This window comes from Dermacentor andersoni, chromosome 5 (assembly GCF_023375885.2).
Source record: "Dermacentor andersoni chromosome 5, qqDerAnde1_hic_scaffold, whole genome shotgun sequence".
NCBI lineage: Eukaryota > Metazoa > Arthropoda > Arachnida > Ixodida > Ixodidae > Dermacentor > Dermacentor andersoni.
This window is the reverse complement of record NC_092818.1, coordinates 145882997-146459712: the sequence shown is the minus strand read 5'-3', so window position 1 is coordinate 146459712 and position 576716 is coordinate 145882997. Positions and strand designations below refer to the sequence as shown.

The 576716-nt window shown below is 46.4% G+C and overlaps 15 protein-coding genes across 23 annotated transcripts; 8 read left to right on the top strand and 7 right to left on the bottom strand.

The window, feature by feature from the left end:
• Nucleotides 1-17831: 17831 nt before the first annotated feature.
• On the bottom strand, nucleotides 17832-85169 carry LOC126531380 (RYamide neuropeptides-like). 3 transcript variants are annotated; one of them, XM_055071127.2, is made up of 5 exons: nucleotides 84981-85169; nucleotides 40448-40495; nucleotides 36855-37019; nucleotides 24906-24996; nucleotides 17832-19593 (listed from the first exon to the last, which is right to left on the bottom strand). In XM_055071127.2, exons 3-5 carry the CDS (start codon nucleotides 36988-36990, stop codon nucleotides 19554-19556), a joined length of 267 nt encoding a protein of 88 aa, XP_054927102.1. In that variant the 5' UTR covers nucleotides 36991-37019; nucleotides 40448-40495; nucleotides 84981-85169; the 3' UTR covers nucleotides 17832-19553. The 3 variants fall into 3 exon arrangements, with proteins under 3 accessions (XP_054927102.1, XP_050034842.1, XP_054927103.1); XM_050178885.3 differs by lacking the exon at nucleotides 40448-40495; XM_055071128.2 differs by lacking the exons at nucleotides 40448-40495; nucleotides 84981-85169 and adding an exon at nucleotides 37114-37205.
• Nucleotides 85170-101586: 16417 nt separating this feature from the next.
• LOC129385102 (uncharacterized) lies at nucleotides 101587-103575 on the top strand. Its single transcript, XM_055071125.2, has 2 exons — nucleotides 101587-101795; nucleotides 102010-103575. The coding sequence occupies exon 2, from the start codon at nucleotides 102099-102101 to the stop codon at nucleotides 103185-103187; it is 1089 nt and encodes a 362-aa protein (XP_054927100.1). The 5' UTR covers nucleotides 101587-101795; nucleotides 102010-102098; the 3' UTR covers nucleotides 103188-103575.
• Nucleotides 103576-103985: 410 nt separating this feature from the next.
• LOC129385103 (uncharacterized) lies at nucleotides 103986-115075 on the top strand. Its single transcript, XM_055071126.2, has 4 exons — nucleotides 103986-104412; nucleotides 111447-111702; nucleotides 113355-113825; nucleotides 114864-115075. Exons 1-4 carry the CDS (start codon nucleotides 104123-104125, stop codon nucleotides 114912-114914), a joined length of 1068 nt encoding a protein of 355 aa, XP_054927101.1. The 5' UTR covers nucleotides 103986-104122; the 3' UTR covers nucleotides 114915-115075.
• A 7927-nt stretch (nucleotides 115076-123002) lies between these two features.
• On the top strand, nucleotides 123003-142638 carry LOC129384906 (uncharacterized). Its single transcript, XM_055070538.1, has 5 exons — nucleotides 123003-123116; nucleotides 125320-125486; nucleotides 138472-138665; nucleotides 140719-141068; nucleotides 141456-142638. The coding sequence occupies exons 1-5, from the start codon at nucleotides 123003-123005 to the stop codon at nucleotides 142032-142034; spliced, it is 1404 nt and encodes a 467-aa protein (XP_054926513.1). The 3' UTR covers nucleotides 142035-142638.
• On the bottom strand, nucleotides 126450-132760 carry LOC129385101 (uncharacterized). Its single transcript, XM_055071124.1, has 3 exons — nucleotides 132634-132760; nucleotides 130608-130743; nucleotides 126450-127227 (listed from the first exon to the last, which is right to left on the bottom strand). The coding sequence occupies exons 1-3, from the start codon at nucleotides 132661-132663 to the stop codon at nucleotides 126824-126826; spliced, it is 570 nt and encodes a 189-aa protein (XP_054927099.1). The 5' UTR covers nucleotides 132664-132760; the 3' UTR covers nucleotides 126450-126823.
• Nucleotides 142639-193184: 50546 nt separating the features above from the next.
• Nucleotides 193185-219278, top strand: Pldn (biogenesis of lysosomal organelles complex 1 subunit pallidin). Of its 3 annotated transcripts, none has more exons than XM_050178884.2 (4): nucleotides 193185-193263; nucleotides 194633-194736; nucleotides 211555-211636; nucleotides 212685-219278. In XM_050178884.2, the coding sequence occupies exons 2-4, from the start codon at nucleotides 194660-194662 to the stop codon at nucleotides 212898-212900; spliced, it is 375 nt and encodes a 124-aa protein (XP_050034841.1). In that variant the 5' UTR covers nucleotides 193185-193263; nucleotides 194633-194659; the 3' UTR covers nucleotides 212901-219278. The 3 variants fall into 3 exon arrangements, with proteins under 3 accessions (XP_050034841.1, XP_054927098.1, XP_054927097.1); XM_055071123.2 differs by lacking the exon at nucleotides 193185-193263 and adding an exon at nucleotides 193282-193377; XM_055071122.2 differs by lacking the exon at nucleotides 193185-193263 and adding an exon at nucleotides 193396-193609.
• A 1004-nt stretch (nucleotides 219279-220282) lies between these two features.
• Nucleotides 220283-254194, top strand: Nup205 (nuclear pore complex protein Nup205). The gene is made up of 6 exons (XM_055071121.2): nucleotides 220283-223230; nucleotides 233931-234538; nucleotides 237151-237331; nucleotides 246539-246805; nucleotides 247430-247657; nucleotides 253218-254194. Exons 1-6 carry the CDS (start codon nucleotides 220666-220668, stop codon nucleotides 254004-254006), a joined length of 4638 nt encoding a protein of 1545 aa, XP_054927096.1. The 5' UTR covers nucleotides 220283-220665; the 3' UTR covers nucleotides 254007-254194.
• A 7108-nt stretch (nucleotides 254195-261302) lies between these two features.
• On the top strand, nucleotides 261303-284504 carry LOC126531372 (WD repeat, SAM and U-box domain-containing protein 1-like). Its single transcript, XM_050178877.3, has 6 exons — nucleotides 261303-262213; nucleotides 262290-262819; nucleotides 262892-262925; nucleotides 263951-264091; nucleotides 268458-268848; nucleotides 274633-284504. The coding sequence occupies exons 1-6, from the start codon at nucleotides 261944-261946 to the stop codon at nucleotides 274776-274778; spliced, it is 1512 nt and encodes a 503-aa protein (XP_050034834.1). The 5' UTR covers nucleotides 261303-261943; the 3' UTR covers nucleotides 274779-284504.
• A 5190-nt stretch (nucleotides 284505-289694) lies between these two features.
• LOC126531375 (trypsin-4-like) lies at nucleotides 289695-298219 on the top strand. The gene is made up of 6 exons (XM_055071120.2): nucleotides 289695-289805; nucleotides 292123-292209; nucleotides 292518-292688; nucleotides 293707-294100; nucleotides 295403-295569; nucleotides 298083-298219. The coding sequence occupies exons 1-6, from the start codon at nucleotides 289771-289773 to the stop codon at nucleotides 298084-298086; spliced, it is 858 nt and encodes a 285-aa protein (XP_054927095.1). The 5' UTR covers nucleotides 289695-289770; the 3' UTR covers nucleotides 298087-298219.
• A 2557-nt stretch (nucleotides 298220-300776) lies between these two features.
• On the bottom strand, nucleotides 300777-370734 carry LOC126532127 (transmembrane protease serine 9-like). The gene is made up of 15 exons (XM_055070537.2): nucleotides 370487-370734; nucleotides 362398-362519; nucleotides 360965-361296; nucleotides 359993-360191; nucleotides 356535-356611; nucleotides 352469-353014; nucleotides 351462-351614; nucleotides 335412-335586; nucleotides 335006-335270; nucleotides 323938-324059; nucleotides 322550-322857; nucleotides 321766-321943; nucleotides 312738-312814; nucleotides 303972-304517; nucleotides 300777-301942 (listed from the first exon to the last, which is right to left on the bottom strand). The coding sequence occupies exons 2-15, from the start codon at nucleotides 362492-362494 to the stop codon at nucleotides 301784-301786; spliced, it is 3234 nt and encodes a 1077-aa protein (XP_054926512.1). The 5' UTR covers nucleotides 362495-362519; nucleotides 370487-370734; the 3' UTR covers nucleotides 300777-301783.
• Nucleotides 370735-371074: 340 nt separating this feature from the next.
• On the bottom strand, nucleotides 371075-375628 carry LOC126531378 (receptor expression-enhancing protein 6-like). Its single transcript, XM_050178883.3, has 3 exons — nucleotides 375070-375628; nucleotides 371296-371480; nucleotides 371075-371212 (listed from the first exon to the last, which is right to left on the bottom strand). Exons 1-3 carry the CDS (start codon nucleotides 375421-375423, stop codon nucleotides 371176-371178), a joined length of 576 nt encoding a protein of 191 aa, XP_050034840.1. The 5' UTR covers nucleotides 375424-375628; the 3' UTR covers nucleotides 371075-371175.
• Nucleotides 375629-385042: 9414 nt separating this feature from the next.
• LOC126532126 (venom protease-like) lies at nucleotides 385043-433698 on the bottom strand. Of its 5 annotated transcripts, none has more exons than XM_072288425.1 (9): nucleotides 433527-433698; nucleotides 418074-418137; nucleotides 411851-412150; nucleotides 409215-409291; nucleotides 408596-408714; nucleotides 398876-399153; nucleotides 396422-396466; nucleotides 390992-391137; nucleotides 385043-385289 (listed from the first exon to the last, which is right to left on the bottom strand). In XM_072288425.1, the coding sequence occupies exons 2-9, from the start codon at nucleotides 418135-418137 to the stop codon at nucleotides 385125-385127; spliced, it is 1194 nt and encodes a 397-aa protein (XP_072144526.1). In that variant the 5' UTR covers nucleotides 433527-433698; the 3' UTR covers nucleotides 385043-385124. The 5 variants fall into 5 exon arrangements, with proteins under 5 accessions (XP_072144526.1, XP_072144524.1, XP_072144525.1 ...); XM_072288423.1 differs by having other exon boundaries at nucleotides 411851-412153; nucleotides 433527-433692; XM_072288424.1 differs by lacking the exon at nucleotides 433527-433698 and adding an exon at nucleotides 426595-426752.
• Nucleotides 433699-440688: 6990 nt separating this feature from the next.
• LOC126532125 (clotting factor B-like) lies at nucleotides 440689-495616 on the bottom strand. The gene is made up of 13 exons (XM_072288370.1): nucleotides 495511-495616; nucleotides 492525-492610; nucleotides 486933-487036; nucleotides 484592-484869; nucleotides 483949-484100; nucleotides 483178-483346; nucleotides 455849-456016; nucleotides 455149-455559; nucleotides 454518-454594; nucleotides 450589-450707; nucleotides 448196-448476; nucleotides 445623-445768; nucleotides 440689-442882 (listed from the first exon to the last, which is right to left on the bottom strand). Exons 1-13 carry the CDS (start codon nucleotides 495596-495598, stop codon nucleotides 442727-442729), a joined length of 2235 nt encoding a protein of 744 aa, XP_072144471.1. The 5' UTR covers nucleotides 495599-495616; the 3' UTR covers nucleotides 440689-442726.
• Nucleotides 495617-498897: 3281 nt separating this feature from the next.
• Nucleotides 498898-527200, bottom strand: LOC140218608 (chymotrypsin-like elastase family member 2A). The gene is made up of 4 exons (XM_072288427.1): nucleotides 526638-527200; nucleotides 521093-521193; nucleotides 500608-501016; nucleotides 498898-499133 (listed from the first exon to the last, which is right to left on the bottom strand). Exons 1-4 carry the CDS (start codon nucleotides 526818-526820, stop codon nucleotides 498948-498950), a joined length of 879 nt encoding a protein of 292 aa, XP_072144528.1. The 5' UTR covers nucleotides 526821-527200; the 3' UTR covers nucleotides 498898-498947.
• A 1991-nt stretch (nucleotides 527201-529191) lies between these two features.
• LOC126532124 (chymotrypsin-like elastase family member 2A) lies at nucleotides 529192-549546 on the top strand. The gene is made up of 5 exons (XM_055070535.1): nucleotides 529192-529384; nucleotides 540765-540850; nucleotides 545835-545944; nucleotides 547092-547500; nucleotides 549084-549546. The coding sequence occupies exons 1-5, from the start codon at nucleotides 529192-529194 to the stop codon at nucleotides 549363-549365; spliced, it is 1080 nt and encodes a 359-aa protein (XP_054926510.1). The 3' UTR covers nucleotides 549366-549546.
• The last annotated feature ends 27170 nt before the right edge of the window (nucleotides 549547-576716 follow it).

The following is a 576716-nucleotide window of genomic DNA, read 5'->3' as shown; positions in this document are numbered from 1 at the left end:
CCACCTGCGAAGCTTGCTTTTTGAGCACACCAAAACAAACCACTTTGTATTCGGATATGGAGTCAGGAGAATGAAATTCTTTTTTTCTCACATGCTTTTATTTTGTTCGGTGTCATCCGCACTCAGGTCAAACAGTACGCAGACAAAAAAAGAAAAAAAGAAAAAAAAGAAACTGATAGTCCTGAGTCATCCGGCCGATCGGAGAGTGTATAATCGCAAGAGCCTGTTATCGCCTCGCGCGCGACTGAAGTGTCTCCACGGCGTCGTCACGCGAACGATTGTGAGGACGTGACGAGAGCCACGCCGGTATTACATGGGGGGGGGGGGATGCGTCTTGGCGGCCTCTTCGCATCGAGCTTATCGCTGCCTTGATACGGCGGTGACGTCTAGACACCTGTTCCACGGATCGCATTACAACATTGTTGCTGTACAAACAGTTTTTCACGTGGTGACCTAGACATTGATCGCTTATCTCGCATGGCGTGCACATTGCTCAATGCAGACCCGAGCTGAGTCACGAGAAGCGAATGAGTGAGATTATCGCGGACCGCCCACGTCAAGCCGTGTATACCTTATCAACGCGGTCACACGTCATCGCACTTCGTTACGCAACGGAAGAAGGTCGCGCCTCACCGGTACATAAACTGCGATACACATCTGCAGCGCGCGCGCTCGAACGCGTGCACTCACTCGTTCTGTCATTAAATCAAAGTGTGTGGTTTTACGTGCCAAAACCACCACCTGATTACGAGGCGCGCCGTAGTGGGGTTGGGAGGGAGGGGGGGGGGGGGGTTCTCGGGTTACTTTTGACCACCTGCAGTTTTCTAACGTACACCCGATGCCCGCTAAACGAGCGCTTTTGGATTCCGCCCCCCATCGGAATGCGGCGGGGATCGAACGCGCGTCACCTCGAGCTCAGCAGCACAATGATGCAGCAGTTTTAGTGGAGGTCATTGTGCCATATATCGAATGGGCTACCGTGGCAGGTTACTTATATTCTGACTGAAATAAAAGCAAACAAGCAGAATTACGCAGTGCGTTACAATGCATGGAACACAAACCCAATGGCCGACTTGAATAACGGAGTTCGTGGAAGGCAGACGCTGCCCAGGGCGCCACGAGTCAGATGCAGTGGTGAAATGAGGGAATTGGCAGCTAAAGGGTGGGCAGAGCCTGGGCGAAAGACCGAGGGCAGTTATACGCGCTCTAAGAAAAAGAGGAAATGGGGTATTGAGGTTGCCCCTTTAGAGGAGGAACTGATCTGCCACAACCATTACTCCCTTTAAGAGGTAAGTGCGAGGGGATGAACTGTTACTCCCCATGGGGTTACTCCTTCGAAGACCAGCTGTTGCTCTTTGCCGATGCCCCTCAAAGGAGTAACGGTCATTGTTTCCGATGCTCCGCAAGGATGGAATTAACGAAATTAGCGGTTTATACCCTGATAAAAAAATTACTGAGATGAATAAAAAAGAAAAAGAAAGGTACTCGAAAGCGGGATTCAAACTCACGTCCTCTCGCTCACACGTCAAGCTTTCTAACCACTTCACTTTTTTTTTCTTTATTCGCTCATTTGCAAGCGCACTTATTATCAACACAAGAGTTAAGACAACAAGCACGTGAAATACACATGTAACATCTACTAACAAGCATGATTGCAATCACATCAAAATTCTCTTAGTTTTTTCAAGGGTTCTAACCTCGACAACTATTCTGGAGGGTATTCTTGCGCTTTTTGCACCTCCAGATAGGCGTTTATATTTTCTCGGAAGTACATTCGCCTCGGTCGTGCGTCTGGGTCACTAATACACAGCCATTCTGACGCGCCAGAGGCTGTGAAGGCCAACGAGCATTAGTAGATAAAAAGGAAGCCAATCTTCACTGTCTTCTATACCTGATGCCGTGGGGATCTAGCGGGAGTTCTTTTTTAACGGTCTTTTGTAAAACATCCCCCCCTCCCCTCTCCCCCCTCCAAAAAACAAAAAGAAACACTCCTTCCTAACAATGCAGGAAAACATGATCTATGGTCTCGGGATGTTTACGACTAAACAATGAGTTCCCCACGATAAAAAAAATCAAGAAACAAAAAAAAACTTCTTTTTTACAAATCTGTCTTTACTGAAAGCGTTACTGTATGAACTTTGAAAAAGAAAGCTTTAACTCCAGGTGAAATTTGCATACTCTTTACGCTTTTTATGACATTTAGGTCATGGCTACCACTGTAAAGGGATCTTCACTACGGCAGGTCGGTTGACGGGACAGGATGCTGAGACAAGGTCAAGCATCGGAACGCCGGTGCGGCAATATAAAAGAGACTCGGCATTATGTGTATGCTATGCGGGGAGATTCTAACGTTGCGTGTACTTGCGACCATAAGCGACTGTGAAAAGTAATCTGGCGATTATTCTTAAGTTGATTTAAACGGTGACATTACGTGATGTATGTGCGTGTAGCGAGCGCAAACGGAGCACCTGAGACGACAGAGAAGGTCAACTTCTTGCGCTGCTATATACTGTAAGTACGAGGTCGCGGGATCAAATCCCGGCCACGGTGGCCGCATTTCGATGGGGGCGAAATGCGAAAGCACCCGTGTACTTAGATTTAGGTGCACGTTAAAGAACCCCAGGTGGTCGAAATTTCCGGAGTCCCCCACTACGGCGTGCCTCATAATCAGAAAGTGGTTTTGGCACGTAAAACCCCACAATTTAATAACCGACCGAACAATGTTATCGGCGTGTTCGTTACCTGTGACGCCACAGTGACTTGGAAGCCACTGAATTGTCACGTGGTGTCCTTTCTCGGTCAAGGTATGGATTAGTTCTCTATTCTCTAATACCATTTGTTCGTCTGGCCCTCGCTGCCGGGCTGATATAGCAAATACTGCAAGGCTGCCTTCGAGTCACTGAATATTGACCATCTTCGAGGTTGTTCTTGGGTAACGAGACGAAGTACAGCGCGAAGAGCTGCAAGTTCAGCAGCCGTCGATGTCGTTGGGTGATACGTCTTGAAACTGATGGTGGTGGTTCTCGAAAGGAAACCATGGCTCCAGAGGAGCAGTGGAGAGTTGCTAAGCCATCAGTATAAATATGTACGTGGTCGCCGTACCTCTCGTGCAAAAGGAGCATAGTTGGTCGTTTAGAGCAGGTGATACATTATGTAATTATATTCATAATCATAATTAGGTACATATGACAAATACATAAGCCAACCACCGGTGGTCATTCACGATAAAGAATTTCTCTCCTTGCACCAATACTGATATTTTTACTTTTCGCAACGTCATTACAGCTTGTCCTGTGTCATGGGCACGTCCGGATCTTGCTTTTAATTTTAAAAGCGAAGCTTTTCTTTGCAAACATCGCCGGAACATCGCCAGGCCTGGCTGTCCCCTTGCCGAAAAGGTCAACCAATCACAGGAAAGCACGCGCGCCGCGCACGCTTCTGGATTCCTGGCAGCACCGCCAGATGACGCTCGGCTCCGTGGCAACGGCGGCGACAACCGTGCGGGAAAAAAAAAAACAAAAAAAAAACAGAAAGCTTGCCTTCGCACATCCGCGGCTGCATGGTAATGAGGAAGTAAACGCTTTTTGCGACTAGAATAGATTCGTATTGCTGCATTTGACACCAAGATGCGTTGGATTCTAATTCTGCTATGTATGTAAGCGCATGCTGCCTCTGAAGCCATGATGCGTTCAAGGCGTCCGTCGTACTTGCTAGTTGTCGGCAAGTCCGCTTAACAGAAGGCTAGGTATAGTTTGTGTGCGCCCACGCTTGTGTATGTGTGTACGTGTACTCGTGTTTCGACTCTCTATGCACTCACACAAAGCTTTGCTGTATTAGTATACATTACAACTTGTTGGATCTGCCGCAATAATTTTCTCTATCTCGTTCCTTTATATATGTATGCTGTTTTCTTAATAAAATCAGTTGATAGTGTCAGCGCGTGGTGTCGTAGTCTTTTCCTGTTTTTATTGCGACAGCAATTATATGAACTATCCAGGCACATTTCTGCTGTCGGCGTCACCGTGAGGTTCCATATAAAGTCCAAGGGTGATAAAATCGTCGCCGCGCGCCGCATGCTGCATGTTCGATTGAAAGCCTGCGAGGGTCAGCCGGCGATCGCGGCTCAACTCACGCAGACGAGGGAGGAAAGCGGGGAGGAAGCGCGCCGTTTTCCGTCGCGCACAGGGCTCCGTGGGGACGGAGCGTATACGGCGGACAGAGTCTGCCGTGCGCTGCGTTTTTGCGGCTTAGTTCGCGCTGATGCGAGGAGGTCAATTCGCTCGCAGCTGCTGCTGCGCTTCCTCACTCCAACGTTCTGACAGCGAGTTTTCATGATCATCGATGGGGTTTATTCATGTTTACTTGTGCTCGCCTGGCACCTTGCTTGTTAATTTAGAATGCCTATGTTTACGAGTTTATACGGTTAATAAAACTACTATCCTCACTTCGTATAGCTGTCCACTAATTTGCTATCACAATCAGGGCTTCGCTTTCAGGCGAAACTGCGACTGTTTACCCTGTTCGTTCGTGCTGCGTTACAATTATTACTAGTTTTAAAATTAAGTATTCGTGTGCTACTGTTCCCTTGTTGGATTAACGACTGCAACGTCAGATTTCGCGCTGTGGCAATATTAGCGTTGACCTCCTTGGATTTTTGTTATCGCGAATCGTTCACGGCCCATTCTTTACGTTTGATCTCTTGTTTGTTCCTCCGATCGCTGACTTGCAAAAGATAAGAGCGACGTCGTAGACCCTGCTATTTGTACAGGGCTATGTGAAGCCCGTGCTCGGTCTACTTCACACTTTCAAACACCGAGGAAAGATAAAGAAACGATAGTGTGAACTGAGTGAGTGTCGAGTAATGCAGAGAGAGAAAAAGAGAGAGAGAGAGAGAGAAACAGAAAAAGAAACCTGAATATTATTTTATCTTTATATTATGGGCGACGTCACCGAACCTCCGCTCGCGTGTGGCAAGTCTTAGTGAGTGCAAATGTGATAAAACTGGGGGAAACCTGCAACCTGGATTTTACTAATCTTAATGCCGACATGATGGTAGGCATTAATAGAAGCGCCAATAAAGTGCTTCCGGTGAATACCCATGCTTGAACTGGAACTGCCTTTCTGACCTGCTGCTTCTTTGATTCGCGAAGCGATGTGAAACAACGGTATTGTCGATCTCCGTAAGAACTCTAGAAGACAACTTTCGATGCCTCAACTGACCAGCAGCTGTAGCAGTGTATAAATGCTCCCGTTGTGCATGCATGTTAGCTTGCCATGTTATGTCGTCAACGGTAATAAAAGACTCAAACTGAGTTTTTTTCTATAACTGAGCTATTTTTCTGTTTTATTTTTCTCTCGCTCATTATAAAGACGACGAAGTAAAAATTGAGAAGCCAGACCGAAGCTTTTACTTCGCACGCAGTCCGGAATATAAGATCATCAGCATAATCATCATCATCATCATCATCATCATTACTATTGTTATTAGTATTATTAATTATTATTTGTTTTTAACACATATACAATTAACAGGAAAGGAAAAGCGAGGAGCAGACTGGCAACTGCCACCAGAAGGGGCACAACGCCTGCCTACTCTTCAGAAGGGAGATGACAGCAACACAGAAATGGAAGATAGGAAGGAGAGGAGGAAAGAGGAAAGGATACAACAGGACAAGTCTAAATAATAAAGTAGAACACACAGTACAGATCACACACAGTAGGACCGGTCACTGAAGGCCACGCTACTACAGAATGTTGGATCTGCCGCAATAATTTTCTCTATCTCGTTCCTTTATATATGTATGCTGTTTTCTTAATAAACTCAGTTGAGAGTATCAGCGCGTGGTGTCGTAGTCATTTCCTGTTTTTATTGCGACAGCAATTATATGAACTATCCAGGCACATTTCTGCTGTCGGCGTCACCGTGAGGTTCCACATATAAAGTCCAAGGGCGATATTATCGCCCTTGGACTTTATATGGAACTTCACGAATATAATAGAATACCGTCGAATAGAATAGTTTCGACGCTACAAACGTGAACCGAAGTTAGTTAACGCCAGAAAAGCAAGTAGAGCGCGATGAGCCTGATCACGTTTAGACGCACAACCAATGGGGTACAAACATTCGTCGAGTGTCGTACACCACAGGCCAAGGAGATGATAGTCAAACATTCGTCGAGTGTCGTATATCGCAGGCCAAGGAGGTGATAGTTTATCACTATAGCGACGTGCGCTGCGCACTGAAAGCGGGATACTCAAACATATAGTGGGCTGAAGCAGCCACAAGACGTACACGATGGACTGGCCACTTGTCCTTGTCTGTACAAACGTTCGTGCACGTTCACGCAGCCAACCCTCAACTTGAGTAGTTGCGCTTTAGCGCGACGAGGCAAGCTTCGACCGCGAACACGGGGCGGGAACGTTCCACTGGCGACGCGCTGGTCTGGATGCTGCTTGAGTAGGTGGCGACGAATCAGCAGACGAACGTCATCAAGCTTGCGCAAAATTTCTGGGCAGTCACAGTTGTTATGAGCGCAAGTTGAAGCCAGTTGATCAGTCTTCATTTCCGGCGATTTTTACGTGTGAAGGTATCCACTGAGCAACGAGAGATACCCCACGTGATGAAATTTTGCTCGCAGAGTCAGTAATGCTGCGCACAACTGGGCAATCAACCTCACTGCGTTGTAACCTGCTAAGGGCAGCACGGGAGTCCGTAAAGATGACAATCTTCGATGCGGTTAACTCCGCGTGCACGTATTTCAGTGCAACACTAATCGCTTCGAACTCCGCAGTTGTTGACGAAGCTGGATGAGGTATTTGAAAAATACACCGTACTTGAGTCGAAGGGCAGAAAAAAGCTGCAGAGGCGTCCTGACCGTTGCTGTATACAGGTGCATCTGTGAACACTTGAAGATAATCTGGAAACCTTTCGAAAATGTGAGACTGAGCCAATTGGAATATTGCCGAAACAGGCATATCAGACATTTTGTGTATGTCAGGGATTGTGAGGTAAATGGGGAATACGTGTGTCGTGATATCTTTTGGAGGCCGAGGCGTAACTGAAGCAGCATATTGAGAAATGTCAGCTATATTAATAAATAATGCCGCCTTTTTGCCCATGCGAGATAACGGGCGGTGAATGCGACGATCGTCCCGCTCATCATCGGCACACATTCAATTAACACAGGGTAAGATAGTACCGGATGCTTTTCCGTTGTCCGACAAAAATTGAAAAAGAAAAAAAAAACATGAAAGAAGAATACAAATGCATGAGGGAAGTAGTGCGATTGCTCTACACCAGATCGACTAATTGAAAACGCAGCCATCACTTTCACGACACATTAGAATGTGCACATAAACTAATGAACAAAAATGAACTAATTAGCTTAATTATTTATTTACCGCACTTGTGGAGTAAGAACCAGGCAGTACTGAAGCACATCTATAAAGCAGAAATAAAAAGGCAAAACAAAACTAGCAAGAGCTTCGAGACACCTGCATGTGTATATATATATATATATATATATATATATATATATATATATATATATATATATATATATATATATATATATATATATATATATATATATATATATATATATATATGTGTGTGTGTTTGTGTGTGTGTGTGTGTAGTGCGCTTTGAAATACGCTGGTTAACATTTTCTTGTAAAGTCTCCCTAGAATGGTTTGAAGCAAAGCAAAACAAGCGAGAATAAACTGAGAATCAGATGTGAGAAACTCACTATTAAAACTTTGTTGAATAAGCGGAAGTAACTGCTTTAAGGTGTTTCGCACGCGTCAATGGCAACGCTTGATAACTGGAAGCTAAAAAGAATCATGCGGGTCACACGCACTGCGAGAATCGATGTAAGCGAAGCTTGCTGTGCTGTTTGCGATGCTTGATGGTAAGTGGCCGGGTTTGTTGGCGGCGGATGTTTAAGCACCGCACCACCTGTGTTTGTCTACGTAGTACACAGAACACACGGTTAGACGCGTGTTTGCTTGAGGAGTAGTTGTGTGCCATTGTTCGCAGCCTGCGAGAAGGTTAGCTTAATAGGTAATCGGGACACACGCGTATAGTAAGCAAGTTATATGACATGGAAGGTTAGCTCAGTCAATTAAGGAGTTTCACAAGTGGCGCACCCAAGCGTTTTTGCGTAGTCAGAACGCCACATCCTGCTCGCGTTCTTTTGTGCGCCCGGCCTTATTTTTTCCCTTGTATTTATTTTTTTACTCGTCCCATTCCCTTCCTCACATAGGCTAATCCTGCGCCTGTGTACAAACGTAAGCGCTGCAGCTTCTGCAATGCTTTTGTGGGAGGTTCAGGGAGCTCCATTGGGCACTGTGGCGACGCCCAGGCAACCCTCGTTGGAAAGGTCCAATAGACCCAAAACTAGGCAGGCTTTTGACGCCGACTTTCCCCTCTCCAGCACTACTACCATTTAGATTATACATGTCCTCTTCCGAGGATGCAACTACATTTTTTGTACATTAGAGTTGGCGAGCGGTTTCTTGAAGTTGTGGGGTTACGCGGTAAGTAAGCCAATAAATAACGCTAAGAAATACATACAAAGGAATAAAAAAAATTCTGGCCTAGATAGAAAATTCAGTAAACTAATTACGATCGTTCGTTAACTTTCTAACGTGCGCATAAGTCGCTGTGCGCAATCATTTGGGGCACACGCGTAAAGTAAGCAAGTAATGTGACATGGAAGAGTAGTTCGTGCATGGTGGGCGTGCGTCGTAAATCGCGGGCGTTGACTGAAGAACACACGTCATACGTAAACCTCGAGCATAAGTTCCGCCTACTTTAGGCTTATTAAATCTTATAATGACACGTGATTTGTACAGTAGGTTACACTATTACACTGTTCTATTCCTCAACCGCTGCGAAGCTACAGCCCTGTGTATGAGGTGACCAGGTTCCCCTCAAGCTGCAACCTGTAGCTTTTTCGCCTGGTCATCTTCCCAACGTTTATTCAGAATGCATTCAATTCAATTCAGTTCGCCAACGTTTATTGTCCTCCATTTTGCCATTTTATGCACCGGTGCGATCCTCTGCGTATTGCGATGTGGTTTCCTCCTGAAGCGCTGCGATATTAAGAAAAGCCGTAGTATGAGTTATCACAGACGTCGCTATAAACGAGCAAGATTGCCTATGTACGTATCTAATGTCGAATAAGAGCTCTAACAGCCATCGCCAGCCATCGCTTTAGAACGCTGTCAAGCACACCGTCACCTTGTGCATGTTTGTCAGAAAGTGTGTTAGATGGAGCAACAAAACAACCTTGATCTCTGCCCTCAAATAAACAGGCTGAATGATTTTCTCTTTGTTTTTGACAACCACATATATGTTAACGCCCCGCTTTTCGCCAAACGCTCACCCGTACATTTTTAGGCAGCCTTACATTATTTAGAAAATAAAAATTAAATGCAGCAAATAAAAGAAAGCTAAAGAAAAAGAATAGCAGGGGACAACATCATGCGTGCCTCTAAATATTTTCAAACTGCTGAAGCGTTCTGCGAATCAGAAACGGCGGAACTGCGGTGGATGCGCGGCAACCACAGCCTTCCTATCTCCTCACCACAAATAAAGAAAGAAGGAAAGAGCCCACTCATCGACATGCGTTTATAACTGCTGAAACTCACGTGGGTATAAAGAAATAATAAAGCACACGCCATTCCTCATATCCTCATCGGCGGTTTTACTAATTCCGCTCGCTCTGCTTCGCGGAAGCACAGCAACTTTGACGTCATTTACAAAAATGCACGTTGCGTTTCATTATTTTTGTTGATATTCGCGCACCTTCGACAGAGGCGTGCTACAAAGTGATTTCCACGCCGCTCGCTCCCTAAGCAGCCTTCTCTTCTTCCTTTGCCAGAAGTTCCGGAGCTCTAGAGGGCAGCGTCTTCCATATATAGCGAAGCTTTTCGGTGGTGACTTTATCGAGGATGCCCCGCTAAATGTTGACCACGGCTCGTGGTGCGCCCGTCATCCGTCTGGTTTGTTGATATTTCGACAGGACACGGGCCTTGCGTTAATATCGACTTTGCGTCAAGCTATAGCGACGCAGCCTGTGACGCAACTCAGTGAGCAGCATCGGACACCGTCACGTGGAGATTCACGATTTATTTACAGAATGCCCGCAAATATCTCCGAAGGCCCGCTCCTGTTTTTGGTCACGTACCACCCTTCTGATCACTGCACGACATTTTCTTTCCTGTTGTAACCTGGTAAGGTCGGGAAGGCTAGCGTGTTAAATCTCTCCGTTGCTTTATTAAGAAATATCCTCAAGCTTTTATACATGTATATATGTCCCACTCACTAAATATATCTTCAGAAGAAAGGCGTTGCTGAGCAGCCATAAGGCTACATTTGTATACCGGACTAATGACCATGCCAAGCTGCGCTAAATTTGTTTCGTTTATCGAAAAGCTTGCAGTTTTTTTTCCCTTACCCACACCCTTACCCTTACACCCTACCCTTACACCCTACCCTTACCCACATTCGAGGAGAATGTGGGTAAGGGTAGCACTGGGGTGAGCGCATTGAGCACAGGAGGGGGTGTATGCTCCCGGGTGGATGCGGGAGAAGAAATAGTAGATACGCGAGGAGAGGGCACGAGATTTCCTTGCTCAGTATTCGCCGTTCTCTCGGTAACACTATACTTGTGCGCCGAAGTGGGCGACAGGAAACACTTGATCCGGTCCTTCGAGCACTTCATTGTTGCGCTGAAGGGGTTACTTGATAACGCGAGAAGAAGAGCGACACGAAAGAAAGAGAAAGCTGTGACATCAACGAAGACACAAGTACCGGTTGGCTACCGTACATGGTGGAGGGTGAGGAAACGTAGGAATAGAAGCAGACAATATAAAATAGAGACTGCTTATTACATGCATACAGCCGTCAATATATAGCTTAATAGTATGGCAGCGTCAAAAGTAAGTCTGCAGAAGTCTGTTTGTCTAGAGAAGCACAAGCACTTCCACATGCCTGTGCTTAACTTCATGTGGAATGCGAGCATACTTACGTTACCAATCACAGTGAAAAGCGAGGTAATGAATAAACTTTCAGTAATTAAAGTTTGATTAAATATATTATGTCGCACATTAGAACTACTGAATTAAATCACATCACAATTCAAGACGTGCCCATTTATACTGAGACGAATTCAGACGCTTAGGGGAACTCCAATACTCAATTTGGCACCAGTTTCGTGATACGGGTGCGTAAAATGTGCGTCGATAACATTTCTGATCACGTATGATTTTCTTGAGAAGTATTATAAAACTGCGGATCAAGAACTAGGTGGAACGTCTAGGCGTCACGTGATTCATTACAGGGACGGGTGTCTTGAGACTGATTTTATATTTTCGAAATTCCCAATCACCTCATACGCCTTGAGCACCGATCAGCTTCATTCTCGCCTTTTCGACATTTGCGTTAAGGTGATCGCTTCAAAAGTAAATAGTAGAGAATCGTAATTACGTTAGAATACACGTTTTGTCGAGCAAGTAACACCCACCTCCTGAAACATAACAGCTTTCGTGGTGAAATCGGGCTTGCTGACACGCAACTGGTGACTATAAATCGTATCCGTGGTGCCATAAAAGAAAAAAAAAATTACGCGAAATAAAGCTCTCAGCCAGCCAGCGTAAATTACCTTAAATGTGGGTCATGGCTGTCTCTTTAGCAACCGCCTTAACTCAGACGCGCCATGTTTATTAACAGCCCTAACATATATTCTTCATTGATACCGAGGTGTCCGGGAGCATGTCCCTCTAGTATACTTGAAATATACAGGTTTCGGAATGCGACTTTGTCAACAGCTTTAGTATGTGCGCGCGTGTCTGTGGATGTGTAACACAATGTGGATCATTGTGTATATTTCTTCACCTAACGGCTTGAGTGTAGCACGCCAGGCCGTCAGCTATAGGCAGACATTCCAGTTTTTCGTAAGGGTAGGCATCTCTCTCTTCGTTAATTTCACGCTCTCATCATCCTTTCTTTGTGTTCATTTTTCTTCTGGCAGCCTCAAAGGGATCGAAAAAGAAAGAAAGAAAACAGTCCACTCTAACGTACGAAACTTTGATTAGACATCAAGCTTCCGGTTGCCGATGTTCAGCATCATAAGCGGCTCTCTTTGCCTCGGCTTTGCGATAGAGGCTCTTCACGGTGGCTTCAACTAACGGCGCAAATCACTAAGCGCAAGAGACAAAGAGGGCGCCACGCGGTGCTGCACTTCCAGCAGAGTTCATATAAAACGAGTACTACACGTATACAGTGTCAAGGCACCGCCGTGGTTTGACCTGCGCAGGTGAGCAAACGACGTTTTAACGAGAACAACGAACAAAATCTTACAATTTCGCGCACTCTCAAGATATCGGAGCTCCTTTTGCGATTAGGGACTAGGAATAAATTAATGCGTGTGCCCCTCGCCAAAATGCATCTTTTACGCTTCAAGTATTTCTCGCGTAAGGAGGTCTTCGTGCTAGCTTAGCGATAAATTTTTTTGTGTGGTACATTGTTTGACTGTGAAAAAAGGGGATTAACCGAGGGGCCCGATTTTTCTATTAATCATATCATGAGAAGCCAACAAACAATGAAATCAAGGAAAACATAGGGGAAATTACTTGTACTTGCTAATTGAATTAAAGAAATGATAAATTAATGGCAATGAAAGTGGATGAAAAAACAACTTGGCGCAGATGGGGAGAGAGAGAGAAAACTATTTGGTCCATTAAGGGTTTAGCGTTCGGTCTTCGTCTTCATCGCTGCAGACGCTTGACCTTCTGAGCAGGGTTGGGCCCCTAGTCCAGGGCTCCACTGAGCCGCGCTGCTTCGCTTGCGTGCTGCACCATTGCCCTTTGGGCGGCGAGCTCGCAGCTGGTGAGCCGGCTCTCCCTCTGCTCCGCACTCGGGGTTTTGTGTTGGTGGAATGTGTAGTTACGTTTACACTCCCAGGTTATATGGTAAAGCGTGGGGGTTGCCCCGCACCACGGGCAAGTGTTCCTAAATTGTGTAGGATACATTTTGCTTAGTATATGTAAGTTAGAGAAGGTTCCCGTTTGCAGCCTCCGCCAACTAGCTGCTTCTTGCTGTGTTAAGGCTTTGTGTGGCGGGGAGTATCTAATTATATTGCCTCTGTAGTAATTCAGTAACTCTGAATAGCCGATCTCCACGGTGAAGTGCTATCCCAGGGCGTGTGGCCGCTCGACTCGGTACGCGATCTCGCGAGCCAAGCTGTCTGCCCTTTCATTTCCTTCTATCGCCGTGTGTGCTGGAATCCAGATTAGTTTGTGGGTTGCGGTGTGTCTGAGGTGTTCTGCCTTGCGGAGGATAGCTAAGGCAGCCCTGCAGATTCTACCCTTTGTTTAGTTCCTGCATGTCTCTTTTGAATCCGTTAAAATGACCATTGATTTGTCTTTTCGATAGCCCTCAGCCGCTGCCAGCGCAACAGCGACTTCCTCCGCTTCCACTATCCTGTCGCTACGTGTAGTTGCGCAGGTGATTAGCTTGCCTGCGTTGTCAACCAACGATCCCACGTCTTCGCATTACGCGTGCGATGCTCTCGCATTACGCCTGCAAGAGCATCGCACGCGTAATGCGAAGACGTGGGATCGTTCCTCACCTGGGCCAAGTTGTTTTTCCATCCACTTTCATTGCCATTAATTTATCATTTCTTTAATTCAATTAGTAAGTACAAGTAATTTCCCCTATGTTTTCCTTGGTGTCATTGTTTGGTGGCTTCTCACGATATTGCTTGACTGTACGACTCAACAGAGATAATGATTTTATCACGTATATTTGTAGCGTCTTTCGCAAACAAACGTTGTTACAAGAGTAGCATTCTGTGGCTTCCCTTTCCGTCCTCTGTACGTTGAATCTTGTTATCTTTGTTGAAACCATGATACACAAACAAGCCCAAGCGCCTACGCTTGTGCTTCAAGAAAAGCTAGGGGCCTAAATGTTGCTGTGAACGATTGGCATATTCAAATATTGCACAAAACTGAAGCGTTTATCGCTTCAGTTTCGTGCAGCACGGTTTCAATACGGTGCAATACGCTTCAGTCTCGTGTTGGACGTGCGTTTAGCGGTGCGTCATTGCCTCTAAGAAAACTGTGAGCAGCAGAGCAGTACAGAGATTACTTTGTTCATAATCATTTTGGAGAAGTTGATATTCGACAATTTCGAATATTCGTAATGGCCGCACATTAAATTTCCTGGAGCCCTAACCACGTGCAACTTGCGTGTGCCTGTGGTCACTTGTCTCAGCTAAGCAGCCAAGCGTGTAGACACTTCTGCAGCTCCTGTTCTGAGTGGCGTGAGTGTCTTCTGCTGCAGGAGACATCTTTTATGTTGTGTTCGTGCTCATATCTCGAAGCAGAAATAGCGCAATAAGAACGAACGAGTTATGTCAGCAGCGCCTTCGGTATACCGCAAGCCTGTGACGTTGCAGTCACATAGTCGCCCATTGTTGTTGGCCACGGCTTGCCAGTGACGCATCAACGTCGCTCTTGCGCCGAGAGAACGATTTAGCTAGGCTAAATCGTTCTATAGTTAAGGCTGCATCAGAAAGGCTTATGACGTAACTGGCTCTCAATGTTGTGCGGACTTATTAATCCGATTCATGAGTAGCCAGTTGGTGTCTGCTTTATGCAGCCACCTGTACTGCCTCACCATAACACAGGTTGACCGGATGAATTTGGCCCAGCAGCGGATAGACCTTTAAACGCCAGCGCAACTAAGTCGCGTGGCTTGTACGACAGTTATTAGTCCCAATAAAGCATACTATTTTTGAAAATTGGTCTTTCTCTAAACAAACTATACTTGCACTAATCAGTTATATATATAAAGTTTTTCTTATTATGTTTGTGATAACTTTGTGATATCGTCTTCTACTGACTTGAAAATCTCCACATTTGCAGGCCTCTGTCAAAAACTTAGAGGGCCCCTAAACCGCTCTGAGCTCACGGCGAGCAATCACGTTCTTTCTAGTGTTCGCAAGCCCCTCCCCACAGGCGCTCTCTGCTCCTCGCCGCATACTTCTAGAGAAGACACGTGTACACACACTACGTCAGTACCGAACGTCACGTTGGCGTTCTTTTCTTGCTTGACAGCACCGCCAACTCCCCCATTATCAGGACTCCTCCACTTTACGGCTGCACGCCGCTGGCGCCTCGTGTGCAACGCAAAGCGCGCTACACGAGGTGGAATCAGTTGATTGCAGACGACAGACAACTGCAGGACGACGAGGAAGAGTAGGCGTGCGGCTGGCATGGCGAAGGCGTGTAGCAGGCAGATTGGAAATGTTCTCCCTCGCATATGAACCTGTCAACAGTTTTCACATTTGGTGACGTTACGTGCGTGATCTTGTTGGCGTCACGACGTGCGAAGATGGGACCTGAAAAGCCCCAAATAATAATATAATAATAATTTAGCTTCTTTAGTTATCAGAGGTAGTTTAGGAGGCACGGAGGAAGGAAATAAATTAGGAGGGAGCATTGCGTCGCGCAGCCTGCCTTGGCAAGCCGACTCTAGGTAAAGCCATTCCCTTCGCTTTTTCCTTCAGAAAGCCGGCCCAACGCGTGAAGTCCGAGTCGTAGCGTACCGGCCGATAATATTTGGTTCTTGACAGTATTTAATCGACGCGCGCTTTTTCAGCTGCTCTGCCTGCAGAGCGTGCGGTGCGCGTACGTACCGGGAGTACTTCAACCTACCGCACACTAGCACGTGACGATCGCGCATCGGGCCAACTCCTTTGGCTTCAGTATAGAGTCGCGCAATGCTCCCTCTTGTAGTTCTTTCTTTCCTCCGTGTTTAGGGGCCCTTTTGGCAAGGCAGCTATAAAAAGCAGGATGTACAGCTGCACGTGGACAGGTTCTGTTCTCTTTCTGCCGCGGGCAGAATCTTTTGTTAGCATCTCGTTCAATCTTTGTGCTCCATGTTTTTTTTCCCCGTAGCAGCACCTGGTGTGCACGCCACATTCATTCGCTCAGTATCTTTGTGTATTTGAGGGCCAGGGTCGACCACGTGGTGTTTTTCTTTTTCTTTTATTTTTGTGCATGTATGTGTGTGCGTGTGCAATGACAATGCGCTTCTCTCAAGGTTACTTTAACGTGAAGGATAAATTAATGCAGGTTGGTAACTTATTCCTTCAAACACTTCTCTACATATCTACGGCGCAAATAAAAACTAAACTTCTATTTTTAGAATTTCGCGCCAGCCTGCAGAAAGTCGTGACGACGTCCATACATCATAGAATTTCCGCCTTTTATCTGCAGAAAAATTCACAATGTTGTTACGTTGAGTTGTATTTCATTCTTCTTTTTTATGTTATGTAGCACTTTCTTTAGCAAACATGCCACTAGCCTAAGCCAGAACTGCCAAGCTCGGCTTTCACTAAATCTTACTCATTTCGCATTGGAATGGCCGACAATGCTCTCTGCAATGCCTGTCTTTGCGAGGAGACGCTGGAACACATTCTGTGCGACTGTCCTGAATATAATGTTCAGCGACAGTCCCTGGCATCCGTTCTAGCGCACCTTGACACTAGACCATTGTCCCTCGAAACGATTTTCACATGCCGCCGACAGAAGACATCGCAGCTGAAGGCGACGAAGGGACTACTTCGGTTTTGAAAGAGACGGGATTGGACAAGCGGCTGTGACAGTGATGTCACGTACCGCGCAAGAGTGACGGACTGTAACTGACGATGTGTGTGATGTGTTATGTGCTCTCTCTCTCTCTCCTCCCCGTCTTTCATCCCCCCCCATACCGCTACCATGTGTAGGGTAGCAAACCGGTTAAGCTAAACTGGTTAACTTCCCTGCCTTTTCTTCTCCACTTCTTCCTTCCTTCCTTCGGTGGCATCATAAGGAAGTGTTAAGGAAATCGCAACTTGGCTTTGTTCCCTACGGATTTCGTTTCTTTTTTCCCTTTTCTGGTGCGCCTACGCTTCGACTTGCCTATTTAGGTTGCCAGACCCACCCAGCTGGTTCAACGGCTATGACGTTGTGCTGCGAAGTCGTGGATTCGATTTCCAGCCTCGGTGGCAGCATTCCCGTAGCGATGGTATGCGAAAAGTTTGCTGTATAGCTTTGGGTGCACGTTAAATAACTCCCCGTTAAATTTCTGCTGGAGTCCCTTCCCCTGCTTCCCTCATATCCACTGTTCTTCGGGTGTGTAAACTAACTAACTAACTAACTAACTAACTAACTAACTAACTAACTAACTAACTAACTAACTAACTAACTAACTAACTAACTAACTAACTAACTAACTAACTAACTAACTAACTAACTAACTAACTAACTAACTAGATAGCTAACTAACTAACTAGACAACTAACTAGCTAACTAATTAGCTAACTATCTAACTAACTGTAACGACAGACAAAATCTGTCAATGCGACATGGCTTTAACATATAAGCACAATATGCGACCACGTAATTCTTGCCAAATACGAGCGAGTTGAAATTAATTTTTGGCTCTTTTGATGCCATAGATTATTTTGCCTTCACTGAGGCACAGATAGAGGATAGAGGAAAGTAGTAAGCAGTGGGTTGGAGGAGCGAACTTTGTTCTTCCACTCCGCACAGGGAGGAAGCGAAGGCCAAGTTCCGAGAGGGCAATCAAGATTAGATGCGACGGTGCAATACAGGTTCACGCTTTGGGCTGTGTACACGGAGGCCAATACGTTTGCTGTGCGTTAGGTGCGACATCGACTCGCTAAGAGACGACAAGCACCTGGTGGCCTAGATCCGCCTGCGCGTATCGCGCACCGTGCACGGAAAACACATAGAGTCAGAAGGCACAAAGCAGGTTGGAATATACGCGTCACTTTTATTTAATACAGAATATCATCCAGCTTGAACGGTGTCCCAGCACGAGAAGATAAAGATGCCGTCACGTTTCGGAGAAGCCGCGTCTTAGGGGATTGTCTCGCAGTTGTGCGCCCTGACTATATAGAGGAAAGATGGGAAGCAGGGCTCATCGCACTCAGGGACTTAGGGTTACTTCGCTTTGCTCTATAATAAAGCTTGTCGGCGACACAAATGAATTCAATCGCCTTCACGTTTGACGCGTGGTAAAAGAGTCCTCGAACCTATAGCTTGTGCTTTGTGCGAGATCAGCTGAAAAAAAGAAAAAAAGAAGAAACGCCAAGGCAAAGTTAAGCAAAGCGCATAGGTCGTAGGCTAAATTAATAAAAACGGCAATGGGGCTCGAGTGACAACGGAGAGTCGCTGGGTAAGGGAAGCGCAGTTCTCCACGGAATAAGGGAGGTTATGCCGATTAAAGATGCTGTGATCACCGAACCTCCACGCGTCTATTCTTTTTCACAATCCTCTCCCATGCAAATCGAAACTCTCTTGTCGAAATTAACAATTTCGGCGATGTACATATAGCCTGAGCAATGCGATATTGCACCGTCATCGCTCGAAGAGCCCCGAGCTTTCGCGAAAACACCCGCTATCCGGTGAAAAAAAGTCTTAAAATGCGTTAATTGATAGTCGGTATGGGCCGGTGCTGTCGGTGTAAAGCTTTACTAACGCTATATTTGGCGAGCTCAGGTAAGAAGCTTAAGCTCTAGAGACTAGTGATTTCACTCTGAACTTTCAAATGTTGATGGCGCCGTTAGAATCCGGACGTTCGAGGTTGTTGCGCTTCACGACTGGACGAGTCCTCAGCCCGCCTAGGTTTGCGGCTACATAATTCGAAGCGTTTTCTAAGAGGATTACGAAAAAAAAAAGAGGTCTGAAAGGCTTGGATGACAAAGGCGCGCATGCTTGGACGAAATAACTCGCGAAGTTCTCGGTGAAGGAGCGCCCGATTCAGGAACAAGGCGGCACAGACTTAGAGCCAAGCGGGACACTCGCTGCGAAACGAGCAGCCCAATTTGCATGAAACAATTTTACGGGGACCTTCGGCCGAACAGTGTTCGAGACGCAGCGCAGCCGCTTGGTGAGCCTCTGCCGGCTAACTCCTTGGCTCATCCGGGGAGGTCCTCTGTGATTACAGAAGCGTGGATTGTGCACTGTGAGAGGTTAGGCTATCATACAGGCAATCAAGAAGCCGATGACAAACCACGCGTCAAACGTGAATGTACAGTCGTTTATTTCAGCACTGGATGGTGCGGTCCGATCGAAAATGAAGTAAATGGGATATGAACAGTATCTAAATGCGCACAGCGATACTTTCACTATGCGCATTAATATTTGTTCGCACAAATATCCTCCAGTTTTCATTGTTCGCGAGCTCGGAATAATTCTCACAGTCAAGCTTATTGGGTATTGCCTCGTTTTACAGATAGGCTAGGAGGAACGAATGTAACTTGCTTTTCTTAACAGGATGTCTCGTTGCTTAGCACCTCGTGGTTTACTATACGTTGTCTTAGCTAAAAGAAAGTAGGCAGGACCGGTCGAAAAAAATTGGGTGTGATGCCGTTTTCCTTCGTCATGTCTTCTTGCGCTTTCTCATTGTAGCGAGAAAGATCGTGGAGAAGTCGTGTGTCGCCGCCGCTAGAGGGGTCGGCCGGTGGTCGCTTTCACTCGAACGACGTGTCCTTGTAATCCTCGGAAGCTTTCCTGGAACAATAACAACAACATACAAAGTGAACGCGAGCTAATAACAACGGCGCATAGTCAAACGTGCCGTACGGCATACAATAAAGAATATCGCTTACAGAAAAATGCACCGGAATCTTAAGTTTTACTACAAAAATATTTTTTAATAAAAAGAAATGTTTTTCTCAGGCATATCTTTCATGAAGATAAGTATGGCAGACCTGCGATGCGGGGTCACGGAACCCTTTAAGTTCGAGCAACGGCGTGCTAGGCCCAATATAGCCTGACTTGCAAAAAAAAAAAGAAAGAAAATGAAAATAGCGCATGCTTCGTGATATGGCCCTCTATGTGACATGCAAACAAGACATACGCTCGCAGTATCAGCCGTTGCCTCGGAACTTCTCGCAGGCCACAAAAACACGCTCAGCGACCCTTATCCACTTTTCTTTCCGTCGTCAAAGCTGTATTGTGTATTTTCCTCACTTTAGTGCCGAATAATATCTCTTGCGTGTAATGGACTCGGGAGCTCGCTATCACCGTTTGTTTCTTTTTACTCTTACTTCTTTTCTTGTTTTCGGGAGGGGGAGGTGGAAGGGGGAGGGGAAAGTGGCGGATTTATCGCGGAGCCTCTTTCAGACAGTTGACAGGCTTCCGCGATAAACAGTCAGGCCGCTGTGTTTTCCTGAACCTGAAGTGCCCTACGACTTTATTGAGGGGACAACCGAAGGTCTTAGTGTAGCGATCGACGAAGTTGCGCATTTGTTGTCTATACGCAGCTGTGCGACTATTCATAATTAGAACCACGTACAACGCGAAGAACGCGGACTAAGTGAGACGATACACAGAGCGATGGTTTTAATTATGAATAACGTGGTTTTATTGATGAATAACCAACTAGCCCAAGTCTCCAGTCTTGTGTGGCTACGTGGAACCGCTTGAATATGTGTACACTATAAGTGTTCTCGTATGAGCCGTTGTTGTTCCCTAATAGACTACGACGCACTTGAACAAGATCGTGAGCGTCATAGCCTCTGGAAATATGGCCTATATCGTCGTTTTTACCCTTAGTAACGACGAAAACGCCGCTAACTTCTGAGGCGGTGGTATCGAATGAATGAATAATCAGGTAATAAATAGCTAATAGTTATTTCGATAGTAATCTAGTTTCTAAGTGGACTGACGTTTTTTGCATTCCGCCACTATGGAAACGCTAACCGCGGCGGCTCAGTGGCTGTGGCGGCATCCGTTTTTTTTTTTTTTATGAGAAAGGAAGGCAGTAACGTTCGCGTACTTTGAGCCCACCAATACGGCATACCTTAGCACCCATCATGCAACTAACTAACTAACTAACTAACTAACTAACTAACTAACTAACTAACTAACTAACTAACTAACTAACTAACTAACTAACTAACTAACTAACTAACTAACTAACTAACTAACTAACCGACTGACTGACTGACTGACTGACTGACTGACTTACTGACTGACTGACTGACTGACTGACTGACTTGGTAAGTAACTAACTAGTTAAGCTAATAACATGAACAAATATAGCAAAGCTCCCCGGCAAACTACCGCGCTACAACAGTTGATACACCGTCTGACTGACGCTGTCGCGGAACAGAGACCGCGTACGTTTACCATTCCAAGCTTTCCTTTTAACTCGCCGTTCTATTATGGCTTAACTTGCGGCCAGGCTGGCTGTTTCCATCTATGGGGCCAAAGTGTGTGACCGTTTATATATGGACCTCATCTTCCTCATCCGTACGCAACCATGGTCATCGCTTCGCGTCGTCGTCTTCTGCACGTTAAAGCTATAGCTTTCCTGAATTAGAGCATCGGCTCAATGATTGCTTTATAATATAAGCAAAGGTGGTGCTCTGTTGCGGGCTCCCTTGTGTTTTTCCTCTGCGTTTTGTTTGCTAACGGACCCCTCTGTGGCGAGGTCAGTCTGTCAGACTTCCGGGAAGCGTTGCGGAGCCATGAAGTAATGTGCGCGAGCGCAGATAAAACCACTCGCAGCCGCAACGCGCCAGGCACGCTCTCATTTGCGACGTTCTGTCGCGCATGACTGTCGGTCGCGTGATGCGCCACTTTCGCGCCGGAGGAAACACACAGACATCGCTATCGCTCTGTCGCTTTGTTTTGTCACTTTACTCCTCTCTCTCTCCTAGCTTAGGTTTCGCGCTTGGCGAGTGCTCGGAGCACAGCGCGACATCGGTTGCTGGCTAACGAGTGCGCAATTAGCGCGCCCTGTGTCTGGGTGTCGTGCCTGTGGGCCTGGAGTCCAGACGCACGCCGTACTTCACGAAGAAGTTGCGCCGTTCGCAGAGAGTTCTGCAAGTCTGGGCAGCACTCAAATTTGCAGCCTGCTGTTCCGTACGGTGCAGCAAAAACTATAATAGGGCAGGTAAAAAAAAACAGAAAGAAAGAACATCCGCTATAGCAGTTATATCAGAAGGCGCGCGAACATGCCCGGGTCATTCGGTATCACTGCTTTCAGTATCTTTTATACAGCATCTCTCCTATGCTGCTTTTGTTTCTTTATGTCATTAGCTTATGCTGAGTCGCCGAAACGTCGTTAAGTGAATTGTCAAGGGGCCTCTGTTTAAAACTTCGCGTTATGTACACCATTGCAAGTATGCAAAACCTTTTCATGACTAGTCGTGAAGGTTACCATAGAACTAGGTCGAATACCATAGAACGAGGCACTGGCTGACGAACGTTCGTAAACGGCTTAACGTTGCGGCTGCTGCAGGAACGCTAACGATGATGAGTAGATTAGTATACGTGCTATGGCATACGGCAGTAATAAGGACACGAACTCTGAGAAAGGGTTCAACCGGCAACAGGGGCCTTTGGTTATGGGATCATCCTGTCCTGTGTCTTGCTGCCACCGCTCATCTGTGGTCACCATTGCCAGAAAAGCGGAGGAACAGCCGCCGCGTAATGGCTGCACTCTTGGCCACTCCAGTGATAACGATGAGCTGCTGGCCTTGTTGTCGAGAGGCGCCATCGCAATTTCGTAATTGCCGCGTACGTATATCGTATCGCATGTTTTTTTGCCTACTTGGCCTTGACCTCATCCAAAACAAATAGCAAACAAACAGACAAACAAATAACCAAGCAAGCAAAGAGAAACAGATAGAAACACTAGACAGTTTTAGAATAGCGTTTGTCGCCTTACGTACGTTAAGCGTAAGCACCTTTGCGGGACGTTACGGTGCGCCTCCTTTCAAGTCTTTTAGTTTACCGTACGGAAACGCAAACGTAAATAAGACGTTATAAAACAGGGCCAAACGTACCAAACGTACCAAGCCAATCGTACCAAACGTACCAAGCCAAAATCGTACCAAACGTATCCAAGCCAATTACGACGATCCATTAGCAACCATCCTGCTGTTGCTATGCAGACGCGTCTCGTTAGGTCTACGGGCGCCAGAATCGCCGGACGATCTCAGAAAATGGACGCGCTTTGCGCTCATAACTAACCTTTCAGATGAGTTTAGAGAAAGCGAAGGCTTGTTAGAATAGTTACTGGAGATCAACGCGAGCGAAAGCGTAGCCATCACGACAATTCACGCTGAAGCGGGAGCCATGGGTGCCGCTATGTTTGACAACGCCATTTCTGAGCGTTCGTTAACATCACGAACGTTAAACTCACAAAATAACGTAGGTTATCATAGCGCACGTAAACCACAGAAACCCAATAACGTTCGGAGCATGCGCAGTGAGGACGACGCTATTTATTTACGTAAGTAATGCGTTTACGTTTGATTGCAAACGATATTCTAAAGCTGTCTAATAATAGGAATGAAAGCAGGGATGTTAGCCAGATGAAAAAAAAGAAGAAAAGAAAAAAAAGAAAAAGAAAGACGTCCGGTTGGTTAGTTTACTCTGGGCGAAAGAAAAAGAGGTGTAGAAACACGAAACGAAGTAGTTACTAAAGAAAAAGAAGCGAACAACCTAACAAGATAAGGGACAAAAGCAAAGGAAGAAACAAACGGAACCTTTCTGAGTAGCAATTTGTGCCTGTCTCACGCTTGCACGCACACACCCACGCACACAAACACATACGCACACACACACACATACTCACTCTCTCTCTCTCTCTATTTACCTCAATTTCTCCACTGCAACCATCGCATAACAAAACACCAAACGTTTGAACGAAGCTGAGATCACGAGAGGCAACAAATGAAGTAAAAAAAAAATCGGCACATGAGAGAGGCGTTGATAATGCATCTTTCCGTGTGACTTCTTAATAAGGAGTGCCCATCCCCGAAAACTTATTTCTTTGACTCGGAAATTCAACTTCGCGCTGTATGCGACAGCGGAGGTGTAACATTGTGACGCATCTACTTCGCAAACAGAATATGCCCCCGACCTCCTCATACTCTCGAAGAGATAACTAAGATGACGAAGAATGAACAGACAAAGTGTTGCGGTATTTGCGTACTTGCCGCAACGTGTCAAGATGCGGTGTTTCTCGATCATCATAATCATCTATAAGCCTGTCGGTGCACCACATAGCGTTTGGAGGGAATTCTCCGCTGGGCCATCACTTCTCCCTTGGGTGCTGTCGCCTGCCACTTAACTGCAGCCGGCTGTCTGATAAACAATTGGTTTACCTCCAGTGCGCGCTCAACGGCATGCGGGAATGATAACGACGCACGGAATGACGTGTGCTGAATCCAATTCCACGGGGTTGTACGGACGCGTGAAAAACAAAACTCCGTCAATTCGTAAGAACATCTTGTGAGAGAAAGTTCCCGGCCTTGTTTCATTGTTCATATAGGAGGTTTCATTGTTACCCCTTCCTCATTTGTTGCGGCACCAACATCTGTGCGATACTTGACTTAGGGCACGCGGCGACTGGTGAAGGGAACTGCAGCTGAAAAGACTGCCGTCCCCCTTTGATCATTACTGCAGACGGTTTGCAGTGCTCACGAAGTCCGGTCAGGTGACTGTGACGTAATGGCACGCGTGTGCTCACGATAACGCTACGCGTGATGCTTCTCTGTTACGCGGCTCATATCGCCCGCCACTATCGCCTATTGCACTTAGCATATTGTACTTAGCATAGAGTAGCATAATGGGTACCAAAGGAAGGGAAACGTGGTCGTGGAAGCAAAGGAATAATGGAGCAGTGAGATTTTGAAGTTTTCAGGCATATGCTGGACTCAGCTGACGCAGTGCAGGTGCTATCGGATACAACTTGGAGAGGCCTACGCCCTGCTGTGGACATTATATAGGCTGACGATGACCGCCTGCTACTGTCTAGGCTTGTCTCGATTTTTTTGTTTAGTCATCAGGTTGGGCCGGCTTACCTGGAACACCTGTAGATGTCCGCGAATCCCGTGTAGGTGCAGGATATGCTCGAGTCTCCGAAGAAGTTCACCGTCAGGTCTCTGGATACACCTGGATGGGGGAAGAAAAAAGAAGGAAGTTACAGGGTGCAATGCAGATAAGACACCTTCGTCGTAAAAAGAGAGATAGAAAGAAAGAAAGAAAGAAAGAAAGAGAGAGAGAGAGAGAGAGAGAGGGAGAGGGAGAGAGAGAGGGGGGGATTTGTCGAGGGTGCCTTTTTATAACACTAATTTCTATCAACATTCGATGCGGAAGCGGGAAACTTCCTAGTGAAGGCGCTTTTATAAAAGTGAGACCGACTGATCGATGTTGTTTATTGTACGCCAAGGAACATTCTCTAAACGCTGCCGTCATTTCTGGGCTTCGTCCTTATCGAAATGGGGCCGTTGTGATACACCCCATTGTTAGAAGAACCCTTGAACTTTATCGTCCCTCGGCCACACCGATGAGTTCTTCTGGGTTGCACGTCTTCGATTACCTAGGACGTCCGAGATCACAGCCACACTATACTCCGTTCCATACATAGCAGTCAACGCTGTGGAGGCTAGAGTGACTTCTTGCAGTGGCTTCGTTCGCACTTGGATACAGTTCGTTGTTCTTTGACCGCAACTGTGGGCAACTGTTCTTTATATAGGCTCAGTATTGAATGAAACAAGTTTTAATCCTTAGTAACAAACACACTATGGTATACTGCTGCTGATGCGTTGTTTTAGACCATTATTTTTGTTGTTTTTTTCGGTATTTTTTAAATTTGCAATCTGTCGTGAGAAGCTTCACGTGCATGCTTGTGCGAGCGAACGATGTTGGCGCACAGCGAAGCATGGAATGAACGCCCAGCGAAGTATAGACGAAACGCGCAGAGTGATAACTTTTCTTGACCGAACTTCTTGCATAGCTTACACAGCGTTGACTACTATGTATAGAACGGAGTATAGTATGGCTGTGTGATGTGTATAGTGTGGCTGTGTCAGGGAACACATTGAAAACTTTGGTCTTCAGAAATCCGCACGGTGGAAAGGCTTTCAAGAAAGGATAGGTTATCATCCACCTGCTTGTATCAAAACGCTACCGAGAAGTAGAACGTTACAGAGAAAGTTCATTCAGCGATAACAAATGAGCGCACTCGGGATTATTCTAGCTCCAGTGACAATGTCGCTTCCTCAACGTTGACACAAATTTCTTTATTTAGCGATGAATGCGAGGATCTGCACGCGAAAGACCTTTGACAATAGCTGTCTCCAAAGCTGTTTGACCTACAGGCATCACCTTATAAATATTTCTATGTAGTTGTTCTAAAGCGTCTTTGATAATCAATTTACCGACGAGGCTGATATTAGATCACGGCATTAGCTGAGGCATTCAAAAGACTGAGGGGATAATGGTTTCGTTTCAAGGTTCCCAAGTAATGAAAAAGACTCATTAGCCTGCGTGATGTTCCAGTGGCTAGGATGACCGGCTATTACTTAACGTCATAGCCGCATTAGGGCCATTCATGGGCGGCTCTTTACGAAGCGGCCAATAAGTTATAGCTTCTTGAAATACTGCTGAATTGATTCGTCCTCGCTGACCTAGAACCATCGGCAATGTAACGTATTTTGCAACATATGTATGCTCAATTTTTAGTACTCTGCACGTGTTCTATGAATTATTGGGGCACTATATGTAGGGTTTCAGAAATAACGAAAGCAAGCTGCTTAGCGTATACGAAAGAAAAAGAAAAAGCGCACACAAATCCTGCTGTTTTTCTTGAAGTTACTTAATTTCTGAGTAGGAACGGCGACGTCTTGCAGGTCCACCTGGTGGCATTTTTACGATTGCTAGTAGGTACAGCGGGGCGTGGCGTTTCTCGCTGCGCTCGACGTTTCTGCGCAGGCGCGAGTAAGAGCGGGTGGTAGAGAGAAAATCTGGGGGCCTTTGCTCCTTGAACATGTGACTCTACCTAGCCACCACGGAGCAGGTTTCTTAGCAAGTGTTGTATGCGTTTGTCCCCTAGACATGCCGGCATTGCGGAGTGCGGTCGAGTTTGTTTACGCTCCGCCGCTGGCGGCCCGCACGGTGAGGCAGTGAACACAGACGCCCAATTTGGTGATTGCTGTGTCTGAAGGGGCAAGGTTCTGACTGGTGTTGTATGAGTCGCAGGTCGCTTTTTTCGTCGCGAAGATAGATTGCATTTTTTTACAAGCACTGCTCCAGGAGGGCACATGTAACTGGCAAACGGAGGCCTCAGGAGAGGACCTGAGGTTATAATAAAGCAGGCGGCGCAGGATCTCCAGGGCTCCCAAGGGGTAGTGGAGGGGGGGGGGAGGAGGGGATCAAAGCTGGAAGCACGGTGGCCCGTGGGTTGGGGCCGTGAAGCTGAAGCGTGCCAGCCGATGTTATAAACCCCTGGCACGCGCAGGCCTTGGCGAGCCCGAACCCACGGACCAGTCCGGGTTCTAGCATTGGTGCCCCGTTGCCGCTTTGGTGCCCCGTTGCCGCTTTGGTGTCCTGGAGGCGCCGCCAATAATGCGAAATAATGACACGTTGTTTCAATGAGCTGAAAACACGACTGAATTAATATAATTACGCCCAGCCGGCAACTTGCGACGCTCAGTTCAGCACCACCACGCCACGCGACTTCTGCCGGCACGCCTATGGACAAACGCATACAACACGCGCTAAGAAACTCCTCCGCAGTGCCCAGGCAGAGTCACGTATTCAAGGAGCAAAAGTCCCCACATTTCCTCTCTCGCACCCGCTCTTACTCGCGCATGCGCGCAAACGTCCGGCGTCTCCGCAAGTGCCACGCCCCACTGTACCTACTGGCAATTGTAAGTACGCCGCCCGGTGCAGACGGGTCCACGCCATGCGCGGGGAGGAAACGCTTCTCCCGCAAGCAGGCTCACGAAGAAAGTCGGAATATTCAGAAGACTCCGTCAAGAAAAAAGAAAAAAAGACGTGTATATATGCCAACAAGCGTCAGAAAAGTCACTACTATAGAGAGATACCTGCCCAGCTAGCGGACACTACAGCGTACCTCTTGACCACTTGCTGTTACAATGACGAACTTTCCACACTCATCGCTCTATGCCGCTGAGCAAGTTCCAGCAACTTAATTTTTCTCCATGTGCGATCAATGCTTTCTTGTTTCTTAAAGGTCGTGCTTCAACCCGATACGAGGCTTCACAAATCTGCCCTAGAATTCCCCTCACACGGAACCGGACCCCCGTCTACAGCGCTCGTACTTTGCGTGTGATGTGATGTGGTGGGCCTCGCTCTCCTTTCTCTTTCTTTATCTCTTTCCTCTCGTTTGTTATTTTTTCTCTCCTTTTCAAGCTTCTTTCTTTTTCTACCTATGTGGTGTTCATGTAAAATTACACGATTAACAATAAAGGCTTATTTTATACACAGGGACGATAAGATCCGTTAACTCTGCGTCATTAACGATAGAACAAAAATGATAGGCGTAGCGTTAAGAGCAAACTGGGGTGGCCGACGTAACAGTTGGCATTAAAAGGAAGATATGAAATCGGGCAGCAATGCAATTCGTAGGGCACACAACCGGTGGTATATCTATTAGAGCTACAGAATGGGTGCTAAAGGAAAGGAAGCGGAGTCGAGGACAGTGGAGACGGGGTGACGGGGTGCGGGGGAGGGATTAGAGATCTCCGTGAGAAGCCTTCGTTCTGCAATGGATATAAATGATGATGATGACGACGACGACGACGACGATGATGATGATGATGAGTTTGGGCCTGCTGTTGCTAAAGCTCTCTACTACTTCGATCGTATTCTGTATGAGTTGCGTGAACATAGTTTTACATCCCACGGGAATCCCCGTAATTTCCGCGTCGTTAGCTTTAGACAAAATATTAACAAAATTTTTTAATAAGGCTGCCCATTAGCCTAAGACAATTCTCAAATATATCGAAATAATCTTCCTGAATGGCCTTCAGCAACAAGGCCTTTTATAAACAAATGCAGTTAAGGCACCCTCAGGCGCAGTTACTGTAAAATTGAGCGCAGTTCTGCTTCCCGAAAGGTGTTTCCACCGCACAAACAGTGAACCCAAAACTGGGATACTCTCACAGCCTGACGATGAAACAAAAAATTTACAAATAAAGTTTAAGAGTGCGCTTGGTTCATTACACATTTGTTTATTTTCAGCTGCACTCTGTGCACAGCCTGTCGTCGGAAGCAACATTAATGAAGGAGTGTTCGAGGGCGATAACGACTGTTGCGCTAAGACAAATACAAGGCTGCTTCTTAGACATTATTTTTTTGGAGACAAAGAGTGCATAAGAAGGTCTGAAAGTAAAGTATTACGGAGCACACGTGTTACGAGTACATCCCCTTCTTCCTCTCTCCCCGCACGTGTTCACCCTCTCTGTCTTATTAACATCGAAGTCCCAAAAAGATATCCATGTATTATAATCTTGTGCGGTGACCCATTCCGGAAAAAAAAAAAAGAACGGGGGAGGGGCGGGGGAGGGGCTGTGTGGTTTGCGCTTGCTTCGGACGCTGACTAATTGTCTGTCGCCAGTTGCTAACTCGGGAATAGCGAACAGCAGTCAAGATCCCCCCACCCACCCCCACCCCCCAAGAAAGGGCCCTCTGGCAGCACTCGTTAAGGCATCGTGTCCAACGCAATCAACGAGGTCGCGGAAGGATTCTCCCGGAGGCGGTGACGTTACTTGTCGGCTAACGCAGATGCCGGCTGATAGCGTTGCGAATCGCCGGGTCAGCCGGGTCGACACAGTTCGTGGAGAAAAACGACACGTCCAGTTAGTCGCTTCCGATTTCCTGAGCGGATTTCGCGCGCCTTTGCCTTTATTACTTTCTTTTCTGTATTTGTGTAAGCCAAGGCCACGCTCCAGTGTTAATTTTGGGTTGTTCGGCAATCGTTCAGCTTTGTAAACTGCATTTTTTCTTGGGCTGGTTAATTCACCACGCAGTAACTTAATAATAATAACAATAATAAAGCGCAGTTGTGTAGCCTCTTCCATGGACGAATTCCACGGCACACGTCCGCCTTTCCTTACCTTGCTGACATTACCCTGCCGTCAGCCTCCCAGAATTACCTAGCAGCTACCGCAGTGATGCACTTAACCTAATTCGTATGCAAATTTGCTGGCTGTAGTTTGACGAAATGGTCTGTTTCAGAAGCGACTAAAGGTAGCCAATGCTTGATCTGTGTGAATTTGTGTAAAGGAGAAAAAAAAAAAAGAGTGAGAGGCGCACAAGGGTGGAAGTCTTGGGCGAGTTGGTGATTCAATATCGACATGTTTGCACGGCGCAAAAGACGGGCGCCCGTGTTGTGCCCTTCCTTCGGTCCTCGTCTTTTGCGCTGTGCAAACATAGAGGGGCGCAAGTCACGTTTAATCTCACCTGGAATAAAATTACATAACAGAGAGAAGGAGGTCTCGGCGAACGCCTGGAGGGAAGTCCCGATTTAATTGACTACGCGCCAGTACTGCTCCGATTAAGGCGAGCACCGAAATCGCACCGAGCGTAGCTGGAGCCACACACTTTGTTGCATTTTGATCCATTCGCTGCGGCGCCACTGGGAGTCTATAAGCTTGAATCCACTGGCTCATTGGTCTCTAGCACGTCGTGTCTTTGTTTGCTGTCGATTCACTTGAGCTTCTTTATCAAGGAAAGCTTCGGCAAAGGCCGCGTGTCTGGGGTCACAGACGGTGAAATAATCGGATTTACTGCAATAATCCGTTCTAACACGTTAATTCCGCGTTCAATAGCGTAAAGGCAGAAAATAAAGCTAAGGAAGAACTTTGCGTTGCCTTTTTCTTCTTCCTATTCTTTTTTGTGGTAGCTTCAACACGCTTGTTCAATATGGCCAAATTGCGCCGTTTCTTTTTAAACACTCATACAGCTCTACAAACGCTTTTTATGCAGGGAGACACCGCTTAGTGCCGCGTATATTAAGGAAACAGCATATTTCAGCGGCCTTTATGTCTTGACTAGTTGAACGCCAACATAGCTCGAATAGAACTGGGCTCAAGCTCCCGCAAATTTTTTTCCCCCTAGACCTCTTAGTGACAGCAGGTGTCGGCCAATTGTGATGTTATACCTATTATAGCGAATGTGGCTGGCCAGCGGTGAACAGTTTGCAAAGAAAGAGTTTGTGAATTCAGTCACTCAGGCCGTAGAGCTTGTGTGACGAAAGTCGCTAGCGACAACAGAAACCATGAACAGCAGAGCAGATGCCTTTTCTTATAAGACAGACCAAAGGCTGCACTTGGCTCAATAATTCAATACCTTTCCTGTGACATTTCTTACATGCGGCAAATATTTCCTATTAACGCCGCGTCATTTCCGTAGGAACAGCGTACTTATATAAGTATTTATATAGCGCTGCACGCGGAGCGGTATAGAATAGTGTAGATTATGATGTGGGAATTCCACCCAGGTTTCATTGTTCCGCTGAAATAGATGACTTAGTTCAGGAACTGAAGGTCAGATTTTATATCTTGTTAAATTCTAGCCCAAGCTGAGATGCTATATAATTCTGTCATGTCACGTCGCGTACTTTCTTGGCTTTCTCTTCCTTTACATTTCTGCCGAGGAGTGTGTAGAAAATTGCCAGCTTGAATTTTAGATAATTTCCGAGCGCACCACCAGTTCTCTTAAGCAATGAACGAATAGCCAGACTAGGCGAGGCGTCGTCAAAGAATGTGTGCCTTACGTTCAGTGCAACTGTATTGCCAACTCGAAGTCGGCACCACAACTCATTTTGTGAATATGGGCAGGTTAACCTCTGTAACGATATTTTCAGTGGTGGTGGTGGTAGTGGTGGTGGCGTTGGTGTTGGTGTTGCAGCAGGCGGGGTTAGTCTGGCATACAGAGCCGCCAATTGTTCCGCGTGACACTCCTATGAGTGTCACTGTGTGTGTGTCACCAGGTGTCGAAGAGCGCCGTGTCGCGCATGAAGGCGATCAGCTGTCGTTGCACCTACTTCCTGATTGCCGCAAGTCCTCCGGGGAAAACGATGTCTTCAAAGGTCCTGTGCGAAACACCATTCTTTTGCAGGCTGTCGACCATTGCTTTCCTTTCTGTGTCAAACTGCGGGCGTATCCAAATGAAATGTTCGATGTTGGCGATATCACCACAGAAGGCACAGAACGGGGAAGCGCGCCGTCCAGTCTTGAATAACCAAGCCGTGGTGTACGCGGAGTCGGTCCGGATGCGATACAACAGCGTTGCTTCTTGCTGAGTAAGTCCATGGGTCACACAGGCTGGGTGTGGAGTCTGGCAGATCGCCTTAAAGTGAATGCGGATTGCATCCTTAGGGTTCCGAAAAATATTTGGCATTCTTACTTTTGGGACACATGTCAGTGCCAGGCGTGAAAGAGCGCCAACTTTTTCATTTCCTTCAATTCCTATGTGGGATGTGATCCATTAAAATTTTACGTTAAATCGCTTGCTCATTAGAACTTCGATCAGTGCTTGCCTTGTAAACTTCTCTCGAGGTAGGCCACGGTGTAATCATTGTAACGATGATTTTGAGTACGTCAGCACCACGACGTCACGTGCAGAATAAGCGCGTAGTTTTCGCAAGGCCGCGGTAATCGCGGCACTTTCTGCTGTTATAGACGAAACTACGTGACCCAGGCGGCCAGACAATGACACGTCAAGAGAGGATGTGCAGAATGCCGCTGCGCAGCTGTCTGTCTGTGCACACACCGACCCATCTGTGTACACGTGTAGGTGACTTTGAAACGCTGTGCTCAAGTGGTCTAGCACACGAAACTTTGCTTCGGCAGTTGAAATGGTGCGTTTCGCCGGTAGGTGGGGTACACTGAGGCTGCACGCAACGTCCGAAAAAGAGCATGGCGGGTCGAGGCGACTCCGTTTATGCCACTCCAATCCTAAAAATCGAAAGGTGTTCAGCGCCGCATGGAAATGGGAACTAGTTCTTGTTCTTAGCTGCCGGAGAAGCGCCGCACCTGCGGGGGACTCGCCTAGCCTTAATGGCTGCATCAGTAAGGCCTTAGATGCCAAAAAGGTGGAGTGAAAGAGACTCCGCTTCATCACTTACCTTCTTGTTTGAAGCCGCCTGAGGAACTCCCATCGCCAAGCGAAGTCCCTTTCTGTGCACTGCCTCCAAGCGCTCGAATTGGCTCGGTGATGGTGATATCAGCGGAAGCTGATAAAGAATGCGGCTTGTTATCATTGCAGCATTCAGTTTAAGCATAGACATATGATTGTTCTCCCAACGTACGCCTGCCATGCTACGAAGTGCGTTGACTCTTTGCACTGATGCAGCCACAACACTTTCAACTGCGCCTCGCCAGAGTAGCTTGCGGTCAATGGTGATGCCCAGGAATCGAACGCTAGTTGCACGACGAATTGGACGGCCTCTAATATTCAGCGACAGGCGAGTTGACTTGCGCTTCACTCCCGGGAAAAACATGAAGGCAGATTTTTCCACTGATAAAATATGCCAAGCGTCGATAAGTGGCGATCGATGACGGAGATTGCACCCTGGGTTATCCGGGCCAAACGTTTACGTTGGTACCTCGAGATCCAAATGCAGATGCCATCTGCGTAGATGGCCATTTTAACAGCCGTCTAACCTACTTTCAATGCGTCTGGAAGAGTGGCCATGGCAGTGTTAAAAAACAAGGGACATAGGACACTTCCTTGCGGAACGCCGAGGAAAATTCGTCGTTTTTCGCTCATTATATTTCCGAGATTAACCTGAACATGTCACTCTCTTAAAATTTGTGGGCGAATGGAAGAGCATTTCCAGAGACACCTGGGGCTTGAAGTCCGTTGATGATGCCAGTATGAAGCACACAGTCATATGCGTTGGTAATCTCCATAAAGATGCGATTGTAGAAAGGCCGCCGACGCGAAGGTTCCCGATGTGGCTTAGCAAGTCCTCGGCACTCAACCGTGGACGAAATCCGGTCATACACGATAGCAATCTATTTCCTTGCTCAACATACTAAGTTAACCTCGTACATATTAGTCATTTCATCAACTTTGATAAACATGATTTTAACGATATTGGCCCATATGAGGCAAGGTTCCCACGATCCTTTACAAAATTGAGCACTGGCACCACCCACGCTGTCTTCCATGTTTGGGGGATCTCTCCTGTACTCCAGACGCGATTAACTATGTCAAGAAGGGCTCGCCTTTGCTCGCATGGTACATTTGTCTGCATTTGATCGCCGATCAAATCGGGACCCACAGCACCGAGTCTTTTTAATCTGCTAAGCGCCAAATCCAAATCACGAAAGGCGAATGGCGTAGCCATCGCATGAAATAATTGAGATGACAGAGGGTTCGGCGGTCCTGCTGATCTGCCATATGTGTATACATCTGCAAAATATTCTGCAAAAATTGGCAAATATTTTCCTTGCTTTAAAGCAAGTGATTAATTAAGGAAAAATGAGATATCCACCCCTTCGTAGCAACTGCTACAAAGGAAACCCATACGGGTTCCTCGAAAGGAGAGCCTTGCAGTTGAAGAAAAAAATTGTTCCCAGTCCGGGCCTCGAACCCAGGACCACCGCCTTTCCAGGGCAGCCGCTCTACCCCTCTGAGCTAACCAGGTGGCAAGCAGATGGCAGGGTGAAGTCGAATTTGTCAAAAACTCGACGCAAAGGCAAGAGTTTGACGTATTAGTTCTGCGGAAACCCGCAAGGTGGAGAGAAGAATTTAACTAAGGGGAAAATGAGACATCCACCCATTCGTAGCTATTGATACAAAGGAAACGCGGGTTCCTTGAAAGAAAAGCCTCGCAGTTGAAGAAAAATTCGTCGTGGCCCGGGACTCGGACCCGGGACCACCGCTTTGCCGGGGCAGCCGCTCTACCATCTGAGCTAACCAGGCGGCTAGGAGATGGCAGGGCGAAGTCGAATTTGTCAGCAACTCAAAGCAAAGGCAAGAGTTTGACGTAATAGTTCTGCGGAAACCCGCAAGGTGGAGAGAAGTATTTAACTAAAGGAAAATGAGACATCCACCCATTCGTAGTAGTTGCTACAAAGGAAAACCTTTGTAGCAATTGCTACGAATGGATGGATGTCTCACTCTTCTCGCATGGAATACTCCCTGAGTTCTCAGGTAGGTGTGCAGCTCTTCATCCGAGTACCATTTTGGGACTCCCCTAACGATGCACGTGCTTTTCATATAACTGGGGGGAACACGGGCAGCTATGGCTATGCCACCGATATTCTTGGTCTCTAGAAGGACGTTAGCTTGTCCTTCTGTCTCTACATCCAAGAGCAATGCTCCCTGCGCTGTGAAATGGTCTCGAGAGGCGTTCCACCGAGAATCATTTCAACCTCAGAATATAGGACTATAGGGTTCACTTGCTTTAAATCAGCTATTTCTGACGCTGCAGTGATTCCGTCCTGTCTTTACGATAGCGCCCGATCCGGAAGCCAGCCTCGTCCATATCTAGGTCTGAAAGGTTCGCCTCGTCGGAATCCCCGATGACTGTTGACTCGTCCTCGAATTCCCCAATGTGTTGTCGCTTGCAGTCAGGCAGGCTTGTACAAACCAGCTGGCGTTTCTGACCCGGTGTCACCCCTTGAGAGGTCATGGCGGAGTGCCCGTCGGTGCCAGCTTGGGTCCTAGCACTTTGTGAGGCGACGGGTGATGCAGCACCACTCGGTCTTTGGTGCGGAAGGTACCTTTTCGAGTCGTCCGACGTCTTGAACAGTTCCGACCAGTAAGACGACCAGAAAATAACGATATTTTCGAACTGTCGATGGTAGTTTCGGTTAGGGGACAACTAAAAGATGTTTTGTTTACACCGTGGTTTACTGCTATTTGTAGCCATATAGAGGTTATAGGTACACTTCTTATGGCGTTGCGGGGCGGTCGTTCAAAGATGCTTTTCTGACTCTCTTTCCAGTCGTTCTGCCGAGCCTTACTTCCCCCTCGACTCTTTCTCCAGAGCTCCCCCTCTCCCTTCTTTAGGTGGTCAACCGAAAGCGTAAAGCTCGAGAAGCGTTCCGAGGAACCGAGGTACTGTCCATGCGGGAAGGTGGGGACCAATATGCGGGCTATCAATTTCGGCGATACTATCGCTTTCGCGTGACGTAGTGCTTAACCAGCCAACAACTCACCTGGTTTTGCTCAACTAGCCAACAAGCGCGCACAGAAGGCGATATCCCCGAAATCAATCATCTGGTGTATCATCTGGTGTTTCTGGAACTACGTACATATACGAATGAGAATAAAATTGTGCGCGTAGAGATTATGACACCCATTGGCATAAAACAAACAAGAACAATATTAGCTGCTTTGTCTATTCTGAGCAGCACTGCAGGAGGAGGAGGAGAGGAGGGAGTGTTGATTGCTGCAGACGGACCTAGCCTTGCAAAAGTCGCTGGAAATTGCTCCACCTGAGCACCACCTATCAACCGCGATACGGTCTTAAACGGTCCAGCTAACAAGACCAAGTATCAAAAACAAGTTGACACGGAGCCCATTACGCTGCGCGTTTTCCAAACCATGCCGGCCCACACCAGTACATATAGCCAACAGATCTGAAGAAAAAGAAAGAAGGTGCGACTAATACAGTAATGTATACGTTATGTATCGAAGCATCGGCAGCGTTACCCTCCGCCACTCTCGACCTTCCTCGACCTCTCTCGACCCCAGTTAATCTTTACTTCCCCACTCCCTTACCTCAGCACAGGGTTGCCAGCCGGTTCATGCACTGGCTAACCTCGCAGTAGCCTTCCCCCTCCTCCTCCTCGTCTTCCTTTGGGTAGCCTACCTTCCTTGTTTCAAATGTTACGTAAATGTCCATTCGTCCTTCTCGAGCTAAACATTTGAAACGCTTGCTCGAACACGACATAAATATCGCATTTCGTTTGAATAGAGCGAAGGAACGAAACCTTGAACAAAAATTAACCCGAGAACGGACACTTTCCGCTCGACGTGCTCACCAGCCAGAGGCGGCGTGACGCTCCGGCGGCCGTACCGTCCGTTGGGCACGAACTGCGGCGTGCCCTTGGCCGCTGAGGTGACGCTCAGCACAAGCAGGGCCAGCAGGGCGACGGCCCACGCGCGGGCGTTCAACATGGCGACGGCTGCTGTTGCTGACGGGGAACCTGCGGCGAAAACAAGAGAGAGGCCGCGCTGTCCAATGCGCCAGCGTTTGCGGACGAATACGGACAAAGCCAAACGGGAGAAGAGATGGCGCACACTTGTTGTTGGAGCACAGCTCAGCCTATTTAAGGTGTCCTCTGCCAACAAATCTGTAATGCACTTCTCCATGGCCACTGGGCTAGACGAGCGCTTGTGACTGCACACGAGTGAACACTTACCCTCGGGTGCGCGCACAGGCTCTCCTTTATCGATCTTATCCTTATTTATCGCTATGCATTTCCCCAGATTTAAGGAAGCCAACTAGGCGCGACCATCATTATCTCTCCGGCTTTTTCTATTTATTATTATTTCAGCGTATAGAGAGAGAGAGAGAGAGAGAGAGAGAGAGAGAAGACGGGGAAGTTAGCCAGGAAAGAAAAAAAAATTTACTACCGTTCACGGGTAAAGGGGAAGAGGGACAGAGAGAGGCTTGGCGAAAGATGAGTATACTCGTCTTTCATATATGAAAGCGAACATTAGTGCACATAGTCTGAGGCGGCGCACATTAACGTCATAGTATATCTCGCAGGCCAGTGCACCGCAGGCGGTGAACTATCTTTCTAGCTGCCTTTATATAGCGCCGACGTCAGTTTCGACCCATTTTTTGACACCTTTTTCTTCTGACTGAGTCTGTCTGTCGAGTATATTTAGTACTGGACAAAGCATATGCCTCTCCGTGCTATATAACGCGGGCAGATGCACAGAAAACGTGCAATTGTCTCGTCACAGTCACATGCGCCCATTCCTTCACGGAAGAGGACGCCCTCCAGCGCGCTTCGTATTCCAATATCGACTATAGACGACTAACTGATTGATTGACTCGTGAGGCGTTGGCACTCGCAGTTTCACCTTGCTGAAAGACGCGCCAGACAGTGCTGAAAAAAAAAAAAATAACGAGTGCAGCATAGGTTCCGGATTGCTTCTTACGATTCGTGGTTTTAAATCCCATGCAGAGAAAACTCGGTACATCGACGTCTTAGTTTTCTGAATTATAGGAATATGGCCACTGGTAATCGAAAATCCGCAGATTTTTTTTTTTTTGCAGCAAACCATAACTTCTTCATTATTTAAAACGTGCTAATTTACCAAAAAAAAATCGTAACTGGCGCGAGACTGCAAATTTCTCTGCAGACTCTGACGAACTCAACGCTCCAGCTACGAGACACGCCGTACAAGTAGGCCCCCGAATTATTTTTGCCCAGGGGTCAGCTAACTTGCACCTAAAGCTTGGTAGACAAGAGTTCTTCCTCGGAGGGATTCTACAGTCTGGAATTTAACTAATCAGTAAACCACCGCATGACAGATTCTCTGACTGATTTGATTTGGCTTATCTGATGATATCGATTATGTCGGCAACATTCGTCGCCCGCTCTTTCACAACATTTAATCGGCTTTTGAACATGCAGGAATGACATGACAATACGCACACAAAATGACGAGTACTTGGCGTCAGGGGGAACGAAATAGATGAGCGTTCAAGAAAAACGAAATTCGGCATGATGTGCACATAAGTGTTGCAACAAAGAAAACGAGCGATTAAAAAAAAAGTAGAATACACAAAGTACGAATCAGTCACAAATCTATAGGGACGCTTGCCAAATGAATACAGAGATTCGTGTTATTCGAACAAATTCGAGTTACACATAATAAAAAAACATATAGATGAAGAAATTAACAAACTAATTATTAAGTAATTGAACACAAAAAAAAAGTAATAAAAAAAGATTGAAGTGCGTATCATCAGTCAGAAATAATGGCACTGCCCGTTAAGAAACTTGTTAAAGCTTACAGGGCTCTAGACAGAGCTTGTCGATAATTTCTCAGAACTACGCTAAACTATAAGTGGTTACTTGCAAGTATCCTCGTTTCTTTTCTTCTTTCTTTACACAGATAACGCCTGAGCAAATGCATATGCACGATTCAGAGATGGCGCTGCGTTGCACCCTCACCTCCACCGCTGCCTGATTAGAATCTTACATAAATACGCTGCGTGCTTTCACAAGCTACATCTTTACGCAGTCACATGCCGGGAATTTCGTTTGTAAGAGAAACCTTGCATTATATATTAAGTGACTACCGAAACATGGACGCGTATATTTAAGCAAATATTTTTTTTTGTGCACTACAGCGTTTCGTAAGGGTATACAGAAGGTATATATATATTGGGGGCAATTATTCTGCGTCATTAAAGACGCTTCTCACGAGCTCTTGACCGTATAGGGACTCTCGCATGGCCCGGTATCGTGCAACGCGATCGCCGAAACCCTCCGCGTAACAGTGCGTCGTTAATCTACTGCCAGGGGCGTCGTTATGTGGACGCTAATAACACTCCGTTTTCTGAAGCTGCGGTCAGCCTCGGACAGCGAAATTGAACCATACGTCTCCAACGCCGCGGAAGCTGGGCGTTGTGGGTATAACATTTTTTTTTCTTTTTTTACGAGGCCATCGAGTTGCCCGTAACTTCTTGCAACTCACGCGAGCCTACAGCAGCACCACCAACTTGTGCTAGAACCTAGCGTGGCTTATCGCTTCTAGGATAGATGGTCGTTCTTTAATCTCACGTAATTATGCATTAACTCTTTGAGACCTACGACGTCAGACTGTTAGCGTGTTGCATTTGCCAACAATTCGACCTAATGGTTCTTGTGAAGATCAGCTACGCGCAACAGGGTTATCAGTCATTTATGACCGTAACGCAACTGAACTCACAGGCATCGAAAAACACCGAGCAGTGCTAAGTTTGTTTGAAATAATGACCTGGCGTTATAAGTTTGTTACATGACCGACGTGGTTCAGCTTCCGTCGCCTATCAAGGCCTCAAACTTAGGCTTCACATTGCGGAGGAACAGACCAGGTGCTATACTGACTAGACAGCTCATACGCTTGAGTGTTACGCACGAGAAGCCACTGGGAAATCGTGATAGCGATTATATGAATAGTGGCAAAGGCCGCCAGTCAGCGTGAACTAGTCATATTGAGTAGAAAACTGTGGATATGCTCACTGGTTAAGTGCAATACACGTGAAGAAAGAAAGAAAGAAAGAAAGAAAGAAAGAAAGAAAGAAAAAGAAAGAAAGAAAGAGAAATGGATGGATGGATGGATGAATGGATGGATGGATGGATGGATGGATGGATGGATGGATGGATGGATGGATGGATGGATGGACGGACGGACGGACGGACGCACGGACGGGCGGATAGATAGATAGATAGATAGATAGATAGATAGATAGATAGATAGATAGATAGATAGATAGATAGATAGATAGATAGATAGATAGATAGATAGATAGATAGATAGATAGATAGATAGATAGATAGATAGATTATACACAAATGTCAACCCGTTGAACCATGGTCAGATTAACTGCGGTTTTGTAGTGCATACCTACAACAATGAAGAGTCGCTGCGTGTTCCTCCCTGTTTCTCTGTCAATGACCTGACGGGTAGTATTGAAATTAGTGCAACACACGCAGACGGAAAATTGTAACAAAGAAAGAAAACCATAACAACTGAAGTATGAAAGAGCAGGAGGACATGGAGGGGCGATGGGGCTAATGCGGATCTCGAGAGCTCCGATTCGAAGACAGCCGGCCTTTGCCTTTTAGTTTGACTTCTTGATTCTCGGGCCACTGTCCTGAAAAAGCGTTTGTAATGAGCAGCTACTAGGAAAGAGTGCAACGGCTTGTTATAGAAACCGTGCAGTTTAGCACTTCGGACTTTTCTTTTTTTGTGTGTTATCATTATGAACTGCGGGCACTCGATTCTCTATATGTCCCTGCCTTCGGAGTCCGAAGATCCGGTCGTGCATCGCGAACAGCAGACGGCGACGTAGGCGTCGACATTTTTGGAACCTTCGGTTCCCATAGAGCATTAGTCACGGGCGTAGATCCGGAACGAATCAACGGTTCCGTTTGCTGAGCGTAGGCTTAAGCCGATCCCCTTAAACAGGAAGCGTGCATTTTTTCGGCTTTTTATCACTAGGAGCTAGTGAAGTGTCTCTCTGATATCGATAATAGGAAGTTTTGTCAGGAAGTAAACTCATATTTAGGAAAAGGAGCACAGAAAGCCGACCAAGGTTCCGTGCTCAGATAGGTTAGGCCTTTGGGCTTCCACACGAAGCCTTGTTCACTAATATAAAAGGCTAGAAACATCGGGCATCGGGCTTAAGCTTGTTTCAGTAAGTGGTCTGGGCATCTTGCATAGGCAGGCAAGATATTACCATTGTTTGGACTGTGTGAACAGTAAAGGTTACCAAATATTGCAGTTGCATTCAGTTATTTTCCGGATCTCTCTTTCTCTCTCTCTCTCTTTGCAGGGCAAAATGCTCTCCGTGAAGTTATGGTAATCGGAAGGACATCGATGATAACGATGTATGACGCTGCATGCCTGCAAACAGCTTTTCAATCTCTGAACCAAGGCGGCACCGGCTCGTCCTCTGCAGTTTTGACCGACAAAATAAGAACTTCGCGGAAATGAGAAACTGGCACTTGGGAAAAATCGTTGCCTCGTCGAAGTGGCTTCTAGCGCGTATTTTGAAAGCTGGTGTTCTTGTTCACCGTCGCCTATCCAATCAATCTTCGCTGCAATCGCTTTCTCTTGAAACAATATTGGCATAAAAAAGCTGCGAATACAATTTATAATTCCGCGATCAAGGAAGACTTGAATTTTCCCTGCTCCTCGTCTTCAGTGGCCAAAATTTCTTTGGTTTTCTTAGTTGCTTTGTTTCATCGTCTTTCGCGAGTGCATCGCTTTTTTGACCTTTGGTAAGTTGGCTGCGTCGCACAAATAGTATATCAGTGGGTGAGCTTGCTTTAGAGATCAAAAAGAGAAAAAGAAAAAGGAAATAAGGAACATGATTTACAGTCAAGAGGCGTGCCAGTGTTGTTCAGCCTTCTCTGGCCAGGGCGCTATACGTAATGATGGAGGAAAATACGGTTCAGGGAAAAGATAGCAGGGAGATGAAAAGGGGAGAGAATTCAGTTCAAAACAAGTTTATTGCATGAATAAAATGAAGAAAAGTGAAGTAAGAATGGGGACGAGAGGGGACGGAGGAGGGGAGGGAATTCAACGGCACAGCATGTCGGAAAATAGGAACAAGAGAAGCTGGGAACAGCACAGTGTTCGGACGAAATTGTATGAGTGAAATGAATACGTTGAAAGTTGTTTTTGTGCACTGTAATCTCGAGAGCTCCAGTCGAACCGAGGCAATAAAAGTCGGTAGCCGCATAGAACGAAGCAAACAAACCATTCGTGGCTCCTGTATAATGTCTTGTGAATCTCCAGATGCAGTAAAAGACAACAAAATACAAAAAACACACAGCCAGATGTGTTATACCATGCAGTTGGTTCGACGCGTAATGTAGTGTATGGACACTTTAATAATAATAATAATAATAATAATAATAATAATAATAATAATAATAATAATAATAATAATAATAATAATAATAATAATAATAACAATAATAATAATAATATTAATAATAATAATAATAATAATAATAATAATAATAATAATAATAAACTGCTAGACGACTAATGTGCTAATCGCGCGCATAAAAGTGTTCGTTGGGACAGTAAAATAATAATAATTTGTGCCATTCATGAAACGATAAATTCTTAACAAATGACAAACACCATCAGCGTCGTCAGAGAGCTGAAAACGTGAGGTGCTATAAAATAAAAAAAAAATAAAAAGTATAAGGAAAGGAAACTCAGTCGTTGGCGAAATTAATGATGCTTGTGTTAGCATCTCTTAACCGAGCGGACATAGAATGGGCACTGGAATTCACTGGAACTGAAAGCCTCCTTTTTTTTTTTTCAGTCGAGCTATGACACGTGTAAGCGGTCACATATAGCATGTGAACTTTGCACTTCACGCACGGCACTCTTTTCTTTCAAGTCTTGCTCAACTTAAATCATCAGTGTCCTCCTTGTTCGCAAAGAATGACGCTAGTTCTCCCAACCAGGGCTGCAGGTAAGTTTTTCACGGCTTCGCTGATTTACTTGAAGAAGTGGTTGCGGCAACCGAAGAGCAAGTTGCTTGCTCGAGACACTTAGCTGGGCCTTTTTCTCACTTCTTTTTCAAGCTCGGGTTCTCTTCGCTATGAGAGATTCTAATCCGAAGGGTGAGTTGCTTTCCAAACGCATTTTAATTCTCAAACGAACTCGTTCAACCAAGCTTTTATGAGGAGTGACAGGCACTCGTGCTCTCAGGCTTTGCTTGCTTTATTACTGCTATTTTTCTTTCCTCACTTGTAGCGTCACACTTTGAAAACGAAAACACTGAAGGGGCAAAGTGGATGCGTGAATGAGATGAGCATTGAGAAACTCTTGAGGCTGGAATATTGCGGAGAGGCGTGACACCTTCGCGTCGTGTCCCTTTGTAATCAAGTTTGCACCGGACTTGCGATGGCGTCGGAGGCGCCGTTATCTTGAACCAACCTATGCCTGCTTTATGGGAACGTCGCTATCTTCCCGCTTGTACAGGGCCACATAGGCATATAATTTTTTTTCGGTCACTTTAAATTTGTTTAGGCAAAATGAGCTGTGATATTTTTTCTTGCAAAGCATGCCACAACGAACATAAATTCCAGGGTGCTTGCTATGGTCTTTCTTCTTGCGTCACTTTGTCCACACATTCAAACATAAAGGCTGAGGGGATTTAAACGCAATAATCTGAAGCTAAAAGCAGCATAGCAAATCGGCGTTTCTATGCACTGGCGCTCAAAATTTAGTGCAAGCTAGTTTTATATTACATGCAATTTGCTCTCTAGGAACAGATACAACACCTTTAGTCAAAGACAGATTAAACTATCGGCATTCAATTTTCATTGCACAGCTGTAAGTTACTCCATGCGCAGTTTCAACTAAATCTACATGCATAGTAAATGTAACTAGTTTCAAAAGGTAAAGAAAGTATGCATTGGCAAGTTTTCTGCTCCTTTGATAAACACTCTAACCTGAATATAACGGCCTAATGAACTTTCCCGTGTGTGTGTGTGTGTGTCTGTGTGTGTGTGGGTGTGGCTGTGAAAGAGTTCGAACTAGGTGGCCCTTTCGTATAAGCAATTACCTGTACTCAATTTCTTTGTATATGGGTTGTCTTTCATTCTTTCCAGCCCACAATGACATTAACATCCTAAGGCATTATAATATCCATCAAAACTCATTGTTCAGCCTAATATCCAGCAAAACTCATTGCTTGCGCGATATGCGGCGCATGTAGTACGTACGCACGTCCGCTTACCTGTGGCATCCGGGCCAGGGGCCGAACTTACGAAGCTTTCCGTTCGTAACTTCGCTTCGCTAATGGCAGGCCGCCTTCGCGAATACATCCAGCATCGGGGATTGGATGAAGTTTTCTCTTACGAGCAACACTAGCGTAAAAGCTTTTTGTGAATACGGGCCACGGCTCGTAATTAACGAAGTGTGTCTGTAGCTAAGCTCAGTACTCACGGTGATGCTTATACATATACGGAGGGTGACCGTCCGCTGCGCTTGAGGCCCGCAGTGCCAAAACAAACGCCCCGAAACGTGGCCCGAGAAGGGAGCGGTGCTGCGCAAAATGTTTTCCCGTTGACATTGCGGGCCCGTGCGAACGACACAGCAGTCCAGGAAGCGCCGACACCGGATGCTTGCGAGAAGCAGTTGCCATTGAGGAGAGCCCACTTGTGGTAAGCACTCGTACCTGGAACGAGCGGATCTCGAGTGCGCAGGCGTGCGGATGACATGTAAGATCGCTCTGCGCGCTTCGTCTGAAACTACCGGTCCTTCGCGAGCCATGCAGTGCGATGATAAGTTGAAATTGCAGAAAGAGTTCCTTATGGAAGCGCGCAGCTTTTGATGTCGCGTGTGTGGCTGCTTACACGATACTATGAATGCGCAGGCAGACGGGGGCGTTCAGAGAAGCTTTGTAGAAAGTAGAGCAGTGAGAGAAAAATACCGAAACAGGAGCAGAAAGGCGTGAAAAGAAATAAAAGAATGTCATCCCGGTATATACGTTTGAAGTAGGCGAAAACAAAAAAAGAATCTTTTCAGCATTTCCAACGACCTATGAAATCGAAGTTTTAAGCGGGGACCTCTACATTTAAATTGATAGGTATTATTTAAGGTATTTTCTGTCTCCTCTTCCTTCATTGTTTTTTGTAGGGTTGCTGGAAGGAGACCCGTTTATTCAGTCTTCTTCTGCACCCTTCTATCTTGAAGCACTAGCATCTGGTGATTTGTTAAAGGAGATTGTTAAAAGTTATAGTGCTAGAACTTGTATATCGCTGAAATCTAAAGGCAACTGAGTTACCTCTGCGTTATTGAGCACTAAATTGTACACGCGCTTCCGCTAAAACCTTCATATAGAAGGTACAAACATCTAACATTCGCAATATAGGATATTTCTTCGAGAGGTGCATATTGTGTTCTTTTCATCTGCGAGCCGTCCTGTTTGCGAAAGCACGCCGAAGATTGCCGCATTGTTCGCCTCTGAGGCTTTGTCTAAACTTCGCTTGTATAAGCTGATGTCACGAGTCTAAGGTATCGCTTCTCGTTTGTGGAATTTTGGCCCCAAAGTTGGAAAAGGTCATACACAACTCGGGAAGTAAATGAACCTCATGGAAGCTTGTAATTAGAGTAATTTAGGCTTCTTATGTAAGAAGTCGAGATGATCTTGTTTGCAGTTGAAATTATTATTATAATAGGTGAACTTTCAACATCCTGTAAAAAGAGAAGGAAAAGAGCCGTTGATCTTTACGCATTTTGTTCTGTATCTTTTTCTTTTCGTAATCTGATTTGCGTTTGGTCGAAGCTATAGAAACAATTTTTGTTTAATCTTGGAGGGAGAATAAAATGCACATTTCGTGCTGTAATTCTTTCACCTCAGGTTTTGCTGTGCCAACATTGAACGCAGAAAGGGCGCCGCGTATTGCCGTTTCGTATATTTTCGAATTAAGCAGGGTGCTTTGTGCAGGTTCGTTCAGGAAGACGTTTCGATGGCTGCACTCAAATGAATAGCAGTCAGCCGCAGCGAGGCTAATACAACAAAAAGACACATTCGAGTTAAACCAGGCGCCACGTGCTTCCCCTGCTCCGAAAACACTCGCGCATTACAAGAAAATGTCGTGAGTTGCACAGAGAGAGAGAGAGAGAGAGAGAGAACTTTTATTCTGAGCAAGCGCAGTTTGCGCCCTAGGTGGGTGGCCTCCTTATTTCAGTAAGGGAAAAAAATTCTGCCATTTGATGTTTCAGGCTGATAATCTTGCCATCTTTCTCGCCTCGCGGCAGAGCGTCGCGCCCGTCGTGTTGTTTCAACTTGCGCTTCCTTGCACTGCGTAACGAGCTCGCAAATTATGCGAGCGTGCGCGCATTTGCCGCGGCTGCGTTTCCAGCTTCGGCCGGTGTACAGCAAAGACCAGTTGCTTGCATGCGTACCTGCCTAGGGACAGGTAATGTCCGGCACCGAGCAGTTTCGCGATGGGCGCGCTCCGCGCTGTATCCCCGGCTGCAGCCCACGTAGACAAGCACCGGTTACCGTCAACTGGAAACCGCTGCGTCAATATTGACACTGCGCGCCAGCAGAGAACTGCGCTCTGAGCCGCGCGTATACGCGAGCGGACGCCGTCGGTTTTCTCTCGCGCCTCGGAGCGCACGGCGGCAGCGCGTTCATTTCATTACCATGTGGTCAGCGCACCTCGGTGATCAGCAAAGTGAGGTGCGAAAGGGATGCAGCAAGAGGGCAAGCGCACGTGGTCCTGTGCGAGAACCGATGCATACTGAGGTGCCTGAGATTTGCTGCTGCTGTTCAGGCTCTTCCGTAGGGTGTGTTTGTTAGCGTTTGGAACTTTTTCTTTTAGATTTCTTATGTTTTGTTTTAATTTTTTCATTACGCGAGAACGAGTTTGAGCGAAGCAGCCAGACGCGACGTCGTGGGCTGCCTAAATTATGCACAGAGCCGGGTCTGTTCCCTCGTGTATCCCTTGCGTGGTGGTGGTGTTGGCACATAGGTGTGAGACGCTGAAAAAGATGGAAGCGTAGTGGGTTGCCGAAAGAACGACGCACAATAGGGACACCCCCGCAATGTTGTCCTTTACGCTTGAAGGCAGCCCTAAAACACGCGCGATGTCGTCTTTTGATGTCCACGTTTCAGATACGAGGCTGGCTGTTGGCGAGGGAGCGCGTTCAGAACTCCAATCCCTTTATAACCTTTCCCCCAAATTTTTAAGAGAACACGGAAGAGGAAAACGTTTTTGTAGCGCTCAGTGGAAGAAAAGAAAGGCATCGCTGCAAGCGGAGATCACGCTGGCAAACACATTCAGAGACTTTCAACTTGTTTTCGTCACTGTTGCCGGGAACAAAGTTGCGATTTAGGGTCACGATGCGCGGGTTCATTTTTGGAGCCAGCCGTTAAAAACTAATCTGGCATCAACACCTCAACTCAACGAATAATAATAGCAAGGTATTCGTGATGTGATCAATGGATGCTGAAGCAACCAACGTTTTGATTCATGTAGAGCAGATGCGCCGGCATGTGCAGGGCTTGGACATCAAGCGTTGCCCAAGGTGAGGGTATGATTCCTACAGATTTTCAGAAAAGTGAACGTGAAAATGTTGTTCGCTCTCTACGCTACGACGTGGATGTTTATCGCAAAAGTTCAAAATGTCGTGGAACCGCTCGTCATTCCGCGTGCACTCCGTGCGTGTCTGTGCCTGACATCGTTAATGCGTGGTTACTTACGCGTGTACATAAGTGAAAGTCGCGCAACCCCTATCTAGGTCGCAGGGCGAAACGCGGCAACATACAAAGCTTGTACTTTGACTTTATTGTTTTTTACATAATAAGTACCTTGCTCTGATACACACGGCCGTCTGTAGCGCGTGCTTGTCCGCGCATATGAATATTTTGACGTTAAGAGTCCCACAGTTGTTGAGCTGCTGACGCTTTGGCGTAATAAAGAGCATGCGCAAATTGTTTCTCCCAGACCGCTTCACAGTAATTTCACAATGTCTAAAGGCTATAAAATAAAAAAATTTGGCGACAGCTGCGAATGGATGAAAAGAAACACGGATCAAGGCCCGTACACACACACACACACACACGCACACACACACACACACACACACACACACACACACACACACACACACACACACACACACACACACACACACACACACACACACACACACACACACACACACACACACACACACACACACACACGCACACGCACACAGACACACACACACACACACACACACACACACACACACACACACACACACACACACACACACACACACACACACACACACACACACACACACACACACACACACACACACACACACACACAAATTCTCTTAAGCTCCATTTGTTCGTAAGAGAAAGTGCCAATCAGTCGGGTTGGATATATAATTAGCGAATGCAGTCATGCAATGGGAAACACAACTTACAAACGAAGAGCTTAGAGAATTCGGCCCTAACGTTTAATTTTTATTTCACGCACGGCAATCAATAAGAATGCGTTACAGTCTGTTGCGATACCTAGATGCAACACGTTGCATCGAGACACTGTATTAGTGGAAGACAGAGCCACCACATAAGCGGAGAAGTCACTTTTCTCCTCGACCATTATGTCAGTCAAGAGTTGTCTTATAAAGGCTTCCTCCGTTAGATATTTCTTTTTCAGTAGACACCAAAAGCTCTTGATTATGAAATTATGAAAAAAAAATGAAGTAGATCACACCAACTGCTTCGGTCGTGAGGTGGAGGAACGCAAGATGACAGACCAATCGAGGCCCGCCTGTGAAAACAGCCTAAATGTTCAGTGCCCGCCGCGCTGTGCTATAAAACTAGAGAGAGAGAAACAAAACAATAAAAAAGACAGTGATGTTATCCAGAAAAGTGTCTGTTGGATACCCAGCAATGGGAAAAGGGAAGCGGAAATATGAAGAGAGAAAGACATAGAGAGAGAGAGGATGTGATGAATGTGTGCACGTGTGCGGACGGCACTACGCAGTCAAAGGCGCTTGCACAAGCTAGTCGTTTTCAGAAAGTACAACAGTGCCTTCACTGCCTTCTTGGTCAATGATCGGTGGGGACGGAGTTCCAGTAGTGTCGGTTCGCTCAGTGGACGGTCATATAATTGCCTCAATGTATCGGGCGTAGAGGGAATATTCAAGTCACGACGCTTCGGTAGTGTAGTGACTTAACTATAGAGATTCATCTTGAAGTGTTTGAGGCCGGAGAATGCGCCAATCTTTACCTCCATATGTCACGTATATTCCTCAAGTTGAGAAAGATAGAGAAGATAAGGAAATGCAGGGATGTTGGCAAGTCGGTTGGCTGTACCTTGCACAAGAGAGAAGGGATGACATATTGAAAGAAATGATAAGAAGGCCGAGGCAAAACGGGTGAGAATTTACGTGCACAGTGGCAGGCACAAGATGTTTACAAGCGTATTCTCAGCTCCGCTGATATTCTGGGTTGTTGATGGGTGAAGTCGTGTACCCAGGATCATTGCCTCTCTGAAGGGTCGACCATCGAGTTGGCTGAGCATGCCCCGAGGGGACTGAGGTTGGACTGCGAACCGTGTGCAGTGGCGGAGCATAGAGCTCGAAGGTCCCTTCACATTTTCAGTGGCCGCATATGGGGAGTAGTCTATTCTAATGAGGTAGGAGTACGAACTTGTCAAGGTTACATCCAGTCGTAGGGAGCGTAGCAGCGTTGTGTAATCGGCGATTACCATCACGTTTCTCCCGGTGCGACGCTCTGATAACTGAGATCACTGCAACAACTGCAACTGTGGTTAGTAATCGCTGTCGGAGTGTCGAATTAAGCACGATCGTACGGAGGTTGGAAATCTCCGGAGTCTTGCAATTAGAGCTGAGCAGCGCTCGCAAATACAGAACTAGAAAAATGGAACTGCAATGGGAAGTGCAGTGAAAGAAGCTTCATAATTGTCGTGCCATGGAGCACGCTCGATAACGCTTCTTCAGGCGCTCCTATGAGCATCAAGAAAACTGGTCTCTTTGAGAATCACTAAAATGCAATGTTGCTCAGAATGAGCGAAAGCTGAGTGAGTTGGAGCAATGCTGGCCCTCACCGACAAGTCGTAGCCGTTTGTTACTTTATTTTTCTTCGCTGCCGTGATGCCGATGGCAATGACTCCGTGTAGCGCAATCGCAAGCTCAAGGCAATCAATCGCAGGCTGTTTACAAACTCCGCATCTTTGAAACGCAAATTAGATTTCGTAGCTCTGCAGGCCCGTTTTCTGCTTCTCTTTGGGGGTGCAGCTTTTTTTTTTCTTGTACCTTGGGAAGATTTAGCAAACCAACTCACAACTCCGTGAATCTGGGGCAGTGGAGCAGGCTGTTTCTTCTCGTGCGTGTAAACAACGTTGGTTGCATCCCGTTGCGCAACTCGCAGTGAAGCCATAATCCCTGCACATTAGCGATGACACCGTCCTCGCGGTACGGAAAACAGCGTGCCCAATAACCTTGTGGCATCGAGAAAGCAAATGTTGCCCCAAGCTCAATACACCCGCGTACTTCGTGCCTTCCCGCTGGAACTCTTCAGCGAGTGATGGTGCAACTTAGAAACTGAGAATCTATTTGCAAGTAGCAAATTTTCCCTTGAACCAACATAAACAAGAACTCCATATACTTGCATATGTTTGCACAAGATCGGTTGCTCGATTCTTGAGTCGGACTGCGAACTTGTTTAAATTTGGCAACAAGTCCCGGCCGTGTTGTTTGAATTTTGGCGGCTTTGAATTTTGTCTGTTAGGACTGCAGAAGTGCGCAGGGAAACAAGCCGCGGTGTATTTTTTTTATACTTCTCAAAGTCCTGCCGCGTTTACTTTCCCTCGTTTAAGTCCACAATGTTATCCCAAGTCCTAGCGAAGTGCATCGACACCTTAATACACATGCCGCTGAACTGCCTAGCAGTGCCCGCTTTTACAGTGAAACACATTTCTGCATTGAGTCTGAGGAACTCGCGACCTGGCAAGCATTTCCTTCCTTGCGACATGTGTCGTGCATACTGGTTGTGACACTTTTCGATGGACGGCAAGTGGACACTCGGATGCACTGCAGTTTTTCTCAACATGTACAGCCAGTGCAGCCTCCCGGATATTTAATAATATCGCGCGAACGCAGATCGCATGGCTTGTCAGCACCTTATACAGCTATAAGTGGCGAGATGTGCTGCATCTTGCCGTTATATAAGGCGCTGACATGCTACGCTGTTGCTCACGAGATATTATTAAACATCCGGGAGGCTGTACAATGAGTACCACGTATTAAGAGTAAAACACAAAGCAGTCGTTTTTGTGTGTTCTGTTGGCTACAATGATAATTTAAAAAGAACGCCCTCTCCCTCTTCTTAATCTTGTTTCCCACAATGCACGAGGTTTTAAAATCTAAAGTTTCTTTCTCTTGTACCGTTAAACATTCTTATAGAATAATGCTAGAACTCCCGGGTGCGAATATATTTGTGTGGTGTGCTTTGGCTGGTATTATAATAAGTGCAAAAAGAAAAGCAGACTGCCCCGTCCGCCTCTCTTGACTGATCAGTGTTTGGAGCCATGTTTCGACGAAGTACGTTGCGAACACTCCTAACTTATGGCAGCGTGCTACAAAGGTAAAACTTATAGCCAACGCGTGATCCAGTACTGCGTGGTAAATTCCCAGATGAAGCAAAGGGCGAAAAAAAAAATAGCGCGAGAACGCGCGACATATCTCTGACCGAGAACGTTGTACTACAAGGCGTGCTGAACATGCATGCTGAACATGAATATAATTATCGCCAAACAATACTATCATGATATTATCACTAAACAATATTATCGTGAACACTGTTGCCTACTAGTTTCTGTTTCATATGACAGACACCATATATGACAGCGCTTTCCAGCTCATTTTGCCAAGCGTTAAGCTTTTTTTTTCTTCTTTGTAAAATAAAGATATACTAATTTCTTACCCGATACACTTAAATGAAGGAGCCCATGGCTGCGTTAAATCTTCTATCGCGATAAGGGACGCGGTATGACGAGTATCAACAAGCATTGGACATTGAGAACAATGTCCAAGCAGGGGCGATTGAGCAGGGGGCTCGACGTGGCAAGCGTCATACAACGTCGACTCGGAAGGAAGGCGCACAGATAGGCAACTTTGTAGGAACGCTTTAGAGGCGGTGCCTGCTCCTAGCGCGAAAGAGCGCACTAACGACTAGTACTAAGATGCGTGGCAAATATAATGTAAGCCGAAGATGCGGTCAAAGCCGCTCAGACGCCAGTGGGCCCAGCCGCATCGTCTGTTCTTGAGAGGCAACCGCACAGTGTGCATTTTCGACGTATTTTATTTGCGTGACTTCACCGTGCACGTTTCATGCCGAGCGATGCCAGTACCACGTTCGCGACAGAGTTGCATTCCACGTGTCTCACGACTCAACAATCACAGAAATTTTAACTGTTCCTAATTGTGACGGGGCAATTGCACGTTTCAATATACGTGCATCCACGCCACACTGAAACATGCATCGGGAAATACGTATTACGTGGTCGCGTCAAGAAAGAAAAGAACATCAGTGAATAATAACGATGATGCATGTAACTTGTATGGAATTTACAGCATCATGCACTTAACATAATTTCTGGTTATGGATTAGGCGGTGTTTTTTCCCCCAAATGGGCTCAATTTTCTCACACGGTATGCAAATAACCTTGAGTGAATACTGCTTTTAAATACGGTGACGAGGACCAAGTTCTTCCAGGAAGAGAAATGAGCACGTCATAAGTGGTGTACGCATACAAACTAAGAAACTTAGAAAACATAATTCAGTGAGGATGTCTGCGAAGGACTGATGGACATCCCACAATTAACAATGAAATGTTGTGCGAAAGACGCCAGCAAGGATTGGTAACTCATCGCACAATAAATAAACAAATAAAAACGAACTATAGGCGCCCGAACCACTCTCGGGCTTGGTGAAGTAAAATAGGCCACGGCTAGTACGCTGCTGTGAACATCTCAGCCAAGTTTTGCTGTCGTACGCGGTGCCTGGAGCTTGCAAGCGGATCGCTAAGTCACCTTTCTCTCAAACGTTCTCTTCAACAGAAGGCTCTGTCCTCACTCTCTTCTAGACGCACTATTTCGTCATCGGATGCACTATTTCGTCATTCCCTTAAACGACTGCTATTGGCCGATAGCTGACATCAAGCTGCAGTCGGCTACATGGCGTAGACACTGCGGTCGCCGTGGGATGCCGCCACGAGTCCACTGGCTAAGCGCACTGCAGGTCGTTGAGGACAACCGTGCTTGGCTTATGCTTAGCGCGTCGTAGGCACCAAAGGCGGAAGTCGTGGTGTGTACGTTAACGTCCAAAATGACATTTGAACTGCGCGCCACGGTGACATTTGGAAAGCGGAGCGTTCTGGGCACGCCCTACTGCGCCATAGCCTTCGCAGTGCAAGTCATTGAAAAAGGCACGGGAGCACAGAGGAGGCCGTGTTTGATTGCCAATAACTCCGCTTCTGCTGAACGCATTTAAGTACTTTTTGCGGCAGAGTATTTCCGAAATAGCCTATTTACACTTCAAATGCCTTGCTCCAATTCGATAAAAAGTGGTTCAGGGCTCTTTTAACGTCTACGTACACATCGTGTAAAAGCCAGTTAGCGCAAATGCATTTCTGCGGATAGAAAAAAAATAAATAGAAACACCATAGTATCAAACCAACCGCTCTGTCTATATCAAAAATATGAACGGAAAAAATTTGCAGCCGTAGTAAACGACAAATTATCCCTGGCGTTCATCCTACAGAAAAAAAAAAAGAAGGAAAAAAATAAGTAATACAAAAGGCACCAGTGGTCTAATGTTCTTAGAATACTTCGGGGGACAAATTTATGCCTCCCTTTTGCCAATTAACATATACAGTTTCCTGCCATTTTTGTCGCATGTTGTCAGCCAGGCGACAGGAAAGTGAATGCAATAGAAACAATAGATCCAGTGAACTCTATGAGCTGATTCGCTTGATGAAAGCGCTATTGGAAATTAGCGCTGCTTTTGCGAGCTCAAAGATAATGTGAGAAGTGCTGCGGACAGTAACAGGCAAGAAGCACTACCTTCAACTACTTAACGCTCATTATTTTGGAGTCAACCTGAAAGAGAAAGGAGCTATCAAATGGGGAGAACATGATACATTTATCACAAGAGGCTCGGGCGTGTTTGAAAAATGTAACGCTGGGGCAATAGTTACATGCCCGCTGCTGTGTTTCCCTCTGCCGTCTGCTACGAGTGGAGGAGGCCGGAAACTTGATACTCATAGGCACCAGTATCGCAAACTCGCTGTCTCCCAGGTCGATTATTCAACCCCCATGCATGCAACATAGGTGTTATTTCACGACACAGGTGCCATTAGCGCAAAATTCCGTACGACACTCCGCACGTTGGACTTTAGCAATGACTAAGTGCAACTGTAGCTTACGGAGAGTAAGGCGTTCTCTTTTGAGTGCTGACTGTATTTTCAAACGTAATAATAATAGTAACCAACCGGTAATAATCTTGCAGAATTTCTCAGTTGATTCGAACTGGATACTATACATTGCTTTGAATAAAGCTTAAGCATGCGACCAACAAACCAGTCTGATCATATGACGTTGTTTCTTTTCCTTTTCTTACTGCATATTTTTTTATATTGTTGTTGCTGCTATGCGAAAATGAGTAGCTGTGAGCACTATAGGATAACTACATCTCTTTCTTTTATTTTCATTTCAATATAGAAACAACCGGCCTTTGCCGGTGTGTAGATGTGCTGGTCCACCGGCGAGCCAGGCAGGGCAGGACACCGAAGCGTGCTACTTCCGACATTTGCTGGAACAAGCGCACCCTGTCGCTTTGGGTGCTTGCGCTTTTCGTAGTAACAGTGAAGAAACAACAAACCCAATATTTCACTCTAGTGATTACTCTCCTATGACTAAGGCCTGCACGGAAAAAAATGATATATCTTGGGCAATGCTACATCAAACACAATCACTAACGAAAGCGCCACGGACAAAGCAAATTTTCGTCTGCAGCGAATGTTTTTTTTTTTTGGCACTACGAACCGAAACCAAAAGTTTTTGGAATGAATAAATATCTCCATCGTCCGAAATTGCGCATGCGAATTTATCTACGTTCCTATTTCTGCTTCTCTTCCAACGAAATCAAAGACTAAAAGAAAAAAATACATTCTCTCCGACAATAGTGTGGAACTCTCTCTCTATTCAAAGGTTTCACCTGAGGCAAGATTGAAGTCTCACTGTTGACTGCTCATCTACTTTGATGTTCTCTCTTTTTTTTTTTTCAAGTCTCGATTGAACTCGTACCGAACCGAAGGTAGGTTTGCTTTTCGTGTTTCGTGATCTAAGTTTTCCTCTCTAGCTTTCCCGCGTCCGCGCTAGGATGCTAGAGCGCACACTCGTGGAGATTGCCACGAACGCGTGTTTTCGTCCAGCTCAGCGAGCTACAATTTTCCTGCTAGAGGGACCACGCATGACCTCAAGTCCGGCATTATTCTAACCTTCAAGAGTGCAGTTTATTATTCACTGCCTACATTCTCTTTGCTACGCGTTTCTCCTCTATAACGCATTCACGATTCCATAGACGTCCATACAGGTCGCACGCTTGGGAGCTCGCGTCTACAGGACAAGATGAAGTTCAAACAAGTGGTTTTGCTGAGGCAGTCCAATGAAAGTGACTTCCTGACTTTGTTCTTCATGCTGGAATTGACGTTTCTTTGGTATGCTGAATCGGTTTTCGAGTTTTGCGCATGTAATTTCTGTTCGTGACGGTGTTGAACGTTTGATTAAACGTCGCTCTGGAGGAAACTATCCCACGGAATTGTGCTATTGCAAATAGTTTTTTCGGCTTAGAGAACTGTTGGTTATGTTTACATTCCTGTTCCGCGCGTTCAAAATTTAGCGCCGGGGAACAAGTTGGCCAACGCGATCCACAATCTCTACCATACAGCGAAAAAATAAAAACTTGTAAAACGTGTCGCCATGTAATCTATCGGACAAATGTTCAATAAAAATATGTCACATTGAAAGCATGTTGGGAACATAATGGCGTTAGTCGAAGCTGTAACTATGAGCATTTTTGTCTGTTTCCCTGCCGTTTCCAAATAGCCATTATACTTCTGAGACAATAATGTCACAAGAGCCTCAACATTGCTGGAAATGTTGCTGGCATCTGCACTCTCTGCGATATTATAGGAAGAGCTGACTTGGCAGTGATTGCGTTGCGATGATGAAAACACCGTACTATTGATCTAAACGTCTATGTGACCGCACGCAAAGACTGCATTGCAAATAAAGTTTGCATATAAAAGCACAAATGCGCAGCAATGTGTTCGTGATATTCCCGAGCGACCCTGGGAGCGACCCTGTGGGCTTACTTTCCCTGGGAGGGAAAGTAAGCCCACAGTGCTTTTACAGATACGTGCAGCCATCCTGTTCAAACCTAGAGTGTCTCACGCCACCTAAATTACTTGTAGAGTAGTTCGTGCAGTTCTAGTAAAAAGAAGAAAGAAGAGACAGTCATGAGAATCCGTGACTGAGTGAGCAATCGAACGGGTGATTTCCGGAGGGAAGAAGGGAGGGTTGAGTAGCAGCAGCCCAATCTAGCCTTGCCTATACTGCTGGCAATATTCAAACTTGAGCACCACTCATTGTATGTTTACCTGTACACACCACACTTTCTATGATCTGTGAGATCAGTGTACTTCCAGAATACGAAGAAGGAGACACGACACACCTCGCTTAACGAGCCTGCAGCCTTCTTGATTGAACAGGTGAAACGCATTACTGACGTGATAACCTCCACAGCACCCTTTCGCATCAGCCTCTCTCGCTCTCTACCATGCAGTCCCAAGTACGAAGAAAAGCAAATAATTTAGCGCCAAGCGAGAAATCTGCTCTTGTAGCTTATCGATTCTTGTCCTATTGTTTACTGAGCGTTGTGCAATTTCGGTTCGTGCCAACGACTACAACTCCTGAACAAGATTTGTGTGTTTAAATGTACCCCGTATAGCGTGCTTTGCCTGTAGAACAAATGCGCAGTGTGGCAAAACCAAACGTTTGCGAAGGCACACAAGCGTGAGCATTCGCATACCGACACACAGACACATAAAAAAATGCCCACGCACGCGCGCACGCACGCACGTCTCCGTTATCCGGACGTGGCAAAATGTGCGTCCCTGTGCTTCGTCCTGAACACTGAATTTTACCGCCCATCAGTTCAACGACTTTTCATTTAATTAATAAGCACGCTTCCCTTTCTCCAGGGGCACCTGTACATCAGTAGTATGCTTATTTCAGAAGAAGTGGCAAACGCGGAGAGTCAGTCGCTGCAACCAGTTGAAAGCGTGTCACAGCGCTAGCGGTCAGCGGACCAAATTGAACGGGCTTTGTTTCGATGCTTCTTTACTTGTCTCCGTCCCTAGTTCGCCACTCGCGCCTACGGACACCAAAACTCTGTGACAACCTGGCGCTCTGTCAGGCGCACCTATTACGCTACCATTGAGTGCGACATGCTTTCAAAATGACCAGTACCAACGTGCCAGCGTTGGTGGCTGTTGTTGTAAGTACAGAGGTGGCGTGATATCTCGCGACGGCCATATTTTTCTTGTGTAATACCCTAAGGTACCGTATCATCCTTCGACTGGGCGTGTGCGTTATTTAGTTGTGCTGGAACATGTTGTGCTTGACGTACTTGTCAGGCGCTGTTCGAATATGAAGAAATAAAAAGGTCCCTGGTCATTATCAGAAAGACAACTGCTGGAACAAAGGCTGGAACTTGTATTAGGAGATTTTATAACCTTCAGTATTGGTTAACTTTAGTAAATTGAATTTAGTAAATTGAAATCGTGACTCACTAGAGCATTTCATGCTTAGTAGATCGTTATCAACATTACCACAGAATCCGGCTAAGTACGCAAATGCGTCAACATTGCGGGATAACCAAAGTGTGTGTTTTGCATTTGAGCCGCTCCCAAAAACTTAGCCTACCGTGAGTTATGGCGAGAAGGCAAGCATTATTACGCCTATTTAGCGGATAATGATGTTTTTTGAATGAATTTCCATAACTAATGAGTGAGAAAAGCGGCGAGAAAAGAGTCAGCGAGAAAAGGCGTTTATTTTTACCGCGAAATAACCACGTAAAGATAAACGTCTTTCTTTCCCCACCCACAGTATGCCGTGGAATGTGATCAGGTCAGGCAGTGAACGATTGTAAAGGTCAGAACAGATGAAGTCAGAAAATAAGACCACACTGCACCAGATTTTTATAAAAGCTAACTGTAACAAATAATTAAACCGCGTAAAGATCCTAGCTTCAGAGAGGGTCGATGTAGAGCCGCATTCGCGGCTCAGCGGCATGACCTTCGAGATCAAGTAGCGCCAAAGGCGCGTTGAGGAATATCGGAGGCGACGTGCTAGGATTTACGTCATGCCTGTTAACCACCAAGTGTACGTGTCTTCTGCTTAAGTGATATTTAAAGGCTAGGAATACTAAAATTCAATGAATACAAAATTAATTGAATTCTGATGTTTTACGTGCCAAAATCATGACCTGATTATGAAGCACTCCGTAGTGGGGAACTATGGATTCATTTTGACCACCTGGGGTTCTTTGATGTGCACCCAATGCTCGGCACATGGGCATTCTTGCATTTCGCCCCCATCGAAATGCGGCAGTCGTGGCCAAAATTTGATCACGTGACCTCGAGCTGTATTAGCAGCGCTACGCCGTATCTATCCGCCAAGCCACCCTCAGTGTATAGACAAATACCAGCCCTGCAGCTTACCGAAGGTCGATTCAATGGTGTATACTTCTCAGTTAAAACCAATTCAGACAAGCTGCAATTTTGTTGCTTCTGGCTCTTTAACCGCATTGCTCTGCTTCCCGTCAGCTCGAGTGCCGTTAACTTCTTTCCACCTGGTTTGCCTTTCAGGTGATGCAAGCACTTGCCTTGCACTTTCAGGTAGCTTCAAGTGATTTAGCCCCAGTATTAACCTTCGTTGTTCTACTCTCTAAAACCAAGGTCTGGGTGCTATTTAAATTCGAGCGTACAACCAAATCACATCCCCCTGTTGAATGACAAGAAGGTTTAGTGCTCACTTTGATAGTCCCTAGTTATATCAGTTCACTAAGTTTCTGTCAACCGGCGTGGTAGCGTAGTCGTTTAAGCGTTGCGCTGCCAAGCCCCGGGGGGCGGGATCAATTCCTTGCCGCGGTGGCCGCATTTCGTTTTGGGCGAAATGCAAGACCGCCCGTGTACCGTACATTGGGTGCACATTAAAGAACCCCAGGTGAATTCGGGGTCTCTCACTACGGCGTGCCTCATATTCATATGTTTATGGCAGGTAAAGCTCTAATATTTAATTTCAATTTAAATTTCTATGACCACAAATGACTATTTAAGCTCAATCGCAGGCAAAATTGGCGATAACAGTTGTTGCGAACTTGAAAAATTTGATCAGACTTTTGCTAACGATTTCGGCTCTACTTTTTCGTAATATAACGCCACAACCATGTATATCGGCTTTGACGAAAACGCCACCTGCTATAGCGCACGAATTCGTAATGGTAAAGGGGATGTTCGATTCTTTTCCTAAGGTGAAGTCAAAACTTTGCGCAGGATTTGGCGGCATTTCGAATTTTATAATCAACGCATGCGAGGACTCTACAGTTCCCACACTAACCCACCTGTTTGGACTGTAATTGAAGGGCGTAATTGTTCCTTATTAGTGCAAAATGCAGAGGTATTTGCACATAAGTCTGGAAAACAATACGATGTTAAAAGTTCCCAACCACTGTCCTTTTCATGTAGATCTTCAAAAGGATTTGAAAAAGGTAAATATGAGCGCATATTTGTTTTTAACATAAGCCCGACAGAACGGCTTTCTAAAATGCGCGTCAGTGGCAACATGTATGTGCATGTTTTAAGCATAAAACGGCAAATACCTCTACGATTCCGTCCGCAATCTGCTAAATCATGTAAGCCTTTGCATACATTTTACATACATGTATGCGCTGCCTACCCATGACGTGTTTGCAACAGTTACGACGCAGTATCATTACACAATGATATTTATATATGAATCCACATACCTTGTGCTTTCATTTCTACTTCCCGAACTTCTCATTATATCATGGCAGTGTTAGTGCATTGTACATATTACATAACAGTGGTACTTTTTTTTTACTTCTTCCCCAGTATGCTAAATTGCAGTCAAACATTTATTTACCTCATTGTGTGCTATATATATTTCGTACACGATCTTGTGTATTGTCGTAGAGGCCTTTATGAAATCAATCAATCAATCAATCAATCAATCAATCAATCAATCAATCAATCAATCAATCAATCAATCAATCAATCAATCAATCAATCAATCAATCAATCAATCAATCAATCAATCAATCAATCAATCAATCAATCTCGCTTTATTCCGTCTTGAAAGTATTGATGCCAACCAACCACACGCACGAATAACATACGGAATACAGAAGAGTTTAACTCGAACTACTGAAAGGAAATGCGAAGTGATATTACAGCGGGTCCCAGGACATGTTGGTATAGGTATAGCAGGCAATGAATCAGCGGACTCGTTGGCCAAATCGGCCCATAATGATGCAGAAATTCAACTCATGCCTTCATCACCAATGGACACTCAATTCATACAAGGAGAGCTAAAGAAGGACTTGTGTATGTCAACCTGGTCAGTGAAAACACTAAGGAATCGATTCTTTACGAAGTGGACCCTTAACCCGCTTGGGTGTAGAGCTTTAAAAAAGTACCGAGACACTAATTCATCGCTGCGCCTTGGAACAGCATACACCAAACATTTTCTAGGTCGAATAAAACGGGCTTCTTTCCCGGCTTGTTCCTGTGCCAAAGACGATGCGGATGTTCGCCATCTTCTCCTTGAATGGCCCAGACAAGCGACACAAAGATGGCTGCTAGAACATGTGCTAAATTCCATTGATCCTCACCGACCTTTCTCACTCTCAAAATTGCTGGGCCCATGGCCATCGAAAATAACACAGCGAAAAGCGTTGAATGCACTAGAAAATTTTTACGAAGATACAGACATCCTTAACAAGTGCTAGATGTCGCGCTGAATAGACGCACAATGTTACAACAACTTGCTTTCATTACATATAATTATTAGCGCTTGTATGCTACGTGCCATACTCTTTTGTATTCTGTAGTGAAACTCATTCTTGACTGTCATATTCTGTGGGTGTAATATTTTAACTCAGTAATTCCTGATCTGCTCATCGCAGTCTACATCGCGGCCGCTTGTGTGACTTTGTGACTTTGTTTGTGACTTTGTTTACAAACTCATTGTGGTGCGACTTGCCTTTTTCCCTTTTATATCTGTATGTTCGTGGATGTGTAGGACTGTGTGCTGTGGATTTCTGACCCTGTGACGTCGTTTCTTTTCATTTTCCTACTACATGTTCTTTTATATATTGTTATTTCTGCTATGAGAAAAGGAGTAGACGTCGCCATTATATGGTGAATGCATATCTGTCTTTTATTTTCATTTCAAATAAATAAATAAATAAATAAATAAATAAATAAGTAAATGAATGAATGAATGAATGAATGAATCAACGAATCAATCAATCAATCAATCAATCAATCAATCAATCAATCAATCAATCAATCAATCAATCAATCAATCAATCAATCAATGTGTTCTTCAAATAACTTGTTACGCAATCGGAATGTTTTTGGGGAACAGAGAGCAACACGCAGCGCAGTCGGGAATGCACACCTCTTGTTCAATGTGATCGGCTTAGACATACGCACAAGAAACCGAAGCAATAATCTATTCAGGTGCTACACCTGCTACTACAGAGGCATGAGTACGGAAAGCTTGAGAAGTTTCAAGGCCAATGTCGCTGTCTGCTGCTCCCGATGTACGGACCATATCTTTGGATTCTTAAGGAGCAGGAATATCGGGAATGCAGCCTATTGGGCGTTCTTAACGGTAACAAACCAAAAAGCATGAAAAAAAAGCAAGAAGAAATGAAAGTGCCTGACTGCTCGGTTTCTATAACAAGCTGTCTCATTCCCGCATAGCAGCTGCTCATTACAAACACTTTTTCATGACAGTGAACCGAAAATAAAAAAAAATTGAAATAAAGAGCAGAAGCCTCGTGTCTTCGAATCGGAGCTCTAGAGATCAGCATGAGCCCTATCGCCGGTCCATTTCTCTCGCGCCCTCCATACTTTTTAACTCTTTGTCTTTTTTAAGAGTTGCACTGTTTTCAGTATTACCGCCAGGTCATTGACAGGAGAACAGGGAGGAGCACCCAGCAACTTTTCACCTTTTCACTGTTGAAGGTGTACACTCAGCACAGTAGTTAATCTCGCAAGCCAGGCGGAAGCAACCATGGTTTAATCTATCTATCTATCTATCTATCTATCTATCTATCTATCTATCTATCTATCTATCTATCTATCTATCTATCTATCTATCTATCTATCTATCTATCTATCTATCTATCTATCTATCCGTCCGTCCGTCCGTCCGTCCGTCCGTCCGTCCGTCCGTCCATCCATCCATCCATCCATCCATCCATCCATCCATCCATCCATCCATCCATCCATCCATCCATCCATTTCTCTTTCTTTCTTTCTTTCTTTCTTTCTTTCTTTCTTTCTTTCTTTCTTTCTTTCTTTCTTTCTTTCTTTCTTTCTTCACGTGTATTGCACTTAACCAGCGAGCATATCAACAGTTTTCTACTCAAAATGACTATTTCACGCTGACTGGCGGCCTTTGCCACTATTCATATACCGGTGACTTCCCGGTTACTTCGGTGACTTCGGTTACGGTGACTTCCCGGTTACAGCTTGCGCTGTAAAAAGTTACAGTGACGTCTCACTTCGTGCTATAGTGTACACGAAGCTATCAGCCCTCGGTGCATCTAGACGCCTAGACTGTCTTCATCGCAGATCGCTTTAAAGATAGAGCTCGCGCGGCCGCGCCATACACAGCAGCCGCCGGAGTAAAGCGCGTCCCTCCCCCCTCACACCCCCAGCGAGAAGACGGCGCTCTTCCTTTCCGCTTCACCCCCTTGCACGAGCGGATTGAGCCGCCATCGTCGGCTCACCGTCGCACGCTTTCACGCGTACGTAAAGCATGCGGCGCGCGGGTACGAAGTTATCACGAGACCAACTCGGCACGTCCACACTGCACACAGAACCTGTAGCAACAGCAGGCGGAGGTCAACCCTGCGCGCCTCCGCCCACCCCCCTCCTCCACGGCGCTTCGCTCAACGCCATCTAGATTTCCCTCTAGGTGACGTTGCTTTGCTGCGAGCTAAGCACGCTCTTTTGCACTATTCCCGGGGTGAGATTCTCTTCACCACCTCCAGGCGCCTTCCTCCTCCGGCGCTCGCTTCCTTGGAGGGCTTCAAACTTACCCTCGCCGATTTCCCTGTTGGGTAACTTACGCTTGCGTGTAAAAAAAAAAAAAAAGACGCTTTTGTTATTGGTGCCTCTAGTCCGAGTTGTGTTCCTTTGTAAAGGTTGCGTCCGTAGTGGTTGATTAGTTTAGTCGAGTTTACATGGCTCTGGTTGAGTTTGCTAGTTGGTTATTACTCAGTGAAATGGCACACGGATCTACGGGATCGGTCTTCAATGGGGCGGTATGAGGAGAAGCGGAGACGCGACTCCTTTTATTCCTGTTTTCTATCCCACCTTTCGCTTCTTGTCACTAGCTCCGTTTATATTCTTTCACGTCATAGTTGGTTTATATTTAAGCTTAAGAGCGTGGCGCAAAACAGTCGTTTTAACGAGCGTTGAAAAGGCCAGACACCGTGTTGTCAGGCACAGTATTGACACGTGTACTTGTTTGTCTTTACCGGGCGACACGTTTCACCGCCTAACAGATGTTATCGAACAGCGCAGGACTTGCCTGCATGTATCGGAAGTTTCTGGAATGTTATCGATGCTTCCATGCGCTGTCTGTGACCGAACCTTGTGTAATCTGATCTCATGTGTGCGCGACGCGAATGATGTAGAACTTTGTGGAAGGCACGCGGGTCCCAGCGATTGCTCTGGAACATTCGACGACTGATGTATAAAAGCCTACGCGCTTGACCCGCTGATCAGATTTTCGACGATCGCCGACCGTATTCGCCGCTATCGTTGCGCTGTAAGTGTAGCCTGTTTTTGTGGGCACAGGTTCGTCCAATAAAAGTTAGTTCTGTCTTTCACAGTATTGCTACTGTGTTCTTCAACGTCACCACCACGTGACAGTATTTTGTGGTAGAGAATCAGTAGAATAGCTGAGGTAGAATCTTAGACAGACCATCTGTGAGCCCGCACTTCAAATCTTCTTGGAGCACTGGGACGTTTCCCTTTATAAAATCCTGGAAAAACACTACGGGATTACAGCGACGGACGCTGGCGGCGCCGGCGGATATGAAAACGACAAGCTAAATAATAGCTATCGCTGTAAAAAAAAATATTGGATAATATGAATGGCAGAGCGTCAAACATGAGATCGAAAGGTACAGCCTTCAATTTTCGACCGAACCATACTCTACATGAACATGTTTATTTGCTTCGCTGCATGATGACAAACTGTTCGCGTGACTTTACGATGTCAGCGGTTGTTATGCATGAAATACTTTTAGCTCCCGTTGTCGGCGACCTTCAAGTGACCTTGAGCCAAAAGCCAGACCATTTATCTAGGCACTCAAACGAGAACATCCGGGCAAGTTGCGAGAACAAAACGAGATTCCCCCCCCCCCCCCCTCACACTTTGTACAGGACCGTATTAAATATGCTAGGTACTCCCAAAGAAGTTACAAAAAATATTGCTTCCTAGCTCTCCCTAATGTTTGTTTACAATATCGCTCAAGCTGTAACTTCTAGTGGGCTGAAGTTTTATTTGTCATTTCCAATAGGGGCGACGTTCAAAAGGCAGATACAGGACACCATACACTTCAGTTCTGGGAAAGATAATTTGCCGCTGATCTACTGCGCTCGTCGAACTGCTGTGTGGCGTGGCGTCGGATGCGTCTGATGCGCTGCTTTGCCGTCATGGAGGAAGGAAAAAGTTGAGAGAACATTATGTCACGCAGCCAGTCTTGGCAAGCGAAGGCTCCGTGAAGCCAGCCCTTTGCTCAGTGGCGGCCCAACACGTGACCTCTTGCGTCGAGATCACGGAGCAAGAATCAAGATTTGCTGAGACGTGTGGTCGTGCCTCCTTCAAACGCTTTTCTTCTTTTAGCTGGGCAGTGTGCTCGATCTCCCTGGCGTCTTTCGCTGCCTGTTGTGCCGCCTTCAGCCGGTTTTCTTCTTGTAGCTGGGCAGCGTCCATATTGACCAGTGCACAGTATGGCGTAGTGCGGTGTGGTGTGGTGGGGTGTGCCGTGGCGAACATGCACTACACCCATTTTAATATTGTGGCTAGTATCATCTCCAACCAATCTGCTTTGCCGGTTGCCATTTCATGCTTACATCTACTCTTGATTACGGGAGAGCCAGCAATTCTTTAAAACACATTTATTTAAATTTTTATCCGTAGCGGTCTACATTGAATTAGTTTCAGAATATGAAAGGAGAAAAGGAAAGGAAGAAAGTAAGATCGGAGGAGAGTTATGAATCAGCATCGTGGTAGCTGATTCTTTGGACGGTATGCCCGAGATGGTGGAGACTGGTGGCAGAGGCCGGAGTCTGAGGGCCATCCAAGAATTTGGACAGCGATCGCCATGGCGTGATTGCGACCGCAGCAGTGTTTTGCAGGCTCGGTATGCTGCCGGCGTGCTGTATTCTAAGAGGAAAGGGGAGTAATGTTCATGTAGTTGGGGCTAGTGAGGAGGTAACAGCACCAGTGGGGTTTTTCTTGGGCTGTTACTTCCATGGTATCGCACAACTCACTGAATTCGCGTGTTTTCAGGTAGGTCAACAATCATGCCCTCGGTCCCGCAGGCGACGCACATGCAGGCTGAGCATTCTTTTTTCATTTGCCAGCGTGGTGGTCGTGCGAGCGTATTTGCAGCTTTTAAAAGCATCTTGAGAGTCCTTAAAGACTGTGTAGTGAGGCTTGCCGGTGCTTGGCATTTTGTTACCAGCGTACTTGGCATGTCTGGAAAAGCCCAGGATGTCTTACAGCTTCGCCGTAGAACGCTACAGGACGTGTTTCGCGAGGTAGAGCTTGCTTGTCCGTTAGGTTGCTGTCATATTTGTAGACGCCGTAATGAACATTGGCTGCTCCTCTAGTCCTCTGACGGATGCGCCCCCGTAAACTCTATAAGAACTGCCAGCGAGGTAGTTGCTTTCACGCACTTACAGAGTACGTTTCTCGTGGCGCTTGGTGTGGGCCTGTCTCCTTGTCAACATAATTTTTCCCATGCTTTTTGGCAGCGGCTTGAAGCCCGCTATTCGTATTTTCTCTCAAGTAGGAGCTATATATGCCGCGTATATATGCATGCTAGTGCCTGAAAGAACAGTCATTTTCGCACCGTAAGAATTCAGGTTGACTCTCTCGAGACGCGGAATTCAGCGTTTCATCCAAATTCCGTCGTGGCGCTCAATACTACTTCGTGCCGCGTGTGCACGCCACCTCAGACAGAGATCAGCGACTTATGCATTTTAAAAGACCGCGAGAAGGCTTCTTGCTGACTCAGCTGTTTCTTTGCCCTTCCTCGCGCTGTTTCTACATTTTCGTCATTCCATACGCTCTCCAGCAGGCCCAGAGAAGTGCTGGCTGTGCTTGCCATATTTGTTCGCCGATGCGCGATTATGCTGAGTCACTCGCATATATGTGGTATGTATATCAGGAGTAACGCAGCAGATCGTACACGTGTGTCGAACATTCAGCAGGTACAGCAGCAGTTTCAAATGCGCTGTCAGCATTAGGCTGTGGAAGTATGCACTGATCGCGCTGAACGCTTGCCGGCTTTTCTCGACGACGACGACGACGATGGTCATGATCCGTCGCCAAGTAACTTTGCATCAACGTCGGCTTTCGTCACTGCGGCGAGATTCAGAAGATTTGCTATAACATATAAATTCGCCAAATCGTCGTTATCCGTATCTGATTTCCCGCATCTCAATTTTCCCTGAAAAAAGTGGCGCTCCATTAAAATACCTGATGTATCGAATACAAGAATACGATGATGATGATGATGATGATGCCTTATTTAATGGTACAAACAAATCCGGGGGATAGGCCACAAACCGCGTGATATGTTTAAAAAAGGCAAGGGAAAGATACATAATCGGAGATGAGAAAGACACCGATCATAAATGAAATAAAATATTGCGTAATAAGGTAGTCAGCCTTGCATAAACAGGCAGAGTAACATCAACTTAATATTAAAAATGCGTAAATAGTCGACATAAAGAACAAGTAAGTCAAATTATGTGTAATGATATTATCAATATTATGTCTGCGAATTTGTCTTTTTGCTATGTGAATTTTTTTATTTGATAACTTATTGAAGGCGAAATAAATCAATTATGGAAAATGTTAAAAAGGTAGTCTTTTTGTGTCGCAGAGACAATAATAAATGGCCCGGCAAACTTTCCTGTGGCTGTATCCTAATATCGACGCTCCAAATGAGAGTAGAACAGTACTGCATATAGGCAGCCATATATTATGAAGCGAATTTACCAACCATCGTTTTCTTTGAGTATAAAACTACCGCCACGATATCAAGAGTGACGAATGGATTCTGGTTCATTGCAGAGGTAGCTTAAAGGGGGTACCGCCAGACCGAATCTGTACAAGTAAAAAGTAAGGGGTGGAATAAGGGAACGCAGCCTTGTAAATAATACTTCGAATCGTCGCATAGGGCACTATTTTCGGTTCCAATAATAACTTAGATACGTAAAGACCGCAGAATGAGAGGCTATTGCCAAGTCCCTCCACCTAACTTTTATCTTCACAGGTCTGGTCAAGATATATCAGCTTCGTGTCCTTTGAGCAGTGAGGGTGAATCTCTGCAACATTTATTTTTACCATGTCGCTGGTTCAATGTAAAAATGAAAATATTTTAGAAGAACCCTTCCGAAACCATGGCTCGGATTTGTTTGAGCCATGGTTTGAGCCATGTTAGAGCTTTGCTTGAGTGTTACGTGGTCCACGGCCATGAATGCCCTCGTAGGCAAAAACACTGTCGTGGCTTGCACAGATCAACCCGCTTCTCAAGTTATTTTTATTGCATTGATCAGATTCTTTGTTTAGCTTTCTAATGACACTTTCCCGGCGTGAAAGGACTGTGATGAAGGTTTCGCCGTTACAAGCCAAAGGCGATGCGCTCGCGTGTGTGCAGCACTATATACGTAGCTGCCGATTCAACAACTCGGATGCGTTTGCGGTGCTCGAAGCGCGTACGTGTGTACTTGCGCGTACCCAATCGACTGTCGTGTGTCCCACTTGTGCAGCTTCATAATTTAATCATCTTAGTACCATGATGACCGAACGCAAGGCGCGTGACATATTCGCCTGGATAACGCGAGCGTAATGTAGAAGCGTGCACGATCAACGCGGAGCATCTCAGCTATGCTCGTCTTTTTGTCATGACGCTGGCATCTCTTTATGCAGTGAAACTGGTCCTACGCTTGTATGACAAACTGGTACCGTTGGCTCACAAGCGCAAACATCACAGTGGAACGCGTACTTCATTTGTGAACAAAGCTTATCCGAGGACGAAAGTTAGACATAGGAATGGTTTCCATCAATGAGCACTTTCCCCCTTTGCGCAGTTCCAAGTCAACATGAACCAACAAACTCGTGCACCCCTTCATCCTGCCGAGACGGCGAAGCGGAGAAAGCCTACTCACAATAGCCAAAATCGTTTGCACTGGTAGTGAGGAGCTTGCCGCCGCAAAATATATTTGCAGCGCCTAACAAAAGCGTGGACTGACAAAGCTACATACTCTGAGTGTGTTACGTCTATAACGCGTGTTACGTCTCTAGCACGATATATGACAGAACACAGCCTACGCACTCCATAGCTTCATGCACCTGTTGACGATAGCACGATCAGGAAAACAAATCTGAACGAGCACCGAGAATAGCACCCATGCGTAAGCTTACCCATGCCTGAGCTCCGTACCCTGTCAACAAAGAAAAAAAGCTCCGTTCGTACACGTTTGCTCCTCCAGTAATCCTAAAATCATCCCTAACATAAAACAAAACAAAAAACTGAGTTCTTCATTAACGCAGTTAGCCATGTAACTTAGCCAAAACATCCGAAATCCCTTGTAAAAGCCTCGCCGCGGAAACTCGACGGGGAAATGTCATGGTGGTGAGTGCGTCGAGACGCGGGAACGAAGCAACAATAGAGAAAAGGGGGCGAAAAATAGCACGTGACGGGCGCTCAACCAATTGGGAGACGCAGACCTTCTCTCCTACCTATTCGCATGCTCCTCGCAGCAGCGGCAGCGGCAAGATAATGTCGCGACCTTTTAGTTTTACTCAGGGACCTTACGATGCGGCGGAGTCGAGCGCCATCTGGAAGTGTTTGAAGGAAGCGGGCACGCAGCTATGCGGACTCCGAGATATTCACACGCCGGCGCAAGCAAATCGCGGACACCGTTGGCGGTCTATGAATTGTAGAAACGCTGGAAAAGGGGTTTGTTTGAGTTTTCGCGTCACCGAATTATGTTTTCTCGTATATACAAATTACAATATGAGAGCTATCATGTCTATAGGTTGTGTGTAAATCGTACGTTACGATTTTTCTACGCATTTTAGCTTGAGAAATGCTAAATGCATTAGTTCAGTAAGTTCCTTGAGTCGCATGGAGGGCCTGGCTATGAGTGGTTCGAAAAAACACTTTGCCGAAACGACGTCTGACGCTGACACCAGGTTTTCTGCGACACGCGCTCCTTAACGCTATCGCGTTAAAATAATAAGGATCGCATAACGATCAGAGTTGGTTGCGCCCCATTTCACTGAGGAACAGCAGGAGTAATCTTGCAACGCACCGCAGCTGTAGTCGTTGGCGGCGCTGGTATTGGTACCGCGGTGGCTGAGGCGCTGTGCTGCTGAGCACGAAGTCGCCACGTTTCGATTCCCGGCAGTGACTGCCGCATCGCGATAGAGCCGGAATGCCAACACGCTCGTGTACCGTACGTGCTTCGGGGGCACGTTGGAGAAACACGGGTGGACAAATTTATTCCTTAGCCCCCAATATGATGTCTATGTGTATTGCTCTGAGACTCGAAGCCGCAAGGATCACTCAGCAAGCCTAAGTTGCACTTTATTTCGGGCATCAGGACGTCACGTGCAACTTGTGCCAGGAAGGACCAGCAACACTCAAACACCCGCTGTGAGAGTGCAGTGTAGTTATAGGAAGGATGGCAGTTGCTCCGGAGACCCTGTCGTCGAGGTGGGCCGCCGCTCTGCGCAGCTCAGACCTCGGAATCCAGACGTGGGCAGTCCAACAAGCCCGAGAGGCGGCGTCGAGGCAGGGCCTTGACGTTTCCCCGTGGGAAACCTGAGCCCGGGTCGCGTTAAACCTTGCCAGACGTACAAGAAACTTGTCTCAATCCATCCATCCAGGGTTTATGGCGGTCACAGTCGTTGTTGCTGGCTTTACTAAAGTATGCAAGTCCGTGTGCCCGCGGTGGCACCTTCCGAACGTTTCGGCTCACGAAATTAAGCGAGCTACACGATCCAGCTGCGATGTAGTCTCTATGCATGTACAAGGTTAAGGCTACTGGAAAAAGAAGTTCCTATACAGTTGTACTGCTGCACGCTTCTCTTGGGGCACCGTTGTCAAAAAAGATATGAAAAAAAAGTAACAAATGCGCGTGTTTTACAATTTAATGTGCGCGTAGTTTAGAGCTCCTTCTTTCTTTTCTATAGTAGGCCAGGAATTGATTACTTTCGAGAATGGTGAGTTGTCACGCCCAACGAATGTCGTTTCAGTGCCTATTACCAATCGCCGGCACATTCGTCGCAAACGTATGTTGGTATCAACGGTGATTACGGCGCGACGTAATGAATAACCTCTTATCACGAAAAAATAAAGCATACGAATTGTATCCGTCTCTTCCCATTTTTTTTTTGTATGGAAGTGGACGTACTTCTAACTCTCCTCGTTTGATGTTTTTGAAGCGGCCAATTCGCACTGCGTTGGTACATTCTGTTTGAGTAGAAGAGTATGCATAATTTTGTTACTTTTAGCCAATAAGGCTATGTCGTCGGTGGAATGCACGCCCATCCCGTCGTGGCGCGGACGAGAAAAAAAAAAAGAAAAGCTCAACTTGCTGCATTTCTCTCAAAGAAGGCCTTGTGAACCTATGCTCTCCTTCGATTTCGCATCTTCGAAATCGTCGACGTATTTTTGCCTTGCCGTCCGATGTTACCGGTCCGTGCAGCGAGCGTCTAACGAATGTGTTGGTTCGTCGTCTTCGGCTTTCACGCGTGCGCTTGCGATCAGTGAAGCCGCGCCGGAAGGTCTATATACCATCATTAATACGAACGTTGAGCTCTGAAATCTGTGCGTGTTTGGCGCACAGCTTACATTATTTGTAGATCGCTTAACACTAAAAAGAGGGATGGAAAAAAAGAAGAGGTGACGGTTTGTCTTTGAAGTCACGAGTAATTAGGACATGGAAAGGGGGCGGGTGGGGGGGGGGAGGTCATTTTTGAAGCGTCCAGGCGCCTAGATAAATGATTGCCGTGAACAAGACAACACGCCTGCAGCCTAAATATTAGATGTAGAAGTGAGAGAGGTTCGTTTAAGATCCTCTTGCGACAGTCACCTAGGCTAAATTGATTGACTTGCCGTCAGAAGCCGGGTCTCTACTGTGAGTGGCATTTAAGAGCTTTGAAGCTGGCCAGCTTCACATCTTATAAATTCTACAGCCCTATAGGTTCAAAGGACCGCGAAATGAAGCACTCTTTGTTTGCAAACTATCCTTTCTTCAGTACAGTATACAGTTTCGTCGGTCAATGTCAGTCTACGCTCTTGCCGCCGTTAAGCTCTTGTTTGTATGTGATGGTCTCTTTCAGAGGCAGCAAGGGACAAATCGGTGGAGGTACTTCGAAACTTTGCCTTTTGCCGCGCTCAGACAAATAGCGAGAGTAAGCACTTATTAAGCACTGATTCCGGTGTTCACGGCCACTGACTAATTTTCTGTCACTGTCATTTTTAAATGAGGATGCCGCTCAATCGCTCACTAAGCTGCAGCAGTGGAAGCGTATATGTATGTGTTGGTGATAGGCTTTGTTCTCTACGGAATTAATTACGCAATGAAACAACAAATGCGCGCGTAAATATCTTAAGTCCAAGAAATATCAGCTTTAACATGCACATTTTCTTTATTAAAGCGGAACTTTTTTATTCCCCCCCCCCCCCCCCGTTTGCCTTTTCCGTGTTTGACATGTCTGCTTGGTCGCTTTCTCTCTGAGTCAGAGGAAAGAGGGCCGAACTCGGAATCCCTGCATTTGCATAGTGGGGCGATCCCGTAGTTGGTGTATTGAAAAAAAAAAAGGCCGATCTTGTATATGGTGTACAATACAAAAAAATCACCGCTCCTTCCAGTCCGTGTTGATAGTCGAACAGCGAAGCTGTGCTAGTTACACCGAGAGTTACACCATGCAAGTCAAAATTCGCAAGCGTTCTATGATGCATACCTTTTGTTTCACCATTGTTTCACATCATTTACGTTTTTGCGTGCTTCGCGTGGTGTGCATGCTTTGAGTGCCTTTTTTTCCGGTTCTCCCAGTGTTCTTTCTTGTTCTTTTTTTTGCGCTTGAGGCAGGTCCTACGACGACGAGCCCGTTCACGAGCCAACTCTTGCTGATGCTCGCGGTAGGCAGCTTCTTCCTCAAGAGCACGGACTACTCGGGGTCTTCCCATAGTTGTAGCTGGAATGGAATGTGCGGAACCACGAATCCAAAGTTCCGTATATTGGGCGCAAGGCCCACCACTGGAGATGCGAGCGCTGCAATTGTTTTGACGATTAACGTCTTTGTGTCTCTTAATGAGTTTAACAGACGTTCTCCTGCGACGGAGAGTACGACGTCAAAGACGGTATGCCCACAGTCCGCCATTTTCGCTTGCGTTCGATGTCTCGAGTTTGCTCGGTTGCGGGGTTAGTAGCATCCTCCCGGCATTGCCGCTTGCGATTCTTAAAAATTAAATTGCTTCAGAATTAACTTTGTCCGTTACGTAAAACAATGAACGGCTCATACCCCCTTAAGCAACGGCTCATACCCCTCTAAACGCGGCCTCACCATTAGGACGACAGAAGGGAAATTCTACGCAGGAATGACGAGCGACAATGGAGCCAGCTGTGGAAGACGACGACGACGAACGCGGGAGCAGTGGCACGAGCGCGTTCGGGCGGTAGCGCCAAGGGGCGCCAACGAGCCAGCTGTGGAAGAAGACGACGGCGCTCGAGCCATTGCTGATGATGATAGCTTTAGCGAACTCCGTCAACGACGGCACAGGGTCCGCATAAACAACTTCACTGTAAAAGTCGCAGGCCTGCGCGGCATAAGCGGCACAGTCACCGCATGAGCTGGAGGAGCGCCTCCGTAGGAGCTCCATTTTCGGCAGCACGCATTGGTGGGTTCGTACCTTGCGAGGAGGTACCTTAACTTGTACCGAGGACGAATCACAGGTAACGAGACCACGCGGCGCACATGTCACATCCCTGGACCCGTCGTACGATACGATGCTGTTGTTGATGGTGACGAAGTTTTTTTATTTGCATCCCCTTTGAAATGAGGTGGTGACAAATATTCACCTAGCCCGCTTGAGTTGACCAGGTCCAGCTATATGCAACATGCAAGTTCTACACGCCACTGCTACATGCAGCCGCTACATGTCGGGAAACTTGCTGGAAAACAACGCAACTGGAATGCAAAATTTGCACGTAACGACGCTACGAGGAGCGCATGTAAATTTGTGACAAGTGACACGATATGATGCTAATGATGATGATGATGATTTATTGGCATCCCCCTTGAAATGGGGCGGTGACAGTCACCTAGCCTGCTTGATTTATTCAGGTATCCTATGAATGTCTTTCATTCCAGCAATTTTGTATACATCTCCTTAATCTTCTTTTTCTTCCTCAAGGCTTCTTTATCCACCTTGTACCACTACGAATGCAACTGCTACATGGCATGCCACCTTGTGTAATATTATGCAACTGAAATGAAAATTGTGCACGTGTAAACGCTACGCGGCGCGCATCTAACATCGCGTGTCTCGTCGCGTGCTAGGACGCGTGTATATGCTATTTTTCCGCTGCAAGCTAGCAAGTGCTGGCGTCGCGTTCCAAACGGTCGCGCTTTGGTCTCCTCTGCTAAACAGGATCAACCGGTTTCTGGCCGAGGTGCTGCCCAGACTCAAGCCAGCAGTAATGACTATCGCATCGTGCTGCCTCGTCTCCCAACTCGTAAGCTCGTCACCGACTCCGTTTTACTAAATGCTCACCTAGCCGGACGCCCTTACCGCCCTCAAGACTTTAGAGATGCCTTCCGGAATATTATAAACTTGAGAGAAATACGCTCAATCTGGCAGTTCCAGATATCCCATGTCTGGATGGTGACATGTAAATCGACGTCTGCGAAGGTCCTATTAGTTGCCTGCAATGAATTTCTGGTTAAGCTTTAGCGATGTGTTGTGATTGATCCGGAGTCGGCGGAAGTAAAGAAGGAGATGCAGTGGCTTCCCGAACGTTTTGAGGATGCTTACATATGTGAGGCACTCGAGACTTTCGGAAAGGTGTTGTCACTATGAAAGGAAAGCTTCAAGGTATCAGATGTGGAAGAAATGCGTACCCTTATTCGAGAGGTTGTTCTGTCACTTGCCGATGGAGCCAGTGTAGACGATATCTCACACCTGTGGACAGGCTGCGGCATACAAATCTTCTACTCATTCGTGGGAAGCCACCACTGTGCCTTCGCTGCCACAAAGTTGGACACATTTGCCGTTACTGCCTAGGTGTGATGATTTCCGACGCCTTGGGCACACGGCCGCAGACTGCGTAGTAACGTATGCTGACAAGCTGTGGCATCGCAGACTACCTTCAGATGACGCACTGCAGGAGCACATCATCGATGTCACGGAGGTCCTAGATGCGACGGGAGATCTGCCAGCTGACATCAGCAAAGAACCGTCACCGGTCGACGCAGAAGCTAGCCGGACCGAATCGACTGAGGAGATCAGAACGGCACAGTCAGAGCCTGTGGAAAAGGCAGCATAGGGAAGTGAGAAGCCAGAGGCCATTATGACAGTTAGCAGCGATCCTGCCAAAGAAGGCATTCCAGTTGCAGAAACCGCCGCTGCTCAGGTACCGAGCTAGGGCCCTACCGCTATGACTGACACACTCTCCAGCAAAAGTTTGCCGAAGCGTCGTGCCTCGACGACCTCCGTTTCGAGTGAGGAGAATAGCACGCCTAATTCTTCCAGGCAACCGCATCGCCGATGTCAAACACAAACATAAGAAGAAACTCCGATGGTCAAGATCTAGGAGGCCTGGTGTTGGTGGAGGAGAGGAATCTACTTTGTCCTTCATACCCGGTCTAACGGAGCAATGGCAGCACAGGGTGTGTAGTCAACATGGTGCTCTCGCAGCAACTATATTTCGCAACACTTAATGTGCGAGGGCTCCGGTACCGACAGAAGCAGTTGCAGCTACACCGACTGTTATCTAGCAAAGGACTCGACTTTGTCGCCCTTCAGGAAACAAAGATCTAAATTGATGAGGACACTGCAAGGACACTAGAGATCTTTTAATCTGGGTACAATGTTTGTGTGTCGCATGCTGTTGGGTTTCCGGCTGGTTGCCTTTTGTTTCTGCGGCCGACCCTTCCGTATACCGCCTTAACTTACAATATAGACTCTGAAGGGCGGTTGATATGTCACGATATTTTTTTTCGTAGTGTATCATGGCACATCGTTAACGTTTATGCATTCAATGATTTCGCAAGGATAATCTTATTTGAAACTCTAGCTCCTTTACTGGATTGTGACCGTAGAGTTGTTCTCTTAGGAGACTTCAATGGTGTACGCGACGTGTATGACCGTTTATTACACAAAAACATAGGGACAAAAGTAGTGAAGGGCTATTTAACATCACTGAAGATACGGGGCTCATAGATATAATAGCATTTGGGGCAAATATCTTGCTCATATATGCACACGCAAGGTCGTTCACATTCTCGACTCGATCGTATATATGTTTCGTCATCGTTGGTTTCGAGAGGTCTCCTATGAAAAACTCACCCTATTTCGCTCTCTGACCAGCGCATGGTATAGCTGCGCGACTGGGCGGACACACTCGTGTTAGTTTCCGACCTCAGCGGGCACTTTGGAAGTTGAATTCATCTATTATTGGCGATAGAAAGCTTACTGATCAGGTCTTCTTAGCTCTGAAATATTGCTTCACTCTTGATTTGCCTTTATTCGCTGCATGGGAGCTTTTCAAGCAGGAAATCAGATCAGTTGCCATTGAAATTGGTTCTGCTAAGTCATTTTACAAAAACTACGAAGATAAGAAATTGCTGAAATGTTTTTATAGCCTTTATGAGCTTGAATGTGAAGCTCCTGAAACGTACCTGATGACATTGCAAACGTGAAATGCGACTTGCAAAACCTTGACGCAGTGCGCTATAGAAGCGCCCGTGTTCGGTCACGTGATAATCGTGATTGTTTTCTGAGAAGCCGTCAAGCTTTGATAGATGAACACCGACACCCTCCTGCGAAAGTTATTACCGACAGGTATTCGAACAGCGCATTAATAATTGACACAAGTGATATCGTGTCATAATTCGAAGACTTCTATTCGGTGCTCTTCGGTGATGTTTCTGGGAACTAGGATACCAAGCTTCTGCAGTACTTTGTCTCTATAATAACTCCCCTAACTGACGAAGACTGTGTGACGAAGAACAGGAGGTAGCGGTTGCCATTGATCACTTACCGATGTCAAAAACTCCCGGTCCTGATGGCATTTCAGATGAATTTTATAAAACATTTAAGCTTATTTTTACGGCTGTTCTACTGAAGATAGTTTTAATGAGTTTTGATTTAGGGGATTTACCAAGGTCTTTCACAAAAAGCCACACAGTGTTAATACCTAAAAGTACTGACAGAGAAAATTTTCGTTGTGTTGAGGGTTATAGACCAATTACATTGTCAAACGTTGAATACAAAAATTTTGCTAAATTTTGTCAAATAGTTTGCAGCTAGCGATTTCAATTCTGATTGGTCCTCACCAAACATGGGGTATCAAAGGCCGTCCGATAGAAACTAACAGACACGTCGCTCGTACGGGTATTGAGTACTGTTCCACTTCTTATGAGCAGCTTGCTATGATTCATATTGACCTCGTAAAAGCATTTGATTGCGTCCGGCATTCCTTTTTATTTTCTCTCTTGGAACACGCTACTGTTGAATCCACAGTGCTTAACGGCGTTCTAATTTGTTATAGCCATTGCACAACTCGCTTTGTTGTCAATGGTAGCCTCTCAAATCCAGTCCACATCCGTTCCTCTGTAAAACAAGGAAACAAGGCCGTAGAATGAGCACCTGCCACACCTGATAGCGATTGTCATGAAAACGAGATGAGCGCGAGTGTTCAAATATGGACTGTGCTTTTAGCTAAGAGAATCCTTGCACATCCAGGTTGAGGGCACGTTCTGACCCTGTCTTAATGGAGCCAAAAACGTTCGCTTTTGCGACACATCACCAAAGCTATGCCGCACACAGCGTATGAAGCACTAGCGCTGCCCTTTTATCGATTGCCTCAATACCAGGTTGTTATTATCTCTCTGCGACTCCGCCTTCGCGCCTGTTTCTTACATATACACAGGCTTGTACCCGATCTATTTACTGAAAGCGGTATCATTAGCGAAGATGCTCCAAGTATAAGTCGTCTATGCTTTGTTGGACGGAGCCCAGGTAGATGTTCAGCCTTTCCTTTCAATTACACTACCCTGTACATATGCTTCGCACGGGAAACCTATAGGAAAACTGTTAGATTGTAAATGGTGTCGCAATTAAAATGCGCTTCTGTGCGTAGTATTGATACTCAAGGCACTACTTCCAACAGCTTGTGGAGTAGGGTGTTAACGTTTTACGGTAAAGATAGCTCTCGAGCGACCAAGCCCATGGTGCGTGCCCCTGAGGCGCGTATACTTGCTCGTGAGTACGTTAAAAAAATAACAAATTGCGGAATTTTACGTGTCAAAACCACGATTTGATTATACAGCACGCCACAGTAGGGAACTCTGGAATAATCTGGATCACCAGGGGTTCTTTAACGTGCGTCTAAGTACGCGCTTAACGCTGTTTTAGCGCAGAATCTACAGAAAGCGCGAAGGAACACTTCCAACTAATGTTTAATGGCAGATGTCGTGAATACCGTATATACAGAAAAACAGACAAAAAAGAAAAAAGACGAGACAAGAAAGAACATAACTAATCATTTGATCGTACTTACATGTGTGCGTTACTAGGCGCTTGTCACCAAATGCCCTCAAGAAACACTGCAGTCTTGTTTAGAGGCAAAGATCGGTGCACGCACGAAATTGTGGAAGCTAGAGTAATAAGTTGCGATGTTTATGAGTGTGCTAATTAGCTCACCATTTCTTTTGTTATCTCCCGAATAAATAAATTTTGTTGATGGCAGTTGATGCCAAGCGCTTAGTAACGCACACATGTTAGAACGATCAATTAGTTACGTTCTTTCTCGTCTTTTTTCTTTTCGTCTGTATATAATGATGACATCTGACATTGAAACTTATTTGGAAGTTAGCGCCTGTCCTGTTCGTCTTCCTTTGTGCTTTTTGTAAATTTTTCGCGAAAAGATTGTTAAGTGTGAGTTACCAACAACCCAAACAAATTCTTTGCTGAGTACAAGGTCTTTTCGCATTTCGCCCCATCGAGGCGAGGCCACCGTGGCCGGAATTCGAACCCGCGACCTCATGCTTAGCAGCCGAACACCAAAGCAACTAAGCAACCACGGCGGGTCGCCGCCAGAACGTCGTCTGCACTGTTTTTAGCAGCCAAGCACGTCTCGTAGCTATAGGCTGGCGCAGTGCCAGATTATTGTGAAGTCAGGGTGCTGTAACGTAAGACTATTCCAGCTTGTTGCTAGTTCATTTCTGCCAATAGCCCTACGCGATCGGTCGATAAGTTTTCTGGCCATCCCCAGTTGGCCTGTCTACTACGTGACGTCGGGAAATCCGCGAGAACTCCCGATCTGATATGACGTGTACACACTGATTTTCTATTCTACAATTTGTTCGCCATTAGCCCTCCGCTATAAGTAACAATATTTTGCGCTGCGCCCACCTTGTCTATCTGTCACACGTCGCCACAGAACCGCGAAAACTCACTTCTTCAAAGTGGCGTTTACGCACTAAAGAGCCCATTAGGCACGTGTACATCTTTCTGCCAACTCTTCTCCGGTAAGGATCTGCGTTAGCGGCATTTTAAACCTTTCTTTGTACGCCACCGCGATTTTCAACGACCCACTGCAAGCTAATCAAGGGGAAGCGGACCAATCGCAGACGCCGGCACTATGCTCCTAATCCAGTTATCTGCTTTCACTGTGCTCGCTCGGCCCCACCGAACCCTTTCCACTTCTGAGCGCTCCTCGCTTCTTGTCAAGCTATTAGATATGGAAGAGTTGTAAAAATAGGCAGTACTATTCGCTTGGAAAGCAAACAAAAGCGGCCTCCTGTAAATGAAAACCGCGTTTGATTAGCCTGTACAGCAAGGTAGTGGACCACCCATTGCTTGTGTAGGCAGGTACGTACATTTGACCTCAGGAGATTAAACTAAAATCATAATGAGATACAGGGCGCTATAACGTAAAACTATTCCAAACTTTTCTATTACAATTCTGCTATCAGCTATCCGCGATTGGTCGAAACCTTTTTGAACCAACCCCCCTTCGCCTGTCACGCAACGTCACGAAAACCGCTATAGCTCCCTACCTGACATGACGTGTACACACTGATTATTCATGATTGGACCGAACAAAAGCAAAATATTTATTTCTGATTTAACGCCTTCTCGCCATTAGCCCCCCGTCTATTGGTCAAAAGTTTTCGGGCTGCACCCACTTCACCTGTCTGCCACGCGACGTCACAAAACCGCAAGAACTCACCGTGTCAAAGAGACGACCACGCATTAAAGATGCATTAATATGCCGAACAAAACTGAATTTTCTTCTGAATAGCCACAGATTGCCCCGCTCCGAAAGGAATAAAAGATGGCTGCCGCCGATTCCTCAGGCGCCGGCTACTCGCATTTACCAGAGGGCACTTGGGTTTATTTGCGTATAATAAAGCTTCTTGCGTGGCCGTGTAACGTTTTCGAGCACTTTCGGCACGTTTACGACCTCATTCTGCCTACTCTTCATTGCTGAAGATCCGCTTTAACATCATTCTTAAGCTTCCGTTGCATGCCGCAGTGATTTTTGACCAGCCACCGCAAGCTAAGTAAGGGAAAATGGACTAATCGCAGACGCCGGCACCACCCTCTTCATCCGGTTATCGATTTTCACTGCACTGGCTCTGCCCCATCGAATCCCTCTCCACTTGAGCGTTCTCCTCGCCTCTTGTCAGCCAATTAGATACGACAAGCCACTCAGTGTAGGCAATGTTATTCGTTTTTAAAGCAAACAAAAGTGATCGCCTATTAACGGGGAGAGTGTTTCAGTGGTCTGTTCAGACAACACTGCGGGTGACCGCCCGGTGCTTGCGTCGTTGGTTACGCAAATTTGACGTCAGGAGATTGGAATAAAAACATATTGGAATAGTTTTACGTTAGGGCCCATATTTACGTGATAATAATGCCCTAAGGTGCCGTCACTATATATGACAATATGGGAAGCATCACACTGAAATTTGGTTTCAGGCGACGACGGGTTCACATGACGGAGCAGATACCCACGTTATGCCGCGCCAGTAAATAACATCACGCTCATTAACGGTGTGAACGGGCCATGCAGCCCTTGTTATGAATGCGACCTAAAGGGCAGCCAATCGGAAAGTGTTCGGGACGCATCTACCGCGTGGGCATCGCTTTGAGTCTCTGCGTTCATTTGTCGAAACTTCGAGTTCACCGACTTTTATGCTAGATAAAACGCGTTCTTATGGTCGTCCGCTTTAATCCATCAGTGTATCGAACACATTCCATGCTTGTTAGCAAGTCGTCTATCGCGCTACCTAAAATGGAAGTTCTGACGCCGAGTAATGCCTATGCCGAAAACTCGTCCGAACTACGTTTCCATACCTGGCAAGTCTCGCCAATTTTTCGTAAAGTTTACGAATTTGGGCTCGTGGTATGATTTTAAGAATGTTGTGTCATGTTTTACAGAAAACAGAGTCTATTAAAAATGCTCAAAGGTGTTGAAGGCTGGGGTAGCGGGGAATTACAGAAAAAAAAAGCCAACGAGAAAATTTGTGACGGTACTTATGCCGCCCTGTTGTGGGAAAGCAAGATGTCATGCACCAAAATGCTACTCAATTGCGATCAAGTTTGTTCAGACAGTTTGTTCGCAGGTGTGCCGTTTGATGCGGTTACAGCTTTGTGCTCTGTTACACAGATAAAATGTACTCAGCTTTACGATACCTTGAGCAGACGTCTGCTAATCGTCGGAAGATTTTACAAACCTGCATATTTTTTTAATATGTTCCTGCTTATAGACGGTTAGTCATTTGCTAACGTATTGGTCACCAATCGTAATTGGCTATTATGAGCACGCCAGATAGTTAATAATATTTTCTTCTCGAGCACAGCGTTTTACTGTTCATTAATGATTACCCGAGGTTATACCTGCAGCTGCAAGTACTCTCTAAAATTCTGTCAGACCGATTGTGGAGCGGCACTGTGCTGCATGACTCAGTCTTCTTGCTAGAAATTGAGTAAGCGGAGAAAAAACAAACGCAATTCCATATATAACGTAGTGCACAAAGAGACGGTAAACAATGCACAAAAGGCCCGACACACAAAACCACGCGTTTGTGATCAGTTGGAAAAAGCAGTTCCTATATTCATTCGTTCACGACTGCGACAACGCCGCGCATTCTGACAAGTGAAATTCTTTTCATAAGCAGGGTTTCCTGCTCGCATCATAGCTCTGTTAACTCGTCCATAACACGCGCCGTCGAGAATCGGCTGTCTGGAGCGCACATTAAGAAAAACAGGAAGCGAACTTTACTCTGACAGACACGTCGCGAATTCGTAACCGTTCCCGGAGCTATCACGTTATAGCGGAAGTTTCGTACAATGCTTAACGCGAGGCGTGCACTATGCGTCGCGTGTAGTTCAAGCATGTGCGAGAAGAGAGCGTCGCGATTCTGGTCGGACAGCGTTTCCAAAGCCTCACAATGAAATTAACTCAATGACAGTTGCTGCGCGAGCCAGTAATGCATATGCCGCGAAATGCAGGCAGCACCTCTTGCGAGAAGGTTCTATTCGCACCATCTCTAGTAAGGCACGAATTAGCCAGCGACGCACTGCTACTGTGCCTGGCATATATACGCAGTGCGCCTAATCAGATAATGTCGTCGAGTAACGACCTCGCCATAGCATATAACGTAACAGCAATGCCAGAAGTAGTTTCCAAATGACTAACCATGGGCGTCGAGCGTTGCGACGGGAACTTCTGTCAGTAACGCTTGCTATATTTCTTTATGTAGGCAATGTGTTACTGCAGCAAAAAAAAAAAAAAAATGTTAGGAATGAGACTCGAAGAGGAGGCGTTCTAGTTTTCTAACAGGGTGGTCGTAGCGCACTGCACTCCGAACACAGTCGTCAAGTTGTAAAAAAAAAAAAAGTGGGTAGATCAGCACTACACACATTCTTTACACGCACTTGTTCAGAATTCAGCACCAAAGTTAACCTGGAGAAAATATCGCACGCATTAGTGCGTTGCGCCTTCCGCATCTTGGCACCTTCATATGGGTAACTTATTCGTTAAGCTTTTTTGACAAAATGCTTATTATATGAAAGTTAATCCAGTCACTCGAATCGTAGTGCTCGGCCTCTCGTAAAACGTCGCAAGCTGGCCGAATGAGAACAGCGACAATGCGACGACGACGACGTCCCGGATGTAGGCCAATAGAATTTCAGCCTTTGGCGGTGACATAAATATCGCCGCGAACCGTTTCTGAGCACCGCATTGGCTGGGGGAAAGCGTTGCGGTTAACGCGATAAGATTTCTGGAGGAGCAATGGTGCTACACAGAAAAAAAAAAAAATGTAATTCAAAAGCATGCGCCCGCTTTGAAACTCGGCAGTGAAATAGGTGGTCTCTGCAACGGCGTCGTGCCTCGATGCATGCATCGTTCCTCGTAAGAACGCCGCATGTCCAATTATCTTCAGGGCCAACTGTTTGGCAGCAAAGAATGCACGAGACGCCGCGCTTGCTTACTCATTCTGTACAAGCCAATTAATGGTCGAACATTAGCGCATCTTCCACTGCGTGTACATGCCCTCTCAAAAGGAAACGCTCGGTGGGAAGGCGAGAGAGAGAGAGAGAAGGAAATGGCTCACCGCAAGTAGCGCGCATTTTCGCTCCGGCTTGAAACTGATTACAAATGAGCTAGTTTTTAAGAGGCAGCGCGCAATGGAGTGGGAATAAAAAAAATCAGTTCTCATTTCACGAAAAAGGGTATTTTTCCTTTGTTTCTTCGGCGCTTAAGCAAAGGAGGCCTGCGGCTTTCATTGGTTACAGCTTCTTTCTCGCCGTTAGATCGAACATTCGGGAAAACGGGCGCAGACGGTGTGGGTATCGTGTTAAAGTATGTTATGTGTTGAAATAGTCTCGACTTCTGCGGACGGCTCCGTAGTCGCATTTGACGCTTTATGTTACCGCCTTGCTTTGACTGATTGTAAAAAAATCTCACCTCAACTGAATAAAGGGACACTTGTTTTATGGATGCTTTTTAAACAATTTTCGTTCCACACGGCTTCCCTTCTGGATCTCTGGTAACGCTGGCCTTGGCTTCTTTTGTCTCATTTGCGAGCAATGTTACAAGTTAGAACACAATAAACCTACTACATTGAAATAGGTCTCAATTGGGGTGGGCTTTTGACATGTTTTTTTTTTTTGGCTTGCAGTCTAATGCCAGCCAAATTCGATTGGTGGATCAGCTGCCAAACTGAAGATAATACTGACACACTGCGAGCCAGAAAGGGCAATAAGGTAACCTCCTCATTTTATTATTCACCAAGCCCAACTGGAGCAGCACGCTAAGAGCGGCGCCAAGGCAAATCTCTCCAAAATTCTTTAAAGAGTCTCTCTCTTTCTGTCCTACAAAAATGTGAAGTCTTTCCATCCCAGCAAAATGCATGCAGTGTAGATGGGTACCTTGAGCATTGAGTCTCCAGAGTCTTATCACAACAATTCTTGCGTTTTGTTGATAGTGTTTGAAAGAATTTTCCATGGGTTGTAGTATGAAAAAAAAAATGTCGTTTACAATTTTTCGTCGCCGCATTTGCGCAGCGATATTTCCATAAAAGAGGCATCTTCGCTGTAAATATATCTGCGTGTGTTAACGTCGTCGTCTATTATAGAGTAACGCGCAGATAGTTATACCAGAGCTTTTGAACGGTTCTCTAGTTCAGTTTTCAAACACTTTTGTACAAGTGTTCACTTGACTGCTCGATTCGCATCTTTGAGTGATCTTTAGGCCTTCAAAAAATGTTGAATCATTTGAATGAACAATTTGTTCTCCACTCTGACGCTAAACAGGCCATTCTTACAACAGATTAAGAGAAGAAACTTTGGAACTTTGAATGTCCTGTCGAGAGGTAGTTCATGCTGAAGGGAGTGATTAAACAAGAGCGTATTTCTATAGGGACGTCGTATTGAATGCGGTTCGTAGCTCATCATAACAAGCAGGTGATCAAGCCATCTCACTCACAGCTTCTCAGAGGCGGCGTCGGCGGTTCGAATGGGTCCCGGTGTCGGCGGCCCGAGTCGGAATAAAAACTCCGGAGCTCTGTCGCTAGGCGAGAGATGGCGCTGCACTGCCTTCTTCGATGTGCCTGTCTCCTGCTGCCCCGCTGCTTGGCACTGCTCGCACCGCGCGAGGTCCAAGTTTTTTGGTCAGCTCTCGCGACTCGTTTTATAGCGGTATACGAGTCGGCTGCACGCCTCTGCGCGGACGACGTCACCGTGGCACGTGACCTCGGCCTGTCGCGCTCATTGGCGCTCGACAGCGGGGGCGTCGTCCAATCGCCACAGCGCTCGCGCTCGTCTCGGCGCACTCTGACTCCTCTTATTGGGCGCCTTTCTCATTTTTGCTTCTCCGCTACGCTAAAGTTTGCCTTCGCAAGACGCTCTTGCGCGAACTATGCTGCGTCATTCGATTTTTTTATGCAACGAGCGCTTCTTCTTGGCCTTTTCCGCGCGACTTGAACGCACGATACGTCCAAGCAAAAGACGACGAGGTCCTTTTGCCGCGCAGAACTTGTGGGTGCGCCTTGGCTAGTTCAGCACTGGTGGTTAAAGTAAAACTGAGTAGGAAGAGAAGGGTTTATTGCAGCTAGCTGTTTCTCGTCACTGCAGAAGCTTGAAAATCAAAATAGAAATTGGTTCACAGTTTGTAGTATGAATAACGATACGCGTGTGTATTAACGGACCCGAGCACTCACACAACCCACTGCAGATCATTAGCGCATTGCGAAAAAAAAAAAAGACCTTGCAACTTGTGGTATGATGGCTGTGGTTAATTTTGAACATGAATATGCAGATGGAAAAGGTGATTACTTTTCGTTTGTGTTGCTGGTCACACGCGATAGTGGTTCCTTCCCGTGTTGAGTTCTTACACTTCGATTCACAACTTAAGCGAACAGCCAGTTCGTTTAGGTTGTTAAGGCCGTTAAGCTTAAGAAACAAAAAGCCCAACGACGTTAACGCTATTAGTGTGGATGGACTACCTCCAGGGCTAGAGTATAGGCACAATATTATTTGCCGAAGGCACCACGAAGGACTTTAGCTTAACTAGCACTTAACTGGTGGCGTATGGCGCCGGTTGTCCGAAGCATAATATTTTACCTTGGAGTCCCGTTCGAAGTTGCTGTTGGACATCGACATATCCATATGAGTTTTCATAGCTTGGTAGTAGTCTTTACGACATACTTCATTGAGACAGGAAACTGTTTCGCTTAATGAATTGAAAGCGCGCAATGCATACGCTTTTTAAAAGAGCAGTTAGTTTGTTAATTTCATATAAAAATACTGGATTGATCGTATGCAATTTTGCACTACGTCGCTACTAAATGCGTCGCACACATCGCTCAGACTTAGCTGGGTATCAGTTTCTTTTTTTCTTTCTTTTTCCTGGCCCGTTGAAAATATATTATGTACCCGAAAAAGATAAATCTACTTGCGTAATGATTTACTTGAATGTTAACGGACAGGCCGCCATTGGAATATGAACCTGGCAACGTTTAACGCTAGAACGTTATCTAGTGAGGCGAGTCTCGCAGTGCTATTGGAGGAATTAGAGGGCAGTAAATGGTATATAATAGGGCTCAGTGAAGTTAGGAGGCCAAAAGAAGCATATACAGTGCTAAAGAGTGGGCACGTCCTGTGCTACCGGGGCTTAGCAGAGAGACGAGAACTAGGAGTCGGATTCCTGATTAATAAGAACATAGCTGGTAACATACAGGAATTCTATAGCATTAACGAGAGGGTGGCATGTCTTGTTGTGAAACTTAATAAGAGGTACAAAATGAAGGTTGTACAGGTCTACGCCCCTACATCTAGTCATGATGACCAGGAAGTCGAAAGCTTCTATGAAGACGTGGAATCGGCGATGGGTAAAGTCAAAACAAAATACAGTATACTGATGGGCGATTTCAATGCCAGGGTAGGCAAGAAGCAGGCCGGAGACAAGTCAGTGGGGAAATATGGCATAGGCTCTAGGAATAGCAGAGGAGAGTTATCAGTAGAGTTTGCAGAACAGAATAATATGCGGATAATGAATACCTTTTTCCGCAAGCGGGTTGGCCGAAAGTGGACGTAGAGGAGCCCGAATGGTGAGACTAGAAATGAAATCGACTTCATACATTGCGCGAACCCTGGCATCATACAAGATGTAGACGTGCTCGGCAAGGTGCGCTGCAGTGACCATAGGATGGTAAGAACTCGAATTAGCCTTGACTTGAGGAGGGAACGGAAGAAACTGGTACATAAGAAGCCAATCAATGAGTTAGCGGTAAGAGGGAAACTAGAGGAATTCCAGATCAAGCTACAGAACAGGTATTCGGCTTTAACCCAGGAAGAGGACCATAGTGTTGAAGCAATGAACGACAATCTTATCGGCATCATTAAGGAGTGCGCAATAGAAGTCGGTGGTAACGCCGTTAAACAGGAAACCAGTAAGCTATCGCAGGAGACGAAAGATCTGATCAAGAAACGCCAATGTATGAAAGCCTCTAACCCTACAGCTAGAATAGAACTGGCAGAACTTTCTAAGTTAATCAACAAGCGTAAGACAGCGGACATAAGGAACTATAATATGGATAGAATTGAACAGGCTCTCAGGAACGGAGGAAGCCTAAAAGCAGTGAAGAAACTAGGAATAGGCAAGAATCAGATGTGTGCGTTAAGAGACAAAGCCGGCAATGTCGTTACTAATATGGATGAGATAGTTCAAATGGCTGAAGAGTTTTATAGAGATTTATATAGTACCAGTAACAGCCACGACGATAAGGTGAGAGAGAGTAGGCTAGAGGAACTTGAGATCCCACAAGTAACACCGGAAGAGGTAAAGAACGCCTTGGGAGCTATGCAAAGGGGGAAGGCAGCTGGGGAGGATCAGGTGACAGCAGATTTGTTGAAGGATGGTGGGAACAGTGTCCTAGAAAGATTGGCCGCCCTATATACACAATGCCTCATGACCTCGAACGTACCGGAATCTTGGAAGAACGCTAACATAATCCTAATCCATAAGAAAGGGGACGCCAAAGACTTGAAAAATTATAGACCGATCAGCTTACTGTCCGTTGCCTACAAAGTATTTACTAAGGTAATCGCAAATAGAATCAGGAATACCTTAGATTTCTGTCAACCAAAGGACCAGGCAGGATTCCGTAAAGGCTACTCAACAATAGACCATATTCACACTATCAATCAGGTGATAGAGAAATGTGCGGAATATAACCAACCCTTATATATAGCCTTCATTGATTACGAAAAATCATTTGATTCAGTCGAAACCTCAGCAGTCATGAAGGCACTACGGAATCAGGGTGTAGATGAGCCATATGTAAAGATACTGGAAGATATCTATAGCGGTTCCACAGCCACCGTAATCCTCCACAAAGAAAGCAACAAAATCCCAGTAAAGAAAGGCGTCAGACAGGGAGATACGATATCTCCAATGCTATTCACAGCATGTTTACAGGAGGTATTCAGAGACCTGGAGTGGGAAGAATTGGGGATAAAAGTTGATGGAGAATACCTTAGCAACTTGCGATTCGCTGATGATATTGCCTTGCTTAGTAACTCAGGAGACCACTTGCAATGCATGCTCACTGACCTGGAGAGGCAAAGCAGAAGGGTGGGTCTGAAAATTAATCTGCAGAAAACTAAAGTAATGTTTAACAGTCTCGGGAGAGAACAGCAGTTTACGATAGGTAGCGAGGCACTGGAAGTGGTAAGGGAATACATCTACTTAGGGCAGGTAGTGACCACGGATCCGGATCATGAGACTGAAATAACCAGAAGAATAAGAATGGGCTGGGGTGCGTTTGGCAGGCATTCTCAAATCATGAACAGCAGGTTGCCACTATCCCTCAAGAGGAAAGTGTATAACAGCTGTGTCTTACCAGTACTCACCTACGGGGCAGAAACCTGGAGGCTTACGAAAAGGGTTCTGCTGAAATTGAGGACGACGCAACGAGCTATGGAAAGAAGAATGATAGGTGTAACGTTAAGGGATAAGAAAAGAGCAGATTGGGTGAGGGAACAAACGCGGGTAAATGACATCTTAGTTGAAATCAAGAAAAAGAAAGGGGCATGGGCCGGATATGTAATGAGGAGGGAAGATAACCGATGGTCATTAAGGGTTACGGACTGGATTCCAAGGGAAGGGAAGCGTAGTAGGGGGCGGCAGAAAGTTAGGTGGGCGGATGACATTAAGACGTTTGCAGGGACAACATGGCCACAATTAGTACATGACCGGGGTAGTTGGAGAAGTATGGGAGAGGCCTTTGCCCTGCAGTGGGCGTAACTAGGCTGATGATGATGATGACAACGAATGCAAAGACTGTAAAGGCTAACTTTTATGTAGCATTCTGTAGCCGGCGCCCCTTCACTACTAAGTGAAGAAAAAGAAAAGGATTAACCATAAAAGAAGACAATTTGGTTTCGTAACCACCCAATTATTGGTCTATCCTCAATAAAACTTGCGTTGCCACAACTTCCAAACAAGGTTTGCGTGTTTGAATGAGTCCTGTAAGGCGTGCTTTGTCTGTAAAGCAATCTCGTACTGCGGCAAAGCAAACAAATGTAGACGGGAAAACGCACGCATACACGCGAACACAAAAAATCCAACAAACGAACGAACGAACGAACAAACAAACAAACAAACAAACAAACAAACAACAGGCGCGCGGACGCCTGTTACGCGTTACGGACGCCGGCACATTACGGACGCCGGCACTGAAAAGGACGTCTCGGCTAACTGAAACAATATAAAGAAACTCTAAAAGTAGGTACTGCTCTTTTTTTGTCTTTATAATTACGCGGAAGGTTTGTAAATGCTGATTAGTTTTAAGATCTATAGTTTACGTAAGAAATTTATGCAATCCACACAGCTGTGTATTTTTGTTTAATTCTACGTTTTCTTGCCATCATTCGTTTAAAGTGCCTCAGGGAGGTTTACTATATAGGTGCAACTTTAAATAACAAAACAGTGCATAGCTGATTGGTTGCAGCAAACAGGAAGGCACACATGCTTACGGGTTTCTGCGCAATTTGGTTTTGTGGAAACAGCAGCCATATAAGAGTAATTTATTCTACAGAGCTCGAGGACGACGTGCTCAAGTTTGGTCTAAAACTTCGCTGACCGGAAACGCATAAGAAGACTGACTTCTTCGTCTTTCTTTCTTTCTTTCTTTCTTTCTTTCTTTCTTTCTTTCGTTCGTTCGTTCGTTCGTTCGTTCGTTCGTTCGTTCGTTTGTCCGTTTGTTCTTTCGTTCTTTTATTTTCTCTTCTTTCTTTTGAATTTACTTCCTTAATAAGGTCGGCAATGTGAAATTAGTTAAAAAAAAACTCATAGCTCCTTAAATAAAACTGTGACTGAAAGAACTTGCTTTTGGGACTTGTGTGCATCCTGTACGTGGTGTTTCTGAAGTAGGTATGTCCCCTTGCTCATCAATCGCCATGCCTGGTGCAGGTTAACGAACTTTCGCTAGGAAAGCGCTGATACCACGTGCCTTGGTGCAGCCTTTGTGTTTTCTGCGGCGCCGTACTGGGCGATGTCATCTCAAAATCAAAATCATGTTTATTTTTCCAAAGAACTTTATGTCTTCTGCGAATGACGGTTCTCCCCTTATGTATTTCGTCGTGTGCAACATCGCGCCACTTTCCACCTCTTGATGCTATTATAATTTTTTGGGGAACTTCGTGCACTTTTCGAAATTATGTCCGTTTCTAACCTCTTTCACGCCAACTTGAGTCGCTGGTGATGTGCCACAGTGTATGCGCCCGAATAGACTGTTTGGGAATAAACAACTTGGTCAATTGGGTATACGCAACTGGGTATGCGCCCGAATAGACAACTTTGGCTATTGAATATGTGCGACTACGCGTCAGACACTGAGTATGTTAAAATTCTTGGACATTCCCCCAAAATGGGCATACGCCATAGATGCCACAGGGTGGGCTCTCGTAAAGACAAGCGGAACAAGAAGCAAGAAGCGAAGGGAGGCACTGGAGGCAAGTGAGTGAGTGAGTAAAAACTTTATTGAAGATAAATAAAATAAGTCACGATGGTTGCGGCCCCCATTCCAGGGCCCCACTGGCACGAGCAAGAAGCAAAAAGAAAAAGAAATCAGCTACAGAAAAGTCAGAAAGTGGGAATCAAAAGCAGCCCATTGTTGAGAAAGAAGCGGACAGAGTGGTGCCAGAGCGTCCATCGAGCGAGGAGCGTTGAGCCAAAGAGAAGCGAAGATGTCGGTAACCGAAAAATTGAAGAAGTCGGTTACACTGAAGCGCAGAATTTGGTAGTAAGTACTGTCACTACATTGCTTCAACGCTAATTGAATCCACGAAGACATTCATCGTGAGATAGATTCTGTCGCAATTTTCTGTGTTCTTCTTTTGCGTTGTTAGACCTATGAAACAGAGAAAAGTTTCAGACAAGACGTCACGAACCAGTCCAAACAATCAGTGCAAATTACTATCGCTATCAAAACCGACGTTCTTGTGCGCTGTCCTTCGTGATGGGCGCATTCCATTTACGGGACGCACGGAAGCAACGTCAACACTAGGCTAAATGGCAATATGGAGGTCGTGGTGAACAAGGGCAAACGCAAGGCGTTCTGAGTGATAGAAATTATGCGACGGCAGTGGTTCTGTATTCGGTTGCAGCGAGATTACTTTGGAGCTCAGCTGCCAATGAGTGTCCTCAAGGAAAGTTTATCTTGTAAGAAACATTTCGCGTGTGCAGCTACTACTTAAATAGCTGCTCGATGGCAGTTTTTTAATGCAGTAGAACTGAACTAAACAGTAACTTGGTCCACTACTAAAACGCGTTGAGGAAAGAGAGAGAGATAAAAAAGAAAGGCAGGGAGGTTAACCAGATATCAGTCTCCGCTTTGCTACCCTACACTGGGGATGGGAGATGGTGGTTAGAAAGGGGACAGAAAGGAAAACGTTAAAAAAGACACGCACACACGGAGGCGCGCGCGCACACGCACACACACACACACACACACACACACACACACACACACACACACACACACACACACACACACACACACACACGCACACGCACACACACACACACACACACACACACACACACAAACACAAACTCCGGCACATGCGCAGATCAACTTTGTGTCTTTCTTTTTTCGCCTCAGTGCTCCCTTCAGTTGATAGTCGGCCTTCGTGTTGTGCACTTCTCTACTCTTGTGTCCTGTCTGCACGCCTCACTTATTTCTTGCATAATGAATCCTTACCAACTAGCGCAGCTTTCTGTCGTTTCAGTCAACATAAAACAATGTTCCCATTTATTACTGAACCCTAATGGATATTTAGCCACAGTCAGTACATTTTTGGTCTATGAACAAACAATAAAAATTAACCTTACATAATAAACAATATTCACGACTCCTTGACATCTCACGAAACTTCATCCGTGCCATGAGCTAGTCCAAGCGAGAGAGCTCAATCGAAACGTAAGGTCACGCTGTGGTTTTAATTTCTCAGTTTTCATCGACATACACGGTCTTTCGTATTTTGGGCGTCATCGCCCATCGTTAACTTTCGGAGTGTTCGGGACAGGCGTGGCTAATAGAACGCCCGGTCAGAATCTCAGCCTCTACATGGAGCGAGGAAGATTAGCAACACCACACTTTACTCCGTCTCACAAGTCGCTTGCAGCACTGTGGAAGCTACAGGACTCCTTAGCCAACAGAAAGGGCGAATGCCCCTCGAGGTGTGTTCATCCGCGCCGCGTCGTCTGCTTACCGCCACAGTAATTCGCGGTATACGACGCGCACGCGCAAAGGTCCTAACATGTCATGTATCGCTGTAACGTATCATGCATCAAACAAAAATAAAACTCCGTAATCCCGCCAATATTCACAATTAAGGCTGGAATTATATAGCACTGCGCAAGAATATTGCCTGTGTACGCCTCATACCTTCGGCAGGACCGGAAACGACTCGTTATATGACGTATAGGTGCCAATTGAAACACTATAGGAGCCGCTGTAACGATAGGTTACGTCAATACCTGAGCTACGGTGGCCCGCTTGCTCCTATGAGCTTCTGATCAAACTCCTGATATGTGAACCGCTGTGCGGCGGTTCTTGAAAAGACCATGAGCCATTGCACTCCGTGAAGGCTGTTGACCAGCGAAGCTTGTTTAGCACACGACACGGAAGTGACACAATTTTGAACAAAGGTGCAAACTAATTTATTGTCTTGATGGGTCTTCATCGCGACAAAAGGTGCGCACACTCATTTATTGTCATCATCGGTGGTCATTATTTCACTCGCAACTGCAATCACATTCTTTGATAATGTCAAATCGATGCAGGCACGCCGCTAGGTGGTCGGTTGGGCCGGATCGGAGTGGAATCGTAAGGGATATGTCTGCGTAAACCGCTCCCTTTCGGTACTGACATATCCACATTGAAATCACCGACAACGACAACAGGGGTAGTGTCATCGCAGCTAATTCACGCAAAGTGAGTAGCCATGAACCTTACGGGACTATGAGCCATTGCATTTTTTGCTTGCTTACTGGGGTATGAGCCATTGCTCACGGGCTATGAGCCATTGATGACGACAGTTTTCGACATGCCGTTTTGTATGTTGTATGCGTGATTAGAAAGATTTTCAGCACAGTTCGTTTGACTTTGCTGAGTTCTGTAGCCTCTGCCTTACGGGGCTAGGAGCCATTGTATTTTTGCTTGCTAAAGGGAGTATAAATGCTTACGGGAGTATGAGCCATTGATGATAGTGTTTTTTCACGGAGAACAAATGTGCTTGGAACCCAAACCATATACAGCTTCCCTGTAAAAAAAAATAACTTCTAATTCCACTTATCGCAGTAGCTAAGGCGTCTATGGCGTGTTGTAGATGCGTACGAGGTGCAGAGTTAGGATGACGAGCGCGATGAGTCGTTTCCCAAGGGAAGTTGACATGAGATAGCTGACAAGCTGACAATTGTTGCATGTCCGCGTCTTGGTCTTTTCGCGCATATTTGTTGTTTCGAGATCGCTATTTTATTGCAGGAGTACGGTAAGCGACCAAACAAAGCGCTATGTAAGTATAGTTTCTACTTTTTCATCACTGATAGATATTTATGGGAAGGCCACGGAAGAAACACACACACACACACACACACACACACACACACACACACACACACACACACACACACACACACACACACACACACACACACACACACACACACACACACACACACACACACACACACACACACACACACACACACACACACACACACACACACACACACACACACACACACACACACACACACACACACACACACACACACACACACGCACACACACACACACATATATATATATATATATATATATATATTGTACGAAACCGACAAAGACAACAAAGACAGCATAGGGGTAATTATTTGTACTTACTAAATCAATTAAAGAAATGATACATAATGGAAATGAAATTTGATCAAAAAGCAACTTGCCGCAGGTGCGGAGCAATCCCTCGTCTTCACATTACGTGTGCGATTCTCTTACCAATTGAGCTACCACGGCGCCGTTTTCCTATCTACTTTCGGGGGTATTTATGCTTTACTCCCAAACTAAACCTAGGAGTGTTAGCCAGAGCCACCACTCACAAATCTTGGAGGCGGATGGGGAACATCCTTTCTGCTGCAGGCGTCACGAGTACATGATCTCTTTGGGTGAAGGCAACAGGTTAATAAACCCACACATGCTACCTGAAGGCATCAATGTTGCCGGATTCGAGAGCCTTGTTATGTAACGAACGAGAACAAAGAGGTTTAACCGAGGAGCCCGATTTTTATTAATCATATCATAAGAAGCCAACAAAAACACCATGGACAACATAGGGGAAATTACTTGTACTTATTAATTGAATTAAATAAATTACAAATTTATGTCGTTTACTGTTTATATCGTTGATATCGTTACGTTTATATCGTTTACCGTTTACCGTTATACTGTTCATATAAAAAAAACTACAATTTTAATAAAGAAGGAATGATAGAAAACCATCTCTGCAAGTAAAGGAAGTTGTACATAAATTCGCGGCTGTTATCTCAGCACTATACCCGCTGTTTCCACATAAAGGCTCTTTATGAGTCAATGCAGCAGCTCCCACAGCGCTTCGCGCCTAGGTTATTTTGGAAATGGTACCAAATATCAGCAGTGTTGCAGAACGTGAAGTCACAAAGCTTTGAACAAAGTGAACGTGCGACGAGAAGTAACTTTATTGGATAGACTTCTTTAAAACTTTATGAAAAGGCCATACGTGCAAAAAGAACAAAAGAAGAGAGAACTTAATCAACCGGACAGAAACATTCAATATACGAAACTCCAAAACTATTCTTAGGTGGCCAAGCGAACTTGTGTAAGTTTTGTTCCTCTTTTTCGAAACTATTAAAAGAGACAATGACTTGCGGCTTGGTATAGCTGCGCGAAATCGATAGTTTGCCTCAACAAGGAATTGTGTATCTTTGTTGATAAACTTCGTGCTTCCAAGGAGTGCCTTTTATGGCCATGTATGGGAAACGGCTACACATTTTGAGTGCGCTGAGGCCCAGCAACATTCCTTGTTACAAACTTGAGGGGTTATTGAACAAAGAGAGAGAGAGAGAGAGAGAGAGAGAGAGAGAGAAATCTCTATAATAAGCGTTAAAAGCTGGAACGCAAGGTATCCAGCTCGTATTAGTTTATTCGTCCTTTAAAAAAAAGAAAAGAAAAAAAGCTTCTTTTGTTTTGACGTCCACTGCTTGCGTGTCTTATTAATGCGTGAGACTAAATTTTTGCCAGAACGACGACTGAATATATTTTCCGCAGCTGTATGATATTTCATCCGTTCCGTATAGCGCAACATATATGCATTTTTGTTCGTTAAAGCGGAATTTCTCAAAGCCGTACGTGCAGAACTCGCTGACTCTTGCAGCAATTTTACATCGGCGTCCCTAAATGCAGAAAGAGGAATGCTTGCTTAGCTTGCAGAGATTGAAGCCCTGCTTTATAAGGAGTGACGGCTGCGAGACAGGAGCAATACTCTGGCAGTGGAAGGCCCGTTGCATGCTTGCCGTTTGTAAGACAAAACGCTGGTAACGGCATACTTCTTCGAAAGAGACGTCGAATCGCCGGTCCTTCTCGTGGGGGCAGTGCTTAGCCTACAGCGGTCGAAACCGCCAGCTTCTGCTTTTATTGAACCGTCAACAGAGACCCATAGTTTGCGCATTGTCGTAAAACGCTCGTGGACAAAAGCCAGGGCTCGCCATTACGCAGATCGCAAGCCGGAGGCAGGCCTCGAAGAAGGATCAGGCTGGTCTGACGGCTGTCAGGCATTCATTGAAGTGAGAGAGGGCAGTTATGCACTACATGACTTGTGACTTTTGACTTTGCCTCCACTTCTTGTAGAATAGTCGAGTTCGTGCTCGTGCGATACACGAGGTACCTCGGCTTTAAGCTTTAAGCTGTGCTGCATCTTATTCGCCTGCTTTGTGCGCCATGTTGGCTCTTATGTACGACGCTGAAGCAAGAGAGCCTAGCGCTACGTGAAGGATAGGGATATACCGCGGATGGGCTTTGCGTGATAAAGAACAGCGCACTTATCGACCGGGCCCTGCAGCAAGTGCTTCGTCCCTTGGCTTGTCAAATCGCTCAAAACGGTGCTTGACCACTGTTTCGTATAACGCTGAATATGCCCAACAGAATAACCCTTTGCGTCTTGCTCTACGCATGGTACCTTCGTCAGTTAGTTTGATTATGGTTGAACGGTTCACCAACCCAGAAAGAGACGTGCCTTGTTCTCATTAAATAATCATCTCTGATTACCTATCCATTAACATGTTTGTTGATTGATTGATTGATTGATTGATTGATTGATTGATTGATTGATTGATTGATTGATCCTTGATCACTTGGATTTCGAAGTGAAGCAGTTGTCTAGGCCAATAATTACAAACATTTCATAGGTCAAGTGGTAACGAAGACCCTTAATGAAAAAGAAATGTGCAGATTAATAAATAAAACATGCGCTGAAGTATAAAGGAGATTCACACTCTAATTATGAACGCCAACATAGTGATATGCTTGAAAATAAAACTTATCAATGCATTTTGTCTTGGGGCAAGAACTTGGAGGTCAAGCGTGAGAGAGAGAGAGAGCGAGAGAGAGAGCAGGGTGACCAAAGGCAGCGAAGTCAGCCAGACGAGCGTCCAATTTGCTATCCTACACAGGGGTAAAAAAAAGGGAGAATAGAAAGTGGAAAAGAGGCATAGAATCAACACTGCGTGCAGCAGGCAGGAGGATGCAAAGGTGGTGGTAACAACTTTATTTCGTCAACAGAAACGATTTGGTTCACTTTAGTGGGCTTCCAGGGTGCATGAGGTGGCCGTCCGATCAGTTCCTCTAGTGCCACCTGTTATGCTTGTGAGGCCCTGTCTGTCGGCAACTTCCAAATCCCAGCTGACGGCCTGCAGTTGAACCGCGGGGTCCGAGCTGCACACCGCATCCTCCCACTCTTGCTCGTTAGAGAGTTGCCATTCTCTTTTCGGTTTCAGATTGTCGCAATCGAATAAAATGTGTTTTAAATCTGCCTTTGTGACCCCACAGTGCTTACATTCGGGGGTGTAGACTCCTGGGTAGTCCTCGGAGTATATATAGCGGTTGGGGAAAGTGTTAGTTTGTAGCTTCCGCCATGCCACTTGTCGATATTTACTAAGGCTTTTGTCCGGCGGCGGGAGCGTCCTTCTGTTGTTTCTATAATATAATGTTATCTCGTGGTAGGTGGTCAAGGTCTCTCTGGCCGATATTAGGTCCGGCTCGCCCACTGCCCGGTTGACGAAACCTCGGGCTAAGGTGGGCCGCCTCGTTCCCAGAATGCGACGCGTGGGCCGGAACCCATGTGATTATAATGGGTCTGGCGTTGAAATCTTGCGGTATTAGAATTTTTTTGGTGCATTTGTGGACCCTCCCTTTCGCAAAGTTTCGAACGGCTGTCTTCAAGTCGCTAAAAATTGTGTTGGCTTTAGTGCTTATAATGGCTAGGGCGATGACTGCTTCCTCCGCCTCGTGTGCCTTTTTGCTCCGGACAGAGGTGGCGGAGATTGGTTTTAGATCCGTGCCCACGACGCCTATCGGAAAGGCATCGTGATCACGGAGCTCTGCAACGTCCGTACAGACTGCCTCCTTATGGTTTGAATATTGCCTGTGGAGGGCTTTGGCTCTCGCCTTCCTCCTTTCTGCGTGGTGTTCGGTATGCATGTTTTTCGGGATTGGATCTATTCTCAAATACTTGTGTATGTCTCTGGGCATTTGCACAGCATCCGTCCCTATGCATTCTTGCCTGATATCCAAGGTCTTTAGAAGATGTCTTCCCGTGGGAGTTTTTGTTAGCCTGTCGTACTGTGCGAATCTGTGCGCCTCGACTAGCTCGGGAAGCGTGTTGTGTATGCCTAACATTAGCAGCTTTTCTGTTAATGTATACTTAGGGAGATGAAGGGCTGCCTTGTATGATTGTCTTATGAGGCATTCAACCTTGTTCTTTTTCGTTGCCTGAAGTTTAAGATAGAGAAGTGAATATACTATACGACTGAGCACGAAAGATTGCGCTAGCCTCCTCATATCTGTTTCTTTCATTCCCTGGTGTTTATTAGCTATTCGTCTTATGAGCCTGTTGGTTTGTCCAACGCATGCGACTAGTTTGTTTAGCGTAGTTGTGTTTTTCCCGTTGTTTTGTATGTGCATTCCCAGGATTCTCAAAGTTTGCAAGAGGATGCACAAGAAAATTATGAACAGTCATTCAGGCCTGCGAATTTCAAGAACCGCTCTAGTACATGATTAACTCTGCGCCAGCGACAGATCTGGCCTCGGTCCGAGCATCTTTCGCTCAATAAATGGCCTTGAGTCCAGCCGGTTTAGAGTTGCTCGAAGAGACAGCGTTTGAACGACATAACGAAGACAGTTACACAACAGGTGCCTCAATGGTTTCAAAGCTTTAAAAAATAAATTAGGACATTCAAAGAGGCGTATAAAGAAAAATGAGATGATGCTACGTGAAGCTATAAAAACAAAATGGCAGCCTTCATCAGCGATCGAGTACGGGCTAATGATATCCTAGTTAAAGAAAAGGAAAAGAACTGGAGCTCAACCATTGTGTAAATCAGGCCTACGAGAGTCGCATAACTAGCGTTAGGAGCAGGAAAATGCAGTAGAGAATGGTAAAGGCTTACGTGGAGGAATGTGATTATGTTATTAGCTGGCTTAAGGTGCGGTTAGGTTAGCTCAATGCGTGGTCTGTTACTTCTTTTGTGCTGCCAGTGGCTTTAAGAGTGAGCGTATGATGATGATATTATGGTACTTGCGTCACCTTCGTTGGCCCATTGTACACACATGCGTGATGGTCACCTCGGTGGGCACTGCAGACCTATCGCTGCGATTACTTCGCGCCCCTGGAGCACGAGAATACTTTCCGCTGAAATAAAAGTTAATTAAGACAAAATTACGCATATTAATGGGAAAGGGAAATATTCCTTTATGCATACTGGCTGGCGATTTTGAGAGCGCATGCTATGGGAAGCAGGTATAGCTACTGCGGCGACAGGGGAGGGGATTGATTTAGATGAGGCGCAGGTGGATGCAGTGGAGACATCTTGCCCTCGTGTATCATTGTGGCCTTTTCGTCGCCTATTCACGTTTTCTTGGTCTGTTTATATTTGCATTTTTTTCCTGAAGTCTTTAGAAGTTGATATGTAGGCTAACAACGTGTATGGCTGCGCTAGTTAAAAAAGAACGAAGGACGTGGGAATAGGGCCACTTTTCAAAGCAAGCCGCAATAATTTCTGGGTAAATCTGTTTCGAATACCAAGAGCTATTACGAGTGCCGTAGTCCATACTGCTGCTGTGCAATTATTTGGAATTTTACTCTCGCTCTTTCGGTACATGTATGCCTTTTTGTTATGGCATATGATGCAAAAAGTCTGGTGGACAAAGCATTATTGGTGTAACGTATAAAGAGAAAAAGGCAACTAAGGTCTATTTATTTATTTATTTATTTATTTATTATACCACAAGAGCCCCATGGTTGGGCATAACATTAGGGGTGGTAGCTGAAAATGGTGGTACGGCTTATACATTCATGAAGGTTAAACAGTAACGGAGGCTTTCAACAGAAGCGGTCAACCATCAGTCCAATGTGGTCCGGAAGATCGTTCCAGTCTTTGGTTGTTCGTATCAAAGAGAACGGTTTAAATGTGATTGTATGAGCGCTTTTAAGATAAATGACGTTGAGATACGAGGTTGTGGCGGAAAGCATGATAAACTGCGGGAATAGGTTGGTGACAGCGTGGCAGTTCGCTTCTAGCGCTTTTTTTTTTAATTGGGCCTGACTCTCAGCAGTTGTTTTTTTGTACCGAGGAACACATTTCAGCAAGATTATCTTTGTCGAACTGCGCTCAGGGATTTTTTTATTTTCGAAAGCTCGAGCTTCAACTCGATGCGATCCTCACGGCAGTTGTCTCAACTGCGGCACTCTGCTCTCATCTTTATTAAAAATGTAATCATAGTGTGCGTGCGTGTGTGGATTTGTTCGGATGTCTGCATGTAGCCTTGCCGGCGTCCCGCCAGCGCGTTTTTTTTTTGGCGCGCGATAATCGCAGGAGAAAAACGCCCCATGTAGCCCCCGCTTTACTCTTCTTTTCTTTTATTGAGGCGAAAGTCTTAAGTGGCACATACCCACCATGGTCTGGAAAACGCGGTGCGCGGAACAGAAAGACATATGAGCTCGCCTCGCGCACACGCGCCCTCGTGACACTGCTCGCGCGTTCGTCGTCGCCCTCTCCCACAGCTGGCTCCGCTGCCGCTCATCATGCCAGTTCTGTCATTGTGCGCCTGAGTTGAGCGTTCTCGTGCTCGAGTGCTTTGATTCTCTCTAAGATGTCAATGTGTACATTATTCTCTGGCCGCGCTTGCAAGCTCACCTGAGACATGTAGAAAGAATGTGAGCGTGACGTCAAAGGAAACGCCAAGATCCCCGATCACGCCCCTCCCGAGGCAAATCAACGTTGTAGTATGTGTAAGGACAAGGTTGTGTGTTGAAATAATAATAATAATAATAATAATAATAATAATAATAATAATAATAATAATAATAATAATAATAAATTTGTCAGTCACTTAAGTATCCTTACGCGATTTGAATGCGAAAGCATTATGACCTCGAATTGGTTACGTCCACGATACGTGATGTCCTACATTGTCACTTTTCCTTCACAACTCCACTTTAATACACCTTGCTCTAATCTGTACTAACGTTAATCCACCTTAATTCACCTTGCTCTAATTTGTACCAACCTTAATCCACCTTAATCTACGCTGATCATGATTTTGGTAGCACTCGTTGAGGCGAACGCCAGCTTACCTGCCTCGTGGGACCTATAGTGCTTTCGCATTACTAATAATAATTCTTGACCCATTTCATGTTGCGCGTTCATGCCATGTTTCAGCCTTATCCTAATCAGCATCATCAAGTTCGATGAGCGCGTGCGCAGTACCAGTAGTAGAAGAAGAAGAACCCATGAAAGGACGCGGCCGCATACTTGATTGCATACGAGCTATGTTTTAGGCAACAAAAACAATATACTTGGTAGGAAACAACAACGACGGCACGCATCGTTCTCGTCCGCGTTCTACCAGAGGCGAAGTGCATTTAAGACCACTAGTGCGTTCCCTAAGCGCTGGTAGCCTGTGCTCTGGTACGAACGCACGCCGACAAGGTAAGGCAATGGTGCGATGTCATTCAAGTATAGCGCATGTTGGCTGCATTCGAGTCGCCGTATACTGAATCGCGTGACGCTTGAAATCATCTTCGCACAGAGAACCATCCTGCACCTTTATCACTGCAGACACTATCGAAACTGTCATTTCAACATATGCCTTGGTAATGTTCCCATAAAGCTTTCTTTCTTGTTTTTTTTTTTTTTTTTGTAGCTCCGGAAGCTGTGGCAAAAGGCTGTCTTGTTCTTGTCTGCATCAACTCGACGATACATAATAGCCGCTGTGGCCGCCTCGTATCAGTCATGGAGACGGTACCCAAAGCGACCGTACCTGCCGAAACGTCGGATGGCCGCCCAGCACAAGATGGTCTACCTGAAGGCCAAGGCGGAATAGGAAACGAAGCCACAGCCGGCGCGACATCAGTGGTCTCTCACGAGAGCCCAGTGCCCGCCGTCAACAGTGAACCAGCTCCGACGTTCCCTACTTGTAGCAGGCTGGCTAATCTTCCAGTAGACCAGGCCACTGGAATCATGACCGCAAGACCACCACCGGGAGACATTTCTCTAAGTAAAAGCAGCAAGAGCAAAGCGGGCCACTCGGCGACTTCGCCCACGGAGCAGGAGCAAGTCGTCACAAAGCCAGAGGTCTCTCTTCCACCATTGCTGTATTGCAACCTGACTTCTCGAGGGCTTGAGCATAGGCACAACAATTACTTGTCTCCTACGCCAAGCCGAAATCCGGATAGCGAAGCCACGGCGGCCACGCTGTCATTGACTCATTCAAAGCCACGTGAGCTGAAAGATGTCACCAGCGTAGCTGCATGCCTGTCCAGCGAGAGCAAGTTCCAGCCTAGCCGAGTCCTCTCTGAAGACGCGGCTGAAGTGACAAGGGCCGACCCCGACAGAGTCTCCAAAACGATAGTCGAAGCGGAAGGCAAGACTAGCGGCGGACAAAAATACGAAGCAGAAACCGTCGGAGCGCACAGCAGAGCAGGGCGTGGAACTGCCAGCGAATCGAAGGCTGCTTTGGCGAAAGCCGTTTCACTGCAGGTAGAGACGCGTGATGCGGGTCCCAGCAACGCCGGGAGTGAACCAGCGACCTTCGCGACGTCTAAGACACCCCGCAACAAGAAAACCGGGTTCGAACTCCAATTTTTCGAGATGTCGGATGCGCATCAGCGTTCTGCAGTGGCATGTTCCACGCCCAAAGACCAGGCAAGTAGTATACGAATGCATCAAAGATCTCCTTCCTATCCCGGAGAACAGCAAACGACTATTCGACGCCCGAGGTCCCAGAATCATGCGACCGATATTACATGTTTCATCAACGTTTACTGCAATCACCCGGTCATGTGGCAGGGACTGGGAAGTTTCTCGATCCAAGATAGCTAAATAATTTTTTTTTTCGGGCCGAAGCAGTCGTTACGGCATTAAAAAATCACGAGGAATATTAGACTTGAAATTCAGTTCCAGACGAAAATTCCAGCAATTGCTGCTTCAACCACAAAACCGATGTATTCGAAGGACTACGACTTCGGCCATAATTTTCGTTGTACTCATCTACAAAGTAAAAAGAAAGAACATATTGCACACGGTTCAAATTACGGAAGGCTGACTCGCTAGCATCTATAGTTATAACAATTTTGGTATTGCTTGCCATACTGCTCTTCGCAATAGCTTCATGCGAACACTGGTTTGACGGCACCGCCAGTACGCAAAACCAAACACCACTGATTTATGAATTTCACGCTTTCGACCCAGCCTTTCCACGCCTGGAAGTATCTCGCTGAGCGCGCTGATGCGATTAAAACAATATTCTAGTTTGAACAGTAGGACGAAGGCACTTTTCAAATCAGAATATGTGCAATCGACAAACCCAAATTTTAACTCAATCACAGTGGTGTCGTGGGTGAGTTGTAGTGTTGTGGTGGTCTGGTGTCGCCGCACCATTACAGATCTTAAATAACTCGTTATTATTTTTGTTGTTATGGTAGGTTTTTGTGTGACCAGAAACAAAAAAAAACTGCGAGAGTGTTTCTGCGTTTGTAAAGGGAACGCAAGATGCCATAGCATGTTAATGAATCACGTTTACTCGCCTTTTCTTCCCGTAGCCGTCTTTTTGTGTATGTGAATGCCCGCGGTTAGCTCAGCGCGCAAGCGCATTAGTGCATTTGTCGAGTCCCTCTGCAGTGAACTTCTTCGCATCGCAGGCGACGACGCTGAGAACCGAATCGGCGGCACCGTTCTCCGATGGCTTCCAACGCTCGTCGGCGCTGAAAAATGTGCGCTATCACGTCCTACGGTTTGTGGCACTTGCTGTGCTGATCATGATCGGCGTGGTCCTGCTGGCGTCTCTTCGAGGAGTCGCCAGGACTCAGATTATCGCTGCTTGCCGTTCGCCCGCCTGCTTGGAGCACTCGAAGGCATTCGAGGGCGTGCTCAACTACAGCGTCGACCCCTGCGTCGACCTGGACGCGTTCGTTTGCTCCAAGGGAGCGGGATACCACACCGCTGGCTGGCGCACTCCGCCGAGTCTAGTCGCGCACGTCATCAGGCAGTACGAACTGAAGATCGTGGAGTTGTTCCTGCATGGCAACACCAAGTTCGCGGCATCCAAGTAAGCTTGCCGCACACACTCCAGCTCGATTCTCGTCTAGCCAGGCGTAGTGAAGCGTGTGCCGCTTTTCAGTGTGCAGTCGTCAGCAACATGAAAGTGGAAAACGAGTGTTTTATTTAAAACGACGATAACTCATGATACGTCGGTTCAAATCTAGAAATTTGACTCGTAACGATTAGTTTTCCCGTTGAACACTTATTCTCATAGGATATTTATATAAAGGATATGTGAGTTTAGCCACTACGGTTGTTTAAGAAAAAGAGTTGGCGTTCCCTTTTATGTTGTTGATGACTCTACATGATGCGTTCAACGAAACATTTGGTGCAACAGAGATGACGCAGATAATTAACATTTATTTCGTCCTGCGTTGTAGACATTTAGCATATTTATGCTTCCTGTACCGTTTATTCTATATTAGAAAAGGTAGGACTTCTGAAAACACAGTCAAAATATCGTTTGCTTTTCCGTCATCTTAATCATTACAAAAGCGTCTATCAAGGAATATGGCGGCCCCCTGGCTGGCCAGCTCACCTACCACGTGAAACTTCCTCTGACAACTGAGTCGCACGTGAGGCTTTGGCCTTATCTCTTGCCGATAACAATATTTCAGCGACAAACTAGACGCTGACATATATCCGACAAAAGCAAGCACAGATGGCTTATTGAGCTGCAAATTGCAAGATGGTTTCATGTACGAAACGCTGAGAAATCAGCTGAGTCAGCTGAAGACCCTTGAATCATTCCAGTCGACACCATAGTTTCTTCGCAAAGCGCTTCCTTTTGCGCAAGAACCTGCCAAAAGTTCAGTGGTTTCCGAAGACCCCTATGCTATAAACTTTGCAAGCAATCTCGAACAGCTTTACAACCACAAAAAATATGAATGGTACCGCTCATGCGGCATGTGAAGCTAGGCGCGTAGAAACTATTTTGACCAAGCCTTTTGGTTGCCTGAGTGTCTAGTTCTTTGCAGGAACTAGCCTTAGGCCTGCAGCTTTATAGCATCTGCCTCTACCTCATGGCCGCTAGGGTCGCAAGTTGGTTGATGGTAATTAGGATTCGAGGGTTTGATAATACGAACCACAGATTTTAATGGCCCAGAATTAATGAAGCAGTAAGGCATGAAAAAAAGGAGTTAAGTTCTGGACAGCTTCAGCCTACACCTTGTTTCAGAGCAAATCTTCAAATTCCGTGCAATCCTTCCATCCCTCTATCCTAATTCCTGGACTTGACATTGATCGTCGTATTGTTACGTGTAGAAAGACCCAGACAAAAGAGGCTATTTACAGGCTATTTACACTGGAGCCAGACAGCCAGGCCGACACTCACCCGCGCCAAGGCACAGACCAACTTCATCGTCGTTTTCGCGGCGACTCTTCTCAGGAGTATCTCCCGATAACATCGTAATAGTATGACCTTAATTAACCAATGCAAAATACAAGTACACTTCCATAGCCACCACGGGTTTCAAAGACGAGTCCTGCTGTTCGAAACGGAATGGATTAACCCTTAGGCCATGCCATGATTATATGTGCTGCAGATCTGCGGCATTCTTTTGTCATGTAAGGTAATCGGCGATGGTGACATAACTGTCGATGGTAACTATCATTTTCAAACCTAGCCAGTGTTACAGCCAAGCGTACGTTTACCAAAAAGTAGAGCAGAAACTCCCCACTGGGGAATTGTCATATAACCCGTAGACTTCTTCGTAATCATTTGCGACAAGCGTACTTATGAAGCCTATTTATTTAGTACATACTGCAGACCTTTCGGTTCAAGCAGAGGGGTAATAGAATGTATACAAACAACAGAGAACAAATTAGGAACAAGCAAATACAAATTTATACAATTATTAGTCCCACTGTGTATGTAAACTGTCGTTCCAGTCTGATATTGTTCTGGGAAAAAAAAGAAAATTTAAACTTGTCAGATCGAGCATAATAGGGTGTTAGTGAGTCCGGATGATGCTGTCTTGTGTGCCGTGTTATTGCAGGCGTTATGTAAGTCAATGGTTTAATTTCAAGCCTGTTGTTGAGTAGAAGGTAAAGGAATTCAAGCCTTAACAGCTTTCGGCGTGATTCAAGAGTGGGTACGGAATTTTCTGTCATAATTTAAGAGGGAGAGTCCAGTGTTGCGAATTTATGAAATATAAACCTAACTGCCTTTCTTTGTATTTTTTCAAGACGCGCGATATTTGACTTAGTGTAAGGATCCCATGATATACATGCATACTCTAACTTTGGTCTAATAATTTTAATATAACGCAGTAGTTTCACATTAGGGGGGGCATATTTCAGTTTGTGTCTTAGGAAACAGAGTTTGCGGAAAGCAGAAGAACAAATATGATTAATGTGCATATTCCACCACAATGTAGAAGTCAAAGTAACGCCTAAGTATTTGTAATTGCTAGTCTCACGCAGAGCTGAAGAACCTAGCGTATAAGAAAAAGTTAGTGTTTTTGTTTATGAGTAATACGAAACAATACAGATTTATCAGCTTTAGTAAACATACCCCATTCATTACAACGCTTCAATATGTTACCTAAATTCTTTTAGAGGACAGTCTGATCATTCTGACAAGTTATATCACTGTACAAAATACAATCATCGGCAAACAGACTAATTTGCACACCAGGAGTTATGGTTTTAGCAATATCATTTATATACATTAGAAACAGTAAAGGCCCCAAGACACTATATTGAGGCACCCCTGATGTGACTGGGAGAGTGGCCGAGCTATGTTAACCAATTGTAACGTACTGAATACGTTTGCTCAGGTAAGCAATTATCCAATTTATGAAAATGTCAGGTATGCCAATAATTCTAAGTTTGAAGATTAATTTGTCGTGCGGAACCTTATCGAAGGCTTTTATGAAATCTAAAAATATTACATCCGTTTGACCATTATTGTCTAGAGATAAAGCAAACGAATGAATCACTGATACCAATTGCGTTACAGTCCAATAACCCTTTCTGAAGCCATGCTGAAATGCCGTGACCACATTCCTTTCAGCCAAAAATTCTTTTATATAGTTTGCCACGATGTGCTCCAAGAGTTTGCAGCATTGTCATGTCAGAAAACTGGGACGATAATTTTGTAATCTTCATTGATCCCCTTGTTTAAATATTGGAACAACTTGGGCCACTCTCCATTCGTCGGGCAGTTGTGGAGACAGCACAGAAGCAGAAAAATTCGTACAAGAAAGCTGGCAGTAAGTTCAGAATAACGTTTTAGAAAGATGTTTGGTATTTCGTCAGGGTCACAAGAAGCTTTGGTTTTCAGGTTTACCAACATGTTGCCAATTCCAGCTTAAGAAATAGAATCCACATCGAATACCTGCTTCACTGGGAGCATAGTAATGTAATCATCTGACACTGCAAAGACACTTTGAAAGTACTCATTAAAATGGTGTGTGTGTCTTCGTCATTAGTTATTGATGTGCCCTCAATTATTATCTGTGAAATCGTTTTCTTGTTTTCCTTGATATGGTCCCAGAATTTTGTAGGGTCACTTTTAATAAAGTTAGGCAGAGAGTTGTTATAATAGTATCTCTTTCCAGCAGTCACCTTCTGTTCGAGAGAGTTCTGCGCCTCTTTTATTTGAACAGGATTCCCATGCTTTCTTTTTAACTTTATTACCTTGCGTTTAATATGAATAACATCACGTGGGATCAAAAGTGTATGTTTGCGAACTTTATTTTTACTAGGGATGAATTCGTTCATGCAGTAGTGGCATATAATTTTGAAGCGATTCCACAGAGAACAGGCATCAGGGCTAGTAAAATCATCAAGACAGTTTTCCATGTGCTCTATGATGGACACATCATCGGCATGACAATAATCTTTGTAGCTAAGCACTGAGGAATACTTTTGCGCCATCTGTAAAACTGGTAAGGTAATGCTCACCAGGGGGTGGCCGGAAAATTCTTCTTCAATACAAACAAAATATTCCGAAAAATCCTGGCTAACAAATACCAAGTCAAGAATGGAACTGCAAGTGTCCTGTACGTGTGTCGGCTCGCGTACCACCTGCCTCAGGTTATAACGTAGCATAACATTGAAGACAATGTTGGTGTGCTTTCTGAACGCACTTCCAATACTGACGCGCTCCCAGTCGATGTTCGGTAAATTAAAGTCACCGGCCAATATAATCTTATCCTTTCTGTGCCTGTTCATTTCATCCTCTAATTTTTGTAAGTATTCGGGAGTAGTATACAGGGTCCTTCAACACTTTTTTGATGAAAAGTATTGAAGTACCCTGCTTACACTCTGCCCTTGAACCCAAGACTGTCGCATATTTGGAGATAAGCAACTACATAGAATACCACGCACGCTAAGACGATCTCCCTGTAAACTTGTTCTTGCCGACAATCTCCTGTTTGGTAAGTGAAAGAAACGTTGTACCTATGGTTGCAGTGTTTTCTTTGTTCTCATAATTTGCCCGCCTGCACGCTCGTCTGCGTTCCAACGCCTGCTTTTCAGAGCTCTCCCTATGGCTCTTCCCTGTTGCAGCAGGGAGAAGCTCGGTCGCTCGCGTTTGCCGCGCGTACCTCGACCGCGCAAGGTCTCGCCTGCGTTCTAAACGCTAAATTACGCGTACTACGCTTGCCGAAGCGCGAAAGCTCGCGCCCCCGTGCCCTGCGTTTGCCGTGCCTCGTGAGGAACGGTGGTTAGAACCTACAAGACGCGCGTCATGGCGCGCGTCTTGGCTCACTGTTTTCGTCTTGGTAGAAGCCGTTTCGGATTCTCTTTTTTGTTTGCTTTTTTTGAGGCCGTCAGAGCACCAGTATTTGTCTGGAGAAGATATTTATGCTCGTGCCTCGCTTCCACGCGTACGATTTGTCCTGCACCATCTTCGCATGCCTGAGTCGCTTGGGGGAGAGCTTTTGCACTGCAGCACGCGTGTGTGTAGTTTGGCCTCAAGAGGAAGCTTTAGCTCGGCCCAACTCCGACGCGGCCTTTTCAAGTACATTTAAAACGCAAAAACGCTTTTCTGAGATAACCCGCGGACCTATTTTAATGAAATTTGTTGCATTTGAGAGAGAAAGTCATATTCTAGTGACTGTTGCAAGCGGAATTTTGATTTTGGCCTGAATATTGTTCAAAGAATTTTAAAGAATTCGCATGTTCGAAAAGAATAGACGCGCGATCTTTATAAGTCAATAGCTCTGCAGTAAGAACAGATATCACGGTTCGGTAAACGACATCCATTAGATCATTCAAGGCGGACAAATTCGATATGTCAATTTATATCTAACGTGAATTTGTTACGTTGTGTACAAGGGTTCTAAAAAAGCTGTATTTCCATATTACTAAATTTTTATAGATTCATGTGTAACATATCAATTTTGTCCGCTTTAGGTGTACTATCAGATACAATTCACGGAATTTATGTGGTTTTTCATTCCTGAATTACAGAGTTGTATACTTGATAGTTTCGTCTTCTGAATTTTTTTTTTTGCCAATTTTTAATAAAAAATAGACGATATAAAAAAATTCGAAACCATCAGTCACTAGATTCTAAGTTTTTCTTTCAAATGCAACAAACTTCGCCAAATTTGGTGAAGTGGTTACCGAGAAAAACGAATTCCCTTTTACAGGTACTTAGATAGGAGCAGCGAAGCTAAAGCTTCCTCTTAACTGCGCCTCGGTAAGGCCAAATCGAAATGCGCCAAGCGTCTCAACGCGCTCGCTTGCCCGCGAGAAATGTATAAGGGAGTTGTATGCCGCTGTCGCATACGTCCGTGGCAATATGGTTTTAATGTCGGGATTCTGTACTAGATGTCTGTGTTAGAATCCTGCCGTCGAACAATTTTTAATGGCGTTTATTTAATTATTTATAAAACAGTACGGTTTAAAATGATATGTTTACAAAGTCGCCAAGCCGTTTGAAGGACGAAGTTTAGGCAAATGTACTAACCGTCACTCCCGTGCTGGCAAACAAGATATCGCGTTTTCGCAGACATTCAATCATAGATGGCGCTACAGGTTTTTCGAGACACGAAGCGGAAGTACTAGCCACGACAGCTGGATAAAACTATGTGCCCTTCCACTCTGTGGAGAAGGATGATCAGTGAAGTTGTGCATATGGGCTCCTTAATGGTGAACTGCACCTCCGCCGCGAATCTGCCCGGCGTTGCACTATCTTCGGGATCGGACCTCGTCAATTCAATCAATCGCAGACATTCAATCTATGATTGAATGTCTGTGAAAACGCGATATTTTGTTTGCCAGCACGGGAGTGCTTAACGCCTGCTTCAACTCCGCCGCGGGTCGGCCCAGTGTCGCATTATCTTCGGGACCGGCCCACGTATGGGCAGCTCTGTGTCTACACACGGACATGATCCTGGGGGAACTAGCCCTTAACAGCTCCGCCCTAAAAAAAAAAAAGGAAAAATAAAGAAGGTGCGGTGCGGCCTGGCGCGTGCATCGAAAAAGCTGTCATCCGCCCCAGCGCAACCAGTCGTAGCCTGTTGTCTGGGATCGGCATAGAAAATGCGTGAGGAACGCGCTTCGAACGCCGTTCGGCCCAGCCAAGCGGCCGAAAATACAACTACAGCTGCGACATTCGCTCCTCCTGCAGCCCGCCTGACGTGGTAGGCCGTACCTTTGCTTTTTTTATCCAGCGGCCGTGTACTAGCCAAATTACTTACCCAGCCAAAGAATGCTTCGCCTCAAAGATGTTACGAATGGTCACTTTCAACCGAACATGTAGCGAGATCATTTCTGACAACGAAACAAGACAATGACAGTGGTGAAATAACCCCAACAAGAAACGAAAGTAGCCTTGGTACGGTGCACTGCTTCGGCATCGCCTCTCGCGGCACAAAGGGGAAAAAAAGCAATCATTTTCTCGAGAGCTGCGTTCTGGATATTTCGCGCGATCCAACTACGCGACGAATTCTGGCCTAATGACGACTTCATATAATTGGCTAATGAGCAAGTGCTGGTGAACAAACAGTGTCAATCAGCGGACTGAGGAAACGTCTCACGACCGTGAAGAATAGAGTCCAAAACTGGAATTCTCTCTCTGCGCAGGTTTGTGACAGACTTCTTGCTGGAATGCACGAGCACACACAAGACGCCTCAGGGCTTGGACAATTTCATCGAAATCTTCGATCTTGTGCCCGTACCATGGCCGTTCGATTACACAGCCACGGCGGAGCTGCACCCTCTTGAGGCTGTGTTGGCGCTCAGCCTAAAGTTTGGCGTCGACACCTGGTTTCGGGCTTACATCGCCAACTCCAGACAGACGACGTCGGATTCCAGCAGTACTTCTGCCTTGTTTATTGAGGTGAGATGGTGCAGACAATGGGAAGTGCGCAAAAAAATCGTGGATGTGTGCACTCAGTATTAGTATAATGACGTCACTTATATAGGCCCTCGATTCACGAAGCGAACTAGCCGGAACACAAGTGAAGACTAAGAAAGAAGAGAAGAGTGCTGACCACCAACTTCGATACTAATTGCGTCTATGCTGAATAGAGAACAACAGCTCGAAGCATATAGTGATAACAAAAAAGCTAAAACCGATGAAGCCTTTATTTTAGTACGTACCTTTGTCGTGATCTCCTTGGGCATGCCCCAGTGGTTCAGGGGATGTGTGTGATGTGATAACTTTATTTGGAATCCGGCGATTGGGAGGCCCGGGCCTGGGGCCGCCTAGTTGGCCACTAGGAGCTGCTGCTCCCGTGCGGCTTCCTTGGCTCGCTGGACGGCCCAAAGTTGGTCATGGAGTTCTGAGCTGAGCAGCACGGCCGACCACCGCGCCCGCAGATTTTCTGGGGAGACTGCCATTTTATTTTGGTATATTTCACATCCTCACAACATGTGTTGAAGGGTGGCTCTAACAGACTGCGGCTATTTATTTTCTGTTTTTTCTCACCACAAATATTTATAATAAGGCAGTAATGGATGTGCGACTGGGCCCTTATTAACATTGTTTGTTTCGGGCCCATGCAAAACATATTTATGAATACACACACTGCAACTAAGGCAGGCACAATATTCATGGTAGAAACCAATTGACGAGATAAAATGCATTTATTCGTACCATCATGCTATTATGCGCGAGGTGGTTTATTCGATTACCTGACCGGGCGGCTAAATTTCCAAGGAATCATTAATTAATTATGGGGTTTTACGTGCCAAAACCACTTTCTGATTATGAGGCACGCCGTAGTGGAGGACTCCGGAAATTTTGACCACCTGGGGTTCTTTAACGTGCACCTAAATCTAAGTACACGGGTGTTTTCGCATTTCGCCACCATCGAAATGCGGCCGCCGTGGCCGGGATTCGATCCCGCGACCTCGTGCTCAGCAGCCCAGCACCATAGCCACTGAGCAACCACGGCGGGTCAAGGAATCATGCGCTAAATCGCTCACGTGCTTAGATTTACGCGCACGGTAAGGTCCTCCAGGTGTTCCCAAACAGCTCCACCATGGCATCTCTGAATATCCTCGCATTTGAATGGAAACGTCAAAAGGGATCAGCAGTTCTTTTTTAGCATCTGTTCTCACCACTGCACCATTTAATTACATGTGATATATCCGCTTGTATCATATGTTCTTGTACTGTATTATGCGAACCAACAGTTCACCGCACGGATCAAGACCAGCTGACGTAGGATGCGTCAGGACGTTCTGCTGATTCTAAGAGACATCTGTGCCTTTTGGAGCTTATCTTGTCTACAAACAATAATCGCAACTTACAGTGCGCGCCTTTCCCTTTCACGCTGCTCCCTCAGCACTTCCAAGTCACGAGCGTAATGCGTGTGTCAGCGTGACACAGCGTTCTTGACAGTGAAGTAACGAGTGCAGAGTGTTAATAAAGGTAGTGCACGCAAGTGCCGTTGAGGGGAGGGGGAGATTATCGCTTGTGGACGGGATACAACAAAAATAGTGTTTATTTTTTTTAGTACTGTCATCAGCGGAATCCTTTTCCAGTCCTGTGCGCAGCCTTCCTTATGGCTCAACTTTCTGCGAACTCTGGGCGACCGACGCGAGCTGTACTTCGAGGAGCTGCACCGGCTTTACAACGCGACGCTGCCGAACGACGAGGATAAGGAGGCTCTGCTGGCGACCGAAAAGGCCGTCCTGTACATCCTGCACAGCGCCAGGACAGCCGGAGCTCCTGCGGGCCCTGCTGTCACCACCGTAGTGAAGATCGCGGCTTCCGTGAGGAATTCTACCGTATCGAACTGGCTCGAACCGGTGACAGACGCGCCTGGTGGAAGCATGGCGGACGAGAAGATGCTGGTGTCACTGGAAGATGTTCGCATCCTGCGGGCAGTCGACACGCTCCTGTCCAGGTTCAGCGCGAGCGCTCTGTCCCAGCACCTGTCGTGGTGGCTCGTACAGATCCTCACGATTATTGGCTGGTCTCAGGGGTACTACGTCATCGCCGGTAGCCAGGCGGTGAGTTGGAAAGTGAAGGCCGCTGTATAGCCATGGAGTGACAGTTCGAATTAAAAGGCTCAATAAGATACGGCCAAGAGGAAGCTTGGCCACGGCACGTACTTTCTATATCGTCTATTTTTTCTATTCAAACACACACGAAAAGCCGAAATGCTCTCACTAGGCCCCCGCTGAGTGGATGTTTATTAAATTTGAAGCGTTAGACTGTACCGACTGTAGGAAGCAGAATTTTTATTTAGGGTCACAGTTTTTAAAAAAAAGATCTCGGAAATGGGTAATATAAGAAACTGAAGCAGGAGGTTTACAAATATGTAACTCTGTGCCAGTAATAGATATAGCAGTTCGGTAAACTGCATCTGATAGAGCACCTAAAACGGACAGATCTTTATATAAGTTTACAACTTTCGTGAAATTGTTACAATGTTTACGAGAGTTTTGAAAAGTTTCTACTTCCAAATTAGTATCATTCTTCAGAGTGGTATATACTACGTCAATTATGACCGCTTTTAACGCCCCAATAGCAGTTTAGAGAATTATGTTATAGTTCTCTACTGCTGAGTTTGATAGTTGCAAACTTAATGCTTCAATATTTCATTTTGATCTTGCGATTTTACAGCGGAGCTGTGAGCCTCTCGTTGCTTGGCATTTTTTCGTGTCAGTGTTTGTGGGCAAAAATGTAGGCCTATCCCTGAGGTCATGCAATACCGAGCCGAACCGCGGTGGAGAGGAAGCAGGCTTCAAGCAATCAGCAAAGCGAAGCAAAAATTTCATACATTCCTTGGAATAACGCATACAACCTACATGAGAGAGTTCGTTTCAATAAAAAACAAGCACATAACAAGCATCCGAATCAAATAAGTGATGATAAGGTGCTCCTGATGATAATAAGCGTGTAGCGCTTCCCGTATTCACTTCGCGGTAAAGATTACTGTTGCGCAAGCTACTGTGACGACGGCAGCTTGCGCCGTGGCGAGTGATATCACTAGCCTTTCGTATATAAAAGAACCAGCCTAGCAACTAATTGCATTGTTATTGCAGCACCGCTGTCGGCAAGAAACGCATAGTTATGACTCCCGAGGAGCAGCGTGAATACGAGGACCGGCAAAGGGAAAAAGAAACGGTGATGCGACCAGCGGCGGCGTGCTGTAAAAAGTACCATTGCTCCCCATTACTCTAAATTATTACTACCATCACTTTAAAGCAATAAAGCATTGCATACCCCACTCAGCAATTGTAGTGGTGATTTTTCAACAGCCTTGCTGGGTAGCCACTTTCGCAGGGCCCGGATGGCGAGTAAAATTTTTAACAATATTTGCAAAAAAATATATATGCTCTATTGAAAAAAATATGTATATATATCGTCTTAAATTCGGTAGATTTCAACTTTCTCTTTTAAATGCAACATACCTCGACAAAATGGGTACAGTGGATACCGAAAAATGCGATTTCTTTGTTCCCATCTATTTTGATAGAAGTGCCTAATGTAAAGCGTCCGCTTAAAGAAAAGTTGTATGTTTGTAAACATTGGGAGTGGCGAGAAATTGTGAAAGCAAGAAAGGCTGGTGACGGCATTGACACGGGGCTTGTACTTCTGGTTCTATTTGTTGGGTTTCAATGGCGGCCATCACAGAGGGCCTGGCAACGTCGGTATCTAATTACACGGATGCATGGAGCACTCATCTGATGCTCCGGTGTAATACTTTGTCTCCTCTTTGGACTAAGAGCTTGTGCAGCTACATTCAGTAATTCCATCGCTGTGCGTTGCTCTTCTATATGTTGGATGCAACGTTGACGCTGCGTTTCGACAAACCCGCGCTAATTTTACGCTGCGCACTGAATGGGAGGAACGAAGAAGCCAATGCGGAAGCAGTGAGAGCCTGGAAACGCGATCCTTTAGTCCAGCCAGCCCGATTCTGTGGATACTGCTCGATACAAGGTTCCAGACAAACAGCGCTTTCCATCGGGCACTCAAGTACAAACTTTTCTTAACCAAGCCACAGTATCAGTGAAGGCGAACATGCGGTCGTCTGTTAGTTGACGGACCATCACTTAATATGAAACTGGTGCATCGTCGCCTATCGACTGTCAAAAAAGTGCGCGGCATGTAAATACAACTAAAAAAGAAAGACGACAAAATAAATATTGTACCGGTTATAAAGACCTTGTTTTTTTTGTTTACTGTGTACATAGTCTTTTATTGAGGTAGTGCTGGAATCACTTTTTATGTAATTGATCATCATTATTTTGCTACAGGTGACGTGATAGTCACCAGGTTCGAATTTGCTAGGCAATAAATCTGCCCAATTACTTAAACTCGGCATCTTTCAGGCTTTCTCAAATGATATAATTTGTTTAAAACAGGTTATATCTGTAACAGAGTAGCAACTTGGGCTGGTTCGTGAAACAATCTTTCGTCGAGGAAAAGCCATACTGATCGCACAATTCGTGCGGCAGAAAAGAAGCTGCCATATTTGGACAAATTACTCACTTTTTGGCGTCACATTTGGACGTCACATTTAGACACAATCACTTTTCGTGCACGTTCACTGCCACCACAGGCGGAAGGTGTGACAAAACACGAATAACAAGAGGTTCATCGGTGGCATTTTGATTTCGCATGTAGCTTTAGATTACATAAACACAATGTCCCTTGCCTCAGCGACGCGCCACACGTGACATTAGCTTGAGCAAAAGTGAAAGCAACCTCGGAAACGATTGTCTGAGAGTACCAACTCTAGCTATCGAAAGAGATAAATCACAGCGTATTAGACAATGGGACGACCGCAGAAGCAAGACGAACATCAAGGGGAAATTGGGGGGTGTCCACCTAGTGGAAGTGTCCATTTCGTCTGCTGCTGAAGTGCTGATAAGCTGGGGGCGCCTGTCTCTTTCTGGCGCGTACCCCTGCCCATATAACCAGAACTGCAGCAGCAGACAAAATGGACATGTCCACTAGGCATGACACTGGCAGAATACCCCTGCAAGTGTTGCACACAGACTAGCTCAAGCGACGATTCTTCTCAAGACACTCGGAGCGCTGTTTCTGCGGTCGTCACATATGTCTAATGCACTTGTGATTTACCTATTATGCAACACCAACTAGCTCGAATTTCCATTGTATAGTGTGGTTAGAGGAAAAACTATGTGCTGCAATAGTATATGCTGCTGCAAACGCAGGCGGCGGCAGCCGGGGCCAGCGTGGAGTGTTACTCAATCGCCGCGAGCAAGTTTGGCTTACTGATGGCCTCCGAAAGCGCGGTCAGCCTGTTCACGCAGGAAGCGCGCTTGGAGGTGGATTCCTTCTTCAAAGACCTGACTGCTTTACTGGTGCATGCCGTCGACAAGACGCCGTGGCTGACCAACGATACAAAAGTCGCGATACTCGGAAGGCTACGTCAACTCGAGGTACGCCTTGAGTGACCAGACCACCCGCCTTTACGCGCCTTCCAAATCGGCACTAGAACGGTTTCCCTGCTGCTACAGCGTCTGATATCTTAAACATAGTGACACTTAATGTGAGATAATCCCGTCAGAATGTCAGTAGCTGTAAACAAAGTACACATGTGACCTATCGTGATCTCGTAACCGTACCATTATCTCACTTGTATACATACCAAGATCATATATTTTCTTACCTTTATTTGGTTTTCCCAACATACTCTCCTTAAGGCATTTCTCACCCAGATCCTCTTTTCTATACAGAGTAGTATGCAGGCGCTTCCATATACACCGCAAAAATTCTCTACATTTCATGAAAGAGTTTTCTCTGGAAAGCAGAGTGAGAGCTCTGTGCTCCCATGCTAAGGTGGAAAATTATTTCTCGCGCACCTCACTTGCAAGCTTACCGAATTCCGCGTCATTCTAGCGCATACAAAAAAGTATAAGCAATGAAGCTTTGAAGAGGACGAAAAATTTCGTCATGCCAGGTACCACTTTGAAGACCTACCCCGAGTCATCTCTTTCTATTGAACTGTGGCAGGCCCTTGAAAAAACGCCTCGTATACCTTTGAACATTCAAACTCGCTCACCTATAAGTCGCTGTAGCGACTGCGCGACTGAAGCTGGATTCACACGACGGGACGGATTGCCGAATCAGTTCTCGAACGAGCGTTACATGGCTCAGCTGGAATGAACAGCGCCGTTAGCAGCATCGTCTGCGGTGCACCTTAATGTGCAGCGTGATTCGGCGGCAGTGAGACACGTGGTTCTCTTCCGAAGACAGAATCAGCAATACGAACCCGCCGTGTGTATTGAGCATTAAAGGAGGGAGCGAATTTCGACCTTTCTCCATTTACCGGAAGGTCCGCGTGTGGCCTCCAGACGTGGACCATTCCGACGATCTGCTCTGGCAGCTGTACTCGGACTTTTGCCTCACCAACTGCGAGCGAGGTGGCGGCAACACTACGGCAAAGCTGTCAAGCTCTTCGGCGTCCAAGGCCGCCGCCACAGCTGCTCGTCCGGCCCTGGTAGACTACTGGTTGCACACGAGCACCATGCTCTGGAGCAAAACCAGAGACGAGTACGAGAACATGCAGTTGTGTTGGCAGGGGGACGACCTCGAGGTGGTTCGCTACGAGCCGTGGAACAACCGGCTGCGGGTGTCGCACGCGGCGCTGCGAAGCCCCTTTTACCACCCTGGAGGCGCCGAAATGTTACCGGCAAACTTCGCCGGTTTCGGAGCCGCTTTTCTGGCGCACGTCCTCCTGATGCTTATGCCGCCGGTGAGCGAGTGAGCGGGGATAAAGGCGTTTCGAAACATGTCCTTCGAGATTGGAGGAAGGGCTCTGCAACGCCCGGGCCGCCCGATCTCGGAGGCCCTGTTAGAAGTAACTAGTTTCCTAAGGACTCGATTTCAGAAAAAACCTCTGCGGTTGCAAATCTTTCAGCTACCACCTCAGCCATGGATAGTGAATTGTATTACGTAATATTCCTGCTTTCTTGCTTCAAATGTTCTTAGGACGTGATTTATTGCGCTTAATTTTACTGAATTTTGAAGCTCTCGGTGGTCTGAACGCACCAACGCCATCAATTTATTGGCACGTACGCAATCATTCCGAATCGTTGCACTTGTAACAAAAAAAAAGAAATTAAATTCCGGGGTTTTACGTGCCGTCACCACGATCTGATTATGAAGCACGTCGTAGTTGGGGGCTCCAGAATAGTTTTGACCACCAGGCTCCGGAGTAACTTTAACCACTGCCCACATACCGTCCCTCCCATGGTGGCGCAACGCTCGTTAGAAAACTCACATAGACTGTGGCACCAGTTTTCCCTCTAGTTAAGAATGTAGGAAATTGGATAATTTCAACCGTATTGACGGCAGAAAGGTAAAAAAGAGAAGAGGCGTGAGGGTCTCGGGCGTGGAACCGCAGTTGACACCCCTCCCATCACTAATGGTTGCTGCGAAAATCTCAGCGGGCACAATCGGCGCAAGTTAAACGGCATTTCAAAGTTCGCATTTTGGAAAATCACAATTGCGAGAAATGCAGCTCGAAATCGCAGCTTGCGTCCACGAACACAGGATCCGAAGATTGACGACGGCATCATCCCGGCACCCTGGACGGACGTTGCCAGTCTCGCGCGCCGGGCGAATGACCTCCAGTGCGACCCCGAGTTATTCGGCAACTTCGCAGACGTCGCCGCCTTGGGATTTGCCTGGCAGGCTTTGAAGAAGGCGGAACAGCTTCGTAGCAGGCCTGCATCGTTGCCGACGCCCGACGTCTTCCTAGCCATCAGGGACGGCCATGGGCTGGAACACATGTACACCGGCGACCAGCTCTTCTTCCTAACCTACTGCCTGAGCAGGTACTAGGAGCACTCACCTTGCGCAGTCTCGCTAGCGTAGCATCTAGGGTTTTAGAGCAAAGCAGCCTCCTATGGCTGATTTGGAACCTGGGCTCCCCAGCCACAACCGGCGATCTGCTCGCTAAGCCCCAGACGAATGCATACCGTTCTCGCGACAACTGCAACTGGTGCTTTGGTATGATGCTAGCGATGTCACCGTGCTTTTGCTTTTGTAAGCGTGGAAGGTCTATAAAAAAGATGTGTTCAAATTGGCGAGGTTTGTCGGTTTGATGCCCAGTCGTTGGCTCGCGCTCTTTGCACGCGGTGCAAACACACCGTATTTCTTTCACATGCATTCCACTTCTCCACGCTGTCGGGGCAGGTGCGGAGAAAAGCGGTCCACCGGTCTTCACGCACCTGGGCCGGATTGTAACACTGCAGTAAGGAACGTTCGCGGTTTCGCTGGTGTCTTCAACTGTAGTCCCGGATCTCCCATGGCTCCCCACGTGACGTGCGACATCTCCGAGCTCTTCTAAAGGCACGACGCCGAACGAGCGTTACCGTTGCTCGTCGAGACCAACAATGCAGTGCAGTTGTGTTTTACGTGCAACCGCGAACAGCCACTACTCTTTATCAGATTTGTGCTTGTTTGTTGCGCTTCGCAATATTCGTAATTTATCTACGTTTGTTGCTTGCCCCCTTTTCTGTTTTACACGTGTTTGTGCTTTGGTCAGTCATGCATATCTTTATACTTGTTTATTACTGCTTTTTATTTGTTTGCAACGCGGTTACGTTAGTCACTCCTCAAATTTGTTGTGCGTCAGTGACGCCTGAAAGTCTTCATCCTCAGTGGCGTCAGTTCTTTCATATCTCATGGAGAGAATCTGTTTTTTCTCTGTCTCTTCGTTGCTTTTGCCACAATACTGTAATTCTCGTACCTCGTCCATCATCTAACCAGGCCGCTGTTACCACTCTGTGCAAGAAAGTCTGAAGCGCCAACCCTCCTCCTCCATTACGACTTTACTAACGCGATATTCTTTGCCGTCTTTCTTTTATTCTTTTTGGCGTGAGGGGCATGTGTCATTTTTCACGCCCGATATGTACGTAATTCTGATGGACACTTCTGCGTTGACGCGCAAGCTTTCACAGTGGCTTTTGTGCGTTACGTGTTGCTGTAATTGCCGGCTATTGCGCAAAATTTGCCGCGCTGTGACAAGATTGTGGGATGCCAATGATATGCCGAAGAACAACTGATAGAAGTTTCTTCCTGCCGCAAATGGAAGCTGACAAACTTGTTCGTACTATGCGCGATTAACTCGTATTCACAGCTTGCTACTTAGTCCGTTATTTGTGAACGTTATCTATGCTTAAAGAAACATGTCAATTTATGTTAAGAACATCTGCCATCGTATCTGCTTTAACTCGATTTTACGTGGAGAGGCATTCTGGGAGCGTGGCCAGAACGTTAACACCAATGTTAGTTTGACGGGTGCCACGCCCTCGTTTTCTGTTGCCATCATCATCACCAGCAGCAACTCTGTTTCAACCATTCAGCTCTGGCTCAACTTTTGTTAGTGTAGCCATAAAGCGATTCGCAATGGCTTCACGGACACCGAGTCCTCGTTTTCATTCGTCATCGTCGTCGTCGTCAGTAGCGGCAGCAAGCAACAACGGTGGCCATCTTGTTACAGCATGCATGTCAGACGCAGGTAAATGGCAAAAGTTCAAAATTTGGAAGTCAAATGGGTAGAGAATTTCAAACATAACGCTAATACATTCGGCTAATGTAGCTCAAAAGAGACGACTGCCACCGTTACTAAGAGACGCACAAAAATAAAGAAGAAAAAGTTAAGTGATTTCGCTTTCTGTATAAGTGCGTGCGTGCGTGCGTGCGTGCCTGTCGTCTTTATCCGCTTCCTCTGGAGTGCACGTTTTCATTTGCAGCGTGGTTAGTGGAAGGCACTTTCTTCATTTGTTGTATTTTCTAATCAGGGAGGTCTGTTAAATCACAGCAATCGGGAGCGGCCTTGCATTGCACGGCTATACCCGCAAGTTTCTTCACGGTTGTTCCCGATATATTACCAGCAGCAGGTGGTACAAATACAAATTCATGCAGCCGAGTCTCGATATACGTTATCCAAATGCAATGAAACGAGCATGCACTTGAATATTATGTGCTCATTCTATTTTAGCCATCAGAACAAGTAATCCATCCTTCCATGGGTATCTATCCACGGGCGCGCGTTATATAAGAAATAATCACCATTGCTCGACGACTGCAACAGGGCGCTTAAGAGATGCCCTAGGCTGTGTCAAAATGTGCAATTGAAAATAAAAACGTCCCGCCTTTCTAGTTACAGCGTAACTGTTACAACAATATCGAGCAAAAGAGTAAGTGGCGCTTGTGTTTCGCTTTTGTCTCATCGACATCCTGCGTACCCCCCCCCCCCCCCTCCTTTTTTTTGCGGCAGTGCAATTTTTTGGGTAATCATGTATATACAGTAACTACACTTGAGAGTGCTGGCTCTCTGCTTTCAACCATTCATTTTTGTTGCTGTAAGAAAATTACGATTACGACACATGACTTCGTCCCGGCGTGGCGCGACACTATGAAATATGTTCAACAGACACACACATTGAAATCGGGGATTGCTCAAGTGTCCGAGCAATCGGTCGCCGGCAGATGGTTAGTTGAGGCGCTGAGGCGTGAGCCCTTTTTCCCACCTAGCGTCTGTCGCGGTCTCGTTGCTTACCCGTCGTTTCTCTGCCGACGCCAGCTGTATGCTCTCGTTGTGCATCGCTCTCATTTTGGCAGGTGAGAGTCCGTTAATTATGACCGAATCGTTTCGTCGAACAAACGACGACGACGAACGGCTGCCGTCACAGGGTGCGAACGCGTCCAAGTGCGCGACTGTCGCGTTTGCCGCGTACGCCAGCCGCCCGCTGAAAAACATCTCGTCAGCCGACGACGCATTGCTGCCGTACAAAGGCCAGACAGGCTGCAGCCGCTCGAAGATGCGGCATCCTCGCACCAACACCGCGCACGGGTCGAGCAGCGCGACCTCCGACGATCGACGCTCTGTCGAGTGCAGCGCGACCTCCGACGAGCGTCGCTCTGTCGAGTGCAGCGCGACGCCGCGATCCCGCGCTTCGCGGCGATCTGTGTCGCGCCGTTCCTTCCGATCGTCGCCTTGAGCGCCGTGACCTGCTTGGCGGCCGCGTGCGGCTTCGCCGTCGCCGACTGTGCCGCCTAGGTTGCGCGGCGAGGTGGCGGCGCGTCGTCCAGCGACGTCGAAGCCCCCGTTGGTCAGTCGGCGGGCGTTGGCGAGAAGCGCACGCACGTTGACGAAGCAGTCGTCGCGGCGGAGCACGAGCACGAGTGGCACGCTCCACATGCGCGTGGGCACGAACTCGGTCACCAGGGAGCTGAGCGAAGCCAAAGTCCCGACCGGCTGCGCGATCACGTCGTTGTACGCCTTCGCTTCGGCCTGCAGTGGGAAACGAAGGGTACACCACCTGTGTTTTTTTAAATTTAATTTAGGATATACTGTGGTCAAATAGTCCTAGCAGGTGGCGTCACATGCGAATACGTTGCAACACTGTTCATTTCGGTAACATAGTGGTAGTACTACTCAAAACGTAGGTGACCGAACACGTACAGGATCAACCCCGTTATCATAAATGATCGCACGACGCTAAATAGGGAAACCGTGATAGAAAGACAAACCATCCGTTATACACACCGGTTATACCAACGAAAGCTGCAGCTTCGCTAAATTTAGCGAATGCGTAACTGCTTTGAGTCTAGCACAAAAGAATTACACATTGAATAGTGACTCAACTGCTCGTTCAAAAACACTCGCACAATCAGACATAAAGACATGCGCGAGTAATGCATTCCACTCTTTACCGTGCGTGGGAAAACAGGATCGGTCAACTCATTCGTACTTGCGAAATAAGGTTCTAGCTTTGCAATTTTAGAATCATGCGTAAGTGTTGATGGCGAGTCTGTTGATTTATACTTGCTGGGCCAGTCGGTAATTTGGTTACCAGTTGGTCATTTGGTCGTTTAGGACCAGCTGGTTACCTGTCCGGTCGTTTCTTTACAGGTTTTCGCGTCTGCGTCTTTTACACTGCGAGAAGCGGAAAACGAGGCTCGCTCGTAGCTCGGACAGTCTATACAGAAAGCTCGTTTCATGCATAGTGTCCTACAAAAATTGCTATATGGTAAGCTGACGCTATTGCATCTACGGGAGCTCCAGGTACGAAGGTTCAGGCAGCATGAGAATGATGGAAAGTGCACAGATTTGCAGAATATTCGTCTTTCTTACTTCGGACAGCTTTGTGGCTCTGCATTTCGATCGCTTGCAACGAAATGTTGCGTTACAAGTAAGACGCAATGAACGCGCATGTGCACATTCATTACCATGGCTGTATTTAGATAACTATGATTTTTTGGAAATTTAGCAAGACAAGACGTAATAACGTCGCTAAAACGTTTTGAAGCCGCATGAGCGAGGATTAAACAAATTCACGAACCTTTCTTGCCGCGATAACTGAACAGACTTATGGCCAGAGTTCCCTTAAGTAATTTTGGTAGGAAATTACGTGTGGCTTAAAACGGTGTCAACGCTGGTCTTCTCTTGAAAGTCATGGCAACGTTCGTAGTTAGGGATGGTTGCAGCGCTAAAGAGTGACAAACGTGGCATTGACTGAAGTTGCTGCGTTTTAAGATTAACTTCTTGGGCTTTGCGTGCCAAATCAACCACGTGATTATGAGGTACGCCGTAAAGAGTGCGCATTATTCTTGAACACTTGGGCTTTTTTGTAACTAAATCAAAGTACACGAGTAGATACCTCTTCCGATACCGTCACGCGCCGCCACTGCACGAAAACCGTTGTGGAGCTCCAATACACAGTTTCACTGCAAGGGGGCGCACACAACTACAACTGCGGTGCCACCGTTAGCAACAGTAGCTGTTATCCACTTTGCAACTTGTTCACATGACTTATTGCTATGAGCCATACATATTTTATTACCTCTCGGATACGGTATAGCCTGATCACCAGCTGGAAGTCAAGCTGGTAGTAACTTCCACTATTAACGATGACACCGATGCGTTGCCTCGATCATAATAATAATCATACCAGCGTCATCATCATCATCATCCTCATTATAATCATTTATGTCCATTGCAAGGACGAAAGCCTATCTCAGAAATCTCCAACTACCCGTCCTATGGCAGCTGACACTAATCGTCTTAGGTAATTGGCCTCAGTAGTTTTTCCGAACTTCTTTTCATACTGGTTTTTAAACAGTGCACACATATTGGGGTGCAAACAAGTTCGCGCTTTTCTACTGCACTGCTGCATAGCCGCATTGTTTTCAAGATGGACACGTGCGTTCATTTCCATGAAAGAGCTTTTGAGCCATATTACATCTCAGTCGTCCGTAGGCGCCCTCTTTGGGAGCGCGTTTCCAGCGCAGGCACTGCTTACGAAAATTAAACGCATGCAGAACCCAGCTTTGCGGCAACGGCAGTTCGCTTAAGAAGAATGCGCTGGCACCAACATTATTTACCGCTGTAGTTTTAAGGCGAAAGTGTTAAGTGGCTCGTTGCGCGATGGCCTTGAAAGAAAACGCGGCTTCTAGTCGAGTGGCACAAAAGAAAAAGAAAGAAAAGAAATCACGTGATTTTCTCCGAGCTAGCAGCGGCTGGAGAGGGCAACGAGCGGCGCGCGCAGGCAGAAAAAAGAAAAAACAGGTATTGCGTCGCTGACGTCACGAGGCGGCGGCGGCGGTTGCGGCGACAGTCAACTGCGAAGTGACAGGGACGGCAACGGGGTATGCTCGCCCGGCGCCTCGCGGATTGTGCGGTAAGCCTCGGAAGTGCGCTACGGTCTCGGATTCTCGCCGAGCGAGAAACGAGGTGCGACGTGAGAACCGGCGGGGGAGCAAGGCGTTCAAACGCGAGTGCTGTTTTCCCCTGCATAAGGGGTGCAGCGTAGTTGTGTTCGGCTTGGATTACACATTTGTAACATACTGGCATGACACTGAGAGCATGCTGCACCTTTAGGCAATATATTTAAGGACTCGCATGTGTCGTTGAGGAGGTCGACCTAAAGCGCCACACGTGTACTTCTCACTGCGGCTCGTTCGTTGTCTTGCAAGAAGTCTGACCCCTCCGATCGTATAACTTAATGCACTACCGAGTGTGCAGCAGGAGCGTAACATGCTGCCGAACATTTAGTTCTTTGAGACCGTTACGAATGCCAGACAACACGTACAGACAACCTACGTGCATATACTGTAAGCAATTGTCGAGGTTGTGTATTCCATGGTGTAGTTGTAACATTGAAAACCGGTGGCTTTTGGGATACGTCGACAGCTCTATTGGAAACGGCGTCCGGTGACGAGGGCCACGGCAATTATTGAAGTGGGGCAAAATTAAATCGCAAAGGGTGCAGCTTGTTTTAAACGTCACCGTTGACGAAGAAGTATAGCGAGCCAGCCACTAGTGACATCAGCTATAAGCGGCAATATACGGGGGTGCTTTTTTTTAGAAAGTCAAGAATTTTTAAATATTGCCTGTGGCAGATAGCACAATTCTAACCCTTGCATGATCTAAATTACATGATGAAGTGACCATTAGTTCTACGAGAAATGAAAATGCTTCATTAAACAACACAACTACGCTAATTACCTTTTAGTTAATTACTTTAGGGCACATATTTATATGTACAAATTATATCCGGTTAGTTCGCAAGGCGTATTCACTTGGAACGAATTCTCAGGACTGCACCAGTTTCGATACATTAATTTTCAATGTGTCCGAGGAAATACATTGGCGTTCCAGATACTTCTAAGAAAACGCTGTTTTATGCATTGAAGCACAAAAGTTACACTTTTAAGAAAGCGTGGTTTTATGCATTGATGCACAAAAGTAACGTAACACGAATCCATTTCGTCGGACACGTTGAAAATTAATATCTTGAAACTGGTGCAGTCCAGAGAATTCGTTCCAGTGGATAGGCTTCGCGAACTCACCGGCTACGTTTCGTAGGTTTAAATATGTGCTTTAAAACACAGAAAAGTTAGTGTAATTATGTTAATCATTTAATTGGGTATCTTGAATTCTCGTAGAAGTAATGGCCACCTCACCGAGTAATTGTAGATTAAGGGATAGAATTGGGCTATCTGCCACAGGCAACCTTTAAAAATTTTGGACCTTGTAAAAAAAAAAAAGAATAAACGCCGGCCATATGCTGAAAGAAGGAACGTGCACCTCGACTTGTTTCAAGGCTCTTTCGTCGGCCACCATGTTCATGAAGAAGACGACGCGGACTGTGCGGTTCGGGTAATCCGACTCTCTTCCCCAGGTCTCGCGGATGGCTCTCCGCTGTTCTAGCCCGTTGGCTGACGTCATCACGAGAATGGCTATCTGGAGGCCTCCTCTGCTTTGATACGCATACTTGTGCAGGTACGGGTAGCTCCACAGATCGGCGCCCCCAGAGAGCTCCTGCGCGCCTCTCCGAACATCTCGAAACACTGTCCTCGTGGCGCGCCGCAGCTGCCTGCCCGTGCAGTTGACGCAGGCCACGAGCGAGGGACCAGGGGCTGCGTGCAAGGAACGTCACGAAAGCACTTGAGGGGAAAAGAGCGAAAAAATACAAACTGGGGTGCTGTGCAGGAAGGCCCGAGCATGGCAAAGTTGTTCGGTATCTCCGCGAGCTCTGGCGACGCCCTCGGATGAATGAGCTAACGATATGAAGACAAAATGCAACGCTCGACTGGACTGCAGTTTCATTGGCTTATCTAGATTCACTCTTGGGTTATCATCACTAGGGCCTTACCGCATAGTCGGCCGAGAAAGGAAGAGTCGCGTGGTCAAACCGTTGATGCCGTCTTTCATTTTTTTGACGTTTCACCTGGTGCATGCGTTACCTATGCGATTAAGTTTTTTTTTAATTTGTATTTTAATGTATTCGAATGAAAGGAAAGGGTTGTCATGAGAATGCGCCCCGCTTGCACTGTTCGCATTCGACGGCGGATAGACCGATAATTCCCGAAAGAAGGCACGCGCCCGTGAGGCGCCCTGGAACATGTGACAAGTGGCTAGCGCAGTGTGTATAGATAGATAGCGAACCAGTCACGGTATCACGATATTGATTTGATAACAAGGAGCGGCGCTGGCGCTTAACATTGCCGGGTCTTCTGCGTTTAAAACGAGGAAGCGGCGTGCATAGGGTGCGCTCGTGTTGCCATATGTGACGTCATCTCCACATTTTATTGTATGCAGCTGTCGTGCGTTACGCGTTATCTTTGTTCACTGACTGCCTTCGAGAATACTCAGGTGATCGAGAAACTCGGGGCATCCTGCATAGCACTCCTGGGCCCGTGCTTACAAAAAGAAAAAAAAACGTTCTTACGCTAGAACTATTCGTAAACGCAGATGCCACACCATTGTGATGTGATATTATTAGCGAAGGTGGCCCGCCAATGGCCAACAGAACTTAAGGCCCCTAAAAGGGCGCGAATAATGTATACCAAATCAGACGAGACAAGCACGTAACATTGTCAAAACTCGTGCTATATTCGGCGGTATTGGACAATGTAGACGAAGGTTCCATCCGGGTCGGTCGGTCGGTCGGTACACATTCTATCATGAATTTAAACCAACTAACCCATCAATGTGTTTTAACTAAATTAACCAGAAAGAGCGTTGGTTTGGGCATGTTGGTATTCCATAACTGCCCATGTCGTGTGGCAAAAAATACATCGGCCAAAGGGAAGGTGCGTAAATGATGGGCCTAGTGAACACGCTAATAATGCGCGAACTGGAGGAGTGGGGAATCTGGCTTTTCACTGCAGAAAGCATGGGTGCAGTCCCATTTATAATCAGTGCACTGTGATAGGAAGAAGCCCAACGCAAACAACACGTGAGATTATTGAAGCGGCGAAGATGGCTAGCTTGGGGAACGATTGTGTTAGTGCGCCTTCAATCGATATTTAAAAAAAATAATCCGATTTTTTAAACGTGACACAGAGGGTGGGTCGATGGAGATAGCATTTTAATCTTGCAGTTACAAAAAAAAAAAAAATGGCTATGCATGGTCGCTTTTCTCATCTTCGATATCATCCTAACTTTCCTTTACACATGTCTCGTAGCTGTCTTATTTGTTCCAATAAGACAGCAGCGGTCGGTACATATATATATATGCGTGTGTGTATGTGTACCGCATCGTAGAATAAAAAATTACCCAGCACGGTGGCACGCGCGCACAGGTAAACATGGACACATCTCGCTCGATGACCGCGGAAAATCGCTGTGAAAATTCTGGAGCTGCAAGCGAATTGACCTTCATGCATGTATCATTTTGGTGCGAACGAAACTCGAAAGCACAGCGCATACGAAGCTACCGGCACTACGCGCACTCTGCAAACATCACAGATCTCTTTGAAGATGAGGCCCGCGCGGGCGCGCACTTTGGCCACGTCGCAGATCCCTTTCAAGACACACGAGCGCCGGCAACGCGTTCCTACGGCATCCGCCAAAGCGTCTACTACGGCGTCCGCGATTCGCATGGCCAACGCCGTAGAAGACGCCGCGGTTGTCTCCACTCTGTACGGAGCGGCGGGCAAGGAGGACATCGAGGCACCGTAGCACCCGACGGAGAAGAACGCCCCTCCTTCCTCGCCTCACCCCCACCCCCGCCTCGCGCGCCACATCAGAGGGCACGCATCCGAGCCGCGTTCCTCGCTTGCGCACGCGAGATTGAACCGCATTCGCGGGCTCACCCTCGCAAGCTTTCACTCATACGGAACCTCACGGCGACGCCGACGGCGATGGCAGAAATGCGCCTGAAGTGTCCATATGATTGGCAATAAAATAACGCAATTATGAAGAAGCGTTAGGGGTCATGTTAGCTTAGAAAGTAAGCATGTTTTCAGTGTATGCATACCGAATGAAACTTTCTGTAACAGCTAGAATGAACGTGAGGGTCATATTTCATGCAGTGATATAAGATTACAACAAGCAACTTAGCGATATCTGTTGCCGTTACTACGTGGTTGTCAAATGTAAATAATATTGGAGTCATCTTCAGTACGGGGGAAGGACTATCATGAATTTGGCTTTAAATAATAACATGAAGTGTGCTGTTATTGCACAAAGTGCTGGAGTTTGCTAGCGCTTTGGGTGATGTAAATATGGCCATGTCCTCTGCGTACAGTATGCAGTCGGCATGGTCACGTGCAATGGACAAATCGTTGGTGAATAATGGATAAAGAAACAGGCCGAAAATTGATGCTTGCGGGACCCCTTGGTTATTGTATTCAACGCCAGAAACAGTGCCGCTAACTTCTATCTGTGACCTGTCACTTACATGATTATCAATAAAATTCAGAGTGGAGCCGGAAATTCCCGCTGCAATAGTACAATAATGAAAACTTGGCTGATTTCGGAGATGGCGCAATGAAAAATTGGCCTATCACGGAGACAGTGTAATTCACAGTCGCGTGGATCACGAGGCTAGCGTGGCTCACGTGAGCTTGCGATGGGGGATGGGGGGGGGGGGGGGGTCGCGTCTTCTTGGCTCGCCGGACAGCCGAGTAAGCGCTATGCTGCAAAACGCGTTGCAGAAGGTAGACGGATTTAGAACATGTAATTGACCAACTCACGATAGCTTCGCTGCACATAGATTCGAGAATTTGCGTTGGATCTGCATCTTTTTTTTTTTTTTTTTATCAACAGTCACTGGCCTTGAGAACGCCGCTGCAATGTGCCTGTTCTGAAATGCGAGCATGACAGCCATCGATCCCAATAGTCTTCTCTTTCACGGTACTCGACCACTATAGCTAAAGATACCGACAGATAAACCAGAAAGGAGCTATGATCGTGCACGTTCATATGCAAATCGCAAGAGGTGTGCCAACTGAAGCGCGTCCATTGAAACAGCTATAGCAAACAGCGACCGTTTCCTAGAAGAGAGAGTTACCGATGCGCGGCTGCGGAAGGCGTTGCGTCACGGGCGAACGTCCTGACCAATCGCGAGCCCGTATACGCAGGCAGCCCACCGACAGCAGCACCAAGAACAGCCAGGTCGGCCAGCTCACGAAGCGTCGCTTGAGTATCTGCGAACGTAAGAAGCAAACATCGTCAGCTCTTGCCTTCCGTTCGCACCAGGATATGTCATGCCGTTGTCTCTCTGTGTCTGTAATTCTGTTTGTCTGTCTATCTGCCTGTCTTGCCCTGCTAGCTGTCATTCTCTATCGTCATCTTGACACGCTCACCGGTAAATTAAACATTTTCGACTGCAGGCACTTTCTGGAGTCATTAAATTACGCACTGTAAAAGTAGCCTGTCACACTGAGACATGAAGCCACCTCCGCGGCTTCTGTGCACTGTTGCACCCTTTGTATGATAAGTGAAACTCTACGACTTGAATAATGCGTACGAGTTTATTGAACTGAGCTGTTTGTGGTGCGTTGTATCACTCCCGCACATTGCCTAAGGTTGGATATAAGAATTCGCATCCTAACCTCAAATTAAATATAAAGGAGCAGCCTGGAGTATATCGGCGGCTATGGTTACTGCGCGAACAAAGAAGCGAATATATGCAGAGAAAAAACTATATTAGGGAGCAAGGCATGAATTCTAGGCCGCGGTTCAGTGTTTAAGGCGTCCTGCAATTGTTCGTAAGAGCACATTGCCACCAATCTTGATGCTAAGCGCATTATTAGCGGAGGCGGCCGACCAGTGGCAAAGATAACTTAAGAACGAAAAGCTTTGTGAATTTGGTCCTTGACCCGTACTCACGAAAACGTTCTTACGCTACAGCTGTTCCTTCTAACTACAGCTAATGATGGTGATGTCGAAAATATAATTAGCAAAGGCTGCCGGCCAATGGAAAGCTACTCTTACGAACGAAAACCTTTGTCAATTCGGTACCTGAGGTATAAAAGCACAGAACATTGCGGTGTTGTAGCCAAATTTTTATGTGGAATGCTGGGTGGATTCGTGGTGCAGCTCAGGAGGACCAAGACACGGAGCATTGTTGTTGTTGGTGTGGCCTCAAAACAAGGCTAAAAGCTATACGTGGGACATCGGCCACGTAGTAGAAGGGAAAAACTGTGAACAGAAGATAATGATGAAACAAATAATCGCAAGGAAAACACCAGGTGACAGAATGAAAGAAGAATTTAATTGCGCGTACTTTAAAAAGAAGTGGTGCGCCAGAATCACTGCCACTAACAGCGCAGCCCTTCGGGCGCGTCAATTTATGCAGAGCTACTATCATAACCCCCCCCCCCCTCCCCCGCTGGCATGCGCTGAAGAATAGGTTTGAGGTCGAGAATGTTTAACCTAGATGACTTGTCGACCATCCGAGAAATGCTTGTGGACAAAGATATTCTGGGACCACTGATAGCGCTGCAAGTGTAACGGAAAATAATTTGGAGAGGTGATGAAAATGTTTTGGCGAACAGGAGAGCGCTGAATTGTGCAGTTTTCGCAAATTCTGTGCTGTAATGTAATTAACCCTGGAATATAGCGGAGCAACTCGTGATACAAACACAGTATCCACCTTTCCTATAGTAGTAAAGGCGGCAGTTTGTAACCTGGACATCCTGAAAAAAAAAAAAAAAAGACGCACCTGAATCCGAGAATGGGATGAATATAATATTTGTAAATCGTCAACACGTTGCTGTTCATATTGGGGTATTTTTATTACTCTCCTTTGCGAGTATGTGAATACAAGTAAAGGACATGTACTAACGATAAAAAAAATAAAGACACCGTCATGCCAGGACTGGAGTTCAGACGCGCAATATTTTGTAAACTCTCGTAGATGGTATAGCAGTCCCGCCACTGATAGAGAAAGAAGCAGTGTCGTCGGCCTAGCGATACAGTTGAAGATCTGAGGTGAGGGAAAGATGATTAAAATGAGCTAAACAAGACAGGAGAAAGGACTGATGCTGGTGGTACGCCTCTAGCCTGTTTATATGTACAAGATGTGCACTTACCCTGATAACAAGGGACTTCGCTTGCTTCATTGTTGTCGGATGTTCGAGTATTCCTCGGCGCCCAACCAGACACAGGAACCGACGTCAGCATTACGATGGCGATGATGACGACGACGACAATGATGATGATGATGATGATGATCCCCCACTAAGGCTCGTACCCACTAAGAGGGATATGCCAAGAACAGAAGGAGACAAGAATACAAAAATAAACTTGATACTGTTACTGAATGAATTAATAAATAAACAAGAGCAATAAAGAAAAACAACGGAAATGTTGAAATATTGTAGTGTGAAATTGATGCTGGAAAATAAACATACTTTTTGCTTTCGTTCTCAAGTAATGGAACTTGCACACTATAGAAGGCTGGCCGAGAAGTTGTCTTAAAAGTGATCTTGAAATGGAATAACTAAAATTATAAAGTTACAACCTGTGATTTTAATGTAAATTAATATTTTACCGAAGATGCAAACGATTAAAATCTCCTCCTCCTCCTCCTCCTCCTCCTCCTCCAATTCTTATTCTACATCTCCTCACGGCTAAACATATTTGGTATTGGCTTTATAACTACTTCTTCGGGCTTACCGTGGAGCTGACAACAACAAACGTTAAGCAAAAGAAAATAAAGGGAGGATATACACCAGTATGCACACCCACCAAACGTCAACCAACCTGCTGGAGGCACGTAACACTGTTTAATTTGGCTTTTATTACAAAAAAGTAGCAGCAGTTGAAACTAGGGCATGCATGAAAAGTTATAAGCGCGATAAGAGAGTCATCTGCGATGACCTTGGCGAGTGTCATCATCACTGTTATCGCCGTCCTTGTCGTTCGTACAGTCACGCGTAGGGCCAGAATGCGGAGTTGCCGACGAGCTTATTTGATTTCTTTTTTTTTTTTGGGGGGGGGGGGGGGGTAATCGTTTTAATTTTTGAAGGCATAAGAAAAAAGTCTACTAAGGCTCTGTAATGACCGTCATTTTCAATCCACGTGCAAAAATCAGCATGCCGGTCACTGCAGGGGCCATACAACCTGAGTAAGAGCTCCCCGTATGTGATGCGCTTTAACAAGTCCACAGCAGGTGGTATACATCAGTGGGTTTATCACTAACTGAGCTCCAAGCGCTCAGAATTGTACCAATAACTGCTGCTGCTACACATTTATCACAGAAATAGCAGTTATTCACTCTTGCCATTCACTTCAAGAGGCGAGAATGTTGTAGTTTTCGTCCGTCGCTAGCATCATCACCAAAATGTCACATGTCCCGGCGCAGCCGGCCGATTCCGAAGTTGGCCAATTTGGGCCGATTCTTGGTACATGCCCAATTGTGGGCATGCGCCACGTACCTTCACGTTAACAAGAACCTATACAGCGTGCGTCTAAAATGTTTCGGTATTGTTTTTCCTCTAAAGGAAGGCAATTGAATGCCTGTTTTTACCTGACATGGCTTCCGTGTTTTCGATGACATATCAATTTTGGGCAGATATGCATGCTTTTCGTAGTCATTAATCGACACCAAATTACCCATTTTTTTTTTCGTTTTATCGATGTATCGCGAGGCTCACCATTTGTCGCCTGAAGCTGCCGACTGAAGGGCATGAATTTTGCGCCGTCGCCACTGTCTACGTCGATCATCATCGTAAACGCACGTTGCCGCTGTCAATCGCCGACGATTTCCCCCAGTCAGCTATCACCATGTTGCGCAGCATTTGATGATTCCTTCGGTGGCTAACAAGGATTGCTTCCTTAGAACGAAGCCGTTAACTGAGCTTCGGTTTAGTCACAGAAGTTCCTTACTCTCTCGAGTATTACTGGCTTCTATCCTAAGAGCATCTTCCACTCATACACAGGATGTTTCTTCCTTTCTTTTTTTCCTAGTTAAAGTGTATTAAACTTTTCTCCAGATTTACAAGTCCGAAGTTTATTCGTAAGGATGCAATAACGTGCCCTGTACCTAAAGTAAATATTTAGTATTTGCTGTTGATTAACAGATTCAAGATAAATAGTCCTTAACTATACTTTTACTTTGCCTTGTCTCCGTAGTCGTTACCTTGTTAACGTTTGAAAAGTATCCTTACAAAGTACATCTCCTTGCCAAATGATTCTTGCACTCGCCGTAGTGGCTTAGTGACTATGATGTCATGTTGCTGAGAGCGAGGTCGCGAGTTGGAATCGTGGCTGCGACAGTCGCATTTTGATAGGGGCGAAATGCTGAAACGCTTGTGTTCTCAAATAATTTGGACGCATGTTAAAGGCGACATTCCGGACCCCTCCACAACGGCGTCTCTCATACCCCAGTGCTGGTTAGTGATGTTCATCCCAATCAATCAATCAATCAATCAATCAATCAATCAATCAATCAATCAATCAATCAATCAATCAATCAATCAATCAATCAATCAATCAATCAATCAATCAATCAATCAATCAATCAATCAATCAATCAATCAATCAATCAATCAATCAGGTGTGGCACATTAAAGGTGGCCAGAATTATTCCGGACTCCTCCACAACGGTGTCTCTCATAGCCCCAGTGTCGCTTAGTGATGTTCATCTCAATCAATCAATCAGGCAGTCAATCAATCAATCAATCAATCAATCAATCATGTGTTTCCCACACTGTCTGTCGCAGTGACATAAAAGAGCGTGAGAACGTGTTATTAGAGTCAACACAGGGGGGCGATGTGTGCCGCTGCGTTCCCAGCGCTGTTTTATTCCCGTTAATTTGAGCCAATTGGTCAGAATTGCCTCTTGCGAAGTATTTATGTCTAACTGTATTAAGAACAGTATAGGCCTCACATGTCTCATATTGAATATTTCAGGTTATATTGTATGTATTGTTTTCTTTTTATTAGCTTGAGGTAACATAGCTTATAATGTGAATATCTCGCGTTCTTAGTGGGCGGCCAATGACTCCGGACTGACATGTTCCAATTTAATACTGGCACAAGAACGACGACAACATGGATCACCCACCACGCGCAAATGCTTTTTTCTCGCGTAGTAGTAAATTGTAAGCGTTGCTAGGTAAGAACAGGGCCATCTTTTCTAACCCGCCCGATGTCTTTCATATACAGCGTATCCTAAATTTTAACGTGTTCACCTTCTACAGCTAGTTTTCATAATCTAATATAATGAAGAATATTGACACTAATTTTGCTTCACCTAACTATAATAATAATAATAATAATATAATTTTGATTATCTTCACCCAAAAATCTTGCGCCGTACTGTTTATGAAATGACAACAGCTAGAAAAGAACTGCTGTGTTATGCCCGCCCGGTGCAAATCGTCATCACCACGTACGTTATGTTTTTCACGTGGGCTTCAGCTGTACGAAAAACAGGAAGAAGAAGAACTTTTCCTTATGGGTGCCATCACTCGCTTTGGACAGGTAAACAAATCTTGAACACGCATATTTATGGCGCTTCGAGACCTTATAATCCTGTCCTTGACCTGCAGTGAGGCAAAATCTGTGGACCACCACTTTGCTTTCGCACATACGGTACTTGCATGTCTATTTCTTGCAATGCCAACCTCGTGGCTTCTAGTTTCCACTGGCGTTTCATAATATGTCGCCGTGTTTGCGAATGGTGTCAAGTTTGTGACCAGTATAACTACCTAATGCTCTCAGGTGTCACTACGTAGTCGGTGTCTGAAAATTACGAAGAAACGCATCACTAGCAAGCTCAGTTTTCCTTGGCGTATTGTATGGACTATGTCTGTTGGCGTAGTGATTGTGAAGCAGCCATTGCTGGTTCTAGGTCTGTTTTTAGAACACAGCTCTTAGGCGGCCGTGCCTGCGGCGAGCGACGGCGTTTTCCGACGGCGTCGGCGAAGAATGGAGGCTAACGCGGAGCGCAGCGGGAGATGAAAGAAAGGCGATAGCGCAGGACGAGGTAGCAGCGGAACCATGAAGCGGAAAGTGGAGGAGGAGCGGTGGGGAGACGACCTGCGCCTGCGTAGAGTTGCCGGTGGCCTAGGCTTCTGCAGCCGCGGGTCATATGCGCTTCCGAGGTGGGGGAGGGCATGGTGCCGTGAGGTGACGAGGGCTACGCTTGTCTGCGGCGTCAGCCGCTGAGGTCAGTCCGCGGTACCAGCGTGTGTGATGGGGATCACTGCTCCCTGCAGGGGGCGATGGCGAGCAGCTAAGAGTAAGGCTCGGTGTGAGGCTCCCTTGGGTGTTGTCGCCGCTGACGCTGGTGGCACGACTTCCCCGCGAGAAGGGCCACTGTCGTCGTTGGTGGACGACAGCGTGACAAGAAAAGCGTAGTGCCGCGCAAGACGGGCTGTGTGGTAACGATGGCTGCGATATGACGCCAGAGTAGCGCGCGTCGTCTATGGAAACAAAGCGCTGCATGAGCGCAGGTCTTTCTATGACGCAGCCACGCGTCACCCACGCTGCTTCCACGCGACGAATCGCACCCACGCGACGAATCGCACCCACGCGTCACCCATGCGCTGCCTCTTGCAATCTCCCGATTAGCGAGGCAAACATGCCACACACTTCACTCCGTTTGGAGCGTGCCACACGAGACAGATTGTCCGCGCCAGCCAATATGCCGCGAAATGAAAACACCTATACAGACCTGCACTCAAATTTCGCATTAGTGAGAATCGTAATTGTCGGTGATTTTTTTCGTGGATCAATCGTAACCAGTTGCGATAAATAAACACGCGCTGCTATTTTTATCTGTGTATGCGTTAGGCTTCAACAATGGGGTCCATGCTTGCTAGCGTGCGGTGAAACGCCTCTTGAGAGAACACCAGCTTGTGTCCGAAATTCTGGGTTACGTTTTCGCTCTTTAGATGCAGATCGCCGAGAGACTCTCTGCATGGCAATAGCTTGAAACAACTGGACAATGGTCAGTTGTGCCTGTAAGGTGTTTGCTCAAGGTAGGCCACAATTTAAAACGAATATAGAGTTGCCCAGCATTTAGGACAGCCGGTGGGCCATGATTTAGGCATGTATAAAAAAAGTAATGCGTCTGGAGGCAGCAGTGGCTCAATAATTGTTTTCTCTTTCATGTCATCCTCGCAGTTCATAGGTGCCTTGCAGCAGGTTTGTGCTTGTGTGTACATGTTACAGTATGATCTTGATTCCTGTTGGCTTTCTCCTTTTCAGCTTATTTTCGCTATTAAAGTAATTTGGTACCTAAATCACATTCTTCGTCCTTGACTCTCACTCATTACTAATCAGCTCCTTTATTGTACCACCCAATGAATAACACACTTCCTAAAGCAAGATAGGGTCCCAGAGGTATATGAGACCCACAATTAGAGAGCACTATGTGCCCTGCGTACTAAGTTTTCGCGTTTCGCGCTTGCGCAGTGCCCCTGACGAATTATTTTTGCTTATGGGGCTGAATTTAGCTAAGCACTCTTTAGTATACGCATATACTGTATTTTGCATTCGCTATTTCTGAAGTTTTCTGACCAACCGACTGACCAACCGACCGACTCACTCACTCACTCACTCACTCACTCACTCACTCACTCACTCACTCACTCACTCACTCACTCACTCACTCACTCACTCGCTCGCTCGCTCGCTCGCTCGCTCGCTCACTCACTCACTCACTCACTCACTCACTCACTCACTCACTCACTCACTCACTCACTCACTCACTCACTCACTCACTCACTCACTCACTCACTCACTCACTCACTCACTCACTCACTCACTCACTCACTCACTCACTCACTCACGCACGCACGCACGCACGCACGCACGCATGCACGCACTCCTCCCTACGTGTTAATCATTCGCTCACTAACTCGGTCACCGTTGTGCACGCAGCTAAGAACCGCCTTCGGTTTGGCGCTGTCTCCCAGTCACTCCAAGCTCTGCTTTGCGGTGTACGTGCTGGCCGCCGTTGTCTTCCTCGAGGTCTGCTACCTGGTCATCCTTGTTGTGCAGCAAGCTCACAGGGCGCAAGCAGTCGATGCACCCTCTCTGCAAGAACTCGACGCAGCCGACCCCAGTGCTTTCAATCTCAGCCGCATTATCGCCGCATGCTGCGTCACAGGTGGGCTTGTGCGCTCTGAAAGCAAAGTGCGCTTGCAACATCTGTTTGCTATACATTGGAGCCTTCTGTTCAATCCTCTAAGGACGTATGGTAACTCTCCCGGTGGAGTGCGCTTACGGTATACATGCGCCAAAACAGAGTGTCCTCGATCGGTGGCACGAGCACTCTCGGAAGTTGACTTATTCAAGCGAAAAGAAATTACTTCTGCAGAAGCGGTCGCCAGAAATTTGTATATAGAGCTTGCGCTATGGCTTTTGGAAACGCTTAAATGCGGTGTCAATACACCTTTTTTCGTCTACAAGGCAATGGCAGTTGCCATAACCGAGCGGAACGACAAATAGAGGTTGATGAGAACAGGAAAACGACGAAAATTTTGAGAAGCGAACGACACGAGCTTCTGCTATAATTTCAGAGCGCTTACTAATGGCAGTCGTGGGCACTTCGTTTAAGGACTGTTCACAGCCCGCTTGCAACTTTCGTAAAAAGGTTATTTGATTGGCAAACTTGGTTGACCTTCTTAACACCGTATCAAGTCAGGCTACGCCCAAGGGTTATGGAAGAAGGCACTCGAACTATGAAAAAACTGCACTACGATACATTAGACTAACTCTATTGTAAGCGTGAAAATCGTGATCAGCTGCCCCCGCTAAAGAATTTATGGACTAATCTTAGGAGTAAGCGCAAGCGGTGCAGTATATATGATGTCATTGCCATTTAGAACAAATTTTGATATTAGCAACAGTTTGGAAACAACCGCCCAAAAACATTTCTAGTTTCCTAAAAGCTTCCTTCGCACACTGCGAAGAAAACTGATTGCAACGCCACTGGACGTTGTATCACATTTTTGAGGTATGCGCATATCTCGAAAGGTTCTCTGACCTAAGGAGGATTTCATTGCCACCTGTATTCAATTGGATTCACTTGGCTAACCGGGCACCACGATTTGAAGTCCAAGCTGAGTCCGCTCCGTCAAGTAATCCACTCGAAGAGGCAGGAGGCGGAATTTCGCTTTCTTCCACACGCTTGTAAACTGTTCTTGATGTAAAAAAAGACACAAAAACCGGTGGCGTAGTGCCTACACCATAACAGCAAAGGGTCCTGTTCGACAAGTTTTTACACTTTGAAACGTAGTAGTAGTACCTGTTCTTTATTAAAATAAATAAATAAAATAAAGACGAGGTTAAGTATAATTCTTACTGCACTGTAAATGTCTGACGCAATCTGCTGACACCTGCACGGCGGTCAGCAGACGGAGGACGAGGGTAGGGGATTAGAAGGCTGGGGATAGAGGATTGTGCCCACCGCCGCCCGATTCAACTTGCCCTCTCTCCCGCTAGGGCGGCAGCACTTGCACTGGTGCTGCGCAGCGACCGTTTTCTCCCTCCTTGCCTCGTGTCAACGGAAACCTAGCTGCCGCTACTTGCCGCCCCCTTCACTCTCCGACTTATGTCTCCCTCATCCTGTGTGCTTTTTCTTTTCCTTCTTTTCCTTCTTTTTCCTTACTTCTTATTTTTCTTCTTTCTTTCTTTCTATTTTTTCTTTTTTTTTTCACTGACCTCCTTGCTCTACATACATGGGATTCCGCCTTCCTCTTGCCCTGCATAGTTGCCAATAAGGCATCGGTAACTCTGCCAAAGCGCCGAGAGAAAGTCAATCACTGTCTCTCTCTCTCTCTCACACACACACACACACGCTATATATACACACACACACACATTTATATATATATATATATATATATATATATATATATATATATATATATATATATATATAACAAGGCAACTAGGTAAAACTTTAAAACGCAAGGCAACCGAACTTCAGAAGTACAGGACCCGCCGTGGAGCCGTGGATACTCAAAACAGACGGACGCCCGAACTCAGCAGCACTTGGTGTTGCTGAGAAACCTCGCTCCGTTAGACCAAACGGCTCCAATGCGTCTGAGAGGTGATCATAACGACTACTGGTGCTTGCTGTGGGTGAGACGTTGCCGATGTCCAATTTCGATCACCTTTGATGGCAACCTCTTGCAAAACTGGCGCGCGTCGCGCAGGCCCCCCGGACGAAGTGGTGGCCTGCGTCGAGTGCTCGTCTCCACTGCCGCGTCCTTGGCTGGTGTTGCGGAAGCCGCCGTCTGCCGGGCGCTCGTCCGACACCGCGTTGACGGCGCAGCGCGCGACCGCGCTGTGGGACTACAGCGAACTGCTGATCAGCGCGCAGGGAGCGAGCAAGTGCCCCTACACGAGCCTCGTCGTGGCGGTGCGCACCGAGGCCCAGCGGCGGGCGCAGCGCAGCGCCATCCGGCGCACCTGGGGCTACCACGGCAACTACGCAAACTGCAGCTTCGGCCTCGTCTTCTTCATGGGCGCCGCCGCGACCAACGCTGTCGTGAGGCCCATCAGGGTGCGCGCTGCGGGAACACCCTCTGCGCCCTTCTTTCTTTTGCTTGCAAATTCGCGCGAAAGAAAAGCTGCCGCGTGGGGACGTTCGGCTGGGCCGTTTGGTGGTAAGGTGTCACGCTGAAAGAAACGCATGAAATGGGTAATGACGAAAGGAGAATAACAAATTGTATTAAGATCATATTCTACTAAGTACGAAATCATAGAGCAGACAAAAAAAAAAAAGCTCACACGTGCACAAAAAAAGAACAACGCGACACAAGGCAACCCGTTACACATATCGCATATTGTTTTGATAAATGTTGATAATGCCAAATTTAGCAGCTCGCAATATTGATATTTGAGCGTATCGCGGCATGCCGTCGAGTCTGTCACACTTCTCAAAACGCAGGCCGAGTTCCAGTTGCACAAGGACATCGTGGTCGAGCTGAAGGGCAGACGGGAACCACCAAAGACGTGCACTTTCGTGCTTGCCACCGAGTGGGTTCCCTGCTTTGTCCCTAATGCCTCGCTAACACTGGTGGTCAGTGACGACACGTTCGTCGACGTTAAGGCCATCTTGTCGGCGCTGGACTGGTTCACCCAGTCAAGCGGTGACCTGTTCGGCCGGGTAACCGTCGGTCGTGACACAAGCACGTTTCCTCAGCTCGAAGGCTGCGCGGTATTCGCAAAGCCAGGTGCACTGAGACGACTGCAGCCGGCCTTCGCGGATGAACCGCTCTCGTGCGATGCGGAAGAAGCGCTGGTCACCGGCCCGCTGTCGCGTAAAGCGCAGCTCAACCTCGTCCATGTAGACAACATGGAGCCCTGTAACCATGGAGACAGGGAGAGTGTCGTAACCCCGCCGACAATCCGCGGTGGCGCCTCTTCACCGAGACCATTCACGCGTACGCGAGTGTCGATGAGCGAGATGGAGAAACTGTACTTGCAGGACCTGTTGTACTACCACAACTTCTCTTCCCTTATGTAAACGCGTGACCTTCCGCAACTGTTACGAACGCCGAGCCACGAGCGACAAGTACAGTAAGCTGGACAGTGAACTATCGAACGTGGATTGCGTTGATCCTACATCGGTTCCTTAATCATAGGTGCTGAAAGCCTCATCGTGACTCAATAGCTTTAATCGGAAGGCGCATATTTGATAAATCGTCACGAAAGTAATTTAGGTTCACGTACTCGTCGGCTCCAAGTTCGTATCTCGGGCCTGTGGACCAATGGGCCAGCAATATAGTGATAAGAAAGCACTGTGTGCGCAGCAATTTACTTCACTTACAACCTTCACACTCTAATGCGGGGTAAATGGAAGAATCGAAGACATAACTACTTTAGGCCTTTCTAGCTGACATGAGACGTGTACTTGGAGCATTTTCGCAATCTCATGGTTCCATATTTGGCGATGAAATTCGACTGACTGCAGCGTGGCACTACAACTATGGCCATGGCGGTTATGAAAGACGTATACTGATATAACAAAGCGGTGTTTTTGGAATTTGTGTTGCTTAAAGAGAGGGGAACCACGCCAACTGCATCAGCTCGGAAAGAAAACCCTATTCGCAAAGCAGCAGGTTTGCAGACATACGTGACCGGTCTTTAAAGAAAATTTCGAGAAAGAAATGATGCAACCTAGAAATTTCTGAGGTTTTGTTCTGAAGTGATTACGCAAAGTGTTCCTCTGTCACTTCAATAAGTGAGGATGCTATCAGGTGTTGAGATTCTATATTAAAGAACAGGCAGCTTTTGTCGAAGTATACCGTGCTCAGCGATTGAAACGCGATGCGCGGAGCGCGTGTCTGCCTGCGCTTTTTGCACCACCTCTGAGCGCTGGGGACACCGAGGTCACTAATTGAGGCGTACGATGAAGGCCAGGGACTTTGCGACGCATAGTGACTGCATTTGATCCCCCAGTGATCATTGAGCGCTCTCGTAAGATGCAAAAAGCGCCGGCCGTCATTGGGCCTGCGTATGGCGTTTCGATCGCTGAGCAATGTACATATAAGCACCTGGCTGACTGGTCCAGCATTTAAGTTGTGGTAGAACACCAAGCCCAAAATACTTAAGTGGCTGACTAACAGAAGCAAGACAACAAAGTCTATAGGTGGCTTCCTTGAGCTTGTGTTTGCCGTAGACGGTAAAGTCCACCAATATGAACCTGCTAAGCCTATGGTCCGCCCTCGTTAAGAACCAGCCAACACGAGCACCAACGTTGGCCACTCTTTCTTTCTTTCTTTCTTTCTTTCTTTCTTTCTTTCTTTCTTTCTTTCTTTCTTTCTTTCTTTCTTTCTTTCTTCTTGCGCGTATAAAAAGAGAGATTCTCGGCAACGTCGTGCCTCTCTCAAATGACCTAAAGGCAATCCGCGAGACGGCGAACGTCCAATTCTTCCTTAACAAACAAGTGGCTAATTTTAAATGTGCCCTTAGAAAAGAACGGCTCATAGCCGGCGTCAAAGAAGGAAACGTCGGCGTCTAGGAGCGGAACTAGAGACTTGAAAGAGCGGGCTACTGGCCACTTATTCGACCTCGCCTAATTTAATTTGTAAGCCTAATTTGATCACCTTGAGCGTTCCAGCCTTTATCAATATGCGTCTTGAACTCCCCGTTTAATTTACCGCCTTGGTGTAAAACGAGACAAATTTCGTCGGCGCACCGACAAGGCACAATTAACGCGGGCCCACTGTGCTTCCATTGTGTGACCTACATATTCATTTATAACAGTTCTTGAAATAGTGCATGTAAACTTAGTCTTGATCATTGATGACCGCAGACGCGCACAATTCCGTACAGAATATGCGTATTAAAGCGTCGTTGCTGGCAAGGGTCATTTAATTGTGTAATTCGAATCTGGAAGCAACGGCATCTACTGTAAAACTCATTTTATTCATCTAAGTGCATCATATGCTGGCCTAGCGGCGAACTTCAGTGATTACCTATCTTTGCGCTCACCAGAAGGTTGATCTTTTACGGGGCTCTTTCCCCGTATGTGCCCCTGTGGGAATATTATGAGTGGCGCCATCCCTATAGCATGGACACGAAAGCTTCTCTTCTCGTAAGCGCCATCTTTTGAACGTTCTTCGAGCCTAACTTTTTTCACCCCTGAGCACCAGCGTCAATATTTAGCTTGCGGCGGCCAAAAACTACGGCAGAACCCACACACTTGTTGTGATCAAGATTAAGTGAAGCTTTCTTGAAACGTTTCAATCGAATGCTACATGCAAGGACGCGCATGATGCTTGCAACTTTATTTTCCATCGCGGAATTTTTGTATCCGCTGGCCGCGGCGGTAACACGCATGTAACTAACTGTTCCTGTTTCTCACCGCGTTTTGCATCATAACGAATGCTTTCGTCCCCAACAGAACAAGAAGCCACGGATGCACCTCGACACGTGGACCACATTACCCACGCCACCGCTGATCGCACTGCCTCCGCAACTGACTCAGTTTTCATTACACTATCTCCGGGATTGGCCCACTATATTACTGCACTGCTTCCAAGATGGGGCCACTTGGCGAGATACTGTCTCATCGGAGGTGCCAAACACCGGGAACCAAAAGAAAAAAAAAAGGCTTCTTCCTGATAAACGATTTATGAGCGCGAAGGCTTTGTTGCAGCAAGGCTATTTAGGTTGAACATGTTGGTTCATCGCGTAATTGTGCAGCGAACAAAGGGGGTGACCAGCACAATTGTAGGAGTATTGCAGATTGCTGTATAATCCCATTCGTTTCATATGCTCTTGCATGTGTTAAGCTATGCGTCAAGACAGCATGGCCAGCAAAGTCCGGGAGTGTTAATAAGAAAAGTTCCTCTTTAAAGAAGCCTGTGCTTGCTTCTTTATTTAAAGCGCCTGCGAGCGCTTTTTTTACCTGCCAGTAGTCACTGACCACCAAACTCGCAGCAGACTATATTCACTGAAGACGCGCTTGGGAAAGCTGGCTCTTGAACTTTTCCGGCTATACAGATTACTGTTTTAATGCTATTTACGCGTCTGACAAGCTGCACGAAGATTCTCACTATCTGTCGTGTAACACCGCACATCATCGCGGTACCTCTAAGCTATAACTCCAGGGCCCTAGTAGTCATTGAACTACCGAACGTACGCACCAAGTACACATGTCCGCTTTCGAGCCGTTCCGTCGTTTGCACTCTGGGCACTACGACATTTCTGTCTGCATGTTCGTTATATGACATTATCTGCCGTCGGGGACTGAGGTCCATGAACTTTCACTTCTCACTCCTAAGCATTTCAACGTAACTGATCTCTAGCGTTTGCGTAACGTTCCTATTGATGGACTTCTCAGTGTCTCCCGCACGTGTACATGAACACGCATAGCGCCCTTGTTCTGGGCGGACCAGAAGGGCTACGTTGCTGCCCTTGAACACTTCCAGCTCCACAAATGGCCTCCTGTGTTACCAGCTGGCAGGTTGCACCTTAATGCATCCTACAACGGTAAATAATTGAGGCAAGTGATGATGATAAATGCTACAAATTTGACCCAAACGCAGTGTTGAGGATAAGTCAATACTGGGGTGGTTATTATGATAACAAAATATAAATGGGAATACAAAAGAAATCAATCATAAAACAAACAAAATAATGCGGAATAGACAAGGCAAGCGAATGGAAATTAATAACTTTTTTTTTTACTATGAACTACCCACTTTTTATCAGCCTTTCTGCATATCCTCCTTTTGCAGACACGTGCCCCTTCTGTTCTGTTCAGGTATTGAACTGAAATGAATTCTGGGATTCATGCTAAAGCCACGATTTGATTGTGAGGCATGCTGTAGTGGGGGACTACGGATATATTTATTACCCCAGGGGATCTTTAACAAGCCCCCATTCAACGAGACACGGACGTTATTGCGTTTTAGCCCCATCGAAATGCGGCCGCCGTGGCTGGGATTCGATCTCGCAACCTCGTACTTTGAAGCTCGACATCATCGCTGCCTAAAGCCACCTCGGCGAGTTCCGTTCAAGTATCAAAACATAGAATGCCTTCAGTGCAGGTTACCGAAGCCGCTACCCTCGGAAGCTGCCAGCGTGCCTTATAGAAATGAATACGGGCCGGGCGGATGTCGTATTCCCCGTCGCCGGTGATTCCAGTCGGGGATGATTGCGCGGCGGGACGGACTCGCCGTGTCAGCAATTTTCCTACCACCTATACACATGGGGATCGAGCGCAGCGACCGTCTAATGTTTCAAAGGAAAACGTACCTGCGAATATGTTGATCGAGACGTTGCAATTTATACGCAAAGCGACGTTCATACGCGAATTTCGAGATGCCGTTTTTCCTGCCTTGCTTTTCTATACCACCTGTCGGAGAAATGAATTTTGTGGCCTCCTCAGCGCGCTCGTTAAAGCGTGCCTGTCGCCGACGATGTCGAAAGAGCGTCAGCTTCTCTACGAGTACGTGAAAATGAATACCGTGAAAGAGCATCCGTCCACATTTCCTAATACCGGTAAGTGAAGAAAGGAAACTGCCACAAAACCACTCTATGCTCAGCAATCATCGTTTGTTTTTAACATAGGCAGTTTGTACTCGCATATACCACAATTTCAAATAACGTCTGATGGTGATTGTAGCATTGCAAGCAAATTATATGCGAATGTGTAAGGTACTAATACAAGCGTGACAAAATGCTTAAGGTTTGCGCCTGACTCAGCTGTAATATTGTGATGACTTCTGTTTTGTTAGGAGGCGTCGTCTGAAGCGGAGAAAGCAGACTCTGCATGAAGGACTATTTCACCAACCATGAACACTTTTTTTTTTTCTGTTTTACCGCGTCCTTGTTTTTTTCATTTGACGATATTTTACAGTTTATATTTTGTCTGGTGACCGCAATAACTGTTCACATATTGCGGCAGGCAAAACAGGAGCAAAACTGTCGCCACTGCCGCCCCCCCCCCCCCCAAAAAAAAAGAATATTTCGTGAGCAACGAGAAAAAAAAACTAAATATAACGCCTGGTGTGCCGCTGAAACAGGTTATGTCACTTGACGAAAATATAACAGCTATGCAGCGCCAAAGCAGTCCGTATTTCGTTCTATCGGGAGAGAAACGGGAAGCGCGCGAATTATAGCGAAGGACGTTTGAAAGGTTACTTTACATTCGCATATATAGTCCCACCATCCACTGCGAGCAGGGAAGAAGCCGGCATATTAATACTCTTAGCATTCTTAAGATATTTGACGCACTTCCTGGTTTATAGCTATCCATCTATCTACCTATATATCGTTGTGTCTAACAATTATCCGCCAACTTGAGTCCATGGTCTATGGGGTGGAGCGGTTCCCTCAGCTGCTGTGCTGAGATACCGAAACACATTGAAATGTCTCAGGTGGTATAGCGAAAGAAAACGATATGACAATTAAACAGGGACGTGCGAACATATCAAACTTACGAATGTCGAATCGAATAGCGTCTTCAAATCGGTTAGGTCTTCGAATCGAATAGGCACTATTCGTAAATATGAATATTTTTTGAACAGCCTTTGAATATTTCAAAACATCCACTATGCGCAATCAAGCATACGTTTGGAGCAAAAGTTCGCCAAATTTCATCCCCGCGGGCCTATTAATGGCACCAAACGTGAGAACATAGGTAGTGGAGCCGGATACATTGATATGGAAGCCGGACTTAACCGTCCGTACCGTGATCATTCGTACTCTCCAAAGACTTCTTTTTGTGCGCGAACCAATCGCTTATTTGTTTTTAATGTTCCTTTGGAGGTTTTAATGAACTGCGCTTCATAACGTGCAATTTAATGGCACAGACTTGCTAACGCTATAAACACTAGTATGTTAACAACATTTTATAATGAATGTTAAAACAGCTGTTTATAATTCGCTAACTTTTCGAAAAGTATTCGAAATTCGATTCGATTCGCTTCTTGCACTATTCTATTCGTATTCGATTCGGGTTTAAAAGTTAATATTTGCACACCCCTACATTTAAACAAAATGAAGAATAAGACGCTCGGTCAAAGGGCATACACATATTAAACTATATTTCTATTTTTCTAACCACAACAGTTGAAATTAATTGCACCTGCTCGTGTCCCAAGATTTGACCGAACGTCGCCATCTCTTGACTCCTGCAATTATTCCGCTCAGAGCCCCCTTCCCTTCGTCAGTACCACGTCATTCTAGAAAAGAAATGCGCTCGCCAAGTATCTCAGTTAATCAGCGTCCGCTAGACTACACGCTTCGACAATGCTGCTCAAAACCCACTTCCCTTTCGATGCTTTTCGTGTGCTTCGGTCATTTTTTGTTGCCTCGCAGAAGATGTCGGAGGCTTAGTATTGACTAACAAGAAAGCGCGGATGTATACGGCAACATTCCATGTGTTGTTCACTGCGGTTCGCACGGCGATGATGCGATTCGCTTATTTAGGAAGTCTCAACAGTTGTTGAACGTATTCTGAAGCTTCATTTGAACCAAGTGAGTGGGCAAACAAGAAAGATCGCATGCTGCATTTAAAGCTGCAACTTCCACTTTAATCAGGCTCTTTTAGTCATTGACCACTTCCATTAAGGAACATTCAGCTCTGTTCGTGGGCTTTTGCTTTGCGAGTAGACGTCTATTGGATGTACTTAGCTCTAATTGAAACCGGAATATCCCCACTGGTTATGACCGTTTCTTTACCTGAAGATAACGAAATATCAGAAAACATTTTAATTGAAAAAGAATGGAGAGGGAAAGCTCATACGGAATTTAAGCCTACTTTTACAAATGATGAGGATAGAGAAGCGGTCAGGGTGGAAATTATCCAGTATGAGTCGTGCGCTGACCGACGAGCACAACGGAAAGATCACAGGACGAGCGATGTCTTTCCCATCAACTCAAATCAAATCAAATCAAGTTTATTTTCATTCTGTCAAGAGACAGAAAGAAGGACTGTCACAAGAATCTGTTCTTTTTTTTTTCAAAACAGCTTGAGTGGTTCGCAGCCCCGTAGAAAAAAATTTAGGAACCTTTACAACACTACGGTAAATAAAGAAAAGGAAAATTGGCACTTAACGGACAGCGTACTACAATAGGACATGCACACTAAATAATGGAAATGCAAAGCTAATACGTAGTTGCAAAATATTTAAATAAATTATTACAATCTGCGTAATAGAAAAAAATGAAATAAAATACATTTTTTTAGAAAAATGAAAATTTGAATGCCATCTAGATACAAATATCTAGAACAAGTACACTGAATAAAAAGAAAAGAACAGTATAGAAATCAACTTGTTACAAACAGCTGCATGCAACCAAATAAAACAATTAGACACAAGAGTATCGATGTGACGCTGTGACAAACTGCGAAACAAAAACAAGTGCTAAGTAGTCGAAATCTCTGAGCTATACATCGCTGCATATAATTTGCGGATGTCCTGATATCAGCAATTAAACAAGTCAGAATTGTTAAGGTCATAGTGATTTAGAAGGGAGGAAAGAGTGTAAGACAAGCGCTCTTTTCCGGGGTTTAATCGTACTGTGTCTACCTTCCCATTTTCTCCATAACGTGTGGAATAATTTAAATGTATAACTCGTAAGTTGGCTAAAACGAGCAAATCTGTTATGCTAGCAAATTTCCTGCTTAATGCATAATTGCATATCTGGCATACCTTAACTATTCCTGAACTGCTGAATAAAATGTTAGTAGGTGCCGCAAAATGCGCATTGAAAATATGCCTAATACATTTTTTTAACCAAGTACATTTGATTAAGATTAGTGACCGTCGTTGCACCCCATACTATTGGGCAATATTATAAACGAGAGCTAAAGAGCGAGTGATAGAGCAGAAGCTTGATTCCTTTTAGAAGCAAGTATCAAATCCGACCAATTACACCTATCATTTGAGCTAATTTTAGGAGGACATGTCTCACATGGCAATCTCAGCTCCTATTTGCGAGAAAAAATTTTGCCCGGACATATGGAATGGTCAACAGGTTCAATAGTCTGAGTACTCAGTACTATGTCTTGATGAGATGGAATTATTTTATTTGTTGGTCGGAATATAACAGCTTTTGTTTTATTTTCGTGAATACGCATATAATTTGCTGTTGACCATCTCTTTAGTGTTTTCATTGTGCGATTACAAGTTCTTACAAGCTCGTGAGTAACATGCTCTGAAAAAAATGTACTGGTGCCATCAGCATATATAATGTATTTGACTTCGCAATTACGAAGGTTTATTCAATAATCAAGCTTCTGTTCATACACCTTCAGTTGAAAGACAGCGTTCGTCCGGTGTTCTTCCCTTTTTCCTCGCCCATGTGAGCGCTTTCCTCGCCCATGTGAGGTAACTTTTCAAATGGTGATACACATTTAAGGCAAACATTTAAGCAAGCTTTTGTTCTGGTACGATCGACCCCTGCTATAACAGCCACTGGGACAGCACTAGCATGTATTACGCTTTCTATAAATGTTCTCGATGTAAATCGGTCCTCGGAAGAGACAGCCTCCCAGAGAAAGCGTTCTGTTTATTTCTGCGACAACAAATAAAATAAAAAAGGCTCCGTTCACTCATCACGAAATCTACAGCCAAGCGTTCGCGGCTAGAAAACGAAATAGAGCTTTCTCGTCACCGGGGCACTTTTCCCGACGTGGTCAACCACTGTGCTTGCTACACAACAATTACGATACGGAACTCTGGCGCTATAGTCTCTACGGGAGCTGCAGGAGGCACGTCGGTTCAGCCAGCATGGCAGTGGCTGCGTTTGCATGAACCCGACGCGAGCGGGTCGTGTCAGAAACTGGGCCGACCGAACCCGACGCGACTGCTGTTACACGAACTCGCTTCTGACGGGTCCGGACAGTGGAGTGTGCGCAACGCCGGCCCGAGACATCCACGCGTTCGAGCAGGGCTTCCTGTTCTCGCAGCCGTCTGCAACAGCTCTACAGTTCATGGCTGTTGTCGTTGCAGTTGATTTTACCGCACAGTGCTCATCTTTGCCTTCTCCTGATACCACTCCTGCTGTCGGCACAAAGAACGCTGACGTCTCAGTGGTACCGCGCAATGGTGCCGCCCGACCCGTCTGCGTTCGCATGCACGTTGCTAACTGGTCGGGCCGGGTCAATCTACCCCATGCCATGGGGCTTGGCTCAGACCGACTCGACGCTCGCTCAACGCGACCCGACGGTGTTTACGTGAACTCGACAGGCCGATTCTATCCAGACAAGCCAACTCGACCCGCTTCTGTCGGGTTCATGTAAATGCCCTTAATGGTGGTTAGTACATAGGTTTACCTGAACTTCGTCCTTCTGGCTTCAGGCTGCTTCGTGACTTCGTAAATTGATCGTTTCTAACAAAACATGAACAACATGGCCACAATTAGCACATGATCGGGGTAGTTGGAGAAGTGTGGGAGAGGCCTTTGCCCTGCAGTGGGCGTAGCGATGATGATGATGATGATGATGATGATCAAAACATTGGATTACAAAGGCAACAATTCGCAATAATTACGCACGTGCAGATTGGCTTACTGACTGAGTTACTGTTTCGTCGGCTTTGGAAAACTACGATTGCTCGAATATTGTGAACTATGAAGTGTGAACAAAAAATAATTGAGCCACAAGAACGTCGGAAGTCATACGCCCGAAGACAAGACAACTCCGTGCGCTATCCATCCTAGGTGAACGACCTCAGCGCCAGAGCTTCCTCGTGTAATTTTTGTAGGAATCTCTACATCTTCTACGTAGAGCTCCCACGCGTCTTGCATCGCACCACTCGTCCAAGCCACCGCTCTAACTATAAGCGTTCGACGAGGCGAGTCGAAATAATCGCTCTGACTTGTCGCCACAGCGACGCGCGCCTTCGCAGACCGCTTTCGCAATTCAATGGCCGTAAGGAAAGCCACGCCCCGACAGACAATCTTATTAGCCAGTCGCGATGTCCCATTCGATGCGCGACGGCTCTTGCTCGGTGATTAGGTGTCGCGAACAACCGTCTCGCGTAGCCTCGAATTCGCTCGCTCGCGCAGCAGTCTCTCGCGAATCCGCAGATAACTTTGCGCGTCGCTGTATAGCCAGTGAATCCGACCAACCGCGAAAGTTTTCTGTGTCGTCGGTCACCGAGCGTCTTATACAACAACGCAAAGCCGCCACTAACGAGCTTCGTCAAAAGCAATAACAGCGAGCGAGGGGGACACGCCTCGAAAAGTCCGATGCCATCGCACAAGGACTCGGGGGTTCTGATGCACAGCCTCGCGTTTTGTATTCAAATTTCGCGCCCTCCTCTCTCCTTCTCCTTCATTCCATGGCACAGCGCCAGTGTCAGAGGATGCGAAGGAAACTTTGTAATTACAGTCGCTCCCAGCCTGTTCGAACGCATCACGCGCATGAAAGATTCGCGTGGGTTTTGCAGACCGCGCGTAGTGGTATGAACGGACATACGATGCGAATCGCGGCTGCATCTCGTAAGCAGCTTCCCTGCGCCTGTTTCGGTCGGCGAACGGTAGCCGCCCACAACTAGTAATTCCGCGTTATCACGAAACGCACCTCCGACGAAGAAAATAAGCGAAACGAAAACCGGAATGTCTTACTTCCGCATTGTGCAGGTGGTCACACAGTGTGAACTCATATTAAGGACTCGTGTCCTTAAGTTTTCTCTGTTCCTGGCTCGTGTGCATTCTCACGTTAGTATTGTGAAGGCGAAGAATGGGAGTATGGCGAAAAGCTTTAGTCAAGAAGTTAAGTCTCTTTTTTTTTTTTTGGGTGCTCAGAAAGACAGGCAATGATCAAAGTACAACGATAGCAGCTGGCACAGTAGTCGAATGAACTCTCGGGTCATATCCGTCCTCTGTATACGTATCGTCGTACTACATTCCAGAGTAATTGCTGGCGCTCGCGTACATTCGCGAATGTACAACACTCTTCGCTTAAAACGCGCAATTTGATTAGACCAATCTCTTTCGTGGCTATATAGAACGGCGACAACATTCTATGTATCTCGCGCACATTCGTTTATCTTTCGTATTTCTCTCGTTCACCTTCTTATTCTCCTTTTCTGTTTAACCTTTAACGTCTATCCAGACGCGTAAAGCACTCTCGGCAGTGGCTGTCTGAATTATGAATCGTATTAATCACGCATTCGCGATTATACCACGAACTTTGTCGGCATACACCTCAACGTGGGAGTCTGCCACGCGTCAACTCACGCTCGTATCGATTGACGTTTCGGTAGACGTAGACTCGCCGCGTACGCAGCAAGAGCGCCTGCAAACATATGGCCACGGCGACTGCAATTAACGATACTCGCTTGTTGTGCGCTCGCCTGACCGAGAAAACAGCGTCCTTGTCAGAAGCGAGTATTGTTTTTCCCCGCATAGCTGGACGCGAATCGAACGAGACAGAACCGAGAGCGCTTAACGACGTGCTGCAATTTAGATGCAGGAGGAGAGCTACTGAGGTTGTGCACCAACATGTACGGCGCTTGCGCCTGTCACGGGAAAGAGTCGTATTGTTCGAAAGCCTTTATTTATATTAATTTTTTTTCTTTTTTTTTCGGCCTTCATTCGCATAGGCTAGCGACACATCCATCACGTAACGCGCTTTCTACACTATTTCCTTTCTTTCCTATGCCTCCAGTTGCCTAGACATCCTGAATAATAAAAATAAAGAGCTCACTTATCTGTGAAGTTACAGGCAGTTCTTGGCCGTACAAGAAAGTGTGTAATAAATGTAACCGCAACGAACCTTCCGCACAAAAAGCCCTTTTCCCTCTCTGTTCAGGCTCGCATATGTGAATCTCACACCTACGCATAGCGACAGCAAGAGGGGAATCGTGTAATGGAATTTAGCTTTGTCTCGCATTACATCGGCCACAGTTTACGATTCATTACGTGCGCCAGTCCTTGAGCTTGGCCGGAGCCGGCGATATGGCACAATAACGTCTTCATGCTAGTCATCCGCAAATAGTAAAGTGTATACAAAGTGGAAGAAATCACTAAAGTGTTAACACGGCCCCTGGAGCCATGTTTCCTAAAGTACTTCATAACACACCCGCCGTCATCGGAATTGGTCATCTGGCAGCACAAATGAGATGAAACGAATGAAATCGAAGGAAACATTTTCTTACAAAGTGCGACCCCTTCTGTCGGTTTCTAGCCTTGGTGCGCGTAAAACAGAACTCTGCTATTGACCAGCAACTTGACGAAAGAAAAAATTGAGTTGTAGCGAAGAAGAACCTCTGGCCAGCCAGACTCCTCACCAGCATTTACGTACGGGGACGGCTCTGGTTGCTCGCAGGGTAACACCTCTGCAACGAGTTCGACCTCTTCCCGTCGTTCGTACCCTGTAAATAAACACCTTAACAAAGCAAATAAATAAAGCTCTACGTAAACATCTCGTTTTTATTCTCGTATTACTTACACCCCTCTTTTTATGATTGTGTCAAGCGACACAATTTCGCTACTTTCCTTTTACTTGATTGGACAGGCGTCTTGGTTTTCAACATCTACTTATTAAAAAACGAGCAATTTAAATTGTGGGATTGTTCTGTTAATGTGTTCACCATTTAGTTGTGACAGTGAAGACATAACGACAGGATTTTTCTTCTTTATGTTGTCTTGATAATATTTTTTTTATATTCCATTGTAGTGCGATCGCTAACACTTCAGGCTGTGTAAGGCGGGCTCGTAGTTGACTTACAAACGCACTTTGTGTTCCAGTGGTTAGAAAGAAGGGCTTGACGGAAGAAAGAAGACAAACAGAAAAGAGGCTCGCCGTTTTTTCCCGCCTGTCTTCTTGTTTTCCATTTACTTTTGTTTACCCCTGCAAAACTTATACTCCAGGCAAACTCAGTCTGAAACCGAAGCACCATATAAAAGGCGTCCATGGCTGTTTACCGCGATTGCACAAGGCAGTTTTGCGTCGGGGCGCGTTAAGTCAGGAACTCTCTAAATATAGTGCAGGTCAACCTGCAAGCTCAAACTTACAAGTTTGAACCCCGTGTTCGAATCTAAAATGAGGACGCCTAAGTTGGGCATTGCCTGGGCCTTGTAAATGCAGACGTATTCCGATGAAAAGCGAAAGCTAATCTGCAGGTGCTCAGAATGTAAGACACTGTCAACATTCCACCCGACGCACGAGCGGGCGTTCTGAAGGCGACAAGCCGCACCCGCGGGGCGAATCTTCAATGAGAGGAACTCTGACGCAAGCGTTGCACTACGCAAACCTCTTTTAAGTATTGCGTTGAGCAAGAAGAAGGATAAAAAAGCCACAAATAAACTCCGTAATCGACATAATAAAATGGGCGCGGATGTGGGCTGATAGAAAGGAAAGACAAACTTACGTGCCGCTCTCGTAAACAAAAGAAGACTAAATAAATAAAGAGAGCAGAACAAGTACAAGGATGAAATTATATAGAAGTGCATAGAGGCTTGCAGAGGGAAACAGAGCGCATGGTTATGAAGCACGAACGCAGTGGGGGGCATTACCTGATCTAGAACACATGTATCTGCTATGGCAGAAAACTGAATGCTGGTTAAAAATACCACTCTATAACGGAAGAACGCGAACTATGCGGGCCGCGTAGCGCGGAAAACAAGAATGTACACGCAAAACAGAGTGAATTCTGTATGCCCAATGCATATTCCTACATTTTCTTACTTCTCACGTGCCTCCTCAAACAACGCCTTAACCAGGGTTGTAGGAAAGAAAAAAAGAAAGAACAAACCAAAGGAAAGTTGAGACTCCTCGCGAGGTAGAACGGTAGCGTATGCGAACTCGTTTGTGCCGCCTGCTACGCGCCTCACAACTCGTAGGACCGGCTCTACTAAAACGCACCACAAATTTTACAATGCTGAGAAACGCCTACAGACCAAGTGAACCGGCGCGCTTGCGCTGATTCAGCGTATCTAAGATGGCGTCAGTGGAGCAAGGTGTGAGACTGGGCTACTTGGTCATCCATGATGCGCGATAAACTCAGTGAGAAAGAGAGAGAGACGTTTAATGAGAGGAAAAGTGGTGAGGTTGGCCGGAGGATCGCGTCTCTTGCCTATAGGAATCTATGCGAAGAGAAGCTTTCATGAAGTGACTAATTAAGCGCTATAAAGACTATTCACCTTCTGCACCGCGTTTTGCAGTATAGGGATTACGCGCCTGCACGAAAAGACGGCAATACGAGGAGACCCTCACCACGCGATCCGCTTTACTCACGCGGCCCACGTGCATGATCGCGCATTATACCGGTGTCACACGACCACTTTCGATCGCAATCATGCCCGATCCGGGTCGAAATTCTCGACCGCGATTGGCTCCTTCGCGCAATTTGCGAAGACGCCAATCATTCGAAGGAGCGTAGTTTTCATTTGACCATCTCTGGGGTTGACCCATCTTTTGCACTGTCTTCAGAATCCGGCCACATAATTGGGCGAAAAACCGACAGAGTAGACGGGCCACAACTCGGGGAACAAGGCGTAGAAATATTCACCTGAATAAAAAAAATTATGCGTCGCTTAGACATGTATTTAATGCAGTTAAAGTATGTATCTACTGTTCGTTGTTTCATTGCATTATCCTGTAGAGAATAGAGCCAGCCACTGGTATGGGAAAGACCGCTAGGAAAGTTTTGCTTTGACAAAGTAAATGAGAGGCATTCGCGACAAGAGGAAGCTTTAGCTCGGGGGTTCCTATCTAAATACACGGGAAAAGAGAAATCGTTTTTCTCGGCAACAACTGCAAAAAAAATGTCATAATGCTTGTTGCATACAAATGAATAATTTAAAATCTAGTGAGTGTTGGTAGCGAAATTTAGATTTAGGCCGGCATCGTTCTTGTAAAAATTGTCGGAAATCGCAAATTTCCAGAAAACAAAACTATAATGTTTACAACTATGTAACTCAGAAATAACACATGATATTACAGTTTTGTAAATTGCATCTAATAGTAGACCTAAATCGAACAAAATCATAGTACTATGCATGACTATCAAATATAACGCCAATATGTCAGTAGGGCTTTTGCATAGCCCTTGTAAACAATGTAACGACTTCACGTATCATATCAATTCAAATACCAAGCTTTCCGCTTTGTACGCTCTAACGGATGCTGTTTACAGGATGGCGATACCTTTCTTGGTGCAGAGGTACGAATTTATAAGCATCTTGGTTCTATCTTATTTCAAACTTACAAATTTTCGAAAACTCATTTTAGAACATTCAGGCCTTAATTCAAGATTCCGCTCCCAACGGTCACTAAAATTCAACTTTTTCTGCCAAACAACAAATTTCAATAAAATCGATCCATGGGTTATCTCAAAAAAGCGTTTCCGCGTTTTACATGTATTTGACTAGGCGGCGTTGGAGTTGGGCCCGAGCTAAACCTTCCTCTTCAGTCATAACGCCTTGTTTTTTATGTGATTCTCCTTGCAAGGGGAAATAAAACGCATCTTCCTATTGCCTAGCTCGTTCAAGTGAACTGCCCATCTAAGAGAATGAAATCTGAATTCATTGTTCACTTTCCCTAGTAATTTATAACGTTCTGTCGAAACCGCTGATACCTACAAGACGTGAGATTCATTCAGATAGTACTTTCTTTTTTTCTCCTTATATTTAAGAGGGCTGTCTTGTGTCATCACCTTCTTTTCTGCTTTACATCATGATTATTGTTGCCGTCTTCATCGCACCGTCATCATCATCTCTTGCCGTTGCTGCTCAATGTCAAGAGTGGTAATTTGCCGGAGGAGTCCATGCGCCAGCGATGCCTGCTGAGAATGGTTTCGCGTCGTCACATCACTCTCAAAGCCGGTAGCGGGAGAACAACGTCGTTGCATGCTTCTAAGGAATTCAGCTGGTATTCTGTAGCCTCTGACATTTTCTTTCAAACAGAGTGAGTGGGACAAAAAAACGCCCGCTCTTTTCTTTTTTCTTTTTCCTTTTCATTTTTTTTTCACAGCTACACGCAACACATTCCATACAGAATGCCTCAGGCGCTAACCTGCGAGAAAAAGGAGGTTCAAAAAAGCATAAATTTCGCGGCGAACCACAAGATTGCCAATGCGCCGATTCGTAGTCACTGGCTTACTCTGCTCCCCTTGAGTCTCTCTCTCTCTCTCTCTCTCTCTCTCTCTCTCTCTCTCTCTCTCTCTCGTTTTTATCGCGCTATTTAACGTTACTCCGCCAAATTTCCTGTAGATTTTCCTTTTTATTTTGTAATTACAGGTAGTAGGTCGTCCTCATTACCTGGCTTCTCCGCTAAAAAAAAATTACTCTCTGGCCTCCTTTAGCTGAAGCATTCAACACAGACCGACGGGATAGTGGTTTTTCGACGCGTCGTTTGAATGTACTGTTGGCTTGCCCGCTACTGCAGATGTTGAGGAATGGGCGACAACGTAATAAATAAATAAATAAATAAATAAATAAATAAATAAATAAATAAATAACAAGCAGAAGAAGAAGAAGCATCTGAGGCTTCCATGCCTGGAGGAGTTTCCAGTTGATGTGAGAAGACGCTTCTACAATAAAGAGAGAGAGAGAGGGAGAAAAGAAAGAAAGAAATCGCCAACGAGGACACAGGTAAACTCAGGATAACCGGTAAAACGAAATTATGAATATAGAATGAGAAAGAAAGTGGGGGAGGCACAAGAAAATATTACCAGAAGCCAGACGAGACTGAAAAGGAAGAAATTAGAAATGACAAAACTGGTCACGGGGGCAAAAAAAAACTGCCTAGCGAAATTGCAGGGAATAGAAGCGTGCTTATTGAGGCTCAGCGACTCGCACGGCTCCGCTCTCGTCCAAGAGTTCATTTCGGCGCTCTAGTAGCGACAAATTGCAATCAGCGCTCCGGGGCGGCCCCCGTACGTACACGGGGCTCCGGACACGGTCGCTAACTTATGCATTCCTCCTCGAGGAAGTGCGGCCAGAGTGAAACGCGGATGAAATAAACGCTGACGCTGCGTTCGCCGTCAGTCCTCGCTGTTTGCCCGAAGCCCTTTTGCCGCCGCGATGGTGCAAGTACAGGTCCTGGGAAACAGGATTGCATGCCTTCCTCGAGTAATGCGAAAAAAAGAAAAGAACGCTTCGCCTGTGTTGCTCTGAGAGAAGCGCAGCAATGTGGTCACCTGACGCATATTCGGTGGGTTGTGAAGTCGGAGTGTCTTTATTATGTTTAGTCTCCTCTCTCTGCTTTCTTTATTTATTTACTTTTTTTAATGCAGAATCAGCCTATGTATAGGCCTTCTAGGAACTTCCGTGTAAAACTCACGCAATGACAGAAGTACGTCAGTGCTTGCACTATTTAGTCGCGATGTTCTTTTTTCACGTAGCAGCGTCGAATCATTACCAGGCGTGTTGAAAAGGCTCATCAAGCGCAGCTTCTGAGTCTAATTGTTCATATTCTGAGAGAAAATGGAAATAACATTTATATTTCTGGCGACAGATGTGATAACATGTGTTGTTACGAGCCGTTACGAGCCTGTGCCTATGTTTACCAGGTACTCATCGTCTGGTCTGAGTTATCGTCCTTCGGGCGAAATTTTCACTAAGCAGATTGAAAAATGTCTATGAGAAAATGTCTCCATCTTAGTTTCATCGCAGTTTCAGCCGCTTCTATTGTTTCTTTTGTGCGAATGCCAGCACATGATGGGAGGCTTGCTGTGGATCGATTTGCAACAGGCTTATGTTCTGTTCATGTTATTTTTTCTTTATAACGTACGATACATGATCAACATTTGTGTGAAAGTGCATTTATGTGGGCGTACATGCATAAACAACTTGAGGATTTGTTACATTACATAGTTATCTTACAGCAAAGCACGCTTTAAAGGATGCCTACAAGTATGTAGAAGCACGCACGGGGACATTCTTTTTTTCCCTAGCACAGAACTGTATAAATAGATCCACATGAGAACATTGGTAAAAGTATTCAAACAAAATTAAAGCCGGCACTCCTCTGGTAGTTTTCTAAGTATGCATAAGCGTTGTGCCACTTGCTCATCTCCCGGTGTCATTATCAATGTTATGTAACTTGACCCGACCAGTATAAGCCCTTATCAACCCTCATCAGTCGTTCTCTTATCATGTTCCATAGCGAACATAACAAGGCAGGTTTAATTAAGACATAGCTAATTAAGGCACCCGAACCCTCGACCTATCGTGTTAATTAAGCTGAATCAAGGTTAATTTAGCCAAGCTGTTGCAAAACCACCGCTGCACTTGCTGAGAGGGGAGGGAGGAGGGGGGGTATGTAATGCTTTATTGATGGTTCGGACGTTTGTTTTGAGCTTGTTATTTATTTAAACATATGCTGTTCTGTGTGTTGTATGGGTGATTTCTGTCAGTGTATGCACTGCTCGCTTCATTTTGCTTAGCGCTTGTAGCCTCTGCCTTACGTGGGTATGAACCTTAGCACTTTTTTGCTTGCTTACGGAGGTATGAGCCATTCACTGTGTTACGTGACGGACAAATTTCTCGTTGGGTATGCCCAGGCCGGGTTTACGAAGTTCCTAGCTTGCAGCTGCCACCATGCGACTGCCACTCTATTGTTTAGACTTTTATCCGGTGGTAGCAGCAGTCTCCTGCGCAACTGATAACTTTCGACAATCTCCGTATAATTTTGCAGACGTTCGTCCATGTTCCGGCAGTCGGGCGGCTCCATGGGGCATACGATGTTCACATAGATGATAGAGAAAACGATAAGTGCAAGTACTGTGGGGCGAGAGGGACCCTCGACCACATCATCTGGGAATGCGCGAGCTCCCCAGGGGCTAAAGCAAATATAAATTGCAGAGAGGCCTGGGAAGCCCCGCTGCTGAGCGAGGACCCCGCTTCACAGCAACATGTCATCCGCCTGCCGGAAGAAGCCGCGAACAGTAAAGACCTCTTTGCTTGCTTCTAATCGCGGAGGTCATGGCCCCCGTCCCCTAGGCCGGTGTGTCGGGGAAGGGGCGTAGGGGGCCTCCTTATCTGGCGGAACAATAAAGTTGTTATCATCATCATCTCTTTGGGTAGGCATAAAAAATGCTTATACATTTAAACCGGAAGGATGACGGTTGCTATAAGATTATATTGACTTAATCTTGGCCTCATAGTTGAGTACTGCGATCTCTCCTTTAGACATGGGCTATTCTTCGCAGCGTGAGGGGAGCTGTTGCAGTTTGAAAATATTGTAAGTTGTTTCTGTTCTTGGTTGGTCATCGCTTCCTGCACAGTGGAGGAATGGCTCGAGCTTATCCACTTGTGGCACTGCAGTGGTCGGAGCAAAAAAGGGAGTAGTGGGTCGCAGAATGCAAAAAAAAAAAAAAAAAATCGCAGTGTCGTTTGAAAGGCGAAACATCGATTGCGGTAGCAAACTAGTAGGCAGCTATACGAAGTAAGCATATTAGCTTTATTGGCCGTATAAACTTGGAAACATTCGCTTACAAACTGATATAACAAACATGGTGTCAGCGTGCACAAGCAAACATGAACACACCACACTCTATGAGCGCGAACACTCCCTGTCAAAATGCTGGTGTGAGCAAGCGCGGCAGCAGCAGCGAGCGAAGTGACCGTCGTGCTGCCTATCGCTTCAACGCAAGAGCGGTGAGAACACAGTGCGCACAGAAGTGTGAGCCGTCTGCAGATCCCTTTCAGAATACGGCGCGCACAACCGCGCGCGGCCGTGCAAAGTACGCACTTGTTGGCGGAGTGGAGGCCGCCGCCTCCCGTCCCCTCCGCGCTGCCTCCCTCCTTTCCTCCCTATCGCCCGCGAGGTTGAGCTGCGATCGCCAGTTCCCCTTGCGCCCGGTCGACAAATGCGCTGTTGCTGCAGGAGCACAACGCCGCGCCCCCGCCCTCCCTTCCATCCCCAACGGCCCTTCGCGTTACGGAAGATAGTGCGTTTGCCCTCCTCTTCCTCCTCCGTGCACGCCATATTGAGGCGCGATTGTCGGCTTCCATCGCCTGCTTTCACTCGCACATACAGCATACGACGCGCGGCGACGGTGTTATCGCCCTTTAACTTTATACGGAACATCACGGCGGCGCCGACACCAGCGGCAAAAATGCAGCTGGAGTGTCTATATAATTGCTATCGCAATGAAAACACTTGAGCGCTCGCTTCAGTAAAAGTATCACTGCGCTTATCGAAATTCTGGAGCGATAGAAGCAGATAAGGATGTTGACCGGCGAAGACATAAGCTTCCGTAAGTCTGTTGTTTGTGTCAATGTCGGCATCAGTGACGACGCCTTTTGTTTTGATTTACTATTTTGTCATTTTCACTTCTTATTCGCCGCCTCAGTCATAGAAATTGTTTTGTGGAGATACGAGGGGCGTTCAATAAAGATTTTTCCTGACCCCCTTCCTGTGGATGGAGAGCAACGAAACTTTGCAGGTTTATTAGTCCGTCTCTACATAGGTGTCACCCAGGGACACACACTTCTCCCATCTGTTTATGCAACTGTAAACACCTCGCTTGTAGAAGTCGACAGGTTGCTCCAAAATCCATGTTGTGACTACAGAAATCAGAGTTTCATCATCTGGAAAGCGCTTGCCCTTCAAGTATGACTTCGTTGTTGGAAAGAGGTGGAAGTCCGATGGTGCGAGGTCGGGTGAATAAGGGGGATGCGGTAGAATTTCAAAGCCGCAGCAGCGTGCTTCCATCTGGGCAACATGTGAGCTGTGAACTGGGGCATTGTCTTGCAGAAGGCGGACACCTCTGGTGAGCATGCGACGTCTCTTGCTTTGATGGCCTCCCGCAATTTCCGCAGCAGCGAAGCATAGTATGCCCCAGTAATCGTGGCACCCTTTGCTAGAAAATCGATCAAGACTACTCTATGCTGGTCCGAAAAGACTGTGAGCATGACCTTGCCCACCGAGGGCTGGGCGCGTGCCTTCTTTGGAGGCGGTGAGACCAGGTGCTTTCATTGCATCGACTGGAATTTAGTTTCCGGATCATAGTGGTGGACCCAGCTTTCAGCCTGTGTAATCAGTCTCTTGAAAATGTCCTCCTGGTTTCCATGGCACATGGTCAAAAGAGCCTGGGAGCATTCGACTCGTTCCTGCTTTTGGAAATTTGTGAGTAGCCAGGGAACCCAGCGAGCGGATACCTTAAGCATATGAAGATAGTCCTGAATGATTTTTTCCATGGACCCCACACTAATCTTGACAGTTTGGGCTAGGTCTCGAACGGTTACGCGGCGATTTTTCAAAATGGCGGCCTCCACTTGCCGGATGGTGTGTTCATCGATAGCGGAGTGGAGTCGCCCTGCAATCGGAGCCGTTTCCACCGAAGTCCGACCACATTTGAATTGACGATGCCAGGTCTTCACTACATCATATGATGGGGAATCCTCCCCATAAACCTCTTTTATCTCATCGAACGTCTCCCTTGGAGTGCGGCCTTTCAAGTACAGGAACTTGATGACTGCTCTATATTCCACTGCATCCATTATCACACCTCACACCACTTCAGCACCTGTAAAAGAAAGGCCGTTATTAGTTCAGAGTTGCACATTGGCACGTGACCTATAGTGACTTATGCCATTACACATGCGCAGTTTTAGCATCCTGCAGTAAATAGAAGTGAGTCAGGGGAAATCTTTATTGAACGCCCCTCGTAACTGCAAAAGAGAGCAAGATTCCACAGCAAGATTCATGTTGTCGGGATGACCGAAATACCTTAATTGCTGACCATGAGATATGCTAAACCTTGTTATTATTTGTAATCAATTCTGTATTTTGTTCTGTAACTGTTCCTTTTTTATTGCTTGTGCTTATTATATGCTACTGTTGCTTCGAGATCTTAGCTAGCGTAACTGTTCCTGTACAGGAGGTTCCGATACAGTCTTAGACTATGGGACCTCCTTCTGTATCTAAATATTTGTAATCTGACCCAACTTCTAATAATAAATCCTGATTCTGATTCGGAATGGCAGATCGGCAGCCACCGACACATGACGATGCTGCGTCGATGTCGGTGGTAGACTAGTCACGTGATGTAGCGCACATCTCGGAGCTAACGTGGCCAAGGCTTCATAAGAACACACCAATAACTATAAAAGAAGAGATTGCTTTTATGCATCGCGGCAAGCGCCTGTGCGTGGGGCGTGCTCCTCGCAGGGGACACTGTTGATTGAATTCTCCGTGGGCTTAGTAGTTATGGCATTGCGCAAAGCGTGAGGTCGCGGGTGCAATTCTCGGCCACGCTAGCCGCATGTTAGTGGGGGCGAAATGCAAAACGCCCGTGTACCGTGCATTAGGTGCACGGTAAAAAAAAACCCGGGTGGTCAAAATTAATCCGGAACCCCCCACTACGTCATGTTATTATGTTAATCGGCAAGCGCTTGGTGACGATGGCCGGCGGCTCGAATAAATTTGCGTAGTGTCCTTGACTTCGTTTCATACGCTGTGAAGACCGTGCCGGTTTGTGAAGTGCAGTTATTAAATAACGTTTCCTTCACGTCAAAGGTTCCCGTTGCTGCCTATTCCTGGTGAGGAATATCTCGACTACATCGAAGTCAAGCCACTTCGATGTGTGCATCGTAAATCTTATAGATTTTTGCTCACATAAATTTTCATTTGCATTCGCCTCGTCGACTTCACCGCTTGAGACATTCAGCTTCTAAGCAACTGGCAACAAATGCAACTGTTCCCGAATTTCGCTGTGGCAGGTGCTCGAATACAGCATTTAAATGTGCCAAAACCTAAGCGTGTGTTAAAATTTCAACGTTACTTGACAAGTTCGAAGGATAAAATGTATTCCGATACGTGGTCCCGTAGACCTTAGCTTTACTTTGACCTAATAAGCAATTTACAAATTATTTATGCGTTTCAGGTTTTTCACGCGCCATTCACTATTGACATAAGATGTCATATTCAGTTGGGTCAAGTTTTGCGATGTAAAATTCAGTGATGTTTGATTAAGATCAGCCAGCAAGGTATCTTCAAGTTTGAAAGCAGGAAGTCATAGTTTAATTAATCGCACTTGGGGCTGGCTAACCAAGCATAATTTAATTTGGATGGTATTTTATCCAGACCGCGGAATTACAATAATACGAAGCGTCGCAACTTATTCGAGCTATAAAAATAAACGCAAGAAATTGCTGCATCGCGTAAATAAGAATGGTGCGGTAATCTTTTGTCTTGGAGGACGGTAAACTAAGAGAACTTATTTACTATGTTTATTTGCTTGTTCTCTTTTGATTATAGCATTGTTTGTCTTCTTTCTGTAAATATAAATCTGCAACTTTGTTGTGCAAGTGTTTCTTCTTGCATTAACTTCATACTAGACGCCTAAGTTTACTGTGCTGGTATTGTGCATGAATCATTTATGCCGTAATGGCTACGCTGATGTTCCGGAAGGGGCTATAACCTGCGGCGGGCCCCAGCTCCACCTCTAAAGTTTTTTTTTTAAATGTTTCTTGACGTTTACCGCACGAGCACCGAAGTTTGGTATAAAGTGGCGGAAGCAAGACGGACACCACAGGAAGCTTTTAAGTTGTTTGAACGTGACGCAACCCGGAACGCTGGCCAAGGCTTTTAACTTGAGTGGTACACTGCCCAAGCTTCGTACGAGGACATTGCGACCTACAGCAAGTAGGCCTAAAGGGCTTTATACGAAAGCAGACTTCTTTGAAAGAGCGCAGGACTAGCAGCTGATCGCGAATTTCGGTACATTAACAAAAGTTAACACCTAGTGACGCCAGGAAGCAGAATTTTGATTGTTGTTCTCAAAATTTTTAACAGAAATGGCAGAAAATCGGCAAATTTAAGAAATTTAGAAGCACGGAGTTCACAAATCCCTAATTCTGCACTAAAATTAGATGTCGCAGTTCTTTAAACTGCACCTATTCGAACGTCTAAGGTGGACAAAAACGTGATATGAATTTACGGCTTAGATGAAGGGGTTACAATGTTTACGAGGCTGTTGCAAAAGTGCAACTCACTCTTAATGGTGTATTATAGAGCAAAATATAATGCAGCACGTTTGTATGCTTTAAATTATTATTAGGTGCAATTTACAGGATGATTCTATACCTTTCTTTTTTTTTGCTAAGTTAGAGTCGTAAACTTGATACGAGAGTTTGTTTTCTGTTTCCCAACTTGCAGCAATTTTATTAAGACAGTTGATAGCATAAGTTACTATGTTTTTATTTTGTTCTTTTAAATGCAACAAACGTAATCGAAATTTGGAAAGATTGGATGCGCTTTGTAGACGATCACAAGGAAGAAGACGGGACAGGCGCCTGTCCCGTCTTCTTCCTTGTGATCGTCTACAAAGCGCATCCAATCTTTCCAAATACAATGAACCAACTTGCCCAACAGCGCATTCTGGTAATCAAAATTGTTGCAGCGGTTGCTGAGAAAAAGGATTTCGCCGTTGACATGTATTTACATGGGAGATACCGAACTAAAGCTTCCTCTTGAAATCTTTTGAGTTTGTGAAAGTTGAGCTGCCCTACGATAATGCGCAAACCCACTACCAAGCTCAAAGATTCAAATTCAAATTCAAATTCTTTATTTTCCAAAACAAGTTTTCTGGTTGACAGGGCTAAAAACTGCGGCATAGATGTTTTAGATGCCTACGTCATCCGCAAAAAGGGAGTTGTTTACAGAATTCCAGTCTCATGTGGAATACACTAATTCGGTCAGGCCGGCAGGTGCTTGAATGTGCGTCTGCAAGAGCGCAACAAAAAAGTCAGCAAAATGGTACAGACGACCAGCATGCTGCCCATTATAAAAAAAACATGTGACGCGCAGCCACCTTGCTGACTTCTTTTTGTGTGAGCAAGGGCGGCAGCAGCAGCGAGCGTAGTTACGTCTGTGCAGTCTATCGTTTCAATGCACGAGCGGCGAGAACATACCGCACTCGCTAAGGTAAGAGCCCTCTGCAGATCCCTTTCAAGACTGTTGTGTATCGCCGTCGCAACAACTTAACCAGGGTAATCGTAGAAGCAACCGAGATCACACGGGCAGGCGATGATTGCGTCAGTTGGCCGTCAGTGGCTTTATCAAAAAAAGAGCTTTAATTCTTGACATAGTCTGCACGTGGCAGTGTACCTTCGTCTCCTCTCCTGATTCTGATGGGTGTAGGGCATTCCATATTCCTCGCATTTCATATATGTTATGGATCGGCAATAAAATCTTAATTGAAAGTTGGCGCTTCTCCTGTCTCGACTTGTCCCTCGTCCTTACTGCACTGTGTTACTTGCATTACGATGGATAACCAACTTGCCCAAACCTATTCCCTTTTTAAACCCCAAGTGCAACGAAATTTCATGTTCGCTAAATATTTTTATATATGAGTAATATAATATCGCACTAAAGCAATCTTAGCAAAACCACAGGGCTGGCAATTATATAGTTTTTTTTTTTTTTTTGCTAGCAGTCCTTAAATACCGCCCAAGCAGACGACGCGTGCACCTGGTGGTTGTCGCTATGACGTACGTTCCAGCATGCCGCCTATGAGACCTTTGAGTGCGCCGCGGGCAGCCACGGGCTCCGCCTCATCTCGGATGTCAGAGGAGGAGCAGCGCGCTCTAGGTCAACCGTCACTTCTGGCATTATTTTTTTTTTTAACCCGGAAGTGTTTTATGCCGGGGTGCACCATCAACGTCCTGTAACGGATGTGAGTCGGCGCGAACGCGTAAAATATGGTCTCTCTTGACAGGGATGGTTCCACCATCTTGGAGCGGTGAAGAGAAGTAATGCATGATGACACCAACGAGCGCCAACAGTGAGCGCGCTTCGGTAATCTTAGATAAACAGATAGATAGATTTTATTGATAGGAAAGACAGAAAGGGTGATCTGGTCTGGTGCGCTCTAGACCGTCACTCTGCACTGGGGACGAGGGAAGGGGAGTGGAAGTACTGGGATGGATGATGATGATAAAAGAAGTGGTAAGTGCTTGTGTACGTTAGACGGTGGCCTTACTAGAGCCGCTCGTCTAGTTTTGTGTCATACGGAAACTTCAACAGCACTTTAGCCGTCCGCATTGGAGTTGCAGTGTATGGCCATGGATCTAGAATAGCTTCCTCCGACAGTGGTTGCCTGCCAACGTTGGCTAGGTAATTATCTAACGTCCTTCGCTCCAGCACATATGCTAGACAATCGACAATATGTGTTCACGCGTTTCAAGCGTCTGACATTGTTCGCTATCAGGGCTGTTCGACTGGCCGATGAGCTGTGCGCAGCGGCGCGTGAAAGCAACGCCCAGCTGAATCCTGCGTAGCTATGACGCTTTGCTCCGCGTGACCTTCAAGGGCAAACAAAGTTTACCTTCTGGGTCGATCATACGTAGGCGTCTGTGGGTGTTGTCAGCGTGGGCTCTGTATGCCTTGGTAACGTCCTGCATGAGTGTCTTGGTCATTTGTCATTGAGTTGGTGTCAGGTGGCGAGTAGGCAACTCGTACTTCATCAGAGGAAGAGAATGCCGATCTTGGCTCACTGTCAGCGTATTAATTCCAATCGCACCACAATGACGAATTACCCATGAAAAAGTGATCAAGTGGCCACCTCGCTTGGCACTGTGATGAAGTTCAGCGATTTCCAGCACGAGTAGGTAATATGGTCCTTTCTTTAAAAATCATTTTAGTGCCTGCAATGCTGATTTGGCATCGCAAAACATCGTCATTTATGAGGTGCATGCGTTCTCATAAAACGGACAGCCTTCCGTATTGCCACCATTTCCCCAGCCGTAGATGCCGATTTGTGGTCAAATTGAAATCGCCTGTTAATGCTGCTGTTGCGGCAGATGGCGTGACCGAACCATCGGTATATACTTGTGCAGATTCACTATATAATGTAAATATGTGGGACAGGGTGAGCTGCTTCAAGCCAATGGAAGAAACGTGAGATTCTTCGTAATTCCAGGTATTTGAAGCCTCACTAGTGGTCTCGGTAATGTCCAAAGAGGTGTCTCGGGATGTTGGTGGTCCCAACGAGGTATAGCCTGGTGTAGGCGGTGTGGGCCTTCTGCTGAGGCGACGACGCAGTTTCCGCACATGGTCTGTCTTTAGCGTCCCATTAGCCTGTGACGCCTCGTCGCCTACGGCGTGCAGCTTCAACATGCATCAGCAGTGCTTACACGCCGCCTACTGCTTCGCTTGCGATGGCACCACCTAAGAAAACTGCTGCGCTAAGCGGCGCAGAAAGGAAATGATGTCGACGGGTGAATCTCGCTTTCCGGCGAGTGACACGCAAGCGGGAAGCAGAACGCGTTCGCGCGTTCTGGGCACACGCTGCGAACTCTGCCACTCGCATTCCTGAAGCTGAGCGCGTCGCAACTCAACTGGCTGCACAAGACATTACGGAGCCGGACCAAAGCTCTCGTACCTTCGCCGAAGCGACTCAGCATCAAAATGCCGCTAGCCAACAGGAGGCCGCACGCCAAGCAAGCCTGCAACACCATCGCCGGCCCGCAAATCGTGCGCCTTTCGCTGAAGCGGACCGTGAGCTCACGAAGCAAACATGCCACAGCTTCTGTGAAGGCACGTTTCACTTCCGTGTTCTAGCCTACCGTATGAAAGAGGGATCAACCATATCTTTCTTTTTTCCAGTTTCGGTATCACAAACGACTATTTTTGCGAGCTTTTGATAGCGCTTCCGCACGTATTTCCAACGTCAAATTTTGCACGGAGGCTCCCTACTTCGCGCGCAGAATGCGAAGACGTGGGATCGTTCCCCATCTCCGGCAAGTTGTTTTTTCATCCACTTTCATTTCCATTAATTTATCATTTCTTTAATTCAGTTAGTAAGTACAAGTAATTTCCCATGTGTTGTCCTCGGTGTCCTTGTTTGTCGGCTTCTTATGCTATGACATATCTCTACATACACGTATCTACATATATCTAAACCCAAGTTTCTTACGCGGTCCGAAATTTCGTTGCAGTTGGCCTTTAAGAGTGCCGATTCGCCACATGGCTAATTCCCTTACGGTTAAGACCGGCAAAGAAAGCTTTATTACTCGACGACGAGCTCGTACTACACCTTTGATAAGAGAAGCTGTAGTTTAATTCTGACCACATGGCGCGTACCAAAATAAGTGACCCAAACTCATGAAATCGCGACATGCAATAGGCGGAAATCATGGACGATGCTAGCGCTCCACACGAATGGCGTCATGAGCCTAACTCCTATAGATTCCTTCAATGCAAAAAGGTTATGTCGTAAAGCTAATAAAAGGGTCGGCGGCTAAGAGCTATTCGATGCGATAATGCCGCGGCTTTCGGAGCAGTTGGAACAGGTCTCGTAAGTATTTTTCTTTCAAAAGTAAAATAGCGCTATCTTCATCCAGATATTTAAATTCCTATCTCAGACTAATATCCCAAGAAAGAAGAAGAGAGGGAACAGTGCGAGTGCGCCCGCGTGGGTCGCGTGCGAATCAGAAGAAGACACCACGAGAGCGAAGCACGCATCGTTCCGCCACGTCGGAGCACAGCCCCGAGCGCAATCCAGAGGACTTCTGCAAAACTCTGCGCAAGGACAAAGTGGTCGGCGAGCGACGCAGGCGGACAAGGTATAAAGCATAAAACCTGTATCAGTCTTTCTGAAGACGTGCAGTTTCAGAGAAAGTAGTTGCCCATGGGGTAGAAAACTGAGCAAGTATATTTCATTAGTGGCTGCTGCATTATTGTGAACGAATAGTTTACGAGTGGCGCTGCAGGTCCAGAGTACTTGAGGCAACCTGCTCCACCTTGGCGTATTCAGACCGCTAGTTCTAGTCGTGAGTGCTTCAGAAACACTGCACAAGTGGTGCATAGAACACTTCGTCCTCCTTGCAGGCCCAGAAGCTGCGGCAGACAGCCTCCCTTGGCAGTCAGCACCTCTGAACTGCACGCGCGTGGCTACCTTGTTCCAGTCATGGACACGCAACACAAGGCAACCGACCACGCTGAACTGAGCGATAGCCCTCGAGTCACCGATGCTACCGAAGACAAGGCACGTACCACGAAGGAATCTCCAACGCACAAGACGTTAGAGACGTCCTCCGAACTCCCAATGACCACTGAAAAGGGCGAATTGGCTCCGGCGTTGTCGGATATGCTGACTGCATCTCCAGCCCACCTGGTCTCTGCAATGGCGACCGCAAAACCACCCCAAGAACAATCGCGGGATCCTAAGACTAAAGGCAAACGGGGTCGCTCGAGGGCTCCATCCATGGCGCGGCAGGGTGTCCCCACAGACCTGAATGTCCTTTCTCCGCCATCGCCTGAACAGTCGTTGCCGTCTCGAAAGCTCAAACCTAAGCGCAGCCACGAGTTGTCCCCTCGGACGGGCCGAGCTCGGGGGTCCGAAGCCGGCCAGGTTGCGCCCTCACATTCTTCGGATCAGGTCAAGCAGCTCAGGTCGAAAGTTTCTATCGGCAAGCCTGCTAACCGACGCAAGAAAGGCAAGTTCGCGGATAGCCATATTCTACCCACAGAGACATCCGATGGCACCAGGACCGAGCACGAGCCCGACATCGATACGACCGCGACAGCAGCCCGTCAGCGACCCGTCAGCGACACTACTTCCAAGAGTAAGATGCGCACGTTCGTGCCTAGAAATATACCATCTGTGAGCACGTCCGACGCCACCAGTACCAGGCACGGCATCGTCACCGCTTCCACGATGCACGTTGATATGGAAGGCAAGACCAATGGAAGGTCCGAACACAAGACAGAAATTGTAGCGGGCGTTACCGGAGCAGAGCAAGTAACAATGGTCGAATCGAAGACGATTGCGAAAACACCCCGTATGCAAATAGAGACGCCGAATCGCGGACGCGACGCTATTCGGAACGGCGTTACTACGGCCATCCCGCCCAAGGCACTCCGCGTCGAACAGAGATGGCGTGAACGCCGCGTTCGTGGTCCGGAGGCAGATCTTCGCTCTGCCGTCATGTACACAACGCTCAAAGAGCTGGCAAGTACCGATATCACTACTCGACATACCGCTACTTTAGTGTACCATTGCAGTGCAACTTCACCTTAAATATTCGGCGGATCCCACACATACATGAGAATCTGTTGTACGGGAAGCTTTATTTGATGTTTACTGTAACATCTTCACTTGTAAGCTCAAAGCTTGTCGCTGAATACACGCTCCGATCTCATTGTATTCACTTAGCTTCTTTCTCCACACTCTGCTGCCTCTGATGTCGACTTCCCTGCTCTGTGGCCGACTTCAGTTTTCTGTTGCCAACATCTAACTTCCCAAGACGTTTATGCGGACACGTACCCAATGACCCAAGTTATTTATTCGGACACATACCCAGTGGTACAAGTGTTATATAATCGGCAAGACAGCGGGAGCCAGCAGACAGCGCCCGCAAAGTGCGGAGAGGAGGCATAGAAAGCGTCGTTTTAAAAGCAGTAGGGTGCGCAGCCTTCGAAAGCTTCTACTTGGAACAGACATGTATCGTGCGCCGTAGACGAACAATCGTGAATGAGCTGTTGTGCAATATTGCGTGCAAGCTTTTCAACAAAAACAACGTTCTCGGCAAAGCTATCTGCGGACATAGCAAAGCTTTAAGCGAGGCAGGTTCACAGGATGATGGGTACTTGAAGTGTTTAACAGTGGTTGAACAAAATATTTCTCCGGAGGCAAAATTTAAACAAGGAGACTTGTATTTGTCAGGGCCACAAAGTCGAAGACTAGTCTTGTTATCGAAACGTTGGCTCCTCCTTGTTCAAACACTGTTGATCATATCAATGTTTCAGATGCATAGCTAGACTACGGCTACAAAGGATTATGACATTGGTGTTCAAAAGGACCTTCACACCAAATGTTGAAAAAGTGGCCATTTGCGTTCCTCCGAGAAAGCGGGCTTCGATTTCGTCTGGATAAGTCCTCGCCAAAAAGAAATGCACCCCGTGAATAAGCTGAAAAACTTCGGTTTTATGCAACATTTAACCTCAAGGTCTCTTTTTTTTTTTTTGCTATTCCGGCAAGTTTTAGAGCAATAAACTCGCAAAACGAGCAGAAACCTCTGTTCTGAAACATAAAAATGGCAAGTGTGCCTTCAGTTATTTTTTAATAATTACCACGCATAGCTCGAAAAAAAAAAACAGTTCTCCCTGTGGAGAGGACTCAGCTTGCGTGTTGCGATCGGAAATGGAGCAAAGCACGGTTTCATACAGCAGGCCCGACGGCCACCCGGCACAGCAACCGCGCGCTAGGCTGTCAGAAGCTTGTGTAACGTTGTTAGCTTTTTAGGGCCTTCTATAACAGGGTTTCAATGGCTGATCCGAGCCAACGTCCATGCCACGCTAATTTTGTCGGTTCTTGAGCCTAAGCAGCTCTGAGCATGGCGTTGCTTTTGGCATGACGGAAGACCGTATCGCCTGGCAACACGGATTAGGTGCTCGATGACTGCTCGTCTACTGCAGGATAGTTCAGTTGTCCGCTTAGGCAGAGAGGCAGTGACATTGTCTGCGGCTACGTACCTAGCCTTCCTCCCACCCTGAGCAACTGTTATGCTCTCCGCCTTCATTGAAATGTGCCAGCGCAAATTGCTTGAGTGAGCGCCGCGAGTTGTCGTGCCTGTGGGTCGCCTTGCCTGCGGGTCGTCGTGCCTGCGGGTCGTCGTGCCTGCGGGTCGTCGTGCCTGCTGCAGGTCTGCGCTGCACACCGGCGTTTCAAAACGTGTCTTTTCCTCGTGATCCCGGACAGTCCTCAACTCAACGCTCTCTCACCACTTCATGATGCTGGTTTATATTGGAAATCTCTCTCGATAGGGGGCGGCGACAAATAGTCACCTTGCTTGCCTGAGCATGTCGATGTTATACTGGGTGCTTCACGAAATGCATTAGTAAATAAACAATTATGTAAATTAGACTAATTAACGTTTTAACCAAGATAGATATGCAATTGGTCCCAGTTGAAGACTTGAAGCGCGCGATCCAAGGAGCTCGTAACTGTTTTCAGAAAAGCGTACGCTACTAGTTTTTGCAGCGTAATTAATGGAGGCGAATTTCACACAGAAAAGAGAGACTGAACAACCGAAGAGCGCAACTGTGACTTCAGTGAGTAACGTGATTGCTTGCGCCTCACCGTCGGGCCATTATGAAGCGACCGAGATCGCCGCTTGATAAGGATGCTCGCTTGATGTGCGCCCACCTCTCATTTGTGTCAGTGAATGAATAATTGTACTCACCAAGCAGACGCCTAAACTTATGCTGCTGGGCTAGCGCAATACGAGCATCTGTATTGGGGATTGTGGGCCCCACAGTCTATAGAAGAGTAGCCTCACTGGCATAGGCCGGAAGAAACATATGGTTCTGATTGGATTGTTTACTGATGGCGCATTCAAATGATGCTTTCTAAGGATCTTCTGGTTGCTGTTTACATTCAGTTTGTCGAAATCGACCGCTCAAAACACATTCGCCTGGTTCGTATGGAACGGCGCGCTCAATCTTGGAGCACTCGGAGGCGCTCTCACCTTCGAGCTGGGAGCGCAGTCGAGCTACGACAGAATTTCGATCATGTGGCTCCTCCGATTGCTCTGAGAGCAGCTGAACATTTGGCTCCGGCATGCCTTCTCTGGTTTCAACGTCGAGAGGCCTCCGCATCACTGCAAGTCCGTTTGGAGCGCGATAGGCTCCAGTCTAAAGTACCGTTAGAGAGCTCGCGCTGTTGTCACACTCGAATCGCAGGCGACCACACTGAAAAGTGAATCGACGGTGGCGCGCACCGAAGGCTTCCAGCTCTCGCTGACGCTGCAAAAGCTGCGCTGCCGCATCATGTCGGTCGTGGGGATTGCGGCGCTCATCGTTCTTCTCGTGGCCACGCTCGTGTGGCTTCGCGGCAGGAGCCTAACCGGAACGCGAGCGACCTGCGTCACCGCTGCCTGCTTGCAGCTGTCGAGAACCTTCGACGGCCTGCTGAACTACAGCACCGACCCCTGCACCAACATGAACGTGTTCGTTTGCTCCAAGATCTCCGCGTACACCACCTCCGGCGGCCGCACTTCCCCGAGCCTTGTCGCGCACGTCATCAGGCAGTACGAATTGAAGATCGTCGATCTGTTCCTCGATGGCCAGGCCAAGTTCAAGGCATCCAAGTACGCACTCTACCTGGGGCATCTTAGGCTTGCTCTTTTACACCATAGTCATGTGAAGCACAGTCACTCTGGCGTCTGAACTGCTCTACAAACGAGAAGCCGGGCTCATAACATCTTATTTGTAAGAATTGTTCGCCATATCACTATCACGATTGGCTGGCGCTTCCTTCTAGCGTACTCTTGTTAATGCGGTCCTTGGATCCACTTGAAACAAATACAGAAAGTTACTCAGAAATATTCATTATATTGCAAACACTGATCAGACTGATGCTGTCTGAGCGAGTTGTTCCAGATGAAGATAAGAGGAAAAAATCATAACTTGATGAAACAGATTAAGTTATGTAACGATGAGAGCTTCGAGGGAATTGATAGGTTTCATTATTTCTATCCACTTTCTACAGTGGCGTCTCCAGGAGCGAATTCAACTCTCCGCCAAGGCAGTAAACTTATGTCTTATAGCAGTAAACTATGGCACTATGCTGACGAGAACTGCTTAAAATGGGGATAACAAGTTCGAGCGATCGGAATTCTGTCAGTGTATAAACTCTTCTGCCTCTTCTGCAGGATTGTCCGCGACTTCTTGTGGGAGTGCACGGACAATCAAAACACACAGCACTCCGTGGATCGTTTCGTCGATTTCTTCAAGCGTGTGCCCCTACGGTGGCCGTTCAGCAATTCTTCCTCGCCAGAGGTGCACCCGCTCGAGGCCGTTTTGACCCTCAGCATAAGGTTGGGTGTCGACACGTGGTTCCGCGCCTACGTCGACAGGGCCAGAAAACCGGTATCGGGTTACGGCGACGCCTCAGCCTTGTTCATTGAGGTTAGATGGCACTAATACGCTAAGGCATCCAATTAAAAACGCTTCACTAGCACAGATGAAGCGAAAAATGCGTGCTTCAAACCAAGCAATCCGTTGAACGACAAGCCAGAAGGATACGTGGTTGTCGCTGATGTTTCCGTTCGCACCACAGAGCTTTTTATAAAGATTATTAAAAGAAACTCTGGCGCCGCGATGTTCAGCTACCATGGAATAATGGTTAGTACATAGATTCCTCTAATCTTAGCGCTTGCTGCTTCAGACGTCCTTGTGGCAGTAGTACACTTTTTTTTTTCATTCTAGAATTTGTGTGTACATCTCCTTAATCTTCCTTTTCTTCCTCAAACCTTCTCTATCTACCTTGTACCGCTATTAATATCTGCATGCACGCCTAATCATTGCCAATTGTTGCATTTAAAGGCAGCATTTTGTTGAAAATTATGAACTCGCAAATTCACAAAACTGTTTCGAAGCTAGAAGCGCGACGTTGAGGCAAATCCGTGTAATACCCATAATTCCCATGCTAAAGCGCCAATGTCGCAGCTGCTATAGACGTTAGCCCAAGAGTTGTCTCCATTGCAATTTTTGTAGCTAACTCCGTGGTTCGAACCCCTTGGAACCTGTTGGAACCTGCTGGGACTTGCTGGAGCATGTCCTGAAAGCTTGTTCGATGCGCTTATAAAGTACTGTGTATCCTAACACCAGTGCACAATATGCGTCCTCGTAAAGGTTTTTAAGTTTGTAATGCGAGCCGATGCTGGAGGTAGCTCAAGTTTTGGTAATCTTTATAAGGTTACTGCTGGGACACGTGCGTTCTTTTGCTTGTTTCTCGGTGTTTGGCGTCGGTAGATCGTCGAGTGCACTTAGCGGGAGGTCTCACGCACAGCTATGGCATGGGTAAAAAATGAAGTCTGAAATAAAATACATCTGCATGAATCGATCATGCGTGTCTTTGCATAGAAGTTACTGAGACATACGCAAAATTTTCCAAGCAAGCTTTCCCACACACTGCGTTCCCGCTACTAACCACAGCTCGCTTGATGGCACCTTGATTTTCGATTCTAGTCCCCGGTCCACAATCTTGGTTTGGTTAAGCAACTTCTTTTAATGCGAACCACTCTGTGCCTCATTCCAGGTACTTTGCGGTAGGTAGGTGTTTCCAGAATCCGACGAGCGCGTCAAACACGCGCTCGTCGGACACATAGTTGCTCGTCTTACGAAAGCACGTTGGTCCATTTTGTAACGCTTTGCGTAATCTCAAACGATGCTGGGACGCAAGTGCCAGCAAAATGCTTCGCTTAAGATCGATTCCCCGCCGAGTGCGTAAGATCAGCTTCTTTTTATTATTTTGTCGTGACAGAACACTTCGTATTCACTTTCTACGCTGGATGCTATGTCACGTGCGGACCTTGCCCGACCCTATCGAAACGCCACCCTCTACCATGTCGCAGGCTTGTGCACAACCTACACTGTGGCTCGACTTTGTTAGAACACTCGGTGACCGTCGGCATGTTTACTACGAGGAGCTGCACAGGCTATTCAACGCGTCGCTGCCGGACAAGCGCAGCAGGGAGAGACTGCTGGAGACCGAGAAGGACGTGCTGTCCATCCTGGACGCCGCCAGGACGCCAAGAGCAGGAGCGGGTCCTGCAGTCACCACCGTACACAAGGTCGCGGCTGCTGTGCCAAACTCTACCATAGGAAACTGGCTCGAGCCGCTGAGAAAAACGTCCGGAGGCAGGAGTGTGGACAGGACGACGCTAGTGTCGCTGGAAGACGTGCGTATTCTGTGGAGGATTGACGATTTGCTGTCCACGTACAGCACAGATGCGCTAGCCGAACAGCTGTCCTGGTGGCTAGTACAAATCCTCACGGTGATAGGCTGGCCCCAGGGTTACTACGTCATCGCTGGCAGCCAGGAGGTGAGCTCCCTTATAAAAGCAATGCTTATAGAAAGTCTGCTATAGAGAGTTTTTAGATGTTTTGCTGCAAAGCCTTCAAAATCCGTAATGATCAACAGCCTGTTGGTGTAATCTCTGGCGCTAATATATGAAAAGACAACTACCCGCCTAAAAGCTTGGACTAAAGGAAGTATACAATAAGCTTTACTTGCGGTAGCTCCTATTCAAATACGTGGATGGGACAAAACATTTTGCGCGGAATTCACTGTACGAATATGGATGGATATCTGTAGCATATAAAAGAAAGTGCCAATATGTTAACTGCAAGGGGCATATTTTCTACATAGGCCACAATTTTACGAAAATTGGAGAGAATAAAACAATATTAAAAAGAACCATTTTTTTTACAAAATAACCTTCGAATAAAAGTAAGCTCCGTAACTACTTACAGTTGCAGCTAGATTACAGCAGATTGCAGCTGCAGCTGGAGTTCTAAAAAATGTATAAGGAGGCACAGCAGGCTGCGTGAATTCTGTAGACGCCGTCAAATCTGTGAGGAGTTTGTGAACTTGATCATGAAATAAATGTTCATGCTGCGAATGCGTCAACAGGATAGTGTTCTTTTTTCTTTGCCTCTTGCCTGAGGTTCGCGTTTGCCGTCGTTTCCTTGCCGGATATGTTTGGCTCCCTATTGGAACTTGGCTCCCTATGTATGTGGCAGCGAATATGCGCCGGAACAGACTACTTCGGAACTGAGTATGCATTACTGTGTATGTGCCAATTGTTGGTCAACCCCCAAGAATGTGCCCCAGCGACACAAGAAGCCTGTAGCCCTAGATGTATTTAGATGTGCGTCGTACTTCTCTGTACCATGCATCTCCCATCAATCTTCATCTCTCAAGAGGTGCCATATGCACCGCCTTGATCCTCTTGGCACGGACAGTTAACAGCTGCAATCTACGAGGTTGTGCTTGTGTTATCCGCTACTGCTGCTACAGGTTTCTCGTCATTTAACGTTCAACATTCCGTGGAATCTTTTTTTGTTGTTGAACCTTGAGTTGTTTAGAAGAATTACTGTTTGCGCCAAGTGTGTTGCGTTTACGATTACCGATTATGAATCGCACAGGGAAAGCCACTATTAGTCAAGAAATTATGTAATGATTATTTTTTTCAGCGTCTCGTATGTTTTTTTTTCATTTTGTTGAAGCTGAAGTTCCCTATTCATGACAGCTTATTTAATGTGACAACGAGAAACGGTCAAGAAGCGTTCGTCTTATAATCTTTTACTTGTAATTTGTTTCATTGCGACGCTCATCATTGTGATGTCACCATCATTTCGTGTTTTTGTCGGGAGTTTTAAGCATTATTTCGAGCCACGATCGTCTTCTTGAGAAGCGTCGAAGCTGCGTTACCCAATTTGGCGTCCCTCTAGAGTTTTTGACGCTCAAGCGGCTGCAAACTCCCTTTTTCTGGGGGATATTAGAGAGCAGTCTTTCAGGAGCCCCGGAATAGTGCTAAGTGGCTAACCTTATAATTCGTGAAATGGCTTCGAAACTTTTGACAAGTACCTTAACGATTACCCAATTGCTTTGAGCGGTAAAACGGGAACAGCGCGCTGAAGAATCTTGCTGCACGTTCAGGCCGCCGCTACCGGTGTCAAGGTCGAGTGCTACTCGGTCGCAGCCAGCAGGTTCGGCCTGCTGCTGGCGTCCGAGAGCGCCGTCCACGAATTCTCGCCGGAAGGGCGCAAGGAAGCGGACGTCTTCTTAAAAAGCCTACGCAACCTCCTGGTAGAATCTTTTGCCAAGACAGCGTGGCTGAGCGCCGAAGCCAAAGCTATGGTGTCCAAGAGGCTGTCTGATCTTGAGGTATGCATGGTATGCCCAAAAGTAACATAAGGTCGGCGTCACGCCTAACCCACAACCACTACCCATGTGTCAGTAGTGCTCAATTTCACTATCGCACAGCGCTCGTGTTGTCGTTATTGTGCGTATTCTATTTGTTGTTGTTCGATTCGCACTGTGCTTAGAAGACTCAATCCGTACCAACTAGCTAAAGTCAACGCATTTCTATACTACGTTTCATACATATAGTGAGTAACGCTTCGATGGCTTCAGAGCCGTCTCTGATTACTCGCATTCGTGATCAAGCACTGCAGACTTGTGTGACCCTGCCGAATCACAACCAAATTTCCAGAGAAGCTGTTTCTTTCTAGCAGTTACACTAAAAATGTCAGTTGCCTGTAATTAAGTCACACACTTTAAAACGTTGCCCCGCTATGATTGGTTCGTTTAAAAACTTCCAGCGTATAACTCATTCAGGCACTTTGTAAAAAAGCTTTACAAATGCAGTAATTCATCCAGAAGCATTTCCTTTTTCGAGCATACTGGCAATAATATTCCTCCCATGCATTTTCACTAGATGTGATCTTGTTGCAGCTTGCAGTTCTACCAGGGCAGCACGTTAAAGCCTGTGTTCTTCTTGAATAGGATAGCCCATAACGGCAGCACGACACTTTCGAGCACTTTCGAAATTCTTTTTTTTAGCAAAGGCAGTATTTAAGTAATGCGTCAGACAAGCCTTTCCCCATTTTTGCTCAATTTATTCTTGGTGGCATTTGGTAGTTATGTCAGTACAGCGGGCTAAATTTTGCGCCTCTCGTAAAATACGCCCATAATGCTCCGGAGAGCCTGCATAAGTAAGTTATTACAAAAGCCGCAACAAACCCACCAACTTTGAACTTCGCCTAAGCATTACTCGTTACATGATCCTTACTCTCACCAAACAGTGAAAAAAGGTATCTCCTTTAGCTCACCGAGTACAGTGGATGAACGTCGCATTGCGCATGGAAATACCGTAAAAGCGAGAGTTCGTGAATTTTTCGTAACATTCCTAATTAAGCAAGTAATGTTAAAATTTCGGGACGCATTGCGCACAAGAATTTTCTATCTACTGTTAAGTATGAAGATTGTGTAATGCAGAGTTATCTCCGTGCATTGGGAAACGTAGCTATAATAAGGACATCGTGACATGTGAATCATAAGAAGCCAACAAACATTGATATGCTTAATAAAAACGGGCCCCTCAGTTAACTGCCTTTCTTATCGCGACACGTGTAAACACATATTCAAGTAACTTTTCGTAAAAGCTGTATTTGAACCACACGCATTTAACTTCGCACACAAATCATCCATAGTAGTCCGCCTATTGTTGTTAACTTTGAGCTTGGTAACATGGGCAGTATGGAACGGTTGCTTGAAAAACATTAGAGCGCTTGGAAAAGATAATTATTTGTGCTCCAGAGTGCTTGATTGCGCAATTTCTTTCCATCGACTCAATTAACGCACATACATCGAACTTTCCGTACACATTAACCATAACCTGCCCCTTACTTTCGCAAAATGTAAACAACTTGCCTTGACTATAGTTGACTGAGGACGCCAGAAAAACCAATTGCAAACATGGTATGACACGTGAAAGTAAGGAAAAAGTGAGGGTTCAGTAATTCCTTGTAACGCTTCTATTTAAACCAGGAAAACGACAGTTTCGCCACACACTGAGCTTAGCATTCAAACAAGTTTCACCGAATTTGAAGTTGGTTTCTTGTGCAGTTGTCTTAGTATTTAGGTAAACATAGCGCATTGCGGCAGTGTTACGGCACTCTGGAACGCTTGGATAAGTAGCTTTCTACAAAGGCAGTAATTGGGCTACGCAGCTTAAACATTTATCGTTCGACGCGCATGGCATGCTTTCTGCCTAAACGAAATATAAGCGACGAGCAACCCATAGTTCAACAAGGGGGCTGAAAAACAGCCACTACGGGCCGTGCATTAAGTATAGACATTGGGAGATGACAAATATTCAGTAATGGTTTCTTAAAGTAAATAATTGCGCTACACTTCCATGTTTGGGTACACGTCACCGATAGAGTGGCCTATGTTTCTTTGAAATGTATATCGTCCATTTGCGCTGCGCTCGCAGGAGAACAATTTTTAAGCCGTTCATAGAACGCTTCAATAGGGGCCACAAACTAGGGTTTAACAATTTTTATTTAACCCCTAATTGACACAAACTATATAAAATTTGCCTTTCACATAAGTCCCAAGATTTCTTCAATATGTAGACGCGTCTAGAGAGGGGACACGCGCAGGCCGCGCGCGCGTCATGCGGTGCTTGATCTTGAGCGCCATTTTGAGCGTGCGCGACGGAAGCCTGTGCGCCGTCGTCACGTGGCCGGCATATGAACTTCCGGCGCGGGTTTGGAAACAGGCGGTGGCTGTTTCGGAATCGTGCTGACACGCCGGGAGTCGCCTCCGGTTCTGTGTCGCACAAAGACTATATGGACGCACGCTATCAATAATGAACCGCTGGTCGTCTGCGTTATCGGCTTGCATGCACTTTGGCTGGCGAAGCACAAGCGCCATAAGAATAAGCGCGTGACGAGGTGCTTGTGGGCCGAGGTGGCGAGAAATGCGATGCCCAACCCTGACGTATACCAGACAAGTGCTCAAACTTTTTATACGGGTGCCATACACAGGGCACTTTCAATTGCGATCGAGCCCGATCGAAATAAGGTTTCTCGATCGCAAATGCCTCTTTTGCGCAAGTCAAGAATAAACTTTCCTCAAACTCAACCGTTTCCCTCGGTGTTCTAGCCGCACTGTGGTATACGCTCGAAATGCTCGCTTGTGCGCGTATTCTGTGGCTGCTCGCTCTTCGTCACACGCGTGTGGGCTCGCAGATGCGTGCGCTCACGTATACGCTTAACGAGACGCGTATCCCATGCTCCATGTGGTCGGAGTTTTAACAGCTTCGCTGTAAAATAATGCATCACAAGATGTAGGTTTCCGTCATACAGTGCGATGTAACGTTTTGTCTCGGAATTTTACGTTGCGAGAAATACACATACGACGTAATTATTACGTGAAAGCACTGGAAGGCATCGCCGATCTAAACCTATTTACCGCGGAACGAGCAGAGTGACACGTTTTTTGTTGCCACCAGCTGTCACAGCGCACGACGTGCGTCCGCAACCAAAACACAGTATATACGCCACATACGGCAAGTAGAAAAGGTGCATAAGTAATCCCTAATTGGACAACCTTTCGTGCGTAAGTAGTCGTAGTAGTTGTAATATACGACTCAATTATTCCGTAGAAAGCGTCACAGATCAGCACTGAAACTGCACTGTGAAAGGCGCCGAATGAGTTTTCAGTGAGCATACTATACTCACGTAGCTTCAGCTTCGTTGCCTGGTATAGCATCAGAGGTGTATCCATTAGTTCACGCATAGGCTAACTTATGGAAAACGTTATCTCCTCTCGTCGCATATTTGTTTTTTTCGTCCAAGGTCTCTGTGTGGCCGCCAGACGAGTATGGGTCCGACGAGGCGCTCTGGCAGCTTTACTCGGGCTTTTGCCTTTCTTGCGAACGAGGCGGCGCCAACTCGACGGGCGCCCATCCGACGCTGTCGACGTCCGCGAACGCCAGCACGGCGCGTCCGACGCTGATAGACTACTGGCTGAACACGAGCGAAGTGCTGTGGAATGTGAATGACGCCAAGTTCGACGACATGCAGCTGCGCTGGCAAGCCGACACGCTCGAAGCGATGCGGTACGAGCCGCTGAACAACCGGCTTCGAGTGTCGCACGCGGCACTGCTCAGCCCTTTTTACCATCCCGATGCCTCTGAACTGCGACACGCGAACTACGGGGGCCTCGGAGCCTCCTTTCTGGCTCACCTTCTGCTGACATTTATGCCACCGGTGAGGCGAGCAGAGCGAGCGCAACTGGTTCACGAACGGAGGTTATTCAGTGTCCGCTTGGCCCGTGGAATATAATGGTTTAAGCGCAGCCTCCGAGATTGGGCAACGTGTGCCGAGATCTCGGATGTCATGGCTTAAGCCTAACCAGAGGCATGGCCTAAAGATGCTGGGTTAAAGTGCAGTGAGATATAGATAAGCAGGCTGGATGGCATTGGATGGCATTCATCACGGGAAATTTATAGCGCCATGAAACGACGGAAGACGGAGGAATTACTTAAGACGCATGGGTTAGAGTTGACAAAACAGGGGTTAAGGTCAACTTCACGATGCTGACTTTTGCGAAATGTGTGCGTGTAATGGAGATATAGGAAATACATTTCGAGTTGTTCCGGCTATTCAGTTCGTATTTCATTCGGAAATTTGTTATTAGATATTGGTGAATACTTGCTATGGACAAATATTGATTCATGGCTGTATTGCGCTTCGTGTTACACTGACAGAACTAATGGACTGACATAAGGAACAAAACGCGGACGTACGTGAAGCAAACTACCAACTTGTTTAATACTATTAAAGAACACGCTGTTATTATTAAACTGTTGAAGACACTGTTAAAGAACACGAAACAAGTTGGTAGTTTGCGCGACGTACGTCCGCGTTTTGTTCCTTATGTTCGTCCATTAGTTCCTTCAGTGTAACACGGAAGCGTAACACAATCATAAACGTCCACCAACTAGCCCCGTTCATTGCTTTGCTTAACAAATATTGAGTCTATTGACTCCGGAAGCGATTCAGTAATATATCCATAACGTCAGCTGCGGGACAGTAATAAGGTTATTTAATCACAATCTTGTCAGCTTTTGTGAAACTTGATGTAAACGACTTTGTCGTGACAGAAGACGAGAAACACCTGTGAAATGCAATTGAAATGCCGCTATATATGAAACTACCACACTGAGGTACATTTCGATCTGTGTGTTTCGGCAAATCAAAAGCGTTTTCCGCGTCAGGGTATAAACATGACGACATAAACCCGAGGCAACTCCACCGCTGCTTTGTCAGCGTACATGGAGACAACGCTTTTTAGAATCTAAGCATGGTATTTAAATATTTAAAAAAAGAAGGGGGGGTGGCGGGTTCACGTCCGTATAACAAAACAGTCGTCAGCACAAAACAACTTAAAATGCGATTATGTTGCTGCGCCGTCTTCGGCTCTCGGGTGCGTACAAAACGCAGATGATGCAAGAGCGCACCGCGCTATGTTTGCATCAACTCAGGACACGGACGTCGACGGCGGACTCACGTCGTCCTCGTGGACGAACACTAGCGACATCAAACGCCGGGCGGAGAGCCTCAAGTGCCCGTCCGAGTTCGTCAGCAACCTCGCCGACGTCGTCGCCTTGGAACTCAGCTGGCAAGCGCTGAAGAAGGCCGCAGCCGCACCCGGTGCCACGAAGCGGCACAGAGGGCGCTCGCCGCCCGCCGAGTTTCTGTCCATCAGAGACTCCAACGGGGAGACTCGTCTCTACACCGCCGACCAGGTGTTCTTTCTCACCTACTGCCTGAGCAGGTGCGCACGCACTCACAGGTTGCTGTCGAGGGGCGCCCTTATAATTATGATGCCAAGCATTTCTTTATTTTTTTTTTTTGTCTCACTTCTCAGTGTTCCGTGTTCTAATTTCGCTCCGAAACCTCGGACTCGTCGCGAATTCCGAGTTACTTTTTCTTTCTCTTTCTTTTTCTGTATTTGGGTTGCTTTGGCTCGATGAATGCTTTCCAAACTTGCAATGTTAAAGTTTTGGCTCCTTTAAAACACAATGTAGTCCATGTTTACCCATAAACAACGGAGTCCGAACGGACGGCGATAATATCCATGATGTCACGCCGAGATGGGGAAAGACTTGGAAGGCAGCTTTTCTTTTTTGCGCCTTTTCTGGTTTACCAACCCTCCTCATCGCGGCAAGAGTCGCTTATTTATTGTTGTAGAAAAGCAATTCGCTAATAATGCTCAAATATTTTTTTTCTCTTTAAGCTGTCCCTTTGAAGGGACAACAAAGAAAAAAATTATTTTACCTGTACTAGTAAATTACCCTTCAACAAACAAAGCGCCACTGTTACCGCGAGGATAGGCTTGGTAAGCCAGAAAAAATACGAAAGACGGGTGGCGCCGCCGCCTTGAATTTCCGGCACAATCTCGCCGTGACGTCATGAATTTTGACGCCGTGGGCTCGGACCCGAAAACTGTTTATCAGTAAATACACCGTCTTCTAAAAGATAAAGAGTTTAAAAGTTTCGAAAGCTTTCATTGAGCCAACGCAGCCCAAATAAACAAAAGATGTACTTTAAATTCATGACATCACACGGACGTGCCAGAGCTCAAATTTCGGCGTGAAAATTCACAAACAGATCTTCAACGTTCGCGTTCTTTTCTAATAATCAACCTATAATCACAAAATTTACAAAAATAGTTTTCAAGGACAACGTAATCTGTCCGAACTGATTGCTGTGTTTGTTGTTGTTGTTGTTGTTTAGTATCCTTTTACGGTGGCGATGCAAGTACTCCTCTCCAATATGCTGTCTTGACGCCAAGCTTCACTATTCCCTCTTTCATCTCGCCTCAAGGTGCGCAGATTACCGTCGACTCCCCGGACACCTGCCTGCTGGTCCGGACTGCAACGCTGCAGTGCGTAATGTGCACGGTTTCGCCGCTGCCTTCGGCTGCAGGGCCGGAAGTCAGATGGCTCCCCATGGGACGTGCGACATTTCAGACGTCTTCTGAAAGCACACGCCAGACGCAGCAAGCTGCACGTTTCATGCGTGGAGGGACCGCGTCGGATGACTATATGCCCAGTGTGTCGTACCGTGTACGGGCATTTTATTCTTATTATGTTTATTTTATTTTATTATTTATTTGCGTTCGGCAGGACTTCTGATTTGCCAACTTTCGCATTCACATATTTTTCCCCCTTCGTGCTCGCGTTATGACCAATCACTCGTTTTATTTCTCTATCTTAATTTCTTTCTTGCGCGTTAATTGTGTTCGTTCAAGTATTTTTCTTTTCTTTTTATCCGTCGCAGCACTGTTATCCGACTATCGGTTCTGATCATTGTTTGTGTCAGTGACAGTCCCGATCCCAAATGGCTGAACCGAGGACATCCACTCCTTCTGCGATATTTTTGGTACTGCGAATTGCATGAGTTTCGCGTGACGCCATTTCACCTGCCACTGGACAGAAAGACTGATGGCACCAAGTCACCGAGTGGCCCTTGTACTGTCTATACGGTCGACTTATGTTCTGGTACATCGGGACCATATTTTTCTTTTTTCGCGCATTCTTTCGGTTTTGTGCGTGCGCATCTCAAGTACTCGAATGCATACATCAGTATGGAAACGCGTTATTACTCTATTTGACTTATCTTGTGGATGGTGCAGTGGCCCACATGCAGAAATAGCGTATCACGCACTAGTGTCGCGTTATACGATTGTGCATGGAATCGGCGTAGGTGCCCGAACTCTTGTCGCACTGGTAGAGTTAGGGCAAATATATATATAAAACTGGGACAACCATGGTTTTTGATGACTTATTGTCGTTTGAATGTTTTCTGCTATTTCTGGTAATTTGTGGCTCTTGCCGTCTTGAACTGAGCCGGAGCGGCGGGTTTTTCTTTGCCCAGTTACTGAGCAATACTGTTCGCAATTGGCGCTGATGTTTGTTCATTGTTGTGGAAACAAGCCGACTTGTATACAATGTGCATCTTTGACTCGATCGCACTCGATTCTATCTCGTGCGTGCGCATATATAGACTGACCGGTAGTCTATATACCCTTCAGCCGAGCTATATTGCTCTTCACTATAGCGCATACTGTGCGCAGCAAAATTAACGAGGAGTTTGTACTCGCCTGGCTCAGACTCTCATGTCTCTGACTATATCCGCATCTTGCGATTCGCCTTCGCTGACTGAATAGCTTTGAAAGTTCACTGAGGCCGAAGCATAGTCGCATGGCGATACAAGCATTGTAGAGCATAGATTGTAAGAAGTTGAAGTGCGAAATGCGTCTTTGGCCTTGCATGCCAGCCAGTGAGTGCAGTGTTGATTTCCTGAAGCGCGCAATGCAGGATTTTTAGTTCGTCTGCCGAATGCGCTATGCTGTGACGTCGCACTTTCAAGTAATAAAACGCGATTGGTTTGCTCAAGCTTATGCTCAGTATGTAGTCGACAAAGTGAAACGAGATTAAACCATCATTTCCATGAAACAAAAGAAATACGCACAGGTCACGGGCATACTTCTTTGTCCGTTACGCCATTGTCATGGGAGCATATGTGGCGGCATATAAAAGCGGCACTCGCACAAAATGGTTACACCCACCTCAGTGCCCTGGCCCTCGCTCAAGTAACTAGGGGTGCGCGCTGCCGGCGCTGGAGCAGCCAATGTATGCGGGACTCCAGATGGAACACAGGCGTCGCAGTTCATCGGCACTGGCAGAGTGGCGAGCCGAACTTTTCTTTCGTTCAGTTTCGGCGAGTACGGTTCTGTTCCGGTTCAACTCCTGAGCAAAACAAAACAAAGCAAAACGAAAGTTCAAACCCGTTTGTTTGCATTGATTATTCACAGGAAAACAGCGCGCGCACGCACAAACACACACACACACACACACACGCACACTGCAGGAAAAAAAAATTTTCATGCTTGTATTTTAAAGCTTTCATTGGCTACTTCCTCCACTTTGTATGCATATGTATTACTGCCTGGTCGTTTATGTGACATTGACACGTACATTGCCTCATATGCTCTGGGAGTGCGGGTCGCTGGGCCCGAAGTTCACCAAGGAAGAGTGGGACGCGCTCCTGCGAAGTCCCGTCTTTGAGGAGTAAATCCTGGCCTTCCAGCGCGCCCGCGATCGGGCCGGCAGACTAGATCTGTTAGTTCCGTCGTGGGATTAGCCGGGTGCGCATTTTATCGCGCTTTGCTGGACCAAATAAAAGTTTATTCACTCACTCACGTACATTGCCGTCCCACCAGATTGGCTTCTCTCTCTCTCTCTCTCTCTCTCTCTCTATATATATATATATATATATATATATATATATATATATATATATATATATATATATATACTTCACCTAACTATGTATATCTTCATCAGGGTTTACGGAAAAGTGGCACTTCGACAACGACAGTGAAAACAGCAGATAGCGTGCTTGGCCATCCTATCGTTCCTTATATATATATAATCCCGTAGGCGGTGAGGCTACCTTATCGCCGAAAAGTACAGCCCAGAGGGCCCTACATGCCTAAGACATGCGTTTAATTATCCGCCCTCTGCGGGTTTTGCGCATCGTCGTAGGTTGCACGATATAGTTTCAGTTCTCAGTGGTCCTAACATCGTGGCTCGCGAATCTCACGCACGTATGCGGCCGTGAACGCGCCTAGGCACACGATATATTTTCAGCGAATTTGAACAGCACTTAAATCTCGTGTGACAAAAGTAAGAAAAAGAAAAAAAAAATATCGGCGCTTACAGAGAAGCTCCAAGCCGCGTATTGTCCGCTTACCGTCGTGTCTGCCTGCCTCTTGTCGTCCGAAAATTGAGCTCCCGGGGTAAATACTGAGTGGCCGAGACGGGTCACCCGAACAATACGGTGCTGAGCCTCGCGCAATACAGACTACCTTGACAGTTCCTAGGTGAGTGAGTGAGTGAATAAACTTTTATTTGGTCCAGCAAAGCGCGAGAAAACGCGCACCCGGCTAATCCCACGACGGGATTGACAGATCTAGTCTGCCGGCCCGATCACGGGCGCGCTGGACGGCCAGGATTCGGTCCTCAAAGACGGGACTTCGCAGGAGCGCGTCCCACTCTTCCTTGGTGAACTTCGGGCCCAGCGACCCGCACTCCCAGAGCATATGAGGCAACGTAGCTACCTCACCACAGGCCACGCAAGAACAATTCGGATAAATCTCTGGATATATGCTATTAAGGGACGCCGGATTTGGGTACGAGTTCGTGTCTTCGGCCTTTCTACAGCTTTGGACAGCGCTTATACCAGAGCTAATGAGAAGGAAGAAACGGGAGGAACTGGCCTCTTGGTTTCCCGGGAACGCTTCTTATAAAAAATTTGCGAAAATCGAGAACTTTACAGCTCTGTAACTCAGCAATGAAAAATAATAACCCAACTCGGTGAATTGCAGCTAATAGTACATCTAAAGCGGACAAAATTCATATGTTACACATGAATGTCAAAAAATTTGGTAATATGGCAATACAGCTTTTGCAGAACCCTTGTAACCAACTTAACAAATTCACGTAAGATGTAAAATGACATATCATATTTGTCCGCTTTAAATGATCTAATGGATGCCGTTTACAGCACTGCGATATCTGTTCTTGATGCAGAGCTATGAATTTGTAAACTTCGTGCTTCTATTTTTTTCAAGCGGTCGAATATTTGAGAATCTTTTTAATAAAATTCAAGCACTAAATCGAAATTCCGTTTCCAACGGTCACTAGAATTTAACTTTCTCTCTAAAATGCAACAAATTTCATTACAATCGGTCCGGGGGTTATCTCAGATAACGTTTTTGCGATTTACATGTATTTGAATAGGCCGCGTCGGAGTTGGGCCTGAGCTAAAGCTTCCTCTTAGCGAAGTTTAAGCTTCCTCCATCTTTTTTCTTTAATTTTTTTTCTCGTTTCTCCTCTCTCCTCTTGACTTCAAGTGTGCGCTAAAACATGGTCCCAATATTCTAGTACCATAGCCGAAAACAGTCTCCCATGCGCAAGAGGCGGGCCTTTCAGGAAATGAGAACTGCGATACTCAAAACTGTTGTAAAACGTAATATCGTAGCTTTTTACGCAGTATTGCAATATCGTGCGACCATAAATCCCACGTTACTTTTTTTACCAGTCATCAAAGCGGCACTGTCTTTGGTCGCATCCTGTCTATACGAAGTATTGCCCACGGTGTAAGAATATTCAATAATATTATTACACCATTCGAAGGATCTACCCCTTCCCACATTGCAAACTCAATAGACCTCAGGCTTTGACACTAAGGCTTCTACAGACGGGGACATACCCAAACCCCCTACTTCTTCGCAAGATGTACCCCAAAATTCGGACAACAAATACACGTGCACTATGCAATGAATTAGCCAACTTACCTCACATGCTCTGGCGATGTCCCGCGTTACGCGGCGATGAAAGCAACACTTCTTCACGCTGGGATGCGGTCCTACACAGCCCCAGCCTCGAAGAACAGTTATGGGCTGTCCAACGGGCCCGCGACGCGGCGGAGAGGCTCGGCCTCTCTGTCCCGACGTGGGAGCGGCCCGCTGCGCGCTAGCGCGCGCCCTAAAGGACCCTAATAAACTTTTCATCCAACCATCCATCCATCCATCCATGTTATTGCCGCATCGTGCCGCATCGAGACGGCGCTCAACAAGCTTTTCCTACCGCGTTGCAGGGAGGGAGACGCCATTCATAGAAATTGCGATTTTTTATAGCACTCTGTCGAAGTGAGTGCAACGGCTACACTCCACACTCTTTAAACGGATGCATCCTTTGGGGTGCATATTTGCCACACAACGATAATCGTCATCCGTCTTGTCCGCACTTCCTTTCTTTAACGCGGCGAGCCCGGTACTTTCCAGTAACGAGCGGCATGACATAGCATTCCCGACAGGAAAGTAACGAGCGCAGCGTTTTCAAGAAAGGAAATGCGGGCAAGATAGATGACGATTATCGCTGTGTCGCAAATATACACTCTAGGAACAGTTTACACCCTTTGGAGTGCCCCTTCTGCCACACAACGATAATCGTCATCTGCCTTGATGCGTTTCCTTTCCTTAACGCTGCGAGCCCGGTAATTTCCTGTAACGAAAGGCACGCGTGTTATCAGCATGATAGCATTATCATGCTGATAACACGCGTGCCATTCGTTATTATCATGCTGATAACACGCGTGCCGTTCGTTACTGGAAAGTACCGGGCTCGCAGCGTTAAAGAAAGGAAGCGCATCAAGGCAGATGACGATTATCGTTGTGTGGCAGAAAGAGCACTCCAAAGGCTGTAAACCGTTCTTAGAGTGTACACTCCAACGGGCGTAAACTTTTCTTAGAGTGCAACGATAATCGTCATCTGCTTTGTTGCGTTTCCTTTCTTGAAAACGCCGCACCCGCAATTTTCCTGTCGGCAATGCTATGTCATGCTGATAACGCGCATGCCGTTCGCTACTGGGAAGTACCGGGCTCGCAACGTTAAAGAAATGAAATGCGGGCAAGACAGATGACGTTTACACTCTAAGAACAGTTTACACCCTTTGGAGTGCCCCTTCTGCCACACAACGATAATCGTCATCTGCCTTGATGCGTTTCCTTTCTTTAACGCTGCGAGCCCGGTACTTTCCAGTAACGAACGGCATGCGTGTTATCAGCATGATAGTCGGAAATGCTATCATGCTGATAACGCGCATGCCGTCCGTTACTGGAAAGTACCGGGCTCACAGCGTTAAAGAAAGCAAAAGCATCAAGGCAGATGACGATTATTGTTGTGTGGCAGAAGGGGCACTCCAAAGGGTGTACACTCTAAGAACAGATTTTGGCGTGCCCCTTCTGCCACACAACGATAATCGTCATCTGCCTTGATGCGTTAATTTCCTCTCTTGAAAACGCCGCGCCCGCTACTTTCCTCTCGGGAATGCTATGTCATGCTGATAACGCGCATGCCGTTCGTTACTGGAAAGTACCGGGCTCGCAGCGTTAAAGAAAGGAAACGCATCAAGGCAGATGACGATTATCGTTGTGTGGCAGAACGGGTACTCCAAAGAGTGCAAACTCTTCTTAGAGTGTAAACTGTTCTTAGAGTGTATTGTTGTGTGGCAAGATACGACTCAGAGGGTGTAAACTTTCCGTGTACACTCTAAAAACAGTTTGCACCCTTTGGGGTGTATATTTGTCCCACAACAATAATCGTCATCTGCCTTGCTTGCGTTTCCTTTCTTGAAAACTCGGCGCTCGCTACTTTCCTGTCGAGAATGCTGCGTCACACTGATAACGCGCATGCCGTTCGTGACTGGGAAGTACCGGGCTCGCAGCGTTAAAGAAAGGAAACGCGGGCAAGACAGATGACGATTGTTGTTGTGGGACAAATATACACCCCAAAGGGTGCAACTGTTTTTAGAGTGTACAGTCTAAAAACGTTTGCACCCTTTGGGGTGTATATCTGCCACACAACGATAATCGTCATCTGCCTTGATGCCTTTCCGTTCTTGAAAACGCCGCGCCCGCTACTTTCTTGTCGGGAATGCTATGCCATGCTGATAACGCGCATGCCATTCGTTACTGGAAAGTACCGGGCTCGCAGCGTTAAAGAAAGGAAACGCATCAAGGCAGATGACGATTATCGTTGTGTGGCAGATATACACCTCAAAGGGTGCAAACTTTTTAGAGTGTTGCCCTGCATGAACTTCGAGATGTCAGCGCGCTGTTATCTCCACAACGCGGGATGAAACATGATCATTTTGGCATACATAATTTCGGCTTACGATGATAACGGCACTAAGCGACCTTTGTAGAAATCTCGTGCAAATATTTGCCATAGTTTGCGCAAGGGTTGCTTGTGAGCTTTTACTAATTTGTGTTTTATGCATTTGGGCGCTTTCTGATGTACTGCTGGCAACCCTGTATAATGACTGTATGATCACGACATCACGACAGCTACAGCTGATCGCACTCGAGCACTCGTCTACGCCGCTCTAGGTCGTTATCATTGCATTTTTGATGATCAGGTTGTCTTAGTCATGCATCAGGACCACGAACGGAGCGTTGCAGGCTGAAATAATTCATACGCGTTCATGTGACAGCTTCGATGGAGTGGGTAGCATCACATACCGCTCCTACAGTCGACGCTGGTTGTGCCGTAAACTGCTGTTCTCTAACTGCTCTCTGTCATGCACGCATGGTAGTGCAGCTACGAGGAATCCGTGCGCCGATAACACGGATCTTAGTTTAATGATCTAAAGATAGCTGCTTAATAATTGGGTGGCAAAAATCTACGATCTCAACGTTTCCGAGAGACACCGCCAAGCGTACTTTTTTTACCGAGGTCTGGTACTATTATGCTTTTCTGGCCATGATCATAAAATTGGGTTGGTTTATGCACAAAGGAAACAGTAAATCGGCAAGCACAAAGTTATCTTCAATTTTCTATATATATATAATGGTGCAACTGGACTAATTTGCTTGTTGCCACATTGCTCGTTCAGCTGATTCGGGGCACTGTGCCAATGCATAGGCACACCAGTAATAGTAATATTCAACAGCCACTTGTGCGGTCACTTATAGCACAGTTACTATTTTGTTGTGCCTCCAAAGGCAAGTATTGGAATGTGCAATGAAGCAGCACTTGTCCTCAGAATGTTTTATGTCTAGATTATGTATTCCCTATATCATCAACTGGCTCTTTGTGCTTCTGCAGCCGTGGCAATTGGTGCAATACTGCTGTGTGCGCCTTTCCATAAAATGCTCAGCAGGCACTGTCATGTTTATGACATTAACATTGGGAAACTTGCTGTTTGTGCTGAAAGAAATGGTACATGGCGAATGTAGATACTTTGACACAATGTTGCTGTGGTCTAAAGAGCAGGCATAAGTTCCTTGATAGCTCTGTAGCATACTGTGCACACTGTAGGTTTACAGTGTTAGGAAACATCAAGTGGGCTGTTTTTTTGGCAGACACCACTACATAATCTAGATATGCATTGATGAAAGTACATCGTCACACCTTCTGGAGCCTTGTAAAATAGAAGTGAACCTTGTGAATTGTTTCGTTGAATTAATCCAAAGTCAGCATGTACATGTACATGCATATGTTGCTGAATGAAAATGAAAGTTTCACATAAGGGGAGATTATCATCCATCAGCGAGCAGCATAAAGCTTCGAGCTACCCTCGGCTGGCACCAATTTTTCTTTCATGATGTCATAAGTGTGCGAGTTTCAAATTGGTATGGGGCTAAGTTGCGACATCCACCTAGAAGATCTTGGTATTGTATATTTCTTAAATTGATATCGGCCGTAATTGCCTCATTATGATCTGACGATGTGCATGATTTTTCATATGTATCACAGTGGGAGCTTCAAGCTCGGCTACGGTGTATGGCCACCACTACCATGGAGCAGCTCGGCCATGTGGATGACTTGCGTGCCCTGCAGGCAAGCCTGGGTGACTTGACGTAAGTGCTGCCTGCAACATGAAGGTTTTTCATTGCAAAAGCAATCAACTCACCATCATAAGTGATGTATGTCCAAACTATCCCTGGGGGCTTCTGGCTTCCTCAATCAGTGTGAACCCGTGGCTTGTAGAACGGAAACAATGGAAGACAAATGTAAGAGTTACTGTGACCTGTGGCTTGACAAGCTTGTCGAGTGCCAGGAATTGAGTGTTGTGCAAGCATTTGCCTTTTACCAATAGCTGTCAGCTTTGCAACGTTCCATCATACTATGCACACGAAACAGTTCCATGTGGCTCCTGAAATAATAGAGCATTGCTTAGTAAGCTCTGCTCACATTTCACGCACTGAGATACGGCATAGAGCTGCTTTGCTTTCACATTTTTTATTAGCATGCACTTTTGATTAGCGATTAGTGTCCCAGGGGCACGAGCGATGTGCAGTCAGTCAGCTTAGTTGCAAAACAATGAAGAAGCCAACTTGACATACCTTCATGCTCCATGCAGTCGGCTTAGCAGCGGCGCTAGGGCAATATTTGGCCTTCCACTGCTAGAATGAGCATTGTGTGCACATGCAATAATATTTCCAATGAGTTGTTTTGCTGTTGTTTTGTCTGAGCTACTCATGACGAAACATGATCTCACTATCCCTGGCTTAGTGTACTGTGGTTGTAGCTGCCTGTGATCAGAAAGAGGATCATGTTCATGAGCTCAAATGTATTACAAAAGCATAGTTTGTTCAAGTTGCGTAAGATTTTTGGCATCAGAGTTATGGTTTGGCATAAAGGCTAATTAAGAACACCGATGGCAATTGTGCACTAAGGCAGCAACATGTGTAACTGAATGCCTGTGAAGCCATTGGAGATGTTAAGTGATGTAATGCATGCTTGTATGACATCACTAAAAAAGCTATGTAATTACTTACCATCATTGAAAAATGATTAGCAAGGTACTTGTTGTCATGCTGTGTTTTAACGCCTATTATGATTACTTAATTTAACTGGGACTTTCAGTTTGTTAAGGCATTAGGATAATAGGATTATTAGGATACTTCATGCACTTTCCAGGGGCTATGTTTGTATCTGTGTACGTTTCTATCTTTTCCCGCGCACCTGTGTCAATGGGTAGTCCGCGGTTGAATGGGTAGCACATTGGGTTGTTTTGGTGAGGGAACAGGGTTCGAAACCAACCGTCAGACCAACTGGTCACTGTAGATATGGGACTGGGTAGGCACCACTGCTCGAAGAAACACTTTGACGCTGACTTGGAGCACTGAGTATGTTCCACTCGGTCTGTGCTGGTCTTCAATAAACCTCTTTGACGCCAACTTGAGTCACTGGATATGTGCCAGTAAGTGTATGCCACTCTACAATGAACAACTTTGGTGCCAAATTAAATAGCTAGGTATATGCCACTCCAGTACAGTTATGAAAAAGATCCCTTAAATTGCACCGATGCTGAACGGAATCGAATCCATGTCACAAGGGTCCCTCAAGGACAGCAACCCGATGCTTTAGCAGGCTGGACAATGAACGCACTGGCTATGTGCTGCTCTTCAATGAACCTCTCGCCAACTTAGGTCAGTGAGTATGTACCAGTAAGTGTGCGGCAAGCGAAGGAATGATTTTCATCGTTCGCAGGCACTGGCACACCACACTTTTCGTCTTGAAGGCCATGTGAGGACTTCTCGGCAGTGCCACTAGATGGCACAGTGTGTCCAGAAAGAAGTGCAAGAGACAAGCCCAGTTTCCACATGACATATGTTTCTCATCATTTGCACGCACCAGCGTGCCATGCACTTCGGAGGCTTTGCGGCAGTGGTGTCACTAGATTACGCTGATTGTCCTTAGGGAAGCACAAAAGAGGAACCTCCCTGCAGTACATGTCTCATACATAACTCGTTTCGATCGTGGCAATACGTTGTGTCGCTATATTGATTCAAGGCTAAATGCATTACCATTGACAGTGATTGTGAGATGGCTTCCACTGCTTTTTCAATTTCTCTGCTTCCTCAGGCAAAGCGTCACGAATTGCTGAAACAGCTTACATGACCAAAACCAGATAGATAAAAGAGATACACAAAGAACTATTTGATCAAGCTAGCCATTTTAAATGTTGTTTAAAGTCTTGTTGTGAACTTTTATGCTGCAAAGACATTTAGCTACAGAAAACTACTAAAACCTGGTAATTGTGGAATGTAAAACCTGTTTTCCTATAACTTCTCTAGCTTTAGTTGGTGAGCCTGATTTTGCATTATGCTCTCTTGAAAAGACTGACGAATTCAGGTTAATCCACCTTCCAAAGCAATTGGCTAGAGCACAAATGTTAAATGTACACTCTTAAGCACCAAGTACCAAGCACCAAGTTCACAAGTACAAGTATTCCAAAATGCACATTTTTGACGCTAGTCAGAAATGACAATAAAAGATGAAAACCACATGCTTTTCTGGCACTGTTGCAAGGGACAGGTCTAGAACTTGGGAGATGCCATCCAAGAAAGCAGCATTTGTTGTTAGTCCCTCTGTTCAGCAAATACTGCCTTCAAATATGTTTTGTCTCAAGGAGGAGATGCCCTTCATCATAAACAGCAAAACAAACAGAATGACACAAGAAGGTGACGGGACAAGGCGCTATGTCCTGTCTCCTCCTTGTGTTATCCTGTTTGCATTAAAGTACATACAGTAAAACCTCGTTAATTCGAAATCCCGGATAATTCGAAGGTTTTCTGCAGTCCCGTATTTTCCAATGTAAATTTGACCAGATAATTCGAACCGGCAGCCTAGACCAACCCGGTTAATTCGTAGATTTGGGGTGCTATGCGGCAATTCCCAATCCCCATTTCACCGCAAACCCGATGAAACGATGGCCATTCGGAGCCGCGAGGCGATGCCACATACCAATTGCAATTATTTATAGACGAAGGGTTCGACTTGTAGTACTGCTAGCACAAAAATCAGTCCACAGTATGCCCCGCGCACCGCCGAAACGCACGCCTGCAGAGGAGAAAACGTGCTTCATTGCAACGCAATGAGCATACTGGTTTTTGTCACGTGCTCTCATCCCCCACTCCTCACAGGCCTCGAAGTCGCAGCGTCAGCATGTGTTCCATGCCGCTGCCACTGGCTGCCGTTCGCCCATTCTCTCTCTGCGCCCGCGGTGACGTGTGTGCGCGCAACGCCGATCACCACCGTTTCTTTGTGTGCTGTGGTTAGGGGTGGTTGCAGCTAGTGTCGTGTTCTTTTTTTTTTTCTGAACTGTGCAAAAGTGCCAGTGAGCGAAGATGCCAAAGTATAAGACTTTAACGCTGCAGCAGAAGTTCTGCTTGATCCAGAAGTGGGTAAGAACACGTGTTCCAAGACCGAGTTGACTGAAAGGCACAGCGTGCCCCTCTCGATGGTGTTCACAATATTGAAGATTAAGTGGAAGGTACTGGAGGCCTACAGCAAGAAGCGGTCGCGAGTACGGGCTCCCACGTACCAAGATGTGGAATCAGCTTTACTTCGCTGGCTGCAGAAAGCAAACGCAGCCCACCTTCCCGTCAATGGAACGATACTGCGGGAGAAGGCCAACGACTTGGCTCTACAACTTGGGCACGAAGAGTTCGAGTGTAGCAATGGATGATTCAGCTGTATTAAAGAGCACAATAATTTGACCTTCGTAGCCGTCTGTGACGAAAGCAGCAGCGCAAACGAGAGCGTTGTCGACGACTGGAAGAAACACACGTTGGCTCTGTTGCTTAGCGAGTACGATGCAGACGATGTGTACAACCTTGACGAGGCAGCCCCTTTTTACAAGATGCTGCCCACAAAAATGTTCGCAGTGAAGGACACTGCGGTCAAGGGTTGAAAGCAGGGCAAGGAAAGAATTACTGTTCTGTTCGGCGTGAACATGTGCGGTAAACACAAGCTGCTGCTACTCATAGTTGGAAAAAGTGGGAAGCCTCGCTGCTTTAAAAATGCATGGCTGCCGCCGAGGAATGAGCTTATCTGCCAGCACAACAAGAAAGCCTGGGTCACAGGCGCAATATTTGAAGATTACATTCGGCAGCTTGACTGCAAGTTCGCGGCCACAGGCGGGAATGTACTCTTTGTTGTTGATAATTGCCCGGCGCATGGTGACATCCCACACCTGAAAGCTATCAGTATGGTATTTCTTCCTCCGAACACCACTTTGATCTTGCAGCCAATGGACCAAGGCGTCATTCACCACACGAGGAAGATTTACCGCCATCACCTGCTCAAGCGCATGCTCCTTTGCTATGACAATGGCAAGGAGTATTCCATCGACCTCCTTGGGGCCATATGTCTTATCGTGTATGCTGTTAGGATCGGCCTGCAGGGGTACTGCTCTGCAAAGCTATTTCAGCCCGCTGCACATGTTTTGATCGACCCGCGGTGGGGGCGCCCTTCAGAGAACCAGCGAGAACAGGGCTAACCAACCATGAACTTACTTCACAGAACTGCAGACTATGGCAGCAAGAAGAGTTCCCCCCCCCCCCCCCCCCAAAGGGTGCTTTGTGGTGCGGGGGCCTCAGGATTCGTCACAGTCTGCTGACACACATGGCGACTACAGGAGAAAGGCAGCTCTGGAATTTAGAGGCGCCGGCTGGGGTCGGGCGTGACCACCTGGCTACGGGGACGCAAGACAATGGACACCACGACAGCCGCGTTGCGAAGGTCAGCTCCGAGTACTGTGAAGGTCGTCTGCCCTCGGAGGGGGGCAGTGAAAGTGCGTACGTGTGTGTGTGAGCCCTCCTCCTCCAAAAAGGCGGGTAGTCTACGATGATGTCGAACGGAGTGTTTGTAAGCAGCTGTTTGTCGCTGCTACAGTGTGCTCGTCGTCGTACTCGTGAGCTGTGTGCTCGTATGCTTCATTTTGCGTGCTCCATTTGGGAGTCATGCTAGACTGTGTAAATGTATCACTTGTTTAAACTGTAAATACTGTAAATAAATCCTGCCCGCCTAAGTCCCGACGAAGAGTCAAGGTCCTCCCTACAGCTACGACCACCAACTCCTACATCTGGATGGCAGCGGTGAGATCGGCCTACGGCTCGTAGATCGGCCTACGACTCCTAGACAGTACTGGCAGCTCACGGACTTTGGCACATGGTGACCGACCGGTATCCTGATCAAGTTGGAGGCGACTTGGGATTGACTACCTCTTGCAACTGACTGGATACGGCAGAGAAGGACTGGTGATATGGTGCTGCTTCAGTGGGTAAGCGTTTGGTTTTGGCTGTAAGATTTACCAGGCTTCAATTTCTCTGTGTTTGTGGATATGATTTGCTGGGGATCTTTTACTTGTATCTTGATTTGCTTAAAGCTTAAAGTAGCGACCATGGTCCTATTGTGTTTGACGAGAGCTGACCTGTTGTGGTTGTGTGAAGAGATCGAGGTAAATGTAGAGGAGGACTTGACGGAATCAGAGATTCATAAGACAATTCTCGAAAGTGACAATGATTTGAAATTCATCGAACATATAGGTAACTGAATTCTAAGCAAAGAACGGGAACAGGAAGCAATTAGGCAAGAACAGGAAGAATTTAAGCAATAAGAGGAAAATGCTAAGCAGAAACTGTAAAGAATTTCGTAGGAAGAAGGCCTAACAGAAGTAACGAGGCAGTACATTAATGCATTGAACAGAGAGATTGAAGGTTTTCAGCAGTTAATTGAGCAAAGTCAACAGCGGCTGGAGAAATCTGTAGGCTGGACGCCGAAAGTGGGAGGAAGTAGATAGCAGATTTTCATTGAAAGCCGACAGAAGTAGTAGCACCTGCGAGATTAACAGCACGTTCATAAGTGAACTCGAAGTGCTAGCAGTTAATGATGCCTTAGAGGCAGCAGAGGCCGTTAAAGGCCAGAGTGAGAGCGACGAGGTGCTGTGCCAAGAGAGCACTGTAGAGACAGCTAGGCCAGCTGTGAATGAATTGGCACAGTCACCGCGTGTGTGCGTCGCATGTAGGGTTAACGAGGTTGCTAGCGAAGTAGAGAGTACTGCTGACCCGACAGACACGAGCACCCATGTCGAGTCAGATCTGCGTGCCGAAGTGAAGTGCGAGCTGGACGATGCAGTTGAGGGCAGTTCGCAGGATTGCGAGCTCCATAGCTCAAGGGAAGACAACCGCATTGTTCAGGGATCGATGCAGTTCTCCGCCAGTCTAGATTGCCAAAAGAAGGGTGATTTAGTTAGGAATCATTCAGACTGTGCGCGTGAGACAGCGATCGAGACCGACGGGCTGTGTGCCGATGCACAGCGTGAGCTGGGCGATGCAGTAGAGGGCAATTCGCAAGAGTGCGAGTTGCATAGCTCGAGTAACACCTGCTGCATTGTTCAAGAGTCGGTTGAGCTGTCCGCCAGTCGAGGCAAAGTGAGAGTTGATTTAAATAAAAATCACTCAGACTGTGCCGGTAAGTGACCAATCTGGGCCGACGAGATGTGTACCGGCCAGCACGAGACGCCAGAGGACGGCATGAAAGAGAGTTCGAGGAGAAAGCGCGTAGAAAGAAGCACGGTAAAGACCGAAAGGCGGTAAATAAGGTAGCGCAGCCAAAATCGGTGACAGGCGCGATAAGGCAGGCCGCGGAGAAAAGAAAGGTGCGGTCATCGTTGACGATCTTGGTGCATCAAACCCGATCGAGCCACTGGTCAAAAAGAGACTGAGAAGCATGTTCTGCACGGACACGAACAAAGGGTACAGGGCAGTTACGTTCCTCAGTGTTCCGTCATTCTTTTCGGAGTGCAGCATATAGGGCGAAGGAGCGCAAGGTGGCAAGACGAGACGAGCTCAGTCGAGTTCGCGATGAAAGCCAGGACGCAAATCGGCTGGAGACAGTAACGTCTTGAAGGAGCTGATAGTGTGTCAGCCCTTTTGTTGTTCCTGGATAGCCAGTGTAGCTTTCGTACCGTGACCACCTCGAGTACGGCTCAGAATTATGAGTCAGTCGAAAACGTTTGGAACGGGAGGCCAAGAGAGCTTCCGTAGAAGTAAAATGTCTTGTTTTGTTTTATTTTTTAGCATTTCGAAAATTTTCGCGATTTGAGGCTAGTATTTCTTTTAGTAAGTAAGGTATGAGCTTTATGTTGTGTTTGAGAAGCTCCGAAATTTGAAGGATGCGTTTTATGTAAACCTGTAGTTTCGCGAGGTGTTCATTAATGAGTAGATAGGCTTTCTTTTTTTTGTGTGTGAGTAACCCGAGTGTCAAGGTTATCGGTGAGATGCCTATGGTAATGCATGTGTGTATTAGTTAACCTTCTTTTTTTATAAGTGTTTTTGAATTTTCTAAGGTTAAGTGCGTAGGTTTTCAGTAAGTGCGTAATTTGCAATGAAAAGCGTTCTTAGTTCCATTATCGCGTGTCCTGTGCGGACGGAAGGAAGCAGAAGGTTTATGACTGGGTTGCTCGTGTGTGTTTAGGGCGGCCGTGTTCTGACTTCTCTAATAAGCGTGCGAGGAACGAGTTATTAGCAGACGCATTTTTTAAAGGGTTCTGCGGTGTGCGTAAGTTATGCAAGTTTAGTTGTTCGTTTAAAGTACGTGTCCTGTATGAACTAGAGAAATACATGTGTGTAAGCGTGATGGAACGTTTGCGTGTGACGTAAGTGCGCGTTCTGAAATGACCACAAAGCTAGTGCGACTGTGATTACGTACCTGTGGAGTTGACCAGACTGTTCAGTGGCAACAGTATGTGCGATAAGTACGCCAGTGCGATAGTGTAAGAAAGGGCTGTTCGTGAACTTAGGCTGCTTAAGTTATGTTCGAGTATTGGTGGTTGAAAGCCTTTGGTGTAGTTCTGCGTAAACCTTTACTCTAGTGCAGCGTGACGGTCAGGTTTGGTCGAACTCAGGGGGAACGTGAACGCTCGCTTTGGCGGCACAAAATTTTGGGGGCAGAATTTGGGATTCCCAGTTGAGCGGCTTGCATGGAAAATTTTGTTAGGAAGTCTGGTGGGTTAACAGCTGATTCCGGGCGTTTGCACGCAGAGTGGTATTGTGTTGCTGGGATCGACTCTTCTGTGCCAGTTGTGAGATGGTTGAAGGCATTCCAAATGCGCAGGGGTTGCAGAGAGCAAAGCCATCTTTTGCTCGCCAGCCATCCTCTTCCTGCCCAGCGGTTGTCAGCACTGGCCAGGCGAGATTTTCCGGGCCATGGAGGAGCTGTTAGGATCGGCTTGCAGGGGTACTGCTCTGCAAAGCTATTTCAGCCCGCTGCACGTGTTTCGATCGACCCGCGGTGGGGGCGCCCTTCAGAGAACCAGCGAGGACAGCGCTAACCAACCACGAACTTACTTCAGAGAACTGCGGACTACGGCAGCAAAAAGAGTCCCCCCCCCCCCACCAAAAGGGTGCTTTGCGGTGCGGTGGCCCCAGGATTTGTCACAGTCTGCTGACACACGTGGCGACTACCGGAGAAAGGCAGCTCTGGAATTTAGAGGCACCGGCTGGGGTCGGGCGTGACCACCTGGCTACAGGGACGCAAGACAATGGACACCACGACGGCCGCGTTGCGAAGGTCAGCTCCGAGTACTGCGAAGGTCGTCTGCCCTCGGAGGGGGGCAGTGAAAGTGTGTACGTGTGTGTGTGAGCCCTCCTCCTCCAAAAAGGCGGGTAGTCTACGATGACGTCGAACGGAGTGTTTATAAGCAGCTGTTTGTCGCTGCTACAGTATGCTCGTCGTCGTGCTCTGTGCTCGTCAATGTACTCGTGAGCTGTGTGCTCGTAAGCTCATTTGCTGTATGCTTCGTCTTGCGTGCTCCATTTGGGAGCCACGCATAGACTGTCGATGTATCTCTTGTTTTATAATGTAAATACTGTAAATAAACCCTGTTCACCTAGTTTCTCCCAAGTTCCTCTCTACGACCATCAACCCTTACAAATGGTGGCAGCGGCGAGATCGTTTGACAACTCCTACAACTGTATGCCAGCGGTGGGATCGTCCGACAAATCGTACAATGCATGGAAGCAAGTGGAACCCATTTTGATCATGTGGTGTTTTGAACAAGCTGACTTCTCGAAGGAAAGCACCGTCGATGCTGATGCTGACTATTCATGTGTACTTGATGAAGAAGGAGCCGAGTATTGTGACCACATCAATGCACTCTGCGCGCAGGCTAGCGAATCCGGCGCAGTCGGTTTCGCCGAGTATCTGAACTTTGAAAATGATCAACAAATGTGCTACTCAGACTTGGAGAGTGAAGCTACCGCTGATGCGACCATGTGTGGTGACAGCGACGACGACGACGCTAACAAGCCCTCCTGAGCACCCATTCTCGGGGAAGTTATTGGATCGCTGAACGTTATCCGCAGTTTTGTTGAGTGCCACGGTGGAAATTCTCAAATGCTGCACGTAGTTGGCCAACTAGAAAACATGACCCTTGGAGCCCCGAACTACAGGACGCGGCAAACCAGCATCTCTGATTACATTAAGTAATCCAGAGATTGCCGAATAAAGGTAGTGCATTCCTGCAGCGAAATTCTTTGCCTGGGTTGCATTTTTTTGTGTTCGGTTAATTCGAAAACCCGCTTAATTCAGATTTCTTGCAATCCCGATGACTTCGAATTAACAAGGTTTTACTGTATACTGTGAATGTGCAGGAACTAGCCCATCAACACATTCAGCTGAGGAGTTTCCCTATTGGTTGAGCAACAGCAAAAGGGCTGGATACAGTAACAGCCAAGACTAGTAAGGGTGGATGCGAAGAAGACAGTTCATAGCGCCCCGCAGGGGCGTCTGCGTCAGCAGACGTTTGGTGTGTTGCGACACCACGTACCCGAGCACACGAGGGTTGGACCCTCCCGCGTGTAACCGTGCGCGGCTTAGCTGTGTCCGGGGAAAGGGGGATCCTGGGGGTTGAGCCGATGCTGGGTGTTCGGACCTTTAAGGCCCCCCGGCGGAGGCAACACACCTCTTTGGCCTCTGCTTCACGTAGACGGCACCCCCGGACTGACCCACCCGGGGGAAATCGGTAGTCGCCTCATCCTATCTCTCTCTCCTCAAACCTTCGTCTTTATCTCTCACTTTTTTATCTTTCCTGTCTTCTTCTCTCTTCCGTTTACTTCCTTTCTCCACGGCGGCAAGGGTTAACCTTGTGTGGCTATCCTACCTTGGGTACACCATATTTGGTTATAGTGATGGCGTACGACTGGCGTCTGGCAGGCTTCTATACAAGCCCTGCCACGTCCCCTCGTTGGGCTCCGTGGTGGGCGGTCGGCGCTGTTGCCGAACAAACAAATTTTCTTATGGCAGCGCAAACTTCTGTCTATGATCGGCGTCTCAAAAGAAGCCGCACCGAAGCACCGTTCCTGTTCTTTCGGAGCAACGCCCCGTCATTTCCTAAATACTATGTCGTCCACAGTGAAAATAACATACCAGAAAGAAAGCTATCTCCCTTTCTGGTGGCCAAGTGTCTCAAGGACAAAATCGGAACTACATATAAAGCCTCAAAAATGTCTAGTGGGGACCTACTCCTAGAACTAAGTGATAAAGATCAAGCGCAAAAGCTATCGGAACTTACCACTATTGGCGACACTACAGTGACAATTTCACCGCATAGAACACTGAACACAAGCCGGGGTGTGATATCAGAGGAAGATTTCATTGGCCTGAGCGATGAAGAACTCCTTGAGGGTTTCCAGGAGCAAAACGTGACAAAAGTACAAAGAATAGTCATCCGCAGAAATGACCAAGAGATCCCAACAAAACATGTCATACTTACATTTGGAACAAGCGAAATGCCTACATCTCTGGATGCAGGCTATGTAAAAGTAAACGTCAGACCATATATCCCGAACCCAAGACGGTGTTTCAAGTGTCAAAGGTTCGGACATGCTTCACATGCATGCCGAGGCCAAACAACCTGTGCTAAATGCAGCTCAAACGATCATCAATCTGAAAACTGCACTTCTTCCCCACATTGTATTAACTGCGAAGGAGACCATCCAGCCTACTCGCGGTCTTGCCCATGCTGGAAAAAAGAAAAAGAAGTAATAGCACTAACTGTCAAAGAAAAAATATCGTTCTTTGAAGCCAGAAAACGGCTATCGTATCTTCCGCGAAGAAGTTACGCCGATGTGACGCAGTCGGGGGCAGCGTCACAGAGGCCTCCGGAGTCCTCCGAGCCCACGCGCAGTGGTGCTGCAGTGACTCCTTCCGCCCCCGTGATGGAAGCAGCCGACGCTGCTCCATCCTCTTCCAAGGCCCTGCAAACACCAGTCCCGCAGGGCCCTAAGATCAAGCGAACTCCAAGGCCCGAAGCACGTGTCTCGGCGCCGAACTCTCGGTCCTCCAGCGCCTCAGAGAGAGCGATGGAGGTCGACACAAAAACTCCGGTGTCATTGACACCGAAGGACAAGCGCTCTCTCGAGCGCGGTAAGAGGGATAAAATCCCAGTAACCATTCAAAATAAGAAAGCGATAACCTAAAGGTTATCGCTCATTTGTATTAGCCTATTTAATCCATGTCACCTATAATCCCACCTCCTACTTTTCCGTAGTGCCATTTCTGACCTTTCAATTTCAATATGGCTTTTATTATCCATTGGAATTGTAGAGGCCTTTTACACAACTTAGGTGACATCAAAGACTTGTTAAGTAACTTCTCTCCTGTGGCCTTGTGCTTACAAGAAACAAACTTAGGCGAAAAGCACAAAAACATTTTAAGAGGATTCACTGTTGTACGGCGAGATCGTACTCAGGCGAACCGGCTTTCGGGTGGCGTAGCTATAGTTTTACGGAACGGCATTGCAGCTAGAGAAGTTACCATTAATACTCACTTGGAAGCCATTGCTGTCACGGTTTTAGCACATAAAACCATTACCATTTGTTCAATGTACATTCCACCACATTCCCATTTTACTGTAGGAGATCTGGAGTTAGTTTTAAACCAGCTACCCAAACCTTTTTTAATAGCAGGTGATTTTAACGCTCATAACATATTATGGGGTAGCAAAACAACTGACACCAGGGGACAAACACTTGAAGATTTTATCCTGACTAACGAAATATGCCTTTTAAACACTGGTGCGCCAACCTACTGCTCCCCAAGCACAGGAGCTATGAGCTGTCTTGACCTGGCGCTGTGCACTCCATCTCTGTTGATCGATTTTAAATGGAGTGTCATTAACAATCCTTATGGTAGTGATCATATGCCCGGTATTATTAAAAACATATCTCCTTTCCCTACAGTACCATTAAGACCACCCCGTTGGAAACTCCATCTAGCAGACTGGCCTCTCTTCAGCGAGAAGGCCAGTCTTGGTCACATATCAGATGATCAAACAATAGACGAAATGAATGAAAAGATTATTGCCTCCATACTTGCTGCAGCAGAACAGACGATCCCGCAATCCTCCGGCTTCTTAAGGAAAAAACTAAAACCCTGGTGGACGAATGAATGCACTCAAACTAAAAAAGCACAAAACAAAGCATGGGGTATCTTTCGGCGATATCGAACACATGATAACCTCCTGTATTTCAAGAAAGCAAAGGCGAAAGCCAGATACACGCGTAGGCAAGCAGAAAGACAGTCTTGGCAAACGTATGTATCCTCCATCAATAGATCAATAACATCCAAAAGAATGTGGGATCAGCTTCGTAAGTTTAGAAGCGAGTACGCTCCTTATACGATCCCCATACTCTCACCTCCAGGTACACAAACGAATTTAAAAGAACAAGCAGATATATTAGGGCAGCATTTCCATAACATATCAAGCTCACTAAACTACTCCACTGAATTTCGAAAGTATAAACAATCAGCAGAAAAACAAAAGCTTCCGACAGCAGGAAGTTCCGAGAAACCATATAATGCCCCCCTAACACTTTCCGAAATTAACAGAGTACTCAGTACTGGCAAAAAAACAGCGCCAGGTCCGGACAGAATACATTACACAATGCTCGCACACTTATCTTCAAAAGCAGTTAAGACATTGCTCCGCTTCTTTAACATAATCTGGGAAACAGGAAAAATGCCGAATGCGTGGAAAAAAGCCATTATAATCCCTTTCTTGAAAGCTGGAAAGCATCCTACAACAGCTACCAGCTACCGACCTATAGCACTCACAAGCTGTCTCGCCAAGTCCTATGAATCCATTATAAACATCAGATTGGCATACGTCCTCGAAACTGAGAACCTGCTCGATAATCATCAGTGTGGGTACAAGAAAGGCTACTCTACAACAGATCATCTAGTTCGGTTAGAACACGAGATACGCGCGGCCTTTCTACACAAGCAATATTGTCTCACAGTTTTCTTTGATCTTGAAAAGGCGTACGACACAACATGGAGGTTCGGTATTTTAAGGGATTTAGCAGATTTAGGTATCCGCGGCAGAATGCTTAAATGTCTAGCTGATTTCATGTCCGATCGAACATTCCAGGTGCGTTTAGGAACGGTGCTGTCCAGCGTATTTATTCAGGAAAACGGAGTACCTCAGGGATGCGTATTAAGCACAACATTGTTTGTGGTAAAAATGAACTCGCTCAATAATGTAATTCCATCTTCTATAATGCATTCACTATATGTGGATGATCTTCAAATTGCATGTTGTGCATCGAACATGGCAACCTGCGAACGACAAATTCAAATTACACTAAACAAACTAACGCAGTGGGCATCTGAAACCGGCTTTCGCTTCTCAAGTGAAAAAACGATTAGTGTTGTCTTTACACAAAAAAGAGGCCTACAACCAGATCCCATCCTTAAACTACAGGATGCCACATTACCCGTGAAACAAGAACACAAGTTTCTGGGTGTTCTGTTTGATAAAAAGTTGAACTTTCTCGCACACATCAATAGTATAAAAATCAAAGCGAACAATGCACTTAACATTCTAAAAATCCTCTCCCGGAAGCGGTGGGGCTCTGACCGTAAATGCCTGCTACACATCTACCGCACTTTGGTGCGTAGCATATTAGACTATGGTAGCATTATATATGGTTCAGCCAGACTATCTTACGTCCGACGACTTGATCCAGTCCATAACCTAGGACTACGACTGGCATGCGGTGCTTACAGAACATCACCTATACAGAGCTTACATGTTGAATGTAATGAACCTCCTTTACAGCATCGCAGAGCGCTACTAACTTTCTCCTACATACTCAGAATCCGATCCTCACCACAACACATATGCTACAAAATAGTCACAAAGTGCAGCTCACGCTTACATTACACAAATAAACCAAACATGATTAGGCCGCTTATCTTGCGATACGAGGAATACTGTCGGGATTATGACATCCCTCGGGAAGTCCTCCAGGTTGCCAGAAAGCCAGAACGTTTACCCCCGTGGTGTGATTTCATAGCGTTATGTGATTGGACACTAACACATCTAAAGAAAAGAGACACACCACATGAACACATTATACAAGAATTCCGCTCTCTTCAAGACAAGTATATAAACTACATAGAATTTTATACTGATGGTTCTAAAACGGAAAAACACGCGGGTGTAGGGGCCGTAACACAAAATTGGAAAACAAGTATTCGATTACCTCAGCATGCCTCTGTCTACACAGCCGAAGTGTACGCGATATGGACGGTAGTTCAAAAGATCATTGCTGACAAACTTGAAAACACTGTCATATACACAGATTCATTAAGCGTACTGAAGGCTCTACACATGAAATCCCAAAGTGAACCCTTGTTAGGCGATATTTTGAATGCATTAACGTCAAACAAATATGGCAGATCAATTAAGTTTTGCTGGGTACCAAGCCATGTTGGAATATTGGGTAATGAAGCGGTGGATAGATGTGCATCAATGGCAGCATACAAAAACATTCAAAATACAGCACTTCCATATAAAGACAGTGTCAATGCGATTCGGAAGGCCTTGACATCAAAATGGCAACGCGATTGGGACATTTGTATAAGCAACAAGCTTCATCTAATTAAACCTGTAATTGGCGAGTGGAAATCATGCAGTCACCAGCAACGATTCTACGAAGTGATCTTGTGTCGACTTCGAATTGGACACACACATCTGACGCACAATTTCCTTCTTCGAAAAGAAAACCCGCCAACTTGCGAAAATTGTAATGAAGCTCTTACAGTCATGCACATCTTAATAACATGTCCACACATGAATACACTGAGACGGAGGTTTTTACACAGCCTGTATAAATTGCACATTCCATTACACCCTGCCCTATTACTAGCAGATGACCCCCTAGTGCCAATTCCTAACCTCTTCGACTTTTTAGAAAAAACCGGTTATTTACACCAACTATAATGTAATGGAGGTTTACCTGCCCTAACGTTCCGTTTGATTTTGTCTTGTGACTGGCGCAGCATGGCCTTAGTTGCCTTTGTGCCACTAAACCCAAACTAACTAACTAACTAACTAGTTCATAGCGCAAACATCTGCACATTAATACAGTGGATATTTAAAGAGATTAGGAAAACGGCTAATCTGGCTTCACCAGGCACCTAAAGAACCTCATTGTCATCTGCCTCTGACAAAGCGGACGAGTGTACAATACAGCAGTTACACCACAGAACAATGAGGCACTCCTTTGGATCCAAACTGCAGTATTCATGGCTGAATCTCATCTGTCACTACACTTTTCTTTATATCGCAAAGGAGCTTTCATGACATACCATCAGCACAGATTGAAATGTGAACAGGAAATAACTAATTTGAATGCCTGCTACGCTTAATTACAGACCTCGAACTGTACACTTAGGGCAGCTCCACGACTGAAAACCAGCTGCATGAGCAATTACATATTGCACTTCCACGTAATTTTTTTTTTTTTTTTTATTTTTAATTCGAAAGCATGCCCTTAGGCATAATACAAAAGATGTTAGAAATACACGAACAGATTCGACTCGTTTCTTGCACGAGTCGAATCTGTTCGTGTATTTCTAACATCTTTTGTATTATGCCTAAGGGCATGCTTTCGAATTAAAAATAAAAAAAAAAAAAAAAAATTACGTGGAAGTGCAATATGTAATTGCTCATGCAGCTGGTTTTCAGTCGTGGAGCTGCCCTAAGTGTACAGTTCGAGGTCTGAATTACCTAGTTAGTCACTGTTGAAAATGCAGGAAACTGAAGAACACATTTAAGTAGTTTCAGAATTGCTTGCGTTTGAATTTGTGCTGATACATATGATACATGTACATACATAGTCCAGATTAAGGCAGCCAGATGTCGTAAGATGTTCATGTTAAAATAGGCTTTGTGTGTACTATCATCTGTAATGAAACTTAAAAGGGGAAAAAAAAAAGGTGCTTCTACTCAATTGTCTAAAAACGCAAAGCGTGATCGTTGCTTAACTGGTTGCCGAATGCTTCTTAGCTTTAATTCTGCCTGTGAAGTGAATCATGCCAGTGTCACAAACACTGGCAGATATGAAAATTGAATTGCAATTTCATGATTTTCTAATTTGCATTCTGTTCCAGCATGGTAGCACATCTGTTCAAATATTGGATCATAGATTTGACCCCGCTTCAGGTATCACCTTGAAGTCCTGTTGAAGTGATGAGGTGTCATTTTTCACAGCTCAGAAACTGCACACGGTGATGAAGAAAGGTTATCATCTGCAGTGCACATTCACGCACTGCGATTGCTTGTGCTACCAGATGAAGGCATGTTGGCATGCTACAGCTAAAGTCTCTGGATGCATTGCTTTTGGTAACCAGTGACAAGTGCAGTAACAACGTTTTCTTAACTTGTTCTAGGCATGGTCGCTGCACTTCATCTGGCAAACCACGCCTTACATTGTTGATTGTGAAACACAAAGCAGTGAACTGAAGAACAGTGCAGAACGTGTGCATCTAATGTCTTTGGCTCCTGAAATGGTAGGAAACCCTTTTTAATTTTGCAGACGAAACCAGGGCCTGCTTTTGGACACAGTGCAGCAGGAAAACAACCGCTTTGCTGACGCGTTGGGGAGCCTTGATGACGTGGTCAGTCAACTCTTTTGTATGCAGCTTATTTCAGACTACGGTAATGGGTCCATGGTGATGGGCATCACAGTGCAGTCTCTGGCCACATTGCTAAATAACAGATATTGGCTACACTGAAATCACTGCATGACATTACAGGCTGCAAAACGTTTTGGTGTGGTCACTGGTGTCACAGCTCGCCTGGTACCCATTCATATGCTTGACAATTGCTTGCCATGAAATTGTGTGACTCTTTTTCAATCATGCAGCATGCGCTCAATACAATATCTCCGAATGTTATTTGTAGTCATCTAGTGAAATCATCTTTACTACTGCACACCATTATGGGAGCAATTAATTTTGAGCACCCTGTCATGCATATACAAAGTGGATGAACATGGGTATTGCAAATGGTGTGCTGAAAAGGTAAAGCTGGATAAATGAATGCATACTGAATTGATGTTGTTTTGCAAGTTAATGGCATGCTGTACATTTCGCTATAAATAAAAATTTTAACAATTCATTTTTAAAAGGAGGACACTGTCAGCGAAGCATCGAACAAGCTTCTCTGGACTACTCTACGTAATCTCATTGGAAATAGCATGAGAGCAGCACGTTACACATATACTGTAGTTCTTATTCGTACTATAACTAGGAAATCTTCCATAGGCTCTCATGTTTCATATCACCTGACCACAGACTGTTGTTACCACAGGATTGTGCCACTTCCAGCTTTACGGGAAAAGAATGCAGTGTAAGAAAACGCTGTACGTAAAATTATTAAATTAACTTTCTAGTCAACACCTTTTCTCTACTGAATCTACCATTTTGATGTTTTTCCTATTGAGCAGGCAACATGCTGTGATAGTGTCAACTTTCCAAAGCAATGTTTCATTTTGTCACTCGCTAATGGCGTTTCAGTCGACTAACTTGGAATAGCCTCCAGGGATACTCACAACTCGAAGCGATGTTTTAGCGCTGGAATAGCTGGGGAGCTGTCTTGCAGACCAGAAATATTTTATTTCAAGTTATTGATTGCGAACAAACAAGCCGATTGCTTGGTGCGCAGCTGCAGCGGGCTCGGGTGTACCAGGCCAAGTTGGTGCGCCTCAAGCGTGACATGACGGAGTTGCAGCAGCGGAGTAGCCGCCTGCGCAAGCGTGCCTTGCGGCTGCAGCAGCTGAAGCAGAAGGAGGCCCTGCAGGCAGAGCAACAGCGCCAGCGAGACCTGGAGCGCACACGGCAGCTGCAGCCACGTGTGGCCCCACAATTGGCTCCCCCTTAAATGAGCCAGCATATTTGTAGATGCTGTGGCTATGATGTGAACAGTGCAAGATGCAGGGAAAAGGAAGGTACCTGCGAAACATCCAAATTCATCAATCGCCCACCTCTATGATAGATTCACAAAATGAAGTGAATAACTGATCCAGCCTCTAGATTAATGCGACATCTGCACTCAGTAGACCAATCTCGCCATGAGTTTCACTATGGTGACATGTTGGGCTTGTTAGTGTGTCATATGAGAGAGAGTAAAGTGTTTGGTACAGGTCACAAGAGCGACACCAGGCGCACACACGGTGCTAACTTTCACAAGCATCTTATTGTCAGGATCAGAGCTATTGTGCCATTGCTCTGAGCACATGTTCAGTGATGCACCTGTCGAAAGGCTTGTTTAGCTCTGTCCCTAGAAATGAGTAAGTTGAATGTTAGCACCATGCGTGTGGTGTGTCTTGTATTGGATGTTCTACATTTTAGCTGCAACCAGTTCCTCTGCACCACCACTACCATGAAGGGTGCTGGTAGTTGTGTACTAGTCCTAAGGGGCTGAAGGGCAACTATGGTAAGAAAAACTCTGCAATAGGAGTGGGTTTGAGAAGCTGCAACCTCACACCTCGCCCTAATAATCAGCAGGAAAAATCCACTACATTGAATTTTGTTTGGCGTTTCCTTCAAGGTTGCCTTGAACCTAAGTGCAGAAGGGAAGTGGAAAGGACTACAGGCATCATTATGTTAACAGGGAAGCTGTTCATGCACTCTGAACATGGTGAGGAGAGTCTTGGGAAACATGTTGCCGGACTACTAGATTCATACTTGTGTCCTTGCTCAAAGTGCACACTTTGTGTGAGGACAAAAGAGAGACAGGCAGGTGGGTTTGTGTTCAATATTTTTGCAAAGTGTGCTGCTTATTTAAACCTGCATGAGATGGGTCTGTTGCATTGTTGACAGCTTCTCTGCAGAACCGTTAAATGTGGTGCGATTCACTGCCGCATCACACTTGTCCGTAAACTCCCTAAATCAGCGATTCAGTCTATCGTGTGAATGGAGTTCTCATTCGTGTCAGTTTTGCATTTTCATTCCTAAAGGTGTTCCTCTAGTTCCCCTTCGTATGTGTGCGATACATAGCACAAGAATAATGAATGTACAAATAGCCCCATTTATTGCTCTGTTGAATCCAGCTCTACTCACAAAGCACATTGAGATTGGCCATCTCTGCAAGAACTTCCGTAGACAACTCAATACCACAAGTTACTATGTACATTAGAGTCGAAATTCAGCAGCCATAAGTGGCCTAGCCAGTGACATGTGGTAAATGCTCACAGCTGGCAAATGTTCTTGAAACATGTCAGTTATGTTACAGCCCTAGGCAGGCCTTCACACTGGCATTTTTCTTTTTTTGTCTACTTTTGCACAATGACATGTCACCTTTTCCCTAACAAATTACATCTGTGTGAGATGAGTGGCTCATTATCTGAGATAATTATGATACAAATCTTACGGAACCAATGTGGACTATGAATGGGATGAAGAAACCCCTCAAACAGTTGTCATGTGGATTTTCCCTCCATCTCAATGAATATGTAAAGTTTATTCTCTTAAGAAAAAGCTGGAGCAGAAGTGTTGGTAAACAGGACTTCAGGCGATAACACATTTCATTGGTGTACAGCAAGCGAGTACACAAGGTTGTTCTGTAGTTGAAGAAAACATACACTCGCCAACTGAAAAACAAAGAAAAATGAAAATGGTTTTTACGTTTTGACATCCAGTACGGGTGCCTTGTTCACAAGACATATTGCGTTTACGTATAGCTCAGGAAAGGGTCCCCATGTCTGTTTTATCGTGGCTGCCATAGATTGTATGCAAAATTATTCAAGGAGCAGACAGTATGGTAGTTTATTTTCCTTTTCGATGACTGAAGCCAATTGCCAATCAATGCTGTGACCAGTTTTTCTCATAATGCTCTGCCCATGCATTAGACACTGTGTGCCCTTCTGCTAAATCATTGATGTGCTGCTGTAGCCTTCTTTTTAAGTTTCCAATTTCACCTACTGGCAGTCTCCTGCCACTCCTGGCAGTCTTGGCACAGAATTTTGTAAATGTAGAAAAATGTAGAAAAAAACACACAACCTACAGACATGATAGCATCAGATTGTAATTTTTATATATGAGAAAACATAATTCTGTTATGCGAAACTCAAGGAAACCCCTTTTCCAGCACTTCTACCATTCATAGACTGGCCACGGCGTCCGCCATTTGCACGCGCTGGCGCACGAATATCTTGGGAGTCCATGAAGCGGTGCGCCTGTTTCCTTGAAACACTTCCAGATGGCGCTCGCCTCCACCGCATCACAGCCCACGCAAAAGGCCGCGTTTCTATCGAAGAGCCCACCTTTGTGCATAGCGTTTCCCGGTAAATATTAGTTATATACACTGCAGTTGCTGGGAGGTGTGAGAAGCAGTCGGGGACATTTGAATGTTATTGTGCTTTACTCTTAAGAGGAAGCTTTAGCTCGGGTGCTCCTATCTAAATACATGTAAAAGGAGAATTCGTTTTTCTCGGCAACCACTGCACCAAATTTGACGGGGTTTGCTGCATTTAAAAGAAAAGCTTAAAATCTAGTGACTGTTGGTTTCGAATTTTCGATTTAGGTCGTGAAATTTTTATAAAAATTTGGCAAAAATCGAAAATTTTCAGAAAACGAAACTATCAAGATTACAACTCCGTAACTCAGCAAGAAAAATTGATATCGCAATTCTGTGAATTGTACCTGATAGCACATCTAAAGCGGACAAAATTGATATGTTACACATGAACTTCAAAAAATGGAGTAATGTGTAATTACAACTTTTGCAGAACCTTTGTAAACAATGTAACAAATTCACGTAAGATGTAAACTGACCTATCAAATTTGTCCGCTTTGAATGGTCTAATGGATGCCGTTTACAGAATCGCGATATCTGTTCTTGATGCAGAGCTATTAGCTTGTAAACTTCGTGCTTCTATTTTTTTCAAACGTCTGAATTTTTGAAAATCCTTTTAACAAAATTCAAGCCCTAAATCGAAATTCCGCTTCCAACAGTCACTAGAATTTAACTTTCTCTTTCAAATGCAACAGATTTCATTAAAATCGGCCCAGGGGTTATCTCAGAAAAACGTTTTTGCGTTTTTACATGTATTTGAATAGGCCGCGTCGGAGTTGGGCCCGAGCTAAAGCTTCCTCTTAAAGGCAAAGCTTAGGCATCCTTCAAGTTTTTTACTCAGACGACTTGCTGCTTTAGTTCGCATGTGGGGATGTGGCAGATTTGCACTTTATAATCTTTGAATATTCTTGAAATTAGCTCGCTCACCCCTCGTGCATAAGGAAGTGAAGCCCACTTCCTTGTCGTTGCTCTGGCAGGAGGGTTAGCAGCACGCCTTTCTTCAGTCTTCAGCTCAAGTTTTCGTGCAACAGCAGTAGAACATAAGTGTATGCATGGGAAAACAGTGTCAATGCAATTGATCGTTTTTGCCCTATGGGATGGGGTGACTTAAAGTGCAGGTATTCCCTGTTATGCATAGGCTTTCGATGTATGCTTGTTGAAAGGCTGGATGCAGTGCAGTTGATTTCAACATCAAGGAAAGCAATGTGGCCATTTACTTCTTCAACAGTGAATTCGATTGTGCACGGAAACGAGTTTAGGTGTTCCACGAGAGGTGCAACATCTTTGTGGCGGATAACATAAAAATACTTGTCAGGATGGAATGTTGCCTAGGCTCTTCCTTCAACAGCTTCCAATGCAAGATTGGCACAAGCCACTGAGACTAATGCCCTCGTCGCTGACCCAAACACCTGCCTGTAGAATGAACCATTGAATGAGAAATACGTGTTGCGTAAGTTATAATCAAGAAAGCAGCACAAGGTGTTGACCTCGAATGGGGTGTGCGAAGGCAGAGAAGTGTCGCTGTGCAATGCTGTTCTGCAGTAATCAACAGCATAGTCTACAGGTATGTGCGTGAACATTGACTTGACGCCAAAGGAGACCACAACGTTTTCGGATTTCAAAGCCACGTTCTTGATGTCGATGAAGTCAATGGAGTTGTTCATGTACATTGATGTTCGTCCTACCAAGAGCTGAATTACATCATGAGGATATCGAGAAAGCTGGTGCAAGGAGGAATGTGTGAAATGTGCAGTTGTCCGAAGCGGGGCATCAGGCGTGTGAACCTTAGGAAGGCTGTATATCATAGGGGCTGAGCCAGTGTGACAAAGCAGGTGGTAATACAGATGCTTGTTTTCCAGCAGTACAAACTTGAAGGCGTCAGTCAGTAGCTTTTGAAGTTCGGACGCGGTCTTTCTTGTAGGGTCCCAATTGACTCTCCAATACATTGTTCCGTCCTGGAGATGTGCCATCAATTTTTACTTTGTTTTCATGATTCCAAACAATGGTTACATTCCCCTTAAACGTTGGCGAAATCATGGCGTACTGGTTGTTCTGCAGCCTCTTCATGGCTTCTCTATCAAGGTTGCCAAGACTTGATGTCGTAGCACTACGAAGCTTCAAAAGAGCCTCAATGGCACAGGTACATGCTTCACTTTGCAGAGCAGACTTGACTTGGCGTACGGCTTCTCCTGAACATACCATCTTGCGCATATCCGGAATGGTACGAATGTTAAAATTGCGGCTGTGGCTTAGGAGCTGAAGCTTTGCGGCATTGAGGTTTGACAAGTTGCAGACACCAGTCTGGCCGTGAGGGCATTGATATTTCTAAAACAAAAACGTGTCTTCCTAGTACTGCTGCTGCGACTCAACAGAAACGAGTTGCAGCAGCAGTGCTAATTGAATGGAGTACAATCTCGTGGAATTCCGTGGAGGTGAGGCGCTCAAGCCTGCTGAAGAAAATCTTGTTTTCCAGGCGCTTTGTGGTTGCCTTCGTCTCAAGGTTGCTTGCTTGTAAAAGGAGCTTTTCATTATGGTGGTTTTCCATGCTATTTGCAAAGTGCAATGCGATTGAGGGTTTGACAAGAGCTTGTCTGGTGAGAAAACAACATGGTTGAAGAAAATGTGCACTTACCAATTGAAAAACAAAGAAAAACGAAAATGTTTTTGATGTTTCAGCACCCAATACAGGTGTCTTTCTCACATTTATGAGTGCAATTTTTTCTCAACGACACTTTCTTACCAGACGAGCTTTCGTCAAATGGGCAATTACAAGTTTATGTATAGTTGGCCACAGACGATAATGGGACATGGGTTCCACGACAATTTAATAAATTGCTGTGCACGTTGCATATTGCAGACCGAAGCTTGTATACAAGTCTATGTATTCAGCCAGTTCACAGACCTTGTGACCCTTAAAGGGGCCCTGAACCACCCCTCGGGCTTGGTGAAATAACATATTCCACAGGTGGCATACGCTGCTGTGAACATCTCGGCCAAGTTTTGCTGTCGTACGTGAAGAGCCCGCAAGCTGATCGTGAAGTCACCTTTCTCTCAAACGCTCTTTTCAACAGAAGGCCCTATTCTGGACTCTTTATTATGTCCTTCCCTTAGACAGCTGCTATTGGCCAATAGCTGACGTTAAGCTGCGGTCAGCTACATGGTGTAGATACTGCAGCCGCCATGGGGTGCTACCACGAGTCCACTGGCTAAGTGCACTGTGCCTTACCAAGGATAACTGCGTTTGGCTTATGTATGGCACGTCATAGGCACCAAAGGCAGAAGTCGTGGCATCTATGTTAACATCCAAAATGAAATTTGAACTGTGCGCCATGGTGACATATAAAAGGCGGAGCACTGTGGGCACGTTCCACTGTGCCATAGCCTTCATAGTGCAAGGCACTGAAGAACGAATGGGAGCACAGCGGAGGTGGTGTTTGATTGCCAATAACTCCGCTTCTGCTGAACGCATTGCAGTACTTTCTGTGGCAAAGTACTTCTGAAAGAACCAATTTTCACTTTAAAATACCTTTCTTCAATAAAATGTGGTTCAGGGCCCCTTTAAACTGTTGTGCAACACAGTTCACTACTGCTGTTGTGGCACAACAGCAGTAGTGAACTGTCAATGGCATGGTCCTATATTGAACAATGTGAACCTGAAGCACGGTACCTTCAAGATGCTTTATATTTAATTTGAGGTGGTGTTAACAATTGGCTTAAAAGATGCAAATGGTCTTTTTTGGTGTTCAGAGTTCCTACAGTATGCATGTGATCATGTGCTGTATAAAAAAAACTTGCTTCTTAGCTTTACTGTATTTTGTATTTTTTTAAGGACTAACAAAGTTTATTGCAACAGTTATGTACATATTTTCTTCACTGTCCATATGAATTCCAGTGGCATTGCTGTGCCAAAATGAATTTGTACATGTGGCTTGGGAATAAATCGGACTGGTTTTTCTCCTGGAATGTGTTCTGGAGTTGCTTGCGTCATGACTCAATAGCAGCGAGCCCAGATGTTGTGGGGGTCGTTGAAAATAGCTCTTAGCTTGAATAAGTCAAACTTTAGAATGATATAACTGAAGAAAAGAAGGCGGGCGGCATATGTCGAAGGCCATGAGATTCACTCAGGAGTTCCACTGGCCATGAGATTCACTCGGGAGTTCCACTAGGTTCTTTGGGTGTTGCCGCAGGAACTTTCATTTAGGAAGACAATGCGCAAATTAGGTAGTCTATTCAAACATGGCTAGTCTAGTGGACGAGTAACGCTGCCACAGATATCAAGCCTTCGGCTTGAACCTGCGTCATAATCATAAAGTACAAAAGCTAGAAGGTGTGGCTCTGTACTTGTTAACGAAAGGTGCATGCCAAGGGTTTCGGGCTACACTGCGCAGTTTCTACCACGTCGCTGGCTTGTCGACCTTCCCGCAAAACTAAAACCCGCAGACGCCCTCTACCACTTGTGTCTACCGCCTCTGGTCAGAACCTATTAATTGATTTGGCAAGTTCAAATGCGGGTGCCAACGTTTCCCCGCTCAGCCGACGGGGCCTGCTCTACGGCCGCCAGGCCTCGTGGTCACCAAATGACTGCAAAGGAGCCACCAAATATTTGAAGCGATGGAATTTATTCTACACAAATCGACAGTTATCGGTTCAGTGCCTGCCTCGCGTAGCGGAGTCCTGAAAAGACAAACGATAGTAGTTAGCAACAAAATGTGAAACCTTGACCGCCAGTACGATCGATAGTAGCCAGAACTTACAAATATTTTTTACAGCATCACTGCTTCAGGAGCTGGTGCCGAACTGCGAAGAAAGGAACCGCGAAAGCGCTCCCAAAGAAGAGGGCAAACTTGATGGTCAGACCGTACTTGTTATCGATCTTGAAGGGCAAGTTCTGCAATAAGAAAAGTGGGCAAGCAGGTCAGTGAGCGCGTACCGGTGTCTCTCGCAAACCCCTCTCACCGAACCAGGAATGCCGCTCGTGTCGTGGTCATCATGGCCACCACTTCTTCGGATGGCCGAGGTAGTGAAATTCCGCGCCACAACGGCCAGTCGAGAAACGCGAGACATGTTCATGCCTTTCGCTCGATAGTCGTACGCACGTCTGCCGAGTGCCCTCCTTGACCCTCCTTAGATCCGCAATGGCTCCGCCAACGTCGGCTCCGCTTGAGGATTAGATTGGATACGGAATCGTGCGAGTCTTGGCAGTAGCCAGCATGGAAGCCAGTGTCAGAGTCGGCGCAAGCGCGCGTAGAGCGAGCTAGCCGGCCATGCCGGTGTGTGAACGGACGTTTGAGTGAACGGCGTGAGCGAATTCTTTATTTGTGACTCCCGGGTTGCGCCAGCTGCCATAGAAATGGCCACCACAGTGTCCAGCACGGGGCCGTTCGTAAACATGAGCTCTTCTTCACTGTGGACGCCATACAAAGACCTCCAGCAGGCTGTAGAAGCGGTGCTTGTACACAGGGATGTTGAGGCCGTGGCGGACTTCGTCGCTGCGCTTCGGCGCCATCGGCGGGATTTCGCAGCCTTGCTGGTAAACCCGGCGCGATGCACTCAGCATCGCGATGCCGTGTCGCGAGCACCGCAGGACGGAATCGCGGTATCCGGCAAGTCGACGCCGCAGCTGCTACCGCAGGACGTGGTGGGTGAGGCGCTGCTGCTTAGCGAGATGTTTGAACTCAACGAGATAGCTTCCTTGGAGTTGGTGCTAGCGGCGCAGCAGCAGTTGCCGCTTTTCCCTGAACTCACGCGTGGTTTGGTAGCCGTCCTGCTATATTACGACGGCCGGCGTGCGTTGGTCAATGCACTGCGCACGCTTGTTCAGGTCACCGAGGGCCGCACCTGGACGGTCGGCCTCAACGCCGACGTGCTGGCCACTGTCACCAAGTACACCAATGGTCTGCGCGACGAGGACGGTGTGCTGGCTCGCGCACTTCAGCTGCTCGATCGCTTCGACTATGCGCGCGAACTCGACATGCTGCAAAGAAACCGCGCCCTTGGGCCACCGCGCTACCGTCGTCAGGTGCTGGACATGATCCAGGAGACGCAGCAATCTCTAGCCGAGGTGGTCTTCTGTTGGGCCTGCCAGACACCGCTTTCCAAGAGCGACACCCTGGCGATTGTGCGTTTTCTGTCGCAGCGGGCTCGGACTGCAGGTGATGGCGCTCTCGACAGCGTATCGCTCACGCTGCTCATGGCGTTTCTCTATGCACTAGACACGACACCGCTGTTTCGAGACGCCGATTTGGCCCTGGCTTTGCATCGCGAGTTCACGGCTTCTCAGCAGACGTGGAAGCAAGAGGCCCTGTTGCGCATCGCACAGTTCGCTTGGGCACTCAGTCTGCGCGCCTCGTCGCAGTTGCCGGCTGCGGCTGGCCTGGAGTCAGAGCTGACCGTCTGCCTAGAAGAAGACGAGCGTCTCGTGGATATCGCCATCGAGGCCCAGGTGTTTTCTGCGCTGCGGCAGCTGGTGGTGCTTTCGCCGTTGCTGCACCGCGAGGAGTTCTTCCTTAAGAAGATGCACACGCTGCTTGCTGACTTCGTAGCCCTCATGCCACTCAAGCTGAAAGAACTGCGCAACCAGGGTGATGAGGCAGCGCGTATTATAAGCACCTATGCTCAAAACGGCCAACCGCCGCCTGTGCAACTACCACGTCACTTCGAGCAGTTGCTGGAACTGGTTGCTGAGCTGTATTCACAGGATCCACTCGAACTCAGACTGGCAGAGGACTTCTGGGTTGAAGCCCCCGAGGGTGGCCACAGGCGCCAGCTGGCCAAATTTGTGCGTCTGGCGGGTGACCTACTTCAAGCGCCACTTTTTGTGCCATATGTGTCGGCACTGAGCAGCCTGGCACGGTCTCGCACTAGTGCTCAGCACTGCTTTCAACTTCTCAAGAGCAATGGCCACCTGGCAGGTTCACAATGGAGCCCTGTTTCATGGGACCATTTTCTGGGATCAATGCACAAGTACTTCAACTGCTTGCACCCTGAAGGCCCACCTGAGCAATACCGGGCTGCTCAGCCTGTTACAGCGCTTGAACTCCGTGCACTGGTTGCCATGCTCAAGCTTATGGAGACGGTGGTGCAGTATGATGAGCTCGCTCGACTGACTCTTGCCGATCACCCACATCACAGCACACTGGCGCTTCTGGCTGGCTTGATAAGCTGTGGTGTGCCACCAGAGCTGAAAGCGGCTCTACTGCGTGCTTTAGCCGCCTTTGCCACAGCCCCCGAGTTGACGCCACGCATCTGGCAGCTGCTAGTGCCCTGCCTGCAAGGTCTCCGTGCTGAGCTAGACGAGATTGAAAGCCGCAATGAAGAATTTCCCATCACGGCAGCGTTGCTGGTTCTGCTAGCTGCCCTGCTTGATCATCCTCCGGGGCCTGGCACCACACTCTTCCTGGAGCATGTGCGTGAGGCTGTGTTTCTACGCCTTAATGTTCGTGCGTATCGACATGCGACTGAGAAGTGGCAGCTGGCAGCTGCATGTTTGAAAGTGCTGGGCAAACCTTGTGTGGAAGTACTGTTGCTTGAGTATCTTGAAGAAGGGGGTGCACTGTCGCTGCTGCTGCACCTTCTGGATGAAGCTGCTGGCGAGCTGGGAGACCCTGCAGAGGCCAGCCTGTGTGCCCTACAGCTTATAGAACAAGCCCTGCAATTACCATTTCGTGATCGCCCAGGGTGTTCATTGCACCGTCTGCTGTTGACCAGCACTAACCCGCGTACACAACACCCCGACTGCGCCCGTGTGCTGGCCACCTATGTTACCCACGGGGCTCTGCAACCACGTCATGCCTTGTCGGCAGCACGCATCCTGCTGCAGCTGTGCATGCAACCGTCCTTGATTAGCCAGGTGGAAACTGCCTTCCGGGCCGACAGGGTCCAGGTCCTCATGCATGGCTTTGCTGAGGCTATTGAGGTAAGTTGCTCAATAAAGATTCTTGCTTCTTAGCTTTGTAACTGAATAACTAACTAGCTTTTTTGCCGTCAGCAGGGCCGTATGAATAATAATTCTCTCACACGACACAGTAGATGATTTGCCTGTGGCATCGTGGATGCAAGCTCAAACACTGTTTGTCACTGCCAAAAATAAGCAGGTTAGATTAAGGCGCACCTTTTGAATATGCTAGTGGACCTCCAACATGCCGGCTGTGGCGGTGCTAGTAGAAGCCACCTTCTAGTGCCTCATTACAGTAGGAAGCACTGGTATAGCCATCCAGACAAAAAGAAGCTGCCAAAATGTTATACCGTGTGTTTCATAAAATGCTTAAAGGGACCTTTAAAGGGACCCTGAAATGATTTTGATGATTTTGTACAAACGTACTGAGTCATTATAGTAGGTTTTTCTGATCGTTAAGTGACACATTTAAGCACTTCGCATTAAACATGTGATTCATTATAAAGCATGGAAAATGTGTATTGCTATCGATCACAGCGGCGCTGCTCCTCTGAGTTTTCAGCCGCCCCGTTACAATATATGTATGTAGTCGGCACACATGACCTGATTGGCTACCCAGGTAGCGACATTGATTATTTTTCTAACTTTATGGTGAACAAATGTTATTCAAAATAGTTTAAATATTGGTTAATATATTTCTGTGAAAGAAGTAAGAGAAAGAGAATACACAACAATAATTTATCACTATACTCAAGCACTTCCAGCACACAGCAAGTGTCGTCTGCTTGTGTTACTACATGCTGCGTTTTGATCTTGAGGTTTCTTTTCACGAGGACCATTAATTGCTCTTGTTGCATTGTGGGCTGCAAATGTAGCGATCGGCTCCATGTCAAACTGCGACATCATATCCCTATGCTGCAAGGCGACAGGCGAGCGAAGTGGCTGCTGTGCATTGGGCTGTTGGTATCCGGTCCGCATCAGGATCTAGCCGTTTGCGGCCGTCACTTCATGCCATTGAAACCACGGTAGAGAATTTTAGCGTGTCCAATAATCTGGTAAATGCAGGCGGACTGGGCGTTGTGCCTGATGGGCGGAGGCGCAAAGGTGAGCGGCTAGCAGGGTGCAGCCACCTGGTGGCACAGAGCTTGATACAAACACAGAGCTGATATTGACTCTTTTTACAAAGCAGTTTGCTCTAGAGGAACGGGATGGCACTTTTAATGGCGCGCTGCACGTTGCCTCAGCGAATGCACGCAAATATGAAACCATTACCACTTCTGCCTTGCTGCTGTGTGATGAGCTGTCAGAAATGCAACTGGGTGTTCGCTAACGCACTGTGCTCCTTTCATGCTGCAGAATGTGGAACAGTAGAGGGAAGGCATGTGCAGTGGTCGGCTGCAAAAATAGTGACTTTCATATTAAGGAATGGAATGAATTTGTTTGACCATACCCCTGGACTGCTGCTACATGACTGCATATATTGCCGGCCACCCTTCGTGATACGTGGCTTTGCTTGAGGATAAAAAAAACTTTTGTGTCAGGATTATATTGCTAGTCGCCAAAAAAAAGGACTTTAACCCCAGAATGTTGACAAGAGTGAGTACCACTAGCTAAATGGAGACTCAAGGAGTAGCACCACTCTCTGGCATAGTAAGTTTCTCGCACTTTATCTACACGTATCCACCCCAACTCACACACAAACTTACACCCACTATATCGCCCTCATATCAAGAATAAGGGAATGGACTCACTCTTGAATCAATGCACAGAAGCATGGGTGACGACGACTATACGTGTGTAGGTTGATGAATGTTTGAAGCTGAATGTTTCGTGACAGTCCACAGAGTGAGTGAGTGACTAGCAATCTTCGCTAGTCACTTCGCTATCAAGTCTTTGCTACCAGCTATTACAAAGCGCAGATCATCTACATTTCAAGCCTGTGCGCAGCAAGAACAGACTTATCACAACTGAGCACACCTGTGAGCGATTAGGCAGAGAGTAAACAATCGGATAGTGACTGCACCAAGGAACTTTACGGAACCAGAAATGTGACAAGCCATTGGTTCAAAGTGATTGTTAGATAAAGAAATAAGAGCCAAACACACAGATCCTGATTTAATTAATAAGCAGAAAGTTTGGAGAGCTTGGAATCCATTTGTAACCCTGCTTTTAATACAAGCACCCTATATGCTGCTTGCACTGTTTGGACATGTCGTAATGAGCACTGAAATTGCTTACATGTCCTCTCATGCTGTGACCAAAGCTTCATGTTGTTCACCCAGCCACTGTCTACAACATGAGCAAAAACAGAGGTTTGCTGAGCCGCACCGAGCATCATGCGCATCCATTGTAAACATGGAGGCAACTGAGGCAAGCAATGGATGTGTCACCACGTGATCAAACATGACAGCACCCACGAGATCGCCAAAAGAGGGTCAATAACAGTAACCAAGTGTATTCTACTTTGCTGCTGTGGTAAATTCTCAGCAGCCACATAATCGTAAACATGTCTTTTCAAAGGTACGCTAAAGGCAAATATTAAGTCAAGCTAAAGTGATAGATTAGTGCTTGAGAATCACTAAAGTGTCAATATTATCACATACAGAGCCTTCATAATTGAGAAATTCAGGTAAATGCAGGACATGATTAGAGACTGCCCCGGACATGCAAGTACTCGGCCAATTACGGAAGCACTCCTGAGTTAAATCCTGTCACTAGTACTCAACCACTCATTGCAAAAAAGCATCATTGTATTGCATTATGAGACGAAATAAAATGCTACTTGTCCAGTTCTATTTCATTTTTAGAAACAAGAACTCATTGAAATTATCCTTGACGACGCGGGCGGTCGAAAGGTTTCGTTTTCGCTTGACTTTGCACCGCCCACGCTTTCGCACTTCAGTAGTTTCATTAGTGCTTAGTGCTGCGCTGGTTTTGCTGACTCGCAAAACTTGCACAAACTGCAAGTAGCAGAGAATTGAACTTCCATATGATGTCGCGGGATGCCCGAACTGTCTCCGCCACTTGACGGCAAATGCATCCCTGTGGATGGATGGATGTTATGAGCGTCCCCTTTGGAACAGGGCGGTGGGTTATGCCACCAAGCTCTTGGTATTATAGTGCCTAATGTCCTACCTAGATGAAAAAAGAAAAGGGAGAGAAAACCATGATGAATTTCAATAATCAAATTTTCTGACCCCCTATTGTGAACTCTGTTTTCCTACATCTGTTTTTTGTAATTTCCCTACATTTCTTCCATCAATCTTCCAATCGCCTCTTACTAAGCTCTATTGCGGACGTATTTACTTTTCCCTTGCTCTCCCTGAACCCAAGGACTTCAAGGAGGCTAGTGGTGCCTAAATCGCCCGCTGGGCAGATATTTTCACATTCTAATAAAACTGTTCCATGTTTCCCTAGCTTTACCGCAGCAAGCACATGTTTCTTCTTCCTCCTTATATCTCGCTTTATAGGTGCATGTTTCAAGGCATCCTGATCTCGCTTCGAAAAGTAATGAGCTTCCCTTTGAGTTATCATAAATTGTTTCTTTCCTGATTTCGTTTTTTTCCTCTTAAGTAGTTACTCATGGCAAGTTTCTTTTCCATAACCACCACCCATGAGATTATTTCAACCTCTCTGACTTTCCGCTTGACGTCCTTTGTTGCTGTGTTGCTTACCCTACAGTCCGCATACTTGCTGGTACGCTTCCTAGTTCATTTCCTCCACTGTGAATCAATGTTTTTCCTTTACAAATACCTGAACACTCTCCCAGCCGATTCACTTTCTTCCATATTCCTCAGTTGTTCTTCATGATCACTTTTACTGTGAGCTTCCCTCACTTCAAACCTTGTCCAGCCCATATCACCCTGCATAGCTTCATTTGTAGTCTTCCTGTGAGCACCCAATGCGAGGCGTCCCACTGACCTTTGTTTTCCATCAAGTCCTGATTGTACTCCTGATTGTACTCCTGATTTCAAGCAAACAGCCGCAGCTCCACATGTAAGTCCTTGAACCATTATACCTTTCCACATACTCTGGAGTACCTCGTACCTATTGTGTCCCAATAGCGCTCTGTGCATTATTATGGCTGCATTTCGCTTCTCCTGCGCTGTTATTCTTTTTTCATGTGTTTCCATATATTTATTGCCTTTGTTTATCCATATACCAAGGTATTTGTATTCTTTTACCCGAGGTGTTTCCTGGCCCTGTATTGCCACTGTCTGTTCACTGTTTTCATTGAATGCCATAACACCTGATTTTCTAATGCTAAATTTCAGACCTAAATTCTCGCCTTCCTGTCCACAGATATTAGCCAGACATTGCAAATCACCTTGCTTGTTATCTAGCAACACAAAGTCGTCCGCATAAAATAAACCTGGAAGCTGTTGCTCTACTGCTGTACCCGCCAGTTTGTATGAGAGATTAAACCTGATATTATTTCCTTCTAGCCCCCTCTCCATCCTCACCATGTACATGATAGACAGCAGTGGGGATAAAGGGCACCCCTGCCTCAGTCCCTTGTTGATATCAACTTTCTCCTCGCTCTTCATCCCTTCCCATTCTACGCAAACGGTATTTTCTAGGTAAATCTCTTTCAAAAGCTGTTGACAATCGTCGCCTTCCCCTTCGAGAATATCCCACAAAATTTCGCGGTCTATGTTGTCATATGCTCCTGTAATGTCTAAAAAGGCCACATATAACGACCTGCTTTCTGCTCTTGATATTTCAATACACCGGGTAAGAACAAATAAGTTATCATCCAAATGCCTACCTATTCTGAAGCCATTCTGAAGTTCTCCCAAAATGCCGTTATTCTCTGCCCATGCTTGCAGCTTTAATTGCCTGCATTGCTAAACTGTATGTTACCGATGTAATGAGTAAATATGTAATATGAGTGAGTTCTCTCTTTCTGACTCTTACCTTTATAAATTAAATTCATTCTACTTTGTCGCCAACTGTCTGGTATTCGTCTATCTTTTAAAGTTTTTTCCACTTCTTGCACCAGTGCTTCCTTACTTTTTAGTCCTAGTTCATTAATCAGCCAAACGGGAACCTCGTCTAGCCCTGTGGCTGTGCGCTTAGGAATTTTCTCTTCGGCTTTCTTCCAGTGGACGTTTGTCAGCACCAGCTCCTTTTCCATCTGGTTCTCTTTCATGCTCTTTTTATCTTCAAATACAACCTCGTCATTGCCTTGGAAAGATTTCGGCTTTTATTTTATGGATGTAATTTAATGCCGCATCCCCTTCCAGTTTGTTTCCATCTTCTTTGAGGATATGTTGTTGTATTGTTGACTTCCTCCCTAATAATTTTATGTGGTTCCAAAATAATCTAGGTGTGGCCTTCTTTTTCTCACGTATTTCTGACAACCATCGTTCACTTTCACCTTCTATCTTTGCTTGCACCAGTATTTGAACCGTAGATCTTTTCTCCCACTATATTTCCCATTTACTGGCTACTTCATCCTGCGGCAACTGCGCTTTTTTTGCCTGCCTGTGCTCTCAGGATGCTTTCTGTCGTTCGGTGATTGATTCTCGTATTTCCCTGTTCCACCAGCTCTGTTCCACCAGCTTTTTGGTTTCTTTTTTCCTTTCTGACGAGCATATTGTTTCTCTTTCTGTATTTCTATCGTTATTACACTTAGCAGCTCGCTATATTTCCACTCTTGGCCATTTGCCAAGTTCTTCCTCAACTCTTGTGACCATATTTGTTATTTGTTCAGCGTTCAAATTTGGTCTGGCTATTTTACACTCCTTGCTCTCTTTCCCAACTACATGTCCCATTTTCAAGATGATGCGTTTATAATCACTCCCTATGCTGCTATACCCTTCCTCGTCAATGATCATTTCTCTCAACTTGTCATGAATTCCTTCTGTCATTAGACAGTAAGCAATGGTCGACTGCCGGTTTCCCACTTCCCTAGTGGTCTGTCCTTCACACTTAGGCCGGGTATTCACGATAATGAGGTTATGTTGCTCACAAATATCTAGTATTAACTTCCCATTGTTGGCAGTATAGCCATCTAGATCCTGTATGTGGGCACTCATGTCACCTAATAGGATAAATTCAGCATCATTCCTGAAACCCTTAATATCAGCACTTAGGCATTTCATTAACTCTTGATTCTTCTCTGTGCAATTATTTCCGGTCCACAAATACGTTATGCCCAGCCAAGTTTTCTTTCCACTCATTGTACCTGATAACCAAAGATGCTCCTGACATTTTGAATTTACTCTTTTTCATTTGGCTCCCTGATGGATGAGCATTCCGATTCCCTCTCTTTCCTACTTGGTTCTGTTGCACCCTTCCCAAACATAATTCATAATCACTGGCGGCTCTTCTGAGTCTCTAAGGTGTGTTTCTGTAACCGCTGTAGCGACTAGGGTGGCGTTCAGGGCATGGAATCCACCAAGCCCATTGACCACTACGTCAAGTTGTAGAAAATGAAGGGAAAAGGGCCTATTGGCTTAGTTACATGGCTTCAGTACAGAACCCCGCTCCATCCAGGAGCAAGTTAAACGTCTCAGTTCACATCAGGACCCTGTGTCCTCACTCTCGAAAACATTGCTTTTAATATTGTTGTCTTCCCTAGACTAGGGAATCTGAAGGCTGTCTAGCAGCAAATCACCATCGTCAACTCCGTTGAGATGGTCATGCTCGCAATAACCGGCAGTAACTCTGCCTCCGAAGAAACTGGTTTGTAATCTGTGGAAAGAAATCAACCGGTAACACCTAGTGCGTTCATCGTTGCCCTCCCCCCTTCTTTGCTCAGGCTGCCAGGTAAAGGGTAGGACGAGTGCCTTTCGTGGGACTCTGCAACACCCGGTTCACACACTGCCTTGACAGCTGGATAAGTGCTGGGGGATGGGTGGTGATTTGACTCGTCTAATTAACCGTGCCTCTCATTTCGTTGTCGTGGTTCCCTCTTTTTCATCCTTTGCTCAGGTTTCTAGGTAATGGTGGGGTGAGTGCCCTTCAGCCATCAGTGTCTACGCTGCATTGTCGTCTGGATAGAAGGTGCGGTGGTTTGACACGTGGCAAATGTCCAATTAACGCCTTTGTAGTGTTGAGACGTAATACCGCATGCACCCCTATTTGTTCTCTATTTAACTGCTCCTCAATCTCTGCCCACTTTTTCTTCTGCTGCCCTGCATGTTTATGTAGCTTATTGCATGGCGAGCTCTCTTTCTTGCTTTCCTCCTTTTTCTGTTATTAACGGCGATGCTATTCTGAGGTTCCCCTAGGGGATCTGCTTCGTTACTACCTACTCTGGCCTCCTGAGTGCCCGTGGGCTCCCTAAAAAAGCAACAATGCGACCAGCAAGTCGCCAGCCCACATCTCATCCAAGCCTGTAATTGAAGTGGATCCTGTCTCGTACAAAACATCCACACCTCACTTCCCTGTTTACTTCGACAACCTCGAAAACCTTTCTCTTGGCTCATTTTCCATATCGCCTCATTAGCAGCCTTTACGGCTCTTTGTACGTGACTGCCACATACAGGCACCTCCGGCACCGTGCACGCCACAATCTGCACCTGACTTGCCATCTCGTGCAAGTCGTCAGCCCCTTCGCCAAGTGCTGGGCTAGTCCTGTCCCTTTCCTGTCTAGGACGTCATTTAGCCCGCCTGCTACTATGACAAGGTTGCAGACGTGGGCATTTTCTGCAAGCTTTGCTTTTGCTCACTCCATGACAGAATTCAGTCTCCACCCTGGAAATGTCTCTACCACCACTCCTTTATTGCTTTTCACCCTCTCCACAATTCCTTCCGAGCACCTAGCCAGGTTTGAACCCCTGGCGATAATCGCCATTTCACTCTCTTCTACCGCCGAGGCCTCTCCCTGCTTCCCTTTGTTACCATTTTCCACATGATTTGTAGTTGACAAGGGGCATTGACCCCTGCAAACCTGCTTTTTTTTGTGTGGTGGCCTCAAGGTAGGTGCCGTTCTTTCCAGCTACTCCCCTTCTCCGTTGCACGCATTCCACATGCTTTGCTGATGCTCCCTCTGCTGTCACGTTAGGAGACTGCATTCCATTGTCACGACCATTCTCGTTCACAATGGCGGCCCTGTTCAGCTTTTCCTTGGCTGCTTGAAGTCTTTTCCACCACCTTCCGTGTTCATATGTTCATCATGTTCCATATTTAGCTAATTTTTGAGCTCTTCGACCTGTTTGACAAGCTCATCCTGGGAAGCTTCCATTTTCTTCAGCCTAGCATCGACATCACAGTGTCTGCCGATTGACTCGATTCCCTCTCCATTCTCATCCGTCCCCTCGTCTGCCTTGAGGGACTGCCCGTACACTGCACGGTTTCCTTTCTTTGTTGCCAAATATTGCATAGCTTTTTCTAATGCCAGTACCAAAGCTTGCAGAACATCTGCCTTCTAGCAAAAACCGATACGCACAGAATCTAAATTTTTTAAATGCCGCAAAATAATTTTAGCCAGTGTTTTAAAAGCAATCAATGCTGCATGACATGTTCGCATGTGTTCAACCACGTGGCCATGCTCTCACTTTCCTACCAAAGCAATATTCCAGGTACCAAAGCACACAGTAAAACAACTAATTGCTATTAGTTTTGCCACTTCCAAGCTACTATTTAAAGGCTAAAAAGACTTAACATCCCACCAGGTTGCACGTGTTGAAGCACGTGGTGCAAAAAGACACTCTGACTATCCTGCAAAACCAAATATACACGAAACACACCCGCACACATGAAAAAAAAATAGAAACGAAGGAAAACTACCCTGTTGTTATTTAAAGGCTTAAAAAATCAGCAAATCAAGAACAGAAGCAAGCTCAAAGCGTGCACAAAAAACTTATTTCGTCGCTGCCACGGAGCCCTAGAAAAACATTCGACTCCCCGCCGCCTACCGCTGCTGATGCTTTCACGTTTCAGTAGTTATCACATAGTGCTGCACTGGTTTTGCTGGCTCGCGAAGCTTGCACAAACTTCAACATCCATGTGATGTGACGGGATGCCCGGTACCGCCATCTGTCGGGTGCTGTTTTACTCTCCGATGGCCGCAAAGTGCGGTGATGGCATATTGAACGTCGCCACTCCCCGGCTGTGTGGTGGCAGAGTTGAAGTGCGATAGAGGTATTCGGACTCTTCAGGTGCAATTTTCTCATAAACTAAGTCTTTTCTTGGCACGAAGCAAGCGTTCCGAGGTTTCTGGAAGAATATCTGGAAGAACGTCGATTAGTATTTGCCTTTTAGTGTCCCTTTAAGTGTCTAAAATGTTTTTGGCTTGGTTACAGCAATATTAGCTCTGTGTTTGGCAGGCTAATCTCTGCACCACCAGGTGGCTACACAATACAGGCTGCTCTCATTTATGCTAAAGTACCTTCATCGCAGCAATAGTACATGGGGGAACCTTAGTTTATGCCTCTTCCCATCTGTCAGAACACCCAGCTCGCCTGTGTTTACTAGAATACAGCACACACTCGGCACTGCAATACAACTCTCAAAACGCAGACTGCTTCATAGCTCTCGCTGGGGATCAACAGCCAGGCGGCTTGCGGAGAGGTTGGAGAGGCTTTGCGCGTTGGCTTCAAGACACTATAAGTAGACGTCGTGACGTCACATCATGACGCAAAGCGAGTGAATACTGAGCTTAGCCCCGGCCTTTCGGGGAATGTGTTGTGGTGAAAAAGCATAGCTAGGGAGGAAGGTGACTTGTAATCATCTGTAGCTCTCTTAATATGAAACACTTCACTTAAATTGCGGTGTGAATGTTTTATTGTAGCTGTACCCTACGCATCTACAAAATTTGTGCAAACTGTTGCAGGGACCCTTCAAAAAGAGGGAAGATGATGTTTAAATGATTTCTTCTGGATCACTTTTGCCAAAGCAGCCCCTTAGAAGGCATCCATGAGTCATGTGATAGCTTACGCCTCCCTCGTCATTGGGGGAGCATAAAGCATGAGATCACTGCGTGATAGGGTCTCATAATTGAGCACTCTGTGCCACCATTAATTACACCTTCATTTCGTGCGTGCATCAGCGTAACTGCCAGGTATGTCAGTTTGGTTGCATTAGGCTTTTGACCTGCTTTTGGTTATCAGTACTATGATACTAAGTTAGGCATCGCTTTTGGTGACATATCTTTTTTCTTTCCAGTATCCGTATCAAAATCTTCTACTATTGTGAGCCTTTAGTGACGTGTCCACTACATTTCAAACAAAATATTGTACCAAGGCTGCTCTCGGTTAAGTTTTTATTTTCATTGTATTTGACCTTTAAATTTCGTTGTAGTTGGTCTTTGATGCTAACACACTCCAGACCGTTGTGAACACAAGGCACCACTGAGTTTTCTCAAGCTTCTGAAGCCTCTTAGGAGCATTGAATTCTTAATCTCAAAGCCTTTTAGCTTTGCTGAGTAAATTGTTCACCTATACTACAAGGGAACAGGCATGAATTTGCACCGCACTGGAAGCCTTATGCTTTTATTTTGATTCATTCACCACTGCAGCTTCAAAAGGAAATTGAAACATGTTCCAGAGACCCATTCATATGCTAGCACGAAGCTCTGCGTAATAATACCATCTTGGTGAAAGGTAGTTGGTTTGTTTTTGATGTAAGCTGCAACAGCACAACTGAATCAAGGACACTGTAAAACATCCACCATGAGACAAGCACTGTCAGTCAGCACTTGTCTTTTGTTAGGGGTCCTTGTGTCCTTGTTTCAACTTGCATTGAATCTCTCTGGTTTCACACTCATCCAGGTTCCCAGCTTAGAGCTACCCGTTGGCCACGAGGACACTTGGTCCCCTGACGAGGTGCGAGCGGCCACAGCAGGGATGCTGCTACAGCTCCTGCTAGTGTGTCTACAGCAGCAGCCTCCCGAGCAGCCGGGCTCTGGCCTAGCACAGCTCCTGCTGCTGGGGGGTGCCGAGCACACTGCCTCGCTGCAGGAGCCTGGAGTAGGAGGCCAGGCACGCACCTGCCTGCACGCCTTGCTGGCACTGCTAGAACGGCCGCCGCCACACCGTGGCAGCAGCAGAAGCAATGGGAGTGGTGCACTGCTCGCACTCGGCTACCAGCTGCTCTGGGCACTGTGCATCCGGCCAGCGTGTGGCGGGGACACGGCAATGCGCTTCTTGCGCTCATCGCGGGACTTCTTTACTCGGCACTTGGAGCTGTTGCCATCATGGCCGCCGCCGTTGGCCCAAGCCTGGTTTGTGCGGCTGCTGGCACTTGAGTTGCGCCTGGCAGCCAAGCATGGGCCTCGCTCGCATGGACAGCGCTTGGTGCGGTTACTGTTGCTGGACCGGCTGCTGCTGCGCATGCTGGATGGCACCAAGCCGCCGCCTTCTGCCTCTGCTGCCAAGAGGCAAGCCCATTTCTCATTCTTTATTTACTAAGCCTTTCTGTTGTAAAGTTTGTAATACAGTAGATTGGCAGTAGATACAGTAGGTATCTCCAAAAGTTTTGTCCAAGAAAGGAGGGCCAACTCGTAATTGTGATGAAGGAAATCCATCTGCAGTTGCGATCAACCAGCGTGAGGTAGTCACGGTGGCAGACCATTGGCCCACACCACTAAAACTCTTGAAAACGAGTGTTGCGATGGCATAGCCAACTTCTTTATCTTGCCTCTCTCCCCCTTCAGCAGAGGACAGATCTTGGGACCTAATCTCACTGAAGCAAAAGCTAGTTGTATAGTTTATTATCAGAGTAAAAATGAAGCCAGGAAGTATGTAACGTGACTGCAGTGAGAATAGTTGTGCAGGTGCAGCCACAACATGTGCCATCCGCCTTTATGTCACTACCTTCAGTTCAGGTTTTCTGTCAAATGCCCATAAAACTGAGGATTGTCATTCTTCGCATTTTTCTTCCTGCGCAGACCTACAGTATACTTTTGGTGAAGACGGCTATTAAGCATAATCTTTTGATGAGACTCCTGTGACTGTTGCTTCCTTCCCATAGAGCCAGCGAACCTCTTTTGGGCTGAACATCTGCTAGGGTAATGGATATTCAAGGTCCCTTCATGTTAGGGAAAACAAGATATATTATCAAGGCAGGCAATTTTTTTTTTTCATATCATGTGAATTCTAATTTGAAGAATCGACCTTCATTCACTGCCAACCTTTACTCAAATAACCCTTTTAGGCACAATCTAATTCACTCTGTTTAATATTCAGGTTGAGCACGTTTCCTTGCTCTTCATTATCATTAAAGACAGGTACAGTAAAAGCTTGTTAATTCACAACTCGTTAATTCGAAATTTCTGATAATTCAAAGTAGCTGCCGTGGTCCGTTCCACAATGTATTGAAAGCAATATGTAACATATCCCGCTAATTCACACTGAAATCCGCATCGTCACTGATAATTAGAACTCTGCGCCATCGTGGATGGGGAGAGTGCTAGTGTGCTGGAGCATGTTGGCGACGCTAGCGTCACCACGCGGCTTTGCTGTTTCTATCCGCGGCCCTTTGTTTAGGCCTGACTGGAGAGAGACGCGTTTGTGCCTGGCCAGGCATGGCCAACGCTACTGTTGCAGGTCGCTTCTCTCCCGTGAGGTTCCGTACAAAGCTCAAGGGTGATAAAATCATCACCGTGCGCCATATGTGCGAGAAAAAGTGTGCGAGGGTGAGCCTGCATACGCGGCTCAGTCTCGCGTACGCGAGCGAGGAACGCGGGACGGATGTGCGCCCTCTCCTGTCGCGCATGAGGCACGGGGGTAAGGCAAAGGGAGGGAGGGAAGGAGGGAGGGGACATTCTTCTCCGGTGGCTGTAAGGTCCCTGACCTTAGGCAGCTGCTTACGGTGTGGCCATGCGGGTGCCGTATCTTGAAAGCAATCTGCGATGTTTGCAGGGTGTGCATGGTGCCGGTAGCTTCGTATGCGATGTGCTTTCTACGTTTCGTTCACGTTGCAGCGAGAGCTGTCCGAAGGTCAATTCGCTCGCTGCTACTGCTGCGATTCCTCACTCCAGCGAGTTTCCGTGGTCATCGAGCGAAATGTGTTCACGTTTACCTGTGCGTGCGTGACACCATACTTGTTAATTTAGTTAGTAAGCGCATGTTTACAAATTTATGCGACCGATAAAGCTACTATCCTTACTTCATAAAGCTATCTACTAATATGGTATCACAATTGATGCTTCGCTTTTTGGGCGAAACTGTGACATTTTTTTTTCACCGTGCCAGTCGGCACGACGAATGCGCGGATGGAGCAAGAACCATCTCGACGTCGGGCGCGTTGGACCACGTTGGCTGTACCAGTGCTTCCAAGTATAGACGTTGTTGTTCACGCCAACATGACGTAGCGTGTGTGTGCATGCTCGCACCACGTCGGACTATATACGCACCTGCACCGAGCCCTTTTTTTTCTCCAACTTTCATTAGTTCGAATCTTGTATAATTTGAATTTTTGTAACATCCCTGCAGAATTCAAATTAATCTTTTACTGTAGCAGCTGAACAAATTTTTAATTCGTTGAATTTTGTTGTGTTACAAATATTGACTCCACATCTGAATTATAAAAAGCACTTGAGGCACGAGAATCGTATCAACAACTTCATGTGTGTTTGGACTGGAAAATGGCAATCTTCAGCAATTCACTGAGTGCAAACCGATATGGTCACAAAGAACAAGAGAAGAGAACCTTTCTAAATGGCAACATACTAGCATTGCAGCAAACACACACTTGCATCTTATAACTCTTTTCAGTGATACACTCGGCACACGTAAATAAATTTTCGAGCTCAGATAGGATCAGAAGTATCTCCGGATGTACTTCACATATTTAAATCATTATTTTAATTGCTTCTTCCAATTTTGAGGTGTTTCCTAGGAGTGCACAATTGCACACGCAGCGCTCGAAAGGAATTAAAATGTGGTACATATTAATAGCTTAAAATGAAACACTAGGGGTGGCTGCTCGTTGTGTGGTGCAACTATGTCAAGGATGGTCTTGTTGATGTTTCATGCATTCATGTTCCAGAAGCGGCACATCTTGGGATCTGCTGGAAACATCGCAGGTTGAGTCTCTTCTGTCATCATTAGAGCAGCGTGACCCATTGGGCGGTCCCCGCAAGGTTGATGTGGCGGCACTTCACCAGCGACTGCTTGAGGACAGCCATGCACTGTTGGCCGTCAACAGCAAGGAAAGGGTCCAGCAGGAGGTCAGTGGTACTCATGAGGGTCATTGCAAAGTAGCATGCATCTATCAGCTGAAACCTGTTTGCAAACAATCCTAAAGGAGCAACATATAACTTGCCTCTTGTGTGCATGTTTTTTTTTTCAATGGATAATCGAAGAATCCATAACCATGATATGAAGCCTGATGGCATGCACTTGACTGGTCATTTCTATGCACTCCTGTGGGTCTTTAACATTTGTTAACATGTATACTAAGCTTTATCGTAAAAATAAGCATGTTCTTATAGCGTTAACACAGCCAGAATAACACTACTAAAATTCTTTGTCTGTGTATAGTGTCATTGTCGTATTGCATAATCATCGGAGCCCTGTGACCTGATCGCTTCTTGAAGAGGGGGCACACCGATGAAGTCTTCGAGTTTTTTGGTCATCAAACGGAATCTTCCCCCTGTTTCCATGTTATTCACTCTGGAAAACCATACAAGCCAGTGGGAACAATCTTGCCATTCCTCATTTCTAAGTCTCTTACCAAAGTTTTTGGTACAGATTATAAAGCATCCTGGATGGCAAGTGGTGGTCTCCTTTTGGAGCTTCGTAACCAGAAACAATACAAGAAACTACCCAATCTAGTGTCATATGGGGATGCCCAAGTAACAATAACCCTACGCCGTACTATGAATACCACCTGTGGTGTAGTCTCAGATGATGATCAGCTGGAGCTGACTGAAGCTGAACTGGAGGTCTTCAGCGAGCAGAACGTCATCAACATTAAACGAATTAAGATGAGGCGTGACGACAAGGAAATCCAGGCCAAGCACCTAATACTTTTGGCTCAAGTGTTCTGCCCAACTCCATTGAGGCCAGGTACATCAAGATTTGTGTTAGGCCATACATGCCAAATTCCCCCCGACGTTTCAAATGCCAGCGTTTCGGCCGCAATTCACAGAGCTGCCGAGGCCGCCAAGCCTGTGCGGAAGGCAGTGTTCATAGGCACACCTCTGAATCTTGTGAAAACTCTTTCCACTGTGTAAATTGTGATAGGGAGCACGCTGTATACTCGCAGTCATGACCCCCCTGGAAAAAAAGAAAAGGAAATTTTAACAGTCAAAGTAAAGGAAAACGTAAGTTTGAAGGAGGCATGCAGGCGGGTATACTGCCTGCCAAAGAACACCTTTGTCGATGTGACGCTTCAGGGCGCAGTGACAACGGCTTCCGGTGGCTGTCCGGCCCACATGCAGTGAACCGGCAGTGACGCCATCTCCCTCCCAGAAAGCGCTGCTCTGTCACTCCAGCAGAAGGGGCCATCGACCTCCGGGCAAGTGGCCTCAAAGGTCTTGTCCGACGTGTCGAAGCCTTCATGTCAAACGCAGCTCTCAGAAGAGCTATAGTGTGATAGCAACAAATAAAGAGAGACAGAGGGCATGACACGTTTTGGTCATGCGAGCGATGCCGCTGCTGATGGTTATTCGCACGAAAGTGTAAGGCAGCCAACTTGTTAGTTAGTTCCTCTACTTGCACAGCAAGGTGCGTGCTTGAACTGTCGAGTTTGTCAAAGTTCTGCTGTAACTGGGGTCTTGTTGCCATGGGTGCATTACAACGGTCAACAGCGGATATCACAGGATGGAAAGACTCCATAATCTGGTCTGCCATCGTCGCTAAGGCCTCGACAGATGTCGTAGTATGTGAGGCACATAAAATCATACGTACCTGGTTCGGTAGTCACTGGAAGAAGATCTCCCGAAGGATTTTCAAGTCTGCTGATGATGGACAGGTTCCCAGGAGTTGTGTCATGTGGCACAGCAGCTCAGTCGGTTTTCTATCACCAAGTTCCTCCGATTAGAGGAGCTGTTAAATCTCTCGTGACTCAGAGTCGGTGGTGCGCCATAGTAACTCGCACTTAAAGGTGTCGTACTGATCATCGGGCAGAGGAGCTAGCAAAATGTTGCGGACCTAAGCTGCAGTGGTCGGGTTAAGTGCACTCACGATGTTGTCATACTTGGTCGCCTGAGATGGTGACGGCAAAACTGCGCCTCGATGTGGATGAACCAGAGTTCACAGTTCAAGGGCCAGAAATCGGGAAGTATGAGTGTGGCGACGGAAGACGTTCTGTTTTCTTCGAGACGTCATTGTTTGGCGGCCAGTTCCGTGGCGTCGAGAAGAAACTTGGTAGACATATACAGTTGTGATGTGGTATCATGTCCGGGTTACCGACTTGTAGGAACAAAATGCCCACAAAGAATTGCCATTTATTTATCAGGTGACTGCATTGATGTTGCGGCTGCCATCGTCAAGCCTATATGCCTGATTGCGCTAGTCCAGTCTCCTCTTCTTCCACCGAGGGGCTCTATGAGTACTGTCCACTACACCATCATTAACAAAGTCACGACAATCTGGGGCGCTATAACGTAAAACTATTCCAAACTTTTCTATTCCAATTCTGCTATCAGCCCACCGCGATTGGTCAAAAACTTTTTTGCACCACCCCCACTTCACCTGTCTGTCACGCGACATCACGAAAACCGCGATACCTCTCCATCTGATATGAATTGTGCACACTGATTATGCATGACTTGAGCGAAAAAAGAAAAATAGTTATTTCTGATTTGACGCCTTTTCACGATTAGCCCCCGGCTATTGGTCAAAAGTTTTCGGGCTGCACCCACTTCACCTGGCTGTCACACGACGTCACAAAACCGTGAAAACTCACCACGTCAAGGTGACATACACGCATTAAAGATGCATTAATATGCCGAACAAAGCTGAATTTTCTTCTGAATAGCCGCAGGCTGCCCGGTTCTGAAAGGAATAAAAGATGGCTGCTGCCAATCGCTCAGGTGCTGGCTACTCGCACCTGCCTGAGAGCATGGGTTTATTTGCTTATAATAAAACTTCTTGCTTGGCCGTGTAACATTTTTTAGCACTTTCGGCACGTTTATAACCTCATTCTGCCAACCCTTCTTTGCATTTTAGCGTCATTCTTAAGCTTCCGTTGCATGCCACCACGATTTTCGAGCAGCCACTGCAAGCTAAGTAAGGGAAAGCGGACCAATCGCAGGCGCTGGCACCACCCTCTTCATCCGGTTATCGATTTGCAGTGCACTGGCTCTGCCCCATCGAATGCCTCTCCACTTGAGCGTGCTCCTCGCCTCTTGTCAGCCAATTAGATACGACAAACCGCTCAGTGTAGGCAATGTTATGCATTTTTCAAGCAAACAAAAGTGACCTTCTATGAACGAGGAGCGCGTTTGATTGGTCTGTTCAGACAACGCTGCAGGTGACCGCCCAGAACTTGCGTCGGCGGTTACGCAAATTTGATGTCAGGAGATTGGAATAAAAACATGTTGGAATAGTTTTACGTTATAGGGCCCCTGAAGTACTCTTCTGCCGCCTCAAGATAGGGCATACATATGGTACACATTCATACCTTTTGACTGGCACTGAACGTCCCCACTGTAGCAGCTGTGGCGAAAGGCTGACCGTACTCCACATCTTCCTGGAGTGCTGGATAGCAGAAGCAGAGTGAGAAAGGCACTTTCCTTTGGCATACCAACAACATATCTCCTTACATCCGACACTGTTTCTTGGCCTAGAGCCCCTGTTTGAAACCAAGGCAGTGCTCAGCTTCTTACATGATGTTGTTCTGCATGTCATTAGCTCGAGAGATTCTTAGCCCTCCCTCTATCTAGAGGGTATTGCTGCGAGCTTTAGTGTTTAGTAGAGCATGTGCCTCCAGACCCTTATGCTCAAGGGTCTTAGTGAGGCGGTAGTGCTGGTACAATTGACACATTTTTTTCGTGTTACTTCATTTTAGAATATATTTTATGGTCATCATACACATCACTCGTCCTTGACGTTACTTTAATACTTGCATATTTTACGTGCCTTACAGAGAATATTCTAGGCCTCTATACAGCCTTGCTGCATCTGACACTTGTCATTCCCTGCATCATTGACTTCCCCACACCATTTCTAGGCACTCTTTCGCCGTCCCTGGCCCTTACACCAAAACACGCCATACGTCATCATTTTAACATGGAAACTCTGTAGAGTGAGGCTGGCTTAGCAGGGCTCTTTGATGCATTATCAGACATTGCCTGGGATATTATAGGCCTAAGTGAGGTTAGAAAAACTAGTGAGGCTTATACAACGCTGACTAGCAGCCACGTCCTCTGCTACAGACACCTTTTAGATGAGAGAGAATGTGTGGTAGGATTGATAAGGACATAGCGGGCAACATTGATGAATTCTACAGCATTAGAGAGAGGGTAGCAGCCATCGTAATCAAGCTGAATAGGAGGTATAGAATAAAGTTTAGTACAAGCCTATGTTCCAACCTCCAGTCATGATGATGAGGAAATGGAATAGTTTTCTGAAGATATTTAATTCGCACTGAGAAAGGTGCAAACTCAGTATGTATACTGGAGTCATGGGCAACTTCAGTGCAAAAGTGGGAGAAGAGCAGGCTGGGGAACAAGCAGTTCGCAACTACGGCATCTATTCTAGGAACACTATAGGGGAGATGTTGGTAGAATTTGCAGAAAGGAATAGACTCCAAATAATGAATAACTTTTTCAGGAAGTGCAATAACAGGAAGTAGACCTGGAAAAGCCTAAAGGAAAAGCAAGAAATCAAACACACTTCATACTCTCTGCCGATCCCAGTATAGTACAGGATGTAGAAGTGTTAGGTAGAACAGGTAGGGTAGGGTAGGGAAGTGTTAGGTAGTGACCATAGGTTGCTGATGTCCAGGACTTCTTTCAGTAAGAAGAGAGGTAGAGTCAAGAAAAAAACAGGCCAACCTAGACACAGTAAGGGTAAAAACTGACAAATTCAGGCTGATGCTCGCAAACAGTACAGCTTTAGAACAGCAAGGTGAAGATAACATAGAGGTAGCAATTTAAGTGGGAGGTAAGGCATCAAGGCAACCATTAGGTAAGCTCTCCCAAGTAGCAAAGGACCTAATAAAAAAAACTACAAAGCATGAAAGTGGGTAACTCAAGAGATCAGATAGAATTTACTCAACTATCAAAATTGATCAACAAGAAGAATGTAAGGGATATTTGAAATGATAATGTGGGAAATATTGAGGAACTGGTAAAAAAGGGCCATGAAATCAGTGAGAATTAAGCTTGGCATAGGACAAGGCAAGATGCATGCACTGAAAGATAAGCAAGGTAATGTCCTGAGTAAATTTGATGATGTAGTAATAGTAAAAGCAGCAGAAGAATTCTGTAATGGCCTGTACAGTACCTAGAGCAGCCATGCTACCTTCATTCAAAGTAGTGATGTTCAGGATACAGAGGCTCCTTCTATAGTGATGAAGTTAGAAGGGCCTTGCAAGACATGACCCTGGGAAAAGCGGCAGGAGAAGATGAACTAACAGTCGATTTAATCGACGGTAGAGGAGATATCATGCTTGAAAAACTTTGGCCCTTTATACGCAATGCCTCATGACTTCAAATATATACCAGAGAGCTGGAATAATGCCATCATGATACCAATACATAAGAAGGGAGACATTAAAAGAATTAAAAAACTATAGGCCCATTAGCTTGCTCTCAATATTGTATAAAATATTTACCAAAATATTCTCCAATAGAATAAGGGCAACACTGGACTTTAGTTAACCAAGTGAACAGGCGGGCTTCAGGAAAGGATACTCTACAATGGATCACATCCATGTCATTAATCAGGTTACTGAAAAATCCGCAGAGTATAAGATTACGAGAAGGCATTTGATTCAGTAGATATACCAACAGTCATAGCGGCACTACATAATCAAGGGGTACAGGAGGCATACTTGAATATCTTGGGAAACAGCTACAAAGATTCCACAGCTACCTTCGTTCTCCACAAGAAAAGTAGAAAATTACCTATCAAGAAAGGGTCGGGCAAGGAGACACAATCTCTCCAATGCTATTCACTGCATGCTTTGAAGGAGTGAGGATCAGTGGCGAATATCTCAGCAGCCTTCGGTTTGCAGATGACATTGTTCTGTTCAGCAGCACTAGGAATGAATTACAACAAGTGATTGAGGACCTTAACCGAGAAAGTGTAAGAGTGAGGTTGAAAATTAATATGCAGAAGACAAAGGTAATGTTCAATGGCCTGGCAAGGAAGCAAGAGTTCAGGATCGCCAGTCAGCCTGTAGAGTCTGTACAGGAATACGTTTATCTAGGTTAATTACACGCAGGGGACCCTCATCATGAGATGGAAATTTACAGAATAATAAAAATGGGTTAGAGTGCATACGGCAGGCATCACCAAATCCTGACTGGAAGCTTACCGCTGTCGTTGAAAAGAAAAGTATGCAATCTTTGCATTCTACCGGTGTCAACATATGGGGCAGAAACTTGGAGGTTAACAAAGAAGCTTTAGAACAAGTTAAGGATCACGCAAAGAGCTATGCAAGAAACAATCTTAGGCGTAACATTAAGAGACAGGAAGATAGTGGTGTGGATCAGAGAGTAAACAGGGATATCCAGTACAGTAAAACCTCATCAGACCATACCTACTTAAACAGTGGTTTTGTTTTAATAGTAGTAAAGTCAGATCCCCTACTCAGTGGCCATTGAACATAATGTGTTTTGTATCTGCATAAACCGTACCAGCTTATTGCGTATGTATCGGTTAATGCGTAGTGTTTCCACTTTTCGTTGCGCAAACACGGCAGTGCGTCGTCTCCATCGGGCGACCCGGCAGAACAAGCCCCAGAGATCAGCACAACGGTCTCCAAGCGCCCTGTGCGTTTGCGCGTGAAGCCACCTCAGCATCAACATCATTTTGGCGCTGTGCCAGAGAGCATTGTGGCGTCATGCAAGGGAGAACTCGCGTCATGCCGAAATTCGGATAATAAAGACGCCGGGTGCCCAGCATAGAAGAAAAATTAGACATCGATCGTGTTATCGAACGTGACACGAAAAGTCGGCACTGGCACTCGACATGGGTCTACTGTTGATTACGGTGTGTGGCATCTGGAATGCTAAGTAGTTGCTCGGGAGCGCTGCTGCGACCGCAAAGAGATGTCGGCTACGAGGTTCGACTTTTCGCCATCGTTGCCTCTGTTGTTGCCGAAGTGTCGCCTAGCGACAGTGATAAGGACGACATGGAAAGCAACAGCATGGGCGATTCATGCCCGACAATGGCAGAAGCTACACGTTATGTCAGCCTCATGAATGCTATCATCGCAATGAGAACGGTACCCCCGCAATATAAAGGTGGCCTGCAACTTCTGCAACGCTACCGCGCCTGTGCACGGAGAATAGGCAACGCCAACATGGAATCTGCCATGCGAGTGTTTGCCGAGAAGAGGGGGCTGGCTGAAAAGCTCGCTCACAGCTTCAGCAAGTTTGAGGCCGCTGTCGTCGCTGCTAGGCCGCTGCGGCATCAAACGAAAATAACATGTTTGTCGCGCAAAGTAAATAAATACTGCACATTTTTTTCCCCTTTCATCGCACTCTCTCCGAGTTCTGTTTTTGACACGTAAGTGGCCGATGTCATGCTACTGCCGTTTAGTACATACGTTTTCGGAGCTCTGGCCAGATACGCTTTAACGAGGTTTCACTGTATTCTAGTTGACACAAGAGAAAAAACGAGCTGGGCTGACCATGTAATGCGCAACGTATATAACTGGTGGACCATTAGAGTTACGGGATGGGTGGCAAGGGAAAGGATGCAGTGTCAAGGACAGCAGAAAATTGGGTGGGATAAAGAAATGAGAAAATTTAGCCGCAAGTTGGGAGAGGCTTTCGTCCTGCAGTTGACATAATATTAAGTTGCTGCTGCTGCTCCTGCTGCTGCTGCTTATGATGATGATACTGGCACAAATTTTGGTGACAGTGAAACTTATCAGTGGTCAAGAAAGGGGTAATTTCATCCTCTTTTAATATAAGAACGTTTGAATGCATGCCAAGTACAGTGCAGCTTTGGACATGAAACAGGCTGCTGATAACATCACGGCAGCCATAGGTGGTGGTTACATGATATCACAAATCATTTCTGTGCAGGTTACACTAAGACTAAAGACATCGAAAGTTTATGACTGGGCGATACACTGAAAGCTGATCACGTTGCCCCATGTATGCAGCCAAAGCTGTGTCAGTCAACAGGAAAAGAGGGAGATAATGTATGATAGGTGCTGCTAGTTCTGAGCAAAGCGACAGCTGAAGGCAGTCTTATCTAGGCTAATTATGTTCTGAATGCAAAGAAGTTTGTGGTGTAGCCTGCATAAAAGCACCAATAGCACCAATAGCATTCTGTTTCCTAACATGAGTCTGCAAGTTTATTTCCTAGCTACCACTTTGGTCACATTTCTATTCCAGACAGAGCGCAAAAAAATGCTAGTGAGTTGTGGAGATTTCTATTTAATCTGGATGAGCTGATTTATGCTAAAGGACATCTAACAAGACAAGCAATGCTCACCAGAAAAATTGGCACTGACTTCCAGCATGATTTGGTTCAAGCTTTTATCTACTGAGCATCTCTTATTGATTAGGTCTGCAATTGAAACCTTGTCTCCCTCAACTTGGTGCCTTTCTAATAAATTCATTTGGAAGTTAGTATGTTTGTACTGTTATGACTGACAGCTTACTGCTAGACTTCAAATAAGTGTTCGATCATTGCTGCATTCTTCCGGTACTGATATATAGGGCAGAAACTTGGAGGTTAACAAAGATGCTTGAGAGTAAGCTGAGAACGGGGCAAAGAGTGATGGAACAAAGAAAGGAATAGGTGTAACATTAAGAAACAGGAAGACAGCAGTGTGGATTAGAGAGCAAACAGGGATATTCTAGTTGAGAGGAAGAAATGGAGTTGTGCAAGCCATGTAATGCATAGAACACGTAACCATTGTTCTATTAGAGTTGCAAAATGGGTACCAAGGGAAAGAAAACACAGTAGAATGCAGCACAGAACTAGGCGATGTGATGAAATGAGGAAATTTGTGTGCGTAGGATGGAATCAGCTGATGCAAGGCAGAGGTAATTGCAGATTGCTGAGAGGGGCTTTCATTCTACAAGCAAGCATAAAGACATAGCCTGATGATGATGATGCTGATGATGATCTCTGTATGTCTTTGTGTTTATTCTTTGTACATTTAGAATATCCCCAAGTGTAGCAATAAATTGACTGAATTAATCAGCCAGTCAAAAGCTAGACTGGTGATTATAACGGTTAGGACTCTGGTTATTGTGAAGCGTGAACAAGAGCTGACTGTTTCGATTACATTGCAGGTGAAGGCGGTGCTGCAAGCTGCGCTGGAGCGAAACGCGGAGCATGAGCGTGCCTACGTTTCACGCCAAGCATTTAATGCCTGGCAGCAGCTCTCCTCAGTGCTGGTGGTGTGCTGGGCATCCCAGCTGGATGCCCAGCTGTTGCTAGAGCTTGCACATGAGCTCCTGGTGCCGTCGCGAACATTAAATGAGCAAGGACCTGCAGCTGAGCTGCTACTACTCATTGTGGCTGCTCTTCGTCAGGGAAGCCTCACGGCCACCGATCAGGTTGGTTCTTTTGTAGGTGTGTTCAAATAGAGAGATTTTCTAATTGAATCATATTGAGTGCAGTCTAACCCACTTATGACAATATTCAAGTGCCCAAAAAAATCCATTTTTATAGCTGGCTTGCACGAAAAAAGCAGAGGGGACATACATCCAAGGATATTAATTAGACAAAAAGAAGTATGGACAAGCCCACTTAATAGCATTAATAGTTTTAACAATACAGCATAGATCACTTATAACGTAAGTCACTGGAATCTCGAATTTCCACACTACAGTCTATCCTGGCTAAATCAAATTATTGTCTATGACACACTTCTAAGCACCCCCTGAAAATCTCATGCCAAAGTACAGCAATGTATTACGCATACATTGAACTCCCGTTCGCCCCCCATATTCGATATACAGTCAAATCCACTTATAACGATACCAGTTTTAACAATATATCGGTTATAACAACGAGAAGCTGCTGCAGCGTCAACTTTTGTATTTTTTAGCTGAGCACTTTTTCTGCATGGCATCTAAATATGCGAAATAGTTCCCAACTAGAACGACCGTAAATAGGGTAAATGCGTGTGATCACAAAGAGTTAATAGTGGTCTGGGTGTGTTTCTCGTCCTTCCACAGGTGTCACCCACATCTATATTGGCGCTGACCCGGTCATTGCTCCAAAGCATGGTGGTGTCCGGCAGTGGGCAGCAGCGATTGCGCGCCCACCTGTATGCAGCACTGCAGCACCTCCTGCTGGGCTGGCGAGGTGGCAGCGGCGAGAGGGTTGCATTGGCTCAGTTGGTGCAGTTGTGTGGACAGCCCCTGCGGCAGCTACTCTGCCGCGATGCCACTGCCTCCCATGAGGTATGAAGCTAGAGTTCTAGCGTCAGCTTTGGTAGTTCAGTGTCACTATAGTGTAAAAAAATCATTTCAGCCTGTTCCACTTTACAGTTACACCTTGATTTATCTAGTCATTGGAACCCAAGCATTAATTCATTACATCAAGAACTTTGCTAAATCAAAAGCAATTAAGACACTTGTAAATAGTAACATAAGTATATTTATTCGTGATCAAAAAGCAGTAATTTTTGCCTGCGTGCACACTTTTGTTCTTTCATGGGAATGGCAAACCTTCTTAAAGGGTGTTGGAATCTCAGCGCTGACGCCCGTTGTTGCAAATGGGTCGCAAGCCCCAAGGGTAGCGTTGGCCTGGCGGCCTGGGGCACAACTGGAAGCATCCGAAGGTCCTGGCAAAGCATGAGTCGACTGCTAACAGAACAACTTGTTTATTCTAGCATCACAAAAGAGCGGGCGGTCAGGTCGACCAAAGTGGAGAGATGGGAGAGCACGTAACTCAACGGAAGAAATCGGAGCCTCTCTCTTGGCGTCCGGGGGCAGCTGCTCTTATACTCTCGGAGTTGAGGGCAAGAAGGAACGTCTCGGGATGAGGCCACGTGACTGCGGGGCACGGACACGCTGAGAGACACGTTGGGACGAGTGTAGTAACGCATCCGCCGGGCTGGCGCCGGTCAGACCTCCTCGCTTCACACTTGGGGAGCTCCCCTCCCCGGCTGCCGCGCTTTGACAAGCGTGGGCACCAACATGCACACACACACGCACACTTGAAGACACGTGGCATTGAAACATGCCTGGACGCGCTTGGCGGGGAGGCGTATTGGCGGCGCTGAACGGGCCAAAATGTCCGCCGCTTTGAACGAAGCCCCGGCTTCCGTAGCATCCGCGCCGGCTATACCGCGCGTCGTAGGCGAAACGTAACAAGGGACACCGAAGGCAAATACTAAATTGATGTGGACTGTTTAAATACCTTTCCAGAAACCTCGCAATGCTTGTTTCGTGCCAAGAAAATACTTAGTTTACGAGAAAATTGTATCTGAAAGGTCCGAATACCTTTTTCAAAATTCATATCTCCCGCCCCCCAACCGGGGAAGTGGTGACGTTGCATACACCACCACGGCCCTTTGCTGCCGTTGGTGAGTAAAACAGCACCCAACAGATGGCGGCACCGAGCCAAGACAGAGCGGCGGATTTGCCACTACAGCTGCTTTTTGGTCATGTGGCGTAGACCGTTCGCGCATCCCGCGACATCAGATGGAAGTTGAATTCCCTGCAACTTGCAGTTTGCGTGAGTTTCGCGAGCCAGAAAAACCAGCGCAGCACTACGCAATCAGGAAAGTACTGAAACTACTGAAATACTTTTTGGTCATGTGGCGTAGACCGTTTGCGCATCCCACAACATCAGATGGAAGCTGAATTCTCTGCTACTTGCAGTTGCGCTGGTTTTGCTGGCTCACGAAACTCACACAGAGTTTCGTGAGCCAGCAAAACCAGCGCAGCACTACGCGATAAGGAAAGTATTGAAACGTGAAAGCATGGGCGGCGCAAAGTCTAGTGAAAACGAAACCTTTCAACCACCTGCATCGTTGTCAGCAGTAATTTCAATGAGTTCTTTTTTATAAACGTAAAATGGAGCTGGGCAAGTAGCATTTTATTTCCTCTTATAATACAATGCTAGGATGCTTTTTGCAACGAGTAATTGAACTAATGACATAATTTAACTGACAAGTGCTTTTGTTATCGGGCAAGTGCTTGAATGTCCCGGGGGAGTCTCTAATCATGTCCTGCATTTACCTTGATTTCTCGATTATTAAGGCTCTGTTTGCAATAATATTGACACCTTACAGATTCTCGAGCACTAATTTATCACTTTAGCTTGACTTAGTATTTCCTTTAGTGCCCCTTGAACAGTTTGCTGGTGTCCATCACTTAACTGAAACTCAATATATTCATATTTTACCCATGTTTCCCAGCAAATGTTCTCTAGAAGAATGCAGCACTGTCTTGTATCTATCCTGGTTTCTCTTTTTGTCGTCTTGCACTGGCCTTTCAAGAGTCCCAAAAAATCATTGTTAAAGTTGGCAAAATGCTGAGTTTATGTTATTACTTTGAGGCTTCTAAACACACAGGACTCAATGATTGTGTGTCAGGGAATCGAAAGGCACTTCCATAAGTAGAAAATTTTGTAAACTATGGTTTCATTGAGCCTACGTTTGACTGTACGGCAAATTCTCATTACTTTGACTGAGAAGTATGTAGTGCCTCTTGCCTCAGGCCTGTGACGCAGGCCACAACTCGCTCCGCATGCAGCACCCGTCAAGAAGGAGGAAGTTAGCTCCCGGTTGTGCTGCGTGCACAGTGCGATATAAAAAATAAAAAAAGAACAGTTCGAAACCCAACGCTGCCGGAGCTGGGTTTTCCTCACATTAGCTCCAACGAGTACTTTGGCCCTCCTTACTTTGACCTTCAACCCTTGTTCATTTGAACTCGCCCTTTGGTTCCTGCAAGCATATGCATTATTTAATGGCATTAAACTCTTGTTAATTCGAAGGTATTTTGCCGTCCACCAATTAATTAGTGCAACCCTTGGAGCACTCCAAGTGCAGAGTGCCACAAATGCCCGACACTAAAGCGGCTTTAGTGTCCGACTGTAACGAAGCAGCTTAGTTTGCATCACTGTAGAAAGTGCGTCTTTTTGCCCACGAGTTACTTTTGTTGCTAATTGACGCCCACTGAAAGCAATACAGTATAATCCCATTCATTCGGATTTCATGAGACTAAAGAATGTTTACGGCATCAACGTGGCTTCATTTAGTGAAGAAATTCATTGTCCTTATTTGTAAATTATGTGAAATCCTTGAAGAAACAATTTTCTCTGTCTTGAGAAAATGGGTACTTGCAAGCTATTGAGAATAATTTGAAAAAAAATTTGGAGGATGCCTGAGCTTTGCCTTTAAGAGTGGAATGCAGTAGCATTCAGAGATCCCTGACCGCTTCTCAGCGATTGCAGCTTATGTAACCGTAATGTTTTCCTGGAAATGCTGGTGGCGAACGCTGTGCACGAAGGCGAGCTTTCTGGTTCTTTTTTTTTTCTTCTGCTCACGGTGGGCGCTGTGGAACCGAGCGGGACGCACCGCTCTTACCAAGACAGACCTCAAACGGCAGCTTTAAAAGGGGTTTGTGGTTGAGTTTCCACGTAATAGAATTATTTTCTCATATATTCAAATTATAAACCGGTGCTATCATGTCTTTAGGTCGTGCATAAGTCACACTTTACGAATTTTCTGATGCATTTTACTTCGAGAAAGTCAATTAGTTCAGTAATGCCTATGCGCCACGCGGAGGGCCAGCGTGGATCAGGATGCATGGTTCGGGATGATTTTTCTCATACGGACGTTCCCTAATTTTGCCGTATTGCCGTATACACCGACGCCATATTTTCTGCTGCGCAGGGCCCTTAACGCTATTGCACTAGAACTTTTGCAGAATGTGACTTCATTTAGATTGCGGAGCACGCACACGTCTTCATCCAGACAGGTGTGCTTACATGCTTATTTCCCGATTAATTTGCCCTGAGTTTTGTTGATCAGGCTGGCAACATCATCAATGAAGTAGATGCCAACTTGCATACAGGTGAAAATAGTGCAGATGGAGAGGCAGTGGAACGACACAGAGCGCTAGTCATTGCTGGGGCTACACAGCTGCGAGAACAACACAATCTCCAGGAAAGCCCTCAGTGACAACAACAGAGGAAGTGGCCTGCTGTGCAAAGTGAGAATTGCCATGCTCGACACTAGGGTGTTCAAAGCAAAGTACTCGCCAAGATTGGACACTAGGTGTGCTAGGTGTAGCAATGAAAAAACTATGAGGGCGCCTAAGCAATTCTTATGATGTGTAAATGCGAGAGCATTACTTGTCACTGAGTTATGTCGCTGAGTTATGTCGCTGAGTTTTATGTTGTGGCAAAATGCCTCGCTGCAGTTACTGCAGCTCGCCATGCTAGCTCTGCAGCCGCTTGCTCTGCTTTCGAGCTATGGGGGCTTGGGTGGCAAACATTGTTTTGCTGCATTGTGATGGTCTCATACTTAGTTGGCAGTGAACTGATGCCTCCGGCCACACTTTGCTGTCTCGCCTAATGATGTAGACATGAACGATTCAACTTCGGACGCTGAAGACTCCATACCGTGAACTGTGGCGGCGCAACTATCATATTCCATCTAGTGAATTGCATGTCAGGCAGGGCCCAACCACATGCACAGCCTTGAATATATTCATCACTGTCATCACTGTCAATAGTGACACAATGGTTAGCGCGCTCGGCTACGAACTGGTAGCAGTGGTGGTGGTGCAGTGGATAAAATCCTCACCGTGGCCACTTCTTTGTTAGGTTTGATCAAGATGGCGCAATTTGTCTGCCAGTTTTCTGCCACGGCTTTCCTGCATGATTTTCTTATGACAGCGGGGTCACACAATGAGCCAAGTAATGCTCTCACACTGAAAGAGACTGCAGCACGTTGTGCTCCACTGCCCCCACATCAGTACCGCGTTACTCACGGGCCACGAAACCGGGACCACTCCTCTTGATCCTCCAATTGACACTTATGGTGAGGTGTTGGCAATGGCACTGGGGCTGAAAAAGACTCAAGAAGTTGTCTGGGTGGTAGAAACTATGAAGTGACATCTGGAAAAATGGTGGCAGCGTAAACTAATACTACCAGCAGAAGTGACAATCCATCCCTTACAGTCCTGGACAGTCTGGAACGACAAATCGAAGAAGCCCAGTGTGTAGGGCACTTCTCGGAGAACAGTGACTTTTTCTTTCCTTTTGTAGTTTCTTTTTGGCCCAATCCACTCATGTGATCATCCGCTTCATAGTACAATGGCTGCATCATCATCACCAGCATTAGCTAGTGTGTGGTCCTCACTTAAAGCACCTTTATCACTATTTACTTACCCATGGCTTCTGCTATGTTTGTCACATTGCACGCCTCTGACTAAATCGAACCGTAGCAAGTGCTTGCTGCAACTTCAGTCGCAAGGCACACCACACGACTGTACAAAATTACTAGACAAAACAACATGGCACTCCCGCTTGGCTCCTACAGGGTTCCCCATACTCTTGCAGGCCATAGTTGACTGTAGTGCAACATACTACACTACTGTGCTCTTCTTAGCACATTGCAACACTACACCCTGACCTTACCGCATTCTAGGGCTTGTCTGGATTAATCGGGGCATCGCTAAATAACTCCAAATTAGCAAGTTTCTGATACCATTGATTAGTGCACAAATTTGCTGCGAGCAGATGGCAGGTCCGAGCGGTCTGATTTTCCGAGTTAATAGAGGTCAGGTCACGATCTTTATTGCACTCCAACTCTACATTTGAGCCATGCATGCAGAGGATGTACTTGTGTGCGGTGCCCATGATCATGTCACTCTATCACTGGTCCTTATGTTTACCTCATGTGATGTGGCAGTTGTGTCCCCCTTTCAGTGTGCATGTTGAAGGTCAAGTTTTTTTAGTGCACAGGGTGTGCAAACTGCAACTTGGTGCGAATGCTGCCCACAGGTGACACAGATGCTCGCACTATGCGTGCTGGATGCCATGGTGTCACTGGATGCCAGGTTCTGGCTGGAACATCTGGCACGAGACGGATACCTGCCACAGCTGGTAGTGGCTAGTCCTGCTGCGCGGCCACACCTCCGCGAGGCGCGACTGGCACTGCTCATGCGCATCGCAGCTTCAGGTGGTGCACGCACACTCCTCGAGGCTGGCCTGGACTCACAGCTCTCAGCTTCCGAGTTCCTCAGGAGCGACATGCTATCCGTGACAGAAAGCAGTAGCAAGTCGGCACTTCGGCTGCTGCTGGCCCTGTCGGCCACACTGGGTCCCCGCTGGGGCGCATCATTGCTGGTCACGCACCGTGAGGTGTTGGCCGACCTGTTGGTGCAGAGGGACCCACTGGCCGCGCAACTGGTGGCACGTTTGGGGCAGCCGCCACCCCTCCCACTGCGGCAGCAGGCTTTAACACTTCTGGCCACGGCAACCGACGAACCTTCGCTGGCTGTGCCACTACTGGTGCTGGCCTGTGCAGGTAGCGAAAATGAACCTCAACCGGACGAGGCCCTGCTGGCACGCCTGCTACGGCGATGGGCTGGCAGTGGCGAACAGGCTCACACAGAGTTGCTTGAGCGCACGGTCTACCTGCTGTGGCGCGGACACCGCAAGAGCCCTCTAGGACCGGATGCACATGCCGCCTTGACTGACTATGCCGAGCCATTGAATGCACAGTCTAAGTTCTGCCAGGCCTTGGTACGCCGTTTGCAAAGAATGGCACTGAGTGTGCCAGCAACTTGAGGCTCCAGTTAGGAGGTGTCCTGCTGTCTGTGTCGTCACATGTGTTGTTATTTAGGCCTGTTGCTGTGTGCCTGTGTTCAGAGTTATTGTGCAAGTGCCTATTCTTATATATATAGGGAGATAAGGGGAGAGAGTATGGCTTTTCACTGAATAAAACGAACTTGTTCGGTTATAGTATAATACAAAAATGTCTGGCTGTCAGATTAATTCAATTGGGTAGGCTTGTTTGAACTACTGTTTTTGTTTCTGAACGGAAGATCCACAGCCACCAGTCAAGTGGTACAATCACACTTGTGTTCTTGGATTTCATTTTCGCCTGGATATTTCATTTTGTGTTTCCTAAACACAGATAGGTATGCAGTTTTTCTTTTTAATTTGTGCTTTTGAGCACTGCCAGTCCATTCTCTGAATTGTCTATGCTGTTCAGAAACAGTCTAACTTTGATGTGAAGATGCTGATGGAGCAGCAGATAGTTTACCAAAGCAAATGGCTATTAGAGTCAAACCTCAATATAACGAACATGGATATAACGAATTATCGGATATAACGAAGTAATTTGGCACATTGGTTGGCCACAGTTTACTTGAATGGGTTAACCTACGGCTATAACAAAACTGAAAGTACAAGATCCTACACAATATCGGATATAGCAAAGCCAATATTTGCTCACTCACAGTTCAAAGCATGTTTCTTGGGAGGCAGGCATTCCAGATGGGCATTCTCTGTCAATCATTTTTGCGGATACAATTGCTTTTGCATGACTCAGCATCATATGCGTTGGTGTCTGAGAAACAGCGTTCCTGGCACAAGGCCGAGATAGCGTGCTCGACACTGAGCGAGAAACGCTATGGCCCATAGATGCTGACGCTTCCGGTGCCGAGTCATGTCAAACCTCACGAAAGTTATCGTATTGCGCGTGCTGCACAAATTAGCGCTCCTAGCCACCGCGTTGTCATTGCTTGCATGAATGCGTCTAGCGAACCGTAGCTCCAGCCACAGCTTGTATGGTGTGCACATCTGGTGTCTGACCAGATGTGTGCTCCAGACCAGCTGTGCTCCAAAGCACAATAAGCTTCACTGCAATGTACCTTGAACAGTCAGCAACTGCAATTGTCTTTTTTCAAATGAATTGGTTTTTGCAGGTGAGGTAGCGTTCACGTGTCATGCTGCGTGGTGTCTGTGCACAATCGGTTGGTCAGCGGGCAGGCATGAGTATTGCTGGGCTTTGACATGACTGGCACGCTGCTGCACAGCCGTTATTGCTGGGATTGGTCACTCGGTGCTGTATGGCCGATCCCAGCGATAATGGCTGTGCAGCGGCGTGCCAGTCACATCGGACAGCATCTCGTACTCACCTCCTCACACTCACTGGCACTCACACTCACTCACACTCATGCTTTTGAAATGAGTGCGGGTGTGTGTGCCGACCTATGCGGCTGTTTGTTGCCCATCTACACCGAGTCAGTTGCTAGTCACGCAAAATGTTGTGAAAGTAATTTTATCTGTGAGTGAATGACCAATAGTACCTCCATTGCTGGGTGGCTGGCAGTGCCGACATACGATGTCACACTCAGATTTATCTTGCGTAAGTGCAATCTCAGATTTTTTCTCCTTCGATATTGGTTATAATGAATATCGATATAACAATGTAACTATAGTGGCAGCTGCTACTTCATTTACAACGAGGTCCGACTGTACACATTTGTGATTTGCTTCCCTTGTCAGCTCTGAAGTCATATGGCCTGCTACAGAGCAGGCGAGGCAGCCTGTAGCACATGGATGGCATTTGCATTCATGAACCGACACTGAACACTTGTGCCATGAAACCATTTACTAAGTACTGCGAACAGCAATGGTTCACAAGGCAGCCTTTATGGTGCCATGAGACAGTTGTAAATTGGCACCCTGCGAACAAGCACAAAGTTGTGGGTTTTAGTCTCGGCTTGTGGAAGCTGTGATTGATAGTAGTAGAATACAAAAACGCTCGATTAATATGCCTTGACTGCATGTAAGCTACTCCGGCGGGCCAGAATCGTTGCAGAGTCCCACATAGTCATGTTGGACAGCGATTCATCTGCTGTAGGGAATTAAACCTCGTCAACCCAATCACATCGTCAACGAGGTCAACAAAGTTGAATACTGCATTGCTGATGGCACAAGCTGAAACACGCAATTAAGGCTGCAAACAAATTCTGTGGTTATTGTGAGCAGAGTGCTAGCAAGTTACTTCAATTGCTCTTTGCAGCTTATAGTACAAGAAACACGTGTTGCTGTGTGAATAATGCATTATCTATTGGTGTTACTGCTCCATACTGTCAGTGAAACCGCTACCTTTCAGTGCTGTCTATGTCTAGCATAGCCTTTGCTCTTCACCTATATGTATATTTTCACAAAGCTGGAGGCACCTGCTCTTTCAGCTGAAGTCGAAGTTTTGTGCACCTATATTCTTCAGCTTGTGTCATCACTACTGTTACACTTGTGCCACAGTGCAGTTTCAAACATGGAGGTTACCACCGAGGTTATGTTAAAATGGTGCAGATGGTTCTTCGCATCTGTCCTTGTTGTAATAGTCTTTATATATAAGTAGCCTATAACTATATAAAAGTAGCCAAATATACTACTATTACATGCCTAGGGGTACAAAAAATCGATGTTGGCTATTTTTCTGACTCCTATCGGACTTGTGCAAGAAGGTTATACTAGTTGAACCCAGTGATCAAAAATGGGATATCTGTGTCTGCAAAGGAGATCTCAGGAAACAAGCTATATACATATGGCGAGTTGGCTGTGAATATATTAAAAGAAAAACTGCGAGAAGGCACAAAACTGCATCTTGCAATCTTGTGTAGGTTATCTCTTGGCTACACATTGGGTTTCAAAGTAAATGTTCAGATTCGATTGGCTGCCCATTTTGATAACATGTGCCAATTGTTTAGTTCCATTCTAGCTTGTTCTTTATAAAACTGGCAACCCTGTAAATTTTATCCTTTGTCCAACTTGTAAGTAGCCAGACCCAACTTGTGTAAAGTATTCCTTTCAGCTGTGTTGCAGCACCAGGTGGTAATCTCTCCTCACACCAGAGTGTTTTACCATTGTCTCTGGCATGCCACTTTCAAGTAGAGAGACTCAATGTTCAAGCACTTGCTACTAGAGGACTAAACATATTGAGGTTAAAAACTGGTTGCATTGGTTAGAGAAAATTTTGTGTAGATACTGATGTAAGCTGTAAAATAGCTTTGGCTAAAATATAAAAGCCCCTTGTAATTTCAAAAAATTGAGGAATTGCTCTGTGAACTCCCAACGCAGCACAGGCATGCTCCCAAAATTTGTAAACAGTACTCTCCATGGTAGCTCAGTGGTTATGGCGTGCTGTTGGGCACAAGGTTGTGGGTTTTACTCCTGGCTTCAACGAACACATTCCTCTGGTGGCAGAATAAAAAAATGCTTGTGCTCTGTGCATGTTAAAGAACACTCGGTGGTCAAAATTAATGTGAAGCTATCCACTACGGGGTCCCTTGTAGCTTGCCTTTCTGCTTTGGGATGCTAAACCCCACAATTTAACTCAAATTTGTAACTGGTTGCTGCTTGAAAGCGGAAAAACCGGCAGTCTGAAAGTTTGCAGAGAGCTTGGGTGGTCTCTAGGCACTGAGGGTAATTTCTTAATGTCAGTGGGACAATTGAAGGCTTTTAATGCGAAGCATTCTTGTCAAATGTAGACAGTTTTTCTTTGTGCCAGCTATCTGACCGTTTTCGTGGGCCGATTGCGAAGGTAGTGCAGTCTACCAGCATCTCAAACGGTGACCTATGACTGGATTTGGAGTTCACAGCTCTTATCAAAAGTTTAGATAGCAACGATGAAACAGTGTGCAATCACTTATCGTTTGACAAAACCGCTCTTGGACTCTAGACACAGCGCACCTGGGTGCACATTGACATTATTATATACAGCAGGAGCTAGCGCCCTCTATCTACTGCCGAAGTTATGCTTGTGACCAGCCTGGCTACACCAGGGGTGCATTTGAAACATGATTTGAAATAATAAAACACATGTCCAGAGTCGCCAGGTTTGGCTACTTTGCACCAAATTGGCTACTTTTGAAGGCTCATGGCAGGAAAATTTTCAGGTTGGCTAGTTGGATACAGTTAAAATCAACATTTTTCTATAAGAACTACAGACAAACCAGACAGACTATAACAAATAAATGGTATAATTTGCTGTACTACACCTCTTACGACATGTGCGATGTGCAACGACCACCCTCACCATGTGTATTTGGAAGGGAGGACACAACCTTCACCTTGCAGCCGACAAAATTGATTCAACAGGATACCTTCTGGCCCATTCCATGGAATGTCTCCTTTTATAGTTGAGTGCTCAGAATATGATAATGTGAAAACAGAAGTTTTATTACGTTTACATGATGAATTTGAGTAAAGGCATATGAAATCACATCGATATACAGCTATAAAGACTATGAGAAAAACACTTTTGTTATGCAATAAATTCTGGCTAGTATATGATATTCCCTTGCAAAGTTGAGATATGGCACAGGGATACATTGACGAATGACTAAAGAGTGAGAATTGTTAAGAAGACATATTCGCTGGTACTAGAGTTCAGTGACAACTACTTGAGTTTACCTAATCATTTATGCAGGGATAACAATTCCTGAATATGAACACGGAGCCACCAACTCTAACTTGATCCCCAAAGTCACATTTTAAGTAAGTCGAAGGGCACTAAACATAACAGTTACAAAAGGAGTAGTTCATAATTGGCTATAGCAATGTTTTCTCCTTAAGTGATTGGCCATGGTGGCAGCCTGGCGACTGCTTTCAGTACTTTTTAAGCGCCTGCAATGGACTGGCTACTTTGTTGGCTACATTTCAGGATTTCCTGGCTACTTTCCACTTTTTGGATCTTGCAAGCTTGAACATGTCTGCCTGAAGTACGTTTCACATGTATGTTCTTGATCGGTGTTAATCCAAGTCTTCCAATGCGACCTGGACCATGTATCACGGATTCATCAGCCCAGCAATGATCCACATTAGGCTTGCTCTGTCCTAACCTGTGAATTTACCAGTGAAACCATCATTGATGTCACCGATGAAGAAACAGTTGAAACCACAATCAGTGAACTGATGAACACTGAGTAATGTCAAGTAATGTACATACCATGTATAATTATATGTACTCTAACAATGTAAAATTGTAGTACATAATTGTCATCCCTAAACATGCAATGTCATATAAACAGTTCAGAACGACAGAAAGCTGAGCTAGTTGGTAAGGGTTCATTATGCAAAAAGTGGGGCGTGCAGGCAGGACACAAGAGAAGAGAAGTGGACAACATGAACGCCGTTCGTGTTGTCATAATAAACAGTTCAGCTTCTTAATTTGCGGTGTATGTTTCGCTTTAGAAAATTACCAACGCGAGTGCCTTTCTACTACTATACAACAATGCTTTGCATTACGTTGTGCTCAACTGGAGTTGTGACTCATTTCAACCTGATGGCTCTGTTGAAGTAATACCAAAGGGACAGAGCACTAACATGCCTAGGAGATTTCTTGGAGTTGGTAGAGATCACAGGAGATTTTGAGGAGGGCTTCGGAACAACCAACACTTTTTTTTATATATGCTTAATGAAAGACTGCATAGTTTTGCGAGGCCTGGGGTTATTCAGTGATTTTCTTTGCAGTAAATCTTAGTAAATCTCCGATTAGAATGCAGTGGCAAACACACAGCTGTCCACTTGATTTGTATAGATGTGCAACTTCCCATATCGGTACCTCTCTGGAACTATATGTGTTGGAGCATGGAGGCAAAGAGCTGACACAGTACAGTTTTGCGGATAGATATTGCACTGAATTCTTGTTTTCACCAAGCATGATTAGCACAATATAGGCAAAGCCCAAAATGCAAATGGAGATAAGTGTGCATTTCTGAAAACCTTGAGCCTGGCTTAAAGCTGCCGCCCTCCATGTTCATGGTGGAGGTATCGGAACTCATGTTGAAGCTGGTGATGTCCACACGTGAGGCTGCTCTGTCTTTGTATGGCTCCCGCTTTTAATAAAATCAACGCAGTGTAGAGAAGGAAAAATTTTTGGGGGAAGACCTGTGAGCTGAGCAATTGCAACCCAATTTAAAGCGAAGCTTTCACTACTGTTGCTGCTGTTGTTATATGCCACCTTAGACTGCTGTTAGAATGAGAAGAAAGGCGGTTAACCAAACCGTTGGCTGCTCTTAACTGAGGGCTGCTATTGTCGCTCCCTCTGTCCTCCAAACAGCCATCTAGCTACCACTGGATGCAGGTAGATTGTGTGACCACACTGCATGGTTTCTCTGACGCTGGCAGTAATGCACTCACAACTATGTTTCTGAATTAGCAATCACACTTTTAATGCGTGTATACCAGTTGAGCAAAAGGTCTCACCCATGTGGGCTTGCCTAAGCTCATGTGCAAAGGTTCAACCTGAACTCTTGATTACTGTGTTTATAACAATTGCAGTTTTTTTTATTTCTGTACCTCGGAAGGTATTATAATGGCTCCTGTGGTACTTTATTTTCTTGTAACTACCTTAACTGTTGTGTGGCTTTTAAATTGCACCTTTGTATATTCAAGGCGGGTATCTATTCCACGATATTTCAACCACTCTAGTTCTTTGGTGGCAACAGTTTTAGCCTCCCCAAAACTTCTGTGATACACCCTGAGACACATCCTTCAAGGGTGTGCCCTATTCCTGCTGATTAACTTTCAATCCGATGCGACTATTTACAAACATACAAATGGCTCCAAAAGCAGCTAACTAAACTTTGAGGAGTGCCTACTAATTTACTAATTGACTACTAATCAACATCACCCCCCTCGCCTGCCTGGCTTGATTTTTCCCATATTGGATCTTGCTATGAATTTCAGTTGTCCAGCAGTCAATGTGGACGCCTTTCGTGGAATGATCGCATAAAGCCATATGCACTGCTACAGAATTAAATGTTATAGTTTGCAACTAAATTATTTAAAAAAATTAAAATTAAATTATGGGGTTTTACGTGCCAAAACCACTTTCTGATTATGAGGCACGCTGTAGTGGAGGACTCCGGAAATTTCGACCACCTGGGGTTCTTTAACGTGCACCTAAATCTAATGTTTACGCATTTCGCCCCCATCGAAATACGGCCGCCGTGGCCGGGATTCGGTCCCGCGACCTCGTGCTCAGCAGCCTAACACCATAGCCACTGAGCAACCACGGCGGGTAACTAAATTATTTCGAAAGCACCAGATGCATATGTGCATTTCAGAGCGAGAAGTAAACGGCATTTATCACAAATACGAGCTCCATGAAGGGTTTGGGTCGACCACATTCGAGCCATGTATTTCCACTATACTCGGAGAAAAGCCAAAAAGACAGGTTTTGTCTGTAATCATAATTAGCGTGCCAGCAATATTTACGTCTGGCGCGACAAGAGTCCAGCAGGTGACGTCATATGGATCGAAACCGATCACTACACATGCGCACCTCTGCGGCAGCGGCCACTTAATCCACCATCCTGTGCGAAAGCGAAAACAAAACGCGCGGCCGCGCGGTAAGAGCGGTCGCTGGTTTTCACGTAAAATTTACTGAACGTAGCCCGTCCTAGCGTCGTTAGAAATCAATCGCATGCAGCGCAATGAGGAGACCTCTCCGAGCGCCACGCGCGACCGTCCCTCTAGGTAAAAAATGTACCGAAATCGACTTTTTCTCCTCTGCATGCGCCCGCATGACACGGCCGCACCTTCTGAAGCCAACACAAGTATGTGGCGCCAGTGCGAATCGATGCTGGCGGGCGGACGAACGGTGCAGCACGCAAAATAGTAATCTGTTGACCGAGAGAGCATTATTGTTTCTGGTACCCATGGCAGCGACTGTAGGAGTCGGACACTAGCTTGACAAGGCGCAAATGGCGACCCGAGAGTGGAAACTCCGGCAGACGGTGGAGTCGCACGCCGGCGACGTGACGGGCTGCGACTTCTCGGGTACAACTTTGGCCACCTGCTCGAATGATAAGACGGTGCGAATCTGGCTCTATGAAGGAGGCTCATTCACAGAGTCGTCCGCGTCGCCCCTCGTCGGCCACAAGTACGGCGTGAACGCAGTGCAGTTCTCGCCGCTGGGTACGGCACTCGCATCGTGCTCCATCGACGGCAGCGTGTTTATATGGAACGTTCAGGTGAGTGCGCGACGGTGTGCTGCCAGTGTCTGTCTGTGTTGTTTCACCGATAACTGCTTGCTGTCCCGTTTGACAGAGTGGCGAGGTGCTGGGACAACTGCAGCACCCAAGCGAGGCGGCTCTGCGATGCTGCAGCTTTTCGCCCTCGGGCGCGCTGCTGGCCACCGGTGGCGACGATGAGACGCTGGTTCTGTGGGACGTGGCCACACGCTCGCTGATGCGATCTCTCGGCGGCCACGGCGCTCTCGTCACCGCGTGCAGCTTTTCTCCCGACGGCGCGCTGCTGGCGTCCGCGTCGTCTGCCGGAGACCTGCGCCTTTGGGATGCGCGCTACGGTCACGGCAGCTGTCTGCTGACGCGCTCCGAGGCTCACGACCTGGGTGCCACTGGCTGCCACTTCAGCCCTCAGTTCGAGGCCAGTCTTGCACAGGGCACGCTCGAGAGCAGTTACCTGCTTGCGTCCTGCGGCAACGATGACCTCGTGCGCGTGTGGCAGGTGCGCATGGCGCACCGCTGCAGCCTCTGGTCCCAGTGGGTGTTCGAGGGCCACTCTGGAAACGTCATGTGCTGCCGTTTCGCACCTGGAGGTCAACTGCTAGCTTCCAGGTGCGTCGCGTGGCGTTCGTGCGCGCAGGCTACGCTGTTAATGCGTGCTTTACAAATCTCTCTCGTTCGCAGTGCCGGTGACAAGACCACCATGCTGTGGGATGTGGTAAGTTCACTGAACACTTATTTGCACGATATAAGTAAATCAATATCTATTATTTGGCGTTAGTGGTTGTAGATGTCAGCTGATGGTGGCAATCGTTGGCACATCACACCGATACATGTTCCTATGAGTGGGCAGCGCAACCCGGATGAAGACGAGAGGAAGTACACAATCCTCTCGTCATAATCTTTCGTCCGGGTTGCACTGCCCACCCATAGGAACATGTTCAATCACCAACTCGCCCAGCTTGCCGTGTTAACACAGATACAGCCACGCCGAATGCACATAGAATGCATTAAACACGCGAAATTCTGCCCATAACACATACAGAGACACAGAAATGCATAGGAAAATATACTTTCGAATTTATACTAGTACAGCCAGCCAAATATACCTAATTTATAGCGTGGAGCAAAGCACTGCAGGTAGGGAGAAGTTCATGGGCATTCTCTTGGTGATACACAGTGAAAGTATGTGTTCAGTATGTATGTCACAATCGGGCATTGATCCAGGTTTTTTTCAAGGGAAGGGTCTGACTTTGAGATAGTGATGGATGATGATTGTAGTGAATCCTTTATGTGTTGGCAGGTTCTCTTCAATAATCCTTAAACTTTGTCTCTCCAGAGCAAAAGAACCGTAACAGCTGGGAAGGACTCCATGAATTTGTCACATGCAGTATGCTAGCACTGTGCACACAGATTTTAAAGGGGTGGTAAGGACATCTGGTCATCCACCCTGGACCTGTGCATGGTCACAATATCCATGGTGACAAGTCAGCTGTATCTTTAGCTACCAGGCAACACCAGCATATGATGACCTTCGTGTGGTTATCTGGCAACTGTCGCATCAAAAAGCCTTACTCGAGCCACGAAACAGCTGCTGACAGCACATGTGCATCTGTGGCTTTCTCTTTGCCTGTTTTTATGTTGCTTTGTCGCTCTTTCATGTTGCACGAAGTAGATTGACCTTTCTAGAGAGCCACCATACCTTGATGGGATCTATTTGTTCAACTTTTGCTGCATCTTCAGGGCACTGGGGAGCAGCTGCAGCGGCTGACTAAGCATACCCGCTACGTGCCCTGCTGTGCCTTCTCAGGCGACGGAGAATTCCTGGCCACGGGCTCGAACGATCGCACAGTGGTAATCTGGACTCAGGTTGAGAACACCGGGGTGAGTGCCTCCTCTTGCTGCCAGTTACGTTCGGGATTTGAACTAAATTTGTTGTTGCTGACTTGCCAGGGTATGTTCCACATCTCGAACAGCCCTTCCTCAAACCACTGCAAAATATGTCACCGGTTGATAATTTTCAAGTTGTGAGGTGCTTTTAATGGCTGTACCAAGAAGGTTTAGACAGCACTCACCCTTATTGCTGATGGGGCTGCTAAGATGGAGCCTTGGGAAAGTTATCTGACCGCTCATCTGACATAGTGTTATGGTAATAACATGCTGGAATGACTATACTGGAAAGGAATCGAAGCAAGGCAGAGGTTCACAGGATTGATAGTTGAAGTGATCAACACTGGTCAAACAAGGGATGCCTTACACAGGGGCCAGTGTTTCGACAAGAGGAATTTTTTTCATCGACTTCCCACACTCTAATCTATGTACCCTAGTTATGCTTCTCTCCCGTTGAAGGTGAGGGATAGTAGGCTATATAAATGCTGCCAAGGAGACCTGATGAAGCTGCACCCTTTGTCAAAACATTGGCTGCTGCCTGAGACATGCTTTGTTCGAGTAGTGTTGATGCTGGAAAGGAAATACGTCTCGTACATTTTCGCAGCATAACTACCTTGCTATAGGCATTATTAGCGTATAGTGAGGCCCACAGTTATGCTGTACTACCTGACACAGTACTTACACAAACATTTTTCAAATCGGCTCATTAATAGCCGAGATAGAAATGTTTCAGTGCCGTGAACCCTTGATCCAGGGAAGCGCCTCCTACTCGAAAACCTCTGCCCTATCTCCCTTACTTCATGTGTCAAAAAGGTTCTCGAACACGTCATCCTCACACGCTTACACAGACAAATGAACGACAACGACCTCTTCCCCAATACCATGGCTGGCTTCCGCCCGAAACTTTCTGTTTAAGATATCATGATTCAGCTCAAGCACCAAATTATCGATGGTGATAAAAGCTCCAGGCTGGGCACCAGAGCCATCTTGGGGCTAGACCTAACCAAGGCCTTCGATAACGTCACGCATGAGGCTATACTGAACCAACCGACACAACTCCAGGTTGGACATCGAACATATAACTACGTGAAGAATTTCCTTACAGGTCGCACGGCCACTATTACCATCTGAGGGTTGCAGTCGCCAATTGTTCACTTCGGCAGCAAAGGCACGCCGCAAGGATCGGTTCTGTCCCCTTTTCTGTTTAACGTGGCCTTGCTCGGACTACCGCCTGCATTAGCTAGCTTCCCCAACCTCAAGCATAGCCTCTACGCAGACGATATCACCCTGTGGGTCACCAGGGGCAGCGACGGGGACATCCAAGACACGCTGCAGCAAGCCATCAACGAGGTCGTTGCATACGTAGAACCGCGCGACCTGGCGTGCTCCCCACAGAAATCGGAGCTCCTTCTGTACAAGCCTAATTGGGGAGGTCGACATCCAGACCCTCACCCGCCCGAGATAGAACTCCACGTGCACCAGCAACGCATACCTACTGTACCTAGCATCCGTATCCTTGGCTTACGCATCCAACAAAACGGCAGAAACATGAAGATACTCAAGCAATTAGATACTCATGTACACCAAACCACTCGCCTCATTGCACGCATCGCAAATCGACATCACGGCATGAAAGAAAACAACCTTATACGCCTGGTAACCACCTACGCCCTGAGCAGGATCACCTATGTCGCCCTGTACCTTAGCCTCAATGCAACTGACAAGCTCAAACTCAATACCTTGATCAAGAGGGCCCGTAAACAAGCCCTACATCTTCCCAACTCCACCTCTAACGAGAAACTGGATGCCCTCGGCATTCACAACACCATAGACAAGCTTATTGAAGCGCAGCGTATTGGCTAATACGAACGACTCGCCAATACCACCACAGGCAGGCACGTTCTAGGCAACCTAGGCATAACCTACACCACCCAATTCGGACCAAAAGTACCCATCCCTCCAAACATTCGTGCTCAGCTAGTTATCCCGCCCATACCTCGCAATATGCACCCTGAACACAATCCAGAGTGACGTGCAGAAAAAGCTAAACAACTACAAAAGCACTACGACCAAGCCGCTGACGTAGCCTGCATAGACACAGTGGAATACCCCAACCAAAACGCCATGGCGGTCGTTGCAGTCGCGGGCTCACAGTACCAGCTCGCTGCGGCCGCATCAATACTCACCACGCAACCCGAAGAAGAAATGGCCATCGCTTTGGCCTACACGGCTACCAATGCACAGTGCATCATCAGTGATTCAAAAACGGCCATTTGCGACTACACAAGAGGATTGATAGTACCCTAAGCGCCGAAGGTACTCTCTGGCACTTCTCCCTCAAGGCAATGCTGCGTCCAAGTCATCTGGGCCCCTGTTCACTCGGCTCTGGCTGGAAGCAAAGCCACCCATGATGCCGCCAGAGCTCTCATACACCGGGCGCATCATCCTTCTCCTGAGTCTTCTGATCCTGACCAGCCTGCATCGTGGTCACGCGCGGGACCGAATGGTCACATTCAGAGAAAGTCTCCTCCACTACCGCAGAGAGCGGTTATGGTACCCCCCAGCACACAAAACACTGAATAAATCTCAATCCACCACTTGGCGACTCCTTCAGACGCGAACTTGCCTGAACCTCGTGCTATACAACCGCTTTTACCCCGATGCATACTCCTCACTCTGCAAAGCGTGCAAGGCCCGTGCTGACCTCGATCACATTATCTGGCAATGCCCCAAAGCCTCATCCACCAACACCTACCGCACAAACACACGCGTTATAACTATGGCCGAGCAGTGGGAGACTTTGCTGCTCAGCTTGGACCCAAAGGAGCAGCTCTGGGCCGTCCGGATGGCCGAAGACGCCGCCAGAAAGCAAGGACTGACTGCCGTCTGAGGAAGGGGAGGACTGGGGGTTAATCTCCCGCCACCCCTGGACCCCATCAAGGACATAATAAAGTTTTATCTCTCGCTGGAGCACGGTAAAAAATGGCATAATTTCGGTACCTGTGCACTTGGCTGCATGACCGTGGGAACAAGCAGACGAAGCGGAAGTACATCTCTCTTGTTTCGGTGCGAAGTAAAACAAAAAACATGCAGACATTCTGTTTGTGTGTTTTATTATTTCTCTAAACTTCAATTTGTTAATTCAAGCAACAGATCACACAAATAGCAGATGTTGCCTTGAATAATTCTCGAAGTTACGTGTCGCCACAAGTGACGTCACACTGCGGACACGACTAGTTTAGGCGCAGGAACATGACTACGTCACCGTCCGGCTTGGAGCGCGGCTGCCGCGAGGGAAAGGGAAAACGATGTTCGGATTGAAGTGTCAGGCCTTTCTGACACTTCGTAGTAATGTAATTCTTCGCAAACACGATCGTTAGCGTGCATTGTATGCTCTGTGCTTGTCAGCTCAAAATGGCCAGACCTGGTGAGGAACCCTTTAAGTGAGATTGGACTACAGCACCAAGCACTCGGACATGATTGTCCACATGTAACTATGCGGGCAGTTTTGTTGTTATGAATGGAGGAAACTGGGTTAGAGGCTCCATGTTTTCACCTAAGGGTTTACTTCTGCCTTGCTCACTTCACATGGCAACCATAGCAGTGGGTATATTCAGCTGCAGGTTAAGGCCAACATGAGACAAGCTTTGTGTAACTTTAACAATTGTGAGATGAATAAGAGGAGCCAAGGGGCTTGATTTCTTTTCTTTACAGCCACATGAGGCCAACAAAGAACAAGAAGCACAGGGGGAAATGAGCTGTTCTTTTTAATTGAAATTTAGAGATAGCAAGGAAAATGAAAATCAATGTGCATAAAAAGGCGGCTTATCACAGGTGGGAGCCGAACCTACATCGTCCGCATTATATTGGCAATGCTGTGCCATTGAGCTACTGTGGAGGTGATCCTTTCATCCACATTCTTAAGGATTTTGTGAGTGCTAGATTTAGCCTTAGATCTAGTTTTAGCCAGGGCCACTCCTGGTCACAGTGATGTATGTGGAACATAGTTTCAATCCTGAAGTATGTGTTGTTGGGCTAGTCGGTTTATATTTCTGAGCAGACCATAAATATGATCGTTTGGCATGAACAACGAACGACGGAAGGGTTGGCACTCCCCTTTCTCCCTTCCGTCATTCTTTGTTTGCGCCAAGTGATCATATTTATTGTCTGCTCAGCAATCCTTTCAATTACAGGCATCATGCGCTGCATGAACTTAGAAACAGGCCGCTGGCAAATAAGCCCTCGTATCTTATGTCCCATGGCATCAAGGCTGGCTAATTGGAGACCCTTATGATGCACCTGCAACACTTTTCACCCTGCAAAAATGTGGAGCACATTCCCTCCCTTCTATTCTTTGTAGGAGGAAGAGCAGGGAGAGAAACTGAAGCCAGTGCAGCCGCAACAGCCACCACTGCCCAAGGAGGGTGTTGGGGTGGCTGCGGTGGGCCGCTGGTCAGTGAACCAGGTGGGCGAATGGCTGGAGGGCCTGGGCCTTGGGCAGCACCGGGCCACCTTTGAGGAGCACGCCATCGATGGCCAGGAGCTGCTGCACCTGACCCATGAGGGGCTGAGCAATGCCCTGCACGTGGACGCCCTGGGCACACGTGCCCGCCTGCTGCGCGAGGTGCAGGCCTTGAAGCACCCCCTGTGGCGGCATCTGCCTCCAGCTGGGGAAGACGATGCCGCCCTGCCCGAAGAGCTCTTCTGCCCCATCACTCAGGAACCGATGCGCGATCCCGTCGTGGCCGCAGGTCAGTGGTTTGGAGGTTCTCAGTGGTTTGGTGAAAGTGGCAGGAGAGTCACTTGGCGGAGTGTGACAAGGCACAATGGGAAACACAAAAAAGCCACATTTTGAGCTCACATGCTCAAGGTACAAAGTGTAATTGCGTTGTACAGGGCAGGGAGCACAATATTTCTGGGAGAACCAGCCTGGGTCATAGACAATGTGAAGTCACTCACACATGACAAGAGGTGCGACTTCCTATAGTGTGCAGCAGACAGCGCTGAGGAGACCGTAAGTTTATGCACACGGTGCAGTATAACCGGCATGCCATGGCATGGAAGATGCCGCTGAATGCTGTCTGCTCGCCCAGTCAGTCGCTCACAGATGCTTTTGTATTGCAGCAACACACTTAACTTGCTTGCACTGCTGAACGATGAAGTCACGGAAGATCACTACTGTATGCCCCTGTGCTATATTGGAGGCCACAGTGAAGGTGGGAAAATTGCTAACTGCCTGTAAGTAACACATCAAGCACATCAGCCCTCAGAGTGTGGGACATGGCATATTGGTAACATGAGGGCTGCGGGAGAGAACGGTTTTCTCTCCTAGATGTAGCATATAGCTCCATAGCACAGGGTCATTGCACGGCAGTGACTAATATACACATTTATGTGCAAACACTCGTAGTTATCTATGTGCCGATGTGCTAAGCTGTGCATGAAGCCTTTATCTTTCATAGACAAAACCTTATGAAGGGGTACCATGTTACTTCAACAAAGCACTGAAATCGAGTGTGTTTCATATGACCTGATGATCTGCAGCACATGCTAGAGGCAGATAGAAGAGAGGAAGAGAGATGAGGACTTTGGGCTGGAAAGAGAGCGACATTAGTGGGCAGGTTGCAATGCAGACACGTTTTCAGTGTTGGATGAGCTTAATACCTATGTTTCTTAAGGGACCATAAAAAAAAGAATGCATGACCTGAGAAAACGTACTGTCTGATAATGCATGTGGCAGCACTGCAGAAGAGGCACAAATCTGCTCTCACACAAAAATTTGTCTGGAGATTTGAATAGAAAGCCAACAAAGTATTATATAGCTTGTATATATCAAGCTCATTATCTGTGCCTAGCGATTTGAATAAACATTATGTGTATGTACATGTTATTAAAGCAGCCGTAGTCATCAGTGAACCTGGTGCTTCGGTAGAAATTTTCTATAATAGCACAAGATCAACGACCTCGGTGGTCCAACTAAATGTTTTCTCTCTCTCTCTCCACATATATATATATAATAGCAGCTTTCTTTTTTTTTTTTTTTTTTTTTGAGCAAGCGCCCATATACCTTGCATTAGGTGCACATTAACCCTTTGAGGGTCAATATTTTTTTGCCATATGCGACCGCCCAGTCTCGATTTTTTTATAGCAGATTCCAATTCCTCTTAGGGACTTATCTTGAAAAAAATTTACCGTAATTTTTCTAGGGTGACCGTAAAGTGAGAAAAAGATATTTTGCGTTGGTATATATGTACTTTTCATTCATGAATAACAACAGTAAAAAACGAAATAAACTTATAAGAATCGAAAATTTGATGCATTGTTATAGTTCAAGGCTTTGAAAATGTGCACAAGAGAATATTTCGCAAGACTCAAATGTTCCTGCACTTACACTAATATGTACATCCATAGCGTAATCGAACTGCATAGGTGCGTGCACTCAAGAAAACTGAGTGGTCGTGTGCCCGTCAAAAAAGCAAAACGTTTGACAAACTTCCGATAATCTTCATTTTATGGCCAACCAGAGGCAATTAGTTTTCGCAGGTCTTAAAGAAAAGAAAAGCTACGGAAATGCATGCACGGCGACATCATTCCTATGCGCACCTCCGTGAGCACTAAACGAGCGAGAAACAAGCGGTCGCCCTTTGAGTGATTAGTAACGAGATAGCCATCAATTTTGCAAGCGCCAGAAGCCGAAACTGCTCGTGGAACAAAGCTCAAACCACTATCCGCCCGCGCGCGCGCCAATGCGCGAGCAGACTATATAGACGTGCGGGAGTGAACTAACGCTAAAACAAACCATGCAACGAAAACCGAGAGAGGGAGGGGCGCAAAAGAAATTCCCTGTATTCCCACATAGTGGCAGCACATGACAGAAAAGAAAAAGTTAGGAAATTAGCGCGTTTTTTAAACATACAGACGACGCCGTAAATATATGGCATTGACCATTTTGGACTTCGTTCGTGGCGCTGTATATTTACGTCATTAACCCTCAAAGAGGTAAGAACCTAGGTGGTCAAAATTAATCTTGACTACCCCACTACAACATCTTTCACAATCATATTGTGGTTTTGGCATGTAAAACCCCAGCTATTTTTTTTTTTCAAGCACTCACAGTCCTTAACTTTCTCTGTGCATCGGCATATGCCGAAGTAAACCATGCAAGGTATTGGCAGCATTTGCAAATGAGGGTGAGGAGTGGAACTGCTTGTGCCTTTGTCTACCTTGACTGGGCTTTGTGTTGTGAGCCATGCTGAGATGGTGACAATGTCTAACATGATCATCAGTTCCTAAGTTCCAATGACACATATGCAGGATAGGTTATATGAGCTGCTCTTCATACCATAACATCCTAAAGCTCTTGTGCTTCTTAAGTATCGTCATCGGCATTTTGAATGTCTTGCACATCCTTGGCATGTTTCCAGTGGAGAAATGAGGTCAGTGCAGGCACCACAGATGGACGCTGCCAGCTCAGTGGTATGTTGTTACAGTTCTTGGGTGCAACATACAGGAACCTAATGCACTTGATCCTGAGGGAATACAAAAGGACCAGTTTTTCAGAACATAAGAGCAGGGAAAACGTAACAAACAGGAACATATCAAAGAGGTTCTAATCTACTGCAGTGAAATGTGGCCAGGATGTATTCTTTTGCTTCGACAGAGGGTGCTGTTGCCCACTGAGCAGGCACTAGCAGTGCATTAGCAACGAAAGATTTTCCTTGTCTTAGCAATGTTAGATATCTAGCTAGTTGGTATTCCATGACAAAACTTGCTTAGCATGCAGAAAGCAAGGTTCCTTGTCTGGTTTGGATGTGTTACTATCTTCTTTTTCTGTCCAGTGCGCTTTCGTATGAAAAAATGTGGAGGACGCTTAAGCTTCGCCTTTAAGAGTGGAACGCGATAGCATTCAAAGGTCCCTGACGCTTCCCGGCAACTGCAGCGTATTTGACCGTAATGTTTACTGGGAAATGCTGGTGGTGAACACTATGCACGAAGGCGGGCTTTCTGGTAGAAACGCGGCCTTTTGTGTGAGCCACGATACGAGGGAGGCAAGCGCAATTTGGAGTTGTTGCAAGGAACCAGGTGCACTGCTCCGTGGCCTCCTAGATATTTGTGCGCTAGCGCATTCAAATGGCAGACGCCGTGGCCTGTCTGTCAATGGTAGAAACGCTGGAAAAAGGGTTTGTTTGACTTTTTGTGTAACAGAATAATGTTTTCTCATTCAAGTTACAATAGGATGCTATCATGTCCGTAGGTTGTGTGTAAGTTGTACTTTGTGATTTTTCTATGTATCTTAGCCTGAGAAATTCAATTATTTCAGTAACTTCCTTGCGCCACATGGAGGGCCTGGGTATGGGTGGTTCGAAATTTTTTTTGCCGAAACGATGTGCGACAATGGACGCCAACATCAAATTTTCGGCGACACGGGGTCCTTAATGCTCTTGTGTTAAACATTTTGGTTCATTCTTATAGCTGCTCAAGCTATTGATCATGGAAAAAATGTTCATTGTTTTTATCAACTTAATTATTTCGTAAATGTTTCTAGTGAGGTTTCCTTTAGGCTAAAGTTTGCTTAAATACATTCTTTGTTGTTATACTAAATATAAATTATGTGTTTAGTACTTTCTGAACAGAACCTTTATTTTTACCTCAGAGTTATGGTAGTTCCTACTTAACAATTCTTCCAGGCTGCTGAAAAACAGTTTTTTTTTTTACTGCTGCTTCTTAAAATGAAGTATATTAGATGAATCTGCAGGTTGTTTACTTTCTGAGTTGCCCTTCAACATCAAAATGAGGAAACAAGTACAATTCATCTATAATGTTGAGTTGGAAATGATTCATATACCAGTTGTCTTTAAACTTTTGTAGGCTGCACTCTCTCAGTTTATATAGGGTGTATCAACGAAGACTAAGTATTGTTTATAAACAGGTTTTTCAGGGTAGGAGTATGGTTTCTTCTGACCCTGGTGTAGGCAGTAGCGCTTGTCAAAAGACAGGTGAGATGCAGTAGTTAATGTTTTAGTTAGTTCAAATCATTTTACTTTTTGGCTATTATATTTTGACAGCTTAATGTAATAGAGAAATGGAGGTGAACTGTGCATACATGCCGAATCGGAGTTTAGATCCTAAATGTTGCGATCCCCTTGCACTTGTACCATGACGAATTTTGGCTTTCCGTGCGTGCGAAGCCGAAATTTGGAGGCTGAGAAGTGTGTCCGGACCAAGCCCTTCTAGCAGACATCACTGGGAGAAGTGTGTAACAGTTTAAAACACGGTTGAAGCTCGATATGATGAAGTAGGTAAAATCAACAGTTTGTTTCGTTATATCGAAATTTTGCTCTCTTGAAATTCAACCTTTTATGCAGTTAAGTACAGTCACCAGTCGATTTTTTTCCCAAATTATCAGGCAATCGAAAAAAGCGAATTTGAATTCTGAAAAAAATTCATTTTGGTGAATGTGGGAGTCGGCGACGAATGATACGGTTTCATGCCGCGTCGATGATACCTTCACATCGGCGGTACCAATTAAGCGAAGACAGCTACGCTTTCGCTTGCACTCCACCCCCGTGGCTGATAGTGTCGCCCGCACCGAGACGACGTTATCATGAAAAACGTCGGCAGCGAGGAGCGAATGCTTCGTCTGCCTTTCGCTCCAACAGGTTGCCAAAACTCGAGATTACGCAACCTCCAATACTAAACGCGCTGTAAGATAGGTTACATGATTACACGCTGTCTTGGCATGCCCACTCTTTGTACAAGTGGCAGATTACCTCTAAAGTAGGGTGCACTGATGTGTATGCACTTGGCCGCGTTTACAGCCATGCGCAGCCACGACCGTAACGCACACGAGAAATCGCGATGCGCGCCAACTTACCCCCTTCCCCCGCCCCTCGCGCGCACCTAGTCGTGTTACCGCGAGCTTGCTTCCCTCCCCCTCATTCCCTTTGCTCGCGTGGGGAGGCGGCACTCGTGCGCGAAGCCGCCATCTTTCTTGTCTAACCCTCGCACACTTACCTAAAGCACACAGTGCGCGGGGTGCGATAGGATCTTATCGCACTTGGACTTCATATAGAACATGATGCGTCTCCACATCGGCATTCGCTCTCGTGTCATGCCGCACATGATTTAAGAGGTGTATTTGCAAACAGCCACTTCTAATTCAACCATATGACTATCTGCATTCACAAAAGTTTCCATTTGTTCTCCCGGCATTCCTTTGTGGCGGAAGCGAAATTTCTTTCAATTTCGTTATATTGAAATCGCATGCAAACACACTTCCTTAAATTGAGGGTCTAAATACATGGTGTTCTATGGACAAGAGGTTATGAAAACATAAACATTTTGTTATATCGAGAATTTTGTTATATTGAAGTTCGTTGTATCGAGGTTTAACTGTATTTAGGTTGCGCTCTGTCACTGTGGCAAACATGTACTGCTATAGTGCACTGTGGCGTCATGTATCAGCATCATGGAAAATATATGTTCGCCACATCACTGTTGCAAGCATGTAGTGCATGTATTGCTTTGCCATGCAGATGGTTACAGTTATGAGCGGACCGCCATCAGTCGCTGGCTGGAGAGTGGGAAGGACACCAGCCCCATGACCAACGAGCCCTTGGAGCACACCATGGTGCTGCCCAACCGTACCCTGCAACTGCTCATCCAGAAGTACCTGCGCTAGAGGCATGCCTGAGTGGCGTCCACAGGCATCACCTGCACGCGCCTGGGTAACCTTGCACTGGGTGCAACACGTGTGCTTCAGTTCACAAAGTTGAAGGTGGCAGGTAACAGGGAGGAGCCGTGGAACACTGCTCTGTAACGCGAGGTTAGAGACAGGATAGGAGATCCGAGCTGCAGGCATAGGTCGGCATGCTCACCCACGTTAATTTCACATTTGTGAGTATGAGCGAGCGACGAAGGATGTGAGGGAATGTAAGTATGAACGAGAGTGAGTGCCGTTGAGTGTGAGCATGTGTGAGTATGAACAGGAGTAAATGGCGGTAAGGATGAGCGTGCACATGAGTATGAGCGTGAGTGAATACGTACGAGTGGACATTAGTATAAATGTGAGCGGGTGCCAATGAGCATCAGTGAGCATAAGTAGGAAAGCGAGTGAGTGGCGACGAGTGTGATTCGGTGCATATCCGGAAAAAATATCGGTGAGTGAGTGTCCACTTATTCTGTCGACCTATGACTGCAGCTCACATGAGAAGCATTTGCCCTGCTGTGTCTCTGATCTTCAAGTCTTGTCTTTAGTTGTCTCACTGTTTAGTGTCCTGCTGTGTCTCACAACCAGTGCAACCTAAATGGGGAAATGCATTTATGTCATACAGCATTTGAATTGCATGGCTTCAATGCCCCTGTTTTCCACTAAAGTCTATAGTACCAAGATCAGAGTGCTGTTGTTACACATCCCAGAATTTTAGTTCACATATGTACACAGAGTAAAGTTACTCTCAGCTAGACCACATACACATAGCTTTAATAAAATAAATTAGACCTATGCAGCAGTATAGGAAAATGCAGGCTTTAGAATAATTATGATCATAGTTGTGTGACAGTAATTACACCACCGTTTTGGAGTGCACCCCCACTTGTTCCTCTTGTGCATCAGTTTCAGGAGCTGACCAGTGTTATTCCTGCAGTGGTAATTACGAGCACTCCGTAAACTCTGTGAAAGAGTGCTGTTTTTGTAGGACATGAGAATGCTGTGGATACAAATTTCAAGGTTGGAAATGGAGATAAAATGCTGTATTGTAAGCCCTCATCAAGGCACATCTTGTGGGACAACAGAGCGAATACCCACTAAACCAATTAGATTCTAGTAATGCTGCACAAGATGGCAGAACTACAGAAAAGGGCATTAAAGGGAATGTTGGGTTAAGCAGGCCCAGTAAATTGCATTTCCAATTACCATAAATGTTGGTCTTATCATGAGTGGATGAGGGTTGGTAAGCCAGAAAAGATACAAAAACGAAAGACAGACCGCAAGTTCCCATGCTAGCTTCTCGTGATCTCATGAGATTTGTACAGTGCGTGCTTGGGACTAGTTTATAGATTATAAACAAACACCAAATTCTGTTTTAAAGGAGCCAAAGGCACAACCTAGTGAGTATTGCTAACGTTTTCTGAACAGGAACTTCTCAAACATGTGAAAATATTTGAAATACATGACGTCATTTTAGTGTAGTGGCGTGTTGTGTTTGAGGGGTGAGATCCAAGAAGGAAACTTTGCCATTCATATTCCACGCTAATACCAGCCTTTTTGCCAGATACTAAATGCAAATCGGCCTAATTTCTTACCAAAAGCAACACAAAGGCACATTGGGCAATGAAGCACCATTAAAAACATTTTTTTTTCATCATGGCTTGGTGAAAGTACAAATGTGATAATTTTAGCTGCTTGCCTTCCAGTTTCTTTCACCATTCAGGAAAGGTCCAACTGCAAACGACTTCATCATTGGTAGGGCCTCTGCATTGCGGTTATGACTGCTAGAAGAGCTGGTTGATTGTACATTTTAATTGAAGTGTACTACTGAGCAACAAAAACACAGGGGAGGGGGGAAAGGACATAGACATCACAGGCACAAGTGCTTGTCCACGTGTCCACGCCTGTTTCTTTTCATTCTTGTTGCTCAATGTCACATTTCAGTTGGTGAGATGATGACAGCAAAGTCTCATGATAGCGGCCAAATCACCCATTGATTATCACATTTAGTTCCACAGTACGGGCTGAAGAGTGAAATCGTCACAAACCAACCCTTATACATATGCAGTAAGCAGCAGCGGTTCAGGTAAGCAGTAACTGTTAGATGTCTAGGCAGCCAACTCTCGAGAACATTTACTGTACAAAGTGGCGCTACTGATTAAGTGGGCAAGTGTTAGGGGATCTGCTATAATGGAGCCTGTCATAAGCTGACAGGGACATTGCTGTAGTATTGTTCATTGGATGAGGAGATAGGTGTAATGTGGTGAGTATGGCAGCTTGTTGCAGGCATCATTGTGGCCACTGCTTGCCTTGCAATAAAGTTTACTTTTCCTTGCCAAGTGGCTGCTGTCTGCGAGTCAACGAGTGTTTATTGGCGGTCGTGTTCTTTTAGGAGAACTTCAGTCAGTACGTAGGAACCGTTGTTCACAACTAAAGGGGCCAGTTCTACATAGTACTATAAGCGAACTTGTGTTATTTCTGTAAAATTGTACCTGGGATTCCAAGCTCACTTGTCACATTTGTGGTGCTACAAAGGGACTGACAATTGGCCAGAATGTGTTGAGATGTTGATGGAACTGAAATTACAATCATTTATAGTGATAGAATCCATCATGCTGTTTACAAATTAAGTAGGAATTATAATTTTAAATATGCAAAGAAAGTCTCAAAAACCAGTAAGTGGCAAGGCCTGGCAGTGAAATATTGGTACTTCAGATGTGGTCTATGAGCTTACTGTACATAAGTTGGTTGTTATTAAGTACAACATAATAATTGCTTAAAATTGCTGTTGCTATATTATTAGGCACTTGCACTTTATTCCATGCTTCGGAAATCAAAAGCACACGCATGGCTACAGCAACATGCTGAACTGTGCATCACATGTAAAAGCATTGTTTTGTTTTCAATCCAATTGGTTTTGTTTTAACTGGTTAAATACCACAGTAGTTGGACAGGAAACCACGACAACATGTAGCTATTATCGCAGAAATACTTTAACACTTCGGAAAACATGAATCGCAGGAACATCAACTTAATAAACAAAATAATACTTTCCAGCAGTTATGTCTGCACTAGTCGTCTGCCACCCACTAATGCTAGCGTATAATCACCATTGCACTCGCCTATCGCAGTTTTCATTATGCTTCCAGTGAACGACTACGTCCTCACTGCAGATAGAAAAATTCTGATAAAAAATTTTTTCATGGCATTTTCTGCGCTACCAATTCATGACTAGACACTGACCAGTGAGCTTTCCATTGCTCGAAAAAAAGAAAAGGTACGATGAAAATTGTCAGTCCCTTTAACTCATTTGTGCTCCTTTATCTCCACAAAATGTAATTTGATGTACCTACTCTTCTGTTTTTTGAGTTCCTAACTCAGATTAGCAATTTTCTATGCCTTCCTAAAAGACCTACTCATTTAAATTTAGACCTTTCTTTAAAGACATGAAGACCAAAGTCTATACTGATGCCATCGTTGCTTTGTACCCGTGGCGATGCTGCAAAACCACTGACATCGCCATGTCTTTACATACTATTGACGCAACTATATCTTTGCATACTCTTTTTCAAAACACTGCAACAAGTAATTTTTCCCACTCACTTTGGTCAGTTTATGAAGGTGGTGCAGCATTTCCTTGGGCTTTTAGTAAAAGTGGCTCTCAGCGTGTTGGTGCAACTTGAAGTGATTCCCAGCAAAACTTACTGTTCCGGCATAGAGAAATATTTTAACTGTCGATGTATTGCATTAATCCAGGTTGGCTTAGGTAAACTGGGGTTCAGTTGTCGAGTCTAAGTCAATTAGGAACCTGATAAATTTATCAGGTTAGCGTATTGTATTGCTAACCTTGGCTAATGTTATGGTGGGCATCAAGTTGCATAGAGCCCAACTTAATTTCGCCACTGTCATTGCAGCCCTTTCGTGCAGGCAGCGACTTGTTGCAGCCTGCAATAGTTGCAGCCCTTTTGTGCAGCTGTCGCCATTATATATGAGGGCCTTTGCCTGTAGTATAAAGACCGTGAATTGAAAAATGATGCTTCCTTTGCCAAAAAAAAGATAAAGATAGCAACAGTGTGACTTTCATAGCAACTATGCTTCCTGAACTGCAGGTTGCTATCGTTAAGAAGTTGTGTTGTTTACAAAATACTTGGCAGTGCCAATTTGTCACACCTCGAAGGCATTCCAAGAGATAGCAGCAATGTGATACTCGTTGCAACTATGCATCCCAGACTGCAGGTTGCTGACATTAAGGAGTTGTGTCGTTCTCTATATACTTGGGAGTGCCAATTTATCAAGCCACAAAGGCATTACAAGATGCGTTTTTTTTTCTTTCGTTCTACTAGTCGTTGAAATGGAGTTCTGAAAGTTCAGTGCAGACATTATTGCATATTGTTTCACAGGGCCACTGCTATTACAGGGTGTGTCGTTCTGTTCACAGAAATTTTAGAGTTGCGTCGCATTATTGTTGCATTACTTCAAGGCCTGTGCCTTGAAGTAATGCGTGGCATCTTGTTCGAATGAGTAACTAGTACAGACATTCCATGCAGTTTTAGGGACTAGTCAAAGCTAGAGCAAGTGTACAAGAGTTAGCCATTTTTCCCTTGCTGATGATGTGCTTTGTTTGTATGTTTTGTGGTTAACAAGTTATAATGATCATAATACCCCAAGCCTCCATGCTTGGCTGGATGTTCTGTCTTAGTGTTAGAGCTCTGTTATACAGTGCGGTGCTGTGTGTTGAGACCCTTTCTGTCGATCACAGACCCCAAATCCTTTGAATAGGCACTAAAGCTATCTGCTGTTTAAAGCACACAGTGTTTTTGTGCTAGACGATGGCCAGAAGAGACCTTTTTAGTAACCTAAACTGTACAGAGAAGCCCTTGTGATGCCAAATCTTGCATCTATGTGGTACCGCTGTCAGTTTGAATCATGACTGGTAGAATACTCTCGCAACCAGCTGTAATTATAACCAGCTATATTTAGTATTCACATAATTTCTTGTAGCCATGTTTGACTGCTTTACGTTTGTATGTTTAAAATCTAGCCTGTGACAGATGAGATCATCTAAAGAAGACTGAAACTGCAAAATTCCTGCTGTGCTGTTAGTACCACGGTCATTAGTCTTTTTTTCTTTAAACCCAATTTTGTAAGCTTAATTAGTATAATTAATTTACATTACATTAAATAAAAATCATTTACTGCAAATTCGTGCTTATCAATATTATCCATCCCTTGATTGTAATTGTAATGCAAAAAATATTAATAAAAAAAAAGGTGGGCACTGTACAAGAACCTACAGCTTTGTGCCACACTTAAAAAATGGCAGTGTAGCCCACATTGGTTGATTCTATATGATTGCATTAAAGAATGTTATTGCATGCCAACATTGTCAATGTTTACATGCTTCTGGAAGTGCTTTGATCATTGTTCAAATCTAAATTTGAAAATTTATGCAGAAGACCAAGGCGCTGTAATCTGAGGTACTTGTTCGTCTCGCACTCTCAACATATGACAAGTGATTAGGTGTCATTGTTTTACATGGAGCAAAATAATTGCACAAACAAGACCTTGGAGAGTCTGGGTGATGCACGGCACCAAGATGCCAGAACAAATAATGGCGACTAATTTTCATGTCGCATCTTTTCGCTTTAAGGGGTAGCTGTCAGACCAGTGATTGCAGTACGATACCTCAATTTCGACAGTATGCAACAAATACAGTAGAACATCGTTAGTACGTTCTTGTTACGTATGTTTTCCCGACACCAACGTTCGCAATCAAGAACACAAAACATTCTCCAACAGACTTGCGCCCATTTTTTACTGGTTCATACGTTCCCGGAAAACATGATTTTTCGGCACCAACGTTCAGTACGTCACCAAACTTTGATCGTATAATACGTTTTCCGGCCGCTAGATCCCATGTAAACAAGAAAATGTGGGAGGCCCACACGATTGAGAACAGTATATAGCTGCCCACCGCGGCAGCTTCGCTGCAATACTCGCCTGCCCATCTCACCTGAAAATGCCAGCGCGCACTCCTTTTGGTACCAGCAAATATCGGCAAATATTCGGTGTCGTCGCACTCGCCATTTGCAGCTATCACCACCAATCCTCTTGCGATAAGCACCTTCACCTATCTGTTTCACAGCGCATGGCGCCTTCGGAAGTGTAGTGAACGCTTTTAATAGGCGATAACCGAAACACGCCACCGTTCCCTTCTGCAGGCAGCGTGATGTGGGCATCACGTTTCGCTTCGGCGGGATACTGCGCCGACCACCAGTTAGATTTCGTTTCAGTATCCCGTCGCCCTCTTAGAACACCATGCAATAGGAAAACAACAAAAGCACGTCTCGGGCCACCGGAGCACCACCAGCACGATGCGCATCGACGTCACATGCTGCAACGATCTGCACGGTGCTTTGCATTACGTAGATGTCAACAATAGTTGGAGTCTGTCAAATTTTTTTGTAACTTCAAATTGTATGTTTGCCCGGTTAGTAAGCTTGTTTGTCATGTTTTTTTCCCACAACATATGAACGAGGTTCTACTGTAATTACATCATACTTTTATATGACCCATTCAAAACGTTGGTAAGATAACATGCCGTAGTGGCACCTGTGGCTTAACCCTTTGAGGGTTGTTTTTTTTCGCCATATGCGACCGCCCAGGGTTGCTATTTTTTTATTGCAGATTCCAATTCTTCTTACGGACTTATTTCGAAAAAAAAAATTCACCGTAATTTTTCTAGGGTCACCGTAATGTGAGAAAAAAATATTTTGCTTTGGTATATATGTACTCTTCATTCATGAAGAACAACAATAAAAAAAAGGAAATAAGCTTATAAGAATTGAAAATTTAATGCATTGTTATAGTTCAAGGCTTTGAAAATGTGCACACAAGAATATTTCGCAAGATTCAAATGTTCCTGCTCTTACACTAATATGTATGTACATATCGTAATCAAGCTGCGTAGGTGCGCACACCCAAGAAAACTGTGTGGTTGTGTGCCCGTCAAATAAGCAAAACGTGTGACAAACTTCCGCTAATCTTCATTTTATCACCAACCAGAGGCAATTAGTTCTCGCCGGTCTCAAAAAAAAAAAAAAAAAAAAGAGAAAAGCTACGGAAACGCATGCACGGCAGCATCGTTCCTATGCGCACCCTCGGGAGCACTAAACGAGCGAGAAACAAGAGGTCGCCCTTTGAGCGATTAGTAACGAGATAGCCATCAGTTTTGCAAGCGCAAGAAACCGAAACCGTCCACGGAACAAAACCCAAACCGCCACCTGCTCATGCGTGCGCCAATGCACGAGCGGTACTATATAGACGCGCGGGAGCGAACTAGCGCTAAAACAAACCATGCAACGAAAACCGAGAGAGGGAGGTGTGCGAAAGAAATTCCCTGTATTCCCACATAGTGGCAGCACATGACAGAAAAGAAAAAGTTAGGAAATTGGCACGCTTTTTAAACTTATAGACGGCGCCGTAAATATACGGCATCGACCATTTTGGGCTTCGTTTGCGGCGCCATATATTTACGTCATTGACCCTCAAAGGGTTAATAGATGTTTCACACTTGCCACCATGGCAGTAAGGGGTTATGTCTGACACACCCAGGGCTAGGTCATGTCTACCATACTTATTCGTATAAGGCCCATACCCCCACACTGGAGTGAGAATATTTGGAAAAAGAAAAGTTTCACTAAATGTCGCATGCATACTCGCGTGCTGGTTAATTCCCGCAAGCCGCTACAAGTTAGCACTAGTCCATGTCCGAAAAATCGGTTGGCAACTGTAAACGTATTCATAGTCTGCTGCCACTGGCTGCATTTATTTGCATAGAAGTCTGAGCATGAATCGAGGCTTCAGTCAATAGCCATCAGCATGCCTAATGCAAGGCCCGCGTCCAGTAAAAACTCGGAAAGAAAGTGTGGGCATTACACGAGTAAATGCAGTACATGTACAGTCGGTGTAAAATGCTTATGGCCACAAGTCGTGTGAAAAATCTCCATCTCTAGAAGGGTACTGTTTTGGGCTAGTTGGTTACAATTCATGATCAATGTTATTTGCGCACCACTTGAAAAAATGCCTGCAATACTCGCAGTACTTTTTCAAGTGGTGTGCAAATAACATTGATCAATCTCTACTTATAGGTGTGCTGTGTATGAATTCATGCAAAGCTGTGTTGGTAACACATGTTCCTGTAGGCTTTATCTTTGTATCCCAGCATATGTGCTCATGGGCCCTCTAAATTTTTGACGTCCTTGCCTAAATAGACACGAAAGTGGGTGTAGTAAGCCGCCATCACCATAGCTCAGTTGGCAGAGTATATATTGCATGCTTTGTGCTGAGGTTGTGGACTTGCCTCCCAGTAGCAGGTTATTGTTGCTTATATTTTTATTTCTCTTTTCATTGATTAAGAATACCAAGTATACATATTCTATATATATGTTCTTTCATATATATATTCCATGAGTATATATTCTCCCATAATCATGTCTATAAGCTAAACTTAAAAAATCCTATGCTATGCTTAGCGTGATATTATTGTTTTTAAATGTTAATCCCCTTGGTTCTCTTAATCTTTCTCACTAAATCTTGAGCCAGTGCCAATTGTAGCTAGGCTTCATGCCTAGAAAGGCATCACAGGGATCTGAGGTGGCGCTCGTGTAGTGTCACAAACCACTGACAACTGAAATAACCATTGCTAGCTCATAATTATGGCAGCATAGGAATTGATCTTTCACAACCGTGATTCCTGGACCAGCAGCTGTCTAACAAAGACATAAAGCACAAGTAAATGTCTGTATCATTGTTTCTGCCATCTATATTTAGCAATAATGCACACAGGACACAGCATGCAAAGCCATTTGCCTTTTTTTTTTTGCAGGTGATTTTTCTGTTTGCACTTGAACATGAAGGTATTACTTTGTACGTTTAGGGAAAGTAATGCATCAGATACCTATTACATGAAATTTACTACACTTTTAATAAGAACTATTTACTTCTTGCTTTTAATGTTTATTACTACTGCTCGCATTAAAGCAAGGCATGGTGTGCTCACAAAGGTGAGCTTTGGGGAATATTTCAACCAGGTGAGCTCTCCATAACTATGTTCCTTGGAAAAAGAAAATGCAAAGCTATGGCTGTAGTTTCCCTTTTCTCAGGGTTGAAGAGCTGGGGGTCCGGGTGAACAATACTAGGGTCTGCAATACCAGGGTCTACAGTTTAGACAGGCTACATCCCAGTTACCCGCCGTGGTTGCTCAGTGGCTATGGTGTTGGGCTGCTGAGCACGAGGTCGCGGGATCGAATCCCGGCCATGGCGGCCGCATTTCGATGGGGGCGAAATGCGAAAACACCCGTGTACTTAGATTTAGGTGCACGTTAAAGATCCCCAGGTGGTCGAAATTTCCGGAGTCCTCCACTACGGCGTGCCTCATAATCAGAAAGTGGTTTTGGCACGTAAAACCCCATAATTTAATTTTTTTTTTTTACATCCCAGTTTAAGTGATGGGCCTGGGACATTGAGGAAGTGTGGTACACCCAGCTCCATAACATATGATCAATAAAGATAAGGGTACTTGGCATGTTTGTGTACTGAAATTGCTGTACGAAGCATGTCAACATGCTTTCTAGTAGTAAGTGATTTGACTTGTTGCCATTGCTTTGTGATTGTACTCAATAAATTTTTATCCAAGAATATTTTTGTGCCTGTTTTTATGAAACGATTCTGTGTGTTGAGGCTATTTGCATATTACATAGGTACACTGCATTTGCATACCAAGTAAATTCTCTGGTCCATTGGCAAACCGTCATTGAGATTGGTCTTAGATGACAAGTTGAAATGTGGAATCATTAGAAACTGGGAATAATGACAGTCAAGGTCCTGTTCAGGCATAGCCAGAGGACTTGCCTTTCTGCTGGTCTGGTAGAGTCGCTTGTACATAAGAGCGTGAACCTCGACTAAATGCATTTGGGTTCCTCAGCCAGTACATGTCATGTGAATAGACATTTTTTTTATAGCAAGATTGGTGATGGTTTCTGGAAACAAGCACTGGTACCACCACGTGCATTCCTCCTTTCTAAGAGAAGATGACTAGCAGAGAAGTGGGCCAGCCATGCGTGCATCTCTCACGGTTTCCAGTTTGCTCCTGTTGCGAAAGCGTTTGGTTACACTGTGGTTGCGGAGCTAACGGACATATGCACGCAGTCAAAAGCTCGAACAGGAGACAACCAGCAGACTTATCATGGAGGAAGATTATGGGAGGTATTGTGACCTCTTTTCTGGTGAACCTCCACGTCACCCCAGCCAGTAATAGCACTTTGCACGGAAAGAAGGTGTATCTGAGGAGGTTCGACATCTTATATCCCACCTTGGAAGAAAGTTTGTGATTGTTACATTTTCAGCAGGAGTCTCGCATGGCTAAACAATGTAAACAGCGATAATGATAATGCTTACAATGGTCCGATAGCCGGCACGTCGCATACCCGGTATTGAATCTTTGGTGAAGACCATAAGCTTTAGATGGCTGAATTTAGTTCCCACTAATTGCGAAAGTATGAGAGACCATTCCTGTAAGCTTGAGATGCATATATTTTTATGTATGTGCAGTGACGTCCCATCTGGTGTACACCGTACATGCTGGAATCTATCTAAAGTGAAGCTTTTATGATGTGGTTATTTAAATGCTATAAAACTCGTTTTTCTGTGCCACATTTTGCAGCATAGTGATTACTGGACCCAGCATAACTTGACAGGGGCACAGTTTACTATTGCATTGTCTCTAAGATTGGCCCACATTCTGTTAGATGGTTACCTGCAAAGTGGGTGAAGTCTGGCTATAATGGTATTACATTAAAACATTTTGCCCAGTTCATTCAGCATTTTACTTGAAAACAGTTAGCCCAACTAGAATCCATGATTTTGCACCCGCTCGCTTCTACTACGGTGTAGTCGGTGGTGGGTTGAAGGTAGCAGGGTGGGGCGGGGGAGTCTTGCTGCTGATGTTTCAGAGAGAAGAGTAGGCCTCGCCCGCCATCCCGACTATATATATATATATATATACACACACACACAAACGCACAACGGCCCGCCGTGGTTGCTCAGTGGCTATGGTGTTGGGCTGCTGAACACGAGGTCGCGGGATCGAATCCCGGCCACGGCGGCCGCATTTCGATGGGGGCGAAATGCGAAGACACCCGTGTACTTAGATTTAGGTGCACGGTAAAGAACCCCAGGTGGTAGAAATTTCCGGAGTCCTCCACTACGGCGTGCCTCATAATCAGGAAGTGGTTTTGGCACGTAAAACCCTATAATTTAATTTAATTTAAACGCACAACCGTACCAGGCAAGCCACGTGCCTAGTGCTTTAGTGAACTGAATGGCGCAGACAAAAAGGAAAAAGAAAATAAAGAAAAGCTTATTGCGAAATCAGCTAGAACAAAAAAAAAATGGTAAGCGCAAAATTTATTTTCGTATGGGTTTAAATGGTCATTTTAAAGCAGTTCATGCATGTTTCACCCCCAGCTTACCCGTCTAGATACTCCTTCAACCAAGAGTTCGCTATAGCTGGCTTGGTGCTTCAGTGGTACTTCAGCCACCTTTCATGGCATCTAACCAAGGTAGGCAAAGGAATTTAGCAATATTTGTTTTTGTTTGTTTTCTAACAGCCTTGAAAATATATTTGAAGTAGTTTGAAGAGCTGGCTTCTCCTCGCATAGTGCTCTTATGGGGTGAAGCCAGCTTTAGCGAACTCTTGGTGGAAGGAATATCTCGAGAGGTGGGCTGGGTGCGCAAACGTATGTGGATAGCATGACAGCTATTCTTAATAGTACACGGTTTACGCCTCTTGAGGGGTATTGTAACATGATCCAAATAGCATATGTGTTCAACCTAGGCAACCGAGCAAAGAGCGGAATCTGCACAAGTCCGATAAGCCCCTTAATTGTTGGCCTTATCTCGGCAGCCAAGGGTCCGACCAAGCTTCGTGGTTGTTCCCAGCCGTTCGCATCGTGTGCTGATCATCGTAGGTGTGCGAGCGCAAATATTTTTAGAAACAGCATGCAAACAAGATGGCGTTCACCATGTGTGGTAACGCTGCTGTTTCAGTTCAGTGCCGAAGAGGTCGCTTGATTGCATTTCTTTTTTTTTTTTTTCTTCAGTATCTTTTTTTAAACCTGAGGCTTTCAAACATATTTACCAAATATACCAGCCGCATAGCGCGCGGAATATGTTCGTGCTGTTAGCGTTCTTGCCAGGTCGTGGTAAATCTAATCTAAGGGAAAGGCAACAGAGCAGGAGAGAGAGAGAGAAGAAACTTTATTCTGTGACAAAATAGATTATTCATCAAAGCAGAAAATTTTTCAAGTTTTATAACGGGCGATACAGTCAGCATGATGACATGACACCCGAACTTGAAAAATGTTGAGCAGTTTTCTCTTGGAACGACGCGCGTGTCGCGCTCGGTATGTCGCGTTCAATGTGAGCTGCAACACGACGTGCCCGTGGTGGCGGCGCCGACATTCGAAAAAAAAAAAAAAAAACTGGTTTAATAAATACGAGTAATTGGAACGGCGCTTTGTCCTCCCAATTTTTTTCCCGTCTCGGCGACGCCGCGCAGTCGCGGAGCACCTTCGACCGCTGTCGCCGTGTTGCCTCTCGCACTGCAACGCGACTGTACGTTTTACACGCGAGTTGGCTCACGCAGTTCCCGGTAACAAAAAAGGAGTAATTAACCAATTCTCCATTGCACGCTCTTCATATGGATTTGGAGGCACAAGGTTGAATTCTCGCTATGCGTCACACTATTATGTTATTGTTTCAGACAGAGCCCAAGGCGCCAGTCTTTTCAAGGTATATATTTGTTTCAGCTTGCGGTAGGCGGTTCACTGTTGTGTGCGCGTTCCTCAGAACACAAACATGCGCCCTTAGTGTTCCTCATAAAAGTAAAGCCGTGCGTGAAAGAGCTCCGAGAACGTTGTTAGGAGTTAATAAATTAAAATTGTGGGCGTCTCACGTGTCAAAACAACGACCTGATTATGAGACAAGCCGTAGTGAGGGATCTCAGATTAATTTTTTACCACCATGGGTTTCTTAACGTGCTCCTAACTCTAAGTGCACGTTTTTGCGTTTCGCCTCCGCTGAAATGCGGCCGTCGCGGCTATAGAATCCTTGAGCTTAGCAGCGCAATTAACGCCATAGCACAATAAGCTACCGCAGCGGGTAACGTTACATAGGGGCTCTTAATGCTTGAAAACGCAAGGGTTTGATTATCGTGCTAACACGTGCAACGAGTCGTTTACTGTGCAGTCGGCCACAAAAGCTTACGGGACACAAGACTTGCAAGAAAATAAAGAAATATTGCTAGGTTAGAAGTGACATGTGCACCTTAAGCAAAAATTAACATTTTATTTTTTGTCGAACTCTTGTCCCCCTAAATATTTGTGGCCGATTGTGCCTATAAAAAAATTAAGGGAAATGTTGCGGAAGAAATCGAAAGCTTCAAGGATCGATCATTAATTGAATATATTCTGCTTATTTTCGCAACTTTCGCAAGCGGTGAAGGTGGCATGCATGCAGAGGCTCACTTTGCGAATGGACAGCACAAGCCTGTTCGAGAGAGCAGCGCTCACAGACGTAATTGATGACCGAGCGGTTCCTCATAATAGAACTGCTTGTCGGCCTAGTTGGTGCTCGCTAAAAGACATGTTTTTTTGCCGCAATTGAACACACACAAAGGGAAGCCGCCCCTGCTGTCTTTACGTGTCTTCCTTTTGTGTGTGTTCAATTGCGGCAAAAGACATGTCCTCATAATAGAGTTGCTTTAATCGCCAACCGAACGCGTGACCTCTGCTCTGCCACCGAACGTCATCGTCGCTGAGTATACCGCGAATCATAAGCCGAAGGTACCGTTGCACATTGCAATGTTCCCTTGGACCACTGTGCTTTGCACACGGACGCTGCTGTTACGCATGACGGTGGACGTACGGCGTGCGTGGATCAGCCCTACGCATTTGCCGCTGCAAGGGAAAAGTAATTGCACAGTGACTGCCCATCACTCTGCTTGAACTCCAGACCATGCACGACACCACTGAGGCAGCCTCGTAATTATTATCAGACAGCACACGAGTACACATATACACCGATTCCCTGAGTGTCACGAAACAACTGAAGAGAGTCGCCAAAGCTATACATCGATTTGCCAAAAGACAAATAAGCTTCACAGAAACGCGCCTTTCCATGTTCACGTACACTGCGTACAAGGGCATAGCTCTGACCCTTTCAATGCAATATGACAGATAGCCAAGCCCACGCCAGGAAGAAATAACGCGCACCCACCAGCACCTCTTGTGTCAGACTTTTGACTTTCCCAGCACACCAAAATTTCCTCACATGCGACACACGTGCTCTTACCAGAACGCAAGTTCGTCCCCCATAACCTGATAAACGACTCGATTTCATGCGCAAGAGCTGGATTTGCCCTGTTTCGGGTATGGATGCTCGTGCTCACGTACACGGCGTCAGTGTATGTGCTGCCTACGGGAGCATATATAGGAACTCTATGCAGATGGGTGCCCAGTCGAGTAACGTTTAAAATACTACCTTTACTACCTCATCTTCCTCAGAAATACTACCTCAGCTTTCTTTTTCTAGGGACATTTATAAAGCAGCAGGTAGGACTATAGAATGGACACGTCTTCTCTTCGTTGGTTGGCGAATGTAGAGGGCACGCACTTACTCTGGACACGCCTGCATGGGAGTATACTGGGAGTTGTGATTTGCGCAGCGCCCCCAAAAAGGGCGACGTGCCGCCTGTGCACGATCAGGCAGCTAGGCGCCTCGCGTTGAAATGGAGCTGCCCAAACAAGACGAATGGTTCTTCGAAGCTTGAGAGGCCGCGTTCCGCGGAGCGCTGGGCAGCGTTGACGCGTGCCGCCGTTTGAACAGCTGTCCGCGGCCGGCGATCATGATCTGCACCCTCGGACGACGTGCCTCGCTATGGTAAGTGCGTCGCCGCTATTACGGCTGGGGGGGCTGCAGCCGTTGCAAGTGCGATCTGTGGCAATCCCTGCACACAACTGCGCCTCCTACGTTCTAAAGCCGTACTTGTACTCTGCCCTTCACACCTAACGGACCTACTTAAGTGTAGTACGGACTGTCGAAAATGACGCCTAAATAGTGGTTGTAAGCGCGGGTAATTCCCGGAGTTGTCAAAGTAAGTTGCCTTTCCGACCATGTATACGGCCCGTTTCTGTCTATGCGTGCGGTCGTGGAGACTGCGCGGTTAATGTTTTTTTTTTTCTCCTACTAAGCTTTGTGTACGTAGTTAGATCGGCTAACGGGTTCGTTCCTTCAAGTTTATGCAATAGCGGGACTTGTTAATTGCTTTTTTTTTCGTCACTGGGGAAAGGACGAGAACGACCTTGCTCACATACGCGAAGAGACGTGATTCTTGCTGTCTCGCCCCCGAGATATGGCGATCACGGTCACGTCACGTTCGACGGAGGTACCCCCACCGTTGTTGCTTACTTCGTTTTCTTTACGCACACGCTATACTGTACACTGGACGGCTTCAGTGTGCACTGAATAAGTGGCTCTAGAAACCATGCAAGTTTAAACGCGGAGTGGTGCAGCGATTGTGCGCCGCGCGGAATGAAGCGGAATGGAAAAGAGCGTGCTTCATGTGTATACGAGTATGTACGTAGACGAGTTTGAAAAAGGCTATGTTTGGAGGTAATGGCTGCACGGCGGGTGTTTTCACGGACTCGGCTAAGGCTTCCCGGGTGGTCAGAAGCATTGGCGCACGTGGTCAAACGACTGAGTAAGAATGCCGATCTAATGAAGCCTCACGCAAACGCGGTCGTCAGCACGTTCTCGTCTAATGGCTGCTGAGAGTGGCTATGGGAGAAACTGGACACGTAGGAAGAGGTACGCGCGTGATTTAACCTTTGCCGGATTTTGCTATTGCTTCTTGGTTCAGATAAACAGCAAACAACGCCCTTCAACGCCCCCCCCCCCCTTTTTTTTTTGTTCTTTTCCGTTATCTCGCGTTCTCTCTCTTATGTTTTTTAGCGGGCATTTTGACAACTAGTCATCACTTCGTTGTAGTATATATGCTGACTCCGCAAAGATCATGTACATGTTATTAACCCATACTGCGACAGGTCACAATAAAATAGTGGCATATTTTTTTCAAATGAAGCCAGTATGTAGAAACGAGTGTATCTAATCTTTTTATGCTGCCAAAAGAAGTGTTTAAATGAACGGAGTCTTGGCCAGAAGGGACCTAGTGCTCATGTATTTAATGCGGATGCGTGGCTTGAAAAACCACACGGTGCAGATGGAATCTGGAACTCCATATACTATTAAGAAGATCCCTTGTTTCAACATTCAAACCAGTTTTGGAAGTGCTTCAGATGACATGCTTAAATGTTAAAAAAAAGAAGAAAAAAGCACATATCACTTGTTGCTTGAGCGAAGTAAAAGTGAATCGCGTTTTAGTAGTTATCTATTGGAAAAGTAGCACATTTCGTAGGAAGCAACAGAAACAGCAGAAAATTTGGAAAGAAAAATGTTGTAGATGTCACTACCCTTCACACAGATAAACAAACGGTAGTGCTCTGGCAACTGTTATTTATTGAAAATTTTCCGTTTTCATACGATCGGCGAAGAGTCACTGGACGCTTCCTATCGCACTGACGAATTCAAGAAGAAAATTGCCCTATCTGACAACACATTCGACGATGTACTGACGGTGTACAGATAAAGAAATTTTCTTTCTGAATTTTTCAAGATGGTAGGAAGCGTCACGTGGCTGTTCGATGGTCGTATCAACACGGAAAGCTTTCAGTAAATCACAGTTGCTAGATCACTACCGTTTGTTTATCTGTGTGCCTTACTGTGCCCTTGTCTTCGAAAGCGCAACCCATACCAGTATGCAATTCCAATTCGCCAAAGAAACAGCACTCTTAAAGCTACCCGCTGCGACTGTTTTCCGCACACCATAATCACTATTTTGAAATGTGCTTTGCCTGCCTGCATTGTCAAGTAAAATAATGCGCATTTGAGCTATGTCGGTTGTTTCAGGAAAATAGCCAGTCGCTCTCATGTCTGACTAGGGCCCATTCGAGAAAAGTACGGAAACTGCGAACCTCCGGGGCGCGACTGCGCCATCCCTTCTGGAGGCTTCTACATAGTTTCACTTACCATCTGAGTGAATGTTGTATGGAATGCGTGTCACCGCTGCTCTCTGCCATGCGGGTTATCCTTACCAGTACTACAAATCACAACGACAAATGCGTCTTTGCCGGCCTTGCAGGTCTGAACCATTGCTGCTTCTATCACATGTGCTACTACTGGCTCTGCCTTCAACTTCGAGAGCGCGCCCCTTGACGGAACCGGGTAGGTAGCGTCCTTTTCCTTCCCTAATACAGGCTGTGACTAACAGCTGAACTTTGTTATAACGAAGTCGCATCTGACACAAAAATATATTCGTTATGTCCGATATTCCTTATAGGCATATATTTGCTACATAGTGATATCGACGAGACAGTTTAAAATTACTTCGTTATATCCGATAATTCATTATATCCGCGTTCGTTATATAGAGGAACGACTGTATCTGGAGGGCTACGTATGCACGTGAACAGTTCATAGACATGAATAAATGATACAGCCAAACAATTATACGAAACATCCTGCCCTGGCAGGTAGCGAAGATTGTGGCGTATGGTCGCGGCGAGGCGGCCGAGTGGTGGGCGGTGTAGTCGCCGACCCGGCGCCCTGGATGGTGCAGCTGATGCGCGGGCGCAAGCACATCTGCGCCGGTGCCCTCCTCTCTCCAAGGCACGTGCTCACAGCTGCCCACTGCGTCCAGCAGCACAGGTGGGTATACCGCGAAGCACGGATACCATCCGCGATAACTAGCACCGCTGTCTCTCCCGCTTGCACCGGCTGCGGTGGCCAAGTGGCAGTTGCGCCCGGAGACAAGCAGCTTTGCGCTGCACCAGTAGTGGGCAGCGTCAACTACGGCGATGTATCGATGGCTAAAGGCGTTCTGTGTTGCTGAGTACGAGCAGCGTACTTTATTCCCGGCTCTTGAACCGATAATTGGGTGCTTGTTAAAATCCCCATGGGGACCAAAATCAATCCGGAGCTCTCTGTCGCTTTTACCTGTGTTTATTTGGTGCATCTGAAAAGATTTAATAAACCAGTAACACGAGAACGGTTTCGCCTTCTGTCATACGACATGTGCGCTACATTTTAGTACCGTGCGTTAGTAAGAAGGAAGTGCGTGTGTGTGTGGGGGGGGGGGGGGGGGTATTTCGGTAATCAGGTTTTATGGCCAAATTACAACAAAAGAAGGCTGCCAGGTGCCTAACGTATACTTTGTTAGCGCATACACGAGTATGTGAATACGGGCCAAAAATGTTCCTGTCAATGAAGTGTGATGGCAGTTCAGGTTGCTGTGTGCGCACCATACATTTGATTGACTGATAGGTTTCAGCGGCTCAAAGTAACACAGGGACTATGGAGAGACTGCAGTAGCGGGGGCTCCGAATCATGACCGCCTGGCATTCGTTAACGTGCACTCAAAGCACGATACGAAAGTGCGTTTGCACTCCGCCCCATCGGCATGCGGCTGCCGCGGACCGAAACCATGACCTTGCGATCAGCGGCGGAACGTCATAGCCACTGTGGCTGTTATCATGTCCTGCTGCTGAGAACGATACCACGTTCGCTGGTGCCGTAACCGAAGGCCGCACTCTGATGGCCCAGCGGGATGCAAAGGTGGCCAAAATTAATCTGAAGCCATTCGCTGCAGTTATAAATCGGTTCCGGCTGCGATGCTCGCCGCCAAAGTTTCCAGTAATATGCATGGTGGCTGCGCGTATGCGTGCAGGCCCGACCTGCGGCTTCGGCTGGCAGAAGGTGCCGTGCATTCTCCTCGGCAGGTGCTCGTGCACGAGGATTTCGACGCATCCGAGCTGCGCCACGACCTAGCGCTTCTGGTGCTGGAAGAAGCGGCGGCTGTGGCCCGCGCCGAGATGGTGTGCCTGCCAAGGGCAAGCGGGGAGAACCACGAGGGCAGGCCCGCCCTGGTGTCTGGGTGGGGCTCCACCGGGTCGCACGAGCAGACGCAGCAACAGGAGAAGGGGGGAGAAGGCAGCCCAGAACACCGCGAAGCGATGGTCCTGACGCTGAACCGCGACCAATGCGAAGAGGCCTACCTGGGCTTGCTGGACATCACTGACGAGAAGCTGTGTGCCGCAGGCGATGGCGTGGACACCTGCCAGGTAAACGCGACGGTAGGGGTGTAGGCTATTGATACAGCGCTGCTTTGATCGCCGCTCAGCGTTTTATTATTATTTTCTGTCAAGGACATGCGCGCAGACCAGGTTGCCTGTACAGCCTCCGTCACCACTGTCCACGGGTATAAAGGCGGTGCACTCCAGAATACTGAAAGAACTCGTTCTTAGACAGCAATACAGTATTCTACTTGGCGCAACGCGAGCAACGTGAACTAGAGAAAGAAGGAGTACGTCTGCGTGCCTACTCGAGGCTAGTGGTTTGAGACACTTAGCTTCTGAGCATGATCATCCATGTGCAGGCGTTAGCTACTCGCGCTTTTCACTGCGCAGTGGAGACAGTCTTAGCCGTGGGTGATATATCGCACGTGCCGACACAGCACGCTTTCGTTTCGTAGCCTGGCCACTTATGGCAGTTTATTTGGAAAGATGCCTGAAAAGGGGCGGTGAGGGGCAGCTGCGTGCGGTTTTCCACAGCGGAAGTCACGAGTAGCTGAGGCAGTGCGTTCTCAAAATGAAGCTGTTCTGAGTCATCGATCTTCGGTAGGATGGTTCGAACGTACTCTATAGAGAGCACCGCTGTATACTGTCGCACATTCACCAAGCGCAGGTAACTGGCAGAACGACCGCACGTTAAGGTTCTTGGCGACCGTCACCGTGGGTCGAAACTGCCTTTATGGTGTCTTGTTGTATGGCTCATGAGCATCCCGAAAAATAAACGCGGCACGGTGGCTCAACGAGAACGAAGTGGTTGTAGCGTAAATCGGTTTCTATAGCGACCGAACCTTGATGAAGGCGGAAAGCGAAAATGCAGTTGTACACATATAGATCCAGGCTTGAAACCACTCTATAGGTGGACAAAGTTATAACTAAGGCCTCGACCACGGTACCTCGTATAGGCCACGATGCAGCTTTGGTGCGTGAAATTTACTACTCAGTTCTAGAAAGAAGACGCATGCGTTGTAAGGTGCTCATGCGATAGAGGAGCACCGAGTTGTGGCCAATCCGAGAACAACGCTATAGCTTGTGACCACCCTTGGGACTTCTTATTAAGATTGTGCAACAAAGACAGCGACCTAAGGAAAAGTAGAGAGATACAGACGAGAGCCCGCCGTTGACTCACGTTTAACCAGAAAGCACGCCTGGACGATACCCGAGGAATGGAATGAAGTTAACAGCCAGTTGATAAATACTTCTTCTGCGGCGTATTTGTAGTTCGTTCTCTCCTGATCCTTCTTTGTACACGCTACCTGTAATCAACAGATTATCGCGTTGGACGCCGTTGTGCAGGGCGACTCCGGAGGCCCGCTGGTTGTGAGCGATCCGGTGCGCGACCGGTTCTCAGTGGTCGGCGTTACGTCGTTCGGCGTGCGCTGCGGTGATTCCCGCTTTCCGGGAGTTTACACGCGCGTGGCCGCCTACCTGCCCTGGATACGCGGAAAGATGGTGGAACACCAGTGAGTAAATCGAGGAACAGCGAGGGGAGCAGCGAAATTTGTGTATGTACAGTATCTATACAGTTGAAGCAACGTTCGTGAAAATGATGTTTGAATAGACGCGGTATATGAGATGTCGGAGTGTGGGAGTGTCATTTCGCGAAGAACACGCACGACTGCTTATGCGTAGAGAAAGAGCGAGAAAACATCTTTACTAAGAGCAAGAGGATGTTTTTGCAAGACAGTTTTGAATGCGCCGACTGAACTTATCGGAACACGGGATTTCTGATATGAAATTGCATTAGTGGTGATAGGGTAGGTAGAGTTAAGTTCATTCGTTATTGAAACCCGGGACCTATTTTAGGAGGTCTTAAGGTGTGTGTGTGTGTGTTTCAAGAAGCACGACAACAGACAGCGGCGTGCTTCCTGCAGCGCCTTCTCCAACAGTCCTGGGTACGAAGGGGCAAACCTAACTGGTTTCCGTTTAAGTTACACATGCGCGTGCTGCCTCGTGGCACGCATGTTCTTGACCGAGTGTGCGACTGGCTTTTCGGGAAAGCTTCCTCGGCGACCTCGCCGTCCGCTTCTTACCGACGCAGGTTGCAGTGCGCGCATGATGGATTGCTCTGTCGACTGCACACCGTGGGCATATCGCTAGCGGAACTTCGCAGTGTCTGCGCCTTCACTGGCACCACGTTTGTCTTGTATGCGCGCGTTTTAGAGACGGAAGCCGATTTTCTGCGAGGTCCGGAATGAAATGTGACTGATTCTTTCGAAAAGGCTGGTGTCGTCACGGTGCTTGCTTCTGTAAACACTTGCAGCTGGGTGGTACTGTCATGGTCGAGTAAGATATTCCTCTAGGACAGCTCGGATTAACTCCACTTTTTCTTTCCTAAAAAAAAAAAAAAAACAAAAAAAAGAATGCTACGCGCAAGAACATAATAAAAATTAAAATAAAGATCACTGGCTGGATGACAGCAATCATTCTGTTTTCCGTGCATCGCTGTGACATGTAACAGGTTCGAATAAAATTTTGTGTTCTTGTGTGTTAGTGCCACTAATAGAAAACTATATAATTAGAACTAAATAATATCGCTAGAATTTAAAGAATATACTGCACCCTGTAGTGTATCGTTGCTTCAAGAACCTCTGTTTTTGATGGTGAAGAAAGGGCCGCCGGGTCAACAATAAGGTGTAAGAACCTCAGTGTTTGTGGGCGTGCCGCCATAATCACATCTCAACCGTCGGGGTGGCGTAGTGGAAATGACGTTTCGCTACTAAGGCCGAGGGCGCGGGATCGAATCCCGGCCTCGGCGGCGGCCGCATTTAGATGGGGGTGACATGCGGAAATTCCCGTGTACCATGCATTGGGTGCACGTTAAAGAACCCCAGGTGGCCAAAATTAACCTGGAGTCTCCTATACAGCGGCATGCCTCATAATTAAATCGTGCTTTTGGCACGTAAAACCCCAGAACGTATTTAATTTTTTTAGCCACATCTCGGTCGCAATACTTACGCAAGCCGTACATGTTGATGACTCTGTAATGACGCATGCTTAGTGACCGCAACGTCTGACAAGCCTCTACATCCATTTGGGACAGCGTCGACAAAGGCACAGAACGATCCAAATGCGACGACTTTCAAGAAGGGAGATTGTGGAAGATGGCCTCGTTTACGGTAATTTGCCGGCTCTTTTGGAGAAGGCAAAAAGGACGTTAGGGCCTGCCCTCCCCCCTTTCTTTTTTTTGTTTTTGAAAAGGGCATTCTGCTTGAACGCTTCTTAAGACGGGGTGCGCTAGGAAATATTATGGCACTGTATATTACTATAAGAAAAATTTCGCCAGACATTGACTGGCTGCTAGTAAACCACGCATTATCGGACACATACGCTGCTAAACACCACGCATGCGACTTGGAGACTTTTCTTTTTTGTATATTCAAAGTCGGGGCATGGAAACGTTTGCATGTTAACTCAGATGTTATTTGGTAAATCAGATATGCGGCTAGCTTAAAACATGCAACAGACGTTCGTATGAAACAAACATATCCATTATATTCTAATTAATAAATTAACTAACAGCCTCAAAACTCTACTTGATTATAATTTAAAAGTTGTGCAATAACAAAGAACTAAAACAACAACAACAAAAGCATCGCAACGTATAGGCACCTATAGGGTAACAAAAAGGTAACGTCCGGCAATGTACTATACTCATGGTTTATCGAAAGTGACTTTACGAAAATCGTTGTAATGGATTGTCGCTGAAAGATACTGAAATTTTGATTGAACTTATTTACACACAATGCCGATTTGAAGTGCAGCACCTTCTGACAAAAGAACATCTAGGGTGTCCCTCAGGAACGCAATAAACACTAGAAAAGTTTATCAACTTAGAAGAGGAGGAAACAAGTTTAGTTCGACAACTAATGTATTCTAAAACCTTTAAAATTACTTTGCGCATGTGCATGCAGAACACTGCTTCATTACCAGTGTTATGCGGTACATGCTATATGAAGAACTTCTTGTTTTTCAGATAGCCCAGAAATTTGAAGCCCACGACGCGTCCTTTTACCATGGACTCTGTTTGCGGTGGTTTGTACCAGCCGGTGGGACGCCTGTTGCGCTGTTTAGCAATGGAAAGTGAATGTCAGTACAGGCTCTTAGTTATCAGTGACGGGTTCCACTTCAACGGTGAATATGCATCGTTTCCTGATTGCTCTAGCCAGTGCCATATAAGCTGTGCGTATAGTGCGATTTTCTTTGGTACATGTGTTGTTTTTCTTGTGCGACTCGTCGCAGGTCCACAGCAGCTATGACGCTGTTGTGCTGTGCATGATGTTAGGGCTGCGAATCCTGGCCGTGGCGGCCGCATTCAGATCGAGGCGGAATGGCATACCTTTATACTTTCCCGAATTTTTTTGTAAAGGCCAGAAATTTAAGCCCGTGCTACAACTTCACGAATGTTCCGTAAAGTTTTATGAAAAGTGTGTTCTGTTCGCGAAAGTGTTAAAACCTCTTTAAAGATGAAGCTGCTTAAGCTTGAAAAAAAAAAAAAAATTGTAGACGACCCTAATCTCTGACTTAGGTGTCTCTTATAGTGGCACTCGCACTTTGGCGTTGGTGTTCTTGAGGCTAACTTTAGGCGACCGCAACGCACGAACTGAACTCGGACGCAACTGTTTTCCATTAATTTGCCGGTTAAATATCATGCCGCCTTGTGTATGACGTCATTAGCGACGTCATTAGTGACGTCATTACTTCGCTTTCTACTTCCGGGTTTCCAGGAATTTCGCCAAATTCGTGCTCACGTGGCGGGTCTCTAAAGTGCACGATCCTGTGCTTTGGTGTGCGGTAAACAGTGATTTCTAATTCTAATTATTCCGCACACTTCAGCAGCACAACTTGTAACTAAACGTATGCTCTGATATTATAACTATAATGAAACCCATGAATTTAGTACTGTGCTATTCTTCTATTTTTTTTCATGATTCACATTTAATTTCCTCCCGGTCGTCTCAGTGATTTCTGAATAATTCTAATTATTCCGTACACTTCAGCAGCGCAACTTGTAACTAAACATAAGCTCTGATATTATAACTAGAATGAAACCCGCGAATTTAGCACTGCACTATTCTTCTTCTATTTTTTTTTTCTTCATTTATTTTGAATTTCCTCCCCTGTTGTCTCAGGACGGGAACCGGAAGTGCAGCGCAAGAAACAACAGTGTCACTCGATTCTCGTGCCACTAGAGAAAACACGCCAAACAAGAAAATGCGATGGTAACTTCGCCGCCTTGTGGCAGCGCAAAGTGCCACATGAAATAGGAAGCACGTGCTTCTATATAGCAAGTTTAATCAGAAATGTTCCTTAAGCAGGCGAAATTGGCAGCAGCAACGTCGCTGGAAAAGTCTCTGTTACGTAACAAAAGTGTGTTGCTTGTCAGCATTTGCTGACAAGCAACAGTTTGCTTCTGCTAGCGTTTGCTTCTGCAATGAGGATGAAAAAGAAGGAAAGAAAGGTAGGGAGGTCAACCAGACGCACGTCCGGTTCGCTACCCTACACAGGGGAAGGGATTTAATGGAAGAAAAGAAAGGAGAGGGAGGGAAGAAGGTACCGTCTGCGTGAGTACGTGCGGATGTCCATAACTTCACGCCTATAATCGGTCACTGAAGCCAGTCGCTTTCATGAAACATAGCAGTGCCTGCGTCGCTTTGTAAGCCTGCGACGCGTGGGGCCATGGTCTGTGAATCTTAGTCTGTGAAAATAGTTTGTTATCTAATCGGTTTAAGACCCTCTGAAGGATGTCGCGCTCGCTGTCATAGAGATTACAAAAACACAACACGTGCTCGATGGTCTCTTCACAGTTGCACGAGTCACAAATCGGTGTGTCCGACATTCCAATAAGGAATGAGTAGGCTTCTACTCATTCTACTCATACTAAAAGTTACTTGTGCAAAAGATTGCTACTGCTAGCAAGCTGAGTCTAAATGTAAATCATGGTTAATAAAGCGAGCATGAGTTTCACACGGAATGTCTACGCTCAGGGCAAACTATATGTTCTCCTGCTCGCGGCAGTATTCTCACGAATTTTAATGTTCGCTGCCTGGCAAGTATGTGCAACAATGCCCGTGTGCCGTGTTTTGGGCGCACGTTAAAAGAACCCCAGCAGGTTAGCGTTAACCTGGAGCCCTCTACTATACGATGACCTTCATAACGTAACCGAATGCATACAGTTTCGGGACGTTAAATTCCCCATTTTGATTTTTTATTCTTGCGATCTCTTCAATGTGGGCCCAAGAAGCAGTTCTCGGAATGACCTGTTGCAAGCGACGTTTGTGGTTCATTATAGCTACGATAAACGCTCCGACCGAAGGTTCTTCTTGTATCCTCCTCCGTGATTCGCGAGTATCACTTTCCGGCAGCGGCGGCCGTATTACGACAGGGGCACAATGCAAAGCCACTCGTATACCGAGATGTGGATGCGCGTAATATTCCGATCACACGGCGCACGTTCGATCAGGATCGATTCAGATCGGAAGCGGAAGAGAGAGAGAGCGAGATCGAGAGCGAGAGAGAGAGAAAGATAGAGAGAGAGATAGAGAGAGAGAGAGAGAGAGAGTGTCAAATTTTATCCCGATCTCCCCTACTGCGGCATTTCTTACAGCCACTGTGTAGCTATGAGATATAAAACCCACAACTTGATTTGAGGGCTGCTTGACGAGCAATGTTTCTAAAGAAGCAAGTAATTTATTTCGGTAGGACAGGCTGTGATGTTACAGGTCTGGACGACGCATTCGGTTTGACGAAGACTGGGAGTTTTCTGGTGCACTTCGTGTGCAAACGGAGACGTGCGCAACGTCCTTGGTGGTTTTACAGCGCTGACATGCATCTTCGTCGACGCGCCGCATTGTTGGCTTGAGTGCTACAATCTTTCTTTGGAATTTACATCTTTTCAAGTACTTCTACAACTGAATCGTAGTGCCTTACACCAACCTTGCAACTTAGGAGATGTACACAAAGTGAGTCTAGCTAAATGTACTGCCAATTCGCTTACCAAGGTCATCTGGGAATGGCGCGACTTACATCTGCGGTAACCTGGCACATTCTCATGAGCATTTGACATATCTGTAACAGCGGCACAGCCATCAGTTCACAAGGAAACGAAAGAGAGAAAACGACCGTGGTTGCGAACGCTGGTAGCATTGGGCAATGCGTCAAAGTGTGAGATGCCAGACGTTGAATTTCAGAACATGGATTTATAAACGAATGTCTTTGAACTCTACATCAGAATGGATAGTGCTGTTCGGTGACTTCGTTAACTGCTTCTGAATTCTCACCGGTGTTTCGTCGAAACTTCTGATGTCCCAGGATACTCGCTAAGTGTATTAGAACGTTGCTGGCTTCAACCTTGCAAATGTTGTGCTCCTTGAGATAACTGATTAAGCAATTACTTTGTGGACTTTAAATAACGGACGAGTTCATGAGCTATTACAGCGCAATCTTTGACTACTGCCGGCGCGAAATATGTGTAGCCGTAAAAGCGAAATTTCTTTTGTTTCTACTGCACTGTTTCTCAACAATCTCTTAAAGTATTAGTTGGAACACCTGGTATATGTTGAACCAGTACAAGATCGGGCTGCGTGCATAATAACGCTTCAGGCTTGCAAGATTTGCACCGAGGCTGGAGTGTTGACGCAGCGGGTTTATTTACAGGGGGCGCCCTCGGTGGGGCATTTAGACGAGCCTCGGCTGGATCCAGTCGAGGTACTTGGCGACTCGCGTGTAGACTCCCGGGTAGCCGGGTTCCGCACAGCGGCGCCCGAACGATGTGATGCCGATGATGGTGAACCGCTGTTGCTCGTCCAGCAGCATTAGCGGCCCGCCAGAGTCGCCCTGCACAGAGATGATGTCATTAGAACTTCCGAGCACAACAGCGTTGCATGTGAAGGAGTGTGCGCTACGCTGACGACACTGCATGATTTATCCTGACCATCTGTATCTGCACCTGCATGTCAACGCACATTTCGTGCGTGTTAGTGAGCGTCCCCGCGATTGCCCACAATACGTGTAAGATTGACATATTTTGGCTACTGTTCTCGGTTCTCTCAATAGGGCACGTTATATCGGGCACTAGCGTCCTTACTGCAAATCCATAGTTTTCAGCTTATCCATGCATTACTTGATTTTTTAAACAATGATGGCTTGAACTCTAGGCTGTGCGTAGGCTATCCCGTTATGTGATTGAACCTCTTCCATCTGCACTCATCGTCACGCATCTTGTTCATCTTTCTTTTGTTCTTTCACATCCCCCGGCGCGCGGTAGCTGACCAGCGGAATATATGTGCTTCAGCTCGGCCACTCTGCCGTTCTTGTCAAGCGTTTTCTGTATGAGTATAGAATGTATGAGTATGAGTATAGGGTAGAAAAAGAAGCTTCACCTAATACGGCAAGCCAGCTCTTCGGAAGCCCGCAAGATGGGGAAAGGTGCATGCAATGCGAAATTGTCTTCCACCCGACTTAAGCAGGAAGCTATATACAAAGGAAACCCGTGCGGGTTTCCCAGAAAGCTTCGCATGCAGTTGAAGTAAACTTCGTCGTTGTCCGAGTTTCCGGGTTTCCTTTGTAGCGTCGTGATTAACTCTGGTGTATGACAACTTTCCCTCCAACCAAGCTTCACCTAGTTTATTTCACGCATGAATTGTTTAGGAATGAAAGTTTTGTGGCGCATCCTTTTGCTGTTTTACTGCTGGCTAAACTGCGGCAGATACCGGGGTTGCGACGAGTATCTGAATGGATTCTAGAGCCGTCAGTCATTAATTTCGTTCCGAACGATTGGGTTATGTATGGCTTGCGAGCGAAAAATGTATGGGCGCTGGAAGCCGCAATTCGAGTGTGCTTGCTTTTACTTAAGGCATTATGATTATCATTATGATGAAGTAGAGTCCCTGAAAGGCTGTAGTTAACTACGCCGACGTGTGCATATCAATCAGTGTGCCCTACTACAGTAGCGCTAGCAACACCAGCTCAACAGGGTGCTTCTATAGCGCGTCTCGCCAAATGTTTAACACTAAATGACAACATGACCCGAAGTCGCGGTACATATTATGAGTCAGATTCTTCTCACCGTAATCACAAACGCACATCGTCCAGCATTTAGTCATACAATACTTTAGTCGATTTACTCGCCGGCGTTTCGCCTCTAATTTTGAGCGAGACAACGTAATTTCTATGCGTCTTTTTTTTGCCCAAGATGGCGCGCAAAGAAGCGCCGTTGCTCAAAGGCTGTCACCATCCTCGTCGGCAGCACTGGCGACGAGGCAAGCTGACCAAGGCGCACTCGCCGCGCATGCTACGAACAAGGTCCACGCTAAGTACGAACAGCCTCTTTCTCCATTTACGGCGTGTATATATAGGCCCCTGCTTCAGCTGTCCTATCTCCCCCCATTCCGGTATATTAAAGAAAGTGCATGGTTTCAACCTCTTTTGTGTTGTCAGCATATGATTGCCTTTCGTTCAGTTCGTCGCACAATATTCGTAAGATACGTTCTCTTCACAACCGATTGGGTGACAGCACGTGTTGAGCAGTTGAGCATACAGTTCAGCACCCAGAACACGCCAAGCGTACGTGACACACAATAACAATAAAAGCGACAGTTCCTATTTAAAACAAATCCTGAAAGTTAGGAACCTTTGTCGACACCTTTCTCTACCAACTTTCTCTACAAATAAACGAGGGCGCCAGTAATGAAGCCACATTTACCATGCCGTTGGCGTCACTGTGTTCTTTGCTGACGAGACGCCGATTCACTTAAGGGGCGACACCGCTCTTAGCTTACAGTGTACTTTTGTTTTACGATGGACGTCGGTAGGTGACGGCTACGGTGGTGATAAGTATATCATACACATGGCGAGATATACGCACCCTGCAGGCATCCTTGTCGCCTTTCAGGCTGCCCGCGCAGAGGTAGTGGTCCGTGAAAGTGATGCTGGTGCGCTTGAAGGACTCCTTGCAGGTGTCCAGGGTCTGGATGGGGATGCGGGTGTCCTGCAGGGAGGCGCTCGACGGGCCGCCGTAGTAGAGCTCGCCCCATCCCGCGATGTTGGCGCTGCGGCTCTCGTACTGGTCGTCGCGCAGGGAGCCGTACGGCAGGCAGATGAGCGCTATGTCCTTGTTCAGGGGCACCGGCCTCCGTAGCGTGAGCACAGCCACGTCGTTCAGGTAGGTGCGCGGGTTGAACTGCGCGTGCCGCTCGATGCGCACCACCGGTTCGTCCACCGGGTTGGCGCCGTCGTCGTTGCTCAGGTAGTCGTGCTCGCCCAGCCGCGCCACGAACGCGTCCGGAGTGAGCGACCGGTTGCCGCTGAAGGTGCAGTGCGCGGCCGTGAGCACGTGTCGGGGCGTGACGAGTGCACCGCCGCACAGCGGGGAGCGGACGCCGTTGCCGTGCACGTCGATGAACAGCAGCGCCTGCGTGCCCGCCGTAAGGCTCTCGTGACGTCAGGCGACATTTCACAGGACAGTGATTGCATCGCTAAACCCATTGTCGTGGCACAGGTGATTCACCGTGTAGCATATGCTTTATGAAACACTACATAAATCTCCGTAGTCTTGCAAACTGAATGGCAATGGCCTTTATGGGTTCCGGTAGCTGACATACAGTCACGAATAAAAATTTGAGGACTGCAGGTGTAGCAGCAAAGTTGAATTTCTCCGTGGCCTGTGCGCACAACCTGTAACAGAGGTACTGACGCTGAGACTTGCCAGCACACGTCGATGCACCGACTAGTTTGTGACTGCGTTTCGTTGGTGACGAGATAATCTTTATCGTTACATTTTTTGCCGATACTGGGGCGCACTAGCGCTAACCATCTCCGTCTCTCCCTCTCTCTCTGTCTCTCTCTCTGTACTTTTTTCTTGCTTGTTTCTATGCGTCAGAATAACTGCCAGGAAAATAAAGTGCGCGAGTAGCAATTTCAGTCTCCAGCTCAGTAATACAAACTTTTTGTGGACGGATGTCATGCTGTAGCTGAATGAACTTCACATGTGATAGGTATCAGTATTTATTTATTTTATTTGTACACACACACACACACACACACACACACACACACACACACACACACACACACACACACACACACACACACACACACACACACACACACACACACACACACACACACACACACACACACACACACACACACACACACACACACACACACACACACACACACACACACACACACACACACACACACACACACACACACACACACACACACACACACACACACACACACACACACACACACACACACACACACACACACACACACACACACACACACACACACACACACACACACACACACACACACACACACACACACACACACACACACACACACACACACACACACACACACACACACACACACACACACACACACACACACACACACACACACACACACACACACACACACACACACACACACACACACACACACACACACACACACACACACACACACACACACACACACACACACACACACACACACACACACACACACACACACACACACACACACACACACACACACACACACACACACACACACACACACACACACACACACACACACACACACACACACACACACACACACACACACACACACACACACACACACACACACACACACACACACACACACACACACACACACACACACACACACACACACACACACACACACACACACACACACACACACACACACACACACACACACACACACACACACACACACACACACACACACACACACACACACACACACACACACACACACACACACACACAAAAGAAAACAATCGCAAAGAAGAAGAGAGCTAACTGGCAAATGCCACCAGGAGGGGCACAGCGCCTGCTGGCTCTAGAAGAGAAAACGTAGGTAAAAAAAAAAAAAAGAGTAGTGAGTGAAGACCAAGAGAGAAGTTAAGAGGGAGAGTAAATAACAAATAAAGATAGGAGGGGTGCAACACAAGAATATCACATTTACGTGTGTCGCACACTCTCCAGGTGGCACACGAGTTAGCACAAAAACCGTATAGTAGGCTATAATCGGTAGTCTAGATTCGTAGCCTTCGCAAATTTAACCGACGATTGCGATACTCCCTAAGACAAAATTTGAGCGTAGCTCTATACGTGTTTTAATTTCACGATATATTGGCTGGCGTGGACAATAGGTCTCATGCGGCACGTTGCAAACGGAGCGAAGTGTGGCGCCCCTGCCTCGCTAATCCGGAGATCGCGAGAGCCAGTGCGTGAGGCCAGCGCGTTGGTAACGCCTGGGCGCGATGCACAGAAGCCGCCGATGACAAACCTCCCAGACGCGCGCTATTCCGGCGCCATCTCGTAGACACCGTCATCTTCTCGCTTTCTTCGCTTTTCTTCTCACGCTTTCGCCATATCCAGCTCTGCTTTCCGCCTCATGGTTCCGGGAAGTGTCTTTCAGGCAGAACGCCGGCTCTTCCAGCTCTACTCATTTTGTGAATTTCTTAGACTTTGCTAGTGGACTGCTATTTCCTCCTTAACTGCGATGGAGATGGAGCCTCACGCGCGTCCGCCGGGCTCGGCAGTGCCCGCGGCGGCTGCCTCCAGGAAGCGCAACGGCACCGAGAGCGACACTGACAGCGACGACACCATGCAGTACTATGTCAGCAGTGAAGATTCTTGCGACGACACCTTCGAGCTGGTGCGGAGTCGTAAAGCAAAGCGACGATTTCTCAGCGCATCATCGAATTCGAGTGAGTCCACCGTGAGATCTTCGCGGGATACCGAGGAGCTCACCATCCTGTTCTCGCCAGTTCTCGCCACTGACAACCTGAGACGCCTCAACAGGCAAGCCGTGTCTTCTCATCTAGAGGCGCTGGTTCCAAACGAAATCAAAGACATCAGGGTGAACACCCGTAAGAACGTGCTAGCTATTGACGTAGAACACGCGGCTGCGTTGGATTCCTTGCGCAAGGTCACGGAACTTGGCGGGATGAAAGTCCGCCCTTATATTCCGCTCGGCAAACAAGTCCGTACTGGCGTAATTTACGATGTTGACGAGACCATCGTCGACTCCGATCTGTCAATCTTAATCAAGCCAGCTACGGAAAACACCATCATCACAAACGCGTTTCGTCTCGGCACGTCACGGTGTGTGAAGATCATATTTAAGGGCGAATCCATCCCATCGCACGTAAAAGTGGGCCACTTCCGACACGCAGTTCACCCCTTTATACCAAAACCGCTGCAGTGCTGGAAGTGCAAGAAGCTTGGCCATGTGAGTAGTGTCTGCAATAACACTACCGTCTGTTCTCGCTGCACTGGGCCCCACACCACAAACACGTGCGAGGCCAGTGTGCTGAAGTGCACAAACTGCAGCGGCCCTCATGATGCATCTTCGAAGGAATGCCCTTTGATTCGAAAGGAAATGCAAATATTGAAGAAAATGGTTAGAGACCACTCGTCTCACCGAGAAGCAGCAGCATCTATTAAGCGACGACGATCACGTCGCCGACGTCGATCAAGAGCCTCCAAAGCCTCTGCAGAACGCCACACACGTATATTACCACCTACTCTTCCGCCCAGGCCAAACGCAGTCAGCTCAAAGGACAAGGGTGCATCGAACAGCACGGCTGCTGACGCGTGGCCTGCACTCCCGAAGCTACATGCCCCTACTGAGCGAAATGATACTTCTACAGTAGGGGACACTTCGTCTGTTCCTGATAAATTGGCGGACCAAGATCAACAAATTGTTGTTATGATCAGCTCTCTGGTGAGTGCTATTCGTGTTCTACTGGACAAGCTACAGACACCAACAGCTCGAAGTGCATTGCAAGTGCTGGATGCCATCAGTCCGGTTCTGGCGAGCCTTCAGAAGTCCAGTGCTTGAGAACTTCTACAGCAGAACCATGGCTCATCGACAACAACAAAGATCGTTCCGGGATGATGTGAGACGTGCCTCCATATTCCAATGGAATGCGAGAGGCCTGAGGTCTCGTATTTCGGATTTCCGACAGTTCGTATTTGCAAACCATTTTCCTATACTGGTCATCTGTGAACCGAACTTATCAGCCTCCATAAGACTATCGGGCTATGAATCTTTTCTTTCAAACACGTGTGCCCGTAGTAGTAAGGTTCTGGTTTACATTCGCAAGGACCTTACGTATTTTTCCCAACACGTAGCGCCACACGACGGTAACCAATACGTCTGTGTTACTGTGAAAAAGAAGAAGCTGTCTTTTACGCTTATTGGCGTCTACCTTTCCCCAACAAGTCAGTTTGATAGAAAAAGACTGGAAGATATTATGGCTGATACTCCCGGTCCTTGGATAATAACAGGGGACTTCAACGCTCACCACCATATATGGGGAAGCTCCAGGATAAATTCGAGGGGCAGGTCACTAGTATCCTTTGCATCAGGTCACAACCTGTGTCTTCTAAATGACGGAAGCCCGACATTTCTGCGAGGAACTACATACAGTAGCTGCCTTGACTTGACTTTGGTGTCACGTTGCCTGACTTTGAGCGTGCAGTGGTTCACTGATATTGAAACCCATGGAAGTGATCATATTCCGACCTATGTGAGAATCGATGGACTAGACGCCGCATTACCGGTAGTCTCTCGCCAAATCGACTGGTCAGTCTTTCAAAATCGCGTAGAAGACACATGCAAGACACATATTGCACGCAGATTAGAAGACATAATTGCAGACGCTATGCAAGATTGCACGCGTTGCTTCACACATCCATCAAAGCGTACAGAGAATGACATTGAATTGGAAAGGCTTCGTGCACTACGTCGCCGAGCTGAAAGGAGGTACAGGCGCACGAAGTCAATTCTTGACCTCAGAGAAGCTCGGCGCATGCAAAAGAAGATAAAACGCCGAATGGATAAGCTTGCGGATCAAAAATGGAAATGTTTTTGCGACTCACTAGACCCCCGCAAGCCATTGTCCTTTGTGTGGCGTACCCTACGGGGTCTTTGCTCAAGTCCCCAGCAACGACACCCATTCAACGCCCTTGCTCTCTATCAAAACCGCCGCGAGATAGACGTCGCAGAGGAATTTTGTGCGAACGTCGCCGGCGGCACGGTTTTAGTCCCTGACATGGCTCTAGGCAACATCCCCAGCCCACGAGATGCAAATATGGACGCTCCATTCTCTATGGAAGAGTTAGAAGCTGCTATGGCGCTATGTAGGTGTTCGTCTTCACCAGGACCCGATGGCATAACATATACTGCTTTGCGCCACCTAGGCAGAGAAGCACGAAGAGAACTCCTCAGCCTTTTTAATAGTTCATGGCAAGATGGTGTCGTCCCACAGGAATGGAAACGCAGCCGCCTGGTACCGCTTCTAAAAGCAGGAAAGTCACCGCTCGAACTGGCATCCTATCGGCCTATAGCTCTTGCCAGCTGCGTCGGGAAGCTCATGGAACGTATGATCCTCATGCGTCTCGAATGGTACCTTGAACACCATAAAATTTACCCTGACTCTATGGCGGGATTTCGACGCGGTCGTTCATCGATTGACAGTGTCATCGATCTAGTATCATCTGTGGAACAACAAAAATCTCGGAAGCGAGTATCAGTAGCGCTCTTTCTTGACGTGAAAGGCGCTTACGACAACGTTTCCCATCAAACCATTCTAGACGCACTTCTGACAATTGAACTAGGAGGGCGAGTATATCGATGGGTCAGTAATTACTTGACACAAAGGTCCTTGTTCGTACGAACGGAAGATGGTCCGACTACCGACCACTACACATGCCGAGGCGTTCCCCAAGGCGGTGTTCTAAGCCCTATTCTTTTCAACCTCGCGCTTCTTGGGCTGGCCGAATCCCTACCGGAAACAGTGAGTGTTTCAATCTACGCCGACGACATCTGCATCTGGACATCAGCGGTCACTCGCCTGCAGGTTCGCGCACGGCTACAGAAAGCAGCAACACAGGCATCTGGCTACCTTCACACACAAGGCCTTACCATCTCAACAGAAAAATGTGCATTAGTCGCTTTTACGCGAAAAACGATGACTCCTTATCCAGTATGCATCAATGGTCAGCCTATCTCCTACAAGAGAAATCACCGGTTTTTGGGCGTCATTGTAGACCGGGACCTCACTTGGAGCCCTCATGTTGCCCACTTAAAGAAGAAGCTCACATCTATTGTTCACGTCTTCAAGTTCATCGCCGGCAAAACATGGGGATCGTCAGTGGGCTCCATGCTACAGTTATATCGAGCACTGTTCATCGGATTCCTACGCTATAGCTCCCCCGTGCTTGCTAAAACATGCAAGTCAAATCTTCGAGAACTTCAGAGCGTGCAGGCGCAGGCACTACGTGTTTGCCTAGGCCTTCCGCGCAGCGCCTCGACAGCTGGAACCATTATATTGGCTCAAGACCATCCGATCACGACTTACATTAGCACCGAAACGCTTAGAGCCCATGTTCGTCATGTTTCACGGATGCAGTCAAGCTCTCTTGCGTGCCTGCCAGAACGACGACCACAGGCGTCCTTCTCCAACAAGGTCAACATCCATCGTGCCTCCTTACCATCGGGTTTCACACCCTATGCACGTTCAACCTCAGCTTTGTGGTGTTTAAAACAACCTCAAGTGCGTCTTACGATTCCAGGGATAAGAAAGAAGACCGACCTGCCTACCTTGGCCTTGAAGCAAGCAGCTCTGGATTGTTTGCACACTTTCTACTTTGATCGAGTACATATATATACGGATGGCTCTTCTACTCAGACCAGCTCCACCAGCGCAGTGGTTATACCATCCCGTTCACTAAGCATCCAATACAAGATTTCTCACTTGACAGCATCGACTAGTTCGGAGCTTGTTGCCCTCCGAGGTGCCGTTGATTATATTAATAACCAACCGGCTAATCGGTGGGCTATATTCTGCGATTCGAAGGCGGCCTTACAATGTCTTCTGGCATCTCTTCGTCGCGGGTCATGTGAACAACTCGTGTCGGAGATAAGAGAAATGCACCATCACATGATCGCGAAAGGACACGACGTCGTGTTTCAGTGGCTGCCTGGTCATTGCGGTATCTCCGGCAACGACCTCGCTGACGAAGCTGCTAGAAAAGCTCACGAGGGAGCAACCCTTGTTTCAATACCTTTATCGCGGACCGGCGCAGCCCAACACTTAGGCAAGCTAGCGCATTCTTTGACATTGGAGAAGTGGCACACACCTGAATTCACTCACCATCGCTTGCATTCCCTCGATCCCTCTATGCAACTGCGGCTGTTACCAGGTCTTCCGCGAAATGAGGAAACAGTGCTGTGCCGCTTACGTTTGGGCGTCGCATTCACAAATGCTTATGCATTTCTGATTGGAATGGCTGATAGCGCCGAGTGCAATGCCTGCGGTGTCGAGGAAACCATAGAACACCTACTGTGCTACTGTCCATCTTATGAAAATGAAAGGCAAGACCTCTGCGCAGCTCTCAATCAGCTAGATGGAAAGCCGTTCACCTTGAACAAGATCTTGGGATCATGGCCTCGCATATCACAGCTACAAAAGGCCACAAAAGCGCTGCTGCGATATTTGAAAGCGACCGGATTGTGTCAGCGTCTATGATCCGGACTGAGTGACCGTCTGATATCTCCAGTGGACTTTCTCTCTCTCTCTCTCTCTTTTTTAATCTTTCCGTCCCCCTTTCCCTTTCCCCAGTGTAGGGTAGCCAACCGGGCTCAGTCCTGGTTAACCTCCCTACCTTTCATTTATCATTTTCTCTCTCTCTCTCTCTCATGGTTCCGCTGCACCCTCCTCTCCGCTTTCCTTCTCGTACCTCCTCTCTCGCCGCTTTTTTTCACCCCCCGCTGCGCGCCGCGTTCGCTCATCTTTCGCTGTGCTCGTTCGCTCGGTTACGCCTGGAACGCCGACGCTCGCCGCAGGGACGGGCCCCTTAGAGCTGCGCTCTCAAATGTTAGAATTAGGGCTCTGTGCCCTTGATCATGTCTGGAAGCAGGACTAACGTGAAATATGTCGTCCATTGCAGCACATGATAAGGGATCGGTAGTCTCTGTTAAGTGCAGAGATAGCGTAATGAAGGAGGGGAGAGACAGGTCCAATAATAAATGACTCGTTGTTTCTGCTGCCCCGCAGGAAGCACAGTGAGCACTGAGTGCCCGCCCCTGTCGATGCAACCGTTCAGCAACCATGACACACTTTACCAGTAGTCATGCGGCTGGCTTTAATGCAATGGTGTTGTTACTGTTGCCACACGTCCGTCCACTCGAACAGAACATTATAAATAAATGGGGGAAACGCTGAAATGTTTCATATTCCATTCTCATAAATGGGCAGCCCTCTGCAACGAGCTGCGAAGGAGTTGGAAGATTTATTTACTCTGGCAAGGACAATCGCATAAACGCAGGGTTTAGGAATTAAACGGAGCTATAGGTACGGACATAAAAGTATGCCCATCCGCTGGTACTGGATGCGTTTGGTTTAGTCTTCGTTTTTCTTAATCGATTGTATCCCGCGCTCTGCGGTGACGAAGAGCGTAACAATAAGACTAACGCGTCACGTGGGCGCCTCTTTTAACTGTGCGTCGTCACAGCAGCTCATTGCTGGCGCGCCGACAGGTACAGGCCTTGGCGTCAAGACACTTACAATCCAGGGCCATGCTCCCAGGTTGGACTCCCTGCCTCCCACGATGCGGACCAAGGCGCTGCTGGCTACGCCGCAATCTGCAAAGAGAACATGCCTCGCTCAACCATCGCCCAAGAGCTCACGGCAATTCCCGCTCTCGCTTCCGAGTGCTATAAAAGAAGCCTTTAGATATATATGCGTTTAATGAGACAGATGCAAACAAGGTAACGAAAAGACCGCTGCTTACTCGTGATGAAGCGAGGTAAGAAAATGTCTTCGAGCTATTTCTTAAACTGCTTTCCTGATGTCATTCTGACTACTATGAACTGCTCGTTTGGCTACCTTTATCTTTATTTGTGTTTATTAAAGCCGTCTTTAAGAAACACGCCCTGCTTTGCTGCATGCGTGTGTCAGGTTTGTGCGGACAACAAAGAGGAAAGCAAAATAAACGGGACTCGGCGAATTTCTTTTCCGTTCTCCTTTTGTTCACGAAGTTATAATGCACTCCAAGACAAAGTTAAAATCGTTACGCTTTGAATATAACCGACACGAATTCGACTAAACGATCGCAAGTAGGGATGGTGCAACTCCTGTATAGCAACGTGCAAAATAATAGTCCTTACGTGCAGCTCGCCGCAATTGGTTGCTTCATTACGGGCTTTAGTCTACGTTTTGGAGCCAGCTTCCTCGTCTGGTTATGTTGAGCAATTATTGCGGCTGCTCCTTGCGTTATGAGCAAACCGGAGCGCATAGCGGCTGTGCAATAAATACGTTCCTAGCTTTTGAAGCTTCTCCTATGCTTGAATTAGAGGACTCGTGGCCACACCTACTGAAAGAGCCACATGGCCGCCCATGCATGAAAGAAGACTCCATGGCGCCACTGTGCCAGCATCAAGTGGTTGTGTTCCTGCGACATTTCAAGGACGAGATCTTTCCGGCGTGGCTGAGACGGAGGGGATAATCGCTAATGCATCGGCGCTGTCCGCGCTCATTTCGTATTGCTCGCACGAGGAAGTTCGTCAAGTGCGTGGCGCCGCACGTGAAAACAAGGTGCTGTACTGCTCGATCCGATACCTCGTATAAAGGCTACGCAAAAATAACTGTTCGAGGGACAAAAACAAAAAAAACAAAATTCAGCGTGGTAACGGGTGCCAGAAGAGCGCTACGTCTACACTTCATGGAATCGCTCATATAGGAATCGTGTATTTGCCAACGGGGCGACCTATTGCTGCACTTCTAAAGCGGTTGTAATGAGGCAAGAAGTGACCAGTGCCTTACACGAGTACTGTGCTTCGCAGACTTCGAAGCTGCAGTGCAGGAGAATCTGAAGTCAGAAACTGGTGACAGAAAAGGGCGTTTCACTATAGCGCTGTCTTGTAGGCGGTGTACAGATCGTGCCAAATTAACAATGGCGTAGTTAACCAATGCTTGAACAAGGGAAGCAGGCACTTGTTGAAACGGCCATACAACAGTTATTAAAATATGCAGTAGAGTTCCGTTAAGACTAGCTTGCACGAACCGTGAAAACCTGTTAGTCTTATCAGAAGTTCGCCTTAGTTGAAGTAATCAATAGAATTTAGTATATGCTATTCCTGCTTCACCCAAGTATACAACACACAAAATAATGGATGAAAGAGCACTAAAAGCAAAAGGGCAGGCGTAAATACAGTTATTCATTGGATTTCCATGAAACAAAGTGTGACGTTATGCGCTCTTACTTAATCCTGTTTTTGCTGGCCCTGCGTATCTGTGCGTTGTAACAAAAGCTGACATTTCGTCTACCTTGCTCAAGAACCCTACAATGCCCTTATGCTGAAGAAACAAAAACGAAGTGCACAAAAGTATTCCGGGTGCTATCAGATGCATCAGTAGCTGGTTCTTGTGACTGCTTGGAGTCGTCTTTGCCAATTCACCGGCTCTTGCAGAGTTGTACTGAGGACTTCCTCCATTATTGTTTCTACGGGGTCGGGTCTGCAGGTTTCGCGCCATCGTCATTGCATGCGTAGCTGTTCATGTACACATAAACACAATTGGCTGCGCGTGTAGTGGGCAGAGTTGCCTTCTCCAAGTCTTATTTTACGGGCCTTTCGCTGAGCAGAGTTGCAAGCGTCAGTGGCGGCTGCTAAGTTCGGCGTAACCGAATGATCAATTCCTGTTACGCTGAGTTACTTCTTTTTTGCATAGGTGCATGAGAAATTAACCAAATGTTCACGCATTGTTCATTACATCAGAAAGTACGGCTTAGTCGGTTTCGTTTTAAAGGGAGTGTACCATATAAAGAAATGGTAACGCATTGGTCTAGTAAAATTGTGTTGTAATATTGATGTCAAAGCGTCAAACGGCCCATTGAGCAAAAAAGTCGGCGTCTGTCGTCTGTAGCCGCGAAACGGCACCTAAACTCTCGTTCTCATTGCCTGCGACGCCACGTCACGATCCTGCCTCGACGGAGCACAGCAGGCGAAAGGGAACACCCGCTGCCGCGATAGGGCGCCAGGCGTTACGTAAGGGGAGAGGGCATCATCGCGGCGCCACGTCACCCTCGCTCTCGGCACGAGCGTGCCTCCATAAAGCAGAGCGGGCGAAAGAGAACATCTGCTTCCGCATTAGCGCGGCAGGTGTTGCGTGAGGGAGAGGGTATCGATCGCCGCGACGCGTCGCCTGATGAGCATCGTCGCTTCGGTGGCATGCGGCATTGGCACCGCAGGCTGCTCACAAAACTCGAAGGACTGCTCAATTCAACATGAATGCTTTCGCATTCACAGCTCCTAAGAAGTGCTTAGGTGCCCTTTGATCTTTTGTGAGTGTAGAGGAAGACGAAGTGCCTTTCAGGCAGAACACAGAGTCTTCCAGCTCTACTTATTTTGTGGATTTTTTTTAGACTTTGCCAGTGAACTGCTATTTCCTCCTTAACTGCGATGGAGATGGAGTCTCACGCGCGTCCGCCGGACTCGGCAGTGCCCGCGACGGCTGCCTCCAGGAAGCGCAACGGCACCGAGAGCGACACTGACAGCGACGACACCATGCAGTACTATGTCAGCGGTGAAGATTCTTGTGACGACGCCTTCGAGCTGGTGCGGAGTCGTAAAGCAAAACGAAGGTTTCTCAGCGCATCCTCGAATTCGAGTGAGTCCACCGTGAGATCTTCGCGGAATACCGAGGAGCTCACCATCCTGTTCACGCCAGTTCTCGCTACTGACAACCTGAGACGCCTCAACAGGCAAGCCGTGTCTTCACATCTAGAGGCACTGGTTCCGAATGAAATCAAAGACATCAGAGTGAACACCCGTAAGAACGTCCTAGCAATTGACGTAGAACACGCGGCTGCGTTGGATTCCCTGCGCAATGTCATGGAACTTGACGGGATGAAAGTCCGCTCTCATATTCCGCTGGGCAAACAAATCAGTAGTGGCGTAATTTACGATGTTGATGAGACCATTGCCGACTCCGATCTGTCGATCTTAATCAAGCCAGCTACAGAAAACACCATCATCACAAACGCGTTTCGTCTCGGCACGTCACGGTGTGTCAAAATCATATTTAAAGGCGAATCCCTACCATCGCATGTAAAAGTGGGCCACTTCCGACACGCAGTTCGCCCCTTCATACCAAAACCGCTGCAGTGCTGGAAGTGCATGAAGTTTGGGCATGTGAGTAGTGTGTGCAAGAACACTACCGTCTGTTCTCGCTGCACTGGGCCCCACACCACTAACACGTGCGAAGCCAGTGTGCTGAAGTGCACAAACTGCAGCGGCCCTCACGATGCCTCCTCGAAGGAATGCCCGTTAGTTCGCAAGGAAATGGCAATATTGAGGAAAATGGTTAGAGACCACTCGTCTCACCGAGAAGCAGCAACATCTATTAGGCGGCGACGATCGCGTCGCCGACGTCGATCACGAACCTCCAAAGCCTCTGCAGAGCCCCAACCACGTACACTGCCACCCACTCTTCCGCCCAGGCCAAACGCAGTCAGCTCAAAGGACAAAGATGCAACGAACAGCCCTGCTGCTGACGCGTGGCCTGCACTCCCGAGGCTACATGCTCCTACTGAGCGAAATCAGACGTCTACAGCAAGGGACACTTCGACTGTTCCTGAAAAACTGACGGACCAAGATCAACAAATTGTTGTCATGATCAGCTCTCTGGTGAGTGCTATTCGTGTTCTTCTGGACAAGATACAGACACCAACAGCTCGAAGTGCGTTGCAAGTGCTGGATGCCATCAATCCGGTTCTAGCGAGCCTTCAGAAGTCCAGTGCTTGAGAACTTCTACAGCAGAACCATGGCTCATCGACAGCAACAGCGATCGTTCCGGGATGATGTGAGAAGTGCCTCCATATTCCAATGGAATGCGAGAGGCCTAAGGTCTCGTATTTCGGATTTTCGACAGTTCGTGTTTGACTACCACTTTCCTATACTGGTGATCTGTGAACCGAACTTATCAGCCTCCATAAGACTATCAGGATATGAACCTTTTGTTTCAACAACGTGTGCCCGTAGTAGTAAGGTTCTGGTTTATATTCGCAAGGACCTAACGTATTTTTCGCAACCCGTAGCGCCACACGACGGTAACCAATACGTCTGTGTTAGTGTGAAAAAGAAGAGGCTGTCTTTTACTATTATTGGCGTCTACCTATCCCCAACAAGTCAGTTTGACAGCAAAAGACTAGAAGATATTATGGCTACTACTCCCGGTCCTTGGATAATAACAGGGGACTTCAACGCTCACCACCATATATGGGGAAGCTCCAGGATAAATTCGAGGGGCAGGTCACTAATATCCTTTGCATCAGGCCACAACCTGTGTCTTCTAAATGACGGAAGTCCGACATTTCTGCGAGGAACAACGTACAGTAGCTGCCTTGACTTGACTTTGGTGTCACGTTGCCTGACTTCGAGCGTGCAGTGGTTCACTGATATTGAAACCCATGGAAGTGATCATATTCCGACCTATGTGAGAATCAATGGTCTAGACGCCGCATTACCGGATGTATCTCGTCAAATCGATTGGACAGTCTTTCAAGATCGAGTAGAAGACACCTGCAAGAAACATATCGCACGCAGATTAGAAGACATAATTGCAGACGCAATGCAAGATTGCACGCGTTGCTTCACACATTCGAAAAAGCGTACAGAGAATGACATTGAATTGGAAAGGCTTCGTACAATACGCCGCCGTGCTGAAAGGAGGTACAGGCGCACAAAGTCAATTCTTGACCTCGGAGAAGCTCGGCGCATGCAAAAGAAGATAAGACGCCGAATGGATAAGCTAGCGGATCAAAGATGGAAATGCTTTTGCGAGTCACTGGACCCCCGCAAGCCATTGTCCCGTGTGTGGCGTACCCTACGGGGTCTTTGCTCAAGACCCCAGCAACGACACCCTTTTAACGCCCTCGCTCTCTATCAAAACCGCCGCGAGATAGACGTTGCAGAGGAATTTTGCGCGCAAATCGCCGGCGGCACAGTTTTAGTCCCTGACATGGCTTTAAGCGACATCCCCGGTCCACGAGATACCAGCATGGAGGCTCCATTCTCTATGGAAGAATTAGAAGCTGCTATGGCGCTCTGTAGGTGTTCGTCTTCACCAGGGCCCGATGGCATAACATATACTGCTTTGCGCCACCTAGGCCGAGAAGCACGAAGAGAACTCCTCAGCCTTTTTAATAGTTCATGGCAAGATGGTGTCGTCCCACAGGAGTGGAAACGCAGCCGCCTGGTACCGCTACTAAAAGCAGGAAAGTCGCCGCTCGAACTGGCATCGTATCGGCCTATAGCACTTGCAAGCTGCGTCGGGAAACTCATGGAACGCATGATCCTCATGCGTCTCGAATGGTACCTAGAACACCACAAGATTTACCCTGATTCTATGGCGGGATTTCGACGAGGCCGTTCATCGATTGACAGCGTCATCGATTTAGTGTCATCTGTAGAACAGCAAAAATCTTGGAAACAATTATCAGTAGCGCTCTTTCTGGACGTGAAAGGCGCTTACGACAACGTTTCCCATCAACCCATTCTAGACGCACTTTTGACAATTGAACTAAGAGGGCGAGTATATCGATGGATCAGAAACTACTTGACACAAAGGTCCATGTTCGTACGTACGGAAGATGGTCCCACTACCGACCACTACACATGCCGAGGAGTTCCCCAAGGTGGGGTTCTAAGCCCTATTCTTTTCAACCTCGCGCTTCTTGGGCTGGCCGAATCCCTACCGGAAACAGTGAGTGTCTCAATCTACGCCGACGACATCTGCATCTGGTCATCAGCGGTCACTCGCCTGCAGGTTCGCGCAAGGCTACAGAAAGCAGCAACACAGGCATCTCACTATCTTCACACACAAGGCCTTACCATCTCTACAGAAAAATGTGCGTTAGTCGCTTTCACACGAAAACCAATGTCTCATTATCCAGTGTGCATTAATGGCCAGCCTATCTCCTACAAGAAAAATCATCGGTTTTTGGGTGTAATTGTGGACCGGGACCTCTCTTGGAGCCCTCATGTTGCCCACTTGAAGAAGAAGCTCACATCTATTGTTCATGTCGTCAAGTTTATCGCCGGGAAAACATGGGGATCCTCAGTGGGCTCCATGCTACAGTTATATCGAGCACTTTTCATCGGATTGCTACGTTACAGTTCTCCCGTGCTTGCTAAAACATGCAAGTCAAATCTTCGAGAACTACAGAGCGTGCAAGCGCAGGCACTACGTGTTTGCCTAGGACTTCCGCGGAGCGCCTCAACAGCAGGAACCATTATAATGGCTCGAGACCATCCGATCGCGACACACATTAGCATCGACACGCTTAGGGCCCATGTTCGTCATGTTTCACGCATGCAATCAAGCTCTCTTGCCTGCCTGCCAGAACGACGACCACAGGCGTCCTTCTCCAACGAGGTCAGCATCCATCGTGCCTGTCTACCATCGGGCTTCACACCCTCAGCACGTTCAACCTCAGCTTTGTGGTGTTTAGAACAACCTCAAGGGCGTCTCACGGTTCCAGGGATAAGGAAGAAGACCGACCTGCCTACCTTGGCCCTGAAGCAAGCAGCTCTGGATTGTTTGAACACTTTCTACTTTGACCGAGTCCACATATATACGGATGGCTCTTCCACTCAGACCAGCTCCACCGGCGCAGTGGTTATACCATCACGATCAATTAGCGTCCGATACAAGATTTCTCATATGACAACATCGACCGCATCGGAGCTTGTTGCCCTCCGAGGTGCCGTTGATTACATTAACAACCAACCCGCTAATCGGTGGGCAATATTCTGCGATTCGAAGGCGGCCTTACAATGTCTTCTGTCATCTCTTCGTCGCGGGTCGTGTGAACAACTAGTGTCGGAGATACGAGAAATGCACCATCGTATGATAGCGAAAGGACACGACGTCGTGTTTCAGTGGCTGCCTGGCCACTGCGGTATCACCGGCAACGACCTCGCTGACGAAGCTGCTAGGAAAGCACACGAAGGAGCAACCCTTGTTTCTGTACCTTTATCGCGGACCGACGCAGCCGAACACCTAAGCAAGGTAGCACACCGTATGACATTAGAGAAGTGGCACACACCTGAATTCACCCAAGAACGATTGCATTCCCTCGACCCCTCTATGAAACTGCGGCTGTTACCAGGGCTTCTGCGAAATGAAGAAACAATGCTGTGCCGCTTACGCTTGGGCGTCGCATTCACCAATGCATATACGGTTTTGATTGGAATGACTGATAGCGCCAACTGTAATGCCTGCGGTGCCGAGGAAACTATAGAACATCTACTGTGCTACTGCCCATCTTTTCAAAACGAAAGACATGACCTCTGCACAGCTCTCAATCAGCTAGATAGAACACCGTTCACCTTGAAGAAGATCTTGGGACCATGGCCTCGCATATCGCAGCTACAAAAGGCCACAAAAGCTCTGCTGCGATATTTGAAGGCTACTGGTTTGAGTCAGCGTTTGTGATCCGAACTGAGTGACCGAACGATATACCCAGTAGACTTTCTCTTCTTCTTTTAATCTTTCCGTCCCCTTTTCCCTTTCCCCAGTGTAGGGTAGCCAACCGGGCTCAGTCCTGGTTAACCTCCCTACCTTTCCTTTATCATTTGCTCTCTCTCTCTCTTTGTGAGTGTAACGCTAATTTTTTGTTTAAGGTTTTATTTTGTTCACTTGACCCACAGGGTGTAGACAAGGCAGTAGACAGGTTTAGTATACCGAGCTGAGAATTAGGCCGTATGCTTAAGCGCATTTTCTTACCGCTTTTCATTTTAAATATTTGCTCGCTAAGTTGCCGAAACGCTACTACTTTAACTACGCCTGCAATTGACACTCGCGGTAATAGCCGAGGCGAGTAGATATAACAGTTGAATCAATAAAGAAATGTGTTGCTGTGATAGTCCAACTACTACCTTCTTTCTTACTTCTCCTCGTTCAATCCCCTTTTCCGCTTCCCCAGTGCAGGGTAACCTACCGGGCTCAGCTTGATTAACCTCCCTACCTTTCCCTTATGACCTCTCTCTCTCTCTCTCTCCACTGAATTACTACTATTAAATAAACTTTCTTTAATAACATTTTATTGTCTTTTTTGGTACGAATGTAGTCTCCTTTCCCGAAATAAAATTAAGTGATTAAGGTTTAATTTTTCTTGATGTGTAATAACGCCTGGTCTTTGTGGGGTTAACGTTTGGTTCAAGTTACGTGAATGAATGAATGAAAATTATTTAATAATAAATGGGGAGGGGCGCAAGTCTTCTTTCGGAGGAGGGATAGGGGCGTTACCGGGCTGAACCTGGTTCATTGAATCTGTAAAATAGCCGGTACATGTACACTGATGGTTACGTCACTGCCGACGCTTCTATCCAGGCACTTAAGCAGCTCGTAGCTCCTCATTGCAATACGAGTTTTGTGTGCTCTGGTTGGGCTCAGTCACAAGGTGACGCCACCAGCGATGCTGCTTACGCCTATGTCATCGTGTCATTCCGGTATTCCTTAAATGATTGTAGGTTACGCGGAAAAGCTAAGGTACCGCTCTGTTGCTAAAGCGAATGCGCGTGATACGCACCTTCCGTGCCCCAAATCTTCTGTGGCCGCGGTCGCTCAGCGGGAGGCTGCCGTGGGCGGCCGAACTGTGGCCGCCTGATTCCTCCTCCTCCGCCACCACCTCCAGGAAAGAAGGGCCGCCGGCTGGGCTGCAGCGGCCGACCCTGGCCCGGAAAGGTATGTTGTGGTACCTGAGGTAACTGCCAGCCGTACACGTCGCAGTCAGACGCGTGAAGTGTTTTAAGGAAGGCCACAAAACAACGGCACACAGCAGCCGCATTGACATTGACACTTCTTCGTGCGTGCTCTTTGCCAGCGATTGCAGTGGAAGCAATTTACGCAGCGTAAGTAACTACCGTTACGGTAGCGCAATGAGGTGGGTTTCAATGGAGGATATGCGAGTGGCATGTTTGCTGTCAGAAGTTATAGCACTATAGTATATATAGTGCGCCAGTTCTAGCTATAGTTTATGGCACCATAGTAGAACCTCAGATAGCGTATGAACAACAAACACACAAAAATATTTTAGAGACTGAGTTCACAAAGCCTTTTCCCTGTAATGGTATTTAATTGCGTTTGTGGTTGTTTGACTGGATGCACGTGCGATGCTAGTATACGCAAGCATGACCCACGATGTCAACTGTAGAGGTTGTGTCGGGTACTCAAACTACGGCTTTTCTTTCGTCCACATTCATATTAGTTTAATGATGAAAGTGCCCAGCATGCGAGCGAGCGAATTAATGAATGAATTAGTAAAGGAGCGCCTCAATAACAAGGAACCGCGTACGTTTCCCGTGGAAGTATACCTGTTGGGGGAAGAAGTTGCCGAATCCGTTTCCACCGAAACCGTTTCCTCCAAATCCGTTTCCGCCGAAGCCACTATTGAAGCCTCCGCCAAATCCTCCACCACCACCTCCTCCTCCTCCACCACCACCACTCTGAGGGCAGCACACGAGTGACTGACGCCGGAGGAAGCCGCACAGCGAGCGCCGGGCCAGGAACTCGTCGTCGAACAGGAAGCGACACTCCTGGTAAGGCACGCAGCGGCCCGGCACGCCCAGCGGCGACTGACAGTAGCCGCCTGGAGACGGCAGCTCGTTAGGCGGGTACACCACTGCAAGAAACGGCCACGCACCTGTCAGGAACGTTGCAGAGTTCCGGACGAACAGCAATATCGCATTAGAGTGGAAGGTACGGGGTTATCTAGGGGTAGAGACAATGACCCAGTTTGTGCTAGAAGAGTAGTAGGGGACGCTGAAGCGCGCAGGGACAGGGTGATGCTTGCAACCATCCCAAAACAAACACCTGTGTGCGCACGCTGAGAGTAACAGTGTGTTCACTTGAGGGCGTTCCCTATTGGCTGACGCCACCTGTGTCTTGCATAGAGTTTCCTACAGAAGGCACTGGCGGGTGCTTTGGCGCTGCGATAGTTAAGCTAATATGGGAATGATGGTGAGCACATGAACTTGTCTTGTCTTCGTACCTGTGGCTTCAGACGTTCTTGAGGCGTTATTGTATTTTATCGTTCTAAATTTGCAAGGAATACTGAGCCACGAGAAGTCAAGAAACTGCTGGGCCCACATGCTTAATAATTGTGACTTATTCCGTTCATAGGGCAATATTTCGTTGTAGATGATACTTGCAGAGTCCCAAAGCCGTGTGAAGTCAAAAGGACAGAATCTAGGCAAATAGGCGAGCTATCCATCACAGGCAGTTTATTTCCTTCCTCTGTGATCATTGCTACCCTGGCCGAAAGGGAATACATGCAGATCATGTTGACAATAGCGCTAGAGCGTCCTCCAATAATTGTCGTAGGACGCTATGTGTTGCACTCCGGTGTCTGTGCCTTGCATTGTAAAACTGAGTGCAGTGGGCATTCTGGGGCATCAGGAATCCAACTCCAACTCAGGCATAGAGTATAAAAACAACCTTGTCAGTTAGCACCGCGAAACCAAACACAAGCGTATTTGCGGGGCAAAAAGGCGCAGGCATTCTGTTGTCGTCTTTTCTTTTCGTTGCGTGGCTTTCGTCGAGATGATAAATCAACATCTGGTCGAGTATCCGACTCTAATTATTTAGGTCGTTGTCTCTCTCATGGTCATTAGTCAGAACTATAAAAAAAAGGTCTCGATTTGCATCGCAAGTGCTTTGAAACTCCGCAACGCGGACAACACAAATACGCAAGGATACGTACGTAACCGCTTCTCGGGGGTCTCCTCCGTGGTTGCCTCGTCATTCTCGGCCAGCGCGGTGGCCAACAGGCCTAGCGACAGGAGCACACACAGTTGCATGATGCCGCCGTCGCTGCTGCCGCTACTGCGAGAAAGGAAGAAACCGCCGCTGCGTCAGGTCCGCTTGCAAGCGCGTGCGGCGAGATTTCCGCCGGAGAAACGGCTCGAGAAGGCGGCGAGTCTCTGATACCAAGAATGACGACAGAGCGTCCACATACGTCACGAACATTCACACACGGGCCGTAACAAGAGAAGACCCCGGAGGCGAAGCATTTCACGTGTACATCACGTTAACCAAGAACTCAGAACGGTAGCGGCTACATTTATCAGTACTCGCGCTTCCTACACAAGAGCTGACTTGCGAGCATTGAACCATGACTTCGTTGGGTAAGTCGGGGGGACACGCGTTTTAAGTGATCGTCGCGGGCACCGCTTACCGATATCGTTTACTTTGAAAAGCATGCTTTTCGTTGGTTGTCCTCTCCATGTGCTCACTTTTTTTTAGGTTGCCTTGTCATGGCATATACAGTATCGAGAGGCCAACTAAACGTCCTTCTCATCCATGGACGTGGTTTTCAGCGAACTGTCAGCATTCTCGCGTGAAGTCATGCAGAATCAACGCGCGCAGACTTTCTGTACCATTTAGCCTAAGATGAGTTCGCATTTGTCGGTTGGTATTTAGCGCACACGTGAAAAATGGACTGGCTCACACCAAGCATGGTATTAAAGGAGGAACAGTAATGACATTAAATGAAGGTGTATTCTCATCTAACGCCAGAACCGCCAGAAAACGTCCGGTATACCGGAAGTTTTCTGAAGTTTATGGACTGTTTACGCGAATTAGCACTTCCTCACCTACACTGTCTGTACAACTCTCGCTTTAATCTTGAATGAGTGTTCTATACAATATGTTCTTCATGGTTGAGAGCCATACTTTTTTACATGCATTTAATGAGAGAATAATACAACCCGAAATTATCGCGCGCACTTCAAACTCTATAACATGGTATTTGCGAGGAACACTAGTTAGAATGCGCTCTATCTGCCACGGTGACTGTTGAAATCGTTTAATGAACGATCGAGGCCAGGAATTGAGCGCCGAGGCCGAGTTCATGTGGATGGCATTTCCGTCAATGTGATTACTTGAGTTTAAAAGCTCCCCAAAGACATTCTTACGTTACCCACCTGACTTTATAGAAACTTTCGGTCGCGGTCGTAATTTTGTTTTAATAAGGTATATTATCTGTTTACGCTGCACACTAATGTAATATTCATAAACAGGACGCATTTTAGACGTATTCCCGGCGTCAGGTCGTCTGTATTGTCTATCATGATAAATGGGCTGTGTTCACGGTCGAAGCGCTTACCACTTTCGTCGGAAACTACGTGGATTGTGTTTTGACCAGAATTCCACTGTTAGTGACAAATGAACGAGCGTGCGCAAACACTGCCTCCCGAAGGCAAATGCAATAGAAGCCGAGAGGTAGAAGCGAATTCGGAGTGAATAAATGTCGAATATTTATTGAAATATTTTCAACTGGTGCGGTTATTTACGGCGGCCTTGCAAATATGGCACAGAAGATATTTAAAAGCTAATGCCACGAGGTTACAATGTGGTTACTTTTCTTCGTCATCGGCCGCCGCTCAAGTAAGGGTCAACTAATATTTATTTGGCTCATACATGTTAACACTATCGCAGCAATCCACAACTCACGGCGTTACGGCCAGCCTGCAGGATGAGCAACCGCTTCACTTGCGCAAGCGGCATTGCACATTCAGCATGTAGTTTATAGCGTAGCGCATGCAGCTATGCGCATGTAGCTCATCGAATAGAAGCTGTTATGCTGAACTGTGAATACGGAATCATTGTTGCAGCAACCTTATACCTCATCTAGAAAAACCAGGAACGTTTCTTCTTTCGCCGAGCAAAATTATTTCTCTGCCTGCTCTCATGTATTTTCAAGTAGCTCCTGTTGTGAGGCTTCCTTTTAACTGCTTGACATTTTCGAATCAGCAGTGCGCCCACAATCTAAATTTGCATATTTAAGACTGCGGGCAGCGCAACTTAAGCCGCAATCGCGCTTGACGTCGCAACAGCAAGGCTTCCCGGTTTCGCAGTTGCCGCTAATTTTGCTGCTGCTATTCTCGCTCCTTCGAAGCATTCAGCACGGACCATGGTATCCCTGGGAGCAACGCAATAGGGAGCGGGGCCGTGCCCGGAACGCTCTTGACCTGGACGTCATCGCGCCTGCGTAATGTGCACTCGCTGAAAATACTCCGCCGCGGCAGCGCCGGGAGGGAAACAACGCCACGGACGCGCGTAGCGCAGCGCCGATTGCACACGCGAGAGGCGAGTAGACGCACGACACGAGCCAGGCTCAAGTACGTGTAGTCAGTCGTTAATTATAACATGTCCCGTCTACTTGCTTGTTTCCTTCAGCGTATAGCGCTAAAGTTGTCCTTGAGAATACTTTACAGCGTTGATGAGATCGCTAACAGGAAAAAAACGGAGCGTTGCAACGGCTTTCCGAAGGCAAACATTTCAGGACTTGCAGATAATGATCGAAATGTTTCTTTCGTGAGAGCGAATCCCGAAGCGACTCCGCGACACACTTAACATAACAGGTACTTGTTTCCACACTTCATCCAATGGGCCTCATCCGCTCGTTTGAAACATAGATTTGGCTGGGAGTCGACAATTCTATGGAAGGGTAGAATTATGGTTAGAGTTCACATATATGCGGATGATGCATACATTCTAAGGTCCAGCAAGCTCTTAGAGCCTACTTAGAAGGAATTGGCCTGTAGCTGTCTGCTGAGAAAACATTGTTTGTATTCTTCATTGGCGAAAGTTGACACCTAACTCGCTTGAAATTACTGTTTGGGTTTAACTGCCTTCGCTACTAGTTAAGTAAAGATTCTCCCTATCACTCCGGATGTCAAGTTTCACGTTGTTGTGAAACTTAGCAGTTTTGCTTTTCATACTTGCATACTTTCAGGCATTCATACTTTTTTTCTTAAGCTCATGCTGCATGGGGTGGACAGTAGCAGGGCATTTTACCTGTAGTCAGACATCCGATAGATACGTCTTCAATGCAGTTGAGAATCCCTCAAATGGTTTGTTTTTCCATTTTACAGTTGGAATCTAGGGGTATAATTTTGCGCTTACAGGCGTGTCAGGGTATTTTTACGCATCATTTCCTCAGAAGACCTCCAGGCTCAACCCACCAAGCCTTGCTTCAATGTTCACAGTCTCGCCGTTTGTCTCACTTTAGTGTCGCGATCACATCGCCTGTTTTAGGCACTGAATGAAGAATTGTCCCGACCTACAGCGGTTGATCAAGGCGTCACAGCGACGAACAACCACGTGCAATCGCTCGACGCTGAACAATGGGTACTATTGTTTCATCAAAGATTGCCCGAGGTGGGACCACATGTGGTTTCCTGTGTCATGCAGGTACAGGGCGCACGGATGACTCGGTGAATGCGGTAATATGTATATAGTCGCTCTTGCAGCTGCTTCGGAGAATACGCAAGGCAAACTACATGGGCGAGCCGCTTCAGCGGCACGGTAACTTTCCTGGTAGCTGAGTGGAGAAACCCCACAGCAGCGCCGGAAGGCATATTTTGTAAAACGCAAGTGGTTCCACAAACCGCAGGGGTCTGTAAAAAAAAAAAAAAGGTGCTAGGTAATTTAACGCGTCTAACGCAACGCGGATTCTATTCGGAGCTTTAATGAATTCTTGAAACATAACTTGAAGCATAGCTTGAAACTCCTGAATGCTAATGAACCTGCATACCGCTCAGCACAGGCGGCATAAACGGAGCACGCTGTTCTCCAAGAACCAGCAGGACAAGTTCTACGCTAAATCTATGTATTATAGAAAGTGATACTGGCGTGTATTTCTTCAAGATAAGCCTGCATTGCCAGAAGTGGCACACGTTCTAGGGCTTCCTACAGTAGAGGCCAGCGGGAGCACTCACTCCTATATGGATACAAAGTTAATTTTGGGCTTTTACACGAACTGCTGTTCTATTTTCCCAGTTTTCTCAGGGCGAACACTTTGCTCAGTTGTGAACCAAAAGCCCTTCATTCACCAAAGGCAGTCTGTTACGCGTGCACTGCACCGGGGTCCTTGTAGCTGGGCATCTTCAAGTCTATACGGTGGCAGGCCTCGCGTCTTTTCCTGGATAGCCAAACTAGAGGACAGTATAATTCGTATAATACATGGTAGAAAATTAGGTTACATTTATGTACGAACGACTCAGATGAGGTAAATTACGACCTTACAATGGCTTGGAATGCAAGGCAACACGGCAGGCAAGCTTCTGCACGCACATGCACCTCAAATTCACATAGCGCTTTTAGTCTAGGTGTGTCATTTGGCAAACAGAACAGAGGACGACAACGACAATGAAGCGTTGTCGTCTGAAAGCCAAATGGTGATGATGATGAACACGCTGTATGAAAAGAATAATTGAAGGGCTGTACTGAACGAAATGGTAGGCGTAATAAAATAATTGGCAAGCAATGCTTAGAATGATCTTTTTCCTACCATTGTTTTCCAAACCTACATCTAGTGACGATTAAAGTAACACTTATGGGTAACTTGTTTCAGAAATAAAGCAGAGCGACAGCCTAGCTCCCCTTAATGACATATTTTCTTGCGAAACGTCGACATTATTCGAGCGTGCCAAGGTGTAATTGTGCTATTTACGCGATGGACCAAATGTATGCCAGTGGCCGCGCAAGCTCGGACACATATGTTTGTCAGGAAGTCGTTATGAAAGCTGATCATAGTGATTTCGCACAATAAAAAGTGTAATACTCATATCTATATACTACGGCAGCTGCACTTAGTATAGCTTCCAGGACTGTTACACGTTCGAGCTACCACGAGCGAGCGAAAGAGAAAATTTATCTTCAAAAAAGACAGAGATATTGGACTGCTCGTGGGCATCCTGACCTACTGCTCCTTTCCCGTGAAGGGTGAAACGAAAATGAAACGACAGGTGGTGCTGAGGGACGCAAACTGTGCGACATATGCAAAGGTATCATGTTACAAATGATGTATGTTGGCTCTCTTCCGAAGTAGCGCGTGCACTCCCATTACGTTCAAAGAAATTCATTATTATTTTATATGTAGATTCAAAGTAGGTGAATGTAGAAGGTAGGTGGAGTAAGCTAAAAAAGCGTGGCTTCGATTAAAAGCGTGCTTCGGCGATGACGCGAGTTCCAAAAAGTTCATGTTGCACGACATCAGCTTACTGTAAGGTATACGCTCCCTAACAAATGTAAGTTTGATGCCTTAAATAGTCTTAGTTTGATATGGTGTTCAATACAGCAAAGACGAAGAAAAAAAGGTAAAGAAATCGGCGAATTATGTCTGGAAAAGAAAAAAAAAGATGAGAAGGAATGTCCAATGGTTGAACGGTCGGCAAGCTTGTGATTCCTTTCATCGCGGCCACTCCGCCGTGATGTCCTGAGTCTTTTTCACTGACTCGACTTGATGCTAGTAATGACGTGAACTGCATTACTAATCTTGATATCAATCTAGTGACGACGACGACGACGACGACGACGATTGCTATAAAACTGCCCATCATCTGGACTACGTTTTACAACATAGCACTTACTGGGCCAAGCGCAGGGTGACAGTGGCGCAGTTTGCTATCGCACTGCCTCCCGGATCGGCCCACGGCTTCCAACGTGCGATGCCCGTCTCGACAGTTGCGCGCGCATGCATCACGGGCGTCCCTTACAAAGTAATGTTTCTAAGCCTTGTACCTCTTACAAACTTGCGATTTCGTGCCCATGATGACGCCGCTCGCGCACGTTCACACACTTCGATTTTTCTGTGAGATACCTCCAAAGTGGGTGAAGTCCGTCTATAAAGAAATGCGTGACCGATGGTGGCACCGAACCTCGGTCTTCGACCTCAACCTTACCTAATCTAGCCATTAGGTCACTATCGCGCGCATGTTCCTTCCATGTCAAAGTTTGTTTGAAACGTCTGAAGCGTTGGGTTACGCATCAGTTTCTCGCAGTCTTCCCCTGTGAGAGCTAGCGCTTTGGGACGCTATGTTAGACTGACCTTCCTTCGGAATCGGCGCATTGTTTTCATCAGACGGATGCCCTCAAAGTGATGGACGTCTGCCTGTAATGCTATTGCATTAGACCCCTTCTATTTTACCGGTCTTTATCGAAAGATTTAAGGTCAGGCCATGGTGCATCATATGGTATCGTATGGTGCGCACACATAAAGTTCAGGCCCGTTCTACCGTACAAATCTATTTCTGCGCTCTTGCCGAAAACAACAGATTGGAACCACCTGCCCCCATCCATTGTCTGCATAGGAGATCCTGGGGCCTTCAAAGGCACGATGAAAAATTTTCTGCTTTTGTAGCTTGAACACGTTAGTTTATCTTTGTACTTTGAATGTTTTTTTAAAGACCTGCACTATGTGCTTTCTGTATATGTGTGCTTTGTTTTTCTTTGTTCTTTCTTGATTTTATCCTCAACTTTAAGTCCTGTTCTTGTTCAACCATGTACCCACCCCCTCTGTAACGCCCCAAAGGCCGTGAGGGTAAATAAATAAATAAATAAATAAATAAATAAATAAATAAATAAATAAATAAAGGACTGATGTACGCGCCGCGCTCTAGCATGTGCGAGCAAAACTCGGGCCGCAATAAGCGAGAGAAAAAGAAGTCTATTTGAACAAAAAATAAAAATGAAAGCAATGTGCCCGATCATTTCATATCACTAGCTTTCAGCTTTCAGTGCCGTTTACCCGGCCGATCAAAGCCGAATCTCTGCGCTGCACTCTTGCTTCTCTACGAGCGGCCTTACAAGGTGCTCTGTTTCACTGTAGGAAATCTTCAGAATCTCTGACACCCAGTCTTGCGTTAGACGGGCGGTGTAGAAAATTAGACCGTTCATATCTTGTAATCTGCTCAATTACGGGGTTTTAAAATTGTGTAAGAGTACATAGTGTTGCGTTTTAATTGATCAAGCGTCTTCGGCGTATGTGCTATGGTTCCCAATGTAGCCACATAAGAAAATGATGGCAAAATATTTTGAACGTGGGGAAAAAAAAACGAAAAAAATATCAGACAAGGCGTGCATAGTTAGTAAGCTTTCTTCTAAAGTGCCGCGCATGCTGAATTACATAGCGGTGTGCCTACACCGTGGGAATAATGTTATGTAATTATGGCTGTTCCGGATATATAACTGTTAAAATAGTTTCTTGCAATGACATACTTGTGACTCCACCTGAATTGCATGCCCTTTTATGTCAGCAGTGCAAAGCTTGCTGTGGGAATCGACGTATTTTAACTGGCAGAAGGTTGTCTGTGAACAAGTGCTACGTCCTCGCCAACGACAAACGTTAACGAAGATGGTGGAGAAAAGTAGTCTTAAGTATTACAACCTGTTCGTGTTGATCGTGTGCCTATTTGGTATCGAAGCAAAAAAAGAAAGGAAAATGATAACATGGCAGCCTATAGCAACAGAGCAGTGAGTGTAGGGTTTCTGCAACGTCCAGTCGGCTTGGGCGTGCCGCCAACTACATTTAGCCATTTCGCAATTGAGAGAGAGAGAGAGAGAGAGAGAGAGAGAGAGAGTGCGCGCGCGCTTGTTTTGCCAAGGACTGCAGCAAATGTGTGTTAAGTGCCTACATAATTATAATTCTTTCAACTCGTGCTTTAGAGTTAACGCCACCTTCCTACCGAATTCACGCCCGATCGTCGATGGGCCGTAGGGATTTCCAAGTAAACACGTTGTGTTTTACTTGAAAAACTGTTAACGGTGAGAAACAGAGGCTAGGCTTTTGAAGCGTCAAAACGCGGGCGTCACAGGTCGACAAGACTTTTACTATAGACTCCGACAGTGAAAAGGCCAATTAAATCGAGAAATAAACACCCCTGAAAGGAACTGAAGAATGTTAATCATTCTCGCTCAAAAAACGCGAGCCTCGTCTTTAATAAAGTGAATGTCGAAGCCTGCTGAAACACCAACACTGACAAACAATCTTACGAAAGTAATTTGCGAGAATCTGGTCGATCATTAAGAGAGTGCGCGGTTATTACAGCGCGCCGTCCAGCAAGATGAAAAGGTAGAAAAATGGACAAGAAGGAAATAAAGAAAGAGGTAGACGGGCTTGTCTTGGACAACAGAATAGGGCGTACGGGATGCGAAGCCGGTGTTGTTAGACATGGACGTGACAGCTGATGCATTTGACCAAGTCGAGTTGCTCGAAGGTACTTAAAGTGGCACGCGACGTTTGTCCTTATCTTCCAGCTTTACGCTTTGCAGGACGCGACGATTCACCACTCCTATAGGCGTCTTTGTCGCGCGAATCCTAGACATTTCTTTTGTCTGCGTGTACAGACCGCTTGGCAGTGCATCTGATTCACCCTCCTTTTTTAGTTGTCCTTTCCAGTGCCCGCTTCGCTTTCAGTCGTCCGTCGCAACTTTCAAGAACAATGCCGAGGCGCGTTTTGCCCTTCTGTTCCTTTCATGTAGTTTTAACTGCTTCGAATATGTCATGGGCTACGTCTAGCAGCATTCAGCACGGCTTCCGCAGAGCCATCTCACGTCCTTGACTCCGGCGGTCCATGGGGGAGGGGAGAGGGGGGGTCAAGACATCGTCTTTCGCAAGCAAGCGCTTCACGTCTGCTGCCGCATTAGTCTTCTCGCCGAGAGCCGCCATGGAGGCGCGATGTAGCCAGCAACGTAGTTTATCATCGCTTCCTGGAAGGCGCGCGATCGTTTTCGTTCGCCGGCGGCACGGGAACGATCTGTGCTATTACTCTACCTGGAAGGCAAGGATTGGTTGTCAACAGACGGAGGAGGCACTGATTGCCCTTTTTGATGAGTGCTTGTCTGTTTCTTAGTATCTCCGTCATCCACAATCGTAATGGAACCTTCGTTTTTGCACAAGAAACACGAACTCGAGCCGGATGCTCTGCAATGTATATAACACGTACGAAATCGGTGCTTGTTAAAGCGACGAAAGCAAGCAATGTTACCTGTCTGAACGAATCGAGTAATCAATAACACACTTCGCATGCGAAGTAGCGATAGTCTCAAAAGAAGATGGAACATTTTCCCCTCTGCACTCTTTGTGGCTTAATGAATTGACAAGTTAAGCCATTTCCATTTGGAACGCAGTGTATATGTCGTCGTCATCGGCGATACCTGAGGCTCTCACGAATCCATCTGCGCGAAGACCACTATGGCAACTATCGCTCAATGAAGAAAACAATGTATCGCATCTGTGACGCCTTTCGACATCTTAGTGTACAATAAGCTTCCTCGCAAGTGAAATGTTTCCGGGATAGATCCCGAAAAATGATCGAAGTTCTCAAATACTTGAAATGCAAATTTCGCAATCTGTGCACGCACGAGGTGGAGAGAAAGCCAATGGACTAAACGCCATATCTTGCACGTAAAGGCGGATTATAGAAAAAGGATTAAAGCATCATTACGTGCCAGTTTTAATCCACATTGTATGGCAAGCTCGCTCCTACCTACTTCTAACATCGCCCTTAGTTTTTAAATCTTTTCGGAAGCAGCGGAACGAATACGATATAATTGAAACTATGGGTGAAAATGCCTTCAAATTGAGGAACACCAATACCGACCAGGATTTTAGCGCGAACGACGAGATGTTACTCCGATCACTGGGAAAAATGAAAACCAAGACGATCGGAGCAAAAGGGAATAGCTTTGGGCATGTTGGTTATTCATCGTGATTCAAGTAAGAAATCACAGTAAGGACGACGGACAAGTGGAGAAAAGACAAGCGCTAACTTTCAACGATTTTATTTCGGATCCTGAGAATATATATACACTCATCCGAATCCGCAGAGAAGACGAAGGTACACTGCCACATGCAGACGATGTCACAAATTCGAGCTTTATTTTTGATAATGCCACCGATGGGCAACTTGCTTCAGATGGCCGTCAGTGGCTTTATATATCTCGAATTTGTGACATATCGGCACGTGTCAGCGTACCTTCCTTCTCTCTGCGGATGGGTGCATACATATACTCAGGATCCGCAATAAAATCCTTGGTGAAAGTTCGCGCTTGTCCTGTCTCGACTTGTCCCTCGTCCTTCCTTACTGTGCTATATCACTTGTATCACGATCGGAGCAAGACACGGTAAGGCCGCTTGTTAGGCCGATAAGGCCATTATGAGTGGCCCGCTGCGTTCATTTTAGTTTAGCGAAGGCATACGCGAACAAACAACCCCGCACTGCTGGTTGTCTCGTAGATATGCCTTGGATTAGTCACCAGCAGTGCGTGAATATCGAACAGCAGAACAAGTTTGGCAAATAGGAGTTCGAAGTTGTAAGAGGGATATCCGAAAAAAGAAAAGCCTTCCGCCGAGTACTAGTTTTCCATCCGAAGTCACTGACCGCGGATGCCGAACTGGTATTTAAGACAGGCAAGGAAGAGCACACCGACGGACGTAGACTTCCTCCGGTATAAGCGAGAAAAGTCTACAGGCCCAAAACAAAACTTGTCGAACTCGTGCGCGGAGCTGACGCCGATTCGGAACACGTGAGCTCTTGAGCGTGTGACAAAAATTTCTTTACCTTTGCGGTGCCGAAGTCGGATCGACCACCTTTCCACACACAAAAAAGCCTTCGGCGCCCAAAATCAACCGGCCGGTTCAGGAAGGCACAATCCAAACTCGTTCTCAGCACAGTGAACCGTTTCTAGCAGGCGAATTTTTCCACTGGCGCACACCACGTGAGCCTCACGCAGGGCTTCTTTCCTCACGATCCGAGAAGACCAAGCGCAGGCGCGTGAAAAGGGTGCACGATGCGTAGGCGTTATGTGACCGCCGCTGGTGCGTCGTACGCAGGGAAAGGGGGGAGGGGGGTCACCCAGATGAAACGGGAGAGGGGATTGGGTGAACTGGTCAAGGCGCGCTCGCGGCAACCTCAACGCAACTGAGCGAGCGAGAAGTCGGCCCCAGCTAAGGCAGCCGAAAAGAACACACCGAGTCCACTCACCCGAGGGGGGCTGGTCGCAGCAGAATGGCGACCCACCGGGGAAATCGGCCTCCGGCGGCGGATCGCGAGAGAGAGCGCGGCGGCGCTGCGCTCAAGGCCAACCGCCTTCGCCGCCGCCGCCGCTGTATGCGCCAGTCAACCAGCCACTGCGCCACTCCGTAAGCGCGGGGGGTTTCCCCAAAGAGAAATTTTTTATTGCCAGAACGGGGCGACACATACACGCACGTCGCCCACCGTCGACAGACCTCCGAGAAGTCGGCATCTTCTGTAGAGGGACGACAACCGAGCACTGTTCAGCAGGACACCGCGAGGAACAATAAGACCGTGGCGTCACACGAACACGCACAGACACACACACACGCACGTACACTCGAAGACAAAGTTTTGTCGCGTTATTACCTCGTGCGCAATTTGTCTTGTCGCTCGTCTCCAGGTGGCGGCCGGAGTCGCGGCGGCGCGGTTTTGGCCGCCGACGACCCGGTGACCCCCAGTGGCCGGAACAGCCGGTGCGCCAGCAGCTTGAAGAGGTAGTCCGACCCGTCGCTCTCGATGGGCACCGCTCGCCAGGCGGAAAGCAGGAACTGCGCATGCGCTTCAGGCACAACCGTCATGGAGCCCAACCCCCAAAATGACAGGAGAGGGACCAACACGGCGTTTTGACGTTGAAGATATTAAGAGTCAAGTGTCGGCGTTCCGTTTGTACTTCCTGTTCCTGTTCCTGTGCGTTCCGCTGATTTCCTGTAAAAACAGTCGCCTTGCAACTTGCAAAAGGTTCTACGGTGGTTGTACGACCAAAACGACAACCCACCGATTGAAGTATAGGATGATGAATTGAGGTTGGGAAATGTAATCGAAACAAGCGGTTAACTGGCGGAAATAGGATGTCTTATGAGAAGTACTAACACTGCCTTCCAAGACGTTCGAATCAAGTGCCCTGCCACGTATCTGCGTACGTCTATCATTGCACTGCTTTCCAGTAAATGTGTTTCTGGCCCAAGGCTTGAGGAAAGGCCCTTCTGCTGTTGGTACACAGATTAGATGTATAAAGAGACCGTGCGAAAAAAATCACTGGCTTTCCACTATAAGCATTTGGTCGATTTCATCACGCTTAGTCGACAGTGAATTGGCTTAGTCCCTTGACAGGCTTTATTGAGAAGTATACTAGCGGATGAATAAAAGATATCAGCTCGTCTCTACTTGGAGAAAAAGGAGGAGAAAAAGAAGGAAGGAAAGATGGGGGAAGTAAACATGATGCGCGTCCGGATTGCTATCCTACGCTGGGGAAGGGGGTTAAGAGATGAAAATGATGGAGAGGGAGGGAGGATCATACTATCAATCTGAACATGCGCGGTTGTCCATCACTTCACTTCATAATCGGTCACTGAGGCCAGTCGATTTCATGAACCCTAGCAATGCCCGTCTCGCTTTGTAAGCCTGCGACTTGTGTGATCACGGTCCAAGAATCTTTGTCTCTGAAAATGGTGTGCTGACTAATCGGTTTAAAGCACTCTGAAGAATGTCGCGCTTTATAACATAACGATCACAAAAACACAACGCATGCTTGATCGTCTCCTTACATTTGCATGAGTCACAGATAGGTGTGTATGGCATTCCAATAAGAAGTAGGAATCTTTGTTTTCCCCCTTTTCCCATTCCCCCGGTGTAGGGTAGCCAACCGGACGTTATTCTGGTTATCCTCACTGTCTTCTACTTATCTCTTTCCCTCCTTTGAATAAGAAGTAAAACTTGAAGGAGCACGAAGACGAGGGCAGAAATCGAAAATAAACACAACAGGACGAGCGCTGTTCTGTTGTGTTTGTTTTCGATTGCTGTCCTGGTATTATTCGCGCTGCGTCAAGCTTTACTGAAGATGAACCAATTCGTCCAAGTCAAGTTGTTGCTCCAATAAGAAATGAGTAGGCTTTCGTGAAAGCCACCCATAACCAGAGGCGGCACAGTAAAGTTGCATCACGGCGGAAGAAGTGTGATAGAATCTGCAACTTCAATGTATTATCCAGCCGGTGGAGACCACTGTTCGAAGCAATCTGGTTGTTCCACGAAGTTTGAGCCTTGGTTCGAGCAAGGAAACGAAGGCTCCTCGCGGTGTCTGTCCTTGACAAGGGCGTGGGAACTGTCTGCGTTCCTTTATGGGCTGACCGAGCAGCATCATCAGCAAGGTCATTACCGACGATGCCGCAGTGCCCCGGCAGCCATTGGAAGATGGCATGTTCGTTCATGAGGGTGCGATGGAGAACATATTTAATCTCAAACACCAGTTGTTCATGGACCTTGCGGCGTAAGGCTGAGTGCAGTCTCTGAAGGGCTGCCTTGGAGTAACAAAAAAAAAAAAACGACCCACTTTCGAGGTTTTGCTTGTGCGATGTAATTAAAAGAAGCACGTACGGCGCCAATTTTTGTTACCGTAGAGGTCGTTACGTGAGGCGCTTTGAACTTTATTTTGACTTGCAAGGCCGGGATGACAACTACGCCTGTGGAGCTGGTGGCTGAGACAGATCCATTTGTGCAAATGTGCATGCTTTGTTCATATGCCTCGTTCAGTACGGACAATGTTAACTGTCGTAGAGCCATTGTTGAATGATGGGTCTTAGTAATTTCCGGAATTGTGAGGCGTCCACGTAGCTATTGTATGTACCACATGGGCAACAGTGGTTTTCTGCAGGTGAAAAGCCCCACGGAAGGCAGCATTGATGCGTCGCAAGAACTTTTTAAAATGTGGCTGTAGGTTTGTGCGCCGGTCAAGCAGCATTGTAGTGACTGGGAACGCGACAGAGATGTCGAATGTAATATCTGAGGTTGGTCAACTGTGATGTATGTTGAAATCAAGTAGTTTCTAGCAATCGGGATTGTTGCATGAGTCGAAACGCACCGTGCTAGTCCAATACATGTGCGTAGAGCCTGGCCTTGCAAACTTTCGAAGGTGGGAATGCTTGTTTTGTATGTGATCACCAAAACCGGCAAGCTGTACCATAATATGCGTAGAAACAGTTTTTTGTACAGCTGCAGCATGGACCGTACCGACGTGTTCCAGGTTTCTTCGCACAAAAACTTCACCACATGAATAATAGATATTAGTCCCCGCTTCAGGTAGATGCAGTGAGGGCCCCATGAAATGTTCCTGTCTTTCTTTCTTTTTAGGAATTCAAATGACAATAAAAGAGAGTGATGTCACCTTTTAATGGTGATACCTACTGCTTTTCGCATGGCAGAAAAAAGCACATAAGAATATATGCATTAAAAAAATGAAAAGAAACCATGTCATAGGGCCATAAATCCACAGCACACAATCATATACACCCACGAACATATACATATATAGGTCCCTGTCAATAATCGCGGCCTGAGGTTTGCAATTAGACTATGGAAGCACGGCCCCCTGATGCCTGGTGCTGCGGTCGAAGGAACAAAGAGTGAATGAACAAGACAGAAAGGCTTATAACAATGAGTCAGATCTTTTAACAGATTATTTTAATATTGTATCGATATTAATGTAGCAAGCTGTGTACGCCACCCCTGCCAACCAAATGCCAAGCATCTTTCGGCCTGCGGTGGCATGTCCTTATTTCCTTTCGCTCTATCTAAAATATAATCAAAATGCGATATCAGTGTGTCACTTCTTTCCGAATATACTGCACATACGTTCGATGACTGATGTCTTTTGCAATAGCTATCTTGACGAGCCCTTTATCTCTCATGATTCCGTTCGCTAGACATTTGTGGCGTTAAGCGGACACGATAAGACTAACGAGGAAATATCACTAGGCCGGAAACTGTGACAATGAGATAAAGCGACCAAAAGGGCAGTACAAATGTACTTTTTCTGCTAAGATAACATTGCCCGCCGCAGTGGCCTAGCGGCTATGGTGCTGCGCTGCTAAGAACGACGTCGCGGGGTCAGATTTCGACCATGGCGGCAGCATTTCGATAGGGGCAAAATGCAAAAACGCTGGTGTCTCAAGCATCGGGGGAACGTTAAAGATTTCCTGATGGTCAAAATTAATTAGTAGTCTCCCACTACGGCGTGCCTCATAATCAAATCGTGGCCCAGAGACTATTAAGATACAATAAAAGAAAGAGGGCGATAACAGACCGCAACTGATGGAAACTCGCTGCTGACAACGCCTGTTCCGCTGCTGACAACGCCTGTTCCGAAACTCGGGCGTGTCATACTACGGACATCTAGACCTACAAACGCGCGTTGTCACAGCGTGTGTAAAGCTTCTAGTGGCAAATGTGAGCACGATGCTTGGCAACTGAACAAACAAGCACGACTCGAAGATCTAAAATTCGTTCACAGAGCACATTGACGCCCATCATCGGCCTCCGCCGTCTTGAAAACACAGTACCGTGCCTCGCCATCAGCGTCGCCGTACCGTTTGGTGATTGCATTGGAGCGGACCCGCCTCAATTACACATTAAAGCAAGCCAGTTTGAATCAAGTTGCAAGGCGAGAAAGACTTGACGAAGTGTTAACGAACGCAGTGCGGGCGCGGGCGGGCTTTCGCGCTTGACTTAACGAGGCAAGTTACCAATGAATTCGTTAGCATGACAGCCCACAAGACACCTGCAGGGAGCAATTTCTCAGTACCATACCTGACATCATCAACACGCTCGCAGGGAGGCCAAACGAGTCAGTGCGTCTATTCCACGGTTCGCGGTACGTGACAGCATTCTCGGTCAACTTTTCTTTTTGGTTGCATAGCTTATTACGTGGCCTCAGAATCACCGCGGTGTCATAGCCTATATACATACCTTAAGACAATAGCTCTCGTGATGCAGATTGCTTACCAAGTATCAACAGTTTTACGGATCGCTTCTGTATTTCATGACAAAATCCCGAATCGCGACTTGATCTGGTCAGAACAATAATTTGTTCCGTATTCACAACTGGAGACCGACCTCTCGTAATAAGCGGCGGTGTACGTATTACAAAAGTCTTGAACACATAGCATGAAACTAATATTGTCGAATCTGTTCTTACTGTGCGTGCCATGAACTTTTTGACAGATGATATTATCACGATTTTTTTTCGTGTTACGAAATAATGAAATTCATGTGCAACACTTGGAACTGAAGGTGAAGGCGAGCTCTCTAAAATGTGGCAAACGCCAAGATTACGTCAAAAAAACTGAGGCTTCGGTAATAAGATATTGCCGGCAGCAACTTTAAGTAATACTTCATTTCAGTGAAATAAAAAAAAAATGTCATGAACCAGGGCCCATATTTACAAAAAAAGCTCTTACTTTTAATTTATCACATAGCTGCCAGCCAGTGACAATGTTGGACATATATTATCGATGGCTTACGGCCACTGGCAAAAAACACTTGCGAAAAAAAGAGGAAAGGCTTCGCGAATTCGGCACCAGATGTACAATAATCGTATTTCAGCAGTGACTTGCTTGGAAATTCCAGCAGCATATAGTCGCACTTTCCATTTCGAAGGAAACTGTAGACAGCCTTATCTTGGCGCTCATACTTAGCCAATTGAGTGCGTTAGCAAACTGTGCGAAGTGAGAACTTAACGTTACAGCGCAAACACCTAAGACAAACCACAAAAGGAAGACACGACACACACTGGCGCTGACTAACAACTTCTGTATTGCTTCGTCGTCGATGCAGACAAATGCCTAGGCCACACAACCGCGCAGGCGCAGGAAATACATTACTGACATCTGCCAACTTATCGCATACGCAAACGTAGGAATTCAAATTCTGATGGGTGCAGGGTTTCAATTCCTACGTTTGCGTATGCGATAAGTTGGCAGATGTCAGTAATGTATTCCCTGCGCCTGCGCGGTTGTGTGGCCTAGGTATTTATCTGCATCGACGACGAAGAAATACAGAAGTTGTTAGTCAGCGCCAGTGCGTGTCGTGTCTTCCTTTTGTGGTTTGTCTTAGGTGTTTGCGCTGTAACGTTAAGTTCAGAATTATGTACCAACTAGGCCCAAACGAAGTTTTACTGAAGTGAGAACGCTCTCTACCAGCAACTTTTGTTCTCTCGTCCGTCTTGACTGGTTTAGCCAAGGGAGGCTTTGAAAGGGGTAGCCCTGAATATATTAAGTCGTGCCCGATTGACCACAACTATGCGTATCTCGTTACACAGACGATTTTCGTCAAATGGGTCGCCAGCTATTTGGCTAATAATCAAGTGCCATGGCACCAAGTAAGCAACGAAAAACAGGGGGCATGAAATTGCTTAATGATAAAACAGCTGATACCTAAACATCGTCATCGCAACAAATATAAGTCATCAACAGCACACTTCCGCTAATTAAGCGAACCTTTCTAACCTTTCTGTGCCTACCTTCCCTAGCCATTAGGTAGGCACAAAACGGCAAAGTATCGCCATCACGCGGATTTGCCTTACTGATTGCGTGACGTACGTACATGGGACAGATTTTCGCCGGAGCCATGCATAATTTTTTTTGTGTGTGTTAAAAATGGTGCACGCACGTAGCGCGCGCCACAAGCGCCAGATTCCAAGTTTTCTTGAGCTTTTCTTGAGCTGCTATATAGAGACCACGTTGACAGATGCCTTTTTTAAAACTGTTACGGGCTAATGGAATTAAATGTCCTGCAGCTCAAGATGGCAACGCTCGGGAGGCCTAGCAGAAATTCCCTGTGCATGTTCTTTGGCCTAGTGGAAGCAAACATACGTTCGCCAAGGCAAAACGAAACACATCGACGCTTTGTGCCAGTACTGCGCGCCGAAGCGTACTATCAGCGTCAAATGAAACGTGAACAGCGGAGCGTGTGGCCCACGCATATGTGAAAGCCCAGTGCGTGGAAAGAGGAATGAAAAAAAGAATAGAAGATAATAGAAAAGATATCACAAAAAAAAGGAAAGGATAGCGAGAAAGAAAGGGGAGAAAGGAAAGGAGAATACGGCTCTGCCTAAAGTCTGTCTCTAAGACCAGTTCTCCGCAAGAAGCGCAACAACGCTTTCAATGCCTTCTATGCTGAAGACGGTCTCGGCCAGTGTCCCAGGACCCTTTCCTCCGATAAAGGGCGTGTGTCAAGACGATCAAGAATTCTTGAAAGTTCTTTCCTGGGCGCACTGAAGCGGGGACACTTATACAGAAGGCGGGCCATTGTTTCCTCGCACCCACAGTTATCGTATGGAGGGCTGTTGGCCATTCCGATCCGAGATGAGTAAGCACTCGTGAAAGCCACGTCAAGCCACAAGCGGCATAAAAGTGTTTTGTCAGCTCTAGATAGTCCTGACGGAAGACGTAGCCGTAGATTCGGATTCAAGTTGTGGATACGATCATTGGTAAATTCCGTCGAGTTCCACTTTGAAAGCGTCAGCTCGCGTGCGAGTGAATGGAGCCTTGTAGATATGTCTGTTCTGTACAACGGAATAGCTACACAGCGGAGGCCATTATGAGCAGATCGGGCAGCCTCATCGGCACGGTCGTTTCCGTAGATACTGCAATGACCTAGTATCCACTGACAGAATGTTTCGCAGACATGCGGTAATGTTCAATAAACTCTAAGCGAGCACAACCCTGCGGAGCGTTTCAAAGTTAATTCAGGTTAATTAAGAGTTAACTGCTATAGCGTGACAATGCGCCTGTAGCTTATATAACGTCAGGCCGTTTAACAGCTAAAATACCTCTCTAGTCTTCTCAGATTTGTCGGGCCTGAAAGTGAAGCTAAAATGAAGACTTCGCCAGAAGTGAATAGATGCTGCTCTGCTGAACTGTGCACAGGGAAGCACTGTTGCGGTCAGCTTTAAACTCCATCTCGAAAAACCAGGAATGTTTCTTTCTTCTTCGACCAAAACGATTTCCCCGCTCTTATGTATATTCTTGTAGCTCCTGAGATGAAGCTTCATTTTAGCTACTTGATATTTTCGAATCGGCAGCTCCAACAGAACATGAATTTGTCTACATTACACTGCGGACAGCGGAACTTATGCAAGAGACAGAGCTTCACAATAATGTGTAACACTTCCTTTTGATGCCGTAAGGCAAACTAACGCAATAAAGAAAGCCTTAATCACTCTTGATGTCGCAACCACAAGGACTCCAGGTTTCGCGGTTGCTGTTCATTACCGCTCACCTTTGCTATTCTCGCTCCTTCGAAGCATTCAGGACGGAACACGGCCTTCTTGTGAAAAACCCAAGAGAGGTGGTGGCCGTGCCCGGGGCGCTCTTGACCTGGACCTGAACGTCATCGCTGGACGATGCACTTAAAGCAACGGCTATTGCAAAGTAAAGAGCAAACTGTTTTTCAATTTACAATACTAGTTCTTCGAGCCTAACTAGATGGAATTCGTCGATGGTCAGCCGGGGAGGAAATATCTTTTGCGTCCTTCATGAGCGAAAGTCGATGCTCAATTGTCCTTATGCATAGTGCACGGCCTTAACTGTATTCGCTGGCAAGGCAGGAAAGTTTCTCGCTCTCATTCCGGATGCAACATCGTTGGGAAACCTCACAGATGACGCATACTTTTGATACAGTTTTCAAAAATGCAGTTGACGTGTTTTGTCGACGCTGAATAGTCTCATGGACGGAGATTGGGGCAGGCACATTTTTTTTTACGCTGGAGCTGCATGCGGTGGGCTGTAACAGGGTGTTTTTTAGATGTTGTCATTAATGTATACATACGACAGTCGACACGAGCGTCTTCAATGCAGATGGCTGAGGACAGCCTTGGAAACCCCTACACCGGGTTCATTTACCGCTATATGGTTAAAATCTCGGAGTGTTACTTTGCTCATACAAGTCTCTCTCTTTTGCAGCCTTACTCCCTAGGAGACCTCAGCTGGTCGAGTTGGCTTTTTATCTTAAGTTTTCTTACGCTGCCGCCTGCCGCCCAATTTCTCACCTTTGTGGTACGTGCCATAAATCAGGTTCATCATCATCGTCATCTGCATCATCGTTGTGCTACCTTTCAACGAGGCCTTTAAAAAACATTCTATCCTTAAATATTACCCACTGTTAATGTCAGAGCGGGTTGGTGTACACCTTGCTCCAGCGAATGTGTCCGAAACTCGGGCTGAGTACATACGGTCTATTTCATATGACTAGCTTTCAGGTTTCAGCGCCGCTTTCCCGGCCGATCAAAGCCGAATTTCTGCGCTACAATTTTTCTTCTCGACACGCGACCTTAGAAGCTACGGTGTTACAATACAGGAAAATACAACCTTCAGAACCTTCGTCACCCAGCCTTGCGTAATAGGAGTACAGTGTTGCAAAGTACACCGTTCACATCTCATAATTTTCAAAGTTACGGGGTTTAAAATCGCGCAAGGGTATAAAGTTGTGTTTATATCGATCAAGCGTTCTCGGTATATCAGCTGCGGTCGCTGATGCAGCCAGATAAAGAAATGATGGCACGATCTTCTCAAAAGAGAAAAAAAAATATTCTGAAGTGCCGCTTGCTAAATTATATAGCGGTGTGCCTACACCTTGGAAATAATATTAGGTAATTTTGAATATATCGCATATTTCACTGTCATAATAGTTTCTTGCAATGGCCCATACATGTGACTCACACCGAATTACATGCCCTTTTATAGGCGAGCACTACAAAGCTTGCGTTAGGAATCCACGTAATTAAACTGGAACAAACTTGAATTTGAAGTGCCACCTTTTTGTCAAGAAATAAAAAAAAATTGCAGCAGCAAGTAGGATCTTCAGTATTAAAACCTGTACGTGATGGCCATGTGCTTACAGGATATCGAAGAACGAAAAAAAAAGATAAGGAAAATGTTAGCATTGCAGTTCATAGGCACAGAGCAGTGAATGTAAAGTATCTGCAATGTCCAGTCGGTTAAGGCATGACTCCAAGCACGTTAAGCCATTTCGCAACTTGAGTGCGTGTGCGTATTTGTTTTGCCAAGGACTGCAGCAAAGGTGTGTTAAGTTGTAGACGATGAAAAGCTTGTGACTGCTTAGTTAAAATTATCACAAAGCATGCTTGAGAATTAATGCCTTGCCGTATTCACGCCCGGTCGTCGACTGACATGTGGATTTCCAAATAAACACGTCGTTTTTTTTTCTCTTGAGAAATTGTAATGGTGACAGACAGATGCTAGGTTTTCGAAACATCAAACCATTTGCATATTGGTGAAAGACAAGGCTGTTAAAAGACTTTGACAGGAATGAGGTTTGTTGAGTCGATAAATAAACGCCCCAGCCAATAACGTAGGAATGTTAGCTATCCTACAGAAAGAGGGCGATTTTTGTAATTACCAGAATAAATTTCGAAACCACTTTTCTAAATTATCGAAACACTAAGAAACAAGTTACCAGAGTAATTTGTGAAAATTCTGGTTGATATCCAAGACAGTGCGAGGGTATTCGAGAGCGCCATCGCGTTAGTCATTGTCTTCCCTATTTACGCTTTGCAGGGTGCGACGATGTACCACACCTTAGCGTCTTTGTCACGAATCCTAGGCATATTTCTTCTGCGTACACAGCGCTTGGACGTCTCCGTGATTCACCCTCCTTTTGTGGTTGTCCTTGCTAGTCCCCGCTTCACTTTATCTCATCCATCTCAACATTCAAGAACAATGCCAAGGCGCGTTTTCCTTTATTGTTCCTTTCATTTAGTTTTCTCTGTTTGAAAGACTTTACAAGTTCGGGCTTGCTGCGCCCGCCACGGCTTCCGTAAAGTCATCTCGCGTCCTTGACTCCGGCGGACCAGGACCGCGAAGGGGGTGGGGAGGGGGAGGTGTCAAGACATCGCCTTTCGTCTGCTGGCGAATTTAATCTTCTCGCTGAGAGCCGCGACGAACGCCGCGATGCAGTCAGCAACGTTGTTTATGATCGCTTCCTGGAAGGCGCGCAATCGTTCGCATTCACCGGCAGCTCGGGAACGTGCTATTACTTTACCGAACGGCAAGGATTGCTTGTCAACAGACAGAGTAGGCTCTTGCTGGCCTTATTGATGAACGGTTGTCTGTTTATAAGTGTATCCGCCTTCCACGATTGTAATGCAACCTTCTGCTTTACGCAAAAAAAAAAAAAGGAAAACGAAGTCGAGCGGAATGCTCTGCAATATATATAATACGAATGAAATGGGTGTGGCTAAAACGATGAAAGCAAGAATTGCTACCTGTCTGAACGATAGAGTAATTAACAACTGCCGTCGCATCCGAAGTAGTGATAGTCTTGAAAGGAGGTGGAACACTTCGCCTCTGCACGTATTTAGGCCTGGTGAGTCGACAAAGTGAGCCATTCCCATTTCGAACACTGTGTGTTGGTCGACATCGATGATGAGAGTGGAGGCTATCACGAATCGACCTCCGCGAAGGCCACTGTGGCAGCTCTCAGTCGTCGAAGAAAACAATTTATTGTATCTGTGATGCCGTTTCACAGCTTGGTGTACAATAAGCTTCTATTCAGGTGGAAAGCTTCCGAGATAGATCCCGATAAATCAACAAAGTTCTGAAGTACTCAAAAGCCAAATTTCGAAATCTGTGCACGTACAAGGTGGAGAGAAAGCTGACGGATTAAACGACTTGTGTTGCTCGTGTAATGGTGGAATATAGAAAAAGGAATAAAGCATCAGTACGTGCCAGTTTTAATCAGCATTCATTGGCAAACTCGCTTCTAACTACCTGGAATTTCACCTTTCACTTTTAATTATTTTCGGAAGCAGCGACAACAATATGGTATAATTGAAACTATGGCTGAAAGTGTCTTTAAATTGAGCGCAAAACAATATCGACCAGGATTTTAGCGTGAGCGACGAGATAGTTATTCCGATCACTGCGCATTATGGAAGCCAAGAGAATCACTGCAAGTCACTATGAGGCCGGTACGTGGCCCACTGCGTCTAGTTTAGCTTAACGAAGTCATACGCCAATAAACAACTCCGCCCTGCTGGCCACCTGGTAGATATGTCCTTGATTAGTCACCCGCAGTGTGTGAATATCGAACAGCAAAACAAGTTTGTGAGATAAAAGGAATTGAAAACTGTAAGTTCTGTAAAAAAAAGAAGAAATAGAAAAATCAGACTTCAATCGAATACCATGTATGCCGAATTTGTAAGGCACGCAAAGAACAGGACAACGCTGGGTGCAGACTTCCTCCTGTGTAAGCGAGCAAAGGTCGACAGGACCAAAACAATATTGTCGGATTATTCGTGCCCAGAACTAACGGCCGCCGGCTCGAATCATGCGGGCTCTTGCGCTAGTGCGGACAATTTTTTTTTAGATTTGCAGTTCTGAAGTCACATCAACCACCTGTTCAGACATTGGGCTTTTGGCGCCCAAAATCAACAGGAAGGTTCAAGAAGGTTCAAAGCAAACTCGTTTTGACTTTAGTCAACAAGATGCCCAGATACTTGTAGGGCCACTCCGCCAGTTTCGCCCAACTCCTCCAGCAGTGCACACCACGTGAGCTCCACGCAGGACTTCTTTCCTCACGACCCGAGAAGACGAAGCACAGACGCGTGAAAGGGGTTCACGATGCGTAGGTGCTATGTGACCGCCACACACACACACACACACACACACACACGCACACGCACACGCACACACACACACACGCACACGCACACGCACACGCACACACACGCACACGCGCGCACGCGCACGCGCACACGCACGCAGTCACCTCGCAACGCACAACACTTTCCAAATTTGTACAAACTAAATGCATCGATTAAGTTCGAGGCGCGTTGATTGAAGATGGGAAATTCAAAGAGAAATAACCGGACAGCTGCGGAAGTACGATAAGACAAAATAAAAGGAAAATTCGTTCTGTGTTTCTGGCCCACGTGAATGTCGCAAATAGCTTTGAATGGCTGTAAGTACAATTATTATGCATCTCGGTACTCGTACAGTGACCGCGCAAGGGCCGCGAAAGAAAAGCTCCAATCGCCACTACGTCAGAAGCAGCTCTTAATGGTTGCCAGTGCAGTTGTTAGACGTGTGTGCGCTCGTAGTGTGACCGGAGACGCCGCGTGTGCGCGTCTATATTTAAGGAACACGTGCTATGTCCCGTGGCAATGGCTCCTTTCCACTCTTAGTATGCTGTACCGCATCACATAGCTGTGTAGCGGCAAAGCCAAAGTAAGAAAGCCGGTTAAAATGCAACGCATATTATAGCTTTGCCTTACGCACACTCCTCAACGCATTTCTTGATATAAAAAGAGCAGAGTTAGGCCGACACTCTACACTGCCTATGCCCAAGTGGCTTGGATTTATATGCGATTTCGGCTAGCTATTGTAGTATATAGTTCTTTATATAGCTTCCTAGCGCACAGTGACGGTTACGATGCGGCTGGGCTGCATGGCGCGGTTTTTTGAAGACAAGGACTTCTTAGCTGACGTTACACGGGTTGGGCGTATCTGGGATCTACTTATCTTGTAACCACTTCCAGGTGAGAAAACGGCCATTTTGTGCCCTTAGAGCGTCGTAACGAGTCGCAAGAATATCCGAATGTAGCTCTCAACGGTACAAGAAGTGAGAATTTTTCGCGAAACTAGGTAAAAGAAACGGTACGGGTGTAATCAGCGCTAATAAAGCAAAAAATTGAGCATAATTTATGCTCCAAGTACTCCTGTAAAGCGTGCACCGCCGTAAACTTAGACAAGTTGAGACAAAGCCGCCGTATAGCATACTTTTGGGAAATTCAGAGTGTTCGCTTTAACTAAGCAGAGCCCGCGCGAGGCAATGGTGTCTGAAAAGAGGCTTCGGTGGTGCCCACAAGAAGCGAGAATTTAGTCACAGGGTATGTAAAACTAATGGTAAGGGCGTTTTAGCGCCAATATAGTCGAAAACTAATCACGCTGCACAATAAGCTGCGCAGTCTGCGGGTGCCGCCCAACTGGCATTCTGGCTAAAAAAAATATGAAAAAGAAAAAAAGTCAACTTTCAGAAGGTCGACATAATTGCGCGTTAAGTACGATAGGAATAACGTAAGAAATGAGTGAATAATGAACACGAGAAAATACAAAAATAAACAGAAAATGAACATTTGATTATTGGATCATTTAAACCACCATGTATGTCGACCTTGTCTTCTTAATCGTCGACTTTGGGTAGCCATATTCTATTTTTTCTTGGCGGGGTTGGGGCACCTTTCCGGGATATTTATGGCGTCCGTACAACTGTGAAGATTGGTCGGAACTCAGGTGTTTCCGGGACAAATTGGGAGATCTGGCATTTATTGGACGGAACTAACAGGAACTATCACAAGGCAGAAAAACGTTGAAATAGCTTGACGAATGACCATCCTACTGATGGAACCCAAATTCGATGTTAGCACGCGAAAAAAAAAAAAAAAATCACTGGCTTTTCGCTAAACACTTAGTCAATTTCATTTGACTTATTCGACCGTGCATTGGTTTAGTTCCATGGTAGGCTCTAATGGAAAATAATAATACAAGCGTCTGAAACGCAGATGTACGCTCGATCCCGCCTGTAGTTTGCAACTAAACTCTAAAAGCACAGTCCCTTGATGTCCAGTGTTGTGACCGAAGGAATCAAGAGCAAGTGAAGAAAGAAGGAAGCCTTATACCAATCACTGAACTTGTTTAAAACATTGTTTTTATATGGTGTTGATATTGAATTCGTAAAATACCAATCTTTGGACTCTGCGTATGGCAACCAAATTCCAACCTCCGTTCGGTCTGCCGTGGCATGTCCTCATTTCCTCTCGCTCTAGCTGGAATCTTATCAAACAGTTAATATTAACGTGCCACTTGTTCCTGTCATATTGTCTATACCTTCCGTGACTTGTTTCCTTTGCATTAACTATCTTGACAAGCCCTTTATCGCTCGAGATTATGTGCGCGACATTCATGGCGTAAAGTGGACCCGATAGGAGCAATATGAAATGGCACTAGGCTGGTAAATGGGACGAGATATAATGACCCGACTTTCGTGCACTGCAAATATATATATATATATATATATATATATATATATATATATATATATATATATAGCGATAACATAAGAAACAGGGTGAAAAAAAGAAAAGTGCACGCGGTCGATACACTTTCATGCTCACAAGAGTCTGTTCCTTATCTAGGCCTTACCATACTACAGGCATCTTGATCTACAAACGCTCGTCATCACAGCTTACATGAAGCTTCTTTTTCCAATGTGGGCATGACACTTGGTAATGGAACGAACAAGCCCGACTCGAAGCTTTAAAGTTTCCTCACAGAGCACATTGGCGCCCATCATCGGTCCCTGCCTTCTTGAAAACTCAGTACACCACTTGGCGATTGCGTTAGACTGGACCCGTCTTAATTACATAGTAGATCAACTGAGTGTTTAAACCACACTTCAAGGATAGAAACACACGCCGAAGCGTTGCCAAATGCAGTGCGGCGCAAGCGGGCTTGTGCGCGTGATATAACGAAGCAACTTAATATACCAACGCGTTCACTTGCAACTTCGCTGTTTGCACGAAGTTGAAAGTTGGACACGAATTTCGACGTGAAATTGGACACGAAACTAGACTAGCTTTCGTAGCGCCCCTGCTCGTTTGTAACTGTCAGAAGTGCAGTTGCCAGATAATTAAGGCAATTAAGGTGCCTAGTGTGCCCTTGCCCAGTGAGGACTTTGGGGTTTGGCGATGATCGATCAGTTTGCCGGAAGGTGTCAGAACTTGTTGCGGAAAGGCCCAACGTCATGGCAGCACAGAAAGCTCCCACAGCGAACACTTTCTGGCTGCCATACGTGACAGCGTTAACGTACTCGAGGCAAAGTCTAAAAGGTCAGCGCGTCTCTTTAGCCGCTTGCAGCTAAAGAGATGTATGGAAAGTGTGCCCGGCTAAGTATATTGCCAATTAATCTACCAAGGCCGTCTGTTGAATTGCGCAACTTACATCTGTAGTAGCGTGGCATACTCTCATGAAGTGTACTTTAAATTTATCTCCAGTAGCGGCAGTTTAACAGTGAGTCCATAAGAAAATGCAACAAAATCATGTCGGTATATAGGTGCGAACGTTGGCAGTCTGGGGCAATGCGTCAAAGCGTGCATTGCCATACGTTGAATTGCGGAATATTGGGATATAAATGAATATTTTGCGGTGTCCATCAGAAAGTATAGTGCTATTTAATGGCGTCGTACTAAGTGCTTCTCAGTTCTGACTAATGTTTCAGTGAAACTGATGATGTCCCGAGACACTCAGTAAGTGAATTTGAACGCTGCTGGCTTCAACCTCCCAAACGCTAAGCGCTTCCTCATACAAATGACCGGGAAGTTAACTTGCGGATTTTAGTTATAGAACGAGTCAAGAGCCCGTACGTAAATGTGTCGCCGGAAAGTGACCACATTGTCTCTAATGCACTGTTTTTAAGAATAACTTAGTCATCGTTGGAACACTCGGTATTCTGTGTTGAACCAGTACGAGGGGGGACCGCGTGCAAGACACTTCAGGATCTCGAGATTGGCACCGAGGCTGGACTGGTGACGCTGCGGGTTTATTTACAGGGTGCGCCCTCGGCGGGGCATTTAGACGAGCCTCTCCTGGATCCAGTCGAGGTACTTGGCGACTCGCGCGTAGACACCCGGGTAGCCGGGTTCCGCACAGCGGCGTCCAAAAGATGTAATGCCGACGATGGTGAACCGCTGTTGCTTGTCCAACAACATTAGCGGTCCGCCGGAGTCGCCCTGCACACAGATAATGTGATCAGTACTACCGAGTGCAACAGTGTTGTCATGTGTATCAGAGTGCGCTACTGTGCCAACGCTGTGTGCTCTGAATACCTGCATAGCATGTAAAAACACCCTTCATGGGTGTTAGTGAGCATTCATACGTGATTGCCCTCAACACCTCCTAGGTTGAAAGGTGTGACTGCTCTTGGCCTACTGAATACTTTCTTTTTTACGTATAATGCGTGGTTGTTTCAAGGCTGTCGCTACCCTTGTCGGCAACCCTGGCGTCGGGGCATTCTAAACGACATGCGGTGGCAATGCATACTGCGAACAACGCCGGCACTAAGTGAGAGAAATCGCTTGCTCTGTATATGGCATCTCGTAGTTTTGTGTGCTAGAGCTCTGCTTCCTCTGTCCTACCAATTCAGTATTGAAAAAAGGGCATGGTGTAGCCCTGTTTTCTGTTCACACTACATCATACTCTTTTCATTTATTTAGTCAAGTTATTCTTCAAATATTACCCCTTAATTCTCCACTGATTCGGTGAAAACGGGTTCTTCACACTTGAGCCACAGAATACGCCTCGAGTGCGCGAGAAACAGTAACAATAAATGCAACGATTCCTATTGAAAGGAAGCCGTGAAGTTAGAAACCATTGTCGACACATTAACGGGCAAACGAAGACGCCGACAATCAAGCCACGTTTACCATGCCGTTGGCGTCACTGCGTTCTTTGCTGACGAGACGCCGATTCACCTAAGGGGCGACACCGCTTTTAGTTTACAGTGTACTTTCGTTATCTAGGGAATGTTGGTAGGTGATGGCTATGGTGGTTATAAGTATATCGCACACATTTACGAGATACGCACCCTGCAGGCATCCTTGTCGCCTTTCAGGCTGCCCGCGCAGAGGTAGTGGTCCGTGAAAGTGATGCTGGTGCGCTTGAAGGACTCCTTGCAGGTGTCCAGGGTCTGGATGGGGATGCGGGTGTCCTGCAGCGAGGCGCTCGACGGGCCGCCGTAGTAGAGCTCGCCCCATCCCGCGATGTTGGCGCTGCGGCTCTCGTACTGGTCGTCGCGCAGGGAGCCGTACGGCAGGCAGATGAGCGCTATGTCCTTGTTCAGGGGCACCGGCCTCCGTAGCGTGAGCACGGCCACGTCGTTCAGGTAGGTGCGCGGGTTGAACTGCGCGTGGCGCTCGATGCGCACCACCGGTTCGTCCACCGGGTTGGCGCCGTCGTCGTTGCTCAGGTAGTCGTGCTCGCCCAGCCGCGCCACGAACGCGTCCGGAGTGAGCGACCGGTTGCCGCTGAAGGTGCAGTGCGCGGCCGTGAGCACGTGTCGGGGCGTGACGAGTGCACCGCCGCACAGCGGGGAGCGGACGCCGTTGCCGTGCACGTCGATGAACAGCAGCGCCTGCGTGCGCGCCGTAAGGCTCTCGTGACGTCGGGGGACAGTAAGACAGAAATGAAGTCATTCCAGTACTAACCACGGATAATCAAAGGATTTCATTGAAGTTTGGTTAAATGCCAACCTCATTCAATTAGTAAAGGAACCAACATGCGTAGCTGGCATCAGTGGTAATATCCTTTATCTTATCTAACTACTAATTCCAAGACATTCTCACCCATCACCTACTTTCAAGAAATTAGTGATCGCGAAGTTATGCATGCAGCTTTTTCTACTTACCCTGTGCGCCGCAAGAAACGTAAAGAAACAGACAATTGTTCTCTATGATAAATGTAACTACGGCGCTATTAGCAACGAGCTGAGTTATTGTTTCTCTATATTTGAAGCTCAATATACAGCATGGCTCCCCAGGAGAGCTGGGAGATATTCGGACGCAAGATGTAGGACTTGGCTAACAAATTCATTCCTAAAATTATTTTCCATGATAACCACCAAAAGACGTGCTGCACTAAGATGTTAAAGAGATTAGAAGAAAGAAAAAAGTGCTTTGTTTCGTACTGCTAAGCTGAGAGGCTCGCCTAATGTGTGGCAGCGATAGTACTCCGCCGAGAATGTTAACCTGATCGCTGCGCGCAATGCTAAGTACAGATTTTTCAACTCCGATTTTCCGAAATTGTTAAATGACAAGCGTATAAAGCATTAGAATGACATCTCACGTGCTATTGCTCTGAGTAAGAAATTATGAAAAACCATCGGGAACGTCGAATGCACTAACCCCTTTCACACTGCTTTTAGCACAATTACCAGATGACACAATGCATTTTTGTCTACGCCACCGGCTAGAATTTTAGGTACTGTACCTGGTCGCACATTATCTAACGATGGTATTTTATCTTGGTCAGGTAACATTGGGCTTTTTTCGACAGACGTCGGGGAAATAAATTCCTAGCTGTTAAAAAAAAACAGACATACCATTACTGAATACCTGTATTTTTTCTTTTCGCATCTATTCTTCGTAGTTCAAATGCCAATTGATTGGAAAGTGGCGAGAATCGTTTCTGTCTACAAATCTGGTAAAAAGGATCCCTCACTAAATTACCGCCCCGTTTCATTAGCAAGTGTACCGTGCAATATTATTGAGCATGCCATATATTCTCATATCATGGCAATTATCATTTCATGGTTTCCGAAAAAGCTTTTTCTGCGAGACACATCTGGCCGTTTTCCTTCATGATATGTAGGTTAACCTCGACGCCAACGTAAACACTGACGCCTTTTTCTTATATTACGTAAAAGCGTTTGATAAATTACCACATCGACGATTACTATTAAAACTAACCCAGTTAAACTTTGACCCCAACGTTCTGGTTTGGATCGAAGAGTTTTCATTTAACCGATCTCAACAGGTTCTTGTTAACAACCATGCCGCTGGCCCTACTCCTGTAACGTCTGGTGTACCCCGAAGTTCTGTTCTCGGCCCCCTCGTATTTATAGTATACCTACACGACTTGCCTCAACACTTACCTTGCCAAGTCCGAATGTTCGCTGACGATTGTGTAATTTACCACCTAGTTTCTAAGTCAGACGCAGTAAAACTTCAGCATGATTTAGACCACGCCCAGGAATGATGCAACCGGTGGCTAATCACCCCTAACCCGACTAAATGTAAACTTATTTCCATTACCTGCCAAACGTGTCCCGTTACATTCTCGTATACAAGGGCTACCGAACCTACGCAACCAGTAAAACCATTAAAGTAGTAAGGCGTTACTTTGTCTAATTGTTTGTCATGACATGTGCCTGTTGCTAGCGTCATGTCATCGGCAAATAGAGTTATCATTTTTCTAATATGTCACCTTGGTCACGTGCCTAAACATGTTAAATTAATCACCTATAAATCACTTATCAGCTCTTGAGTATGCGTCAGCCATATGGTCCCCACATCAAGCATGCCTCGTAGATGACTTTGAAGCGGTACGAAAACGTGCTGCCACATTCATTCACTCGTTTTATTCTCACGAAGTCAGCGTTATCGTCCTCAAAGAGAAATCTGGGTTCGGGAACATTATCTTTCCGCCGACGAAGAACCACACTTTGTCTATACAGTGTCTATACACTTTGTCTATAAAGAGCCACACTCAGCCACACTGAGCCACTTTGTTTCACAAGCTTTCATGTTCATCACTTAATAGCGCTTCTTACATCACCCCATTCGCATACATATCCCGACGCACTGGTCACCAACTGCAGTCACCAACATGTGTAAGGACTGTCGATTTTTCAGCATCTTTCTTTCCTCGTGCTGCCGAAGACTGGGACGGGCTTCCTCACATATGGTCGCAATGATCTGCCCATAATCTTTTTCTGCGAATGTGACTGAGTACCTGCTGATGCAATCTTGAGTGTTTTATTGTCTATTTCTGCACGCCCACCCATTATGTAATACACCCTCGTGGGGTATTAAAGATAAATAAATGGAATGAAATTACACAGGGCAGTGAATGCACGGCTACGATAATTGTCGTGGAGCACGAAATTTGCCGTCTCGGATACTTTATAAATGTAATTATGTAACTGCAGCCTTACAATCTTAATGACAAGGTGCATTAATGGTACGGGTAGCTGACGTGCACAGTTACGAACAGAAGTTTGAGGACCGCGGGCATGGCGGCGAAGTTGAATTCTTCCGTGGCTTATGCACACAACCTGTAAGCGAGGAGTCGACGCCAAAACTTGGGAACGCCGAGGTGCTCCAACCAGTTTGTGACAGCGCTTTGGTGATGACGACATAATAGATGTCATTGCATTTTTTTTGCCATACCTGTGGTGCACTAGAACTAACAACTGCCTTATATTTTTGTCTGTTATGCACCACTATAGCTGCTTGGAAAATAAATAACGCGAGTATCGACCTCACAGTTCCCAGTTAATCAACGCAAACTTTTCGTGGATGAATGTCACGTTACTAGATGAATGAATTTCACGTCTTGCAGTTACCAGTGGTCATGCGGTTGGATTTAATGCAATGGCGCCGTTTTCATCGCTGAGCGTTCGTCCACTCGACCAGAACATTATAAATTAGTAGAGAAAGTGAAGTGAAGTGAAATGAAGTTTATTCTTCTTTTCAAGGAAAGGAGGGGACCGGGAAAAATCCGGTAAGGCCTGACGAGGCCCCTGTACCCATAGTCAAAAATGAATTCAGATTTCCTTCTCATAGATGGGCACTTCGGTTGAACGATCTACGAAGTAGGAAGATATATTCCCTCTTGCAAGGGGAACCTCATAAAAATAGGGTGTTATGACTTAAGAAGAGGTCTTTGTGTATTTAGCAGTCTGACCATCCGCTGGTACTGAATGCGTTTGGTTTAGTTTTAATTTTCTTTATGGGATTCTTTCTTGAAGCCTGCACTGACGAAGAGCGTAACAGTATGACTATCACGTTCCGTGGGCGTCTCTTTTAATTGTGCGTCATAGGAACTCGTTCATGGCATGCCGACAGGTATATGCTTTAGATCGAGACGCTTACGATCCAGGGCCATGCTCCCAGGTTCGACTCCTTGCCTCCCACGATGCGGACCAAGGCGTTGCTGGCTACGCCACAATCTGCAATGAGAACATGCTTCGCTCAGCTGTTGGCCTATGGCACGAACTCACGGCGATTCCCGTTCTGGCTTACGAGTGCTGCAAAGGAAGCCTTTAGGCACATGCGTTTAATGAGACAGATGCGAACAAGACGACGAAAGGACCTCTGCATGCTTGTGACGAATCGAGAAAAGTAAACTGCTTCGAAGTATTCGTTAAACTGCTTTCCTGGTGTCGGTCTGACTGCCATGGGCTGCTCGTTTGACTACCTTTACATTTATTGGCATTGATTAGCCTTCCTTAAAACAACACGTTCAGATTCTACTGCATGTATGCGTCATGTTTGCGCGGACAACAAAGACGAAAACAAAATAAAAGCAACCTGGCGAATTTCTCTTGTCTTCTGACTTTGTTCACGAAGTTATGTGAACCAAGGAAAACTTAAAATAATTACTCTTCCAATATAACCGACTAGTATTTGGCCGTACGATCGGGAATCAGAATTGTATAACTCCGGCATAACAACGCGCAAAATGATAGTCCTTACGCACAGCTCATCGCCGGTGGCGTTGCTTGATTACTTGCTTTAGTGTGTGGTTTGAAGCTACTTACTCGTCCTGTCATGCCGAGCAGTTATTGCGGCTGATCGCTATGTTATTAATGGGTAAACTGCAGATCATGGCAGGTGCGCATTGAAATGCCCCCTCTTTCGAAGCTTCTCTTTATGCTTAAACTAAAGGACTTGTGGCTGCACGTGCTGAAAGAACCACACCGCCGCACATGCGTGCAAGATGTATCCGCGACGCGACTATGCAGGCGTCAGGCGGTTGTGCTTCTGCGACATCTCAAGGAAGGGAACTCTCCAATGTGGCGCATACGGAGGGGATAATCGCTAATGCATCAGTGATGTCCGTGCTCGTTTCGTATTAATTGCAAACGGAAGTTTGTCAAGTGGCGGAAGCAGCGCATGAAAACAAAGCACGCTGTCCTGTTGAAGGCGAGACCTCTCGATCAAAAAGCTGCTGACTGTTCGGGCCAGCGCACAAACACACGGACCAAGAAAAGAGAACGACACTTCGTTGGACTCGCAACTAAGTTTAATTGGACAAAAAGCAAGAAATGTGTACATGCAAACTCCAGTGAAGTGTCGTCTGTGTTTCTTTTTTTTTTTTGGTTGGTGTGTTTGTGCGCAGGTTTTTTATGATGAGATAAAGCAATGCCTTGTTGAGTCCAGAATTACGATTTGAAAAATAGAGTAGCGTAGATGTACTAGATGAACACAACGTCGCAAGACGTCGCCACCATGCGCTGCTGTTTCTGCCTATACGCTCAGGCATTCCACTAAAGGCGCCTGCGCTTGTACATACATCAGCACTATGTGCTAAAAACCTTTACTAATAACTGTACGCTCGGGGATAACAGGAAGAGCTAACTTGTTCGTATAAGTACTGCAGTTTACGGAATACCGGTACACCCGGACTGTTCAACCACAAAGCGCGATAAGCCATTTTGTTTCATACTGTGGATTGCTTGATTGAATGAATGGTTGATCAATTGATTGATTGATTGATTGATTGATTGATTGATTGATTGATTGATTGATTGATTGATTGATTGATTGATTATAACGTCCCGAAGCAACACTGAGGATTATGAGGGACACCGTGCTGGAGGACTCCGGAATAATTTTGACCACCTGAAGTTTTTTAACGTGCTCCCACTTATAAGGGCGCGCGCGTTTCTGCATTTCGCCTTCATCGGAAGGCGGTGGCCACGAACGAACGGGAATCGAACCCGCTACTTGGTGCTTTTTCATGCTTTTCTCGTCGAAAGTAAGCAGACGAGCCACTGTATCGCGTGTTGCATGTAACTTGAACCAGGCCTTAAAAAAACACCTGGTACATTTTAGGCGACTGTGACTAACTGCATATTGTTTGTTTCTTAGTTCGTTACTGAGCCTGAGTTTTTGAATCTATCTTTTGAAGTGCAACTTCAAGATTAGCTGATCGGAGGAGTCGTCAAGTTTGCTAAGAAGCGGCCAATGAAGTTCTTTCTATGGGGTTATCTTCTAAGTGTCTTTTTTTCGGGCTCCCAATAAAACTTGCCACATATGAAAAAAAGAAAAAAAAAACAGGGGCATCACTGGACATTTACTGTCCGGCTAGGAGCGCGTATATACAGGTTGCTGTCGGTCTCAATCACATAATACGTACGACCTTCTTTTACTCCACAAAGTCCATTTTATATAGGATGCGCTGTTTGAAATCTGAAAACGCTGATGTAAGGAACAAAAAAACTATACTAGTACTTTTGACACGCTGAAGCGAAGTTTCAGAAAATTACTAAATAGTTATATTCTGCTAATTAGTTTACCTCAAATAAAACTTTTCCTCCACGAATGTACTTCTTATGGTCAGAAATAAAAGTGATGAAGCTTTTAAAATTTATCCTTGTTGTGGAATGGCGCTTGGCCTTTCTTGGTTCAAGTTACGGGAAACAGCCGATACAAGTACACTGATGATTGTGTTAGCAGCACGTAGCCCGTAATCGGAATAAGAATTTTGTGCGCTCTGAATGTTCACCTGGAATATCACGTTCTCCACTTGGAACACACGAAGTTTCCAAAGCAACCGGCTGCACCACCTAGACTCTTCTCTCCGCCTTCGCATCTCAGCTGAACTTTGCCGACACGAAGCTACTCTGCTTTGTCGAATATGTCTAAGGGTAGCCTTCACGAAGTTATTTGCTTTCTGAATTGAATGGGCCGACGACGCCTCGTGTGATGACTGTGGTAGAGAGGAGACTCCTCAACACCTTCTCTGTGACTGTCCTTGCTACAATATACAGAGACAAACGTTCGCAATCGCAATAGCGCGCTTGCACCAAACACCTTTAACAGAGGAAACTCTTTTAGAATACCGACCTCCATCGGCATTCAAGCCATCGCAGCGGAGGGTGACGAGGGCTCTGTTGCAGTTTTTAAAGACAACATACTTGGACAAGCGGCTGTAGCCTGAGCTGATGTTTATAGTGCTACAAGTGCTGCTATGCTGTGCAATGACTTTATGCGGTGACAGTGATGACCGACTGTGCTAGTGTATCTGTGCTTCCTTTCTTTATCTATATCTACTTTCCTGAACTTTACCTCCCATTCCCCTCTCTCCCCAGCGTGGGTAGCAAACCAGATCATCGCATATGGTCAATCTCCCTGCCTTTCTTCTTTATTTTGACTCTTTCTCTCTCTTTGTGCGCTCTCGTTGAGCTCAAAGTCGCAAGGTGACGCCACCAGCGCTGCCTCTCACGTCTACGTCACCGTGGTGTTCTTGTATTCCGTAAATGGCCGTACGTTATACGGACAAGCTAGAACTCCTTAATACTAAAATGAGCGCACGGGATACGTACCTTCCGTGCCCCACAGCTTCTGCGGCCGCGGTCGCTCAGTGGGAGGCTGCCGTGGGCCGCCGAAATCTGGAGGAACTCCTGGTTGGACTCCTCCTCCTCCTCCTTCGCCAACACCTCCGCCACCAGGAAAGAAGGGTGGCCGACTTGGCTGTAATGGCGGACCCAGGACCGGGAAGGTATGCTGTGGTACATAAGGTATCTGCCAGCCGTACGCGTCGCACTCAGACGCAGGAATATGTTTAAGGAAGGCCACAAAACACGGCACACAGGCAGCTGCTTAAACGCTGCCACTTCTTGATGTGCCCTCTTTATCTGAAAATGCAGTGGAAGCAACTTTCGCAGCTTAATTAGCTACACTTACGATAGCGCAATAAGATGGGTTGCACTGGAGGATAAACAAACGTCATGTTTGGTTGCTGTCAGCAGCTGTAGTACTACTTGCTTTTGGTCCATGCCTAACATCAGATTACTTATAGACAACAGAGACTGAATTAGCAAGAGCTTTTGCCTGTGTTTGTAATTGTTTATATTTGTGGTTGTAGTTGTTCATCTGGACACACGTGTGATGCTAGTACGCAGTCACTACCTACGACACTAACTGTAGAATTGGCGATCAGTGCTCAATCTTCAGCTTTTTATTTCGTCCGCATTCATATTAGTTTAATGTTCGAACTGCCCAGCATGCGAGTTATTGATTGAATGAATGAATGAATGAATGAATGAATGAATGAATGAATGAATGAATGAATGAATGAATGAATGAATAGAGGTAAGCCTTAATCGTACGATACGAGTGCGCAATCTTGGACACGATGCAGGTTGGCGGAATGATAATTATAAGTTGCAGCATGCTTTCTGGGCACATTTTCATATTAGTTTCAGTGTGGAACGACGCAGCGCTCGAGTAAACGAATAATCGAATAAATGAACCTCAGAAAGAAGAAACCGCGTACGCTTCGTGCGTAAGTATACCTGCAGAGGGAAGAAGTTGCCGAATCCGTTTCCTCCGAATCCGTTTCCTCCGAATCCGTTTCCTCCGAATCCGTTTCCGCCGAATCCGTTTCCGCCGAAGCCACTACCGAAGTCTCCACCAAATCCTCCATGTCCTCCGCCGCCGCCACCACCACTCTGAGGGCAGCAAACCAGCGACCGACGCTGGGAGAAACCGCACAGCGAGCGCCGTGCCAGGAACTCGTCGTCGAACAGGAAGCGGCACTCCTGGTAAGGCACGCAGCTGCCCGACACGCCCAGCGGTGACTGGCAATGCCCACCGGCAGATGGCAGCTGGTTAGGCGGGAGCACCACTACAAGACACGGCCACGCACGTGTAAGGAACATTGCACAGTCCTGGACGAACAGCAACGTCGCATTAGAAGGGAGGAAGGTAGAGACAATGCCCTGGTTGGTGTTGAGAATGAGTAGCGCCACCCCGACACATACGGGCAGCGTCTAAATTTCTGTGTAATTACGCTGGAAGTAAAAGTGCTTTCGCTTGAGGCCGTTTCCAATTGGCTGACGCCATTTTCCTACAAAAGATACTAGTGGGTGCTCTGGCGCTGCGATACCTCAGCTAACATGGGAGTGATGGTTAGTACATGAATTTGTCTCGGGTTCGTGCCTGGGGCTTCAGACGTTATTGAGGCGTTGTTTATTATGTTTGATAGTTCTATACTTACAGCAATCTCTAAACTCGTGAAGGCAATACGTTTCTGTGCACATGCATACATATTGCGTATTATTTCATTCATAAGGCAGTATTTCGTTGAAGATGATCAGCTTTCAAGGCCACAAAGCGGTCTTAAGCCGAAAGGACGGAACTTAGGCTAATCCACGAGCTATCCAGCATAGGCAGTTTATTTCCTTCCTCCACGATCATTGACATTCTGGTCGAACGACAATACATGCAGATTCTGTTGAATATAGTATTAGAGTGCCCTCCAATAATTACCGCAGGAAGCTCTATGTTACACTCTGGTGTCTGGGCCTCGCATTGTGAAATTGAGCGTAGTGGACCTTCTGGAGCACTAGGAACCCTGCAAAAACTCAAACATATAATATCAAAGCAACTTTGTGGAGTTACCACCGCTTCACGGAGGAGAGGCGCAGCTACAAGCAAGCGTACTTATGAGGGAAGAAGGGCGTTGACCCGACGAAGAAGCGGATCCCGGCTGCTTTTGCTCTGTTGAAATACATTCCCTTGTCTTCTTTTCTTTTAGTTGCCTGGATTCAATATAAGCCATCTTCTAGTGGAGTCATCGACTCTGTTTACGTAGGTCTTCGTTCCCCTAATGGTGATTAGTTGAAACCATCCAAGAAGAGCTCTTGCTTCGCATCGCAAGTGTGATGAAATGCACGTGTTTTGAGACTCCGATACAGGAACAGCGCAAATATGCAAATATACGTACGTAAACGCTTCTCGGGGATCTCCTCCGTGGTCGCCTCGTCATTTTCGGCCAGCACGGTGGCCAACAGGCCTAGCGATAGGAGCACGCACAGTCGCATGATGCCGCCGCCGCCGCTGCTGCTACTGCGGGAAAGGAAGAAACCGCCGCTGCGTCAGGTCCGCTTGCACGCGTGTGCGGCGAGATTTCCGCCGGAGGAACGGCTCGAGAAAGCGACGAGACTCTGCTACCAAGAATGACGACAGAGCGTCCACATACGGCAGGAACATTTGCACACTGGCCGTAACAAGAGAAAACCAAACGAGAAAGTAGCTCGCATGTAGAGCACCTTAACCATGCCATCGCAACTGGAATGGTGACATTAGGTGATAGTTGTACCTGCTATATACCAAAGATATGGCTTGCGAGCTTTGAGCCATGGGGAAGGCATGGGGGAGTTGGAAAAGACAGAAAGTGCCCAAACTTTAGGCGATGGACGCGGGCGACGCTTAGCGATATCATTTCTTTTGATAACCAGGGTGTTTTGTCCTTTTCGTTGGTTTCCCTCTACGTGTATTTCCTTCTTTTGGAATATTTTGCTGTTTCGTTGTGTATGCAAGCTATAGAAACCAAGTAGACCGCCTTCTCGCCTCTGGACGTGGTGTTTAGCGGGCTGTGAACATTGTGGCAGAAATCATGGATCAATACGAGCAGACATTCTAAACCATTTAGGATAAGTTGAATACTTGGAAAATAGACTGGTCCGCACCTAGTGTGGTATACCGACGTATGAACAGTTAGGGCAATTACACTAGGGTATGCTCTCGTCTAAAGCTTTAATCATCAGAAGATGTTCAGTGTACCGGAAGAGCATCGGAAGTGTGCTGTGAACCTGTCTGCCGCTCTCACTTAAATCTTGAATGAGTGTTCTACTCAATATCTTCTTCATGCGTGAGAGCCAATATCTCTTACATAAATTTAATAAGAGAAGGTTCCAATCTGAAACGATCGCACGCACTGAAGACTCTCTGACATAACATTTGCGTGAAATACGCGGTCAGTTTAAATTATTTAATGCAACCACCGAGGCCAGGAATTGAGTTCCCAAACTGAGCGTATTGGGACGATATTACGATCAAATTATTATTTGAAGCTTATTGGTCCTGCAAAGACATTGTTACATTAAAGTAATGAAAGTTGGGCAAGTTTGTTATCTTTGTTATGTTTGTTATTTGTCATCAGCGCTTGCTTTTTCCCTCGCTTTGTGCCTCGTTTGTTGTGAGCGCTGCAGCTTAATAATGATTATTGTTACGTTACCCACCTGATATTATACCAACTTTTTGCCGCTGTCGTAATTTTGTTTTAAGAAGAAATGTTCTCTGTTGACGTTGCAGACTAATGCAACAGTCACATGGAGGACACATTTCAGATGTATTCCCCACGTCTGCGCGCCTATATTACGTCTTATCATAACCGGCCTGTCTTTACGGTCGAAGCGCTTACCACTTTCGCCGGAAAGTAGGTGGGTCTTGTTCTGACTGTAGTTACACTGTCAATGAAAAATGAACGAGAATGCGCAAACTGGGGTTTCTGAATGCCAATCACTCAAATCCGAGAGGTTGAGTCGAATACGGACTGTCTAAATTTCGAATATCTATTTAAATGTTTTCAACCTAGCAGCTTATTTGCGGTGGCATTTCAATAAGAACAGAGAAGATTTTCAGAAAGTAATACCACGAGGTGACGATGTGGCTACATTTTCCTCGTCATCGGCTGCCGCTCAGATAAGGCACATCTAATACTTATTTGGCTCATACATGGAAGCACTATCGCAGCAATACACAACTCACGACGTTACGGCCAGCGTGCAGGATATGAAACCGCTGCGCCTGCGCATGTGGCATTGCGCATTGAGCATGTAGCCTAGCATAGCGCATATAGCTGGGCGCATGTAGCTCAGCGAACAGAAGCTGTTATGCTGAATAATGAATACGGGATCATTGTTGCAGCAGCTTTAAACTCCCTCTGAAAGAAGCAGGAATGTTTCTTCCTTCACCGAGCAAAACTACGCATCTCATGAGGTGAAGCTTCCTTTTTAACTACTTGATATTTTCGAATCCGCACTGCCCACAGATCCTAATTTCGTCTATATTAAACTTGGGACAGCGTATATATAAGCCGCAATCACGCTTGATGTCTTACAACGCTTCCCGGTTTCGTGGTTGCCGCTAATTTTGCCGTTGCTATTCTCGCTCCTTCGAAGCATTCAGCATGGAACATGGTATTCATGGGATGATTGCAATAGGGAGCGGGGTCGTGCCTTGGGCGCTCTTGACCTGGACCTGAACGTCATCGCGCCTTCTCAAAGTGCACTCGCTGAAAATACTCTGCAGCGGCAGCGCCGTGACAGAAACAAGGCCGTGATTGAGCCTAACGCAACACCGACTGCACACGAGGGAGGCGAGTGCACGCACGACACGAGCTAGGCAGGAGTATGTGTAATCAGTCCTTAGCTAAACTATGACCTTTCAAGTCGCTTCTTTCGTTGAGCGTAGCGCTAAATGTGTTCCTGAGAATAATTTATAGCGTTGAAGAGGTCGCTAACAGAAAAAAAGGAACCGTTGAAAGGGCTTTCCGAAGGCAAACATTCCATCACCTGCAGAAAATGATCGAAATGTTTCTTTCGGGACAGCGAACCCGGGAGTCTCCCCGGCAAACTCGGCATGACAGATATTTGTTTCCACAGTCGTCCAAGTGTACGGTCCCTTCTTTTTTTCGCGCTCCTCTACAACATAGCTTTGGCTAGGTGGTCGACAATATTAAGGAAGGGTATAATTATGATTAGAGTTTCCATATATGTGAATGACGTATCCTTTATACTGTTTCTTATTAAACATATAAATTCGGAAATTGGTAATGAATGGAATACACTTGCTCTTCGAGCCTACCATTGCGGAATTCGTCTAGAGTTGTCGGCAGAGGTAACATCTTTTACGCTCTTCATCGGTGAAGGTCGACGTCCAACTCGCCAAAAATTAAATTCTGGGGCTGCAAAATCTAAGGCCTTATTACGAGGCACGCCGTATAATTTTGACCACTGGCCTTTTTCAACGCGCATACGTGCACAGTTTACGGGCGTTTCTTTTTTATTCCGTCCCCATCGCAATCACGCCGCCGCGGCCATGATCGAACCCGCCTCGAGCTAAGAAGCGCACCGCCATCGCCACTGGGCTACCGTGACATGTGCGCCACTTGCCCGAAGTTATTGTTCGGCTTTAGCTATATTGATTTGTAAGGCAAAAAAAGAAAAGATTCTCACTACCACTGTGGATGGCACGTTGCTGGGAAATATCGCCGTTGACACTGTTGTTTCATATGCGGTCTCAATGCTGAATAGTCTCATGGGCGCAGACTGGGGCAGGTATATTCTTTTTACACTGAAGCTGCAGCATGCGGCGGGCTGCAGCAAAGCGTTTTACCTGTTGCCATTCGTATCTACACCAGACATCCGATGTGAGTGCATTCATTGCTGATGACAGGCAAGGCCTTGGGAATCCCTCAAAACGTTTTTCATCGACCATTATACTAGTTAGAATCTCGGATTGTTATTTTTGCCCTTACAAGCGTCTCGGGGTCTTCCTATGCAGCATTTCCGCTTCGGAGGACTTCAAAGGCTCAACCCACCAAGCCTTACTTCCATGTTCGCAGTCTCGTCGTTTGTCGCACTTCAGTATCGCGACGATCTCGAGCGTTTCAGGCACTGGCTGAAAAACTGTCAGGACCCGCAATGGTAGATCGAGATGCCGCACTGACGCGCAACCAGGTACAGTCGCTCGACGCAGAATGATGGGCACTAGTGTTTCATGAACGATCGCTCGAGGTGGAGCCATTAGTAAAATGTGTGTCATGCAGCTACGCGTGTGCACAGATATCAGTGAACGCGAAAATAATCGCTTTTGCAGCTGCTTTGGTCATTGCTCAATTCAAGGTCTCATGAGCTAGCCGTTTCAACGGAACGGTAACTTATATTTCAGCTGAGCGCGAAGACGCCGAAGCAGCACCGGAAACCAAATTTCGCAAAACGCAAGTGGTTCAAAGAATCACTGAAGTCTGGAAAATAGTTGCTGGGCTATTTAAAGCATCACTAAGAAGCAGGATTCAATTTGGAGTGTTAAAGAATTCTTGAAGCATAACTTGCGACATAACTTCGAAGGTAATGAAGCTACATACAACTCAGCATGGACGGCATGAATGAAACGCCCTGTTTCTCCAGGCACCAAAACTTCAGAAGGACCAGCAGTATGCTAAAGTGATGAACTAGCAACAGCTCTTACTGGTGTGCCTTTCTTCAAGTTAATGCTGCATTTCCAGAATGTTTATTCGTTTACTTGTTCCCCTTACTAGCGGACAGTGTCCCACTACGTCCAAAGAAGCCTATTATTGTTCTATTTGAAGAATGAAAGTAGGGAAATGGAGAAGGTAGGTGGAATAAACTAAAATGGGCTCTACGATTAAAGCGTTTTCGGCAGTGACGCAAGTTCCAAGAGGTTCATGTTCTACCACGCGAGCGTACTATAATGTAAGCTCTCTAACAAACGTAAGTTTGATGTCCTAAACGGAGACCAAGCTTCGTGCTGGATTCAATAAAACGAAGGCGAAGAGAAAGAAGGGAAAGAAAACGAGGAGGTGGATGATTTGCAATAAGTTAATGGTTTGCAAACGTTTTTTTTGTAGCTTTACTCATTTTCTCTCTTCAATATTCCTTTCGCTGAAATTGAATTCGAAACTTCTTATTAATTCGGTGTTTAATCTCTCCTACATTACTACCTCTTCCATAATTTGCTTCAGTTAGTACACTCACGCGCGCACTATTTCTGTGTTTTTCCAGGTATTTGATTTTGTTCTTTTTTGTTTCTCCTCTTAGAATGAGAATTTCTCTTAAGGTGCCTCCTGCCGCATGATGCTCAACCTTATCCCCTAAAATGCATATATACCCGCCATAAATGAGGTTCATCATCAGCATCATCTCTAACATCGTAATCATTATCATCTACATTATGTTTCGTTGCAGTGTGGCCTCTAAAAACATTACGTGCTCAAACTTTCGCCGTTGACTCAACTTGGTGCTCGCGGTGACGCGTAGGCACCATTAATAATCGTAGACATGGGCGTGGCTGCTGACGCATTTGACCAAGTCGTGTTTCGAAGGTGCCTAGGATGGCATGTGGTGTTAGTTGTTATCTTGCATACGTCGGCGATATCTTGCATATATCTTGTATTGCAGCGATTCACCGCACCTTAGCACCTTTGTCGCAAATCCTAGACATGTCTTTTGTCTGCGTACACACCAGTTGGAAGTCTATGCGATTCACCCTCCTTTTGTAGTTGTCCTTGCTAGTCCCCGCTTGGCTTGTGTCCATTTCGACGCAACTTTCAAGAACAATGCCAAGGTGCATTTCTCCTTAACGTAAGCTTCTTCTTTTTTTTATTCCTATCCTTTAGTTTTCACGGCTTTGAATATGTTACGAGCTCGGGCTTGCTGCGCCCAGCATGGCTTCCGCAGAGTGGTCTCACGTCCTTGACTCCAGTGGTCCAGTGGGGGGGGGGGGTCAAAACATCGCCTTTCGCAAGTCCGCGCATCTAGTCTGCTGGCGCATTTAGCCTTCTCGCTGGGAACCGCCATGGACGCCGCGATGTAGCCGGCAACATAGTTTATCACCACTTCCTGGAAGGCGCGCAATCGTTCGCGTTCGCCGGCGGCTTGGGAACGATCTGTGGTATTACTTTACCGAACGACAAGGGTTGCTTGTTAGCACACGGAGGAGGTCCTGACTGGCCTCCTTTATGAATGCTTGTCTGTTTCTAAGTGTCTCCGTCATCCACGATCGTAATGGAGCCTTAGTTCCTACGCAAAAAGCACGAATTCGTGTCGGATGTTCTGCAATGTATATAACACGAGTGATATTGGTGTGGCTAAAGAGATGAAAGCGAAAATTGCTACCTGTCTGAATGATTAAGTAATTAACGACGGAATTCGCATCGGAAGTAGTGGTACTTTCGAAAGACGGTGTAGTATTTCGCCCCCGCACCTATTGCGGCCTGGTGAATCGAGAGATTGAGCCATTCCCACTTTGAACGCTGTGTGTTTGTCGATATCGATGATGAGACCGGAGGCTATCGTGAATCTGTCTACGCCAAGGCCACTGTGACAGCTCTCAGTCGGTGAAGAAAACAAATTATCGCATCCGTGATGCCTTTTCACATCTTGGTATACAATTAACTTCCATTCAGGTAGAAAGTTCCCGAGATAGATCCAAGTAATTCAACCAAGTTTTGAAGTACTCAAAAGCCAAATTTCGTAATTCGTGCACGAACGAGGTGGAAATAAAGCTGACGTATTTAACGACATGTCTTGCTCGTAAAAAAGGCGAAGTATAGAAAAAGAATTAAAGCGCAGTACGCGCCCGTTTTAATCTACCTTTTCTGGCAAGCTCGCTTCTCACTACCTCGAACTTCATGCTTCGTTTTTAAGTATGAAATGCTTTTGGCTCCCGTTGTCGACGACCTTCAAGTGACCTTGAGCCACAAGCCAGAGCCATTATCCGGGCACTCAGACGAGAACATCCGGACAGGATGTGAGGACAACGCAAGATCATCCTGGCAACAAGACAAGACCACATTACATACGCTAGTTCTTTCCCAAACAAGTTACAAGAAATATTGCTTCCGAGTTCTTCCTAAAGTTTCTTCGCAATATCACTCAAGCTGTAACTTCTAGTACGCTGAAGTTTTATTTGTCATTTCATATAGCGACGTTCAAAAGCCAGATACAGGGCACTATGCACTTGATTCTCATCTTTTGGCGCTGAGGGCTCTTTTAAACGCCAGCCGTCCGTTAGTACCGCGGCGCGTCCGGCAGCGTCCAAGCCGGCAGCGTTCTGCACACCACGAACGGCTGTTTGACCAAGACGAGACTTCCAATGAGCTTCTGTCTGTGACAGGAAAATATTGCGCCCATATGGACCAGTGTACAGTGTGGCGTGATGTGGTGTGGTGTGCTGTGGTTTGCCGTGGAGAACATGCCCTACACCTATTTTATGAGTTTGGCTAGTATCATCTCCATCCAATCTGCTTTGCCGGTAGCCATTTCATGCTTATGTCTACTCTCGATTACGGGAGAGCCAGGATTTTTTTTTTCGGATGCACCGACAATAACACGATATAATCGAAACTAGTGAAGGCAGACCAATATTAATCAGGATTTTAGTGCGAACGACGGGGTAGTTATTCGTCGCTGTTAAAATGAAAACCAAGACTATCGGGGCAAGTCACAATAAGGCCGGTATGCGTGGCCCGCTACATTAATTTTAGCTTGCCGAAGGGATACGCCGTGCAGCAACTTCGCACTGCCGGTTGTATCAGAGATATGTCCTCGATTAGCCACCAGCAGTGCGTGAATATCGAGCGTTAAACTAATTTCGCAGATAACTGTGCATCCAAGATGACTGTTCTATGAAAAAAAAAAAGAAAACACTCCATCAACCGAGTACTAATCCCACCTGAAGACTGAAGTCTTCAGGCGGGATTACGTCATGCAGCAACCTCGCACTGCTGGTTGTATCGGAGATATGTCCTCGATTAGCCACCAGCAGTGCGTGAATATCGAGCGTTAAACTGATTTCGCAGATAACTGTGCATCGAAGATGAGTGTTCTCTGAAAAAAAAAAAGAAAACACTCCTTCAACAGAGTACTAATCCCGCCTGAAGACTGAAGTCAGTCGGAGATATGTCCTCGATTAGCCACCAGCAGCGCGTGAATATCGAGCGTTAAACTAATTTCGCAGATAACTGTGCATCGAAGATGAGTGTTGTCTGAAAAAAAAAAAAAAAAAGAAAGCACTCCTTCAACCGAGTAATAATCCCGCCTGAAGTCATTGACCGCGGATTCAAACTGCTATGCGAGGCAGGCAAATAACAGGACACCGCTAGATGAAGGATTCGTCCTGTGCAAGCGTCTTGGACCGAAACAAACGCATCGGCCTCGGGCGCGGAGCTAGCCGCCGCCGATTTGAATCTTGCGGTTTCTTGTGCTAGTGCCAAAAGATTTCTTTACCTTTGAAGTGTCGAAGCCGGATCAACCACTTTTTCACACACGAGGGCTTCCGGCGCCCAAAATAAATCGGCCGCTCCAGGAAGGCGCACACCGAACTCGTTCTGACCGCAGTAAGCGAGCTCCCCGGGTTCTTGTAGGTATACTCCGCGAGTGCCGCCCCAACTCCTCCAGTGGTGCGCACCACGTCAGCTTCACGCAGTGCTTTCCTCACGCACCGAGAAAACCAAGCGCAGGAGCTCACGGGTTCACAATCCGTAGGGAGTTGTGAGCGGCGCTTTTGCGTCGCATGCGGTTGAGGGAGGGTCACCCAGGTATCAAGGGAGAGGGTATTGGGGGTGGTGCAGGTCAAAGTGCTCACGGCCATATCTGACCGCTACTGAACGAGCGAGCGAGGGGTCGAGCCGAGAACAACGCACCGAGTCCACTCACCCGAGGAAGGCCGGTCGCAGCGGATTGGCGACCCACCGGGGAAATCAGCCTCCGGTTTGCGGATCGCGAGAGAGCGCGCGCGGTGGCGCTGCGCTCAAGGCTAACCGCCTTCGCTGCCGCCGCCGTATGCGCGAGTCAACCAGCCACTGTGCCACTCCGTCACTGCGGGGGGGTTTCCCCCAAAAAGAATTTTTTATTGCCAGATCGGGGCGACATACAACACCGGTCACCATCGACAGACCTCCGAGAAACGGGCATCTTCAAGCGACGACACCCGACCGGCGTTCAGGGGAGCCACTGAGAGGAAGAACAAAACAGTGCACGTCGCACACACACACACGCACACTCGAAGACATCCCGTTCTCGTCGCATTATTTTACCTCGCGCGCACTTTGTCGCGTCGCTCGTCTCCCGAAGGTGGCTGGAGCGGCGGCGACGCGGCCTTCTTGGCTATCGACGTCCCGGCGCCCTGTGACCGGAACAGGCGGTGCGCCAGCAGCTTGTTGTAGATGTAGTCCGACCCGTTGCTCTCGGTGGGCATCGCGCACCAGGCGAGTAGCAGGAACTGCGCGTGCGCGTCGGGCACAAAGAGCGGTGAGCGCAACCTTAACATACCACGGGAGAGCAACGAACGAGGCTTTTTTTGATGTTGTAATTCAGAATTGCTTAAAGTGTCGGTGCTGCGCCAATGCTGCTTTCCCGAGCGTTGCCGTTTACTTCCTGTGAAAACTACCACCTTGCAGCTCGCAAAAGTTTCCACGGTTGTACTACAACCAAAACGAAACGCGCCAAAACTCGAGGCGTGCCGATTAAAGATGGGAATGTAATAGAAATACCCGTTCAACTGACGGAAATAGAATGTCATGTGAGAATTACTAATACTGTCTTCAAAGACATTCCGGTCAAGTCCATACCTACGTATCTGAGTGCGCTTACCATCGCACTGCTTTCCCAATAAATGTGTTCCTGGAACGACACTCCGGCACATGGTAGTTGACTTCTATGTGACCATGCGAAAGAAATCTCTGGCTTTCCGCTAAGAAATTGGTCGATTTCATTCTAGTTTGTCGACAGTGAAATGACTAATTTCCTTGACTGGCTCTAACGACAAGTATTGAATTAAGCGTCTCAAACAAGGATACGCTCGGCCATAGCTGAATTTTGCAATTATAGAAGCACAGTACTTTTAGGCTTGGTGTTGTGGCCGAAGGAATCAAGGGTAAATGAGGAAAGAAGGAAGTATTATTGCATTGAGTGCTGTTAAATATTTTAATATGGCATTGACTTCAAGTTAGCCGCTCTGGTCGGGTAGCGGCTTCGGCGTTGCGCTGCGAAGCCCGAGCGCACCGCGGCTCGAATTCAGGCCGCATTTCAAGGGACAACAACATACAAAAACACCCGTGTACTGTGCACTGGGTACACGTTCAAGTAAGCCAGGTAGTCGAAAATAATTCAAGTACCCCACTACGGCTTGCCTCATAATCAGATCGTGGTTGTGGCACGTGAAGCTTCAGAATTTGATTGTTTTCATAGACTTAATTCGTAATACACAAATCTTTGTACACCGCCCGTGTGAGCCAAATTCCAACCTCCGTTCGGTCTGCATTTCCGTGTCCTCGTTTCCTTTCTATCTACCATCTTATCGAAAACTCAATATCATTGTGGCACTTCTCTCTGCAGTACAGTCTATACCTTCGGTGACAGATTTCTTTTGCATTAGCTATCTTGAAGAATCCCTCATCGATCCCGATTCTGCTCGAGAAAACTGTGGCGCTAAGAGGACACAATAGGAGTAACCAGAAATACCACTAGGCTGGAAAATGTGTCAAGATATAACGGCCCAACTTTAGGTGCAGTGTAAAGAGAACTTTCATGGGACGGACGATAACATAAAAAAGAGGGTGAAAACAAAAAGCGCATGCGATCGTAGCAGCTTCGTGATGACAGTGCCTGCTCCCAAGCTCGACCTTAGGAACAGTTCCAATGTGAACACGACACTTGGTGAAGCAACAAGATAACCCCACCCGAAGCTTCAAAATTCGTTTGCAGAGCTCATTGATGCCCATCATCGGCCACTGCCGTATCGAAAACGAAGTACGATGTTTCGACATCAGCGTCGCCGTACCGCTTGGTGATTGCATTAGACCGGACTCGCCTCAATTACAGACTGGATAAAATCAGTTTAAATCGTGTTACAAGGCTAGCAAGACGTCACGAAGTGCTGCCGAAATCAGTTCAACTCAAGCGGGTGTTTGCGCTTGAGATAACGAACCACTACGGCAATGAATTCACTAGCAACTTCGCTGTTTAAAGTTCAACACGCATTTGAAAGTTGGACACAGACTTGAACACAAAACTATACTTGAAACTATAGACCATATTTTGTAGCATCCCTGCTCGTTTGTAACTGTTAGCATTTGCAGTTGCCTGAGAAATGAGGCGCCTAGTGGGCCTTTCCCCAGTGACAATTTCAGGATTTAACGACATTCTATCAGTTTTCCGGAAGGTGTCAGCTCTTGTCAGTGCAAAGCGGGGCGTCATGCCAGCCCAGAAATCTCTTGCAGCGAACACTTTCTCCATGCCATACGGGACAGCGTTAACGGGCTCGTGGCAAAGTCTAAAAGAGTCAGCGCGTCTCTTTAGCCGCTCGCTGGGACTGCATTATCAGTCGACACTTATTTTAGGTTGAATGTTTTTTCACTTGGCGTCAAAATAAATGCGATGACACATCCTCTACACCGAAGGGCAATAGCTGCTGTCGTGTCGCGGGTTGTTTTCCAATCATCCACGGTTTTGCGGAATGGTTCCGAATTGTGTGACGAAGCCTTGAATCCCGACTTAATCGTGTCGGATCAATAATTTGTTTCCTATTCGCAGCTGGTGAGATTGGAAGCCCGACCTCTCAACAAGCGTGGGTGCGTACTACAAAAGTATTGAAAAATGATCAGCGGGGCACTAAGAACTAAGAAATAACGAATTGCGTGTTCAACACTACAACCAAAAGTGAAGATGAACTTACTAAAGTGTGACAAACTCCAAAATTACGTTCTAAAAGGAGATATTGCAATAGGATATTGTCAGCAGCTACTTCTGATGTTACCTCATTTTAATTAATCAAAAATTCAAGGAAGCAGGGCCCGTATTTACAAGAATTTGCAACACTACAACCGAAAGTGAGGACAAACTTGCTAAAGCGTGACAAACTCCAAAATTACCTCTGAAACGGCAATAAGATATTGACCGCAGCAACTTCTGCTGGTACCTCATTTAAACGAAATAAATGTTCTAGGAAACAGTGCCCCAACTTACGAGGTGCTCTTACGCTAAAGCAGCTGAACTGCCATGTAGCCAATCGCGATATTGAACATATTAGTTAAGCTGCCAGCCAATGGCAAAGAACACTCCCGAAAAAAAGCTTTATTTGAATTCGGCCCCAGATATATAAAAACCTGATTTAAGCAGCGCCCTATTTCAAAATCCTTGTACCGTAAATGCGCCTTTCTTGCGAAGGAAAATATACGTTAATTTCATCTTGGTACTCATCCATATTGGACTCGGCGCGTTCGAACACTGCGCAGTAAGAATTCTCAAGACCAGTAGGTTTTATTCTAGCGTCCGCCTCGGCTGTTTAGACAATGTACGATTTCAAATAGATCGATAGCGTTAAAGATATTAAGCCCTGCCTGATTGACCACAGCGATGCACATTCATTACGCATACAACTTTCGCCAAGTGAGTCGCGACCAAGTTGGCACATTAGTTGCCATGGCGCCTATGAATTAATAAAAAAAAAGGCACACGGGGCACGCGCTAAATGCGCCAGTGTCGAAGTTTTCTCAAGCTGCTAAAGGCTATGTTGACAGCCGCCTTCTTGAACTGCTGTGGGCAGACGGAATTTAGTTCTACAGCTCAAGATGGTGGCCCTCGGAGAACCCTATAGGGCAAGTAGTCGGCGCATGCGCTTGGAACCTAGTAGAAGAAAAAAACTTACGCTCGCCAAAGCAAAACGAAACACATTGATGCTTTGCGGCCAGTAATGGTCGCCGAAGCGTTGATATTTGTCTCGTTTTGCTCTGGTGAATGTACGTTCCCTTCAAGATCGGCTCTGCCCTCGAGAGGCGTTTTTTTACCCTCAAAATTTTCGACTACAGTACCTTGAACATGTGGATTTTGATGAAGTAGCGGCCGATCAAGCGCACGAGCCAGCCAAAGTAGACGTTGAGGAAGATGTATATGACCCAGTAGGAGGTCCACTTCTGCAGGGCCACAGGGTCCTGTCGCTCGAGGGCCCGCAGGGAGCCCAGCACGCCGACCAGGGCGGTTATCGTCTGGCAGAGGAAGGCGCTCATCATGTCCATGGCGAACATGATCGCCACGACGCCCATCGCGCCGTAGGCCAGGTACTCGCGGCGAACCCTCGTCTGGCGTTCGAATTTCTCCAGCGCGGTGTCGATGGGGCCCCGCTCCCGCAGCAGGCGTCCCAGCTCGTCGCCCAGCTCCTGCGCCATGGTGCTCGCAGCCTTCCGGTCGCCGTCGACGAGGCGCTGGGCTCGGGGCAGGCTACGCTTTCGGGGAGCGGGAGGAGAATTTTTCGCCGGCACGCCAGCCGCTGCCCGCTGCCACCGTCGCCCCGATCCGTTGAACGCCGCGAGCTCCGCGCGAGCACCCCTGGAACGCCGCGAGCTCGTTTCGAGCTTCTTCCTCCTCCACTGGCCTGCAGAAAGAAAAAGACAATAATGAAAGAGTCAACTACATCCCGACGCTAAAGAAGGCGAAGTCGACGTACATATTTGTTCGAATAATTCGGTGAATAAATGTTAATTACACCTCTCTATTCTGACCCTTTCGGTCTCTTTTTCATGTTCAGTAGTCACTTATTTCACATTTTATTTGTGTCGTATTCTACGCGCAATTACGTCGACCTTGTCTTCTTTAGCGTCGATAGTTGGTTGACGCTTTCTTTTTTATTGACCAAGAGGCCAGGTGGGCCGATTACGGAGATGGTGCAGTCTATGGTGCAACGTGGTTAATCCTTGACTATAATGAAGCTAATTACGCCGGTACCGTTAATTTTACCTAATTTGGGACTAAATTTCTAACTTCTTGTTTCGTTGAGATCTACATTTCTATACATATTGCGACTCACTACGATGCTTTGCAGGCGAGATAGGGCGCTTTTTTTTTCTGGAAGCGGTTACAAAATACCCAGATCTCAAGTTCGCCAATGCCGTGTGAAGTCAACAAAGAAGACTTTGTCCTAAAAAAAGAGAACTCCTTCGGTGATGACGATGATCATTTTAGAAATTGTGGCACTTATCTCGCCCGTCGTGAATCGTCCAAGAATTACGAGGCGAATTACAAATTAAAAGAACTTGCGGGGTATCGAGTGTTTGGGGTCGTTCTATTGGATCCTTGACGTCATTAGAAATCTAGTTTCGAGATGATAAAGGGCTTACTTGACTGTTTGAGAAGAACTGTTGGTTAGTGTGTTGGAAGGAGGTTCTAATCTGTGGACGCACAGAGGAAACAGACGGGACGTATCCTGTGCTAAAAGAGCCAGAAGTCTAGCTTGTCTGTAGGATGTTAGTAGCGAATGTCGCCGCAATTATCCAGGATGGCAAAGCGTGATGTCGCATGACGCAATCACATATCCCAGTTTCTCGCAGATGTAGGCGTAAATGCTTGGAGCTAGTGGCACATTGTTGTAGCTTCTGGCTCTTTTAGCACAGGATACGTTCCTTATGTTCCCTCTGTGCGTTTACAGATTAAAACGTCTTTTCTACACAATAACGAACAGTTTTTCCAATGGTGTGCGCCTTGACCAACTATGTACGCGTGGCTGCTTTTCTACTAGTGGTACTACAATATATAATTGATACTACAAGCTTTAACGTAATTTCCTAACCTCCTACCCTCACTTTACGGCCTCGTTCCACGTGGTAGTCACGTGCTATTTTGAAGGAGCAGCGACAACGAAAATTTAGTATGTCCATAAAAGGTGAAGATAGCAAATGTTACTGTTCTATATGTCAAGGTGAAAGAGAACATGAAATTAAAGGTAGCTCAATGTCATTAAGGGTGACAAACCGTACAAGGATGACCTGGAAACCAAGAAGCTAAGAAAGAAGCGGTTTAAAAGAAGAGAAACAGGGCCTTTCACGAACAGTTCATCTACTCGTCGGCGTAACGATGTTAGTAACGCACTTATATTCTTGCTCAAAGATATGTACAGTTCTTTTCTCTTTCTTGCTGTCATTTTGAGCTTACCCTAAACCACTCGTTCCTTGCAATCGTCAAACTTCTCTAAAATCAACGATTGTTCACATTTCGTGCTTTTGTGTCTGCGTTCGTGGTTTCTATTAAATTCCGTTTCTTCTTTAACAAGAGCTGCATTGTTTGAATAGTTGCTTTCAAACGTATTTCTGTAATTGGCATAACTGACGTGGTAGGTCGTTCTTCACGCACATAATTTTTTTTTCGAAGCTTTTTTTTGTTTTCCTTCCTACTCGTGTCACAGCCCCTACGGTATATAAAAAGAAGTATATAAGCGTAAAAAATACATTTGCACTCTAATGTGAGTATGAGACACGGCTGTTATCGAGACATGAAAAAGACTAGGAAGAATTTTGCCATAACACAAAGTACACACAATACACACACTTGGCGGCTGTCCAAGAATGTGTTTAGCATTTTTTGGGAGGTGGTTGTACTTGCGGCACTATATTGCTCTATGTGTTATGGGTGCATAATGCTTCCTGCCGCCGTGCCTTACTCGTACGAGGGAGCCAACCGCTACATCAAGCGCCACTTCCTCAAGGACCAGTTCGGAAACCCGTGTCTCAAAACGCCAGCTGTAACGAGGGAACAATGACAGAACGCTCCCCTTACCACGCTATCACCGTGTTGTTTGTAACTGCTGTGTTAGACTTCACTATTTTCGATATCGGCCCGCGAAAATGGTTACACACAATAAATAGTGGTTAGTTCCCAGAGAAAACCAAACGCTACAAAAAAAAAAAAAAAAAATCTGCCAGACATTTGCTCGCAACAGCCAATACAGCACCATTCTGCTGAGAGAAGCACATCGTCCTCGACTGCTTACGGAGAGGACAGGACGTCATACCGAGCTACTTTGAACTTGAAGAGCTGCAGTGTTATTATCATCACAGTTACAGCGACACTGGCAAGAACTCACGGCCTTATGCTAAAAAGCAAATGAAGAACGTTCGCTTTCTGTAACGCATGGAGTGCACCGAACTGGGCGGGTAGGGGGGGGAGAAGTGGGGGGGGGGAGACATGCTTGTTCTTACGCAATTAGCAGTGCGAATGATTCTGGCACAGATACACTTGGCTCGAATCCCACCTTTTAAATTATGCGCCTGCTTTGGACTTAATTTCAGTGGTTGCGCGGCTGCACAGAATGTATCACAGCTGGACGGACGCCGTCCTGTCTTGGTAAGCGGTGTGGACGGAATGAGAAATTGAACTGCAGAATGCGAGCAAAGCCTTTTGTATTATCCGCACGCATCTATGTTCGGGTCTATGCACTGTATACACTTTGGGTCTTCGTCGTCGTGATGCGTGGTAGCGTGCTGTTACGTACTTGCAATAATGCTATAAAGCTTTGCCGTTGCCCACCTTATCGCTTTCGCCAGATGCTATACCTGCTCCTGAGCAGTCCTGTGGAACAAACACGCAAGATGTTGCGCTTTTCAATGGGGATGACAGCGACATTAGCGTATTAGCGACATTTTAACGTAATGCCTCCTGTAAATAGCCCAATTCTTACGAGCCAAGAGCCATGACCTCCAGCTAACGCGCCAACAGCTCATTTACGTTCGCTAGGGAGTACTGGCGAAGCCAGCGGTGACCCTTAATACCTTAACACCTTTGTCGTTAGCTGCTACCTCTCGTGCGGAAAGAAATCTTCCCACTATAGTATGTTGGCATGGTGGCAAGCGCCTTGCCCTTTTTTTTAGGCAGAGGGCGATCACTACAGAAGGATTTCTTAAACTCCTTTCATCGAAGCAGCCGTTTCTGTGTATACAGCAGCATTTGCAGCGCCTGTCAGTGCAGTTCCTGTCTGTCTCCTTTTGTGTTTGTTCAAAGCGTGCGCTTGTTTAAACCTGGAACTATGAGCAAAAAATGATCGAATAACGCCTTTTTGTTTAGTCTTTACTTCTTTTAGTTTTTTTTCTATCTGCTCTTTTTAGAACGTAAACAGGTTGGATTCTGTAGAAGTAGGTCTGGCACACGTGCTATACAGCAACTATGGCACTTGGCCATTTGTGCTTTTCCAGTGGCGTAACCGAAATATTTTTTCGGGGCGGGCCCCTCCCCCCGGCTATGCCCCTGTGCACAAACACTAATTATTTTTTATCTGATTTTCAACCGATAACTTTTGGGATTACGTTGTATATTTGAAAATAAAATGGCTTCGTATGCGCTTGTTGAACATATACCATTTCTCGCCGTTCGCGAAGATCTGCGAATAGTGATCGTAGCCTTCCGTGGCGCATCAATGCGCACTGTTGGAATCGCACCGCTGGCACGAGTTGTTGTAGTCTCGGTGCTGACGCCCGTTATTGCCAATCGGTCGCAAGCCCCAAGGGTAGCGTTGGCCTGGCGGCCTGGGGCACTGGAAGCATCCGAAGGTCCCGGCAAAGCAAGAGAAGACTGGTAACAGAACAACTTGTTTATTCTAACATAGCAAAAGAGCGGCCGGTCAGGTCGACCGAAGTGGAAAGACGGGAGAGCACGTAACTCAACAGTACAAATCGGAGCCTCTCTCTTGGCGTCCGGGGGCAGCTGCTCTTATACTCCCGGCGTCGCGGTCCAAAAGGGAAGGAGGGAAGGTCACGGGATGAAGGTCACGGGACGGCGCAGCAGGAGCCCACGACGGCGCGAACTGTCGGGCCGAGAGACCTGCTGAACCGAGTGTAGTGACGCATCGCCAACCGCCCACACGACGGCGCGAACTGTTGAGCCGAGAGACCTCCAGGCTCCTCATTCGGGGAACTCCGCTCCCCGGCTGCCGCGCTTTGACAAGCGAGGGCACACACACACACACGCACACACGAAGACACGTGGCACTGAAACACGCCTGGACACGCTTGGCGGGTAGGCGTCGCGGCGGCGTCGGACGGGCCAAAATGTCCGCCGCTTTGAACAAAGCCCCGGCGTCCGTTGCACCCGCGCCGGCATTACCGCGCGTTGTAGGCGAAACGTAACAGCACGCTGGTGCTACAGTGCGGCTACGAAGTGAAGAAAGCTGTAATCGATGGATGGCGGTGTTTCAGAAACCACGTGTGTTAAACGAGAGAAGTCTATATATATATATAGACTGGCAAATCGACAATGTGTCAGAGACTTCGCTTATGGCAGGAGGCTATGGAATCAGGCAGTGAGCGCACAGCTACACAACAGCTGCAAGCTGCTCGCTAACCGATCGACCGGCCGCCTATAGTGAGTACGCTGATTGCACCGAGAAGCGCGTCTTACCGACGTCTGTCTTTTCTTAGCATGCATAAAATTTGTATTAACTCTGAACCAAGCTTCCGCGCAATGCTGACGAGAGTGTTACGATGACATTTAGCGTCCTTGATATGGCGTCTGGTTCAGTTCTGGGGCGTCTGGTACGCAGCGGTGACAGAGTGACGAACCCATTCCTCGTCTCGTGTAGCACTATACGTTCAGCCGCGTCGAGCTCCACCCAAGTTGCTTTGTCTTGGCGTTACTTACACAAGTAATTCGCGGCAACCCGCCTGCAGACAAGCTTCCCGACCACTCGCGCCGACCACTGACGTCATATAAAATTGGCGGTTGTCAGACATTGCGCGCGCGTCTGTAAACATTGGTGGCGCAATTTGGATCGCTTGCTGGCGACTCCATTCTCCTTCAGCGAGACTGAGAAGGTGACGGTGAATAATTATTCTTCCGCGTCTGCGTAAGCACTCGCGCGACTGTGCGGCCCTTACAGCGCGTGACGTTGCCTACAGCGACACAGAACTGGACTGCTAAGCAATTACGATGACGTTGTACAGCAGCGGCCAGGTTTCAAACCTTTGGGTGTACTAGCTTCTCATATATTCGCAAACGCAGCACCTATAAGCTAGTAGCTTGTGGGAGATACCGCTTGCTCTGCGCCGCACTACGCAGTTCGCGCGGGTGTGTGCTGAGCGGTGTAAGCACTAATGGAGAGGGTATATGCAAACTGCGTGGAGCTCCTTACTCCGCAACATCTTTTTTTTTTCCAACCTTGTTGTCTGTGTGGTAGTGACCTGTGCCTCATATTAAGTACGCGGCACGACAGCGAGGAAAAGATTTCACGTCATTGTGGCGGTATCCCGTGCATATTAGTGCCCTTTATAAACCGTGTCGCGCTGATCCGTATCACGCTCTTAATTTATGAGCAACTTCACATGTCTAAGTATCATCATTATTGTCCTCGTTGTCGCAGCTACTGACTCTGGTTATGAGCTTAATGTCCTCTGTTTCGATGGCCGCATGGCCTGCCGTGGAGGTGTAGGGATGACAGTGCTGAGAAGCGAAGTGCGACGTGCTGGATACGGCTATCCGCCACAACAGCCTCATTCTTATCTAATCGGAAGGGACAAGAACTCGCATGTTGTGATATCCACTGTTCCACGCTGCACTGCTGCGTCAATATCAGAAACCAAACAAACAGAACGCCGACTAAAATGGTGTTCTCAAAGGAGTTGACGGCTACCACATGGAAGCCCGTCGTGGCTCCCGTGTAAAAGCCGAAACGTCAACCCCTTTGACAACACCATCTTAGTCGGCGTTCTATTTATTGTATAGCTAATATGAATCAACATCCCGACATACGAGATGTTATTTTTTTGTTTTGTTTTACTGCTGTGTCCGTTATCGCTTTGGGAGTGCTAGGGCGGCATGCGCTGCTGAAATATACGCATTTCGTTCTTTAAAGCGAAGCTTTTCAGGCGAATCCGCCGGGACTTTGCCGACCGTGGCTGCTGCTGTGACTGTCTTGCCGATTAGCTCATAACACACGACAACACTAATAAAACGAATCGATATTGCCCCTGCAGGATGTGCTGGTGGCCAGCAGTGTTCTGTACGAAATTACGGAGTGAAACAACAAACGATACCTGTAACAAATATAGGCATTGAGGCGCATAATTCCTTTATTAAAGCGAAGCTCTCCTTATGCTTTATTCCCCGGCGTTTAACGTGTCTGCTTGGTCAGCTTCTTCCCGAGTAAGGTTAGCTGGCCCTGCAGAGATAGGCAATTCGGAAACTGGGCGGATCCCGGAGATGGCACGATGGAAAGTGGGCCGATCGTGGATACTGTGTGATCCGCAGTCGCGTAGGTCACGTGGGTCGCTTGGTGGGGGCTTTCCACGTCTTGCTGATTTGGCGGAAAGGTACGTAATCACTACGATTCAAATCAGGGTGTAGAGTATAGAACATTTTACAGCATTTAATAAGGTGCTTCAAGAAATCTTTGCTTCACATGGATTCCAAAATACGTGTTGGATCTGCAGAACTTTTTTTCCCCTTTTATTTGAAGCAATGCATTTATTGGCTTGTATTCTTTTGTACAAGAGTTGAGCTAAACGATAACAAGGTGAAAGCAGGAGCCAACGTTTCGACAAGTGGACTTGTCTTCTTCAAGGCCACTTGTCGAAACGTTGTCTCCTGCTTTCACCTTGTTCTCGTTTTGCTGATCGTCTTGAATTTCCATCTTCCGCCTTCCCCGTGTTTTCCCTTGTAAAAGAGTGTATTACACCGCTCTTAATTAGAATGTAGTTGAATGAGTTGCCTGCTTTCTACGTAATTCTCCACCTTCTGGCACATTTTTGCGCGCTGGTGGTTACGGCTCTTTATTTTAGTCGTAAGAACATCGATCACGAAATATTAGTTTATTGATTGTGTTTCCTGCTCGACCAGCAATGCAATGTTCTTCGTTGATTCCTTGTTTCCCTTTATTTTTTTGCTGAGTGGAAATGACCCGTTTTTGTACCGAGGTTACAGCTATTACCTTTTTCTTTTTCCTACAGCTACGTCTCTGATATATGACGCCGCTGTTTTTTTTTAACAGCTTTCTACACTGTGTCATATCAGGTAGCGGTTACCTGCTCAGCATTGCGAATGTAAATCTCTTTTAATAGACCCGTGAGACCGATTTCTGTAACGAGCTCGTTTCCTGCCGTTGCAATAACTAGTATTATTTTATCATTATCTGATAATAGCGCCCTATTATGCTTTCTCGAATGTAGGACCCGATGTTAGTAAATGAGCGTTACAGGACGTAATCGTTCCCATTTCTGGCTTGTGTTGCTATTCCACACATCCGCCTAAATGTCTTATTCTTAAAATTTCTACCTTCTCGTTTCATTACTATAGCATCAGTATTATGCGTGAGTACTGCTGGTCGTGCCACAGACTTGTAAACTTAGCCTTGCAACTACAGGATGGTAATTTCTGGCGAACGACCAATGAAGTATTACTCCAATTTGTTCCTCATGGCTGTAGTCTCCTAAGCAATAGCTGATATTCGAAACACGGCGTCTATGACGTGTTTCTGTCTTCGCAATTGCTTCTGTCGCATGCAGTTAGCAAAAGCATAGCCTTGTAGATATGTTTTTGTTACTCCAAGGGGACCAAGTGGAGCGTGGATTTGGACACCGCCTATTCTTTATCCACGTTGCTTTCTACATTCACCTGAGAGCGAAGGTGACTAAAATATGCTTTTTATCTTCTTTATTGTCGAGTCGTCCGATCAGAGGCCATTTCATATGTGTCTTCTCTTGTGCGAAGCCACGTACCCTGTATTACTTCTGCTAACCCTCACACCTTCTCAAAAAAAGAAAAAAAAAATCCCCTGCTGTACTTCACTTGCTTTCGACCCTTTATTCTTACGCTGCATGGGAAACAACGCCATCTGTATGACCAGTGTTGCCATAAGGTTCTCCTGTACACAGCTACATAAGATGTACGCTCACCGTCGTACTTAACTCGAACCCGCCTCGATCGTCTTTTTGCTTCTCCTGTTGAAGGTGCTTGATATTTCTGGTTGAAGTGCCTCAAAAATGATAGCTTAACACGTGTTCCTTCCAGAGCGTTCAATGTTTGCTCCTTAGAGCACATGTTTGCTAAAGTTGAACCACTATATATGCGCGTTCCTTGCTCTGGTTGAGTCTGACGGCGACTGCACCTTAAGCATACAGTTTGGCTCTAAGCCTAAGTTTACCGCACCGAACCGTAGTGGTAATTTAGCGACACTCTAAATCTTCTAGTCTCGGCGACTATATTGCGAAAAAGAAGAAGAGAATTATCTTAAAGCTTGTCGAAATTCTGGCTGAGATATCCTCCTCGCGTAGCTCTATAGCGGTTCCTTTTTTTGTTGCCGCACGTAGCAACATCTCGCGTATCGTACCAGCAGCTGTCCAGACATTAATGCTCAATCGGCGCTTCGCGAACGTCGGTGCTTTCTTCGGAAGGAGCTCGGTTTTGCCGTCCGTTTTTTTTTTCTCGTCGCGCCACAACCTGTGAAGAATGTGCGAAATGGCGCACCATGAATCCAAGCACTCTCTCGTCAACCGGGCTCACGTCTCTTATTCTGGAATGCATCAGCTGTGAAATCGTTTTCAGCGTCTAGTCGTGCACTCCGCCACCGCGTGCAGTCCCGCAGCGGTACACCCTAGCCTTACTTCGCTCTGTGGCGTTGCAATGGGAAAGCCCCTCTACATTACTGCTGCGTGATTCAGATCAAAAGCTCTCGTAGTTGCAAAATCCCCGCCGCACAGAACAACTGTGCATGTCGGACCAAGTTCTCTCCAAGATTCGTATCTGGTCAGCAGAATTTTTTCCGCACAATAAGCTCGCATCGTGACTTTTCGCCAGTGATTCCCTGATTGCCCTAAATCATCACAAAATCATGTTTATAGCAGCTTATTCGGGCAGCCTGTAATCGTGACACACCTGTTTTCACTTTTCCCCGCGGTGGTGGTTAGTTATTGTGTATATTGTTTTTTATTAAAGTCGGGGAGGCGGGGTCAAGGAGGGTATATGTTGACTCAGTGAAGGTAGAGCAAGTCTTCGAGCCCTTGGCCCAGAAAAGCAGAGCAAATAGGCAGGCACTTATTTTCGAAGAAGAGAGAGACGGAAAGGCCCGCCATGGCTGCCGTGTGGCCAGCGACAGCGCGGCCTTCTTTCTTTATTATTACTGCGCCGCGCCCAGCTCGTTGCGCAGCCAGTCGAGGTGCGAGGAGACGCGGGTGTAGATCCCCGGGAAGTTTGGCGTGGCGCAGTCCTTTCCCGACGAGACGATGCCCACCACGTAGTAGCGGCCCTGGTGGGGCAGCAGCAGGGGCCCTCCGGAGTCGCCCTGCGAACGCAGCAGATCGGAGAAGATGAGCATCCGCCGGACATCCCTTCGCTGCAGAGGTCGTGCGAAGCGCACACCGGACATTCGCGCGTTTCTTCGAATGCTCTCATCCGTTATTCTCTCTTTTTTTTTTTTCTCGTCCTTGCACTCGGGCAACAGTGTTTCCCTTCTCGCCATCCGCATATACCGTATAAACACGTGTGTAGCTCCACCCTATCTTTCAAAATCAAGAAGTCGAAGGACATGTCAAGGGAAGGGTATGTTAAGGGTAGGGTCAAGGCACGAGAGGCAACAAAGTTGAAAGTTCGATTCAAGGGTCAGCAAGGTTTTTCATCCTAGGATGCGTCAAAGCATAATACTGGGTTTGGTAGGGCACGCGTGTGAAGCTGCTTAGCGATGTCATCGTCTCGGGGTTGCGGATACTGTGTCGGAGTCTTTTTTGTTATGCGTTTTGGTTTTTGTTTGAGAACACAACTGCGCTTGGTGATGTACCCCACATTCAAATGTAATACTCCACTAGGGCAAAAGTAGCCGAATTCTGGTTGATCATGACAAAGCCTTCTATATCACAAGAATATTCAAACCTTAATTATATTTCAAAGCATACATTGAGGAAAACATAAGTGCGACAAGCATCTGCTCGCTTGCCGCCGCTCTTTTTCTTTCTTGTGTGTGTATGGCTGGTTAGAGGACTATGGTAAATACCCGGCTCTTGAGGCTCAGGCTTTTTGCTATCCGGGAGACACAACTTACGGACATTCTAGAAGAACACAGTAGAGAAACAAAAATGAAGAGAATTTAAAGTAGCGTGTCTATCAGTACCTACTGATACAGAAGTGTAGCTTGCAGCCGTACGTACAAAAATCAGTGAGCTATGAGGTAGTTTGAGTGTCAAACCGCTAGGGTTGTCGCTTTACCCCGCAACATATACAGGAGAGATTATGACTGGTAGCTGTCTATTATGACAAGTAAGTATTTACGTTTGCGTTATATGCCAATATGGCAAGAAGTCCGACGCACGTAAGTGAAACGAAAGTGATACAGCGTAAAGCGCATGCCCATTACTGCATTAGTGACGTCACAACGTTTTCTATCGAATTTGTGGGCGGCGGCTGACCTCGAGTAGACTACGAGGAAGGACGCTGAATCAATTAGTCAGGGACGCGAAAACAAATGGTCTTAGAGGCCTGCAGCGTTGCGTCAGGTTTCGCTGATTAATGATCCGCGCTTGCTTTCAACCTTCCCGCACTTACTAACGTTCCCTAATGAATATTAACGCACAAACTGCTCTAGTGTTGGTAGATTTGTGAGGCAACCACACTTTCCTAGTTTAGAACGCATTTGCCTTTATCCAACATATACATGCCAAAAGCATGTTTTTTTTTCTAAAGCATATATACCCCTTGAACTTGAAAACTTGAGAAGCTGTAGCATGGGAGCTTTGTGGACTTGTGGCACGATTCACCAGCGACTGTGGACTCTCTCTTGAGGATGATGTACAGTGCGGTTTTAGTAACATCGACGATGTAGCGCCTGCGTCGATTGTCTTGAGAGACCACGAATAAGTGCATTGTCTTCATGTAAATATCTCTCCCCGCTTGCATGTCAGGGACATGCGCATATACGTGCAAACCATCACACCACTTTTTTTTTACCGCTATATGAAAACTCCACTGGCGTCGAGTTGTACGCGGAGAAGTACGGTATACCTGCCAACTGCAAGCAAGCTGTCATCGAGAGGCACTCTAAGTGGAAAGCCGAATGGTTGGCACTTCAGCAATTCAAGACTTTAAAAACGCTCCCAAGTTTCTGGCCGGCATGATCACCGTCATCGCCAACGTCACTGGTTTTTCGCTGCTGCTGCGAATTGATCGCAGTTTGAGTCCCCTGTTTCCTGTTGCTTTTAGGAAGAGGCACAACGGGAGCTTCGTGCAGTCGACAAGGTTAAGAAGGCTTCACTCAGTGCATGCCAATGCGAGACCGAAAGCTGTGAGCCTGACGTTACTCCACTTCTTAAGGCTAGATTATAATATGCATCACACGTGTACGATGCCGTCATCGTTATCACAAACGTCACTGGTTTTCACCGCAGTACTTAGCTCTGTTAAAGGCATAGCCATGTCGAAGCTCCGCCGCTAAAGCGTTCGATCTGCGCTCGCTATATATTAGAATGTCGCCCGACAGCTTAGCATAGAAATCTATAGCTTGCGAAGAAATAGTCTTCGGACAGGATGAATAGCTTTCGGCAGCCAACAGTTTGAGCAGGGGTCGCAACACAAGCATTATTAGCACGCTCTCGTCTTGGTGCGCTCTTTACGAAGTCCTGTCGTATTGCAGATGACTCAGATACTTTAATGTTGATTTGTTTTGCCTTGATCACTCTTGTGCCACTAAATCCCATTTGCTTACTTAATTTATTTTGTTTATTATAGCCTAGGTAATCGAGCAACTTATATTCCGGCGGATATGTTACCTCTGGGAAACTACTCCAATACTGAAGAAGGTCTAAAAAAACGATGATTTTCAAAGGTTCTTTTCAATTTTATCCGCCCTCACTGAATTGCAGCCGATGAGATTTTTGCGATATGCGCACCCATTATGTCTTTTATCTTTATTTTTTATTGTGGTTGCTTATGTTTGCCTGGATCTCTCCAATATACACCCGAGTCAAAGTCGGTTACGGTTCGTCATGTTTCTTCAATTTGACACAATAAATTTATCATAGCGTGTCACCAGAATGTTCACTAAGCGGGTAGTTTACGCGCTGCTAGATTCTTGCTTAAAATAGTCATACATTTTATATTGCTTGTTATAAATATTTCGTGCGTATTTTAGAAGTTAGAATGCATGGAAAACTGGGGCATTTAAAGAGGTACCTACAATCGTAGGCCTATAGAAGATTTCCTCATCGTGAGCATTGTAAACTCTCCCATGGACCGCCACATAGCTATCCGAACTCCGCGAATCATGCATCGACAAAGGATGTTCTTGAAGATAGCGTGTCCCGTCGGGCAGATGTAAAGAAGGTGTTCTCTGCCCTGCCGTATCTGTCATCGCGCTTCAAAAAACTTGAAGAGAAAAGACAGTTGTTGCACGCACGCACACGTTTGATTTCGTCGCGCAGTCACAGCTGCTCACATAGGACTGCTGACTGTAAGCAACGTAGCAGCTTTCTTGCGGGTTTATGCTTTATACAGAAGCACGATTTTACATTCTTATCGTCATTTCACCTATTGAAGGTCCATCGTGCAAAAGACACCCCGTGGCGCAGAACTTCAACCTTTGGTCGTTGAATGAAGGGCAGTCACCTGCCAGGTAGTTCACCGTTTCCCCGCAACCTCAGGTGTTGCATTTGGCGCTGAACAATTTTCATTTATGAAGAAATGCGCCTTGGTGGACGCACAAAAGAAGTCATCATGGTAGATTGAATACAAATGACATTTTGCGCACAACTAGCGGTGACTGGTAGTGTATGTCAACGTTTCTTGGATTCTTCTTTGTTGATTGTAAGACAGTCCGAGAAGGCATATCACGGAGTCATTAGCGCGTTTACCGGTAATGTGTTGTGTTCGCAGCAGCAACAACGGCGCTGCGCGCACCCGGGTCATTGACCTTTCTTTTTTCTTTCTTTCTCCTTCTTCTCCTCTTTCCGCATAATGTCCCTCATACTTGCGGAACTTCCGACTTGCGATCTAGTCTTAAATTTATCAACATGTCTATCGTCCTTTGGTGCGTGTCAGTTGGATACTAGCCACATGTCTACTACAACAGCTGGGTATAAGTTCACTGAAGCATACGGAAGGTAACGCTGCTAGGCGGGCCGACCGGGATAAATGTTATTTCTTTCGTGAAGTAAACCTTATCAAAATTTTGTTGTCCTCACGTAACGCATTGTTTCCTTTTTGATTGCAGTGTTGTTCTTTATTTTGCTTTTGTTGAGTCAACTTTTAATCGCTTCCATTGCGGCCTCCCCCCCACTTCACCCCCCCCCCCCCCCCCCCGCCGCCGGATTTGGGGCCACAGCAACAACAACTTCTCGTTATGCAGGCGGTGCGGAGACGGCATTTTGATCCCCAACGTCTGGTAACGAGGAGCACTACGCTAAGGTATTGGAACCGTTGCGCTCACAATTCCAAATAACATCCTGCCGTATCTTGTGATTTTTTGTAGATGTGCATGATAATGCCGAAAGTTATTTAAAGAAAGCAAAAAAAAAAGAACAGATGCATTCCAATTCACATATCGAGTCTTCTTTTCCGCAGATGAAAAATGAAAATGATAAAAAAAAAACTGCCGGAATTCCCGCCTGTGCAGTTTTCACATTACTGAGCCAAAAGAACGGTACAGAAAATTCCTTCCGTATTTGCATGTGCAACTCGTTCTCGCGATCCCAGAAACTCAATCTTGGTGCCGCCGCTTTTGCATATCGTCTCCGGCAGTACTGGTATTTCCAATTTTCGTTGCCCACCCATGAGTTATTCTAATCCTTTCATTTTCCCATTTTTCCTGACGCCCGGGGGCATAGCAACATACCACCTGGCTCGTTTTCTTATTAGTAAACTTTGTCATCAGCATCGTCATGACGGTCGTCATAGGAATAAACTTCAACAAGGGCAAAAACAACATTATAATGGCGACGTACATTGATATTCCCCTCCTCTCTATGTTTCAAAGTCGACCGACGTTGCCGGCCTGGCAACGGAACCGTTATGACTACGTACTGCGCATATACGATTTCACCACCGCAGACCAGCGAGAGCCAATTTGCACCCTGACGAATGCTGTGCGGTTGCAATTCCGCTTCCTGTCAGAAGCCCGTGCGGTGGCGTTGAGGTAGCGGGAGTAGCATGTGCTTGCTGCGGTAAAGCCAGGGAAACTATGGAGCATGTTTTATTAGAATGTGAAGACGTCTACCCAGCGGTCGGTTTAGGCACCACTGGGCTCCTTGAAGCCCTTGGGTTCAGCGGGAGCAGTTGAAAAAGTAAACATGTCCGCAACAGGGATTAGTAAGAGACGACTGGAGGATTGGTGGAATAAAAGTAGGGTAACGACAAAAAACGGAGACGTACAAAAGCACAGTTCGCAATAGGGGATCAGAAAATTTGGTTGTGGGCGTTCATATTGTTTTTTTTTTTATTGTTTAATCTAGGTAGGACATTAGGCAGTATAATAGCAAGAGCTTGGTGGCGCAACCCACCGCCCCGTTCCAAAGGGGACGCTCATAACATCCATCCATCTATCCATCCATCCTTTATCCCCTGCGCCTATCAGATTCCTTCCCCCAACTCCTCTAATCTCTCGTGAGGATGGGTGAAAAAGCAAGCTACGATGTTCTCTAAGCCTCTTCCTCCTTTCTTCAAATCTTTTCGTTTTGAAGCGGCGTTCCTAATCTAGCAGTACGTTCGATTTCGTTACTGCGGCATAGTTAGCGTGCCTGCAATATTGGGACGCAATATAACGAAGACCATCCACGTGCACGTTAAAGAACTGCGATGTTCAAAAATATTCCGGAGTCTTATAACCAGATCGTGGTAATGGCACGCAAGCGCCCGGCATTTGATGTTTAGTTGTATAGCATTAAAATAATTGCTTCACTGAAACTTTGCTTCAGGTAGATTCGAACGCGTAAGTTGGATCTGGATAACGTCCTTTTTTTAACCTCTTCTTTTCTCAGGCGGCCAATATGCTGTGAAATGACTCACCTGGCACGAGTCCCTCTCGGCACTGGCGTCTCCCGCGCACAGCTGTGCCTTGCTGATGGGTAAGTGCTGCTCGTACGCCTTCTTGCATTCGGCCTCGGTCCACACAGGGATCTGGGCTTGCCGCAGTACGCTGCTTCCGGCTCCGTCTGTGCGGTGTACACAAGCGTACCTACTGTTATCATTTACGCCAGCGTACAAACAATTAAGCACTGCACGCAGCATTGCGAAGCCGGCCAAGCGATTGCGTGGTTACTGCTTGGTTATCGTACTAGCCGGTCAAAGAGAAGAATAGATATAACGTTTGTCTTCAATGCTGAAACGGGTGTCTATTGTATTGATGCTCCTACTGCAGGTGAACTGATTCAAGCCTTCAGTATATTATGAGAAAGATTCTCTGGTTACCCCCAGAACGTGACGCAGGTTGGCATTTGAATTTGGCGTTAAACTGTCGTTGACCTGTCGTTAAACGCGACAACTGGCAATAAGCTTTACTGGGATTATATATAGATGGTTCGCAGATGGTTCGTCGTGGCCGTCTTTTTGGAGTACTAGCACATCGAGAAGCTACACAAATAAGAAACATGACAGCACGACAGGCACGTCTTGCGCCTAGGGACAAATTGATAACAGCGATGATCAGGTGAAAAACGATCACCGTCGGAAAGTGAAACTGAAGCAAGGCGTGAGACCGGGCTAGTTGATATGACAAGCACTCAAGTTAAACATTGCGCTCGTTACTGCATGGCGCGCAAATGTCATCGTGGCCGCCGTGTTCGTTTATTAGCATGGTTAGGAGCTGCATTCGTGACGTACGCGTGAAAGCTATTTATAGCGATGGCTTGACGCCTCAGTTTTCGCTAGAAGGCTGTCCTTTGATTTGAAACAAACTAAGAGAAAGTGTGTTTACGGTTCACCAGGCAGCGCGACTTCGACTGGTAACCTCGTGACGTGCCCATATCACTGTACACGGCACTCACCAGACACTAAGCTACTATGCGTATTGTTGACGTCCGACTTTCAAGAAAGGGGCACGGACAAGCCTTATGCAGCCCAAACATTGAAACACGCCCTGCCTAGGTAAATGAGTGTAAGTATTTCTCGCCATCAGCATGCTTCCGACAGTGAAGTGAAATTGTCAGGTGAGAAGTATATTTTGCTCGAGCCCACTGTTGGTCGCCGTAGAACGCGCGAAATATTGCACAGTGAAGTCTTATCGGGTCGCACGCGACAAGCTCTTGCTCTGGTCTTCTGTATGCCGAATTCACAAGGCAGATTAGAACAACTGCCGGTGCAGTAGTTCCGAAGCAACGCTTTCTGATCGTTTCTGAGCAAGATTGACACAACGGCAAAGTGGTAGAGCCGGCCGTGGGTTCCAAAGGCATATATTTTACTGTGAGAAGTATGCCGACAGCGAGAAGTACTTACGTGCATTTCATTAAAACTTCTTTCTGGGCGAGTTGGTGCATACTTGACATAAAAATTGTAACAACGCTAGATGGCGCGACGCGACGGCGCGGGTCAGTTTGGAAGCGTTTCACATACAGAAATATGGCAGCAAGTGCGTAAGCACCCCCTCTGTATCGCTTTTTGCTGCAGAGCTTCAGTTTTTGGAAGCGACCGCTTACTGATTTGATTGTGTTAGTATCCCTCGCCTTTTTTCTACTTTTTTCTAGTTTCTTTTTTCTAGTTTTCTTGTTTTCCTGCGCCTGATTCCGTTGACTGCCGGCACGTTCGTTCATCGATGCGCAATGTCATTTTCCCCGATTGTATCACTCCCTTGTCCCTTAACTTCTGCCTTTCCCTTATATAAGGTATCCGTCTTTCGTCAATAACATTTAGTTTACAGTCAGCGCTTGTGTCGCGTCCTTGTTACTTTGTGGTTGCATGTGTTTGCGCTGTTACAATTTTTATGTCAATTACGCGCGTTTGCCTAGGCACAGTGCAGTTTACTATTTGGGCATATTGGTGAGCCATTCTAGAGCCGAGATCCATCCGGCGGAGCAGCCGAAATGGAGCTGGAAAGAGCGAAACCGAAAATGGATTGGGTGAGCCGAGAACTTCTGACTTGCGGGTAAATGTGGAAACCGTTTAGCAAGTGCTCCCTGTCGCTTTTCGTTCCGCGTGTGGGGCTTTATTTCTTACCGTGGATTTGACTTGAAAGCGTTTTTGTACGCCGGAAGGCTGTGCTCGCTCGTGTAGCGAGTGAGCCACACGGAATATGCCTTTGGACTCGGTCTTTACTCGAGAGATTAGACAGCAGCCATGTAGTCTGGAAACATGGCACTGCGTATGTGCGCCTTTGTGTGATACGGAACGCAGGGAGAAATAAAGTGGCGGTGAGTCTAAAAAAAGAAAGCGTTTGATTCAGTCGAAAACTCAGCAGTCATGCAGCCATTACGGAATCAGGGTGTAGACGAGCCGTATGTAAAAATACTGAAAGATATCTATAGCGACTCCACATCCACCGTAGTCCTCCATAAAGAAAGCAACAAAATCCCAATAAAGAAGGGCGTCAGGCAGGGAAATATGATCTCTCCAATACTATTCCCAGCGTGTTTACAGGAGGTATTCAGAGACCTGGATTTGGAAGAATTGGGGATAAGAGTTAATGGAGAATACCTTAGTAACTTGCGATTCGCTGATGCTATTGCCTTGCTTAGTAACTGAGGGGACCAATTGCAATGCATGCTCACTGACCTCGACAAGCAAAGCAGAAGGGTAAGTCTAAGTATTAATCTGCAGAAAACTAAAGTAATGTTTAGCAGTCTCGGAAGAGAACAGCAGTTTACGATAGGTAGCGAGGCACTGGAAGTGGTAAGGGAATACACCCACTTAGGGCAGGTAGTGACGGCGGATCCGGATCATGAGACTGAAATAATCAGAAGAATAAGAATAGGCTGGGGTGCGTTTGGCAGGCATTCTCAGATCATAAACAGCAGGTTGCCATTATCCCCCAAGAAAAAAGTGTATAACAGCTGCGTCTTACCAATACTCACCTACGGGGAAGAAACCGGGAGGCTTACAAAAAGGGTTCTACTTAAATTGAGGACGACGCAACGAGCTATGGAAAGAAGAATGATGGGTGTAACTTTAAGGGATAAGAAGCGAGCAGATTGGGTCAGGGAAAAAATGCGAGTTAATGACATCTTAGTTGAAATCAAGAAAAAGAAATGGGCATGGGCAGGACATGTAATGAGGGAGGAAGATAACCGATGGTCATTAAGGGTTACGGACTGAATTCCAAGGGAAGGGAAGCGTAGCAGGGGGCGGCAGAAAGTTAGGTGGGCGGACGAGATTAAGAAGTTTGCAGGGACAACATGGCCACAATTAGTACATGACCGGGGTTGTTGGAGAAGTATGGGAGAGGCCTTTGCCCTGCAGTGGGCGTAGCCAGGCTGATGATGATGAGTCTAATATTTAGAGATGATTGGCGACTTTTATTCTATTAACGAATATACCTTGTGGTTTTTCGATAATTGTTGATGATATGTTTTATGACACGAATATTATAAAAAAAAGGCGGCACATACTCAGCGACACATAACAAGTGACCTAAGTTGGCATCAAAGAGCTTCATTGAAGAGTACCACCACGTACTCACAGTTACATAACCAGTGAGCAAAGCTGGTAAGGAGGGTTGTGTTTTGAACCCGGTTCCCTCATCACAGCAGCCTGGTGCTTTGGCTGTTTGCCCACGGACTACCCAGTGACCCAAGTAGGCGGGGAAGAGGTTAGGCGTGGACATACATACAAATATGTATAGATAGACACATTGAGACATGCCGTAAACTTGGCGAAATTCCCAGAAAATGGTATTATCATTAAAATAAAACACTAACTTTTTCGTACTCGACACGTGACATTGTTCACGTTAAAGCGACGACCGTCAAAGTCAAACGATTGTATCCAGTATTGAGCAGCCGCTGCAGAAGCTAGACACCAGCAAAGGGCAGCAAAGAATGAAGAGCGATTCCAGCAGTTTCACGGCAGCATGTTTTGTGATAAGATGAAACAGTAATATGCGCAAGCCTATGAGCAGATGAAGCCGTGAATAGTGACAAGCGAGTTCGACAGGCCAGTATGAAATGTGAGTGTCACGTGACCTTGTGAACAGAGGTCAAAACATTTTTTCCTATGTAGGAACTGTTCGGCCTTGGCCCTTCGCTTTCGTAAAATCTTGTCCGCTGCCTAGGCTGACTGGCTCGCGTTTTTATGGAAAGCTCTAGTGCAAGAACTGCTTTGTGACTAAGGGCCCAGATTGAGTACGTCTCGCTTTAGCAGCAATTCAAGATCGTGTTATCCGACAGCTCGTTCGTGTACGATTTCATTGTCAGCGATTCGCTTCTACTTACAGTCAAAGCTAAGTGTTCTGCTTGTCGGGTACCAGTGCTACGAGAAGCAATAAGTTCTAAGAGATGTCGGAGACCGAAAATAGCGTGCGTAAAAATGAACTACGTTGTTTTGGGCGAATGTAAAACGAGCCGGTGCAATGACTGATATTTTTTTTATCTCGTTATACGAGCAAAGTATGCAAAGAAGTGGTTTTTTCGGTAATATTATATGCGCGGAGTTCTTTAACGCGCGCAGTTATGTGAATGAACAAGTGTGTCTTTGGATTCCCTCTGCAGTGGATTGCGGACGCCGCTTGTCGAGTATTTGTTAAATCAGTTAAGAACGCTCTTGCTAAATTCTTGTATCACACTGATGTATGCATTGTTCTGTTATATTAGCAGTCCTGTATATTCGTCCGTGTTTGTGATCTTGGGCAGGGTAGTGCCGATTATCGTACGGCGTCAACTTTTGTCGCAATATATGTACGATGTATCTGCAAAGTTTGAAGGCGGGCCATTTTTCGAATAGTTTGTTCTTTTTGTCTGTAAAGAATGCTAGGCGTTTTATACGCTATTATAGTCTCTGTCTACCGTTCAAACCATTTTGTAAAAGTTTGCTTTACTACTCCAAAGAAATGAATGTAGTGATAAAAAAATGGAACCCCTTGCCTGCTATTTATCAACAGGATGTCGTAGCCACTTAACCGCCGTGTTGTGCTGTGTAACTACTGCACCTGAATAACAAAGCTGATTTGTATATAGAGTACTTTGCATCATAACAAAAGAAACGCAGATTGTTTTTTTTTTTTTTGGCACCATATGTAATCAAAGAAAAACAAACAGTGGCAAATTTCAATGATGACAGCTCTGAAAATACGTGGTATGTTGAATGTTCTTGGCGAGGAGTAACGAATGGACACAGAAACAACGTTTATCTGCACTTAAGCTTAATATTTAGCAACGTGTTGCGTATGCTTTGGGGCCCATTGAAGAAGCTGCAGTTGAAGAAAGCTTGTAATATTTTGCTTTCAGCGAGGCAACAGGTAGGTCGAAGCAGAGGCAGATGGTGGCACACAGATTGGCCTGACGTAAAGATTACCTGTGACGTCGTGCGTGGGCTCAGGGACGCCCTCTTCTGGCTCGCCTGAGGGAACGGGGGTGACATTAGAAGCCTGGTTATGATGGACAACTTATTTTTATCCATTACAAAATGAAGAAGGCCGCCCGGGTAAGCGCGAGAGCCGCTGATCCATTTCATTTCAGTGCTTTGAACAAAAGCATTGTGGGGGAAACTCCTAAAGGCCTGAATTATACGATATGGACTGGGGCGTGGTGTTATTGCAGTCTGCGCAGCGCAGCTGGGTACCTTGCATCAGTTGCAGTTGTACATAGGCCGCGGTGAATCCATTTTGAGCACTGGACCGAAGCAAGGTTGCTGATAGTAGGTTATCTGTATCTGTTTAAATAGTCCACCAATACCCTTTTATTTTGTCTGTGCTTTATTGATAACCATGAAACAGATAACCGATGCACAACAGAAAGAACGTATAGAAAAATTCTTGCAGAAGTCATCAATAACAATTGCCATTGGCAGCTGTTAGCTTCCTTAAGATCAGCTGAAATTCAATGAAATTGCGACTTCAGCGCGGCACTTTCTCTCGCTCCCACCTATCCATATTCGTCCTCTAGCTCTTTCACAGCTGCCTCACCACGTAACTTTGATTGTAGCGCCCTCAGCCAAGTTATCCTCATACTACTTCGGATCAGCGGTACACTGATTAAGGGACTGGCTCATCGCAAAGAAGCTAACACTTAAAAGAATGTCAAGGAGAGAGAGGTAAATAACATTTGTTACTTCCATAGGAACTAAGGCCCCAGTCCGGGTTTCCTGGTAGGCTCATGCCTCCTGTCCCAGCACAATCTTGGCGTGCTGCACCAGGAGCGTGCACCATAGTTTTTCTGAATTTCCTGGAAGAGTGGTCCACTCCTCCCAGCTGCCGGGACGCTTGTTGGGTGTTGATTTCAAAAGTATTGTTTTTTTTTTTTTTGAAGGTGGAGTTGGCGCGGGCACTCCCACTAAGTGGGCCTATTTGACGGGTAGGCTCGGCAGTGTTTACAACGAGGGGATCCTGGGTCCCCAGCTGCCGGGACGCTTGTTGGGTGTCAATTTCAAAAGTATTCTTTTTTTAAGATGGAGTTGGGGCGGGGCGCTCCCACAAAGTGGGCCTACTTGACAGGTAGGCTGGGCAGTGTTTACAAGTGGGGGATCCTGGGTCCCGGTTAATATAATACGTATAATGTGGTGCGAGTAATGTTTGTATTTGTGCTTTTTGTGTTATTGAGGCGTCCTCTCTCGAATGCGTTTAGGGTGGTGCGTTCAGAAGTGTTGATGCCACCCTGCGAGACTTCAAAATCTGCAGCCTTTCGTTCCGCTGCATCTTCTTGAGCTTTTCGAGGATTGTAAGTGTCTTCGACAGTACAAAAGACAGGATGTCCCAGATTTTCGCAGCGGGGTAGCTGGTGTGCTCTTAAGTTTCATCGCAACGCTTGATGGTCTGGAACGCATTGTAGGCGTACGTGTAGAATGGGTTGAGCATGCATGTACATGTGGAGCTTTGTGCGTACGTGTAATGGCAGATCATCATTTTGACTGTCTCTGCAAGCGCCTTGGCTGCCTGTTCGGATCATATTCGTGTCCGACGTCTGAGTCATTTTCTTTATGGTACAAGCATTATCGCCAGCGATTCCGCGTCTTAAGGCGTTGGGATTCGTAGGAAACTTTTCACAAGCGTTGAGTCATGCCCCACTATCGTCGCTTTGCTGCTTACAGCGTTATGTCTGGAATCTGTATAGTATGTTTTTATCGTCTGTCTGCATTCTGCATCATACTTCTTTTGACCATCACTTTTTATATTTTGCCAGGCGCATATTCTTTGGAATGAGGTCTACATTTATCCTTGGCAAATCTTCTCTTGGTGATAATGTCGGTGGAATCGGGGCTGAGTTAGCCGTTTCCTTTCCCAGTCTGGTCAGTTTTTGTCGACCCTGAGGTATTTTAAGTATTTGTATTTGCAGCTGATTATGCATGCCTATTCTATCTTCTAGTGAGTTAAAGAGGCCGGTTTGTTGCAATTTTAGGGTTGGGTGTGAACTTAAGTACCCCCAGGGCAAGTCTAGCACACTTTATAATCTGTATGTCTATTCTATTGCTTTGCGTGTTGGTTATCAAACTTGAGGAGGTACACCAGAGGAGCGCCCGGTTGGCAAGTGGGCCTATAGCGTATAAGATGATGAAAGTGATGCAGTCTGAGTTCCTTGTCTGTCTGTGATATGTAGCCTTATTAATTGTAAACAAATACACTATATAAGTACAGTAGCGCTTTTGAGAATACCCGAACGCCGATAAAAGACAAGATGCGTAATCCAGCATCTCGTGTATAGACAATGGCTGTCGTCCAATGGTGCGAATGCGATTGATGTTGATCGCTTTTATGCGCCAGTTTGAGGATAGCCAGCCGAGGCGACCGAACGACGATTCTCCCGGCATACTCACTGAATTGCGTGGCGCCCCAGCCGACGATGAAGGCATTGTGGCCGTCCAGGGTGTTCGTGGCCAGGGGGCCGAAAGGGAGGCACACGGGCATCACGTACCGCCCCCACGTGACCGGCTTGCGCAGCACGAGCACCGCGATGTCGTTGGCGTACGTGCGCCGGTCGTAGCGCGGGTGGCGGACCACGTCGGCTACCTCGACGTCTACGGGCGTCGTGTGGTCGTCGCTCGAGTTCAGGTCGTGGTCGCCCAGTCTCACGGTCAGCACCCGGGCGGGAAGCCTGCACGTCAGCAGTCAATCACCCCACAACGCCCGACATATCGTTTTTTGTACCTTGTTATATGGTACCGCGAAAAGTTTATACTAGCATTTTCAGTCGTGATTATCTCAGCAAATCAAATGCTAATTAGCAATTTACTATTTCATTTATATAGCTCAAATAACATTTCATTGTCTTTTTGATACGAATGTGCTTCTATTGGCTAGAAGTAAGTATAAACAAGTTGTTTTAATTTTCTTTTGTGCAGAATCCCGTCTGAAATTTGCAGGGCTAAAAGAGGCTCTGAGAATAGGTTGCTTCAGTGGTGTGATTCTCATCTAACAGCAAGCGCGTAATGAACTTCAAAAACCAGCTGTAATTTACGACTATCTTGCTCATACTGCATTCTTGTGGAAGTCTGGTTCTAACACGTGGCATCATTTCCCGCTGGACAGCGAATGCCAACTGGCCACTCGACTCCGTACTGAACTAACTACTTACGCGTCACACGTTCAAGCACTGAGAAATGGAGACGTCCCCGTCCTGTCGTCCCGGTCCGATTGGTGCAAGTGAGAAAACACGGCGAAAAAATCAAGAGCGCCGAAATGTTAGGGATCACGTTCTTCACAGAGCGGTTCCCTGGAAGCGAGCCACACCAGAGGCAGGCAGCTTTCGGGACTGCGTCAGTTGCTCATGGCACAGCGTTGCCCCGGCTTGCTTCAATCCTATCAGCATGCGCTTTTTAGAGTTCCACGCCGACAATTACCCCAGCCACATCCGCCACGTTCCGTTGAAAGCAGAATAAAAAAACAAAACAAAAAGAAATCGAGGCTGTGTACGTGCTCTGGGGACATGTTAACGATCGAAGAATTATAGAAAGTTGGACGAGTTGGTACGGTAACATGATCTTGGATCGTAGCGCGAAGTGACACGGACAGCGCTCGTCCTCTCTGCTTCTACAGTTTCTGTCCGTGCCACTTCGCGCTACAATCCCAAGATCATGTTACGTTAACGATTCCGGAGTGATAAATATACCGGAGAACCCGACCACGGCGCCTCATACCCCGTGTGTCGCTTTCGCTTTGGGACGTTAAACCCAATCAGTCAGTCACTGCAGTCATATTGATGCCCTAGTTATCACACATGGATTCCTAACGCCTTTGTGTAGTAGGAAAAGCATGGTAAGAGAGATAAAGAGAGGGTAAAAACAAAGGAAAGTAGCCAGGTTAACTAGACGATATCTCCGGTTGGATACCCTGGACTAGGGAAAGGGAAAATAGGAACAAAAATTAAAAAAAGGGAAGAATAGAATGAACAATACAGCCGGCTCCCGTTAATTTGACCTTTGTTAATTCGACTTATGGCTTAATTTGAACGCGCGAGAAAGTTTGGGCGAAAAAACATTGCTGGTGGAAGAAAAAGTCGTTTATATAGTTCGAACGCGAAAGCATGCCGCTTTGGTTTATTCGACCCAACCAGCGCTCCATCATACGCTCAGCCGCCAGTAAATGTTCGAAAAGAGGGAAAATTAAGCAGATGATGCTAGTGCTTCCGTAGGCGATTAGATGGTGACAGGAGCAACATGTCCTGCAGCGATGATGAACACTTTCGCCGTGCCCCGGACGATATCACCTTCGAGGATTTTGTCAGAGCCGACGACAGTGTTGAGGCCTGTGGGCCGCTGACTGACGATGACAGGTATAGTTATTCTAGTACTGTGTTAAAGTAGTCTGTCATAGTTCAAGCAATAAAATAGATTCTAATTCGTTTACTTTGCCACCATTTGTTAATCCGACTTTACGGCCTATTCGGCCAAATTTTGCGGTGGCGCAACTGTCGAACTAACAGGAGTCGACAGATTAATTAAAGCTGTCTGTACGGGCGCTGTTAGAGAGTCTGCGTAGGCGCGACATAGGCCCATTAAACGTCAGTGTGTTTCAAGGTAAAAACATGGTAGTTGATGAACATATAGGGCAGTGGTGTAAGGGGCTTTTATTACCTAAACTAAGTAGAATAAGGCTCTCTGCATGCAGAAGAAACAAAGCATAAATGGCGTGGATGTTGCGCTCAATGAAGCCTAGTCCGCGTTTGGCACTTCTCCTGCTACCCATACTTTTAACGTATCCGTTGATTCAGGGTATGGGCACACACTAGGACTGTAATTTGCCCGCCTCTACGTTGAAATGCTCCACCGACAATGTACACGACCGCAGCTGTCTGCTTTCGTATTGGGGCAAGTTCCTCCGATGCATTCGTTGCCTATGAAGCCTTTGCAGTTTTGTCATTTATAGGACATTAGAAAGGAAAAAATTTACATCAACTCTACCACTGGTGTTATGTTCCGTTTTACTTGACTTTTCCTCAAACCTTGAGCTACTTACCTTTGCCAGAAATGTCACTCTTCTACGCGAATGTAATCTAACGAACATATAGGAGATGCTTCGGATGAGCGGATATCTTAAGACGTGCCCAGAATAGATGAATCCCCATGCTATCAAGCGGCTGAAAAGCTGCGCCGAGTCACAGGAGATGCTAGCGGAAGGGGAAATATACGTCTGGTTTCATAAAAGAAGTTAGAATAAATAAACGCACATATATAAAAAGCTGGTCCTTACTCTCGCCTGTGGAAAATTGAGTGCATTAAGTTTTTTGGCCTACATGCACGCATGTACACATACACAATCCCCCCCCAAAAAAAAGTAAAAGAAAAGGCTAGAAGACGTCCTTTAGTACAGCGAGAAATGACGGCTCTTACATCGATGATGTTGTTCCAAAGAAAGTTTAGGAAAAAAAAAACTAATCTTCGCCGAGTTCTCCCCTTGATCAGATGCGCTACGCTTCACTCTCTTATTAAATAAAAAAAATTGTGGCTGTTGGATCGATTGCTGAATGCGAAATTGATATCCGCAGTCACCCAAGTACAGCGTTTTCGCGCGTAGAAGTGGCATGGAAGAGAGGAGCGATGAAGGTTGTATCACGAATATTGGGTTGGAATGCGGCTTCGCGGTAGCGCACCCTGTGGTACCCACTTTATTTTTCAAGTCATCATTTCCTCGCAGTCTAATTCTTGTCTAGCCTATTGTTGCTGCTGCTGTTGGCCCGAATGGAGCACACAGTCGGTAGTTACATCAAAACATATAAAAGTTGAAAGTTAACATCACAGCTGAAAGGAATATTTTCAACTGTGCCTTAAAACCTTGTATTGATATGTCGCCGTAAGATCAATAATGAAAAGATAATGATGCACGAATTACATGAGTAATCATACGACAAAAGACATTGGCGGCTTCCTCACAAGACTAGAAACAGCATACAGTGGGCTTTGTCGGCGCAGGAGGCTTGGCTTTTCGTTTTAAATTTTGCTCTGCAGGTGCTAGCTTGGACACCCCGCATGTTGAAAAACAATAACATACATTGCAAACGAGTCCTGCTTTCTGGAGGGGATGGTGGCAAAAGTAGAGCCCTACGAGTTTCGATTAGAATGTCGCTTGTAATGATGGCAAGTCAACGTACCAGAATTGTTTCGCATACTTCCATTACCCCTTTTTAACGCCCTATTCTGTTACGCTGTTATATGGAGACTCCTCGTATAGTGATTTCCTTGGGCGTCATAATCCGGCGCGTCATTTAAGACGTAACCCCACATTCTTTATATACCTATAGGTACGTTACCCATTTTAAAAGAGTTGAATGTTGGGCTAGTTGGTATTTTCGCATCAGGACCATCTTGAAATAGCGCGCAACGGGACGGCGCAACAGAAAGGAAGGCGAACACAGGCGCTAACTAACAACTGATTTTATTGAAGCCTGAACCAGAAGTATATATATCCACAAGCTGCGAAGAAGCACTGCTGCAAGGAAAAATGGAATTCGTCAAACACGAAGTGGTTGAACCAGGCACGAAATGAATTTAATTTCAGCATCTCACAGTGCAAGGGATGTTTCGCTTAAACAATCCTTGGGGGGGCATTCTGTAAGAGTCCACCTAGTGAACTGTCCTTTTCCGCCGCTGCTGATTGGATCCAACTGTACGAGCGAGGAGGAGACGAGCGGCCGCAGCCAATCAGCAGCGGCCGAAATGGACAGTCCACTAGGTGGACTCCTACAGAATACCTCCCCTGTCCTGCTTTTCTTATAAAAAATGCCTGCAGTGTTTCACGAGCGTTTTTTCTTATTGCTCTTGCCTAGGATTTTCACGCTACGGAAACGTGGTTCACAAGTGGGACAGCTGTACTGCAATGGTCAGCAAGATGTGTATTCATTTGTTAGTTTGCGCCTGTGTTTGTATTCCTTTCTGTTGTCCCGTTGCGTGCCATTTCAAGATGGTTCTCATACTTTACACACCTTGGTCGTTTCCCGATAAGATGTTGTGTTCCCCAAATTTTTAATTCTCTGCCAAGCACCGTTTCATCAATTAGATGCAATCACTCACCGAAACCATATTTACAAGAAATTACCTGAAGATTGGCTGTGACATTTAGAAATATTATTTCATATCTGCGTCGTAATTCATTACTTTGCTAATTTTGCACTTTCTTATGTTAGCGTGCTTTATCACAATTCACAATTGTGTTAGCGTGCTTTATCACAATTTTATCACAATACACCATCGTTAAATTGCGTATAATTGTGTTATTAACGTTTTTGACTGCCTTCTAGCGCCTACAGTCCGACAAGCCTCTTTGACTTGGATTGTCCTGTCATATTCACTATTTGTATTTGATGCAGAGCTAATTATTATTATTAATAATAATAATAGTAATAATAATAATAATAATAATAACATTATTATTATTATTATTATTATTATTATTATTATTATTATTATTATTATTATTATTATTATTATTATTATTATTATTATTATTATTATTCCTTCGGGATTGCCGGGCAGGTACTTCATTCTGATATTGAAACGCAGCTCGAAAGTTTCAGAGACGCACAACTATAGATAGGGAGATGGTACCGCAGATATTGAAATTACTTACCCTGTAGCTCGCAGGATGTAGCTATCGAACAACGTGCGACCGATTTTATTTTTAGACGTGTGGCGGATGGAAAACGTGATTTAACCTCACAAGCTGGTGACATAAATCCGAAAGCCGGACTGAGTGGTGCTTTATCAACGTTATTTTTAGTTCCTAAGCACTATGGACTGAAGACCGTTTTCAGAAGCCAAGATCGTCGGACCGTGGTCGTGCGCGTGGCTGGAACAGAGAGCAACGAAGTCGTTGCTACAGTGGTTGAAGCCTACAGGTCTCTGCAACCGTTTATAGAATTGGTGTGCTTCTTGAAGCATGCACGCGGCCAGTGCTCTCTCTCTTCTTTCTCTCTCTCTTGGTCCCTATATTCCCTTCGCCCAGTGAAAGGTAGCAAGCCGAACGTGCATCTGGTTAAACTACCTGCCTTTCCTTATTTCTCGCTCTCTCTGTATGGAGCAATCTAAAATTATTTCATAGCTAATAGCCTCTCCTATTGAAAAAAAGAAACACGTATGCCCCATACGACCGGAATCAATAATCCTGCATGATTTAATGGGATACAGCATAAAAATTTGTATTGTTCACAGATAAGCCCATATGAACAGCCCATACGATTATTGTATGGTGCTTATCAGTCTTTCGGTGGACTACAGGAAGGTAATCTGTGCAGTGGTGACTCTGCATAAACTTGAAAGACAGCGTTAAAGGGACACTAAAGCGAAATAATAAATCAGTTGAGACTAAGAAAGCATTGTTTGAGAACCCTGCAGAGAGTCATTTCAAAAGAATAGTTTGATTATTAGATGAGAAAATGAAGGTCGAAGTATTAGTATTTGAATTTCATGCCGAAACCCCGACGCCAGTACGTCAGTGTGACGTCAGGGATTCCAAAGTATGTTTTCGCATTTAGACCGCATTGGCTGAGTAAAGGTTCTCGAAACGTGCCATGTTGAATAGTTGATTTCCGTTAGAACACAATGTAGGCAATCTGTACCGCTTTATAATTAATTAGGCCCTAGAAGATGCCATCAAAATCGATAACGTCACAGCGACCAGGTGCTGGAACTTCAAGGAGGCGTTGCCACCCGTCTTTCGTTCTTGCGCTTTTTATGGTTTAACAAGCGTCTTATCGTGGTTAGAGTGGTGTTTTTGGTGGTGGTCATAGAAAGGTAATTTACTGATGCAGAAGAAATCATTTTTCCCTTTAGTGTCCCTTTAAAGCCGAAGAAATGATGAAATTACCAGAAGTAAGTGTTTGTACGAATTTGCTGCTATCGAGAAATGAACTGAGCTGTTTTCAAGCTGGAAACGTCAACATTATTTTTCTGTTGCTTTCGGATATGTTCCTTTCTGGGCCGATAGGGACGGTTGCGGTTTATGTGCCTTGAAGAGGGTTATACATGCAGAAATACGGTGTGAGGAGAGATGAAAAGACTGACAGATCAGTCCCTTTGCGGCATACATTCAGTGGAGTCGGGAACATTGAATATTTCTAGTCATATGCTAAGCACTTCCTGGCGAATCCTTCTCTTCAAAAGTGACGGATAATCTGAAACGAAAATGCCCTTTTTCATGCGCTATATTTCGCGTACATACGGAAATGAGATCGTACCATTTTCGCTTTGTATATCATACATTTTTATGAATTCACGTACGTCACAGACGCGACTGCGTGCTTGCATTGTTATCGAAAATATTCAGACAATCTTGCTTTGAACCTGTCATATTTCTCGCGTATATCACAAAAGCTATCCTGTATGTACACGCATTATGGCTGAAAGACAGAACCCACAAAATCTCAGACTTGTTAGGGTTATCTTAGTTATTTATGATGTTCTCCTTTACAAATTCTCGTTAATTTTGATCTACACCACTTGCCATCATAAGATGTTAAACGAAGTTCAGCCTTCGGAGAAACTGCTACTGCTACCAGAACGCATAGAAAATTACATACGAGCAGAACCTTAAGCAACCGCTGAACGAGGTATAATCTGATTGTGTTAGCCACATTGCTGAAGCAAAACGCTCAAAATGGGTGACTGCCAAATAGAGGCATTTGCTGTGCGATATAACAAAATTAGTAAAAAGCAGTTTGATGTGACTGACATCCCTTTTGGAATATCATGTTTGCAACTTGTTAGTTCTGTAACAAATGTTTCACGAATTAATCGCATAAACGGACGACTACAGCTATATGTAAGTTGTGTAAGCTTTATGCGATTTACCAGCGTACCGAATGGAGTCTACAAAACAGTTATATCGTTTGGTTTATATATGCCTGGTTCTAAACGCGACGCTCCAAAACCTTACTCACTTTTACAGGGAAGCGTTTGTTCTTAGCATATGTAATGAAGTAATGCATTGTCTAAGTTGTGGTATGGGTCCACATTTATTCCATTGTAATTAGCCCAGCTTTCTACCATAGTGCCTTCATCAGCAAGTAAGTTTTACATTTTGCAATAAACAGAACCTTATTTTGTTTCCTCAGCTGCTTTGCAAACGCTATTTCCTAGTACCCACGCAGAAGTTCCGAAGTAAATGGTCATAAGAATACTTTTATGCAAGTTGCAACCTTCTTCAAGGATTATGCTTGGGCCCTGTACTGCGTGCCCCAATAGAGACTCGTTGTTTTTTGAATGTATCGAATACCCTGTAACGTTATTTACTTATTACACAGAAGCGTATAACTATGGATGGAAGAGGGCATTGAAAAATAAATAAGGAAGACACTTTACAACAGATATTGACTTAGATAGCGAGAACCCTAATATTCTAAACATTAATGCTCTTGCTGATTGCTTTACGACAAGCGGCTGACATCATACAGAGCCGTGGAAAAGGTAATAACAGCTACTATTGAAAAAGATGCTGCTTTGCAGGAATCGTATTTAGGCCTATATTTTATTCCTTTATTTACAGGGATGCGTTCTTCTGCTTTCCTCCAAGAAAAAAAAAACGAAGAAAAAGAGACATTCAAGAAAACCTATCGTCACAAAGGTGGGTAGCCATTTGCATAGATAATAGCTTGAACTTAGCATAACATGATCCTTCGGGTGGCCTTTGCGATTCAATACGGCAAATAGCACAAAAAATGAGACAAAGAATCAAGAAAACAAACAATACGGGCGCTGTCTGCCTTAGTATGTGATAACAACAAGCCTCTATAACAGCCCTTTTGCAGTTCTTTGCGATTTGTTTTGCCCCCTTTGAAATTATCAGTTCTAGCGTACTTCAATCGGCGGGCAGCTGAAGAAACCGACGTGATGGTGCATTCTCTCGGCGGAAGCGCGGAAGAAGTCATAGTGGCTTTGGGAACGAGATGTTACGAGATCACTGAGACGGGACTAAATTCTCGAGGGTGTGTAAAAAATTCGATCGGAAACGTTACCATGGCAATGAAGCAGCGTTCGGAACGGGACCTGCTAATCGCAAGCGTGTTTCTGCGGAATACATGGAATCACTACTCGCCGATAATAAATAAATAAATAAATAAATAAATAAATAAATAAATAAATAAATAAATAAATAAATAAATAAATAAATAAATAAATAAATAAATAAATAAATAAATAAAAACTGCGTGACAACTTTTTCTACCCTGCAAATGCGGTGGCGGAGATACGAACACTTTTGATGTCAGGCGAAGCGCACGTCAGCTCCGCTGCCCCACATTCCGGCGCAATCACGTCCATGACACACTTCCAACCGCTCGACCGCTTCGCAATTCACAATTCCCGCGATACTTCGGAGGGCTCCGTGTCGTTGGAGGGACGCAACCGGGCGGTGACGGTTTCTGCTTTGCTTCTGAGTATTACTTATAGATGACGTAGCCACAATGGAAGTCGACACCATGCAGAACAAGCGGCCCATATGCTCACTAAGCAGAGAGAGGTACAAACACATGCTTGAAACAAAAAGAAAAAGGGCGATCGGATATCATCCCTTCACAGGTTATGGCGCCCGTAACCTCACATTCACACTTGCATCGAGGCCATTTTAGCTTTACTTTGCAAGTGTGTGAATATACTTTCCATCGAGAATACCGATCTTTCTCTTCGCCGAAGACTTCCAGTACTCGCACGTTTTTCTCAATGAAAAGCAACATTTTTGCCATATAATAAACCGTGCTATCTTCACGCTGAAATACTGTTGGCAAATCAGGACTTAATCATGGTCTGCAATCTATGGGTCCTTGTGGATGCAACTGTCAGCTCCACGCTGCTTGACGGAAGATCTTCGCCATCGAAATACAACCTTGTTGCGTCCCTTTCATTTTTATTCCGTACTGCCCATTTTACGCTTTAGCCTTTTTGTAATGAATAATGCGTCTCAGATTAGAATAATTGCTTTCAGTTAGGCGTGTTGCACGTCCAGAAATATAATTTCCGGCGCCCTTTGACCTCCAAAGCCCGTAAACCATTAACATACCATTAAACGCAAAAAGTAATAATTATAAGGAAACCGCAAACAAGCGCACTTACTGCCTCGCACGCGCGCCAACGCTGACGCAGTGGGCTGCGGTGAGCACGTGACGGTCTGTGACTAGCGCGCCTCCGCAGCCGACCTTTGCTTGGGCTTCGGTCTTCAGGTAGATGGCCGCCTGCAAAAGCAGCACCGCCAGAGCTGTACATCGCGTACGCACAGCGCACGGGGGTATATGCCATTGCTGTCCCCGTTGCGTCCTACGAAAATTATCGTGCGCGCCTATGATAATGCTTTTGTTACACAGTGGGCAATACCTCTATTAACGCGAGTGCAAGGAAGATGCTTCTTCTAGTTAGTATTTCTTCTTTTTTTTATGTGGACTTCGTATACAACTATGTCTCTGGAATGTGTGTGCATGTTATATGGGGAAACAGGTAGGTTCCGTTTCACAAGTTGCGGCTCTGATGCAGCGTACCTTCCCGTTCCTGCACAGTCATTATAAACAACAAAAGCGTCTTACGAGCGAAACGCGTACATTTATATTAAATATCAATCAATCAATCAATCAATCAATCAATCAATCAATCAATCAATCAATCAATCAATCAATCAATCAATCAATCAATCAATCAATCAATCAATCAGCTAGGTAGGTCAACTTTGTTGCTCCCGTACCATCCATGGCCATGCACCGACGTCAGCCACCCGTCCTCCTACGACGCGGGAGTCGCTCACACTGGAGAGCCCGCATCCTGCAGGTGAAACGCCACAGACAAACACGCCGACGTCACAATCACCACACTGGATCTACTTAACACAGACGAGGGACTATAACGACGCCCTCTGCAAAATTTGTAAGCAAAAAGGTACGCTAGACCATATAACATGGGAGTGTGCTGGCTCCCCAGGGGCCAAGGAAAACATTGACGGTAGAGAAGCCTGGGAGGCCTTGCTCCAAAGCGAGGCTGAAGACGACCAGCGTCGAGCAATCCGCCTGGCCGTTGAGGCCGTGAAGACTCGCCGTCCTCAACGCGCGGGGACTGCTTCGTCCTCCCCCCCTACCTACGTGTAGCTTAAGAGGCGGGCACCCCAGCTCGGTGGAACAATCAATCCAGTTTTCAATCAATCAATCCGTTACTTGGTGCACTTATTGCGCAACAAGACGCAGGTCTGACCATGGCTCTCGGTCTTCGAACCGAGGCAGCTAAAGCAAAAGGGAGTTTACAGACCTCGTATGGAACGGCACACTTAATTGTGCACTTGTAAGGACGTTACACCAGTAAATGTGGGCAACTCGTTCGGTGGCCCAAAAGCTAATGATGATGATGATGATGATGATGATGATGATGATGATGATGCAGCCTCGGTTAATGGCACAAACCCACTATGGGGCATAGGCCACGAATCGGGTGGTAATATGACTGAAAAAATGAAATAAAGGTGTTCTGCCGGCCGTGCCGTGGTCACGCGCCCGCCGCGTACCGCGCGCCTTTATTGCCGTAGTCTTCCAATGCATGCGCACCACTTGCGCCTACTGACGCTACGCGCCTAAAGTTCGTGTGCGGATATTTGGTTGAGCTACTAGCAGCTTCACCCAACCGCTCCTTCACTAAAGCGTTGTACATATACTATAGGACATCAACCAAGAGGCAAACATTCAGCAAAACAAACATGTTCTATTATTGTCTCGTACGCAATACAGGCATTGTCTAAGAAAAAATATATGCGAGTACTCCCAACTATACCCTCTTTCATTTATGCGTGTACCACCAGGGGCATCTGCACCATGCATCCACCAAATTACTTCGTATACTCAAGGGTATAGAATACATTCCCAGTGATATAGGATATATCGAAGAAGCCGAGAATAAGAGCGTCTTCTCTCAGAATCCATTTGTTGTTCGAAGGCAATCTCGAAAGAAATATGAACTATATCCATTTACTGCACTCGAGACATGTGCTTATACAAATATTCTATTACGAATATGTGTTTTTCCCGAAAAACATCTTATACGCGTAGTCTACTTAGGGCTATGTGTCTGTAGGTTGTGTGTAGGTCGCACTTTACGAATTTTACTGACACATATAACTTTGAGAAATTCAATTACTTAATAAACGCACTTGCACCAGGCGGAGGGGCCTGCAAGAATGAAGATGAATGAGAATGGACTTAGAATGCCAGCTGGAAAAAAGCTTATCTTTCAATTTCCGCGTAACAGAACTATGTTTTTTAGTATATTCGTTTTACAATCAGAAGCTATCATGTCTGCACCTTGCGTGTAACTCGTACTTTACGCATTTTGTGACGCAGTTTACTGTAGACATTGTTTAGTTCAATAAGGCACTTGCGTTTGGCGGACGGCCTAGAAGAATGAGGATGTGTGCTGCACTTCCGCACACGTGCGCGCGTGCGTGACATACGTCGTCTGTGGTGGTGGTGGTGGTGGTGGTGGTGGTAGGTGTGTAACGTCGTCTAACGTCAGCACCAGCTTCGCTGTACATCCACTTTCACAGGGTGGAATGGAGACGGATTTTATCTCGACAACTCTTTTCAATTTCCGCACTTCTAAATGCAAGCTGCAGGTGTAAAAATTTATGCCTGCTCGCGCTTCCGTCTATAGAACTGCATCACGGAAAACTGATATTTATAAAGACCTCTCACGTGGTTGCAGCGTTCGGTCAAGCGTCTCGTCCCCTTTAGCGACGCCCGTCTCACAGACCTCTTTCAGGAAACAAACGAAGGAAATAAAAGTAATGCTGGTGGTATCGTCGTATACTGTATATGGTAAATAACTTGCACGTATTTGTAAATGCGTTGCATTTACGAACTCATATGCTTTCTTTATTGGAATGGCCAACAGCCCTACGTGCGACATGTGCAACAGCGATGAGACGCTCGCGCATACTATCTGTGTCTGCCCGCGATACAGTGCCCGTAGAGAAGTGATGTGCGGAGTATTGGACCTTTCGGGGAATCGTCCACTATCAGAACTAAAAGCTTTAGGTCAGTGCTCCCAAAGAACATCCGCACTGAAGGCCTTACTCGCGTTACTAAGGTGCCTGCGGCCTACGGGGCTTCACTATAGACTTTAAGAACGCCGCTCCCTACCGCTCTATAGTGTACGCGCTTTGTTCGTGCTCGCCTCTCTTTCTTTTTATCTCCCCCTTTCGCTCTCTTTCTCTTTTTATCCTCCTTAACCCTTCCCCCCCGTGCAGGGTAGCCAACCGGAACTACCTCTGGTTAACCTCCCTGCCTTTCTATGCATCCCTCTCTCTCTCTCTCTTGCACGTATTTGTAACATGATATTCACCAGATGGCAGCGCGTTGGGGTAGCCTTCGGGGAGGGGCTCGGGTGGTGGGGCAGGGGCGATGGCCGCACCGTCCGAACCAGCGCCGCGGGAGGCGACGCCGGTCGAGTTGCCGCCCTCTCCTCCTGACGCTGGTTCGGGGACGCAGCACAGCTTGGCCAGCGGTCCTCGATAGCCGCACACGTACTGCCGCTGCTCGCTGGACGAAAGTAGCGCCAGTTGCCTGCACTGCGACGCCAATATGCAGAAGCCGTCCTTGCCGTCCGGGCTGCGGCAGTCTGGCTCCCTCGGTGCTGCTGCTCCTGCTGTTTGCGCACAGGGAAACGCACTTACACAAAATCACGCACTTCAATCATCGCAAATCACGCACTTGCACAAAGGCGGCCACTGCACGCTACTACTGAGATGAATGTTAAGTGATGCGAGGAGAAGACATACAGCGAATGCGGAGGCAGCGAAGGTTGGCTAACGTGCAATCAAACGTTGGAGCTGGAGCTCGGCGAGCGGTAATTACGGTTGCGGTGTTTCCATCCCTATACTCGACGCTAGTGACGACATTCAAGGATTGCTCATGATGTTGGGGAACATGATCGCTTTTTTTAACTGTGTACAGAACGACATTTATTTTATAATTTAGCTAATTCGCACGTCACTGACCTGAAGGTGGACACAGTGCTTTTGAAAGTATAATAAAAGATCTCCCATTAACCTGTTTTTGTGCATTGTTATACTATAAATAAATACGCAACTAACGCTCAAAAAGCAGTTACAATACTTCAATAGAATCCTTCCAGTTCTTTCACTAATCATTTAACTAACTAACTAACTAACTAACTAACTAACTAACTAACTAACTAACTAACTAACTAACTAACTAACTAACTAACTAACTAACTAACTAACTAACTAACTAACTAACTAACTAGTCTGACTTCGGGATATCCTTCTGTATATTAATATCTTGCAATCTTTGTAATCATCTCAATAAAAACCGATTCTGATTCTGACTAAAAAGAATGTTCAGCGGAGATTTCGCGGTAAATGCGAGAGATATGCGTGAGCACTACGTCGCATCTCTTTGAAGTTCGGGGTCCGTGATTTAAACCACGTTCGCCACATTGCAAAGTGTTGTTCAGGAGCTCACTCGACACACGTTCTGCCTCTTCGAGGAGCGAATTGCAACTTACGCTGGTCTGGAGCAGACCGTAGTCAATAGATATATATACACACATACACACTCTTCTAAGCTCTGCCACACACTCTCTACCTCTACCATGTGACAGGCTTCCCACATTTCACACACATACACTTTTTTCCACTTTGACACTCCTAATGCTCACACATTAAACATCGTAGCGATATCTGCGATGTGTGACATTGTCAAAGAGGAGACGGAAACGCGTATGCTTGTGAACATAGTTTTGAAAAGATGATCAGCGCACAGTGCAGCTTCAGTGCTGCGTTGCTGGACATAATTTTTCAAAAGACATGGCAGTTAGAGCTTCGGCTTTAGATTAAGTCTCGGTTTAACTGCTATCCGGAATTGGCAAATCACGTACTTCAAGCATGATGTGGGAACTTGGAATTTGCGCCTAACCCTCTAGACGTATGCTCGTTCATGAAGAACCGCTGTGTTGCAGAAAAGAAGCGTTTACTTACATCCCATCAGAGTCCCAACTTAACCTTGTGTTCCTACACTTCAGCGCGAAAGCGTTGTATTTGACTGTGTCTCTACGAACTCATACTAAAATCTGTAACGGCACTTAGATCATCGTCAGCACATGTTTGAACTAGAAACGAACTTTAATGTGAAATGCTGCGCTAAAGTACATTTGTGGCCCCAAAGCAAAAATTTTTAAATCTTTTGGCACTTGCATCCCTTCCTTTTTTATCCTGTTCCGAATTCTTCGTGGTCGTACAGTCAAGCTTTGTGTTTGAAGGTATGCTGATGTCAAATTTGCTGCCCGCTGAAATCGCACGCGAACCTGAAGGCGAGTGGCCGCAGCAGTCCAAAGGCAAATGTCATCTGCATATATCGAGAGATACATTGTTTTAGGTAAAACTTCAGCTAGTCCAATACGTGTCACATTGAACAACGTGGGACTCAATACTCGTCCCTGAGGCACGCCGCAGTATGTGCAATATTCAGCTGTGGAGTAATGTGCACCCGTACCATGTACATCTTCACAAAAAACTTGAAGACCAATATTTTGAAAACAGACTTGATTTTGCCAATTTGATTTTCACGGAATGTGAACAAGAACCGGACTTCCTCGCGTGCTTTGGACGGATGAGGCTAACTTCTCCAGAAACTCAAAAGTTAATCTTCACAACGCGCAATACTGGGTGATAAGAATCCCCACTGGCTGTCACAAGAATGACACCAATACCAGTGGTCGTTTAATGTGTGGAGCGTTATTTTTGATGGCAACATCATCGGATGCACCTTTTTTTGACAACACACTAACGACGCAACGCTACGCCAACGACATCCTGAAGGGTCCCTTGAACAACGTCTGTTGCAACGTTCCAATTGCGCATCTTCGTAACATGTGGTTTCAACACGATGGTACTCCTGCGCATACTAGTAGTCAGTCTCGAGCGTGGCTCGACAAGCTTTTTCCTGGACAGTGCATTGGCCGGCACGGACCTGTACCCTGGCCTGCAAGGTCGCCGGACTTGACATCGCTGTATTTCTTCTTGTGGGGCTACGTGAAAGATCGCGTGTATAGCAGCGGAACCACCACACCGGAGGCCCTAAATGCAAAAATGAGCAGAGTCTGCAACGAGATTCCAACGTCGTTGGTCAAAGCTGCAACAGCACAAGTGTTGGAAAGAAGCAAGTACTGTATCACTTCAGACGGGTGACCTGTTTGAGCACGTGCTATAGGTGGCAGTGGAAAATAAGCGCTCAAAGCTGGTGAAGAACTTGACTGTTTAACGCACCTTCATGATGTCACCCTATCCTTACATAAAAAAAAGCTTGCAACAAAGATATAAATAGGTAAGAAACTGCTTTGTTGTGCCTCTTTTCCGGAGTTGAAGAGACAGAAAGGGTGAATGGGGGCTAAAAGTTGCACCTTTCGATGTTTCTTTGTGGGCGGCTTAGATGCCTACGTGCATTTAGTTTATTTTTTATGCAATAAACTCCTGATTAGATCTTTCCTGTTCTTCCGAGAGCTGCATTATTTATTTTTTTCGCGCTCTTTTGCGCACTGTGTTTTTTTAGCATTGGTTGAATTTCTTTTGCAGTTTTGTTTCATAATACGCGAAGGTTCGCGAAGATATCCCGAGTGCCTCATGATCGAGCACAACATTATTGCGTCCAGAGATGCTGACGCTTATCGCACTACGCTAGGTAGGTCGCGAAACCTCTCGAGCCATCCTACATGAGGAAGCCTTGTGCGATGCGGCGATAAACGAATGCAGCCGTATATCTTTCAAAGGTTGTTTGGAGGCGTTTGAGCAGAGGCGCGCGAGCTCGCATCTATTTATTGTTTCGCGTATTTCGCAGGCTTTTGGTTTTTTGTTTTTAGAATAAACAAGAGGCAAAACTGAGCACGAAATAAGTGCCTGATTCGGAGGTTTATTAAGGTGCCGTACAACTTTGTAATTGACATATTTGCGATTCAAGCAATAATATAAAAATTCACTAATTAAAAGCAAAAAAATAATTCATCCTTCGTGATAAAAAAAAATACTGGCTGTAAGTAAACACAACTGCCGCTGCTATGCAGTCGGTACGATTTCTCTGGAGATCATGGGCTTTTAAAAAGTCGTGGTTCACATTAACTGGGGCACCCGGTATACGTACATACATGGATCGAACGATTCATTTCCTTAATATAACTGCACTTGAAGGACGCAAAACAGAAAAGGGAAGGTGAGGGCACACTTTTATGAAGTCAGATTTAATGAAATATTCCGAAGTTCCCAACTAAACTACGTCGATTTGCCACTAGCGTTAGTGATTCCTGAATAGTAATGCAAGTTCTTCTATACCATCAGACGCGGATGAGCTTCCGCAAGTGTCACATTAACATCAGCACCGAAGCTATCCCAGGCATTGCTGCGATATCTGCGCGTGCACACTTTCAAACTTCCGCAAGCCGTCAGGCGGTAATTTTTGATTGGCAGCTTTATTGAATGCACTTGTCAAAGAGCGCCATCGTCAGATAGACGTTCAAAGCGAATGCGCTTTGAGCACGTTTTCTTGATGTGAAGGTTGCCATGTTTGAGTTTCCTGTTTCATTTTCTTTTCTCGATATAAGCACATACTTTGTTTCCCTAACAATATGTAGTACTGTCGGACTGTCGGACTTCCTAGAGCTTTGGCGCGTTAGAATGGCTCCAAATGGCTGATGCTTTAAACCTAGAGTCGTTGAGATTTCCAACCTCAATGCCAGCGGGCATACGCTAAAAATTTTAAATACTGAATTTTTATGAATTCGTTCACATTTGGTCGCCATGCGCGTCTAACTCTCTCAACAATGCACATTGATAAAATGTGTAGACGTAGGTCAAGCGTATTCTTGACGGCAAAGCAGTGCCTGTAGAGTTTGTATTTTATCGTTTGGTGGTGGTAGTGGTAATGGTGGTGAGTTGTAGCACGAGGCAGCTTTAGCCTGGCGATCATAGTCGGTAATTTCTCCGCCCGAGCGTCTCTTATAGGATCATTGTGGTTTTCCACCACATGCCCATCTGACCAGTCACTCTAATTAAGAATGCGATAAGGAGACTTGAAGTTTCATTGCGGGCTATAACTGGTCATTCGGGGAAGGCAAGATGTTGCAGGCACGTACGTATACGGAAGGTCCTTTTGCTGCAGATGTTTCAGGAGAGCATTCCTTTCATCTTGGAAGTTCGGGCACGACCGCGCGAAGTGCTCAATGTCGCCTGTCTCGTCGCATGTCGTACAGTTCGGAGAATTGGTACGCCCTCTCTTAAATACCCATGCTGGTGTGCTAACAGATCCTGTCCTTATTCGATACAGAAGTGAGACTTCCTCTCGACGAAATCTCTTGGTTACGCATGGCATATGTGGTTGAACCCAAAGATAACCAAAGTGATTTCGAATGCCAGATTTCTTGATTACTATTGGGGTCCTTGACTTTGGGAAGATGATGGAGCGCTGCGTATTAAAGACAATCAGCTTTTTCGTTGCCAGCAATGTGAATGTGGAAGGGAATCCATTGAAACTTTACAGTTGGCCTTTACGGCCTTTGTTGCCGAGATATTTCACAAGGGCTAGTGATTTGCGTAGGAACTTGATGGACGGTAGACCACGGTAGAGTTGTTGCAACGCCGCTTTTGAACCCACAAGGGCTTAAATCGGAGAGTATCCGTATTATGTACAGCAACAGTCAGATATATTTTATTGCATTTTACTAGAACGAATAGACTTGAAATCTTGTCTCAAAGAAGTTCCTAGTTTTACATATTGCTTTATCGACCACTTGAAGTCTTCATCTTACTACGAACTTTTTTAGATAGTCAGTAACCTTCATAGCCATATTGTTTGTGCCTTTGTTTCAGAATGTCGATGTTCAACCAACTTGGCCAAATTATCACTCTTGTGAACTTTTCGTCTTGTCTGGTTTTCAGATCTGTGCGCACATACGTCCACCCAGATTTCTTGGAAATCGGAAACAGTAAAAACATCATAAATAAGAAAATCGAGTCAGAAAAAAGATAACTAACTAAATAAATGTATCGTTTACGGCATAAGAATTGGAGCGCGGGGGGGGGGGGGGGGGGGGAGCAGCCTATAAACGAAGGACACATAATTCTGCTTAAGTTTGGGGTCTACGAACTATCTTTTTTTGGCTAATGCTTAGGCATTTGGCTCTTGTCGTGGGCTACACGCCCAGGCAGCAAAGTGTTTGATAAGGTTGAAGACTGAGCGTGTTAGTATTTGCATACTATAAGTTGGATTGCGCAACATTTTGACGGGACACACAAAAGAGGAACACACACGCGTTCCGCAAAGTATTTGAACTTTCAGTCTCGCGCAATCCGAACACTCTTGCTCGGAGGGGTATACACGTCGGCTGGCCATTCAGCAATGAATAAACAGTTTGATGGTTCGACACTGAGCGTGCCCACGCTGTGCTGCCTGGGGTGTCAATAGGCGGCCGTAGTTCGTAAAGTTGGGGCTACAGACCATCGACGCTCTCCTGGCCCATCGCGGCACGCGACCATTCGAGTTCACCACTGTGTGCTCACCGGTGGAGGAGTTCGTAGCCCGCCCGGTCGCCAGAAGCGCCGCCACCGTCACCAGCCACAGCATCTGCGAGAAAGCGCCCCCACGCTCAGTCAGCCAGGTTTGCGCATGCGCTTTTCGTTAGTAAGCCTGCGGCCATTCAGCTTGTACGAACGCGCTCACAATGCGCGCCGCGCGACAGCATTAAATGAGCACTGACATTACGCTGTCAGCTTTTCAATTTTTTTTTCTTGCATTGAATGTCTGTCTTGGATTTCGAAAACTTAGACAAAATGCCGGCATGCCTCAGGGAGGCCTAAATATCTTTTTTTTTTTTTGCGTGCAAGTTCCGGTTTCCTTTCCCGGGAGATGTATCTGTTGTGACGTCATGTCGGGGGAAGGCGGTCAGGTGGGAGCAGGACATCGCGACGTTCTGGAACTCGCTCCGACTCGCTGGGTAGTCTGTTATGATGCCCCATCGGGCCGCTCAATGGGCCCGATGGGGCGCATTAACCACCTAGCGAGCCTGAGCTAGGACCAGAACGTCGGGATGTCCTGCTCCCACGTGACCAACTTCTGCGCCATGATGCCCTGACATATACAGCTTTTGGAAAACGAAACCGAATCTGGTTCGCGGGAAAGCTAGTGTAGTAAGTTATATAGGGCGCTTTGAGGCTCGACAGTATTTTATAGGGTTTCTAGGTCGAGAAATACAAGGTCGAAATGTCCGGTCGACACTCCTTATGAGCATTAACAAAAGCTCTACGGTTAGCGCAAGATATTGATGAAGTGATGCCATTACATTTACTTGATACAGTACGAATTACAATTCCTAAGTCATGAAATGCTTCTTCAGAGCTACTCAGTGCAATATTACAGTGTATAGGTAGTCATGCAAGAGGTATTGTTTTGCTTTCTCTGTATTTTGTCCATTGCTCGAAGCTTTTCGTAGCAATAGGTGCATTGAGTCACCACATGGCGCTGCATTCATTCGTATGAAGTCTGGATTTAGTAAGTGGCACCTGGAACAAAACGATGCAAAGCTTTATGTAGCGGATACAGATAGCAGAGGGAACTTGACGGACTTGTTTTTTGTAAAAAGAAAAAGAAAAGCCGCCGGAAACAGTAGGATACATCACAATCGTATAGCGGAGAGGGTGTTAGGGTTGTAACTGTATATATAGAGCTGGGAAGTTGCCCCATTACTCTTCTGTTCATTTCTTTAACAATTTAATTACGAATAATTTATCTACTGATATAGAGCTACGTATTATTCAGTTAATCGATTAAGTTAGTGAAAGTTTTCTGCAATACAGACAGCAAACTCAAATGGACCGACAGTGGGCTGAAAAGGGAAGCCTAAGCAATGAGCCTTTTGCATGGAGATAACATTTCGAGGAGGGCTCTTTGTCTTTGTCAACGAAAAGACTTTTCGGTTAGACGTCTTTACATTTTCTTCTGGAAGTTTCGCCATTTGGCTAATGTTTTATTTAATGCTGACATTTTTTCGCATATATTAAACGTTTTCGGAGATGTTTCCGCACTGTCCCTCAAAATATTTCGTACAGTGTGCGGAGGTGCTGTAAAGTTGGGGTTACAGACCACCAACGCTCTCCTAGCCCATCGCGGCACGCGACCATTCGAGTTCACCAATGAATTCACCACGCAGGCTTACTAACCAGCCCAAGCTGGCGTGGCGCTGCTTGAAAGTATTGCTGTCGCGTGCTGCGGAACGATTTAGAGATGTTTTAGATCGTACTTTGTGAAATTTACGAAATGTCCGTTCATATAAGGTAATCGGGGATGCCTTTCAGTGCATCGGTAACTACAGTAGGCGGAAATATGTCTTGGGGGCGCAAAAGTGTGACGCGCTTTATCAGCCGCGGTGTACGCATATTATCAGTCGCGGTGTGTGTATGTGTTGTGAACTATTTTGCTTATATTGGTTTTAATTCAACAAAGAAAACCGCTGTCTCGGTATTACCAGAATTAAATCATAAATCAGCTCACTGTCTGATCGCTTGGCGTAGGGAATAAAACATAAAGCATAAGAGCGCATGCTCGTGCACGGCCAACCTAAGGCAACCACGAAACATCTGAGCGGCAGGCGCTATCAAATATTTGTGATGCATCGGCATCGTTCTCGCGCATTTCAAGTCTAGTAGGCTTGAAATTACCATATGTCTACGCTAGCCTTCCTGCATATGAGGTCGGTGGCGCTGCTCAACACAGCGATCACTGCGGTTGGTGAATCAGCACGATACATATGTAAGCTGTGCGCTTTGGCATTACCTTTTTGGCCTGTATACGGCCATAATATATGAGAGGGATTGCATAAAAAGAATGCGATGACTATATTTGAGGACAATATTTCCGTAATACGTGTGAGTGCGTCGTAGAGAATGGAACGAACACAACCGAAAAAGAAATTCGGTTATAATCCTCTTTCTCGAAAAAGCAAGAGAAAACGGGCTAACGCCGCTATATGACCTCGCATAGTCACGCCGCACAACGCTTATAGACATATAACCGATGATGCCGTATGCTTGGACCATGCGGTGTATAGAACAAAGATATATGTAATCCAGCGCCTGCCACTGCTTAGGACGCTCGCGCAGTTCGTAAACAGTCCCTTGGCTGGACAAGCTTAATTCAGACTGTAAGGTATGCTGCTATTACTAGCCAAAACTGTTTTATTCAGGGGCGGAAACCTCATCCATCGAACCAAGTAGTCACGCAATGTAACCTGCAGCGAACAGTTTGAACGCTTGTCAATGTTTAACATCACAGCTCCTATCGTAGCAGAGCGCTGTTACGATCGTCGCGTTTGTTTCATGACTCCTAAACCGCAGCTTAGGAATAGAGGATAATACTGCAATAAGGTCACATTAGTGAATGGAACATTCAGAAATATACAATTGATCTCCGAGCGTGATTGTAGGCGCAAATATGCGCGCACACATCGCGCTGCGTGTTCCATCCGCCTCAACGCCAGCAAAGACTCCGGCCATGACGCCTTAAACCACTTCAGCACGTCTCACAGAACCGTTTACCACGTAGAAGACGCACGTCATACTAAACAGACCGCGCGAGCGCGAAAACAAACGCCACAACCTACCGCCGAGCGTATACCTGACATGCAAAACACCGCTTTCACCCAAGCCAGTATGGTGCTGCTCATAGGCGGTGCCACTGCGTTCACAATATGGCGGCACCTACGAAAAAACGGTATATACTCTTCCGGAGACGCTCAACCCGCCGTAGGACGTCGGCGTGCGTGGATAGACTGCTCGCTCTTTGGGGCTCTTCGTGGGACTGTCCCGTGAAAGGCTTCCCATTCGCCTTCAGAGTGCGGCAACCGTATGGGCGAACACGATTGCTCGGACGTGCTTTCATTCGGGGGAGTGCACCCGCTAACCACATAGACGGTATGGCCGGACATTATTCGTTCGATATCAATGAGTGGTGAGTCGAACTATCTTGATTCCTCAGTGTGTCTCCATCGAGGGAACTATTCCCTGTGTATATTTCGGCTCGCGGGCATTGTTGCATAAAAAAAGGATGAACAAGTGCCCTCTTTGTGTCTTGTACTGCCGTGTTGTCGTTACCTTTGCTGCCAAGCGCACACTTGTGACTCCGCAGGAGGTGGTGCTGCTCATCTTATCTCTGCATGGAACTCAAAATTTTAATTCTTTCCACTGTTTCAATTCCATCTAGGGACCGCTTCAAGTCCACAGGGGTCGACTAGAAAGCGTTCGTACTGATATTTTAATGCGAGTTAAATTAATACGAAGGGATCATAGTTCATCTTCAAAACTCCCCTGTAACACCCTTCGAAATCTGGGTGTAGCGCTTTCGTAAACGGAACCCAATCAATCAATCAATCAATCAATCAATCAATCAATCAATCAATCAATCAATCAATCAATCAATCAATCAATCAATCAATCAATCAATCAATCAATCAATCAATCAATCAATCAATCAATTGATCAATCAATCGATCGATCGATCGATCGATCGATCGATCAATGAATCAATCAGCTTTAAACATGGTAGTTTAAGAAATGAATAAGTCATCTCGTAATTTGAAAATGTGTGAATTTTTCCTGAGGATTCTACAGTCCGAGTCGGAAACACTGTAGAGAAGCTTCGAATGCATGCACCGATCGCATATACTATACTTAGGCATATTCCACTTTTTTCTGTGCATAGAGCCTTACACATATCTTTAGGAGGGCGGATACTGCTTGACAAGTCACTGTTATTATAGACGCCACTTGCAGTTTGACTAAGAACTGATATAGTGCCTACAAGTAATGTGTCGATTGCAGCACGTAGCTACACGTGTGCACCGCAAGAACCGGAGAGGTTCCGTGCAGCCCACTTCGAAGCCCTGTCACCTCTCCTTCTGGCCCCGGTGGGATTTGTATCATTCTGCGGCCTATATACGGTGGTGTCCTTGCTTTATATGCTGCATCCTATCTCTGCGAGCGCGTATGTCGGTCACGGCACGAGGAGAAGCTCTCAGCGTTACGTTGTTGTGCGTTAACCAATAAGGGCCCGGTTTTCTTCCGTTTCCTAAGGAATTGCTTCTGCAGTGCCGACACGTCCAGGAGATAGGCTGCCACTCACGTGTGCACCAGCGATGGTCGCGTGTCTGTGGTGAGCTCAATGAACCATGACGACGACGAAGCCTACCGTCGAGGAGCGGAGGGCTGACACGAAGCCCTCGAGCACCGCATCTCTAACGCTCCCGTTGTTCCTTAAGTGGGTTATTTCGATCTGCCGATTGCCGCCAGTCGTAATGAAATACTTTCAGAAACTTGGCCATTAGCTGCGTCTTTTTATGTACCATTCTCGTGCGCAGTTTGTGCACGAAGCCGAATAATGTCTCCCTGAAAACCTTGGCGTCGGTTGTTGGACTACGTTGTGCGTAGCGTACACAATGACGTCAGCTAGAATAATCGAGAAAGCTTAGTGGTCTTGCTTTAGTAGCATTGCCGATTATTCCGTTACAAGCTCCGCACAAATCGTTACGCAGCTGTACAGATTAAACGCGTTGAAAAAAAGAAAAGAAACGATGGCATAAGCAATCCTTTCGTGGCTGAACAATGACATTGCAATATGGATAACAGCGCTTACGTCGTATTGAAGCAAACCTTACGCCCGCAAGTTTCCTACATATTTTAAGCTTACTGGCGTCGGTCATTGCACGCGCTGAAGTAGCTTGAGGAACGCTTGCGAAACGTCATAGGCGAAACGTCACTAGTGGTATAATGGAGGGGTCGCGCACAAAGGTTACAAAGCGTTCGTTGCGGTAGGATATCGGAATCCACGTCTCCGGTTTGGGTGATTATCTGCTATAGTAGCCCACTGAATGATTCAGGTTAATTATGGAAAGTAAAAGGCCGGCATGCAGAAGTGGTTATTCCGACCCATATTTGTGGAAGGAGGTAAAAGTCATTTTATGCTGTTGTTTCGAACATGGCGTATTGATAGCTTGAAATGTATTTATTTGCTGTGATCGAGCCACTGAGAGGTCGTTGTGGGTCAGGGTGAAAATTTAGCATACTCGCTTCTGTTTTTATTTTCTTTCTTGGGGAGGGTGCACGGAGGGGATTATACAGTTGACACTGAATGCACATCTGGAAATCGTTCTTAGTAAGATATCTTATTGCGTGATGGCTGAAAACGTAGGCATATCCTGAGAAAGTCATGCTGCTAACACGTTGCCAGCTACGGCGGAATCTGCGGAACACACGTGTAAGCGTTTCGTTATCTTTCCGGGCTGTGGCCAAAGGCGACATTGTGATATGGCTACCGGCCAATATTTTCGAGTGGCCTGTTCAAAACAGTCCTCGTATGAGACCGCGCCACTTCTGCAAAACGCGCTGCCTGATTTCTATTCATTGTCAGCATAAGCCTATTCAGAAAGGGTTGAAGTCCTACAACAATCCGCGTATGGGGGGCAAGGTTCGCTCAGTTATGCTTTTCCGTGTCGCCGCATTTTACAAGCGAGTCAGTGGGAGTACACATGGGAAAATAGGGAGAATTAAAATGCACACGAAGAAAAGACATGATGTGGCATGCAGTAAAAGATCTCAGTTTTAATATTTTGATATTTAGCGTACAAGTAAAATATAATGAGAGTACATAGCATTTGGCGAATTCCATTCTTTCGAATTTTTCTCTTTAATGTCTTTGTGCATCGTTCTAGCTCCCGATTTTATATTCCGTTCTTATTCCCTTTTTCTTCACAAGTGACCATTAGTGCAACTAGTGAAACCTTTGACTCTGAATGCGTCGTAGTGCGACATTTTTCTCCAGATCTGCCTAAAACACACTGAGAAAACTGATATTCCCAACTTCGTTCATGAGCCCAAAAAACATGAGGTTTGAAAATGGCTGTCACATTGATGACTAAAAGAAAACATCAATTCTTTATAGCCAGTTGGCAGGAACGACCGAATCTTCTCAAGCTACGAGAAGAGCTAAATTGAAGACCAAGGCTACATATATGGACTCGTCACCTTAAGGAAACCCTATTAAACAGGAATCACCCGAACAATGCCCTTCAAAAGGCGTACACCGATGCAACCAAGCCTGAGTGAGCCGAGGTCCTCAAACCTTGCCCTAAGATCACAAGAACAACAACGCCTCTTACTATTAAATTTTCAAATGCACTCCCAAACATGAGCATTCTCACTAAATGCTACCCAATTGTCACCACCAACCAGAAACTTAAGATCTTTACCGACCCTCCCAGAGTAACCTACAGACGCAACACTAACTTCAAGGACATTCTTGTACATGCGAACCTATGGACAAAGACAAAGCTAACATCCAGTTCTTGTGGCCGTCCCAGGTGCTCTATATGTGCAAACATAAAAAGTACAGCGTTGCATTACATTTACAAGCTAACACCGAGTTTCATCTGCGCATCAAGCAGCGTAGTCTATATACTGTCTAGAATGTTCAACTTATAACAAACAATACATAGGTGAGACTGGACAACAAATTCATACAAGGCTCAACGGCCATCGCGCAGATACAAAACACAATTTACTTATAGTAGTAGCCAGCCACTTCAATGAAAATGGCCACATATTCGATAAAGCAAGGCTCTGTATACTAAAAACAAGTTTCCGTTCACCTCGCGAGAGGAAATATACGGGATCATACCTGATATGCAAATTTAAGTGCCTTCACCCGACGGGAATCAATTTGGCACATGGCAGCTTAGAATCGCTAAGAGCTGTAATATAGACCTGAAAGTATCATAACATTAACAAATGAACAAAACACGTTATGCCACCAGCTAACCTCGATTCTTAAGCTCAACTGGGCCTCCTTTTCCAGCTCTTCCCTTTTTCTACCCTACCATTCAATTTATATTCTCTTCCACGCTTTTACCCATATAACAACCGTACGATCCCTTTTCCCATGTACAGCTGCCCCCTCCTGCTTTTTCTGCTGTCACCCACCTACTTGCTCTTCCGTTTTTCCCTTTCCTTTCGTTCCTTCTTTCTTTTATTTAGAGGCCCCCACTGTCACATTCCAAGGTACCAGACACCAGAATACCTTTTTCGGCGCCTCCAACACACAGGGTTTCGCCACTTCTGTACTTCTGTATATATATATATATATATATATATATATATATATATATAAACACCGCTGTGACGATGCCTACGCCGAAATGCTGAGGCTATCGGCGTTGTTGAGACCAAATGGCTGCCTTCCAACTACCTCATCCATCGCCCCCAGAATCCGTGTCCCCATCTTAACACCTTCAAAATTACCCGACGCACTGCTGTTGCGCTGGTGAACTCATTTTTTCGACTCATGTCTCTTTGTTACTCGCGCACTGACCGGCCGACCGGCTCTTCTATAACCACAAACGCACACCGCTTACAACACCTGCGGCTTGTGTTCAGTTCTCTGAAGGCTTCCTAATCGCTCACTCCGCCGACACCCTCATATGCAAGAAGTCCTATGTCCTCCTTTTTGTTTTTATCCCGCCTTCCCACTCACCCGCTCTTTTGCACTCGTCTTAGAAACCACGTCTAGAGACGTCAAGCGACAGCGCTCATTTTTTTTTCAACCTCTCCCTTTAGAGCCAGCCACCACCGACTCTACTTACATGTTAAAACTAATCTGCCGAAAATGACAACGCTGCCTTTGATTGAGATAGGTCCTGCTATCGAAACGTTGGTCAACCTTTCTGAGGCATCTTATCCCTGTTTGTAACATTGCGTAGCTTCATATGTCAGCGCCCTTCTTGTTTTAAGGAAACATGATTGTTACGGGAGATGCTCAGTATGCGTCTAATGTCGCGTTGTGGCGGATCCGAGTAAAAAAAGAGGGGGAGGGGAGAAAGACACAGGCTTTTGTTTGTTTAGAACAATAGCTGAGTGCGCATGGCTATTTTTGGCTTTATGACCACGGGAAGCAGATACGCATTTCCTCGATCAGCGAACTTAGTGGCATTAGTCAAAGCTCTCTGATGTCGATGCAGAGGTAACTTGAGCGGGCACTTACCGTTTCTACCTTCTTGTATGCACTCGCAGTTGCGGATTGTCAGCGTAATTGGTATAACATACAAGAAACCCGTCACAACAAAGGATTGCAGAGTGAACCCTGCAAGTCCGACTCTACTCGACGCGAAGAAGTATGTGTTTCTGGGTCTTGTTTACTCAGCAGCCACTCGCTCGGTCACCTGAGAAGGAGGGGTAATCTTCGAAGCTCCATATCGACGTTCGTCTCAAGACGACGCTGGTCAAGTGCATCTTGTCGGCGCTCGTCTTCGCTGAATCGTTCGGCCTCTATCAGGTTCGCGCCCCGTCGAACGTACAGAGAAAAGACGCCATTACAGACGCCAGATACGCAGCACATATTTACCCAAATGGCCGTATAAGGTGCCCTTAATGGAACGTGCGCGGATAAATGATTGAAAAACTGAGTGTTAGATTGTGTGAAGAGTGAAACTGTCAGAGTCCATTCGGAAGACTTCTATAGAAAGGGTTCAGTAGGTCACTCAGCGCAAGGCATTCGAAGTTAGCACGATCTTCGTGTTTTGTTGGAAGGAACATTCACAGCAGAGCAAGGCTTGCAGATTTAGGTTTCTTCCGAGTTCCGACCAATAACTCCGACAGAAATTGTCGGGTCTAAAATGTCGGCGTGCTGTGAACGCTAGGAGGCTTTAGAAATAATTTTCACAGTTCATAGTTATATCTGAGATAATGTATCGTTACTACATCATACCCATCGTCAAATCTCCTGAAAACTGTCACGCACTCTGTCGAGAACGCTGCGAGCGAGGCTCTGACGAGAAGGCTCCGACATTCTTCTATCGACACCTTTGCTACCAATAAAGTATTTTATCTCTTCTCTCTTCTTTAGTTCCGTCACATGACCAAACCCAATAAAATATTACAAAATTATTGCAGCTTAGGTGCTTTCTTTGCAACACTGAATAACAGAGAGAGAGAGAAAGAGGAAACAAGAGGTGAAAGGCAGAGAGACTAACCAGATCAAGTGCCCGGTTCGCTTCTCTGCACAGGAGGATGGGGTAAGGGCAGAAAAGATGAGAAAACGACAGAAGGTAAAAAAAAAGGGAGGGGGACTGCGTCAGTTAACACATGCAATAGTTTTTCAATCAGTCACGTTTCTTTTAAGAAAGCACTCTAGCGCTTTAATTTAAAGCAGTTCGGGCCGACGTCGGATAGGAGCAGGGTCCAAGAATTCTAGCTTCCGTCAGGGAACGGTTGTCAGTGTTGTCGATCGTGGTGCGGAGCACTTCTATTTGTGCATTGAAACGAAGACGCTGAATACTCAATAAATTTAGACGTAAGTGCTTGGGATGAACTTTTTTCTCTGTCCGGCTGGTATTGTCGCTACACTGCTCTCATCGGCTTCGTCTTTCTTCCAACTCTGCAGAGTGCCATGGTCGCTCAGAGCACTCAAGTAATAAAGTCCTGTCTTGCTTCTTCGGCCTCTTCAAGCCGTTCGGACTTGCCTTCCGGCTACATTTCTTGCACTAGCCTAAATGCATAGCGCGATAAATTTCCGGTTTTCCTACATTCCGAATTTTAAGTGAGCTTGCCGCGTTTTACAGACAAGTGTTGCCATCTCAACTGTCAAAACTTTTCTGCTCTTCCTACTCCTTTTCTTGTCCTTTTTTTATGCTAGTGCGTCTTTTCGACTCCTATGGTCTACGGGCCAGCTTGACAGGTTTTCGTAGTGTTGTGCGCCGCCTCTTTTCCCTTGCGTGCTTTGCGTACCTTTACTTTCCGCTTCCCGCTACTCTGACTTTATGCGCCCTTCCTTTGTGCCGGTAGCGAATACAAGTCGTTTCTCGTTTAACGTTAATCTTTGTCATCTTCAGGCTATCAGTCTCATGCTCGAGAATTGCTGTAACAGTCGGCAGGATTTTCTCTTGCTACTCAATCTCTCTTTCACTGTGTATCAAGGGACTCACCGCGGTAGCTCAGTGGTTGTTGCGCAGCGCTGCTGAGCTGGAGGTCGCGGGTTCGATACCCACGCCGGCAGTCGCATTCCGATGGAGGCGGAATGCAAAAATGCCCGTGTATTTAGATTTAGGCGCCCGTTAAAGATACCCAGGTGGTCAAAATTCACCCGGAGTCGCCCCCCACTACGGCATGCCTCATAATCAGATTGTGATTGTGGCGCGTAAGACCATAAATTCAACGAATTCGTTTTAAATGTTTCAAGGAGGTGCAAACCTTTTTAACTGTACTAAAGTGTCGGAACAGGTTATGCTTGGAATGCTGCAAGATGCAGGCGACAAACTTGCTCCTACATGCACTTCTATGTTGCTTTCAAGCTGCCGTCCGCGCGCTTACGGCAGACCAGCGCGAGTTATGACGGTGTAGAGGAATTATCTCTGTCGAACTCTTGCATGCGTAGTCTCCTTGGTCTCGTAGGAAGTTGCTGCTTTTGGGTGATTTCGCCAAATCTCGCCATACATAGTTCGTCATCGCCCATCTTCGGCAAAGCACAGCCGGATTTTCTTTGCCACTAGTATTACGTGAAGTGAAGCCAATTAGGAGGTTGTCGATCTGGAGACGTGTGCTTTACCGACTAGACTAACGTCTTAACAGCGCTGCATATATGCTTGGACGCGCTACTGCTGCTTGAGAAACAAGCGGCGTATGCCTACCAAAGAGGTGTCGTAAACAAAAAATGTTGATACAATGATTAACTTTACTGAATACAAGACCAGTGAATATACTGTGTGTTCATATTATAGTGAATATCAGATATATAAGAAGGGAATATGCTATGGCCAAAATGTGAAGAATCAGTTACGCTATAAGGAGAAAAAAAGAGAGCACAATTGTGTTGAGTGTAGAGGAGAACTATTATGTTAAGTGTAGAGGACGGAAGTCAGAACACATAAATCCTAGTGCATTGATGAGGCAATAAGAATGGATTCATGCTTACAGCAACATCAGTGGACACGCGATAAGGTTATGTCCGGATTGTTGTTACCTTATGCGTGTTAATACGTTTTACTAATTAGAAAATTGAAAGTTGTTGCTCTCACATGCGCGAGTAAGCTTTCGATCAATTCAATCAGCCAGGAAATGTCCGGAGCAGGCCTCTATTGTCCCAAGATGTTCTTGAAATGGCGCAGAATGACTCGTGGAGTAACGCTTTCTTGCATTTGAACAGAGCTGCGATCCGTGGATCTATTATTTTGACCAGGTGTGGTTTCATTCTCATGAGCAACAGATGTATATTGCCATGCAAGTGTGAGACACCTTTATTTAAGGGTATGCTCGCATTTTCCTTTTTGGCGGAGCCGCCGATGTCCGCTGCAGTTTCTCTTCTTTCTTTTTTTTATTTTTATTTTACAGTGTAAGATCAAGAGTCAGGCTCAGCAACAAAGGTCGTCGCAATACTCCATGGTGATAGTGGTCCGTTCCCACCTGGATTGGCATCGGGTACAGGTTGGGAGTGAAATGAGTGGGCATTGTAATATTTACGCTGAATATGGGAGCGAATAGCTGATGTTCAGCGTTGGGATATATCCGAGGCAATAAGAATACGGCTATGGCAGCCCCGGTAAATTTGTGTACACACGGGTATTTGTTAGCGTGTGTAAATGCTTTCTCTGGCGTGCACACGTGCAATGCCTGCATGCTATTAGCATACATTAAAAAACGTATTCTACGATTTTGATTCTGTGACCACCTGGGGTTCTTAAACGTCCGCCCAATGCACGGTACACCGGCGTTTTTCTTTTCTTTTTTTTTTTTTGAATTTGCCCTCATCGAAATGCGGCCGCCACGGCCAAGATTTGATCCCGCGACCTCGTGCATAGCAGCGCAACGCCAAAGCCCCTAAGCAACCACGGCGGGTATTATCATCACGTCCTGATGCGGCTCCAGGTTCACCTGCACTTCAACACCCAACGCGCCTGTGTGGCCAAACTGTCAGCGTGATCGAAGGGTACTGCAGGGAAGACGCGCCGCCGAGGGCTCAGTGACACCGCAGACGGCAACGAAAGCTCTAACCCAAGAAGCGTGAAAAATAGCGGTTCAGCACTGGGCTGCTACAAAGCATGAAGTCATGGCCTACTTTGCAAAGTAAATTGCGAAAGCAGCGAAAGAACAGCATAACTTGTGTCCCCTCCCCTCCTCCCCGTGTGCCCGCATAAGCAGTGCTAATCTTACTGTCCGTAGCCCGCCGTGGGCGGATATCTTCTCCGACGACGGGTTCAAAGAGCACGACTTAATATAAGCTCAACGGCCGCTGCCTTTCCGCGAAAGCCTGTCTTAGACCGAGAAAGGCAGAGAGCTTCAGCTAGACAGTTGGCGTTGCGAGAATCCAGCACGAACCGAATGCGGGCTCCCAAAGCCGGGGTTAAAATATTGCTGTAGTTCCGAAGAAGCTGGTTTGCTCAGTGACAAAGCTAGCGTTAGGCAATTACCAGCCGGTGCTAACGGGTAATTTCTGAGGAGAAAATTGGCGCGCGGTGCGAGCCCGAAACGTCGAGTGCCTGCTTTTATTCCGGGAAGGAAAGGTCAGCGTTAGCTCGGATGGCGGCAAATGCGAACCCTTTGCCAAAGAGCTCTGCTTATAGCTATAATGACTAGGTGGAGGTGCGCGAACTGCAGTAGTTTCTGTTGGATTTAGCGGGTAAGGAATACCAAGCCTATGGTAATTTCTACCAATTTTTCATCACAATATTATCGCAATTCGCGCACTATCAATATATATCTAAGTATATCCTTGCTTAGCGTATGCCTTGCTAGATTGCACAACCTTCCGCGCCACCAACAAGGCGCACGAGTGTGGCTGGCTAGCGCTCTCAGGGCCAGATCTATAGTAGGTGCATATGCTACTACACAATAAAACAGACGGGAAGATGGCTGCCACGGCAGCTTACTTGATAAGGCACCGCACACGCAATGCAAAGGATGTGGGTTCGGCTTCTATCCGGGCGGAGTTCCCTTTTCGTCCGCCGCTTGCATTTTTTTCGCTTATCATTTCTACATTTCAAATAAAATAAAATAGTTCATTTCCCATATGCTTTTCTCGGCTTCATTGCCTGTTTGCTTCACGTGTTTGCAACTAAAAACCTTAGTTATTCGCCCTCCATTCGCGGGTTTCGCTAAAGCATTTTTTTCACGCAGTATATCGCTATTGTCAAAGTATTTCATCGTCGCCGTATACATAGGCCTCGTAAGCTACCGCCGCTCTCACAGGAACGGCAAGATGGGCTTTCGCACCGTAAATTTTTACTGCTGAAACGATTTCTTTCGACCCCCTTGAAGGTTTTCGCGATGTGGGTATACTTGACTGTGAAGGCAGGCGCGTGACAAATTCGCGTGACTGAAAGACAAAGGCGACGTCATTGGGACGTTATATTAATACCGAAGATCCTCGTCATCTCCGTCGACGTTTCACCACGCCCTAATATGTTAAGAATCTCCCTGTGGTCCTAACTGGTTTCGTAACGATGGAAAAGTACAACGGTGATGCCGTACGCGTTCAATTTCCGGTATAAATAAAGTTTTCAATTCAGAATAAATCTGTCGGTTGTTGTGAAGACTAGTTACTCGAGTTAACATCAACACAACAATAACATCGAAAATCTGTACAAATATATGTGGTGTAGAGCAATATAGGAAGATGATTGGTGCGAGTCTCTTTACAAGGAAGCTGAATTTTCAGACTGCAACTCGTAGTGTTGCTAAGGCAGAAAAGAATGGAGAAATCAGCATAATCAAAATACTGCTCGTCTCAGAAACGTTCGAGCGCATTAGAGCTATAGTAAGAGTCCATATGAAGAGTCAAAAAGTTAAAAAACTATCTGCTTGGCAGGAAGAATATACATTTACTGAGAAAAGAAGAAAACAAGCATGCCTCAACTCGGATCGGTCACCTTGAAGAAGCAGTGCTAGACGACAAACCAGTTTGTTCAACCATTACCAACTTTACCAAATGTCGATTCTTCTACTGATCGGTCAACTGAAGGGCGTCCGCTGCGCATAGCCTAGTGAAGCTTGCTGCAAAAAGTACACCAAAACAACAAACAACAAGAACAAAAAAATAACCGGCAACTACAATATGAATAAATGTCGGGAATTCCAGAAGGAGTAGGCCTGGACAATGTGAATTGCAATTGAAAATGAATGAAAACAAGTGAAAACAATTACGGTTACAATAGTACAAACGGTTAAAACTCCATTACAAACGGTTACAACTCAGCTACAAAGGGTTACACCTCCAAGACCACTAAGCTATAGTTGAAAATATACTGTGCTCTGCATCAAATAATCATGGCGTATCTTTAAAATTAGTGCACGTTTTCATAGAACTTAACTATAGTTGTAAATGACAGCTCATGCTAAAAACCGCCACTTCATGCTCATGTTCTTGCCTGCACTTCTAAAGCGGCAAACAAGTGTTTGCGACTATATGTGCTTTTGGCACATCAATGTAGTGGAGACAGTTTCATCAGCGAAAACGAGAACAACCGGTGATTGCCGGAAAGAACCAGCAATGAAACGTCTCGCGACCTTGCGACGCGGCCCTAAATTATGCGACCCCATCCGCGCGACGCAAGCGTACGAAGCACCAGGACCGCCTTCCGTCGGGACGTCCGCGACGAGTTCAGTTTACACGCTGGGTGCGCGTTGCCATCGCGCTCGTCTCGGCCAAGATTTCTCGCCCAAACATTGCTGCGGGTAAAAGCGAACGCTCGGTCGTAGCACTCCACAGCTGCTTCACGGATTCGACTGCTTCACAACTCCGAAACGGGTCCTACCAGGATCACCGCCGTGGCTATCCTTTTGTCGCAGGAAAAGAAGAAAGGCTCGGCCGCGCGTCATCAGCCGGGATTGCCTGGGCCTAGCGAAAGTCGTGCGCCCGCCCAACCGAGGAAGGGCGAGCGAAAGCGCGCTGGTGCCAAGCCACGCCGACTACGGTGGCGCACTTACGGTGATCGTCGGCGAGAAGTCAAGGCGCCGCCGCTTCCTCGTCCCAGGCGTCGCAAGAACCGGATTCCCGCCACGTGCGGTCGCCTTCGGCGGCCGTCTGACGTCAGCCGGAGGCAAAAAAGGAGGCGCGCCTCCTTTCCTTTTCTTTTTCTGCAAGGCTCGCGTTGTAGACCTGCCCACCCTGCCTTGTATGCTCGCCCGCCCGGTGGTGGTGTGGCGACGCCTCACGGGTCAAGCAGCGAGCGAAATCCCGGTCACGGCACTGTTGTACTGTGCCCAGAGTTCTCGCATACCATTAGAGAGGCACGTGCTGTTGCTTCCTTCGGACGTGCCCGCCTGCCTGCTCGTCTCAACTCGGGACAGGCAGCCAATGGCGCTGCAGGCTCTCCACTGATAGAAGCAGACGGGCGACTGTTTTCGTCGACCATCGGCACCACACTACTGGCGGGCCAGTCTACGAGTTCCACCTGTTTTTAGCGCTGGCTAGCCGCTCGCCGACGGCGAGACTCCTGGACTGCGGTGAATTCGCCCGCGAAGCGGGTGCGGGTCTTTTCCTTTCGCTCTCGGTGCGAGTGGCTGCTCGTCTCTTTTTTGCTTTCGGCCGGCTTTCGGCGGAGGGAGGACGTCGAGAGAACCGTCGACGCGAGACGCGAGATACGGGCTGTGCCACGCATTGGGTCGATGAGGAAACAATTAACGACCTATTGGCGCGCAATGGGACCGTCGGCTGCCGCCGAAGCTCCGCGCTTCTGGTGTCGCGAAAGCTGTCCGCGCCCTACAGCGGGACTGCACGAAAAGTGTACGGAACGAGGCAAGATTGATTTCAAGCGGCACCGTGGCTCCCCTAAAGCAGTAGCCCAGAGACGATAGACGTAAAGGCCTGGATGTATTAGACAGCTTTAGTTTTGAGTGCTTAGTGGAATAGGGTGCTTAGCGGTATAGCAGGATGGAAATGCGGGTGCGCAGAGCGCTAAACAACCTATAACGTTTAGCGTACGCGCGCGACTTCTCAGATTTAACGTTAGCGTCTTTGCGTCTTTACGTTGTTTACGTAAAAATATGGCGGCTGTCTCGGCCGCCCGGTTTGAATTTGGCGTTGCTTTTGTAGAATTTACTTCATCTTTAATTATTTAATGAACATGCTGTTCCGGAAAATGGATAGATGGATGGATGTTATGAGCGTCTCCTTTGGAACGGGGCGCTGGGTTGCGCCACCGAGCTCCGGGAGAAGTTCCCGGATTTCTGCGCCACTTATCGGCGAAGTCGAGAAATAGGTACGACATTATATGGTCTCTGAGATCGGGAGCTCTCGGGGGCAGTGAACGGCAGGCTTGGACTAGTGATTTCGCATGGATCGGAAGACATGGAAAGTACAATTAAGACGCGCTCCCCGCTGTCATTGCGCTGTCACTAGCCCTTTTCAGACGCACACGCAAAGCTCGGTGAACAGATAAAATCGCGTATCTGCACTTTGTATGTGAGATTTGAAGTATAGTTGAATAGCGTCCCACACGGAAAGTATGCTATCACGCTATCCTAACCCTCGCTCCCTGCAAATTTCCTTAACGGAACGGTAACGCGCTATTTTCCTTAACCCCGCTATTATGCTAATGTTAAACTAAAGTTGTCTATTGAAGCACCCGTTGCGGTAGCCCAGTGGTTTTCAGTAAAGCAATAAACAGGGCTAGTCGGTGGACGTTCATGATTATATTGCGCTTAGTGCTACACTGACGACCGTGAAGGACAGGACGCGGACGTACGTAGCACAACGTACGCCCGTGTCGTGTCCATCACGTTCGTCAGTGTAACACTAAGCGCAATATAATCATGAAAGCCCAGTGGCCATATGGTATTGCACTACAGAGTTTGAGGTCAAGGGTTCGATCCCGTTCGTGGCGGCCGCATTCTGATGGGGGCGGAACGCAAAAGAAACATTCGTGTACCATGCATTGCGTTCACGTTAAAGAACGCCAGGTGTTCGAAACTAATTCCAGTGCCCCCCTTCCTTCACCCCTTCCCACACCCCACTACAGCGTGTCTGATAATCACATCGTCGTTTTGGCACGCAAAATTTCAGAATTCTTATATTTATGTATACCGCTTCAGCAAGCAGTAGCAAAATCCATGGCGCTAACGAAAGTAGTATGATATCAATATAAGGCGTCAAAATACGAAGCACAAGCGCAAGGTTACCTACCAGGGCTCGTATTTACAAAAATTAAAAGCACTTACGCTTGAACTGTTTGTAAGAGCGAGTTCCAGCCAATGGTGTTGTTGCGCATATCATCAGTGAAAGTATCCGACCAACGGCAAACTCAACATACAAAAGAAAAGCTCTACGGATTTGCCTCTCGATTCTTAGGATGAAGAATGGGTCATTGAGTCCGAACCTTTGGTGTTACAACAGAGCGACTTTTCCTTGGTACAACAGATCAACTAGAAAAACAACTTATTTTGTATAATGAATATTTGGTGTTCACTTCAAGCATAACCGAGCACATATCCTCGCAGTGGGAAAAACGTATAGAAGAGTTTTTGGTGCTTATTTCAAGCCCTGTTGTATATAAGCCACATTTCTGCCATATTTTAATTGCAAATGTAAAGTGAATGTGCTGCTAGGGCCTGAGAAAGAACTTAGACTGGATGCCGAAGGGAAGGGCCTAACAAGGATTTTCAACTTAGTGGAAATGAAGCTTTGAATAGCTTACATTATGGAAATGAAACATTGAGTATTGCACATATTTGTGCTGCGTGTCAACAGATTTAGGTGCATCTAAGGACATTTCATGACGCGTTTCATTCTTTTTTAGCTTTACTTGTAGTGGTGTCCGCGAAAGAAAAATTATAGAAAGAGCTTAGGCACAGGGGCGGGGGCAAACCTCAACACTTAACGACGCCTAGCAGGTCATTTGAGCGGTGGGAGGTATACAGCTGACCGGCGATACCCTGGTGGGACAAGAAGCTCTCGTCCAGCAAGTACGTTGATCAGCCATGACCAGTGGAGTCCTGGAATGAGGACACCACCCACTCGACATCAAGAGCAATGACCTCGATGGCCCGAATAAATGTTTACTCTCTTTCTCTCTCTCAAGCATTTTTCAGTGTACAAAAAAAAAAATGAAGGGCAGACAGCCACCTAATGAAAAGTAGTAGGAGTGGTTAATTACACGACAACGGCAAGATGAGGGAGACGACGACCACAGCACAAAACTAGCACTGCAATGATGATGATGACGCGATGACTAGGATGACGATGACGGCGCACCAACGTCGGTGAATATGACCGCCATTACATGCCCGGAACCTGGATAGAACACATGGTGGGCACATATTCTATAGCGGAGCAATGTAAAAAAAAAAAGAAAGCAAAGAAAACACACGTACCATATTGCTGCATGTGGTCGCGTAGACTGGTTGAAGAAACTGCCAGACGATTAAATACCCTACTTGTGTGGAAAGAAGCGGACTTTTCCTGCTGGTGATTCATTCTGCCGAAGAAGCCTGATGTTTATGAAAGACATGATGGTTACGCCGACGATACACGGCCACGAAATGTAGATGAAAAAAAAAGAAACGGTGTCGCGGTAAAACAAAGCGTATAGCTGAGCTTGCAATATTCTTGCGATTAGTAAACCTAACCTCAACGGCAGAATTAAGTGGCGATTCCTCCAGCCCTGAAGTCGTGTACTATTGACATCAGCATGCTCTCGCAGAGAACGCGGCTATCTTCAGGAGAACAACCCTACTACTGATAGTTTACGCAGAACGCGAAAAGGCGACGGCAAGGAACTAGAGGTGTGCGGCGAGCTGTCGGCACGCCGCCGCCGATGTTTCTTGTCGGCGAGATCGGCGCACCACATAAACAGGGATGAAGATTTCTTTTTGAGCCAATCCAGCATCGTTGGAGATTTTGTGTTGTCTTGTTCAATTATTTTGCCCGCCTCAAGCACAGAACCACGGAGCACAGAACCAAGCACAGAACCAAGGAGAGCAATGAACGGCACAGTACAAACAGAAGTAACCCTGCTCTCCACTCGTTTGCGCATGCGCGTCGTCACAAGTGAGCACAACGTGGGATTCCGAAGCATTTGCGAAAGAGCAATATAGCGCAACGAGAAGAAACAGCGGCCTCGGAACGTCGGAATCACTGCTGGAGGGTCGTGGCCACTGTAGTTGCGGGTAAAATCTGCGATATGTCTGATAGGGGCGTCAACGCGAGAGATGCGACTTGTAGCAAGATAGAAATCTCTGGCACCGATGTGTATTAGATGCCGTTTGGAAGTTTTCGCGTTCCGGCCGTTGGATTAGGCGTTTTTCTACATTTTTACACGTAAAAGAAGTATTTTTACATGTCTATTGCATGGGGCTGCTTCTTTGTAGCGCTCATATAAAAAATTGAATGCAAGTGACACCGATAGCCACGCAGAACCATAAAATAGTTTCGACGTGCAGGTTAAAAGAGAACTCTTTATTTTTGTCAAAAGTTATTGTGCATCCCAGCAATGGCTGCATGTCTACTTATCCACACATCGTTCATTAAATTTTGTGATGACGAGTTAACAAATTGAGTAAGTTCGTTTTCTACCGCATCATAACATCTATCAGCTGAAAAAAAATGATGTTCACCTGCTGCAGAAAAGAAAAGTATTTTGATTCTTTTTTCTTCATGGAAAAAGGACGTTATAAGAAAAGTTACATGAGCAAAGGGTGATTAATAATCAAAACAAGTGATTTCACTTATTGTCCAGTTGGGAATGTGCGTTATAACATCTGCGGATTGGTTGACAGCTTAAGGGCTGAACCCAGCAAAAGTTGGTCATAGAAGAGGTCCTTCTTTATGTGAAGCTTATTGTACAAACACAATCTCATTCAGAAAAAAGTGGAAGCAAGGTTAACATATCTAGAGGGGGTCACGTACGTCGGTGCTGGCTTAGCAATTCTAGACGAATTTACTCACTCTTTGCTCAGCTCAATGGAAAACTATTTTATAAACCGAGGTATTGCAAAAAGGAAAACAATTGCGACTACGACGCAACAACAATGCTCTTCATATTCGTGGTGAAAAGAATATACAAACACACTCAACACGTATGCTTCTAGACATGTGCCCATTTTTTAAAAATATGTCTGCTGAAGAGCAAAAGACTTGCAAAACGTTTTGTAGTTCTCTCACTTTCAACACCTCTGTATTCGGTCCTCTCAGCTCGTAGTACAAAAAGGCCAGAACTTTAACCAGTTTAGCAAAGAAGGATGTAGCGAAACGGCGTTTTAAATTTCTGGTTTCGGTTTCCACGCCGCCGGTGCCGCACCCGCCAAAGAAATATGATCGTGCACCGGCGTCGATGAATACCCCGCGCCGCGGCGATGGCGCCACCGCCGCCGACTAAAAACGACCACCACGCCACCGCTGGTCGAAACCGACACGGCGCACACCTCTAGAAAGAGCACTTTCACTTGACCAGCGCTGTACTACCAACATGAAAAGGATCATCACGGGGTAAATATCCAAGGTGGCGCTAAAGGACTGACGATATTCTGCCACGCATGTCTTTCTGAAACAATAGCACGGAAAGGGTGGGAAGGCTTGTGGGTTTTCGCCGTGAAAGAGTTACAAAGAACCCGTGATAGCTTTTTCCGCAACTTTTCCTAGGCCCCCCATATGTAGGCCTGCTAAGTTACCAGTGGCCAATTTCTTGCACTCCTTTGGATCAATTGAAATGCACATGAAGTTCTTGAACGGCTTTGAGTGCCTTGTCATGGAACATTCTTTTCGGCGACACCACAAGTTTATCATTTTATCTGCTTGCAGAAGGCTGAGTTTAGTTGCTTCGAGGTAATTGGGGACTTCCTTGGAAGGAGGTCTTTTGGGAGGTTTTTACTTCGTGTTGTATTTTAGTTGGTGTCTTTTTCGTGTTATTAGCACGTCACTGGTCCTTTGTGTAGGTGTTCCTTGTCGTCGTCATCATTGCTTACCGTTTAAACTTGCATTATGTCGCACCGTCGTGCCCAAAGAGAAGTACTCATGCCCACAGCGTTGTCTTCGTGCATTAAAGTATTGCTTGCCATGGCCTCCGAAATACGCGCACAAACGCCGCCACTCTCTGAGTCCGCGTGACGGGCAAAACAGTGCTCAAATATACAAGCGTCAGAACTGCCTCACAGAGCACTGGTTAGAGAATTCGCTTCGCAAAAGCACATTGCAGCAGGGGCATCAGTTAGATCAACAGTGGCAGTGGTGGGCAAAGCTTTATTGTTCTTGGCCATGGGGCGAGGGATAAGTTGAGGAGTTGGCCTTGTGACAAAGGTGCAACGGAAATTATTCATGCTTTGGGCGGATGGACACAGCAGACCTGGTTTCGAGCTTTTAACTGTCGCTGTAGTAAAATGCGTCTCCTATGCGTTTCGACAAGTGCGATCAAAATTATCGTTTCTAGCTTGACTCATCATGTCAGGCGAGTTTTAATGCTGGTAAGACAGTTTCACCCTCGCAAAGATGCATGGACTGCAACTTAAAAAGCAAACAAGAGGTCAAAGCACTGATGGCATTGCATGATTTAAGGGGAGGTATCGTTTTTTTATATCGTTAGAAGTGCAAGCTTTTTACAAGCACAGACTAATCTCACTTCACTGCTTTGTCAAGTTTGGCGTCCTCTCCTCTGTATCCTTACACTTACAATACTGTGGCGGGGATCTTGTATTTGCGCGGAAGTTTTCCTTCGAGCATAATTGTTTTTTCTTGCAAGCTCTGATTGCCGTAGTTTATGGCGTCTGCTGGCTCTCTACGACATTCTCTCAGTAGAATCACGAGAGACCTCGAAAGTTTGGGTTGAAACTTGAGTACGAACTTTTACTGTCAGAGCCAAGAAGGACTTGGTGGTAATGCTTTTTTTCTACAGGTTGCCTCTTAAAATATCTTACCAAACAATGTGTTCCACTTGTCACAGTTCCTGTTGTGACTTCTTTGTTCGTTCATTATCATTCATATATAGAGCATGCTCAGCATGCGGCATTCGGTTCGTGTACTACCAAGAAACACACCGTTGCACTGCTGTTTCGACCCCTTAAGGCTCAGTTGGAGTCTTGGAGCAGGTGACGTATTATCGCAGCTTGGGTATCTCTTGCCAGTGTCCTCTTCACGCGTCATTAATTTAGTCAGACAGTGTTTAACAAAGATTGAAATGCAGTTTTATTATTTTTTGTGTGGTCAACAACTGTCAGTTCCACGGCACTATAAAATGAACGCTAGGATGTTCAAAACAAGACTACCTAAGAATGCACTAAGAATTTTCTTATGACAAACTTCAAGAAAAAAATCATTGATCAATGTACTGAGGAAAATTTAAAGCTAAATATCCGCAATCACTTACTTAGATCCTTATCTTGGTAGCGTCCGGTGGTCACACCACAAGCTTAAGAAACTTTGCCAAAGCAGTGTCCACACGAAATTTTCACAGTGTGCAATGGCAGCCTCGCACAGAGTAATGCTGAGTTGTTACGCTTGCTCGTCGAGACAGCAAAATTGACACGACACCAAAAACGGGAGCGCGTCATAACAGGCGTCACTGAATCCTTTGTTTCAAAGCTGCGCGAATTGTTTGTGCCTTGTTTGCGAGACAACTGCTGTTCACCGGTGAGACATAATTCGCCGCTCAGGACCACATACGGGCGACATTATGTCGCGTGATTCCTGTGGGTGGAGCAAGGAGGTGAACTTATGACTGACACGACAGCATCTAAAAGCAGCAATGCTACACATTGTCAAGTTAGAACCATGGGATCACATTCTCTAATGAGTGCCCTCTTTTCTTGACTTCTACAAACGTTATATGCTTTAGTGAAATGCCCTCGAAGGTGAATTGCGAACGAACTGGTGAAGGTGGTTTCAGGGTCATCACTTTGTTGTCTATACGAAACTGTTCAGTTAGCAAATGTACGATAACACTTATTTTGTTGCTTTTATCCTTGACGTATTGTACGTCTTCTTCCTTCTCCCCCATTGCATGAGTGCCTCTTGAAGAAATTATGATTTATCGTGCTATGCATGCCAATGATCCATTGCGTAACTGGAATATGTGTAGCGAAGAATACAGGTGAAATAAATAAACACAAACATCTCAAGCGATGAAGCAAGGTGTTTTCTTACGCCCAAGCTTGAATACAGAAAGGTGACCTGATTTATTACAACGGCGTGTTCTGAAATATCGACACCTGGTGAAGTTATGTGGAATATATAACAAAACTGTTTCAAATAAAAGAAAACACAGTACCCTCATTCGGTCGTGAACCTTTTGTTTTTTGTATCTCGACTGATTCCCAGTTTCGGCATTACATTTCTCCTCTATCATGTATTTGTACAAACATATCAGCTGAGGCCTTGCTGTCATACCGCACTTTCGAAAAACTGTTTTCGAAAGCATAAGATTAGTATTAAAATACGAAGGAGACAGACGGTAGGTTTGTCTATAGGCTGAAGCACTATCTTAAGCAGGTGCTGAGTCAGAAATTCCTGAGTATTATCAGGGACATCATTGGTGTGCCTAAATTAGCCTCTTACAGCATCGACGCTTATCGTACCTTTGTTTAATATTTTAACTTAGCGTGCTCTTGTGAAGCCGTTGATTTCCTCCGCTGATTATCACATTTGACGGACTAGCAGGTCGAAGGGACACCTATGGAGGTAAGCGAATGGGATAGAATGCGAGGTGAAGGTGTCAGCTGCTGTTCAACAAGGCTGCCGCCTGCAGCATCGCGGCACATACCGTAAGGACAATGGAGACACTGCACTCTGCCTTTGAGTTGAGTAAAGCAGAAAAGTATTGTAAATGTAATGCCTGCGATACAAAAAAAAAAAAAAATAGGTCAAAGTGAAACAGTTCTTTGCTTCTGCCGTTGTGAAGCTGAACTTGGAGCAACAGTATTCCTGATGTGAAACGGAGCGATCCAATAATCGCCTCGCATACTCGCATGACATTGAGAGTCGAAACAGCGTCGTCGTCATTAGACCCCGTAAGGCACAGAGACGGGAGCCTAGTTTTTGCCGTCTCAGATGTGTTTCATTCCGTTGCACTTTCGTCGGTATGCACGCATTCACATAACAATGCCCACTCTGCTTCCTTCTGGGCGTGCATTGAGCAGCAGGCTGAGGAGGCAGGCCCGAGGCGGTGGCGGAGTGTCGTCCACAGGAGGGCTTTGGTGGTTTTCTATTGGAGCCTCTCGCTTAGCCATGGCAAGAACTCCGTGAGCCTCGTGTAAACACCAGGATAGCCGGGCGTTGCACAGCGCTTGCCGAACGACACGACACCAATGAGGAAAAATCGGCCATCGTCCGGCAGCACCAGCGGACCTCCTGAATCACCCTGTGGGAAGCGAAAGCACAAAAAATTGACGCAACATTAAGTCTGTGACATAAACACCCCAAAGCAGCTGTCCTAAGCGCGCGCAGCAGCACGAGGAAGGCTTGGACTCGACCAAGAACTGGGCACTCAAGGGCAGCATGTGTAGCGGTTTCGGTCGTTCCATTGCCGGCTCAAAACACGCCGATTGTTTAAAAATAGAATAAGGGGTACACGACTACGTAATCGATGACACAGGACCTAATCTTTCTATTGCTGCGTACGGTGCATTATATGTTACCGCCAATAAGCATATAAGGCTTCTGTTCTGTTGAATGACGCTGCACATGAAACAAAGTGTAGAAGACAATTCGTTTCCTATCACTGCGCTATCGGTCTAATGTTGTGCCGATCATGTTGTTGGAGCTGTTCACGCATTCCGAAATTGGGTTTTTCAGGATTATTGGCCTTGCAAATTGTACTGGTGTTTGAAACTGGACACGAAGACATAAAGAAGCTGTAGCGTCCCAAACAAGCGAAGTCGCTGTTTCTCAACAAGTCCGCTTTTCGTATGCAACGCTTTGAAAAGAGAAACAATTCATGGAATGAATGCTAATCATGAGTTTAAACAAACTAACGTTTGGTTTACTACTCCATATCGGTGAAGGGAACAGCGTTGACAATGTTTAAAGAGGACAGAAAAATTATCCGCAAGCACGTTCAAATGCAACACCTCGCACAGCAAAGATATACAGGAGACGCTCGCCTAAAACAACACTTCACCTTAAAGAACGCTGCAGCGGATTCAAAGCCATGAAAACTGAGAAAGATGGAAGTCTGTGACGCAGTGGCTTGCTTTTTGTAAGTGGCCAGCCGTCTAATTAGTCAGGGTAATGAGGGTAATGTGAGAGCGGCAGCCGAAGCAAATGAAATTCTATATATTGGTACGAAAAGGGTGAGTGCTCTGGTCCCAACTGCGTACGTCGAAAGCAGAAATGCCATTCATTTCTACTGAACAGCTTCGATAATATGGCTTCCTAGGCTACTGGAACGTTTCAGTATGCAAATACTCAATATCCCCATGGGTCTTCCACATGTTTCTGTGGTGGCGCCCTGGGGTCGAGAAAGACGAACTATCTCGAGCAGCGGTAGCGCTAAAGCGGAATGGCTTTTGCCTTGACAAGAGTTCGTGTGCTCCGGATCCCCTCGTTAAAGTGGTCACCCGGACGTGATTCGAACGCGCAAGCTTCTGATAAAGATAATATAAAAATTATAGGAAATTGTGCGAGATTATTATAAATTTCTGAAAGATGGTATCTATGCCATGTTGATATTCCATGGGACTATTTCGCTACACACAAGAGCGTCACGATAGGGCATACGGCACATTTTCTGGTTGAACTTTACTAGGTGTTTTTTTTTATTATTGCGATAGCACTATGTGGACTCTCCACGTGAATTTTCGTCGTTTTCGGGGTCGCCATGATGTTCCATACAAAATCCAAGTGCGATAACATTGCGGCCGAGCGCCGTATGCCGTATTTACGAGCGAAAACTTGCGAGGGTGAGCCGTGAAGAATGGTGGCTTGAAGCGGAGGCGTCCTCTCGTGCTCGCAAGGGAGGAAGGAGGGTAGGGTGCACGCCGTCTTCCCACACGCGCAAGTGTAAGCGGGGACGTGCGCGCGTGCTAGGAGTGGAGGGGGGAGGGGGCGAGGGTGCAGATCAGTACGCATCTGCTCTTCTACACCTGCTGCAGTAGCTGAGCGTGGCCATGCGCGATCTTGGAGGCAATAGGCGCTGGGTTTGAAGGCTAGAAGACCTGAGATAGCTGATGGCTTCGTGTGCGCTGTGTGATCGCGCGCATAGTTCGCGTAGAAGCGACAGCAGGCACGAAGGGGAATTCGCTCGCCGCTGCTGCCGCTTTTCATCACGCCAGCGTTCTGACAGCGGGTGTACGCGGTCATCGAGTTAGTTGTGTTCGTGTTTGCCTGAGCGTGCGTGGTGAAGTGCTGGCTCATTTAGTTAGTAGCTGAATCTTTACAGCAGTTTATGCAGCTGATAAAACGGCTAACCTTACTTTATGTAGATGTCTAATACTTTGTGCTCGCAATCAATGCTTCGCCTGTGCGGCGAAACTGTGACATTAATATAAGTGTCCCAAATTTAAAGAAAATCGCTTGTGGAAGATAGCACAATTCTACCCTTCAAGCCAAACTACTCGATCAGGCGACCATTACTTCTACTAGAAATGAAAATGCCTAATTAAATGCTTAACACAATTATACTTATCTTTTTATTGAATTAAACTACGGCAGGTATTGCAATTTATGAAATACTGCCGGTGAGTTCGCAAGGCGTATCAACTTCCATCGAACGAATTGATGGCCCAGTTAATTTTGGGCTTCAATTCATTAAGCAGTGTTTTCTTAAAAAAGAAGGAAGTGGAACAGTGCATTTGTACCACAACTTGACTGTGCATATCTCGAAATCATTTTCATTCTCGGAGTTCGTTCGAAGTGGATATGCACTGCGAACTCCCGAGCTACAACTCGTAGATTGAAATATGTGCAATCAAGTAATTATTTAAACAGTTAATTAGGGGAATTATGAAAATTATTAAAATAATTATTTCAATTTCTTGTAGAATTAATGGCCACCTCATCGAGTAATAAGCGTTAGAATTTTCCTATTTGCCACAGGCAATTTTTCAAAAATTAGTGCAACTAAGTAAAAACCACCCTATATATTACATAAAGAAAGTCACCTGGCAGGAGTCCTGGCGTCCATTGCCGTCGCCTGCGCACAGATAAACAGAGGAGATGGGCACCTCTTTCTGGAAGGCCTTCTTGCATGTGTCCTCGTCCCATATCTTGATCTGTGCCTCCTTCAGAACATCGCTGGACTCCCCGTCTGCGCAAGTAATTTATCGAAACGTTAATTTTACCTTCTGCGGCTTTTAATTGAGGTAAATTGAGGAAAAACGAACAGACCTCAGCTTCGTTCTTGTGGAAGTGGTGTAATGATCAAGCAAGCCTACGTGCCCCGTCAAAGACTAGTTTTCGAGGAGCAAAATATAGTAGTTATAATGTAGGAGCTCTTGGCTTTACACACTTCTACCGACGTGGTGAAAATACTCGCGATAGTTCACAAGTGTTTCTTTCACCGGCACAATGTAGTAACACAAATATACCGAAAACAAATAATCAATGAATGGTTGACACGCCCAAATAATGTTAAAATAGTGTACATTTCGCTCGAAAGCGACACTATGGTTTGACAGAAACTTAAGAAATACGCTGCAATCGTTAGGACTGTTTGTGTAAAAGTAAGGAATCTAATATGCGATTCCAAAAAAAAAGGCCGCAAAATAGGGAAAGGAGGGAACATCGTGTTGACAAGCTCCACGTGTTACCTAATTCAATAAAAATATATATGTTATTGTCGACTGGTCCCTGCGGGACTATTGGTGCTTTTCTGTTCGTTACGCATTCTAGTTATCAGTCCTGAATTCTATTCCTGCTCTAGTAACACCTTCCATTCGCTTGTAATGAATACACATCAGAATGACCAATCCTCAAGAAGAACAGTTTTGTCCAACTTGCACGCACGCAACAATTCTATAAAATCAATTCGCTCAATCGGAGTTGTTTCTCAATCGAATGGTAGTTTTTATCAAGCCTGCAAGTCTGCTTTCTCACATTGATTCGAAGCCTATGCACAGATACAACTTTCGATGGTGCCGCAGTGCCACGGCGTTCGTGAGCTGCCACTAAAGCTAAAAAAAAAAGGAGACAACTCATTACTGATACTGGTAACGGTTGCCTTGTCAAAACATTGCTCGCAACGAATTTCGCCAAACCAAAGGACAGCTATGCTAGAATTGTTCGCCTAAATTGAAGGCTGCAGTGAAAACAAACTGCGATAGTTAATATCAGAATGACAGAGAGGTTAGAAAGGGGGTAAGGTTAACCTGCTTTCATATGATTTGCTACACAACAATAGGGAAGGGTGAACAAAATTAAAACAAATAATAAGACATGATGCCCACTCACGCACAGCACCTTTCACTGGACAAGAGGGAAGAGAGAATTTATTATAGGAAATGAAGAGATATCGGCTTCAGCTAGCATGATCTGACCTGCTGCTTCGCACAGTCAGAAGGAAAGGGGACAAAACGTTCACTCGACAATCAAATATGGTCCCACAATCCAGTCGTCTTTTAGAAGGGTAGCAGGCTAGTAGTAGCTAGCGTCGAGGCAAGACCGAGGTTAGATATCGTTTGCAGCTAAACAAGGAGCTTTATTGTATTTATGCCGGGAATTTTATGGCTGTACCGAGTAGCGAAGATCTAATTGTTTCCTTAAGCGCACAATCAGTGCGTTCCTATTCACGATTTAAGGTTACTTTTGTTCTGTAAATGCATTCAGTTTGACAAAGGTTGGCCGTTTTTGAACACAGGGTCTTTCATATGCTTCGACACACTCACTCACAAAACAACACTTCTGGGAACTCGCATATTTCTAAAGTTTGATTAACCTAGATTATATTGCATTATTTTGTGATTCCTAGAATATAGTTGAAAAAAAAAAGATAAATGACCTTGGAATTATGAATACTTGCAACCAGTTTAAGATCGAAGAGAAGATTCAAAGGAATTGGCGCCTTTCTATTTTCTTCTTGTTAATCAATATTTTTTGCAGTAATTTTTATCATTCATAGCACCTTAACTTATGTATAAGTGAAATTAAGAAGCAGGAGACACGTGCTTCCAACATATCGTGCTGATCCCCGAGCTAAATTCATCTGTGTCAGATCTGTATCGGAAACCTCCAGCGCGAAAATTAGAGTTGGCCGTGTTGGTGGTCAAGTATTTTTATTTCCACCAACGCTGATGGAAACACAGGCTTCGTCCTCGAGCTCACATAGGAATTTAAAAGCTGGGGTTTATTCTTGTCGGGACGATAGGCTAGAATAGAAGAAAGGAGCACTAATAAGTATACAACCATAATAACGGCTTGCAGATGTTTCTCCTCCGTCGCCTTTCGTACAAACTGTAGGCGCACCTCTGCGATATCCTTATAGCGTGTAGCAACCTTTCGAAGACAATGGAGAATCTATTTTCTGGAAAGTTGTCTGGAATCGTCCATGTAGATGTTTTTGGTACGAGAAAACCAGAGTGTCACTGAACATTCCTCACATCACCTGGAAACGGTGATGGGGATAGGCGTATAGAAACATAAGTAATTGAGACACGAATGGCGCGTGTTGACCTCCTTAATGAGCGCTTTTTTTCTTTTTTGCATATTGTTGCCGATGATGACTGCAAAAGCAACTTACTAAATGCAGTGGTTCCCCATCCGGTGACGAATGCGTGGTATCCGTTGAGGTCCCGTGTTTTGAAGTCATCACCATACGGCAGGCACACGGGCCTCACAAACTTGTTGAACCTCACGGGACGTTCCATTGTGAGGACGGCTACATCGTTCTTGAAGGTTCGCGCCACGAAGTCGGCGTGCCGCTCCACCTTGGACACAGGAACGTCGACGGGGCTAACCGCGTCGTCGCTCCTCACAAGGTTGTGGTCACCCAGGCGCACAGTGAACGAAGATGCCGGCAGGCTGCACGAGAAAGCCACTTCAGGACACAAGCGGCCACACCGTATGAAACCTGACAGTCAACGTTCCTCCACATTTGCGCAGCGCATATGTATTCGGATCCAAGCCACTGTTTCACTGCTGGAGTGTAAGGTAGCGCTAGGTGAATGACGGAATACCTCAGGTGGTCGAAATTATTCCACTTCACCCTGGAATAAGGCGTTACTCAGAGCCCAGGTGCTCTCTTTTGAATGTGAAACTACGTAAGCCATCATTAACTACTTTGCGTCTACGACGTAGACACGGTGTTCCCGTGTTTTGCTAGTACGAGCAAAGTACGTGCCGCAGGAATGAAGGCAGTCTCAGTTAGGTTTTATAGAGAATGATCTGTATGCAACTGATAGAAGGTCTGCGAATTAGCATTATTGTTTTCAAATTGAAAAACAAGTTTTTGTGAAAACCAGTGCTTTAAGTTCACCACGGACGAATAGAAAGCTTAAGCCCATAAAACGTTCACGGTACTTTCCATTAGCCTTTCAATAGCGCACGCTGGGTGCCTTACAACGTGTGTAGGCGCCTCTAGTAGGTACCGTTAGTTCGACACAATTTGTTTCGCAGCATGCACTGCCAGCTGGGAAGGGTACTGCCACACAAATTTAAAACTGTGAAGTAACTTCCGCGCTTCTCTGCAAAGCGTGAACTTCGCACATGCTAGAATAGCCCGCCAATTTCTCACTTCTAATGTCTCATGACTGCAAAGAGCTTCTGGACCCCAGTATCAAATATTACTCCCGAAGCGTAGCGGTGCTAAGCTTGAGGTCGCGGTGTCGATTTAGTCCACGGCTGCTACATTTCAGTGAAAACAAAATGCAAAACCCTCGTGTACTTAGATTTAGGTGCACGCTAAAGAACCCCATGTGATCAAAATTTTCCGGGGTCCCCCACTACCGTGTGTATCGTAACCAGATTTACCATATCTCTCGTAACCGTGGTTTTAGGAAGTAAATACGCAGAATTTAATATATTGTTAAGCATGAATTATTTTTCACATCAAGACATGCGAATAGCGGAAGCTTGCTTGCCGGCCTGTCTAGCACGTACGTTAGGCAGCAAGCTTTCTCGAACCGGCAGCGTTCAGTGGACGGTTCAAACATACTCCAAGTAGAAATAAGAAGAAAAATGAAGAGGAAGGGACTTTAGGTTGACACCCAGTTTGCTGCCTTACAAAGAGAAGGTAAAACTGAGAACAGAAAAAAAAGTCACCGTTTCGCCCGAAATACGAAGCATCGATTGCGAAAGCAAATTAGTAGACAGCTATATGAAGCAAGAATAGTAGTTTTGTCAGCCATATAAACTTGTAAACATTCGCTTACTAACTAAATTAGCAAGCATGGTAACACACACGCACACGCAAACATGAGCACACCTCACTCGATGACCGCGGAAACTCGCTGTCAAAACTCTGGAGTAAGGAAGCGCGGCAGCAGCAGCGAGCGAATCGACCTTCGTGCTGTTTCTTGCTTCAACGCGATCTAAGTGGCGAAAACACAGCGCACACGAAGCTATCATCACTCTGGCTGCGACGCAGATTGCTTTCAAGATAGGGCCCGTGCGACCACGCGCGGCTGCGCCATACACAGCAGCCGCCGGAGTAGAACGACCTCCATCACTCCCCTCCTCCCCCACGCCTTGCGTGCGACGGAACACGGCGCGCTTCCTCCCCTTTTTCCTTCTTCGCGCGTGAGATTGAACCATCATCGGCTCACCGGCGCACGCTTTTACGCTTTTACTAGTAGATGCAGCATACGGCGCGCGGCGACGATGACATCCCTCATGGGTTTTATACGGAACATCACGGCGGCGGCGGCGACGACGACAGAAATACGCCTGGAGTATCCGTGTAATTGCGATCGCAATAAAACACAGTTTGCACGCTTATGTACTCTCTGAGTGGTCGCCAGACATTTAAAGAACATATTCAAAAGCACGTTGCTTGTACGTTGTAGGTGGCTACGTTATTTTCGCTTTATCGTTCTGGTATGGTACCCAAAAAGTGAGATGTGTCGCCGCGCCTAATGGGGACCGGTGTGCTGACGACCAGTGTACCGTCAGCAAAGCCATGGCTGGTATACGTACTTCGTCGCTCGATGTCCCACGACGACGCAGTGTGCCGCAGTCACCACGTGCCTGTCCGTAACCAGCGCCCCTCCACACGCAGCGCTGTTCACGCCACCACTGTTGATGTAGATAGCCGCCTGCAAATGACAACCCGGCATTGGGGTCACACGGCAGAATCATCGGACAATGCCCAGTGTTCACTGCGCGCTAGAATCGATCGGACGGCGCGATTATCTTTGGAGATTCGTGACGTGTACGCTGTGCGCCTTATAACGCCATGATCACGAAAAAAAAAATGGAATATGCCGCCTGGATCCAAGGACTTCGAGCCGACACCTGACGCCACCACATCCAAAACTGCCGGACCATTCTTTTCAATAAAGTTTACTTTTCTTCTTCTTGTTCTTCTTGGTATATAATAAAGAAAAAAATAAATTGGTCGTCTAGCCTCGTTGTGCTTATAGGGGGCGTGTGCGTCGTCTCACGCGTCAAACATCTTTTGAGGGACATGTTAAGCGTGCTTAAAAGAAGAAAAAGATTCGGCAGTTCTCGCTTGACTTGACTTGACCCGCAGAGCTTTTCACGCGGGTGAAGTACGCCTTGAGCACCGTCACGTCTTGAAGGGACATGCTGGATATAATGAAGGCTTATTGCAAGTGAACTAGCAACCCTGCCTAAATGAGCACTTCGTTAGCGTTATATAAGGGCCCGTAATGTGAAATTAACGGTGATGTGATAAAAACGGAGTGCTGCAACGATGCGCACCAAACACAGAATCAAGAAGGACAGCAAACACTGGTCTGCGCTGGAACCAAAATTTTTCCTTGTACATGAGACGAGTATGCTGTAACTTCCTCTTTCCCCCCTTATTTTGGCGTGCTTATTGCTAGCTGCCAAATACCAGTGATATAATTCAGTTTCAGCACTTTGATTCAAGCGTGCAAGCATTCTGATTCAGGTTAAAAATTTACTGCGTTTTGTTTCCAATATTGTGCTTGATAGTGCGCAGTTGGAAATATGAAATATTGAAAAATTATTCGAAATCACGGAGTGCTATCTGGACAGCGCAGCAAAACATGGACACAAGAAGAAACAAAGGCGAAGACAAGCGTTAACTATCAACAACGAAAATTTATTTCCGGGATCGGTAGTACTTATGCACCCAAACAACCACGTGCACAGCGATAACAACCATGAAGATACATGACGCATGAAAACAATCTAAAACCGCTACATCAAAGAAATACACGAAAACCTAAACGACATACTGCAAATGCGGTCAGCTTCCATGGCATGCGCAAATAATCCAAATCTCTCGCCGACAATCATAGTGACGGTTGCTGATGCAATGGTCAGCGGCTAAGAGGATTTGCTCACCAACGCAAGATTTTCTCAACAGAGGCCGCTGACCAATGCATCGGCAAACCTTCACTATCGTTGTCCGCGAAATAGTTAGATTATCTGCGCGTGCCATGAAAGTTGACCACATTTGCGATATGTCATTTAGGTTTTATTGTATTTCCTTGATGTGGGGGTTTCTGGGTGTGGTTATTTGGGTGTATAAGTACTACCGATCTCGGAAATAAATTTTTGTTGTTGATAGTTGGCGCTTGTCTTCGCCTTCGTTTCTTCTTGTGTCCGTGTTTTGCTGCGCTGTCCAGATACCATTACACCATGACCGACCAACAAGCCCATATTGCCACCCTCTTCAATTACTCGAAAGATGTGTACAAATAATATTCCATTCGAGGACCGAATCGAATATTTCTACCATGACCGACGGTCATAGCAGAAAAAGAAAACGAGGCCAGAACTTAACCCACTAACTCTCTAAATGGGATAACATACCTCGATGCCGCACGCAAGTGCGTCACAGACGACTTTGCACACTCTCATTTGTCAAAGTGATGTTTTTGTACTTTGCATCTCTCAGAAACTTGCAATTTGGCGTATACTGTGACGCGCTTGCGTATACGTTCCCGCACACTTAACACACTTGGATATTTCTGCTAGTTACCCCCAAAGCGGGTGAAGTTCACCTATAATGCTATAAAGAAATGCGTGACTGATTGTGAGATCGAGCCTCCGTTTCCCAGCATAACATTCCAATGCTTCTACCGATTGGCCACGATCGCACTCATGCTTCACTCGTGCCAAAGATGTCCAGCGTGTGCGTCACGCGCCACTTTCTCGCATTCTTTTTTCGTGAGAGCTAACGCTTTGACAGGTGTGTTAGACTGCACTACCTTCAGGACTGGCGCATATTGATGCGAGCGCGTCAAATCGCCCATCGAGCGAAAAGAGTCGGCGGCGTCTGTAGCAGCCAATGCCATTGGCTGCGACGCCACGTCACGAGCGTGTGAGGCGCGCTCGCGAAGCTGGCTCGCGCTTGCTGGCTCGGGCCTCGACGGAGCAGAGTGGGCGAAACGGGACAGCTGCTGCCGCGGTGCTGCGTGAGGGGAGAGGGCATCGCCGCGACGCCACCTCAGCCTCGCCCTCGCTCTCAAAAGCCTGTGTCATCCGCGCGAGCTCACGCTTGCGTTCTAACTGCACCTCGGTAAGGGCAAATCAAAACGTGCCGAGTGCCTCAACGCGCTACCTTGCCCGCGAGGGGTTCGTATCTCAAAGGGGCGCTCAGCGGCGTCAGTTTGACATTATTGCTTTCGCATAAGAAGTGCTCGTATTTTCTTTTTCTGTTAGACACCTCCAGAGTGGGTGAAGTCCGCCTATAATGCTATCGCAATCATAAAACACGGCAAGTGTTGTAGTGAAGCTTTCCAGGTGGCTCAAGGAGCCAGGTTTTTCCTGCTAAACCGCTGCCATTCCCCATCGCCAGCGAGTCCTGAGTCGGGGTTTTGAGCATTAGAATGGACTGACGATTTGCACCTAACGTTTCCCACTTGCGTTCTTAATAAACAACGCGTCATAACCTGCAGTATAATGACAAACTTGCTAAATTGAGTACAAACAAGAATGCGAAGACCGCTTCATATTATTGGTAAAAGAACCGTTGTCCGTTATTTGAATTCCTATTCCAAAAGTATTCGATTCGTTTCGCTTGCGGAACTATTCAATTCGCATCTGATCCGGTCTTGAAAACTGCTACACGGATACCGCTACTTCCATTCGAACCGTGCCTTGGAGAAAAGACGGTCTGGCAAAAAGTGTCACCGACGTCTGACAGGGCGAGAGCTGCCGGCCTTCTACTGCATAATGTCGGGGCACGATGTGTGCACGGTTTCGAGGGTACGTTGATTTCTCTCTGCTTGCATTTGTGCCCCACATTTTGATTTTGATTTTTTGTTTTTGTTTTACAATGCCCACTTTATGCGTCACCCGTTTATACTCCACTACCTTACAGCAAATCCGGACCGGGCGCTTGCTACTGCCGTTGAAAAGAAAAGTGTACAATCATTGCATTCGGCCGGTGCTAAAATATGGGGCAGAAACTTGGAGTTTAACAAAGAATCCCGAGAAGACGTTAAGGACCGCGCAAGGAGTGATGGAACGAAAAATTTTAGGCGCAACGTTTAGAGACGGGAAGAGAGCGGTGTTGATCTAAGAACAAACGGGGATAGCCGTTATTCTAGTTTATATTAAAAGAGAAAAAAAAAATGGAGCTGGGTGGGTCATGTAATGCGTAGGGTAGATAACCGATCGACCATCAGAGATACAGAATCGGTACCAAGAGAAGGGAAGTGCTGTCGAAGACGGCATAAAACTAGGTAGGTGATGAAATTAGAGAATTTGCAGGCGCAAGTTAGAATCAGCTAGTGCAAGAGAGATCGCAGAGAGATGCCTTCGTCCTGCAGTGGACATAAAAATAGGCTGATGATGATGATGAGGACCTCACAGCAAGATGCGGCGCTATTTGAGGACAAAGATGGCGAGATAAGAAGGAGCTCAACATGCCCCTGTGCAAAGAGTTCAGGGAGCAATCGACTCACCATCCAGGGCCATGCACCGGGTTCTGACTCGCGGCCCCCGACGATGCGGCTCACGCTCACATTAGTCTGGCCGCATGCTGCGCAAGATAATACGCAAACGGCGCAAAATTAAGAAGCATGAACAAGTATGGCGTATACATAAAAAATCGCCACTTGCTACTGTTGGAGACAACAAATGACAAGTGGCGGAAAGGTGTGTACACTAAACTGTTACTAAACTGTACACTAAACTGTGTACACTAAAAATGTGTTGCTGTGTGCTCATCTGCTTCTGAACTTCGAAAAACAAAACTTGGCATAGGACTGACCTCTTCGGACAACATAAAGTTTTACCGAGATGATTTCAGGAGGCCTATAAAAACTGCAGCTCTTGAGTATAAACAAGTGTGACAGCCCACCTCACTTTAAGCCTTTAGGTGACCGCTGTAGGAAGTTACCGCTGTCCATGCTCTTCTTCTTAGTCTGGGATGGTAACCGACGGTCACTTAGGCAGTTCAAATAATCTGGTGTCTGCATGCCTAATGGGACAATGAGCCCAATCGTCTCAACTGGTGCTTTGGGAGAGGCTCGCGCTTCGGACATTGAAACATCAAAAGTGGGTCACAATGAGTTAAACACAAGCGTTGCTCACCAGCGGGCAGGAAGCGCGGGTAGTTGGCAATCCTGGGTCCTTCAATGAGCTCGGAGTTATCCCGGTTTGGTGGGCCTTGGGTTGGTGGCTGCCTGATCGGAGGACGGGTAGGAGGCCGCGTCGGAGGCCGCGTCGGAGGCCGCGTCGGAGGCCGCGTCGGAGGCCGGGTTGGAGGCCGGGTTGGAGGTCGAGTCGGAGGCCGAGTTGGAGGCCGAGTCGGAGGCCTCTGCTGTCCACCGCTCGGGCAACAGAGCAGAGGCACATTGCGTGAAAATCCGCAGATGTAGCGCCGCAGGAAGTTGTAGTCCCGAACTGATTGCAGCGCCGTACATCTGGCAAGCTCGAGGCAGCTGCCTGGCTCGTCGAAAGGCGTGCGGCAGTCGTCCTCGTCGGGAAACTCAAAGGAGAACGCTGCGCAAGACATAATTTTAGCACACATAAATCTGGTGAGTTGCAAAGTGCTTGTGAAAAGGCCGCAGGCCTTGATGGCCTGAATGGCAGAAAATTTGGCCAAAACGTACGGCGAAGCCTTGCTGTGTATGGTGAAGCCATTGAGAATGAAAACAGAGTTGTGCTAAGTTTGGTTTCATACTTTGCAACTTTAGTGCACCAGAAGGGCCATATAAGCTTCGAGTAGTAGTACATTAGTAGGAAGAAAAAAATTCTGTATGCGCTTAACAAAGGATGTACACGCACATACCGCCTTGCGCCTTCACCAGACCGCTGAGGGAGACCGCTACCAGAGTGAAAAGCGATAGCAGGACTCCTGTTGGACCCATGTTGTGCTCTCCAAGGACGCTGCTCGTGTTTCTTATGGTTCGGCCTCGAAGGCGCTGGTCAGTTATGAGGCTGGATTCTTGGTGTCTTTCTTACGCCCTGCGCGAAAGAGGAAAGCAGGTGAGACAAACAGCAGGAGACATTGCATTTTGACAATAGCGCAGGTAAGACGACATTTGAGCTCTATTCTTTGTATTAACAGACGGTCAGATATTCCACCGAATACCACAACTTTAGCCCGCGGAAAGCAGTCTGATGCTGAGTTCGCGTCATATAGACTCTGTTTATTTATTTTTCTACTCGGCAGACAGGTAAACACCAAGCACGTCTTTGGTGCCCTATCTCTATAGCCCACTGAAACGGATGGTCACAGACTCGCAGCTGCCCTAAAACGTCTTGGTGATTGACTGATATAGTTGCAGCTGCTTTCGGAAGGCTGGACTTATGTCTGGGTGAAGAGACGCGCGCATACTATTTCATGGGCTCCTTGATTGCAAGATTTCGACGCACGTCCTGCGGAAGCTGAAGCTTTGTATTAGTCTCACAGTGCCGGGAAGTCATCCGCCGTTGTTAATGGCTCGATTATACGCCTCCTCCTTGGGAACACAGATAAATTTCGTACATGTACTTTCTTCTGTGAAATCAGGCACCTTCTTAGCTGCGTAATGATTTCATATCTGCGAAACGTGAAAGCACAGGTTTATTTCTGGTGGCAAAAACTAGAACTGATGTTTCTTTTAGCTGGGTCACTTTTAGTACCTGCTTATTGCTTTCTTTCTGTTCTTGATTACTTCCGGCGTCTTAGCACTGCCTCCGCTTAGTTCCACTGTATCTGTCGCATGCACTGCAGGTGCTGCATTCCTGTATGCGCTGCAGGTACGTAAAATTGAGTGGCCGGCATGCAGCGGCTGGCTTCTGAACTGGCACGCGATATCCCGATTAAGCATTCGATGCCATTTCTGTTTTCACCTTGGTACGCTGTGTGTACAATCAATCATTATGCCAGGGTAAGTCAGGTCACGATTATGTTTACTCTTTTTTTTTTTGCTATCATCTTTGAATGTAAGAAGTAGCATATCGGGAGCCTGTAGCATCCCGCTGCCTTCATGACATGAGTCAAATCAGCATGCTGCTCTCTATGTACGTGCAGTAGAACTAAGTGAGTTAGCGAGCATTCATCATCCGAATGTGTTAGTAAAGAATTACATAAAAGCCGAATTTTTTTCGGTGTTCACAGTGCAACATAGTAAGTGCGTGACACTTTGTAATACTTTCCAGCAGCGAGTGATCGGTTGTTATGCAGCAGAAGCGACCATTAAACGGTTTGTGAAGGTCCTGAACGCATTCCTGATGCAGAACACAGCATATCATCACAAATGTGCGTAACATGTTTATGGCTTCTTGCTTGCTTTTTTTTACGAACTGGCCGAAGCCATATGAGAGAGAGAGAGAGAGAGAGAGAGCAAAGATTTATTAAAACTCAAGATTTCGGCTTACTATATGCAAATCTTGCTGCTTTAGTTGAGGATCTTGAACTGGTACAGAGCAGAAGAATATTAAAGGGCCCCTCACCAGGCCCCATAACAAATTTTGGTTGTACGCTGAGAGAGCGAGAGAGAGAGAGAGAGAGAGACAGACAGACAGACAGACAGACAGACAGACAGACAGAAGAAAGGGGAAATGCAGGTGGGTTAACCAGATGAAGTTCCGGTTTGCTATCCTACGCTGGTGAGAGAGGGGAGGAAATAAAGTGATAGCAAAGTAGAGATAAAGAAAGGCTGAAATTGTTACGTGTCCTTTAGGAAGTGTACTGGCGCAAAACATTTTCAAATCGGCTCATTAATAGCCGAGATAGAAATACTTCAGTGCCATGAACCCATGATTTCAGGAGGCGAGCTCCACTGCATAGCGGGACACTCTCTCCACTCGCCCCGTCTAGCCTCCGCAAGCGAAATTTCTTTAGTGCGTTCTCCCATACCGGACCTCGAGGATCGCATACGCCACGGGCCCCGCCATCATTCCTTTTCTCCTCGCTTTCTTTTTTTCTTTTTTGGCGGAATTACATCTCTCTTGCTCGGTGCGAAGTAAAACAAAAAACACGCAGACATTCCGTTTGTGTGTTTTATTATTTCTTTAAACTTCCATCGGTCAATTCAAGCAATAGATCACACAAATAACAGATGGTGCTTTGAATAATTCTCGAAGTCACGTGTCATCACAAGTGACGTCACACTGTAGACCCGAGTACGTAGGCGCAGGGACGCGAGTACGTCACTATCCGGCTTGGAGCGCAGCGGCCGCGAGAAGAAGGGAAAACGGCGTTCGGATTGAAATTTCAGACCTTTCCGCTGCGCGCAGCGATGTAATTATTTCCAAACACGATCGTTAGCGCGCATTGTACGCTCTGCGCTTGTCAGCTCAAAATGGCCAGACCTGATGAGGGGCCTTTAACAAAAGCCAAAAATAATAAGGAGGCGTAAGCATAAATTAAGCCCAGACAACCTAAAAAAAAGTTTGAATATGTTTATAAGTCCTGATTGGTGAAGGTATAACAGCAGCGTCCGCAAAGCTCAGATCGCGTCCCCAGTTCAGTCTCAGGGCCCTATGAAATCAGCATTATGTATTTGTCATCGGATATCAAGTCAAGTCTTCCATGCTAACCACTCTGGCAGTGCATATAAGGTTCACCGCCGTAGTTCCGACAGTGTGAAATAGTTACAGAAGGCCAAACACAAGGCTGTCTAGAGCCTGACATGCAGCAAGTAACAAACTATACGGCAACCACGACACACTGCGCAAACCATAGTTTAGGCCATGGGGCGCGACGCTGAAGGAGGGAACGTCGCGCGTGTGCGGTCTGAGCTTGGGATCGAACACGTAGACGCCGGGAACCCCGGCCTCGCGGGCCTTGCGTAAGCATTAGCCTGGCGCGCTGTGGCTCCGCTCGCCCCCATCAACAAACGCTCGTCTGGGGCGCGCACTGAGAAAGGGTTGGCGGCGCGTCTGTATAGTGGTGGCGGTGCGAGGCGAGGGTAAACAGGCTTGCCGAGTCTCAAGCTGACCTCAGCCAGCGGCGCGTGCTGATGTCAGAAGGAAAAACACATCCCTTCCCTCACCCCCGCCCCCCCCCCCCCCCCTCTCAGCACTCTTCGAGTAGACGCTCGAGCACAACGTCAGCTGGCGGACAGGACCGGTTTTCCGGCTGACGAGTGCGCCGTTGGCCTGGCGCCAAACGAGCCACCCGCCGCAGACCACGGTGCAAGGCATGGGGCAGCACGGCATTGCGTGGAAAAAGCGGCTCCGCGTAACAGCCACATTTCGGCAGCAGGGCGTGAAAGAGCGAACAATGCGCCTTGCGGCATGTCTGCTTCCCCCCCCCCCCCCCCGGTACATTGCTGCAGTGGCTGCGTGGACGCACGCCTCGCGGCGTGATCGACCGATCAACGCCGGTGCCGTGTCCTCCGAGAAAAACAGAAAGGCGCCTGTTTGCGTGCTGGACTTCAAGCTATGCGCGGCGTTTATCAAATTACTGTTCACTTCGCAGAACAGTTGTAGACAAAGAGGATTTTTCAATTGCGAAGTATCCGGTCACAGCTCTTCTTTTCTTTTTTTTTTGGGGGGGGGGGGGGAGGGGGGTGGTGGTGATATTATCCTGCTCCACACAGCAGTTATACGTACTTAGATTGTGGCAGTGCCCGACGCATTGTCGTTAGCGCTATGACATCGCACACTTGTTATGAGAAATCGTGTCCACGCTATATTGGTTGTCGCTGTGCTGAATCATAATTTTTTCTTTTTCTTCGGTTTTTCACCCTCAGCTGCTTTGACTGGAACTGTCATTTATAAATCCATGCTGCCTTCGACAGACCTCGTGGCCCTTCGACAGACTTTGCTGCCAGCTTCAGTAATCTTTCGTTTTGTCCGTACATGTCAAGCCTGTTTTTCATCATTGATTGTACGACTTTCCTATGGTATTGAAAACGTCAGCAATATGTCGCTGGCATCTCCGCAAGGTCAAATTCTTTACGAATGAATAGATGTGAGGTCATGTGAATTATTACAGCTATTAAGCACTTAGATACCAAACACATTTGCATAACAATAAAAATTGGCGCAGAAACACATATGTAACACTAATCTGATTACTTGTTTAAATTACGTCACTCTTTCCTGCCTGAACCTTGAGAACAACCTCAGCTACTTTGGCAATACTCCAAGGATGGCTGTTTCTTTGGTTGCGAACAATGCTCATCGCGTTCACAAAAAAGCGTGGGTTTGCGAGACCAAGGGTGCGGAGGTTGCGAACACCATACCAAAATATTCGCGGCCCAAGCCCATATTGGCCAATGCCAGGACAATAAATGAACGATCGTTTGTTTTACAGGATGCAGCATATGGCACGAGGTATACCGCGATATTACTGTCCTGCTTACGTAATCGCTGTGTAGCAGCATTATTTGGCGAGCTAGCTCCGTCTAAGCATGACAATTTCTCTGTGTCAGAGCGAGCTTGCCTGATTTTGAAGTGACACATGAAATTCCTTTTGGTGTCGATGCTATCTCTGTCAGTATTCATCGGAATCATTGCCGTCTGCCTCTGTGAACTTTGACAGCAATCAGTTTATGCATCACTCATGAAAATCGTTATTCAAGCAACGACCTAGCATTTTTCGGGACACCTTGATACGTTTTTAATATTTTCGTTTCCCAGAAGGTACGCCATCCTCTGGATTTACTTAGTTCATTTTCAGAACAGCGTGAAAGTATAGGACGAGAATTAGCTGGCAGTAAGGCGTTCGGAATGATAAGGAGCCTCGACAAACAGAAACTACGAGATAAAAAAGCGCCATTATGGTTTGCTTCGCAATTTATGTGAAAATCACTTGAACATCGCTGCCGTCTTGTTTACGAGGTGTCAACACTTCTTGAGATCTGCGCGGTAAGTTTTCCAACGGCAGTCAAATAGTAAATAGGCAAAACACGCCTTCATATCCTAAATGTGCACCGTGCGGTTGGGCAAAACCTACTTCAGCGGCAACGTCATATGTCGTGCCCTCTTGCGGCGGTAACAAATAATTAATAATAGTGGGATATTATCAAAAGCGAATGGAATACGCGTCGCCACTACTTTTACGTGGTAATGTGACCGATCGTTTAACGTGTACTTTCATGCATGGCGACCGTAAAGCCGCATCGGGTAACTTAACCCTGTCACTAATGCATTCCATAACGCATCCACGTGGATACTTCTGAATATAGTGCGTTAATTTTTCTGGGATATAGGCTTCCGATCAGCTGTGGCACGCGCCAGACTTTCAGTCAACCACGTGCCAGCATATTTAGGGTGAGTGTTAAAGCCCCAATCTCTCTATTTTCCTTCTCTCTCCCAGAGAATAAATATACTTGCTGCCTTTTAGACGAAGCCAAATATAAACGAATTTCAGTAGGCTGTTTTACATAAATTATCCGTTAAACGACAATAACCTGTTCACTTCGAGCTTCGGCCTTTGCAAGCATGTTCACGTAACCTTGTCGTCTTTCACTCGTGTCACTCATTCACGTATAAGGCGGCAACGATGCTGCACGATTGCGATGTTTATCTCACGTATTCGTCCTTGTGAGCCAACAAACAAACAAGAATAGAACCTTACAAAGTCATTACGCCAGGATGTGGGGCATCATCGGGACTATACCTTGTCTGAGACGCGTGTAGCACGTCTTTGAATCCCGGTATTCCCCCGAGCTACGGATAAGGCGGAAGCGACGGCATCGTGCAGGCAAAAGAGATCATTACAGCGTCCCATTTTCATCCACAGCATAATGTTCTTGCTCATAAAAGTTGAAACAACTGTGGCTTTACGAAAAGAACCACGAAACAAGCTTTCTCGGGATTTTCCCCGGATTGGGGCAATATCATTTCTCTCCACAAGGACCATCACGCGAGAAAACGAAAGCGAAACGCTCTGCCGGTTGCGACGAACGCGTGTGTCACCGGCGTAGGCGTACAGGATAAATTGAAGTGGGTCGACGAGACGGCCCGCACCACCCTCCAGGACGAGGTCGAGCAGTGCCTCGTCGGCGAAAGCGAATGTCTGTTGCATGACTTGTACGGCACGCAGATGTGCTCGGTACTATGTGCACGTACCTGGCTTGTTTCGCGAGACGTCACGCTTTTTTATTGACGAGCATTCATTCGCTTCCCGGAAGAAAAAAAAATAGGTGTTAAACCTTGCGTTCCGCTACGACACGGATGTGCCCTGCTGCGATCTCTCCTCGGAGCATTGTTTTCGCTAGGGGATTGGAATAGCTGAACTCGACGTTGTAATTCTGCTTTTTGAGGTTTTGGAGAAGCGGGACATTGCGGAAACAAGGGTGTCATAAATCTCTTGGGTTTGTGTTGTGATTTAGGCAGCGCTAATGACGGCGATACGTGGCATAAATAACTGCCAGAAGCTACCACACTGATACCGCAATTTGCGAAGAAAAAACGAAATCGCACCAACTATGCCTGCATTGACATAAAAAAAAAAAGGATGACCGGTACAGAGAAAGAGTTCAACATGCGAGGAGAGCAGTTCAACTGGACGAGACTTGGTAGGGTCCGGAGGCGTCGTCTCTCTGACACACACACGTCTTGCCGCTATGCGATGGCGGCCGTGACTGGAGTGTCATCACGACGACGCTCCCCTAATTGCTTGAGGGTCATGATTAGACTATACTATCTGGACGCTTTACTTGTCTAGCGAGGCTCGCCTTCCGCGGCCAAGGACAACTCATTTCGGTCACGCCCTCCGACGGGACGTCTTTCTGCAAGAGAGTTGTTTCTCCACCCGACTATGAAGACATCCATTTTCCTTAGCACCGGCCAGCTATAGGAGTCGTTAGTCGTTGTGCAATGAAAGTGACTGACAAAGAATGGCTAAGCTGACAGCTGAAACGTAGATCTTTCCCGCAGAATCATAAAATTTGTTACGTCTACAGATGTGTCGCATCTGAAGACACGAAGCCGCACAGTTCCCAGCTTAGGGTGTGTCACCGTTCGTTCTGGCCAAGAGCACTCCTTGTGCGTCACGCTCACCTCTTGCATCAACTCTCGAAGTTCCGAGAACCAATGTCATTCATCTCTGGCGTGTCGTACGTGTGTGGCGCACAGGGCGTCACTGTAAGCCTGCTTGCAGTAGTGCATATCGTTCCGAGTGCCACGTTAGCTACAATGTTTTCAAGGTGAAACTTCGGTCAACGCAAGGAAACTCCTTTGCACGCATCAAGGACAAGCGTCCTCCACGAAATGCAGAAAGAGCAGTTGCAACTTGCTTCACGTTGAAGTGCCAAGCTCCGTAAAGACTTTGATCGTGACTTTGCAGCGCGAGGACATATTTCCTTTTGCAGAGCCGGCTTATTGCTGTGTTTTATGGACACGCGCGTGTGACGTAGCATGTGTTCCTCGGATTATGACATGCATGGTGCAACATGAGTCATTTGTGTGACTCCCGGACATATTTCATGCTACTAAACTTGTAGCTTAAGTACGAACAGTATTTACAAAGCTCAACATTATCGTGGTGTATCTCTCCAGCTGGGTATGACGCCGGACACAAGTCGTATTACTTCACACGCGACATGATACAGTGCTTTGTCTTGGAAAGGAATGCCACCAATGTGGCTTATATCGATCTGTGGTCCAGCTCAAAATATTTACAGGGCACTCGATGTGACAGTCCGGTGGTCACGTGCAAAATTTCCGATGAAGTTGCTCACTACAAGGATGGAGCGTCTGCTTTTCTTTTTGGCGATCCGTTTTCCACAGCACTCTTTACGCGGAAGCCTCTTTCAAAAGGCTATATTCACTCAGCGAGTGACACCCTGTTGAAAGAACTACAGTCAAACTTTCAACAAAATGTATTTTCCCATAGTTTCATGGCGTTACGTTGTGACGTTGTGATAAAGTTAATGTAGAAAGGGCATTTGTCCCTCCGCTTATATATATATATATATATATATATATATATATATATATATATACACCCAGGTGAATTAATCACAGGGAACCCTGAACATGAGAAGGAAATTCATAGAAGAATGGAAATGGGTTGGATCGGCATCCGGCAGACATTGTCAGCTCCTGACTTGAAGGTTACCATTATCATTGAAAAGGAAGGTGTACAATCGGCGCATTTTACTGGTGCTGACATATGGGGCAGAGACTTGGAGACTGGCAAAGAAGCTTGAGAAGCAGTTAAGGGCCGCGCAAAGAGCGATGGAACGAAGAATGCTAGACATAACGTTAATAGGCAGAAAGAGAGTGGTTTGGATCAGAGAGCAAACGGGCATAGCCGATATTCTAATTGGCATTAAGAGAAAAAAAAATGGAGCTAGGCAGCTCATGTAATGCGCCGGTTAGATAACCGTTGGACCATTAGGGCTACAGAGTGGGTACCAAGAGAAGGGAAGAGCAGTCGAGGATGGCTGGAGACTAGGTGGGGCGATGAAATTAGGAAGTTCGCGGGCGCTAGTTGGAATCGGTTGGCGTAGGACAGGAGTAATTGGTGATCGCAGGGAGCGGCCTTCGTCCCGCAGTGCACATAAAATGGGCTGATGATGATGATGATGATGATGATGATGATGATGATGATGATGATGATGACGACGACGACGACGACGACGACGACTGAATACAAGGTGACAAGACGTCTCAAGCCAATCTTTACGTACACGTTCAAGTAGCCGTTCCAGGTTTGTACACGGGCATGGCAACCCAGGAACGTACAAGGACACGGAGGCATCACTGTTCTCATGCGTCTGTGTGTGCAGCTGAAATTCCTTTTTTCTTGGGCATATGTCTCTAAATGACATGTGTGCGCGACGCTGCCTGAATTTCGCGCATGTGTGGAGGCGCTGCATGTGCCCTTTCTGCGCGTGCGCGCATTCTTTTTCATTCTCGAATGAATCTCTTGCGAGCAGTTTTAGAGGGAAAGCGACATGACAAACTCCAGGATGCCAAATTCAGATTTCTATGTACACTTCCGTGCTAAATAACTAAAGTGTACTGAGAATGCTTCATCATGTAGGTACATTAGCTGAATATGTAAAAAAAAAAAAAAAGCTCAGCATCGATTTCAGGATATTGCGTCTGTTTCTGTTTAGCTACTATTTTTTTTAGCTGCGGGCGATTCCTCCAGCGCGCACCAACTTAAAGCAGTCATGCGCGAGAGTGCAACGCGATCTATCTTAATTGGTAATCGAGCTGCGGTCAGTGCGGCCTCTAGAGGGTATAACGTGCCGCTCTTCGCAGTTGGAAATGGGGTAATTGCCCCATGCGTGCTGCCTGTGGTCGACGCTCGCCGCTCGTTAATCAGCTCTGACACGCTGCTGCGGTCACGCCGCCTGCGCGCTGAGGATGAACTAAGTAAATAAAATAAAATAAAATAAAATAAAAAGGATTCGCTAGCGCCATCGAGCTTTACGAAGCGTTGACAGCGTTTTATTAAGTCTACAGTACTGACAAATCATAGCAACTTCGTTGGGCACCTGCATTAGCATATCGTTAGCATGTTTGCTGGCATTTCGCGTGCGCCAAGGTTTTGCATGTTCACAGAATTCATTTTTTTCAAACATGGATCTTTGAGACTTTTGCAATCATTACCGTTGCGTTATTTCTTTTCCCGCTCACTCTTGATTGCCAAGGCGTTTCCGTGGCTGTGTAGCCCAAGCTTTACTTGAGAAATAACCATCATTTTAACGTATGGTCTTCGCATTATCCAGTCCTCGCATATTTTGCATCTTGTCTCAAACATTGCGAAACCCTTTCAAATTAAATGCTGATGAATGAGCGCCGAGAAATTGTGACCTGCCGTTGTTGTCGTTGCTTTCTCAAGTGAAAACAAGGGGACATATGCCGAACATGTAATTTTTCTCAGCGCTGTCATTGTTTCCACAGAGACTGTGGTTCTGCTCCGTCACAATGGCAAGCGCAGCATAAAATATATTGTTATCATGCACTTTCATGCAGAAGAGGCGTCTATGGTTTTACTTTGGGAGGCGCTTGCAGTCCGAGCTTTGCCACTAAGTGTGCAATGTCTACAGGGGCCAGCGCTGGGCATCGACGTGTACTTTGAGGTGGTCATTTATGCCATATGTAGCGTGAGAATGGCGCTCTCGCCAAAAGCTTTGTGATCAGGATGCCGTCGGTACTTGCATATATGCGCTTTTGACATGACGTGCAATCGGAGAACTGATGGTCCATATGTCTTTACGTTAGTTACCCGCAATAATTACAGGCTTCCGGTTCGCTGGCACGTGATAGTTTGCTTGCAAAGGACACGTTGCCGTCATGCATCTGAACGATTCTCACAAATGCCTCCGACAGCAATTCACGTTTCAGTTTCAAAGCAGATTTAGAATGAAGAATAAAGAAAGAGCTACATGTAACAGTAACCTATTCAAGCTTTTTTAATCTAGTCGATCCGGGGATGTATTCCTGTCCCGAAGCTTTGGGTACGCTTCAATAAATAAATAAATAAATAAATAAATAAATAAATAAATAAATAAATAAATAAATCCTCCGGGAAAGCGAGCAAGCAAGCAACCTCGAATCCATCGGTAGGTTGCATTGGTTATAAAGGTACCACAGTGATACGAAACTTGGTCTGGTGCAGCTATTTGGTGCAGCTAGTTTGCAGAACGACGACGCGTTACGCTTAGCTTTTCTTTTTTTTTAACGCTGCGCGTGCTATGCCCGTTATTCGCGTACCTGCGTTTGTCCAGGGTTGCACACGAGCTATCAGCGGTAGCAACTGTCAGTGACGATGCCCTTGTGAAAGGGGCCAAACAAGGAGTCGACGACCTACTCTCGTCGAGTCGCTCCGGACTTCCCGCGATAATCGAAGCGCTGCGACGAGCGCGTTTCCGGCAATTTCTTGCGTACTACACGCGCGACACCCGCCGTGTCGCGCATCCGACAGCGTCGCGTTCCAAGGTCGAAGGTCACTGAGCACGTCCAAGGTGGGGCTGCCAGTGGAGAACGAACGCGGTCAAACGATGGCGAGCGTCATCTTTTGTTTTGCTTGAAGGTTCCTACCGTTATTGCCGTATGTCAACGTGAAACGCACCTTGCTTCATGCGAACTGACGTTGTTTCGATTAGCATTCATCAGGATATCTGCTTATACTGGCGGTAATTGGCAGCCTTAAAAAGAAATTGATCGTCACCGCAGTTTTTCATGTTTTAACAAATCTTAGATTCTCTAATTGTTGTAAAATCTCTGATTTTATCCAAAACGTTGGGAGGGAATTATAAGGTCAAGCATGGCCCAAACCGTGCTTTGGTTTCCTGCCTAATTGTCTTGTTCCATTTTAAGTGCCAGATTCCGATTATCGCACCGTATAATAAACACGCTATTTTACTGTTTCAATTCAGATACACAGATCTCATTCCTTTTCTGTTCACCTTTCACCGAGGATTAGCCGATGCCACTTGAATGCTCCAATGGGCTTTTTAATCGCATGTAATAAAGAAAAGAAAGATAGGAAAGTGTTTCGTTAGTTGCAGGACAGATAACTATTCTGTAACTGTATGTCATCGTCATTGCCTTGCAGATAATCTGCCATCCACACGCAGTATTGTGTCTTGTCCTATGTCAATATAATACGGTCTGTGTCAATACAACGCCTTGTGGACGTTTTATATGAGAATTTATGAGCATTATACTCTTTGAGCGCTGGGCGTGGCGCGTGAACTGAACTTCTTCGCGGCTCTCGGAAAGAATTCAGAAAGTCTTATTTTATACATAATCAAATCCACCCGCTGCTGAAGTGGATGAGTATTACATTTCCTAGAGGCTACCAGCACTGAAGATTTACCTGCAAAGTACAAAACAGTGCTATATTTCGCAAGTTTGCGGCTACATACGAGTTCTAAACATCGCAGTGTGATCCGCTGTACGATTCTTTTTTCCTTGGTTTATGCAATTAAGGCGTTCGCTTCAAATCCTCCGGGTAACACTGCAGCCAGTCTTCTACGTATCTTGATACCTGCTCTATTGTTTGCTTACGGTTTCTTAATTTACTGTTTATTTTGCTCTTATACTATTAGCTTACGCAAAAGTTCTAAGCAAAACTATAAACAGAGCGACCTCGCAATGCGTTATACTGGCGGTAATTGGCAGCCGTAAAAGATCGCCAACTTCGCAGTCGATTCATTCATTCTGTTGTCCTTCGGAAACTGGGATCACGATCTCGCGCCCGATAAGCAAGATGAAGCGGGGAGTGCACGACATGGATAGATCACTCGACACATCGCCATTTATAAATGTAGATTGTAACGTACGAACTCATGATTTCACATTTGGTTCAAGTTTTATTTAATGTGATTACTTGCGACTCAGAGGAGGAGGAAACTGAGGCAATCGCGAATGTAGCGTCTAGGACCGTGGAAAAGTTCTATGTTGCATTGAACACGTGTCACACTTCAGGTTAGCTTTGTTACTTTTATCGTGGTTTTATACTTTGATGCCAGTTATCACTGCTGAAATCACTACTACAGACTTGGTCACTCTTGGCTGGGCTCGCCGAGTAGAACACCTGCCCACGCGCCCTTAAAGGCTAAGTACTTTCAAAATAGTTTGTCGCCAATGGCTCAAAAAGACAGGAGAAACTAGACAAATATGCTTACAACCGAGTAGTGTTTTCCAATAAGACATTATCCATATTTGGACAAGTAAAGAAAAGAAAGATTAAAAATGACAAGACGGCCAGGGTTTACATTGCTGCCTATATACTATAGGGTAATTGGGTTAAATTTCAGAGGAAAACTTCGAAAGCTATACATTAAAATAAAACAAAATACCCAATCCCTCGCTTATTCCGGATGTGACGCTTCGCTCGACATTACGATAGTAATTTCAGTTCGATGTTAGAAAAGCTGAATACACTTCATTACTCTTTCAAACCGTCTGTTCCGGCTCGCATGAATGATGCCCCCCCGCCCCTCCCCGCTCCCCACCTTTCCTTTTATTTTTTAGTGAAATGTGTCTATCCACGTAACGGTGGGACCAATAACATTGTTTGGAGGCTTCTGCTTAGTATTCCGGGTTATTGGCTCCTATTGCGAGAAGCGTTATGGACAAATATAATATTTTCTTGTGCTAATGTTTCCTGTTGACAATGGATGTATCATTTAATTCGGATGCGAGGAAACCGCACAAGCTCAGTAAGCACTCTTTTGAACCTTTGCTGAAGCACTGATAGTTCCAGGAGGTATACTGAAAGCTTCTCTCCTCGGATATCTTATGCTCCCTTAAAAAGCCCTTTCCTTTGATCGTAGCGTTCATTTGCTCGTGCAAAGCTGGCGCTATTATTTATTACATCGTTTCACACATATTGCCTCGCGCTTTCATAGCTGTATTTCATTTGAGCGACAGTCGCATACGAAAAAAAAAAAAAAACACGTGATCGTTTCAACCTTTGATTACCATAAGCACAATTCATTGCCCAGTAACAGTGATTCATGCGCAGCTTTCTATTTGGAGCGCGGATGACAGAAGCTGCTTGTGACATCCTTCAAGGCACATGTACACATATGCACGCATAGCGCGAGTGCGCCTCCAGTCTTGGTGTCCAAAGCCGTATCTACTGCATTAAACACAACTCGGCATTACGCTAAATATTGAAAGGCACATACCTAAGTGCATTACATGCCGCGTGTTATGTTTAATGAAGGAAGGAACTCTGCATCGAGACGCTAAAAAAATCACAGTATTACGTTAAGCTATTTGCTCTTCACACCAGCTAAACGCAGGCAAGCAGGAACCACAGGGTTCCTGCAATAACGCCCAACGCGTTATTACCGTCAAAGCTTGGAGCTGGGTGAGTTGGCGTTGTTCCGTCTTAACAAAAAACCAGCGCGAGATCAACATGATGAATCAACATGTTAATTAACGTGATCCCCATGCCACTGATGACTTCGCGCATGCAAAACTCAAAGCCGTAAAATTAGGAGCGGAGAGTTTTGCCCGCTTTCTTTCAATCGTACCTAACAGAGAGAGAGAGAGAGAGAGAGAGAGATCTTGCTTTCCTGCGTCGAAAGCTCGCGAAAACTTCGTCTCTAAAAAAAGGGGGGAAAAAAACATGCAATTGCTTTGTTATACCTAAACTCTCGCGTTTTCTCTTCCGTCGTGCATCACAAAGCAAATGTAATTTTCTCACTCTAGCATTAATCTAACGCTTTGACTACAAGAACGCGTGGAAATGGAATGTTGTGCGTCCCACATAGCGAAGGACTGAACCGAGTGGATTTTCTAAGCGAGCTAAGCGAGCTCTGTTACTTTGTCTTCGTGTTAAACGTCACCGTTTTATACAAGTTCCACACCTGTCTAGTTTCCCACGACTACCAGCAACAAACATCGTTCCTGTTTGCTTTCATTGTTTGTTTGTATTTGTTTTTTTCCTCGCAATTGTTTGGACCTTGTCGCTAAGCGCGCTCCAGAGTCGTATATTTCGCAGCTACGTGCAACTCAGCCTTGCCAATATATTACCCTATCCTTAAAGATAGAGAGAGAGAGAGAGAAAAGAAAGAAATATATACGAAAGCCAAGAAACAACCCGCACAAGTAACAAACCTGCACGGCAGCGCTTGCCGAGTGATTAAACCTGAGCTGCCATTGCTTTTGCCCTGCAGCTAACGCGCGTGGCTGTGCAAGCTGACGCGTGCCAGGCATGCCCTCCCGAGGCTTCGGCCGGCATCCCTCGTCGGGGCGCGTTCGTTGCGACACATCGAGCTACGCCTCCCGCTGTGTTTTTGTTGAAGCCCCGGCACACTTGGCGCTTTTTTTTCCGTGTCTAGGCCATTTTCCGTTTCAAGGGCAAAACGAGCGCTGGCCAGAAAACGCTAGGCGTAGAACGGGCAATTTATTCAGACGCGACACCAGCGGCGCGGCTAAGCGTAGCCTTTCTTTACGATGTGCTGCGGGTAGCTTCCAGCCCTTCTCTAATGAAAGAAGGCCACAAGGGAATGAATTGTTGGAGAGTCCACTCCAGCTACGTTCCGATGTGTAAACAGGTTTTCGATACAGATATTGTCGGTACTTTATGATCGCATGTGCCGATATGTGTACGCTTCAGACTACGGGGCTTGGTGTGAATGTCACAAGACAGACTTTCTGTGGGCCGGACATGGGCTGAAGAGCATCTAGCGGTAAAAAGATGAAAGGAGTGTTGTAATGTTGTGGGAATAAAATCAATGAAATTGAACATTTAAGCTAAATTGTTGGGAAATAATATCAGAAAAGGCAAATTGACTATTCGACTGAAAACGTCACTACGTCGTTTACGTGACAAAGTTCATTTGAAGCGATCAGAAGCACGTCACAGCTCACGCAGTCCGAACAATACACCCCCCCCCCCCCCCCCATACAGCTACAGGTGACCAAGATGACCAGGACGGGGACACCAACAATTACAGAAGGCAATAGAGGATGGTAGTGGCATTCCAGCGAGCAAAAGCGGTGACGACGAAAATGCCAGGAAAGAAAAAAGAAGAAACACATGCATGGCTTATAGAGCTGGACAGCGACGTCCGGCGAGCCGCTCAGCGAGTGACAGGAGGGGGAGATCTCGCACGGAGGAGGCCGTCCGGGAAGAAGGACCACTCACCTGCGCCGCTGCACCAGCCGCAGTCTCGACTACTGAGCTGCTGCCGCCGCTCGGGTGTCGGCCGGCGCCGGCGGCACGTGCGGGAAGCCCCCACCGCCACACGCGCACGCATCCCCCCCCCCCCTGCCCCGCAGGAACAACTGGTGTCCGGGGCGCCCCCCGGCGGAGACCTCGGCGGGACGCCTTGAACGGTGGCGGCGGCGGAAGCGAGAGCGATAAGAAGAAGACGGCGCGGCGAAGGCTGGCGAGGGGAACCAGGTGAGGAGCCAGCGGGCAGCGGCCAACGGGACTTCGCCGGCGGGTCAACGGTCGTCAGGCTGACTACGCGTACTACGCGCACCAAAATCGAACGGGACAAGGTTTTTATGATAAGCACGCATTGAGCTGGTGGCAGTTAAGAGGGGCAATGGGTCTATCGCTTTCCATGAAATCGGCAGCAATGGTTTTTGTAATGACTCAATGACTCAGCCCATTAGAATAAAATCGGTAGAGGCAGTCGATTTGCTTTAGTGTAAGTCTTTCTGTACCCCAAATATAAGTACACGGTAATCTCTTCCAAGAATACAGCTTTTCCATCATAATAAACCCCTCTGCCTCTAAATGTAACGCCCTTTGATAACTTTGGGTGTGATGCTGCTATACTTTCATATCTGTCTTTCATGGTTACACTTCCAGTACTCCTGTGCATTTTCCCACATGTCAGAGAAGAAGAGTACGGAATGCCTCTGACAAGAATCATGTCCTTCTACGCATCTAACAAAATCCAGGAAGTGGCGATGTGCCCCTGCACAACCGCTAGCACTAGTGCTCTCTCATGTATGAACAGGGCACACCTTTCGGATGCCACAAGATGGCGACACACCCGCGATAACGTGGCTAAATGACGTGGCGACGCAGTTTCATCTTGGACTCCTGAGTTGATGTACATTAACTAAACCTACAGCCATCCCTCAAGTGGCTTCAAATGCTCCCACGGTGCAAAATATGATAGTGGTACGGGGCACCAAAAATGCGAACAGCCTATATATTCACCATTTTTTTTTCTAGAAGCATATACATATTTTATATCGTTGAAAACACCGAGTGATATAGGATCTTCTTGCTGCCGCACTTCAATTACTTGAAGAATGCAGCAGCTGAGCTTGCCTTTTCACTTGTCAGTGCGTGGTTATTTAGGTTCAACGTTAATTGCAGTGAAGCTCAGCGAGCTATTTGTATTTGTTCCCTTACTTCTGTATTTTAACTTGAAAAGGGTGCACACATGTACCGTTCTTGGCATTCTACAATACAACGATAAACTAGCGGGTAATTACTGAGATTTGCTTTTCGTGTTTGTTTCTTCTTGCCCTTGTTTCCACACTGAAGGGCATCTCGAAAATTTACACCGTCCTAACGGCAGTTGTAATAAAAGTGCACTCGCACTAAAACTTTTCTCAACTAACGGGTGCAATGGATTAGCTCGCGAAAGAAGTAAATAATAAAAAAAGAATCGAGAAAGAAAGAGGAAATATCTACTTAAGGTGCTTGGAGAGAGACTTTTCCCTCGTGGAGTGTCTGGAACGCTATATAATACTTTCAATGAAAAGGCAGAGACAGGGAAAAAAACAGACAACAGAAGGTATTGCACGAACTTTCGGATGCCGAACGGATCCTGGTAGTGAGCTTGACGTAAAATCGGCTTTACTTAGCGAAAGGGGGGCAAGCAACGTAGTGCTTTCCTCGCTGCAAGCCGGGGTCCTTGAACGTGCCGCGACGTCTCAATGAGAAGCAGCCGGCCTCCTGCGAGCGTTTTTTACCTGCACCGAGAGCCGCGTGATCGATCGACAGCAAACCGTATAGGCCTGGTTCCGGAGCAGCTGTGCATTACACCGGTGACGATGCACGTGGAAAGTGGACATTGACGTGGGAAACGGGCAGATCGCGTGACCGCGCGCAAGCACCGTTGTGGAAGCGCAGCGCTTCGAAAATGCCATGCGGTGTGGGTTTTCTCGTCTCGGTCTGCGCTTGAGGCCGTCGTTTGAACGCTTGGAACCGTGCAAGGAAAAGGGTGTGTGTCGATAGGAACGCTGGGGGGGAGGTGCGCCTTTTCACCGCCGGTTGTCAGCGGTTGAGATAAGCAAGAGAAGTTCAGAGTATTTGTGGAAAAAAAAGCAGAGAAGAGATGGAGCCGGGGCAGTTACAGAAATAAGGTTCTTCCCAATATATTCGTAGAAGTTTTGATAGAGAGAAAGAATGTGAAGTAGGAGATAGGCCAAATGCGAGACTACAATAGATGCAGTAGACGCGCGTCCTGTCTGGTCTCTGCGCCACAATCTTTCTCTGGTGGTGTAAGGCTCTCTCCAGAGAGTCTGGGCTGGTGTGGCCCTTACACCAGCCATATCGTGTACCTGCGGTCAACTGTGTTAAGAGGATGTCCGGTGACCGATGTGCGCCGCTGCTGTTTGCAGCGAATGGTCGCCATCTACTTTGCATATGCCCTGGGACAAAGACAGTCGAAAAAAAAGTCGCAGTTTCGCGCGAAAGGCGAAGCATTGATTGCAATAGCAAATAAGTAGACAGCTAAACGAAATAAAGATTCTAGTTTCATCGGCCGTGTAATTTTGGAAGTATTCGCTTACTAACTGATGGTACGAACGTGCACAAGCAAGCACTAACACACCACACTCGATGAGTGCGGACACTAGCTGTGAAAATGCTGATGTGAGCAAGCGCCGCAGCAGCAGCGAACGAAGTGATCTTCATGCCGTCTATCGCTTCAACGCAAGAGTGGCGAGAACTCAGCGCGCACAACGGTATGAGCCCTTTGCAGATCCCTTTCAAGATAAGGCGCGTGCTACCGCGTGCAGCAGTGCAAAGTACGCACTTGATGGAGTCTAAGCCACATCCCTCCCTTCATGCCTCGCTGCCTCGCCGCTTTCGTCCTCCTCGCGCCCGAAGTTGAGCCGCGATCTTCAGTTCCCCTTGCACCTGGTCCCGAAATACGCAGTTGCTGCCGGAGCACAACACCGCATCCCCCCTTCCTCCCTCCCATCTCCCCCCACGGCCTTCGCGCGACGGAAGACGGCGCGCTTGCTCTCCGCTTTCCTCCTCCGCGCACGCCAGATTGAGCCGCGATCGTTGGCTTCCCTCGCGTGCTTTCACTCGCACATACAGCATATGACGACGCTGTTGTCGTCCTTGGACTTTATACGGCACATTACGGCGACGGCGATGGCAGAAATGCGCCTGGAGTGTCCATATACTTGCTATAGCGATAAAAGTGAGCTTAGTAGTGTGAAGTTGAGAAGCGACGAACCTGATGACTATGAACGATAGCTCAGGGGCAGCAGATCTGATCAGTCGCTGTTGCAGTGTCTGCCTCCGTGCATATGTGTCATTTAATTACATCGTTCGGCACGCCGTGGAAGTCGAAGTGAATAAACTGAGCAATAAATATAGTAAGACTTCGTTAGCTCCAACTGGCGAGGTGGCTGTTTCTTGCTGCCGTGGTTGAAAGGGAATGTAATTAGAAATCATCATTGCCATCATAGAACACCATCGCAGCCGAGCGGATGATGGTGCGAGCGAAGCAGGCAAGTCATCAAACAAAATGGTGGTCTTTATTTCTGTCAGAAGCACGGAAGTTCCTCGTTTTATCCTTTTAAGCCTCTTCTCTTGTTGTATGCGCTTCTCGCTGCGTGGCTTTTGGGGAAAAGTACTGTGGCTTTCTTGTTGGCGTTCCATGGCCGGGGCATCCGCCTGCGCATCCGCAAAAGGGTAAAATCATGCTTACTTTCACCCACAGCTTTCCGAACGCGGTAGCTTACGCACGTACAATGGACTCTACTTTTATTTATTTTTTTCCGCAGAAACATTTTTGCATGGGAATCTGTGTTGAATAAACGGCTAATTGGCTGCAGCAGCTGCTGAAGTGATAGTAACAACGCCCACACTTTTTGTTTCGAAGCTAATGATTCACTGACGAGAGGGCTGAAATTCAGCGCTTAACGCAGGGCAGGTTGAACCAAGGGTTGTATGTCAACGCACTCCTAGTCTTGTTTGTTCTTGGTTCATTCTAAAGTGTTCGACAGTAACGGTTACCGGTCGTTGCTTTATGCAAACTCGTGTTAGCATTTTCTTATGCCCAGTTCAGCAAAAGTGCGCCACAGAACTATAACTAACTAACTAACTAACTAACTAACTAACTAACTAACTAACTAACTAACTAACTAACTAACTAACTAACTAACTAACTAACTAACTAACTAACTAACTAACTAACTAACTAACTAACTAACTAACAATTATTGAATTCCGCCAAGCTCAATTTCACCATGCTTTCTTTCTTGAATCAGCCCGAACCAATCACAAAAGGCATCATCGCGAAATCTGAGTGCTTAGTATAGTTACACTGCTGTCCACGAATATCATTAGCAGCCCTATGCGGTTATATTAGGTTACGGGAGGATTACCGTGAGATAATGGTATCAATAATCCTTAAATATGGCACATAACCACAGGGGGGATGGGAAACGCCATTTTCATAACTACAGGAATGGAACAACATGATTGAAAAAAGTAAAACTGATACTATCTATCTATCTATCTATCTATCTATCTATCTATCTATCTATCTATCTATCTATCTATCTATCTATCTATCTATCTATCTATCTATCTATCTATCTATCTATCTATCTATCTATTATTATTATTATTATTATTATTATTATTATTATTATTATTATTATTATTGCTGTTATTATTCTGGACAGAGTCCTCTGTTACTCTTCAGTTTGTCAGTTTGACAGCTGCTACAATAATTTCATCTATAACAATCACGCACGATCAAACTTATGTCCGCATTGCGCTTCAAGCGCGTACAACGGAGACCCATTTTGCTATGCGTGCTTGACGCTATCGCAAACTTGACCACGGCGCCTGCCCAATCCGTCGACGACATTCTAAGCATCCGTGCGCTGCCCCATAGAGTGACCCCTGTCATTGCGCCACCAGAGCGAAACAATGGAAAGGAGAAAACAAGTGCCCGCCTAAGAAGCCGCAGCGAGCGGACGGCTTCCAACTCTTTGCCTTCAGAGAAATGAGCTTCTACCTTAACGTGACGGCGAAGGCGGCCTTGAGCTTCATGTGACGACTCTTTGGGCGAAAGAACCCTCCCTCCTTTTATCGTGGACGTTAGTAATGCCATAGCTCTGTTTAGAATGAAGGTGGGTGCAGGGAGTGGTTCGTGGACGTCAATGAGTGCGAGCGAGGTGGGGTCACGGCTACGGTCACTCTCGTAAAGTCACGCTAGAGTGTACAGGCGCTTGCCATAAAGTCATCCTGCTGCGCAGAACGCAAATACGCGCTAACGCCCAAGAAGCGCAGCCTCTCGCGTCCAAGCGCCCGTTCTCTGTTTGCAGCAAGCGGCGTCGGGTTTCTTGCCAGCGATCGACCGCACCAGTAAAGTCCTGTGCAAGCATTCCTGCCTTCAGCTGCGCTTCTGTGCATGATCTACTAAGCACATGCAGCACTATAGTCGTATGCAAGCAGCAGGTGATGAGTGCTTGCTTGACCCAACGTGGGCTGCAGGCGGTAAGTTAAGTGCTAGCCTCCGCACTTTGTATAGCGCATGAACACATCCTATATCAGGGTTAAGTTATTGGCAATAAAAGTGTGCGAGACGCAGAATTCCCGCGAAGCTTGTGCTTCCGCATGGTCTCACCATGTAACCTGGAGCGCGATGGTGCAACTGGCAATGAACATATGCAAGTGAAACTGTAGCTGTTTATTCTGGTCCAGGTACTCACTCCATGAGCAGAAACTTATCTCTCTCTCTCTCTTTCTCATCCCACTTCACACAAGGCTTTGAGGCAGATGGTATCTCGCTGAGCGTGAAGAGGAACGCACCCATGAAACGTGTAGGTACTTTTACTTGGCGGAAACTTCAACTATATTTCGCCTATTGACTAATCCCACTCCCTAGCCTTTAGAGTATGGAATCTTCGTTGACGGAACACGGTGTGCGTCCAGTAGTGCCGGTAGGCATGACATATGGTGATTTCGAAAAGTTGCTTGGCTTGCACAACGTTTTCCTGTTGGCTGAAAACGTGTGCGTAGGCAGCTGCACTTGTCTGCGTCAAGGAGGACGGCTGCGCGTGATTTCAGTGCGAGAGCAAATTACTGTGAAAGTAGGGAGCAATCACCACACCACTTTCCTGGTGGGATGGAACGGGTGGCTGAAAAAAAAGAAATTCATCCTAGGAGTGATCGAAACTGCACTGCCGAGCGGCGAGGGAAAGGTTGTTTCCCTCGGGCAGTCATGTTTACAAGGAGGGCACACACGACAGGGCAAGGGACGGACATTAGCCAGAAACGCATGATTTCTGCTCAGTTGGTCAATGTAGGGGTCAGTTTAGTGATTACTCTTTAGCTTTGACCAAACATCAGCGCAACACTCTGCAATGAAGTGAATAGGCTGCTTTTTGAATTGGCCCCATCGCCTTCCACTTTGCGAAGTCTTCCAATCTCTAGTGCCGTTTTAGGACGGATCCAATGTATAGGTGCGCGAGCTCGCTGCTGTTTTCACTGCCCGCGCTGGAGAACACCAGCTGGAATAAACAAATCCGCTGCTCTATGGTACTGTGTTGCTTGTAGCCCGTGTGCTGCTATCAGACGTTAAGCCCAACGAATCAATCAATATACGTGCGGTGTTCACTCTTCGTCAGCAACTCGACCGACTTAACCACCAGCATAACGCCAAAACGACTTCACTATGAATCAAATTCACTGGCATTCGTCGTTAGTGACGGGTATTGTGAGAGTAGGTGTGACTGCAAAATTTCGCCATGTATTTAGAAAGGGGACGTTGTTTACGATGCCGCTTGCACATTTATGAAGGTCCCTCTTGTTGTGCCAAAGATAGTTGCTATTTCATGTCTTAACGTATTCTTTTCCCTGCAGTACAACATGCCGCGACATAAGTTCGCATTCCCTGACCGCCCATTAGGTTATCAATGTTGTCTACAGTACACCGAAGAGAAACTAAAAGCCGCTCAAGGTCAGCCATAGATGGCCATTGTAAGGCATTTAATGAGCTCATTTAATCTACAATAGCTTCGTGGCGAGTGACCGCAATGGAAGGCACATGTTGCATGCACGTGTTATTGTGCCAATCTGCTGATTTTCTGTTTTTGTCAACCGCTAAAGAACCCCCGCGAAACACCACGACTCTGGGGTGTATACGCTGTATATGGACCTATGTATTGGATTCACGGCAAAGATGTGCGCAACATTACCAAGGTCGAGGTTTTCAACATTCAGACTCGTGTTAGTACACGTTGAAGCAAGAATATTTACCCCGTGCTATAACGCAGGGGTCGATCAATGATTACGTGATATCGAAACGCATGAGACGTGTTGTATTCTCGCCCAGCCTGTAAGCTGTAAGAAAAGTAGTTTTTTTCTTCTTTTTTTGCACTCAGGACAAAAGTGGTCAGAGAAAGAGGATTGTGTGCGTTTCCACATTACTCATTTCCTGCTGGCCATATGTACAAGGAAAGAGCCAAATTTTCCTCATCAGCAAATAGGCACCCTCGTCGCTCGTGAGAAAGTGTCACGGAAAGATCGCAAAGTTTTTCATTCACTCGTGCAAACGCCTGCTCATTAGGTGGGATAGCACAGATCTTTACGAGCGTCACATGAGGGCGGAAGTTGCAGCCATTCAGGCCCTATTACGGCTCGGAATGGTCAACTATACGCGAGCAAGGAGTACGAAATTGCGGGTGCTCCCGAACATTAGCCGACTTAAAACAGCTGCCTATGGTGTTGGGCTGCTAAGCATGAGTTCGCGGGATTGAATCCCGTCCATGGCGGCCGCATTTCGGTGGGGGCGAAAATGATTTGTACATTTGTAAAAAAATGTACTTAGATTTACGTGCCTGTTAAAGAACCCCAGGTAGTCGAAATTTCCGGAGTCCCCCACTACGGCATGCCTCATAATCAGAAAGTGGTTTTGGCACGTAAAGGCATATAATTATTAAAACAGCTGCGTCCGTCGCTATAAATACATTTTCATTCCCTCTTGTGATTTTTCTACCATAGTTGACGTGGTACAACGCTATCCTTGATTCGCCTGGGCGTAGCGAAAGAATCCCCTGCCCCGGTGTCACAAGCGTCCTTTGAAATTCACGACCTTAATTTGCAATACCTGCGGCGAATATTTACGCCATCCTTTTCCTTGATGTCTATTTCGTTACGAATGCGAACGCACATCAGGGGCCAAAGGCGCAAAGCATTTCATTCGTGAGGGTTGTTTGCCATTGGCCAGTCGCCTTGGATAATAACATGTCCAACATCACCTGCTCTTATGAACACTTCTAGCATAATGAATTTTACGAACATTTCTTGCATAACTTTTTGTGTATACGGGCTTAGGATATGAAGAACCTCATGCCCTGGGTGTTCTCTTAATGACTCCTTTAACACTCCTTCGTCAATCAATCAATCAATCAATCAATCAATCAATCAATCAATCAATCAATCAATCAATCAATCAATCAATCAATCAATCAATCAATCAGAGCAACTCCACCAAGTAGCGAAAAGCCTATCATATTAGCTGCACCGCAAATTACTGTAGAAAGTAAAAGATTATGAGTCCAGCCAACCTTATTCCACGCACGCATTATAGCTGTTCCCGGAAAGGTTACGCCCAGAGAATTACTTGCACTATCCAGCATGGCACTGAAAAACCATGAATTTGTAGACCGGGCAAGCAGGAGTGCCAGATATACGAAATTTGCCTGGTAGCCGTGAGTGTTTGCTGTTATTATCACTTTGGTAGCGTTTCAGAACGCTGCTCGCCACCCGCGGTCTAAATTGTCCCAACACTACGCTCTCCTTCCGTAAGCTCCAGGGCAGATTAACCACGCCACTACAGGAGCACTACACGGAGCAGGACAGTTGGTTGCAGTTTAATCACATGCACATGAAGGCATCGTCAGCCTAACACCAAAGCTATAGGTTCAGCTTAACGCCTTCAACTGTGCGCGAAACTGCTCTCTCTCTACCTCTCTCCTCTCTCCCTTTTTATCTCCATACCTCCGTCCCCCAGTGGAGGGCAGCAAACGGGACATGCGTCTGGTTTACCTCCCTGCCTTTCCTGTCTTCTCTCGCTCTCTCTCTCTCTCTCTTCGTAGAGAGCAAAAACTCGTGGTAGAAGTTAATGAGGAATAGCTTTCCTGTCTCTCTGTCTATTTTTCTAGCGTCATGGGACGACACTTACCGCCATATTGTGAATCAATCAAAAAAGAAATAAAAGAAAAACGAGATGCTTAAAAAGAAAAGACAGAGCGAGCTAAAACAAAACAAGAGAAAATAAACAACGAAGGGTACTAGGCATTTTCCCCTTAGCCTGTTTTGATTTTCATTCTTTCTTTCTTTTGGCAACAACGCGCTTTATGGCAGGTGACCTTCATGTTGATTTAAGGGCCCATAAAGAAGCCGATTACATCATAATGAGGAGCTACGTAAACAACGTCGCCTGCGAAGTGTGTGCGCTCGCTGCTCTCGCTTTTCTGAGTTCATGTGGTGCTAAAAATTAAAAAAGCACCGCTGATGTGATGCTATCAAATATTTGAGCTACCTGTCATAAGCGCGTTGAAGAAGTGGACGAAATTATATATAGGAACGTGCTCGGCATAACTCGATATATTTTCCGCTTTTCTGAAGTACCATTAATTTCATTGCAGCTCAGAATTCATAAATAGCATAAATAATGGAAGAAGGAAGACTCTTCAAGACCGAAGAGGCATTGTGAATGCTGGTTAGTCCTAAGTGAAACGACGAAGGCCGTTATGGAACATCGGTAGCAAAGTTGCTTTGCACCTGCATTTTGAATGCGGAAGCAGTGTTAGGCGACTCACCCAGGACATCTGTCCATATATCTGTCCATCCGTAACACGTAGCACGATGCGTTCCACAAAGAAAAGAAAGAATAAATTCGAAATTAAAGAGGCGGCAATGTTTGGTTTCGAACGTACGACAGCACGCTCAGAAGCCGCGTGTCTTTCCCGCTGGGCTAAACACCTACGCTTGCGGAAGGTGAATATGTCTGAACCATATAAATGTGTTGTACCGGCAGTACAACAAAAAATGTCAAAGGAGAACCGTTTTTACGAAGTCTTTGTTGAAAGATTCGGTGATGGTGGAATAAAAGGCAGCTCTATAGGACCACACGTAGAGCCGACTTAGAGCCTTGCAGACATCAGGAAAATTCTGGTTTTGCCAAAATTTGCTGCCAAACGCGCCGCATGCCCGATGCGTTTCGGCGGTCGTGGTATGCGCCTTTCGTTAGGGCGTTCCTTCACCGACCGAAATGCCACCGATTTCTGAGGACTCATGCGCTTCGCGTGTGCAGCACGGACAGATAATCAGTCAGTAAGTTGATAAGAATGATAAGGAGTGATGAGGCGTTATATGGGTCTTATCACGGCTGATAGTGGTTCGGCGTGGATGGATAAGGTGCTAAAGAGCGCGAATGGATTAAAATGTTCTGAGAAACTCTGATTAGGTTGATAAGAAGCGATAAGGGTTGATAATGGCCGTATCGAGTCCGATAAGGTTGATAATGACCGATAAGATTTCATAAGGGGTTATACTCATCGGAATAATTCTGATAAGATTGATAATGACACCGGGCTGCGCGGAGATGAGCAAGTGGCACAATGCTTACGCGTACTTTGACAACCCCAGTGAAGTTCCTGTATAAATTCTTGCTTTCTGTTGGACCGGGCAGCGCGCTTTCCTGTATTTGCTAACCTATTCCAGACTCATTCTTCACACTGCTTGTACATTTAGAAAAATTTGATCCGCCATCCCGGCCCTGCGAAAGTGGATGTCCAGCGAAGCTGTTGAAGACCACCACTACAACTGCTGAAAGGGGTATGCAATGCTTTATTGCTTGAGAGTAATGGTAGGGATACGTGTAACGGTAATTTTGAAAGCACGCCGCCGCCCATAGCGATGCTGCAACAACATTGCAATCAGTTGCTAGGCTGGTTCTTTTATACATGAAAGGCTAGGGACGTTCTCCCCACGTCACTCCCCGCGTCTTCACTTCCCACGTCGCAAGCTGCCGTCGCCGCGGCAGCTTGCGCAACAGTAATCATTACCGGGAAACTAATGCGCGGAGCGCTACGTGCTTTACATTGTTATCAGGAGGGCCTTATCATCCATTATGTGGTTCGGATGCTTGTTTCGTGATTGGTCTTTATTGAAACGTATGGTGTTCTGTACGTTGTATGCGTAATTCCAAAGAATGTATGCACTGTTCGCTTCACTTTGCTGAGTGCTTGAAGCCGCCGCCTTTCGGGGGTACGAGCCACTGCTCCTGGCCCTGCACTGCCGCCGCGATAGGTTCACATTTTTGCTAACGGATGCGGACACGAGAAATGCCGATCACCGAGAGGCTAACAGCTTCGCTGTAACATGAGACAAAGTCTCTCGTGTGAGTACATATTTATTACAAGAACTTACTGGCAGGCTTCAAGCGCCCTCTGCGTTGATGAAGACTTGAGTCGCACCCACCCACCTGTGTTGATAAGGTCTTTATCGTGGCCATCAACTGCTGACAACGCCGCCCGTCGTCTTGGCGATCCAGTCCAGGTACTCGGTCACCCTGGTGTAGACGTCGGGGTAGTCCCGATGCGCGCAGCCTGAGCCGAAGGACACTAAGCCGGCCAGCACCCAGCTGCCGTCGGCGCGTTTGCACTGGAACGGGCCGCCCGAGTCGCCCTGCAAGTGCGCGTGGTCGCGTCAAGGCGTTGTATGCAGAATGACGTAACACTAGAACTTTCCGTTGCTTGTGCTACTGAGGAGCTGGATTGTAAAGATTTAAAAAAACTGCGCAATTTCTTGCCGATACGAAAGTCTGAGGGTTTCGGTTTTTCCGAACACGCTAAGTTGGCTAAAAAACGCTTCGAATACACAGACCCAGACAAGTCTCTATGTTTCACGTCGAGAGGGTAGACAGTGCATGCGCAGTACACATCTTGGTTCGAATTGACAAAGCTTTTCATTTGTAAGGGCTGTTTGCCATTATCCGGCCATCTTTGCTAATAGGTCCAACATCGCGATTGCTTGATTTTTGCTATGAAGAAACTTTATTTCGTTGCACCTCTTTATCAGTAGGGGCCCTCTGCTGGATCGCTTTATAGGCGTATCGAGTATTCCGAAGGGGATATGCATATACCGCTGGTGAAGCGTGAGTAATGTTTTGCAAGATTGATACTGCGGACCTAATCTCTATTAGAGGAGTGAAATATATCAATCCAGCTTATGGTAATATTTCTCTGCAAAGCCCTTCGAGAGGAAAAGGCAAAAGCCTATTCACTCACATAACAGGATCCTCGGCCTCCTTCCAAGGCACCGGCGCACAGGTGCCAGTTGCGGATGTTGATGCGGAACTTGCGCGCGTAGGGCCCGTAGCACACATTGTTGTTGTACACCGGCACGCTCACCTCTCGAAGCACCGTCGACGGGGCACCACCTTTGGAAGCAGATTACACAGCGGTTCCGTCATAAGCATTTATTGTTGACGGGGTGTACTTCTTTATTTTTGTAATCGTTATTTATTCGTTATGTGTTGATATATTTCTTCTTGTACACATCGCTCGGGCGGCATCGTAGAGAAATGTAGCATACTAATTTAATCTCGTTCCTGCTGGTCAGCCGCTACTGTCGAGCACTGCTCATTAACCAAATGTAAATTACGACGGCGCCTCCTTTATTTGATGTTATATACCAAGCATACGGCTAGATCAGTATTTCACACCAACCATCACTGAACATTGTCACTCACTCACTCACTCTCTCACTCACTCACTCACTCACTCACTCACTCACTCACTCACTCACTCACTCACTCACTCACTCACTCACTCACTCACTCACTCACTCACTCACTCACTCACTCACTCACTCACTCACTCACTCACTCACTCACTTTTTGGCAACCTCCAAAAACAATGTCGCGCTCACCTCCCGATGTGGTGGCTCCCCATCCCGTGGAGACGCAGTTTTTCCCCTCGAAGACTTCGTCGCGGTGCGGCAGGCAGACAGGCCGTACGCGACGGCTGAGGCGCACCCTTTTGGCGAGCTTGATGAGCGCGATGTCGTTGTTGTAGCCCTGGTAGCCGTGGTACTTGAAGATCTGGCGCGCGTTCACCTGGATCTCTTCGCCTTCGAGCACGCTCTGGTCGTGCTCACCCACACGCACCTTGATGGTGCTCGCAGGCTGGATCACGCCGCCGAACTGCCTGTGGCCACGAGGGAAGAGCAGCGAATGTCTTCAAGCGTTCACGCAACGTCGCCTCTGGGCATTCGACTTTATAGCAATCCTCCCAAGGCGCATTCTTACGTCTTTAAGATGTGAGATACACAAGCGTCCCTAAACTTTTCTGCTTCCATCTGTGAGGTGAAACGGACACGATAAGGGTGCATTTTACTCGTTGTCACCCGGACGCCTTGACATCGAAGTTTGTGTGGGCCAGATGTCACCAGAAAAGTAAGGTACATACTAAAGTGTTGTGCGCGGTGAGAGGCAGTATCACTAGAGGTTGACATTAAATACGCTATCCACAAGCCTGCGTTTTCAGTTCGCCTTTCTCATGACTAAATTTTTATGAGCATAATGAATCGTGTACTGCTGTTCGCAACCGAACAGAAGGATTACAACGCTTTCGTAATGTAACTTCGGTGATACCTCCGTTATGCTCGCCTTAAGGCCAGCCGTTGAAGTGAAGGAAAGAAACGATAATATGCTCCGCTATGAGAGATAACGAAAACAACATAAACTGCAGAACAAACCTCTTCATCTATCAGTTAATCTGTTTTGGCGTGAGTTGATGATAACCTAGCTAAACTCTAAAGGATGCTCTTAACTTCGGCAGGGCACATAATGAGTGTATCGCATGACACAAGACCTAAACGAATACAACAGTATAGGAACGCTTGTAGAAGCGCTGGAGGATTGGATGGAGTGAAGAGATTCGACAACGTGTGGTTTTTGGTTTTTAGCGGACGAGGTAAGCACAGCAAACGCAGTATGAGCGTAATTGGTAATATTTACGAAAGGCCATTGACTTGGAGTGGTTGTGACACGACGGATGATGTCGATGACGTTGCTTCGGTACTGCAGTCAGTGCATGTAGGGAACGGCTGCCAAGAAGTGTTAAAGTTCTGCAGTTTTACGTGCCGAAATCACGATCTGATTATAAGGCACGCTATAGGGAGGGACTCAGGATTCGTTTTGAACGCCTGGGGGTCTTAATGTGCACGCGGTGCGTGGTACATTACATCCGGTACATTACATCCCGTGACTTATATTGCTCCGCAGCGCAATGTCGCAGCCGCTAAGCCACCGTGGCGGGTACAAGAAAGTGTGGGCCTGTATTCCTGTTTCTAGATACTATTGCTTGTTTTTCACGAGTCCCCAGCACAAGAATACATGTTTTCGCTTACGAATAGGCGGTTCATTGAGAAAGGAACCTTCTTTAGTTCTCTTTTCCTTCTAGCAAGCACTTTATGGGCTTTCGGAGATTTCAAACTAAACTATGTCGGCACCAATATGCAGCTGTTGTGTTTTGAAATAAACGCTTTATTTTATTCTGGCATTCGGCTTTCTGATATTACATTTGCATAAATTGAATTTTCTGTTCATGATGTCAGTTCGCTTTGAACCTCTGCAAGATGACCTCCCGCGTCTCTTACAGGGCACTATTCTGCCTAGTCTTATGTACGGGGCCACAGAACCTCTGAAGCTAGTCTGTTTTAGCTTCTTGTACATGGTTCATTTTCCAGTTTCTAAATCTAGGATGAAATAACGTTGAATTAATTATTCATTCATTCATTCCGAAGTCGTGAGAGATGGCTTGGACCACCAATGGCCGCGAACGGCTCCAGGAATTCCTGTTAGGAAGGGCTACAGGTTCTCTTATCGTCTACTGCTGAAGCTTATGGGGCGCTAAAGTGCTTCACTGTTCGACATCTTTGCTTATCGTGCATAAGGAGCCAACGTGCGCACACAACACATTAAGCAACCATCATATTTCTGTTACTCTAGACGGCAAGCGCTGATTCCTTCTTAAACATTGTTTTTTTTGCACAGTAGAGATGTGATTTTACGCATTCTTGTCATTCTTTCTGGTTCGCTTCTGGCGCGCACAAGAGGCAAAATTTTGATTCCGTACAGCAAATAACTAGCGGGGCTACTAAAGAGAGAAGACACACCACACTGCACCCGTCGCTTTTCGCCGTGTAGCTTGCGTTCTGCGCGGTATCTGCTCTCCCACGCAGCCTCAGAGACGACAGTCGTACTCACGTGACCACGCAGTGTGCCGCCGTGGCCACCCACTGGTCGCTGATTAGCCCGCCGCCGCAGAAGTGACGCGTCCTTCCGTCACGGCCAGCTTTGCGAAGGGACACCTGCGGTAGGATGTTCAGTGAGCCAGGTTGTTGCTCATCTCAACGTGAATTGTGAGATTAGCGAGGTGCCTCGTAGCGTTAAGTACACATCACGCAGCACGCCTCTGTGACGGAGTATCCTGAGACAAAAGATGTTCCTGCCGTCATCGCATCAAGGGAGTGGCTATGGATGCCTATGGGAAGCCGCCTTCTTTTTATGCCTTTATGTACGCAACTACTTCCGGCATGCAGTTTTCGCTTGCAGGTGCTTAACAGCCCGAACGAATTGCTTCATGTCTGTGTCTGCTCACTTCTGATTGGACCCATGTCTGACTCCTGCAACTCTGACGAGACAATCGAACACGTCTTTTTTTATTTGTCATTCTTAAAACGCTTAAAGCGACATTCTTCGGACTGCGTTAAACGAGCTAGATCGTATACCATTTTTCGAGACAAAGGTTTTTGGACCATGACCCCAATCTTCAGTCTAACTTGGACTGATTAATATTAAGTTAATTAAGGGTAATCATGAATAAATAATGTAATTAAGGAAGATTACTCACGTTAACTCGATATTTATAAGGGTAATGAAAATTAATTTAAATGGGTTCAAGATGAGCGACTAGAAATAATGCTTACGTATTATCTGACGAGCCCCACTAAGAATTTTCCGCATTAATAAAATATTCTCATTTTTCTTCTCATTATTTCTTTTTTCAGGGGAGTAGACCACATCTAGTCTGTGTAGACTGCCTTGAGTGTGCGTGTTCCCACATATTATCTTCGAGTGTATGCTCCTTTAAGCTTTTTCTTTCACATATACCTTAATGCTTAAGGCAATTGGGACTCTTTTTGTTTTAATAAAACCTTATAAGTCACATCAAATCTCATATCAGTCACTGGGTTAATCAACGCTATACGCAGGGTTTATACAAACTTGCCAGATATACACATGCCGTGTATGACACTAAATGTGGCACCACATCGTAAGTGTTTCGTGGGTTCTATGCCTATCAATTTTCTCTGAGGTCAGCTTAGTAACCGAAAAGTAACCAAGATAAAGACCTTGCCTGAAGTTTACTGTAACCTAAGCTATACACCTCATCTTTAGTTTCGTAACCACAATTAACCACTACTGCTGTCGATAGGCTGATATGATCACAATGACGAAGTTGGGATACAGTTGCTCCATACAGCCCAGTGTTAGTGTTGAAGTACACAAAGATCATCGCGAAGGTGAAAGAAGAGGCACTAACGCTACTCGCGTATCATCGCAACTCGACTGCGGAAAACAGAAGCAACCAAACCAGCAAAAAAGTCACATGTCTTGCATTACGAAACGAACAACCGCAATAAAAAAATAACCGAAATCTGTAAGCTTTGCAATTGGCGAAACTCTCTAGAAATTAAACAAAAATGTTGTTAAACGGGTGTGTACGTTCTGCGTAATTTTACTGACGTTCTCTTCTGAGACATTGATTTATTCTCCCAAAGGCAGTGAACTGCTGAGCTCAAAACCAGCTGGCAAAAGCTTTTTCAGTATATCTTTCATTTCATAATTAGTAAAAACGCCTTCCACCCCGAAGCAATGAAAAAAAAAATATGTGTTTTACGCAATTTCTACAGTCAATTCTTCAAAATGTACAGCATTACCTTGCTTGTAAAATCTGTGAACTTTCGGTGTAGCACTCCGTGTTGAAAGTAGTGACGTATTGCAACATTTACTCTGGATGATTAATAATAATAATAATAATAATAATAATAATAATAATAATAATAATAATAATCTAAAATGATCCGAACACAGTAGCGTACGGGTACCTTACTGACAGCAACAACCTTAATCACAACCACCCTTGGCAATGACCTCAGCCACTGAGCGGTTGTGCTATGGAAGCGAGCCAACTTTACACTTTGCGCGCCAGTTTGTAAGTGGGCTTTTTTGCACAGCTAGCATGCGAAGTGGTGCAACATAATGCAGCGATGGCCTAACGATTCCACCGAAAGGCCATTTCGCGTCGTCGTTGGTCAAAGAGCACCACTCGTGAGCGACAAGAAAGAACCAAGAATTGAACATCATGAATTCGAACTCGTTCTACGTGTACTTGTGGATACCCCTTCTTTTTATGATGTATACTCGTCAGATAGCGTCATATCTGTAAGCGCGTATAGCAAGCGCGTTGGCGTAGACGCTTTGGCGTTCCGGAGCTGAGCCCGATGTCGTGCATTCGATGCCTAGCGGCAACTGCTGCAGTTTAGTTGGGTTGGAATAAAAAAAAGAAAGAAAAGCAGTCTTGTAGCGAGCACTGGGTGCACGTTAATGAACTGTCTGTGGCGAAAACTAATATGGCATCCTTAACAGCCCTTCTGTGTCTCCCTGATCTTGAAATAAATAAATAAATAAATAAATAAATAAATAAATAAATAAATAAATAAATAAATAAATAAATAAATAAATAAATAAAGCTTGCAGCACGATTCACCTTCAAGTTGATGTCGATCAAGAATATCTTCCTGAGCAAATTGGAGGTGAGAATAGGGTGGAGTGATTGTGCACGACACTTTGTCGTATCGTTTCCTCTCGCGCAAGGGGAGTTAGAGGAGCGTCCGAGTACTTAAAATTTTATGCTGCACTTTTTCAAGATAGGTGATACATTTTTAGACTTCATTATCTTCGGGAACGGCCCACATTTTCAGACTGAATTAACCCCGTGATCTGGCTATGAAAGAGGCTAGAAATACACATACCCGATGCGGAAAAGTTGGGATACTCCGCTCACAAAGACGTCCTGAAAATATAGCGCCTGCGAAATGTCGTGTGAATGTCTCTTTATCTTTCTTTGCAAAAATTCAAAAATACTCGCGTACCATGCTTTCCGTGAACGCCAGGTTGTCAAAATGAACTCGGAGCTCTCCACTATGGTGTCCCTCGAAGTCTGCTGTGCAGCTTCGAGATGTTAAATTCCATCACCTAATTTTACTTTGTTTTAACTACGGTAAGAGCCCGTAATATTGTCTCTCGAACTTGGGACGGTCACGTGAACATGACACGTTAGTACCCTTTCCTCTTTCTGCGAATAAGCAAGGAAAAGGTTTTTACCACAAGCGTCCGTCATTCATTCATTAGAAGGGGTCCAGATACACCGACTCTTCTGACTCTACCCGGCTCGCCGTCATTAGCTAATTCGATTTCGACACGGGCCGCCCTGCATCACTGGCGACGGCACTCGCACATTTTTGCTGCTTCGGATCCAGGTCGCGGGGCGACGATCGTGGGAACAAACGACAGTGAGAAGGCGTAAGCCCCGAGCTTAGCGCCGCATCGCGCTGTACAAACACGGAGCACCGGGTGTCCGTGACAGCGACTAATGAATGCCAATGGCGCTGTCCCTAGCTTTAGCAACGTCGCTCGTCTCGGCGTGAAACCAATCGGAGGTCGTGTTTAAGCGGCATCTGCGTTTAACGGCACTGCTGCTCGCCTTAAAGCGATACGTAAAGGGCACAAGCCTGCAAGTCTCGCTTACACCATACTGACCTCACTCACTGCTGCTGGTTTGGACGAGGACAAGAATGTTCGCAGCATCCACATGCTTTATGCGTAAGTAGGTTCTAAATACACAGTGATGGTCTTGTGCACACGAACAGCTTTCTCTTTGCACACGAGCTTTTTTGACTTCGACCAAAACAAGGTCGGTCGTTTAACCAACTGCAGGTTACTATGTTGTTGATGGCGTGAATGTCTGAAGACGTCTGGGGATGCTGAAAATAAAGGTTATGTACGAAGGTTGTGGCGTAAACTTAGCCTCAATTGTGGGCGCCGCTGTTTGCAAGTGGCTTGCTTTAAGCTCAAGCTCTTGTGAGAAAGCAATGTGGAATGGGCGTCACTGTGTGAGCGAAAATGTGACGTGGTTGTCACTCTCAGAGGGAATGCTCAGCTTTAGTAATAAAAGATAAGAACATGCGCACTACAAATGCTTGTGAAAGACTGTAAAACAGTTACACATGTACTCTTCAATACTCGCTACCTTGTGCTTATTTTATTGCTCCGGCAACAATCTTTGTCCACATTGTTCTTGCGAATTGCTAAGCCATTAAGAGTAAAAAAAAAGAAAACTTTTTCCAATGCCACTGTGCCAAATAAGAGTAAAAAGTTAGCCCTCGATGAAATAATATATGCACATATCACGCCGCTCTAACAATATTGGCACACGCATGTATTTTCTGAATAGCGCTCCTCTCTGTCAAGTTAATTTTTGCAAGTATCTCGGCCTTTACATCACTCACGATCTATCATGGCACAAGCATGTTGAATTTATAACTTCTAACGCTAATCGCACGCTAGGCTATCTACGCAGAAATATTTACGCCGTTCCTGCATCTTTAAAACTGACGCTCTACAAAACACTTGTTCGATCAAAATTAGAATATGCCTCGGCCATCTGGGATCCCCCTCAAGTGTCACTAACCCTCTCCCTCGAAGCCATTCAGAACGGTGCGTTCCGCTTTATTCTATGTAATTACTCTCGTCATGCTAGCGTAACACTCATGAAGCAAACCCTTAACATACCGGAACTTTCAGTACGTCGTGCATACAGTCGCCTCTGCCTTTACAAGATTTACCACAACCCGGTATTAAAAGAAAAACTTCTTACTCCTCCTTCCTACTTTTCATCCCGCAGCGATCACCTTCATAAAGTTTTCGTGCCATCTTGTCGCACTAACGCCTACTATTACTCTTTTTTTACCTCGCACCTGCAATGACTGGAACCACCTCCCCGCATCGGTCTCTACTATTAGAGACCCATCGAGGTTCAAGACTGCTGTTTTCCATGCCATCTAACAAATATTTTATTCATTGATCTGCATTCTTTTTCTGTGTACATGTACCACTCCTTTCTGTAGCGCCTACGGGCCTTGAAATTATTTAGAATAAATAAATAAATAAATAAATAAATAAATAAATAAATAAATAAATAAATAAATAAATAAATAGATAAATAAATAAATAAATAAATAAATAAATAAATAAATAAATAAATGGAGTTACTAACAAAAGGAATGTATTAGTGGGTGGTATAAAAAAAATTTGACAATCTACGCCATGCTTATTGAAGTATTTTACGGGGTCATTGTTTATATTAGAGCCATATGAGTTGTTTATTATTCTGTGATATTAAACTTTGGATTTCAATCGTGGTCCTTATGCCTGCGTGCCGAATGCACACTGTGATCAGCAACACGTGCCCGATGCATTTCGCCTCTCATGCGGCGTGTAGCGCATGAAAAGCCCTAGCATTTCACATAGGCAGACAACTTGCGGCTCCTTTCAAGCACTGTAGGTGACGTGCGCACCAGACCCGTTTAAGAAAGAATAAATCTCCAGGCCTTCCAATACTATTTTAACATTGACAAACAGGTGTTACGCCTATATGTGGGGCGTTTACGGTTTCAGTGACAAATGACACCTTCGCAAATGACGTTCAAGACACCGGCTGCAACGCATGCTCACCTGCCATGGCCACTCCCCGGCGTCGGCGGGCTGTCCTCCAACGATGCGCTCAATATTCTTCTCGTTCAGCAAGCTTACTCCACAGCCTGCGTTCCGCGTCGAAATCGACCAGGACATCTCGCATCACAAGTGCTACAAGCTCTTCTCCCTTCGTAATTCATTTCATGATTTCTCTCAGCCGTCAATCACTGTCTTCTTCGAGAAACAAAGGAGCAATGAGTGTTTCTTATTGCGAGTTTAATATAATGTCAAGTTTCGAGGATGCTAGCCTGACTTGCTGGAATCGCTACTTTCAGTGGTCGAGACCTCTAGAACTCGTTTCAGGGAACAAACAACGTGCGGGCGCTTGAAATTTATGTACACGTCCGCGCTGATGTGAGCATAGAAAAGCGGCTGATACAAACCAGATGGAAGTAGCACAAATTAAGGCAGAGGAGAACTGCTATTTGAACAGTAATCTGTCATGAATGAAGTTTGGCTACTGTTTATATGTTCTAGTAGTGCCCGTGGAAACTAGACAAAAGCCTTTGGCAACCCTGTGCCTTTAGACGCCTCAAATGTCAAAGTCATCGAGTAGTCGCATGAGTAGGGTCTGTTGAAAGATTTGCTAACTCCACTAAAAGCTAGAACTGAAGATGGCGTACCGCTTAGCCTGAGCGAGGTGGCGGGCAGCAGACTTGCGTAGTGTCTCATTACGTAATTACAGCCGGCCAAGCGCCACGCTCAGCGTATCTAGTTACGTTTTCAAATTGCAGCCACGCGGAAACGTCGTACGGCCGGACTTTCTGGCATCTCAATTAGCGTAAATAATGTTAATCAGGAAGCGATAAGGTAATGTTTGTAATAAAACACTTGCAGGAGCCCCTAGAATTCTCATTAGTTTCCGTAATAAACAAATGAGAAGCAGCGAACTATCATACGTGGAACTTTACTCGGATGAGAGATGCCATTCCTAAATCTACGCATTTTGTTACCACTGAGCTTCGTTTTACAGATGGGCGCAGAAGGCTTTTATGAACTGTGCAATGCGTTCCCAGTATAGCTGACTTAGGTGAAGAGGAAATATTAGTGCACATGAAGCTGGACTCGCTTTAACGACGGTTAAAACATTATTACAATGATGAATCACCGTCATCCAAGATATAGTGGGGTGTTATGATTGTCTCTGCTGTTTACGGGAGCAGCTTATTCTTGTCGCATTGTTAGCGCAGCAGGTTCGCTTTACACTTTTTCATTGAAGAATATTTTTCTGAATCTGAAGAGATGATTTGCAGTGCGTCCTCTGGAACTGATAAGAAATGTGAAGGCTCCCGACTGATAAAAGTAATAAGCTCAGTATTTGTACACCCCTACCCCTTCTTTTTTTTCTTTTACGCTCTGGTAAGCCGCGGAAAGTAACGAAATTCTTGTCTGCCATCATTTAACCCGACTTAGACAACATGAGCTGATAACGTAGGAACATTGTTTAGTTGGTTTCTCATATCAAAGCAGGGGCATTACAAAAAACGCAGATGTAAATAGACAGGTAAAAAAAAGCAGCCCGTTTTTTTTTTCATTGCGTCTGCATTTTCTACGGACGCGTTTTTAGCACTTTTTTTTTTCCACAAACAAATTCGTTTTTTACTCAGCGTAGCCTGTTCAGGAACCTTCGATTACTGGTGCTCCTGACCTATAACTGCGCCATTACTTAGATTACTTTCTCTAGCAATTAATTGGTAAACGACTGGTAGATCCACATTCATTTCATTTAAGAAAAGATACTTACCGAAGTCTGCAGACTACGGGAATCCGTATAGCTTCGAGAGTAGTAAGTACGGTGATGCTTGAGACTTTGAAGAGGGATTGCCTTACCTTAAATTTGAGACAGACAACTTCGAAGATTTAGTTGAGCGTAAGTACTATGTGAAAGCTTATTTGTAAGATTTGAGAGTGGAGCTTACTTATTGAGTGTGCATTGCAACGTGAGAGTCCTTCAGTTACATTCAACTTGTATAAGATCAGGGCTGAATTCAAGAGCGCGAATGACATTGCAGCGTTTCTCTATTCGTGGTGATATTTCATAAAGGAGCTTTTAAAATCGTCACGTTCCAGATTTGAGCTGCCCTTGATGCGACAGCACTTTTTGCAAACAAGTGGAACAGAAACAAAGAAGACTCGGTTATGGCCAAGGAACTTATGACAACGAAGACCACTCGAGAACTTATGTAGTTCTTTCTGATCCTACATCACAATGTTCGTTTCAAGTACCTAGACTTGAAGATAGGCTTCACTTCTCAGTACTGTTTCTAAAACAACTTAAAGCAGGTTTTTCTTGAGCGTATTTAAACCAGCATCCTCTAGAGACGCCAAAGTAGTACTGCATGACTTGGCATCAATCAAGCGCGACAGTTATTGTCGATCGCTTAAGCAGATGAACACATTGCTTTTATAGACGAAGAAAAGGTCCAGAAGAGAACAAAAGAACACTTTCCTGTTGACATCCCCTACAACGTGCGCTCTTTTAGATTGTCCTTAATGCGGATTCATAAAGCAAACACCTGCTTGAAAATCTCTTGCTCCAGTCGAACTATATATATTTATCATTGCCAGGGACGCTATCGACGGACTGGCGAGATTAGTCGCCCTCTTCCCATACAGCATGTACATTCAAATGGTTCCAGCATTATGAGTCTAGCATCGCCGGCTTCTTAACACCGGTTTCTTTCATTCTAAATCATCCAGCCAGGTTGTGCGCCGAATAATCCTCTGGGGACGTTGACGCATTCTCAGATATTGAAGCTACGCACCGCGCATACCGGATGCTACATCGCTGGCGAAATAATGACCGCATGCCCGAAAAAAAAATAATCTACTCAAAGTGCGGCACTCCTGCTGAGCAGCCCACGCCCTCGGCGTCGACTACATCAAGTTGAGTAGGGAGGTCGACCTCTGACCCTCGAAACAGGCATGCAATCCGCAAAGGTGAAAAGTCCTGTCGCTTGCTCACTGTGCGTGGACTGTGCCTGAGCCAGCAGGAGAAACCGCGCGGCGGTCACCAGCAGGACCGTCAGTGGTGTCGCCATGCAGACCGCCATGTCGGGAGGAGCGCGCAGACTGGCGCGGGACTCCGATTTATAGCCCCCAGTTCGTCGTCCTTTCGCGCGGCCCAGAACCGGTGCATCGAGTCACCCTCGCCCAGTCTGCCACGCATGGGTCATGTTTTTTTGCCCCCGGGTGTGTTGACCTACGCGGGCATGCGATAAGGGATGCCCCTTACCGCATGTGGCGGGTGGGGGACTGGGGATGGTGGGGTAATAAGGGGGGGGGGGGGTGCTTTGTTGTTAAGGCGCTTCCGACGGACAGCGTGCTTGGACGCGTTCGCCACCAGGCCAGCTTGTCGTCACGAGCGCTTGACCGCTTCGTCTTCCCCCACCCCCCGTCGTGGAAAGCGCTCAATATGAAACGTGCCTCTGCCCCAGGTACCGACGTTATCTAATCGCTAAAGACGTCGAGTGTAGCTTTCAAGGTCCTCAAGACCAAAGCTGCCCAACTTTAGGTTAGAGTGAGCACCCGCGGCGTTTTGTTCTTGATTCAAGAGAGTACTTTAACTGATTTGCATTACGTCTCGGCTTGAAATGGACCTTTCTGCTTTTGAAAGACGTCTTTGTTTTTGCTCTTGTTGTGAAAACATCAATTGGGTTTAGGATTGCAAAGTTTTACAGGGTTTGCAACGCTCGACGTTGAGGTATGAGTGACTGGGCTTGCAAACGTTGCCCTTTTAGAGCAGGCTTCAGCAATGAGTGGTTCTAACAACGTTGCATTGATTTCAGCGGGAGATCCCGAGTGGAAATTCTCGCTCTTGTCAATGACAACGCGCGAGGTTTGCGCGTAGATATGACTCTTTGTTCTAGTATTCAGTGTATTTATCAAACACACGCTTTGTTTGTTCAGTTGGCATCACGGTAGCGAGTGTGTAATGTCTGTAACATTTAATTTCGCGGGTGAAGGTTCAACCCGCGAATAACACGTGCCACACGAATGCTCAAGTTCCAGATGATGTTCAAATGCCAGCGAAATTGATGCATCCATATGGCATAAGAAAGTGACGAAAATATGTGGGTGCTTTCACTGAAAACCATGCCTAGTTGCATATTTAGAGTTAGAGGAATGCGGAGATGAAAGGGTGCGAGACCGACGTAATAAATGCGCATACATTTTTGTTGTTAGACGAGGACGTTGAACGTTTACTTCGCATGAAAATATTCCAAAATGCTAAAACACATCTGACGCTTACTGTCGCTCTAAAACAGCCGGACCTTTTGTTTATCTAAACTGCTGAGCGACTTTGTTGACAACATTGAAAAAGCAAGCCTACACAGCTTTGGGTGCAGAAGGCCATTGAGAACTTGTTGGATTTCAATAGTAGATCTGTTCTTCTCAAGTGAAATGAAACTTCTCCGGTTGACGCCAATTAGGCATGCTATACTTACGCGTTTTCATAATTGTCGCTGATGTCTAGAACCTCACTGAAAAACATGAGCTATGCTCACGATGCGGTGGCCAGGCTCAGCCTGTCTTTCCCAAAGTGGGAGCAGCCCACTGCGCGATAATCGCGTATCTCAGGACTATCAATAAAGTATTTCCATCCATCCATCCATTCTCGATGAATTACAGCGTCCGTTGAAATGGCGTAAGAAATAGTTGCTTCAACATCCCGTTTCAAAGATACTGTAGGAGGCAACCTTGTTTCTTGCCCTCAGATCACTTCCGATAAACGGTACATGAAATACTTGGGCGAAGAAGCGGTGCTTTTGAAAATAACATAAAGGAGGCGACAGACATGACCGACAAACATCGTCTCCCGTTTCCTGTTGTAAGGCCCTCTTCCTTGGCCGAATACGTGCCAACCGACCGAGATCATTACTCTTGCACGTGATATTATTTATGTCCCTTACACACTTATGGGGAAGCAAGACGTTCATAATTTTGTTTGCTTTTTCTAGCTTTCTATAGCCCAAGATCCCCAATCGTTTCGGCAGAAGCAGACTATCGGCATAGATGAGGCCCTCGATCTCTCACGAATGTCAGACATGGATGAAAGAAAGACCAGAATTTACGTCTGTGCTTCCTCTTTTCGTTGCTCTGTTGTTCTAGACCACATGCGTCGCCCTGTTCTTATTGCGGCGCAACATGCTTCGCGATGCTTAACGTGCACTAATATTACTGCGTACTGCGCGTGACGCCATTGTGGAAAGTTCGCGCACGTTTCCTAATAGTTTAGTGCATATTAATTTCCAAGCTTTGTTTGGAAACCTGAGATAATTCGTGGCATATTTTCGAGTCCGACGAACGCGTACTGCTGCTTATTTTGCTCCCTGTGCTTTCCAAACAAAGGAAAACATTCTACAGCACCTATCCTACTGCCTTATTTAGAAAACACTGGGTTTTCAAACAAACAGTGCCAGCAGTAAAGTGTAGGACAGGTCTTCAAACCCAACTCGGCACGAAGACGGCATTCACGACAACCAGAACGGTGAAATGAAGGACAGAAACACACACACACCCGCTTGGTTACTTACTGGTTTTGGTGAACATACAGTACTCGAGCACCGTCCCGACCGATCATCGGCTCAGAAGGCAGTGAAGGCACTTTTGTGTTTTCTCAGAACTTCTGGTTTACGCGAGTGGCTTTAACTCAAGTGCTGTCCGTACAGGTATCTACACCTTCTCTCTCCCTTCTTTCTCTTCCCCTTCTCCCCTCCCCCAGCGTAGGGTAGCCAACCAGACTATTGACTGGTTAACATTCCAGCCTTCCTGTATTCCTCTTTCTCTCTTGGTGTTGCGCCGTTAAGCACGATGTCGCCGTATCAAGTCCCGGTCGCGGCGGCTGCATCTCGATGGGGGCGAAATGCAAGAACACCCGAGTACTTAGATTTCGGTGCACGTTAAAAAACCCCAAGGGGTCAAAATTAATCAGTGGTCTCCCATTACGGCGTGCCTCATAATCAGATCGTGGTCTTGGCACGTAAAAACCCATAATTTAATTAATTATTTTAAAGCACACACACACACACACAAAACTATGATGACGACTACAGTGACAAGAACAGCCACGCAAACATTCAGCGACAATGAAGGCAAAAGAAAGAGCATGGAACGATGAAGAAAGAGCGTGCAGTACAACAACAACAACAACAACAACGACGACGACGACGACGACGACAACAAGCAACAAAAACAAACAACGAGAAGACAATGCACCAACAATAAGGACAACATCAAAGACTAGCCGCAAAGAAACATGAAAACAATGACAGTGACGAGTTCAACAGCAGGTGTATCACCGTGACACGGGCGTCACGTCTTATTTACAAAGCCACAAAGGCATGAGCAGTGGCCGAAGAACTTGTGGACCGTTTTGCCTGAACAGGCAATGTCATTTATTCACCCTCTTCTCGCAGGACGCGTGTAAGCGGCGATGGTGTCTCGTATCCATCCAGTGAAGTGGTGGACTCTCGTATACACGTCCGGGTAGGATGCCCGGGCGCATCCGGAACCGAACGACGCCACTCCCAGCACGTACCAGCGACCGTCCGATAGCTGGCACGATAGCGGACCACCGGAGTCACCCTGGGTGTGTTTTGGTGAGCATCACTTAAGCTCTGGGCAAAGGAAACGCGCAGTCATGATCCGCATAGCAGCCGGTGTGCACCTTATGTGGCCAATTGCCCCGTAGATGTCTAATTAATCCACTCGCGTAAATCACATTGTCAAGTCGGAGTTCGTAACATCTGATAGGCAAGCAGAACTACCCGACGTGACGGCTTAGCGGCTATGGCATTGTGCTAAGATGTTGATGTTGCTCGAGGTCGAATGCCGGCCGCGGCGGCCACATTTCGAAGAGGGCGAAATGCAAAAACGCCGGCGTACCCTGCATTGGGTGCACGTGAAAGAACCACTTGTAAGGAACTGTAGTGCAATCTCGTAGTTCATAGGTTTAGCGGATGCACTCCCTGATCGCTATCGCACATCCTCTGCTTTCAGTCCACTGGCAGACCGTAAGTCAATGCTCATGCGCATGAAATTGCGAGTTCCGTAATTCCTTGGGTGTCGTGCGGCAGTGACGGCAGCAGACACCACGCAAGTGGGATCAGGGAAGGCGTCCCCTGACTCCACAAACGAGAGTGCATTCGATCTAAGAGCGCATACTTCGGGAAGCTTCTTTCGCTATACAGGTTCCCCGTTGTGTGTCTTAACGAAGCCGGTGTAGACCGTGATTTACCTCTCTCGAACTCTGTAATATATTCATCTTCGCGAACTCCGAGCCCTAGCCGAACTATGATATGCGTCAGACCCGATCTACCTTCCTGTGTTCTCGTCTTCTCGGAATCTGATGTGCCTGAGTTCGTTGCCTGTAAAGTTCAATTCAAAAAGCTGCTAGTGGCCATTGTTTGCGTTTATATGCAACCAGTATCGCAAATTGAGGCAACGTTCATGCGTTTCTTTCAAAGGATTCAAGGACCAGTACTATTTTGCGGTGTCTTTAATGATCATAACGTTACCTGGGGAAGTAGCCACACTGATTCTGTGTAATTCCGTGTAGCTCTGTGTAATTCCTCGTCTGTTTATATGCTCATCGCAGTCTACGTCACGGCCGCTTGTGTGTGTTTGTGAATTTGTTTGCAAACTCATTGAGGTGCAACCTGTATTTGTCTTTTATGTTGATATGTTTATGGTTGTATAGGACTGTGTGCTGTGGATTTCTGACCCTACAATGGTTTTTTTTTTTTCATTTTATTACATATATTTTTTTTGAGATTGTTGTTTCTGTTATGCGAGAAGGAGTAGCCGCCACCATTTTAAGGTGACTGCGTCTATTTTTGTTATCTTCATTTCAGTGAAAAAAAAGAAAGAAAAGAGAGTGTTTTGCCTGGGTCGAGTGGCACGTGCTCCCCTGCTCACTGTCATAAGGCTTGTAACTGTACATGTATTTCTTAGGCCTAGCTAAGCCTAACGACGTTGAATTCGAGGGGCAAATCGACGACACGCATCACAAACGTGCTTGCGCCCTATACATAACGAGCAATACGCAAAATGTGCTCACGTAACACACTCCCCTTCCGGGCCTTCCGCCGCACAGATGCCACTTGCCGATGGGCACGTCGTAGATGGAGTAGCATTCTTTGAGCGGCCGAAGTGGCACACGAAGCTTGTTCAGGCTGTAGGCCGTGGTACCCTGCGTGCGCTCGTTGCCCCAGCCAGAGACGGCGCAGCTCAGGTTCGACAGGGGCCGCAGGGACGCGGGCGCCAGGCAAGCGGGCCGAACGTGGCCCGATCGGCGGAGTCGCTTAGCGAGCCGCAGCAGTGCCAGGTCGCGCTGCAACCGGCCGTAGCCCGGGTGCGGGAGCACGTGCGTCACTCGCACCTGCACCTCGCTGCCTTCGGCTCGCCTCTGGTCGTACTCGCCAACGCGCACGAGGAGCTCCGCCGGGGAAGCTGTGCGGCCCACGGAACTGTTGGCGCGAGCAGAGTCACTTTACTGGCGGGAGACATGTTCTGTAGAGGCCTTTTCGGTCACGTGAACGTAGAAGTTCATGTGCGCTGGGAAAGTAACACACTACAAAGAATCCCACATGCACACTTTGCATTCGTATGTGTCCCAGCTAACGTTAGCGAAGCTGCACAAAGAAAAAAAAGAAATAAAAAAGACGCATTGCGAGATACGATCTTAAGACCTACGGTGTTCGGTCATCGGAGGCCTGACGACTGAATACCATAGGTCTCACGATCGCATCTTCCATTGTGTTTCTTTAATTATTGTTTTATTTGAATAGTTTGGCTAATGTTAGCCGGCACATACAACATAAGTAAATGGTGGCGCCAGCCAATGGTACCGGTTATTGCATGCTGTGTACTCTCATCACAAACAAAGAACATTGCTAATACTTAAATATTTACAGACACCGAACAAATTACAGACGCCGAAAATGTAGTAAATATTCGAGATACAGTTTCATACAAAATTTGCAGACCAAGGTCCTCAGACCGGAAAGCAGCTAATTGGCTTGGCTGATGCTCTTGATGCAAAAAGAAAAATGGGGTTTTACGTGCCAAAACCAAGATCTGATTATGAGACATGCCAAGATAAAGAATAAAGAGAAGACACGGAAGGCAGGCAGGCTGCCCAGATAGATGTCCACTCGCCTACCTTGCATGGGGCAATAGGGGAAATAAAGAAAGGAAAGGAAAAAAAAAAGACGGATTGCGCCTGTGTTCGGCAGAAGATATTGCGTGTAGATAAGTGGTCTCTACTGGTTCGTTTATCTTAAAGAGCCCCTCATCAGGCCCCCATAGTAAATTTTGTAATACGCTGGAGAGAGAGAGAGAGAGAGAGAGAGAAGAATACAGGAAGGCAGGGATGTTAACCAGTCAATAGTCTGGTTGGCTACCCTACACTGGGGGATGGGACGAGGGGAAGAGAAAGAAGGGAGAGAGAAGGTGTTGGTACGTGTACGGACAGTACTTCAGTTAAAGTCGCTCGAGCAAACCAGAAGTTCTGAGAAAATACAAAAGTGCCTTTACTGCCTTCTGAGCCGATGATCGATCGGGACGGTGCTGTAATATTGTCTGTTCACTCAGAGGACGATCGTCTAGTTTCCTCAATGTGTCGGACAAATACTGTCTTTGTGCTTGAAATTGAGGACAATGGCACAATAAGTGGTCAATGTTCTCCTCGCATCCGCAAACATCACATGCAGGACTATCAGCCATTCCAATTAGTGCTGAGTAGGCATTGGTGAAGGCCACTCCAAGCCATAACCGACACAGAAGAGACGCTTCACGCCGGTGCACACCGGCTGGAGGTCTGAGTTGAAGTGACGGGTTTAGTCTGTGCAGTCTTGTGCGCCTTGTATGTACGGTATTCCACTCTGCTAAGGAGATCGTGCGTGCCAGAATGCCAAGTTGTCTCGCGGCGTCGGTCCTTGAGAGCGGAATGGGGACGCAGCGGTCTTCTTGGTTTGACGTCCGAGCTGCCTTATCGGCGTCATCATTTCCAATGATACCGCAATGACCTGGTATCCACTGAAAAGAGATATCATGGCCTTTTTCTCTTAAGTGATGGACAAGTTCCGCGATTTCGCACGTGAGCTGATCGTGAGTTCCATGTCGGAGAAATGACTGCACACATTGCAAGGCCGGCCTTGAATCGCAGAAGACTGCCCATTTTCTAGGGCTTTCAGTATTTATCACTTGAAGCGCGTCGCGGAGAGCCGCGAGCTCTGCAGCTGTAGACGTAGTGACATGGGAAGTCTTGAACCGCTTGGTTATTCTCATTGCTGGTATAACTACAGCACCGCCGGAACTGGTTGATGTAGTTGATCCGTCAGTGTAGACGTGTGTGCAGTCGCTGTATTTCTCGTACAAGAGAAGTAAAGTTAGTTGCTTGAGCGCTGATGATGGCAAGTCCGACTTTTTCTGAAGTCCTGGGATTGTAAGGTTCACTTGAGTACGGCGCATACACCATGGAGGAATAGAAGGCCTTGCCGCAGGTGTGTAACCTGACCTGAAAGAGGCACGGTGCGCGAAGACAGCCGCACTGAATGTCGTGTGGGGCCTATCTACTGGGAGACTTGCTAGGTGGTGGGTAGGGGTCCGGGCGAAGTGTCTTATGTGCACACGCATTGTTTCAATGCTAATGTGCGTTCTAATAGTGAAATCTTGAGCGACTGCAATAACTTCAGTCGTTGACGCACTCCGCGGTAGACCGAGACATATCTTGAGTGCTTGGGCTTGGATGCTTTGGATTATGTTCAGGTTAGTTCTGCAGGTGTTGGACATGACCGGTAGGCTGTACCGCAGGAATCCAATAAAGAGGACCCTGTACAGTTGCAGCATAGAGTGTATTGGCACTCCCCAGGTCTTTCCTGCAAGGAACTTAAACATATGGCAAATTCCTGTCAGACGTTTTTTCACATAATTCACATGAGGGGTCCAGGAGAGATTTTTGTCAAGGACCACCCGCAAAAATCTGTGACTCGCGCTGTACGAGATCACGTGTCTGACGACGGATATCACGTATGGAGACATTGATTTCCTGGTAAATTCCACCGCTGCGCACTTTTCGTATGATATACGAAGTCCTTATTTTCGAAGGTAGGATGATGTTAAAGTAGCTGACTTTTGAAGTCGCGCGCGAAGCTGCAGTCGCGTCACAGCCGACGTCCAAATGCAGATGTCGTCGGCATAGATGGAGAGCCTAACGGTGCCTGGCAGGATGTCGGTGAGTCCAATGAGTGTTAGACTGAAGAGCGTTGGGCTGAGTACTCCGCCCTGAGGCACCCCGCGGTTACTGTAATGCTGGGAGGTCGGGCCATCCTCGGTAAGTACGAAAAAGGATCTCTTATGTAGATAGCTACTTATTGTAGCTACTGTAGATACGCTGGAAGTTGTTACGTGTCCTATGGGGAGTGTTCTGTCGTAAAAAAAAATCAAATCGGCTTATTAATAGCCGAGATGTGAATATTTCAGTGCCGCGAACCCATGATTTCACAAGGTGAGCTCCACTGCATAGCGAGACACTCTCTCCACTCGCCCCGTCTAGCCTCCGCAAGCTAAATTCCTTCCCTGCGTTCTCCCATACCGGACCTCGAGGATCGTATGACGCTACGTCACGGGCCCACCTTCATTTTTTCCTCCTCGATTTCTTTCTTTCCTTTTTCGTTTTTGCTGCGCTGTGCACAAGGACACATGACTAGCAGTATAATTCAGTGCTACACGAATATTGAGGCAGAACAAGCGGATCGCAGAGCATGATCGCGCGCTGGAACACGGTAGAAAATGGCATAGTTTCGGTACCTTCGCACGTGATTGCAAGACCGTGGGAACAAGCAGACGAAGCGGAAGTACATCTCTTTTGCTTCGGTTCGAAGTAAAACAAAAAACACGCAGACATTCCGTTTGTGTGTTTTATTATTTATCTAAACTTCCATTGGTCAATTCAAGCAAGAGATCACACAAATAACAGATGTTGCCTTGAATAATTCTCGAAGTCACCGGCCACCACGAGCGCCGTCACACTGCGGACCCGAGTACGTAGGCGTAGGGACGCGACTACGTCACTGCCCGGCTTGGAGCGCGGTCGCCGCGAGAGAAAGGGAAACCGGCGTTCGGATTGAAATTTCAGACCTTTCCGCGGCGCGTAGCGATGTAATTCTTTGCAAACACGATGGTTAGTGCGCATCGTATGCTCTGCGCTTGTCAGCTCAAAATGGCCTGACCTGGTGAGGGGCCCTTTAAGGAGAAAAAGATAAAAGAAATTACAAGAAAGAACGTCTGGCGTTTTACGTGCCAAACTCACGATTTCATTATGAGTGATGTTGTAGCGAAGGACTCCGGAATAATTTTGACCCCCTGGGGTTCTTTAACGTGCGCCAAATCAATGGCACACGGGTGTTTTCTTCATTTCACCCCCATCGAAATGCGCCCGCCGCGGCTGGCATTCGACACCGCGCCCTTGGGCATAGAGCGCAATGCTTTAGGCACTACGCCACCACGTAGGGTGTTAATAACAAAACAAGCACTTTTGAAACAGACTTGCTTGGCCTACGCGTTACAATATATATTTCGGAGATGCAATCTTCTTCTGTTATACAGAAAAAAGATTTAGAGTGGTAGTGCGTGGCGTTCTTAACAGTCGATAAAATGTGAGAGCATTGAAGTACTGCGGAGTTATGTCGCTAAATACATGAAAACATTGTTGCATTTTAGACAGGTTGGTTATCCACAATTTGGAGGATCGTGCCGATCACATCCCCCATGTTTGTTTCCTTAACTGTTATCTGTCTTTATCTTTCTTCGCTGTTTACGTCGAGTTATTCAAGGAATCACTGAATTTCCGAGTCTTCCTTTGTAAAGTGGTGCACTGACTGCCAGAGAACACAAATCCTAACATTACCTCGCTGCCCATCTTTACAGTACTTCGTTTAGTCTGTTTTCTCGTTGTGTCCAATCAAACCTCTAATTTTCAGCTTATCACTTAGAGTATAGCCAGTTTTACTTAGTGATTTTTATAGCCTGATTTTCGTGATACCCTCTACAATTTGAGCTTGGAAGGCCTCTCATTCAATGAGAACCTGTTGTTCTTAGTTCATTCCTTGTGTGTGGCAAGAGCTAGTACCGCCAACAAAATTAAGCTTTCTGTCTTGCCTTTCCTGTTGCGTTTTTTTTTCTCCAGACAGTCAGCTCCACATATTGTGAAAATAGATAATCTTCTTTTGAATTTTATCAATAGTAGACTAGCATGGCGTTATACCGCATGCAACACTAGTAAACAAATAATAAAGAAAGGTGCTCATATTGGCATACCAACTTTCAAGACTGCTGCGTTCGCCCACCTAAACAGAAAATGTCGATATATCGACGGTACAAAAGGGGAAACTGCGAAACGGCCTAGCGTCCCGTAAGCTGGTCCTGTGTCCCGGGGACAATCGTTTTCAAAGACGTATGTTGCATTGTACTCCCGGCGACTTCGCGCTCGAAGATCCGATTCGGTTTCGAAATGGTTTCTGGAACTCATTGTACTGCCAGAGCATTGAAAGCTCTCTCGAAGAGGAAGTCGCGTTTCGTGCTGACATTCTTTCGTTATCGGTCGGCGTCTTCTTTGATTGGCGCAAGTAGCGTCTGGACTGTGGAGCGTGTCGGCTGGTTCTAGTTCAGCCTACTCAATATATTAATGCGACACATAGGCATTAAGATCTGCTCCAAAAGAGAGAGATATATCAATGCCGCACCGAAATAGAACTCAGACTGCAGAGCAAGAGTATTGCCCTCCAAAGAGGAATATTGATTGTTCAGCAGTATATAGGTGGGGCCATGCCGCGTTGCAAGAAAGTAACAATTCAGCCTTTCACACGCCGTGTCTGTAAAGACCGTTGCAGACAGAATAGTTGTGCGGCGACCAAGATTCGCTTAGCCGTCGCGTTTATATCAGACTACCATGATTGCTTTAAGGGACACTGAAACGAAACACTAAATCAGCTATGTCTGATCAACCATTATTTCACACTATTTTTTTATTAACGTCGCGACAATATGTTGATTATCAGAAGAAAAAGAACAATGTTTAAAGTTTAATTTCTTAGATTTCGCGCCAGAACAGCGCTGTGGCAGTGTGAATTTACAAATATCAAGATGTTTTTGTTGTGTGTTAGGACTTTTGAAATTCAGTAAAACTTATCAAAATTGACTTAAATCAGTCTTTGGCAATGTTGAAATGCAATGTAGTCCTTGTTTCTTCATTAACTAGGCATGAATAGACGCCGTCAAAATTGATGACGTCAGGGCCAAAACAAAGATGATCCTCGGGTCTTACGATTTAAAAAAAGAAACGTTATATGACTATGAGGCACGCCATAGTGGAGGACTCCGGCGTAATTTCAACCACCTTGAGTGGGGGGAGGAAGGGGGTGTTCTGTAAGTGTCCACCTGGTGGACATCTCCATTTCGTCTGCTGCTAAAGTTGTGATTGGCTGGGCCGGGGAATGCTTCAGAAGGAGAAAGGCGTCCCCTGTCAAACAGCGCTTCAAGGGGTATGCTGTAAGCGTCCGCCTAGTGGACATGTCTATTGACGTCTGCCACTGAAGTGCTGATTGCCTGAGGGCGCCTGTGTCCTTCTGACGTATACACCAGCCCAGCGAATCACAACTTCAGCAGCAGACGAAACGGGCATGTCCACTAGGTGGACATTCATTTTCTCACGCGTCTTTTCTTTCTTAAACACTTCATTTCATGATAAGAGGGTCTTTTTTTGGTATTGTAGAAGGCTAATGTAATAAAATAGCTCTAATTAATTTGCCCCTTTAGCGTCCCTTTTACAAAATAATGTTCTGGGAAAGTCCGCAATGCGAATAAGCAGCAGGCATTTGATTGAGCGGCAGCCTAATAAGCGAGTTTCAGCTGCATCCTCATTTCCTCCCCGTGTTCATGGTCTACCTCGCTTCCTTAGAGCTTTGTTACTGAAGCTTCTTGTAGGGCTCGTCATGGATGGCTGAAAGTTTGCACCGACAGGGGCGGGTACTCAGTGCATCCTATGGTTTCTGCTGGCAGGCAGCAGCAACACTAAATCATGTAAAATTGGATTGCCCTTCCTACAGCAGGCAGTGGTATGCGCTTTACAGAGACAGCCGTTCACTTGGCGTGCCATGTGCTAGAAATGGACGGCATTATAGTTCCCGTTTGTCGTGCGTATTGACGAGATTAAGCGCATATAGGGCTCTTACATATGTGAAGGCGACAAATCTAGGCTTCCGATAATATTAGTGTGGAGGCAACTAAAAAAAGCGAGGCCTGGTAACTATGTAGGAATTAATATTCATGTGTGAGTGTGTGCACATTGACCCTCCTTCTTCCATCTTATCTTTCTCGACTCCATCCCCCCGTATAGTGTAGCCAACCGGGCGCGATTATGGTTACCCTGCCTGTCATCCTTTGTTTATCTCTCTCTCACTCGACAGATTGTAGGACGACGTCCACACAGAGTCTTATATTGTCCGTTCCTTTCCTTTCGGTGATCTTTCACATCCTTTTTCCCTTTCTCTAGTAGAGGGCAATCAGTCGAAGATAGACCCTGGTTAACCGCCTGTCTTTTCATCTCTCTCTCTCTCTCTCTTTGGCTGCTTGATTGTTTCGACATCGCATATGCGTAATCTCGTAATAGGCTTGTTGTATACACATACGTGGGATCGCATTCATGCTAATTATTGCTTCCGTCGATTAGTCTGAAGTTGCTGCACTATCTAGCAAAGCTTTTTTTTTTCTGATCGAAACCGTCTTCGTACCGTGCGCAAGACGCAGGAAGTGACTTGGCGCCCGCGATGAGCAGCCAATAGCTACTTAAGTAGTACCTGTCTGCAAACCTCTGTTTTGCAATATCTCCTGTCAGGAGATATTGCAAAACAAAGTAGCTTAAGTAGCTACTTTGTTTTTGCTCGGTGTGACTTTTCACTCACACCGAGCACCACTAGGTGTACTTGGAGAGGCGCAGCCTGCAGAAGCCTTCTTGTCAACGAAGAACAAGAGGCTGGCCTAAGAGAAAGGAATCTTGGAGCCTTTCTACGAAGCTATGGAACTCCGCGCGAGGACACAGCCGCAGAACGTTGTCTGTACCACTGGTAAAACGTGGAGGAAAGTGCTCTCAGCGACGGCGAAGGGGGCTCGGTGGCGAAGAGGTTTCGAGTGGTTCATACTTGTAAGCAGAGTGCCGGAGAAGGGGCACTACAAGTCAAACAACAGAGCTCTCAAGTGTGGGCCTCATTAGACCTGGCATACCCTCTCCCGCCCACTTAAGAAAGCAAAAGAACTTCCTGCTGGTAGAAGCTGCGCTTAGGCAGGGTTCTAATTGTAAACATACACAAGGAGCCCTAGAAAGGACAAGAAAACAAGTACCACGCTCCTACGCTTTCAGCGTGCTCAAGGTAGTGTAATTGCACGACTGACTGGGCTCCTAACAATTTCTTCCCCCTTTTTTTTTAAAGACTACTTATGCCTGTGCTTTCCTCCACTTGGTTGTGGTGGTGGCGTCGCGTCAAGTGGTTTTGGCATGGCAGCCAGAACAGGAAATGGTTTCGGCTGTGCGCCCCATTCAGGGACTCGATGTTCTGCCGCTTGTCCATCTTTCCAGACTGAAACAAACTTGCGAGCAAATCGCGCTGGCGCTGCTTTTGCAGTGTTAACGTCTGCTCGATGTAACAAAGCAGCCAAGTTGCGAATAACCTTGTTCTTCGATTCTCGTTGCTCTGCCGGTGTGGTGCTGTGTGAGACAACTTGCTCAATTGTACGAGTGTTTACCGAAATGCATCTTGCGCAAACAGAACGAGTGCGTCGTGGCGGCGAAGCGTACCATGTATGTCGCGTGTTCACATCGTTGTTTTTTTTCACCCAGGCCGGCTACAATTTCTTTCCTCGTTCCTCTTCTAGGATGATTCATTTCAAAGCATCTTTCAGAGTCAACTCAGAGAACAACGACAAGCAGTGCGCGAAAGCACGACTGCATGTAATCTACACGATGACGAAGTTGCACAGGAAAATCATGTAGCCTCTGAAAGCCTTCCTTTAGTTAATGTTGACGCTTAGTACCTTACAATATGGCACACATACTCACGGGAGAGGTTTAGTCGCAGCACCGCTTAACTTTTTTCCCGCGCAGTAACAGAGATGACATAAGGTTTATGTATATTAGAGAATTTTTTTGTAAATCGAGGGCCTAAATAAGGGATCGACGCCTAGAAATCTTCAGTATTTCAGTTTTCTTCATAACTCAACTAAATATAACTGAAATCGGTTCGGTAGTTGGGTAATAAGAGTATTTATGCGCTCATAAGTAAGCCATTTCCTCTTGGGAAGCTGAAAAAGAAGGGGGGGGGGGGATATTAGAGCGAAAAGAAAAGAAAGTCTATGCTTACAGAGTAAGTTCGACAGCGAATCAGCATCAACATCAACAAGTTTTGTGGTCGGTAGACGGCGAGAATCGAAACCACTGCTTTGGTGGGCTGCTATGTACGTCGACGCCAAGTTGGGGCCTTCCGCTAATTGGCGCTGTGGGACTTGGGCTCTCCCGGGTACCATGAAGCAGAAGCTGGTGCTGTGCCGTGACGATTGGCAAATCGAAGAGGCGTTTCGAGAACGCTGTTCCCTCGGGCGCAATCACTCGAGCAGATAGCGGACGAACGAGCGCAGCAACCATTCAATGCTCGGTGACTTTGGTCGAACTGGGTGTTTCGGTAACAGGTGCACTTGGCGGTAAGCTCTCGAAGCTTGCAGTAGACATTTTGTTTGTTTGTTTCTTCTCTTATATCCGTCGAGACACCCTTCCCCCTTTCTTTCTACTTCTTCTTTTTCTTCTTGTGCATCTACTGCGACTGCTCCTTTCCTTTTCTTTGTAGAGCGATAACCTTTAATCCCCTTTCTATCGTCTAAATTTAATTGTGTTTTTGGCAGCCGTCACTGTCCTCGTCAGTATCGTCAAATGTTTGAATAAGACCGTCAGGTAAACAAACAAATATATAATGTTGTAAAGAAACTAATAAATAAATAAATAAATAAATACTATGGTGCAGAAGTGCATCGCTAGTGTTGGTGATCTGGTTAACAGTGATGTCCCAAGGTTCACGTGGGTTACCTGAAAAGTTTTAGCACGGTCACAACAGATTTACCACGAAACACATAAGAATATACGGGGTGACCTTCAGTTTTACAACGCTTTTAAAAATCATCTGTTGGCGATAACATAATTGTAGTCGTTGAGCTGGGTTATTCAGGGATGTGGAAATTATTTGCACGATAAGGTAAAACAAAATTTCAATAATCAACGTCTTAATGAATTGCTTTGCGACACGCATTGCAATTTACGAATTGTAGCCCGTGAGTTTGCAAGGCCTATCCAATTGGAACGAATTCCCAGAATGGCACCAGTTTCAAGATATGCGTTATCAAATTCGCCGTAAACATGCGCTTTTGTTTGACTTGCTTCTTTTAACAAAACGCTGTTTTATACATTGAAGCACGAAAGTAACTGGAATGCCCATGTACATCATCCCACACTTCAGGAAATGTTATCTGGAAGCTGCTGTTATCGTGGAAATTTATTTCAAGTGGATACGTCTTGCAAGCTCACCGGCTACAATTTGTTAATTGCAATATAGGCCGCAAGGCAATTAATTTGTAAGGTAATTAGTGAATGTTGTTAATTGGTTTGCCATGTGTTTAGATTTATCGTGCTAGTAATGTCCGCCTCTTCGAATAATCCAGCTCAACCACAAGAATTATGCTATCTGCCACAGGTGATCTTTAGAGATTCACTAAAACTTAAAACTGATCACCCCGTATAAGTGTCCCACAAGGCGACCAATTTATCGGTCGGAATGCATAGCGCATTTACGAACTATGTGTTCCTCTGGCGGTTCCGGGCTGCCAACTTCGCTTCAGGCGGATGACCTTCCATGTATTTGAAACTCCCGCAGTTGCCGAGCACCTGGCCGGGAGGGCACTCGTACCTTTTCACTGGTACGAATGCTAGTCGGCGGCAGCATTCGTCGGCTCGACTATTTCACAAAAGCTGCGGTGGGACAAGAGGCGCCCAGAGTCCGTCGCAAATCTTTATAGGGATTCCCCTTCCGAGATCAGAACCCATAAAAACAACTGAGTGCGGGGTCGTGGTACATGACTACCCATTAGAAAACCAGTGGGTTACTGACGACACCAGGTTTCGAATGCAAGACCTCCTACATACAAAGCGCACGCACTAACATTTCACCACCGCTGCGAATCGGTCAGCAAGCGGAGAGCTAAATTATGGGGTTTTACGTGCCAAAACCGCAGTCTGATTAGGAGGCACGCCGTAGTGGGGGACTCCGGAATAGTTTAGACCCCCTGGGGTTTTTTAACGTGCACCTAATCTAAGTAAACGGCTGTTTTCGCATTTCGCCCCCATCGAGATGCGGCCGCCATTGCCGCTATTCGATCCCGCCACCTCGTGCTTAGCAGCCCGACCCCATGGCCACTAAGCAACGACAGTGGGTCCTAGCGTAGAATTCGTCTCCGCTATCCATTCGGCGTTGTATCTTCTTTTGCATGCGCGCAGCTACTGTGAGGTCAAGAAGTGACTTCTTGCGCCTGTACCTCGTTTCAGCCCGACGACGCAGTGCCCGAAGCCTTTCCAATTCAATGTCATTCTCTGTACGCTTCAATGAATGTGTGAAGCAACGCGTACAATCTTGCATTGCGTCTGCAGTTATGTCTTCTAACCGGCGGGCAAAAACGTATGCGACCGCATGCGCTTCTCCCACCGCGCATGGCTATGGGGAGAACTTGGCTGGACTCATTAAGCTAAAGAAATCGTTGACACGAAATATATTGCCATGGCATTTTCATGGCCTTCCCACTGCATGGCATCAGCATTAGTTGTACGTTCAAACTGCCGTACGGCATCCTGGCCATCACTGGTTCCCCGTTGGCCTGAGTGACAAACATTCACTCAGTAATTTAATGAGTGATTCATGTTCCAAGGCTCAGCAGCTGCACTATAATCTTGCTGACGCCGGTCGAGGGGTGAAAGAAAGACGGGATGCAAGTGCCATCGGGACATAGAGATGCATTCTGCCACGTCTAGTAAGCTTAAAGTTTTGCATATTGTCACCTTTTTCGTCAACATACTTATCCTTTGCCGTATCATCTTCCCCATCACGTTGTAATATGACCCACCGCGGTTGCTTAGTGTTGACGTTGGCGTTGCACGGCTAAGCACGAGGTCGCGGGGTCAAATCCCATCCGCGGCAGCCGCATTCCGATGGCGGCGAAATAGAAAAATGGCCGTGAACTGTGCATAGCGCGCACGTTTAAGAACCCCAGATGGTGAAAATTAATCCGGAATCCCTCACTACGGCGTGCCCCATAATTGTACCGTGGCCTCGGCGCGTAACATTCCAGTATTTAATTTTAATTAACTTAACGTTGTAATACAGAGGTGACTACAACGCCTGCGTTCCAGTAACAGCGTGCGAAAGTGCGACAGCTCTTACACGCCGAGGCATCGCATCAAAACGCGCAGCAAAACAGGTACGAGCTTGCCTTGGGTGGCACTCATCACGCGATAAAACTGAGTTTCGCGCTCACTCTCAACTTCGCTCCGCGGTGACTCCGAGGGCAGTCAATAGAGGGCGACACTTTCGCAACGGCGCCACCGGCACTATTTTGGTTCCGCGTGGAAAGCCTGGAAAGCGCTGCACCAGCGACGCGTTGCGCAGAAGCAGGGTCTTACTGGCAGCACGCGTTTTGTCTATATCGCAGAATTTATTACGCATTTTTAGCTTAGCTAATAAAGCAAAGAAAGAACAGAAATAAATTACCACTCTGACCTATGACTTATAAAGATGGTTGCCAGAAGTGACATAAAAAAAAGAAAAACAGAATGACACCCTCACAGGAGTTACTCTCTCTTTGTGTTTCGCCTCTTAATGGGATTTCAAACTTTGGTGCGCGCATTCTTCGCGGCAGCTTTTCTATAACTATGTATTATGGAGCATAATGATAACAGGAGACTGCCTGCCTTCGACGTTGTTTCTGCGTCATTTATCTGTGGGATACGATGCACGTCTCAGAGAAAACGCGTGCTCGTCTATGCTGTTGTCGATAAGCTCTCTGGCCGGAAGTTGACCTCGTGGTGTATGGAAGGAACTTCTTGAAACGGCCTTTCGAAAAATATGAGCTATGACTAAGGCGAACAGAGAGAGAGAGATAAAGAGGAAAGGCAGGGAGATTAACCAGATAGCAGTCTCCGGTTTGCTACCCTACACTGGGGATGGGAGATAGGGGTTAGAAAGAGGACAGAGAGGAAAACGTTAAAAAAGAATTCACGCACACACGGAGGCACACACACACAAGAGGCGTTCCAGTTAAAGACGTTCACTAAGGCCGGTAGATCGCAAAAAGCGCAATAGTGCTTGCAGCGACTTCTGTGACGGTAGGCCTTTCGATAGTGTAAAATTCTTTTTTCCGATAGCGGTTGGTCGTCCAGCTGATCAAGTTCGTGGCGAAGGCATTCCCTCTGTAGATTGTACTGAGGGCAGGCGCACAAAATATGTTCAATCGATTCTTCATGGCCGCAGTGGTCACAGGTTGCGGCGTCGGTCATCCCTATGCGGTATGCATATGCTTTGGTGAAAGCAACGCCCAACCACAGTCGATATAAAAGCGTGGCGTCTCCACGGCGAAGCTGTGATGGCGCTCGAAGACTTAATGTTGGATCAAGTGAGTACAGTCGCGTATTTCTTAAATGTGGCTCATTCCATTGCGACGCGGTGCACTGCCGAGCAAGTAGGGGCAGCTTCCGTGCTGCTTCAGTTCTAGAAAGTGGAATGGGGACGTGGTGCTCCTCAGTATGGGCTGAGTGGGAAGCTTGATCCGCCCGTTCATTGCCGATAATTCCGCAGTGACTTGGAAGCCACTGGAAGGTTATTTCATGGCCTGCATCACTTATACGGTGTAACATCTCCGTAATATGAAATATTAGTTGTTCGTGCGGTCCGCGATGTAAAGGTGACAGTAGAGACTGCAGTGCCGCCTTCGAATCGCAGAATACCGTCCACTTGTGTGGCGGTTCATCACCAATGTGATGAAGGGCAGTAAATAACGCTGCGAGCTCCGCTGCCATCGATGTTGTCGCGTTGGTCGTCTTAAATTTGATTGTTGTAGCTTTCGCTGGTATGACGATTGCCGCCGCGGAGCTGTTTGGAAGGACAGATCCATCAGTGTAGATATGCGTAGAGTCACGGTAGTTCTCGAACAAATATAGTAGCGAGAGCTGTTTAAGGGCTGGTGATGATAGATCAGCTTTTTTCGAGATGCCAGGTATGGTGAGGTTGATTTTGGGCTGAGCGAGGCACCATGGAGGAATCGAAGGTCTCGCAGCCGGAGTGAAACAAGCTGGCGAGGATTCATCATATGCGGTTATCGCTTGGCTGAAAGATGTGTGTGGTCTGTCCGTTGGTAAAGACGAGGAGTCCTGGCTAGATGCCTTATATGGGTCCTGAGCACTTCAATTGCAATGTGGGTGTTGACAAGGTGGTCTCTACCGATTGCTATCGTAGCCACTGTTGAAGCACTGTGAGGCAGGCCTAGACAGATCCGGAGCGCTTGAGCTTGAAGACTTTGTATTGTGCGTAGATTCGTTTTACCAGTGTTGGTTATTGCTGGCAAGCTGTAGCACAGAAATCCTAGAAAAAGCACCGTGTACAGTTGTAACATGGCACTTTTCGACATTCCCCAGGTCTTGCCAGCGAAAAACTTGAACAAATGGCAGATGCCTGTCAACCGTGTTTTCACGTATGATGCGTGAGGGCTCCATGACAAGTCCCTGTCAATTATGACACCTAGAAATTTGTACGATTGGACCCGTCGTATTAATTGGCCATTTATCATTACGCTGTAGTTTGCCATGGGTTTGCATACAAATGACACTAGTGGGCATTTCTCGGAGGAAATTTCCAGGCCTCGAACACGAAGGTAGGTAGCAGATTGTGTGGCGGCTCTCTGAATTCTCGCTCTCTCAATTCTGGCGTGTTACTGCAGACGTCCATATACACATGTCATCCGCGTACATTGATAGCCTGACTGTGGTTGACACGTGCTCAAGGAGAGCAATTAGTGTTAGATTAAATAACACAGGACTAAGTACACCGCCCTGGGGGACGCCGCGGTAGCTATAATGTAGACAGGTATGATCTTCGTCGGTGCTTACAAAAAATGGTCGCATGGAGAGATAGCTCCGTATCCATTGGAACATCCGACCACCCACTCCTACCGCTGCGAGAGCAGAGAGGATGGCTTCATGCGTAACGTTGTCATACGGCCCTTTAACATCGAGGAATAAAGAAGCGCAGAGATGCTTACGCCATTTCTCATGCTGAATGTAGGTGACCAGGCCGACGACGTTATCGATCGATGATCGACCGTGTCGCAGGACCGCCATGGCATCCGGGTAGGTTCTGTGGTACTCCAAGTACCACTCCAGGCTTCCTAGGTCAATCCTCTCCATTACTTTGCCCACACAGCTCGCCAAAGCGATCGGAGGATATGACGAGAACTCCAACAGCGACTTGCCAGGCTTCAGCAGTGGAACAAGGCGACATGTCTTCCATGGCATGCCATCTCTCCAAGATTCATTGTACAACTCAAGGAGAATACCTCTCGCTCACTCCCCCAGGTGGCACAGAGCTCGGTAGGAAATTCCGTCAGGTCCTGGCGCTGATGTGCGGCTGCACAAAGCTAATGCTGCCTTGGGTTCGTGGATTGAGAATGGTAGATCCATGCGGTGATCACGTGGTGGCGGACAACTACTCGAAGGCGATGGAATGTTGGTAGCTGTGAGTTGGTCGGCTAATCTGGCGCAGAAATCCTCTGCCACGTCAATCTCCGATCTCTTTTGAGAGAGGGCAAGAGCCTTGAATAGGAATCGCTGTACGGGCAGTGTCCGGAGACCTCGCACCGTTCTCCATAGTTGCGATAAAGGCTTGCGTGGATCTAGCGACTCACAGAAGGCAGTCCAACGTTGCGATTCGAGCTTGTCTAACCGGCCGTGGATCTTCTTTTGCGTGCGTCTGGCGGTCCGTAAATCGTCCATTGTCTTCGTACGTCGGTATCTTCGTTCAGCACGTTGTCGGATTGCTCGAAGTCGTTCTAGTTCCACATCAAATTCCGTCAGCTTCGAAGAGCATGTGAGAGTACGCTTAGTGTTTTGCACCGCGCTCTTGATTGCCTCTTCCAAGTCGAAAGATCGATTGGCGTCGCAATGTTCTTTCACGATAGACTGAAATTCAGACCAGTCCACTCTTTGGAATGTATCCCGTATTTTGGAAGGGGACAATCCTCTGATGTTGATGTACGTGGGGATATGGTCGGTTCCGTGCGTCTCTATGTCCGCAAACCACCCTGCACGTCTGACAAGGCTTCGTGAGACGAAAGCCAAGTCAAGACAGCTGCTGTACGTGGAGCCACGTAAGACGTAGGCCTTTCATCATTCAGCAGCCAAAGTTCATTACTGGAGGCGAAAGATACCAGAGCTCTGCCTCTTGCGTTGATCTTCGGACTTGCCCAGAATGTATGATGGGCGTTGAAATCTCCAATAATGACCCAGGGATTGAGACTTGAGGAAAGGATGTCTCGTAGTCTTTTGTGATCAAATCGACTTGACGGAGATAAGTAGGCGCCCACAAAAGTAAAGCCCAAATTCTTTTTCCTTACGTTTAGGCATATATATTGATTGTCGTCATTAGGTGGTACAGGGTGATGAATTTAGGTGAGGTCATGGCGAATAAACACCAAAACCTTACTGTTTTCACCAACAGTTGACTACATAAACGATTCATATCCAGAAAGCCTGATCGTGTTCGATAAGTTCGGCTCGCAAATGATGATAATGGGAAACATATTGGCATACACGAAGCGACGGAAATCCGAAAGGCGCGCTCTGAGTCTGCGGGCATTCCACTGAAAAATAGCTGCTTGTCGGACCTCATCCCTAAAAGATAGTGGCTGTGGAGCCATGATCTACTCAAGGGTTGCCAGCACCGGACTCAAAGCGTCCAGTACTTGAAGCGCACTTCTGGCAAGCGGTGTGTGCATGTTGCTTAGCAACACGCGAATGGCATTCATAAAAGGCCTAATAAGAGCTAGCACTTGCTCATCTGTTTTCCGCGACTCCTCGTATACAGCGCCTTGCTGTACTGGGGGCGGCTTCTTCTGCGGCTCTTCTGGCGGTCGTGTACGCGGAAGTGGCGGCCATTCCTTTGTAGAGAGAGATCTGGCAGTTTTCTTTCTTCCAACATCGGTGTTTGGAGTGCTGGAAACTTCCGCTGATGGTGCTGCTTGACTAGATGACTTTTCCTGAAAAGTTGATGTTTTCCGTCGTGAAGACCTTCGACGGTGACGCCGTCTGCGCCGCACTTTCACAGCGGCCTCTTTGTGGGTAGAGTTGTCTCTCACCATTTGTTTAAGAATGGTGATCTCTTTCTTGATCTGGGGACAGTCTTTGGAAGAGGCGCTGTGATCACCCCGACAGTTAGGACACTTCAACGTGGTTGCGTTGCAGTTGTCTTTTGAGTGGGGTTAGGCGCATCGAGGGCACACGGCCGAATTTCCGCAAACACCCTTCACATGGCCAATCTTCTGACAATTGAAGCATTGCATTGGTCTTGGAATAAATGGTCGAACCTGATGGCAAAAGTGGCCGACCTTCACGTAGGATGGAATGCAGTCGCATTTGAACGTTATCCTCACACAACGTGTGTTGCCGAGGCGACCAACATGCACAATGATGTTGTGTTCACTTGCTGGTTTTATGAGAACTGGGACGTCTGCATTAGGTATTTCATTTTCAATGTCATAGATGACTCCTGTTATTGTGGCACCATTCGATGGCACGATGGAGCGGACCTTGATGTTTCCCAGCTGCGTTACATGTTGTAGTATGTTGTTACGTTTCGCCTACGACGCGCGGTATAGCCGGCGCGGATGCAACGGACGCCGGGGCTTCGTTCAAAGCGGCGGACATTTTGGCCCGTTCAGCGCCGCCGATACGCCTCCCCGCCAAGCGCGTCCAGGCGTGTTTCAGTGCCACGTGTCTTCGTGTGTGCGTGTGTGTGTGTGTGTGCCACGCTTGTCAAAGCGCAGCAGCCGGGGAGAGGAGCTCCCCAAGTGTGAAGCGAGGAGGTCTGATCGGCGCCGGCTCGGCGATGCGTCACTACACTCGTCTCAACATGTCTCTCAGCCTGTCCGGGCCCAGAGTCACGTGGTCTCACCCCGAGACGTTCCTTCTTGCCCTCAACTCCGAGAGTATATAAGAGCAGCTGCCCCCGGACGCCGAGAGGGAGGCTCCGATTTCTTCTGCTGAGTTACGTGCTCTCCCGTCTCTCCACTTCGGTCGACCTGACCGGCCGCTCTTTTGCGATGTTAGAATAAACAAGTTGTTCTGTTACCAGTCGACTCATGCTTTGCCGGGACCTTCGGATGCTTCCACTTGTGCCCCAGGCCGCCAGGCCAACGCTACCCTTGGGGCTTGCGACCCATTTGCAACAACGGGTGTCAGCACTGAGATTGCAACAACTCGTGCCAGCGGTCCGATTGCAACAACGGGCGTCAGCGCTCAGATTCTAACAATGTTCAGCGCGCTCGGGTTCATCACATCGATTGCCAGGATGTTTCGCTTAGTGTTTATCCTGACATCATTGATCTCGTTCGGCACGGTGTTTTGTAGATACACAGAGAGTGCTTGTCGGTTGAGGACGTGCAGGTTGTCAGTAGCGTTCTGTGGCACAAACTGAATGGAGTGAGGCCATCGTTGAGCCGCTGTTTTCACGGTGTTCGAGCTCGACGCCGAAGATCAGTTGAGAATTCTTCGTCTGGCCTTGCGGTACTGGACAAGTCTAAAGCTGTCTTCCAAGGACTCGTCACCTGATGCAGAGTACAGCTTTGTGGGCTCGCTATCACTCGACGTATTTCCTGGCTTCCTCGAACCGATGTCCGTGGGTGAAAGGGAACCGCGAGGGTCCTCGGGGTGTTGTACATCCATCACCGCGATGGAGGGGGCGGTAGACACCACAGGTGCAGTGAGAAGTCCAGAAAAGCAGAGACGGGCGAGATGTGTTCCGCAAGAGAAGCACTTCGACCTCCTCCCGGCGAACAGAATTTCTCCAAGACAACAGTGTACGGAGGAGGGACTTGTTTTTCTAGTGTCAACAGGCACGAGTGCTGTCGGCGCCAGGGAGTTCGGAAAAAACATGAGCGGTCGTACGCAGGCTGTAGTCTTGCACTTCGGATAAAAAATTTAAAAAATTGTCATACTGACTTTCCTGTTGTGCTGGCTGAAATCCAACTGCAGAATTCTATCTGATGCGACATGTCATAAATAAGCGCTGGGCTCTGACACACTTAAAGCGCTAGAAAACAAAAACAAAACATGCAGAAGACAGGATAGGCGCTGATCCTGTCTCTTTCGATGTAGTGTGCCAGTTAGCTATAGCAACATAAACACTAAGTCGGAATAGTCAAACCTAACTGCCCTAGCGTACGAATGGTGCGGGACGAATTAGGTACGTTAAAGCAGCATCAGAGAAGAGTGCATGCGTTACACTCGATACCAGAGCAGCCCTGACGTGCAGATAACGTGTTTTAGTCCAATTTCTCCTGCGATCTGCTGTGTTGAAGTGACGAACTTTCTTGAGATACAATGTTTTAGGTGATAAAAAATTTGCTGGCGCCAAACAAACGCTTCAGGTCTTTAGTGCGATAATGTATGACTCTAGCTAGACTTTAAGCCTTTAAGCCAAGACGCGTCGTGATAAAACACAGTCCATAGTGAGCACACCAAGTCTGCTGCGCAACCGTATACATCGCCTTCACCGCTGGCTTCGACTCCGTCCCCAATCTATTTTGTCCGAAACCGAGACAAGAGGTCTCTGCCCACTGTTGCTCGGCGTAGTATTCAAAAGATCCTTTGCTTTCCGCGTCGAAATGGCCGACAGTACATAATGCCTTTCCTGGCTGCGGCAGCGAGGAAACTATCGTACGGTGTCTTTTGCCGTTGTCCTGGCTACAGCGCACACAGGCAGTCGCGCGCGAGGAAGTTGACCTGTCAGGTCCACCAGTCACATTCCGAGCAGACAACGCAGGAATGTCGGCCTGTTCAGATGTCGCACCAGAAATCGGTCAATGCTGTGCTGAAGTTTCTAAGCTCAAGAAACCTATTAGAGGCATTCTGATGCTTCCGAGTTCCCGGCATCGTCACCTTTCTTTATTTGTTCTTGCGCTTTTGCGCTTTTCCTCCGCCATTCCCTCAATCTTTCTTTGCTACATTAGCCCTCTCTTAGTGGGATGGAGCAAACCCAGAAGCCTCTCTTCTCGTTAATCATACTCTCTTTCCCATCTCATCTCTCTGCTGTCACATATTTATCGTAGCATACGTGCCAGAGAGCCCTCAAGTGGCTGCCATTGCGCCCATCAAGTGCAAACGTGCATGCGGCGTTTCCTAGATGACCACTTACTCGACGACGCAGTGGGCCGCTGTGAGCACCCATCGATCCGTAAGCAGTGCTCCTCCACAGTGGTGCCTTGAACCCATGGCCGACATCTTGCGCACTGAAACCTGCATGATGCGAAAAGGGTGCTGACAGACAGATACATGCTTTGACGAAGACGGCATATCAAGGTGGCTGAAGTATGAGCGTAATATGGTCCGTAATTGAATAGAAGACCAAAGCGATATTGAAGCAACAGTTTCTGCAGAACTGAGGGTTTAGACTTGCCTTTATCGCAGCTGATATGTAGTTTTGCTTAATGAATGTGCCCCACGAATCTCTCAACGCGAAACTGGATGTCAAATAGAGAAACAAACCATAGAATTTCATTAGTCTCCTTTTGCTGCTTGGTAAGTGATGTACTCGATAACTTCATTTCCTTTGTGTAGCGATCTACATCTGCCCCTACTTCTTCCTCTACTTTGGAGCCATCTGCGAAAACCTTGAAGCCCAATTACCTTCTTTATCTATGGATGAAAAGGAAAGCTTTTTAGCTGGGTGAAATTCCCGCATATCATATTTGGAAGTTATCTCATTATGTGTGAATATTCTGTCCTTTCAGACAAAATTGTTTTCTTGGTTTAGAATTTCATAGGTCAGGATAGCTGAAAAATTGAAAAAGACTTCATCCCAGCCAAAGCAGCAGCCGCAGGCCATAGAAACGCTGATGATTAATCCCCAAAAGGAGCAGTTACTTTGTCTACGTAAAAAAATGTATGCATTGGTGCAGTCACCAGAATCGTTTTAAAGGAAAATCCGGAAAGCCAGCAGCAGTGGCAGAAATACAGGAGGACATTGAAGATACACTTTGGTTGTCACCACAACACTAAGATGCCAAAGATTGATCTATGGTCGATGATATTGGTGAGAAAAAGGGCTGGACTAAAGGTTTCTTTAACTGCTCCATATTTTGTTGTTAAAACAACTAATCAAGAAGGACAGTTGAACATCATGCATTACGATGAGCAGAATAGAAAGTGCACCTGTCGGAATGTGCGGCCGTATTATCAGCGTAAGGACAATGATAGCCGGCCGGGAAAGTATACTTATCGACATTGCCAGCGGTCAGAATATACTTTGGGTACTGTAGCAGCATAAATTGTGGGACACAGTCACAGAAAGAACCAATAGACGTGGACGCGCACGCACGCATGCATGCACAACTAAGCTCCAATAAAAATGCAGCAATACGAGCATGCAGTTTATTTTCTAAGTTATTTTCTTACCCATAGCGCCATACACGCATTACAGTGAAAAAGGGGTCGGGAGGGGCTTACATATACAGCAAAGTGAAACAAACTAAAGCACTACGCATGATACACTTTTTTACAGAAAACAAAAAAGGAACAAATGCATTACACCAGAATAGTAACGCATTTCCAACATAATATGTAAAGAATGTGTAAAGAATGTGCCCAAGAGCTTCGGTAAAGAGAAAATGGCATGTAAAAACTACAAATTAATTGATGTGGTATAGCGTTCACCGCTCGAAGTTCTGTAAAACTTGGCACATGCGTTATTGCACTGTAATTGAGCCCCATGCCAACGCGGTCGCTAAAGCCGTCAATCTAAACTCCCATCTCGAGCTTATCAGCGAAATACAAAAGCCATTGCGCCGGATTATGTCATTATTTCAAAACATTGATTTCATGAGGATAAGTGACTTCTCTGCTTCAGGGATTCCGTTAGTCGTTGTTTTGGAAGAGTCGCTTAAATGACAACGAATAGAAGTCAACTTGGAGGAAAGCTAGACGTTAAATTATTATGGCATAGGGAGGAATTTGCCTAACAAGCATAAATGCTGGCTTGCGGGACCAAAAGTAATTTCGGCAGCGTACCGCTGTCTTTCCGGGGTAGCAGTGCGGTGATATTTACATGCATACTGCACTTCTATGTGTAATGTACTTTTCCGGAACTGCAGTATGATCATAGCGTAAATATAAGCTGCAACTATGTTAGGAAGCATAATTCAGCCACCTATAGGTCCCTAGACAAAGGGTGACATTATTTATAATGATTCTGATGACAACAATGGAACACCTGTTCAGATTGGGTGACATCGCGAAACAGTATAAGGTTAGTAACACCACTTTCTTTGCAATGGATTCTTGCAAGGCTTTAAAGAGTGCAGACTGGAAACAAACAAACATGCGGGCAGACAAACAAACAACAAACAAGCAAACATGTAAGCAAGCAATGAAACAAACAAACAAACATACAAACAAACACGTAATCAAGCAAGCGAATAACACAACGCAGCCCAATGAAGAAATGGAAGAACGCTGCAGCCCAACACCCGTTCGCTTCTACCCCCCCCCCTCCCCACCTTCTCGGCTCCTCTTGTCTGTTTCTTTGGCACGCGCATTCGTCAACATATGGCTAGGATAAACATGAAATAATACTTCGCATTCACAATGATTAGTGCGTATTCTCCTGGAGAAATCAAATTCCTGCAGTTGATCACAAACTACAGAGAAAGTTTGTTAAAAGAAATCTTTCGAAAAAAGCTGTAGGAACGCAGGAAAGCGAAAACCGTGACCATGTCGCAACTTACGCAGTAGCACCTGCTGGTCAAATAACAGTGTGGTCATAAACTTGAAAATTTAATTTGCATAGACAACAGCAATATATTCTTGCGTTGGTAACGTCTTGCAGTGGAAAGAGAGAGAAATGAAAGAAACTGAAGACAGGGCAGGTTATCCAGAAGAAAAATCAGATTCTCTACCGTGCACTGGGAAGCGGGGGACAGGGTCGCCGTGAAAAGGAAATAGGAAGATAGATCACTGCTGTTCAGGGTAGAGAATAACAGATAACACTTGCCAGTACTACAGTCGCTGTAGTACTGGCAGCGACTGGCAACACACGGTTTGTTGCCAGTAAGAACTGCAGCAATGCATTTGTACACACACACACACACACACACACACACACACACACACACACACACACACACACACACACACACACACACACACACACACACACACACACACACACACACACACACACACACACACACGCACGCACACGCACACGCACACGCACACACACACACACACACACACACACACGCACGCACGCACGCACACGCCTACATACATACTTGTGTGTGTGTTAATATTTTATGTACTTGTAGTGAAGTCAGAAACCATAGTACCAAAACCGCACATTATCGCTTTACCAGAAAGAAGGGATTGGGCAAACAAGGTGTTCCCTGAGGCGGAGGTGAAGCAGGCTTCAAGCACTCAGCAAAGTGAAGCAAAAAGTGCATACATTCTTTGGAAGCACACATACAACATAGCGAACCGCATCCGTTTCGATAAAGAACGAGCACAAAAGCATCCGGACCACATATTTGATGATATTGCGCTCCCCGCATAGACTTCCCGGTAAAGATGACTGTTGCGCAAGCTGCCGCCACAACGGCAGCTTGTGAAGTGGCGAGTGACGTCACTAGCCTTTCGTATACAAAAGAACCAGACTAGCAACTGATTTCATCGTTATTGCAGCATCGCTAGGCATAGGCAACGCATCGTGAGGACTCCCGAGAAGCAGCGTGAATAGAAGGAGCGGCAAAGGGAAAAAAGAAACGGCAATACGACTAGCAGCGACGTGCTGTCAAAATTTCCATTACTACAATTACTCTAAATTATCGTTACTGCGATTACTCAAAAGCAATAAAGCATTGCGTACCTCCCTCGGCAGTTGTTGTGGTGGTTTTTAAAGTTTCGCTGGACATGAACTTTCGCAGGGCCGGGATGACAAGTCAATTTCTTTTTTTATTTTCTTGCGTGGGAAATAGCAAGAAAGTTAATTATTTCAGAAAAGTACCGACGTCACCTTGTGGTGCCTCCCAATATTTAAGAAATATATATAGAGAGAAAAGGCGCGTCTGATGAACCAAAACCATGATCACTTGCTGTCATAACCAGCTGTAATAAACGATGAACGCATTTTTATTTATTCGAGCAAGTCTCAAAAGGCGCAGTATTTATTCTAAAGACGGAGTTTCAAAGACAAACAGTGTGCGTGCCCTGAGAAAGAGAACGAGGCGTACTGGGAGGACGCACACCGTTTAAAGCGCCATAACACAAACGCGTATCGTTCCCGCTGAAATATTCCGGCACACTATGGCAAGGAAACGCTTAAGTTTCGTTGAAATGACGTTCGAGATGTTTCATCTCGCACTTTGATTGACTCTGAGGTGCTCTGAACTGGTAGCGCATTACTCGTCACCGAAACCGGTGCACGCAAATACACATGCAAGTTAGCGAAGACTAGTTGATTTGTACAAAGCGAAAAGAGGCGATCGCTCCCCACATACGCCTCCTCTACATGACTGCCGATCGACGAATCGCTGCCACCGCTGCGAAACGTCTACGCTAATAGAATTTTACAGGGAAGCTGTATACCTCTACAGTCCAAGGAAATTTTCGTGTCGTTTTTGGCGTGGCAAGCAAAAAACTCCCTATATGTGGGCCGACCAGGAGATACTGCAATGCTGGGCCGACCCGCGGTGGAGGTGAAGCAGGCGTTAAGCAATCCCCATACGTGGGCCGATCCCGAAGATGGTGCAATGCCGGGCCGACCCGCGGCGGAGGTGCAGTTCGCCATTTAGGGGCCCACATACACAGCTTCGCTGGTCATCCTTCTTCACAGAGTGGAAGGGCACTAAGTTTTTATAATAAAGATAACGTTTCTCGAAAATATATATTAATTTCATTCGAGTTTAGTTAACATTTCCTTTGCACTTCTTGTGATAATTATGTTGTAAATTCTTTTGTTTATTGCTACTCTTAAAAGAAATGTTCAAAGCTAAGGCCCGGGAATTCTGTGTCATGTTATTAATTGTGTGCACACTGTAATACTTGTACAAAAAATTGGGACGCAATGTCATCAAGCGCACTTCTTTGGCGGTGTGCAAGCCGGCTTCCCGTTTCCAGTTTCCTGAATAAGGCGCCGAGTATTTTCGTATTACTTTCATTTTTTTTAAAATACGTTTACTGTTTGAAGTACACACACTAAGAATTCGGTTACCCTAATGTCCTCCCTGTCTTTTCAGCTGTGAACTTTTGGCGATTACGTAGAGTGTGCGGCTCAGCCAAGTGGCCAGCAATTTCAAGCTTCGTTTCTGTTTCTCAGAAGCAATGAAAAAGGAAGCGACGGAAGGGATCGAAGAGTCGGGCTGCCGGCGCAGTCGACAGTAAACACCTGAGTCAAGCGTTCGTGCGGGGCAGTTTGATTCGTATCGATTTTCTCATCGCTCGCTTCAGGTTACCTTGGCCCGGCTGCAAGTCTTATACGCGGGCGTCACAGTTTATCGTTGTTGTTTTTTTTTTTTCTTTTTGGTCCCGGTTGGCCGGAGGTATTTATAGCGACCCTGCAACGCTCGAAACTCGGCCACAAGTCAGCACCGTCCGGCGTGTTTCCGTTTCTGTTTTATTTAGTTTCCTGTTCACAGTTCTTGCGCTCCTTATTTTCCCTGTTCTGAAACGATCGTGGCAAAACTCACCTGCCAGGGGAACTCTCCTGGAAGCGCTGGAGCTCCTCCGATGATGTTGAACGCGGCATACTCTCGTTCTCTTAAGCCGCAGTCTGCAGAGGGCGTCGACAGGGCCGGTGGCATGGAAAAATGCAGCCGTGAAGAAAGTCGGTTTCTGATGAAATATTCGAAAGTGGTTGCTGGAACAGCCATGAGCCGCTTAGGCGCTCTGATCTGCGGTTAGGTCGAACGCAAACCCGCATACTGCATGGCCAACGAAGATGCGTCGCCTGAACTGGCGGATCAACACCAGTGTGCTCCGGACACCATGCATAGTTTCACTTTCGGTAAGGTGACTTAATTAGAGCTTAGCATTTGTAGGCGCGAGATAAATGTTAATTATATCTGTAAGGCCAACCAGGATGCCTTAATGTTATACTGCGTGACATGAGCTATTCGATACATATGCATTCTATTAAAAGCAAGAAACCTGTCGGAGAGAGCTAATATCCTGGTCTGACGTAGCTTAATGATGAACGCACCCTCAGAACCTTACTTAGGCATTAAAATTCAGTACAAGCTTGAGTTAAACGATTTACGAGGAGTCTTAGAGGGGTGGGGGTAGTGCAGCGTGGAGTATTATTTCGTACACATAGCTGGCATGAACAGAGAGAATCCACAACGCTAACAATGTCCAGTCATGTCATACTACTAAACATTTGCCTTAAATACGGCTGCGATACGTCGATAGCAAGTTATTCGTGCTTGGACTGATGCCTATTAGGGGCTCCTGGAGTACACGTTCGTCCGATGTTTAACCCGATGTTTAATCGTACAAATTATAGACATTTTCTGGCTTTGAATCTCTACTCTACTTTATCGCTGCATAAAGCTGAAGAATGGATTCAAGTAGGCTGTTTATTTTTTTTTAAAGCGAACTTTATCTGCATGCTTGTCTAATTGAATGGGTTTAACGTTGCCAAACTACACATCGATCTATGTGGGACGCCACAAAGGACGACTTCTGAATGATTCCGATCAAACCAGGTCGTTTGACATGCGGTACGCGAGCACTGTTGTCGTATGTATTCATTAGAGTACGACCACCGTAGTAGGGAACCGAACTCGCGCAATTGTGCTCATAGTCACTCAATCACTACTGCAAGTTCCATTCCGTCATCTGCTACAACGGCTATACGTGATCTGTCTACATTTAATTTCCGCACTGAAAATTCGCGACCAATGTTTTCTTGAACTGGCTGGTCATATACGTGAGAATTCGATACGCCGTGTTCACCTGCGGAACCGTGCTGTTCTTCGAAACACGATCTGCGACAAACGAGTACAACCGGAAAGCGTTTTACGGCAATGCAAGGTTCAAAGAAATAGCCGATCAACACGCCTCTCCAGAGCTTGCTGCATCTTTCAAGAGCACAAAAAGGAACGCATTATAACGAGAAGTGCACTACTACGGCGGTTAACTAAATAAGTCATGGCTGTGTCATTGAACCGCAACAAAAAAGAAATCTTTTGTATGTATAGTAACGCCGGGGACACGTACAGACCAGATTCATTCCCAGATGTTCAACTATCTAGCATGATTGTGGGCTTACTCCGACAAGTCTAGGGCTGCTCTTTGCGGTCTGGTCAGCGCTGGCGCGTTGCAGGTGCCTCAGATGGTTTCATATTTGCTAGGCCTACCTTTGTTCTCAGGCATCCTTCATAAGGGAAACAGCGGAACTCTCAGTAAACGTTTAGCAAGCGCTTGGGGAAGCGTGGGAAGCAAACATGCGTGTTTCCCATGTTTAAAATGGGTGGCGCCGTGCTGATCTGTACCTATCCAGTTGGACCATTTGTTACGATGATAGATTTGACACAGGCACTCACGCCACCATAGCTCTCGATTGAGTTTGTGCGCACGCAAGAATAGCGTCAGTGTGTGCGCAGTCCATCCGTGCGGCATTGTTTTCTCTACCATAACGGGGCCAGGTGCGCTGAGGTTGCTGAGGGAAATAACATGGAAAGGACAGTGATACAAGAGAACACCCGTAACAAAGATGAGCACGATATATCTCTGTCGCCGATCTCTTCAATTGACTTGAGCACGCCGCTAGGAGCTGCTATACACGTGTGCTGCATGAACCAGAGCAACCGAACAAGAAGAACATGCTGCCAATGACGTCACCGAGGAGCGCAATCTTTTGCCCTCTCGAACCACGCAATTGGGTCGGACCTTTTACGAGCGTAGGGTCGTAAGATTTCTATTACCCAGAAACCGAGGCACAGGATACAGTCGTGCCGGAGGCCGCGCTTAACGCGGAGGCAAACCTTTCCTGATCTTAACTGTATAGTTGAAATCAATTTTCTGCCAACTCACGGCTTGACAGTAAATTTCCCGCCACCTGTCGAGCCCTCGAGAACGAGGAACCGCGCTTCGTTCGGCAAGTCGTGCGTTGTTGCCTCGAGAACGCATCTCGCGCGCTCGCAACCCGGCGGCACGCTGCGTAACCGGTGTTGTATGTTTTCCCCGGTGGCCGATAAAGGCGGCACGCAACAGCTAGGAGGAATAAAGAAAAGAGAGCCGATGTGGTTCCCTACCGTGCGAAGCTCTCGCGGCGAGGGGGCCACAGACGACGAGCAGCAGCAGCGTCGCAGCGGCGACGGCAGCGGTGGCCAGCATGGTTCTTCTTCGGTGACGGCGGCCCGCTCGGACAGCCGGCGCACTGACTGTTGCTGCAGTCCCCTCTCGATGGAGCTCCTCGCTGCAGCCGCTGCAGGTGAGCAACCGGCCGGGCTAGCAAGGGTCGTCGCCGCCCGCTCCGAAACGGGTTCCCCACCCCTGCATGCACTTAAGCATGTTTCCCAAGGTGAGCCCGCGATGCGCTGAACCCGACGTCGGAAAGCCGGCCAGCACCGCTGACCCGCTGTACCGTGTGTTCCTCTGCGCCATCAAACGATGACCTTTGCTTTATGCCAGGAGCGTTTTCTTCCCGACGCGTTGGTCACCAGCTTCCTAGACGCCACATGAAGCTAAGGCTAATTACAGCAGGTTCAAACTAACGTCGTAGGTCCTTTCCAAAAACTGATACATCTCCATCACTAGTACATACTTGGGGAGAGCTCTGTGGCTACGATGATTCGCAAGAGCCGTTAAAATCAAGGACAGCATACCTAATACAAGAAAGAGTGTCGCACACTTATAATTCCCGTCCGCGTGTTAAACGCTGCAATTCCTTGATGTTTTCTTTGCTTTCATTCGTCGCGGGTCTTGTTCAATGACCAGTTTGTTATCGCCTCGGCTTTTGCGTTTTATCCGCTTTGCGGCAAGAGACAAGCCCGTCCAGTAGATTTGGTATTCTTGTGCTCGGTGTGCCTGCAAAACACACCGGCTCTCCGTCAACTATACTTTGACGCAAATAGAAAGACGAACGACGACGCCTTTACCATACCTTCACTCGTTCAAGCCGACGGTTCTTTCAAGGAAGCCATGGTCATGTCCTGGCGAAGGCCGTAGCACAGTACTGAGTTGTACCTGACTTACTGATTGCTTCTTTCGAAGTTGTAACGAAGATGAGATGAACAGTAGATGTTAAATGTTACAATGACCACGACAAACTTCGCAAAGCCATTTCGTAACCACTCTAATGCAAATTGCTGACTGTAAATGCCAAGGACAGCGTGCATCTTCAGTCTCGAAGCTGACTACAGATGATTACTCTAGACGGCAGGCTGTATCGACGACTATCACGGGCACTTGGGCCCTTGGAGAATTACACAAGTGTGTGCGGTACGGATGTGCTTCCCAAATACACCGATTTTTGTTCTGACGGCATGCCACTCCCCAAAGCAGCCATTTTTCACCTCCGTGTCACACACCACACCTCCTTTCATTCACGCTTGCACTCCTTTTCTTCTCACCAGGTGGTGTTTCCTCTCTCCAGGTCCACGTGTGTAAACAGACTTGCTGCTTGATTAGTACTGTAACTGCGTGTGAGCGGCTGCCTCAAATAATTGCAGTCTCGCAAAGGAGACAATGGTGGTCCATCTGCCATCAAAAAGGAGGAAAAAAGAAATACTCCGATGAACTTAGGTTTCTTCACGCAGGCGCTTCTCCTTCTGTCGTGCACAGATAGATCGACTCATAATTACAGAAGCCTATATTTTTTATTGTCCAGCTGCAAAAAACGGTGAGCGGAACTTGAAGCGATCGGGAAAGTATTGCTACCAGATTTACATTGTGAAGGAATGTTTACCGCAAGAAGCTGCTCACGTGTGTGATCTGCATACGTAGAGAGGTAATCCTAGAGAGAGATGCAGACGTGTTCATTTGCAGAAAGGCTGGCTAGCTTATGTACTACGTACTTTCTTCCTCTTGCAGCACATTCACTGCTAAGCAAAAATATTTCTTCAGCATAGGAAGAAGGAATAATAAGAAACGACGAAACACGGAAACTCACGTTCGCAATAGTCAGCTCATGAGCTGCTCATGGCCTCACAGTAAACAGGCAGGCCTCGAAGAAACAGCGACGAACGCTCGGGAAATAAAGGAGGCAAAATGGTATTCGCAGCTCAATTGTGCTCGAGTGAGAAGAAAGGGGTACATTGAAACGCGAACGCGAATGCGTGACTCGCTGCGTCACGCAGTTCTGTGCTGCTGACACAAAAAATGCTAATAAACAAGAAAGAAAAAACGTGGTGCATGAGAAGGACCAGCGCGGTCGATGCGAAGGCGTCCGTAAATCGGCTGCGTACTGGGCGAACGCGAAAACACGACGTGACGGTGGTCCCAAATTTGCCCAAGAGGTTGCGGGATCCAAGGGGTTGGGGGAGGGGTAGAAATGAAGGTATGAGGAGCGGGGGGGGGGGGGGGGCGATTGTCCTTCACTAACATCATATCCGATACGATGCATATTGTTTTCAGGTGCTTGTATTGCGCTTCTCTATCACGTCACATTTTGACGATGAGCAGCTTCTTCGTGCGTTCAGCTTTCCGTGTGCGCTGCTGTTCATACGAAAATGCAATTCTGCCGCATTGTAGCCTGCAAGACGAGCCCCAATGGGGGAATGAATGAGAGCTTACAAAAAACCAAGGCGTCTAAGAAGGGAAATGTTTGTTTCTCGTGAGTCGTTGGGGGTAAAGCACGAAAGCGCACAAACCACAAATAAATAAATAAATAAATAAATAAATAAATAAATAAATAAATAAATTAATAAATAAATAAATTGCTTTCAGAACCACCACCGTGTTGTGGTGGACGTTGTCAACGCTATTTATGACCAAGACATTCGTAACGGAGTAAGTACTTTTGCCTTTGACCTTTATCTGTAACTGAGTCACGAAAAACAAATTGCTGCCCTCCCCCCCCCCCCCCTTATTTTTTGCACTCACCACTGCTCCTTTTCCTGTTTGATCTTTCTAGTGCTTGTAGTGTTTCTCTAGTGCTCGCAGTCCGTTATCTTTTCCTCAGAACACTCTGTCGTCGTTGATGTAATGTAAAAAAAAAAAAGAAAGAAAACGGGCCGGGAAGTTGAAACGTCACATAACAATGTCGCCTAACCACTTGCTAGGTCACCTAACAATTTAGTAACAGTCTGCACGCGCTTCCTTTCTAGGCGGCGCGGTACGCCTGTTCGCGACAGCACGGTCAACTTATGACTCGCATAGAGAACAGGATGCTCCTTCTATCTCCATCTCCTGCCTGGAACGCAACATCGGCCCTGCCTCGCCGACGAGAGTCCTCTGACCTTCGTGCTCAATGTAATCACGTGATGTGATTACTGGCTCGGTAGCCTTTGCTCTCTCTAGCGCAAGACAAGCCCATTCACTTTTCTCGTCACGGAAAACTACATTTCCCTGTGCCATCCGGCACCTGGCAGCTTTGAATGTCAAGCCTCGTTGGCGTAGGCGATCAGGCACTGCATCGCCTAGCTCAAATTGACGCTTTCCTGCTGTACATAGTAACTGCTTGCTCTCTGCTTGGCTTTAGTTTTTGCCTCACCTGACGATTCCGCTGCGCCAAACAAAACTTCCATGTGGAGCGTACTCTTCTGTGAGTGTCTCGTCTACAAGTCACCGAAAGAGCTCTGTAGTGATGCGTGCTAGCTTTACTAGCGCTTCGCACTTTTGTGCTTTCTGAGAACGTCTGGTTTGTACGATGAGTCTCGAGTGCCATCCCTTCACGTCTCTGTAACCTCTCTCTCTCTGTCTCCCCTTTTTATCGTCCCCTTCTCCTTTCCCCTAGCGTAGGGTAACCAACCGGACTCATGGCTGGTTAACATCCCTGCCTTCTTTATATCTCTCTCTCGCTCTCTCACCGCTTCATCCGCTGGCTTGTCTACACGTTAACGTATGTCGCATGTCATCGTAGGTTGCTCTGAACCGCGGAAATAACTAGTTTCTCTTGAACCTGGCTCCTCAGAGCACGTACTTGCATATTCTGGCGATACGAGTGAGGCACGATCAGCTGATCGAACTCCGTTTGCCTGCGTTCTGGACAATTTTGCTCCACCGCAACGCCTTTCTCTTGATCGAAAGCCTACATTATTTCGTGCTGCACCTTCGCTTACATTACCCTTTATGTAAGCGAGCTGGGTCGTCGTTTCGCTCTGCCAAAAAGGCGGAACTGCCAATCTCTAGCCTCTTTAGGCTCGCTGACGTGGGCGCAACGACCGACTCTGTCGACTCGTAAACTTCTTCGTTTCGGACGCGCTCTCTAGCGTTTGCTGCGCTTGAGCCGCATTAAGGTCGCGCGTGTTACGCGCCTACGCGGCTCCAAGGCGGTGTGGTTCCATCTCGCAGTGTGAATTATCTACACCACGCTCTACCTAAGAGGTGCTACCGATCTCGCATTGCGGCGCCTCTGATGGATCGAGGGAATTCAACGCTCCAACCACTGTATCTGCCGCCACGTCACTCGGCTCAAACGCGGACGCGCTTTCAATCTCGGCCGTCTTAGCGCGCCGCGCCTCTGACCCCCGCGCGCCGCTTGAAACGGCCGTTTCCGCTACTACTGCCTTTGCAGCGCGCTCATCGAGCTCTAACGCGGAGGCACATGCGATCTCAGTGTGCTGCGCCTCTGACTCGTGTTCGCCGCTTGAAACTGTCGGCTCCAGGATGACTGCTTTCGCAACCAGCTCCTTCGGTTCTTAAGCGGAGCCTCTCACAGTCTCCGCGTGCGTCTGGCTCATGTTTGCCGCTTGAAACGCCGTCGTTTCAAGTACTGCCTCCGCAACGAGGTCGATCGGCTTCGACGCGTGGTCGCTTTCGATCATAGCGCGCTGCGGTACTGACTCAGCTGCGTCGCTTGAAACTGTCGTATCCTGACCTAATGGCGATTCAGCGAGCTCTCAAGTGTTTGGCGGAACCCTATTCGTGGCTTCGCACTGTTTCTGTTTCCGCGCGTTCACGGTCTTCGCGCTCTTGTTCTTTGCGGCTCAACTCTTGTCGGAGTTCTTCATTCTCTTTATCCAATGTTTTCATTTCCTAGGGACGTTCTTCTTTCATGATGAGTGCCGAGCTTAGAACCATCTTCAAGAAGTATTTAATCTTCGGCCAATCATTTTTTGCTTTCCAAAATGGTTAAACTAATTGGGACAATCGTCAGATCTTCCGCTGCATCTAGAGCAAGCTTTCAACAGAACTCCAACAGCTCGGCCTTTCGCAACCTTTCCAACATGAAGGCACATTTTCTTTTGGACATTGCAAAAAACTTTCTCCTGCACCGGGCAGCCTTGCTGCCCATACGTGCTGCTCGAAGACGTTCTTGTTCATTATCAAGCCACATGACTTCAAGTACGATGTAATGTGACTGAAATCTGCAATCTGCAATGCAATCTGACTAACCAGACAATAGCAACCGTCACCTCTGAGGGCTGAAACTTTCTCCTCTCTTAGGGTACAGTAGGATTTATAAAAAGCGCCACCAATTGCCTGTTCATCACGTGATTCGATATAGTTACTTAAAGCACCGTGTTCTCGCCCATATGGCATCAAGCTGCTGCGGGCTCCTTCGATTTTTGCGAAAGAGAAAGCCTGTTCTTATTTCGATATTTCCTACAAAACAATGGCGCATTTATCGCTAGGATTATCGAAATCAAACTTCTCAACAACGAAAGATAAATACGACGTTGAAAGGCTAGTGCGCTGGTATGTGCCGCTCTTCTCGCAAAATGTGAAACCATATCGTTTTACGCAGTCGACGACGCATCGAAAGAAGCGTCGTTTGTCTCCGCAAACACAAAAAGAAAAAGACTAAAAAGTCACTGAATGCTTTTTCTCGGCTGGAATTGCATGACATGCGTGCTATTTCTTTGAACTTGTCGCCCGGGAAGATATTGGCGCCGCCATTAAACTGCGCGATACCGCGCCCCGACCTTAAACGGGTGGCGGCGGCGTTTTCGCATCTTGATGCTACAGCGTCAACCGTAATCCTTTGGTGCCATAAAACGCCTTCCAGAGCTCAAGAGCCTCTTTAGCATTCGCCGCCGCGGCGGGGTCGTCGTTTTAGGTGTCGTCATTGGGAATCTGTGTTTTCCTTCGAGTTTCTTTTTACCCTCGCACGAATTTGAGGCGATTGATTCGACAGGCAGCATGAAGAACACGTTCATTGCCTTCTGCAGTCACCGTAGTCTTCGGATGAGCTCTGCGCACTATGCAGAAAGCATCAGAAAAGCCATTAATAGGAGAAGCATAGAGTTTAAAAGTGGCGGAGATACGCTGGTTCAGTTGATGCCGCTAGTCTTGTGATAAGCTGTCAAGTAGGGGAGGAGGATGAGGAGGATGGAGAGGGTGTAGATAAGATTTTTTAGTTCGGTGACCCTGAGTGTTGGCCAGTAAAGCGTGGCGAAATGAGCGTATGTAAACATGTTGGTACTGCCAAATTACTTGGTTACCTGCGTTTACATTCTACGCGGGTTTACATGGTACGCGAACAGCTGGCACCCATTTCAAGTTTTTCTGTAATATGAGGAATTCCACGTTTGTTCAAGAGAAAAGGAACTTTTTCATAGACGAGATCATTCGACACTTCTCTGTCATTCTGACGATAGCATATGACAGCAGACGGTCACGTAACTTTAGGCAGAGGGAAAGCGACAGTGGATTACATGAGTGATGGAGTTTCATAGTATAATAAGTTGTTTACGCGTCCTCTCTCTACATCGGCATTCATAAATGCTTCGACTGAGAACCGGGCTTTAAAAAAATATCAAAAATATAACCGTTCCAGCCGGGCCTGTGTGCTCTACTGACAGTATGCGTTTTCACGTTCCCCACATAAAGGGACGCACCAATACTCCTGGACCCTGTGTCATATATAGGAGATGTACAAGCGTGCACAGGTTCCTGTTTTCTTAAAGGAGGCGCCTATCTTAATTTCTCAGCGTAGAAGGAAAATGGTGAAAGTGAGAGAATGCCCCCCTGAACAATTTCGTGAGGAGCTGACGAGCAGTCTATAGCTCGGTGTCAATATCGACTTGGGCATTCGAACGCATATGAACGCAAAAATGCTCTACTGACGCAACCTGAATACTTATTTGTATCATGTTTGTTACGTTAATGCTATTTCTGTAAGGCCACACACGTCAGCGAACTCACTGCAATTTCCTTCTTTCCTTCCCTCCTCTCTCTCCCTGTTATCTTTGTTTTCCCCCTTTCCCTTTCCCCCGGTGTAGGGTAGCCAACCGGACATGATTCTGGTTAACCTCCCTGCCTTCTTCTTATCTCTTTTCCTCCCTCCCTCCTTTGTTACGTTATTTTTTTTTTGCGCCAACACTTTGAAGCATGAGCTCCGGTTAGAGTTTCGATTTTATTTACATATTGCGGTAAATTAGATGAAGATAAAAAAGTTGAAGCATCAATTTTGCGGGTCTCAAGCTAAACCGATATTGCAGTTCTGTAAACTGCATCTGTAGAAGACGCTAGAGGGTAGCAGAGGGCACCGTAACATAACGCCTAAGTCACCGAGCGATAGTCGTGGGTATGTTGACGCGATCACGCTTAAAAGCAGCGAAATTGACAGGTGGCCTATGGTTCGTGCGTATTCGCATTGTTAACTGCGAATCGCTAAGCACCTACAGGTGAAGTGCCAAAAAAAAAGTTAATGGCACTTTTCTTATTCCGTGTTGCTTGAGACCTTACCATTTTGCAGTATATAAACAAAAACATGACAGTCAAGGCAAAAAAAGGCTTACATGAATGGCAGCGTTTAGAGACCAACTGTACCGAAATTTTGCTTTGGCCAAATTGCTTATCAAGTTGTAATACATACTATCGAAGGAATCTCGGCAACGCCGCCCAGCTTTTCCTAGTTCCCACTAACTTGGGAACTTGGCAACTGGAAAAGAAATGAAGCATTTGTTTCGTTTCTGGCAATTCGAGCATGCTTCGTATACGTACTATAGATAATGTATTGAATCATCTTATCATGGTAGCCTGCATTTAATTTATTTATCGCTCCTAGCGCCGAATAATTGACAAACACGATTCTTTAAAAGTGGACATTGCTTAGCCATGCATTCTGTCTTGTGCAAGAAGCGATATAACCTAAAGCTCGCTAATTCGCGGACCATTGAGACATTGCTTACGAGAAAGCTATTAGTGGGACTGTTATCTACGCCTAAAATCTCACTCGACCAACGTTAGGTAGGCATACGTTTGGTTCTTTTCAAGGAACCGTCTAGACGACGAGAAGCGTTGAAGTGATATCGAGAAAAAAAAAGAGACTGCAGGTTCTGTTTATTATAAAATATGAAGACGCCAAATAAACAGACACACACAAGAGAAGAGAACGGGACAGGGCGCCACTCGCAACTGTTTTATTTACAGTTGCGAGTGTGTGTGTGTGTCTTTTGTGTGTGTCTGTTTATTTGGCGTCTTCATATTTTATAATGAACAGCTACCAACTAGCCCAACAAGAAGTGCAGGTTCTGCTTTGCAGAGTGTTAAAAAGTAAAAAAATGTAATATGCCTCGATGTTCCCCTTTCAGTTATAACATTTAACTTGATATGCCTTCAGTAGCGTAGATGTGTTGCGTTACTTCGATGTAATCATCGTTAATTTTTCCTCGAATGATATCAATATCTCGAAGACATATCCACGGCCACTGGTAAGTGTTACGCCGAATCACGTAAAACTACTACTTATACTTCTACTGAACTTCTACTGAAATACCTAGTTGATATTTTTCGTACTGTAACCACCAGACAGTCTATGCGGAGTTAGCTCGCAATAATGTGGGAGATATACGTATACTGCACTTCCAATACCAGTGCGTCTATCAAGAAAAAACAAAGTGTGAAACTTTGCAAAGAAGTTTTACTAAGCGCAAGGTAACTGCAGATATCATCAAACGTATATTGTTCCCTTGTGATTCACGGAAAGAACGGGCACGTTGTGCCGAAGGCACTTTTTGAACTTCTTCGACGCCACGTAAACCTACACGTCCACGGAGGCCAATGTGCATTAGGATGCTCGAATGGAGAAAAAGCCGGCGATACCACTGAAAGACTTGCATGAAGCGTATACCTACAAATGCAGCACGCAATGGATATAATCTTTCAAAAGCAGTTGAAACGTCAAGCTCCATAAATTTAGCGCGCAACGTAGTTACAGATAGAGCGCACTTGCACGTAGCCATCTAATGAGAAGTAAGGGTTATAACGCTTCGAGGGAGACATTTGGAGTAGCTCGTTCAGGAGTTGCTTTAGTTCCTTCATAAATTCACGTCACAGATACGCTTAAGTTTATATGGCCGTTGTATGGGAAAAACGTGACACTCCTTCGAACTCTTCCTTCACAACAATGTTTTACTTCCTTCTCCTGATAAACTGTGCATACATTGGTCTTTCCTACATTGTTGCAGCCGTCTTGCAGCCGTAGCCTGCACAACGCTGCAAATGACGACGCACCGGGGGAGGGGGGGGGGGGGGCAAGCTTCAATTACAATTCTTTCGAGCGAGTGCGAAGCGCGAAGGATCAGAGTATTCCTTGCGAGCGCGAAGGATCAGAGTATTAATAAGCGTGTAAAGAAATGTTGCTGCCGCACTATCAACCGTGAATATTGAAGTATTGCGACAACTAGTAAGCGTAGTGAGTAAAAACCTAAGGTGAGCGTGCAAGCATACAAGCGTGCGAAACTAACTCAGCCACATACTTGACAAGTACTGCATCATTTTTAGATCCTTGTTTGTAGAATTTCAGCAAGTGAATAAGCGTTGAAGGAGAAGGAACGACGGTACATAATGACGAAAGAAGTTGCTGTCACACTGCCATGCCTATGAAGAGCTAATATGGCAGTGCTCATGGCCAAAAAACTTGATGTAAAAACGCATCACGTTTTAGCATCAAAATTCCACGTCCTCGATAAACGTGACACCTAAACGTTGCCACGGCGGCCGCATTTCGATGGGGCCGAAATGCGGAAACACCCGTGGTACTTAGATTTAGGTGCACGTGTAAGAACCCCAGGTTGTACAAATTTCCAGGGCCCCTAAGGCGTGCCTCATAAACAGATCGTGGTTTTGGCACGTAAAACCCCATAATTTTTTTTACACCTAATCTTTAAGCGTGACACACTGTGTCACATTTAATAAGCGGGACGCAGCTCAGCAAGGTGAAGAATACCAGAAGAAAAAAGAAGAGGAAGAGTTGGTTCAACTTAAGAAAGATGACCTCTAGGGGGTTTCTGACATGACCGCTCGCTGCAGCCTGGACTATTGATTGAAAGCAATTTTGGCCGAAGGGAAAAAAAATGAGCCAGGGGAATATGAGCTGACCTCCCCCCCCCCCCTCCCCAGCTCTCCGCGTCTTCAACCTCCTTCCTTTTCATCTCACCAGTTCTGTCTACCCTTTTATAGAAGCCGAATCGACCGACCTCCCTTGAAGGCGCAGACGAAAGTTGTGGTCTCGTCCTTAGCCGAGCGTTGGCCGAATTCCGCTCTTGATTGAGTGCACGAAACGGGCAAAAATATCGATTAATTTTTTGTTTACAGTGAGAAATCTATATGGCGCTGTGTTTCTTTGTTTTAAATTGAGGGAAGCATGGTTAAGGCTGGAGATGGAAATTGAAGAAAAGCAAAAAAAAAGAACGAGGCAAAATGTTCTCGTTTTGCTCATTTGCTGTAAATTAAAAGTTTATCGTTAAAACGAGCTCGTTCGCAAATAAATGCGAATTAATTTTATAATACTTCTTCCATCATGAGTCCAGCGCTCTGGTAAGCTGTCGAACTCCGTTTTCTTTCGACTTTATTATCTACACGAGAATATTCTCGAGCAAATGACGTTGGACAAATATCTGGGAAATGCTCGGACAAATAAATACCTGTGAATCTAAAGGGATACAATCTGTTAAGGTAAGCATCTCGTTCCAGTTTACCAGAAGCGAGAGAGCCCCATGTAAATGTATGAACAGACTGTCTAAAAGTAGGAAAAGGGTTATTATTTTAAGTCTGACCTCTCCAAGAAGAAAAAAAAAAAAAAGTTTTCGGTCTCGAAGATGTCCTGTAGCTAAGATAAAAATTCACGACAGATTCTTCCCTCACTGCAATGAAACTGACTTTGTTGTGCCTACAATACGTACGGTTTTAGGGAAGAATGTTTCGTTTTCGGAGCACGTATTTCTACGATTACTGCAAACAGTTGATTGATGGTTGGGGTTTCACTTTCTAAATAAACAATGGAACATTGAGAGACGATGCGGTGGAGGACGCCTGATTATTTTTTATCATCGCGGATTTTTCGGTGCGCACCCTAAGCTAAGCGCAGGAACACATTTTCATTCCGCTCACATGGGAATATGGCAGGCAGGGCCGTCAATCGAATCCAGGGCGCTGCACTCTGCAGCAGGACGCCATAACGACAAAGCCTCAGCGAAAGGTTATGACACAAAATTTTCTACTGGCTTTTTCATGTGCGCGCTTGCGCATGTCATCGTCGTCCCCCTCCCCCCCCCCCACACACACAAATGGGGGGGGGAGTGGGGAGGGGCGAGGCATAGATAGGAGTCCTAATCGCTTCGAGCCGTGTCAAGTGTAGTCTACGAAACCTGTCACGGGCAGAGCGCAACCCTCCTCATAAAGGCGGCGGCATTCATTACCAACTTTTCCGCGGGTCGTGTAAACACTCCTCTCGCGTTAAGCGAACGTGTTTTTACTCGCAGGCTGCGGCGTTGCTGCCAGGCCCCCAGCCAACGAGAGCCGAATCGTGGGCGGAACGCCGACCGACATCGACCAGTGGCCCTGGCAGGTGATACGTTACGCTTCGAACACTGCGCGGCGCACTGCGCGTTCATGAACAGCATGTCCGCTTCCCGTTAGCAGGCAGTGCGCTGTATACGTTCGGCAAAACCACACGGAAAAATACTGCCTGATGACAGTGTGAAGCTGCAATGCATAGAGTTGTGAGAAGCGCGGTAGCTCGCCTTCAGCGCTAGCCGCACGCATAACGTGGCCTCCCACCACAGGGTGCCCCTGCGTCCTCTGCAGAGACTGTAGTTTACAATGAAAATAGCGCACTCTAGCGGCACAAGCAAGGAGTAGAGACGCAGTGCTGTGACTATCTTTTTTTTTTTATTGTCCAGTTATTGTCTGCTCCTTTCGTCCTAAATGACCGCGTACCAACTGAAAAATAAGAAGAAACTCAGAGAAGATTGCTTACAAGCGCTTTTGCAAGCCACAACAATGATGGGCATTATGCAAAATAAAACTGGGAAGGTCCATTTATATCCAGAGACTGCGCACAGTATATGTTATAACAGCGGTTTTTGATAGAACTGCATGGGAAAGAAATGCATTATTTCGTAATAAGTAGAATAAGAATGCTCTCTGATGGGAGGTTGTGCGGCTTTTGTGTTATTGTAAGATTGCGGCGTGTAGGCTCCCTTTAACTCGACCATGTGCTACTACAGGAATTCGTATAGCGAATTTTTAATTTTGTTTATTGATGTTAAATTATGCGCTCTAACTTGAGAACCTTCTTTGCAGCGCATAAATGATCAACATATAGGATCCAAGTGAACACGTCATAGAAACTTTAAGAGGCACCGTAAGGTTCATCAGTATGATGATTAGCTTATTTCAGTCAAATGGCAGAACGACGATCCCTACGCCAGCGACTTCCCTCTCTTCTCCTGCGCTAATCGAATCTATTCTGTGCCTCCAAATTCTTCATCGCCCTTGACTGCGTTCCGTTGACACTCACTATTTTACGCTAGTTAACTATCGGTTATATGTTGCCCGCATTACACGGGCTTCCGAATAGCACTCCTTTTTTATTAACTTCAACAAAAACATCAGCTAGCCACGCTTGATTTTCATCCATGCTACCACATTAGACCTAACCATTCAAGGACGAAACAAAAACACCTGAATCAACAATTATTTTTCTCATTGAAATGTGAAAGTTACACCTAGGGTAAGGATATTCAATAAAAAAACCGTATATTGCGAAAACTGTCAGAAATAACCTTCTTGCCTGTGGACAACGCCAAGCAAAACACTGGAAGTGAGCTTCACTCCAGGGCCTTAAGGTTTCGTCTGGAACTTCCACACGCCGTTTTCGTCGAATGTGAAACAAAGGTGCACATTTCACTCGCTCTACATTACCTGTGTGACATCAGTGCGGCCGGGCATTTGGCATTGGTTTTTCTCCATGTTTCATGCATTCAAAAGAGCCGCGGGCCGAAATTTTTCCTCGCCCTCTGTCCCTGTTCTGTATCTAGCAAAAGATGATTGCTGCCTCTCATTCAGTCATGGCCGAAGAGATTTAGCCAGAAACTTCGTACTCCAAACAAATTTTCCAAGAGTGAGTGAGTAAACTTTATTTCGCAGACCAAGCAGTTGGTGCCCGGAGTTGGACGGCCACCCTATTTCAAGCAGCCGTGGCCCTGTGCCGATAGCCTAGCCCTGTCCAGCAGCCGTAGCTGGTACTCAGGACTGGGGCGTCTCAACTGGGCCTCCCACGGGCCTTCTGTGGGTGCTTCGATAGAAAAAAAAATATATTTTCTGCTGTGTCGCCTACAGGCAAAATTCTCTCATAAAGGGCGAACTATATGTATATGTATGCTTCCATAGTTCGTCCCTAGCTTTCTTTTTCTGTTGCTTTATTGTTATTCTCCTTTTAGTAGGTAAACAGCCGTCTCTTTATTGCCTCTGCTTTGGCAAACTTGAGCAATACTCGGAAGATAACGCTCCCCTTGGGCAAATAGTTTCACTGCTGCATCGGTACAAGGGCCACGTTGTGTGATTTTCTTGCTGTGATGCAACCGTAACGAACGGAAACAAGATCTTGCGGCCGAAGAGAATAACCGCCATGTAAGGAATGACTCGCTGCTTGCGATACGAGGGATGAAAAAAAATAAGCAAATGCGAACGATACCAAAACAGACTGGTCGTGTCTGCAGTTTTGAGCACGAGCATTCTCAGTGTGACAGGAAAAAAGCTCACTAAGAATTTCAAGCGATATCGTTGGCTTGTTCGAATTTCCTATTCTCCGAGGAGACCGCAATACTATATATTACATAGCAAAAAAAAAAAAAAAAAAGAAAGAAAGACGAAAAGTGGTCGAAGTGACCTTGTTTCTTTTTTTGCATTGTATACTAGCCTGTCGCGACTACGCGTCTTCACATTACGCCCACTAACCACCTCATTGGAAACTGCAACCGCTACGCCTATTTCTTGGCATCATAACGACTGATAAAATTGCAACCGTATACCAATTAGCAAGGTTGACTGAATGGGAAACTAAATGTTGTAATATACCGCTAATTTAATTAATATAAAATTCTCTGTACGTTGTTTCAGGAACCCGAACACAACCAGAAGATACGTATCTAAATTGCCAGTACCATCTCGGATAGCTTTTCCTCTCAGTGCAACGTTTGCTTGACGCCACGTGCAACTTTTGTCTCATTGGTGCCAGCTCGTTGCGTAATGCGATTAGGCGTCAGATGATAGACCAAGGAAAGAAAAGCACATTGAACATGACAGCCACGAGACCGTGCGCTCTCTTCATTCTCACAGCTTTATCCGTTAGTGCTCTTGCAGCGCCGGAATGCTCTGCTCCGGCCGTTCACTGACTGCAGTGCGCATTGCAGCAGAGCCCTCGCGAGCTCTGCATACATCGAGTCTCACATGGCCTTCCTCGACTGCGACTGGTGATGGCTCATGGCGGCAGACCTGTGTGTTCGCTTGCTCGCCTATCTCTTGTGCGCCGCAAGCAATGACAGTGTCGCGTAGGCTCTGAATCCTCTCCAGGGCATCCGAGCTTGAAGAAATAATCGCGCAGCAAGTGTTTGGTGCCGTGGTACACTCTATTGGCAATCGCTTCGTTTCGGATACACTGGATGGAGCTTGCACATTGGTTTGTAGAGAGCACGCCCTGGGGAAGAACCTCCTGGGTACCCGCTCCTTTTGGGATACCAAGGTGGCGGTTGGTGCAGCTCAGTCAATTGGAAAAAATATGTCTAATCTCGAAGAAACTGTGATCTTAAGGTATTGAAAACCAAAAAATTATAAACAAGAAAGGGGTCATTGATCAACAGTCAGTAAAATTTGTTGCATCGCGAGATGGTTTAAAATTGTTGAAAGCGTCGATAGCGACAGAGCAAAAAAGAAAGAAAAAGGCTTAAGAAAAAAAAAGAGAACAAGAAAACAGCTAGAACAAGAAAATAGCTAGCGCCCACTGTTTCTTTTTTTCAATACTCCTTTCCCAAGTCTTTCTTGTCTTGCTACGCTTTTATGCATTTCGTATATCAACAGGCAACAGGCCAATGATCGAGGGATCATTAGACAAGAAACGCGTCAAACAAGCAATTTAGCAGAGCGCATAGTTTGTTAACTTAAATGATATGATTAAATGAGAACGATCTCGTTGCCATGTACAATGTGAAATATGAATTATTATTAAATAGACTCGCTGAAGTGAGTGGAAAGACACAACTCATTGAATTTCCAAGATCAACTAGGCTGTTAACGCACAAAGAAGTAAACGAAGAACTTCTTTTTATTTACTTCTTGTATGGGGCTCCATATAACCATCTGATATTTGATCAGATAAAAATAGAAAATTGGTTTGTTTTACAGAGCGTGTGTGTTTTATACATTAGATTGAAGCTTTAGTTCGTGGCCGATTTCTATTTACTGCGTATTCTTCTAGAATTTGGAGTGAAGCTTATAGCAGAACGAATTTTTGCCTTTCTGCTTTTAAACTGCTGACTACGACTGTTACACCAGAGTTGCTTTCACGCGAACATATGCAGTGCGAGGCATGCCAATAGGCCAACCTAGAGAGTATGTCTGTCTGTCTGTCTGTCTGTCTGTCTGTCTATCTATCTATCTATCTATCTATCTATCTATCTATCTATCTATCTATCTATCTATCTATCTATCTATCTATCTATCTATCTATCTATATATCTATCTATCTATCTATCTATCTATCTATCTATCTATCTATCTGTCTGTCTGTCTGTCTGTCTGTCTGTCTGTCTGTCTGTCTGTCTGTCTGTCTGTCTGTCTGTCTGTCTGTCTGTCTGTCTGTCTATCTATCTATCTATCTATCTATCTATCTATCTATCTATCTATCTATCTATCTATCTATCTATCTATCTATCTATCTATCTATCTATCTATCTATCTATCTATCTATCTATCTATCTATCTATCTGTCTGTCTGTCTGTCTGTCTGTCTGTCTGTCTGTCTGTCTGTCTGTCTGTCTGTCTGTCTGTCTGTCTGTCTGTCTGTCTATCTATCTATCTATCTATCTATCTATCTATCTATCTATCTATCTATCTATCTATCTATCTATCTATCTATCTATCTATCTATCTATCTATCTATCTATCTGTCTGTCTGTCTGTCTGTCTGTCTGTCTGTCTGTCTGTCTGTCTGTCTGTCTGTCTGTCTGTCTGTCTGTCTGTCTGTCTGTCTGTCTGTCTGTCTGTCTGTCTGTCTGTCTGTCTGTCTGTCTGTCTGTCTAATCTAATCTAATCTAATCTAATCTCAAAAATGTAGCCTGACATGATGTCAGGTTCTAGGGTGTTCCTGAGTGCAACGAGTGCAGAAACGCAGGGGTTCCGGGAGGAGGAGGAGCAAAAACTTTATTGATTAATCAAAGGAGGGGAAGATGGGAATAAGGGAAAGGGTAGGGTGGTAGGGAAGCGGCTGGGTTCCGGGAAGGGTATCAATCAGAACTTTGGTAAATACGCCGCCTGTTCTCTGCCAACCGCAGGTGTCGCTGCACCACCGCCGTCCTTCGTCAGGCGCTCCTGGACGTCGTCTCTGCGCGGCGAGCCTCGTGTCCGCATCGTGGCTCCTCACCGCAGCTCACTGCCTGCTAGAGTGAGTGAGTGTGCGTGCGTTGCCGGTCATTTCCTCATCGAACAAACACAGATCGCTCTGGTCTCGCTGGGGTCTCGCGGCTCACTCTGTAGAAAATTGCGGCAGCTAAAATTACATTTTAGATCTGTACCTTACTTTGATAAAGTGACCATTGCGAACAGACCCGCCGTGGTTGCACAGTGGCTATGGTGTTGGGCTGCTGAGCACGAGGTCGCGGGATCGAATCCCGGCCACGGCATGTGGGCGAAATGCGAAAACACCTGTTTACTTAGATTTAGGTGCACGTTAAAGAACCCAATGTAGTCAAAATTTTCGGAGTCCTCCACTACGGCGTGCATCATAATCAGAAAGTGGTTTTGGCACGTAAAACCCCATAATTTAAAAATTGCGAACAGTGCAGTCAGAATGTTGCGGTGGAGTACTAATATATGTGTAAGAAATATCTAGTTGAGTTTACAGGATTAGGAAGAATATAGAAGTTCTTTTTTTTTTTTTGCTCGTGTGGCGCAGTTAATGAATAGAAAGGTTGTATGTTTCTTTCTTCAGCAGCTTCCTCATTTAAATACTTATCTGACACATTAAGCGCTAAAGCTATTCTTGTGTTGTTTTCACTCATCAATATACTTTATTTTGACTGTGTTTCTTTTGTTTAAATTGATGCAGCCCTTATCTAATACAAGTATTTGTTTGTTTCACGTCTATTTGTATAGAAAAATAGAAGCCGGTAACTACGCTAAAGCATCCCTGTTAAAGAAAAATCAGCGCTCATACTTTGTGCACAGCCCTCGTTGAAATCGGATTGAAGAGCATTCTATGTGGCTAGTTCATCCGCGTGAAAGTATGAAGGAGTTTATGTCATTAAACAAAATACGGAACGGCAACTGTCTTCTACCATGCTATAACTTATCACAACAAAGTAATAATATAACATTGTATTATTGCAGCCTCAGTCTGCTAAAGTGGTCGCGATGGTCCAAGGTCACGTAGACCCGTTAATAATAAATTGCCTTCCACAAGAATTTTATGCAAACGGATTTTGAATTGAACGACAAGCGGCTTTTTGTCGAATCGTAACGAACGTCCTAAAGAGCCCGCAACCTCGTTAAAAAGCAAAGCACCGAACTGTCAGCGCTGACACCGTCCACAGCCCCGCAGCGACCGACGGAGCAGGGCGCCTGCTGCCGGCGGGCCTGTGGCTAGCCTGCCGGGCCGGCAAGTGTGTGCGCCTGCGCCGGCTTGCAGTGCACGCGAGGTTCCAGCGTCACAACTACACGCACGACGTGGCGCTCGCCGAGCTGGTGCAGCCGCTTCCTCAGCCCGCTGCGCCCATCTGCTTGCCCTTGTCCTCCGGAGGGTCCGGGGCCGTGGGTCGGCGCTGCGTCATCACCGGCTGGGGCGCCCGGCGACCGCTGGTCGGTCGCGCCCCGCAGCTGCACCAGGCGGCGCTGCCGGTGCTGCCGTGGGACCTGTGCCGGCGTGCGTATCCGTGGGCCGCGGCTCTACGCCGCTGGCTGCTGTGCGCGGGACTCTGGAAAGGCGGCCGGGGTCCCTGTCACGTGAGGAGTTCCCCACTAACCGCTCCCTGCGCTTGCACGGTAGACGTGTGTCCCGAGCTGCTAATATAAGATGAAGGTGGACGCGTAAGATATATATTCCTGTTTTACACACACCCGCACCTTCGCACGGGCGCACACACGCGCAACTGTCCGTGTAGTACTAAAGGGATAGCTGAAGCGTGCTTCTCCTCACAACGTCTTCTATTACGGAGAAGCCGAATGTCAAGAGTGCTGTTTAGAGAACGCTTTTGAAGTGCCTCGCACAATTTGCGCTCTATTCCCAGTGTAACAGAGAGCTGTAGTGCATTCTCGCGATCTGGTGCCAGTTTGGTACGTGCCCCTCAAGGTCTTTTGACACGATAAGACACTTTATTATCGACAGCAGAGAATAGGCATAGCAGATGCGATTGCAATGTTTTCTTACAATGAAATAATTGTACAATGTTTACAATGTTTATACTTCCTCGCAGCCGCTTTCTAGAGATAGAGGCACAAAATACAATTACATAAATGAAAAAAAGAGTAATTTCCTAAACAAAGATAGTCGCTTTAATGAAGAAACCACTCTGGAGCCATCGATATCTTTGATGTTCATCTTTAGCATATGCGCACTGTGCAGGCGTTCCTGTGCTATCAGAAACACGAAGCGAACGCACACTTCCCCGGTATTGCCAATATGAAGAAACCATGTCGAGCCACAGCCACGGTAGAGCCACACTAACCACTACATAGCGGCTAACCATGGCACCAACAAAAGTCGGTAAAAGTCGCCGTGGCGATAACGCATGCAACTGGTGAGAAAACCTGAAAAGGAAAGGTGCAAACGGTGATGCTTGTCACGGTGACGCACGGGCATGTTGCTTCCAACGAGGGTGATTACTTCAAGACGCTCGTTCGGCTTCATACAGTTAGGTTCATAAATTGAAGTCTCCATGTCTGAAATACCGACTGTTTTTCAGACTGCCACAAGATGCGAGATGGTTCGCCTGCTAAGTTTAAGTTTGTTCAGTGCGAAAACATGCGAATACAAAGGCGTTGTTTTCTGCTAGATGCCCGCTTCAGTTTTCCTTAAACGAGTGTGCAAATTTTATGCTGGTTAGAAAATAGTGTGAGAGTCATTTTGGATATTATTACCTCGCATATGAGTATTAATAGTTTCAATACCATTGTTTTCCTTCGGGTGAACGAATTCAGGCTATAAAAGGAATCCAAAACCAACCATTCGTAAGGCTGCTGTTCCGTTTAAGAGATTTGCGTTTAGCGACATTCTACTGCACAAATCTGTGCTTCGGGATAAGGTGCACGAAATAACAGCCAGGAAAGGTGTTGATCTTCCTCATCATCCTTGATCTTGTTTGTAAAGCGGAGTCAATATTACGAAAGTACGAGCACTAAACTTGCTTTACTTGTTAAACAATAATCAGAAGTGTAATAGTTCAAGGAGATCTAGATGTTTTGTACATTACCTGCTTTTCAAGGTATTATTCAGTGGGCGTAGTTTGTCTTTCGCACATCCACAGCATGAGTATACGGACCAACGAATCCGCCATCTGATTTCAATACATCGAAGCAACCGATTCCAGGGTGACTCGGGAGGGCCGCTCCAGTGCCAACGCAGCGACGGCCGCTGGCAGCTGTCCGGCCTCGTATCCTGGGGCGCAGGCTGCGGTCGTCCCGGCCGACCAGCCGTGTTCGTGCGCGTGGCCGCCTACCGGCGCTGGATACGAGACACAACCAAGCGCCTGCAGCACCGAAACCAAGCCACGCCACGCGACAGAGACCATTGGCCGCAAGATGCAGTGCGCGAACACGGCACGGGCCGCCCGCTTTTCTCGGTGTTGTCGTTCCACGCTTTCGTGCCGTGACGACCGCCGTGTGTCGATGAGTTTGTGCGTCCTCCGTGCCTCTCGCAGCGCCGCAACGCTCGCACCTTGCGCAGGGAATACGTACTCCCAGCTCGGATGCTTTTCTTTTTCTTTCCTTTCCTTTTTTTTCTTTTTTTTTTGGTGGTCCGAAAGAGTTTCAATAAAGACGGCGTCGAAGAGATCGCCTCAGGTATTCCGCCGTCGTACGAGGTGGTCTAAGCAGGGAATTGTTCAGTTTGAATTTGGCTCGGTGAGATTAATATAAAGTGGACAAGCTGAACTTCGCACGTTGCGGTTGTTCCAGGCTTTCCTGCAAACTAAAAAGAAAAGGAAAGAAAGAAGAAACTGATCTCGTATCTCTGGCTACTCCTATTTTCTTCTTTTTTTATTGCGTGTTCACTGCCGCAAGAAATGTTCGAAGGCTGCGGCCTTTCAATACACGAGTATTAATGAGTGTTGCGAGTTTTATTAACCTGCTCCAGGCGCACACAAAAATCCAGAAGTTAACGGGATTAAACGCGTCCGTTCACATCGGCTCTTCTTTTTTTCTCTTTCTAAAACCACTTTCATCCACCATGCTTCCCACCAGCCTCTCTTTTCTTCGTTTCCACCCAACATGCATATAAAGAAAAGCAATCTGACCCAAGCCTCTACGTCTTTCGTTAAAGAGTTCCCGGTCGCTTCCATGTGCTTCTACTCGCCTATACAGGTGCACGCGTGTAACAGCAACTATTCACAACGTAAACACACGCGCGCGCATAAAGGGAACGAATGCCGGCGCCGTTCTGAAGGAATTATTTATGCGCATGCGTATGGCGGCCAGAGGTAAGGCGGAGGCTGTCTGCAAACTCTCTGGATGCATTTATTTTGTTTCGCGGAAGAAAACATACCACACTTTATGTGATTAAATTGCAGTGCCGGTTCTGTAATGAAACTTGAACGATCGTTATGCTTTCAGATAGCTTGCGGGCAAGGCTGCAGAGGCGAGTTACAAGGCCGCACAGGTCTCAGCGTGCAGCTATGCCTGTTAAACAAGCATTCTGTTCCTGTTTAGTTGGGACTCGTAACCGACTCGTAAGGCTGAGAGTTTGGTGCTCATTCGGTGTCGCGGAGAAGTGCACTATTGGTAGGCCGGAGCAGTAAATGACTCTGCTTCGATTTTGACGTTGTAGTAACGTAAATAAGAACATGAAATGTTCGTAACCAACCGAATATTGCTCGAAGCAATGGAACTGCTTTACACTGCCCACGTTGCATTCATGCGTCCTTTATATTAAATTGGAGAATTTGCCGCAAGGTAACTATAAGAAAATTAAGTATAAAATTATGATGTAAGAGCGGGCAGCTTTGCATCGCGCAGGAGCTGCAGAGTATGTGCGATGAGACTGAAGGTGGCTGAAAATACCGGAACATTGCGCTCTTCTTTTCCGAGCTGTGTCTTTTACCGCCTTCTGCATACCTGTAACGGTACTGTGTGGTCAACGGCTACTTGAGCATTGACTTGGGAGAGGAAGAAGCAAGAGAAGTTAGGAGGCTCATTCTAACAAAAGTCCGTGGTACGAACCATGACAAGGTAACGCTTGCTAATGCAAGTGTTGTACCTTGTCACTTTGAAACGCTATATTATACGTGCCCTGTTATAATACCAAGATCTAGCGTTATCGAACTGCTCTTAAACTTGAAAACGAAAGCATCGCCAGGTCCTGATAAAATTCCAAATGCTTTCTTGCGCCGGTATGCCGAAAAGATTTCATAGTTTCTTGTTGCTGTTTTTCGCGCATTAAATTCTTCAGCTGTTATTCCTTCAGATTGGAAAATTGCACGTGTTGTTCCTGTTTTTAAGAAAGGGCATGCCTCATTGATATCGAATTATCACCCCATATCACTCACGTCTACCTGTTGCAAACTGCTAAAACAGATCCCTAAATATATATTTGGTTTTCTTAATGACAACTTAATCCTTTCTGGTGTACAATATGGGTTTAGGAAGAGCTATTTTACAATAACACAGCTAACATCGGTTGTTCATAGTTTCGCATCTTTTTTTGATGAATCTGGCCAGGTTGACATTATTTTTATGAATTTCAGTAATGCATTTGATCTCGTCTATCATTCTAAACTAATTCACAAGCTTCAACAAGTCGGCCTGCCTAACTGCATAATTAAATGAATTTCAGCTTAAGCGCAAGATATAGTCCGGCGTAACGCGCGCGCGCGGTCGCGCGCGGCGCGGTTACGTCGGTGAAAAGCGTGCAGTCTACAGTCCGGCGTCACGGCGTAGCCGGCGTGCCCAGGCGCGCTTGGCGAGCACAACGCCGCCGGCGCGGACATAGAGCGTGTTCTATTTCACGCGGCTGCCGCTAGACCAGAATGCACTGCGCGCTGCAGCGGCAGCGAGCAGAAGGCAGAATGGCGGCCTGCGGTGCGCGTATTGACAGTGCGGCTGTGGTTTTTTCAACATCCGTGTGGGATGACAGCGCGAGTGAAGACGCCTACTTGAAGCGATTTGCAACCTTCCATGTGTATACGATGTGAAACGCATGGACTACCGCGACACAGAGCAGAAGAACAAGGCGTGGGAAGCTATACGAAAGCAGTGTGGTCTCGCCACAGGTAAGCTGCATTTCGCAGCTCCTGTACTAGCTGGTGGTAGTCGCCGAGTTGAGGACGCTTGTCGAATAGCTTTCGCATGTACATACATGGTCCGCTTCCGTTTTTGACGTAGCCGAAGTACTAGCAATATGAGTGCGATGTTCTGGCTGTCAGGCACGGCGGCCGCATTTCGATGGGGGCGAAATGCGAAAAACACCCATGTGCTTAGATTTAGGTACACGTTAAAGAACCCGAGGTGGTCGAAGTTTCCAGAGTCCTCCACTACGGTGTGCCTCATAATCAGAAAGTGGTTTTCGCACGTAAAACCCTATGTTTTCTTTTTCTGGCTGTCAGGACAAGTTAACGCCATCCCGCAAAAGTTTTCGTTTTAGGCGCACAAACAGCGCGCGGAACGAGAAGCGCGCGCGCTACCCGAGCGGCGAGGGTATATGCAAGACGCGCATGCGCCATGTAAACAGCTGTTCGCCGCGGCGGCGAAGTTGCGCTCCCGGACGCACAGATGGCGCCAGCCTCGACCTGCGCGCGCACGCCGAACTCTAGAGGAAGCAAATTTCTTGCACCCCTGGCGTCGCTAGCGCAGCGTATCCGACTTCGCCTGCCGCGGCCTGGCGCGCCGAGAACGCCGGACTATATCTTGGCCTTTACTGTGTGGTCGAATATATGTTAACGACATTGTTAACGTAATCATCCTGTTCAAATCAGGCTATTTGCATGTGACTGTGTTTTGTTTAATGTAACAACGTCGTGAAGACCAGGTCTTACTGAACTCGTGCCTAAAAAAGCATTTCCGATTTCTGTAATCTATGGGACATGAAACTTAACGAACAAAAAAGTGTATTTATGAGACTAACCAACAAAAAGAACGGTCTTTTGTACCCTTACGCTCCTCCATCATTCCCACTTTCTGAGGTAACCAAATATCAATATCTTGGCCTGACGTTAACTAACAATCTATGCTGGAATAACCATGTAAGTAATGTACGCGTATCAGGCCTCCGTAAGCTTGGTGTCTTCGAACATAAACTCAGGAATGCTCCTACAGACCTAAAATATTTAGCCTATTCATCAGTAATCAGACCCAAGTTAGAATACGCATGCGTGGTCTGCGACCCATTTACTAAAACTAACATCCAAGCACTTGAAATGATCCAGCACTACACGATCCGATTAATCTTTTCGAAGTACCGCTCACCAGACTCGCCTTCTGCAATAATGCGGGAACACGGGATTCCAACCTTACAACTAAGACGAAAAATCCTCAGATTAAAATGACTTTTTCTTCTCAAACATAAGAAACTGTCAATGAGCCCAAATCCTTATATCGAACCATTTTCCGCAATGCAGTCATCGAGGCATCGTCACTGTGATTCAATAATCCCATTTGCCGCCAGAACTAATGTTTTTAAATATTCCTTCTTCACTCGCGCCATTACTGAGTGGAATTCCTTAGCCATTGCAGCACTAACAGACATAAACACCATTTAAAAAATAGAACACTGACGTTTAGAAACATGTCAATCTGGTGCTTCTTGTATCGTTTTCTATTGCTTTGCCCCTCCTGCAAGGGCCCAGAAGGGCCTGCAGTGTTCTGTAAATAAATAAATGTTTTGAGGCAATAACAACAACAACAAAAGTTCGTATTTCCAAGAATCTGCGCCTACATCTACATCTTGCTGCATCGTATCTCGTTCTCGACAGCTTCCTGCCTCAAGCCAGGTAAAAGAATTTTTAGTTTTAGTACTCCAGCATTGGGTGCACTTGATGTAACTACCTTTCCTTTGAATTCGGTAGACGCGACAGGCGTAGTATGAACGCGTGTTTCATTACAGCGAAGCTGTATATGGCTAGCCGATTCGTCCGTCCGTCCGTCCCTCTGTCGGTCGCCCGTACGCCGAAAACTCCTCCGGCGGAACCCCATGCGCATGCGCGAAAAAAGAAAGTGGCACGCGATTAGCCAACACCACGTGGATAGCACAAGGTCTGTTTACTCCGATCCATGACGTCACGCTACCTAGCCCGAAATTTGCACTGACAAGGCTGGCGTGAGGAAAGCAGTGACGTCAAAATCACTGCTGCCTACTCGGGAGCATTCCCATTTGATTCTATGACATCGGGCCAGGTAACATGGTGTCATGGATCGGAGTGAAAGGCTTTGTGCTATCTGGGCGGTGTTGGATTAGTTGGGCCACTAGTCACGTCGTTGCTTTCTGTCGCAGCCCAGCGCGTGCGCAGCAGTTTCCATCCGGCTCCGAACTGGGTAGGCCACGCGTCATACGTACTTCTGAGCATCAGGCGGCTTTCGATCAGCAACGCCGCGAGCAGAACCGAGAACGCACTGGTCTACGCCGTGCCGATGCTGCAGCCTGGACGCAAGAACAGGCTCGTGCAGCCGAGCGCAAGCAGCAACTGCTCACTGAGGATGCGGCAGCCCGCCAAGCCGTCGTGTGATGAACTGTCGGGATGAACCCAGTGATAAATACTGGGGCCACACGTTTAAGCTTCGCTGGTTCACCATCTGTACGGAGTGCTTGGGCGGTGATTTTTTCTTCCCTGTTATCATCCCTTACGTTGCTGCACCATGCGTAGCATAAGTAAAAGAAATACTGGGATATAAACGTGAGTGTGATGCCCTGACTTACAAGAAACATGGTTTCTTTTGACGTATCCGTTAGTTGGAAAAGCAGATACTGTGGCGTTCATATGATGCGATGGCATTGCGGCTGCTAAAAGAATTTCGTAGTGGCTGGAGAAGTGAAAGACGCCGCAAGAACAACGATACATTCCCCTAATGGGAAAGTGCTTCGCTGTACTAGCGATGACATGCACGGTGTAGTTTTCGTGCGCCACGCACGTGCGAGTATTGTGCGACGTGGACTCCTAACTTGCTCGGTGCACTTCTTGGTGGGCACTCATTTGGAAAGCTAGCCCCACCAGTGTCATCGAGACGATGGCATGGCTGCCATGGCAGCGTGGCATCTCACCGTATCCGCAATTCTGTCTCCCATCCAGGTGGCCAGGTAAGGTGCTGTTCGATACTATAGGAATAGAGCAGCATTAACACATGGCGATTGACAGAGGTCGCGTGACCGACCGCGACTGGCGAGGAAATATCTACTCACGGCGACCGATGTCCGCATTACCAAACGCGACGTGCACTTCGCAACACTGAAATGTCTCGTGATTGGTGCTATTCCCGTCTGTTCGCACCGCCACCGCCACGTAGAATAAGCATCAGCGTCTGCACACTCACCGCTCCAGCGCTGCCGATTGGTTCAGCAGCTGTGGGACTCCAGCTGTGGGCTGGAAATCTGATCAGTGAGGAATTTCGCATATATGATCAATCTCTTTTCGAACAAAGCGAGCGTGTTAGACTTTATTCGCGCTACCTCTGCGACGTGCCGGTGTGAATGTCCCATAAGACTTCTGTGGGCTTTCTGTGGTGTGATTCGCATGCTTCAAGGCTTGTTACGAATGTATAATGATAGCGCAGGCCGTGTACTTACGTGAGAAATTGTCTTCGCAGAGAAGGAAAAATGCTTGAGAAATGTAGAGACGTCTGCCGGAAGAACATGTCCTTTGTCTTCTACTGTGCGCATAGGGCGAAGAGGTGTGGCGAGATGGATGGGGAAAATAAGATTAGGAAACCTGGATCTGGAATACAATAGCGAGCGTTAGTGTGACCACGGAACCACGTCGTAACTGAGGCACCATTTATTTATTTATTTATTTATTTATTTATTTAATCTGGATGATTACAATGCGAATTACAACAATCGTGCTTCCACTTTTGCTGAGCGCGCGCATGGGTCTTATTCATTCATGGGCCTTATTCGAGCGCTTAACTTTTGCATACAGTTTGTGAATCTTTCCCTTGGGGAGCAGTTTGGTCGATACACATATTCAGCAGACCATGATGATGCGCACATGTCTGCTTGATTTCTTTTTTTGGACCAACTCGCACAATTGTGGCTAGAGACAAGGCCATTTCAACATATTCTGCGAATCCCACTTGTCGGCGGGGAACAAGCGCAAATGAACGAATAGCTGGTAAGTACTTAAACTGTGGAATAAGTTGACTTGCAGGCATATGTGGCTTTACAACGAATAGATTCGTGACTAGCACGAACTGTATCTAACCTGCCTCCAGTACATTTATGTCACAGGCAAAGAAAGAAAAAGATTTCTCTTGATGTTTAAAAAAGGTCGCGGTTTCGCCAGAAAGGCGAAGCATTGATAGCGATAGCAATGTATAAGATTACTATCCCCAAATAAGATTGACAGTTTTATCGGCTATGTAAATTGCAGCAAACATCGCATATCAATGTAAACTAAAAGCATTGTATCACGCGCATACAGTCAGACATGAACAGGTGTCCCTCGACTACCTCGACCACTCGATGTCACAACGCTGACGTGAGGAGAGTGCCGGCAGCGAGTAGTGAAAGTTTCAAGCTGCCTCTCGCTTCAAATCGTCTTGAAAACTTGAGATTACGCGACCTCTCAACACTAAGTGCACGGGAAGACCGTGCACATAATTCTACCAGCTATCTCTGCTTGCCCGGAATTTGCACCCGCCACAGATTACGTCCAACATAGGGTGCGCGGGCAGCGTATGCGCTCAACCACGCGACGGGCGCCCACGGTCTGGCTAGAGTTAGCATTCTATGAGGGCTAGAGGAGGAAACACCACACACGCTCGCCTGCCCCCTCTAGCGCGCTCTAGCTCAAGCTGCCGCGCGCTCACATCGTACACTCCTCCCCTCCCACTTTTGCGCGCACTTCACCACGTGACCTCGGACATTCGGTGCGCGGCGGGACGACGCACATCAAGCCACCATCCTTCTCGGCTCACCCTCACACGTTTTTCCTCTCGCACCCACAGCGGGGCGCAATCTTGTCGATCTTGAACTTTATACGTAACATCATGCCGGCGCCGTCATTGATGACCACAGCGGAAATTCTGCTGGAGCGTTCTTGGGCACGCTATCTCAATAAAAGTTGAACCAGTGCCACAGACGCAGTACAGTGGGAAATACAGCGCTGACTTACAGCGCCGTACAGTGCAACTGCCAGTCGTGGTTCTGCATGCTGTATATGCCAGCGAAAACATAGAACTGAAGGATCCTGTGAAAACCTATGACGCATGCTTATGAATGCGCAAGCTCAAACACTTGACAACGCTAGCTCATCAGATTTATTTATTCTATTACGTAAGCCAACTAAAATCAAATAGCGACTGGCAAATACAACCATAAACGATCTGTTTTTCCAGCCTGAGTCAAAAACGACAAGAACCTTTCACCATGGATACGAAAGAAGCCCACGCTCAAAGAGCAAGTGTTGTTTTTTGAACTCGAGTGAACTCGCCGGAATCGGCCTTGTTTATCCGAGTAAGTCACGCGCCACCAATACTGCGTGGATTCTCTCTCAATGGCGCAGCGTGAAAAGGTTCCTTTCAAGTTCCCTTTGGGCAATAAAAGGTGACCGCCTGTTGCAATCGATGACGGCAGCGGTTGACACAGATGGAGGAAATGTAAAGAAAAAAAAAACAAATGAGGAAATGAAGCCTGACTTGGCAGCACGCACCCTTTCACGTGCGTTCAACCACCTGAACCCACATGCAGCATTTTATGGGTTTGTTTCCCGCTGGAAGCAAGCCTTCGCATTGAAGAAGTAGATCCGTACGAGCGATATTTTATCGAGCAAAACACTAGTATTGCCCAAGGGGCAGGAGAGTTATGTGTGGGCGTTCCTTCTCTGTCCCGAGCCCACTGGGCAGAGCAGCATTGATGTTTCTCATCAACTACCAACATAGAAGCGCCAAAAAAATTTCGTGCTGTTAGATTGTACTTTGGTACGGAGGACTGCCAATTACGCTGCAGTAAATGGTCATTGAAGTCACCGTAAGAGTCCCTGAAGGCAAATAAAGTCAAAGGGATAACATAATTAATCTCTTGCTACATGAGAATCGAAAATGTTCGTTTCGAGTCCATATTCTCTTAAAACATGCACACTGTTTAAATCTATTCTAGTAATACAGTATGCCAATTAAAGCACAATTCCCGAAAACATTTGGGAACCGTATCTTAGTTTTGAATGTAGTGGCTCTGCTTTTTTAGCCTCTTCAATTATTGAAGGACTTTGGTCGCCCCATGTGCTCGTATTTATCGTGCTGACGAAGAAAAACTATTATGCAAATCCAGCGCACAGGTAGGCAGTTACGTGTAAGCTAAGAGTTAGTTACATAGTGTGCAATCAATTTATTGACCCTATAATTGCCCTCCTGAACACCTTTCTTGGCGTCTCATGATCCTCCCTATGAGTGCGCTTTCGAGTGTCACATGACTGTCGCTACGATTGTGTTTCGAGCGTCTTACGAATGCAACTAGATTGTGTTTCGGTTGTGCTATGGTTGTCGCTGTGATTGTATTTTCGAGTGTCTTGAGATTTTCGTTGTGGTACGCTTGTCGAGTGTCGAACTGTTATCTTTATAATTCTCTTATTATAGTCTTGTTTCATCAGGGCCAAACTAGTTTCCAGAGTGCTATATGAGTTACGGATACGTAAGCTTCAGCTACGAAAGCTTCGCTTTAATAGGCTTATTCGTATAACAGAGTGAGTGCAACGTCCATTGTGTTATCCTCTCCCCACAGCTCCACTGCAGCACCAAGTACGCATCGCACGGACGCGCTGGCTTCCTGGGGCAGCTGGAGTGCGTGGAGCGAATGTTCGCGCAGTTGTTCCCTCGGCGTCCAAACGCGAACGCGACACTGTCTCTTTCCTTCCGGTGAGCACCACATCCGCTTTCAGTTTTACAGACCACGCTCTTTATACTCTGCATACGCATAGACTATGTACCCTCCTATTTACATAAACCCGATCAAATGGGCTCGATTTGACACAACTGACACACTGATTGGCTGGTGTTTCACCTTCTAAACCAACACGGGAATGTGAAAGCCACCATAGATGAGGGGTTCGGATGTAATTTCGACCCCGTGTATTTGTTTAATGCACATCACTAAGATTGGCGTTTTGCCATTCAGCATCGCTGGGTAGCGCGAATAACATGGTCATAAATCAGTCAAACGAAATTGTTCAACTTCCCGAAGGTGCCCAGTTGCTTACCCATACCAACGAGCACTGCTCGGCCGGTTGGTTCCCACTTTATAATTTGTATCGCGCTAAAGAAGACGCTAACGTACTGTAGTCCACGTTAGCGCGATGCAAATCGTTTGCTGCACATTTGACTCTGAGGAATGCCTTATAGTGGAAAGCTCCAGATCACTTTCGACCATCTGAGGTTCCTTAACGTGCACCTAATTCCAAGTAGCTCACGGTCGTTTTCTGCATTCCACCCCATCTGAATACAGCCGCCGCGGCCTGGAAAGTACCGAACCCTCAACCTCGTGCTCTGCAAGAGAATGCCATAGCAGCTTCGACATTGTGCCGAGCCTCAGGTTCTAATTTAAGTCAGCTTAAGGGGCCGAAATCTGCGCGTCGGACTGAGCGATCATCGTGTAGGGAAAGCATATCAGGTATTGAGTAAATAAAAAAAATCAACTTTCGGGGGTCAGGTTGACTTGTCCCTACCCGCTTGGCAAGATGCATGCAAATGAGGTTGTGGGTCGGTTGTATGCGGCAAAGAAGAAAGCCGCAGAAGCTGCGATCGCGTGTACCGCTTTATTGCCTCGACGCTGGCTAGCACTGAAATCTCGGCACGTAAGAGAGAGAGAGAGAGAGAGAGAAACCATATAAACAGCTTTCCGTAAATTGAGCAAGGCACATCTTTGTACTGACTCGACCTGCACAAGGCTAATTCAATGAAACAATGCAATCTGCACCCTTGTCGCGCTAACTAGGAAAAATGTGATGCTGAGGACGCGGTGTTCCGAGGAATTTGTGGCATTCATGTCGCGGTCATCAGTTCGTTGTATCGGCATAAAAAGCTGAAAGACCGGGACACTATTTCCCGTGCTTTGAGAAATATAGTCAGGTTGTATATTTGGATTTCTCCCTCGCAGAAACGTCTGGCTTAATAACGACGTTTGCGTTTACGTTGTTTCACTCCTGGTATAAATCGCTTCAAATTTCGGTTTTCTCATTACTACCTGTGCTCTGACTTGCCAGTTTTATCGCCGGGCTGATTGTGTACGGGCACAGTGCGCACCAGTTATGCATTTTAGGCATCGTAGTTTTGACTGGCACATTTATTCTTATAGTATTAAAAATAGCACTGTATAGTTCCCTCCTGCAGGAGAGCAATACTAGGCGTGTAGCGCTGCCAAATTTTGATAATTTCTTAATCAGCCTCGTTAGTTTTCGTAAATTTCGCTGGCGCGACAGTTTTCTTTTTTTTTATTTTACGCGCCTTTAGATACAGGATCCGAGTGAGTTTTGATTGAGGTCTGATTCAGGTGCCTTATTTTCTTTGAAATATATACACAGAAATATGTACAGGAACTAAAGGTATAGCAATACCTTACCAAGGCCTCTGCACCTATTTTATTAAAACTGCAGCCTTTGAAATACATAGTGACAAGTCGGCAGCGTGTACTAATAAACATAGCACATGTTTCTAAAGAAAAGCAGAAAAGTAACAAAATTTTTATTTATGAAATGAAAAACGTAGTACATCTAAAGTCAGTTTACTTAAAAGAAAACAAACTCTAACATCAGCACTGATGTAGTGAGAGCTTGCGTACGTACACTTGAAAATAGCCAATATGACAAACATTAAATACAAGACGATGTATGTAAAGTACACTTTATATCAAACAAAGTATTTTCATTCGCATTGCTACGTAAGAAACACAGCTTAGCTGTACAAAGTAAACATCAGCATATGATTAGTAAGTGAACGTATTCTTTATCGTATTTTACTCTTTTCTTTTCGTATTTTACTCTTTCGCACTTAGTAAAGGGTTATCTCTCAATGAATTTGACTGTCTTATAAAGGCATAGTGTTTTCGTCAAGTGTCACTTGCTTTTCTTTGTCGTATCCCTTTTTATTTATGTTAAGAATGAAGATGTGTTGTCGCATCATTTTATTCTTAATTGCACTTTTTTGCTCTGTCGTATTGCTCTTCGGTAACGGACTGGATGTTGAGTAATGGAAAGTTTTTGAACCAATAATGTTCTCTGGAGCGTTAATCTCCTGCAAGCTCGCACTGATCTCTCAAGCATGGAGTAAAGTTCGAAGTTAACGTACGTGACGTCGCATCGGGCACTGCGCTTTTATCAACATTCACGTTTCATTTCCTCTCAAATTAACGGAATGCACGCGTCGACGGCCATGCATTTACTACAAAACGTTTATACGACTAATGCACGGGTGGATACTCAAATATACCAATTATTTTTGTTATTTTCTTGCCTGCGAATTATAGATTTGGTATAATGGGTGAAATATCACTCTGTGTCTTTAGCGAATTGGACACATTTAATATTATGTTCTGTATTTTCGCAGCTTTTAGAGGCTTTCTATAAATAGTTCTTCTTTTTTGTCTACCAAGGTTTTCCTGACCTCCGCCTGAAAAATGACCCGCGTCCACACGGTACATTTATTCTCTGCGAGACGGGGAATTCGCTGGTGAATAGAAGCAATTCTTTTGTGAGGCCGTGATATAGGAAATATATTTTTTTACGGCACCACTTGCAGCCCGTAATGGCTCACGTTACAGTAAGCGCAAGAATAAATACATTTAATGAGCCTGATCTACTGACGGCGGCCTATACTAAGCGAACGAACAAAGACGCCCCACCGTGCGACGCCTCGGGCTGCACCGGAGCGGAACCCGATACGAAGAAACCCGTCGAGGCGTTCCTCGTGCAACCGCAGAGACCGGAGGAAACAAAGACAGGGCGCACGGAAACCCATTTGTCTCGTGCCTCCCCTTTTTTTTTTTATCCTGCCACTGTGTCCGTTGGCAATCTAAGAACAGAAGAGGAAAATGTGTAATCCTAGCGCCGTTCCCGACACTGGAATGGTGGAAGGAGGAAACGGTGACCGCTCAGTAACATGCTCTCGAGCGAATTGCTTCCGCCTTGCTATTGCCGAGCAGCGCAGCAGTAGTGAGAGCTGGCGTTAGCTAATCAGCTCAACAACGATTTATTTTGGCAGTCTGTGAAAACTCTATGTAGGTTTTTTCTTTTTTTTTTTAAAGCGAAGATTTGTTTGCCCTGCTACGGATGACCGTTGTGTTACTTTGGAAATCAATCAATCAATCAATCAATCAATCAATCAATCAATCAATCAATCAATCAATCAATCAATCAATCAATCAATCAATCAATCAATCGCCTGTACTTTCTTCCACTAAGCATACAATCACTCGAGCGCAGCCAGAAACGTTGCGAGAAGGAAGGAAGAAAAAAGTGGAGAAGGAAGGGCAGGGAGGTTAACCAGTTTAGCTCAACCAGTTTGCTACCCTATATATGGGAGCGGGATGGGGGGGTGAAAGATTGGGAGGAGAGAGAGAGAGAGAGAGAGAGCACATAGCACAGCACTTGAGAAGGCGCTTGTTGTAGAGATGTGGTAATGGGACTTGGACGTAAAAGACAATATAGGATATGCAATAATTAAGGTCAGGTCACACAGCGTGAGCACTGCGCCCGGTCGGTCCCGCAACAGGAGCGCACGCCGACTATCGCCTGTGCGCCGGCGGCCAGGATCGGGAACGACGCGTGTGCGACTCCGGTCGCGCGTGTCCCGTGGACGGTGGCTGGGGTCCTTGGGGACCATGGCGCTGCGCCCGACGCTGCGGCCGCAGCCCCGGCAAGCGAACGCGATGCTGCGACAATCCGGCGCCGCGTTGGGGCGGCCGACCCTGCCCAGGACCGCAGTGGGACGTCGGACTGTGCCGCCTTGCTCCCTGCGTGGACGACCTCGCCGGCGGTGAGCTGACTGTTGGCAGTATAGGTCGGGGCGGTATCAACACACTGACCCTGCACGGCTACATTCCCCACCCAAAAAAAAAGTCTATCAGCGAGGTTTTACTTGTCGCCTAATGTGTAGAACATGCCCGACCAAATATTGCCAAGAAATAGGCGAGAATGGGTTGGTCGAGTGTTCCTACTACTGCAACAGGAACACCGGCGACAGAAAGAGGAAGCGATATAAATTTATTTACTTGTTTACACCATCAGATGCCCAGTGAGCGTCTTTGATTATGAGAGGCAACTTACTGAAGAACAAACGCCAACAAGCTAAGGAGAGAGAAAAAAACGATAGACAGAGAGGTTACATTTCCTAACTTAAACGCGCCATCTTATTCTCTGCCGCTGTCGACTGCGCTTTCTTTTGTTTGTAACTCAATTTGCAGAGAAAAAGAGCAAAATTATTCGAGAAGAAACAGGCCAACCTAGACGCAATCACTGTAAAAGCGGATCTTTGAATTCAGGCTAGTTCTCGCAAAGAAATAGGCAGCTTTAGAGCAGAAAGATGAAAATAACATAAAAGTAAGGAATGACAGGCGTAACTAGACGGATTTCAGAAGCCAAATTGAAGTGGGAAGTAAGGGACAGCGGCAGCAAGTAGGTAAGCTCTGCAAGTAACAAAGTACTAATAAAACAACAACAAATCTTGAAAGTGTATCACTTAAAAACAGGTAGAATTCTCTGAACTGTCAAAGCTGCAAAGCAAGAAGAAAGTCGGTGATATTCGAAATAAAAATATTGCAAAGACTGAGGAAGAAGTCAAAGACGCGGACAGCTTGAAATCCGTGAGAAACTTGTAAAAGGACAGATCACGATGTATGTAGTGAAAGACAGATAAGCAGGGTAATGTCATCAGTAATTCCGACTTAAAAGGTTAATCATAATGTATTTTTATTCGGGCTTGTACGTGCCACTTGCTTTATCATTTCTACAATTACTGCAGGTTATAATGCTTCATCTCTGACAACTCACGTATGAACATTCTTCCAGGTGTCGCTTCCAACTTCCAAGGTGAGCTTGTACGACAGCGTGCCTTTACTTGATGTTCACGCGGCATGCATGTCCCCAATGACACTCCTGTAATGATATTATTGCAAATTGATTGTGGAGTACTCGATGGAGCAACTAAGCGAAGCGTTAATTAAGATCAGACAAGTACTTCTATCATATGAAGTGCTACCCATCTAACGAAGGGATCGTTTCACCAGACCATAAAACAAAAAGGTGGTGCCCTTGTATCTTCGAGAAATGAAACAAGCTGATAGCTTATGTATATTAGTCATTGGTTCATCATACGAGCTAGAAGGAAAATGAAAGCTGTTATTCACTGGCAGGCCCACTGTACTCACAGTTCAGTCTCTGCAAAACTTCATCCACCTAATCTGCCCGCAAGAAGAAGAAAAAGATTTTCTATGGTTGCAACGGCGTCCGTGTAATAAATCTATTGCAAATTTGTTGATGTTTTTTCGCTCGTAACTAGAATAAATTGTTTAGGAAAAGTAGTTCAGTGTTTTAACATAAAGGAACCGCTAAAGCGAAGTCCAAAAGCACCATCGTACTAACCAAAACACAGGCAACAATAACACCATTCAGTTGTCTTCGTGACAAATGAAACAACCTGACTGTAGGGCGCGTTCTCTTGCCAGGTTTCCCGCAAGGTCGGAAGAAAAATAAACTGCCAGGGCTTGTGCTGCTATTCTTACACCAGGAAACCCACAGTATTCATCATTAGGACTTAGCGAAATCTCAGCCGCTGAATTCAGCTAACAGAAATAAAAAAGAGCATCCGGCAAATAATTCCATCATTAATCGTGCCCCAGACACGCCGTTTTTCACGTTCAAGTCTGGGTGTAGCGCATGAGCTGAAACATAGAGAGAGAGAGAGAAAGAGAGAGAGAGAGGTAAAAAGTGGAATAGTGGACCGAGGAGGAGCCATAAAGAGTTGGTGAAAACTTCTGACTGTTGTCTTAGGCGTCAAAACCAAACGCACGCACTGCCGCGGCTGCTCATTCTCAGGCTATGCGCACTCGTAGGGCGGCTGCGGGACGCCGCGCCCTTGGCCACCCCGAGACGTGATAGACACACCAGTCACGCTCTCGCACCGCAGCACAGGCCCGTCACGTATGGAGGGGAGAGGGAAAGTATGGAGGGAAGAGCGGGAAAGTAGCCTCGCTCTTCCCGAAGCGCTGCTGCATGTCCGCAGCCTCTGCTTGGCTTCCCGAGGATTCTCTTTAGCTGAATGGCGCGCTGATTGACTGTGCAACCCTGTGACCCGAATGACGAGAGTACGCGACGCGCCACCACGTCCAACCTCTCTGCGTGCGTTCTAAAATAAGCCCTTGCATGATGGCGCCTGCATCACGGGGTCGTGCTCGTTAATTGGGCGCGGTTTAAATTTGACCGACTTGGGGATTCCGCCCATTTTTGTTTTGCGGAAGCGGCCACGGTGGCATTGTGCGTGCTTTAGCCATTTTGGGCGTTCCGCGCTGATAAAGGATGATGCATTAGACTTTTTATTGGGCTGATTGTAAACGCGAAAACAAAACAAAACAAAGATGCCCGTGAAAGCGTGTATGTTGAGCAAGGATTTCTTCCTTTTTGGTTATTACTTCGATGAAAAGAAAGAAACAAGGAAACAAACAAACACACAGAAAGAAAGAAAGATTCATTCAAGCAGCATATCCAACGCTGGATAAGATATAGTAATGCGCTAGGTCCTCATATTTTCTAGTGCAGTCTCTTTTATCTGGGGAATCTCATTCTGAAGACCAAGCACTTCATCCCCATCATCTATAGTAATCCTGAACAGGCACCACAATATGAAGATCTCTGAAGACGTCGTAGAAGTTCTGACGACTTGCAGACTTTTATGTCTAAGCCAGCGCCATACACTCGTGTAAGAGTTTTCCTCCATCCATAGAGTTGAAAGAACGCCAAAAAATTTACCCGTAGTTTTTTTACAAACAAGCATATGATAAGTGGTTCAGCTGAAACTTTAAGTGTTACAAGGCAGACGATCCTATTTTCGAAAGAATAGGCACGACAACTTCCTGGTCAAATAAACGGCTCCGTGAATTGAGCGATGCAAGCACGACTATATCTACATCAAGCCGAAAGTGTAAACCGCGGCAGAAAAGCTGTAGACCTGCATGTGTTAGTCTCGCATGTCGTTAACGCCCGTAGGCAAGTTTGTGCCACACACGACACGTGCAGGCTCTGAGCTTGGCGCAGGGATTGATCGCACGTGTTCGAATCATTCAGGCGTTAATGGGACTCATGTGTCTAGGTCGCTGACTGACGTCAATTATATCATAAGCCTTCGTCAAAACGCCGTTGACGCTGAACATCCACACTCCGGCTCATTGGCCAGCCGATATAAGGAGGTAAATTTGAATACTGCGACAAGTTGTAATGGTATCAATGTCTAGCACAAGTGGAGCGGCTAGCACAAGCGTCATTAACATTTACAGCACCAAGTGCAGAGCTTTACAACGCCCACCTTTTATATATCCTCACCACAGACGCATACAGCTTGACACACAAGATTCTTGCTAGCTTCTGCATGAAGCAGCTCTCTCTTATTCCTTGATGACTTTCTACAATTGACGGAAGTACTACGGCTGCCGCCGCGTAACGACACTACTGAAGAGTTGCTGCAAGCGTTGCCAACCTTGCTGTATCAGCTAGATTTGCTTTCTTTCAACCGTATAACTAGCAAAAAAAAAACTCCAAGTTGAACTTGAGGCTGTATAATCTGTTACAAATTAGCGTGATACTGAACTTAGAGAAGACAAGAAGAAAAACAAAGAAAGAAAGCCAGCTAGCGTTATCTAACCAGTAGTACAATCGCGCCAATGTAAGTTTCGCTAGACTCCGTGTGGCGCTCTATTACGCGCGTCGCCTGCTCAACCTCATGCGCAATCTCGAGCACGAGCTCGGCCACCAGAACACGCCTGGAGGTCGGCTTCCGCACTCAGAGTCATCTGTGCGGCCAGCTTCGCGCAGGCCAGCGGGCAGCAACGCGACTTTGCACTGCACCGACGCCGGTCGACTACGGAGCCGCTTTCCCGAGGCAACGTTGCACTGGGAGCACGACGGCCGGCGGCTCCAGCTCGACCAACGCCGGCAGCTCTTCACCGGGGGACGCCTAGGTGAGCGCAGGCGCACACTCTCTTGAATAACACGCGTGTACCTTCGATTTTAAGTACACCAAGTTTTGCGGTGCTGATTAAGCTACTTCGAACCCACGCCTTATGTAATATGCTCTGTTTGCTCTTTCTTGAGGGAGGGCTTGGTAGTGGTATTAAATGTTCTTTTTTTTTAATTTGAATGAACGCATAGACAGCTTTAGCGTGGATGTGTATGTATTTCACTTTACTGGATACCAGGAAACCGAAGACATGGGCTTTGCCAATCTAGCCCTCTCCCTATATGCATTATGTTGCAAAGCTAACTATATTCCTGTGACGATGCCGCTGCCATCTCACCCCGACTTTTTTCTTTTTTTTTTTTCATCGATACTCCAAACATCTCTTTCCTATCTAGTTAACGTTCCCATCAGCTTTGAACCACAGTGTTTCTGGAAGGAGGAAGTTCCTATACGGTAATGGCTGGGTGAATATCTTGACGTTTCACTAGAATGTGCTTGTCGCCTACTTATTCCATTTTTTTTCTGTGGCAGCCTCATTCTGTAGAGAATATTTTCTCCTGTACGTTTTTGTCATCAGGCTGCCAATTCGGGCCTCAAAAATCAAGGCACTGCCCTCACACAGGAGGATGACGTTGCTTATTGCAAATCAGTTCTGCGGAATCTCGCAAGGTGGAGGTAGTGTCATGAAAGGAAAAACTGTCATCCACCCGAACGTAGCACGAAGCTACAAAGCTATCCCGGACCAGGGCGAATTCTTCTTCAATTGCGAAGCTTTCTTCCTGAGAAAGCGTATGGGCTTCCTCTTTAGCTTCACGCTACATTCGGGTGGATGACATTTTTTCATTTCATAATGCTGATGATATTTACTGATATCTCTTCCGAAACGGATCGCCGACAAATAGTCACTTAGCCTGCTTGACCTAATGACGTATCATATCCCTCAAAGATTCTAGCATTTTGTTTAAATCTCTTCATTAAAAACCTTTATTTCTATGTTGTACAGATACCTATGCCTGTAATCACTCCGACTTCATGAATACCTTCTCTGCCTCTAAACGTCTCTTTCTTACCTCGACTGATGACCAGCTAATGCTTCTATCCGCTTTGAATCCCCGCGTTTCTTGAAAGTGAACGTTTGTTACGGTTCTTGCTTAGTAAATAGCTTGGCGTTCTATTAGTATGTGATGAGTCCTCTCAGGACTTTTCTGCAGCAGACACATGTCTCATCCTGTTTCTAATATTTTCTCTGGTATGTTTTTATCATCAGACAACCAGCTTGGGCCTCAGACAGCAATGTACTGCCCATTGCGTTGTCGTAAAAATTTTACCTCCTGATTTCTTTCTCTCCGTATTTGTAAATCTCCGTTTTCCTTTTTGTTTCCATCCTTTGCATCCACTTCACCGTCTCTGTTTATCTGACTTTCTCTTTACTGACTTCTGGTTGTCTGTGTACACTTTCATTTACCTTGTGCTTGGTTGCCAGCTTTCTTGACTTGTTCCTTCATTTTGTGTCCATGATCTAGAGTTACAAATAGTTGTGCACTTTAGCCGCCCTTTTCTTTTAATCCATGTTTCCGAACATCTTTTTTTTCCAAAACTAGAGTTATTCTGCGCTACTACGACTTCAATATAGGCCCAACTTATGTCACCCTGTACAGTTATTTGTGATTTTATTGGTGGTTTTACAATGTGAATCGGCTGATCGACCTTTTATTACCTTCCAACGAGGTTGCAGCAGTACAGTCCTACACAAGCCTTATCAGAATCTGACTTATTCGTTATTCAGTATTTTCATATGACAAATTTTATGTGCGAGGATTCGTTCACACACACAAAAAAAAATGTTTAAGTTTCTGTTATAGATAATGTCTGTTATAGATGATGTAGGTGCCGCGCCAGCTAACTCAGGTTTCTCTCTGCATAACCTTTTGCCCATACGTGCAAAACTGTTCGATTGTTTTTGCACAACGTCGTGAACTTGTGTCGCTTGGTAAAAACAAGAACAATCAGCTGTGACATAGAGCCCATCAGTGTAGATATTTGGGCTTGTTGGCGTAACATTTTGCCGTTTTTGTTGTAGCGCAAAAATCACAAGAACGTAGAATAGAAAACAGGCACACACAGGCGCTGTGTGTGTCTGCTTTCTCATCCACGTCTTTGTGCTTTTTGTGCTACAAGAAAACGGCATAGAGCTTTCAGCGCCAGTCAACGTTCAATCGTCACCTGTGCTAGCCGCAACAGCTGCCGCTGCGTTTTCAAGAAAAATGCACGCAGTCATCTCGCGGGTGATTTTGGCAAGACGTATGGGAGTCTGCTACCCAATATCTGTGTATAACCCAACATGTGTTTCTGGACAACTTATGCAGTGAATAAATGATTTCGACGAGGATCACGGCGAGAAAACCTGACGCAAGCGATAATAAACTGATGCATGGTAGAGCTGTCGAGTGACAAGGTTAAACCGCTTTCTGCAAGTGTCACTCAGTCACGCGACAACTTTTCTCGCGTCAGCTTAGTGTCATTTGCATATGCGGGTAAATTCGCACACAGGTAAAACGTTCCGTACAGTACGTCCCGAGTTTTCCTGCTCCCACGATACTCTGTATGGCTGATGCCGTGCACGCAGCAGTGTTACAGCTGCAGTCATGTAACTAAACGAGATTGTAACCGTTAAAGTCAAGTAATGAAGGGCCACGTCCTAATTTTCGTATATTAACCGTTTAAAATTGGCACTATCCGTTCGTTGGCCAAGCATGGGTCTCACTATAAGCCTTACTGACACTACTGCAAGCGCTTAGGGGATTCTGTCCCCAACTACCTGACCTCCGACTTTCTCTCGAGAACGCCCCACGTTTTTAGTATGCAAGCGCTTTGATAATCGGTAGTGACTCGCCATCGTAACATGCAGTTGAACTGTGAGGCTAACAATGGTTTCAGCGCATCAGGCTACCCCAAAAGCGCCTCACAACTGTCATTGTCAATTTCTGAACAGTGCGCTTCCTTGTCATCTGGTGTAGAAATCGATTTATGTAGATTTGTGTTGTGGTTTCTCGAGCACACACGCCGAATAAATGCGCATTTTCAGCTACAGGTCTCTATGTGAGGCCATTATTAGTTCAGGAATGTTGTAAGAGTTCGTAAGCGGTTACAATAAAGCATCAGGATAAGTCTTGTACGTGCCTCTCGGTCCTGGTTGGAACAATCCATTAGGCAAGCGTTCTCCATGTGCAGCGTAACGAAAGAAAAACATGAAGGTGTAGGCACTTGCATGCGGCACTTGTTCTTGACTTGCAGTGCGTCGTAGAAACTGCGGAGAGTCGACACGCAGTGATTCTTCTTGCGCAGAGCTCACGGACCTTCGGCCCAGCGATGCTGGACATTATGCCTGCTGGATGGAAACTGCTGGGCGGCCGCTACCTCCTGTTGCCCTCGTCTCGTTAACTGGTCAGCCGAACAACAACCGTTGCCTGAGCTCTATTGGTAGTGCACGGTACGTGTAATGCGGATGATCTGAGTTCGGTTCCCACCGGCGGCAAGTCGGTTTTTTTTTTCATGCCATTTCATTTTCTTTTGCCTTATCGTTTACATATTTCAACTAAAACCGCAGTTAGCTTCGTCTATGATTTCCCTGGCATCATTATACATCGGCTTCAAGTGGCTGTATCTAACAAAAAAAAAATGGAACCGCCTTGGCTCCCTTTTTTGTCGTTCACAAGAAAGTGAACGACAAAAAAGGGAGCCAAGGCGGTTCCATTTTTTTTTTGTTAGATACAGCCACTTGAAGCCGATGTATAATGATGCCAGGGAAATCATAGACGAAGCTAACTGCGGTTTTAGTTGAAATATGTAAACGATAAGGCAAAAGAAAATGAAATGGCATGAAAAAAAAAACCGACTTGCCGCCGGTGGGAACCGAACTCAGATCATCCGCATTACACGTACCGTGCACTACCAATAGAGCTCAGGCAACGGTTGTCCTCCCGGTCGCTTTCTTTGGTTTCATAGCGGGATTTCCTTGCCTTTATGATCTGTTAACTTCACGTGGTCTTATGGTTGTGCACCACCACTACCGCTTTATAAGTTACTTAGTTTGATAAACTGGTCGAAATAAACCTGACGCGCACAAACCGTAACAGGAAGCTGTAAGGACGTCCTGCCAATGTAGGAAGCATTGTTTACAAATTTGAACGAATCATTGTTTTCGGCCGCAGTGCCCGCGCCTCCTGTGACCGTGGCGCCGGGTTCCTGCCTGGTGCTACTCTGCCGCCCTCCGCCCCCTTCTGCAGCTCAGCTGGTCAACGCGGGCCGCTTCGAGTGGCACCTCAATGGAAGCCTACGAGCAACCACACGCCGGGCTGGAAAGGTTAGCGCCTCTATTTACTTAACAGCACCTGATGCAATTTTATCTATTTGGTTTTGTAATGTCTCCTAATTTGAAGTTTATTGATTTCCATAACAATGCGCGAAAAAGAACATCAGAACGAAAAGCCACAAAAGTTGGCTTGAAATTGCTGGAGGCCAGGCAACAAACACGACAAATGGTAGCACATCGTAAGTGTACCAGCATCCATATTCATGATGAAAAAATAAAGCAAGTCAGCTGTGCACTCGTCACATAAGTGAGGTCACCTCCTATACAGGAACAAAAATAAATAAATAATGATTAAACAGCTTATGAAGTCAATGAAGATGCTTATTTATTTCGACGTTAGTTATTAGTGAATTGTTGTGATAAAAAACTAGACCAGACAGTAACAGCGCTAGTACTTAGGAAATATTAATATGGAAGTATTGCAAATGTGGCACGAGTTTACCGCACTGTGAATGAAATGGAAGGAAAGGAAGGAAGGAAAAAGTAGAGAAGGAAAGGCAGGGAGGTTAACCAGTTTAGCGTAACCGGCTTGCTACCCTACACATGGGAAAGGGATGGGGGCGATGAAAGATGGGGAAGGGGGAGAGAGACAGAGAGAGCACATAGCACAGCACACAAACATCGTCCGGTAGAGTCTATCAATCTGGCATTGTACGTGATACCACTGTCAGAGCCGCTTGTCCAATCCCGTCTCTTTCAAAAACTGAAGTAGTCCCTTCGTCGCCTTCACCTGCGATGTCTTCTGTCGGCGGCATGTGAAAATCGTGTCGAGGGACAATGGTCTAGTGTCAAGGTGCGCGAGAACGGATGCCAGGGACTGTCGCTGAACATTATATTCAGGACAGTCGCACAGAATGTGTTGCAGCGTCTCCTCGCAAAGACAGGCATTGCAGAGAGCGTTGTCGGCCATTCCAATGCGGAATGAGTAAGATTTCGTGAAAGCCACCCCTAACCATAAGCGATAAAGCAGAGTCGCCTCGCTTCGGCGGAGTCCAGTTGGCATATAGAGATGCATCAAAGAGGGCAGGTGGTATTGACGGTTGCTCTGGTTGGTCTGGCTGTTTGGTGTGCACCATGAAGAGAGCGTCATCTCCTGTGCAAGCAATGATGTTTGAAGTGCTTACGGACTAATGTTAGATTACTCGTACTTTTTATGATGTCACGGACATTGATTTCTAGAATTTGGTTCCCAAAATTGGTCCAATTTTGGCAACCAAGGACCTAGTGGGACCGTCCACTTTTCATTACTAGGTGTTGTGGCACGCCTCTCTTTAGATTTTAGCTTGGTGATTATTTTAATAAAATAACAAACGTATGGCGCAGAAAATCGGAGGTAAATGATATCGATAAGTAGCATTCATAATTTGGGTTGATTATTGATACTTATAAAGACCAGATAACGCAGCCTGGATTAGAGAGAAAACGGGAATAGCCGTTATTCTAGTCGACATAAAGAGAAAAAAAGATGGAGCTGGGCAGGCCGTGTAATGCGTAGGACAGATAATCCATGGACCATTGAATTCACAAAATGGCTGCCAAAGGAAGGGAAGCGCAGTCTAGGACGGCAGAAAATTAGGTGGAATGATGAAATGAGGAAATCTGCAGGCGTAAATCGGAATCATTTAGCGCAAGACTTCATCATCATCATCATCAGCCTGGTTACGCCCACTGCAGGGCAAAGGCCTCTCCCATACTTCTCCAACAACCCCGGTCATTGTTGGGAGCGCAAGACTTGGCGCAAGTTAATTGGCTATCGCTGGGAGAGGCCTTCGTCTTGCAGTGGGCATAAAATGGGACTGATGATGATGATGAGAATAACACAGCGTTGATTTTGAGTTAACTCATCTCTCGGAGTTCCATATCGAAGTGTTAACTTTGTTTGTCCCACGGGTTAGTGTTTCCTCAAAAACTGCCTTTTCTTTATCAGAATAGCAGACAGGCAATCAGGCTCCCAATTCGATCACCCCGATTTCTTCTGGTCACAGTCTTTGACTTCCCTCTTCTGTCTATTCGGCTCTTTTTGAAGTGTACTTAACGCACGGCACTAAATGCATCTCAAGCTGATCATTTTCTCAGCGCCTCGAGGCTTTAAGTGTTGTTTGAAACTAGCGACAATTGCCACTGAATTACATGTTGCGACCTGTAGCTAGACCTTTTATTACGAACATGGCTCTCCTAAAACTTGACTTGACCGCGCCAATCCACGGCATAATTGAACCCAACTGGGTGCAATAGAACAAGAAAGGCGCGTTACATTGGATTCGCCGTCGTTGAGCTGTGCTACAGCTTCACTGCATTGATAATTTATGCAGTGAAGCCTTATTTACAAACAATTAGTGTGCCGTAGAGTGGGGATTGAAATGGCCGAGAAGATAAAAAGATACAAAACAATATGTCGTCTAAAAGGGAAGCTTACTAAGATAAAGCTTCCGCGAATAAATTTTGTTCTGACCTGCTGTCAACGTATTGAGTTTGGTGTGTTTGTGTGGCTACCACATGCGCCGCTTACTCTACGGGCATCGGCGCCTGTGCTGCAGACTTCTGACTCCTGTTGGGAATGAGCTTCGCAGATTTCGCGGTTTGAGCCTTAGGTCAGCAGTCACATAGTCCGACAGATAAACGTCAGGAGCTCAGAGTCACAATTTCAGCGCGATTTCATTCATAAAGAATGGACAGGAACTATAGCGCGTCCTAGTGCCCCACACAAACTTATTTCTCCGCGTCTTGCAGTCCTTGTCATAACGCATTATGGAAAATGATTCAGCTGTTAGGTTCGTGTTATGACGAGTTTTATTGGGTAAGACAGTTACATTAAGCGCTGCTGGCATTCCTACTTAGAAAACTTCTGATTAGAGAGTAAGCGAGCTTCGTTAAAACAGGCATGTTTTCGGTTTCTGTCGAGCATCTGGCATAAGCTTATTGCCGGGGTCACGAAAGCTTCGTGCGCGGGCATTAGCGAGCGAGCGTTGCGGCACTGTTTAGCAAGCCAATCCGCTTCCGTGACGCGCGTTCCCGAGGGACCGAGTGCGCAGGTGGTACACTGCGGCCGCGGATCACGGAAGCCGAAGCCTCATTAAGCTTTCCCAAAACGCTGTGGCGCCCTAATCAGATCGTGCACGCACACCACCTCGCTTACGGGCGGGCGCGGAATTTTACTGCCGGGGCGATGTCGGATCAATTCCGCCTTTCCTAAAGCTTCAGACCACTGTTTCGGAGTGAATTCAAAATAAATGAAAGTGCTGCTGCGAGAATAGGCTGAAGCAATGAGACACATTAACGTACAGAAACAGAAAGGAGCACGGCTTTATTGTGTTTTACACTCGCACAGCTATGTTCCTGTCGACCACAGACTAATTAGCCTACAACAGATATCTTGTGCGTCCTCGCTTTTTTGACGCATTTGCGACAGAGGCGAGCAGAATTGGAAAGTAGTGCCATGGTACCAAAGAGCACAGCTGAGCAGCCTGGAAGCTCTACTTTGGTTTATTTGAAACCGAAGCCCGCATATATACATTGAAGACGCAGATATGCTACTACAGATATTTGAGCAGGGATACGATTTTTTGTTTTGATACACGCCCGTATACTCGCGCGAGAACAGTCACACTATCAGAGCGTGGTGATACGTCACACTACACAACAGTTACAACCTTAAAACTATTAGACCGCTATCACCAATTCAAAAATCACAATACTTTTTTTCTGACAGAGAGAGGGAAGAAGTAACCTACACTTGCAATTTTGCTGCTTCAGTTATTATTTTTCTTAGTTCGTCTTTCTGTCTTGACAAAGCCAAGGTCCTTTCCAAAGACTGTTCCAATTCACGCGTGCTATAGTGCAACACCAGACGCCAATCGCTACATTTTCCCGACATTATTACGTTGCTGTCTTAATCTATAATTCAGGCGACGGCTTGTCAACTTCACTGGCTGCCGCTTCTGATCACTATAGGGTTCCCATGCTGTGCTACCACGCTGCACGTCGTTGCAAATACTTGTCTAAGAAAAAAATTAAGACAGGCTGCATACTGGGTATTCATTCGTTGTTACGTAGTAGCACCATGTGACGGAATACGCAGAAGCACTCGTCGCATGTTTTTTCTCTGCTTCCTCGTCACACTTCTAATTTACAGTGCAAACAATCCCGAGGCCCGTGTGCCCAGCTGCGTTCGCTTGTCGAGTTCCCCAACTCGGTCCTTGCCTCCACCAGTTTCCATAAGTGGCACTTCGCAGTTGCTGACTTCAGTGATATTTTCGCCCTCTTTTACCCTCGGAGCTTCTTGCTGTGCATCAATCTCGCTGACACAGCTCTGAATATGCAGTGGTTGGGGATCGATAGAGTCGATGCGTGCCACGATCTGGCCTTGTTAGTCAAAAAAAGGGTAGCGGCTGACCACAGACGGGGAACCCGCAACCGCCGACTTTCTGATGCAGCACATTTCCGCAGCCGCAGCGCAAGCGCATCGTGTAGCGCAAAGCGTTCCCAGCTTCACTTCAGCGAACTGCAAATGCTGTACGAAGTCGAAGTCGTGGAGGTAGAGTTTTGCGAGAGTAATATTCCGGTTAAGCAATGTGTTTCTCTGTAGTGTCATATTAAGCCTCTCGGTGACGTGGAAAACAGGTGAAACAGAAGATAAGTCAAGTCCTAAATGTTTGTATATCTTTCGGGGTTTCAGATGCAAACATTGTACCTGCCTGGAGTGACTGAAGCCGATAGCGGCCTCTGGGAATGTGTTTACACGGGGCAAGATCAGTCATGGGCACTTATGGAGTTCCTTCTCGAAGGTAACCGCCATCTAAAGGTGCAGCTCACCCTTTACAGCCACCCGTCGGCTCAAGTTTCTAGTTTGCCGGTCAGGGGCGGCTAGAACTTTCCTATATTTGCTCTGTCTTATTTATTCGTTTCATGTGTGCACGTGTCATTTGCCCGCCCCGGTATCTCAGTGTCTATGGCGTCCTGCTCGAAGTGGCGGGTTCGGCTTGCTTTTTTTGGCGGCCGCTTTCCTACGGGGCGGAGTACACAAACGCATACTACGCTTTTGGTGCACGTTAAAGGAGTACTGCCGTGACATTTCTAACTTTCTTCATTTCTTGGGTCAAGTCAAGGTCCTGGACCTCGAAACACCTGAAAAAATGCTGGCAAGCCTCAAACCATCATAAATAATTCACCACAACAATTATTCTACGAAACACTTTCGAATTCATTTCCCAGGAGGAGCATGTGTCGTGAAGTCATGCCACGGAAGGTGGTCATGCGGTATCAGGACGTCACGACGTTT

Coding starts and splice junctions, on each gene's coding strand:
- Pldn (XM_050178884.2), top strand. CDS start 194,660: ATGGCCACCACTACCATGGAGCAGCTCGGCCATGTGGATGACTTGCGT. Junction 194,737..211,554: donor GCAAGCCTGGGTGACTTGAC/GTAAGTGCTGCC, acceptor TTAATTTTGCAG/ACGAAACCAGGGCCTGCTTT. Junction 211,637..212,684: donor TGGGGAGCCTTGATGACGTG/GTCAGTCAACTC, acceptor CTTGGTGCGCAG/CTGCAGCGGGCTCGGGTGTA.
- LOC129385101 (XM_055071124.1), bottom strand. CDS start 132,663: ATGAAGCAAGCGAAGTCCCTTGTTATCAGG. Junction 130,744..132,633: donor CGAAGTCCCTTGTTATCAGG/GTAAGTGCACAT, acceptor TTACGTTCGCAG/ATACTCAAGCGACGCTTCGT. Junction 127,228..130,607: donor CCTTCCGCAGCCGCGCATCG/GTAACTCTCTCT, acceptor CCTTGCACGCAG/CCCCTGGTCCCTCGCTCGTG.
- LOC129385102 (XM_055071125.2), top strand. CDS start 102,099: ATGGAGACGGTACCCAAAGCGACCGTACCTGCCGAAACGTCGGATGGC.
- LOC126532126 (XM_072288423.1), bottom strand. CDS start 418,137: ATGCTGTGGCTGGTGACGGTGGCGGCGCTTCTGGCGACCGGGCGGGCT. Junction 391,138..396,421: donor GCCCACGCACGACGTCACAG/GTAATCTTTACG, acceptor TACACCGCACAG/ACGGAGCCGGAAGCAGCGTA. Junction 385,290..390,991: donor CCGAGAGGGACTCGTGCCAG/GTGAGTCATTTC, acceptor CTGCGTTCGCAG/GGCGACTCCGGAGGGCCCCT.
- LOC129385103 (XM_055071126.2), top strand. CDS start 104,123: ATGATCGGCGTGGTCCTGCTGGCGTCTCTTCGAGGAGTCGCCAGGACT. Junction 104,413..111,446: donor ACCAAGTTCGCGGCATCCAA/GTAAGCTTGCCG, acceptor CTCTCTGCGCAG/GTTTGTGACAGACTTCTTGC. Junction 111,703..113,354: donor CTTCTGCCTTGTTTATTGAG/GTGAGATGGTGC, acceptor ATCCTTTTCCAG/TCCTGTGCGCAGCCTTCCTT.
- LOC126532125 (XM_072288370.1), bottom strand. CDS start 495,598: ATGGCGGTCTGCATGGCGACACCACTGACGGTCCTGCTGGTGACCGCC. Junction 492,611..495,510: donor TCAGGCACAGTCCACGCACA/GTGAGCAAGCGA, acceptor CGCGGAACGCAG/GCTGTGGAGTAAGCTTGCTG. Junction 483,347..483,948: donor GAGGCCGAGGATCCTGTTAT/GTGAGTGAATAG, acceptor GCGCACTTGCAG/GGCGACTCGGGCGGCCCGTT.
- LOC126531375 (XM_055071120.2), top strand. CDS start 289,771: ATGATCTGCACCCTCGGACGACGTGCCTCGCTATG. Junction 289,806..292,122: donor GGACGACGTGCCTCGCTATG/GTAAGTGCGTCG, acceptor CCGGCCTTGCAG/GTCTGAACCATTGCTGCTTC. Junction 294,101..295,402: donor ATGGCGTGGACACCTGCCAG/GTAAACGCGACG, acceptor GCCGTTGTGCAG/GGCGACTCCGGAGGCCCGCT.
- LOC129384906 (XM_055070538.1), top strand. CDS start 123,003: ATGCGCGTGGGCACGAACTCGGTCACCAGGGAGCTGAGCGAAGCCAAA. Junction 123,117..125,319: donor CCTGCAGTGGGAAACGAAGG/GTACACCACCTG, acceptor TCTCCGAGCTAG/CAGCGGCTGGAGAGGGCAAC. Junction 125,487..138,471: donor GGCGCCTCGCGGATTGTGCG/GTAAGCCTCGGA, acceptor GCTGTCTCCCAG/TCACTCCAAGCTCTGCTTTG.
- LOC140218608 (XM_072288427.1), bottom strand. CDS start 526,820: ATGGCTGTTCCAGCAACCACTTTCGAATATTTCATCAGAAACCGACTT. Junction 521,194..526,637: donor CAGGAGAGTTCCCCTGGCAG/GTGAGTTTTGCC, acceptor CGCATCATGCAG/GTTTCAGTGCGCAAGATGTC. Junction 501,017..521,092: donor GCGGCCCACTGCGTCGTCGA/GTAAGTGGTCAT, acceptor TCGCGCCAACAG/TTCCGTGGGCCGCACAGCTT.
- LOC126531372 (XM_050178877.3), top strand. CDS start 261,944: ATGGCGACCCGAGAGTGGAAACTCCGGCAGACGGTGGAGTCGCACGCC. Junction 262,820..262,891: donor GGTCAACTGCTAGCTTCCAG/GTGCGTCGCGTG, acceptor TCTCGTTCGCAG/TGCCGGTGACAAGACCACCA. Junction 262,926..263,950: donor CCACCATGCTGTGGGATGTG/GTAAGTTCACTG, acceptor CTGCATCTTCAG/GGCACTGGGGAGCAGCTGCA.
- LOC126531378 (XM_050178883.3), bottom strand. CDS start 375,423: ATGGCGCAGGAGCTGGGCGACGAGCTGGGACGCCTGCTGCGGGAGCGG. Junction 371,481..375,069: donor TCAAAATCCACATGTTCAAG/GTACTGTAGTCG, acceptor GCGCACGCGCAG/TTCCTGCTACTCGCCTGGTG. Junction 371,213..371,295: donor CGCGACAAAGTGCGCGCGAG/GTAAAATAATGC, acceptor TCTTCCTCTCAG/TGGCTCCCCTGAACGCCGGT.
- LOC126532124 (XM_055070535.1), top strand. CDS start 529,192: ATGTGGTTCCCTACCGTGCGAAGCTCTCGCGGCGAGGGGGCCACAGAC. Junction 529,385..540,764: donor CCTCGCTGCAGCCGCTGCAG/GTGAGCAACCGG, acceptor TTTTACTCGCAG/GCTGCGGCGTTGCTGCCAGG. Junction 540,851..545,834: donor TCGACCAGTGGCCCTGGCAG/GTGATACGTTAC, acceptor TGCCAACCGCAG/GTGTCGCTGCACCACCGCCG.
- Nup205 (XM_055071121.2), top strand. CDS start 220,666: ATGGCCACCACAGTGTCCAGCACGGGGCCGTTCGTAAACATGAGCTCT. Junction 234,539..237,150: donor TCTGCCTCTGCTGCCAAGAG/GCAAGCCCATTT, acceptor TTCATGTTCCAG/AAGCGGCACATCTTGGGATC. Junction 247,658..253,217: donor ATGCCACTGCCTCCCATGAG/GTATGAAGCTAG, acceptor TGCTGCCCACAG/GTGACACAGATGCTCGCACT.
- LOC126532127 (XM_055070537.2), bottom strand. CDS start 362,494: ATGCGACTGTGCGTGCTCCTATCGCTAGGCCTGTTGGCCACCGTGCTG. Junction 360,192..360,964: donor GCAACTTCTTCCCTCTGCAG/GTATACTTACGC, acceptor TACGGCTGGCAG/ATACCTTATGTACCACAGCA. Junction 304,518..312,737: donor TGGGAGCATGGCCCTGGATT/GTAAGTGTCTTG, acceptor GCGGGCACGCAG/GCGCTGCTGTTCATCGACGT.
- LOC126531380 (XM_055071127.2), bottom strand. CDS start 36,990: ATGTTGAACGCCCGCGCGTGGGCCGTCGCCCTGCTGGCCCTGCTTGTG. Junction 24,997..36,854: donor CGTCACGCCGCCTCTGGCTG/GTGAGCACGTCG, acceptor TCCCCCATCCAG/GTGTATCCAGAGACCTGACG. Junction 19,594..24,905: donor GACATCTACAGGTGTTCCAG/GTAAGCCGGCCC, acceptor TTATTGTTCCAG/GAAAGCTTCCGAGGATTACA.